Below are 576716 nucleotides of genomic sequence, written 5' to 3' on the forward strand. Positions count from 1 at the left end.
AACCACCTGAGGAATATATTCCTTTTGAGGATGTTGAAATTCCCCTCACATACCAGGAGCATCAGCTCTGGTTTAAAGGCGCCCTAAAACATTCAAATCACATTACCAGGTTCGGCCCACTAGGTGAACCAGGAGCAAAATGGCCGATTTTAGCCAGCTACACACCTCATCCTGACATCGAAGACATGTCAAATGAGGAATTACTCCACTCAAAGAGTTAATAAAAATGTACAGACAATTAGTAATGTAATGCAGACTTTCACAGTCCAACCACCATTAATCATTCCAAATCAAACTCCTCACCAGGTGAATACACAAAAAATTACTCCACAGACGTTACACGCAGTCTTGGGTAAAATGCCCACAAAACGTGAACAAATTCCATTCTGGATAGCTCAAAAAATTACTCAAATAAATCAAAGCAGTATTTCCTAATACTAGCCCTTATGAGAAACACAGAATTCTAACAATCTGTTTACCAATGGGAATAACACCACATCTGGAAGACTACACCACTTGGGGCACAGTCTTTGCTGCCATCTATACTAAAACACAATACCTGATGTCCTGAAACAAATTCAAAATGAATACGGGGCAGAGCCTGCTCTGAATTTAGGCGTGAAGTTACTGAAAAATTTCAACCAGATCTCAACAATAATATTATCTAATATTAAAGGCGAAGCAGCATCAGTGGCGATCCACCAGAAATTAAGGGAATTTGATGTAGCAGATCTACATGAACTACCCAGAATAATTGAAAAATCCTATGAAGAATTAGGCAGAGACAGTTTGGGTGGAAAACCAGTTAAACCACAACTGGCTGGAGGTCCTGAAAAGGACTCTATTAAACAGAATCCTACCTCTTCAAAAAAGAAGTGGGAAAGTAATAAACAAAATTCAAAAGAGAAACGTTCTCAATCCCAAGGTAGGTCGCCTCAAAAGGAGCCCTCTGAAAGGAGGTATAACCTCAGGAATAGGGAGAATTTGAGAAAACCTGATAGGTATCAAGATAGATACTGATACACGTTCCTCTCGTACCTTTCAGATATCATCACAGACATCCGAACGAAGAGGACGGTCAGATAAAAAAGGAACGCGTGAAGTCCAAAGACGATCAACACATTCAGATAAAACAAACCAAAACCTCAATTCTCCAAGAAGAAGGTAGCAGGTCTGAAGATCAGGCATACCGAGGATTCTGAGAACACAACTCAAGAACGGAGAATGGGCTCAGAAAATGCTGGACAGTGTAGCAGAAGTAACAATAGCTCGCCAGAACCTGAAGGAACTTCTGGAGACAGTGGACTTGAATGAGTACATACAAGTAGAGACTGTAGACACCAGGGATAGTTCTCCACAAAAGTTATATGAAATAACACTCCGGATGGAGGGAGACATACCAAGAAAATAAAAAGCACTCTTTTGGGAGAAACTTTCAAAGGGTTATAATATACTTCTAGCAGAACTGGCTGGCCACCAGAATTTGTCAGGGAGTGCCCACATGGTGAAGACATTATTATGCCAGCCTTCTCCAACCATGTTCCAGTATATTTAAAATATACATATGCCAGGAAATGGGCAGTTGCCCAGGCCCCAGCATTATATAAAAATCATGTAGGATGGGATGAGGACTCGCCTCAACACAAGATCCAGTTAAAAAATCAACCAACTGCACAAAGGCAGTATCCGATTAAGCAAGAAGCTAAAAAAACAAACCGGTCAGGGAGATCTTAGATTAACTTGAATACCAAGGGGTGATTGAAACATGCACCTCCTCAATGAGCAATCCTTTGTTTCCTGTTTCCAAACCAGACAACACATATCGTCTAGTTTTGGATTACAGACACCTAAACTCTTGTAAAACATTTGGGGTGCAAAATGTACACAGTACAGCATTAATGAATAACATTGTGCGTAAAAAATATAAAACCACATTAGATATTTCTAACGGTTTCTTTTGTCAAAACAATAATGGGAACCCAGCGTCACTTCTGTCGACTCCCATATGGGTTCAAGAACAGCCCAGGGTTATTCTCAGCAAGGGTAACAGAGTTACTACAAATTTATGATGACGAGGCATTGTCATATGTCGATGACATCTAGCTGGCAGACGATGACCTGGACAGGCACTTGAACAGGGTGAACACCATTATACTGGGCTTCACCTCTGAGGGTTATAAATTCAATTAAAAAAAAGTCAAGAATTGCCCATCTAAATGTCCTTTTTCTAGGATATGAACTATCAAGTGAAGGCAAATTCCTGGCAGCCAACTTTTTAGAATAGTGGCACTGTTCCAACCTCCAAAAACGCTGAAAAGCTTACAGTTGATTCTAGTTTCCTGACTTTTGGAAGAACATACATTCTAAACTACGCAGAAAGGGTTAAACCTCTCTACGAATTAATCAAACCTGATTTTAAAATCACACATTGGACACAGGAGCACAGAGATATCCTGCGTTCACTACAAGCTGACATGTTATCAACAAAACACTTACAAACACGCGTAAATGTACGCATCTTAGTGATCCGAATCATTCTGGGTCAATGCGGATTCACCTACCTAACTTTTAACAAAGGTGAAAAAGTACCATTTGCATACAAATCTCATTTGTATACACAAGCAGAAATGAAATTTACATCAACAGAAAAAAATCTGACAGCAGTTAAAACCTCTGTTGCAAAAGAAAGAGCCCTAGCGCAGGGGAAACGCATTATGGTCGTAACTCCTGTAACAGCCTTAGAGGCAGTTACAAAAGCTAGCATTCCAAATGCAAAAGCTTTACATCTGAGATGGATACAATGGGTTAATTCACTTGCTGCAACTGATGTTGAATATGTTTTTGATCCTTACTTGAAAACACAAGCATTCCTGCAATACGAACATGAATGCCCTCTGCCTACTGAGATTCTCCCTCTTGACCAGTACAAATTTATAATTTATACTGACGGATCTTCACAACCCGCTACTAGGGGTAAGCAAGCTTACAGTGCAGCGTGCGCGATCGTTAAAGGTCGTATGTGTGATGGCAAATTCAGACTAATGGTCCCAAAAACATAATCTCTAGGAGATTGTACAGCTCAGCGAGCTGAACTACAAGCATTCAAAATGGCACTTGAAAATACGGATCGCAAATTCCCCACACTCATAGTGTGCGATTCTTTTTACTGTGTTCAATCATATATTGAATATTTACAGAATTGGCTTCAAAATGGTTTCAAAGATGCAAAAGGTGGCACAATCAAGCACAAAATGCTTTGGGAACAAGTAGTTCAGTTGTGAAACGGACTACAAAACACTCACGTGATACACTCGCTGAGTCATCAACGTGATGGCGTTAATGTTGAAGGGAATTCATTGGCCGATGAAGCCGCAAAGAGGGCTGTGCAAACGGCTTCAGTAGTTGCAATCACTCGTTCAAAAACTAAAATAGAGAGTGAAATAATACTGGCTGTCAATGGTTCAAGCAAAGGCAGCGGTGCAGCAGTACCTAAAAAGTTTCAACTCAAATACTCATATACAATTAATGTGAACTGTGTTGCTCGAATCCCTGGAGTGGTGGATAGGGTAATACCAAACATGGAACATAGATAAGGTCTAATACTAGCAGCACATGAAGGGATCCCCACTGCTCATGCAGGTGTTTCTGCCACAGTATAGTTATTAAAACAGAGATACTGGTGGCCAGGAATTAGGAAACAGACCAGATATTATGTTTTGTTCTGTGAAATATTCAGAAGATGAAAGTCTCTACTGTGAAACGTCCTGTGCAGACACCCCTGTTAATCTCAGATAAACCATTAGCGTGTGCTTACCTGGACCACTGCGGTCCCTTACAAAGGGATGGTAACTATAAATATATCATGGTTCCTATGGATGTGGCCTCACCGCTCGCCTGACGCTCGAACTGTTATAAAAAGATTTGCGAGTCTTTATCGGCACATACGCAATTGGCACACTGCACTCTGACCAGGGCCCTGCGGTTAGCTCTCGAGCTTACAAAGAAGCCATGGTCAGTTTGGGCGTAGCATTGCAGTATTATTCTCCATTTCATCCTGAGGGAAATTCTGTTGTGGAAAGAAAATACCGGGACATAAAGCAGTCTATAACAACTAGGGTATTAGGTTTGGGTGATGGGTGGGTCAAACATCTTTATGGGGTCCAACACTCATTAAATAATTTGCCAAAAAGTTCTCTAGGGGGTGTCACTCCACATGAGGTCCTATTTGGGACTAGAATGTTGGTACCGGACCTTGACATGAAAGGCACAGTGGTGGAAAATAAAGAATTTGATATCAAAGATCGTTTGGCTGTTTTACAGGACTTAAATGAACTAAGATCGAAACAAAGCAACGTGTTCCTGAAGCCAGCCGTCCCAGCAAGGCCTGTCTGGATCCCAAAGCTTGGTGATCTATTCAGAGAAATGATCGCAGACAAGAAGGAATTTGGGCCTTCTTACAGACAACCATTACCTGTCCTAGCAATCCACGGATCCAGAACAGTACTTTTGCCACCCCTTGCTGGTAAAAGGGTGAAAAGATTTGTGTCCATCGACCTGATCAAACCACACTGTGTGGCCGATACTAAGCAGTAACCCAAGTGGACTCTGACAATGTAGCAGACACACTCCTCTAGCTACAATCCAAGAGGTTTAAACTGAGAGACTCATCACCTTTGAAGATTCTACATTGAGAAATGAAGGACTAAGCAGCAAAGCTATGGAACTTGATCCTCTTGAAACCCAAATAACAATTCGACCTGATACACCTGTCTACAATGAAGTAACAAGTGATCAACTGGTTCCAGCGATTTCAACAAATCCTGAAGCAATTCCAACCATTGACAGAACTGCCTCTGGCTATTTCATTAACTTTGATACGTTTTCTGAGGATTCCAGTGAACATGAAACAACGCCAGCACAAAGAACTTTCAAAGAACAAGTAACAGATTGTTTGATTGTTTTCATCTCCTGAAAAAGACTTATCTGGTTTCACCATGGATTGAACTATGGATTGTTTTGGGAATATTCTTCTTTCTACTTTGGTTAGCTCTGGTAATAACTCTGGGTATGCTGATAAAACGGAAGATATATTCAAATGGACACAGCAAGTAAAAGAGTGAACTTACTTCTCCAGCCACACAAATCCTCCCATCGTGAAGGAAGAGACTTGTCAGCAGTGAACATCACAGCCGTTCCTATACCAGATGGTATAGTTTGGGACAAAATTAATTATGACATTTTTGGCCCGTCGGAACTCTTGGAGATTCCACACTTATTTAAAATTTCATTAAGTGACTTTATTACCTCTAGTAACTTTTCAAGCAGTCCTCAGAATAATTCCCAACTTCTTGCACTCTGTGTTTGGTGGACTGCCACTACTTTTAGCACTTGTTGCAGGGATCCTGTTTTTTCTCCTACTGCCACGATTTGGTAAGCCAAATCACCAGCGTCACTCCAAGCACCATAGAGAGAGCTCCATTGAAGATGAAGTGTCGTGAGCGCATCATCCAAATTTTAGGCTTACCTCATCTACGAGAATTAAATACCACATGATTTCTGTCATTCAGACCAATCTGGCAAGATTGCATCTTACCTGTTCTACGCCGCCTGCTTTGCGGTGAATAATGCATGCTAGACATCTGTCTAACACTCCCATCAGTCATGCCTACGGATAACGATACTCTGCTGGACCCGGTAACGGCCCTTGCTGCATGTTGTCCCCAGCGGCTACCAATCCTGATGACGGCATTCATTGAGATCTCACAGACGCAAATTGCTACTGCTGAGGTACGAGAGGAAACAACAGGCACGCAGGTAACATCTGATACGAAAATTGCTGATGCGACCAATGCTGAAGGCGATGCTTCTCATCTATGTGCGCTTAGTCTTCTAAACGAGGTAATCCAACTTTCACCTACAACGGTAGACAACTTTTTGTCTACAGGATTAGAAGATTTCATGTTTTCTCCATCCCCATACACTGACTTTTGATTCAGCACACAGTGTACCGGGAAGACTCTGAATTTGGCCTTCATTTTTCAAAACAAAGACTAAACTTGGAACTTTTTCCCTTTGATTAAATTTTTTTCCAGATTTGTATTTTTTCTTTTTTTTTGGCAAAGTAATCTGCTTATAGTAGAACTATTCATAGAGAACATAATTCTTTGAAACACTTTCAGAGACAATATGTCACCTTGTCAATAACAATTGTTTTATTTAACTTGACATGAAATGGTTTCGGCTTTTTCTTCTGTATTTACGAGCCATTTCATCATGTGTATATATATGTATGTTCGTTCATTTAGCATGTAATGCCAACTTATGCTTAGAATGAAACATTGCTTTAATATGTACAGCACTATTGCATTTTTATGCATAACAACTTTTTTAATGCATATTTTACAATGTATTTTTTTGTGTAGCTATATTTTAGATATGTTTAGAATTTAGTAATGTCATTCATACGAAACTGGAGTGGGTGTTGTGTGTCGATTTAGATACCGTATATAGTTTCCCAATGTATGCCCTTATATAGGCACAATTCACATTGCCTGTATTTAGGCTTAGAAATCCAACCCTTATTTAGGCATTATCCATGCTAACCAAGTGCAGGCATGGCCACCTATATCCGTCCATCCACATCACAACGAGTTCTTGGAAAACCAGACTCTTAAGTCTTAAGTGCTTGGATTATTGATTTCTCCAAGAACTCATTTATTATGCATGAACATCTATTCCTTAGGGGTTCATTCATGATGTTCCTCTGCCCGACTTTTACGTCAATACTGGCATTCCTAAACACCTTCACTTGCCATGGCAAAACACGGCTCGGCTACACAGCTCAACACGGCTCGCCATGACAAGTTCGGAAATAATTTGAGTCTCCGCCTGACACACTGACCAGAAGCTGCCATCCTCCTCGCAGAGAATCCAGCTGCAATGTTTCTGACTTCCCTTGCTGGGTGTTAGAGATCGAGACCCGGTAAGAGATTCCAACCTCTCTCCCATCTAAGGTATGGAGCAGACTAGAACCTAGAGGGACTTTTGTCAAATCTTGGCAACACCAATCCTAATTATAGCTAAACTAGACTATAGAAAAACAGCACCCACTTCTTACCTCATACTACACTTAGGTTAGTAGATCTAGCTAGAAGCACCAGATTAGTATTCACATTTTAGCCTGTGTTATTTATGTATATATTTTTATGAATATAGGTCATAGCTACAAACCATGCTATTGCAGTATTATTTTATCTTACTGCTAACACTGTACATATTATACTTCACATTCTGTGTTACGATTGTAGCAGTTCATATCTCTTGCACAAGATATAAGACTGCTCAATAAACCATTTTTATTGAAACGCCCGTCTACCTATTTCTGTGTAAACTTTGTAACAACGAAGCATGCACGATTGACTGAGTAAAACTGTTATCTATTGTTGCCACGATTCTGAGACTGTTCCGATTCTAAGGGAAACAAAGTTGTCATGTTTATGCAGTTGTCAGAAACGAATCCCTTCTTGTTCATTCAAGAAGTTTCTAGTGACCTCTGAGTTAGCAGGCACACACAAGTAATTAAGTTTAATATACTCGATAGAGGCATACTGACCTCAGTCCTATGCCACAACTATAGTGTATATTATTCCAATGCGCAGAGCCTATCAGGGATATAGGAACTACACTGCAGTGCCATTGCACTCTACTGCACTATACTCTGTACCACTACGCCACTGCACTGAGTGCCACTCTACTCTACACCACTGCATTCTACGCCACTGGACTCTATGCCAGTCTACTCTGCACCACTGCTCTCTACGCCACTGCACTCTACTATGCAACACTCTAATCTACACCACTGCATTGTACAACACTGCTTTGTACGCCGCTGAATTCTATGCCGCTGCACTCTATGCCACTATACTCTGCAACACTACGTCAATGCAGCCTACGCGACTCCACTCTATGCCACTCCACTGTACACCACTCTATGTGACTCTACGCTGCTCCCCTCTACAACCCTCCACACAACTCATTTTTATGTCACTTTTTGTCAAGCTGAACAACAGCCAGGCTGGTTTACAATATGACTAAAACACATTGGGAAAGTCAATAGCTCTTGCATAGATGCGACCTATTGGCTTTGCCATTGCTTGTCTGCTCTTGGTTACTTACTGGATAACAGCTCCTGTTGTGCAGGTTAGAAGACAAGGATTGAGGGAAGAGTGCTCTGGGGAACAATTGTTCATCAGGTAACAGGTGTGAGGGATTAAGGCACACATTAGAAATACAGGGGCAAGCTTTACTGAGCAGAGAGTGGGCTGTGGGGGCATTGGCGTGGCAGGTCAGAGGGGCACCATTTCACATCATTGTGACAGTTGGCCATCAGCCGGTCCCTCTCAATATCCAGGGCATGAACACTGCTCAGAGCCTTGCCATCCTAAAGAGGCTTTGTGACAAAGCTTTTGGGGTCATCTTCCACAGGAGCCAATAGAAATCAGCATGGCCATTGTGCTGTGGAAGGACTTTCCCTTTACGCTAGAGGCAGTGACCGGAAACCAGCAGGGGAGGATGGTGGCAACTGGAGGCCAAACGCGAACAGGAGAAAAAACATTTCCGACTTGCTTTCCAAAATAGAATCTTTAGTCGGGGTTATCTAGTGGTGGGCGAAGTTTCTAAGCCAGTGCTCGATGAATTTGTTGATCGATGGGCTCTTAGGTCGGGCATAGAGGGAGGCCTGATACATTTCAGGCAAACTCTGTGCACAATTGAGACGGACTCTATTTTATTCTAGATTCCATTAAACTTATTCCTGGATTGATTTCTTCTTGGTAAAAGGACAAACGTTTGCCTCCGTATTGGAATTAGTGATGGGTCTGAGACGCTATCTGTCCTCTCGCCGGTTACCCTGACACTGGGCTCCTGATTCATAAATCACTAAACTGCGAAATGTGGAGCCTCAGTGACGCAGCAGATTCATAGACTTCGAACCTGTTGAAAGTGGAGCCTCAGTGACGCAGCAGATTCATAGACCTCGAAACTGCAGAATGTGGAGCCTCGGTGACGCAGCAGATTCATAAATCTCTAAACTGAGGAATGTGGAGCCTCAGTGAGGCAGCAGATTCATAGATCTCGAAACTGCAGAATGTGGAGCCTCGGTGACGCAGCAGATTAATAAACCTTGAAACTGCGGAATGTGGAGCCTCGGTGACACAGCAGATTCATAAACCTCGAAACTGCGGAATGTGGAGCCTCGGTGACGCAGCAGATTCATAGACCTCAAAACTGCAGAATGTGGAGCCTCAGTGACGCAGCAGATTCATAAACCTCTAAACTGAGGAATGTGGAGCCTCAGTGAGGCAGCAGATTCATAGATCTCGAAACTGCAGAATGTGGAGCCTCGGTGATGCAGCAGATTCATAAACCTCTAAACTGCGGAATGTGGAGCCTCGATGACAGCAGATTCATAGACCTCGAAACTGCGGAATGTGGAGCCTCGGTGATGCAGCAAATTCATAAACCTTTATACTGTGGAATGTGGAGCCTCGGTGACACAGCAGATTCATAAACCTCTAAACTGAGGAATGTGGAGCCTCGGTGACGCAACAGATACATAAACCTCTAAACTGCAGAATGTGGAGCCTCAGTGCTGCAGCAGATTCATAAACCTCTAAACTGCGGAATGTGGAGCCTCAGTGACACAGCGTTCAGGGATATTACGCTAAGAAGGCAAGACAGCCTTCACGTGATCTGGGGCTCTTCTAAAGAGCAGACTGAGGAAGATCAGGCCTTGCTGGCAAAGAGTCCTGTACCGGTGGAACGGGGCTGACAGTCTCTGTTGCCACAATTTGTGCAATTAGCTGCCCATGGCCATCATAGTGGAGCAAAACATACATCCAGGATTCACACACATAATACATAGTAAATGGAATGTTGATTCGCCGATCCTTTATGAGTATATGTATTTTTTTTTCTAGCCTTCACACTTCGTTTGTTTGATTTTGTAACTTTTTTTTTTCTCTCTTCTCTCTTTTTCTCTGTGCCACTTCCTTGACAGCTCATGTACATTTGAGGGATCAAGTCATCCTTCATTGAGTATGTGTTTTCTCCACAAAGATAGAGGGATCAACTGAAAACCAATAAAGATATTGTTTTCTGAGTTGAGCTGTTTCTCTGATTTTTTTGTCTGTCCTAAAATTGCCCTCTTACAAAATACTTGTGCTTTCTTCCTAATTTCTATCTGTTAACCATGAAGGAATTCTACCATGTCTATAGTGGTAGCTATGCTTTGGTCGATCTAAGATGATTTCACAAGTATGTTTGGGATGTACGCCATGTAATTAATGATTTGTTATCCTTCGCTGAAGTGAGTGGAATGAATAGCCTAATACCTATAGTATAGCCTAAGCACAGGTCTGCTAGAGACGTACGGCAGCCTAGAGAACTCATTTACTTATTGGCACTTGCTTCTAATATCTGATAACAAAAAGCCGTCAATGTTAATACAACAAATTATTGGTTCAACCAGGTTACTTCTGCAAAAACATTCTCATTAATGTGGATTTCTGAATTTCTACAAACGATGCACTATGCCATTTCCTTTTGGTGATGCTGTGCAGCATGGACCAAAAAAGGAAAAAAAGACACAATAATGTAGCTGTAGCGACTGTCATTTTGGTTTTTTATATATATATATATATATATATATATATATATATATATAATTTTCATTGGTTTTTCATAAAAAAACAACATACGGCAATCTAGAGCCACATGTAGAATTACATCTAGCGTGTGCCTCCCGCATGATTTTCGGCTCACTCCCCCCCCCCCCCCCCCTCCTAAACATCATTGTGATGAAAACAGTCCGTGTGGGCTAGGTCAGGCCGAGGTCCTCCCCGAACCCATCTGGGAGCTGCTGTTATGCATTATAGACTATGATCACTCTTTAGCCACATCCAACATTCTGGTATTTGTAGTTTATGGTGGTAATGCATCTCATCCCTGCGTGTTAGTTTCATGTGTCATATCTTTCAGCCAGTTGTCAACCTTCAGTCATCTGGGGGACAACCATCCAATCACAATTCTGCGTTTAGCCAAAAGTACTCCCAGAATAAGAAATTTCCTGCTCAGCTTTTTTTTTTTTTACGGAATTGGATTGCCCCAGGAGGCACTGTGTTATCTCCCTATGGACCTCCCATCCTGTGGCCAAGTGGAGCCTTTGAGTGATAGACCACCAGAAGCAATCAAGATCTGGGCTCCTCCAGATCATGGGTAGAAAGTCAGCATCCTGCTTCCCACATCTGGGGCTGCCCAGCCGATCTCTCTGGATTCATGGCCTGTAGCGCGTGGGCATCAGATGCACCTGGTGAATCACGTTGTACTGTAGTAAAAGCATCCTGCTCCCCACATCTGTGGCAGCCAGCCGACCTCTCTGGATTTAAGGTCCGTACCCGTTTGGGTGTCAGATACACCTGGTGAATCATGTTGTATTTTAGTAACTTGAACCGCACATTGGTAATAGTGGTTCTAATACCTTTGTGTATGAGCTACCAGGTGGGTGTATCCAGAGGTGCCACCAGTTGGGTCTCCAATTTGTCCTGCATCTTAAGCATGGTTGTGGGGGTATCCTCTCTCATGGCCCTGTAGAGGTGCAAGACCATGTCATTTTGTTGACACATTCATGAATCTTTAAGCTTGTGCAAACCTACTAAATGAAGTGGACACCAATGTTTTATTTTCTGATCCAAGAGAAATCAGTCATTGAAAAGGATAGAAGAAGTGTGAAAGGGTTTTCCTTGAGGCAGAAGGACCAGTAGTCATTTACTTCCAGGTCCTCCCCACCCAAAAAATGATGGAAAATAAAATATATTTTTTAAAAGACCATGGGATGCAATGGAGAAGCAGGCAAGGGAAACAAAATTGTAGTGGGCGGTGCGGAGGGGAAATAAGGCACATGAGGGAGGGAGCACAGGAACTATAAAGCAACTGGGACCATGGCAGGGTTTGGCGGGGATAAGCACATGAGAGAGAACTTGTAACACGAGGTATATAGCTACAGGGAGCATGAGGGGCAGTTATTTGGTGGGGGAGGAGCACATAGGGAGTGAGCAGGAAAAACAATGCACTCTCATGAGGTGCATAAGCAAAAAGAGAAAAGTAGTTCCCTAAAAGTGAGCAGTGGAAAGAAATAAGTCAACCAAGTCAAAGGATGGTAAAGAGGGTGTGCTCCATACTAGAGACAACCCCAAGAGGACACGGAAAGCTAAGAAGCAAGCAAATGAAAATGACAATAAAGCCAAGCAATGGTGAGCAATGGGCAGGCTGTAAGGCCACTGAAAGTTCTTGGTAATGCCACAATACGTCTTCTCCAACCAAATCACTTGTGCTCTCTGGTAGGCGAGACCTTTCAAAACTTGATTGACCAAATACAGGTCCACTCATGAGAACCTTGTGCCTACCCAGTAGCTGCTAATATATTGCAGCCTGAGCGCACCCATCAACCTCGAAGTATGGGAGCCTCTAGAATCAAAAGACTTGTCTCTGGTTTTTTTAAACACGAGATGAAACAGCCTGGACATGAAAAATGACCAGGGCTGGAGTTAGAATATTAGGTACCATGTTGAAGTTATCAGTGGTGGCTGTGATGGAGCAGATTTCATCTGCAGTCAGGCATTGTTTTATTATTGTGCTTCATACAGACTGCATTTAAATTGCCACGCACATTTTGGTGCAAGTTAAAAACATGGCACATGAAAAACATGAAAGTGAGGCCTATTCAGTCTGAAATGATTTTGCTGAATTAACATGTGTTTTTTTGTATTGTAGAGAAAAGTGGCCTTTTAGCTTTGAAGATTAATAGAATGTGTTTCTCTCTTCCCAGCTCATCCCTTGTAATATAAATTCACTATTTCTGTCTTAAAGGACTTTTTCTTGTTGCATATTTTGATAAACATTTTCAGTTAATAACACCTCTTTTTATAATGTGTGTGAATTAGCAAATGCACCAAACACTACACAGGGGACTAAATGCTTTTTTGCATGAAAAACTATCTAAAACATTAAAGCATGTTGTTGTGTGCGCCGTAGTAACTGTGTATGCTTTTAAAATTTACACTAAAGCATGAAGATGCTATTTTGCACATTGCACATTTTTGCATGTTGTACACAAATTAGAAAAAGCAGCTTTATACTAATAACTTGGCTAGGTAAACATTTATAAGGGGTATTAGTATGGAGTTGGGAAACATAATGGGCTGACTTACATGAAATTAATATTATCTTTGTGTTTGTTTTATTTTTGGGGCCTACACATAACATGGCTGCCTGTGAATCCATCAAGGCTATGGCTTGCAATTTAATGAGAAGGGAGCATGCGCAGACTGTGGCAGCTTTCCTCATGACAAGAAGTGAAGGACATCTTGAACTGTAGATTCTTGTGACTGTGCCAATGTACCAGTTAGTTAAAAGTATCCACCTGATTGCGCTGAGAAGGGAAGGAAGAGAATTAGAACGAAACATTTTTCTTAGTAAATGTTGCAAATGTTTATAAATGTAGTTTTTCATGTATGCTTCTTTTGTTAAAACTGGTAAAGTCAGGATTTTAGAATGAGTCAGGGTAGTGAGAACTCATGCCATCATGACTGACCAATCACGTACAGGTTTTCCTGAAAGATGCTACATCTTTGTGTAATCTGCCAATAATTAGAGTATAAAATAATGTCCTCTCTGGATGGGGGCTGGCTTTCTCAGCTCAGCTGGCTTCTATGGGTTAGGTATGCGAAACGTCCCGGGAGATTGCTGAAGGGGAGGTGCGTCCGAGGAGCGTCAGGGGGAGGTTTCTTGCTTCCACGTCATATTTTGGCACTGCAGGCCACATTCCTTTGAGGTCTGGTGAAGGGCGGGCTGTCTCCCTCCTTTTTGCTCTTTAGACACAGAGATGCACAGAGCAGCAACAGATAGAAAGGCTCTTTAGATTTAGATGCTAAACTTTAAGTTTATGCTTTGACTAATTAATTAGGTCTGAAAAGATTTATTTGACGTATGCATTTATTTCTCTTAATGGGAGATTTTTGCTAACTATTTAATTATTGATTAGCCTTGCAAGACTATTTTTCTTAGAAACTCTTTAAGAATTTTGACTGATATTTTGCGCCACATTTTCTTCCCTACATGTTATGCTTATATGCAGACTGTAATGTGTTCTTTATTAATGATATTTTTCCTGTTTTCCAAATTAAGTAACCTGATTGATATTTTACTAATGAATAAAGGGTCAGAGAAAAATTAACCTTTGACTAGAAAATAAAACCCTTTAAAATACTCAACAACTCTCTTTATTGGCTTGAATAATAAATTGCATTTTTGATTGTTCAGGTTTATTTAAGTCTCCTGAAGGTAATACATGGTGTGAAGGGCCCAACACCTTTTGAGCGGTAAATTAGAGGTAGCATGAGGGTTTTGCATTGAGAAACTACCAGAAGAAATTACCGCTCCATCAGTTTTTGGTAAGCAGAGGATGGTCATTATTGATTAGTTTGGTGATTAATGATTATTGATCTCACCATCAACTATTCAACTAATGGATCATTGACCTTAGGAGGGAAGTAAAATAATTGCCCAAGTTAGATAAAATGTCCAAGTCCTGATTCCTGACTCCAATGCTCAGAACCTGAAGACTGGCAAAGCAGTACTGGCAGGTGATGCAAGAAGTGGTGTGAGTAGTATCAATAGGGTTGTGAAATGTTGTTAATATGTTAGTGATGCAGCAAGGATTCGCACGTTACGCGACTTGCTTGAATTCATGAACCTCGAATAACCTTAACAAAGTAACTCAATATGTTTCGTCTTACTAATTTTCCTTTTATTATGACATTTGGGGGTATCCGAGAGAGGCTTGCTTATGTGTGTATTAACCTTAATAACGTTTGCCACTAAATATGGCCGCTGCTTGGCGGGGTTTTCTTCTGCGCATGCGTTAGTCACACTCACGTGACGTGACGTATTTGCAGTTCTGGTGGGAATTCTTGCGCTTGCGCAATTGCATTAAGATGGCCGCTTGATGTCCTCACATGATGAAGCTTGCGCTGATGTTTTCGTGTTGTAGTTTATTTGCACCAAACCTTAATGCCAATAGTTTATATAAAATAAGGGGTATAGAGTAGCAATTCATGGTATACAGTGTAATCATTTATTTCTGTGTTTTTAATTTGTTTTCGCTTACTTTTCATGCACCGTGTTCTTGAGGGTCTGAGAGACGCTCGTGTATCCATCTTGAACAAGCTTACTGCGCATGACAGTCTTCTGCCGGTGGCATTGAAACACTGCCAACCAAAGGTCCTAGCCAAGATGTGCCTGGGAAGATGCACCTTCACCCAGCAGAAGAAGCTAAAATGTTCTGCAAAAGTTACATTTGTATAGTTTTATTGTATTCCGTAGAGTATGTCATGGGAACCCCAAAATCAATAGGCGGTCCCAGAATATGTTAATATAGGCTTGTAGAATCGAAATGTGATTGGTGTGTTGACCTATCCTACTTGGGGACCAATCGAAATTGGGGATTCTTACACTTGCAACATTTGGGGGGTGGTACACTGACCCAAAAAACAGTATAACTAGCCTAGGTTTAGCTAGAGAAATTGTCCGACTTGTCCGAATAGCTGACCTGTCACTGACCCAACGCACTCAATAGGTGACTCGATACAGAGGGCTGCGGAGCACTCTGTCCGAAATTTCCATAGACTCGAGGGTTTGTAGAGAAACCCTAAGTGCTGGCGAAGCACTTTGCTGGGGAAGTCGATAACCCAATCGGGGTTCTGACTGATAGCTGCAGAGAGGGTGGAGCGCAGGCATTGCTTCCGAACTGCGGGTGCTGGTCGTGCCTTGGTGGTCCTGTCCTGATCCTAATCTGGGTTTCCTGTCCTGTCCTGGGGTGTCCATTCTGCACCTGCTGTCCTACTGATGACGGGTTTCCTTTGGGGTCCCTTCTGTTCTTATCTGACCTGTGGCCAGGGTTGGTCTTCTCTTCACACCATTCTAGGTAAATATAGTGCTGAAAACTCTATACTGCACCTTTCTATTTTTCTGTCTTTTGCTTTAATAAAGACCTACCTTTGCATATATTGATTTCCATGCTTTTCGCAAACTACTGAATGAAATGCTCATACGTTATTGTTGTTATCTAGCATGTTCCTATTTTTTCCCCTTTCCTTAAGTACATTTTTCTCGATACCATTCATGAAAAATAGATGTGTTTTGATCTTTACCTTTAAGCTGACTCAATGATGGTGCTGAAATTCTAGTATGTTCCACTTCTTCCCCTCCCATAGGTATATGTTATTTTAGAGCTCTAGTAATTCAGAATCCAAAGTTCTTTCCCAATTCTATTTATCCCAGGTATACGTCTTTCACATATGACATTATAGTATGTTCTAAATCTTTCCCGTATTTAGTATTTCCCGGATAGAGACTAATTCTGAGGTTTTCGATTAAGCAGTTCCCTGTTCTACATTTTCCTGATACTTATAAATGATTAGCTTGATCTATTTCCTTTATGGATATGTACTCTTTATTATCTTGGTTATTGATTGTTTACTTGTTATAAATTTCATGCTCTCCGAATTTGAAATCTAGATAAAATCTTTAAAACTTCCCCAGAGTTTGTGGTTTTTTATGAAATACAGAGGTATATAAAGTTGGTATTATGTTGTTTGCCCATTTCTTCACAGCTAGCTCCCTGATTCATCGTGGTCATTATGTACCCGTAACGGTGGATTGGTAAGTCGGGTACAAAAGAAATATTTAGGAAGGAACTGGGATACTGGTAGTAGAGCGTAAGGTTACATGATTAATGAATACAATCAATTGAAATATATGGGCCCGATACGTATATGGTGAATTTGGTTGGTTGGGTGACCTGCGCGCTCTATCAGTATTTTTCTGGTAGCCAGAGGATGGTTAGGGACTAGTTAAAGAAAATGGTTAGGGACTAGTTAAAGTTAGGTAGAACTAGTCAAGATAGGTAGGTAAGGTCGGATGCTGCTATAAAGATTTGCTGCTAAACTGTGAACATTTTATTACTGTTGAAATTGAAATCACGTGAAATGTTTTTGCTTTGAAAATTATGAAATGTTTTAAATTGGTTTTCTTGCTGCTATATTGATAAATGTACTAACCCACTCGTTAAGTAAATTGTTATATGTTGTCTGGAATCCCAAGGGAATTGAATAACGAGTGGTGAGGAGAATCCACTTCGCTTTGAGGTCATTGGCTTGAGGAAAATTGGTGCAGGTTAGGCAGAACTGGAAGCACTAATTAGGGTTTTCTGAATGTATGCTTGAATAAATGATAGCAAAGAGTTCGCTGGCAAAACTTCTATTGTGATATAACCTAGTAATGGTCACAAATGGGAGGAGTAGCAGGTTCATCTAAGCTTGACTGAGAGCAAAGGAGTTCGCTAGTGAAACTTTAGACTTAGTATATATCCCGGAAAAGAAGTGGATGAGTCAAAGAAGTAACAGGTTCTCTAATGCTTGAGTGAAGGGTAGGCAGAAGAGATCTACTCGTGGTATTTGAAAAGTAGACAGAAGAGGTCTACTTGCAGTGAAACAAATCTTTCTTTCTAGACACTCGAGTACAGTGGCGAATGTTTCTACGTTGTTAAATAAATAACGCACTTGCACTTTAAGAAAGAAATAAAAGTTTCTGTTACCTTGTGAAGGAGGGAGTCAGTTGCGGAGCTGCGCTGACGTCACTCTGTGCCGCGCTGGGATTGGTAGAGACAGCGGGTGTGTAGCGGAGCTGAAATTGTAAAGGAGGGGTGAGTGCCGAAGCGTGAGAACCTGTCTCGCGAAAAGGCCGCGCACCCATTGGTCGAAATTATTTGAAATCGTGCAGTTTATTGGTTGCACGAAAATAAAAGACGCATTTGGATTGGGAGTGATTTTGTAATCTCCCTATGGACCTCCCATCCTGTGGCCAAGTGGAGCCTTTGAGTGATAGACCACCAGAAGCAATCAAGATCTGGGCTCCTCCAGATCATGGGTAGAAAGTCAGCATCCTGCTTCCCACATCTGGGGCTGCCCAGCCGATCTCTCTGGATTCATGGCCTGTAGCGCGTGGGCATCAGATGCACCTGGTGAATCACGTTGTACTGTAGTAAAAGCATCCTGCTCCCCACATCTGTGGCAGCCAGCCGACCTCTCTGGATTTAAGGTCCGTACCCGTTTGGGTGTCAGATACACCTGGTGAATCATGTTGTATTTTAGTAACTTGAACCGCACATTGGTAATAGTGGTTCTAATACCTTCGTGTATGAGCTACCAGGTGGGTGTATCCAGAGGTGCCACCAGTTGGGTCTCCAATTTGTCCTGCATCTTAAGCATGGTTGTGGGGGTATCCTCTCTCATGGCCCTGTAGAGGTGCAAGACCATGTCATTTTGTTGACACATTCATGAATCTTTAAGCTTGTGCAAACCTACTAAATGAAGTGGACACCAATGTTTTATTTTCTGATCCAAGAGAAATCAGTCATTGAAAAGGATAGAAGAAGTGTGAAAGGGTTTTCCTTGAGGCAGAAGGACCAGTAGTCATTTACTTCCAGGTCCTCCCCACCCAAAAAATGATGGAAAATAAAATATATTTTTTAAAAGACCATGGGATGCAATGGAGAAGCAGGCAAGGGAAACAAAATTGTAGTGGGCGGTGCGGAGGGGAAATAAGGCACATGAGGGAGGGAGCACAGGAACTATAAAGCAACTGGGACCATGGCAGGGTTTGGCGGGGATAAGCACATGAGAGAGAACTTGTAACACGAGGTATATAGCTACAGGGAGCATGAGGGGCAGTTATTTGGTGGGGGAGGAGCACATAGGGAGTGAGCAGGAAAAACAATGCACTCTCATGAGGTGCATAAGCAAAAAGAGAAAAGTAGTTCCCTAAAAGTGAGCAGTGGAAAGAAATAAGTCAACCAAGTCAAAGGATGGTAAAGAGGGTGTGCTCCATACTAGAGACAACCCCAAGAGGACACGGAAAGCTAAGAAGCAAGCAAATGAAAATGACAATAAAGCCAAGCAATGGTGAGCAATGGGCAGGCTGTAAGGCCACTGAAAGTTCTTGGTAATGCCACAATACGTCTTCTCCAACCAAATCACTTGTGCTCTCTGGTAGGCGAGACCTTTCAAAACTTGATTGACCAAATACAGGTCCACTCATGAGAACCTTGTGCCTACCCAGTAGCTGCTAATATATTGCAGCCTGAGCGCACCCATCAACCTCGAAGTATGGGAGCCTCTAGAATCAAAAGACTTGTCTCTGGTTTTTTTAAACACGAGATGAAACAGCCTGGACATGAAAAATGACCAGGGCTGGAGTTAGAATATTAGGTACCATGTTGAAGTTATCAGTGGTGGCTGTGATGGAGCAGATTTCATCTGCAGTCAGGCATTGTTTTATTATTGTGCTTCAGACAGACTGCATTTAAATTGCCACGCACATTTTGGTGCAAGTTAAAAACATGGCACATGAAAAACTTGAAAGTGAGGCCTATTCCGTCTGAAATGATTTTGCTGAATTAACATGTGTTTTTTTGTATTGTAGAGAAAAGTGGCCTTTTAGCTTTGAAGATTAATAGAATGTGTTTCTCTCTTCCCAGCTCATCCCTTGTAATATAAATTCACTATTTCTGTCTTAAAGGACTTTGACTTGTTGCATATTTTGATAAACATTTTCAGTTAATAACACCTCTTTTTATAATGTGTGTGAATTAGCAAATGCACCAAACACTACACAGGGGACTAAATGCTTTTTTGCATGAAAAACTATCTAAAACATTAAAGCATGTTGTTGTGTGCACCGTAGTAACTGTGTATGCTTTTAAAATTTACACTAAAGCATGAAGATGCTATTTTGCACATTGCACATTTTTGCATGTTGTACACAAATTAGAAAAAGCAGCTTTATACTAATAACTTGGCTAGGTAAACATTTATAAGGGGTATTAGTATGGAGTTGGGAAACATAATGGGCTGACTTACATGAAATTAATATTATCTTTGTGTTTGTTTTATTTTTGGGGCCTACACATAACATGGCTGCCTGTGAATCCATCAAGGCTATGGCTTGCAATTTAATGAGAAGGGAGCATGCGCAGACTGTGGCAGCTTTCCTCATGACAAGAAGTGAAGGACATCTTGAACTGTAGATTCTTGTGACTGTGCCAATGTACCAGTTAGTTAAAAGTATCCACCTGATTGCGCTGAGAAGGGAAGGAAGAGAATTAGAATGAAACATTTTTCTTAGTAAATGTTGCAAATGTTTATAAATGTAGTTTTTCATGTATGCTTCTTTTGTTAAAACTGGTAAAGTCAGGATTTTAGAATGAGTCAGGGTAGTGAGAACTCATGCCATCATGACTGACCAATCACGTACAGGTTTTCCTGAAAGATGCTACATCTTTGTGTAATCTGCCAATAATTAGAGTATAAAATAATGTCCTCTCTGGATGGGGGCTGGCTTTCTCAGCTCAGCTGGCTTCTATGGGTTAGGTATGCGAAACGTCCCGGGAGATTGCTGAAGGGGAGGTGCGTCCGAGGAGCGTCAGGGGGAGGTTTCTTGCTTCCACGTCATATTTTGGCACTGCAGGCCACATTCCTTTGAGGTCTGGTGAAGGCCGGGCTGTCTCCCTCCTTTTTGCTCTTTAGACACAGAGATGCACAGAGCAGCAACAGATAGAAAGGCTCTTTAGATTTAGATGCTAAACTTTAAGTTTATGCTTTGACTAATTAATTAGGTCTGAAAAGATTTATTTGACTTATGCATTTATTTCTCTTAATGGGAGATTTTTGCTAACTATTTAATTATTGATTAGCCTTGCAAGACTATTTTTCTTAGAAACTCTTTAAGAATTTTGACTGATATTTTGCGCCACATTTTCTTCCCTACATGTTATGCTTATACGCAGACTGTAATGTGTTCTTTATTAATGATATTTTTCCTGTTTTCCAAATTAAGTAACCTGATTGATATTTTACTAATGAATAAAGGGTCAGAGAAAAATTAACCTTTGACTAGAAAATAAAACCCTTTAAAATACTCAACAACTCTCTTTATTGGCTTGAATAATAAATTGCATTTTTGATTGTTCAGGTTTATTTAAGTCTCCTGAAGGTAATACATGGTGTGAAGGGCCCAACACCTTTTGAGCGGTAAATTAGAGGTAGCATGAGGGTTTTGCATTGAGAAACTACCAGAAGAAATTACCGCTCCATCAGTTTTTGGTAAGCAGAGGATGGTCATTATTGATTAGTTTGGTGATTAATGATTATTGATCTCACCATCAACTATTCAACTAATGGATCATTGACCTTAGGAGGGAAGTAAAATAATTGCCCAAGTTAGATAAAATGTCCAAGTCCTGATTCCTGACTCCAATGCTCAGAACCTGAAGACTGGCAAAGCAGTACTGGCAGGTGATGCAAGAAGTGGTGTGAGTAGTATCAATAGGGTTGTGAAATGTTGTTAATATGTTAGTGATGCAGCAAGGATTCGCACGTTACGCGACTTGCTTGAATTCATGAACCTCGAATAACCTTAACAAAGTAACTCAATATGTTTCGTCTTACTAATTTTCCTTTTATTATGACATTTGGGGGTATCCGAGAGAGGCTTGCTTATGTGTGTATTAACCTTAATAACGTTTGCCACTAAATATGGCCGCTGCTTGGCGGGGTTTTCTTCTGCGCATGCGTTAGTCACACTCACGTGACGTGACGTATTTGCAGTTCTGGTGGGAATTCTTGCGCTTGCGCAATTGCATTAAGATGGCCGCTTGATGTCCTCACATGATGAAGCTTGCGCTGATGTTTTCGTGTTGTAGTTTATTTGCACCAAACCTTAATGCCAATAGTTTATATAAAATAAGGGGTATAGAGTAGCAATTCATGGTATACAGTGTAATCATTTATTTCTGTGTTTTTAATTTGTTTTCGCTTACTTTTCATGCACCGTGTTCTTGAGGGTCTGAGAGACGCTCGTGTATCCATCTTGAACAAGCTTACTGCGCATGACAGTCTTCTGCCGGTGGCATTGAAACACTGCCAACCAAAGGTCCTAGCCAAGATGTGCCTGGGAAGATGCACCTTCACCCAGCAGAAGAAGCTAAAATGTTCTGCAAAAGTTACATTTGTATAGTTTTATTGTATTCCGTAGAGTATGTCATGGGAACCCCAAAATCAATAGGCGGTCCCAGAATATGTTAATATAGGCTTGTAGAATCGAAATGTGATTGGTGTGTTGACCTATCCTACTTGGGGACCAATCGAAATTGGGGATTCTTACACTTGCAACATTTGGGGGGTGGTACACTGACCCAAAAAACAGTATAACTAGCCTAGGTTTAGCTAGAGAAATTGTCCGACTTGTCCGAATAGCTGACCTGTCACTGACCCAACGCACTCAATAGGTGACTCGATACAGAGGGCTGCGGAGCACTCTGTCCGAAATTTCCATAGACTCGAGGGTTTGTAGAGAAACCCTAAGGGCTGGCGAAGCACTTTGCTGGGGAAGTCGATAACCCAATCGGGGTTCTGACTGATAGCTGCAGAGAGGGTGGAGCGCAGGCATTGCTTCCGAACTGCGGGTGCTGGTCGTGCCTTGGTGGTCCTGTCCTGATCCTAATCTGGGTTTCCTGTCCTGTCCTGGGGTGTCCATTCTGCACCTGCTGTCCTACTGATGACGGGTTTCCTTTGGGGTCCCTTCTGTTCTTATCTGACCTGTGGCCAGGGTTGGTCTTCTCTTCACACCATTCTAGGTAAATATAGTGCTGAAAACTCTATACTGCACCTTTCTATTTTTCTGTCTTTTGCTTTAATAAAGACCTACCTTTGCATATATTGATTTCCATGCTTTTCGCAAACTACTGAATGAAATGCTCATACGTTATTGTTGTTATCTAGCATGTTCCTATTTTTTCCCCTTTCCTTAAGTACATTTTTCTCGATACCATTCATGAAAAATAGATGTGTTTTGATCTTTACCTTTAAGCTGACTCAATGATGGTGCTGAAATTCTAGTATGTTCCACTTCTTCCCCTCCCATAGGTATATGTTATTTTAGAGCTCTAGTAATTCAGAATCCAAAGTTCTTTCCCAATTCTATTTATCCCAGGTATACGTCTTTCACATATGACATTATAGTATGTTCTAAATCTTTCCCGTATTTAGTATTTCCCGGATAGAGACTAATTCTGAGGTTTTCGATTAAGCAGTTCCCTGTTCTACATTTTCCTGATACTTATAAATGATTAGCTTGATCTATTTCCTTTATGGATATGTACTCTTTATTATCTTGGTTATTGATTGTTTACTTGTTATAAATTTCATGCTCTCCGAATTTGAAATCTAGATAAAATCTTTAAAACTTCCCCAGAGTTTGTGGTTTTTTATGAAATACAGAGGTATATAAAGTTGGTATTATGTTGTTTGCCCATTTCTTCACAGCTAGCTCCCTGATTCATCGTGGTCATTATGTACCCGTAACGGTGGATTGGTAAGTCGGGTACAAAAGAAATATTTAGGAAGGAACTGGGATACTGGTAGTAGAGCGTAAGGTTACATGATTAATGAATACAATCAATTGAAATATATGGGCCCGATACGTATATGGTGAATTTGGTTGGTTGGGTGACCTGCGCGCTCTATCAGTATTTTTCTGGTAGCCAGAGGATGGTTAGGGACTAGTTAAAGAAAATGGTTAGGGACTAGTTAAAGTTAGGTAGGACTAGTCAAGATAGGTAGGTAAGGTCGGATGCTGCTATAAAGATTTGCTGCTAAACTGTGAACATTTTATTACTGTTGAAATTGAAATCACGTGAAATGTTTTTGCTTTGAAAATTATGAAATGTTTTAAATTGGTTTTCTTGCTGCTATATTGATAAATGTACTAACCCACTCGTTAAGTAAATTGTTATATGTTGTCTGGAATCCCAAGGGAATTGAATAACGAGTGGTGAGGAGAATCCACTTCGCTTTGAGGTCATTGGCTTGAGGAAAATTGGTGCAGGTTAGGCAGAACTGGAAGCACTAATTAGGGTTTTCTGAATGTATGCTTGAATAAATGATAGCAAAGAGTTCGCTGGCAAAACTTCTATTGTGATATAACCTAGTAATGGTCACAAATGGGAGGAGTAGCAGGTTCATCTAAGCTTGACTGAGAGCAAAGGAGTTCGCTAGTGAAACTTTAGACTTAGTATATATCCCGGAAAAGAAGTGGATGAGTCAAAGAAGTAACAGGTTCTCTAATGCTTGAGTGAAGGGTAGGCAGAAGAGATCTACTCGTGGTATTTGAAAAGTAGACAGAAGAGGTCTACTTGCAGTGAAACAAATCTTTCTTTCTAGACACTCGAGTACAGTGGCGAATGTTTCTACGTTGTTAAATAAATAACGCACTTGCACTTTAAGAAAGAAATAAAAGTTTCTGTTACCTTGTGAAGGAGGGAGTCAGTTGCGGAGCTGCGCTGACGTCACTCTGTGCCGCGCTGGGATTGGTAGAGACAGCGGGTGTGTAGCGGAGCTGAAATTGTAAAGGAGGGGTGAGTGCCGAAGCGTGAGAACCTGTCTCGCGAAAAGGCCGCGCACCCATTGGTCGAAATTATTTGAAATCGTGCAGTTTATTGGTTGCACGAAAATAAAAGACGCATTTGGATTGGGAGTGATTTTGTAAACAAAGTCGCTCGCAGGAAATCGTATGTGGCATACGTATAGGCCAGTGACTAGACCTGATCCAAGACATTTAGGGTTTTAAAACGATCAGTGGAAAGGCCATAACACCAGCATAATGTACGGAAATAAGAGAAAATTGTCCCTTGTAAATAAAGTGAAGAATTATTTCAAAAAGGACAAACCTATCAAAACTAGAGAAGGTGTTGTCATACCGCCACCTAATACTCCTGCATCTTTCATGATGTTTGATAAAGGGTATCATTCATGTGTATGGTTGGAAAACTGGGCGGAGTACACAAAAGATGACGGAATTTTGGCTTTCCCACTGGAAGGTACATTTAATGGCAGAATCCTTTTTAATTTGAGAACGCGAATGAATGATTTACATCCCAGACCTAGATTGACACAGTACGAAGCATTAGAGGAGTGGGAGATAGAGGCTTTTGAGAGAGACAAGCCCCGAATGGATAAAGGGTTAACCAAATGGTACCCGAAATTGAAGCAAGAGACCCGAGATAAAAAGATGAAACAGTGGAGACAGAATATGATAGTAGAAGGACTGTATCCAATGATGGCAATGGGTGGTCCTGTGGGAGATAAAAAGACAGAAAAGACCAAGCACTGGGTGTCCAGTGGGGATTCAGATGACGATTTATTGGATGACATGTTTATGAAAAATCCGCCTCCTTATAATGAAGGACCCAGATCTTCTAGTGTAGGGGTTGCTTCCCAACGACCCCCATGTCAGGAAGGGAATAGATCTGTAAACGCCAGAGACAGCTGTCAAATACCTTCCTATAACGAGGGCCTAGGACCCATGGGTGCCAGAGACACCTGTCTAAGACCACCATTTAGTGGAGAAACAAGATATTCAGGTGACAGAGACTTTTGTCCAAGACCTCCTTATGTGGAAGAACCGAGATCCTTAAACACAGGAAGCCTGTTCCCGAAACCTAATTATGGTGAAGGACCAAGTATGACGCATCCAACTGCCCCAACATTGACTCCGCAAATAGTACCCGAAACAAGCCTGGAGAAAATGCTGCAGGAAAGAGAGCGAGAGGCTGTAGCCAAACAAAGAACCGAAATAATTCAGAAAATCTCCCAGTTAAATACAAGCCCCGAAGCCTTGACAATACCCGTAACTATTGGACCAGTTGTTCCTTTGTATGGGGATAGACAAGGGAGTCCAAAGGCTCCGATCATTCCCCCAACTGTAGTCCAACCAAGAAAAGAGCCCTTAATTGTAGATGATCAGACAAGCGAATGTGAATCTGAAGTTTCTTTAATGGATTTGCCGATTAGGGACCCAGGAAGGAGTTTGCAGAAGAGACATAATCCTTTCAATACGAGAGAGATTCAAATGGAATCGACCTCAGGTACCAAGAGTGTCACATTGGTGACTCCTGAAGAAATTGAGAGATGGAGTCGAGAACTAGAGAGACAAACTCCTCAGACAAAACCATTAGATATTTACAAATTGAGAATAGAAATGGAAGAACTGAGGGCTGGAAATGTGGGGTTAGACAGATTACATACTTATTCTGAAGAAGAGCTGCTGTTTATCTGCAAGAGTCTTACCCGCAATACCAGAGTGCTCCATGAGAAATTAACAGACACTGCAGCTAGTATGGGAATAGATATTTCGAAATCAAAGCCATTACAAAAACCCTATAGAGCTGAATTCTCAGACAAAGATCTGGAAAATATGAATGTGTCAGGGAAAAAGGTGCAGATCAAAGAATTGTTGACCGTGTTGCAAAAATGGGGAGACTTAGAAAAGTGGAAAGCCAGGTGGGCAAAGAAAAAGGAAGAAGTTAGATCCAAACAGACGACTTCTGAATTTGTTTTAAAGGAAGCAGACAAGCCAGAACAGTTATACCCCATGCGAGAAGTGCCAGGTGGGAAGTATGTGCACGTTCCATGGTCCAGACAGGATATTGTGTCCTTTACTAATGACTTTCCGAAATTAAGAGAGAAACCCGTGGAATGGTACAGACAGGTAGAAAGGTTTGTAAAAGTGCAAAAATGCCTGTGGAAAGATCTGGATGGGTTTTCGATATAGTAGTTCCCGTAGATCTGTGGACAGAATGTAAAATTGCGGTTGATTGGCCTAGTAAGGAATACCCGAGGGACCCTATCACACGGGCTCCTTCTGATGATGTAATGAACAAATACAATCAGGTAATGTTACATCTGAAAGGGAAAGTGCCTGCAAAAGAAACTGATTGGACCAGAATAGATAGAACTACCCAGGAAAGAGATGAGACTGTGCATTCCTTTTATGAAAGACTGTTACAGGTGTTTAAAACATACAGCGGTATAGATAACATCGAGATGAAGGATATGACCCACTTCATTTACAGGTTTGTAAATGGTTTAAGACCTGAAATTTGCCAGTGGATCAAAGACAATAAAATCTGTTGGCATTCTAAAAAAATAGATGAAGTCTTGCGATACGCAAAGTATTGCGAAGACGAGATAGCTGATAAGAGAAAGGCTTTGAAGGAAAAGGTTATGTGGGCACAAGTCAAACTAGCTGAACAACAAGAAAAACAATTAAATAAAATGAATACTAATACCCAAAACCAAGGTTCTGGGGGTGGAGGGAAGCCCAAAGTGAAAATGAGTCGAGAGGAAGCTAAAAAGAAGTTCCCCTGTCACGGGTGCGGACAGATAAGGCACTGGAGAGACGAGTGTCCATACGCACACGATACTAACCCCCAAACCCCTGATTTAAATCCACAGACGCAGAATGAAAAACCAAGAAAGAACCAGCAACAGGTAAAAGCGAGTCAGTTGCCTCGTGCACCTAGACCGAATTTTATGGGAAATTGATTAATACCCCAGTTACTGAGCCCATGGAGATTACAATAGGGAATTTCAAAGAAATGCACAGATTTGTAGTCTGTGATACCAGTCCTGTAAACTTATTAGGACGTGATTTGTTGTGTAAAATGAACTGCACCATCTTTTGCACACCAAAGGGCGTCGAAATCCAAACCCCAGACGAAGATGGAATATACAAATTAATGTTAATAAGACCTGACTCAGAAATTAAACGACTGACTATACAAGACTTACCTGAAGAACTCCAACAGACGGTGAAACCAGAAGTATGGGATTTTACTGGAAAAGATGTAGGACTAATGGCAAATGTAGACCCAATTAAAATAGCCATAAAGGAAGATGCAGTTTACCCCAATACTAAGCCATACAAAATGAGTGCAGAAGTGAGAGCAGGAGTGACCATTGAAATAAAAAGATTGCTAGAAGCCAACATCATACAAGAAGTGATGAGTAGCCCATGTAACTCACCCATAATTGGAATCAAGAAACCTAGTGGCAAATACAGGGTGGTGCAGGACCTGAGAAAGGTAAACAAAATTGTTGTTCCTTTCTGTCCTATTGTCCCGAACCCTGCAGTGATCCTGTATCAAATTTCCTGGGATGCTGAGTGGTTCACCGTGATTGACCTATGTCACGCATTCTTTTCGATCCCATTGCATCCAGACAGCAAATTTCTTTTCTCATTTGCATTTGACAGTCACGTGTTCGTTTGGAATCGCGTCCCCCAGGGGTACACAAAAAGCCCCTCAATCTTTAATCAGATTCTGAAAAAGTGCCTTGAATCCCTAGTCTTACCTGGAAATTCAGTTTTGGTGCAATATATAGACGACCTCTTGGTGGCGTCTAAGAGTCAGAAAGACTGTGTTGTTGACACCATTGCCTTACTGAATCATCTAGGTGAAGGAGGACATAAAGTATCACCTGACAAACTACAGTTCTGTACCAATTCAGTAAAATATCTGGGGCACCAGATAGAGAAAGGTATTCGGAAAGTTACTTCAGAAAGAATCAGGATAATTCAAAACATGCAGTTACCTAATACTCAGAAAGAAATCAGAATGTTCCTTGGAGTTGTAGGATACTGCAGGCAATGGATTGTGGGATTTGCAGTCCTAGCAAAACCATTGATAAAAATGACAAAGAAAGGAGCAAAAGACCCAGTGGAATGGGACGAGGAAAGCCTGACAGCATTTACTAAATTACGAGAATGTCTGTGTACAGCCCCCGCGTTAGGAATGCCTGATTATTCAAAGGAGTTTGCACTGTTTTGTGACACACGAGATAATTGTGCATTGTCAGTCCTAACTCAAGAGCATGGTTTGACTAGACGTCCAGTAGCATATTTCTCTGCTACTTTGGATCCAGTGGCTGCTGGATTACCTGGATGTCTGAAAGCTGTAGCTGCAACTTGCATGAGTCTTGAGCAGAGTGAATCCATCGTTATGGGACATCATGTAACTGTGTATGTTCCACATGCAGTTGTAATCCTACTGACCAGAACTAAGACCCAGTATCTCACACCTAGTCGGCTGACTAAGTATGAGAGGATTCTAGTAGGTGCTGCAAATGTAGTCATTACTCGGTGTAACATATTGAATCCAGCAACATTGTTGCCTGAGTCACTGATTGCAGAAGCAAAGGGAGAACTTGAATCCAGCTTTGGATTTACACAATGGACAGCATTGAATTTAGCCTTGATTTATTTAAGGCAGAGACAATTGTACTCTATGTCCTCAGATTTGTTAAATGATGCAACAAAAAACATTCCTCAATGTCTGTGCTGACTACTGCCTTCGATCTACATTGTGAGGGCTCATGATTCAGGTGGAATGGCGATTGCACATGACGCATTCCAGTAGGCACATTGTACCAGTGCGGCCCGCCCGAACCACGAATCATCGCAGGGTGCGCATACACTGAGTTCTTCAGGTACCACTAACTCACTGCACCACAAGTCATCTCCCCGTGGCCTTATTAAGACAGAATTCACTAGGCAAAAAACATTGCTCCCAGTGCGGCTGGCCCACACCACGCATCATCGCTGGCTGCGTAGACGCTGAGAGCCACACCTACCACTAACTCCATGCAGCTCAAGTCAATGCCACATGGCTGTGGGCCCTTCCTGACGACTGCCTCCGGTCTATACTGTGAACAGTAGGGCTCACAATTCAAGATTAGTACCAATGCAAATTGTGTAAGAGACTATAATCGGTTAAGAAAACCAAATGCTCCCAATCTGCAACATCGCCACCAGACATACGTACCCATTTTGAGAAAGTTAGAATGCACTGCGTGACGTGCAATAGTTTAATTTGTTATGGGGAGCAATCAGTAGACCTAGTTTGAAGAACAATTGATAACCATCAATGGTAGGTTTTTTTCCCCCTCAAAGTACATGCAGTCCAGTATGCAACATTCAATGCTTTGAGTGCAGCTTGTTCAGACCACGCATCATCGCAGGGGGAGCACACGATAAACACCCGACGTACCACTAACTCAGTACACCATAAATAATCGCCACGTGGCTTTAGTAAGGCAAAATTCAGTAGTCAAAAACATTACCCCAGTGCGGCTTGTCCGGACCACGCATCGTCGCAGGTTACGTACACACTCAGTCCCAAAGGTACTACTAACTCAGTGCACCATAATTCATCGCCACATGGCCGTATTCAGGCAGAATTCAACTGACTCTTCATTCAGAGTACAGTACCAAACTAAGTAAAACGTCTGTCAAACCCTATACAATATCCCTTTAGTAGTCTTCCTTCAAAAACTTCTTTTATATCAGTTCTAGGTTTAGTTGAAAAACAAAATTCACGCTGCAAGTGCAAAGGCACACTCAATGGCAGTCTACACTGCGGACAGCACAGGTCACAACTTGAACTATAATGTCCCTGAAACATACACATTTCGACAATGTATTCCATACATGTTTCAACTTTTATTTCAATCGTGATTACAGATAATGCAGTCCAGCCTAAGATCTACACTGCGGACAGCAGGGTTTACAACTTGAATTCAGCTTTGGATCTACACTACAGACAGTAAGGAATTCAGCCTTGATTTATTTAAGGCAGAGACAAAAAATACTCCTGTGGCACTGCTAGTATACGCGAGCACCTTTAATCCCTGCATCCTATGAACTATGCTCACAAAGAATGTAGAACACTGCGCCAAAATGTACCCCCACCACCGGCAAAACCAAGTACCTCTGGAGCATCACCTTTAACATCGCAACCAGACATACGTCCCCATTTTGAGAAAGTTAGAATGCACTGCGTTATATGCAATTGTTTAATTTGTTATGGTGAGCAATCAGTAGACCTAGTTTGCAGAGCAATTGATAACCATTGATGGTATTTTTTTCCCTAAAAATTCATGTAGTCCAGTATGCAAAAGTCAATGCTTTGAGTGCAGACTGCTTGAACCACACATCATTGCAGGGTGAACACACACTGAGCACCAGACGTACCACTAACTCAGTGCACCATAAATAATCGCCACGTGGCCTTATTAAGGCAAAATTCAGTAGCCAAAAGACATTCTTACCAGTGCGCTCTGCTTGAACCGCGCATCATCGCAGGCTCCACACAAACCGACCCTACCTAAGTGAACCACAACTCATGAACCCTTTACGAAAGAATCTTCTAGGTATTATTTCACATATAGTGCTCCTACCTTTGAACAGCAGAAGTCATAACCCGATTATGATTGAATATCTGTGTTTATCATGATTACTATTCTACTTGTTACCAACAGCAACGTAATAAAATGGAGTGGAGCACACATGCCCGTACCCACTTCAACTATCTATCTGTGTACTTATTATGTTTGTAAAATGCTGTTCCTGCGCCCTACCACATTATATTGTGCTGTAAACAGCGTATGCAACCATCTTACCTCTGCCAGTAACAAAAACTTTGATTATCTAACTTTCTCTCGCTCATTCTACAAATACAAACGTACAAAGTGGATCATTACAATACTGCAAAGAAAGTGTATAGTAAATTTATAAGTGTGTGCTATTTCTCATTTTTTTTAGCATATTTATATAGCGCGAAGTCGACCCAAAACTATAAGCAATTTACATGAGCACCGTATTTACAGCACATTTTCAGGCAAGCGTAGATTACATCATTTCTCTACAATACCAGGATGTGGACACGCCTCGAACACTCATTTCCAGCACCAAGTTCGACAGTATACCTGAATGACCACATACGTAAATATATTAACTGCCCTTCATGTGCCAAAAACTGCAACCTAAAGCTTTCACAGCCCTGTATTACTACAACTACAACACTTCACTGAATGCACAACAAACATTCATATTTACAGAAATGCGTCTTGTTCACCATCTTTTAAGTGTGCAACTATGGATGAATATAGGATCAGTGATACTCCGTACCTTCCATGTTGCCATATTGTGGGACTTTACAGAAATAATCACACATTTGTGTTTAAGACCCGGGTGACGGTAGCACTACAATACGGACACCCGATGGAAATCTGAGACTTCATGTAGGCCTGAACTTCCGAACAGGGGGGCCCACTACCACGTGCGTGGCCTCTTTGGTCACTGAGTTAGTGGTACCGCAAAGACTGAGCAGGTGAGGAACCTGCGATGAAGATAGGTGCACGAGTATGTCCTTTGCCATAGTGATATCAAGACTCAGCACCAAATCTGAGACTTCATGGTGGCAGAGCGGGACTGCATGATGTAGAACGTACCTTGTCCGCAAAAAGGTGAGCAGTGATGCCTGGGTGCGCAGCGGACGGAGTAGATGGGGTGCAGCAGACTGGATACAAAAAGGCGTTGCTGCGATTTAGGCGTACGCAGTCCTATATACCGTATCTTATTGCATTTGTATTTTTTTTCCTATAGCAGGAAAGTTTTCATAGTTGGTCAAAAGTCAGTCGCTTGTGATGATTAAAACCACGTGTATCACTGCGCACCACTTGGTTTCACAACCGGATGAAAAACATTACTACTCTACTAATTCTTCATAAATCGAAGCCCATTAAGCAAGTTGAAACTGTACAAATAGTTGTATTTTTAATACGGGAGGGAAGGTGTGTGAAAGGGCGATGTTATTCTACTCCACATTAAGATAGTGACAATTATCAATCATAACATCTTTCTTTTACTATCTTTTAGATATAGAGCTTCAGGGTGCACTATGTCCCGACACGTGGTGGAAGACAAACCGGTGACAGAAAGGTGAGCTGTGAATATTCTTTTCAATCACTTTCTCACTTCCTCTCTCCTTTGATAAAGAAATGAGGCACAATCTAATCTCCCTTTTTATCTAACAGGTTGTGTTGCACAAATTGGCGCCACCCTCCCCAACACCTCCAAAGCTCAACGTTTGAGGATTCTGCGATGATGAGTGGCCAGCGTAACAACACCTGAGAAGGTTGCTTCGACACGTGGTGGGCCCTCTTTGAATCATGCCAATGGCACAAGGTGAGCAAAGAAGCTTGTTTCGGAAGCAATGAGAAGTCACCTGTGGGCGGAGAGAGTGGGTAGTGTGCAGCAGCTTGACTGCGTAGAAATGTATAATTACCTCCGGGCAGTAAGAATGGATAGGTTGGAACAGTCTGGGTGCGCAAGAAAAGGCACTCACCTCCGGACTCTGGGAGTCAATGGGGTGCAACAGGCTGGGTACGCAGTAATAAGAACTCACCGCTATGCAGTGGGAGTGCATGGGGTATAGTACTCTGAGAGAAAAAGAGCACACAGACACAACCTTGCAGTGGACGTTTATGTAATATGTTATCCCGAGTGTCCAAAGACATAAAGCAGAAATATACTTGTGCAGTTGTATGTACTCTGCTATGACTAACTCTATACTATCTTTCAAATCACTAAACTTGAGGGTGCACTATGAACCGGCACGTACTTGGACACACAACGTAGGCAAAATGGTGAGCTACAAAGATTTTCTCCAGTATTAACACTACCTCTCCTGCTCCATCTATTACTTTCTCTCTCTCACACTTTCAATGTTGTTTTTTCTCTGTTTCTCTCTCTCCCTCTCTCTCACATTGTTTCTCTTTCTCTTTTTTTTGTTATGGACGCTGCTGTCCACTCTGCAGATAAATAAATCATGGCTGAATGTAATACACTCTGCAATGTAGAAACAAAGCAGAACTCAAGTTGTGAGCGCTGTTGAACACAGTGTTTACAAAAGGTAAGCAGAGCAGCCTAGATACACAATGCCTCCAATTAAATACCTTGCAAATAAACTATATTGTCCTGCATAATGACGTGATCTCTCACCTAATTCTGTCTCATCTCTGAATCATTTTAAAGAGCTGCTGGACCATACTGTAGATCTGACGCAGTAGGCACTTCGCTACAGACACCTCTTCAACACGGGCCTATGAGAGGGGTGGGATGTATCAGGCACACTGCACACGTGCAAATAACCAATATTGCCAAGTGTTATGTTAGTTTTTGATATTTGACTTCACTCAGTCACATCAATCTAATTTTAAACACTTATTTTCATTTTTGTTTTGCAGGTTACCTACTCTCCTACCATTGGAGTCCATCTCACATTTTGTTTATTATATTGTTATGTTAAAGTTACTTTTCTAGTTATTTATTTATTATATTGTTATGTTAAAGTTAAGTTTCTAGTTATTTCTTTTTGTTGTAATAAAAGTTAATTTAAAAAAGTGTATACGTCTTCTTTTTCTGACATTTCACTATTATTTAGTGTGATAATCATATGATTAGAGAACATTAAACAATAAAAAGTACAAATGATGTTTAAAACTAGGAGTATAACACTTAGGCTAACTCTTTACCAGCTATTTACCAGAGTCTGTAACTGCGATTAACGATACCTATGGAAAATTTTAAAAACTCCAGCACAGTTACTGTTTGGATTAGCAACATTGTGTGGTGCACTTGTGATCTGTGTGCTCACTTAAGTGTTCCATGAACTGGCACTATGGTAACAGGCAGTAAGCAGTTTGGGGGTAGGGTTGAAAGCTACTGGCTGTACAGAAACCGTTATATTTACCCAGGGTCCTCTACATCACAGAGGGAAAAGCAAACTGAGACTGTGGAGCAGATTTACAAGCCCCTAGCACACTTTTGTGTCACTTTTCCCATGTTAAAAGTGATGCAATAGTGGCGCAAGGGACTTGTAAATCTGCCCCTAAGTACATTACGAGCAAAAGAAGTACACAACTGTTCGAATTCTTTATCGATCACAATTAGACAGTGTTGCTTCATGATTCACAGTGTGCACTTCACTAAATACTTCATGGCTATTTAAATAGGAGATGGGATTGTTGACATTACAAAACTTGGGGGCATATTTACAAGGACGGGGTTAAAATTATCGCCGCTTTAACGTCCGCAAACTACAGCTAAAACGGCTATAATGGACTTCAAAATCCTTTGTTGTCTTACCGAAAGATTTTTTCAACACTTCTATTTGCTATGGCTGGGTGAGAGCCGAGGCTCCTGCTCTGCCATAGCAAACTTGGTTTGCATTTTGAAATAAAGAACACAAAAACCTACTCTCTCTTTATGGGGGTCTCTTTCATGTTATATTGTCATAGGAACACCTACCTTGCCATTGGGAACGCCTATATTGCAAATCATTGGAGATACGAGGCGAGCCGTTAGCAAACCAGCTGCTAACATGCGTTAATGCATCTTAGCCTCGCCTAGTAAATAGGGCAATATCATTTTCAACGCATTTTTGGCTTTTTTTTAAAAATTGCGGCAAAATGGCACTTGTTAATATGCCCTCAAGTTTGCAATGACACAGCGGGAACCTTGACTCCTGCCATAGCAAACAGCAGTGTCCCGGGTAGACACCCCGAGACACAGCAGGAGCCGCTCCTGGGGATGGTGTTCCCCAAGGCTTTAGACTGGTCCAGAATGGAGACCACGCGGCCTCCCTCCCAAAATATAAAAAGCCCCAGAGGGTGGTAATCCCCGAGGCTTAGACGGACCTTTGAGCTCACTCACCCATTTACTTTGTAGCACCGAGGAATGGTGATCCCCAGGCTACAGGGCCCCTTGGAACCCCCATCAAATGTAATATTTTAGACCCCTGGATTTGGCCCTCCCAGGTAGCTAATTTTTAAACAAGCACAGGAGATCGCGCTTTGTTTTTAGTTTTATTATGGCGGATCCATGCACCCAGACAGATTTTCTCAATTTTTTCAACAAAAAAAACGGTCTAGAGGGCCAAAATATTTCTTACCTGCCCCCTTTCTACGTTTTGAACACTTGTTCCACTGATTTCTAGATCCTCGCTTCTACCGAGGCACAAAATGGCTGCCAACACTTCCTGGTTTCGAATGTTGACAACCACTTGACAGCCAATTAGCATTCAGCGCATGATCGGGATGGTGCGCTTATAGTGCATGCAAGATGCGCAGATCCACGAGGCCATAGATATATATGTACTTTTAATTGTAATTTTCTCAGGAACTACTGAACGGATTTACACCATGAAAGCAAAAGGTACGAGTCTTAACTAAGGACTACCACTTTGCCAAATTTGGTGTAATTCCGTTCAGCCGTTCGGGCTATAGCCGCGATGAACGGTTCCTATCGAAAGTTGCATGGGGAAAACATGTTTTGGGACCCCCCTTTTTTCTTAGCCCCCGCTTCATGAATCACCCCAAGACTTTCAGGATAGGAGCGGGCCGGAGCGCTCCACCAGTTTTGAAAATTTCGCGAAGATTCGTCAACCGGCGTCAAAGTTATTGCAAATAGAATGTTGTGGATTTCCTATGGAAAATAGGTTCTAACTATAACTACCTACTGGCGACCGCCAGTAGGTAATATATATATATATATATATTCCTCCATTTTTCTCTCGCAGAAAAACCCGCTGCTCTCCTGAACAAAGCGCACATCGTCTTACAGAACCACACGAGAGGTGGTCCGTTATAAATCACCAATCTCCTTTCCCAAAGTATGACGCCGCCGCATGTGGATGCCTATTTAGAACTTTAATTGTCTTCTAAGATGGCCAGTGTCTCCAAATCGTTTACTGTCAGGAGTTCCGTACCCATATCCTGGGTTCTAACTTGTCTTACTTGGCTTCCCGGTCTTTTCAGTTTAAAGAACTTATGCAGCCTAATTTTTCTAGAGAATTTGAAAAGATCAATTCTGGTTTGTATATAATAATTAAATTAACAAGGCTGTGTAACACAACTGGCACCACAGTTATTAGGTGCCATTTGCCCATACAGGGCGGAATACTGGGCTTCTTTTCTGTATACAACAGTGAGATTATATGAGTGTAATACGTAGCAATGCATGTTTTAAGATGGCCGAAACTAAAACAATGAAGACATTGGTCCGTTTTTGATGTTGATGAATTTTGCTGCACCAATGAATTCTGTATTTAAGGATGCAGTCTTGAGCCACCCGCTGTCATTGAGAAAGGCAGTTCCTGAAACGCGTCGGTGTCTACCTACACATTTATACCTTGTAGCTGGAAAATATATATATAGTAGTCTTCTAAAAATTCACAGTTCGAATTTATATTTCATTCATGATCCTTTGTAAATAAAACCAAAATAAATATAAAAAAGGCTGATTAAAGACAAATTGGCCTGCCATTGAGGTCAAATGGTAATCTGCTGATGTTCTTTTCTGCAATGCCAAAGAGTATTAAATAACATGTGGGGCCAGATTTACTAAGGGCTGGCATTGCCCTTGGTCACGCAAGGTGACGACACAAGGCAACACAAGCCCTTAAATGGGATTAACTAAACGATCCAAAACCACATTGAGTGGCTCTGTGTGGTTTAGTAAATCCAAAGTAACTCAAGAGAGCACATTTTGCAGCCTTGCGTTACCTTGAGCAGGGAGGCATTCCATGGGTGGAATGTGGGCGTTCCCATGCATCCACCCATGGATGTTGGTGCATTCCCAGATTTACAGGGATTTGCAAACCAGGGAAGGCGTTAAAATGGTATGCCTTCCAAACCCAGACGTAACGAATAGAAATATGATTATTTCTCCTTGCTATATCATTTTTCCGCACCACACATAGAAAAGGGAAAATGTCTTTAAGGTTTTTGTGTAGGAATGCTGGCCACAAAATACAACCCTGTCAGTAACTCAGGAACCATTGTGTATGGGCCCAAGAATTGGTGCTAGGCAGCACACAGCATACTAGCACCAGTGCAAGGAGGCAGCAGGTATGCACCATATCTTTGTAAATGTGGCACATTTCTGATGTCTCCCTTTCACGCAACGCAGCACAGCACGTTGCCTTGCTGCACTGCATGATGTCTCGTCCTCCCCAACTCTGAAGCACACAAATGACCACGCTACACACGGAGCTCTGTAACTCACTTCTTTTTTCTTCGGCATGCAACCATTAACTGAACACACGTCATAAATTGTATTGAACACATCCAGACAAACCTCATATACCTCCCAATTGATTATGTAACTTTGTAAGGAGTCCACCGAGGCCCACAAGGGTCCTTCTGCAAATGATCACACAACACTACATCTCCCCCTTTGTTAAATAAAAAATAGTACTGACAACATATATACATTAGAGTTCCTCAATGAGTCATCGAGATGCTCACACCCATCTTCCAGATCGAGTCGTAAAAGTTTAAGGAGTTGCACTGTCATCTGGTATCATAGATGTATACTCGGATGCATGACTTCGGCACACAGGTGGACTTGTCTCACTTGTGATGTCTGGAGCCGACACACATTGAGGCAGCTGCTTGAAAAGTGACCAGTCTATGGTAATTGACTTTCCGGGACATTGAGCAGTTACCATGCTTGAAAAGTGACCAGTCTCTGGTAATTGACTTTCCGGTACGTTGAGCAGTCACCATATGTCCCTTACGTGTCACGACTCTCAATGGGTCAGCATCAAATGGAGCATCAGTCTTGCACTCCCGTTTCTGTTTGACTAGGACCTGGTCTCCCTTTTTGAAAACTGTGTCCCAAGCACATCTGCGCTTATCTGCATAAGTCTTCAATTTGCTTCCGCAAGAAGAGTCTATGACACAAATCTCATCAGTGTCTATTACTTGACTTGTGGTCCATTGTGGTAGCTTTGTCCCAACGGCTCTCCCAAACAGCAAGGTGGCAGGGCTTCCACCTGTTGTAGAATGGGAAGTTGACTGATAGACACGAAGGCCTGAATATAAAGCTGACTTTAGAACGATTCCTTCTGGTGCAGCATGCTGAACCACTTCTTTAAGGGTGCCCATAAATCATTCAACAACGACATTTGTTTGTGGCCAGACAGGTGTTCTTTTTTGATGCTTGACATTGAAACGACTAAGAAAGTTCTTAAACTCTCTGCTATTGAAGGGTGGACCATTGTCAAATTTAAGAATATAAGGAACACCCCACACTGAGAAAATATCTTCCATGATGTCCGTTGTTTAGAGGTCCAAAGAAATCAACCCCAATTTTATCCCACGCTTGTTTAGGAAGGTCAGACATATTTAGCAAATGCTGTGTTGTCTTAGAAGATAAGCAGTTACACAGGCGACGTTTTCAGTTCCTTCTCGACTCGTTCATCAAGGCGGAGAAACCAAACTCAGCCTCTGAGGGTTCCCTTGGTGGCTACAATGGCTACAATTTGTGTGCCAGTTCAATTACTTGATGCCTCAATCTCTCAGTTATGGCAATTCTCAAACCTCTGAGTACAATACCTTCTTGAGTGACGGAAAGTTCTTCCTGCACATTTTTTTTATATTCAACCTCATCTGTAAGAGGTCGGATGACCACTGGAAGGGAATAATATTCTTCGTCAAATCTCCTAATGGGGCACTCGCCATGGCAAAGTCACAAATGTATCTGGAACAATACCTGGCCATGCCTAAGAAGGATCGCAGCATGGTTATATCGTGTGGGGGACAAGTGGATGACAGTGCTTGTACTTTTTCAGTCAGGAGTCATTCCTTCTTCAAAGAAAATATGGCAAAAGAATTTGAGTTTGGTTTTGTGAAATTCTCACTTTTCTACATTTAAAGTGAGACCTGCATCAGTGAAAAGATGACATACATGTGTGTAAGAGCTTTATCATCCTTCTTTCGATTGGCCCCAAACACTAATATATCATGACAGGTTAAATTACTCGGCAAATTACACCCTGAAAGATTTCTTCAGCTGACAACTCACCCAAGCTGAGTCTTTTGCATCTGAACATACCAATATGAGTTGAAAAGTAATGTACCTACAGTTCTCTTCCAGCTCGAGTTGATGGTATCTTTATTTCAAATAGACAGGAGAAAACTTTGGCGCAATTCAGCTGTGTAATCATGTCTGCTATGTGTGGACCTGGATGTCTTTTTCTCTCGATTGCTTTATTGACCTGGTGCACAGCAACACAAATGCGCACTGCACCTCCACTGTCTTTCTTTGGAACCACCACTATGGGTGAAACCCATTGTGTCGGACCAGTAGAGCGCTCAATGATGTCATGCTTTAATAATGGTTCTAGTTCAGTGTTTCCCAAACTGTGGTCCGCGGACCCCCAGGGGTCCGTGACACATTCCCAGGGGGTCCGTAGGCAACAGTTTTAAAAGCACATAAACATTTCTTGTATAATTAGCAGCTTTCCAGCAACAATAAAAGTGTCAAGAGAATGCCAGTGATTAATGTACCTGCTGGAGAGTGAGGAGTGTTTTGTTCAGTGGCAGCTTTAATTTAACTAATGTAGCACAGAGGGTTAATGTGCCTACTGCAAAGAACGTGTAACATGCATCTTAAAAAGCAGCATTTTATGTGCCTAGGTTCGTGGTTACTGCTTTTGACACATAGATTCTTTTGTTACTGTGCACTTCATAAGTGACAATCGTAATCTAGCAGAGGGACCTATAAACTGTCATCAAAGAGCTGCTTGCAAACGGCATGGTACCAGTTAGTAACTTATATTTTGTCCCAGTTATTCATTATCCTGATGCTGCTAAAAAGATATATTTGGGTGGAAATACATTTTTAATGTTAAAGTCAATGCTAGCCACTGTGTTATGCTCTGAATCCTGTTTGTGCTTTTCCAGAACAAGCACTCTTTAAACATTTTATATACACACTGATTTACATGTATGATTCAATGCCTCTATATGTTTGTGATGTAAATTGCTCTGACATCCTACTATGGTATGAGAGGTGCTTTAAAATAAAATTAAATACACGTGACAGAGGGGCTATTACTTCAATATAAAATACTAAGGGCCAGATGTACGATCTGTTTTTATATGCGCGAACGGGTTCGCAAACCCGTTTGCGCATGCAAAAACCTATTGGGCCATGTACATAGCCTATTTTGCCTGTCGCAATTTGTTTGCGACTCTCTAAATAGGTTTTGCAACTTGCTATTTGGGAGGGGCATTCCCTTCCAAATAGCGAGTCTCAAAACCATGTACAAATGTTTTGCGGTCGCAAAACAGTCACAATTACCACCTACTTCAAGTAGATGGTAATGCATTTGCATGCAAATTTATTTTTTTAGGTCAGGCAGTGGTCCCAGGGACCTCTGCCTGCCCTTAGAAAATGAAACGAAAACATTTCATTTTCTTTTTTTTTTTTAAATGCATGGTAAACAGGCTGCATTTTTTGTAACTGCTTTATTTAAAAGCAGTCCGAGACATGGTGGCCTGCAGAGCCCAGCAGGCCACTATCACTGGGAGGGCTGGCATTCCCAATGGGCTCGCAAATTGCGAGAGGCTCATTAATATTAATGAACCTCGCAATTTGCGATCCCATTGGGAATCCCAAACAGTGTTAAACACACTGTTGTACATTTCATTTAGCGACTCGCAATTTGCCACTCACAATGTGTCGCCAATTGCGAGGCGCTAAATGAAATGGTCGTACATCTGGCCCCAAAATCCTTAGTACTTTGAGTATTTGTTTTGTGTGCACACGTGTGTATTATTTTTCGAATTACTTCTTTAATGTTTGAAATTTAACTCATACAAATTACTTGGGGGTCCCCGGCTTCCAGTGGTGACTCAATGGGGGTCCTCAGGAGTCAAAAGTTTGGGAACCACTGTTCTAGTTCTTTCTCAACAGCCTCTGTAAATGAAAAGCAATCCGACGGTGTTGATGAGCAACAGGACAGATGTCTTAATTAATCTGAAGTTGCACCTTCATTGTCTTGAGTTTCCCTAGTTCATGATACAAAAACAGGAATTGACTTACTATTTCAGCATGTGCATTGATGTTGCAGGGGATGGATATCAGTCCCATGTCAGCAGCAGTGCTGAAACTGAGTAGACATGTACCCAATGAAGTACCATGGAGGACATGAACTGGCGCTTGTACTGTCGTTTTCTTTTGCCTCATGGTCGCTACGAATAACCCTTAATTTTGCAATGTCATAGAAGCAGTCAAAGTGTACAAATTTGTTTTCGAGGGTGTTAGTCATGGGATTGGACACAGGGCATATGTACAAGCCCCTATCGCCACCACAACGTCACTTTTACCGGTGTTGTGGTGGGGATAGGGGCTTAGCCTCGTTTACAAGGCAGCGTTAAGCCACTTAATGTGGCTTAACACTGCCTTGTAAATAAGGCCTCCTTTTGGTTAGCATGAAACGGGTGGGCAGTGGGTGTTGCGGTGGGCGTTCCACCACAACACCCATTGTTTTTTACTCTGCCCTTTATGTACAAGGGTGGCATACATAGGAGGCAGCACCAAAATTAAAACCAGGGAAAAAAGTTGCCGAAAGGAAGAGAAATGCATTATTTCTCTTCGTTTTTTCCATGTAAAAAGCAAAATACCACGGATTGTTTGTGTTCAGGAAGGTCCCTCTTCATGTACATAAACAAGCTTAAATAAAAATGCCATTTTGTCAGTTTCATGCGTGCTGTATTAAGCTGCACACGTGAAAGTGACAAAATGGCATTTCAGGATTGTGTGCAGGAAGGGACACCTTCCTACAAATAGACCATCCTTTCCTGCATGCAGACACCCTTGCACTAAGGTGCACAGGTGCTTGTGTGGGCGCTACACTGCTACGTGCAGCGCCATCGCAGGGGGAAACGCAATGCTGCACCACATTGTTGTAAATATGGTGCAGCCTTGTCTTTTAGAAGTGGCGGAGAGAGGCGTTAAGCCAGGAAGGCTAATGTCTCTCTCCTCCACTATCTTGTAAATATCCCCCAAAGTTTGTTGTGTTTTTTGCTGGCATGATATTGATCGATGCACCACTGATCTCTCTTTGACTTGTATTCTTCTTAGCAAGCAGCCAATCCTACATGTGCACGTCCTTCTGTGGTTGACATCACCACTGCACATTCATCTTCATTGCCGCTCGAGGATGACATTGAAGAACCGTTGGAAGATAAATTTGATGGCGATCAACTTCATTAAGTCTCCAGTTGCCTCAATTGATGTTGCCAATTGGCCTTGTGGGCATGGCTAGAAAGCTTCTGTAACTTTCTAGTATCCATTTTCTCCTCTTGTTGTGACGCACTTAGGGGAATATTTACAAGGAAATGGTGGAGCGCGACACTCAGACAAATTTCGCAGTGTTGCGCTTCTCCATTTCCAAAACGTAGGGATGCACTGTATATACAAGAATATGGCGCAGCCCTTTGTTTTCACTAGCGCTAAAATTAGCTTTCTAGCGCCAAAACAGACACCCTTGCGCCATAGTGCAATGGTGCCTGCGTTGCAGGGAATGATTGTTTATGTGCAGGAAGGTGTCCCTTCCTGCACAAAAACAATCAACAATAGCAATTTTTTACTTCTATGTGTGCTGCATTCTGCAGCACACATACAAGCAGCAAATCATCATTATTTGATGATTGTTTATGTGCAGCAAGGGACACCTTCATACACAAAAACAATCATTAATGGTGTTTTTTTCTGTGTGTGCTGCAGAATGCAGCACACATAGAAAGAGCGAAAACGAGGAGAAATAAAAGTATTTCTCCTCGTTGCACCATTGTAACACCTGCTATTGCATGACATTAGTTTATGGAGATGCCTCCGATTTACAGATCTTGTAAATTTGGGGCAACGTCAAAAAGCAATGGGTGTTGCAGTGGAATGCCCACAGCAACACCCATTGCATGCCCCTTTAATGCAGATGCCTGCGTGAAAGGGTACCATATTTACCAAACAGTGTTAAGCCACAAGAATTGGCTTAACGCCGCTTTGTGAATATGGTGCAGGGCATAGTACCACCGCAACGTCAGAAAAAGTGAAGTTCCAGTGGCACAATCACCCTTGTAAATATGCCCTTTAGTTTCTTTTTCACTTTGCAGACCACTATGCAATTGCTTTCTTTACCACAGCCTTTGCATATCTGTCCAATGGTGGGACATTTACCTTCATGTGGGAACAAGAATACACATTGGAAACATAATTTCTTCTTCCTTGGAGACATTGTCTTATGGGCCTCCACTTTGTGCTTCTGCTTACTTTTCACTATCAATGCTGATTCATTCTGGGCTGTTCCAGTTTCCATATCAGCAGCCTGACGATCTGCACATTTCTCAGCTCTTGCAGCATGAAAGAATCTTAAATCTGTCACACATTGTGTCAGGTAACTTTGACAATAACGGAGAGCCTAATAAACCAGTAATTTAATTATAGAACGCTCACCAATTTTTCCAACCCTTATTTCTTAGGATACCATCTACTTACCAGTAGCTTGCTCTCTCACTGAGCTTCTTCAATGCATGTTATACCGAAACAAAACAAGCATTGGTAAACCCAGTGGGTCCGGTTTTTATGAACTAATACTTGCAAATAATGGCATGAACAAATGCTGTTTGCCAGACCTATTGGCTTTGCCGATGGTTGTTCATTTTTCCACTCTGATTCTGGGACAGCAAGGTAACCACCAAAACTTTCACATTATCATTAGTAGGTACTTCATTGTTCAGATGTGTTTGTTTAATTGTGGTTGTGTCTGCAGTGTCTGCAGAAATAAAGACAAACTTACTTGTTCTCAAACCACTATCACGATTTCAATGTTGAAATTATATTTATTCACTAAACCACTTTATACATATTTCATCTTTCAGGTCTTGATATTAGAATAAGAAATTCTACTGAAAACAGGTATTTGGCTAAAACAAACTTTAGGTTGTCAAATTTAGATTATAAATGTATTTTTTTCAAGTTCGCAAAGCTTATTGTCAATCAAGAAATGGTTGATACATTCTCCATGGCACAATAACAACATAAAATAAAAATAAAACGTACATGCCCTCCGCTTCTTCCTAATTTCCAAAGTTCTTGAGACTTGTATTTTGTAAAAATCAGTTAAAAGTAAATAAAGTTTGGCCCTTTTAGAACTATGCAAAAAAAAAAAAAATACAGACTGTCTCTGTTCAGGAGTGTTTAAAAAAATGACGGAGGGACGGACGGGTGGGTGGGGGGGAATAGGAGGTGTATGCAGAATAATACACTTTATTATTGAACGTTCTGCCAAACAAATCACAACTGAGACTCCTTTGCTGAAACATGAGGTGCAAATTTCGTTTTTAAACATGGAATGGGTTCTCAAAAGAAGGCCCTAGATTTCCCACAGAAGCGCACTTTAACAAATAAAACACTGTCCTTTAAATATGAAAACATAACGAGAAATGTAACTATTTTCCAACGCCAATTCACAATGGTAACCAGATATTAGCATACAAGCGTTAACAAATGGCTAAAACTGGACAGCAGAAGGCATGGTGTGTTACAGTCAAACTGTCATTACTAGGTATAAAATGTAACATTTATAAATCATGTCTCAAGGTCCTGTGTCTTAGGATACGAGCATATGTGTCAGGTGCATACAATGTGCCCCCTAAGGCTTGGCGTAGGACAAATAGCAGCTACTTGTAAAGTTGTACAATTCTTTTCTCCCTGAAATACCTGTGTCCTGCTTTGAGGGCAGCCATTTTGTTTCTAGCTAATGTACACATTTAAATTGGCCAAAGCAACAGAAAATGTAAGCATGCAAAACACGAAACATGCATAAATTTTCAACTCACTGTTTGTGAATTGAGGTGCCAGTAGGCACCCCAATTCTACAATGAAGTCGAACTGATTTCATAAAAATGGTCACAATTACTTTAATCTTTTGTTGAGAATGTGGATCTTGAAAATCAAACCCAGGATGTCATGGTACACTAATATCATTAACATAATACTGGGAAACAATATATCGAATAGTAAGTATGTATAGATTTTCTATACCTAATTCCACATACATGTACCTTGAAGACAGATACTTATCTTCAAGGTGCTTCGATATGGAATAAAGAATATAATTCCCTATATGAACTTACCTTGCGACAGTTTGTCCGCAGATATTATTACATCGATTTTCCACAGTACAATTATATTAACTACATCTTAAGCATCAATGAGACCTGACCTGTTGGGTGTGTTGATGAACTAGTTATGAAAGGCTAAATACAGCACATATGCCCTGAAAGAAATATACATCAGATTGGAACCCTGTGATGTATGGAGGCCATATGCTGTTATGAAAGCTAAACAAGGCCTAGTGATCCTTATTGAGGTTTTGTAGGGAATGAATAAAAAGCTCTCAGCATGAAAACTTTGCCACAGAAAATCCCATACAGATTGCAAGAGCTCACACTGTCATTGCTAGGTATAAAAGGTAACCCATAACTCAAAATCTGGTCACAGGTTCCTAGCTTCAATGATGTTAAGTTGCATAAAAACTAACACCTGATTATGTGTGTTCGAATGAAAAACTCCACCCACGCTGTAAGTTTTGCACACTCATAGCTGACTTGCAGGCCACACCAACCTTTCAAAGTTTAAAATGAACCCTATATACTGCCTGAAATAAAACAGTTGACTATGGCACGGCCTTTCAAAAGTGACGGCTCCTGAAACCTCTATCCTTCTGCCTCGTCATACTTCATTTCGGGACACTCTAGCACATAATCCTCTGGCCGAGGGCCACTCAAACGGGGGAAGCCTGAAACCCTTCACTGTGATAGGCCAGGTAGCTTGGTCCTAACAGACTTAGAAAGCCAATGGCCACCACCAAATAAAACCCTTTGCTGAGAAATCCTTTGCACCTCAGAACAGTGCAGCAGGCCTGCAGGAGCCAGGAGCCAAACACCCCAAAACATGACATTGATAAGAATCAAAGGCACAATATTGGTGAAAATATGACTTTTTAAAGTTTTGCACTATAGAGAACTTTTTGAACATTTGCCATGTTGCACCTGTATTTTCTAACTCTGAATGGCGTTTGCTTTCTCTGACTGCTCCAAGCCGAAGCAGAGGGGGCGTTTGGAAATTAGTTTGCATTGTTAAACCCAACGGAGCACCTTTGAACAGCCTCCTGTAATGCCTTTAATTATGTTCGTCCGCCATGTATTATCAGGAATGTACTGGTAGTCTCTTTGAAACAACGCCGTGCTTCTTCTTCTAGTCATCTGTACTGCCTTTTTTCCTTTTGCTCAAAACAAGCCATGCTGCTTTTTCAATGTTTGCTGCTTCCATTTGGGCAAGGTGCAGAACTCGGCCTTAGACATCCCCATGATGATGGCAAAGTCTGCCTCAGAGAGATACATCTGGAGAAACAAAGCAGACAAATCAGGTCAAATTTCAACGTAAATTAAGGGCGAGGGCACAAAGTCACTTCATTATTTCAATAATAATTTGGTGTTTGGAACTATGATGTTCTACAATGAAACTACAGAAAGTAAGCTTTTGAGAATAGTACATACATTTTTTTGGGAAGTGCAACTACGTGGCAGTGGTTCACCCGGGGAAGCTATTTCAAGTCCTAAGATTTACTTTTACATTATGTGCTGGCATGTTTGTTTAACTTGTCTAACTCAAGCGTGTCTAATATTAGTCCAAGCCGACTTGATACATGCCAGATTTCCAGATATGCTAGTAAAATAAATTTACATTGTTGCAGGGATTCTGCACAAACACAGAACTATGCGTAGGAATATGGGACCTTAGTATATAGGGACTCAGTCATCCTAGTACCTATAAGCCCAGGACCAACTATCTATAGTGTCTCACTTGCCCTCCTACTCACTTGCAGAGGAACAAGTGATTAGACACCCCAGAACACAACCCTCCGGACTCTCTCAGGAATCACAGTTACAAGACACACCCTTTCGCTTGCACCATTGTACTTCTCCTCAATAAGATCTGACAGAGACACAAACAAGTTTAAAATGTTTTTTTTTATCTAATGTGCTGTATTATGCAGTATACGTGCCACAATAAGCAGAAAAAGGCATAACACAAATATGATCAGCATAGCAAGTAATCCGTAGATCATAAAAGGAACTGTCATAGTGAAGGACAGAGTAGCCTAACCTCCCTCCCCTTGCACAGACACAGGGGGGCATATCAGCAACATCCGGCGATAATTATCGTGAAGCACACTTAGCGCTAGGATAATTATCGCCGGCTATCGCTGGATTCTATCGCGGAGGTAGCATGCTATCAGCAACGCATATCTCCAAAGCAATAGAAATCCAAGCGTTAGCTACAAAACAGTGCACTTATTGCTGGAAAACTGGCGATAATCGCACTGCGACAGGCAATACCTTGCTGATAGGGCAGGATGGACTAAGCCATGTAATCCACCTCCCATTGGATTACCATGGCTAAGTCAGATGAAAAGCAGCATACAGAAACCTGTGTTAAGTGCGGTTAGCGCTTCTTTTATCATCGCTAAGCAGGTTAGCGATTTCCTTGTTAATTGGAGAAATGTCGTTTAGCGACATTCTCCACGTAAGTTTGGCAAGGTATGCCCACTTTGCAACTCATTAGAGACGCAAAGCTGAGCGTTATGAGTAAGGGCGCTAAGGCAAGGATTCACGCGATAGCGTGACCTTGCTGATAAGGCGATAACATTATTGCTGCTTTACGGCCGAAAACAGACGCAAAAGTGGCGATAATTTTATTGAGCCACCTTGATGATATGCCCCAGGATGATTATGTATTAGAAGATCTCTGGGTGTTAGGGTGTTATAGACGATAGTTTACATCATAGGTGCTGTCATGCTCTTCTCCCTGGAAAGGTCCCTCTCCAAGTGTGTGCTACCTATCCATGTATTCCAATAAGACCAAAGTACGTATTCCCAAACAATATCTGCATCTGTATGTTTTGTATAGGTGTTTAGGGCCTGACCAGAACAGAATAACAAGGGGCATTGTTGTTCAACCTTGTTCGCAATGTTCTGACTAAATCCCAGGAACCTGCTAAGCGTGAACACAACAATGTGTTCTCATGTGAAAATATCAAAATAAGGATTTGCAAAATAAGCACATATTGTAACGTGTGCAAAGCAGCAGACAATCTGCAGCGTGCTCATGCTAACTTTGGGAAGATGACAATGTCCCAACGGGCCTCATGACAACATACCATGATTTCAAATGCGTAATCAATTTTTAAACTAAAAATCCGGCACTGGCCTGGCCCTCAGGGGTGCAAATTGGATACCGCTGGTTCAACTGAACCACAACTCACAGAATACGGTATTTGGTAAGATGGCTCAGTGAGTTACATGGTTGCTGGTGACAACTGTTGGGGTCTTCAGGTCACAAGTCTGAATTCCAGCAACTCCAACTTCACCTTCAATTCTTGGGATGCCACCGAAGGGAGCACTGTTAACATCTGGTATTTTGGGTGCTTAGACATGGCTGCATTGCAGAAAAGGCACTACATAAGGTTAAAAATATTATTAGCTGAAATCATGCTATCCATGTGAGAGGGATTGGCATGGTCCCCTTAATCTTCTGGGAAATGTGCCTAAAGTTGTCACAAGTGGGGTCGTTCCACAGTAAATAGCTTGCTTTTAAGTGGATAAGTAGTTGGAAACTAGAAACTACAATATATCTGCACTTCTGTCACAAGCAGAAAGGCAGACTAAATAACACTCATCTGCCATCAGACAGGATGTGTATTTTTGTGTCTAGGATGTATGTCCATACCAACTACCGAAAGTGTATGTCTTCACAAACTGCCGAGAATGTGCCAAGTATGACGTATGGAATTAATAAATATTGTGGTTTTCAGCTATATATACCCCTGTTGTACTTCTTCTTACTGATTCTCTTGATGGAATTCAAAGCCCATGTGCACGTCTTCTTTCTCTTGAATAAAATGTCTTTCATCTTCATTCTGGCTTGGTGATGCAGTTATTTCTAAGTTTCTACACTACGATAGTTACAAATATATAACTTACCTTTGGTAAAGCTCTTTTTGATGGATACTATGTCTAACTGCATATTCCTCACCCCGTCGATCTCCCTGCGAACCAAACTAGGGGCCTTATTTAGGAGGTTTTGGTGCTGGGCAGTGCCGCCAGGAATCTTGCATCGTTGCCTGCCGTCTAAGGAAAATCGCAGGAATGCACAGTGTCTGTGAGATACGGCACGTTCCAGTCCTTTTCCCCTGCACTGGCACACAATGGGCTGCCATGTGCCAACGCAGGCACCTTTGTGCCATATTGCAAGGGTGTCTGCATTGTAGGGGTGGTTGTTTTTGAGCAAGAAGGGATCCCTTCCCGCTCAAAGCAATCCCAAGAGGTGTTTTCCTCTATATGTGTGCGTAATACAGCACACATAGTAGAAAAACGAGGAGAATAAGGATATTTCTCCTCGTTGTGCCTCGCCAATGCCAACCCCTGTGGTGACGTTAGAATCTGACGCATTCCCAGTTTTACACTTCCTCGTAAATCTGGCAATGCTTCAGATTCCGTGGGTGTTACGTGGCAACACCAACATCAACACCCATGGAACGCTTCTTTGACGCAGTGTTCTGCGTGAAAGTGGTGCATATTTACAAGGCAAAGAAAAGCCACGCATGGTGGCTTTGCGTGGCCATGTAATTATGCTGGGGCACACTGCGCCATCGCAGTGTCAAGGAAGTGATGCTCCGGTGGCACAAAGTGTCGCTAAGGGCCTAGTAAATGAGGCCCATGTATGTGCACCTACATGCTAAATGGTGGCACCATCGGACTGTTACACGCCTTCGTCCTGCCTCCAGACATAAAAAACATGGAGCTGCATATAGGCGTCACTCCTGAGCTGTGAAGTCCACGCCCACAAACATGCAGCAGGACTGACAAGATTTAGTTTGTATTAGTTGTGTGCAAAAACTACATTTGGGCCATATTACTTGTGAAAGTCCAGTACACAGAATGGGGATGCAGCCGGGCTGGTGCAGAATCTGCAGTTAGGCAGTGTATCTATCAGAACACAACTGAAGGTATGTAACTTATTATTCTGATGGACACTTCTAATTTCAGAGTCCTCATCGTGTGAAGTCGTTTCTGAAGCAGATGTTCACAGTCAAAGTTTTTGGGTACGTCCCAAAAGTAACACAGAATTCCAACAGAGGGTCATCCCCTTCCAGCATCTCTTGTTCTCCAAAGAAGGTACACATGCATCACCATGCCTCCTGATTTCGCAACTGTTCCTGTGAGGCTTTGATTCCAACTCTGCCACAAAGCACCCTAAGATCCCAGGACCGTCTGCGACATTGTAGCAGGTTGAAGCCTTTAGAGGGGCCTTCGTGCACATCTACAGCATGCTTTGGGCTCCCACTTGCATGCTTTAGGGACACTAGGATCTGCAGGAGCCCCCGGTTGTGATTCGTCCTCTGAGTTGTCCTTGCCCCTTGAACCCACTGTGAGTTCTTGTGTCAAAATCTGCATTGGTGCAGACTTAGGGTTCGGTGTCAAAAATGAGTGCTGGTAGCTTTAACATTCACACTAGTAAAAGCACCTCCAGCGCTGAAAGAGGATCCACAATCTATCCTGGTGCTGACTCTGAATTCGTCTTGACCGCCATTGAGGGTGCACGTGTATCATGATGTGGCATAGCCAATACTTAATCCCTCTTAGATTGACACCATAACTTTACCACGCAGTCCGGCACAGACACTACATCAGCTTTATGGTTCAGACTCCGACCAGAGTCAGCCTATGGACATGCCAGTGGGAGTGAGTTGGAAGAGTTTGACCCATCCTAATGTGAGTATAAATGGTGCATGGACCTATAAAATGCCAATGAGTTGGATACATCACCGGAGACTGGGTTGGTTTCCCCACCCCTTAGACCAGTATTGGAGAAAAGAACAATGTTTGCAAAAACCATTAAGAGAGCTACTGAAGTCCTTCACCTCCACACTTTGGAGGTAAAAACCAACATATTAATGAGGTCCTTCATCCGGGCTAGGCACTGACCAAACCTGTTCTACCTTTCAATGAGTCCCTCACTGATACGCTCATAGGCATGTGGACAACGCCATGACCTGTCCTTCTGGTCAAGTGACAGTCTCCAGGTGACCCAGATTTTTAACCAAGCATCCAACTCATGAGAATTTGGTAATGCAGGCATAAACCAGCAGAGTCAGCCCTAACGTCTTTCCCACTACTCCTCCTGACAGAGAGTCCAAACTTATGGAAACATTTGGCAAAAGAATGTTCTCATCCATGGCTTGCCTTGAGGTTGGTCAATGCCAGCTTGGACATTATACCACAAATTCTGGGACATAGTTGGTGTGCTCTTGCCCACAGTCACAAAAGGCCTGCAGGTATACTTGCCCTAAACTATTCAGGAAGGTAGGCTGTGGCTAAACTAGTCATCTGCTCAGGCCTAGATACCACTGATTGCCTAAGAAGGTTTACTGGGGCAAGCGTGGTGTTCAGGTTCCACACATGGATGAGAGCCATAGGCTTCTCCAGTGATATTCAGATGTCCCTTATATACTTACATGCCCGTTGACAGGTCATACCTATTTGACGAGAAAGCAGACTAGGAATGTCCAAGCTCCACCCATATAACGCCTACTCGACGCTTTGCACTCCACTGAATTACTTTGTATTTATTAAACCAGGCAAATCGAATTTGCGTGGCTAAGTAAATGCCAAAGTTGGGTTTTGAATTAGGGCTGTGCACAAAAGTGGTGCAACCCTGATGCAAAATCTTAGTAAATCTGGGCATTAGTGGTTTGCTAAGAAACACACAATTTTTATTCAAGTGCCTAGGGCTGGTCTCAATCCCAGGTCCCCAGGTTCAATGAAAATATACAACATCTCCTCCGACCAGATGCATGCGATCAATGGACTTGACATGGGCAGTCGTGAGTGGGGCCTTACTAGGACTAAAAAACACAACCAACAATGAGGCGTGCACAGATTGATTCATCATGCTGGTCCAGTCCACATTCTGAGAGTGGGAAGACAGGAGGAAGAGCAAATGTATGCCGTCTCTCTCCCTTGTACTGAGTTTTAATGTCTATGAGAGGATTGAGTGGCAGAAAAGAAAATAAACAATTTGAAAGGAGTTCTCCTACATCTGAGCGAAGGAATCCGATCACAAATCTCACCTCAATCCTGCACTGCAACCCCTAACCCATTACAGGTTATGTTCTTTCAACACATTCTGTGTCTCATTCCATTAACATCAACATGATTGCAATAGTGTGTAAATTATAAGGCACCTTTATTTGGCTAAATATTATTTTAAGCTGTAGGTATATATTTGACTTCATATTTGACTTGGTAATGTATAAAGAGTTTGATCAATTCTAGTAGTTGATCTCATTTAATTGGCAGCGATAGAGGTACCTTTGAGTGTACTTACCTCCATAGGTGGTCACTATATTTATCAACCTCCTCGTGAGTTGAAGTACCAGCTATCTCCTTCTTTGCTCCACTGTGATTTCAGTTAGGTGAAGACCAGAATTCTGGCTAGCTAACATCACCACCCAAGTTCTACCTGATTCTCAATCCCTACAAAAAATGTTGGTGAGATGCTCTTGCAATTCAGTACCTTCCTACAACCCCACTGGTGTGGGACTGTTACTGTTGGCGCACTGCTGATAAACCACTTACCGAATATTCAGCAAAGATCTTTTACAATGCACAGTTGCTGCTAAACATCCAGCATGTATCCAACTTAAAAGAAATATCACAACACAATGTGTTTTCTTCTTTACCTCCTTTCTAGTTGGATCCACTCCGTCTGGGAGGTCCTCTGATGTTTTGTTGATGAGTAGGTCTTTGGGAAAACATTCATTACCATTTGTCTCTGGTGGAGGTATTGCATTACGGTTGCCATTGGTATGGACTTCAACTCCATTGCTGTGAGCTCTGTATGCTGTTGACTGTGCTGGTTCAGGAGCTGCATTCACCTTTGCTGGTCCAACTGGGTTAATAGGCTTATTGGCACTTTTTTTGTTCAAGTCAGTATTTTGGAAGTCCTATCGAGGAATACACAAATTGAGTTTAGAATGCTGAATTGTTACGGGAAGGCACACAATGTGTTTCCTGATGTCATGCAATATGGTTTGATGCCATAGTATTTACTACATTATTCACTTGTTCTTATGTATACATATCACTACAAGATTTCTGCGAGTTTTCCACAACAGACATAGCCCACCATGTTTTCATTTGTTAGGTGAGCTTACTCACATGGCTCTGGGGTTCATCTAGGGACTCATGGTTCGACCTGCAGCAGATTCTCAATTTCCCAAGTGCACAAAACCACACTATGCCTAACAGCGACAGGACAGTTCATGATAAATGGATTGTTTGGGTTGGTATCGGGAGAATATATGGGACGAGGGACTGGTAAGATCCAAGGCATTCACTGTGGGAGTTCAAGGTGCTGACTAGAAGCTTTTAAAGTGTATTTACGTCATTAACTCTCATTTAATAGTCTTTCTGTACTTTCACATCAGCAGAAATACTCCAATATAATATATCATCAAAGCCATATAGTAGCAGTATTTGGCAGTAACACTTAGGGGCACATTACGATCGCGGACGGACGCAGTAGGAGGGAACGTCCGCATGTGCGCGGCGTTCCCTCCTGTGCAATTAGGATGTGACCGCCACCCTGGCGGTCACATCCTCTATTTTTAACATTGCGGCGGGTGCGGCTTCAAGCTGCACCCGCCGCAATGTTAAAAACGCATGCATTGCATTTACATGCACAAAGCGGCAGGCACCGCACGGTGCCTGCCGCTTTCTGCATGTAGATGCAGGGGGGTACCATAGGTACCCCCCATGTGCACCCCCCACCTCCCTTCACCCAGGGGACCCTTAACGGGCCCCCGAAGTAAAGATCTGTATGCTTTTCCACGGCGGAGAACCCGCCGCGGAAAAGCATCTCTTTTACACCATCCTAATATGTCTGGCGGTGTCTGAGAGACACCGCCACCATATTAGAGCTTTTCCGCCATGGTTGTAAGCCGACCGCGGTGGAAAAGCGGCGGACTGAAACCAAGACCCACCAGCCATCCTAATGTGGCGGTGGGTCTTTGGTGGGTCCGCAGCGGATTTTACGCATTCTCCGGGCTGGCGGTGGTTTCCGCCGGCCTGGAGGATGCGGAAAATCCGCGATCCTAATCGACCCCAATATTCCTATTCGCACTGGTGCAACATAACACATTCAACGTCAATCAACTGGGTTGTTATTCAATGAAAATTCCTGACATAAGTCAGTTGGGCAATCAGCCTTTATATGAAAGGAACTTGTGAAGCAGTAATGAAGCCCCTTAAATAACACTATCGCCCTTCAAATTTGCTCCCCAGTCTGGGGCTTAGCTTTAGGCTACCTGAACTTTTCATCAGAATAATGAGCTTAATGACCCTCAAAGAGATGTAAAATGGATCGTTGACCAAACATACATCTACCACATTGACGTAAAGAATTACAAAGACCTCCACATAAATGCACTGAGGTTTACCTCACTGACCATGGCTATCTGTGTTTGAAGTGGCGTTCTGAAGTTGAGAATGATCCTACAGGTCAAAACCTCAGTGTTGCTAATCTTAAAGAAGAGTGATGCACACTGCAGAACTCGAGATGGCAAGTGAAGTGTGGCACAACAAAAAGAGAAAGGCTGGACTAGAACTTAAATGGAAGGAACCAAATGAAAATTCAAAACAAAATATTTCCTCAGACCTTCCAAATAAACTCCATGGGCACCTTTCCTCATGTGTTTTAGGCACCGAGGGAAATCCCTATCTTCCTTATTGTAATGTGTGGGGTTTGCCATGTCTCAAACTGGTATCTCCTGTGTGGACGGCGGAGGGTGAGGGCCCCATTTTCCCTTTGATTTTTCAGTTGATGATGGATGTACGATGGCTCATAAAAGGCATTCTTGTATCCATGATGAACTGGGATGGGAATGTCATCCTCTGGCAGAAAGCCAACAAACTTTCTCAAGTCATGAGTTGAAAATCTTTTACAACATTAAGCATGATAAAGTCAAGGAGATTGAGGTGTCATTTAAATAGATGCAAAATCCATCTGCTCAATCCTATCAAAGGTAACTAGTGCCTCGGAATAAACCTAGAATGGACTAGCTGCACTAATTTTGTTGCTATTCTGAAGGGAATTTCACATATATTTTCATTAAGATTTTAATGATGCTGCATAATTAGGTGATTGGGTGATAAGAGCTGCAATGTTGAGGATCCTTGTCAGATTCAAGGAAAACCGTGAACATCCAGTTTCCCAAGTGAATCTTGGCATTCCCCTTTCATGAATATGTTATGGTATATCCTTCCTTCTTCAACAGCTTTGGACACTTTCCTTTAGGAAGGTTTTTGATAATCTTTTATTTCTTCCTCAGACAAGTCTACTATCCAACTGCGTCATGACTTCTTCGCAAAGTCTAACTGTATCATATTTTTGTCATAGATCTTCATATAACATGAGGCAGAATACTTAAAATATCTGTGTTACTTCATTTTTCTGCTGTATTACCAGATCTGTATTAAGATATCTACACCCAGATTTAGATAAACGTTTTGCGTCAGGTTTGATTTACTTTTTAACGCTGACCTGATGCAGAATCTTTTTGGGGATTTCCAAAACCAAGGAAAATTGGTATTTGCGTTGGTTTGTAAGAAAAATTAATGCAAACCAGCGGAAAGCACAGCTTTGTGATACTCTGTGTCAAGGGGGCATTCCATGAGTGGTACATGGGCGTTCCCGTGCTACCACCAATAGTTTTTGATGCAAAACCCTATCTACTATCAATAGCACCAAAAACTAATGCCACTTGAAACAGACGTTAAAAGGAGAAATGTTTTAATTTCTCCTTTCTTTTCCAACTTTGCATGTGTGCTGCACAGTACACCACACATACAAAGTAGGAAGAGTTTTAACTTCAATCTAAGCAAAGTATTTTGTACAGGAAGGGCACCCTTCCACTACAAAATCTATGCTATACTAAGACTGACACCTTTGCACTATGGCACAAACATGTGTGTGTGCGCTTGGCTGCCTGTCTGTTGGAGCTAGGGAGAGGGGAGTAGAGAGAGCCATGTCTCTGTAGATATGGTGCTTTCCTGCTCTCTCCTTGTCACGCATCAAACTGCAGCTACTTTGGTTGGTGTGACTTTTTTGTAAATCTGGGCACTAATCTTTCATATAGGAATCTCAAATCTCCCATCCCTTGTCTGCTGGCTAGGCTAAGAAATTACTCATTTTCTTGCCTTCTTCAAAAAAAACACTGCTGGAGCGTTTGGTTAATTAATGTTTTTTCTGAAGAGAAAAGATTCTTTAATTTCCTCAAGGATACACAATAGACAAGAGATTCCTGTTGCAGTGATGGCAAGCCATTGGCATACATGTTAAACAAAGTCTGGCTAAGGTTCCACTATTGCATGCCTCTCTTTTCATGTTTGAAGACCCAGATTACAATTTGTTTATCTTCAGATTACTGATGACCGAGGCATATAGAGATGGACTGTCCTATCCTAATTCACCCTCCCATAGTTCTATAGTCAGCTTGGTCTGCTAGATTAAAACAAATGCTTTTTGGATGTCGAAAAAGACAGTATGCATTTTATCACATTTTATGTTCTTCACGTACTTGCTGCTCATAATCTCTATGTAAATATATGGGGTCCATTCACAAACTACCTTTTGTAAAACCTGAAGTAGCACTGCAGTAAAACTACTCATGTAGTAAATAATGCTGTTCACTAACCTATGTGCAGATATGTCTGCCTCCACCTCTTCACCTCTCCTATCTTTTCTGTATTGAGATGTCAGCACCTGTAAGTCTATTCTTTAGTAGTAAATGTGGAAGGGACAAGTAGAGGGCCAGTAAAATGTGGATTACTTACTGCTAATTGGGAGGTTGTTAGGGAAAAGTAAGAAGGGATCTACTGGAAGGCCAGACTACTACAAGCACGTATCCACAAAAGAGTAAGTCCATTGCTATTGACAAGCTACACTTCTAAAGTTATTACAGCCCTAAAGGTACAGTAGTAAATGTACTCCAGTCAAGCTCTGAAGTAAGTCAATGTTGGACTTGGTCCATTTTCCCGACATTTTTCGCTTTTCACCTCCCTATTTGAGGATGTCTCCCCCCATGGTAGAGAAATGTATAGGCCATGTGTGGTGTGAGATGTCATGTTAAATGTGATGCAATGGTGTACGCACCTATAATTCCCCCATCATAAGAATGCACCCTGGTGAAATGTCGCTTTTAAAATGGATGCTATGGCTGAGTGTGGTGCCACCTGACTGTGGTGGGTTGGCAGTCTAGTTGTTCGGTTCACAGCCATCCCAGCTTTTGGAGGGAAAGCATGGCACCCAGGGTGCTCTACTCCTCCCCCCTGAGCCAGTTAGAACCAGTTTCCCCAGAGACTTCTAGAAGCTTCTGGCACTGTCTGGTAGGTGGGGGTGAGGGGCGTATAAGCAGGGGGGCTGTGCCACCATGTGCTCAGTCAGAGAGTGGACATGAGGGAGAGGGGACCTGCTGCCAGGGGGTGCCGCCACATGGGCCTGTGTGCTGGCCCCTGAGCCCATCTGCACCCCTCCACTGTCCACAGGGCCAGTGAGAGCCCGCTGCTGGAGTTCAGGCCGCTGTACAGGAGGGGTGCCACGTTACAGAGGGAGATGGTTTCTAGGACCTACTGCCCTGTCCTGATGAGTGCCCACTGACTGCTGACCTGGCCCAGTAGTGCTTGCTGCTCTCCTGCCTAGCGCCTCGTGAGCGCTACCCCAGTGCGCTGACTGATGAATAGCGCCTGAGGAAGGAGAGCGCTATATTGGACTGGCCTGTGCTCCCTGCCAGCACCCTGGCACCTCGTGGGACCCTACCTGCATGCCCTGCGTAAGGTGAGCGCTATATTTGGTGGGCGCTACGCTTGGATGGACTGTGCCCTGCCTGCTAGCTGGCGCTTGATGAGGGTGGCGCGATGTACTGATTGCCACGGAGAGGACGAGCACTGCCTTTGGCCCCTGAAGCTGGTGGGGCTGCCTAGCGCCTGTTAAGGGCTATACTTCATAGCCCAGTAGCGCTGTGGGGCAAGGAAGAACTGGTTTTATTTAACCGCTCTGCTGGAGCCAACCCTGTGTACTGGTGGCGCTTTACTGACTGCAGCGGGTGCTCACCCCGCATGCCAGTCTAATCAGAAACTCAGCGGGTGCCCACCCCGCGGGTTAAGATTGCCCGGAACCACCGCCGCAGCCCGGGAGAACATGCCGACTTCCGAATTACAGCGGGAGCCTACCCCGCTTGCGGCCAGAGAGAGGGCTGCTTATTTACAGAAGGCGGGAGGCCACCCCGCACTTCTGGTTCACCTGAGATCACCGCCGCGGCCGCGAGTCGGAGAGGGAGCCGTGCGGAGGCCAGGCGTTGTCCAGCGACCGAGCCTCCCTGGGCTGCGTCATCATTGGAAGCGGGGCCTGCCGGGAAGCAGGAAGAAGCCAGAAGGAGGTGTTGCGGGGGTCCCGTGGTGACGAGGGAGCCCCGGTCGCTGAACGAGACCAGAGCGGGAGCGCACCTCGCCGGTCAGTGCCCCCCGCGGGTCCGGAATAGGCCCGGACGAAGCCAGGAGACGTGCTGTCCTCCGCGGGGCTCTCATGCATAGAGGAGAGCCCCGCAGTGCCAACAGCTGCCGGGAAAATATGGAGGGGGGGCCTCGAGGCACATTGTCGGTGCCTGCCCCCTCCCATTGAAGTGCGGGAGACCCCGCAGGAGACCGGACAGAAAAGCAGGGCAGCCCGGAGTCAGAGGAAGAGCCCAGGTGCAGCCATTGAGTGGGGCTGCGTGTGGGACTGTCGTGGGCCGGCCGAGGCACACTGTCTGTGCTGGAGACCCCCGACGTACCGGAGGGCCTGCACTAACCCCCGGGCATAGCGGCGCCACAGTAGCTGGCCGCTGCAACAGGTCTTCAACGTCTGGGACATTTTTCATATCTAGAGACCTGGGACAGGCTCCAACGTGGGTCGTGCTCCCTGGCCTGATTGCTGGACACAGCTGTCCCGCTGGACATTGGGCAGCTGCCACTTGAGGGGGCAGTAGCATTGTGAAGAGTACTCGTGTTGGGGGCAAGCCTTCACTTCAGAGACTACTCTGAAATATAGGGGGGGCTCCTACATGGACAGTGGGTGCCTCACTAGGCCTGATGTTAACTAGGTTTAAACATGTTCACCAGTTTATGCCCTTGGTCCTGTGAAGATACCCCATGTTCACCTGTTTATGCCCCGGCTAATATGATTAGGCCCAAGGTGATGCCCGGTACACTACATGATGGGATTAATGCATGTGATAATGCCTGATGCCCCTAATGGTGTCTAATGTGATGTTGCCCACTTCATGCAGTAAGCATAATGTGTGTTTAGGCCTAATGTGATATCTAAAGTATTGTTAGCCTGCTCACGCATTTATGCCAAGAAGGGTTGGGGGCCTAATGTTAAGCTTTTATGCTACCGGTGAGGCCTTCATGTCTCGTGTTTAGGTCCAGGGTGACATCTGCTGATATACGGCATCCATGTGTGGGTTATGTCCTAATGATGCCTACTGCATAAGGTTATGCTCACAGACGAGGCCTACTGCTTTTATGCTACTGATGTCGTAGTTATGCTGGTAATGTTCTTTCCCCCTGAGGCTACAGCGTTGGACCACAGGATTTATGCCAATACATTTATGCCTAATGTGCTCGAGTTTTAATGCCTGCTGTTAAATGCCAAATGTTTTCCTTCCAGGCTGGCGCATAGTGTGTTTATGTACGGGCCTGCTGTGTTATCCTGGGGCCATTGTGTATGCTGCCTGCCACTGAGGATGCCTTATGTTGAGGCTCCGTGTTTATTGCAAAGTTATATTTAGTGAGAGACTGTACATCCGTCCTTCACCCTTCCCTTCACCCGAACTGTACCAGCGATGGTCCTGGTAGCAGCCCGATTGGCGCTGCCCTGTAAATAGTCCCCGTATAAATCATTATCTAGTGCCGACTGGCACAGGGTATTTGAACTGTGATTACTTTCCAAGGTGTTTATCTTACAATACACATATTGTTTTTCACCCAAACTGGTGTGGACTCTTTTTGTGGTGTTCCTTGTGTGTCGCCTGTGTGTGCTGCGTGGATGCTTTGCACATGTCCTCTGGAGTTTGGCCCGCCCGCTCTGCACCATGCTACTCCATTTCTAACAGTCAAGCACCACACAAAACCACTCACAGGTACTGCAACACATTCTCATAAAGAATAATGAAGGCAGGAACTTAAAATAACACCCCATTGGAAATAACGTAAAATAAATAGAATTATTATGACATTTAAAAAATATATACATGTTGTTTAATGTTGAAAAACATGTATAGTTAATGCATAATTATTGTTTAATATAATAATAAACTTATTTAAAAAACAAAATAAAATTCAATGTTGAACTTTGGCTAACAATTTAAATTAATTCTACACATACATTTTTAATTCTACAAATAATAAATACAAATAAAACTCTGGATGTACAGTAAAAAAAACATTTTTAAATAAGAAATGTTATCTACATGTTAAATAAATGTATTTTACCTTATTATTGTGTTAAATAATTAACACACATGTAATTTACTGATTTAATGTGCTCAAACGTTTATATTTAAATTACTTTACATTCATATCTTGTATTAAAATGTTTGTAATATTTATTTTATGATTGGTAAACTTTAATGCTTTTCTCTTCACTTACCCAAAAGGATATCTTTGCCACAGTTGTGAAAATGTCCACCTTTGTTTGAAAAGTTACTAGAAGTAACTTCTGTTACAGGAGGCTCTACCAGGGGGCGGAGGCATGTAAGTCTACACTTCAATCTAAATATACACTCTAAAAGGGTGAATGGCAAAACAGTGGTGCAGATTTAAATCTAGGTGCATTAGTAGTTTTACACATGAGTAAATCTACACATGCAAATGTAACTTTGTGAATCAGGCCTATGATTAATTGTTTAGTGTTACATTGGAAACATACCATTTTTTAAACAAATTCTGTTAAGAATGTTCTGCATAAGACAAGCTTTCAAAAATACAGGTCTTTGTAGGACTGCAATTGAGACTGGGATGATAGGTTTCATGCATGTTGATGTTGCAATTCCATTAGTAATGCATAGAAAAGGCAGTCAATTCCCAGTTTTAGTGGAAGATGCAGTGGTAGGTGCGGTAACTTTAACTACACTTAGGTTACTCCATAATCGCATTCCTAGGGACAGTCATAGATGGCTCCAGCCACCTTACGCTGAAGATATATAGTTAAGTCAGTTTTCTAGAGGGCGTTGCTCTGTGCTCGCCTGGCTCATTCGGCTAGTATTGCTACATATGCAGTCATTGGGTATACATGTTCTGGAGGTTACCAGTGCTCTCAGACTGCACACTTAGCTGGGGCCCATCTAAGGAAGTATCTCCGGTCAATGATTCTTGGGGCCAATGCAGATTAAGCATCAGACTGGCAAACAACCATTCCTGATGTGCGATTGTGGGTAGGTTAATGAGCTTCACAGACACATCTTAGGTCGCAGTAAGTTTGTTCTGCTGGGCAGAGCTGGGCAGGGAAGACATGACCTGTACCATGTGCATATAAAGGTTGAAGGATTGGGAATCCACACATTATGTGCTTAAAATCTGCTCCTCGGGTGGCATATGGGTCGGGCTAGTAGGTGTGAACCATAGATTCTTTGCAGTCATATCGTCAACAAATATGACTGTAGTAAATAACGGAATTGTATTAATTTGATTTTTTAGCTTCAATGCATACTGCACTAGTCTATCCCAGAGTTCATCAGTGGAGTCTATTCCTAAATCCCAGGACTCAATGTGCTTGCATCTTGTATTGTGATGCTCCACTTGGACAACATCTTCTTGTACAGCAAAGAACCTATGCTAATGGCAGCACCATGTGTAGCACCAAATGGTAGCCAGGGCTAATTTTCAGATGTCCCATGTCAAGTGGCTGCATGATTAGGAGCCCCTAATTTATAATTGCCCAGCTTTTAGATTCAAGGCCACGTTTCCATCTTAATGTGTCACATTACCTTTGCAAACTAGATAAGGCACCATACAGGAATCTCTAGTGTGTACACCAAAGTGAACTTTTTCTGCCAGCTCTAGCATGCACCTGTGACTAGTCGAAGGAGAGTGCAGCCTATGAGTGTCCCACTGAGGAAGGCCTTGGCTAAAGGGCCAGACCATAGGGACCAATGAAGAAATCTTGCCTCCTGTGAGTAACTGTTTGACATCCACCTTTCAATATGTGGGAGCTGTGTGGGCAAAAGTATTGCTCCACAATAAATTTCCACTCAATACAAGCTTGAACATTTAAGTTTGTAAGAGAAGGTTTGTTGTTATGTTCACTGTATAGCTTAATAGTATTAATGGTGATGCATGCTTGCTTTGTTACATTTAAGACCATTTTCTAAACAATGATTAAAGTTCTCCTGATGAAGAGATGGTTAAAGTCTTGAAATGAATGGAGTGAATTGAAACTGTATTGGTGGAGTTCAAAATGTATGTAGATATATTTAATCAAAGAATGCAATTAATGGAGAAGAACTTACGTATTAAAAGGAATGAACTACAAACTTAAATTTTCGTTGCTCATAAAAAAGTTACACTGCTATCATTCAAGAAGAGAAGGAACAAATATTCACTTACAGTTTTAATTTTGTTGAAATGAACTACAATATATATTATTATTCTGCACTGAATCAGTGTCAAATGACACGTGCCATCCTAGCTAGACACTGATTTCTGATCTACCAGATACAAAGTGTACACTTACCACTGTAATTTGAGAAATAGCAGACACATCTCCCATGCTCTTCTTCATGTCATCGTATGACTTGCCAGCCTAAAAATGTATAAGTCACAAAGTATATATAAAAATATGTACCCATGAATGGTGTTGTTACGACAGAACTGAGTTCCAATTAAATGTATATTCTTTTACCTCATGTAAATGAAAAAGAAAATGGTTTGCATGCACATTAATATCCATATTTTACAAAATAACTCTTTCCTGTTTCCGCATTTTCTTGGAGGAATGGTCCATCATAAATTCACCTGATTCACAGAGAAGACATGTAAGAGTTCTTCAAATCCAATATTATGTAAAATCTACTTCAATTTACATCAAGCTCTTGGCATTTAAGATGCCAACCTTGGAAATGGCAAGAAGGTACATGGCTGCCTATCACTGGGCTAATGATCAGCACCGAGCATCTGTAATTTACATATGAAACGTCATTCCTAAGTAAAAAGAGCTGTTGCTTGAGAATGTCATTGGAGACCGGATAGTCCAGGTCTGAGTTTAATCTTCTTTCCTCAAAACATTCTACAATATGAATATTTCAAGATGAAACTCTGTTAGAGTCTCAATAATTAGGCGAACGTTCTTTACAATTCTAAAGTGATGTTTAACTTAAAAAAATCTATCATTTGCAGATCCATTGTCATGTTGTAATCATGAAAAATTAATATTGTGCATTGATGAAACGACTCTTGTGTTTCAGGCACTTCAGATATTGTGAAAAAAACTTTGGCATAAGGAAAATGCTACTTACCAGTATGCATCTGTTCTTGGCATGTAGGCCTGCAGAACCACACACTATTGCATAGATCACCATCTGGTGGTGGGCCTGGATGACTACACTTTGTTTTTGTCTTGGAAGAGTCTTTGTCTGTTTGATGAGTCCTCTTGTAGATCATAGGGGCATATTACCAAGAGGGGCGATAGACAATTATCGCCGATTTAGCGTCCGTTTTCGGCCGCTAAGCGGCGATAATTCTATCGCCCCATTAGCAAGCTATCGCTAACTGATGTTAGCGACAGCTTTTAGGCGATAGCGAGTGGTTTGGGGCCCGCTTTGCATGTCAGCGATGTTTATCGCTAATGACATGCAAAGCGGGCGTACCCAACCCGTTAGCGACTGAAAGCAGTCGATAACGTCGCTATCGCCTATTAACAAGGCAGGTGTAGCATTGGAAATATTCGCGCTAGGCGCGAATATCTCCAAAAACTAACGCCTGCTCAGACCAGTTCTTAGCCATGTTATCCAATGGGTGGTGGATAACATGGCTAAGAGCATTTTGTCGCTAATGCATGAATATCGCTGTATTCTCAGCGATATTCACGTTATCGCCGGAAAATGTATCGCTTTGGAGATAAACCTTGCTAATAGCAAGTTATCTCAGCGATAATTTCCGGCGATGCTTAGCGATAAAAAATTTGTTGCTAAGCCTAGTTAGCGATAAATATCGCTAATCGTTGGTAATATGCCCCATAGTGTGCATGGACATCGACTTCATCTTCAGATTGTTTTCGCCACTGGGAAAATGATGGAGTATAGATAAGGATGTCCATGTATTGTGTATCTAATTAAGATATTACTGGAACAGATGTAGGTAGCCGGGAAGGCAGGTGGGCGTGTGTGGTTCTGCAGCCCTACATGCCAAGAACAGATGCATACTGGTAAGTAGCATTTTCCGTTCGAGGCATATGGGCTGCAGACCACACACTATTGCATCGATTGCACAGCTGTTCTCTCACTTAGCAGCGACCACCAGTATATGTTGCAGTAGTTTTAAATAATGTTTGGAGTACAGGCTGGCCCACTCTAGCTTGTTGTTTTGCCTGCATATCTACACAGTAGTATTTTGTAAATGTGTGAGGTGTAGGCCATGTAGCTGCTTTACAGATATCATCTAATGGTATATTTTCTAGGAATGCCATAGATGCCCCTAATTTTCTACGGGTAGAATGAGTCCTAGGGGGAATGGATAGAGTGTATTTTGCTTTTTGGTAACAGATTTGAATGCACTTAACAATCCACCTTGCAATGCCTGATTTTGAAATAGGATTGCCTTTGTGTGGAGGAGAAAAGGACACAAACAGTTGTTTTGTTTTACGAAACGGTTTTGTCCTATCAATGTAGTATAGGAGTGTTCTTTTTACCTTTAATGTGTGTAGAGCTCTTTCTGCAACTGTTTGTGCTTGGGAAAAGAATACTGGCAACTCAATAAATTAGTTGAGGTGGAATGGTGAAATGACTTTTGGCAGGAATTTCGGGTTTGTCTTGAGAACCACTTTGTTGTGATGGAGTTGTATAAATGGTTCTTGAATTGTCAATGCTTGAATATCACTTACTCTTCTGAGTGAGGTAATAGCAACTGAAAATGCAACTTTCTATGTAAGGAACTGTAACTCACACTTATGCAAGGGTTCAAATGGAGGACCCATAAGTCTAGTGAGAATAATATTTAAATTCCACACCGGAGAGGGTGGTATTCTGGGAGGAATTATTCTTTTTAATCCTTCCATAAACGCTTTGATGGCAGGTACTCTAAACAATGGCAAATGTTGTCTGTTTTGAAGATAGGCTGCTATAGCAGCAAGATGTTACCTGATCGAGGAGTACGCTAAATTACATCTTTGTAGATGGAGTAGGTAGCATATGATGTTTTGTATGGAAACATCTAGGGCCAGATGTAGGTAATTCATATTCACCGACTCTTAAATACCGAATTTTACCGATTCGGTATTTAAGAGTCGGTAAATATGAAGGGGGGAGATGTAGGTATTACAGAATCTGTAAATACCGAATCTTTAAGATTCGGTATTTACCGATTCTGTAGATACCGATTCGGTATTGCCCATTGATTCCTATGGGCCTTGAAGCCCATATGAATCAATGGGCAATACCGATTCTGTAATTACAGAATCGGTAAATACCGATTTTAGCAAGGGTGCAGGGGGTGTCACTTTGATACCCTCTAGCACCCCAAAGACGGGCATGTTTGCCATGTGGCAGACAGACATGCCCTAAGGGCACGTCTGTCTGTCACATGGCACAGGTGTGCATGCACACATGTGCATGCACACCTGGATTCGGTATTTTACCACCCAATTGGATTGGGTGGTAAAATACCGAATCTGTAAGGCCTTAGGGAGTCCCACCTACATGCCGAAGTTACCGAATTGGTAAAATTACCGATTCGGTATTTTACCGATTCGGTAAATTTACCGAATCGGTAAATGAAGCCCCCTACATACCGAAAACCCATTTACCGGTCGGTAACGGCCGAATTCGGCCGTTACCGGTCGGTAAATGGCTCCTACATCTGGCCCCTAATGGGTTAAGGTTGCTATTTGTCCAATACACAACAAACCTTTTCCACTTGGCTGTGTAGCATGCTCTAGTGGTGGGGTGTCTTGCTTCTTTTATGACATTCATGCAATCAGGCGGAAGATTGAGGTATCCAAATTTTAAGACCTCAGGAGCCAAATCGCTAGATTGAGCTGCATTGGGTGGATGCATGATCTCTCCATGGTTCTGTGTCAGTAGATGTGGAGAGAGTTTTACTTTTGATGTGGTACTACTGAGAGCTCTAGTAGTGTGGTGTACCACAGTTGTCTTGCCCACGTTGGTGCTATGAGAATCAATGTGAGGGAATGTTGCTGTAGCTTGCGTACCACTAATGGAAATAGTGGGAGAGGTGGAAAAGCGTACGCAAATTTGTTTGATCAACTCAGCCATACCACATTGCCTTTGGACAATGGGTGTGGGTATCTGGCGGCAAAGCTTGGGCATTTGGAGGTGCGGTGTGTGGCAAACAGATCTATCTCTGGCTGTCCCCACTTATTAAAGAATGGTTGAAGAACTTGTGGATAATGTTCCCACTTGTGTGTCTGTTGTCTTTGACGACTTGACAGATCTGCAACATGATTGTGAACTCCTGGTAGATGTTCTGCTAACAGAAAGATTTTTTGAGGAATGGCCCACCTCCATATGCTCTGCGCCAGCTGGGAGAGCACTACGGAGTGTGCTCCTCCTTGTTTTTGGATGTAATACATGGCCATCATATTGTTTGTATGGACTAGTACAGCTTTGCTTGATAGGTAATGTTGAAATGATTTTAGAGCTAGAAAAATCGCTAACAACTCCTGATGATTTATGTGGAATAACGTTTGCTGCGGTGTCCATGTACCTTGTACTGTGTGTTTCTCTAAATGTGATCCCAATCCTGTGAGAAATGCGTCTGTGGTTAGCACCACTTGTGAAACAGGCTCTATGAACGGCCGGCCCTTGGAAAGCTTTTTGGTGTTCCACCACTGCAGAGAGCGATATGTCCGGTCGTCTACCACCACCAGATCTGTTATTTGTTGCTGAGCCTGATTCCACTGACTTGCCATACACCCTTGTATAGGGGGCATTTGTAGTCTTGCGTATGGTACTATGAAAATGCAAGATGCCATCATTCCTATTAATTGCATGAACACTTGAGCTGGTAGTGAGTGTTGTGGTTGGAATTTTTGTATAAGAGCTTGCATACTTTGTATCCTTGTAGGATTGGGGTATGCAATTGCTTTGGAGGTATCTATTGTGGCACCTAGATCCTGTTGAGATACGGATGGTTGGAGGTGTGACTTCTTTTGATTTACTGTGAATCCTAGCTTGTGCAACAGGCAGATGGTCTGATGCGTGTGCTGTACACATTGGTGGTATGACTTGGATTTTATTAACCAGTCGCATAGGTATGGGAAGACATGAATGTTGTCCCTTCTCAAGTGTGCTGCTATTACTGCTAGACACTTTGTGAACACTCGAGGTGCTGTAGTTACTCCGAAAGGGAGTACTTTGAATTGGTAGTGTTGACCTTCTAGTACAAATTGAAGGTACTTTCTGTGAGATTGATGGATAGAAATGTGGAAGTAGGCGTCCTTGAGATCTAATGTGGCAAGGATGTCGCCTTGTTTTAACAACGGCAGAACTTGTTGTAGTGTGACCATATGGAAATGGTCAGATTGTATGTACAGGTTTAGGGGCCTTAGATCCAGTATAGGACTGAGGGACCCATCCTTTTTGGGTATGAGAAAGTATAGGGAGTAAACTCATGTGTTTTGATGGTGTTTTAGGACAAGTTCTATTGCATTCTTTTGTAGTAGAGATGCAACCTCTTGTCTTAGGAGTATGAGATGTTCCCGTGACATGGGACGTTGCCTGGGTGGTATTGTTGGAGGAGCGGAAGTGAGCTCCAGGCAATAACCTGACTGAATTATTTGTCTTACCCAACTGTCTGTAGTGATGGAGTTCCAGACAGGTAGGAACTGTTGTAATATCCACTGACAGGAGTGGAATGGTCTGGGGGGATGGAAGGGAAGTCACTGTTTGGGAGTAGAGGCATTGCGGTTGTTGTTGCCTCTGCCTCTGCCCTTATTGTTGTTACCTCTATACCCTCCTCTGTAATACCCTCTGCTGGGTGAGGTTTGGGTGGGTGCTTTATAAGAAGAGGAGGTGTTGTCAGTTTGAAACCCCTTAGAGGCGCCTCTATATGAGGAGCGACAAAAGGACGCTCTATGGGTTTGAGTTTGTAAAGCTCCCATGGATTTTGCCGTATCTGTATCTTTTTTCATTTTCTCTAGTGCACTATCAACTGTTGGACCAAAGAGATGTAGCTAGTCAAAGGGTTGATTTATAATACTGGCCTGTACTTCTGGTTTGAACCCAGAGATGCGTAGCCACATGTCTACGCAACAGTACTCAGGTATTTGTTGCTCTAGCGGCTGTGTCTGTAATGTTTAATGCTCAGCGATTGAAGTATTTGTAATAACCTTGCCTTCTTGTATTAAATCAGAAGCCCTGGTCTTATATTGCTCTGGTAAATGTTGCATGAGTGATTCTAACTCATCATAATGAGCTCGATCATATCTCTCTAACAAAGCTTGAGTGTTAGCAATTCTCTAGACCTTGGCTGCTTGTGAGATGGTGCGTTTCCCTGAAGCATCTAAAAGCTTGGATTCTTTATCGGGGGCAGAGGGGGGGGGGAGCATCCCCTGTTGTCTGCGAGTTAGCTCTTTTCCTCGCATTTGATACCACCAATGAGTCCAATGGCAGCTGACCTTTGATGTATGCTGGGTCAGTTGGAGCCACTTTATACTTTTTTCCAGTCTGTGTTTAATTACCCTGGCTCTGATGGGGTCTTTGAATACCTCTGGTGCATGTCTCACCACTTCACTAAGTATTTGTAATGTGGTTGTGCTTTTATGTAACAACAGTATTGTATCCATGAGGAAGTCCTCTTCCACTGGATCTGTGAGTAAATCTACTCCATGAAATGTGGCTGCTCTATGAATGAGCTGTGTAAACCCAATAGTGTCATCTTGGGGAGATGGTCTAGAAGGGTATGCGTCATCTTGTGGCAGATCTGGTGCATCTGGCGTATTATAATCCTCCCAGGGATCATCTGATGGCCCAGGAATATTGTCTGGGTCATCTGTGTCGTCTATGTGATGCTCACTTTCTACCCCCTGTGAATAATTGTCTTCATCCTCATCATCCTGTGGTATAATGCTATGTGTGCTGGATGGTGAGTGTACTGGAGAAATATCTGCTGGTATCTCTATCAATGGTGAAGGAATTCTTATGGGGTAAGTTTGAGCATGCTTTTTGAGAGGAACTGGAGGTGGTTTAGGATAGTCCATTTTCCTCTTTTCAGGCACTGTAATGACATGTTCAGTCTTTGGATTAATTTGAAGAGTCTTTTGCTTTGGGTCTGGTTGAAAAAGCTCTTCTGCTGAAACATCCTTTTTCGGTGCCGATTTATCCTGTTTGGGACCGAAATGCTTAGGTTTTACCGTGTCTATTGTCTTTGGAGCGGATTTTGGTTTCGGTTCCGAAGACTTGGTATCATGTTTCTTTCTCGGATCTGCGCTCTTTGGATCCAGAATCTTTGTTCCAGAAGTGCGTTTGGAATCATCAAACTTCGGAGCCGAAGTGTGTTTCGATGCCGAAGCAGGCTTTGGGTCGACTTTTTTTGGAACCGGAGTGGTCTTCGGATCGGTAGATTTGGTAACGTCTTTCGGTGCTGAGCTTGTTTTCGGCTCGACCGGTTTCGGCGCTGATGGCTGCTTCGGTGCCGGGGTTAACTCTGGTTTGAGGACCTTTTGCTTGTCGGGACCGACAGACTGACTAATCCCGAGTCGACTGCAGGCTTTTTTGTATTCTTCGTTGCCGAGCCAGAAGGCGGGGCGTCAGAAGGTTTTGGTCGGTGTGCACCTGGACCCGGAGGTGGAGGTGGAACCAAAGCCTGTCCCGGTATGGGGGGTGAACAGGGTCGACCCTTGTACTCACGACCTTTTGACCAGCTGGAAGAAGATCGACGTCTTCCGATTGATCTTCGGCTCCGGAAGCTGAATCCTCTGCTTCGGAAACAAAGTCGTCCTGCTGCTGTTCTTCGGACTCTACCTTTATCGGAGCCTCGTCTATGATGAGGTCTGGTGTCGATGAAGATGACTGCACCATGACTCTTCGAGCTCGATGGTCCCTGATGGTCTTCTTGGACCGGAACGAAGCGCAGGCTTCACAGTCTCGACTCTCGTGATCTGAAGATGGAGTCGATGCCCATGTGCACTATGATCTACAGGAGGAGTCATCCAACAAAGACTCTCCCAAGACAAAAACAAAGTGTAATCATCCGGGCCCACCACCAGATGGTGATCTATGCAATAGTGTGTGGTCTGCAGCCCATATGCCTCGAACACAAGTTTTCTTTTTAATTAATCTTTTTACCAGAATAGTTTTTCCCGAATTTGTAGATGGCATTGCCATCTTATATCCTGAGGCAGAGATGTGTGTTTACAACAGACCTGGGCGGCCAACCACAAAGAGTTAATGAGCTAATCTGTAAAGAGGGATAGAGTAATCACTCTGTTGTCAAAAAAGACTGGGTGCCCTTTTGGAAATTGTTGACTTTACTATCACTGGTCAATAGGACACACATCAAACAAAAGAGTTATGTTCATAATTAAATAACATATTTCTTATAACTTTAGTGCATTCAATTGACAGTTGAGGCTAACTGGAACAATCATTATCTGTGAAATGCTTATTAGTAGGCCTGGGAAGAGTTTGTAGCGTTCTACTCCGTGGAACTCCGCAAAGTGCCGGAAACACTGCGCCACGCTCCACGGAGATCTGTCAGGGGCAGAGTCTGTTAAGTCGTGCTGCTTGCACTGATTTTTAGCACCAGGAGTGTGCCCCGTGCTGTAAAACCAGTGTGAACAGCACTGCGTGTCTTGCCAGAGGGCGCTGCTGCTTTCCGTCACTCGAGTAGACATTCTACTCGAGCAGCAGCTTCTTCAACATAAGCAGCAGCTCCCTCAACGCGCGCGGCAGATTTCTCAATGAGAGCGGTTGTGACCTACTGCGACTGCCTGCGTTGATGAATCTCACTGAGAGGAAGCTTAGCATGTACTTTTTTTCTCGCGAGCGCTCGCCAACTTAACATTGACGAGCTGCGCGAGAAAAAACTCCTCTACGCATCACTTCACTGAGTTTTGCGGAACTCGGCGCAGTGCGCAAAACTCAGCGAACTCTGACGGTGGCGCGGAACTCTCCACCCACCTCTATGTATTAGTGACCCATTGCCTTGGTTGCTTGTTAAGGGCCGTCTTAAAATGGTCTTGAAGATATGCCATCTGCATTGGCTTAAAATTCTCCAGAGTCCTAGAGCTCTCCGTCAACACAAACACAAACTTGGTAGAATGTCTATTCAATATTGGAACCTCTTTTGTAAAGGATTAGGGCTGTATGAGCATCTTTATGGAACTTTATCACATGTTGCTTTACACACTAGGGGGCACATGTACAAAGAAGTGGCGGAGTGAGGCGTTAGCCGTAATGGATTAACGCCTCACTAGGTCACTTCAGAAACGCAAAGCTGCATCATATTTACAGCCTTGCGTTTCCCCATGCACTTGCGCTATGCTTAGCAGCCTAGCACCAACGCAGGAACCCTTGCACAATAGTGCAAGGGTGTCTGCGTGCACGAGAAGAATGTTTATGTTCAGGAAGGTGTCCCTTCCAGCACATAAACAATCTTTAAATGCCATTTTGTCACTTCTATGTGTGCTGCTTAGTGCAGCACACATGGAAGTTACAAAATTACATTTTTTTTTAAAGATTGTTTATGTGCAGGAAGGGTCACCTTCCTGAACATAAATAATCTAAGGTGTTTTGCTTTTTCCATGTGTTCTGCACAAGGCAGCACACATGCGTTAAGCCACATTAAGTGGCTTACCGCTGCCCTGTCAATAAGGCGAGGGCCTGTAGCCACAGGTATGTTGTAAAAAGTGACGTTCCCATGGCGATAGGGGCTTTTACATATGCCCCCTATGAGTGAAATGTGTCATCTGTACTGTTTTTGTGCTAATACTTATTATTCCATGGTATTTTATCATTTCTAAGGAGCTTCGATACCTAATGGTCTTATGTGGATTGCTGAATGTATTGAATACATTGTATACTTTCTATGGATGAAAAGCAGGTGTTAGAGTGCATACTTACACTCCACTTATGTGGATCCCAAGCACAGAACCAGCCTGTGAAGGTGGGTGGTTCGTAGCCTTGCTTCACTGATATTATAGGAGTTGACAGGTCCCGTCCAGCAGGGTGCGATCTGAGGTATTCCTGGGCTGAGGTAAGAGATTCTTTCTTCTCATATTCATTGGCAGACTTTCCAATCCACAGGAAGATCTATAGCACAATGAAAGGTAAAAGAAAAAGAGTTATCACACACCAAAATCTTGGGAGCAAACGGACAAAAAAACAACAAGAAATATAGGTGGAAAATGAGAAAAAGACATAACAACCACAGGAAATGCATAAAACTCCTTCCATCATTCAATTAGAATACAATTAAGGACTAACAGAATTGAGACAACTGCATGGAGTATGAAAGTAAGGAAGGAGGAAACAAAAACAAAAAAAAACACAAATGATTGCGGTAAAAGGTTTAGAGTGCACATAAATGCAGATTACCAAGGAATCCTAGCAGCCCTGGAGTGGCCGTTGTGGGTATCAGGCATTTTCCTCCGGAGGCTGGAAGGGTGGGGGTCAATTTTGAAGTGTTGGGAGCTGTTTTAGGTCTTGCCTGGGCTGCGCTTGCGCTGTCTCTTCGAGACATGCTGTATTCAAGGTATGGACATAAAGCTCTGCCCACTTTCCGCCCATCTTTTTAATTATCTCCTGTCCCTGTCCTTTGTAAATGGTAGCTTTTCATTGGTCAATAGGCTCAGTAGTCCCGCCTTGTCTCTTCTTGTAACCTCCCACGAGGACACCCCTGTTACATATGTTGTTCCTCCCTAGCTTTTAATTACAGCCTCAGAGCACTATTTTCTTAAAGAGCTGCAGGCAGGACACACACATGGTACTAGGCAAGGCTGGCAGTGGTTACTTTACTCACTAGCACAACTCACATTTATGAGACCTTCTATAAATTTCCGTTCATCAGTACAACTTAATCTGGAATTAATATAATAATTATTTGGTCACATTTCAAATCTACTAATTGTATATATGGGCATAGCTATTTGAATGTACTTGTGGTACTGTCTTGCATGCAATGCATTATGGGTAGGGTGGATTTACCATATCTTATGCAGGGTGCAGTACCATATGTGACCAAAAGAGGTCCTGTGGACCCTTATTTGGCCACATATGGTACTGCACCTGCAACATGACTTTTTAAAAAATGTTGCCATTTATAATGTCAATAACTTCAACTTTGCAGCGTGCAGTACTATATGTGGCCAAAAGAGGTCCCATGGGACCTCTTTTAGCCACATATGGTATTGAACCCTGCAACACGGCTGAGTAAAAAACATTGGGCCTCATTTATGGGTTTTTGCCGTAGGGCAGCGCCGCAAGCCTTCCTGCTGAGCTGCCCAATGGCAAAACAAAAGTGCAGGAATGAGCCGTATCTATATGATGCAGCGTATTTCTGTCCTTTTTCCCTGCGCCAGCGCACAATGGGCTGCAGTGCGCCAGCGCAGACACCTTTGCACCATGGTTCAAGGGTGCTTGCATTGCGGGGCTGATTAATATTGTGCAGGAATGGAAACCTTCCTGATCAAAATCAATCAATTCAGGCAATTTCCTTTTTCAATGTGTGCTGCAGATGCACAAAGCCTCAGACATGTGCTGAAATCATCTTAATTCTAATGGCATGATATGTGTAGAATAGAGATCCTCAGAGGACACATGCAAGACTTCCCTATGCACGGGAAATACCTCTATTATCCGTGATTGAGCTTCCTCATCATGGAAATTGGGCTGGATTGAGCGAATTGGAGGAGTTGGGTCTTATTATCGTGACTAATCTCTACACGGGGGAGACCTAGCTGAATTTTACAGTCTAAAACTTGTCTAACAGACTTATACCCAAAACGGGGTGAAGACCTGTGATCCTCTTTGAGTGACGGGCGACTGGGCAAATGTTTAAGTTGCTTCAATACTATTACTGGCATAAGGTTTCTATAAAACCAAGAGAATAAATGTTATGTTCTCTGGACCGATGTGGGCTGTCCTAGATGTTACGTTATTGGTGCAGATTTTGTTCACATGGTGCAGGGATTTCCTGCGCGGAACTTAGAGTGTGATACTGTGCTCCAATTTATAACGGAGGGCATGGATAGAGATATCACAGGCAATCCTGCGGCACGTCTTCAGAGTCTTTTCCTAAAGACTAAGGCCAACAAGGTGACCAATCGGTTTATAGATCTGGTGCTTATTCAAGCTAAGCAACAGATCTCTATGAGTTGGAAGGATGTGAATGATCCCAATTTTTCGACGTTGTATCGTGAGGTTAAAGAAGGGACTGAATGTGTGGAAAGTGAGCTTGAAAAGGAAGTCAGTAAGAGCTTTAGACAGCTCGATCTAGCCCAAGTCTGGGGTAATATTATTAAGGGAATGACAGTAATTGACAAAACTGGAAGGGTGATTCTGGCTGACTCTAGTGATTTTGAAGAAGGATCCCCATATGCTTGTTGCTGGGAGGGGAGCTAAGATATTAAACATATGTTTATGAGCCTGCCTGATTATTTTATCCTGCGTTGGTATTTGTATGGGTATGGTCACAAAAAAGTAAAAAAGGCGAGGTAATTAATTTCAGAATTGTCAATTATGCCCATTATCAACTATGGGAACTGATGCCAAAACCCCATAGAAGCCTTTATGGGCATTAAAATATCCACCCAAAACATTCAATAAAGAAATTTTTTCTGGTGCTACCATTCTTGGCATATAATGTCAAATGAAAGGCCTGACTATCCGATTCCTCCAATCAATGTTTTCTGTTGTTAACTGCCTTCTGTCTGAGTCTGTCTTAGTATACTGTTTCCCTCTTGTCCATGATCACAAAACCTCCACTTTAGCTCCATTAACTGTTTTCGCTGGCCCACTTGTCCATCTCATTGGTAGATTCTCTTTGGGCTCTTCTAGTCACTGGCAACACGCAGGTTCACTGTTCCCACTTCTATTCTCAGGCCAGTGGTGGATTCCCCTTCATCACATTCTCAGCTGCCAAGCTGCTTCACTTTCCTGCCCCCTCATCCCTTCAAGAGTCTCTTCCTGGTGTCCCTTGCCCACTTCTGCTGCTTTCTAATTGATGCTTATTCCAAAAGGGTACTAAGTTACCCTCCTTTCTACCTTTAATTTAAAAATATTTGGAGACAATGTATTGACTTGTTCAGATACTGATTAGAAACATTTGTTTTAGAAATGTCATCTTTTTAATTAATCCTCTTAAAGATTTCAGATTATACCCTATAAGTGATACCACACTCTGTGATTACAGACCTCTTCCCATGTGTCTAGGAGCATCACATCATCCTCGTCTAGGTCTTCTTGGGCAAACTCCACAACCTCTGTCATTATGAATCGTCCGGTCTGATTGGAGCACTCGAATAGCCGGGGCTGGTACTGTACAGTTTTTTCTTGGAACCTGAGTTAAGCACAAAACACAATCTTAAAAGGGCCATACCACCATGAATGACAAGAATCAATTACTGAAGAGCTTCGAGCTTTACTCCACACTCTTCTGTGATTTAGAAAGACAGCTTATGCACCCCAACTACACCGCAGACTAGACAATCAACATAGTGTCGATTCACACATTTTTTTAAGGTGGATATGACTACAGGTAGCCTGGCAGGTATGTTGTCAGCTCTGGCACAAAGGGTCCTGAGAAGTTAAACACAAGAACTGGCAAAGCCAACAGACCTAGCTTATAACTGAAAGTGCCAACTCAGTCACCAGTGAGTACAGGCATTCACTAAGTCATCATACATGCATCCTTGCACTCGTGTATCTATTCATCCACAGACTGACATTCATGTGTTCACCCATCTCCTCTTTTACAGTATACCACACACAAACTTTAAGAGCATAACACAGACAAACGAAAAGCGTAAAAGCTGAAAAAAGAAACATGCAGCTGCTAATATGGGGTGGACATATGGTAGCAATGGGAAAAAAGCGTTTTGACACAGTAGACAAGTATAGAAGCAATTGTTTTTTGTAAATATGGTTTTTATTGGCACTCTGAAATAGAAGGAACATCTAGTACCACATTACAGTAATACGCACCGGTTCCAAAATACAACATAATCAGTGATATTCATGCCTTTTATACTGTAATCTCTTTTTGCCCCCCCCCCCCCAACAACCCTCCCAACCCCTGTCAGTGCGCCCCGCTCAACTCATATAAATGTAAATGTAACAACCATGAGTACCCTCCTAGTAACGTGCTCTATTTTACCCAATAGCGTTAGGGGGACAACGTCTGTGCGCGCCCACCAGTCCTTTGTTAAAAGAAAGAAAAAAAAACAGTCCGCAGGAAAGTGGGCCACCCATCCAACCCCCGGCTCTACGACACAGCCTCCTCCTCGTCACTCAACCCATCCGCCGGTCTCTGCAGCTCTGTCACCAGTGCCTCCCATGCCCTAGCCACTTCCATTACCTTGTCATTATCTAAACGCTTGGCTTGTTGCAGTCGGAGAGAGCTCTCAGCACGCGCCCAGCGCAGAAAGGCCGCCTTCCACCGCGCATAACTAGGGCCACAGCGTGACTTCCAATGTAAGGTAAGTTCTCGTATGGCCATATTTAAACCCAAATCACAAAACTTACTAGTGACTTTCGTCCGGGGGGTGTGCGGAAACCAGAGCAGCAAGCAAATGCCCATATCCACTTCTATCCGCCGATCCGTGATCGCGTTCAAACAGGTCACCACCGCAGTCCAATAAGCCGCCAGCGTTGCGCACAACCAAAACATGTGGGCGAAGTCTACTCCGTCCGTGCCGCATCTTGGGCAGAGGGACGTGGCGCCCCCGAAATATTGCGAAATCTTGGCAGGCGTCAAATACGCTCTATGAAGCGTAAAAAATTGGACCAGTTGGAACCTGGCGTTCCGCGTGCCCTTCCAGGCGCGCAGAACCAGTTGAGGCCACGTCGTTTCAGGGATGGGCCTCTCAAGATCCAATTCCCATTTGCCTCGCAGCACATCCAGGGGCAACATGGCCTCCGTCGAAAGCCTCCGGTATAGACAAGCAACGGCCTTGAAAGTACCAGCTGCCATGACCACATATTGGCAACCCAGAGAAGTCGGTGGCTCGGCGAGGCCCCCACCCCAGTGTTTCTGGATACTGGCCACCAGGGCGGCATGTAACAAGAAATCCCCCCGCGGGAGGCCATAAGCGTCGTGCAGCTCCTGAAAGGTCAGCAGCGCCCCATCGCGGTATAGGTCTCCAAGCATGTGCAACCCAAGTTCCTCCCAGTTTGCCAGCGCCGACCAATCTCCACCATGTGGGAGGGCCGTGCACATCCCCAAGGGAATTTCCGGGGCATATGGGCGAGAGGTGCCAGCGCGCCTTTGACTCCGGAGCCAACAGAGGCGAATAGTGCGCTCCTCGAGGGTAAGGCGGCCTAATTCGAGCTTCTGGCCCAGCACTATGAAAGAGATGACGTGTCTCGGAAACAGCCTACCCTGTGGCCCCTCCGGACCCGAAATTCGCAAGCCACTGCTTGAGTAAGCCATTGGAGTTGCGCCGCCAGATAGTACCACTCAAAATCTGGGACTGCCAACCCCCCATCGGCCCTGGGACGCATCAAAGTTGTTAAAGCGACCCGGCGTCTGCCTGATCCCCAGATGAATCCCGTGGTTAAGGAGCGAAGTTTGCGAAATACCGACGTTGGCACCCACACCGGCAGGGTACGAAATAAATATAGTAGTTGAGGAAGAGCAATCATCTTCAGCAATGCCACCCGACCTGCTACCGAGAGAGGTAGGGTTCGCCAGAACCCTATGGAACCCTGTAGATTCCTGATCGCTCTGTTGATGTTGCCTTCCAGCAGATCCAATGGAGTGTGGTAAATCGGAGTGCCCAGATAGGGGAGGCAACGGTGTTCCCAGCAAAGGTTCCCCTACATCCGGGGTTCACCGTCCTTCGGTGTTACCGGGAAGAGGCATGGCTTCCCCCAATTGACCCGCAGCCCGGAGAGACCGCTGAAGCGAAGACAAAGGCACTTGGCCCCACGAAGGGAATCATCGGTATCTGCCAAAAACATCAACAAATCATCTGCGTATAAGGAGATGTAGTGAGGGTCGCCCCTCAGTGCCAGGCCCTCATAGGTCCGTCCCATCCAAGTATGAGCCGCCAGCGGCTCAATGGCCAGCGCGAAGAGCAATGGGGATAGCGAACAGCCCTGACGCGTCCCCCGGCCAACCGGATACGCCGCCGATATCGCAGCTCCCGTCTTCACTCTAGCCGTGGCCGCATTATACAGTAAAGCCATCCATTTCACGAATCGTTCTGGTAGCCCAAACACCTCCAAGACCCGGATCATGTATGGCCACTCCACACTGTCAAAGGCTTATTCGATATCAATCGAAAGCACAGCGGCCTCCGGGAGCCCTCCGAAATCACCACCCATGACCCGCAACAGGCGGCGCACACAGGTGGCCGTGGTGCGCTGGGGAATGAAGTCTGCCTGGTCCGGGTGGACCAATGTGCACATATGGGCAAGCAACCGCGTCGTGAGGACTCTGCTCAGTATTTTGTAATCAGTCGTGAGCATAGATAGGGGGCTGTAGGACAGGCAAGAGCTGGCCTTTTCCCCTTCGCTTCAAGAGGGGTATTATGATGCCCCTATAAACAGCGTGCAGCCGCGGGGCAAAGACGTCAATGTAAGCCGCATAGAACTCAATCAGTAGACCATCTGCGCCAGGGGTCTTGCGGCGAGCCATGTGTTTGATGGCCGCGCGTATTTCCCCCACAGATCTCGTCGCCTAGCTTGTCCCCATGCTCCGGCTCAAGGCGCGGCAACTGTGCGGCGGTCAGGAAGTCATCTAGTCCCTCTGGTGCATTGGGCATCGTGCTCTGATACAGTCGCGCATAGTACTAAAAAAACTGACCATTGATGTCGGTTTGGGTGTAGACTAAGCACCCCTCCGCCGTGGGTAAAGCCAAGATCAGGGTGCCACAGGCCGCAGGATTGGCCAGCCAAGCCAACAGGGAACTCACTTTATTGCGCTCAGCGTGCGCCCTAATAAGATACTCCTTATGATCAAAGCAGCGGAGTCGCTCCATCTGCACTGCGACCTCCTCGCGGGCCGCTGAGACAGCCTCGTGAGCCTCGGGATCGTCGTGGTCAGCTCGCTCCGCCGCGCGCAACCGATCTTCGCCATGTGCAAGGTCTTGCAGGAGGGTATTGCGGGCCCCCGCCGTGGCCGAAATACAGGCACCTCTAATCACCGCCTTGAAGGAGTCCAATTCAAGGGCCCTACTCGACGCGGTACCCTCATTCGCCGCAAAATAGCCCTCCACGCTGTCATGCACCGAGGCCTTAAAGGCCGAGTCCTCTAGCGCCAACGGGTTCAACGCCACGTGGGAATAGCCTGGCGCCGCCTGAACCACCGGACCATCACCAAGCAAGGGTTATGGTCAGAAATTGTTCTCGCCAAATACTCGCTGGGTCGGATCAAGCCCTGGACATCCGGTGAACAGAGGACACTATCAAGCCGGACATGGAGTTCGTGCGGGGAGGAATAGAAGGAATAATCCCGCTCGGCGGGGTGCTGCGTCCGCCAGGCATCGACCAATCCCCACATAGATTGCCACTCCCGTCTCCCTTTCGCCATCCTAAGAACCGCCGACTGCGCAAGCGGCGGGTGCAACCTGTCCAACTCCACATCTGTTACCGAATTGAAATCCCCTCCGAAGAGGACTGTGCCCGGTAAGACTGTCGCCAATTTCCCTGATAATCGCGCAAAGAAAGCCGCTTGCTCCACATTCGGGGCATACACACTGCACAGCGTCAAATCCCTCCCGTCAAGCCTACCCTGTACAGCCACATATCTCCCATCAGGATCCACTAACGTCTCCAGGGGCTGGAATGGGACCCCCGCCCTCACCCAGATTAAAACTCCCCGCGCAAAAGCAGAGTAAGTAGTATAAAACAGTTGGCCCCGCCACCTGCGCTGCAAGGCCCGCCCCTCGGTTTGGTCAACATGCGTCTCCTGCAGAAAAGCTACTTGGATCCCTCTGCGGACTAGGTAGGCATGCACCTTGTGTCGTTTCAGCATGGAATTCAGCCCCCGTACATCCCAAGTTACACATTTCACTTCAGGTAGGGTCCCCATTCAAAAGTGTATAGACATCACAAACCATTAGTAGAACCCCAGGCGCACTGACAATTCCCTAGAACCCCCAACTCAGCCCGATCTCACACATCCTAATGGGCACGTTGATAGACCCCCCCAGCTCAGAACAACCCCAACAAACCCTCAACCCCCCCTCCCCCAGAACAGGTGCCAAACCAATGTTACCCATCCAAACCCAAACCCCCGCTAACGGGGCACTCTGGTAGCTACCAGAGACTCACAAGGTACGTGAGGTAGAGGGGGTGACCCTGCACCGACTGATCTGGACAGCAAGTGGCTCGCCCCACAGTCCAATCTCGCACATACCAACTTCCTCACCCCAGCAGTGCCCCCCCCACCCGCACTCCCCTCCCCTAGGGTTCCCTCCCCCCCAGCCCACCCCACATCAGGAGAAAAGCAAACCCCCCATCAGGTTCAGCACATGTCTCCACAGCCACCCCAGGCGTCTCCATGCCACAGTTCCAGCGTGCCCCCTTACTGTTCAGTATGCAGCATCCCAGAGGGTCACTATCAGGTGATCAGCTGTCCGGGGGGTGACCTGCGGCAGTTCGCTGGGAGCCTACTCCGAGCCCCCGGATTCCCCCTCGTCCGATCCCTGCCGGGAACCAGAATCCACCAGGGAGGCCGGCGCAGCTGCTCCGGAGATGACAGACACCGCCTGGAGGGCCGCCGACCGCTCCAGATCCGTTTGCGATGCCGATGGGGATCGTTTGGGCAACATGCGTTTCCGGTTGCGCCGGCTCCTGCGGGGCTGCGGGCGTGTCTCAGGTGGCACATCCCATTTGCCAGCACCATCTGTGCCCGCTCGGTACCGCTCCAACCACTGCCAGGCGTCCTCCGGCGTGTAACAGAAAGTCGCCGCACCATCCACCATCACCTTCAGGCGTGCCGGGAACAATAGCGAATACTGCACCACTCATCCCGGAGGGCCTTCTTGACCGCCAGGAAGGAGAAGCGGTTTCGCTGCACCTCCTGAGAGTAATCAGGATAAAGAGAGACGGATGCATTGTCCACCTTATATGGGCCAGACGCCCGGGCCTGTCACAAGATGATATCTCGGTCTTTAAAATGCAGCAGGCGCGCTACCACAGGACGAGGGGGGCGGCCCAGCACCGGCAGGCGGGCCGGTACTCGATGTGCTCTTTCCAGGGTATAAAAGTGTGTCAGGCCCTCAGGGGCAACCACATCCCTCAGCCACGCTTCCAGATAGGCGACCATGTCAGTCCCCTCGATTTTTTCAGGCAGCCCGACCACCCGGATGTTGTTGCGCCTATTGCGCCCTTTCGCGTCCTCAGCCCTCTTCTCCAGGTGTTGCACTCGCCGCAGTAGGTCGCCTATCGTCGCATCCGTCGCCTTCTGAGCCGGCTCCAATCGTTCCAGCATCAGCTTTTGACACGATCCTTCGACTTGTCGTGGTCTGCCTTTAATAATCCCAGACTGATCGCCACCTGCGCGATATCTTGATGGAGCGCGGTTCGTGTATCCGATATGGCCTTAAGGATCTGGTCCATCTGCTGCTGTTGCAGTCCTGCTGTCTGGCTTCTGGGCAAGCCCTGCTCCAGGGGGTTCTGGGAGTCTACAACCTGGTCGACGGGCGCCGTTTCTGGCACTTTGCGCAGTTTCCCCACTTTGCAGCCCCGGGCCGGCTGCCCAGTGCAATTTCAAAGCCCCGGCCCTTCCAAACGCCCGTCTCAGGGACTGGAGGCGGTCACTCGTCACACTCTGCAAGGTCGTGGGATGGGCGAGCCGAGAAGCCACCCTGCCAGCCTCCTATGTAAGTCGTCCCGAGCTGTAGGAACTCCCCTGTTGCAACAGGTCCGCAAGTCCTGCAATCGTCCTCAGTGGGAGAGCACCACCCGCGAACTCCACCTGCGCCTGGAGAGGCCCCTATCAGGCATGTAAGAGCTAATCCGACTGGGCTTCGCGACAGTTCCCAACCAAGACCTGGTTCTCTCCTGCCAGTCGGCTACGACATAGAAACAGCCAACGTCGTCGTGGCGTAGGAAGGCCAATCCGCTCTCTTTGGGCTTCGCACCCCCCCGCCATGCGCCCGGGCGCCAAGTCCCCAGCTCCATGCCGCAACTGGAAGGCGCCACCTTCTACACTCTTTTGCTGCAAGTTCAAGTGTCCCCCTGTGCCTGGTGGCAAGAGCCGGAGCAAGCAGTACTGCGTCCTAGGCAGGGCCGCCGCGATGCACCGTCCACCCGGGCAGCCTCACAGCCGCATCGCCAGGCCCCTCCAGAGCACCATCAATAGCCACCACCAGATCAGGTCAGGACACCTGCCAGGCACCAATCACCGTCTGCAGCCAAGGGGGTAGCCTCTGCGCTCAGTGCGCCATACAGTGAGGTCCCCACCAACCTGGAAAGGTCCCAGGAGCGTTATGGGCCTAGGTGCGCTTCCCAGGCGCGCAATCCTCAGTGGGCAAGCTGTGGTATCAGCAGGAGCGGGACGAAGTAGATCCAAGGACAGCAGCAACAGATGGTGGCCAGAATGCAGCGAGCACGCTTAGCAAGCACTGCTCCGTCCTGCACGCCCTTCCATTCAAGCCCCCAGGACGGCAGCGCTCTCCACGTGGATCTGGGTGGTCATCAATAGGAGTCCAACCCCCGCGGGGGCCGCCGGCCGCTACAATCCGCTCACCGCGATCGGCCCGTCCGCCTAATGCGTTGGCGGCGCCCGGGCTCCAGCCAGCACAGCCACAGATCTGGGCCTCCGCCTCTGGGCGTCCGCCTCCCGGAAAGTTCACACCGCTGCCCTGGGGGGCGCAGTCCGCCGCCAGCCGCCGAATGGGAGGTCCAGTCCGCCGCGAGCCGCTCCTGATCGCCCCCCCACCGCCACCGCTGGTGCATTCAGGCCGCTCTCTCCGGGAAGAAGCCCCAGGCGCCTCCCGAGCACCGCTCCCGGCCGTCGGCCGCAAATACACCCGATGCAGGCCTGATCAAGATGGCCGGGGTCCCCTGGGAGGCTTTTGCTCTTGGCCCCTCCGATGTTCGTCACAACCCTCCACCGGCTCCAGGTATGCACTCGGGAGTTCACCGCTGCATAGAGCACACACGGGGCTACGAGCACCACCGGGGGAGTTTCTCAGGCAGGATAAATGGCGAGATCAGACCGGAGCTCACAGCTCAGGCGTCCATTCTCGTCGGCGGTCAAGCCACGCCCCCAAGTATAGAAGCAATTTGTTGGCCATGCTGGCTCAGTAACTTCACACTGGCTGGCCAATTTAGGATGGTATTGTGCATACTGCATCATTGTTGTACCAATCCAAGATTGTCAACATAATGATTATGAACACGGAGGCCATCTGGAAACTGTAGAACAATGATACCCTACAGAAAACACCACCCCTCTTGGCCAGCTCGATTTAGAAGCAGGGGCTGCGTGGGGTGCAGAGCTCTGCAGATGAAATGAGTAGTGCATTAATTGCCTGATAGAGCTGTCTGGGAAGCTGGCTGCAGGACATCATAAAAACAAACAAAAACAGAAAATAGAAATGGGAGGGGCTGCGTAAAAAGAGAAACAATTAACGTAACAAAACGCCAGTGCTGCACCTTTCTTTTACCATTTATCCAAGGACCAATGAGTCAAACAAACGCCACCGTAACCACTTTTTCAGTTTGATTTAATCAAAACATTGTTTTCACCAATTTACATCTATTTTTTCAAAACATCTTGAGTTATAAATATTTCATTTTCCTAACCGAATCAACATCCTCACCCCCTTTCCATATCCTTAGGAAGCCCAATTGGAACTGATCACCACATACATAAAACCACACTAACCTCTTTCATACAGATGCCTACCCTGGGGTGCCTCAACAGAATCTTTTGCAGAAATGACACTATTTTTGACAACCTACATAAACACAAAACGACTACAAGAACAAAAAGGCCATCAACAAAATCATGATCGACGAAGAAAGGCAAACTCTTTATTTCTGAACGAGGTAAACAGCAATGAAGCCAGACTCAGGCCCTGTGAATGCGAGGGGGTCGTCAGCCACTGCACCAACTAAACGTAGCTCTGATGGGACTGCACTGACCTTTAGCATTTACAGCTATTATGTCTATTGAACCCGAGAGACAACAGCTCCAGAAATACTACCTCAATGAAGAGTTACTGCCTGAACATGAACCCGGATACCCCGCCTTAACAGACAAAAATCGCCTGGAATGTTGAGCCAAGGAATGTTTATCTGCCTTATAAATATCAGGTCAAGACGAGTACATCTGTTGTTTGCAATGTCGTGTCAGAACAAGGGCAAATGTTACAACACATTTTGAAACTGTCCTGCCATTTGCCAAAACTCTTTTAAAGCCGAGGTCAGCATCTGCATTTAGGGAGTGTTCTAATTGCAGATTGGAACAACACCAGACTCCAGTCTGCTGTGGCAGAAAACGACCTGACTGTAAGTTAGTGTAGGAGCAACTTTAATGCCCTCACTCATGAAATTCCGTATCCAGACAGTCCGTGTATCAAATCAAAAAGCATTTCACATTTACATGGAGGGCTGGGAAAATGGAAGGCGCGCATTTGATGAGGTAAACTCACTGGTGTGTGATTGGAAGCATTTGATGCCTAGACATTAGTGCAGGAGTTTCAGACTGTAACGGGTGGGCAAGCAACCTACTCAGGCTGGGGAGAGTGCGCAGTTCAAACTCCATACTCATGTAAGCTCCCCCCCTCTTTAGAGAGACTCAACATGTGTACCGGTGTGCTAGCGAATGTGATGTGTGGGAGGAAAGAATGAGAAAGAATGCAGGGGAGTCACAGGAGGGGGTAAGTGGGGTGAAATATCCCAGCAGGGGAGTAGCTTCAGGGGTGTCTGGGTTGTTACACCCCCTAATAAATGTATTATTTTGGAAATAGTTGGGTACAGGAGCTTTTAGTCGGGTAAGGTGTCTGACGGACTTCACCTGGGACAAACACACACACGCCTCTGTTTTGAAGGTCTTAAAACATGGCTATTTTACAAATCCAGTTTTAAGCACCCCTCATCCGCACACCTCTCCATCGGCCTTAAGCCCCCGTCATTTGCTGCTTCTCAAATAATAAATGAACATGATGTGCCAGCGTGACTGTCGGATAATCTGAGGCTCACACCAGGCTAAGCCCCAGTACCACAGGCCCGCCCTTTCCATGGCCCAGCAGTCAGTCATTCAGCTGCATCTAAAGAGTTGTATTAATTGCAAGCAAGACGGACTTCTTCATTAATAATGAGGCAACTTCTGCGGCCAAATCGCTAGATGGCGCTAAGCACCAAGTTTTTGCTTTCACTAAAGTACATGTTTTAATACTCTAAAAACAGGTGCTGCTCAGTGCAAACTGCCTAAAAAAGAATCCTCCTGAGGACCCCTTTACGTTTTGAATCCAGGTATCCCACTAACTCCCCACAACTTCTGAAAAACCCCCAAAAATGTACAAAAGATTTAAAGTGCATCAGATGACGGAGAAAGCTGTGTGAGGGTACATTTGAAGGTCATCATCACCTGGGCCCTGATTTACTAAAACGTCTTGACAGGTTAGTGTCACAAGATGATGCACACCTGCGCAAGGGAGATACTTTTCAGTGCAAAATGTGTTCCCTAAAGCAATGCAAAGTTGCGCTATCTGCTACTTTGCACCAACGGGAAGCACTATGTGACGCACGGTGGCGTCACATGAAACGATCCATGTTTTTTTCAGCAAAGTTCTATCTGCTAAAAAAGGTAGACGGGTCGAGCACAAAAAATGTACACCTCCACAAGGCAGGTGTTTGTTTGGAGTGGAGTGCTGTGATGTAAAACACACATACAAACCTGGAAAAGTGTTAAAATATGTATAAACATGTTTTTTTTCTACTGGAAGGGTACTCTTCTAGTACGAAATGGCATACATGGTGGACCTTTTGCCACCCGCGCCCGTATGTATTAGCGGGTGCTGCTGATTCCTGTCCTTGCCCCCCCCCCCTTTTCTACACCACTGCTTTTCTGATAACACATGCTGTTTACGGTAAACAACGTTTACCACACAACTTTTTCCCCGCAAGGAATCACAACGCGGTCGTTACAACAACCGCGTTTTAATTCCGCATACTATTACTCCGCAAGTCGGAACAACGACTTGCGCGGGGGGGGGGGGGGCGGGGGGGGGGGGGGGGGGGAGGTGCTGGACTTAAAATCCAACACCTTCCCTACAGTCCACACAGACTGGAGTTGGGATAGTAAATTATACTATTCCAACATCCAGCGCCGCTCCTCCGCAAGTCGTTACGACTTGCGGGGTAATGGTATGCGGAATCACAACACGGTTATTGTAACAACCGCGTTGTGATTCCCTGCGGGGAAAAAGACTGCGGGATAACAACACACATTCGCTGTTTACAGATCAAGCCTAATTGTATGGCAAGCACAAGCTTCACTAATCCTTTAGACTGTGTTTGTGCAAGACTTAGGGCTTAGAAAACTGATGCAATGAATGGTGATGAGAGCTGAAAGAGAGCATGAGTGGCCACATCATTTTAGCTGCAGACTGACATTAGCTGTGCAAACAAAAATAGCAGAAACACAGCAGAGAGGAATCTTCCATTCTACTGTCTGGAAAACTACATGTGGTGAGTAACATTTGAAGTCCAAGCATCCCTTGCATAGATCAAGTCTAGAAAGAAGCAGAGTTCATACCTGCCAACTCACACAGTGCCACCCAGTGACAGACGATATCAGCTCCCATGACACGGTCTCCCGCTGAGGAGCCAATATCACACGGTGGCAGGGAAAATGAGGTTTAAAAAAACACTGTAAATAGTGGTTTTCCAGCTCATTTTCCAAATGCCTTGCACTGCAGATGCCCATTAAGGGTTATTAAAACACCCCAGGACATCAGCACCAGCATCAGCAAGCTTTTGTTTTTTTTTTGGGAGGAGGGGGCTTGGGGTGAGGTGATGTTCAAAAGTGCCTCGTAGGTACTTCTTGGCACAAGGCCTGTCCCCTTCATGGCCCGCCCCCTCCTTACACGAGATTGTTCTTCAAGTTGGCAGGTATGAGAGTTGGATACATGTGCTTGCTTTTCAAATGCATCTCTGGGTGAGGCATGGTTTGTTCTGTACAGTGCAGATGTGAAAGTCTGCACAGTGACTCCCCATCCTCCCTTCCCTGACAGCTTTCTAAGGTATGCACGTGTAAGTACATGGCTTGGCATAATCTAATTAGAGAGAATACTAATCAATGCAATAACCACAAGGCTAATAACATATAAAGACATTACTTATTTGTTATAAGTAGTAAGGAAGTGTGACATGAAATTCTTTGGGTTTTCCTAATGTTCCTCTTATTCTATATAATGGCTGCTGAGATTGCTGCACTAATTTCCACCATTCTGATACGTAAGGTATATGTGTTGATTGCATGTAATATTAACTAACCTTTGATCACAAAACACCCTCTCGTTGTGATAAGCAATATCCCCTTGGGGATAAGCGAATCTGTCAGGTAGTACCCCTTCCACGAAATTGGGATGATCAAGACAAAAAAATCTATGCTAGACATCATGCACACACCCTTGTACTATGGTGCAAGGATGTGTGTTGAGCAAAGCAGCTAATCGTGCTCCATCCCAGAGTGAGAGAACCACAGCATCATAACTAAGTAGATGCAACCCTGTTCTGCTCTCTCCCTTTCATGCACTGTAGCTCAGCCATGCTGGTTGTTGTGCTGCCATTATCAAAATGGGGTGACCCAAGAAAGTCAAAGACCTGGGTGTTTATGCTATTCAAATACAATGGTCTCTAACCATTACTTTCACCACAGATGAATAAATCAATACATGTTCAATATTGTACTAGATTAAGGGATATGTCTCACAGATCAACCCTATACACTTAATATATTTTCAGCTTTTCAAAAAAGGAACAAACATATAACAGCGAGAATTACAATTTCAGAGCAATTTTAATTCATTGCATTCGTAACTGTCTCTATATAAGAGAGTTATTTCAGTTGCCCAAGGTAGAGCGTGCAGAAGGTGAAAAAATAAAAATTGTCAGGTGCTTGATAGAAAAAAGGAGAAGAAAAGGGGAAAGTGTAGAAGTGTATTTACAATTTAATATTCACAATCCATCGGTTAACACAGTATACCGTTCTTTGATACCCTGGCATGTAATGTAAATTCTTATACACAATTTTCATGAATTGGAGACTTTGCTTCCAAAATTGTTGCACCAGAAAATGTGTTACACCATCCAGGAGATAAAAAGAAAAGAGCGTCAAAGTTTCGATTCGTCTTAAGGCCTATAGGTAAGTTGGACCGTGGCCATGCGAGTCTTCATCAGGACTAAAATGTTGGGCAACAAGAAGAGCAGTGTGGGCCCCAGTAGTATTGATGGACCAAGTGGCAATTTCTTCACTCTTTTTGTCCCACGGTTATTGAATAATGCCTTGTCCGCTGGACGTGGCTGCAGTATTAGGCTATGTTCATGTGGCAGGTTTTTAATCTTTGCACACCTAATTTCTGTTGAACCTCATCCCGTTAAGGGATGGAGACAATGTAATTGACTCAGCACGTCATTTTGCAAGCAGGAATGAATCCGCCGTTAGTGGATATAGTTCAAAGTTTAAAATACTCGGCCCATATGTTCACCAGCAGGAGTGAATCCCCAAAGTCTTTCTGGCTCTGTTCTGAAACATTCGGCGTTCCGTGGAGACCCGTGGACTTGCCACGGTCCAACTTACCTATAGGCCTTAAGACGAGTCGAAACGTCAACGCTCTTTTCTTTTTATCTCTTGGATGGTGTAACACATTTTCTGGTGCAACAATTTTGGAAGCAAAGTCTCCAATTCATGAAAATTGTGTATAAGAATTTACATTACATGCCAGGGTATCAAATAACGGTATACTGTGTTAACCGATGGATTGTGAATATTAAATTGTAAATACACTTCTACGCTTTCCCCTTTTCTTCTCCTTTTTTCTATCAAGCACCTGACAATTTTTATTTTTTCACCTTCTGCACGCTATACCTTGGGCAACTGAAATAACTCTCTTATATAGAGACAGTTACAAATCTAATGAATTAAAATTGCTCTGAAATTGTAATTCTCGCTGTTATATGTTTGTTCCTTTTTTGAAAAGTTGAAAATACATTAAGTGTATAGGGTTGATCTGTGAGACATATCCCTTAATCTAGTAGAATATTGAACATGTATTGATTTATTCGGTTGTTGTGCTGCATCACATGACAAATTTGTACAATTTGCCCCCAGAGTTTTCAACATGCAAGCAGACCTTTCAGGGCGTGTGGCAATAGGAATAGTAGAGATCAATGCCTAAAGGAAAATTGGTACATGTTGTGCAACATGTCCAACATGTCTTACATCTGGCATTCAGGATGCAAATGATAACAAAAATAAGTGAGACACATGGGAGGTGCACAGTCGGTATTTCTATATTTTGAAACTTCTTGACAGAAGGTTGACTCAGTAACCTTGGTCTGAGTGTGTTTTCCAAGTCAAATAACTGGCTGATTACTCTGTGTATATGCACTCTGACTGATGTATGTGGTATGTCGGTATGCATGTAGTAAATGCTTTCTTCAGGGAATATTCTAGGGTCAGTTGGATCAGGAATGTGTCTAAGAAGCCAACAAGGAATCTCTGCTGCTCTCCTTCCATTTTAGGATTGTATCAGTCCAGTGACTTGCTCCTGTGTGACATATATTTATAGTTGTGTGTGCATGTGTGTACACGAGTGTATGTGTGAAGTAAGAAACTATCCTATCAGGACACCTGTAGAGCCTACTTTCACGTGAAAACCAAAAGAAGTTCTAGTTTTAAAGTGTTACATGGGGCCATCTTATGTCAAAAGGAGAGGGTTCCCAGGCGTCTAGACTGATGGGGTGATTTGGTTGAGGTAAGAGGTGGATCATGTAGATATAGGCCTACAGATGAACCTTTGGGATCCTGTGTATGTGCCACTGGCAGAAAATTATCATGAAGATGATGAAGATGACAGGCGGTAGGATGAATGGATGAGGGTGCGAAAACTGATAATTGATTGCTTCTAAGAGCTTCAGGACAACAGAGTACCTCAGATAGCATTAGTCATTACCTTCCACAGACTCACAGAAAGACTGCACTGGAGAAAGGAGAATCCTCAAGTTGTCAGAAATATTTATAGTCCACAAAAAAATCCCACATTTCTTTTCAGGGATACTGAGGTATAATAGTTATCTACTACTGCTAGATTTAGTTAAAACCTTTGGAGCCCTAGTGACTCTTAAGGATAATACTTTGCGCTGGTAGTGTTGTCCAATTACCGTGAAGCGCAAGTTGCACCAATGAGCCAGATGGAGTGGGATGTGAAAATAGGCATCCTTCAGGTTTAGTGTGGCCATGCAGTCACATTGCTGCAGCAGGGGGGATAACATCCGATAGGGAGACCATATTAAAATGTTTTGACAGGATGTGTCTGTTGAGAGTCCCGAGATTGAGGATTGGCCTTAGGGAGCGGTCTTTTATAGGGAATGAGAAAGTAGATAAAGTAGATAACTTTACCCCAATGGAGAAAGGCAACAAGCTCTAGAGCTGTGGAGCTCAGCGGTGAACACATCTAGACAAGAGAAAAGTTGATATATGTTTGAACCCGATGATGGTGAAAACCAATCCAACAATGAAGTCAGTGCACATGGGCATTCACAATCAGAGGAGGAGTAACCAAGACCTTGTGACCCAAAAGACTTCTTTGAAGAAAGGTTGCAGCAGCCCAACACTAGCTGGCAGGAGTATGCAGAGAATGTGTATCTACAATCACAGATGCTACGAACATTGTATTTCTTCCTCCAAGTTCATTACATCTGGGCGACTATAGAAGTTCTCGTTGGCACCAATGTGTACATACTCCACCAAAGCTATTTCTTCATTTAAACATTTTTTTTTAGAAGTTTTCTATAGCACTGGCCAGACTCGGGGGTACCGGAGCGCTTTACAACAGGAGGGGAAGAAAACATAAACATATAAAGTTTGGGAGGAGGATAAATGTGTTCATAAGTGTTCACGAAAAAAAACCAATTGTGATGAGCGTCCGAGGTGCGTCATTGAGGTAGAGAGGTCTAGGGGTCCAAGGTGCGCCGTTGAGGTAGAGAGGGTTAGAGGTAGTCTCAACACATGGATTGTTTTGAGTGGAGGATAAGCGTGTTCATAAGTGTTCAAAAGATTACAATTGTGATGAGCCTCCGAGGTGCGTCCTTGAGGTCGGAAGGTCTGGGGGTCCAAGGTGCGCGGTTGAGAGGGTTAGAGGTAAGATCGATACATGGACAAAGAGTAGGGCTTCGAGATTTCCCTGAGCGGCGATGGAAGCTTGAGAGTCACACATTTCAGTTCGGGAAGGCCCGATTGAGGTGGAGGACTTTTAGGAGACTTTTGAATTTTGCAAAGGAGGGGGTACTTCTGATGGGCACAGGGATGGAGTTCCAGATTTTGGGTGCGTTTCCTGCAAAGGAGCGAGCTGCTGTTTTTTGTTTGCGCGTTTTTCAAGGGGATGAGTAGGAGGGAGTTGGAACTCCTGAGACTTCCAGACTGGCCGGCTTTCTTAAGTTTGGAGGCTAGGTATTCTGGTTTCCCTGTGTGCAGGGCTATGTGTGTGAGGCATGCAGTTCTGAAGCTGGCCCGCAATTCCACTAGGAGCCATTTTAGTTCTCTGAGAGCGGGAGCAAAGTGGTCGTAGTTTTTGACTCCGGTGACCATTCTGACAGCTGCATTGAGGGTTGGTTTGAGTGGCGCTAGGTTGGAGAGAGCTGTCCCGGAGAGGACTGTGTTCCCGTAGTCGAGTCTGGACAAGAAAAGTGACAAGGCTTGTTTGAGGTCCCAGGATGGTATGTGGGGTTTTATTTTGTTGAGAAGCTTCAGGTTGAGGAAGGTAAGGTTACCGTTGAGAGCTTCGATTGCTTTCATCCATTCAATGATTTGCAGATTTTCTTCCTTGTTGGAAATTAGGAGGAATTCGGTTTTCCCCTGATTGAGTTTAAGGTGATTGGCTAATAACCATTCTTGAACCTCTCTGAGAGTATTGTTCAGTCTTAGAATGTCATTGAAGAAGGAGGTTTCCAAGTAGATCTGAGTGGCATCTGCATATAGATGGAAGGGAATGTTGGCTTTTTTTAGAATGGAGGTGAGGGGTCTATATAGATGTTGAAGAATTGAGGGGAGAGGACGGATCCTTGGGGGACACCTCTTTTGACGGGTAGAAGGTCAGATAAAAAGGATTGGATTTTTACCCTTTGGGAGAGATTTTGAAAGAAGGAGGAGAACCATTGAAGGACCACCTCATCTGCACCTACGTGGTCCTTGAGAGCCTTGATGAGAAGACTGTGATCCACCGTGTCAAAGACTGCCGATAGATCCAGGAGGATGAGGAGGCAGCAATGATCCGAGTCAAGGGAGTTGAGGATGTCATCCACGATGTTAAGGATTGCAGTTTTGGTGCTGCAGCCTTTTCTAAAGCCTGATTGGTGTTGGTCTAGCAGATTAATCTTGTCGGTATGTTGGTTCAGTTGTCGGAGAACGCATTTTTCGAGGATTTTGGCTAGGGAGGGAAGATTGGAGACAGGTCTGAAGTTGTTCAAGTCATTAGTGTCTAGACCTGGTTTCTTCAGAAGAGGAGTGACTTGGCCAACTTTGAGGCAGTCGGGGATGATGCCTATTTTTAGGGAGCTGTTTATGATTTCACACCAGAGTGGTGCTAGGAAGAGTTTCGGATTTTTGGCCCTATGCGAGGGTAAGGGATCGAGGGCATAGAGGAGGAGATTAAATTAAGGATCTCGACTTCCGGTATAGGGTCGAAGTGACTCCAGGTACTTTTTGGTCGATCTATCACGATGGTTTCGCTTGCTGGGGACCAGTTTTGCTGGTAGGGTGGAGGTTGATGTCAATAGAGAGTTCAATCTTGGAGATTTTTTCGTTAAAGAAGTTGGCAAAGCTGTCACAGGAGTCTTTTGAGGCCTGGACGTGGGTGGCGGAATGCTTGGATGTTTGTTTTTTGATGATGTTAAAGAGCTCTCTTGGCCTGTTTTTGGCCTTGTCCAGTGCGTTGGAGAAAAAGTCATTTTTTCATTATTGATATGTCTTTTATACTGTCTTCTTGCCGTTTTGAGTTCTTCGCAAAGGTTGGAGGAGGGTTTTTTTCTCCACAGACGTTCCGTGGTTCTGAGTTGTCTCCTTTCGTCGTTGATGTCCTTGTTGAACCAGGATCCGGAGGGGATGTTCCTGGGTTTTTTCAGTTTCATTGGAGCTAGCTAGTCTAAGATAGAGGACATGGTTAAGTTGGAGTGGGATGTGAGTTCTGTAGTTGAGAGGCCATCCGGGGAGATGGGCAGGAGGGTGTTCATTTTTTCTTCTAAGTCAGCTGTGTTGATCTGCGTTAGGTTTCTGGACCAAGTTGGGGGATCATTGATGGGAGGTTGACACATGATCGGTTGTGAGATGTGGAATAGAATTAGGTGGTGATCTGACCAGTCCACCGGAACGATGTATTCTATGGTGATTGCATCTGGATGGGAGATGATGGCATCTAGGATTGCCCCTTTGTTATGGTTTCTTTTGAGCAGTGCTAGATAAGATTGTTAGAGTGCAATAGCTCATTCAGGGTTGTACTGGAGCACTGTTTTTATCATTCCAGTGGAGGTTGAAGTCTCCCGGAATTAGGTTGTTGTTGTCTCGGAGAGAGCAGTGGGCGATCAGGTCTGATAAGTGTACTGTGAACGCGGTGGTGTTGCCTGGAGGGTGGTACAGGAGGTGACAGTGTAATAGATTGTTGTTAGAGGATTTGATGTTGGCGGTTAGGTATTCGAAGGAGTTGTAGTTGAAGGTATCAACTTCGGACACTGACAGGGTGTTGTTGTGGATGATTGTCATGCCTCTGCCTTTTTGGTCTTTCCTATCTTTGTTGACAATAGAGAAACCCGGCGGAACAAGCATGTCCATGATAGGAGGAGAGGAGTCGTTGAGCCAGGTCTCGGTGATGAAGGCTATGTCTATGTCGTGGTTAAGGATGGATTCTGCTAGCTCCGTGGCATGTTTTGAGGCAGATCTGCAGTTTATCAGCATGCAGTTGGTGCAGGGGTTCTCTTTTTTAGATTCCGTTGTTGGTGACGCAGTCGGGATGTTGATGAGGGAGGCTGGGGGCCTAGGGGGTTTCGGGATTGAGTGCTCACTTCTGAATCCAGTGATCATCTGAATCGTGGATTGCAGGGTGTGAGTGGCGGGGGAGGAGTATGATGAGGCCAGCTTGATCGCTTCCTCAGAGGACATGGCTTCTGTAGTTCTGTTCGGTCTCGGGGCAGGGATCGGGAGAGGGCGGGAGGACTGGTTGGGGAGCGGATCTTTAGGAAGGCTGGGGTGTGTGGGAAGGGGGGCGATGGGAGTAGAGTGAGAGTTTAAGGGGGGACTGAGGAGTGTTGCGAGGTTGGTTAGGATGAGATTCAGGCCCTGAATTATGATGGCGACTTGAGTTTCAATACGGGAGAGACGGCAGCCCATCTCTTCTTGGGAGGAAGTGGGTTGCTTCTGAGAAGAGTCTCCTAGGCGTGGAGAGGAATTGGGAGTGTTGTGTTGTCTATTGCTGGGAGTAGTGTTGTCGGTTAGGGTTATAGGCCTTAAGACGAGTCGAAACGTCAACGCTCTTTTCTTTTTATCTCTTGGATGGTGTAACACATTTTCTGGTGCAACAATTTTGGAAGCAAAGTCTCCAATTCATGAAAATTGTGTATAAGAATTTACATTACATGCCAGGGTATCAAATAACGGTATACTGTGTTAACCGATGGATTGTGAATATTAAATTGTAAATACACTTCTACGCTTTCCCCTTTTCTTCTCCTTTTTTCTATCAAGCACCTGACAATTTTTATTTTTTCACCTTCTGCACGCTCTACCTTGGGCAACTGAAATAACTCTCTTATATAGAGACAGTTACAAATCCAATGAATTAAAATTGCTCTGAAATTGTAATTCTCGCTGTTATATGTTTGTTCCTTTTTTGAAAAGTTGAAAATACATTAAGTGTATAGGGTTGATCTGTGAGACATATCCCTTAATCTAGTAGAATATTGAACATGTATTGATTTATTCGGTTGTTGTGCTGCATCACATGACAAATTTGTACAATTTGCCCCCAGAGTTTTCAACATGCAAGCAGACCTTTCAGGGCGTGTGGCAATAGGAATAGTAGAGATCAATGCCTAAAGGAAAATTGGTACATGTTGTGCAACATGTCCAACATGTCTTACATCTGGCATTCAGGATGCAAATGATAACAAAAATAAGTGAGACACATGGGAGGTGCACAGTCGGTATTTCTATATTTTGAAACTTCTTGACAGAAGGTTGACTCAGTAACCTTGGTCTGAGTGTGTTTTCCAAGTCAAATAACTGGCTGATTACTCTGTGTATATGCACTCTGACTGATGTATGTGGTATGTCGGTATGCATGTAGTAAATGCTTTCTTCAGGGAATATTCTAGGGTCAGTTGGATCAGGAATGTGTCTAAGAAGCCAACAAGGAATCTCTGCTGCTCTCCTTCCATTTTAGGATTGTATCAGTCCAGTGACTTGCTCCTGTGTGACATATATTTATAGTTGTGTGTGCATGTGTGTACACGAGTGTATGTGTGAAGTAAGAAACTATCCTATCAGGACACCTGTAGAGCCTACTTTCACGTGAAAACCAAAAGAAGTTCTAGTTTTAAAGTGTTACATGGGGCCATCTTATGTCAAAAGGAGAGGGTTCCCAGGCGTCTAGACTGATGGGGTGATTTGGTTGAGGTAATGGGTGGATCATGTAGATATAGGCCTACAGATGAACCTTTGGGATCCTGTGTATGTGCCACTGGCAGAAAATTATCATGAAGATGATGAAGATGACAGGCGGTAGGATGAATGGATGAGGGTGCGAAAACTGTTGATTGATTGCTTCTAAGAGCTTCAGGACAACAGAGTACCTCAGATAGCATTAGTCATTACCTTGCACAGACTCTCAGAAAGACTGCACTGGAGAAAGGAGAATCCTCAAGTAGTCAGAAATATTTATAGTCCACAAAAAAGTCCCACATTTCTTTTCAGGGATACTGAGGTATAATAGTTATCTACTACTGCTAGATTTAGTTAAAACCTTTGGAGCCCTAGTGACTCTTAAGGATAATACTTTGCGCTGGTAGTGTTGTCCAATTACCGTGAAGCGCAAGTTGCACCAATGAGCCAGATGGAGTGGGATGTGAAAATAGGCATCCTTCAGGTTTAGTGTGGCCATGCAGTCACATTGCTGCAGCAGGGGGGATAACATCCGATAGGGAGACCATATTAAAATGTTTTGACAGGATGTGTCTGTTGAGAGTCCCGAGATTGAGGATTGGCCTTAGGGAGCGGTCTTTTATAGGGAATGAGAAAGTAGATAGAGTAGATAACTTTACCCCAATGGAGAAAGGCAACAAGCTCTAGAGCTGTGGAGCGCAGCGGTGAACACATCTAGACAAGAGAAAAGTTGATATATGTTTGAACCCGATGATGGTGAAAACCAATCCAACAATGAAGTCAGTGCACATGGGCATTCACAATCAGAGGAGGAGTAACCAAGACCTTGTGACCCAAAAGACTTCTTTGAAGAAAGGTTGCAGCAGCCCAACACTAGCTGGCAGGAGTATGCAGAGAATGTGTATCTACAATCACAGATGCTACGAACATTGTATTTCTTCCTCCAAGTTCATTACATCTGGGCGACTATAGAAGTTCTCGTTGGCACCAATGTGTACATACTCCACCAAAGCTATTTCTTCATTTAAACATTTTTTTTTTAGAAGTTTTCTATAGCACTGGCCAGACTCGGGGGTACCGGAGCGCTTTACAACAGGAGGGGAAGAAAACATAAACATATAAAGTTTGGGAGGAGGATAAATGTGTTCATAAGTGTTCACGAAAAAAAACCAATTGTGATGAGCGTCCGAGGTGCGTCATTGAGGTAGAGAGGTCTAGGGGTCCAAGGTGCGCCGTTGAGGTAGACAGGGTTAGAGGTAGTCTCAACACATGGATTGTTTTGAGTGGAGGATAAGCGTGTTCATAAGTGTTCAAAAGATTACAATTGTGATGAGCCTCCGAGGTGCGTCCTTGAGGTCGGAAGGTCTGGGGGTCCAAGGTGCGCGGTTGAGAGGGTTAGAGGTAAGATCGAAACATGGACAAAGAGTAGGGCTTCGAGATTTCCCTGAGCGGCGATGGAGGCTTGAGAGTCACACATTTCAGTTCGGGAAGGCCCGATTGAGGTGGAGGACTTTTAGGAGACTTTTGAATTTTGCAAAGGAGGGGGTACTTCTGATGGGCACAGGGATGGAGTTCCAGATTTTGGGTGCGTTTCCTGCAAAGGAGCGAGCTGCTGTTTTTTGTTTGCGCGTTTTTCAAGGGGATGAGTAGGAGGGAGTTGGAACTCCTGAGACTTCCAGACTGGCCGGCTTTCTTAAGTTTGGAGGCTAGGTATTCTGGTTTCCCTGTGTGCAGGGCTATGTGTGTGAGGCATGCAGTTCTGAAGCTGGCACGCAATTCCACTAGGAGCCATTTTAGTTCTCTGAGAGCGGGAGCAAAGTGGTCGTAGTTTTTGACTCCGGTGACCATTCTGACGGCTGCATTGAGGGTTGTTTTGAGTGGCGCTAGGTTGGAGAGAGCTGTCCCGGAGAGGACTGTGTTCCCGTAGTCGAGTCTGGACAAGAAAAGTGACAAGGCTTGTTTGAGGTCCCAGGATGGTATGTGGGGTTTTATTTTGTTGAGAAGCTTCAGGTTGAGGAAGGTAAGGTTACCGTTGAGAGCTTCGATTGCTTTCATCCATTCAATGATTTGCAGATTTTCTTCCTTGTTGGAAATTAGGAGGAATTCGGTTTTCCCCTGATTGAGTTTAAGGTGATTGGCTAATAACCATTCTTGAACCTCTCTGAGAGTATTGTTGAGTCTTAGAATGTCATTGAAGAAGGAGGTTTCCAAGTAGATCTGAGTGGCATCTGCATATAGATGGAAGGGAATGTTGGCTTTTTTTAGAATGGAGGTGAGGGGTCTATATAGATGTTGAAGAATTGAGGGGAGAGGACGGATCCTTGGGGGACACCTCTTTTGACGGGTAGAAGGTCAGATAAAAAGGATTTGATTTTTACCCTTTGGGAGAGATTTTGAAAGAAGGAGGAGAACCATTGAAGGACCACCTCATCTGCACCTACGTGGTCCTTGAGAGCCTTGATGAGAAGACTGTGATCCACCGTGTCAAAGACCGCCGATAGATCCAGGAGGATGAGGAGGCAGCAATGATCCGAGTCAAGGGAGTTGAGGATGTCATCCACGATGTTAAGGATTGCAGTTTTGGTGCTGCAGCCTTTTCTAAAGCCTGATTGGTGTTGGTCTAGCAGATTAATCTTGTCGGTATGTTGGTTCAGTTGTCGGAGAACGCATTTTTCGAGGATTTTGGCTAGGGAGGGAAGATTGGAGACAGGTCTGAAGTTGTTCAAGTCATTAGTGTCTAGACCTGGTTTCTTCAGAAGAGGAGTGACTTGGCCAACTTTGAGGCAGTCGGGGATGATGCCTATTTTTAGGGAGCTGTTTATGATTTCACACCAGAGTGGTGCTAGGAAGAGTTTCGGATTTTTGGCCCTATGCGAGGGTAAGGGATCGAGGGCATAGAGGAGGAGATTAAATTAAGGATCTCGACTTCCGGTATAGGGTCGAAGTGACTTCAGGTACTTTTTGGTCGATCTATCACGATGGTTTCGCTTGCTGGGGACCAGTTTTGCTGGTAGGGTGGAGGTTGATGTCAATAGAGAGTACAATCTTGGAGATTTTTTCGTTAAAGAAGTTGGCAAAGCTGTCACAGGAGTCTTTTGAGGCCTGGACGTGGGTGGCGGAATGCTTGGATGTTTGTTTTTGATGATGTTAAAGAGCTCTCTTGGCCTGTTTTTGGCCTTGTCCAGTGCGTTGGAGAAAAAGTCGTTTTTTCATTATTGATATGTCTTTTGTACTGTCTTCTTGCCGTTTTGAGTTCTTCGCAAAGGTTGGAGGAGGGTTTTTTTCTCCACAGACGTTCCGTGGTTCTGAGTTGTCTCCTTTCGTTGTTGATGTCCTTGTTGAACCAGGATCCGGAGGGGATGTTCCTGGGTTTTTTCAGTTTCATTGGAGCTAGCTAGTCTAAGATAGAGGACATGGTTAAGTTGGAGTGGGATGTGAGTTCTGTAGTTGAGAGGCCATCCGGGGAGATGGGCAGGAGGGTGTTCATTTTTTCTTCTAAGTCAGCTGTGTTGATCTGCGTTAGGTTTCTGGACCAAGTTGGGGGATCATTGATGGGAGGTTGACACATGATCGGTTGTGAGATGTGGAATAGAATTAGGTGGTGATCTGACCAGTCCACCGGAACGATGTGTTCTATGGTGATTGCATCTGGATGGGGGATGATGGCATCTAGGATTGCCCCTTTGTTATGGTTTCTTTTGAGCAGTGCTAGATAAGATTGTTAGAGTGCAATAGCTCATTCAGGGTTGTACTGGAGCACTGTTTTTATCATTCCAGTGGAGGTTGAAGTCTCCCGGAATTAGGTTGTTGTTGTCTCGGAGAGAGCAGTGGGCGATCAGGTCTGATAAGTGTACTGTGAACGCGGTGGTGTTGCCTGGAGGGTGGTACAGGAGGTGACAGTGTAATAGATTGTTGTTAGAGGATTTGATGTTGGCGGTTAGGTATTCGAAGGAGTTGTAGTTGAAGGTATCAACTTCGGACACTGACAGGGTGTTGTTGTGGATGATTGTCATGCCTCCGCCTTTTTGGTCTTTCCTATCTTTGTTGACAATAGAGAAACCCGGCGGAACAAGCATGTCCATGATAGGAGGAGAGGAGTCGTTGAGCCAGGTCTCGGTGATGAAGGCTATGTCTATGTCGTGGTTAAGGATGTATTCTGCTAGCTCCGTGGCATGTTTTGAGGCAGATCTGCAGTTTATCAGCATGCAGTTGGTGCAGGGGTTCTCTTTTTTAGATTCCGTTGTTGGTGACGCAGTCGGGATGTTGATGAGGGAGGCTGGGGGCCTAGGGGGTTTCGGGATTGAGTGCTCACTTCTGAATCCAGTGATCATCTGAATCGTGGATTGCAGGGTGTGAGTGGCGGGGGAGGAGTATGATGAGGCCAGCTTGATCGCTTCCTCAGAGGACATGGCTTCTGTAGTTCTGTTCGGTCTCGGGGCAGGGATCGGGAGAGGGCGGGAGGACTGGTTGGGGAGCAGATCTTTAGGAAGGCTGGGGTGTGTGGGAAGGGGGGCGATGGGAGTAGAGTGAGAGTTTAAGGGGGGACTGAGGAGTGTTGCGAGGTTGGTTAGGATGAGATTCAGGCCCTGAATTATGATGGCGACTTGAGTTTCAATACGGGAGAGACGGCAGCCCATCTCTTCTTGGGAGGAAGTGGGTTGCTTCTGAGAAGAGTCTCCTAGGCGTGGAGAGGAATTGGGAGTGTTGTGTTGTCTATTGCTGGGAGTAGTGTTGTCGGTTAGGGTTATAGGAAAAGGCGTGGTATGAGGGAGGACGTGGTGTGATCGTTTTTTAATGCAGGTGGGTGTAGGCTGGAGATTGGGAGATATGGGGTGAGTATTGAGGTCGCCCGGTGGTGTTTGGGGGTGGATCTGCACAGGTGATTGTTTCATAGGATGGACTAGTGCAGGAGTAGGTGCCGTGCACTTGGAGGTGGAGGGATTGGAGAGGGTTATAGTTGAAGCGTAGGCGCTTGTGATGGCAGGAGGTGGGATGGGGAGGATGTTCAGTTGGGGGGACTGGGCTCCTGGGTGGGGGGGGGAGCTTTCGAAGAGGGGGCTAAGCCCAACTATAATCGCTGTAGTCACAGATAGTCTGTTTTCACTTGACATGCTAAAACACCAGAGTAATCTTGGGGAAGGCACACATTACACATCCAATGCAGGTTGGATTGTGCCAGATTTGTATGACATTGAGAAAAAATTGAAATGGCCTATTTTCTATCCCTCGCCTTCCAAGGAATCATTATTATACGACGCGGAAGACAAGTTTGAAGAACTTAGGATTCAATGTTTACAGATGCATTAATTGGAGGACGTTTGTCCAAGTAGCCGAGTTCAATGCTCTTCAGCACCTGTGGATGTTCTTCGTTCAGTCCTCTTTTTATTGCTTTGCACAACACCGTTTTTTGAATGTCTCTAAACATTGACAACAAATCACCAAACTTTAGTCTGCCTGCTGATGCAATGTAAGTTTGGCTACATGGTAACAAATCATTTTCGAGACTGAAACGTAATTTCTTGTACTGAACAACTTAGAATATTCACAACACAAGGCTAGATGGCTGGATTGTACACAGCTGCAAACGTATTAATATTCCATCCAATGTTGTCAGTGACAGTCTTGCAGCTACATTATTTCATAGTTGATTCAATTGACCATCGCGGGGCTTTGACATTAAGGGGTTTGAGTTATCCTGGTGTGGGCTGCATGCATGTGCATGGACTCTGACACAGCTGGACAGCATTATGATTCTTGGGACTGTGGTTCCGAGAATGTTGATGTTCGAATGAGAAACTGGAGGAGGCTTAAGGAGCTGGATGAGGTGATTGAAGGAGCGTATTAATAAATCGCTATTTGAAACTACTAAGGCTGTGTCGTATCCTACTTTACTACAGGGTTTTCACCAGTACTTAATTTATGAAAAAATAAGTTCCAGGGCCCTTCACAGGAGGCACTGCAGCGCGCACTGCCCATTTCCCTCACCGGCCCTGCCAATGACAGTACCTACACAACAAGAAACCCTCACACTCCTACAAGTTTCAGAGTTCAGACTATTCAAGCCACCCAAAGCTATAATAATGGATTGGGTGGCCATTATTATTATTTTTTAATATATATTGACACATTAAACACTGTTGTTGTGCTCATCTGAATATTAGCCAGACATCACTACAATGTGGTCTACTGGCATTAGTACAGGTGCTGACAATTAAGTGCCAGTGCCGAGCACCGGAATCCGCCTCCACAAATTAAGCACTGTTTTTCATGAATCAGGCATTTATGGTACATGTAATCAATTCTCACTTCCTTCAACATTACCTCTTTTCACTGGCATATGGTGCCTTGCCACCCAATGCAACCCAGAAGTCTGCAGGCTCTGCACCCTCCATAATTGTCTGTTTGTCCCTCTTTGAGATTACATTTGCCACAGTCTTGGCCATTTCCCTCTCATCACCACTGCAGCCCTGAAACACAGATAAATGACAGCTAAGTTGGAAGACATTTCAGTCTAATTCATGCCAATTTATCCTATGCATGTTGTATCTCTAATGCAAAACCACTTCATCAATTCATCAGGATCAGATTGAAATACATCATTAAGTATAATGCGGTTGCCCTTTGCCCCTCAGAACCTAGGTATAGGCTGAATGTTCACCATTTTCCACAATTCTCGAACAATTGTGCTACCCGACAGAACTCTTCGTAGTTTATAGATTGACATACAGGTATATAAGCACATGGCTAGGCATCTAGACACAATGTTATGCAAATATATTGACAAACTATTCTGTAGTGTAACAGGTAGTAATATTTCCAGTTTTTTGCAAAACCACCCCAGTTTCCTGACAAATCCTGGTTTATATTGTGTAAATAATAGCATAGTGACAATGCACGTTGCCCTATAAGCAGGGAAGCTATCTGCTCGCCTTATAGTAGCATACCTTTCCGCACCATAAGTAGCATTCCTGTTCTGTCTTCAACACAAAGACGTCATTGGAGTTCAAGGATGAGGCTCGAGCTGGCACCTCCGTCGCCTTGGTATTGAATTCCTCTGTCCCTTTCACATGGAACAATCTGATGGGCGGCTCTGGTTCCTTCTTCTCAGTCCGGCTTGTTCCTCCCTAAAATGTAAAATATGGATTAACTGGGTGAAAAAGGACCAGGATATAGTAGCAGTGGTAGTCAATGTTATTGTGTTATTCAAGTGCAAATATATGACTAAATATTTGATTAACGTACTGTATAACCAGGCAGGTGCTCTCCATGATTTGCCTCCTTCCTGGCTACCATCTGCATCAACTTTAACTGGGTCCTCCCTTTCTGACTCTTATTTGGCCCCTGAGTCCCTTAGAGAGCTCCTTTGTCTCCATTTCTTTTCAGTATCTACGTGCACCCAGTCCTCAAGACCTTCATCAACTGCGCCAACTACTGTGACACAATGGGCCACGATCACAAAGGTACATTTACTTGTGTAGTTATATTTGTGTGTCGATCTACCCCTGCACCTAGGAGTAACTCTCAATTCTTTCATATTTAATCACTTCTGAGTGGAAATTTACACCTTTTTGTGGACTTACAAATACTCACCCCTCCAAAGAGGAGGAAAAGTATGCTACAACTGAACTTAGAAGTGTAAAGTCACTTTTAGTAACTTTTCCCTAGTTGCTGGAAACCACCAACGGGTTGGATATCTCCCCATAGGAAACCCCTGCAAAATTGAATGGAGTTATTTTTTTTTAACAAAAAATATTGAAACATATTGTAATGTAAAATATAAATGCAAAATAATGTAAAATAACTAATATTAATCTGGAAATAATAAAATAAAAAGTTGGAACACATTACCACCTCAAATTAAATATGTGTTATATTGCAAAATAATTAACATATTAATTTAATTTATAAATATTAATTTTTAATCAATAATTTAAAAAAAATACAGACTAACATTTTTTTTAATTCATTTGTAGTAAACTTGCTAAAAGTTATGCATTTAGTCAATTGAACTACTTTTTTTTTATTTTAAAAAGAAGTTAAATATTTTGCCTTTAATTAAAAAAGTATGTATGTTATTACATTTTAAAAAATCCACTTAAGAAAGAGTCCATAGTTATACTTAATTTATCATTAATTCCTATGAGGTGGTATGTTAGCTCCCTGTCTCCACTGTTTTTATGGGAGTGTGTTGCAAAACCTGCGGTTGCCCATTAGTGGAGCTTGGCTTGACTTACTCCATGACTGAGCTGGAGATCTTCATTGAAGGTATACCTTTTTGTAGTAAATGTGGGAGGGACCAGAGGGAGTGGTGGAAAAAACTGGGGAATAATTACCACAAAATGCATGAGGTTAAAGGATAATAAAGGAGGGGTTTAGCGAGGGACTTGATAATACAAAACACACACCCACAAAAGAAAAAGATCCTTGTAATTCACAAAATACGTCTAAAGTTACTACAGGTGTAAATGTACTCCAACCCAGCGTTGGAGTAAATCAAGTAGCGCACATGATCAGCCACTGCTACTGCAACAATCCTCTATAGAAAACAGTGAAGTCAGGGAATTAAAATAATACCCCATATAAATTAGTTAAAATTACTAAATGATATCAACATTTATTGAATTATCACAAATATCTATATGTAATAGATTACATTAATATATTCAAATTATTTTACTATCTAATACACATGTAAATAGTTGGATTATGTGCTGTAACATGTTTTATAAGTTCCAACTTAATAAATAAATATTTTACATGTTTACATATATATTAAACATGAAAATATTTTTCATTATTTAAAAAAATACCAATAAACTATTAAACATGAAAATATTTTTCATTATTTAAAAAAAAAAAAAATACGGATAAACTTTATTACATGTCTGTATACTTTCCCATAGCAATTTTTCTACCCTAGTGATTGAGATCTCCTCCCACAGGAGAAATTTACTATTAGCAGCTTTACAATTGTAGATTCTATGTAGGAGGCTTCACTCCTTCATTTGAGAGGGTGGAGACATGTAAGTCTACACCAAGATGTAAATCTCCACTCATAAATAGTGAAATAAAACAAATGAGGCGTTACACCTAGGTTTAGCAATGGATCTACACATGAGTAAATATACACTTATATATTTAAATTTATGTTGTGAATTGTGCCCTAAGACTCTGCAACTTCCTGTCACTTCAATGGAGGTGCTGTCAGTGCCTTCTACTTTTAGAAGGATGCGTAGCTCTTACCTGTTGCTACAGAAATATATAGGCCTTCCTTAGTTCTTCTTATTCCTTTGAAATCAATATTTGCAGCCTCTCAACCATCACCTTAAGTTTTAAGTTCCTACTATGCAAATTTTCCATCCTCCTGCACATTACAAAACATTAGTTGCTAAGTGTTTGTGGAGCTCCACCATCTAAAACGTTCTTCTACCAGGACAATGCAGGTATGATATAAGAATTGACCATGTTACCTCATAAATGATCATTTTTCCTTTGAAAATTGCTTGAAAATGTCTTGGTTCCTTCCCCATCGTTACACGGATTTGCACTGGTTCATCGTGATACTTTCGATCCAGCTCTACTGCATGGAATGCACAGGAGGTGATCTCATCAATTGTGGAGTGGCGACCCTGGAATAGAGTCACAGTAGTCAGATTTTGTCACATTTCCTCTTAATATCAACACAGTTTTCTGGTAACGAAGGTTTGCTGGCCGAAGTGCACCGAGGTATCCTTAGCCTGTATGATAGGACACAGATGGGAGCTTTCTTTACATGCAGTTCGTTCATAGCTACTTGGAACCTTAGGAACCTTCCTTTGTGTACCTCTCTGGCAACAAGTATACAGATCACAATTCCTTTGATAAAATAGCACAGCCCATCTCAGCAAACATTTTATAATACATGCAATAATATGAGTTGTGCACTAAATGAGCTATTTTTCAACACACTGCACTTTAAGCTTTAAGTAACCCAGTCAGACCTCTCAGTGATGCAAATGTTCTTGGCATTTGATACTTTTGTTGGTTTCTTTGGTAATCAACTAATCTTGAAGCAACTTGCCCAAAAATGTATGTCTTTCACAGGAGTCCAACATAATATGCAAGCAACATATTATCTAAAATCCAATTCTCTTGAATAATTAGGTCTTATATGGATACATATTGTTTCTCTACATGGAAAATTAAAGAAACAATAAATCCAAGGTTAATTTGCACCTCAACCCCTACAAGAAACCACTCCCTTGTTCCCTTATGTGGAGGAACACCCACCTTCTTGTATAATGCATTAAGGACTCATTTGAATTGGTACTCTAGTGCACAGGAGAGGGCTCGCATACCCGAGTCCTCAAACATGTCTCGAATAAAGAGGGGCCTCTAAAGGCCATCTCAATGACTAAAGGTAGTTTCAACATACACATAATGACATCCCATGGCACCGGGATAGCTAGGTAAGAAAAAAACATTTATCACTCACACAGGGCACAATCTCAGGTCTCCTCACAGCCTCACCATAGGCCTCTAGCTTGCAGGAAGTAGGTTCCATAATGTGGTATTGGATCAGTCTCTTAACTACTGTGCCACGGCCACTCTGACTGTATATCCTAGGGCATTTTTATCACATACCCTAGTGTGCAGATTAGTGATTCTTTAGTCAGTCAATGGCCAAATCTGCTGAACATTCTCCTTAAAAATTGTATAAGACTACCGGTATCCGGGTCATGCCCCGCTCCTCAAGGATTAGCTGTGAATTTGAAATAGCTGTGTACCAGAACCAAGGTGCCTTCAGCATCCAGCCATAGTATTCACCTACCATCTGTCGGTCATTTATGCCTCTATTACATGAGTGGTGGAGAGCTATCCCCAGGGGAAAATTGCTAGTGGTTCGGCATCTGGTAATGCCAGGTGCAGGAACACCAGGCTTGGTTTTACTAGATGCAGACCCACACCTGGTCAAACTGCAGATAGCATGGTGCACAGCCCCACCAGATCTCCTGAAACACCACAGGAGGTGCACACATTCTCCTTCCTTGTGCACAAGGATCTACCCATCCCAGAAATGTCATGCCATCTTAACGAATTTTAGGGCCTGGGCAAGAAATCTTTTGAGGGCACCTGCTCAGAACAACTTTGATTCATATTGCCCGTTTTCTGATGTCAAACTTTCAGAAATGGTATCACACAAAAGCATTTGAAATATGTATTTTCGGTGGCTCAAAAAACGCTTAGGGAGACTCTGGACAATAAGAATCAGAAGTAGGCAGAGAGAATGTGAGAGAGGATGAGATACAGAAATTGATAGAGACTAGACAGAGATACAGTTCACTTTCCAGGGGGGCCTTGGAAGGGGGGGGGGGTTTGCAATTGCCCAATTCCCCCATGCCTTAAAACTCCTCCACCCAGATACCCTCCTACTCTGACTATTCACGTCTACATGGCTATTCCCAATTTTTGGGACAAAAACACATAATGGCTGGATTTAGGAGCACAGATACAATTCAAGCCCGCAAATTATAATAAAGGGATACTGTAATGCAAGACGCCCAAGGAGTTCAGGCTCTCAATGTGCATATGAAAAACAAAAAAAAACATGCCACTAAATCATAGTACAAAAGCAAAAATTTGGTTTGGAACTTTGTTGGAACTTTAAAGTTATTCAGTGCATATAGATCTACATTTGTAGTGGTTTATGAGCATTAGAGAGGGTTGAGTTTGATTATACCAGTTTACATGTGTTCGAGGTGGCCAGGCGATGGAAGAAGAACAATAGTTACTTACCTGTAATCTGTGGTTCTCCAGTATTGGTGTCTTTCATAGATTCACATGCCTGAATCATTCCCCGTCGTCGGAGTGGGAGTTCCACGGTATATAAAAAAGCAATAATTTGTATATAAGAATACCAAAACCCTTGGTAATACCAACCAGGAAGTAAAGTAGCCCTAAACTACAATGGAAAAAACTTCCAGACTCATGACTATCCTAGTCATTTTGTATAGCCCAAACTACAGCCAATCAGGCGCCAGGACCCACTAGAATGCTCTCCCCAGAGACTCAGGCTCTCAGATTTTCTCGCACAGGAGTGAAAGTAATATTATCGCCTGAGGAGCGTCTGAGGGGAGGTGGGCGGGTGCATGTGAATCTATGAAAGACACCAATACTGGCGAACCACAGATTACAGGTAAGTAACTATTGCTCTTCTCCAGTATTGGGGTGTCTTTCATAGATTCACATGCCTGAATCAGAGTAAATAGCAGTACACACCATCCTGCTCATAGACGCTTTTTTGCATTCCTATGCATATGTACATTTTGCAAACAATATTACATGAAACATAAGCGACTAGAAGAGCATAGAGGAGGAGGGAGAACAGAGGCTCACCTTTTTTAAAAAGATTGCGAAGCACTGATCGTCCCACTGAAGTATATGCATCGCTGGCAGCATCCAAGCAATAGTGCTTGGTGAAGGTACGCGTGCTGGTCCAGGTTGCCGCTCTGCAGATATGATGAAGAGGCACTCCAGCGAAGAGGGTTGTTGAGGAGGAGACTACTCTTGTAGAATGCGCTCTTGGCAATGACTGCAATGGTCTTCCTGCTTGTTGGTGACAGAGACTAATTGCTGAGGACACCCAACGGGCTATCGTCTGATTAGATACAGCGTATCCTTGACGTATCCTTCCGTATGCTACAAAGAGCTGATCTGTTTTACGCAATGTAGCAGTCCGTTGGAGGTAACATTTAAGACATCTCCTGATGTCCAGGGAATGCAAGGCCTTCTCCACTCTCGTTTGTGGATTAAGAAAGAATGTCTTTAAAAGGACCGTCTCATTAAGGTGAAAGTCGGATGGAACCTTAGGCATGTAGCTTGGATTGGTACGTAGCACCACCGAATTTGAAGTGAACTGTAAAAACGGAGCTTTGATGGAGAATGCTTGAATGTCACTGACTCTACGTGCCGATGTTAGAGCTAGAAGGAGAGAAACCTTCCAGGAAAGGAATTTGAGATCCACTTTATGTATAGGCTCAAAGGAGTAACGCATGAGCTGAGAGAGTACCACATTCAAGTACCACGAAGGAGGTGGACGCCGAACAGGCGGGAACATTCGAAAAAGGCCTTTGAAGAATTGCTGAATTATTCTAGTGGAATACAAAGAATTAGAGCCATCTTGACGGAATCTGGAAATGGCCGCTAAAAACACTTTCAGTATGGAATGAGACAAGCCAGACTTAGCCAATTGAAGAAAGAACGGTAAGATTTGTTCTGGTTTCGCATGGAGTGGATGTAAGTTGGCCGCGAGACACCAGGCACAAAACCTTTTCCATTTAAGCTTGTAAGTCTTAATAGTAGCAGGCGCTCGAGCATTGGCTAAAACCTCTGGGATATTTAGATGGGCGAATTCAACGTGTTGAGGAGCCAAGCTTCTAATTTCAAGGAAGCTGGGTCCGGATGACTAATTTGACCCTCCTGCATTGTTAGAAGATTTGGTAGTGCTCGAAGTTGTATGGGATTGCACTCTGAGAGAAGTAGGAGCTCGGTGAACCAATACTGGCGAGGAAACCTGGACGCGATGAGGATGAGGCGGCCTGGCTGCTGTTTCATTTTCCGGATGACCCTGGGAACCAAAGGAATCGGCGGAATAGCTGATACCAATTCATCGAAAGTGCTTCTCCGCATTAATCCTTGTGGGGAATCCAACTTGCAAAGTATGGGCATTTGTGGTTCTGCTTCGTTGCAATAGGTCCAGGTCGGGATGACCCCACTTCTGAAAAACTCTGTCCAGAGTCAGCTGATGAAGTTTGCATTCGTGATTTGTCGCTGTCGCTCTGCTGAGAGTATTGGCGAGGACATTGGACATCCCCGGAACGTGTGTTTCTGACAGATTTATCCTGTGATATATCCAAATCTCCTGGGCCTCCTGAGAAAGAGGGGACGATCTTGTGCCCCCTTGTTTGTTCAAGTAATGCATACTTGTTGTATTGTCTGTCCTGATTAAAACTGTGGATCCATGTATTACTGTTCGAAAAGATTTGAGAGCCAGAAAAATTGCTCTCAACTCTAGAGGTTGATGTGCCACTTCTTTTGATGTGCATTCCATTTCCCATTGACGGTCATTCCCTGTAGGTGTGTCCCCCATCCTTCCAGGGAAGCGTCCGTGGTGATGGTGTAACTTGGTATCTCCGTTAGGAATGAACGCCCTTTTTGCAGATTCTCTTTTCGGGTCCACCATAGAAAAGCCTTTTTCATACTGTGGGTTATGACGATCCTGTCGTCGAATGACCCTGACACTTGAACCCATTGTAGACTGAGTTCTTCTTGGAAAGGTCTCATCCGGAGACGGCAGTTGGGTATGTGATGGATGCAGGATGAAAGCATCCCTAGGAATGACTTGTACATTCGTACTGAAACGTACTCTCTTTGACGTAAGTTGAGGGCCATCTTGCAAATCTTGAGTTGTCTTTCTTTTGAGACAAAGGCTTGGGTGAGGCGAGTGTCTAATGTTGCCCCCAAAAACAATATCCTTTGTGACGGAACAAGATGGGATTTCTCGAAATTGATTGAAAGTCCCAGAGACTGAAAGAGCGAGAGGCATCTTTGGACATGTACTTTTGCTGCTCCTAGAGAACTGGCCTTGATAAGGCAATCGTCTAAATACCGGAAGATGTGAATGCCTTCCAAGCGAAGATGTGCCGCCACTGGGGATAATACCTTTGTGAATACTCGGGGCGCTGAACGAAGCCCAAACGGGAGAACCTTGAATTAAAAGTCCCTGCCAGCCACTCTGAACCTCAGGAATTTCCTGTGCCTGGGGAGAATGGGCACATGAAAGTAGGCATCTTGAAGATCTAGGGTAGCAATGTGATCGCCTTGGGAAAGAAGCTGGAGGATTTCTTGAAGTGTTAACGTCCGGAAGGACATCTTCTTGAGGTATTTGTTGAGGGCGTGTAGGTCGAGAATGGGGCGCCACTCTCCTGTTTTCTTTCGTATGAGGAAGAACCTCGAATAGAAACCTCTTCCTCTTTGTAATTGAGGAACCTTCTCGATTGCACCTTTCCGAATCATTATATTTATTTGGGACAGAAGCTCCTTGAGGTGAGCTGGTGGTGGACATTTTGGAGGTGAATGTGGAGGGATTTTTACAAATTCTAAAGCGTGTCCTGTGGCTACTACATCCAAGACCCACTTGTCCGTAGTAATCTTGGACCAATTTGATAAGTAATGGGATATTCTTCCTCCAACTTTTGACTTTGGTACTGGCAGCGAGGCGGCAGGTGGCAGTTCTCATTGCATTTTAGCAGAATCTCATCCCGATAGGATTTTCTTTTTCCTTGCGAAAAGTTGTTGCCTCGCTGTCCGTATGTCTGTTGTTTATACGGTTGATATCGTTGATTACCTTGTGATGAATGGTACGAGCGCTGCTGAGAATATCCTCCTCTATTTGAATAGGACCCACGTCCTTTGGCGACACGAAAGGACGATTTGCGAAATTGCAGGTTTCCCAGCGACCTTGCGGTGTCTGTATCTTTCTTTATGGCCTGCAAGGCCTTGTCAATGTGCTGGCCAAATAGATACATCGTAAGGCATATCTATTATGATGGTGCTGTTGTTTTGAATATTTTTTGCATTGTAGATACCCCTTACGAAGGGAATTAAATTCCCGAAATTCATTGGGTGATGTCAATAAAGTCATGACATGCGGAAACATACACTCCTCCTGTGCTTGTGTCAGCATCTGCGTATGACATACGAGTGAGTAAAATAAATTGAAAAGAAAAGCATTAAACATGATAAAGAATATGGAACAAAATAAGGAGTAAAAAGAAGAGTAATTGATAAACTCGATTTATACAGTCCAGGAATTGGCTGTGCAGCCGGAATGGTACCCAATTGTGGTTCCTTTGTGTTGAATATCTATTATCTTTGCCTGGACTTCTTGCCGGAAGGAGGATGACTTCAGCCAACCTTGTCTCCTTAAGACTGCCGCGCCCGCCAACTGTCGGAAGCCTGTGTTTGCCACATCCACAGCTGCGTCAATCATCTCTGCAGATACGCACTCCCCTTCATGTAACACCTTCCTTCCTTCTGACCTCTCCGGTTCCGGAAGCTTTTCGAGATATGGAGATATGTCTGACCACATCTGTCTATCATATCTCCCTAGTATTGCTAGGGAATTTGCTGCTTGGATAGTAGTCGCAGCTATTGTTGATACCTTTATCCCAATGGAGTCGAGACGTCTTCCATCTCTGTCAGGTGGGGCGGTCACTTGTGAGGACGGGTTTCTGGCTTTATTCTGTGCCGCTTGAGTGACAACGGACTCTGTCTTAGCCTGTCCGATAAGGCATGCAGGTGATGTAATGGGCTCCTTGTACTTTTTGTCAATTCGAGGTAAAACTGCTGGTAAAGAATTTGGAGTGGACATGACCTTCAGGCCCTCCTTCCAAATGAAATCTATTATCGGGATTGTCCTCACTTGCTTGTGTGGCTGATCTTTAAAGTCATATAAAAACAATCCTGCCGTTTAGCTTCCATAGAAATCTGAAACCTTTTTGTAGCTCTTTCCATTACTAGATGGAATCCTCCAATATCAACAGGTGGAGAGTCTGCCGTTTGAGTAGCAGTAGGTGATGGGGTCTGCGTCTGATTATTATCCCACTCCGACATTACTGATTGGTCGTCCACCTCTCCTTCCTCTCTGTCGTCATCAGTGGTGTCACACGTATGGTGGAATTGTGCTGGAGATGGTGGATTAGAAGATTGTACTTCAGGTACTGGTGTCAAAGGAGACTGTCTTGAGTCATGGGTGTCTCCGGAAGCGAGTCTGCCGACTGAGACGGAGGGAACCGGCGGTAATAGTCATTTAACATGTATTGTACATTTGTAAAAAGGTCTAATGGCATCTGTGTTGTTGGTACTGCTGCAGGGGCTTGAGCAACTGGTGCAGGAAAAAAACTCTTCCTCGTCATGATCATCCTCCTGTGTCTTTATTAATAGTTCTGACGGACTTCTGGCCGCTCGGAAATTGTCGTCCTCATCAGATTGCTCCTGATTGTCATCTTCCTCTGAATCCAGAAGCTGTTCAGGCAACTTTAGGGGTGAAAGAGGCGGTAGAGTAGAGCCTCTTCTTTGTAATAATGAAGCCCCCGTCGACGGTGAAATAAAAGAGGCAGCAGGCGGAGCAGCGGACCAAACCTGCAGATCTGTACATGATGACAGAAGAGGCATCGACGGACCCACCGTCGACGGAGATGAAGGGGTTTTCAATGTTGACGATGTTGTCAACGACGAGGTTAGTTTCGTCGACGAAGCCTTCGACGACGATGTTGAACTTTCGTCGACGAGGAACTTGACGACGACGGTGGAATCTTCGACGACGATGGACTTCTCGTCGACGGTGTGGTCGTCGACGGCAAAGCTGCTTTCGTTGACGAGGGACCCGTCGACGGGATGACTTTCGTCGACGGGCTAATCTTCGTCGACATTGTACTCGTCGACGATATCGTCTTCAACTTCGACGACGAAGGAACGTCGACGCTTGAAGGTTGAATCTTCGTCGACGAGATGGGTCTCACTGAAACCAAGACCATCGTCGACGGTGAAGAAGCCAACATCACCATCTGAGGCTTTGGCGAAGAGAAAGTAACAGTCGACGTGGAGGTAATACGGTAGACGGGACCCGTCGACGGAGCAGTCGTCGACGAGGTCTTTTTCTGAGGTCATTTTTTCTCTGACAGTCTTTTAGATGGCAGAGACTTAGCAGACTTTCTCAGGGGCGTTTTAGGTCCAAATTTAGAAGGTGGAGAAGCCTTTTTTGAAGTAGAAGAGGAAGGCAAGCTAGAATCCTTAGCTTTTCTCAACACCTTAGCCCCAGGAGAAGATACCTCTTCCTCAATCTTTCTCTTTCTGGAAGTTATAGAAGACCCCGAAGCCAAACTTCCTACCTCAGATGGAGGATCATCCTGGTCCTTAATCTTCTGCAACCAGAGTAGAAGACGACCTTCTCGGTCTCTGAGGGTCTTCTGAAGAAAGGTCCAGCAGATCTTACAATCCTTTACCTCATGGTCTGGATATAGGCAATAAATGCCCTTTTTGTGGGGATCTTCTTTAAAAAGCCTATGCTTCCCACAAGACTCACATGGTCTGAAGAGAGATTTTGAAGAAGACATTCCAAAAATAGGAGAAAAACCAGTCAGACTGAGAAGTACTGAGCAGAGCTCAGGGAGACTCCCTTTCACACGACGTGCGGTAGAAAATCTGAGAGCCTGAGTCTCTGGGGAGAGCATTCTAGTGGGTGCTGGCGCCTGATTGGCTGTAGTTTGGTCTATACAAAATGACTAGGCTAGTCATGAGTGTGGAAGTTTTTTCCATTGTAGCTTAGGGCTACTTTACTTCCTGGTTGGTATTACCAAGGGTTTTGGTATTCTTATATACAAATTATTGCTTTTTTATGTACCGTGGGACTCCCACTCCGACGACGGGGAATGATTCAGGCATCTGAATCAATGAAAGACACCCCAATACTGGAGAAGAAGGTGGTTAGCGTCAAGAAACAGAAATGAGGAAAAGTGGTGCAGCAAAGGTGCTTATGGGGTGATTTCTCTTTTATTAGATACATTTGAACTGTCTCTTTTAATTTAAGAGTACCAACACTTGCCTTATTGACATTACGGGAATTTGTAACTTCTAAGAGTCATTTAAATTCGATGTAGTAATTTTGAGCAAAGTCTTCAAACAAAATAATATTTAAAAAAGATGCAGTCGATCTAAGTCATGATTTCTTCTCGTCTCTCTCAATATACTACCAAGAAGTTCCACATTGGCTCTGCCTCCCCATGCTCTTCCTTGTGCCGTACCACACAGTTTGGATATTTTGAGGACATTCCGGGATACAACCTGCATTATATATCTTTCCAAATAAGTACATCGATTTATTTTGTTGCCTTCTAGGATTCTAATGATAGCAACAAATATAATACAATTATAGGACACTGAACTGTTATATATAAGATAAGCTATGCTTTACTCACCAGCCACATGTACAGCAAGTAATTTGGCTTGCCCGATTTCATGTACGTGTACAAGACCAGGTAACAGTCTCCTCCATAGAAGCGCCCATAGGTGCTGGGATCCACTTCTGTTATTTCTGAACCTTCGATGCGCCACACCTGTAAAAAAAAGACCCAATGAGACAATGTAGAATACTCCTACTCAAATTCTTAAACTGTGCATATGCCCCAGGCTAGTGTTTACCACATAGACTTCGGTATGAAGAAAAACGAAATTAGGAGTGGCAGTTCTGTGCCATAGTTGTGAAGTCAAGTGGAATTCAAAAACACATTTTCAGACTCACACCATCCAATCGAAACGCCCTCCAGTGATAAATGTATGGTTGTTAATTTGCAGCTACACAGAACCTACACTGTTTAATATTCTATGAAGAAACAACAGCCTAGTTAAAGTAACCAAAAGATAACCCCCAAACAGTTCTCTCACTATCCCTTCAGAAGCACTTCACATCTCTTCCCCTTACTCTGCTTGTTCTCATCGAATAGGACTTAAAAATGACATAATTTGTTGACCTGTACACATGGTCAGAGTCCCTGGGAAATGTGTACAACCAGTTAACACAGCATGCTAGACCGAATAAGACTAGAGCATTACAATCGTAAAGAAACCCATAGACTGTAACCTTCAAACTTACTTAGGATGCCACTTAATCACATTCTGTAAGAAAAATGCGTGTATTAGCCCTAATCAGAAGATCAACATCTTATTGTAAAACTTAACTTCACACCAACCATAAATCTAACCTGAATCCTATCTTCTATCCTAACCCTAATCCTACCAATAAGAGAACAAGATCCAACGTACCCTTAACTCTAAATCTTTTTTACTACCCTAAACCTAAACCCAATCCTAATCATATTCATATCACTTACAAATTAGCCATACACTCCCTACCTACCCCCATAACAGCATCAATCCTGGACCTTACACTACTTCTTACTCTAACCGTAACACTGTACTTGCCATGTTTGAGGTAGGGGCAGCCTCGGCAGATGCTTCTGCATTTTTGGTAATTTTAATGTAGTATCTTCAATGAAGTGGCACCTCTTTGTAATAAATTCAAGCTAGTGGGGGTGCCCCTGATACCCATAACCCATAATGGGACCTAGCTTGATAGTAGCCTGCTGAGCAAGATCCATGGAGAGGGTGAAAAACAAATGCAGCTAACAGGGATAGGTACAACACAGACCGATGACAGCTTGAACAAAGCTAGTCAACCTAGCAGAGTAAGTCTAGATGAACACATTGACCTAGATCAATTATAGTGTAGAAAAAACATAACAGCCGTGATGAGGTCTCAAAAAACATGGTTTGCTAATTGTTACTTTGAAAAAGATAACTATCTTTGGGATTGACAGGTAACTGGGCTATCAATGTTTTAATATATCTTTAAGGAGTTGCCAAGCACATGAGTTCGTTTGGCCCTTTTCCATGTTGAGGAGCATGTAGCAACCTTAATTTCTAAGGATTCATAGAGTACCTGCTGCAAGAAATATGGCAATCCACCTGTGCTACTGCTATGGTATGTTATATGACATATCATGTAGGATAAAGCTATTGAAGGCCTTTTTTTTTATATCTGTACTAAAGTCAGAAACGTACAGTAACAAGGTCATAATCATGACATCATTTACAATTACAAAACAATTACAGAGGATCATGACAATATACTCATATACTCACATGGGTGGGTTGGCTACACAAGTGGAAGGCTCCCTAAACACACCAACAAAGAGTTATATAACTTACATGTGTTCCAGGCCCACATGTACAAGCAACCAAATGCAGTCTCAAAACAGGCAATTATTAAGAATCCTCATCATTAATAAATTCACCCAATATGTTCTGTAGTAGTCATGGAACAGCTCTCATATGTTCCTAGGTAGATTGTTGTCTGGTAATAAAGTGGTGCATACGTAAGAAAGGGGGTTTGCACCAGATGGCATCTCTTATCCAACTTTTTACTCTTGGACGTGGTCATTTTACCCACCCAGAGTCGCCCGTCTTTTCACCAGAACCACCAGCGGGGCAGTAAGTTATCTGATCGGTTTAGAGATGTCAGCCACATATACAAGCAATAAAACCAATGGTGTGACCAGCAATATATAGCAATATATATGTCAGCTCCCCACCAATAACCTGCCAGAAGTTAGATATTCTTGTGCAAGACCATGCCAAAATACATAAACCCTGCACTTGTGCATCCCACACGCATGATCTTTTTCAGTATCTATGTTATGCAATCTCTCAGGAGTTATGTATATCCTAAGGAGGAATCAGCCTAAGTCTATGGTTAGATGGCAAAAGTGTAGTCTGAGTGTTCAGAGTAGGCAGGAGGGATAGGTTATTCTCCAGTAAGCTCTCCAGTGAGTATAAAACTGTGAGTCCAATTTTCTTGTGCGGAAATTCCGAACCCTGATAGTGCACACTACTGTTGATAACACCTTTTTTGGGCAGATCATGTGACAGTGTAGAGACGTTGCTGGTGTTCCTTGTTTGAGCGCCTGCTTTTTAGCAACAATATGCAGCAGCAGAGGAGGAGGGAGAAGCCAATACAGAGCATAATAACCCTGTGCCACTAAGTGATAGAGTTCGAAATCTGGAACTGAAAAACACCCCTATTATAGGGATGATAAGCATAGACTATTGGATTCTTGGGTTCTTCCCTATATGTTACGAAGAACAACTTCAGTAAAAGAATAAGAATGTTGGAGAACAGATATAGAAAGCGTGGCAATGTGATCATTTTTATAAGGGAAATGTGATAAGCCATTGACAGAGGCAATTTGATACCCTTCCAAACCTATCTATTCCGCGTACCTATTATGGGTCCATAATTGTCATGGAATGTTACCACTTTAGATATATTTATCATGAAACTAATTACTTAACTGAATCAGTGTTCCAACACACAAATTACTCTAGGGAATATGGACTTGTAGCAAGTTTTAGAGGGAACATTTCAAATCTCCCCCATTTAATGTTTTCACTGATATAGCACCAAAGAGCAATACTTTTTGCATGACTGGAAGGAGATTAACCTCTGGTCTCTTAAAAAGAAGTACGTTATCTGGATATAGCAATATGATCAAGTCCCCAAGTTTATGTAAGCCCCATAAGCCTGTGATGTTCCCTGATCATGCAAGTCAGAGGTTCCATAGCTAGCACGATTATTAGGAGAAATAATGGACAACAATGCCACAAGCCTTTTCGGATGTCGAAGGGGCAGGATACATATCCATTGATCCTAACTATTGCAGTAAGATCCATATATAGTAGTTTGACTAGTTTAAAGTAAGGATTACCATGTCCAGCTATTTCTAGAACATGGGTTCAGGTTTATCAAAATGTCACACAATGAAGCGCAGCATGACACCTTGCAATGCTGCGCTGCGTGACAGTCAGATGGCAGGAAAGCGTCATTCTTAACATTATATGGCTCATTCCTGTCCTTTCCTTGTGCTGGCACATTATCTGCTACCTAGCATCAAAGCATGCACTGTTGCACCATGGTGCAGGAAGGTACACCTTCCTGCACAAAACAGTTCTCTGAACATTTTTCCTCTTTATGTGTGTGCTGCACTTAGAAGGAGGAAAAAACGAGAAGAAATAAACATATTTCTCCTTGTTACACCTCCCCAGGGAAGGTGAAGCATTTTGACGCATTCCCAGGTCTACCACTCATGGTAAATCTGGGAATGCTTCAGACTCCATGGGTGGATGAATGGAACACCCAAGCTCCACGCATGGAAAGCCTGGCTGGGTCAGAGTAATGCAAGGCAGCGACCTGCACTGGCCTGCGTTTCTCCAGATTTACCAAGCCACGGTGGGCCACACAAAGTGGCTTTGCGTGTCTTGGTAAAACTCATTCTAGGTTTTGCATTGCCCTGCATCCCTCTTTGATATATATGTCCCTAAGTACATGAAATCCCTCCCATGCCAGGGAATGAAGTGCCTTTTCGACATCCAAATAAACTGACACTGCCAGCAGATCAGGTTCCACTTGGTCTATAACAGCAAACAGAGTGTGCATATTATATGCAGATTTCCTACCAGGGATACAATCCGTTTGTTTCCGGTGGGCCAAATAAGTACCATAGGTGTTAATCTGTTTATCACAATACACCTCAAGGGGCATATTCACCAAAATGTTGTGTCACCCTTGCGCCACGCAAGGTATCAGAAGGGCGACACAGAACCTAGATGTGATTTACAAATCCACACAAGGCCACCTTGCTTGGTCCTGTGGTACTTGGTAAATCTGGAATAAGGCAAGGCAGCATCTTCTGGTGCGGTATGTCCGTGTGTCTTGTCCTTCCATCTCACTCTCAGCTTTCTCTGGAATATCATAGAGTACTGTATGTCATGACTTCACAGTTTTTTTTAATGTTCACATATGTCTTCCTTGTGTAAAGTCTGGATAAAAGGATAGGATATTCCCTCGATGCTGAATCTTACTTTTTTCTCGAGCCAGCTGTGGTCCCTAAAGTTTAGAAGCATCATGAGGACTAGTCAAAAGGGGCCCCGAGTAGGGGTCTGGACTCAGTGATCAACAGGCCCTTCCCATTATTAGCCTCGGGGAGAAGGGGATGTTCACAAAAATGTGAAGATGCAGTTTTGCATGTGGGTTTCCACGTCTGTGATAGCAGTCATTTATGCAAGATCTGCCACTCTAACACTTCAGCAATGTAACCTGGCTTCCAAAACCTTCATTCTTGTGTTGGACCATCAGCAAGGATTTTTCAAGGGTTTTTATTTTATCTTTCATGGATTTACAACCTTCCTCAATGTCATTATTCCACTGTCCAGTGCCATCCAGGTGGGACTCCTGCCTGTCTAGCCTATTTTGCATCTGGTCCAAGTGGGAGTACAATTACCTAGTTTGCCATCTATTGCACTCCGGCCGCATTTCATTTTGAGCAGCTGCGCCTTTAATGTCCATAATGTCTTCCCAAGCGGCCTCAGAGGTACATAGGGTGTATGTTGTTTCTGTTTCTCGAATACTTTTATTAATGCATAGGTTGTTTAGGCACACATTCTATTTTGCCACATCGGGCTTCCCTTATCCCCATTTTGATCACTAAAGACAAATTTACTAAGGCCCTTTATGTACACTCTCACGGGGCTCCCTCCACCTTCTGTGACAATTCAGCAGGAAGTAGACTCTTTGCATCAGTTTATATGCATCATCTCAAACCAGTGTTAATGAAGCATCAACAATTGTTCGCTAGACCATCAAGGATGTGAATATATCATATGCCTCCCAGGTGCAGTTGATGCTGAATCAGGTCGGTGAGTCTGTCCCAGCCAGAGACTGATCTCCTATTTGGATTTCCACATGGGTATCTAGCATTTTAAAGGTGCCCCAGGCTTGCATCAAGACCCTCACAGCTCTTCCCTTGTTATTGCATAGTATGAGCTCAGGAGTGGGTTAACCGTCAGCAGATTCTAGGATGGACAAGGGGCGTGCAGTAGGTCTCACCTCTTTGTGAGCATATCAGGGCTTCAGTGTCAAGTAGTGGTGACAAGGCTGACCTCATCAGATGCGGGCGACTCAGTGCCCCAGGTGTGCGCACGGCCCCAGGCTCACCAGTAGCCCATTTAACTGCCAGGCCTTCAGGAATGGGCACCACATGGGTGTCGTGAGTTGCCCGTATCAGCTGTAATCAGTCAGTGTGCCTCCGATGGTACACGCCTGCCGCAGGGGGCATGTATTTGGCACTGTGGGTCCCCCAATCATCCTCTGGTGTCAGCGAATGAGCTGATGACAGATCAGCTCACCGTTAAGTGGCTATATTTGATTGGTTCCAAGTGCTGCCCCTCCAAATGTTTCTTTTGACTGTCTTCTGTTCTTCATTGCATCTCTTGTCCTATTAACCCTCAAGGAGCCCTTTCTGATGCCCAAAAATTATTAATCTTAAAACCTCTTGATAGCATTCTGGGACTGCTTTTCTCCAGGAGTTTTAAATCTACAGGTGTTCATTCTCTTAAAGTATGTCCATAAGAAATATTCCAGATAAGAGAAAAACATCTATTCTGGAGTATCAAGGAACATAAGACACGACGTTAATAATGTGCCTTATCAGTAGGGTATGGCAGCCTTCAAGCATCTAGCTGGTTGAAGTCCTCCATGGCATCACATTGCATGGGCCAGTCAGAATTATTTTGCATGTCTGGAGCACCAGATTTCTCTATGAAAGATACAAGAGCCTGGTTCAAATCTCCACACCCAATTACAAAGTCCTTGGAAAATTCTGTAACAGTCTAGGAAGAGAGGCAAGAAAACCAGCTTTAGAGCAGTTCAGTGAATATTTCAAGCCTACAGCCAAGGTTGAACCCATTGCGCTAATCTTGGTGAAGATGTAGCTACCATTAACATCACTCCAGGATTTGAGGGTCTTCAAAAGAAGAGATATCCCTAAAGGAAGGGCCATGCTGCAAGTCTAAAAATGATGACGATGCCACTTAGGAACATGGACTGGCGGCAGAACAGCAGCAGCTCATAACGTTATCAACCCAGTCCCTCTTCAACGTCTTAGATCATGGCAAAGATAAGTGTGCTTGATATGGCATGGGCCTCGCCATCTCTTTTAGTGGCCAGGTAATTTAGTGCCTTTTACCTCTTGACATGTGGGCCAGTGATGTTGAGCGTTATTAGAGAGAGGGGTTCATGTTGTGTGTCTGCAGACATTTTGTGTTTGTTGTCAGGTAGCCTAATGGTGGAAGGTGAGAGAGTACCTGAGTAATGCAAAAAAATATCACCACTAGTACAAGTTGTGGCAGTGTAACAGAGAAGATGTTCACAGACTACTAAATATGTTTCTTCAATGGGCTCAGGAATGCTTATTACCCTATTTAAGGTAGTTGGAAGGAGGCAGGACAATGACACATATTAATTTTCTCTGCAACCAGTCTATTGAATATCCCTCATGAGCATTGTTTTGTGCCCCTTTGCCTCATGGTTTACCTTCCTCACAACGTATACAGCAGGCTCACCAGCATTATCACAAAGCTAAAGTATGAAGTGAGAAGGTGTTGCAGAGCATCAAAAGAAAGTGGTAACACTGTTCAAGGCTAAGCTTCACCTCCGAAAAGACAAGGTCTTAACTTAATCCAGCAGCAGGAAGGAACGACACACAAAGGTTCTGAGGTCTATGGCCTTTGGTTCTTTAATGCAAAAAATGTATGTGAGCTGATATTTATTCTTTACCATATATGCACCTAAATTCTCTCCACAGCCTCCCTACTGGAATATTAAGTTAATTAACTACGGACTGCAAAATGAGTTTTTCATAGAGGCTAACCTGTGTACCAAATGAGTTTACAAAGGAAAGGGCTTGGTCCTTTTGCCTTTAATCAATAACTTACTTACTGTTCAGAAGGATCACCTGCTGCTAGCTAGTTCTAGGAGCAGGCTCTGTTATTCATTATTGTGTTTAATGTCTATTGCTTCACCAGCATGTACTGTCATAACATAGAGACCCTGAGTTGTGATTGTGGAACCTAAAACCACACTCAGAAGTACTTTGTTATCTAATGAAAGCATATAATTACAATATGAAATTTGGACTCCCTGATATTTTTCCTGGCCACTTACGAGGTGCCCACGTCCACAAATAATGCATGAGGTGCCCACGTCCATAAATAATGCATAATGTTCTCACAAGGCAACAGTGGCCTGCTGAAGTGTGTCAATATGTTCTGCTTTAAAGTGACTGTGGAGCAATTTGCAGTACCGACACTGTACTTGAACCAGGAATACACAGTGAGCCACAAAATGGAGGTGATATAGTCTATTAATCTGTGCAAGAGTCCATTCTCTTAATGACGGCAACCCTTACCCACGATGTGGTAGCGTGATTTATCATAGGGTACCTGGTCATGCTGGTAACAGATGTCTCCATTTTGGGCAAAAACCTAGTGAAATGGGGGGCACTTATGGATGTTTTCTGGGGTACTAGGCCTATGGTGAAATCGTGTGGTGGGATGACCTGAATGTATATACCACCTCTGAAACAAAGAAATTAAGCAGATAAAAATACCTATCATAGGTGAAAAGTCTTTAGTCGCGTCTTGGTATGGTATGATTAAAAATTAAAAGGGGAATACTACAACCCGTTATTGGCCGGCATGTTTCTGTCCCTATCCTGCCCAGACTATTGGCTTGATTGTAGTGTCTATCAACAGTACCTGATAAAGCAACATCTCACATGCAGATTTTCTTTTTCTACAGTTTTACATCCTGGGATTGCATACTGCTTTAAAAACCACCAACATACTCCTAAAGACCTGCATGAACAAATGTATCTGGATGTTAAACTTCTCATTGTTACCGCTGCCGCTGCTTATTTCTTTCAAAAACCCTACTTCTAATTTTCCATCCCTTGCATGTCTTCCCCTGTTTACCACAGCCAACTATAAGTCACATGCATGTTTGCCCTAATCTCTATTACCATATTTCTGCAAATTGCCCGTTCCTCATTTCAAAGATCACAACCTCTCGTTCTTTGAAAGTCATATGCCTGCAATTTAACAATACCATATACCTTATTATCTCTTCTAACTCAGCCATTAACCCCACTAACTATATACATGAATTCACCCCCCCCCCCCCCAACTAATGATCACATTGAAGGTTTATTAATTTAATCTACCCCAAAGAAACTGAATAGCTGCATGGAATCGTTTTCTTGAGAACACAAGACTCAGCCTAGCAACCAACAACAGCAACCAATAACAATAACCACTGGATTAATTACTAATCTTGGGTTCCAGAGCAGTACGCTTACTTTAGGAGTAGCAAGCGCTACATATATGCAATTAAAATATGATTCATTCTAGAGGATTGATTGTCAATGCCACCACTGCCTATTTACAACGGTCCGCCACTTAGAAAGTTGGCGTCAAAACATTTAAACTATTCCATACTGAACCACTAGATGGCGGGAGTATACAAAGAATGTGAAGTTACAGTAAATGTATGTTCTTTGCAAGTCCTTGCTTTAAAAAAAAATATATATTTATTTCTGGTATTTATAAAAATGCAAACAATATAAAAGAGAATCGTTATATAGGTTGCCATCCTGTGAGGTTACAGGGAAAGTGGTACATGGTAAACATATCGGATGGCAACTCCTTAGTTTGTTATACAGTGGAGGTAGGATAAGGATACAAGAGGAGGAGAGGAAAGTGAGAATAAGTGTAGAAGAAGGATAGTATAGAAGCATCTCTGGTATTATCTAACAAACATTCCGAAGGTTGCATGTAGATCAATGGTTCACAGTTCATTGAGTCATTACAGTTTTATGGTGGGTCATCTGGGGTCATGTTCTTGTCCAAGGTTTGCCACAGGTTCCTGGAGGAGGCTTTCCAGGGCGAGTAGCTTAATGCCAGGGTGTCCGCCCCTCTTAGGTAAGTGATCCAACTGAGCCACCCTCTGTATGACGTTTTAGAGGTATCCTTCCAGTTCGTAAGTACTAGCTTGACTGCAGCAGTTATTAGTAGGTCCATTAGCTCTCTTTCTCCGTCTGAGGGGAGGTCAGTTTGGATGAATGTCGTGGTGAGTGAGGCAAAGTCTCTTATTATATTACAGTTGAGTGATTTGTCTATGAAGTCGAATACCTCCCCCCAAAACCTTTTGAGTATCGGGCACAGAAAGATGAGGTGCTCTAGGTCTCCCTTGCCTGTGTTTAAAAGTTATCAAATCAAAGCAGTTACCACAGCAATAAGACTCAAATAGGCACCCGGTTTTAACTCACTGGCACGGGGTCGTGGGTGGCATCAATGTAACTTTGTCAATCGGTACAAATTAAGAGTTAAAATCGACCACGTTAAAGAAACAATTTCAAATACAGCTCTGCCTATTATTATTATTAAATGTAATATTTTTAACAAGTTTTAAATGTGTTATCTCTTCTGAAAATCTTAAAAGTGGCGTCTACGTCACATGTAAGTCTTTCAATAATTAAGAACGGAATTGTATCCACTTTTTTCTTTTAATGTATACATACAGTGGTCGAAGTGCATTAAAAAGTATGGAAGCTGTGGGCCAGATGTATGACCACCCAATTTGTGTCGCAATTGCGAGTCGCAAATTGGGATGTACAACAGTGTCAGAGACACTGCTAGCAATTCCCAATGGGGTCACAAAATGCGAGGCTCATGAATATTAATGAGCCACTCGCAATTTGTGACCCCATTTGGCATGGCAGGGCCTCCCAGGGATGGTGGTCTGCTGGGCTCAGCAGACCACCATGTCTGGGACTGCTTTTAAATAAAGCATTTTTTTTTAATGCAGACCGTTTTCCTTAAAGGAAAACGGGATGCACTTAAAAAAAAAATGAAACGTTTTCGTTTAATTTTTTAAGGGCATTTTATGGTCCCTGGGCCCACTGCCTGCCCTCAAAAAATATTCTCAGAGCCAGTCACAACTCCATTACCACCCTCTTGAAGAGGGTGGTAATTTGTGAGTGTTTTGCAACTGCAATTGCAAAACATTGGTACATGACTTTGCGGTCGCTATTAGTAAGGGAACGCCCCTTCCTAATAGCGAGTCGCAAAACCTATTAAGCGAGTCGCAAATAAATTGCGACTCGCTAAATAGGCTTTGTACATGGCCCATGAGGTTTTTAGATGCGCAAACGGGTCGCAAATCCGTTTGCGTGTGCAAAAACGGGTCGTACATCTGGCCCTGTGATCCTGAGTCCAGTGGGGGAATTCTGTAACTTGTTTGATGATCTTTTATCTTTGAGTAACTGCATATAAAATAGAACACAACTTAAATGAAAAATAAATGCAACTTAAACTAATCAGTAAGAGATTCACAATTTTACATTGTGAAACCTAAATTGGTTTATGTGGTCAATGTAGCCACAGAATTGAATTCTGCTTGGTGCACTGAAGAATAGTGACTTGTGAATTTTTAGTGTTCCGGGGTTCCAGCCTATGACAGAAAGCACTGTGAATATGTACGGCATTACACACAGTATAAGACTGGCTGCTATCACAACAAGAAATACCTGGGGGTCAAATACGTAAGTCAAACAGAATGGATCACAACACCAATACTACACAAATAACACCTGTGAGGACATTGTGCATGTTAAAGAATGCAGGCCAATTCAAGGCTCAAGAGCATATGGAGAAAATAGTTCCCATCAGAAGCCACACTGTACCGCCCTCTTTCTCATCATTTGGGTTCTCCTTACCCAGGAGACAAAAACGGCTGGTCTAATGTTACCGTAACCGATAAATGTGACACGTGGGAGGTATATATAGTGCAAAAATTAAAGAGGCTCCTGAATAAAGCAGTGTATGGTGATGGTAGTGAAAAGTGAAAGATTGTCGTAAAATTAGGTGAATCGGGTAGAAAAACAAGATTTATTAGTATCTCCCAATCCCTAAGGTTAAAAAGCAAGTGCAAGTGCGGGTTTGAAATAATAACCGTACTTGATGATGGTCAACATGTTTCTGCATTAAATAGAACCAAGTTTCCAATGCATTCGTCAGGACCTTGATAGACAACACTACTGCTTTGAATAAATAATGAAAAAATATCACCTGAAAGTCCCAGGTGTGTACTCAACCGTGTACTGTTATCGCGTTGTATCACACGGTATTGGATCCAGACAGAAAGACAAACAGACAAAGACAAAAAACATGAATGAATCATATTCTCGTTGTGTTTTTACAATAAAAACCACAGTGTGATGAAGACACATTCACAGCTACTCGGACAAAACGTTCCAAAGTGCACTCACCCATAAATGATGGTTGAGAGGCTTCACCCCACCTGGCTACAGCTCAGGTTTGAGGAGCACCGCTCTAAAAATAATTATTAAATTACTTTTAGAATTGGATTAACATAGAGTTAAAAGAAAGGTTTACACGGAGGTTTAGAGATGGCCTTTTTGGATACTCCATCAACATTTACGCTGATTATATGCGGGTGCCCCGCCAGTACTATACCCCGGCGGTCGAACTAATAGCTAAAAAAGGAATTGTACCGCAGAAATATTCCGCTTGTATACATGTAGGCAAACTCAGATGGAGGAGTTCAAGTTTAATGGCAGCGCAGGATGCGTGTTTGCTGTTAAGGGCTGACGCTGCTTTTCATGCGCGTGTTGTTATCAGACTAGCTGGGTGTGCGCTGGCAAGCGAGTGCGAGGCGGCCGCTTACCTATCCGTCGGTGTCTCCGGGCAGTCGTCTGTACTGTCTGGGGGGGCACCGGCGATCACGCAGGAGAGATGTTTGTATCCTCGTATTTCGCCGAGCTGCATCACGTGATCAGAGAACAGTCACGTGATGCAAAGCATGCTGGGACATGTAGTTCCAACGGCGCTTTCGCAAGAATTTACTGTTGATATAGTCAATTAATTTACAGACAGTATTTATACAGGGACACAAAGTATATTTATTTTGTTAATGCCATATTTTGCCAAGGCATCTTTTAAAAAAAGCCATTTTGGGGTCATTAGCAACAATTACGAATGGGGTTTTATTGAGAGTGGGGGTAAGGAAGAAACTCAAGCCTCTCTGATGCTGTTGAGTCCCTTAAGGGGTTTACAGGGATTTATACTGTTAGTCATTTCCAACAAGGATGTAAGGTAACGATGAACTCACGCCTGTCTGATGCTGTTAAGTCCCTGATGAGGTTTACAGGGATTTATACTGTTAATCATTTTCAACAAGGATGTAAGGTAACGATAATTAGAGGGACATCCAAGGTATTGGCTCGTTCAGACCCTCCTTATCACTGTTCAATCGGTAGACCCATTTTTGTTCTATTTTGAACAAGAAGCGACTGATGTCGGTACACGACTCAGGAATATATGGTTGTTCCAGGACTGTCCAACACAAATCATCAGGGCCATGCCCTTTCTCCAGGAAGTGTGCAGTAAGGCGAGTAGCTTGCTTTCGGCAACGCACTGTACTTTTGTGCTCTTGTATCCGTGTCCTTATCTTCCTAGTCGTCATCCCAACGTATCGGAGTGAGCACGGACATGTTATCTGATAGATTAAGTTACTGCTATTGCAGTTTGTAAATCTGTTTTGTGTCCATGGCCGGTTGGTCCCTATGTCCACCACAGTGGATTTGCAAGTTTGGGGACAGACCGTACACGACCCACATGGGTGGTGTCCGACAACAGGAGGAAGGTCCCACAGGGTGCCAATTTGTCTGGGTTCCTTGTTCCGTGGGCGTGTATGAATTAGCTGATCCTTTAGATTTTGTCCTCTTTTAAAGGCAAAGATTGGTAAAGCTATGTCATCGCCGCCGGTTTTCAAGATAGACCAGCGTTTCTTTATGATCCTTTGTACTTGGTCAGATCGACTATTGAATGTATTGACAAAGGCGATGCGGTTAGTCTTCTCTTTGGGAGGATGTATCTCCAAGAGGGACTCCCTGTTGTTATTGGAAGCCCTCTTCTTAGACTGACGAATAATCTTCTTTGGATAGTTTTTCTCAATCAGTTGGCATTCCAGATTTTTTGAGTGGGTCTTGAAAGCCTCCTTGCTAGAGCAGTTCCTTTGGACCCTGAGGAACTGGCCAAAAGGCAAGTTGTCCCTCAGGGCCCGTGGGTGGCAACTATCATATCGCAGAAGTGCATTTTTGGCCATCGGCTTGCGATAGAGCTCTGATTCGATTCCAGTTGGAGTTGCATGTAACCTCAGATCAAGGAAGGCCAAAGATGTCCGGCTATACTCGATGGTGAATTTAAGGTAGGCGTTCTTGCTATTCAGCCATCCGTGGAAAGACACGAGATCTTCTTCCGTTCCCCGCCACACCACCAGGATATCGTCAATATAACGTTTCCATACGTGTAGTGATGGTAGGTAGGGGTTGGCGGGTGTAAGGACTACTTGCTGTTCAAAGTTATGGACGTAAAGATTCGCCAGGCTCGGCGCAAAAACGCTGCCCATGCTGGTCCCGGACACCTGCAGGTAAGTGATGTCCTCAAAGCGAAAGTAATTTTCTTTCATCGCAATTTCTGCTAAATGCATAATGAAACGTATTGGAGTGATAGACTGATGGTTACTCTGCTCCAGCAAAGCACCTACCACCTCCAGGGTTTCAGTTTGCGGAATTGACGTATAAAGGGACTCAACGTCGAATGATACAAGGATGTCCCTTTCGATATCGAATTGTACTGTTGGAAGGAGTCTCAGGACATCTTTCGTGTCCTGTAGGAACGTAGGCATAGCCTTGACCATGGGGTTCAAGAAATAATCGACAAAGGTCGACAGAGGTTCCAGGACTGAACCAATACCGGAAATAATGGGCCTCCCGGGTGGCGGCCTCTGAGGTTTGTGCACTTTGGGAAGACAATAGAAATACGGTACCGTAGGGTATTCAGTTGTTAGGTATTGTCCTTCCTGGGATGTAATCCAGCCCTCGGCGGTTGCTTCCTCGACCAAACCTTTTATTTTGGTTTGTATTCTCTCTGTAGGGTCTTCTTTTAATGGCAAATATGATTTCCGGTCACTCAGCTGCCGAAGGCATTCATTTCTGTAGATCTCAGTATCCAGGATCACTGTGGCACCGCCTTTGTCGGCTTGCTTAATGGTAATTCTGTCGTTAGATGATAGTGAACGGAGGGCCAGTTGTTCATCTCGTGCGAGGTTCATGAATGGCCTGGTTTCTGTTTCGTAAAGGCGTGTTATGTCGTTTTCCACGGCTGTTTCAAATGTCAAAACCTTGGGAGGTAGTACAGCACTAGGTGGATTAAATGTGGATGGCTTCTTCAATCCAGTGTTTTTTTCTTTTTCATCAATGACAGTACCAGTGTTTCCTGGTCTAGAAAAGAAATGGTGTAGTCTTATTTTCCTGAAGAGCTTTGCCAATTCGATTTGGGCTACAAAAGGATCCCCTTTCTGAGTTGCCACAAAACCTAGGCCTTTGTTCAAAAGTCGTTCTTCATTTGGAGAGAGTATATGTGAGCTGAGGTTCATCACGAGGCTGTCTGGTTGCTTGTCCCCGCGGTTTCTGGCGGGACTTTCTTCCCGCTGCGGAGATCCATTCCCGATTGTTGGGTGATGTTCGTATTCCAGTGGACCTGTGTTGGCGTTGTTCCTTGTCGCCTCCTGCCCCTGCCCCGTCTCGGGCCAAACCCTAAAAAAGGAAAAGATCCAGGGCCTTGTTGCATTTGAGGAGGACCAAAAGGACCCATTTGAGGCGGACCTTGGGGTCCATACATCCAGGGATTTGCCGGCCACCACGGTTGAAAATTGTTAAAGTTCTGTGGTTGATGTCCGCTCCTCCAGTTTCTTCTGTTACCTCGGCCCCTGGACATTTGGCCAGTAGACCCATTTTGTGAGGTGTCTGAATCGCTGGATGCTCCATCCGAGCTTGATGTACCATATGTCGAGCCACCCTTCTTTCCACCTCGATTGAATGTTGGTGCTGTATATGTGTCGCTCGTGTATGGGTATACTCTTTCCATAGAAAATTTCGCTAGGTCTTTCTTAAACTTTTCTAATTTTGTGAAAAGAATAGCTTCCTTAAAATCTTTATTATTCTTGTCACTGTCATCCTGTCCCTTTTTAAACAATCCACTTTTTAGTGTTGTTTTTATCTGGCCCTCAAGTACCTGAATCTCAATTAGTATTTTGTCCGCTACTCTTTTTGCGGTTTTAATGATCAGGACTAGCCAGTCTCTTGTGCACCTCCAGGCAATCATTGACCAGTCTTTCAGGAAGTCTTTATCATCAAGAAATAGACGTGGTGCATTATTAACAATGAGGCCCGAGGGTGCACAGTTGTCTCGAAGATATTGTGCCATGACTATTCCATGGACAGATGTCCTGGAGTAGGATTTTTTCAGGACTAAAACTTTTGCCCAACCCTCATCGTTGTTTATTACTTGGACGGGAATACTATCTAGAAGACTAGGGTTTTCATCCAGAATACTTTGTACCTCCGCACTCTCAAATGCTAATCCCCAGTTGGTAGCCATGTCAAAGAGCCGATTGTTAGAGAATGAGTAGAGGACAGGGCACCCACTGTAATGAAAAATATATATGGAGAGCACCTCGCAGTAAACACAGTTTTTCTGGAGGACCAAAGGGTCGACCAGTATTAAAAGGACCCACAGCCTTAGCTGTACTATTCACATACACAACAAAACACTTGGAGGAGGGTCCAAGGGCAGGTTTATCGACCAACCAGGTACATGCCCCAAAACATTGCTATCACAACAAGAAATACCTGGGGGTCAAATACGTAAGTCAAACAGAATGGATCACAACACCAATACTACACAAATAACACCTGTGAGGACATTGTGCATGTTAAAGAATGCAGGCCAATTCAAGGCTCAAGAGCATATGGAGAAAATAGTTCCCATCAGAAGCCACACTGTACCGCCCTCTTTCTCATCATTTGGGTTCTCCTTACCCAGGAGACAAAAACGGCTGGTCTAATGTTACCGTAACCGATAAATGTGACAAGTGGGAGGTATATATAGTGCAAAAATTAAAGAGGCTCCTGAATAAAGCAGTGTATGGTGATGGTAGTGAAAAGTGAAAGATTGTCGTAAAATTAGGTGAATCGGGTAGAAAAACAAGATTTATTAGTATCTCCCAATCCCTAAGGTTAAAAAGCAAGTGCAAGTGCGGGTTTGAAATAATAACCGTACTTGATGATGGTCAACATGTTTCTGCATTAAATAGAACCAAGTTTCCAATGCATTCGTCAGGACCTTGATAGACAACACTACTGCTTTGAATAAATAATGAAAAAATATCACCTGAAAGTCCCAGGTGTGTACTCAACCGTGTACTGTTATCGCGTTGTATCACACGGTATTGGATCCAGACAGAAAGACAAACAGACAAAGACAAAAAACATGAATGAATCATATTCTCGTTGTGTTTTTACAATAAAAACCACAGTGTGATGAAGACACATTCACAGCTACTCGGACAAAACGTTCCAAAGTGCACTCACCCATAAATGATGGTTGAGAGGCTTCACCCCACCTGGCTACAGCTCAGGTTTGAGGAGCACCGCTCTAAAAATAATTATTAAATTACTTTTAGAATTGGATTAACATAGAGTTAAAAGAAAGGTTTACACGGAGGTTTAGAGATGGCCTTTTTGGATACTCCATCAACATTTACGCTGATTATATGCGGGTGCCCCGCCAGTACTATACCCCGGCGGTCGAACTAATAGCTAAAAAAGGAATTGTACCGCAGAAATATTCCGCTTGTATACATGTAGGCAAACTCAGATGGAGGAGTTCAAGTTTAATGGCAGCGCAGGATGCGTGTTTGCTGTTAAGGGCTGACGCTGCTTTTCATGCGCGTGTTGTTATCAGACTAGCTGGGTGTGCGCTGGCAAGCGAGTGCGAGGCGGCCGCTTACCTATCCGTCGGTGTCTCCGGGCAGTCGTCTGTACTGTCTGGGGGGGCACCGGCGATCACGCAGGAGAGATGTTTGTATCCTCGTATTTCGCCGAGCTGCATCACGTGATCAGAGAACAGTCACGTGATGCAAAGCATGCTTGGACATGTAGTTCCAACGGCGCTTTCGCAACAATTTACTGTTGATATAGTCAATTAATTTACAGACAGTATTTATACAGGGACACAAAGTATATTTATTTTGTTAATGCCATATTTTGCCAAGGCATCTTTTAAAAAAAGCCATTTTGGGGTCATTAGCAACAATTACGAATGGGGTTTTATTGAGAGTGGGGGTAAGGAAGAAACTCAAGCCTCTCTGATGCTGTTGAGTCCCTTAAGGGGTTTACAGGGATTTATACTGTTAGTCATTTCCAACAAGGATGTAAGGTAACGATGAACTCACGCCTGTCTGATGCTGTTAAGTCGCCTGTCACAGCATCAGACAGGCGTGAGTTCATCGTTACCTTACATCCTTGTTGGAAATGACTAACAGTATAAATCCCTGTAAACCCCTTAAGGGACTCAACAGCATCAGAGAGGCTTGAGTTTCTTCCTTACCCCCACTCTCAATAAAACCCCATTCGTAATTGTTGCTAATGACCCCAAAATGGCTTTTTTTAAAAGATGCCTTGGCAAAATATGGCATTAACAAAATAAATATACTTTGTGTCCCTGTATAAATACTGTATGTAAATTAATTGACTATATCAACAGTAAATTGTTGCGAAAGCGCCGTTGGAACTACATGTCCCAGCATGCTTTGCATCACGTGACTGTTCTCTGATCACGTGATGCAGCTCGGCGAAATACGAGGATACAAACATCTCTCCTGCGTGATCGCCGGTGCCCCCCCAGACAGTACAGACGACTGCCCGGAGACACCGACGGATAGGTAAGCAAGCGGCCGCCTCGCACTCGCTTGCCAGCGCACACCCAGCTAGTCTGATAACAACACGCGCATGAAAAGCAGCGTCAGCCCTTAACAGCAAACACGCATCCTGCGCTGCCATTAAACTTGAACTCCTCCATCTGAGTTTGCCTACATGTATACAAGCGGAATATTTCTGCGGTACAATTCCTTTTTTAGCTATTAGTTCGACCGCCGGGGTATAGTACTGGCGGGGCACCCGCATATAATCAGCGTAAATGTTGATGGAGTATCCAAAAAGGCCATCTCTAAACCTCCGTGTAAACCTTTCTTTTAACTCTATGTTAATCCAATTCTAAAAGTAATTTAATAATTATTTTTAGAGCGGTGCTCCTCAAACCTGAGCTGTAGCCAGGTGGGGTGAAGCCTCTCAACCATCATTTATGGGTGAGTGCACTTTGGAACGTTTTGTCCGAGTAGCTGTGAATGTGTCTTCATCACACTGTGGTTTTTATTGTAAAAACACAACGAGAATATGATTCATTCATGTTTTTTGTCTTTGTCTGTTTGTCTTTCTGTCTGGATCCAATACCGTGTGATACAACGCGATAACAGTACACGGTTGAGTACACACCTGGGACTTTCAGGTGATATTTTTTCATTATTTATTCAAAGCAGTAGTGTTGTCTATCAAGGTCCTGACGAATGCATTGGAAACTTGGTTCTATTTAATGCAGAAACATGTTGACCATCATCAAGTACGGTTATTATTTCAAACCCGCACTTGCACTTGCTTTTTAACCTTAGGGATTGGGAGATACTAATAAATCTTGTTTTTCTACCCGATTCACCTAATTTTACGACAATCTTTCACTTTTCACTACCATCACCATACACAGCTTTATTCAGGAGCCTCTTTAATTTTTGCACTATATATACCTCCCACTTGTCACATTTATCGGTTACGGTAACATTAGACCAGCCGTTTTTGTCTCCTGGGTAAGGAGAACCCAAATGATGAGAAAGAGGGCGGTACAGTGTGGCTTCTGATGGGAACTATTTTCTCCATATGCTCTTGAGCCTTGAATTGGCCTGCATTCTTTAACATGCACAATGTCCTCACAGGTGTTATTTGTGTAGTATTGGTGTTGTGATCCATTCTGTTTGACTTACGTATTTGACCCCCAGGTATTTCTTGTTGTGATAGCAATGTTTTGGGGCATGTACCTGGTTGGTCGATAAACCTGCCCTTGGACCCTCCTCCAAGTGTTTTGTTGTGTATGTGAATAGTACAGCTAAGGCTGTGGGTCCTTTTAATACTGGTCGACCCTTTGGTCCTCCAGAAAAACTGTGTTTACTGCGAGGTGCTCTCCATATATATTTTTCATTACAGTGGGTGCCCTGTCCTCTACTCATTCTCTAACGATCGGCTCTTTGACATGGCTACCAACTGGGGATTAGCATTTGAGAGTGCGGAGGTACAAAGTATTCTGGATGAAAACCCTAGTCTTCTAGATAGTATTCCCGTCCAAGTAATAAACAACGATGAGGGTTGGGCAAAAGTTTTAGTCCTGAAAAAATCCTACTCCAGGACATCTGTCCATGGAATAGTCATGGCACAATATCTTCGAGACAACTGTGCACCCTCGGGCCTCATTGTTAATAATGCACCACGTCTATTTCTTGATGATAAAGACTTCCTGAAAGACTGGTCAATGATTGCCTGGAGGTGCACAAGAGACTGGCTAGTCCTGATCATTAAAACCGCAAAAAGAGTAGCGGACAAAATACTAATTGAGATTCAGGTACTTGAGGGCCAGATAAAAACAACACTAAAAAGTGGATTGTTTAAAAAGGGACAGGATGACAGTGACAAGAATAATAAAGATTTTAAGGAAGTTATTCTTTTCACAAAATTAGAAAAGTTTAAGAAAGACCTAGCGAAATTTTCTATGGAAAGAGTATACCCATACACGAGCGACACATATACAGCACCAACATTCAATCGAGGTGGAAAGAAGGGTGGCTCGACATATGGTACATCAAGCTCGGATGGAGCATCCAGCGATTCAGACACCTCACAAAATGGGTCTACTGGCCAAATGTCCAGGGGCCGAGGTAACAGAAGAAACTGGAGGAGCGGACATCAACCACAGAACTTTAACAATTTTCAACCGTGGTGGCCGGCAAATCCCTGGATGTATGGACCCCAAGGTCCGCCTCAAATGGGTCCTTTTGGTCCTCCTCAAATGCAACAAGGCCCTGGATCTTTTCCTTTTTTAGGGTTTGGCCCGAGACGGGGCAGGGGCAGGAGGCGACAAGGAACAACGCCAACACAGGTCCACTGGAATACGAACATCACCCAACAATCGGGAATGGATCTCCGCAGCGGGAAGAAAGTCCCGCCAGAAACCGCGGGGACAAGCAACCAGACAGCCTCGTGATGAACCTCAGCTCACATATACTCTCTCCAAATGAAGAACGACTTTTGAACAAAGGCCTAGGTTTTGTGGCAACTCAGAAAGGGGATCCTTTTGTAGCCCAAATCGAATTGGCAAAGCTCTTCAGGAAAATAAGACTACACTATTTCTTTTCTAGACCAGGAAACACTGGTACTGTCATTGATGAAAAAGAAAAAAACACTGGATTGAAGAAGCCATCCACATTTAATCCACCTAGTGCTGTACTACCTCCCAAGGTTTTGACATTTGAAACAGCCGTGGAAAACGACATAACACGCCTTTACAAAACAGAAACCAGGCCATTCATGAACCTCGCACGAGATGAACAACTGGCCCTCCGTTCACTATCATCTAACGACAGAATTACCATTAAGCAAGCCGACAAAGGCGGTGCCACAGTGATCCTGGATACTGAGATCTACAGAAATGAATGCCTTCGGCAGCTGAGTGACCGGAAATCATATTTGCCATTAAAAGAAGACCCTACAGAGAGAATACAAACCAAAATTAAAGGTTTGGTCAAGGAAGCAACCGCCGAGGGCTGGATTACATCCCAGGAAGGACAATACCTAACAACTGAATACCCTACGGTACCGTATTTCTATTGTCTTCCCAAAGTGCACAAACCTCAGAGGCCGCCACCCGGGAGGCCCATTATTTCCGGTATTGGTTCAGTCCTGGAACCTCTGTCGACCTTTGTCGATTATTTCTTGAACCCCATGGTCAAGGCTATGCCTACGTTCCTACAGGACACGAAAGATGTCCTGAGACTCCTTCCAACAGTACAATTCGATATCGAAAGGGACATCCTTGTATCATTCGACGTTGAGTCCCTTTATACGTCAATTCCGCAAACTGAAACCCTGGAGGTGGTAGGTGCTTTGCTGGAGCAGAGTAACCATCAGTCTATCACTCCAATACGTTTCATTATGCATTTAGCAGAAATTGCGATGAAAGAAAATTACTTTCGCTTTGAGGACATCACTTACCTGCAGGTGTCCGGGACCAGCATGGGCAGCGTTTTTGCGCCGAGCCTGGCGAATCTTTACGTCCATAACTTTGAACAGCAAGTAGTCCTTACACCCGCCAACCCCTACCTACCAACACTACACGTATGGAAACGTTATATTGACGATATCCTGGTGGTGTGGCGGGGAACGGAAGAAGATCTCGTGTCTTTCCACGGATGGCTGAATAGCAAGAACGCCTACCTTAAATTCACCATCGAGTATAGCCGGACATCTTTGGCCTTCCTTGATCTGAGGTTACATGCAACTCCAACTGGAATCGAATCAGAGCTCTATCGCAAGCCGATGGCCAAAAATGCACTTCTGCGATATGATAGTTGCCACCCACGGGCCCTGAGGGACAACTTGCCTTTTGGCCAGTTCCTCAGGGTCCAAAGGAACTGCTCTAGCAAGGAGGCTTTCAAGACCCACTCAAAAAATCTGGAATGCCAACTGATTGAGAAAAACTATCCAAAGAAGATTATTCGTCAGTCTAAGAAGAGGGCTTCCAATAACAACAGGGAGTCCCTCTTGGAGATACATCCTCCCAAAGAGAAGACTAACCGCATCGCCTTTGTCAATACATTCAATAGTCGATCTGACCAAGTACAAAGGATCATAAAGAAACACTGGTCTATCTTGAAAACCGGCGGCGATGACATAGCTTTACCAATCTTTGCCTTTAAAAGAGGACAAAATCTAAAGGATCAGCTAATTCATACACGCCCACGGAACAAGGAACCCAGACAAATTGGCACCCTGTGGGACCTTCCTCCTGTTGTCGGACACCACCCATGTGGGTCGTGTACGGTCTGTCCCCAAACTTGCAAATCCACTGTGGTGGACATAGGGACCAACCGGCCATGGACACAAAACAGATTTACAAACTGCAATAGCAGTAACTTAATCTATCAGATAACATGTCCGTGCTCACTCCGATACGTTGGGATGACGACTAGGAAGATAAGGACACGGATACAAGAGCACAAAAGTACAGTGCGTTGCCGAAAGCAAGCTACTCGCCTTACTGCACACTTCCTGGAGAAAGGGCATGGCCCTGATGATTTGTGTTGGACAGTCCTGGAACAACCATATATTCCTGAGTCGTGTACCGACATCAGTCGCTTCTTGTTCAAAATAGAACAAAAATGGGTCTACCGATTGAACAGTGATAAGGAGGGTCTGAACGAGCCAATACCTTGGATGTCCCTCTAATTATCGTTACCTTACATCCTTGTTGAAAATGATTAACAGTATAAATCCCTGTAAACCTCATCAGGGACTTAACAGCATCAGACAGGCGTGAGTTCATCGTTACCATACATCCTTGTTGGAAATGACTAACAGTATAAATCCCTGTAAACCCCTTAAGGGACTCAACAGCATCAGAGAGGCTTGAGTTTCTTCCTTACCCCAACTCTCAATAAAACCCCATTCGTAATTGTTGCTAATGACCCCAAAATGGCTTTTTTTAAAAGATGCCTTGGCAAAATATGGCATTAACAAAATAAATATACTTTGTGTCCCTGTATAAATACTGTCTGTAAATTAATTGACTATATCAACAGTAAATTGTTGCGAAAGCGCCGTTGGAACTACATGTCCCAGCATGCTTTGCATCACGTGACTGTTCTCTGATCACGTGATGCAGCTCGGCGAAATACGAGGATACAAACATCTCTCCTGCGTGATCGCCGGTGCCCCCCCAGACAGTACAGACGACTGCCCGGAGACACCGACGGATAGGTAAGCGGCCGCCTCGCACTCGCTTGCCAGCGCACACCCAGCTAGTCTGATAACAACACGCGCATGAAAAGCAGCGTCAGCCCTTAACAGCAAACACGCATCCTGCGCTGCCATTAAACTTGAACTCCTCCATCTGAGTTTGCCTACATGTATACAAGCGGAATATTTCTGCGGTACAATTCCTTTTTTAGCTATTAGTTCGACCGCCGGGGTATAGTACTGGCGGGGCACCCGCATATAATCAGCGTAAATGTTGATGGAGTATCCAAAAAGGCCATCTCTAAACCTCCGTGTAAACCTTTCTTTTAACTCTATGTTAATCCAATTCTAAAAGTAATTTAATAATTATTTTTAGAGCGGTGCTCCTCAAACCTGAGCTGTAGCCAGGTGGGGTGAAGCCTCTCAACCATCATTTATGGGTGAGTGCACTTTGGAACGTTTTGTCCGAGTAGCTGTGAATGTGTCTTCATCACACTGTGGTTTTTATTGTAAAAACACAACGAGAATATGATTCATTCATGTTTTTTGTCTTTGTCTGTTTGTCTTTCTGTCTGGATCCAATACCGTGTGATACAACGCGATAACAGTACACGGTTGAGTACACACCTGGGACTTTCAGGTGATATTTTTTCATTATTTATTCAAAGCAGTAGTGTTGTCTATCAAGGTCCTGACGAATGCATTGGAAACTTGGTTCTATTTAATGCAGAAACATGTTGACCATCATCAAGTACGGTTATTATTTCAAACCCGCACTTGCACTTGCTTTTTAACCTTAGGGATTGGGAGATACTAATAAATCTTGTTTTTCTACCCGATTCACCTAATTTTACGACAATCTTTCACTTTTCACTACCATCACCATACACTGCTTTATTCAGGAGCCTCTTTAATTTTTGCACTATATATACCTCCCACTTGTCACATTTATCGGTTACGGTAACATTAGACCAGCCGTTTTTGTATCCTGGGTAAGGAGAACCCAAATGATGACAAAGAGGGCGGTACAGTGTGGCTTCTGATGGGAACTATTTTCTCCATATGCTCTTGAGCCTTGAATTGGCCTGCATTCTTTAACATGCACAATGTCCTCACAGGTGTTATTTGTGTAGTATTGGTGTTGTGATCCATTCTGTTTGACTTACGTATTTGACCCCCAGGTATTTCTTGTTGTGATAGCAATGTTTTGGGGCATGTACCTGGTTGGTCGATAAACCTGCCCTTGGACCCTCCTCCAAGTGTTTTGTTGTGTATAAGACTGGCTGCTACCAAGGGCACAAAAAGATTTAGGTTTAAGATAGAAAAAGTGCTTCCAAAATATAGATCTGAGTAATGTGCAGACAGTCCCTAGTGCAAACATTGTTTCTAACTGTCCCTTAAAAACACACATACTCCACAGCTCATAAGGTGGTCATCTTACAATATCCCTCAAAAAGAATACTCTTCAAGTGACTCCATCAATTAAAGTCAATACTGGCGCCCAAGCAGCCTTCATATTATCAGATTAACCAAACGGTCACTAACATTTTTTTCAAGCAGTAGGCCCAATGGCAAGAAAGCTAATTTCTTTCAGCTGTCTGCCCCTCTCAGGGCTTCACAGCACTTCCCTTCCACTTCAGCTGAGGCATTTCAAATGTCGGAATTAACTGTCCCAGGACGGTTACTTCTTAATGTAATGTAGGGAAACAGTTTTTGTCAAATGATAAAAGTATGGGCACATCACGCTCCTCAGATTCTGCCCTCTGCATACAAATAATATGTCCCTAAATGAGTGCCTTACCAGGGTCATTAATTGAGTTATTGAAGCCCCCGTGAAAGAGAGAGCGATGAACTGTGGTCCAATCACAGTGCCCGTCAGGGGCCTGGGGGGGAGGGGATGAGAATAATGTACCCACAAGGTCACAAGGGGGAGGTGTGTGGTGGGTGGATGGTGTAAGTAACAATTCTATCAGGGAGACCCTGTGCAGTACAGTGCAAAGTAATAGAGTACAGTGCAGCACCCTTGAAGTATGTCAGGTCTCGCGGGTGATGGGCAGTGTGGGTTATGTCTGTTCACCCAGTGTCTCCCCAGATTGGGTCTTACGTTGCTATTGCCGGTGCTGTGTCATTTGTGCCGACCGTTGTTCCCAGGAAGACTGTCAGGTATTCCTCCCATAATCACTTTGTATTCTCGCGCTTGCCCGGCCCATTGTTATTCTCAGGGGCGGCTCCTCCATTAGGGTGGAGAAGCGCCGCCCCACTACTTTTTCGAGGTGCTAGAAGAACAAACAGAAAATGGTATTTTAAATACCATTTTATGTTTCTGCTTCTCGCTCTGTGAGAAAGCAGAAGACAGGGGTATGCCTGGTTGGGAAGGGCGGGAGGGTAGCCTGGTAGGGGGAGAGTGGGTGGGTGAGTTGGGGAGGAGTGGCTTGCACCACTCTGAGAACCCTGACGTTTGGTCGGCCATGGGGCTGACCAAAGCAGTCATTCACACTCTACATTTTCTCTACATAGGATGGATGCAGCCTACATAGAGAAAATGGCCTCCCGACAAAGGCCTGGCCTCCTGACAGGTGCCCGGCTGGGTGCTGTCCGCCACTCCGCACCAATCACAACGCTGCCATTGCAGCGTTGTGATTGGCTTACAGGAGGGTAGGGAGCATGCCTGTCCCTGTTTCTGTTGAAGAGCAGGAAAACAAGGGACCCAGCCCAGGAGCAAAGGCGTTGCGGGACCCGGCCAGGTGAGTTTTATTTTTATTTTACCCCCCGCGGTAACCCCCACATGATCCCCACCTCACCCGTGAGTATTGCGAGCTGTGACTGGTTATTCTTCATAAGAAGTGACTCTGACTCTCTGTCAGTCCAGTAGTTCACCAGCTCCATCAAGTGGCAAATGCAGAGGCGTGTTGGGGATTTCCAGCTTGTGGTTATGCATCTTTTTGCAAACTGATGAACCCATTATACATTTTGCCCTTTTTCATATGAGGGAACGGCCCAACAAGCAAATGTTGCGGTCAAAAAGATTAGAGGAGCCTGTAACCTTCTCCAGATTGAATACTACATTATGCCAAGTAATTGCCACCTTTGGCAGGACCATACCATATGGTGGAAGCATGCATCGTCCACACCGCATCTAAGGCATTGGGCGCTTTTATGGCAGTACATTAGACCCAGCCTCCTGGGAGTGAGGTAGGCAATATGTAGGTAGTGAAACTGCTGAAGTCAGAATCTGGCATTTATAGAAACTCAAGTAAGGTATTCTAGTTCCAATTGCCATTCTTTGTCAGTGATTTCATGCACAAGACTTGAACCCATTTGTCTGAAAGGGAGTGCAGGGCCCCATCTAAGTCCTTGTGGAGAGTACTGTAGATTAGGGTGACTGCTTCACTCCCGTTGCCCAAAGTCAACAGTGTGCAGCTCCACTGGCTAAGAGGTTGCTGTTGGGCCCCTCATGTTAGGGATAATCTCTACTAATCTTCTGTATGCCAGAAAGAGGCAAGGTGGGGCTCCAGGTTGAGCCCCATGTGCTTCCATGATGTCCCCATAAGTTTAAGTTGTCAATTTTCATAGAGGTCCCCTATAGTGGCCAACCCATATTGTTCTTATAGGATGACCCAGTGGTTGGCTTCCCCCCCGCCAAAGTAGCAAACTCAATGGGATGTTTGATGAGTGTCCCTGATGATCGCGACAGCCCCTGTATATCCATTCCCCAGCTCAGTGTCACGGCTGCTATTAAAACCGGCAAGTCTTCCTCCTTACTCTTCACCAGGGATAGTAGGAGACTCACTATGTCCTCTGGGCTTTATTGGGTCAGGCCCACTTCTCCGACCTTTCTCATTATAACTTAAGAACAGTGTCATGCAGATCAGCTAAAGATCGCAGGAACCTAAACCCACTAAGGCAGTGTTTCCCAACCTGTGGTCCAGGGACCTCTGGGGCCGCTAAGCCTCCTCAGGGGATCTATGACTACTTAGAAAATTAAATGATATTAACAGATTAATAAAGTGAATATAATTGAAGAAGCAAAATGTGAAACTGAAAGTTATAAAACGTCCTGTAAATGTGAATGAATTTTAAATTGGAGTCTAAAAATTAAATTAGTATCCCTAGATTGATTCGTGGGAGCAGTGCAGGTGCAGAAAACAGAATATAGTATGGATGATGAGTGGCCTCAATTGAATTTAGAAAAGCTCCAACCTCTCTATTTAAAATAAAAAAAATATTTTACATTTATATGTGTTTGAGAATTAAATACAATGTGTCATCATTTGTGTATTTGTTTAATGGATGCTTTATTCTTTTTTTTGTGTGTGTTGTTTTGTGGCTCAAATCATCGACAATGCTTAGCCCGGCTTCCAGTAAGGACTCAGTTGGAGTTCTCCGGATTCCAATGATGAATCAGTGTGGGTCCCCCGGTTCCAGTAATGATTAAGTGGGGGTCCCCAGAAGTCAGAAGGTTAAGAACCACTGCACTAAGTAAGGTATGGCCTTTTGCTATTGCACAGCCTGTCAGTATCTTTGCCCAAAAATTCAGAACAGGTTACCAGAAAGAATGCAGTTATTTACGGGTAATCTTCATTACCCTGATTCCTGGTCTTCCTTGTCATAATACTTAGTCCTCCCCACCTCACCTGCCTTGTATACCCATCAGGCCTCTTTTTGAGTTGCTTCGTATAACAAGAAGTATTACGGCTGCCTTTCACTTTTGGGCGTGAGTCACAGGGGTATGGCTTAAGTTAGGAACCATCTACAAAAGACTAACTTTTAGCTTCGTAAACAGATTTGCTAGGATAGGTAAAAACGACCTGTGATGCGAGACAAGGTTCATATTGTAAAGACTGGAATGAGGAAGACCGTGGAGGAGGTAGTACACTTCGGCCATTCTCTTTCCTGCTGTCTCTCCTTCGCTTGTCTTCCATACCTAGGTGGATGTGTGTGTGTATGCATATTGTCAACTGTGGTTTAGATTATGTTTACTGAGCTTAACTCCATTCAAATGCATTTTGGAACGACAAAATGTAAAATGTTGCTGTCTCCTGAAATTACAATAAATCGAAATCATAAGCTTAGCAATCATCTTCTCGGTCTCATCCCCTTTGGCAGAGAAGGTGCCTTACATTTAACCCAGAGCTCAAACAAGGGTATAACAGCAGCATTGTTGGATTATGCATCCCTGGGAGACGGGTCTTTACAGTGACACCTCTCTGTCCTAAACAAAAGCAGCATAACTAGGGTTTAATGTCCATGAGCCCATGTTTTTATTTTTTTCAATAGAGTGCTTAACAGACGGTGGAAGGGGGAGCTCTTGAGGTTGCATTGAGAGGAAAAGGACACAGTCATCCTGCACACTGCCCACATGCCTCGTCCAAAGAGCACACAGCCCCACCACCATTCACCCACACACTGAGACAAGCATATGCATGAAAAACGAACTTAGTGGCGATCCTGTGGTGCTGTTTGCAACCTTTAAGTTTACTTAATGCACATTACTCTCATGCTTTCTATGATTATCGATTCATGACCTGCTGTGTACGATGCTCTACTCTGATGCTTAAGTGTATTATGTATCTGCTAAATTTATAAATAAAGGTTTTTGAAAATGTAAAAAAAATAAAAATAAAAATAAAAAAAAGTTTACTTAATGTACATAGCAATAAGAGGCTGTTCTGACCAGGCCATCAGCCTCAGACCCATTGGCCCTACCTTAGTGACCCGCTGGGTTCACAACTTGAATAGAAGAGGGGAAAGACTAGAGAGGTAGGACCCCAAAAGGTCGAAGAGGATATGGGCCATGTCTACATTTGGTGACCACGTCCAATGGTAGATCACTGGCTTCTTACTAGGACTGGGTGAAATTTTTGTTATGTACGATAACTCTTCCAGAATTCTATTGTGTTGAGTTTAAGACATAACAAAAAAAAATCCTTTTTCCCTTGCTATGCTTTTTCACATACCTTTCACCAACAAGCCTGGTTTGAGCATAAAATATCTACAGCAAACTAAGAAATCGATGTATGCTGTGGAAAAGAGACATTTTCTGCTGAAACTAGTCTCCCACCAGTATCTCATGTGACTTTCTTAAGCACTGTATGCCTTGGTGTATAATTTTCATGCAGACAACCTACAAAATGCAATTCACATAATAAGTGAAATTTTCGTTAAACAAAATGTTAAAGAAAAAAATTTGTGATTTCACCCACTCACTAATTCTTCCATCCCATATGACATCTGAGGCGAGCGATGTAAACTACACCCTATGTGCTAAGTCACATTAGATGTGATGCAGGCATAAGAGGAAGGGAGGCAGCTGTGAACCCACAGTTTCAGAGTAAGATATATATATATATATATTTATATATATATCGTACTAGAAATTAATTTCAATATTTTATTAAACAAAAACACAACACACAATCATCATTTTTGATTAATGGATCTTTTAAGTAATTACAGTGCAATTGATGGAGAAATTATAATAATAAAAATCATAATAATAATAATCTTAATGAGACACCAAGAGGCCAAATTTTGCACTCAAGACAAATGAAATAACAGGTAAATATTCAATGTCCTCAGAGGGTTGTGCTCACCTTAACGTTGCCCGAAGCATCGTCCACCATCCTCTGCTGCGCAGCCAGCTCTGGCCGGGCATACAGCTCGGTAACATCAAACTTAACTTGATCCACCTTGGCTGCAAGGGAGGAGACAAAAGCAGATTTAGCCAGGCTTTAGGAAGCATGAATTGGACAAGTATAAACACTAGACAGTATGTCTGTTGGGTACACAGTGGCCACTTTCATATGACTACCCCCAGTGTGTGTTCTATCCTTGCGAGGTATTGCACTAAAAGAATGCACAATGACTCTGAGAGGCTGACTTAAATCTCTAAGAGACACACAGCACCAACATGTGCTCTGATTTTCTTCTACCACTGATTTGTATTAGTCATTTAGCCGCACTTTGCACAGTCTGTTAACTTTTCAGATTGGGCCTGGTGGTGGCCTCCAGGTAATAGCCAAAGTGCCGAGAAAATGCATACACTGTATTTGACCTCTTAAATATATTCTAATGAGACTAACACGCACTGTATTGTCATGGGTGATTTGGCTGGCCACCAAATACTGAAATGGAACCCCAAATTTCTGGGGTGATTGTAGGTTTTTATGTGCCTGCGCACAGCTCTTCACAACTAGAACAAGGAACAATTATTTCTGTTGCTGAGAACAGGTTACTACCTCCTGCCACAAACATAATTGCCAAAGATTAACTATAATTGGTGACGTTGCTGAGGAGAGGGATGACTATATTGCATGTGGTATATTGCATGACAAAAATACTGCAATCACTACATCGATCCAGCCAATAACAGAAGGTATGTTGTAAGTAAATGAGGAGATAAGGATGGTAAACGTATACTTACCTTGCTGATGTTGAGGCAGACGGTGTAGTGGATGCGATAATCTTTGTACATCAATATTATTGGCTTTGATTTAGTGTCATACAACTGACACAAGGAAAACACTGCCAACAGTTTCTTCCCCAAGACCTCTAACTATTCATTCTCGGTAGTCTTCTTAAACAGATTTTAGGTGATTCATTTTGTGCATTCTTTCTCTTTATATTTGTTTCAGAATCTTTTCGATGAACTTTAATTCTAGACAACAGACCCCAACCCCCCTTAAGCGCCTTAAATGTATTTAATTAATTCAATAAATTAAAGATATTGGGAAGGGATTGAGACGAGACATGCCTGATCTTTGTTGATGTGGTGTTTGAGGCTACAATCTTGCAAATTTCAGGGCTGCATCTAGGAGTTCTTGCTGTTAGTCAAATCAACAGTACTTATATTTTCAAGCTCAGATGTTAAGTATTAAAATTAATAATGTATTTAAAGACTGTAGAGTTAATTAAATATCTTCACAGGGCTTATGTCTCTCCTAAACATCTTGCTAAAATAAATCTCACTGTATCCAACGCATGTGGGAGATGTGGTGCTCCAGATGCTGACTTTCGCACCTAGCGTGGCATTGCACGTCGGTGAACACATACTGGGGGGAAATATTCCGACATTTGTCCATTATGGTAGAACAGCCTATACCTCCCAGCCTGTTCATAGACCTTTTGGGGTACGTTAAGCCATTGAAGAGAAGCGTTAGAAGATTTTTGGCAATGGCTCTATTGGTGGCTAAGCGACAGGTGTCCTTACATTGGGGAGGAACGCAGACACTGTTGGTGCGGGCATGGATTCAACATCTCACTTACTGTAATACCATAAGCGACACATATGCCACACTTCTGCCTGTTACTTCCCGTCCCGTGACTTTTGGCAACCACTCAAAAACGATCTACAAACCTACTCTATTGATGACGACTGAAACGGGTATTCCCACAGGTGGGTGTTATGCCAATCGCACCCGGGCCAGGTAATAGCCACAGCTCTGATGGACGTATAATATGCATAAATATCCAGAGTGCATAACAGTAAGAATATCATGATTGTAAATTGAGATGTATGTGAGCGGTACTTATTGTTAGAGTAATCTTCGTCTTAATCTCTGCTCCTTTGTAATTGTTTTTCTTTTTGTGTTATATTGAATGTAAGAGAATGTTATCCATTTGACATAACTCTGTGCCTGGCCCGCAATTCGCGGGCCACTGCCATGTTCAATCCTAACTTGGTTGTAATGTCTCTTGATAAAATGCAATAAAAAAAAAGACTGTAGAGTGAAAAATAACTTTGTTGCCCAGGTTTGAGTTTTATCAGTCTGGTCAACACAAACATGAAAACAAAAACTGACAGAGCTCAATATAACATTGCTCCATTTATCAAACAAGACGATATATCTTCCTCACCAATCTTGCCGACGTTGAAGGTTTTGCCGACCCCTTGAGTTTCTCCAACGTCAGTCCACTTCTGGAAGAGCTGCTTGAACATGGCTGACTCGGCTCCGTCGTTCACAACTTCCACATTGGTGGTGGCCGGATAGCCCTTCGCTTTAATAAAACCCTTTGGAAAAAACACAAAATCATGCCTTAGGCAGATCACGTTTATTTTGCTCCTGATCAATTTGAGGAGTAAAATTAAGTGCACCGGCTTCAACTCTGCAAATCTTTTTTGCTCAAATTCATGCCACCCTACAGACATGGGGCTACATAGGGAAATATCTGATTACATTGTTTTCAATGAACAACCATTTTCCAATGTTTACAATTTGGAGGTGCAACATATTTTTCAAAACTTCTCCACAGTACATTTTGCAATACACCCTGGAAAATCAGATCTCTCCCATTCCAGTTATATTTCTCCTTAACTGCGTTTTTGACTGAACTGCATCTGGAGCGTGAATGAGAACAAGGGGAAAGTAATGAAGGAATGAAAAGCTTAGCCTGCTGCAGATTGCCAAAGTGTCCTCTTCAAGAACAGCCGCAGCATTCCACCCTGTCCTGTTGCCAGGCCAACGTGCACTGTGGGCAGGGAAGCGCGACGACCTATAATAACCAACATCAGATTACAATGGAAGGATATTGAAACTCTAGGAAATCAGTCTACGCTAGCCAATATCTCCCTTCATCACAGCAGGGGATTATAGATCCCTTTATCTCAACCCCAAAATATCCAAGAGTGTGGTTCACTGGCAGCAGCCTGTAGGGCCATAAGGGCAGAGGGCTTGGGGTAAAGACTAGGTATGGCCATGCAAAGCAGAGATGGCAGGACAAACCATACAGTAGCAGGGTTTAGAAGGCAGAAAAAAGTGTAGGGAGGGCTCGGGTCCCTAGAGAAGCGGTCTCAGTGTGGGGAGAAAGATGGGATTAGCAAAAGCCATAGAAAAGTGGAGGTGGCAAATATTACTATCTGATTTTATAGGGCTCACTGTGACCCAAGAACAGGGTGCATAGATGCTGATATTAGATAGGGATTTTAAGTGATTTATTTTAAGGGGATATTTATCTTAAATGGTGAGGTTCAGTCCATACCAAGCTGAGGGAACTTACAAACCTCAGTAGCCCTTTGCCCCTGAAAAGTTCACAGTGGCCTTAGGGAATGGATGGAATTCTGGGGTTTGCAGCTTGAATTATGGTGACAAGAGGAAGTGCTGAAGCTCTGAGGCACGCATGTGTGACGGAATTCTGCATGCGTTTTTCACCCATGCCTTAGGAACTCCGTCATTTGAACGAATGCATCGTTAGCACACATTTGTTCTGCACTCATGTTATTTTAGCAACTTCCCTTCGGGGGTCGCTGGATATTGGAACAGTTTAATTTACTACAACAGTAGGGAAGATGTTGGACATTAATTCCAACACCACTCCACCATTGAAACACCCTAAAGCAAGTAGTTGTAACTACTTGCGTGCAGAACCCATGCATACTAAAGACGCATTTGTTCTATTGCCGGCGATGTGAAGGCACAGCATGATTCCGGCTTCGTTCTAAATGAGGTTTCACTAGCCTGCCACTGGGTGTGGAAACTGAAACAGAAAGGGCTAGACAACTGCATCACTTCCTGTCCCATGGAAGAGTGGCTCCTCCTCCAAGCTCGCTGAAGCATTGTTTTGTATAAACCAGGGTCGGCACACCATACTGATTCATAGGACCGTACTCTGCAAATGAAGCATACCAGATGAAGTGTCCTTTTGCATCAGCCTACACTTTATGGGATAAGTTAAGTTACCTCTTGCTCCAGGTTCACTTTTTAACTGCACTACCAATGCTTAGTTTGTTGTTTTAGTATCATTCTGCAGAAGTATTAAATTATACGATTTCAGGTTGAAATGGGTTCAGGCTTGGCTATATTAAATGTAAAACTAAGAGTGAGATGACACTCTTGTTTGGAAATACACATTGACAGCAGACACTCTACAGGTCACCATACCGCAGAAAATGAGGACGAACAGAGTACCAAAACAGTTCACCGGTTTCTCAATTAGATTGTAAGAATGTGAACAATACATTGAGGGGGTAGGTGCTGAAGGGAAGAGGGGTGTATGCTTTGTTAAGCCACAACAAATAGGGTGATCGACAAGAAGGTGTAGTTTGCACAACAATTCCCCACAAAATAACGCAAAGAAGACCCACAAGAATGATGCAAACAAATCGACTAATACTTCAGGGTTCAAAATGTTGATGTGTGCACAGTATCGTAGCTAGACCTATCGTTGCCCAGTGAGATCCTTGAGTTTGCCACCGGGCGCAGATAAGAGCAGGACAGGGGTGGGTGGCGGTCAACAGACAACTTGTTCTCAGGGAGGGGGGTGGTATTCAACAGACGACTTGCTCACATCCGTCACCCCCACGCACCTCCCCAAGCTACGCCACTACGCTAATTTAGTTAAAAAAGAAGGCTGAAAAACTAAAGAACAATGGAGCTACAATATGTTACTTTTGAGCATGGGACAGAATCACCTTAGACAAGTCATCGCACATGGATAGAAGAATAGATACCGATGGAATATGAGGAGCACAAGGCCAATTTAGGGTGGCGGTGGGAAATATCAAGCAGGGAATATTGAATTACTAGAATACCAAAGCCAAATTATCAAGGGCAGTAATATCGAGTGGCAAGTCTACTAGGTATGTTTGTTTACTATATTCAGCTCCAGTTAGATGTGACTTGACTATATTTAGGACATTAAGATCCGCTGTGTCTCTTTAGCTGCTACTGAACTGGCAGCCACTGTAAGCGCTGGATGTGCCTATCACTCCCCTGTCACTAGCCATTGCTTACCACTGCCCTGCTGAGTGCTCCCTTCTTTTCTTCTTTTGTGGAATTCTTCCCTCTCCAAACAAAGATCTTCACACCACCTTGGTCTAGAATGTGGCAATCCTGTAGAAAGACAAGAGAAACACCAACATGATACCCTCTTCGTAGCTCCTTATAGCACGATTGGTCACAGAAGACATCTACCAGAAAAACGAGGAGGCCTGGCAAAAACTATAAAACACAGGCTCTAACAGTGCACACAGGAGCTTTCTCAATCATGATCTGCACACAAACTTTACCATAAGAGACCACACAACTTAATTAAGAAGCCAATGTCTTCCAGGGTAGGCCTGTCATTGGGCAGGAAAACATGTTGGAATCTTTGTGAACTTAACAGTCTAATTTTGCACATGCTACATCGTTTATTATGATGATATAATATCCAGCTGCTATAAATGGTATGCATTGGGTATGAAAATTCGCCCATGGTCCCCAGACTTTGGAACTGATATACTAACAGTTGATGCAACGCAGCACAACAACCAAAGTTGCGGTGTCAAAGGGAGAGAGCACAGCAGCACCATATCTACTAAGAAATGGTTTTATATTTATTTCCCAATGCGCTGTCATAATTTAGGCTGCCTTGCACCATGTACACAGTCTTGCACCATAGTACAGTTGTGTGTGTGATATCTAACATAGGTTTTTTAAAGGCAGGGTATCCTTTCAGTACAAAATTCTATGTTTAGACATAGTTAAAAACGTTTCCAAGTTTGTATGTGAGCTGTACATTATACTACACATGTAAAGTTGAAAAGTTTGGAGAAACTGTTTCTCCAACATTACACCTGCCTCGATATGGTCCATATTTTTGGTACAAATTGCTACTTTGCGTTACTTTAGGGCTACTTTCCAGTGCAAAACAAGATTTGGTCTTGAAAGTAAATCCAGTACAGCATCATCATGCCTTGTGCAAGTGAAAGACTCAAAAGGCACCTCAGCATGTCATGTAAGGATCTATCGTACGAGTCCTGGAGAGGCAGGAGCAGGTTTTGGTGTGGCATTACAGAACACTTCTAGTGAAATAAGATCTGAATGAAAATAGAGTTGTAAAAACCCATGCTGTTCAGTAAGTTTAGAACATAGTTTTCTATGTTTTTAGCTTTCTGTTTTGACTGAGCTCTAAATTAAATGGGTGGAATGTTTACATCTTTAAAATAGAACATGTTCATTGACTCAAAGGGAAGGAAACAGCTTCAGTATTATGACCCGGATCCAAAATTATCCAGCATTTAACCATGAGGCAATAATTTGTTTGCAATAGTTTGCTGCACAAGAAGAAATGGGCAACTGTCATCAATTCTTGAGCTTGCCCACTTCACAACATTGGGTGGGTTAGAGGACACAGCACAGACCACTGACTCATTAATAGTGTGGAAAAGGCTGCTTTATTGAAACAGGTGTACATCACAAACCTTTGACATACGTAGTTCATTTGCCTTACCAAACTACTGTCCTCACAATACTTCACTCTCCCTATAGTATTTTCCCTACCCCACCCCTATATTTACCCCAAAATTACCCCAACCATCCTACCCACCTCTGTATCTACATTCTGAACTAACTTCACTACTTATAACTGCAAAACTGTGGTGGGGGGGGGAGTTCTCCGCGGGCGGCATGAGTTCTGGGGCAGTGCACCTCGCTCCTATATGCCGCCGCCGTGGGGTGGCAAAAGAAGGGACTGCCACAGGTGGCAAAGTGCCTTGCTATGCCACTGCTGCAAAGATTTACCTTTCTGCTTTCAGCAATTCTGAACATACTCCCCCCTCTACCCCTTCAGACTGCTTTACCCACCCGAACAGCAATAACCGATTCAAACATGCCCACCTCTCTGCAAACCACCAGTGTAACAGCCTCCAGCAACAACTTCTAAATGTATTCAAACTTTTTCTCACCTGTTTCCACAAAGTACATCCCAAGACCCCATACTTGACCCAAAGCTCCAACCTATTGGGTCGGAGGGAGGGCTCACAACCTTTTCCTCTCACCTATCCCACGGTACCAGCAACCGTGACAAACACTTTTAAAATGGTGGCTGGCAGTTCAACTACTTTCCCCTTATATGTAAGCCCCGCCCACTAAAACCACCCAAAGTTGTGCACAGTTGTCTGGACTGTAGCAACTTACCCAACAATCCCAAGTCTGCCACCCCCAAAAGCCCCTATTTACCCTACAATGCATCGACACAGAGTTTTTGACCCCTTACTTTGTTTAGAAGGCAGTGGAAGTTAGAGCTGGTGCTTAGACTCTAACTCCTTTCTTCAGCTTCTGATCCATCGACTCCTCTTTTCTAAGCTTTAGTTCTGCCTACAACTGTCTCTGCCAACCACATTTATTTGTATTTACACTCCCACCAATCAGGTTCCTTAGGTCATTAGCTCTGCCCCCTTGTTTTTTAGAAGAATAAAAATGAAAAGGAGAGAAGATGAACTAGCCTACAGAAAAAAGAAGACAAACTCACAAAGAGTCTGCCATCATTGGACGTGCACATTCAGACTAGCCCACATTGTCTCACTAAACCCTTATTTTACTAACGGTATATGTTAGAAAATAACCCATCTATTTCAATACAGTGTTGATAATGTAATCATGTAATGTATTAAACACTTGCTTCCCTTTTTATCTAAAGAACTCACTTCTGTGTTGTTATTTGCATTGGTACAGTGGAGAGCTGGACACTTTAAACCAAACCTGTAAATCAGCATGGGTCACATAGTTGTTATTGCGTGGGCTTTTTTTGCACGGCTTTCTATGTTTATCTCTATCCTTATGTGATTAACAAAGAGGAGGAATGCCAGTGGGAAGAGGACTTTTACTATCGGAGACTACAGTAAGATAATTGTGCTGTCCTCCAATTTCTGTTACCTCAAACCCCCCGAAGAGACGTATTATAATTAGTGTTTAATGATGAGGGTCCAAAAGCTCTGGGAAATTTCAAATTGTGGGGGCAGTTATATTGGCAAGAAGTCACGTAACTGTTTTCAATCGAAACAAAGTCTCAAACATTCACTAGCCAGAGGTAAATTATCCTCCTTTGTTTTCAATGCACACAAATGCATGGACTCTGCTATTACCTCATGCTGAAGCAGGTCCTGCGTCAGGGGTTTGGTGGCAATCTCCTGAACCACCAAGTCACCATCTTTTTCATAAACACTGGAGGGGAAAAAACATTCCAAAAATAAATACAGGCTGTTTTCAGAATTCAGGGCACATGCATCTTGATCAAGAATATTCAGGGCTCATTTTACAGTCGAAAAAATATATGGAAAATTACTTTGTAGCTAAAGGAGCACATCACCAAATCAGACTTCTCATAGGCATTAGGTCCCTCATCCCACAGTCAAAACTGTTGATGGGACTATGAAAACTTCCTTTTGGGTGGCATCCTGAATCTCCACATTATTCCTTAAAGGCAGCCCTCAAAGCCAAGGTTACTCTAACTTCAGTAACTAGCAGGCATGGCCTTATTACCTAACCCTAATCAGTTTACTTTTTCTGCCCATAGAGGCGAGTAGCCTTCAACTAGCCTACTTAGTGCAAACATCCTCACTCAAAGGCTCAACAATATATGTCCCTGAGAAATCTGTCATCTCAGATGAATCACAATCATTTCGAACCACCTCTCTACGACTGGAAATCCCAATATTAAAAAAAAGTAAACAACCCTAAAGTAATTGTTATCAGTATGAGGCTCCAGAAGTTAGGACCAGATGTATTAATCATTGGGCCGTATGCAACCGTTAAAATGCTTTTGGCATTTACTAAGCCCTATGTCCAATTCAGTAACCTATTACAGAATCAATCAAAAATAGGGTTTGCCAGCAGGGGCGACCGGCACGAGTCGTGGGTCGGGGGGGAGGGAGAAGGGGGATTGGGCGTGAGATGCTTTAAAAAAATTATAACTTACCTTGCCGCCGCCGGGTACCGCGTCAACTCTCCTGCTCGCCTGTGTCCGAGTCCAGGTCGGAACAAGAAGCAGGCAGCCAGGCTCCCACCCCTAAGCCAATCACAACACTGTAATAAAGCGTTGTGATTGGTCAGAGCGCCGTGACACGGCGCTCAGTCAGGGGCTACAGGGGTGAGCATGTTCTTCATGCAGGCTGTAATGCAGCCTGCATGGAGAAGAGGGAAGTGCGCATGACTGTTTTGGGCACAGGAGTGTTCTACCATCCCTCCCTGCAGCTCCACCCCACCCCCTTATGCACTGCAGCAGCAGGAGAAAAAAATAAAATGATAATAACATTCCATAATTATCATTTTATTTATTCCTTTCTTTGCTGCTCCTGGCAGTGGGGCGACGCTACTTCACCTTAGCGAGGAGTCGCCACTGTCGCTATTAGGAAAGCGGAGTGTTAGGGCGTCCCTTTCTAATAGCGAGTCCCACTTGTATGTAGGAATGTTTTGCGACCGGGAATGTGGTCACAAAGCATTCACAGTTACCACCAACTTCAAGTTGGTGGTAACCCATTCACAAATGGGAAGGGTTCCCCAAGGGACCCCTTCTCCTTTGTGAATGCGGGTGTCAACATTTTTTAAGAGCAGTCAGTGGTCTCGTGGACCACTGCCTACTCTGAAAAAATGAAAAGGTAGTTTTTCATTTTTATTTTTGAAATGCATCTTGTTTTCCTTTAAGGAAAACGGGCTGCATAACAAAAAAAAAAATGCTTTATTTAAAAAGCGCTCACAGACATGAAGGTCAGCTGACCCCAGCAGGCTACCATCCCTCTGAGTGCATGCCATTCCCAATGGGTAGCAAAGCGAGACCTTCCTCATGTATATTAATGAGGTAGGTGTATTTGCGACCCACTGGGATTGCAAAATATGTCTAAGACGCATTTGTGTTTGGGTGTTTCCGATTTCCTAATTGCAAATCGCAGAAATCCGCAATTAGAAAATCTCAAACTGACTTTAAGTGTACATCTGACACTTGTTCTCAACTCTAACAGGGCCATACCTTCTTACAAATCTTGTAAGAGTTAAATCAAAATCTACCTCTTTGAACACTATTTCCAAGAGATATCAACTATGTCAGTGGAAGCTGGCATGCAAGAAGGGTAAAAAAGTTACTAACAAATAAATAAATAAAATAAATATTAAATACTTACCTTCTATCCTGGCGCGACATCCTCATTGCTCGGGTCCAGGAAAGCAAGCAGGCTCCAACGCGGCAGAACCAGAAAGTTGCAGTACGCAATCCTGGTGCTGCTTTCATGCAGTATTAAACCAGCACCAGGATTGGAGGGAGCAGCCTCTCTCGCCGCTCCTGCAGACATTGAAGCCCTATGCGGTCTCTAACCCAGCTATCTTAGGTCAGCTGGGTTAGAGCAGTTTAAACGATGCATGTCTTGCTGGCGGTTGCAAGACGGACAGCCAAAAAGACATGCGTAGTTTAAACCTAAGTCCTCGACCATCACTGCTTTCTGTTGCTGACTGACTGGCAGAAGCAGGAACCAGAGAGCCCCGCCCCCCGTCCTGATGCTTGGATCAGGACGGGGTTTGTAAAAATAAATTGGTAATAAATGAACTTTATTACCATTTTATTTTTCCATATCTGGGGGCAATTTGGTTAGTGGGGCGAAGCTCCTCCGCCTTAATGGACGAACTGCCCCTGAACTATGTGAAGATTTCCAAAACTGGGGTCTCCCATCGTACCTTCCTGTCCAAAGATCTAGACATATTTTATCAGAACTATACTTGAAACCTTTTGACTCCCATCAATTGAGGCCTACATATGCCTACACCATACCGACTAGATATCTGTAAACATATCTATTTTGCACTTTCATATATACAGAGTGATGCTTTTTATACCTTTGTAGATCCAACCCACCACATAAAGCACTCTCTTACACAAAAGGGTCTAGTTCGGGCTAGAAAAGAAAGCAAATGCTGAACTGAGTTTTTGCCCAATTGTAGCCTTCATTATTCACTGTGGGCTTTTTCTCTACATTACACGAATTGTGATCTTGTCCATGGTTGTGTGAGTGGAGTGTGGTTGGTCACAGATGACCGCTCCCTATATACTAACGTGACCCCGGTATTGAATCTGTTTCCTGGCAATTAAGGTTGATATAACTCAATATACTGCCACATGAATATCATTATTATCAACAATTTGTGTGGTTTACTAATTCATCAATTCACAATATTAGCTTTTATTAGCTGTTAGTGAATACATTTTGCCAGAATCGTAAATTCAACCTTCCGCAAGGCCACAGTGGTGAGCCGCCCCCAGCAATGCATGAGCTATGCATGTTATCGGTTTATCAATATGCAACCCATGTTTCAATTTGTTCTAGCCAACATTAAATTGCATTAACATTAATTTTAGTACTGCTGCATCTTCAAACACAATGGGTAAATGGCATGTGCAATTTTTTTAATTAAACAAGGAGTCAGATTATCTTACTTTTTAAAATGACCGTGAAGCACAAAAGCCAATGCTTTTAGCTCTCAGTGAGTCACAGGTATCACTTAATGCACTGGGCACACTGATTTGTTTATGCATTTTATGGTAGTCTGCGCATAAATCCAAATGTTGATTTGAAGGTCATATCACCTACTGGTGACATAAAGAAGCACTGATTAACGTACCCGAGTGGGTTACTGCACCTCCTGCCAAGTTTTGTAAACTGTAGGTCACAAGTTTGAAGCAAAGACAATGCCGTTGGTTTGGCTTTGCAAATGGGTAATACGTTTCTTTAGCAAAGGCACATTTTTTTCGTGCAGCATAATTTCAATCCCTTGCTTCTTTAATATTTTTAAAAAAGCTCTATAATGTGCAGTTTTTGTTATTTTTTTTGTTAGAGGCAAACGCCTTCTCAGTCAGTCCACAAGAGGGTAAACAATCCGCTGTTGTCTAATACTCTTACATTTTTTCCAGACCAGTTAATGAGCCTAAAGATTCTGTTTAAAGGCATCCGTATTATCCCATGATAACAAAGAAATGAGCACGTGGTCATAGTTACCATAACTAGAGGATGTTGCCCCAGGATTAATCTGCTGCCAGTGTATTAACTCCTGCATTGCCTAATGCTTTTCAGAACCACTGGACACTCATTTGTGACTCTCGCGGGCAAGATGGACAATGGGAAGTTATTGAATTAACAAAAAAAGTTGATGACTATTTTCATGATTGAAGGTAAAGGTGAGCATGTGCAACACTTTTTTGTTGTTGTTAAATGTGTTAGGACCCACAGTTTTTCTTACGCACTCGCCACTGATGCTGCTGATTACCGGCAGTACACTTTGACATATGCAGAATTCAGTGTCTCCAATGGAATATTGGTTCCAGTGAGAGACCGCTGCCCTCAAAGACAACAACAGGTCACAAACCATTTAGCTGTTTCCCATAATGGTCATCAGAACTCTGGTCATACTTTGCAGCTCTCTACCCACAGGACACCTTAACAAAGCACAGTCCATTCTAGGGTGCATGGCAAAGGACAGACTGCATTATTTTGGGTCTCAGCTCTCCATCCATGTACCGTGACTGATACCCTTCTGTTCCCATGAAAGCCAAGCACTAAGACACTTACGGGTAATTAGTTTGTGCTTTACAAATACGAGGTTATTTATTATTATGCCACCTACTTTTCTGGAAACTGATGAAAATGTAACTGTTCAACCAAACTTTGCAAAAGGAGACTTCAAGATCTACGAAACAGTAATTCTGAAACTCCTACTGTAGAATACTGATAAAAACTATATCCAGTGTTTAAGTGTCACCCCCTCCCCACTAACGGTCACTCGGTGATCAGTAGGTAGGGTGACCAGGCGTCCCGGATTTGCCCGGACAGTCCCGGTTTTTCGGCAGCTGTTTTTTTAGAGGGTCGCCTGAAAAGGGTGGGAGGTCTTTTTTTATGTTTTGCAAAGCAGGGATAGTTATCAGTTGTTGTAGGAAAGCAATTTCATTAACAGGCATGCAACTGGCTTTAAAAATGGCATTTAATGTATTTTCCTACTGCCTTTTCTGTAATTTTCGGTGCACTGTGTTGAAGTAAAATTGTAATCCTTCTTCAATTTTTGGGAAATGTCCCGGTTTTTTGCATTAAAATTCTGGTCACCCTATCAGTAGGTCAATCCCTGCTGAACTTACTGCTGATCACTAAAGACAACCCAGTGCTTAATTTGAGGCAGTAGTTTCTGGTGCTCAGCACCAGCACTTAATTGTCAACAGCAGCGCTTGTGACCGTCTGCCACAAGGTGGCGCTGTCTGGCTAATTTGGAGATTACCACAGCAACAGTTAATTATTCATTCAATATACATTCAAAATGACAATTACCTGCAGCCGTAGCCATTTTTATATCTTTGGGCGCCTGAAATAGTCAGAAATGTCACACTTGTAGGAGTGTGATGGTTAGTAGTTGCATTGTTACAATCATTGGCAGCATAGCAGGGCCAATTTGTGGTGCAAGCTGCAGTGGACTCTTGGTGAGAGGCCTGACACTTATTTATTTTACAAATCAAGCACTGGGAGAACCAAAGCAGAGCCCCCTCCATGCTAATCATCTCTGGTAGCATATAGCTATCAACTAATTCCCTCCACCACCGTGACTGGTTTTATTACATGGTGCCCAAAATGGCCAAAAGACAGCATGTTGAAGTGATAAAAAATACACTAAAGACAAGCATTTGCAATGCAATAGGTCTTGCAATTCCAAGATTTTGAGTTATTGGCATTGTATATGACAATGCCTTTTATTTACGTGTTTAAAAAACAACACATAAATAAAAGGCATTGTCCTTTACAATACCAATAGGTCAAAGTTTCTAAAATTTGAGACCTATTGCATTACAAATGCTTGTTGTTTACAAGCGCCCCATGCTGCGCTTTCATCTTAATAGAGGCCACACCCCTTTCTCTAGATCAGCCGTACCTAAAGAAAGTTACGCGGCAGCTATGAAATTGAAAGTGTGGTATGGGGTGCTTTTACCAAAAAAGCATTTGTTTGTCAAGCTGACAAACAAATGCTTTTTTTGATAATAGCGCCTGTGAAAGCGTGCATGGCATGCTGAATGCTCTGAATATTGCAAGAAAGCATGTAGTGCCCGCAGTAGGAGAAACGCATTAAAGAAAATACTGCTTACAGATAGGACTTTAAGTGGGCCGGATCTCACTGAGCACCGGCGTTTTTTAAAAGTGGGCCTCGAAACGGGTCTCTATCGGGCTCTGTTTTGTGCTCTGGCACAGGCAGTCTGTCTTTTTTCCGGACTGCAGTGACAGCAGGGACATCGATGTGCGTGTGCTCACACTGCTCACTTCTCACTAATGGAGAAGTTACGACATGACATCATGCCAGGTGAGCGTTGTAGGGGAAGGGAAATCCTTTAAAGAGTAATTTTCACTCTGGATTTCCCTTCTCTTTTTGAAACGCAGGAGCAGCAACATCGTTGTGGTGTCACAAGGGTTTAAGTGGTAGCTTTTTCAAAATTATATACAACAAGCCCTAGTTCCTGCTTATTTATCGTATGCAACTAACAGCCACTGACAAAGCCAATAGTCCTGACTTGTTGTAGGTATGATGTTACTTGTTGTATTATATATCTGGATGCAAAGACAACAAACAGCAAAATACAAGCTGGCAGCACACAATGCTAAGCACAGATTTTTAGCTAACCTGTTTTTAAGCCACGCCCTTAATTTCATTGGCCACGCCCCTTTGAGAGAACCCCCAGTTTTTTCATCACACTTAAATCCCTGCCTACAGACTAAATAAGATGTACCATGTTACAACCGAATAAAAAGGGCCAGTCCTCATGGGAGGTTACAAATGAAGACAAGGCGGTACTAAGGAGGGACTAACAAGCCTATTAACAAATCAGAAACCAGCATTTACAAAGGACAATGACATAAGCCAATGACAAATATGGGTGGGGAGTGGGTGAGGTTTCAATATGATCATCCTCTAATACAGCATGCATCGCAGAGCAGCGCATGTGCTGCCTAAGTTCAACCTACAAAAATACAGAACTAAGTACGCGAATGTGCCATGCATTTGTTGCCTGTGCTACATGACATGTTAGGTTATGGTATAAGTATGTAAACACCCAGCAGCTGTAACTATACTTTCATTTACAAATCAACACTGACATTAAGAACCCTGGACACGATAGTTGTGCGAATCTATATCGAACCTGCCTATGTCATTTCAGGGGTTTAGAAACTGAATGACTCATCTCCTAGGCTGGAGTAACACAGAAGAGTAGTGGTTACACTCAGTGTCCCAGGTGTTTAGAATGTTTGACAAAACCATAATCCACTGGGGCTGCTGGCACACTCCCTCTCAGTACAAAGATGTCCGTCCTGCATCTGGCTCAGCTATGCTGCTCTCTGTGCCGTCTGCCCCTGTGCTTCTCCATGAGCTACAGTGTCAGAGCTCTGAAAAGCCCTTTGTCAAGGATGGAAATCTGGGTCAGACGAGGGAGACAGAGGAGGATTGTATCTGCCTCAGCAACCCATGGGCCAAACCAGGACAAGCTATTCTCCTCCATCATGGCATTCATTATCCGGCTATAATTAAGGCTTAGAGGTTTTTCATTTTATTGAGTTTTACTTAGAACAACGTGTTTCGTCCTCCAGCTGCATTTATATAAAAAAAGAAGAATGCAAAAATCAGGCCTTTGAGTGTCTCTATGCTGTTAATCATGATGGCCAGTCCAAAAGCTAAACATATCGAAAGAATAAAGATTTAAAAAAGGATGACAGTACTCAATAAAGTGCCAAGAGGCGTAGAAGTACACGTACTAGAACTATAGTAATAATGTTTTCAGAGGATGGTGCTGTTTGGTTGTATGTGTTTACCATGGCATTCTAAAATCCCACAGACGAGTGTCTATTTAGCAATTAAATTGATGTGGAAATATTGTAACTGCAATAAATATCTATATAACAAAGTGGCAGTCAGAACATTATCTATATAACAAAGTGGCAGTCAGAACAGTGGTTATAGATCAGCCACACTATACTCGTTCAAGGCATTTTTTGATTTGCCTATCAGTTTGACAACCGTGGAAATTTGGGAATTAACCAGCATATTCAACAAAGGTACTGCTTCGCGCGCAAGCTTCCAGCAAAAAAACGCTGGACTGATTTACATCAAACTTGTCATGGAAGCAGACCTTTACTTCGAAAACATGTTTTTGTTGGTTTGGTGTAAATCCGTTCAGTAGTTTTTGTTATATGAGCTTAAAAAGGCTTAAAAGGGTCAACACTTTTGCATATCTTTGCTATTTGATTTCACGAGTCAGCAGTTCGTGACTCCTGTCAATCACATTTTAATTTTTTTGACAAATGTGATTAGCTAGTGAAGGGCTTTGCAGATTTTTTTTTAACCATCTTGAAAACTACTTCTAAATTTCAAAGCACAACTTTCTTGCTGTGGAAAACGAGTTTCATAGCAATGGGGGTGTGAATGCGGGGCAACACTTGTGGAGACTGCTGTAGGGTCTCAGAGGCAAGTAACAGACCAGGAAATAATTGGAGATAGCATGCTATTCGGGAGTGAAAACACACAGTCATGTGAGGGAACATTTTGAGCAGTGGATTTTTCCATCATTTTGAGACAAAATTGCAAATTGGCTAATTTTGTGACTTTCTCAAAGTATTACAAAAAGTGAAAAAGACAGACTGGCTTTTGAGGCAGTGAGAAATAGAAAAAACATAAAAGAGAGGTGGAGAGCCGATTGCCTTGTGTACCAGTGGTGGAACACCCAAGGCATGTTGGGTGTAGGGCTTGGCCACAGGCCAGGCCTTGCAATCTATCCCCGCTGTGTTTGGCCAAAGACCATGTGTAGCAGGTGCTGACTGCTTGCAGTGGGTAGGGCACATGGTCTTGCTGTAGGCCGGCCCGGCGACCAATGTCCCCATGCACTGCGGGAGGCCCTTCTGCAGCTTAGGTTGACCACCCGCGGTAGGCTGGGCACAGCAGACCAGGCCCGACGTGCACAGTGTGGGTTGGGAATAAAGTGTTTTTATCAAAAAATAGAAATTCAATTAAAAGAAACACAGTTAAAGACTGAGTTATGGTTCTGGCTCAAATGTGCAAAAGCACTGAAATTTGCCATTTATGGTATGCAACACCACAGTGCACACCATAACTAAAGTCCCCCACAATGCCCAAAATACCCATTCTCCAAGCAACTGGAATAAGGTTAATAAAACAAACATTAAACATGCTTGGCCCATAGTTTATTTTTTTGTAAATTGCAGAGTGTATAACAATGCTGTGACCAAGGTTAATGGGAAACAAAACATGTTAATTAGTTGTCTGCTCAAAAGTGCCATCCAATCACTTGCAGTGCTGACTGTCCCCAGTGAGCCATTTAGTGACTTTTTCAAAGGATTTATAGCAATTCCTTGTGACTGCCTCCAGATCACCAGCCCCACGAGGGGATGCAGCATCTTTACACAAGTAGTGGTTTGCTGATTGATTTTCTGATGTTGAAGCCAGCTACACATAGGCACAGTCGTGTAACATCATGCTTTATGAAAAAACACATTCACAAGCGCCGGATGGTTGAACATAGGATATTGGTCGAGTCGTATGAGCCTAATTATAGACTAACTCCCGCTATTAACATTTTAGAACTATAAACTTTTGAGGCCTTTTTAACTGCTGGTTCTTTAAGCGCCAGGACACCTTTCCTTGGGTAACAGCATGCTTTATAAATTGCAGAAACAATTACATTATGTAGCAGGCGCTCCTGTCTCAACAATTTATGGAGATTTTCTGAATGGACTTTGTATATTTGCATGAGGTGGTACTTTGGGGAGGATGTCACTTGATGCTAAAAGACAAATGACAGCAGGCGTACTTTTTGTTGAGGTTACCGGATTAATATTACAGAGTGGAGATGGACAACCAAATGGATGATCAATGCTAATTTGCTGTGACAAATAATATGCCTCAAATCATGATTGGTACTAGTAAATTGTTCAATCCAAGGGTGTGGAATTCCTGTAGCCCAACGCCCAGGAAATATTGTTTAGGGCTTACTGGACTACAGATTTTTATGTTAATTTTGTCCTTGTGACAAGTAGTCCCAACCCCATGTAGCACAAACCCTTTGACTGTCCGTTTAACGTAACACATTATGAATCAAGGAAGGGCATTGTCTGGTATTAAGGTAATTTTTGTGCCCCTATGTTAATGTTGTTCAAACTTTCATTTATTGTTTATTAATGCAAAGCCTTTATTAATAGGGTGAGTGCTCTAAGGGAATGGTGTAAGCTCTGACTGCACTACTGAGTGGCTGCAGTATAAAAATATGTACACGTTTGCAAAGTATAACAATATGAGGCTACGTATAATGCTCCCAGAATGCTCTCTGATTAGGTGCAAATATTTGGAGAAGTTTGAAAGCAAGATTGATGATTTTTTGCTTTCAAAATAAAATGTTCACCAACAAGTGCAACTAGGGAAAAAAAGTGTTGCTATATTTCCTTGACATTTTAGGTGCCATTTCTTTGAAGCATCATTTAGTAAAATCTGTTGAAACAAGCTAGTATTCCCCAAAAATATTCATAACGGAAAATCAGTGTAACCAGTTTCAAAAAGATTATGGGAAACATGAAAATAAACAAGCACTGGCAGGATCAAAAGGTCTGACATTGGTGGTCAGCCTTTTGGTTTTTGTCAACAAGAGTGTTGTTTTGACATTGTTTTGTATAACTTTATTGTTATGGGAGCTACCAGGCCCTCACCACATTTGTGTGCTGATATGCTCCTTGTGAAAGAGCAGAATGCTGTCACAGTGAAGGTAGCTGACAGAGAAAGAGATACACTTTTAATAAAAACAAAAGATCTTGGTTAACACCAGACCTAATTAGATGCCCAATTCTTAAAGAAAGTAACAAAGGTGCATCAATGGCGTCTGCCCTTGCATTAGTGCAAATTTATGGCTTTCATAAATTCACAAGAATTTACAGAAATAGGCTAGGAAATCATACTCCTAAAAATAATTGTGAACTTCATTTTAGCACGAGCAAGTATGCATGTGTAGAGTTGCTCATGCGAAAATCTGTTGAGGGTTTACAAGTTCACTTTCCCTACAACCACCTTTTTCCAACCCTGGAGGATTTTTTACTTCTGCCCTTGTCAAGGAGTACATTTCCAACCTTTCTCAGTATGGGAAAAGTTTAGAGTAGACCTGGTGGAAACCCCTAAAACATGCAAGTTAGCAGGTTTGCACAGACTCAAAAGGGCATTTCAGCCGTAGATCTATCGCTTCCTGCTACCTCCAGTCCCAGTATGCATATGGAAAGGTGTAAAAATAAGGGAATTGCTAGTATGCAAACCTTGGCCCTGGCATAATCAGAGGCTATTATCAGAGCTCAAATATAATGAGATTAATGCCATAATTTGTCACCGCACTACATGGAACCAAAGGGACCAGTGAATTTTGCTACAGGACACGTAGATTTAAGAAGCAACCTGTCAAATGGGCAAGTAAATATTTTATCAAATTCCACATCCCTGCTTTCCATTCTCACTTCAGAGCAATAGTTCCTTGTCACTTCTATATACACTTGCAGTTTCATTTTTGTATAAAAATATATGATAGACTATAACAGCATTGTGAACACAATTAATGAGAACCATTAGTCCTCTCAAATACCTCAATCATCCCTTGAAGTGCTAGAAGTCACTGTTAATCATTTCTTGGCTTTTTGAAAGTATAAACTATATAGATATATACATATATAAAATAATATATCAATTAAAGTCAGTAACTAGTGTCCATGAATTGTGGGCAAATGCTTCACACAAAATTATGTTCCAAATAAGACATAATATTATTTTACAGTTATGTTGGTAAAAGTCCATATATCATCTTAAGTGAACACTTCTTACTATACTGAACCACCTAGGAACCTGAATCAGCGTTAGTCAACATTAGAGAGACGCCTCATCCTTCCTAGTACATAGAGAAGTAATCAGTTCTCATGCTCCTTGACATCAGGGCGACCGATCACAATGTCAACTATCCACACAATATTCATGTAAAGGCTAGAAAAAGGGCTGGGTGTCTCCGATTGTGCTCTATCATGGATCCGATCTTTTATCATCAACCGCAATAAAAAATTCTGATTAGGTTAGAGAAGTCTTCCAAATATCTTGTCCCTTGTGGTGTTACCTTTCTTGTATACTGTTCAACATCAATCTATGTAGAATGTGATATCATGGTTCTAATCAGTCTGCAAAATACTTGTTTGTGTCCTTTTCTTTCTATGTGTCTCTATAAAACTTAATAAAATGTGTTATATAAAAATAATCCACTTTTGTATACTGACACAGCTATTCAAGCAGTACCAAGTCAATTCCAAATACATGAAAATGACAAGCACATCCACTTCCTCTTAGATAAAAACGATCTCAACAAAAATTACTGTATTCCTGTGCCAAACAGATGAAATAGAACTACATCTCCATGAAGAAATCCAAGACAAGAGTGAGTAACAGTTCTGTGTTACCTCTGTATTGTTGGTTTTCCATTAGGGGGTTTGTATTGAAGGTTTCACTATTTGCATGTATTTTTCTTCTATTCTCAAAGTGCTTAACATTTTAATTTATGCATCACTGACATTAATCATCGTAAAAACAGAAGTAGTCACTCATTGAGTGTACTTCACAAACTGAAATGCCGCTTGAATAATAGTTGCCCAGCACAATGGTGCTAAGTTAATCAACTGCAGAAGGATGACATTCCAAATTGGCCGCTTCAGGGTCCAAACATGTCATCTGTAGACTGCACACAGATGTTTGCAACAGATGGGTAACCCACCAAGCTACCTTACTGCTTTGTGGGTTAAGCATCCTAATAAATGCTTGTCAGAAGTGACCACAAATCAACATGGCTGGCATAATAGAAAACTATGGTACTAGATATCTTGATTTCTGAAGGTCATGAATTAGATTTTAAGCTTGATATCACATTAGATCGGCAGAGACCACACCACTTTACTCCTTCAATACTTTCATACTCCCATGTAAGGACACATTTCCTGAATGCTCACAAAGACCATGGTTGACTCACTGGTAAAGGCGGACGTTTGCTTTTTGGAGTTGGTCAGCCTTCTCATCAGGAATCGCGGGCTTCAGCTCGCCACTCCGTGGCCCCAGAACAGCCGTCATGGTCTGCATCAGATCCGGGGAGTCTGCCTCGTTGTCGATGATGCCAATCTGAGCTCGGCCTCCTCGCTCATCGTCCCGGATGCTCTGAGCCAGTCCACAGGCCTATGGTGTCGCAGAAAGAGGGAGCAGATGCACAAAAAAGGAGAAAATCTGTTAAAATGTTTATGGTAAATTATGCTGATTTTGTAAATGTATATATACTTAATTCTTTGTGATTTTGTATAGGGCGGGTCATGCCATGATGGACCTCCAAGTCAAGCATATGAGTGCACAGAAGTACCAAACTAAAAAAGAGGTGAAAGTACGTACTGTCAAACATTGGGTATTTCATGGGGCACGAAAGGTCACAAATTAAAAGAGTCAAAGCAAGGGCTTAAGAAGTCCAAGAGCCATAATGATACAAGCTGTGGCAAAGTGGCAAATTCAATGTCTGTGTCCTTGAAAACTGGTGGAAGACATACTGTAGTAATCAGAGGGATAAAAAGGAGATGATGGCTGGAGCGCTGAAACTTTTCAGACACACCCCAGTCACAGATCTGGGTTGAATCCATCATCGCTCTGTAGCTCACTTTGCCACCCCAGTTCAGAGGGGAAACATCCTTTACGATGCAACTTTTACCACACAGTGCCTTTACAACGCAGGTTTTTCAACGCAAGTCATTACAACGAATTGTGCTGGGGGGCGCTCTAGGATAGGTAATAGTTTAATTTACTATCCAGCACCTTCCCTACTATCCACGGGGACTGGAGTTGGAATATTAAATTAAACTATTCACTATCCAGCACCCCCCAACGCAAGTCGTTGTAACGAGTTGCGTTGAAAAACCTGCGTTGTAAAGGCATGCGTAGTAAAAGCATGCGTTGTAACAACGTACATCCGTTCAGAGGGATTCACAGGCAACAGAATACCTACAAATCAGAGAATTTTAACAACTAGGGTCCTCATTACGAGTGGAGAACATATACATATATCATAAGTAATACAAAAAATATTAAAGAAAATGAAATAATGAATATAGCTATGTATATTTTATTGCCCTCATACTTCATAATTTGGGATACAAAATTAATCTATAAATACAAACAAAGTCCCTGTTCACCAGACAACAGTCCAGACACAGGAGAAATGAATGTGCATGAATTTATCCATCCGTTGTTGGCTAAACAGTGGACAATTTAAGAGATGTTGGCTCACATCTCGGTGGATATTCCCAAATTTAAATAACCTTCCTCAGGACTACATTGTCATTAAAATTCCTTTGAACAAACATTTTCCAAACTGATGGATGGGTTTTAATACAGAGCGATCTCCATCAGGCAACAATGCTACAGTAGGAAGGTTGAAACAACCCTCTCACCAATGCTTTGTGCTCCCCTACAAATACCAGCAGTTTGCACACCACCAGAAACAGCCATTATGGAACCAAAGCTCAAGCTGTTTGTAGTGATTCAGACCTTTAAGGCACAGTTGGATTGCAGAGAAACCTTCTAGTTTGCTACATTAGGGCAGCCTCACTACAAACATCCACATTGTTCCTGTTCACATCTTTTAATCTAAGTGAGTTTCAAATTGTGGAGATGTGCTGCAGCCCTTTCCACCCAGCTATCCATGTAAACAAATGCTCATAGGGCCACAAGTATGGAGCTTTTTTTCAACTCGCAAGTGGCCACATTCATTTACAACCTGAAAAAAGCATTTTAGAAGTAAAAAACCCAATTTGCAATTCGGTAAGCAATTACCAATCTGCAAATAAGGTTGCAAATAAGGTTTGCGAGTCGCTATTAGAAAAGGGCGTGCCAAGTCGCATGTATAAATGTTTTGCGACCGGAATGCGGTCGTAAAACATTCATCCTTTACCGACTCTGTGACGGAGGTCGTAACCTATCCGCAAACGGGAAGGGGCCCCCAAGGTACCCCTTCCCCTTTGTGAATGTGAACGTTTACATTTTTTAAGTGCATGCAGTGGTCCCACGGACCACGGCCTACTCTTAAACAAGTAGTTACAATGCAATAGGTCTCGCATTTGGAAGAGTTTAAGCTTTTGGCATTGTAAATGATAATGCCATTTATTTATTTGTTTTGATAATTAGCACATAAATAAAAGGCATTGTCAGCGCTCTACTCAAGAAACCATCAGCCGACCCCACCGACCTCAAGAACTACCGCCCCATCTCGCTGCTCCCGTTTCCGGCTAAAGTCATCGAGAAGACCGTCAACAAGCAGCTGGCCGCATTCCTCGAGACGAACGGATCCCTCGACCTCTCGCAGTCTGGCTTCCGGGCCAACCACAGCACCGAGACCGCCCTGATCGCAGCTACCGATGACATCCGAGCCCTGCTCGACAACGGAGAAACAGCGGCTCTCATCCTCCTGGACCTCTCCGCGGCATTCGACACTGTCTGCCACCGTACCCTAGTACAGCGCCTCAGCAACGTCGGAATCCATGAGAAGGCACTGGAGTGGATCACCTCCTTCCTCGCCGGAAGGACACAGAGAGTCCGCCTCCCCCCGTTCAGATCGGAGGCCACCAAAGTCATCTGCGGCGTTCCTCAAGGCTCCTCGCTCAGCCCAACACTCTTCAACGTCTACATGAGCCCCCTCGCAGCCATCGCACGCCAGCACAACCTCAGCATCATCTCCTACGCCGACGACACCCAGCTGATCCTCTCCCTCACCAACGACCCCGACACCGCCAGAGCCAACCTCCACGAAGGGATGTCAGACGTAGCCAAATGGATGTCGAACAGCCGACTGAAACTTAACTCGGACAAGACGGAAGTCCTCATCCTGGGATCAACACCCTCCGCCTGGGACAACTCCTGGTGGCCCCCCGCCCTAGGCAGCGCACCCAAACCAACAGACCACGCACGCAACCTGGGATTCATCCTGGACTCCTCCCTCTCCATGACCAGACAAGTCAACGCCGTCTCCTCGTCATGCTTCAACATCCTGCGCATGCTACGTAAGATCTTCCGGTGGATCCCCACCGAGACCAGGAAGACGGTCACCCAGGCCCTCGTCACCAGCCGTCTGGACTACGGCAACTCCCTTTATGCCGGAACCACCGCCAAGCTCCAGAAGAAACTCCAGCGGATCCAGAACACCTCAGCACGACTCATCCTGAACATCCCACGCCGCAGCCACATCTCCGGGCACCTGAGAGACCTGCACTGGCTCCCGGTCAACAAGAGAATCACCTTCCGGCTCCTCACCCACGCACACAAAGCCCTACACAACCAAGGCCCAGGTTACCTCAACAGCCGCCTCAACTTCTACGCTCCCAAACGCCAGCTTCGATCGACCAGCCACGCCCTCGCCGCCGTCCCCCGCATCCGAAGAGTCACCACAGGAGGAAGGTCCTTCTCCTACCTGGCCGCCAAGACCTGGAACTCCCTTCCGACCCACCTCCGCCTGACCCAAGACCACCTCGCCTTCAGGAAGCAGCTCAAGACCTGGCTGTTCGAGCAGTAGCGGACCCCCTCCCCCCAGCGCCTTGAGACCCTCCGGGTGAGTAGTGCGCTATATAAATGCTTTGATTGATTGATTGATTGATTTACAATGCCAATAGCTCAAACTCTTGTAAATGCGAGACCTATTTCACATCAAAGAAGATGCCGCCGTTGTCCCGGGCTGCTAGGAAACTGAAAGTGCGCATGGGGCGCTGAATGTTACAGGAAAGCTTGTCGTTCCTGCAGAAAGATGAAACTCATTAAAGAAAATAGTGCTTACATACAAAATAAAACATACCATATAACAACAGAAGTAAAAGGGCCAGTCTTCATGGGAGGTTACAAATAAAGCAAACACAAGGAGATGATGGACGGAGCGATGAAACCTTTCAGACACTCACCCCCAGTCACAGATCTGGGTTGAATCCATCATCAGCGCTACGTCCATCACCTCCCTGTGTTTGCTAGGTTTCAAAGAAGACAGGGCAGCACTAAGGAGGGACTAACAAGCCTATTAACGAATCAGAAGTCAGCATTTACAAAGGACAATGACACAAGCCAATTAAAAATATCGGCAGAGAATGGCCAGAGCTGCAAGTCCATACTCCAATACAGTATGCCTAGCAGAGCAGAGCATTTGTTGCCCAGGTTCGACCTAGAAATGAAAAGGAACCTTTTCATTTTTCTTTTTTAAATGCATCCCATTTTCCTTTAACCCCTTCGGGGCTAATGACGAGCTGGGCTCGTCATCGCGCTTACCTGTCCTGCGCGGATGACAAGGCCAGCTCGTCATCAGCCCCACCCTCGGGGGAAGCGCTGGCGCTCCCTCCGAGGCTCTCTGATCTTCGTGTTTGCAATGGGGGCGGCAGCGGAAGAGCTTCCGCTGCCGCCCCCGCCCCCCCCATGGTAATCCCTGATGACGTCAGCGCGCACAGCGCGCGCTGACATCATCAGGGATTCCCAGCGCTCGGGAATCCATTTGCTTCCTGAGCGCCGGAGAAGAAGGTAGGTGTTCTGGACTTCGGCGGGGGTTTGGGGCAGCGAAGAGGCATCAGGGGAGAGGAAAGAGATTTTCCTTTCCCCTGATGTCTCTTTGCAGGGCATTTCTGCCTCACGATCGCGCACAGCGTCGCGATTGTGCGGCGGAAATGCCCCCACTAGACACCAGGGATATCATTTTAGTTTTTAGGAAGTGACCCCTTGGGCAAGGGTCGCTGTAGTGTAGCTCCTATTTTCCCAATAGGCTCTGCGCATTGGAATAGTACCTACAGCAGTAAAGGCCTAGGCCAGACGTTAACTAGGTCTACTACTGTCGATACTAGACTTAATTTTTGGGTTTGCCAGCTAAGCTCAGAGTTCGCTAGAAACTTTCTCGAATGTTCAAGGAAGGATTAACTTCCCTGATTAGACAAGAAGGGATTTAGTTTCTGACAACCATAGAACATGACAACTTTGCTCTCCCCTAATCAAGAGTCAATCTCGAGAGTCGTGTGAGCACAAGGCAATTATTTTACTCAGTCAGTACGTGCATTCTTAGTCTCATCAGATTGTAGAGAAAAGGAAGAGACGGGCGTGTTCAATAAAAAGGTGTTATTTATTGATCAGTCTCTTTTCTCGTACAAGAGAAATGGATCGATATTATTGCAATACTTATAGTTAAGTAAAGTGCATACATTAAAAGCAATAGTATAAAATAATACTGTAAAAACATTGATATGGTTTCTGAGCCATATGATGTTTGAAATGATTAAAATATATTTACATACACATATACATTTGACTAAACGTACTCAACTGGTGTTTCTAAATACGCCTACCCCGTGTACCTGACCTAAGTCTAATGCGTGGGCTGGAATAGAAAGTTACAGTTTAAGTTAAGTTTGTTTTTGCCAAGTGAATAACTAAAGAATTCTCTGTGAGGGGTTATTCAGTTCTGTACCTGGAAGTTAGGATGAATGAGGAATGGTATCTCTTTCTCTGCTCTCGATATTCCAGGCTGCCTGCGAGGGCTGCCCGAAAGCGCCGGTGCTGGGTCTCTCGGCTTGAGATAGCAGCGCGTCTCTCAGCGCGTCAGGAAGGCGGGGCTGCTGCCAGCGGGGTCTGCTTCTGCTCTTGGCTTCGGCAAGGGTGGCTGCTCCGTCTTGTCACCACGCGTGTGTTTGCATAGGGCAAGGTCGGCAATATTTATACCTTAAAGGTGCCGAGATTGACGTAAGGATGGACATAGATACGTCAATAAAGATGTCATACGACTTGCTCGTTAGCACATTCTTTACTAAAGTTCTCTGTGAAATCAAAACAATGGCCGCACGGATTTTCCAGGTTGTCATAGGTTTGATTTGTTATGAGAACGTCGTATGCCTTATCAGGGGCTGGAGGAATGTCGCTTGTCTAATTAGATCTCAAGCGTTATGACCTAATCAGATAACACGTTCCTGTGCCGGAGTGTGACTGCGTCAGATAACGGTATCTGCATCATGGGGGTTTTCTTGCCTCATGGGCTGACTGTTAGTTAACTTGATAGTTAGTTTAACCAGAATAGGGTCAGGAATAGGGGGACTGATTCAGAACCTATAGAAATACACGACACCCACTCCACGCTAACTATGGTCATATCTACTAATCTATGCATAGTATAACATAGTACAACATACTATAGAGTATAGTGTATACCTTACCACCCCAAAATACATAAATGCATTTCGAAATTTTCAAATATACTGAAAAATTGCAGTCATATATATTGTATGCACTTAAGCTATGAATTAAATGCAAAAGTAAACACGCATTTTTATGCATTATTGCTTATTGGTATATGAGAAATACACATGAAATGGCTCTTAATATGGCTATACAGAAAGGAAGTCCGAGACCATTTCATCACATAATAAAATATTTGTGAACCTACCAGCGGGCAGCTAAAGTCTATAAAGTATCTAAAAATAGAAATTTTAGTTCTCTAGGAATAGTTTCTTACTTTAAGCAGAAGATCAGTGTCCCGGGAAAAAATATGTAGAAAAATATTTTAAGGGGCATGCTGAAAAAATTGCTGTCCGTGAACTGGAGTGAAATTGTTCATGTGACTTTATTTTTAAAGTTGAAGGCCGAATTCAGGGAACGCCGTGTGCGAGTTTACTCAAAAGTCTCTATTTCTGTTCTGGAGAGAACATCATATCATTCAGGCTTTCGAAAAAACTGTCAACAGCTTCATGGGAAAGTTCCACTAAGTCGGAAATAGGGGTAACCATGCATTCATGCGCATGATTGTCTCCATTGACATTCTGATTCGCATTGCTGACAGAAGGTCGTACCTGTTCGATGCTGCTTTCATCTTGAACTTCACTACTCTTCAATCGCAGTGGTGAAGATTCCAGGAATGCCGTCATCAGGATTGGCAGCCTTTGAGGGCAGCACAAAGCGTGAACCTTGGTAGGAACCAACAGTGTATCTGCATCCACCGGCGCATCCGATTGTAGCGTCAGACAGGTGTCTAACACGCATTCTTCTCCGCATAGCAGACACCTTAGTACAGGTAAAACACACCTTTGCCACATTGGTCGAAATGATAGAAACCAAGTCATGTTCAGGTCTCTAAGCCGGGAGAGTCCCAGGATTTTTGATATCCGGTCCCGGTATCCAATGGCTAGGATCGTATCTTCCATTGTCGCGAGAGTTTGATCTGTGACATGGGTTGCCATAACGAAAAATAAGGACTAGGAATAGGATTCCTGCAATTAGTCCCAGGATCAGGGGAAGTCCGCCAAAAATCGAATGGACGAAATCTGGAAAAATACCCAGTATGGCTTTGAATGGTGTTAATGCCATCGAAAATACTGTCTTAAATACCTTTGAGACCCCAGTGGTATCAGAAATATTTAAGATTTCGCTTAGGATTTCCGCGAAATGTACGGGGGAATTAGTTGATAATAATGTATGTATCTCTGCAGTCGTCCTTGCGACTTGTAGATCATACGTTTCTTTTGATGACGTGAGCCTTGTAGGCGTCTGAAGAAGCACTGTTTTCATTCTGCTTAAAGTGTCTATTCGAATAGAAGTAATTTTCAAACTGGGCCATGCCCTTGCCTCCCTGTCTGGAAAGGAGCTGGGGAACAAAGAACGTCCACAGCACTTGACCTTCGCCGTTGTAGTGACTAGATAAGGAGTCCCGGGCATAAGACTGCAACATCTGCGGTCTACAATAAGAATGTAACTCCCATTATAGAGTCTTTGAAAGAATGGTTCTATTTCAGTTGCAGGTGCGCCTTGCTGGTGACATGAAAGGTTGTATGAATTCCCTTCACAGGCTCCATGCAAACTAATTCCGTTACACAGAAGCGTGCCGCTCAGTGACATAGCACAATTGTTGCCACTAAGAAACACTTTCTGTCCTTTATTACTGACACATGCATGTGAATAGGGCAGGTTCCAAGTTGTTTTAAGGTACCCCTTTCCCAATTTCTCGTACATGCCAGCCTGTATATATTTTTGGCAGTATTGAAACCTGAAGGTTGAGATTGGAATATTTATGATTCCGTGTATTATCCATTCACTGACAGGTCGTTCTGACATTGTCATTGGTAATCTTTCTAGTTTTTCAATGCTCAAGATTGTATAATCAACACCCTTTTGCGCCATACCGATTTGTCTATCAGTAAGGTTAAAGATTTGGAATAGTGACGTTGTGTTGATTAAACGCCAAGGCACATAGCCTGAACGCAGATTTTGTAACGTCCAGCTAAGCTGTACAATGGAACGCAATTGTGACTGACCATGTTGTAATAACAGTAAGTCTTGCGATAATATATCGATTGCTGAAGACACAATGCTGTCCAATGAAAAAATTCTGGAGGACAGAGTCATTAACCCATTGTCCACTACAGAAAGTGATTTTTCCAAATTGATACGGTCAATTTCCCGTATTCTTTCTGCTGTCTCAATTTGAGTAACCTTCCAGGCCTCATTGTATGCTGCATATACAGAGGCTGCTATGAAACGCTTTTGACGCTGTTTGCGTGGTCCCATTATGAAATCACGCAAGTCAGCACCATCAGTAAGTAAAGTTAGGTGTTGCTTAATTTCAGGCAGTGTGGAAGTCTGTAGCCATTGAAGGCATAATTTGCCCACACTGTAGGTTGTTATTATCCCTGGGTGATGTCTTTGGGGATATCTAGGGTCTGGCCTGGTCATTTTAAAACCCTGTGTTTTATTCAGGAATCTATCTTGACAGTGATTTGTATCTGTGGGCCAGATCAACCATTGTTTCCAATCAGGATGTGTTCTGTTTTTGTTTAATATATGGTTTACGTCTATCTCTTCATCTGTATCAGAGTTATTGCTAAACATTGTTGGCTTTGGAATAGACGGATTATTTAAATCTTTGATTTTGGCTAAGCCAAGACAGGTGGTTTGTTGAACAGTGTCATTTAAAAATATCATTTGTTCTGGGATCATGCAGGCTCTAAACAAAGCTTCTAAACCCTGTACTTGCCATTCTTTTGTACCCCAAACACTTTTTAAATCAACATTTTTGTCCCAATAATCAAATCCAAAAGTATTCATTTTTTCAAAGAATGAATCTGAATATATCAATTTTGTGTTGGTTATCATGGTTTTCATCCCTGTCTTGTTTGACAATTTAAAATAAAATGTTTCAGCATTACTTGTGTTAAAACCTGAAAAATATGAATATTTGTCATACACGGTTCTAGAGCTCCCTTTTGGAGGTGTAGCGCAATGTTCCCATTGATTATAATTTAAAACATTTCTAGGTTGTGCAGATTTATGCAAAAAATGGTTACCATAATGGTTATAGCAATACATACTATCATAATTTGTAGAACCTTGCAAATAATCATGTTTTGTAAATTTAGCAGACATTACTAAGTCAGACATCATGTTGTTAATACTCTCGAAGTCCCAATCATCAGCAAATGAGTTTGGTTTTGCGAAATCACTCAAAGAGATCTTGATTTGGTGTGGATATTTCAGGATCTCGACCGGACCATAAATTTCATAGTCAGTGTTGTCCCAGGCTACCCCACCAGGTATAGGATTGGCTGTGAAGTTGGCTGAAGAAAGTTCTGAAGAAAGTTCTCTTTTCTCGACGTGTGAAGATGTGTGTGGTTTGAGGACCAAGTTGATGTTCTGACTTGCTGTGTCCATTTTAGCATATTTTCCCTCAATGAAGCGTCCCAAAGTAAATACCATGATGAGCCAAAGTATGAGGATAAATGCACCAAAACCCACCCAAAATTCAATCCATGGAGAAACCAGATATGTTTCTTTCAGATGTTTCAAAAGTTCCTTAGCTTTGTCTTTAAAGGATTTTGATGATGGCTGTGTCTTTGATTCACTGAAGCCGTCAGAGGAATCATCGAAGTTGATGAAGTACCCGGATGCAGTTCTGTCAATTGTTCCAATTGCTTCAGGATTTTTGTTTCTTGCATTGTCACTTGGTACTTCATTGTAGATTGGTGTGTCTCTGCTAAATGTTTTTATTTGGGTTTTCAGAGGTCTTAGTTCTATTGCAGTGTTGCATAGTCCTTGTTGTTCTTCTGTAGGCGTTTCGAAAGTGATGAGCCTCTTTGTTAGGACCTCTGTACTGGTAGCAAACCTTGGTGTTCTGCTACTTATTGGGAGTCCACTTGGCCTACTGTTTGTTATCGGCCACATGTTGTGGTTTTACCAGGTCGATGGATACAACTCGGTTCTCCTTTTTTCCAGCAAGTGGCGGTAGTACAACTGATCTTGTCCCGTTGACAGACAAGACAGGAACTGCTTTTCTGTAAGAAGGCCCAAATTCCTTCTTTACCGCGATCTTCTCCCTGACTAGATCCCCGACTTTTGGAATCCAGACAGGTCTTGCTGGGACAGGTGGTGATTCTTCAGTGGTTGTTGGCTGTTGTTTCAACTGTATGTTGCTCAGGTCTTTTCTTGTTTTGTTTAAGTCCTGCAAAATAGCCAAACGGTCTTTGACATCAAAGGTTTTTTCTATTACCACTGAAGTCTGACTATCAAGGTCAGAGATCAACATCCTAGTTCCGAATAATAATTCGTACGGACTGAATCCCTTCAGAGAATTTCTTGGCAAGTTATTTAGACTACGTTGGACACTTATTAGATGTTTGACCCCCCCCAGCTCCCGAACCTAATATCCTTTCCATTATAGATTGCTTTCTGCCTTGGTTTTTTCTTTACACCATCCCGTACCCTCAGGAAGGAAGTGAGAAGATTCCCGCTGGGCTGTGCTCATTTGGCCATGTTTCCCCCCCAGGCTGGATTGCCTGAGTGAAAACAATGGTCGAACGTAGCATGCTCTTAGCGTATATGCCATTTAGACTCGCAAATCTTGTATAATAGTCCGGACGTCAGCCGAGTGCTGGTGATCTACATTATAAGTGGAAACTAGCCTGTATATGTTAATCGCAAGCCATTCTTTTTGCTGGTAATATTATCTGCCTTGATACGACGAGGTATTAAACTGCTTCTCTCCCCACTGCGATCTCTGTTGCAGTTTGGGCAGTTTTTTACAAACATGGTGTAGTGCAGGCTCATGCCTGGCCACCAGTACCGTGATTGTAATTCTTCCAGAGAATCTTTTAATTTAAGGTGTCTGTGACCCTCGCCCATGTGTGCGTCTGCGATTAACAAGTTTCTCCTGTCCATGTTTGGAATCACTCTATCCCCCACTCCAGGGATTTGAGCAAAAGGGACGGAGTTTGCATCGATTATGTATGTATAATTGAGTGGATAGTTGATCGGTAACGCTGAGCAGTCGCCTTTTGATGACGTTTTCACCGCCAGCATTGTTTCACCGTCAATGTATTTTAATGTACGCTTTTTTCGATCTACGGGAGCCGATTTAGTGGCTGCCGCTGCGGCTGTTTCAGCCAATGAATTCCCTACAACGTGAACGCCATCACGTTGATGACTCAGTGAGTGAGTCACGTGAGTCTTTGGTAGTTCTTTTTTCAAAAGAGCTACTTGTTCCCAGAGCAGTCTCTGCTTTATTGGTGCATCTGTGTCATCTTTGTAACCGTTCTGAATCCATGTCTGCAAATCCTTGTTATATGCTTTGACGCAGTAATATGAATCTGACACTATAAGCGTCGGGAATTCGCGATCCGCATTATCCAGCGCCATTTTTAATGCTATTATTTCAGTTTGTAGTTCTGAATTAGTTTCTACTGAGTGTGATTTTGTTAATAGAGGTCTTAGTTTACCTCCGCGCCACACTTCTTTTGTAATCTCACATGTGGGGTTGTATGCATGTTCTCCCCAAACGGAGGGTTGAGCATGTCCGTCTGTATAGATTACACAGGCGTAATGTCGTAGAGGAAGAATGTCGATTGGCAGAGGATACGTCTTTTCATATTTTAGATTTTTTAATTCTTCTAGTTCTGGAAAATTGTCAACCATGCTATACTTGATAATTCATATCCTACGTACAGGACTGTCAGATGGGCAATTCTGGACTTTTTGAAGTTAAATTTGTAACCCTCTGCAGCGAACCCAAGTATTATGGTGTTCACTCTTTTCAAGTGAGTATCCAAGTCATCATCTGTTAAGTAAATGTCATCGACATAAGATAATGCTTCATCATCATATAGTTGTAGTAATTCTGTTACTCTCGCTGAGAATACCCCCGGGCTGTTCTTGTACCCCTGGGCTAACCGACAGAATTGTTTTTGAGTGCCATTTACTGAGAATGCAGTTAAATATCTGCTCTCTGGTGCTATGTTTTGACAAAAGAATCCATTGGAGATGTCCAAGGTTGTTTTGTATTTTTTGCGCACTATGTTATTCATTAGTGCAGCACTGTGTGAGTTTTGCACTGCAAAGGTTTTGCAACATGTGTTAAGGTGTCGGTAATCCAAAACTAGACGATATGAATTGTCTGGTTTGGAGACCGGAAACAAAGGATTGTTCATTTGTGAGGTGCAAGTTTCAATCACCCCCTGGTATTCTAGCTGATCTAGTATTTCATTTACTTGTTTTTTAGCTTCTTGCTTAATTGGGTACTGCCTTTGTGCAGTTGGTTGTGATTTTAACTGGATTTTGTGAGGAGGAGAATCCTCATCCCATCCTACATGATTTTTATATAAAGCAGGTGCTAAGGCCACTGCCCACTTTCTAGCAAGTGTGTATTTTTTATGAATCGGTATTTGATTCGAGAAGGCAGGCATAATTACTTCTTCGCCATGAGGGCACTCCCTGACAAACTCTGGTGGCCAGTCTTTTTCAGATCGAAGGATGTCATAGCCTTTGGAGAGGTTATCCCAAAATAGTCCCCTTATTTTCCTAGTCTTATCTCCCTCTATACGTAATGTTATCTCGTATATCTTGTGGGGCTTGCTAACTCTGGTGTCTGCAGTTTCCACTTGAAGGTATTCATTCGTGTCCACTGTCTCCAGATGATTCATAAGGACTTTGCGAGCTATGCTCACCTCTGCTGCGCTGTCTAGCATTGTCTGAGCCCATTCTCCGTTTTTCAGTTGTGTCCTCAGTATTCTCGGCATTGTTAACTACCTTGATACTGGCTACCTTCTTTTTTGGAAATTGTAATTTCTTTTTTAGCTGAGCAGGTTCCTTGTCTTTGGACTTGGCGTGCTCTTCTGATCGTCCTCTTCTTTCCGATTTCTGCGAGGAATTCTGAAAAGATTGAGAGGGACGTGTATCAATGTCTTGATATCTATCAGGTTTTTTAATATTATCCCTATTTCTAAGGTTATATCTATTCCCAGAGGGGTCACTCTGCGGTGACCTCTGTCTTTGGTTTGGAGATTTCTCTCTTCGCCTCGGAGACCTTCCTCTGGATTGGAATTTCTTTTCTTTAGAATTGGATTGTTTATTTCCATCCCAGTTCTTTTTTGGTGAATTATTATTATTAAAAAATATTTTTTCTGGACTTGTAGTCAGTTGCGGTTTTACTGGTATTCCACCTAGACTATCTCTGCCTAGTTCTTCATAGGATTTTTCTATGATTCTGGCAATTTCAGCTGGTTGGTCTGCTATATCTGTCTCTTTTAACCTCTGGCTGGTCGCCACGTTTGCTGCTTCACCTTTTATGTTGGCTAATAATATAGCCGAGACCTGCTTGAAGTCTTTTAGTAATTTCATACCAAGAGTTAAAGCAGGTTCTGGACCGTATTCATCTTGAATTTGTTTTAGCACATCTGGTATTACCGAAATGGATGGAACACCGTGCGTTTTTGTGTAGATGGAAGCAAAGACTGTACCCCAAGTGTCACAGTCCTCAATGTGTGGTGCGATTCCCATTGGGAGACATATAGTCAGAATCCTGTGTTTTTCCAGCGGGGTGGTGTCAGGAAACACCGCCTCGATTTGGATGATTTTCTGTGCCAACCAGAATGGTATTTGTTCCCGTTTAGCTGGAACTTTACCTAGGCAGGATTGGATGTTCTGTGGTGTAATTTTATTTGTGTTCCCCTGGTGAGGGGTCAGCTGTGGAAGTTTAATCGCTGGCTGAATTGTTGAAGTCCGCATTACATACTGAACTAATTGTCTATGAATTTTTAGTAGTTGTTTTAGCTGTATTAACAGCTCTGCTGCAGGCATTCTTTCGATGTCTGGATGTGGTGTGTATCCGGCTAAGACCGGCCACGTTGCTCCTGGTCTTCCTAAAGGACCGAGCCTTGTAATGTGATTGTTATGTTTTAGGGCGCCATCAAATAAGAGCAAATGCTCTTGGAATTTGAGTGGTACTTCCACCTCCTCGAAAGGAGTGTACGTTTCAGGAGGTTCCTCTACTTTGTAATAGTGGAAGTACTTTGTTACAGCATTTGCTGCCGGAAAATGTATCCATGAATAGTATACCTCTGTCTGCCGATATTCGTGTGCCTCAATTACGAATATGACTGTGCCACCTCTAGGTGTCAGTCCATTTTCTATAAGTTTTAAGGTTATAGATCTCCTTTTGGTGACCGGAATGAGTATTATATCCGCGTCTGCTGCTTGCATGGTAGCATCAGCATCTGCGAGTTCAGTTGCTAATCTAACTGCCTCTCTTTCTTCATCACTGTCTCCCATTTTACAGACAGGATGGTATTATGTCTATTTGCAGATCAGGTTTCTTTATGGAACAAAGATTAGATGCACAATATTTTGGAACTGTTTTTATCCTTCAACGTTGACTATACCAAGAACCATACATAGGAGTTCCCTCCTGCGAGGTTTTGGAGGATATTACCTTTCACCCACTCCAGACGTCTTTGGAGTATAATGGGAAAAGGGGTCTGAGTGAGAAAGCACGACTGAGTTACTCTAAATGTCTTACGTTAGTTTTATCGCCCTTTCCAAACACGTTGGGCGCCATGTAGTGTAGCTCCTATTTTCCCAATAGGCTCTGCGCATTGGAATAGTACCTACAGCAGTAAAGGCCTAGGCCAGACGTTAACTAGGTCTACTACTGTTGATACTAGACTTAATTTTTGGGTTTGCCAGCTAAGCTCAGAGTTCGCTAGAAACTTTCTCGAATGTTCAAGGAAGGATTAACTTCCCTGATTAGACAAGAAGGGATTTAGTTTCTGACAACCATAGAACATGACAACTTTGCTCTCCCCTAATCAAGAGTCAATCTCGAGAGTCGTGTGAGCACAAGGCAATTATTTTACTCAGTCAGTACGTGCATTCTTAGTCTCATCAGATTGTAGAGAAAAGGAAGAGACGGGCGTGTTCAATAAAAAGGTGTTATTTATTGATCAGTCTCTTTTCTCGTACAAGAGAAATGGATCGATATTATTGCAATACTTATAGTTAAGTAAAGTGCATACATTAAAAGCAATAGTATAAAATAATACTGTAAAAACATTGATATGGTTTCTGAGCCATATGATGTTTGAAATGATTAAAATATATTTACATACACATATACATTTGACTAAACGTACTCAACTGGTGTTTCTAAATACGCCTACCCCGTGTAGCTGACCTAAGTCTAATGCGTGGGCGGGAATAGAAAGTTACAGTTTAAGTTAAGTTTGTTTTTGCCAAGTGAATAACTAAAGAATTCTCTGTGAGGGGTTATTCAGTTCTGTACCTGGAAGTTAGGATGAATGAGGAATGGTATCTCTTTCTCTGCTCTCGATATTCCAGGCTGCCTGCGAGGGCTGCCCGAAAGCGCCGGTGCTGGGTCTCTCGGCTTGAGATAGCAGCGCGTCTCTCAGCGCGTCAGGAAGGCGGGGCTGCTGCCAGCGGGGTCTGCTTCTGCTCTTGGCTTCGGCAAGGGTGGCTGCTCCGTCTTGTCACCACGCGTGTGTTTGCATAGGGCAAGGTCGGCAATATTTATACCTTAAAGGTGCCGAGATTGACGTAAGGATGGACATAGATACGTCAATAAATATGTCATACGACTTGCTCGTTAGCACATTCTTTACTAAAGTTCTCTGTGAAATCAAAACAATGGCCGCACGGATTTTCCAGGTTGTCATAGGTTTGATTTGTTATGAGAACGTCGTATGCCTTATCAGGGGCTGGAGGAATGTCGCTTGTCTAATTAGATCTCAAGCGTTATGACCTAATCAGATAACACGTTCCTGTGCCGGAGTGTGACTGCGTCAGATAACGGTATCTGCATCATGGGGGTTTTCTTGCCTCATGGGCTGACTGTTAGTTAACTTGATAGTTAGTTTAACCAGAATAGGGTCAGGAATAGGGGGACTGATTCAGAACCTGGGGGGAAATCGGCCCGTTTTTTCGGCCGTTTTGCCCCCAGGGGGGGCAGAAATTCCCCACTAGCACCAGGGATATTGATTATAGCCAAGATGGCGGCCATTGATTTTGTTTACGTTTTTCTGTCCCCCCTGGGGGCAAATCGGCCCGTTTTTTTTGCCGTTTTGCCCCCAGGGGGGACAGAAAATGCCCACTAGACACCAGGGATGTAATTTTAGTTTTTAGGAAGCGACCCCTTGGGCAAGGGTCGCTTCCAGGCGGGGTCTGAGTATGTTTTCGTTTTTCTGCCCCCCCTGGGGGGAAATCGGCCCGTTTTTCGGCCGTTTTGCCCCCAGGGGGGGCAGAAATTACCCACTAGAACCAGGGATTTTTGTTGGGGCAATGTGTTTGTTTTGGGAAGCGACCCCTTGGGTAAGGGTCGCTTCCAGGTGGACATGATTGTGTTTTTGTTTTTCTGTCCACCCTGGGGGCAAATTGGCCTGTTTTTTTGCCGTTTTGCCCCCAGGGGGGGCGGAAAATGGCCACTAACACAAAGTTTTTAGGAAGCGACCCCTTGGGCATGTTTGCTGGTGGTGTGTGTGGGGAGTGGTACTTGGCTGGATGGTGTGCGTGGAGCGGTGCTTGGCTGGCGGTGTGTGTGGAGTGGTACTTGGCTGTCGGTGTGCGCTGAGTGGTGTTTGGCTGGCGGTGTGCGTGGAGGGGTACTTGGCTATCTATGCACGGAGTGGTGCTTGGCTGGCGGTGTGTGTGGAGTGGCGCTTGGCTGGTGGTGTGTGTAGAGTGGTACTTGGCTGTCTGTGCACGGAGTGGTGCTTGGCTGGCGGTGTGTGTGGAGTGGCGCTTGGCTGGTGGTGTGCGTGGAGTGCTACTTTGCTGTCTGTGCACAGAGTGCTGCTTGGCTGGTGGTGTGTGTGGAGTGGCGCTTGGCTGGTGGTGTGCGTGGAGTGCTACTTTGCTGTCTGTGCACGGAGTGCTGCTTGGCTGGCGGTGTGTGTGGAGTGGCGCTTGGCTGGTGGTGTGCGTGGAGTGCTACTTTGCTGTGTGCACGGAGAGCTGCTTGGCTGGCGGTGTGTGTGGAGTGGCGCTTGGCTGGTGGTCTGCGTGGAGTGCTACTTTGCTGTCTGTGCACGGAGTGCTGCTTGGCTGGCGGTGTGTGTGGAGTGGCGCTTGGCTGGCGGTGTGTGTGGAGTGGCGCTTGGCTGGATGGTGCTTGGCTGGCGGTGAGTGGTGCTTGGCTGGTGGTGCTTGTGGAGTGGCGCTTGGCAGGTGGTGTGCGTGGAGTGCTACTTTGCTGTCTGTGCACGGAGTGGTGCTTGGCTGGCGGTGTGTGTGGAGTGGCGCTTGGCTGTTAGTGTGCGTGGAGTGCTACTTTGCTGTCTGTGCACGGAGTGCTGCTTGGCTGGCGGTGTGTGTGGAGTGGCGCTTGGCTGGTGGTGTGCGTGGAGTGCTACTTTGCTGTCTGTGCACGGAGTGCTGCTTGGCTGGCGGTGTGTGTGGAGTGGCGCTTGGCTGGTGGTGTGCGTGGAGTGCTACTTTGCTGTCTGTGCACGGAGTGCTGCTTGGCTGGCGGTGTGTGTGGAGTGGCGCTTGGCTGGTGGTGTGCGTGGAGTGCTACTTTGCTGTCTGTGCACGGAGTGCTGCTTGGCTGGCGGTGTGTGTGGAGTGGCGCTTGGCTGGTGGTGTGCGTGGAGTGCTACTTTGCTGTCTGTGCACGGAGTGCTGCTTGGCTGGAGGTGTGTGTTGAGTGGCGCTTGGCTGGTGGTGTGCGTGGAGTGCTACTTTGCTGTCTGTGCACGGAGTGCTGCTTGGCTGGCGGTGTGTGTGGAGTGGCGCTTGGCTGGTGGTGTGCGTGGAGTGCTACTTTGCTGTCTGTGCACGGAGTGCTGCTTGGCTGGTGGTGTGTGTGGAGTGGCGCTTGGCTGGTGGTGTGCGTGGAGTGCTACTTTGCTGTCTGTGCACGGAGTGCTGCTTGGCTGGAGGTGTGTGTTGAGTGGCGCTTGGCTGGTGGTGTGCGTGGAGTGCTATTTTGCTGTCTGTGCACGGAGTGCTGCTTGGCTGGCGGTGTGTGTGGAGTGGTGTTTGGCTGGCGGTGTGTGGGGAGTGGTGTTTGGCTGGCGGTGTGTGGGGAGTGGTACTTGGCTGGATGGTGTGCGTGGAGTGGTACTTGGCTGTCGGTGTGCGCTGAGTGGGGTTTGGCTGGCGGTGTGCATGGTCTGGTGCTTGGATGGTGGTGTGGGTGGACTGGAACTCTGCTGGCGGTGTGTGAGTAGTTACTTTCTGTTGGTCACTACACACACTGCTAGTTGAGTGACACTCTACGCAGTCCATCATTTTCTGTAGTTGCTATGTCAGATATGTGGGCGTGTGAAAGTGATGGGCGGCTGGCGGTGTGAATGTTTTGTATGTGTCACACGTACAAAAGGTGTATGAATGTCCTTACTGCCCCTGTGTGATATGGGTACTGGTAGTAGCAAAAGACTGGCTGGCACCAAAGTGGTCAGGCACTTTAAAAAAATTAAAAAAATTATCCAGTGTCTTGATGTTAAACCTCATCTAATCTCATTTGGTCTAAGCCCTAATTGATGGCCCATCTGGCCGAATTTTAATTTGGGGGGCAAATTTGTGTGTTGTTTTTTTAATTGTTATATTGTTTGTGAAATGTGGTAGTAATTTTTTTTTCTTCTCTATTTTTGTCTTGTTCCAGGCTTTTGCTGTTTGGATTGTTGTAGGTTGCGTTTGCAGCTTGTGTAGTTGCTTGTGCTTGGTAAGTGAATGTATTTTGTACTACTTCCCCTTGATGTTTGTCTTTTTGAAAAAGGTTGTACTTCTAGCAGTTTGTGTGGCTCTGTGTTTTTTTTTCAGCATTAGTGTTTGATGTGCACTTTGTTTTCTAATGTCATTTCTTTTTTTCTTTCTAGTGGGATTTCATTTCTTTTCGCTGTGTCTCAACAGAGTAGGTGCTGGTGAGTGTAGCTATATTTTGTAAGAGTGAAATTGTTTTGGATTGTATTTATCTTTTAGTGAAAGCCTTACCTTGTTTACTTCTTACTTTGCACAGTGTAGGTTGTTGTTCACTTGTGTGTGCAGTCTTCTTGCTTTGTAAGGATAATGGCTAGTCGCAGGATTACTGCTCAGCAGGTTCTTGGTTTGCTTTTTGAGTCTTCCTCGGACCATGGTTCAGAGTCTGAGTCCGATTCGGACTCCCAGGAAGCGGCAGAAGATTCAGGCAGTGAGTTTTCTCTTCGCATGGAATCATCATCATCGGATGATGACTCTTCTTCTAGTGCTGATGAAGGGCCTATGGTACAGGAGGACATTGTGTTGCCGGTAGTGGGCCAAGAGGCACCTGTGTTGCTGCCTAGGGCTGCAAGGTTTCCTTTCTTTTTACGTCGGCAAGAGGCAAGTGGGCTGGAGCCTGCACCCAAAAGGCTTCACATTGCTGTGGTGCGCAAAGGGGCATCTGGTGCTTTTCGTCTTCCTGCTGGTGTAGTGCAGCAAGAGGCATCTGGGGCTGTTAGGCTTCCCATTGGTGTAGAGCGGCAAGAGGCATCTGGGCCTGCTGGGTTTCCCGGTGGTGTAGTGCAGCAAGAAGCATCTCAGGCTGCTGGGCTTCCCGTTGGTGTAGTGCAGGAAGAGCCCTCTGGGGATGCTACGTCTTCTGTTGGTGTTGTGCAGCCAGAAGTATCTGTGGCTGTTAGGCTTCCCGTTGGAGAACAGCAGCAAGATGTTTCGGTGCTGCAGGCTGGGGTGGCTGCTCCCCCCGTTGATAGGGATGGCCTCTGGGTTCCCCCTGGCTTGGTACAGCCGGCATTGCCAGAGTTCACTGGTGTTCCTGGGTGTAGAGTGAATACAGAGAATTTTCTACCAATTAATTTTTTTCAGTTGTTTTTTGACGATGTGTTTTTGCAAGAGATTGTTGAGCAAACCAATTTGTATGCAGAACAATATTTGAGAGCCAACAGTGCCAGCCTTAAGCCCTATTGTAGAGCAATCCGGTGGACTCCCACCAATGTTGAAGAGATGAAGAAGTTTCTGGGATTAACTTTTTTGATGGGCTTGATAAGGAAGTCATCAATTACTTCATATTGGTCCACTAGTCCCTTGATGGTAACAGCTATATTTCCAGCAGTCATAAGTCGTGATCGGTATACGCTTCTTCTTCGGATGATGCATTTTGCTGATAATAGTTTAGCGTTGTCACGCGATCACCCTGATTGTGACCGTTTGTTTAAAATTCGGCCTGTCCTTGATCACTTTGTTGATCGTTTTTCTGAGATTTTTGTCCCTGGTAAAGAAATTGCAGTGGATGAGTCTTTGGTGTTGTTCAAGGGCCGCTTGGTTTTTAGGCAATACATTCCTAGTAAGAGGTCACGCTATGGAATCAAACTGTATATGCTGTGTGACAGTGAGACTGGATATGTCTACAATTTCAGGGTGTACACTGGTAAGGAGTCCCGCATTAACCCTCCTGGTTGTCCTTCTACTTTTGGAGTAACTGAGAAAATTGTGTGGGAACTAGGTAGAGGATTATTTAACAAAGGCCATCATTTATATGTAGATAACTTCTACACTGGTGTGCAGTTGTTCAAGGAGTTGGCCAAAGTGGGCACTGTTGCTTGTGGCACAATGCGCAGTAACCGTAAAGGTTTCCCAAAGGAACTTGTTTGCAAAAGGCTTGTGCGGGGACAGTCTACGGCATTGCGATGTGGGGAGCTTTTAGCTGTGAAGTATTCAGACAAGAGAGATGTGTACATGCTGACCACTATCCACGATGAAAGTACTGTACCTGTGCCTGTTTGGGGTCAGGGTGCTGAAGTGCGCAAACCTGTGTGCATTCTAGCTTACAATAAGTTCATGGTTGGTGTTGACAGAGTAGATCAGAGGTTGGAACCTTATGCTGCTCTTCGAAAGGCTTATGTTTGGTACAAGAAGTTGGCTATCCATCTGTTCCACTTGGCATCATTTAATGCTTTCGTTGTGTACCAGAAGTCTTGTCCTGAGACGAAGATGACTTTTCTTAAGTTTCAGGAGTCTATAATAGGCAGCCTTGTACTTGTGCAGCAGGCAAGTGTTCCTAGATTTGGAGTGGTGGAGGAAGTGGCTAGATTGCAAGATCGCCACTTTCCTGAATCTATTCCACCCACTACTGCTAGAGACTTTCCGACTAGAAGATGCAGAGTCTGTTGGCGAAGAGGCGTGCGGAAGGAGTCTCGTATATACTGTCCTGACTGTCCTTCTAAGCCTGCATTGTGTATGTCAGCTTGTTTTAAATCGTACCACACGCAAAAGAACTATTAGGAGTTTGAATGAGCTGTAAAGTGAATTGCCTGGTCTGCATTCTGTAAAACATTTTTAGTTTGTTTCAAGGATTGGCATTAGTGCAAAGTTTTTATTTTAAGAATTTGTGTTACCTGATTTGTAGGTATTTCCATTTGTTTAGTGTTATTTTCAAAAAAAGAATTCTAAATGTGTTTGTGGTGTGTGCCGGCTGGTGCTTGGCTGGCGGTGTGTGTGGAGTTGCGCTTGGCTGGCGGTGTGTGTGGAGTGGTGCTTGGCTGGCGGTGTGTGTGGAGTGGTGCTTGGCTGGCGGTGTGTGTGGAGTGGTGCTTGGCTGTCTGTGCACGGAGTGGTGCTTTGCTGGCGGTGTGTGTGGAGTGGCGCTTGGCTGGTGGTGTTCGTGGAGTGGTACTTGGCTGTCTGTGCATGGAGTGGTGTTTGGCTGATGGTGTGCGTGGAGTGCTACTTTGCTGTCTGTGCACGGAGTGCTGCTTGGCTGGCGGTGTGTGTGGAGTGGTGCTTGGCTGGCGGTGTGTGTGGAGTGGTGCTTGGCTGGCGGTGTGTGTGGAGTGGTGCTTGGCTGGCAGTGTGTGTGGAGTGCTGCTTGGCTGGCGGTGTGTGTGGAGTGGTGCTTGGCTGGCAGTGTGTGTTGAATGGTGCTTGGCTGGCAGTGTGTGTGGAGTGGCGCTTGGCTGGTGGTGTTTGTGGAGTGGTACTTGGCTGGAGGGTGTGCGTGGAGCGGTGTTTAGCTGTCTGTGCACGGAGTGGTGCTTGGCTGGCGGTGTGCGTGGAGAGGCGCTTGGCTGGTGGTGTGCGCTGAGTGTTTGGCTGGCGGTGTGCATGGTCTGGTGCTTGGCTGGTGGTGTGGGTGGACTGGCGCTCGGCTGGCGGTGTGTGAGTAGTTACTTTCTGTTGGTCACTGCACACACTGCTTGTTGAGTGACACTCCACGCAGTCCTTCAATTTGTGTAGTTCCAGTGTCAGAAATGTGGGCGTGTGAAAGTGATGGGCCCTTGAATGGCGCTGTTTGCTGGTGTGAGTGTTGAAATGTGATGGGTCCGCGGCTGGCGGTGTGAATGTTTTGAATGTGTCACACGTACGAAAGGTGTATGAATGGCCTGTAAAGAGGTTGGTGCCTTGACGTGGCTTTACAGCTCACGAGCTGTGAGTCAGTGGTTCAGTTTATCATACTTGCAATTATACACAGTGTATTTCATTTTTGTGAAATTACTTGCGTATACAATTGTATGTACTGAATCATCACTCACCCTCGTGCCAAATCCAACCAGTATGTGTGTGTGCTTGCGGATTAGATGGGTGTGCAGTAATAATTGTTTTTTTTTCTCTTTCTGCATTAGGGTGTACCTTGTCCCTTATTGTGATTGTTGTAATGTGTTGCTTTTATTCCAGATGGTGTCAGTGGTCTTGTTTGTATCAGGTATGAAAGGTGCGTGAATGGCCTGTAAAACGGTTGGTGCCTTGTTTTGGCTTTACAGCTCACGAGTTGCGAGTCACTGGTTCGGTTTTTATGCATTTATTTATTGACAGAGCATTTCATTTTTTTGAAATATCTTGTTAATAAAATTTTATTTACTGAACCATCACTCGCCCTCGTGCCAAATCCAACCTGTATGTGTGTGTCTTTGAGGAATAGATAGCCGTGCTTGAATGTTTGACTTTTGAGTAACTCTGTTAAGGTGAGGTACCCTTTTACTCGGGAGAACAAGGGGAACGCTGGGTGGTAGGACATTTTTGCCGGCACGGCGATCCCACGGCAAAATTTATGGAAAAGTGTTATTTTTACCTAATTATGGTTTGCAAGGAGTTCTGGGTAGGAAAACATTGGGGGACCCACGCATGCCATACCTCCCTGGACTCCCCCGGGTGTCTACTTTTCAGAAATGTGTGGGTTTGGTAGGTTTCCCTAGATGGCTGTCTCGCACGGGGCCAGAAACCCAGGTAACCCCTCTTGCAAAAGCTGGAGAATTCATGTCCACCAGCTTTTGCAAGAGGGGTTACCCGGGTTTTTGGCCCCGTGCGAGACAGCCATCTAGGGAAACCTACCAAACCCACACATTTCTGAAAAGTAGACACCCGGGGGCTTCCAAGGAGGTATGGCTTGCGTGGATCCTCCAACGTTCCTTTACCCAGAATCCCTTGCAAACCTCATTTTTTGCTTGGAAAAAATCATTTTCTTTCACACGTTTTAGTGTGGGAAAGCGTGGCATCACTGGGCTCACACAAATTACCTCCCACCCAGCGTTCCCCAAGGTCTCCCGATAAAAATGGTACCTCACTTGCGTGGGTAGGCATAGCGGCTGCTTTAGGAAAAGGCCCAATTCATACTGTGGAGACGAAAACATTACCTTTAGCCAAATAATCTTATTTTTTGAGGGGGTCACCTGAGCTTTTGGCCCGGGGCTTGGCAGGCATCTTTGGAAACTACCAAACCCAAACAGTTCTGAGAACTAGACACCCGGGGGAGTCCAGGGTGGTATGGCATGCGTGGGTCCCCCAATGTTTTCCTACCCAGAAACCCCTGCAAACCTGAAATTTTGGTCCAAAAACCAACTTTTCCATACTTTTTTGGGCGTTTCCCTTGTTCTCCCGAGTAAAATGATACCTCACTTGTGTGGGTGGGCCAAAGGCAAGTGACTTAGGCTGGGGTGCTTAATTTGTAAAACGTAAATATGAGTAAAAACTACCTTTTTCAAAATTCATTTTTGGGGTGTTCTGCTTTGGGGCACCCACACAAGTGAGGTATCCTTTTACTCGGGAGAACAAGGGGAACGCAGGGTGGTACGACTTTTTTGCCGGCACGGCGATCCCACGCCAAAAAGTTTGGAAAAGTGCAATTTTTACCTAATTTTAAGGTTTGCAGAGAGTTCTGGGTAGGAAAACATTGGGGGACCCATGCATGCCATACCTCCCTGGACTCCCCCGGGTGTCTAGTTTTCAGAACTGTTTGGGTTTGCTACTTTGCAAAGAATACCACCGAGCCCCGGGCCACAAATTCAGACCCCCCCCCCCCAAAATCAAGGTAGTTTTGCAATAAGGTAATGTAAATTCACCACCGTACGATTTGAACCGTTTCCTGTTGCAGCCACTATGTCTACCCACGCAAGTGAGGTACCGTTTTTTTCGGGAGACCTGGGGGCACGCTGGGTGAGTGGAAATTCGTTGATCCACGCAGATTCCAGAACTTTCCACCACAGAAATGTGAGGAAAATGTGTTTATTTGGTCAAATTTTTATGTTTGTAAGGGATTCTGGGTAACAAAACCTGGGGGTAGGCAGACGAGTCACCCCATCCTGAATTGCCCTGGGTGTCTAGTTTTCAGAAATGTATAGGTTTGCTAGGTTTCCCTAGGTGCTGGCAGAGCTACGGCGTAAAAACAAAAGGTAGTCTTTTTGTCCGAATCGTGCTAAATTTGACTGGGAAATTGAGGTGCGACCATGCTGCGTTTTGCGCTGTTTCATGTCGCAGCCACTATGCCTACCCACGCAAGTGAGGTACCATTTATTTCGGGAGACCTGGGGGCACGCTGGGTGGATGGAAATTTGTTGATCCACGCAGATTCCAGAACTTTCCACCACAGAAATGTGAGGAAAATGTGTTTTTTTGGTCAAATTTTTTTGTTTGAAAGGGATTATGGGTAACAAAACTTGGGGGTAGGCAGACGAGTCACCCCATCCTGAATTGCCCTGGGTGTCTAGTTTCAGAAATGTATAGGTTTGCTAGGTTTCCCTAGGTGCTGGCAGAGCTACGGCGCAAAAACAAAAGGTAGTCTTTTTGTCCAAATCGTGCAAAATTTCACTGGGAAATTGAGATGCGACCATGCTGCGTTTTGCGCTGTTTCATGTCGCAGCCACTATGCCTACCCACGCAAGTGGGGTACCATTTTTTTCGGGAGACCTGGGGGCACACTGGGTGGATGGAAATTTGTTGATCCACGCAGATTCCAGAACTTTCCACCACAGAAATGTGAGGAAAAAGTGTTTTTTTGGTCAAATTGTTTTGTTTGAAAGGGATTCTGGGTAACAAAACCTGGGGGTAGGCAGACGAGTCACCCCATCCTAAATTGCCCTGGGTGTCTAGTTTTCAGAAATGTATAGGTTTGCTAGGTTTCCCTAGGTGCTGGCAGAGCTACGGCGCAAAAACAAAAGGTAGTCTTTTTGTCCGAATCGTGCAAAATTTCACTGGGAAATTGAGGTGCGACCATGCTGCGTTTTGCGCTGTTTCATGTCGCAGCCACTATGCCTACCCACGCAAGTGAGGTACAATTTTTTTCGGGAGACCTGGGGGCACGCTGGGTGGGTGGAAATTTGTTGATCCACGCAGATTCCAGAACTTTCCACCACAGAAATGTGAGGAAAATGTGTTTTTTTGGTCAAATGTTTTTGTTTGAAAGGGATTCTGGGTAACAAAACCTGGGGGTAGGCAGACGAGTCACCCCATCCTGAATTGCCCTGGTTGACTAGTTTTCAAAAATGTATAGGGTTGCTAGGTTTCCCTTGGTGCTGGCAGAGCTACGGCGCAAAAACAAAAGGTAGTCTTTTTGTCCGAATCGTGCTAAATTTCACTGGGAAATTGAGGTGCGACCATGCTGCGTTTTGCGCGGTTTCATGTCGCAGGCACTATGCCTACCCACGCAAGTGAGGTACCATTTTTTTCGGGAGACCTGGGGGCACGCTGGGTGGGTGGAAATTTGTTGATCCACGCAGATTCCAGAACTTTCCACCACAGAAATGTGAGGAAAATGTGTTTTTTTGGTCAAATTTTTATGTTTGAAAGGGATTCTGGGTAACAAAACCTGGGGGTAGGCAGACGAGTCACCCCATCCTGAATTGCCCTGGGTGTCTAGTTTTCTAAAATGTATAGGGTTGCTAGGTTTCCCTAGGTGCTGGCAGAGCTACGGCGCAAAAAGAAAAGGTAGTCTTTTTGTCCGAATCGTGCTAAATTTCACTGGGAAATTGAGGTGCGACCATGCTGCGTTTTGCGCTGTTTCATGTCGCAGCCACTATGCCTACCCACGCAAGTGAGGTACCATTTTTTTCGGGAGACCTGGGGGCACGCTGGGTGGGTGGAAATTTGTTGATCCACGCAGATTCCAGAACTTTCCACCACAGAAATGTGAGGAAAATGTGTTTTTTTGGTCAAATATTTATGTTTGAAAGGGATTCTGGGTAACAAAACCTGGGGGTAGGCAGACGAGTCACCCCATCCTGAATTGCCCTGGGTGTCTAGTTTTCAGAAATGTATAGGGTTGCTAGGTTTCCCTAGGTGCTGGCAGAGCTACGGCGCAAAAAGAAAAGGTAGTCTTTTTGTCCGAATCGTGCTAAATTTCACTGGGAAATTGAGGTGCGACCATGCTGCGTTTTGCGCTGTTTCATGTCGCAGCCACTATGCCTACCCACGCAAGTGAGGTACCATTTTTTTCGGGAGACCTGGGGGCACGCTGGGTGGATGGAAATTTGTTGATCCACGCAGATTCCAGAACTTTCCACCACAGAAATGTGAGGAAAATGTGTTTTTTTGGTCAAATTTTTTTGTTTGAAAGGGATTCTGGGTAACAAAACCTGGGGGTAGGCAGACGAGTCACCCCATCCTGAATTGCCCTGGGTGTCTAGTTTTCAGAAATGTATAGGTTTGCTAGGTTTCCCTAGGTGCTGGCAGAGCTACGGCGCAAAAACAAAAGGTAGTCTTTTTGTCCAAATCGTGCACAATTTCACTGGGAAATTGAGGTGCGACCATGCTGCGTTTTGCGCTGTTTCATGTCGCAGCCACTATGCCTACCCACGCAAGTGAGGTACCATTTATTTCGGGAGACCTGGGGGCACGCTGGGTGGATGGAAATTTGTTGATCCACGCAGATTCCAGAACTTTCCAACACAGAAATGTGAGGAAAATGTGTTTTTTTGGTCAAATATTTTTGTTTGAAAGGGATTCTGGGTAACAAAACCTGGGGGTAGGCAGACGAGTCACCCCATCCTGAATTGCCCTGGGTGTCTAGTTTTCAGAAATGTATAGGTTTGCTAGGTTTCCCTAGGTGCTGGCAGAGCTACGGCGCAAAAACAAAAGGTAGTCTTTTTGTCTGAATCGTGCTAAATTTCACTGGGAAATTGAGGTGCGACCATGCTGCGTTTTGCGCTGTTTCATGTCGCAGCCACTATGCCTACCCACGCAAGTGAGGTACCATTTTTTTCGGGAGACCTGGGGGCACACTGGATGGATGGAAATTTGTTGATCCACGCAGATTCCAGAACTTTCCACCACAGAAATGTGAGGAAAATGTGTTTTATTGGTCACATTTTTTTGTTTGAAAGGGATTCTGGGTAACAAAACCTGGGGGTAGGCAGACGAGTCACCCCATCCTGAATTGCCCTGGGTGTCTAGTTTTCAGAAATGTATAGGTTTGCTAGGTTTCCCTAGGTGCTGGCAGAGCTACGGCGCAAAAACAAAAGGTAGTCTTTTTGTCCAAATCGTGCAAAATTTCACTGGGAAATTGAGATGCGACCATGCTGCGTTTTGCGCTGTTTCATGTCGCAGCCACTATGCCTACCCACGCAAGTGGGGTACCATTTTTTTCGGGAGACCTGGGGGCACACTGGGTGGATGGAAATTTGTTGATCCACGCAGATTCCAGAACTTTCCACCACAGAAATGTGAGGAAAAAGTGTTTTTTTGGTCAAATTGTTTTGTTTGAAAGGGATTCTGGGTAACAAACCCTGGGGGTAGGCAGACGAGTCACCCCATCCTGAATTGCCCTGGGTGTCTAGTTTTCAGAAATGTATAGGTTTGCTAGGTTTCCCTAGGTGCTGGCAGAGCTACGGCGCAAAAACAAAAGGTAGTCTTTTTGTCCGAATCGTGCAAAATTTCACTGGGAAATTGAGGTGCGACCATGCTGCGTTTTGCGCTGTTTCATGTCGCAGCCACTATGCCTACCCACGCAAGTGAGGTACAATTTTTTTCGGGAGACCTGGGGGCACGCTGGGTGGATGGAAATTTGTTGATCCACGCAGATTCCAGAACTTTCCACCACAGAAATGTGAGGAAAATGTGTTTTTTTGGTCAAATGTTTTTGTTTGAAAGGGATTCTGGGTAACAAAACCTGGGGGTAGGCAGACGAGTCACCCCATCCTGAATTGCCCTGGTTGACTAGTTTTCAAAAATGTATAGGGTTGCTAGGTTTCCCTTGGTGCTGGCAGAGCTACGGCGCAAAAACAAAAGGTAGTCTTTTTGTCCGAATCGTGCTAAATTTCACTGGGAAATTGAGGTGCGACCATGCTGCGTTTTGCGCGGTTTCATGTCGCAGGCACTATGCCTACCCACGCAAGTGAGGTACCATTTTTTTCGGGAGACCTGGGGGCACGCTGGGTGGGTGGAAATTTGTTGATCCACGCAGATTCCAGAACTTTCCACCACAGAAATGTGAGGAAAATGTGTTTTTTTGGTCAAATGTTTATGTTTGAAAGGGATTCTGGGTAACAAAACCTGGGGGTAGGCAGACGAGTCACCCCATCCTGAATTGCCCTGGGTGTCTAGTTTTCTAAAATGTATAGGGTTGCTAGGTTTCCCTAGGTGCTGGCAGAGCTACGGCGCAAAAAGAAAAGGTAGTCTTTTTGTCCGAATCGTGCTAAATTTCACTGGGAAATTGAGGTGCGACCATGCTGCGTTTTGCGCTGTTTCATGTCGCAGCCACTATGCCTACCCACGCAAGTGAGGTACCATTTATTTCGGGAGACCTGGGGGCACGCTGGGTGGATGGAAATTTGTTGATCCACGCAGATTCCAGAACTTTCCACCACAGAAATGTGAGGAAAATGTGTTTTTTTGGTCAAATTTTTTTGTTTGAAAGGGATTATGGGTAACAAAACTTGGGGGTAGGCAGACGAGTCACCCCATCCTGAATTGCCCTGGGTGTCTAGTTTCAGAAATGTATAGGTTTGCTAGGTTTCCCTAGGTGCTGGCAGAGCTACGGCGCAAAAACAAAAGGTAGTCTTTTTGTCCAAATCGTGCAAAATTTCACTGGGAAATTGAGATGCGACCATGCTGCGTTTTGCGCTGTTTCATGTCGCAGCCACTATGCCTACCCACGCAAGTGGGGTACCATTTTTTTCGGGAGACCTGGGGGCACACTGGGTGGATGGAAATTTGTTGATCCACGCAGATTCCAGAACTTTCCACCACAGAAATGTGAGGAAAAAGTGTTTTTTTGGTCAAATTGTTTTGTTTGAAAGGGATTCTGGGTAACAAAACCTGGGGGTAGGCAGACGAGTCACCCCATCCTAAATTGCCCTGGGTGTCTAGTTTTCAGAAATGTATAGGTTTGCTAGGTTTCCCTAGGTGCTGGCAGAGCTACGGCGCAAAAACAAAAGGTAGTCTTTTTGTCCGAATCGTGCAAAATTTCACTGGGAAATTGAGGTGCGACCATGCTGCGTTTTGCGCTGTTTCATGTCGCAGCCACTATGCCTACCCACGCAAGTGAGGTACAATTTTTTTCGGGAGACCTGGGGGCACGCTGGGTGGGTGGAAATTTGTTGATCCACGCAGATTCCAGAACTTTCCACCACAGAAATGTGAGGAAAATGTGTTTTTTTGGTCAAATGTTTTTGTTTGAAAGGGATTCTGGGTAACAAAACCTGGGGGTAGGCAGACGAGTCACCCCATCCTGAATTGCCCTGGTTGACTAGTTTTCAAAAATGTATAGGGTTGCTAGGTTTCCCTTGGTGCTGGCAGAGCTACGGCGCAAAAACAAAAGGTAGTCTTTTTGTCCGAATCGTGCTAAATTTCACTGGGAAATTGAGGTGCGACCATGCTGCGTTTTGCGCGGTTTCATGTCGCAGGCACTATGCCTACCCACGCAAGTGAGGTACCATTTTTTTCGGGAGACCTGGGGGCACGCTGGGTGGGTGGAAATTTGTTGATCCACGCAGATTCCAGAACTTTCCACCACAGAAATGTGAGGAAAATGTGTTTTTTTGGTCAAATTTTTATGTTTGAAAGGGATTCTGGGTAACAAAACCTGGGGGTAGGCAGACGAGTCACCCCATCCTGAATTGCCCTGGGTGTCTAGTTTTCTAAAATGTATAGGGTTGCTAGGTTTCCCTAGGTGCTGGCAGAGCTACGGCGCAAAAAGAAAAGGTAGTCTTTTTGTCCGAATCGTGCTAAATTTCACTGGGAAATTGAGGTGCGACCATGCTGCGTTTTGCGCTGTTTCATGTCGCAGCCACTATGCCTACCCACGCAAGTGAGGTACCATTTTTTTCGGGAGACCTGGGGGCACGCTGGGTGGGTGGAAATTCGTTGATCCACGCAGATTCCAGAACTTTCCACCACAGAAATGTGAGGAAAATGTGTTTTTTTGGTCAAATATTTATTTTTGAAAGGGATTCTGGGTAACAAAACCTGGGGGTAGGCAGACGAGTCACCCCATCCTGAATTGCCCTGGGTGTCTAGTTTTCAGAAATGTATAGGGTTGCTAGGTTTCCCTAGGTGCTGGCAGAGCTACGGCGCAAAAAGAAAAGGTAGTCTTTTTGTCCGAATCGTGCTAAATTTCACTGGGAAATTGAGGTGCGACCATGCTGCGTTTTGCGCTGTTTCATGTCGCAGCCACTATGCCTACCCACGCAAGTGAGGTACCATTTTTTTCGGGAGACCTGGGGGCACGCTGGGTGGATGGAAATTTGTTGATCCACGCAGATTCCAGAACTTTCCACCACAGAAATGTGAGGAAAATGTGTTTTTTTGGTCAAATTTTTTTGTTTGAAAGGGATTCTGGGTAACAAAACCTGGGGGTAGGCAGACGAGTCACCCCATCCTGAATTGCCCTGGGTGTCTAGTTTTCAGAAATGTATAGGTTTGCTAGGTTTCCCTAGGTGCTGGCAGAGCTACGGCGCAAAAACAAAAGGTAGTCTTTTTGTCCAAATCGTGCACAATTTCACTGGGAAATTGAGGTGCGACCATGCTGCGTTTTGCGCTGTTTCATGTCGCAGCCACTATGCCTACCCACGCAAGTGAGGTACCATTTATTTCGGGAGACCTGGGGGCACGCTGGGTGGATGGAAATTTGTTGATCCACGCAGATTCCAGAACTTTCCAACACAGAAATGTGAGGAAAATGTGTTTTTTTGGTCAAATTTTTTTGTTTGAAAGGGATTCTGGGTAACAAAACCTGGGGGTAGGCAGACGAGTCACCCCATCCTGAATTGCCCTGGGTGTCTAGTTTTCAGAAATGTATAGGTTTGCTAGGTTTCCCTAGGTGCTGGCAGAGCTACGGCGCAAAAACAAAAGGTAGTCTTTTTGTCTGAATCGTGCTAAATTTCACTGGGAAATTGAGGTGCGACCATGCTGCGTTTTGCGCTGTTTCATGTCGCAGCCACTATGCCTACCCACGCAAGTGAGGTACCATTTTTTTCGGGAGACCTGGGGGCACACTGGATGGATGGAAATTTGTTGATCCACGCAGATTCCAGAACTTTCCACCACAGAAATGTGAGGAAAATGTGTTTTATTGGTCAAATTTCTTTGTTTGAAAGGGATTCTGGGTAACAAAACCTGGGGGTAGGCAGACGAGTCACCCCATCCTGAATTGCCCTGGGTGTCTAGTTTTCAGAAATGTATAGGTTTGCTAGGTTTCCCTAGGTGCTGGCAGAGCTACGGCGCAAAAACAAAAGGTAGTCTTTTTGTCCAAATCGTGCAAAATTTCACTGGGAAATTGAGATGCGACCATGCTGCGTTTTGCGCTGTTTCATGTCGCAGCCACTATGCCTACCCACGCAAGTGGGGTACCATTTTTTTCGGGAGACCTGGGGGCACACTGGGTGGATGGAAATTTGTTGATCCACGCAGATTCCAGAACTTTCCACCACAGAAATGTGAGGAAAAAGTGTTTTTTTGGTCAAATTGTTTTGTTTGAAAGGGATTCTGGGTAACAAAACCTGGGGGTAGGCAGACGAGTCACCCCATCCTGAATTGCCCTGGGTGTCTAGTTTTCAGAAATGTATAGGTTTGCTAGGTTTCCCTAGGTGCTGGCAGAGCTACGGCGCAAAAACAAAAGGTAGTCTTTTTGTCCGAATCGTGCAAAATTTCACTGGGAAATTGAGGTGCGACCATGCTGCGTTTTGCGCTGTTTCATGTCGCAGCCACTATGCCTACCCACGCAAGTGAGGTACAATTTTTTTCGGGAGACCTGGGGGCACGCTGGGTGGATGGAAATTTGTTGATCCACGCAGATTCCAGAACTTTCCACCACAGAAATGTGAGGAAAATGTGTTTTTTTGGTCAAATGTTTTTGTTTGAAAGGGATTCTGGGTAACAAAACCTGGGGGTAGGCAGACGAGTCACCCCATCCTGAATTGCCCTGGTTGACTAGTTTTCAAAAATGTATAGGGTTGCTAGGTTTCCCTTGGTGCTGGCAGAGCTACGGCGCAAAAACAAAAGGTAGTCTTTTTGTCCGAATCGTGCTAAATTTCACTGGGAAATTGAGGTGCGACCATGCTGCGTTTTGCGCGGTTTCATGTCGCAGGCACTATGCCTACCCACGCAAGTGAGGTACCATTTTTTTCGGGAGACCTGGGGGCACGCTGGGTGGGTGGAAATTTGTTGATCCACGCAGATTCCAGAACTTTCCACCACAGAAATGTGAGGAAAATGTGTTTTTTTGGTCAAATGTTTATGTTTGAAAGGGATTCTGGGTAACAAAACCTGGGGGTAGGCAGACGAGTCACCCCATCCTGAATTGCCCTGGGTGTCTAGTTTTCTAAAATGTATAGGGTTGCTAGGTTTCCCTAGGTGCTGGCAGAGCTACGGCGCAAAAAGAAAAGGTAGTCTTTTTGTCCGAATCGTGCTAAATTTCACTGGGAAATTGAGGTGCGACCATGCTGCGTTTTGCGCTGTTTCATGTCGCAGCCACTATGCCTACCCACGCAAGTGAGGTACCATTTTTTTTCGGGAGACCTGGGGGCACGCTGGGTGGGTGGAAATTTGTTGATCCACGCAGATTCCAGAACTTTCCACCACAGAAATGTGAGGAAAATGTGTTTTTTTGGTCAAATATTTATGTTTGAAAGGGATTCTGGGTAACAAAACCTGGGGGTAGGCAGACGAGTCACCCCATCCTGAATTGCCCTGGGTGTCTAGTTTTCAGAAATGTATAGGGTTGCTAGGTTTCCCTAGGTGCTGGCAGAGCTACGGCGCAAAAAGAAAAGGTAGTCTTTTTGTCCGAATCGTGCTAAATTTCACTGGGAAATTGAGGTGCGACCATGCTGCGTTTTGCGCTGTTTCATGTCGCAGGCACTATGCCTACCCACGCAAGTGAGGTACCATTTTTTTCGGGAGACCTGGGGGCACGCTGGGTGGGTGGAAATTTGTTGATCCACGCAGATTCCAGAACTTTCCACCACAGAAATGTGAGGAAAATGTGTTTTTTTGGTCAAATTTTTATGTTTGAAAGGGATTCTGGGTAACAAAACCTGGGGGTAGGCAGACGAGTCACCCCATCCTGAATTGCCCTGGGTGTCTAGTTTTCTAAAATGTATAGGGTTGCTAGGTTTCCCTAGGTGCTGGCAGAGCTACGGCGCAAAAACAAAAGGTAGTCTTTTTGTCCGAATCGAGCTAAATTTCACTGGGAAATTGAGGTGCGACCATGCTGCGTTTTGCGCTGTTTCATGTCGCAGCCACTATGCCTACCCACGCAAGTGAGGTACCATTTTTTTCGGGAGACCTGGGGGCACGCTGGGTGGGTGGAAATTTGTTGGTCCACGCAGATTCCAGAACTTTCCACCACAGAAATGTGAGGAAAATGTGTTTTTTTGGTCAAATATTTATGTTTGCAAGGGATTCTGGGTAACAAAACCTGGGGGTAGGCAGACGAGTCACCCCATCCTGAATTGCCCTGGGTGTCTAGTTTTCAAAAATGTATAGGTTTGCTAGGTTTTCCTAGGTGCTGGTTGAGCTACGGCTCAAAAACAAAAGGTAGTCTCTTTGTCCAAAGAGCTTAAGATTTCACTGGGAAATTGAGGAGCGACCACGTTGCATTTTGTGCCGTTTCCCGTCGTAGGCACAAGGCCGACCCACACAAGTGAGGTACCATTTTTTTCGGGAGACCTGGGGGCACGCTGGGTGGGTGGAAATTTGTTGATCCACGCAGATTCCAGAACTTTCCACCACAGAAATGTGAGGAAAATGTGTTTTTTTTGTCAAAATCTGAGCTTTGCAAGGGATTCTGGGTAACAAAACCTGGTGGTAGGCAGTCGAGTCATCCCATCCTGAATTCCCCTGGGTGTCTACTTTTCAAAAATGTATAGGTTTGCTAGGTTTCCCTAGGTGCCGGAAGAACTAGGGTGCAAAAACTACAGGTAGGCACTTTGCCAAAAAAGGGTCAATTTGTAACTGCAAAATTTAGGTGTGACCACGTTGCATTCTGCGCCGTTTCCTGTCGCAGGCACAAGGCCGACCCACACAAGTGAGGTACCGTTTTTATCGGGACACTTGGGGTAATTCAGATTTGTAAATCAACTGTTATTACCAATTGAGATTTCTTGCAATTCTCCCTTTGAATGAAAGATATTGTGTAGAAAAAAAAACTTTATGAAAAATGACCAATAATTCTCATGCTAGTATGAGTATTCCCAACTTTGAAAATGTGCAATTATATACTGTTTCTGAACTCTATAATTTGTACCCAATTCATACATACATAGGTGTCTTTCATACAGATTATTCCATGTGTACATTTTCCAAGACAAAGTGCACTATACCCAGTAAATGAAAAAATACCATTGCAAGTTGCTGCTCAGTTTTTGGATCTGGGTTCGTCGGGTTCTTGGTGAAACTACAAGTCCCATATATCCCCACAACCAGGAAGGTCTAACGGATGTAACGGTATATTGCTTTCCAAGAGCTGTCAAAATTAGAGAAAGTTATAGGTGAAAACGTTGAGACAAAAGGCTGTTGTTTTCAACAAATTTTCAAATATTCCAATATCTAACTGTTAGTTTCTATAACGAAACCTTCATGGATTTAGACAAATGACCCCTTTCTGAATTCAGAATTTTGTCTATTTTTCGAAAATGTAAAGCTTTCCAGGATCCATTATTGCTTTCAAACTCATTTCTACCATTAACTGGAAGGAGGTGGAAAGCTCTAAAAATAGCAAAAATAGGCTATGTCCCAGAAAAATGCCAAAACTGAGTGAAAAATGTTGGTTCTCTGACAAAACACTGTCATTCCCTAAAAGCTGAGAAAATGGAGAATTCAGCCCCACAAACCCTTTTTTGATACCATTTTCAGGGGAAAAGCCAGAGGCTTTCATTTGCAGCCCGTTTTTCCCATTTTTCTGAAAAAAACAAAAAAAACACTATATTTTGGTTAATTTCTGGGACCCCTCCAAGGGAATCCACAAACCCTGGGCGCCTTTAGAATCCCCATGATGTTGGAAGAAAAGGACGCAAATTTGGCGCGGATCCCTTATGTGGTCAAAAAGTTACAAGGACCTAAGCGTGCACTACCCCAAAACACCAAAAAAAGCCTTAGCACAGGAGGGGGAAAAGGCCTAGCAGCGAAGGGGTTAAGGAAAACGGGTTGCATTTCAAAATAAAAAACTGCTTTATTTAAAACGCAGTCACAGACATTGTGGTCTGCTGACCCTAGCAGTCCATCATCTCTGTGAGTGCTAGCCATTCCCAATGGGTTGCAAATTGCGACCTGCCTCCGGAATATTAATGAGACAGGTCCCTTGAGACCCTTTGGGAATCGTAAACAGTGTAAAACACACTGTTGTACATAGCTGTCTGCAATTTCCTACTAGAGAAAAAATTGCTATTAGGAAATCGCACATGGAAGTCTATGTACATCGGGCCCATGTGCATTTCTACACAACTCATGTTCATTGTGTGAAGGGCAACAATGTCTTGCCTAAGTCGCTCAAGGCAACCCACTCTGCTTTTGATTCTCCATGATGAATTGATAGTTATTTTGGCTCCAGGTTATCATCAGCAATTCCACATTTTGGTAAAATATGTTTTCTGCAGTATGAAAATGTGTACTGTCTAATTACCAGTAGTGACACTTGGGAGCCCCAACGCGTAACACACTGAATACATTCAAGAAGTGTACAAAATGAATGGATTGGCAAGCATTATAAGTTAAAAGTAGGATATAAGAATTTAGTTTTAGGAGCCATGAAAATAGAATGTAGATTATAATTCTAATTATATATAGAAGGAGTTTCTGATACTAATTTCAATTTCCTCCCCATTTCCTGACACCACCTAGTCCCTTATTTAAAAAAAGCTCAACAAATTATCTGAACACCTTATATCTATCCTCTACAGTTCACACAATTCATTTCAGAGACATATGCACCAGAAACTAAAATTGACAATGATCTGACCATTATGACACTCTGAGGGTTCAATGATATCTGCTTCATACGTCTGTGTATGTAGGTACATGTATGGGCTGGGATCTATATAACAAGAATACTGCTGGAATGGAAGAGAGTAATGTACAGGATAGAGGGGACATGGTGTTACAGGATTGAGTTCAAGGTTAGGAGGTTCTCCCCTGGTCGGGTCCAGGGGCCAGGATAGGGTTGAGATTTTTTTTCGATTGACGATGTGATACTGCTGCTCGTAGGGATGCATTTTCAAGATGCGCGCATGCCTCTTCTCCAGAGGCATGGGTGCAAATTCTCACAATGTTTCTAAACACTACTTCAAAAGATTGCATCAAAGGTGGAATGAGAGGAAAGTTAAACATTCAGGGAATAAGAAAAGTGTAACTGTCCTAGGCTAAAGCACTTACAAGTGTCCACATGTGGTCAAATAGTGGACACACACTTAGGCCCAGATTTAAAAAGAGTTTGCATCAGATTTGCGTTACTCCTTTAATGCAACTCAGTCTTGTGCTGGGATTTACAAACCAACACAAATTAGGATTTGTATTGGTTTGTAACCCAAAGTAATGCAAAGCAGGCCAATGCGCTGCCTTGTGTTACTTTGGGTCAAGGGGGAGCTCCATGGGTGGTGCAGGGGCGTTCCCATGCAACCACCCATGGATTTGTGATGCAAATCCCTATCTACAAAGAATTGTAATTATGGATTTGCACCAAAATCCTGCTGCTCCCTGAGGCAGTCTTAGCAAGGTGAAATATTTGTATTTCTTCTAATTGCTTCCTCTGTGCTTGTGTGCCTCAATCTACAGCACACATATATGGAGGAAAATGCCTTAAAGCATAGTTTTTGTGCAGGAAGTAACTCCTCCCGTCACAAAAACTATGCGGACTACAAAGCAGACACCATGCCATGGCACAAGGGTGCTTGCTTTGGCGCATGGCAGCCACATGGACGCTAGTGCAGGGAAAGAGCAGAACTGCCCCACTTCAAAGTAGGTATGGCGCAGTTCTGCGCTCTCCTGTTCACGCAACACGGCACAGTAAACGCTACTTGATGTGCTGCGTTGTATGAACTCTTCGTAAATATGCACACTGGTGAGGACAGCTCTCCAATTAGCCCTTTGGTTACAATCTTTGAATACAAGGATATGAACAAACCTCATTTAATTGCTTTAGTGGGGGGACCAGTGATAAGGGCATTAAAGCGCAAGAATATCAAGAGCCTTCTCTTGATATTCTTGGAAGAAATTCAGATATCATTTTTTGGTCAGGTGCTGATAAACTACACGGTGTCCCTCTTTCAGCTCACAGCCACAGTAAAGCTTGCTGAGTAACTTTCAAGACTGTACTCATAAACATGACAGATGACATAAGAAATTAACTCAAACTCTGAGGGACAACCAATTGGCCGGAAGCTCCACCATGGCAAGGCTTGGAATCCAAACATTTCACAAAGAACTCACCAGTAAACATGTCATCCATTCATATCCTCCCAGGCTACAGAATTACAGAATAACTTCCCTCAGCACCTACACCTTGCTGTCTCCTTATGATGTTTTAAGAAAGATCTAATGACTCACCTCTTCATCGTTTCCCTCTCATATATGAACGGCTCTTCAATTTATCTCCCCACCCATCGCATTGTGTCCCTTTCTTCAATATAATGCAGTAGCCTTTGCTTTGTAGACGTCCCAATATGCTTTGCTTACCCTGTGTGTGTGGCATATATTCATGTAGCTATGTACAGGCCTGTACTGCCCACTAGGCACTAGATATCTGCCTTGTAAATATAACAAATTAGAATATAAAACATGTACAGAAGAGTGGTTTCCAGTGATTCGGGGGAATTTAAGACCAACGCTGTTTAAAGGTGCACACCCTAAGACTGTATAAGTATAATGTTATTTTCAGGGTTTTTTTACATTCTGAATCAAAGAAAATAAATGGTATCCCCGGTACTTACACCGATTCTTTCAGACTTGTTGCTTTCTGGCCCATTCCACTGAATGATCACTTTCCCAAGATCTAACAGGAAGACATCGCCGCTGTTGAAGCTGTTCCAAGACAGTTCGACCTACAACGGAATGGCACAGAAACTGCATAACTGGTACTCAAAGCCATCAGTTGCTGTATGTTAATGGTACAGAACACATACATAGGGTATACTGATCAAAGAACGGTTCAGTAACCATGCATTTCTCCAAGAATGGAGCAGCACCAGTAGGAATCATTGATGTCTGCAAGAATGCATCTGGAACAGGAGGAATCATTCATTTCTCTAACGTTGGAAAAGCAATAACAGGAACCATGCATGTTTCTAACAATGGAGCAAAAATAGTTGGAGTCATGGATTTCACCAACAATGGGAGTGATTGTAGAAATTACACAATGATCCGACTGTGGAGCAGCAGTAGAAGAAATTACGAATTTCATCAACATTGGAGCAGCAGTACTAGGCAGTATGATTGCTTCCACCATTAGAGCCTCAACATTACTAATCATGTATTTCTCCAACAATGCAACAGCTATAGTCAAAATTATACATTCCTCTAACTAACATTAAACCAGCATTCGTAGGAATCGTGCATTTCTACAACAGAGGAGCACAAATAGTAGAAACAACATATTCCTCTAATAACGGAACAGCAATAGTAAGCATGCATTTATCAGTCACTGGAAGGATTCTGCACCTCTACAACATCAGAACAGCTTTCCCAGGAATCATTCATTTTTCCAATACAGGAGTGGCAATTGTAGGAGTCAGGTACTTTTCCGGCACTAGAGTAACAATCATAGGAATAATGTCTTTTTCAAACAAAGGAGCAGCAAATGTCTGAATAAAGCAGCTCTCCAACACTGAGCAGCATCAGTAGTCATCCTGCTCTTCGTCAGCTAAGAGGCAGCAATGGTAAGAATTATGCATTGCTCTAATACTGGAGCGGCAATTCTAGAAATCATGCATTTCTCCGACATTGGAGGAACAATGCTTGAAATCCTGCATATCTTTAACAATGGAGCAGCAAAAGATGGAATGATGCATTTCTCTAACATCTGAGCAAGAATAGCAGGAACTATGTATTTCTCCACAATGGAGCAGCAACCGTCGGATCATGCATTTCTGCTAAACTGGAAGAACAATCATTGAAATCATGCATTTCTAACTATAGAGCTGCAATAGCAGGAATCATGCACTTCTCCGATATTGGAGGAACAATGCTTGAAATCATGCATATCTAAACAATGGAGCCGCAAAACCAGGAATCATTAATTTCTCCGATATTGAATCATGCATTACTCTAGCATCAGAGCAAGAATAAAAGGAATTGTGTATTTCTTCAGAATGGCGCATCAACAGTAGGATCATGCAATTCTCCGAAACAGAAAGAACGATATTGGAGGAACAGTGCTTGAAATCATGCATATCTAAACAATGGAGCCGCAATAACAGGAATCGTTAATTTCTTCAATATTGGAGGAACAATGCGTGAAATCATGCATATCTGAAACAATGGAGCCACAATAGCAGGAATCATGAATATCTCAGATATTGGAGGAACAAGGCTTGAAATCATGCATATCGCAAACAAAGGAGCCGCAATAGAAGGAATCAGGCATTTCTCCGATACTGGGTGATCAATGCTTGAAATCATGCATATCTAACATGGAGCAGCAACAGTAGGATCATGCATTTCTCAGATACTGGAGGAACAATTCTTGAAATCATGCATATCTGAAACAAGGGAGGCGCAATAGCAGGAATCATTATTTTCTCCGATTTTGGAGGAACATTGCGTGAAATCATGCATATCTCAAACAATGGAGCCGCAATAGCAGGAATCAGGCATTTCTCCGATATTGAGAGATCAATGCTTGAATAAATCACGCATATCTCAAGCAATGGAACCGCAACAGCAGAAATCAGGTATTTCTCCAATGTTGGAGGAACAATGCTTGAAATCAAGCATATCTCGAACAATGGAGCAGCAATCATGCATTTCTCTAACACCTGAGCAAGAACAGCAGGCACTAGGCAATTCTCCACAATAGGGGAGTAACAGTATGAATTATGCACTACTGCTACGCTAGAGCAGAAATGATAGTAATTGTGCATCATTTAAACAGCAGAGCAGCAATAGTAAGAATAATGCATTTCTTTAGCACTTAAGCAGCCATGTAGTATTCATGCATTTAGCCAACAAAGGAGCAGCAATAGTAAAAATCACATCTTTTTCTAACAATGCAGCAGTAATATTAGGAAACAGGCATTTGACAATGGCAATAATGTTTATTGTGTGATTACTTAAAATAATTACAAAAGTCCTTAAAACCCATAGAGCTATCGTACCAAAAAAGAACCTTTTCAAAACATTCTTTGAAAGTTGTGTTGATATGTAAATACATGTTCATAATGACACAATTGCTTGAAAATTATTACCAAGTACAACTATCGGAGGCATCCTTGGCGAAAATGAGAGAGAAAAGCATGCATTAAAGTGCTGAGTGCAGTGCTTAGAGGATGTTTGAGGTACTCAGGTAGTTCAAGTAAAGGGTAGGATCGTGTCGGGGATGATAACACAGATTGTGGCCACACACAAGCATGAAGTTAAAGTGCGGAATACAGTGGCAAAGTATGTGCAACATTTTAAAGTGCAAATAGCAGTGGGAATACAGTGAGGAGTAGTGATGTACCCCTAGACAGACAATATAATTGGACCACACAAAAGTCTTAGTCAGAGTTAGTTGCTGTGACGCGGACAGCACTATCCCAGCCCCTGGCTGTGTTGGATGGTGGACAGCTTGACTGTTGGTCATTCCTGCTCCTTAGCTGATTACGGGCTTGTGAGATGCATTTCCTGAATTTGGCCATTTCAAACACTGATTCCAAGTTATATAGAAGAGAATGGGCCTCTGTGACTGAGCAAGTTCCATGTTGTAGGAATATAGGCCTTAGAAAGGTTCGATGGGTATGTAGCAATGCGTGACAACAGAGTAATAAAGGTGCTAGAGATTCCTTTCTGTAGTTACACAAACAACAGCAGGTGATGTTTTGAAGCATTCTCTAGTTTGGGTACAGTTCTCTGATTGGGAGAGGAACTAGTCTTGCTGATAAAACTTGTTTTAGTGCGCGTTTATCCACTGCCTGTTGGAGATGGAGTTTGGCTGGGATATTCAGTTGAGGTGTTATTAGAGACTTATGCGGGTCTTTGGCTAGAAGGGCATCCATATTCAACTTTCGTGAGTGCTGATGCAGTTGTTTCCTTATTGTAGTTTTAATACTTGCATAGAAGATCCTACTTGTATCCCAGTTCTCCACCATAAGTTGCAGACGTTCCATTGCTGGAGCTAGGTTATTGGACCATGGGTTATTGGAACTAGTGAAAATTAATTTTATTGAGGTGGTCTTGGGGGCTGCTATTGCCTTGAAGTAATATTTTGCCGGGGCTGCCAAGTTTTCAAGGTTTCGTTGCACTAGCCCGAATTCCAGCCTAATCAAGGTGTTTCTTGTATGTTTTGGGAGATAGAATAACTTCTTGTAGGCTGTGCACTGGATCTTTTCTAGGGTGGTTGCCTGCATGCCTGGAAATGCTTGTTGGATGTAATTAAGCACGGTAGCCATTTGGCAGACACCACTCTCTGTATTGCAGTGGCCATTCAGCTGTCAAGAGTGGCATTTATTTTTCACAAAGTGTACATGACCATTCTTGCCTTGTTTTTCATGTTTCATGTCTTAATTGCAGGGTTGATTTCCCAGTTTCGCTTAGCCAAGCTCCCAGATAATTATAGTGTTGCACACAGTCCAACCTCAGTGACCCCAGCCGCCATCTAGTGAGCCTCTTCTTTGGATCACAACTTTTGTTTTACTCCCATTGGTAACAAGCTCATTCCTGAGATTGTACATGTTCAGAGCGGTAAGAGTTTTTTGCAGACCATTTTTCATGTGGTCTGGCAACACTAAGTCATCCGCTTACTGCATGAGAGGAATTCTCCTGTCGCAAATTTTTGGAATGACTAATGCTGCTCCAGAGAAGGACGGGCCCAAGTCCGCTGTGTAAAGGTTGAATCGCAGAGCGGCCAGCACACAACCCTGTTTTAATCCTCGGACTGTATGGATCTTTGCTTTGGATGCCTCCCCTCACTCAAACCCAGGCCCTCCTGTATAAGGACATAATTGCTCGGAGCAGTTTGGGCAGATGTTCCACTTCTCCAATTAATCCCATAAGATGTTAAATGGGGGTGCAGAGGCTCTTAAATATGCACATTTCCAACAATATTGCAGCTAACTATATTTGTATCCAGTAATAATGCTGCTGGAGCAAGCGATGATTTTCTCCAGCCGTGGAGCCCCATTGCTCAGTTGGCAAGTATTTCTACAACAATAGAGCTGCAAAGATTCAGATACTACGCTTTTGCCCATAAGTGGGGCAGTATTATTCAGGGAATAAATGATTCCATAAATCATGTATCATCAATAGCGTGGGGCAAATAAAGTCATACAGCTACAGCATTGTAATAGTCCTGGAGCTTTGCCTTTCTTTAACAGTGTAGAAACACTGGTTCAAGAATCAATCCATGCATTTCTCAAACAGTGGAGCTGGAATGGTTCAGGGCTCCTGTAGTACTCCAAAAATAGAGCAGCAATTGTTTAAGAAGCATCAAATACTTCCAACAGTGAAATATGGACAGTTCAGAAACAATGAAGTTCTACAATAATGGTGCAACAATATTTTATAAACCTCAAAGCTCTACAAATACCAAGTAGACTTGCCATTAGATCAAGAAATTACACACCATGTAAAACTGAAGTCACTGAAGTTGGGATTTTCCAAGAAACATTGAGAAATAAATCAGAATTCTGCATTAGTCCTAAGTGGGAACAGATATATTTTTGGATTTATATATCATCTAATAGTGCACCACAATCTACGAAATGTGTGCATTATTCTATGACCCTAGGATATGACTCCTTTGATGCAGGAAGGTCCCCACTAATTTCGGAGCTCCTGCTCAGCCCAAGCCATTTAAATATCTGTACATGTACCAGTCTCAGTACACGTTTGGAGATGGGGCATGGGACCTCCTCGCTATCCATTACAATGCTGCATTACTCTACTTAATCTTTGTTAGAGGAGGCATAAATAACATCTGCAGATACCCACCTCAGAGGCTGCTACATGCTTCCGCCCTTTGACATGCAGGAGGCGTCGGATGTTGTACGTATTTGTTTCCACATGCTTAAATCCTGAAGCCACACCCCCTTTCTTGTATCTGTGGGAAGGAATGGTAAGGAAAGAGTTATTCTAATAGCATCCCTCAACATCAGTGAGAAACTGTCTCAGAATTTTAAATGTTATGAATGGTATGAAAATGGTGAAAGAGGGAGTAAACTGACTAGGTGATTCTCCCAGTTTTTTCCTCAAAAACATATAAGGGAGAGAGAAAATGCAGACAGTACCGTTTATTAATAGACACCTTGTTTGAACTGATAAAGTCAGTGTTTTCTTGCAACTCCACTTATTGTGTGTGACAACAGACAGCGCTGCATTGTTCCAAAGGAGCACTCATTGTCTGTCTTTGACATGACCAGTTGTTTGAAGAAGCCACCCACACAGCATGTCAAAAGAAGGTCGGAGAGCTTGAAACTATTCACAGGAGACTTTATTTCAGACCCATCTGAGTAAAAGGGGCTCTTAATGGAATGAACATTACCTTAGGATATTTCAGATGGGCCACTAAAGGAATAGGCCAGAAAGAAGAAGTGGTCGCTTCTCCTAGTGTTAAGAAATTGCTAGCCCAGTCCCTGAGGTAGGCGATTATAATTATGCTGTTAAAGCCAGATAAGGCCTCTCACAAATGCGACTCCTAGCGACCGCTTTCGCTGATAAATTGGGACCCAAAATACTAGCTATACTTATTGCAACCCACCTAACATTATTATTGCCACATTTGGTAAGACCTGATCAAGTCGGATTCATTCCTGGTAGCTCCACCTCACATACCCTGTGCACATTGAAGTTATACTTTTTCGATGTTCACCCTCGCGTTGGTCTAGTGCTTTATTTCTAGATATTTTTTATTGATTGTTCAGTTCAATACACTTTACAACCATCATTATCACAACACATCTTACAAGAAGTAACCGCATGAGTCATTAATAACTGTGTGTAAACAGTTCCCAACTCCTCCACCCTCGTACAGCTCAAGTAAAGTTGTAGATAGAGATTTTTACTGCGATTAGTTACGAAGATGTGGCAGTGGCAGAATCCTTCTTCGTATCATGCATATTTCTTATCATATCAATATTGCTCTTGTTCATTGTTACAGTAACCCCCTGCGACCAAGTGTCCCAGTATGTATATCATGTACAGCAACCTCTCTTCTATGCATACTCAATATGTTCACCAGATTCAGTCTCGTCTCCATGCAGGTCAAGAGCATCTGTCTCCACGCTACCAGATCATCCTCCAGTCATTCCTCCCATCTTACGTGTTTCATCCTGACCTCCTCAGCCACTGCCCATTCAGACATATCTCGCAGCCATTCCTTATATCCGGATGGTTGGGCATTCAACCATTTAATGGCTATCCGCCTCTTTGCCAGGACCAACCCTAGCATTAAAAACTTGCGGCTACGTTTCTTTTTTGCAGGGGTTGGGAGCAGGCTCAGTAACACTTCACGTGGGGTGCCCTCAATCTCCCATCCAGTGGCCAGCTTTAGATTCTGCAGCACATCGCTCAAGAAGGGCGCTATAACTGTAAAATTCCACACCACATGTAGAAAATCCGTCTCTGATGCGCCACATCATGGGCATCTGTCTGGTCGGGAAGGGTAGATAACGTGTAGGGTTTTTGAGGTGCATATAATAAGGGGATCAAAGTTATACTGTATGAGTTCAAAGCATGCGTTTCGTTGGTCTAGTTCTTGGTGGCCTACAGAACTGGGTGGAGCAGGCAAGGATCCTGGGTGTCAGATTTGATAGTGACCTTTCTTTTGCACCATAGGTGAACACTGTTACTTGTTTTTCGAATTAAAAAAAAGCCTAAAAACATTCTTGAGCCTGGTCCTTGAATCAGCAAGGAAAATGATTGTATGCGCTCTGATTACTTCACGCCTTGGTTATGTAAACATTCTTTATCTTGGCCTTCCAGAGTACCTTCTCCAGTCCCTTCAGCAGGTTCAGAATGCTGCTGCCCGGCTCCTTCTTACCATTCCCAGACATGACTCGATCTCAGGTTTTTAAGGTCTCTACATTGGTTTTGTGCCTTTCTCCACAAAGGTCCTGAATACCTTATGAATAGAATTCAGCCTTATGTTCCTCGCAGATCTTTAAAATTCTACAATCAACTGTTGCATGTGGTTCCACCATTGTGGCAAGTCCATCTGGGAGGCTGTTCCTTTTCTTATCTAGTCCCCAAACTTATGGAATCCTTTGCCATTATCTATTCAGGCTTCTCCTGACGAACCCTAATTTAAGAAAAGGCTTAAACCCTGGCTATACCAGTCGTGCTGAATCTTAGACAGCCACTCTCCTTCTTATCCTGTTAGGAGCCCCGGGACATCTTCTGACGACAGCTGATCACTTTATTAATGGCATATTCATCAATGTATTCACTCACCTTGTTTGTTCTTCTGCAAGACCACAATATAGCCCTGAATGCCACAGTCTTCCTCCAGTAAGGAATTCAATTCTTTAGAGTGGGATTACTTATTCCCCATTCTACATAGGATGAGAATGGCCCAATCCTTTGTCAAATTAATACACCTCTAATACACCCATCCTGTGGCCATGGTATCTACACATTGGATGTGCTTGGAGCTCTTTGCCTTGTCTCATGGCACTCAGCACGGTTTGCTGCTGTTGGTGCTCTTGTTTCTGCTGGCAGTGAAGCCACTGGCTACCACACTCAGACGGCAGTACTCAAACAAAGCCCTTCGATAAAGCGACCGGGCCCATGGTTTTGATATATGCGTGAACAGAGGAAAAGCATGAACCTAATAATGCAAATATTTGTGAAACTTGGAGTACTCTCTGGGATACAAATCAACTGGGGAAAGTTTCAGACCCCCAATTGTCCCAACAGACTTTCCCCTGCAATGGTGAGCTGACTAGCTTATATATCTGGGCATTTGGTTCCACAGCGATAGGGAGGCAGTGCTGAGGGATAATTACAATGCTACTCAAGACTATTGGGGATCAGGTTACTTGCTGGATTTAGCACCCACTCTCCCTGGGAGGAAAAATAGGATTAATTAAGATGGTTCTTCTCCCGAAGTTGCTATATATATTCTTCAACATCCCCTTCCCGCTCGCTACGACCTTTTTTTCATCACTCAAGCCCCAACTGGTCTGGTTGATATGGGTTGGGAAACAAGCCCAGCTGAAATGAGAGGCACTCAAACTACCGTTCCACCAAGGGAAGTTTGAAGCCTCAAATATGGAGATGTCTTATGTCTATGCCCAAGCACACTACATGTATTATTGGCATCACCCTGTCCCCTTCCTCCCTCACCTCACCTGAGACGAGAAGCTGGGCTGTGACATCACTGAGATGCAGTGGAAATTCTGTTTGGCGGACAGGATTAATCTCTGCAAGCAGTAGGCTGAGAATAATACAATATAAATTGCTGCCTTGCTTTTATTATACCCTGAAGAGGCTGCATAGGTTTGGCCTGCCCAATGACGACTGCTGCACCAGATGTGGCTCACCTGGGACAGGTTTCCTCCACCTGTTGCGGAGCTGCCCCTCCATATTTGCCTACTCAGGGGAGATTACTGTAGCGCTGTACAGCATGGTGAATGAGGAAATATGATTGGACCCCTTGGTGACCTTACCGGACTATGTCAAAGATATAGAGGCACCACACAGGAAGTTTGTGGCCCTGGTCCTATTGTTGGCAAAGCAGCTGGTAGAGCACAGGTGGGGGAGGGCCCCAAAGTTTAAACAGTATCTTGCTGAGCCGGTATGCTGAAATCAATCAATCAATCGGTATTTGTATAGCGCAGCTTATCGCTCCGGGAGTTACCCAGACATTGAGGAATGGACAGCCTTAGTCAAAGAACCAGGCCTTGAGTCTCTTCCTGAAGTGAGGGGGAGGTTCAGAGATGGAGAGGGAGGTTGTTCCAGGACTTGGAGGCGAGGTAGGAGAAGGAACAACCTCTTCTGCAGCTCCGCCGGATATGAGGGACGTGTGCAAAGGTGAGGGAGGTGGATTGGAGTTGTCTGCTTGACTGGTGGAAAATCAGGTGGTGGTTGATGTAGGAGGGTCTGGCATGGTGATGGCCTTGTAGGCGTGAGTCATCAGCTTGAACTGGCATCTCCTCTGGACAGGGAGCCAGTGGAGGTTTCTGAGGTGGGAGGTGATGTTGGTCTATTTGGGGAGGTCAAGGATTAACCTAGCTGAGGCATTCTGTATAATCTGTAGTCATTTTAGGAGATGGGAGGTTGTTCCAGCGTAGAAAGCGTTTCTGTAGTCCAGTCGGCTGGTGACGAGGGCTTGAGTTACTATATTCCTGGTGCTGTCTGGGATTCATCTGAAAATCTTATGTAGCGTGAGGAGGGTGTGGAAGCATGAGGAGGCTACTGTGTTCACCTGGAGCTTCATGGAGAGATCGTTGTCCAGGATAACGCCGAGGCTGCGGGCATAGCTGGTGGAGGAATGTGAGGTCCAAAGGTGGGCCACCATGTGTCATACCATGGGGAGGTGTTCTCCTCGAAGATGAGCACTTCTATTTTGTCCGTGTTTATCTTCAGGCAGTTGGAGCTCATCCAGTCGGCGACGTTGGACATTGTATTCTGAAAGTTGACTCTGGCCGTGGCAGTGTCTTCTGTGAGAGAGAACATGAATTGGGTGTCTTCAGCGAATGAGATGATGTTGAGTCTGTGAGTGGGGGAAATTTCAACCAGTGAAGTCATGTAGGCGTCGAAGAGGGTGGGGCTGAGGGAGAATCCTTGGGGGACACCGCAGATGATTCTCTTGGGTTCGGAGGAGAAAGGCGGTAGGCAGATTTTCTGTGTCTGTCCTGTTAGGAAGGCAGTGATCCACTTGAGGGCAATTCCTCTGATGCCAATGTGGTGGAGTCTGGTAATGAGGGTGTGGTGGGATATTATGTTGAAGGCCGCTGAGAGGTCGAGGAGGATCAGGGCTGCAGACTCGCCATGGTTGAGGAAATTAGCAACTAGATATGCACACAGAACTGTTACCCCCAGCCTCAAGGCACAGAGACACATGACAGCCATTGAAATTATATTTACGTACCCAGGTGGAGGACTTGAACCGTGGCTCTGGAGAGGGGACACCTGAATACGCTGAACATGAGTCAGGGCTGCCAGGGCTCTGAATTAGGTGTCTGACAAGCAGTTCGGTATACACCACTGACCACTTGTGCTGTATCCAGCCACCTTACACATGTATCCACCAAGGGACAGCAGTGTGGGTCCTTTAGGAAAAGGGACTTCTGTACTCAACTCTCTACTAATTACATTATGAGATATGTATTGTCTGTTACTAGAGTTATATTGTAATAATGTATAACTGGAAAAATAAAGTTAAAAAAAGAAAATAATAAACTGGTAGTCCTGGTTCACTATATCTTAGATTTAGAAACTGGTTCACCTCTACTATTAACAATTAAATGTCGGCATGATATTCCACAAGAATACCATTTTAAGTTATAAAATCTTACATGCATACTTGAACCATTCAATTATTATGCAGTATAACATGCGGAAGCCATCAAGGCAATCCACTGGCAGTGTAAACGCCAAACGTGGAAAAATCATCAAGCAGAGCACTTGGTGACAAGTATAACACTGTAGGATGATTGTTAAGATGTGAGAACTACTGTTTACCATATTATAGTATATGATATAATATGCAGCTATTGTAGGGTGTCCTTGCCAGAGATTGGAGTGTGGAGCACGTGTTTAAGTGCCCCTCTCAAAACTCTTTACACTTGGCGCCCGTTTTTGACTGGTCCACTTCCACACTTGTTAGCAGTCTATTCATTTTCACACAAAGCCCTATTTAGAGTGGTTGTGGCGTGGATGTCGCAGGCTAAGGTAGGATGTGCTGTGGCCCCGCTACACATTATGCTGTGCATCTTTCAATTTCACAGCACTTTGGTTGTGCACTTGAACAAATTCTGTTGGGGGAACCTGCAGCCTTGTATTACTTGTTTGTTGTTGCAAGTGATTGGAGAGTGGAGCACGTGTTTAAGTGCCTCGTTCAAAATTAATTTATACTTAACAGCCATTTTTGACTGGTCCGCTTCAATGCTTGTTAGAGGTCAAGTCATTTTCATGCACATCCCTAATTAGCGCGCCCGTGGTGCGGATGCGCACAGCTGGCATGCCACTGGCGCACCAAGCCAAGCCCTCCTGCACCCGTCCGCACCTGGACGGCGCCAGGGGCCAGAAATGCTGCCCATTTGGACATAACTCCCCTGAGAGTAAGTGTATTCAATACAGGCAGAATAATTTCAATGGTGCCTTCAAGGTAAGAGGGAGGATTGTGCACCCTTAACCTAGCTAAAACTAAAACTCAACTCACTGTTAAAACTCACTGCTGCACACATTGCAATTGGAATGCTGATGAACCATTGATTAGACAGTGTCCACATCCATTATTAAGGAAGGGATAGAGGTCAGATAAAGGGGAACACACTCTGAGGAGGAGATCTCCTGTGCTTTGGCTAATGCGCGCTCTGTGGTTAAACAGTGTAGAATGTAGAAGTGTGTGAATTGATTTAGGCCGTGGATCTAGAGTGTCTGTTTGTTACAGAAACCTGGGTCAAGGAGGACTTGGGGCCAGATCTGGTGGCAGCTGCCCACATGTATATTATTGCCAGGCTTGATTGGTTCCCAGGCAGGGGTAGGGGGCTTACCATTATAGGCAGAAATGTGATCAACTGTACTTTAGAACCAATCATCTTGGGCTTTGAAGACACTTGCGAGGTGGCGCGGTTTAGATTGAAGGATAGTATCGGTCTACTTCCCCCGGCTCTCAAACTCAGTTTTTCAAGGCCTGGTGTCAGGTTTTGCAACGTTTACAGTACAACTCCCAACTTCACAATACTGTCTGATTTTACCTTCCATTTCAAAGACAAGAGGTACACTGGTTTGGTTGGTTTAGTAAGCTTTATTCGATTTTTCAAATAAAATCATAAAAGCACAACAAATACATCAATTGTAAATTCATATACATGATTGGTACAAATAGTCGCTTACAAAAACATTTAAAAGACATTCATTTAGGAAACAGAATAAAACACCATTAATGTAAGATTAAGATTCAATATCATCGAACAACGACAGGCATCAAAGTACCGGGAGGAGAAATGTTTTGCCACATAGATTTTCTGTACCTTATTACCGATTTTAAGAAGCATGAGACGGCAAAAATAACGTGGTCGTCTTCTAGCTGTAACAGTTTTTGAAAGGCTGGTCTGCAATTTCTTAAACCCCAACGTTTTAATAAAGGTTTCAAAAAATGTTGTCTAGGGTATGTATATAATTTGCAGAAAAACATAATGTGTATGTTAGATTGCACTGCGATGTTATCACATGGGCAGATCAACTTACTGGATGACCAGTTGTTCATATTAGGTAAGGTGACCATGCGATAAAAAGTCCCCAGGCGCAGGCGGGACAGAAGCATTCGGTGGTACGAACTGGGTACCACGGCCAGGTAGGTTTGCAAACCTTCATTAGGGGTAATTTCCTGAAAACTTAAAGCTGTATGTCTTAGTTTTTCAAGGTTCCATCTCACAGTTTCTAAGTGAGTGGTCATCAATTTTTTAAGAACTGATCTTGGAATACCCTCCAAGGTTCTAGGATTTTCGAAATACTCTGGATGACCCAGATCGGTAAATGTTGATCTTACATATGATAACCATCTAAAGTTGGCAACCCCATCTAAGGCCACACAGTCTTCAATAAGATCCCTGTTGAAACTAGCTTCGTGTGTGACCCACACCTTATGCCACAGCAGGATTGGGGACATCTTAATGGTGTCACCAAGTTATTTAAATCCTGCCTCGATATGCGCCATGAACGTAGAGGTACTTTTAGGCACTCCCAATAGGTAACAAATGAATTGATTTTCGCAACCCTGCAGGGAGTGGTCCTTCTCAATGCCCCATAAACCCGCACCATAGGTAGCTATTGAGACGCATTTAGCCCGATAGATCTGGATCAGCTCTTTAATTGGCTTACCACCAAGTCTATCAGAAAAAGCGCGCAAGGCACCCATGGTGCGGATGAACGCCAGCTTTCTGGCTGCAATCGCAGGCTTCCAGCGGCACCGTCTGTCAAACAGAACACCTAGATAACAGAACTCATCAGTAAGAGCTATTTTTTGTTTATCCAGGAATATGTTGCAAGGGGCTCTGTTAAGCTTCCTGGTGCATGGCATGGTAAATGTTTTAGAGATATTAACTCTGAGGCCTCTGTCCTTCATGTAGCATGCAAAGTTGGTTACCGCCCTTTGTAAACCGACTTGGGTTTGGGACATTATAGCCGCATCGTCGGCATACAATAAAATTGGTACGGGTACGCCTTTCACGGTGGGGTAATCATTCGGTAGAAGAGAGAGGTGTTGCCCGATTGAATTTATATAATAGGTAAAAAGCCGTGGGGCCAAAATGCAACCTTGTCTCACCCCTCTTGAGATTGGAAATTTCTCAGTGCATTCCCCCTGTTTACCGAACCTCACTCTTGCCCCTGAATTATTGTAAAGCTCTTTAATAAAAATAATAATACTGTTGTCTATTCCCAATTCGCCCAGTGTGGTCCATAGTAGTGAATGATCCACACAATCAAAAGCGGAGCTTAAATCGATAAAAGTTATGAAGAGAGCTCCACTCTTGACCTGGGTGTACTTAGAGATTAGGAGGGACAGATTTAAACACTGTTCAGTGGTCCCTATGCCTTTTTTGAACCCGTACTGTAAATGGACACCACATTATGATCTTCCTCCCATAATTGTAGTCTTTTTAAAATAATTCTACCTGCCACTTTCATTAGGCCATCTAATAAGGATATTGGCCTGTAGCAGGTAGGGTCATCCCTACTGCCCTTTTTAAATATAGGGACCACGATGGCATCTGACCAGGTTTCAATGAACCCGCTATGGTTTCCCTTGTTTAAAACGTTTGTGAGCAGGGGGGCCCAAAAATCCGGTTCTGCTTTGTAAACGTCTACCGGGGTACAGTCAGGTCCTGCTGCTTTACCTGAAGCGCTTTCCCTGATGGCATCGTGGACTTCTTCTATGGTAAAGGTTAAGTCTATTGGAAATGGGTGGGATGAGAGGTGTTCACAGCCATTGTTGGCTGCACTTTTTTCTGTAATTAGACTCGCCCTTAAGGGTACTATAGTGTCACCAGCCCTCGTCTGATTATACAGTTGACTAAAGTGGGCTAGCCATCTTTCACCAGTTATGGCTAAATCCACTATGTTACCACTTTCCCTCGGTTGGTATAAGGTTTTAACCACCCTCCAAAAATGAGAGCTATTTTTCTGTCTAGAGGCCTCCATCAGTGATTCCCACGCTCTCTTTTTTAGTGCCAACCTTCTTTCTTTAATAGCTAATTTATATAGTTTCCTGGCCTCGCGTATTAAAGGAGGGTTTCTTGGTTTCAGGGACAGGGCTCCTTTTAGATCTTTCAGCGCTTTCGTGCATTTCCCGTTGAACCACCCTTCAGGGATTATTGGGTTACCTTTAGGGACTCGGACCAGCATATTTTTAATCTGGTGTTGAATATTTGAAAAAGCGGACATAACATTACTAGAAGTCCCATGTTCCTCCAAACATACATTAACATCAACAGCACAATGGGTAATCAACTTCTGTAGGAACGCACTGGGCACAATTTTTTCCCATTTAACAACATATCCGTTGGTTTTGGATAAGTTGATCTTATATGGATAAATGCGGGGCTTTCCCTTATTGTCAAAAAGCCCATTTACATTTACACCAATTATCAAAGGGTAGTGGTCACTCGATATATCTTTTCCGACTTCCCAGGAAGTTATAAACCCTGGATTAGCATTGGTTATTAAGGCGAAATCGATTATCGAGTTACATCCCCTACCAAAGAAGGTTGGCTCAAAAGGGGCAGAGGGTGAACAAATATGATTGACAAATGAAAAATCAAAATTAAAAACAATACCATTTAGAAGGGACCCCATCTTTGTATGAGAAAAGTGTATTGGGCCCTCCACCCCATAATCTGATAAACCACACAAGTCTGTTTCAATCGGCGAGCAAATGGTGCAATTAAAGTCCCCCACCCAGATGATCTTTTTTGCTCCCTCAGAATCGTCAAATCGGACCATGTGACACAACATATTTATCATAGTGGGCTCCATTTCACTATTAGGCATGTTATTGTAGAAATTCACTAATAAAATTTTCTCATTGTGACCCCATTTAAAAGATAATAATTGGAAATATTGACTAGAGAAAAATTTATGAATCTTAACATCCACAGTTGTTGAAACATAAATACAGAGGCCACCCTTATTGTGTCCCTGTGCTGACGGCATGGCCGGGGAGTGAAAAGTCTGGTAACCTAACAAATGTACTTCTTCAAGAAGCCATGTTTCTTGGAAGCAAAGGATAGCATGTTTGTGTATGACATCTAACCAGGCTTTATTGGCAACTTTGCTTCCTAGGCCCGCCACATTCCATGATAGCAGGGAATAGAAATGAGGTACCCTACTAATGGCCGCCTGTGGGCTACCAATATTCACTACGGAATTCCGCAAAAGCGGAGGAGATATATTTGGGATGGCCATTGTAGTTGTGGGAGTAGCAGAAATGCAATCATGGGAGGATAGATGGGAATGATATAGTGCGGGAATGAGGTCCGGAGCATATCTTGGTGAAATTTCCCCCCCTATCATGTTATCCTGTTGCTCCTTTAACGAACTAGATGAAACATTTGAAACATTTTGGGCAGTGGGACATTCACGCATCCAGTACCCATCAAGCAGCTTCAGCCTTGTATCAATCCCATTGAGTCATTCATTCTCTTCTAGACCGGAGAGAGGATAGAATAAATTAGACAACGGTATATTCCAGGAGTCCTTGGGATTATAGGAATGAAAATTGTCCCAATGATTATAGGTAATAGGATGTTTGTAATTTGGCAGGGGTTGATTTGGCGGCCAAGATGGAAAACAAAAATCACTAGTACTATTTAAGAAGTCATGGGCCCACGGATTCATCGATGGATCTGGTCTGTAGGGAACGTGTGATCTATGGCTCTTGAATTGAAGAGGAGTGGGCATTGTTTGGATGAAGGGAGAGTTATTTCCATTATAATGTCTTTGAGCTGGATACAAGGCTATGGTAGGTCCATGAGGGCCTTCAGGTTTCCATTTGTTCATGAAGTGATGGTTTCTCTTACTCATTGGTGATTTGTTTGGGGGTGGGGGCTTCATGAGAGCTTCTGGGTAAAAGTAACTTAGATTATGTGTGGCAATCCCCCCCTCACCCTTCCCAGGGAACCAATCGCTGATGTATGTGACCAGTCTATGGTCTTTAAAATTGACTATAATCACATCACCCTCGATGTCCTTAGGTCTGGAGCCCACCCACTTGCATCGTCTGACCGAGACGATGTCACCGTTCAGGTGTGTTGGAAGTGGTCTGTTTTTCCGCAGCCAGTAGATAACCTTATTTTTGAGGTTAGAATGATGTTCTAGTTTACCCTCTGGCGTAGGCGGAACACCTGTGAGTACGATGACATAGTTTAGGCATTCTGGGGGTAAATCAACAACGTTTCTTGATCTTGTTCTTATTTTGGGAGCAAGGGTAGAATTACCTGGGGGGTTTGTAATGTTAAAACATCTTTTTTGGGTCCCTGTATTGAAATGGGGCGTATCTTTGGTGATAGTGTTATTGGCTAAAGAAGATTTTTTAAGGGATTTACTGTCAAACACTGGTTTGGGGATCCCTTCTGTAGGTTTTGTAGTTATTTTAGAAGTACCAGTCGTTAGCTTAGGTTGTTCAAAGTGTGGTTGTTTAATAGGCTGAGTTGCGTTTCTAGGTTCCTCAGATTTATGACATGGTATACCCTTGTGCCCTTGAAGGATTTGATCAATTTTTTCCCCTAACATTATAACCCTTTCAGTGAGGGGAAGAATCAGAGCCTTTATAAGACAATTGATATCGTTTAATAACCCTTCATAGCTAGGAGCGGATATCGATTTAGGAATCAAGTGCCCTATAGTGTCCGCTTTCCCTCCGTTTTGGGGGGTCGTGAGCGGGGTGTTCTTAGGATTGGTGGAAGATCTACTTCCCCTTTTAAATGCACACTTCCTTCTTCTCTTCTTCGGCGGGGAGCCAGAGAAACTATTGGGGCACTTTTTGGTTTCCTTAATGGATGGTTTTTTAGGCTTTCCATCTGGTATGCTAAGGGGGTGTTGGTCGGACCCCACTGGAGTAAATATAGGGGAAGGTACATTTATGTCGTGAAGAGGGGCTAAATCATTAGAAGGAGTGCTTAAGTCAATTATCTGATTATCGGTTATCTCAGAGGGAGTAGGGTCAGGAATAATTATAGTATCATTTTGATCAGGGTTCTTGATCTGAAAAATAAGGGGAATATCCTCTGTAGTAAAAGAATCACTATCATGTTCTTTGGATTTAGTTAAGTCCACTAAGATGCCTGTAGCTGCATCCGGGGACGGGAGGGGTCTTTGTTTTAGTAGCTCAATGGAGAGGCGTCGCCCAGCTCGTTTCTCAGCGAGTGTGAGCTCCCTATCAACTTCATTCTTAATTTTGGCAAAGAATTTATCCAAAGGGCCTAAAATAGGAGACCAGACCGTTCCTGCCACAGAATTTGCTACGAAAGATGACATCTCGTCCCGCAAACAGGACAAGCAACAAGGAGAACAAGAACCTTTTAGAAAGTATACAGACGATAACAAACGCTACTGTGGCTGGAATGATACGAATAGGCGTTAAAAGTCTGTAGCAAAGTCAGAAAAGGCGCGGTATTGTCAGTGCCATAACCCAACAATCACGATGAAAGGGAGTGGGCCCAGCCCAGCCTCCTTTGGCCCCGGACGGCCACAGACGGTCCCGCCCTTGTCCCGGACTGCTCCCGCGCAGCGGGATCAGTGCCACCTTTAAATACCTAAAAGAGCGACTAGCGGGTGGGCGGGGCCGGCAGGGAGAGCAGCCCAGCTGATCCAAAGGGCGCGCAGGGACTCCTGGTCCTCGGAGTCCCTGCTATAGCTCGCAGCCCTGCCGGTCGTCACGTTACTGCCCCCGGTAGTCTGTAGCTCCTGTTGCTGGTATCAAGGGGCGATGCGGGACCCGCGTAGCGGGTCCGGCGAGGTCCTGATATTCGGGAAAAGAAAGGAACTGAAGGTGAGCTGTGTCAGCAAGCGGCGTGTCGTTGTGGGGAATGCACTCGCTCCCAGGTGCGGCAGACTTTTAATTCCAGGAGCGGGCGGGCGGGGCCGGCAGGGAGAGCAGCCCAGCTGATCCAAAGGGCGCGCAGGGACTCCTGGTCCTCGGAGTCCCTGCTATAGCTCGCAGCCCTGCCGGTCGTCACGTTACTGCCCCCGGTAGTCTGTAGCTCCTGTTGCTGGTATCAAGGGGCGATGCGGGACCCGCGTAGCGGGTCCGGCGAGGTCCTGATATTCGGGAAAAGAAAGGAACTGAAGGTGAGCTGTGTCAGCAAGCGGCGTGTCGTTGTGGGGAATGCACTCGCTCCCAGGTGCGGCAGACTTTTAATTCCAGGAGCGGGCGGGCGGGGCCGGCAGGGAGAGCAGCCCAGCTGATCCAAAGGGCGCGCAGGGACTCCTGGTCCTCGGAGTCCCTGCTATAGCTCGCAGCCCTGCCGGTCGTCACGTTACTGCCCCCGGTAGTCTGTAGCTCCTGTTGCTGGTATCAAGGGGCGATGCGGGACCCGCATAGCGGGTCCGGCGAGGTCCTGATATTCGGGAAAAGAAAGGAACTGAAGGTGAGCTGTGTCAGCAAGCGGCGTGTCGTTGTGGGGAATGCACTCGCTCCCAGCTGCGGCAGACTTTTAATAAGAGGTACACTGATTAAAACACTTTTCTCAAACTCATGACTAATTTTGACTTTACCCATCTGGTTAGATTCCCCCAACAATAGTGCAGGCCATACGTTGGATAGTATTTTTACTCACCATTCGAGCCTGGTAGTGGAGGATATTCTTCTCCCCTTAGGCTGGGCAGGCCACTGAGCGGTGACCTTTAAAATTGCATTACAGACGGGGTAGAGAAGGCGCAGTGCAAATCAATGTCATAAAGAAATTGGAGCAACATTTCTACTAATGATTTGGATTATGCGCTCCGAGAGTCCTTAACTGCAGAAAATGTTAATGACTGGCTGTAGGCTGCTATCATCATTCAGATTGCTACAGTTAAAACGAAGGTCAGCACCAATGCTAAAACGTCCGCACCCTGGAAATTGATAGACCTCAGACAGCAGTGTCGGAGGCAAGAACGGAAAGGGAGGGTGAACCTCACTTCAGAGGATAAAGAAAAACATAAAGAGCAGATTCTCATGTATAAACGTGCTATTGGTGTAGCCAAATCCGATTTCTATGTGAATAAAATCTGGTCTGCTGGAAACTCCCCATATGAACTCTTTAAGTTGGTAAAAGAGCTCTCTTCTCCCCCTACCCAACACTGCATGTAGAACTGGCAAATGTTCTGTGACAAAGTTGCAGTCCACTTTAGAGACAAGATCCTAAAGATCTAATCAAACTTGAACGTCAATGAGGTAGGGCTCTCCCCTTGTTTGATGTGGGAGACCCTGCTGATCTGCACTCCCCCGCAGCTCTGTCAGCATTTCTTCCTATTTCCTCCTTGCAAGTTAAAAATCTTCTCATGAATATGATATCAGGGTCAGATGATGACCCCTGCCCACTAAAAGTCTTGCAAATTGCTCCAGATCAGATTGTGTCGTTTTTGGTCAAAGTCTTCATTCATATATTAACATTGGGAATATATCCCTCTCTTTGGAAGGAAGCTGTAGTCATTCCCATTAAAAAAATTAAATGGGGACCCAGAGGACCTCAGAAAACCTTTGCCACATCTCCTTACTGCAAGCGCCAACAAAATTGCTTGAAAAATATGTTAACCATAAATTAGCACCGTTTATTACCTCCCAGGACCTCTTAGACCCCTCACAGAACGGGCCCAGAAGTGGTCACAGCACAGAGTCAACACTGATTGCTGCTGCAGATTCTATCAATGCCAAGTAGACCGGGGGCACTGTCCTGGTAATGTTGGATCTGACAGTAGCATTTGACATGATATCACCGTCCCACCTGGTCCAATGATCATATCAGGTAAGGGTGAGGGCCGATACTCTGGACCTGCTTTGGTCCTTTCCAAAAGATTGGATCTAAACAGTCAGTGTTGGTAAATTAGAGCAGAGGCTTTCAAGCTCCCCTGTGGGATTCTGCAGAAGTCCTCCCTCCGGCCTACCCTATCCAATCTTTATATCTCCACACTAGTGGAGCTGGTCCGCTCGTTCGGCTTTCAGGTATTATCCTTTGCAGACAACACTCAAGTTGCTGTCTCCATATCAGACGTTATGCCGTGGGTAGCAGACAAGTTAAAACAATGTATGAATGACATCAGTACCTGGATGAAGGACAAGTGTTTAAAATTAAATGTTGATAAAAAGAAGATCCTTGTTTTTGAGGCGCAGCATTCGGTGTGGTCTGAACTTTGGTGGCCAGAAATTTGTGGTCCTCTACCATCGCTGGTTGAATCTGCCAAAAACTAGGGGGTTATTATTTGTAACACACTTACTTTTGATGCCCAGGTTAGCAGGACTGTGAGTGCCTGCTTTTTTATTATCATAACTTTGAAAAAGATATTTGCTGTCATTCCATCTGAACTCTGAGTGGCAGTGGTTATCACTTTAATCACATCTAGTTTAGAGTATTGTAACACTTTACAGGGCCGGCCTAAGGCATGTGCAAGCTGTGCACCTGCACAGGGCCGCCAAACCCCAGGGGCCGCCACGGCAATATATATCCTTAGATACATATTTGCGTGGCGGCCCCTGGCAGGGATTTGGCGGCCTCAGGCCCCCTACCTACACTCCCTGCTCAGGGCCTCCGTGAGCCTAGAGCCGGCCCTGCACTTTATATTTGACATCAGTAAGTCCTCGCTGAACAGGTCATTCAGAATGTGGCAGCCCGCCAGGTCCTGAATGTGTCTAAACATCTATCGGTGATGGAAGGCATTTGCTCCCTTCACTGGCTGCCAGTCAGAAAGTGGGTGATATATAAAGCTTGTTACATGGTCTTTCTGGCTCTTCACCATCAAGGTTCTGTGCCGTTCAGAACAGCATTCCACAGGTACACCGCAAAAAGGCTGCTTAGATTGTCCTTTGTCAGGAAGGTGACAATCCGTAGATTACACAAAGCCGGGTGAGGCAGCAGCTCCTTCTCTGTAGTGGTGGCTAAATTATGGAATACTTTGCCTGTACATACTGCAAACTTGGTCTCTTTCTTGGTGATCCGTAAAATCTGGCTTTTCTCCTTTCCGTGAATGCAGCTCCTTGGTCTCCGCGGATGCTCCCTAATGGCCTAAGCGCATTGATGACTTCAAGTTTAGTGCACTTTACCAATCCAATCCAATCCAATCGAAAAAGCTTTATTCGACAAATATGTCATAAAGGCACAATACATAAAATAAATATTTCAGAGATCACAGTATGAATACACAAATAAAACCATATTTGGAGTGGTTAAAATCTATCCTCTGGATAATAAAATACAATAATACTGTTTAAAACGACTGGAAATACTAAAACTTGGAATCCATTTACAAGTCATGGGGTTGAATAATACAGGGACACAAAATTTGAATCACCGATAGTAAACACATATACAATGATACCATAACAGAGCTACAGTGCCTAAATATTAGGGCGTCTACTCCCTATGTCCATGTGCAAAAAGGCCGGGGCGGAGACAAGCCTTCAGTTAACCGGGAGTGACTGAGACCTAATAGCCCAAGTCCATACCAAGAACTTTTCTAGTGCAACAACAATGGGGGTTGATGTGTCCGTTTGCAATAGTCTTTGCGCAATACTGTTGCTTCTAGTGCCCAATGATCTACAAATAGGCGTCAGCCATGCTAGACTGGGGGCAGCGAATGCAGGACAAACAAACAACATGTGGGCCAATGACTCCAGATGGACCTGATAAGCGGGACAAGATTTGTCACCCGGGTTAACCCATCTTGCTGCGTAAGATCTTATTGGTAGTGAGCCCACCCTAAATTGGAAGTATAGCTTCCGGTCGTGTGGCTTAGTTATTATGCCCCAATACTGCTCCAGACTTGGTGTTGGTTTAACTTCTAGGAAGCAATCTGTAAGTGAGGATGAACCTCCCGCAACCAATTTATTTTGTTAAAGCGATCTGTTCTAATTAGGTCCTTAAGGCCTGCAGCATATGTTGCCAATTCTGGTGCACACCAGATTCTACGCCAAGAGAAGGCGTAATCTCGCTATATCAGCCAGTGCTTTCCTCCCTAAGTCGTAAAGCAGTGGACGCACCTGGGTGCTTTGCAGGAGGCTGGTGATCTTACGTAGGAACCTGTTTTCCGCTACAGTTAGTTTGGACATATTCTCATACCCCCAAAGTTCTGCACTGTATAGGGCAGAACTGACCACTTTCATATGGTATATTTGAAGCACCGGGCTTACTGGTTTTTAAAGAGAGGTGCTGAACTCTGTTTGTAGGACTCCAGATAGTTGTTGCTGCTTCAGCGTGGCCATTTCAAGCTGTTGATTCTACCTCAAGTCCTTCTGCATAATGACCCCTAAATATGTAAAGGCATTAACTTGTTGTAAGGGACTGTTATTTAACAATATGCCTCCTTTGAATGCTCTATGGGGATTATAAGACATAAATGTAGCAAAACAGAACTCCTCAAAAAGTAGCAGAGCTCGCTGGAGACCTCTCGGCGTTTTTGAGATAATCACCGTATCATCAGCGAACATTAAGATAGGAATTTATTTGCCTGCTAGGACTGCGGCGTCAGTGGGTGTAAGCTCTAAAAATGTTGCAATCCCGTTAATAAATAGGGAAAATAGAGTGGGTGCCATCATGCACCCTTGGCGTACACCTTACTCAATAGGAAAGGGATTTGAAACATTACCCTGTGAACCCCAAAAAAATGTTTTATTAGCTGATCAATAAGACATATTAAAAATGTGTTGGAAAACTAGACCAGTCTAGTTTTCCAAAATTTTTTGATACAACTAAGGCATTTTTAAACTCACCATTCACACGTTCCCTAATCACTGACACTATCACTTAGCTCGCACATCTTCACATTACCCGCTCCGCAGTAAATCTGGCGTTGAAGCACACTGGGTGGCACTCGGCCACTCCCAGTGGGGCCCAATGATGAAGCATGTCACCGACCAGGTCGGTGAGTGAGGGCTTTCTAGACACACCAAATAGGTGTCGTTTTTCTTTGTGCTTAAATACTCCTTTTTTCTATAGTTAATAACACTCTTTCATTGTTGGACATGATTTTGTGACCATATTGGCTGGCCACCTCTACCCCATTTTACTATGTTCCAAAACTCTTTGGAACTCTTGCTGGTACATACCCGTCTGAGGTCCTGCCATCTGTTTCTGTCCCATGCTTTCTTGGCCTTTTCCTGTGCACTCATGTATATTTGCCTGGCTGGCCTAACTATACCAGGGTCTTCCGCTTTGATAGCTGCCCATAGAGTCCTGCACGCCACTCTACATTCCTCTTTAAACCAGTGGCACGCTTTCTTTTGTTGAATTGTTTTGTCCTTATAATGCCTAACGAAGTGAGTATGAAGATGGGCAAAGAATTTATTATGGATGGTAGTTATATGCTCTGGAACCAGAGAAATGGGTGTACAAGCCTCTAGCTCAACTATGGCACATTCAGTATCCATAGTGATAGTGTCTAAGAGGTCAGGCTTGTCTAATATCTTTACCCAATTTAATCGTTTCGTGTTGTTTGTGGGGATCACGTAAAGAGTGAACAGTTTGCTAACTGGGTGTGTAAATACCCTCTGTGGCAATAGATCAAACGTGGTACATAGGGGATTATGATTACTCTCTAGCCAGTCCCTCACGATCATATCCCCAAAGGCATGCCATAGCTGCAAATTAATTAATAAATAATCAATGCTGCTAGCACTATGACCGTTATTAAATGTGTTTGCCCCATGTCTGTGTGATAGACTTCTTCCATTTACCGACCGTAAACCTTTCTCTAGGCGAATGGAATTGATTTGAATTGCTACATCCGACCATTTTTTTATGGGTGCTAATTCTAGTTTGGGAATAACCCACTGGGCGTCTTCCTCACCTGTAAGATCATACTCCTCATTTCCCAGGGGCTCAAAGGACGCATTAAAGTCTCCCGCAACTAGGACTTGAGAATCCCGGGAATGCAGATCTAATAAATCGTCGAAAGCCGCTAAGATTTCTGACTTCTTCCCCTTTGTTCCTCTCACATAGATATTATAAATATCAACAATACTTTGTGAACCCAACTTCAGCCTGACTGCAAGGATGTGCTTACACTGAGTCTGGAGAGCCCTGATACTAAAGCCAATCACTTGGAGAACCCAGGTTATCAAACCCCCTGATGGCTGTCCTTTTCCCCCACTAATTGTTGGGATACGGTAATTTAAATATCCCAAACAATGAAGGGGGTCCACCAACCAGGTTTCCTGAAAAAGACAAATGTCATATTGCTCAATGAAGGTATGCCAGTCCGGAGATGTGACCTTTGACCTCAGCCCTGCGGTGTTCCAAGATACCACAGCCAGCCTTGATAAAGTATGGGAAGATGTCATTTGCCCATTGGACGAGTTTGGTGATATACCTCTAGTGTCCCACAATCCCTCAAGTGAGCAAGGTGTTGTCGGTGTATTCCTAGGCACCCTGTCAGAAGTAATACATGGGGTCTGAGTACTAGAGGAGGAAAGCCTAGGGGAAGTGGTATGAGATACTAAATACAATTGGAGCTCGCTTTATCATTAGTCTCCAATAGGGAACATCCTACTAGATGTATAGGTATTTGCCTGGTGGATTGCCTACCCTGGCTAGATTGGGGAGGGGCATCCTATTTTAGGAATAAAACTCCCTGAACTGAAGGAATCATTTTGCAGTAAAATATTAACCATGGAAGTAAGGCTCTCAATCATTGTTCTCATAGTCCCTATTTCTAATCTAAGGATATTGATAAGTCGGTGCATTTCTTGGGATTTATATTAGGACTAGGGCCTATCTCAACGTCAGGGATCAAATAGGGCTGGGGTGAAGGGGGCCTTGCTTCCCGTTCCCCCTCGGACGGGTCCACCAGATGAGAAAACCTGTTTGTACAAATGACAGTGGGACCGGGCTGCTCGAAACTGGTGCCAGAAGGCTTGATGCGAAGTTTACAGGTCCTAACTGTATCTAATTTTCTCCCCATAATTGATGCACTTTACAAATGTTATTACATTCCATTCCCATTTCAGCTTTTCTTTTTAGAGTGAACCTGGCCTAAGGGAATTAGAGCACTTTACAACACAACCCTATTGAATTACTCATTTTATTGTTTTTTGCTTTTATGCACAGAGAGATTAAGGGCCAACTGTACTAATTAATTAACACAAAAATCCGGTCACAATTTGTGACCAGTAATTTTGTGATTGGTAATGAATTTTACAAAGTGTGTATTTGCAAGTTAGTTAGTAAAAATCTAATTCAGTTATGGGTCATAATCTGACCTACCTCATTAATATTAACGAGGTAGGCAGCAAATTGCGACTCACTCCGACTGGAGCCCATCTCAACCCCATGTCTGTAATTGCATTTAAATAAAGTATTACTTTTTACTGCAGCCATTTTTCCTTATTGGCAATGGAGCTATGTTATATTTTTTAAAACATTTTTAAAAGGTTTGTTTCAGAGTTAGAGGTAGAACCATGGACCACTGCCTACTCTACTACAAACTTTTTTTAACAGTCAAAAAGGGGAATGAGTCACCTGAGGACCCCATCCCTTTTGTGAATGAGTTACCACAACAACTTTGAAGTTGGTCATTTTTCACAGTTTTGAGACCGGATTTCTGGTGTATAACATTGTACATAACATACTGATCTGGTATTTGGTAGGGACACACTACACACACCCCTTCCAAATATTTCATTGTGATATATTCATAAAAGTTTAAGTTTACCGACTCCTCAAATGGAATTAGCATATTAGTACATGTACACCCAACCCAAAGTGATTTGCCCAAAATCACAGGATATTGATACGAGTCATAGTTAGCTCAGAGTGCCCAAAAGAGGAGCCTTTTATGTTGCTAATAACTTTGCTGCCCTTTGATTAACCTGTACAAAACTTTATTTTTAAATTCATCTACCTTGACTCCTTCATGGAAAGCTCTGTGCTGATTCGTCAGGCAGGCCACTAAAAAAACGTGGTCAAAAAACACTGATCTTTCATGTTAATTTCCATAGGAATTACACCAAATTTTGCAGAAAGGTAGAACTTTACTCAGAAAGCATACTTTTTTGTAACTTGGTGTAAATGCTTACACTCATTTTGGAGGAATTAGTATGGAAACAGGTTTCTCAGGTTGGGCATATTACTTCATGTCTAGAAAGCCTATAGGACACTGTCACACTGTCACAATGATTGATGTCATAATTGATGTAATTGAACATGTAATTACTGATGTAATATTTGACGTCACATCAGTGCATTGCTAAGGTGCAAGTTATAGTTAGCTCTGTATAATATAACTTGTACATTTCAGTGTTTTTGTTGTTTTTGAAATGTTAATTTTTATCTCATGTCATCACGCTCACTTATTCATAGAGCCTGATCATACAACCAGACACTCACCCATACAGCTTCTCAACAGAACCACTCACACACACACTCACACACCCAAAAAACCACTTACATACCACGTCACACATCCATACAACCACTCACACAGCCACTCACTCACCTATACAACCAATCCCGCAGACACTCACTCTTCCATACAGTCACTCACACACCAACTCACTTGACCAAACACTCACTCAAACAGCCACTCACTTACCCATACAGCCACATATACACCCAGTCACTTACTCATACAGACATTTAGATACCCACTCACTCACACATGCAGTCACTGACATACCCATACAGTCTCTCACACAGCCACTAACTCACCCACCAATACAGCCACTGACACACCCATTCACTCACTAATACAGCCACTCACAGCCACTAAGACACCCACACAGCTACTCAGGCACCCATGGACACACCCATACAGCCACTCACACACATGTACATTCACTCAGACAGCCAGTCACACATGGATAGACACAGTCACACAGAGACTCACATAAATGTGTTAAAATAAAAAAGAAATCTCTCATTAGTAGTACACAAAGTATACTCATTTAACTTTTGACGTACCATAGTATATACATTTAACACAAAAACATTTAGAAACACAATCACTGATTAATGTAATCAGCGATATCATTTGAGATGTCATGAGTGATGTCACTGACCATGCCATGAGTGATGTAATATGTGAGGTCATAAGCAGTGTATTGTTGGGGCATAAGTTGTAATTAACTCAAGTAACTGTAACTGCTGAATTTCTCTAGTTTTGTGTGAGTGAAATCTGATCCTAACTATAACGTCCATGTAACCTTTGTTTTGTATTAGTGTTTTAGAGCAGTTCAACTCCGACGAGAAAAATAACAATGTCGGACGAACTGGATTTTTTATGGTTGGACCGTCGTGCAACCCTCAGAACTCAAAATCCAAAGTCTCAAAAGCCAACAGGAGGAGGTGCCGATGGCGACAGCAACGACAAAGAGATAGGAAGACAAAACAGAAACACCAAGAAAGTATGAAACACAAGTAACCAATAGTGAATCTGAAATTGGGAAATCGATTATAAATCTTACTGATCTAACAATGTCCAAAGCAGAAAGACACATCTTATTGTTGGGACTTTCATTATGTCTAAAGAATACACTCAATTATCCTCAGGCAAGAATCAACACCTTCAAGAATATAAGGAAACTCAAACTTTTAAAGGTGCAGACACTGACTAAATAAGTGAATGAAAGTGCCAGGGGAACGAGCCAACCAAGAACAACAATGGGTGGCACAACTATTGCGGATCTCTCTGTACTAAGAACTCTGAGACAATTAGAAATAGAAACTGAAGCTCCAGATGCTGAATTGACAATTCAGGACATCATCCGAGAACAGAATATAGAAATTGGAGAAGCAGCATCCACACCATTCAGGCCACAAACAAGAGTGACATCAACCACTGCAAAAGATAACATCAATACGTTTCATGAATTAATCACTGAGGGTCTGAAAAGGTTCAATAGGGGGGTCAATGAAGGAAGTAGAAGGCGTACAGCCAGTGAATGGAAATATCATGATTTGGTGGCGAAATTAAGGAAAAAGAAGCATGTGGTAACATACAACTCTGATAAAGGAGGCAATGTTGTCCTGTGGCCGATAAGTATGTACTTACAGGAAGCTCGCACACAACTAAATCAGAGGGACTGTTATAAAAAGTGCAAACAAGAAACAATGATCAAAGCTCAAGCGGAATACATCCTAGAACTAGATCCATGGATGAAGGAGGGCTTACTCTCGCACAATGAATTTAGGTATCTTAAGAATGACTCTCCTAGGACCCCGGTGCTCTACTTGATTCCAAAGGTACACAAGAATACCAGTTGGCCCCCAGGATGACCAATTATATCAGCAAATGGAAGCATGATGGAAAACACATCAAAGTACTTTGACTTCTTCTTAAAATTGTATGTAGCAAATTTACTATTGTATGTAAGGAACAGCAGTGACTTTTTGAAAATGATTTACGACATACCCATAGAACAAGACTACGTGTTAATAGCATTGGACATAACGACCCTCTACACTAGCATTGCCCACAATGACGGTTTGAGAGCCATGCAATATTTCCTGGGCGATAGACCAGTAAGCCTACGGAAACCCACCCAAATGTGGATGTCCATAGCAAAGAGGTGCCTGGAGATAACTTCTTTCTGTTTGAGGGTGACCTATAGCAGCAAAAGCGAGGGACTGCGATGGCCACCTGTTTCGCCCCCAGTTAATCATACTTGCCTGCAGGCTGGTGGGAGGAACAGGTGCTCTGCAGAGAGCACGCACAAGCTTGGGAAAAATACATAGTAATGTGGACAAGATTTATAGATGATTTATTTGTGATATGAAGGGGTACTACCAACTCCACAAAACAGTTTGTTCATCGTCTAAACAATAATGGTTTGAATTTGAAATATACACATATGATCAGTAAAAACAGTGTAACATTTCTAGATGTAGAGGTGTATGTTGAGTCAGGAAATCTAGAGAGGAAACTTCACAGGAAGGAGACAGCAGGGAATACAACCCTACATGCATCTCGCTTTCACCCGGCCCATACGAAACACAGCATTCAATATGGTGAAATGCTGCGAGCAAACAGAAATTGCAGCACACCAACTGAACTAGTCAAGTGTCAGAATGAGATGACCCTGAGATTTTTTCAGAGGGGTTACAGCGGAACAGTGGTTGAGGAAGAACATCAGGCAGCAAATAGGAGAAAATGTGAGGTGATCCTATTCTCCAAGAAGGATTCTAGGGAGGAAAAGATTGAACCCCAGATGCGATTTCTTACCTCATACAATACCCAAAATAAAGAATTCTGGGTCAATAATAACTGGCAGATAATTAAAACAGATCCGGTGATTGGGAAAAAACTTCCTGGACACCCCCTCTAATGTACCGTAGAGCCCCATCATTAAGAGATGCAATAGTTAAAACAAGCCAGGAAATGGAACGAGGTCTGAGGTGGTTAAGACCTTCACCTGGCTTTAAGAAATGTAGCCGGTGCAGAGCATGCAGTATAGGTCAGAATACCACTTTTTACTCTACTCCCTTCGGCGGTAGGGAGGTATAGCTGAGAGGGGCCTATAACTGCAAGACTGAATTTACGGTCTATGTGCTAACCTGCATGTGTGGTTTACAATATGTGGGGAGCACAACACAGCAGGTTCATAAAAGAATGCTGACGCACATGAGGGCAATCACCAATGGTGGCCGGTCATACCCCGTAGCTCGACACTGTGAGATCATGCATCAAAAAGATCCTACACAAGTTAAATATTAAATATTTTGTAATGGATGCAGTTCCGATGAGTAGGAGGGGTGGTGATCACGTAAGAATATTACCAGAGCTCGAAACGAGATATATTCTCACACTTGATAGCAAAACACCCAATGGGCTGAATTTTGATGAAGAATTTCATTCATGTCTATGACATCCATTTTGAGACAACTGTGGTTATTTAAGAGTATTTCTGAGTGTTGAGCAGTAGTCTCACTGACTCCTTGCAAAGGTGGCCTGCTTCTGTTAGTTTAGAACAGTAAAATGGTATTAAAAGGCACTAGCCAGATTCAGTAATGTTCGTAGGGAGGCATGATTCTTGACAAAATGTAAGGAAAATAGCAGACAAGTGCAAAGATAATGGAGCAAATTAATTTTTTTCCTGTGATAAGTGCATTAATCGGGCACTTTCCTGTGATTATGACGATATTGGTATGGATCTGACAGAATATGCACTTTAATTTGAATAAGACACTTGTCTTTTACTTTACAGGCGATTACATTTTGATTTGCTCAAGCGCATATTTCATGTACTTAAGAGTCTGTTATAGGCACCTCTTCCCTGATGTTTGACAAATTTCATGAATTATATCCTCTTTATTTGAAAATATTTGATGCCATACTGGAGTTAAAAATGCCAAGCGATTGAAACTTGATAACAAGTATTATATTGTGTATTTAAAGTAAGGAATCTTTCTTTTGTATTAGTGTGACTCCCGGAAAGATAAGGCCATCTGTTGACAGGTACACTTTGTGTGATCAAGGCCGGCGTGACGGCCGAAACGCATTATGGCTGACGTGAAATAAAAGTAACCTGAATAATCCGCAGATGCAATTGGCTCCATTTGTTGCTAAAAATTGCCAAGCTTGAAGTTGATATATATATCGCACAGACAGTTTCAAAAATGCTGCGCACTCAGGCTGTTGTAATAATACATTATTTATTTTGAGCAACTCAAAGCAAGTATACTGACAAATGCGTTTCAGCTTTATGGCCTTCGTCAATGTCTATATATACATATGAATCACTGACAGATTATGGGAAACTTAAATATTGTGTGGATATAGTATTGTCTCAAAAATATCAAGGACCAAAATATCGAGAAGGAAAGTGCAAATCGGTAAGTATAGATTTACTATTCTTAACTCCGAATCTACATACCTTGAAAATATATATATATATATATATATATATATATATATATATATATATATATATATATATATATATAGTGAAGGTATATATATGTGGAATTATATATAGTAAAGTTTTGCTTACCTACAGAAACTTCCCTTCACAATATTTTTGTCCTTGATATTCCTGACATAATATTTTGTCCATCATATTTTGTTTAAACACCAATTATATCAACATATCTATATATATTCAAATATGCTTTTCTGGTTTCTGCGCAAGCAGAGCAATGGAGTGAGCTCAGGTATGGGCTATCAGGCAGCCCACCAACTGAGCGCCGGCATGCGAGGGACACTGCTCAAGCGCAGACCGTGACTTCACGGGAGTGTTGGTGCAATCTCGCCGACCCATGACCCAGCTACACGGCGCTCTGCGGGTTGGAACGGTATGCAGGGACTCGAGGGGCCAGGACATTAAACAAGCGGCCTCATCAAGTTTGCCCAGCTCCATAACGCCAACAAACTATAAGAATTAACTTTGGTTTCCCACATCACGCCATCCCAGACAAACAGCATTCTGGGTGTTGGAGTTCTTCATTATCTGCAACATGGCGGATGATCACATGGTTGGGGTGACGTTTGGCAGCATACCACTTTAAAAATTACGGACATCTAATTTGGGCAATAAGGACATGAGGCGCGGCAGCAAGAGGTGTCTGAAGAAGGAGCAAAATCCGAAATGCATTATACCTACGCTGTCCAGTTGCCATTAAACAGCCTCACCTGAAATTCCCTGTTTGTAGCTCCTTCCTTTCACTTCGCTGGAGGGCGGATGCGGATATATTTAAATATATATATATATATATATTTATATATATATATATATATATATATATATATATATATATATATATAGCAGACATGAAGGGTTTACAATAAATTAAGCTACTTCGCACCGACTTTGGGTCTGCTTTGGTCTTTGGAACTGAGGGATTACAGTGGCGAAGGCTCCCACACACACACACACACACATATATATATATATATATATATATATATATATAAAATTCAATGAAAAAACCATAGGTTTGAGACCATATATAGTTAGGTGAATATCTTAATCATACAAAACCAATGAAATTCCCATATATAGTTAGTTGCACTAACTATATATTTCGCGCACCCGCAATCCACTGCTGATGATGTCACATATTACATCATTCTTGACATGGTCAGTGACATCACTGATGACATCACTGATGACATCTCAAATGACATCACTGATGACATCACTGATGACATCTCAAATGACATCACTGATGACATCACTGATGACATCTCAAATGACATCACTGATGACATCACTGATCACATCTCATTTGACATCATTGATCACATCACTGATGACATCATTCATGTGCTAATATGATGAACCTCTTCAGACTCTAATATAACCTTAGATACACTCAGTGTATACAGACACTCACACACTGTCACTCATCCATGGAGTTACTCACACACCTAGTCAGTCATGCAAAGAATCAATCTCACCTCCATTTCCTCAACTATACAGTTATACACACCTTACTTATTCAAACATATACTAACACATATTTACTCTCTTATACAATCCCTGATACAAGTTCACAATGATCCATACAGCCACTCACACATTCACTGGCTCTCATGCACAGTTATTTATATATGCCAACTCTCACATGTACTGTGTTTTACATATGTACTTACTATGACATCTAGCATTGAGATATCCATTCACTCATCAATACACTCATGCACACAGTCAACCGCCCATGTAGCTGTTTCCACATGCACTCGAACTCATACACCTAGTGAATCAACTGCTCACACATCTATGCACAGAGTCACACACCTCCCAGCCACTCCCACACACACTCAATCTCCCATACAAATACTTGGGCAACCAATCAATAACACATATAGCCTCTCGTATAGCTAATGATCAACACATGCAGCAGTTTACACCACAACAGACATACTGATGCACACATTCAGACAGTTTAGTCACTAACCCATGCATTTAGTACGACACATTTATTCACTCACTCATACAGTCAGTCACGCACCTACTAAATCCTTCATCCAGACACTTATACATCCACTCATTCTTCAATATGTAAAACATATTTAAACTTTACAGAAACACACAGTCACTGGATGATGTCATCAGGGATGTCATCAGTGATGTCATTTGAGATGTCATCAGCGATGTCATCAGTGATGTCACTGACCATGTCATGAATGATGTAATATGTGACATCATCAGCAGTGGATTGCGGGTGCGCGAAATATATAGTTAGTGCAACTAACTATATATGGGAATTTCATTGGTTTTGTATGATTAAAATATTCACCTAACTATATATGGTTTCAAACCTATGGTTTTTTCATTGAATTTTCAAGGTTTTGTAAATGCAAATACCTAACTATATATGGTCTCAAACCTATGTTTTTTTCTGTGAATATATATATATATATATAAAAAATTTCTATGGCAAAATGAAACCCCTCATTTTGTTCCTTTTCAAAATAAATGTATTAAGTGTTAACACTTTATTCCAATCAAGATGACTTCAGGTGTGCCATACTTTTGTCATAAGTAAGACTGTTAGCGCTCTAGTTGTTCTTTAGAACACTCTGGGACATTCTGTCATTGGGCTATAGTTGGGCTACATCTGGCTGATATTTGGGCTACATTTGGTTTTCTTTGTCTCTGGTGGCCATCTTTGGGCTACATTGGGCTACATTTGGGCTACATTTGGGCTCTTTTGTCTCTGGTGGCCATCTTGGGAGACTGCATATCAGAATTTTTTTAATGAAATATAAGAGGATTTGAGAAGTCACTGAAAATGTGCCCTAATTTTTCTTTCTTCAGCACTAATCATAATTTCTATTGCAAAATGAACCCCTTCCTTTGCAAATTAAATGTTTTAAGTGTTAACACTTTATTCCAATCAAGATGACTTCAGGTGTGCCATACTTTTGTCATAAGTAAGACTGTTAGCGCTCTAGTTGTTCTTTAGAACACTCTGGGACATTCTGTCATTGGGCTATAGTTGGGCTACATCTGGCTGATATTTGGGCTACATTTGTTTTTTTTTGTCTCCGGTGGCCATCTTTAGGCTACATTGGGCTACATTTGGGCTCTAACATATATATAGCCCAATGTAGCACAATATATATTTTTTCAAAGTTAATTTTCGTAAAAACCACTGTAGCACATATCTTGAGACATAGCAAAGGCACATCGGGCTACCAGTCCCTACAATTTTGCCAAGTTTGGTGAAAATCCATTCAGCCGTTCGGGCTAAAAGTGAGGCCAACCGCCCTATGGAAATTAACATGGGGAAAACACGTTTTGGGACCCCCTTTTTTTCTCGGCCCCCGCTTGACGAATCCCCCCCAAACTTTCAGGGAAGGACCGGAGAGTAAATGTGCCATTTTCAGGAAAATTTCAGCCAATTCCGCCCATCAACGCCAAAGTTATTCAACATAGAATTTTGAAAAATCCCATAGGAAAAAATCCTAACTATATATACCTAGGTAATATATATATATATATATAAACACTACCTCTAAACCTACCCCTACCTGAAATTCTAACCCTAAGAACAAGTCTAATATACAACCCTTAGCCTAACATACTTCTAACCTTAGCACTGAACAGAATTTTAATGCTACCTCCAAACATAACCCAAACAGAAGCCTTTATGTTACACCTAAACCTTATCCTACTCCTGACCCTACTGTTAATCCTACAACTTCAAATGTTTACACTGAATGTACCGTTCAGCATTTCTTGGGAAAGTCTGTATTGTATGTGGTATGTGAGCATGGAGCGCATGGTGTTGATAACATGTTCAACCACAACATTGACTTTGCTTCACCAGCTCCTGCCCTCGTTTTAATAGCAACCTTCACTTAAATCAGTTTTTTCCTAAACACCTTCCACTTACATGACACCTTTTTTGAAATAGCTTTTGAAGGCTTCAGATTCATGCCCCTGCACCTCTCGATGCTGGATAGGGCTCCCACCCAGGTCATCATCTAGCTGGGTGGAAAAGACAGCAGCAGCCCCCTGCTCATCCGGAGTGGAATCTTTTCCAATCCAGTAATGGATGTCGATGATGGTTGCAGTGGCTGTCTTCTTGATCTGCAAACAGCACAAAAGGAGAATCATTTCAACAACAATGCCCATAGTAAAGATGCAGAAAACTCATGTCACTGAAAGTTACTTTGCCTAGTACCTAACAGTATGACAGGATGCAACCCCGGTCTGAAGGCATTGACTCGGCTGCTATTGTGTTGATATTATCCCATTGTATTCTACAATCTATAGTCCTTTAACTGGAGAGAGCAAAACAACTCACCCAGGTGCTATGGGAGAAATAAATCATAGATGGATAAACTTTCTATTCTGCATAAAGCTAGTGTAGGTGACTGTAATGTGAGTGGGTCCATGTTGCAATGTAGACTGATACGCAAAAAGAGGTTTATTTATGGAGAGACCATAAAAAAGGTAGCAGCAGCATAGGCACGATAACAGTAGTAAACATTTACAAAAACACTATAAGTGAAAATAGAGCAAAACCCATGAGGTTCTATATACACCATAAACCAACTAAGCAAACTGTGGTCTATATACTGTGGACCTAAGAAGATACCAACACAAACGTATAATCACAGCACGTAAACAAATCTAGATTGTATGGGTAATGACAGCGCTAAATATCAACTCTGCATCTGCTTTACGTTAACATGTTCTGGCATGTATTGCTTAGCGATAATATAATATAATATATTATATTATAATATAATATAATGTAAGAAAGGTAATGTAGGTGCCTATTTATTTTTTAAGGTTTTATATAGCGCGGACAAGACCCTTGCGGGTATCAAAGCGCTGTAGAACAAATAAAGGAGATAGAGGAAATCAAAATATACATACAAAAAGTTCTTGGTTATAATAGTCAAACAATGGTAGCTGTTCCAACAAAAGACAAATATTTTCAAGCCTGCATCTACAAATCAAGTGAATTTAGCCAGGAGAATAGATTTCACTTCATTTTTAAAGGATGCCACGTGAGGGTTCTGTCTTGTTTTTGGGGGTAGGCATTCCATCTCCTAGGGGTCATCCCTGAGAAGGAGCGGTTATAGGCTTTCTTCTTGGTGAATCGTTGTGGTTTCAGTAAAAGGTTATAAGAACTCCTGTTGGTTCTGTTCCCACCAGATGGTATTAATTTCTCTACAAGGTAGCAAGGTGTTTTTTGATGCAACGCCTTGTGTGTCACACAGGCGATTTTCAAATGGATTCTATCTTCAAAGTGTAGCCAGTTAAGGGCATGTAGGTCGGGGGAGATGTAACAGTTTCTTTTGGAGCCAGTGATTAGTCTGACGGCTGTGTTTATTGATGCTCTTAGTGGGGCTATAGTTGATTTGGGAAGGCCGCACAGAGCGACACTCCCACATTCAACTCTAGGGATTACTAGAGTTTGGACTGCCTGTTTAAAGTCATTTGCTGGTATAAAGGGCTTCAGTCTTCTTAAAGTGTTCATTTGAAAGTGTGCTCCTTTTGTTGCTGCACTGATGTGCTTCTGCATATTTAGCTTATTATCCAGAGTTATGCCTAGCGACTTGGCAGATTTAATCAAGAGCGGTTGGCCATCAAGTACTGTTAAGTGCTTCATCCATTCCATTATGGTGGTTGTTTGGCTGGGGGGCGCTATTAGGAGGAATTCTGTCTTTACAGTGTTTAGTTTCAAGTGGTTATTTGCCAGCCAGGTCTGTGTTTTTTGGAGCGTTGAGTTGAGGGACTTGGTGTCCTCAAGTGAGTGTACCTTAACCCCTTCGCTGACAGGCCTTTTTTCCCTCCTGTGCTACGCCTTTTTTTGGCTATTTGACGTAGTGCACGCTGAGGCCCCTGTAACCTTTTGACCACATAAGGTATCCACGCCAAATTTGCGTCCTTTTCTTCCAACATCATGGGGATTCTAAAGGTACTCAGGGTTTGTGGATTCCCCTAGAGGGGTCACAGAAATTAGCCAAAATACAGCAACATTTAGTTTTTTGGGTGAAATATGGGAAACGCAGGCTGCAAATGAAAGCATCTGGGTTTTTCCCTCCAAATGTTATCAAAAAATGGTTTGTGGGGCTGATATCACCATTTTGCCAGCTCTTAGGGGATACAGACTTTTGTCAGAAACCCAACATTTTTTACACAGTTTTGGCATTTTTCTGGGACATAGCCTATTTTTGCTATTTTTTGTGATTTCGTCCTCCTTTCAGTTAATGGTAGAAATGAGTACAAAAGCAATAATAGATCCTGGAAGGCTATACATTTTAGAGAAGTAGACAAAATTCTGAATTCAGCAAGGGGTCATTTGTGTAGATCCATCAGAGTTTCTTCATAGAAACTAACAGTTAAATATAGGATAAATTGAAAATTAGTTGAAAAAAACAGCCTTTTGTGTCAACGTATTCACCTGTAATTTCTTCTAATTATGACAGCTGTTTGAAAGCAATATACCGTTACATCCGCTGGACATTACTGGTTGTGAGGATATAGAGGACTTGTAGGTTCATCAAGAACCCGACGAACTCAGAGCCAAAAACTGAGCAGCAACTTGCAAAGTTTTATTATTATGTACTGCGTATATAGTAATTATTCTGGAAAAATGTGTACATGGAAAAATCGGTATGAAAGACAACTATGTATTACTGAAATGGGAACAAAATATAGAGTTTAGAAACAGTAGATATTTACACATTTCCGAAATTGGGAATACTCATACTAGTATGAGAATTATCAGTCATTTTTAAAATGACTTCTTTTTTACACAATGTGTTTCATTTGGAAGGCAGAAATACATCGAAAGTCAATAGGTAATAACAGTTCCTTTACAAATCTATATTACCCTAAGTCTCCCGATAAAAAGGGTACTTTGGGTAGGCATAGTGCCCACGACAGGAAATGGCTCAAAACCCAACGTGAACACACCACAAATTACCCTTTTTTAGCAAAGTGCCTAGCTGTAGTTTTTTAACACTAGCTCTGCCGGCACCTAGGGAAACCTAGCAAACCTATACATTTTTGAAACCTAGACACCCAGGGGTATCCAGGATGGGGCGACTTGACTGCCTCTCACCAGGTTCTATTACCCAGAATCCCTTGCAAACCTAAACGTTTGTAAAACAAAAATACATTTTCCTCACATTTCTGTGGTGTAAAGTTCTGGAATTTGTGTGGATACACACATTTCTACCCACTCCGCGTTCCCCAAAGTCTTCCAAGAAATATGGTACCTCACTTGTGTGGGTCGGCATAGTGCCCGCGACAAGAAACGGTTCAAAACGCAACGTGGACACACCTCAATTTCGTTGTGAAAAATGACCCTCTTTTGGCAAAGTACTTAGCTGTAGTTTTTGACCCATAGCTCTGCCGGCACCAAGGGAAACCTAGCAAACCTATACATTTTTAAAAACTAGACACCCAGGGGAATCCAGGATGGGGTGACTTGACTGTCTTCCACCAAGTTCTGTTACCTAGAATCCCTCGCAAACCTAAACAATTGCCAAAAAAAACACATTTTCCCCACATTTCTGAGGTGGAAAGTTCTGGGATCTGCTTGGAATCACAAATTTCCACCCACCCTGTGTTCTCCATAGTCTTCCGAGAAAAATGGTACCTCACTTGTGTGGGTCGGCCTAGTGCTTGCGACATGAAATGACGCAAAACGCAAAGTGGACACACCTCAATTTCGCAGTAAAAAATTACCCTTTTTCAGCAAAGTGCCTAGCTGTAGTTTTTGATCCATAGCTCTGCCGGCACCGAGGGAAACCTAGCAAACCTATATATTTTGAAAAACTAGACACCCAGGGGAATCCATGATGGGGTGACTTGACTGCCTCCCATCAAGTTCTGTTACCCAGAATCCCTTGCAAACCTAAAGAATGGAGAAAAAAAAAATTCTCCACATTTCTGTGGTAGAAAGTTTGGGAATTTGGTTGGATCCACAAATTTCCACCCACCCCGCGTTTCCCAAAGTCATCCGAGAAAAATGGTACCTCACTTGTTTGGGTCGGCTTAGTGCCCGCGACAGGCAAGGGCCCAAAACCTATTGAGGAGACATCAAAATTACCTATCACAAAACAACCTGGTTTTGCAAGGGGTGTCCCATGAGTTTTTGGCCCCGGGTTTAGAGGCCATCTAGGGAAACCTACCACACCCACACATTTCTGAAAACTAGACACTCAGGGGAGTCCAGGGAGGTATGGCTTGCGTGGATCCCCCAATGTGTCCTTACCCAAAATGCCCTGCAAACCTCAAATTTAGCTGAAAATATCACCTTTTTCACACATTTGTGTGTGGGAAAGTTGTGGCATCCCCGGGCTGACACAAATTTCCTACCACCCAGCGTACCCCCAGGTATCCTGATAAAAACAGTGCCTCACTCATGTGGGAGGCCCAAGTACCCGCAACAGGCAAGGGCCCAAAACGTATTGAGGCAACATCAAAATTGCCTACCTCAAAATGACCTGGTTTTGCAAGGGGGGTCACCTGGGTTTTTGGCCCGGTGCTCGTCGGCCACCTAGGGAAACCTACCAAACCCACACATTTCTGAAAACTAGACACCCAGGGGACTCCAGGGAGGTATGGCTTGCATGGATCCCCCAACGTTTCCTTACCCAGAAATCCCTGCAAACCTCAAATTTAGCTGAACAAGATCACTTTTCTCACACATTTTTGTGTGGGAAAGTTGTGGCATCACTGGGTTGACACAAATTTCCTACCACCCAGCGTTCCCCCGGGTCTCCTGATAAAAACAGTGCCTCACTCGTGTGGATGCCTGTTGGACTTGGCCCTTCTGGCAGGTTCACCCCTAAAAGTTTTGCTTTTGGTATGTGACCTGGTGTTAGTTATTTTTGGCTTCTGCGCACTTTCACTGTGTCCCAGTGTAAAGTGCGTGCGCTCCCTGAGTGTATGTTGTGAGATTGGCCTGCCCTCCCATAGGAATGCATGGGGAATGTATGTGACCATGTTAGTTCCTGATGTGTGGGGAGTGCAGGCTCGAGTTTGGTATGTGCGGACTCGTGTGATTGAATGCTGCGCGATGATGTGTGCAGCATAAATGTGTCTAGTGTGGAAGTGCCACTTCTAGAAGTTGGCATGTCTGTGTAATTTATGTGAATTGGCTGTCTGGCTTGTGATTGGCTGGAGCTGGCTGGTGAGCTTGGCTCCAGGAGTCAGGATGGGTCTGCCCCGGTGGTGAGTGGAGAGATCTGCATGATTGATGTGAGGGAGGAGTGCACCTGGGACCTGAATAGGGCTGGGCTTTCCCCACACAATGCTGGCTCCGCCCCCTGTGGTGCGACTGATGACCCTAGCCTGACTAGTGAATGGGAAGAGTGGTTGAGCACAACAGAGTGCTTCAAAACCAGCTGCGACTGGTTTTTCCCTTCACCCTGCAGCCTAAACAAAGGGATTTGGTGTATAAAAGAGGGGCTGTGACCCCATGTAAAGGTTCTCTTGCTGATCCTAATTTGGAGGGGGCCTGCGGCTGCTGGGCGCCAGGGGGACCGCCACTGGGGACTGCCTCCCTGCCTGGAGGGCCCTGTGAGCTGGCCCCTGGGCCCAGACTTTGCCCCCCCACAAGAAGTTTCCTGGACTTTTGGATTCCTGCCTGCCAGCCCCTGGGAAGCGCTAGCCTCCCCCTGCTGAAAATAGCGCATTTGCACCGCTGGAGCTGTGATCCCTGCCCTAAGGGATCCCCCAGCGTGTGGTGGGATTCCCCCTCTTGTGCTGATTTACGGCGCGGGTGCACACCCCCCTCATCTGCCGTTTTTGTCCCCCAAGCGAGAGCCCACCTCGCATCTGTGCCACTCGTTGGCATATTAATAGAAGACGGGTGCCTACCCCATGTTGCCCTGCCGTGGCCCGAGCCGCATTATTTGCCATCACGGGTGCCTACTCCGTATTTTTACCAGAGAAGTCACCGCCGCGGCCGGGGATTACCGGAAGCCAGGCAACCCACGCCGAGACGTAGGCGGGGCCTGGCCGAAGGGAAAGGAAGTTCCGGTCGGCAAGCAAAGCAGGAAGCGGATGGGAGCCTACCCCGCGCTCCTGCACCACCGAGGAAAGGCAGCGTCTCACCCCGGGGCTCCCGTGTGCGAGGGAGAGCCCCGCAGGCGCCAACAAAAAGAAGTGCGGCTGAGAGCGGTGCTGCTTCGGGGGGAAGACGGGAGCCTACCCCGCCTCCCCGAGGACTCGTGACCCGCCAAGGAGCTGGACGGCCGCAAGCCCAGAGTCCGGCCGGAAGGAGAGAAACCGGTGAGTGGTGCCCTGGGTTCAGTGTTGTAGAGGGGGGCGTCGGGGCACATTGCCGGTGCCCGCCCCTCCCCTCCTGCCGGTGCGGTGTCTAGAGCCTGAGAGGCTCCACCGGTGCGGGGGTATTTGTTTTGTGCCTGAGAGAGGCACACTTTCCTCCATAGAGCCCACGAGGCTTTCTCCAACGTATGGGGGCATTTTGAGGATTTGGAGCCCAGAGGCTCCTGGGGGCATTATTGCATACCGAGCCCCGTGGCTCCCACATTGTCCCGGGCACAGTTGGATTCCGAGGCCCCAGAGAGGGACTCCAACGATTAAGGGGCATTTCGGGAGGTAGAGCGGCCCCGGCTGGCAGCGGGCCGCTCCCCCCAGTGTGGGCAGCATCTCTTCTCGAGCCCAAGAGGCTCCAAGGGGCATCTGGTTTCTCGCGTGGTTGGGGCACAGCTGTGCCAGAGCCCAGGAGGCGCCCACGTTGTTCTTGGGCCCTACTGTTCCAGAGAAGCCCAGAGGAGATCCCCAGCTGCCCAGCACTTAGTGGGCAGCTGCTTCGTTTAGGCTTTGCACATTCTTTCTCGGCTGCCTGCGCAGCCTGCCCTGACTTTGCTGGACACAGGGTGTTTCAGCCCCTGAGAGGGCAGTTGGCCTGGGGACAATTTATGTGTTTATGCCCTATGTGATCTTTGCACAATTGGTGATAATCTGCCTAATGTCATTTCTGCATCATGTATAATGTCTTTGTGCCTATACCTCTGAATGTAATGTTATGCTTAGGAGGTTGTTTTTCCTAGTATAGTTATGCTAGTGAGCTCATGGGGTTCCCTGCGTGATATTTGCCGAAGGTGTTTAGGATTGCGTAGGTGGTACTTACCTTTTCACCAGTGGTTACTGGTTGTGTTCTACCCTTGTTATTTGGTGCTACAGTTATTATATGTGCTATGTGCTAAGTGTGATTCCTACAAAGTGCTAATTCTACCAAGTGCTAGTTCTAAAAGTGCTTATTACTGGCAGTGGTCCACGTGGCCCTGTCCCGTGTATATAATCCCCTGTAAATTCTGCCCGTGCCCGTGGCACATTGAAAAGTGTGTGTTTATTATCTAATGTGTTTGGTATAATACAAAGGCTATTTTTATATATAACCTTGTGTGGAGTTTCCTTTGTGGTGGGCCTTGGGATGTTGTCGCTGGTGGGTGCGTGCGCAAATACTTAACCTACATTGCTTCCGGGATAAGCCTTACTGCTCGTATCACTTTACCTAGAGGGTGAGCAGGGGTTATCTTTGGCATGTAACTCCCTTGCCCTGACTAGAGTGGTGGTTTCTGCCTGGCTTTGCCGCAAGCCTCAGCCAACCGAAAATCGCCATTTCTAACAAGGCCCAAGTACCCGCGACAGGCAAGGGCCCAAAACGTATTGAGGTAACATCAAAACTGCCTACCTCAAAACGACCTGGTTTTGCAAGGGGGATCACCTGGTTTTTCAAGGGGGTCATCACCTGTTTTTTTGGCCCGGTGCTCGGTGGCCACCTCGGGAAACCTACCAAACCCACACATTTCTGAAAACTAGACACCAGGGTGATTCTAGGGAGGTATGGCTTGCATGGATCCCTCAACGTTTCCTTACCCAGAGTGCCCTGCAAACCTCGAATTTAGCTGAAAACATCACTTTTCTCACACATTTTTGTGTGGGAAAGTTGTAGCATCACTGGGCTGACACAAATTTCCTACCACCCAGCGTTCCCCCGGGTCTCCGGGTAAAAACGGTGCCTCACTCTTGTGGGAGGCCCAAGTACCCGTGACAGGCAAGGGCCCAAAATGTAGAGAGGCGCACTGCGTTTAGGACCCTGAGAGGGCTGTTGAGGCACACTACGTTTTGGACCCTTGCCTGTCGCGGGTACTTGGGCTTCCACACGAGTGAGGCACCGTTTTTATCGGGAGACCCGGGGGAATGCTGGGTGGTAGGAAATTTGTGTCAGCCCAGTGATGCCACAACTTTCCCACACAAAAACGTGTGAGAAAAGTGATTTTTTTCAGATAAATTTGAGGTTTGCAGGGCATTCTGGGTAAGGAAACATTGGGAGATCCATGCAAGCCATACCTCCCTGGACTCCTGTGAGTGTCTAGTTTTCAGAAATGTATGGGTTTAGTAGGTTTCCCTAGATGGCCACCAATCCCGGGGCCAAAAACTCATGGGACCCCCCTTGCAAAACCAGGTTGTTTTGTGATAGGCAATTTTAATGTCTCCTCAATAGGTTTTGGGCCCTTGCCTGTCACGGGCACTAGGCCTACCCAAGCAAGTGAGGTACCATTTGTCTCGGAAGACTTTGGGAAACGCGGGGTGGGTGGAATTTTGTGGACCTACGCAGATTCCAGAACTTTCCACCACAGAAATGTGAGGAAAATGTGTTATTTTGGACACATGTTTAGGTTTGCAAGGGATTCTGGGTAACAGAACCTGGTGAGAGCCAGTCAAGTCACCCCATCCTAAATTCCGCTCTGTGTCTAGTTTTAAACAAGCATTTACAATGCAATGGTCTCGGCATTATTAAAGGTAGAGCTATTGGCATTGCTCATGACTTTTTTTTTTTTAAATCATAAATAAATGGCATTTTCATTTACATTGCCAATAGCTTAATCGCTCGCAAATGCGAGACCTATTGCATTTGCACCCACACACAGAGTAAGTAGTAGAGCAGTAGAGTGAGTAGTTGATAGTGAGTAGGAGAGAGTGATTAGTAAAGAGAGTATTAGAGAGCGGTTGGAGTAAAAAGTAAAAGAGTGAGTATTAAAGAGTGAGAGAGTGATTAGTAAAGAGTCCTAGAGCCACACACATTTACATGCACAGCCACACCCTTACATATACAAAGTGTTTTTTAAGTTTCAGTAGTAAAGAGTGAGTAGTATAGAGTGACTAATTATGAGTGAGTAATCTTGAGTAGTAGAGAGTGTAGCAGAGTGTGTAGTACAGTATTACAGTAAGTACTATACACTAGATGCTATTTAGTACAGTGAGTAGTAGTGAGTAGTTGATATTGAGTACTACAGTTAGTAGACAGTGGTAAGGAGTTGTAGAGTAAGTAGTCGAGCGAGTACTGATAATATTTGAGAGTGAGTAGTAAAGAGCGAGTATTTGTGAGGTGTAGAGAGTGTAGTAAATGGCGTGTAGTAGAGTGTGTAATGGATTTGTGTACTAAAGTGAGTAGGGAGTATTAGAGAGTTGTAGAGTAAGTAGTAGAGTAGTAGAGTGAGTAGTAGCGAGTAGTTGATATTGAGTAATACAGTGAGTATAGAGTATTAGATATGTGTCGAGTAAGTAGTAGAGTGAATAGTGAGAATATTAGAGCAACGAGGGGGCAGGAGAGCAAGCACAAGCAACGTGGGGGCAGGAGAGCAAGCACAAGCAACGAGGGGGCAGGACGGCAAGCACAAGCATCGAGGGGGCAGGAGAGCAAGCACAAGCAACGAGGGGGCAGGACAGCACACACAGAGCCAGACACACACACAGAGCCAGACACACAGAGAGCCAGACACACACACAGAGCCACACACACACACAGAGCCACACATACACAGAGCCAGACACACACACAGAGCCAGACACACACACACAGAGCCAGACACACACACACACAGAGCCACACACACACACACACACACAGAGAGCCCCCCCACACACAGAGAGTCCCACACACACCCTCAGAGCCCCACACACTCGACGCATTCACTACAGGAGATGTCAGATAGACAGCATCGTGTGCAGTAACCACCTCTCCCTTCATCAGAGTCCCCAGAGACCCCGCACCTTGTTATTGTACTCCTCGACGAAGCTACCCAGGGCCAGCCGGAAGCGCTTGTCGGGACGGACGCTCAATTCATGGCGTAGACAGTCCATGTGCCTCATACTTGTAGATTTCCTTCCGGTACCCGTGCAGGGACATTGTGAGCTCTTAAGCCGCCAAGACCCGTCTCTCCCACTGTAGCGCAGGCAGGTTGTGTTGCCACCTTATATTTCATAGCGCTAAGACGAACTTGTCAGTCGCACAATGCAATTTCCAAACAGTATTAAGTAAAAGTGGGTGAAATGTAAATCCCCCTACAGGTTTCTTCAAATTTTGACCACCTCACACTTTGAATGTTGTGAAGTTTTGAAAACGTGTCAAAATGTGGCTCACGGTAGAAAACTCACGCAAAAAAGATTTGCAAAATTAACCTGAAAAATTGTTTTATCACGAAAAGCCATTTTTAATTGGTATGTGCTTCATCAAAACCACCTTTTCAGGATTTGTTTAGTCATTTTTTGCAAATTTTGAGCCATTTGCAAAGGTTCGGAAAAAAACATAATTTTTGTGGAAGAAAAACTTTACAGGTTTGAACAGCTCTTGAAGGAAGGAGGTCCATTGAGAGGGCAGTAGTTAAGAGAACACAGTGACAACGCTGGAGACCATGTTGTGGTCTGTATGTGAAGGCTAGGCAGAAAAGAGGTAGACTTGGTGAACCTTTTGATCCCTGGCTAAGGTAACCATAGGACCCCATGTCACAAGCCCTACATTTTCCAGTCCTGGAGTTTTCTTTTAGAAATGATTGTTATGGAGTGTTTTAATTACAGTAGATCATTTGATGTTAAACGAGGACTACAACTCCCAGAATGCGTCTTATTGTAACATGGGAGGCCCGACTGGAGCACAGAGCCACTCATGAGATTGCATCGTTGTGTAACTTTGTGCCTCCAAACTCAGTGTTTGCAGTTGCTATGACCGGTGACGTCACGTGGGAACCCTGCCTTTGATTGACTTCTATAAGAGTGCACAAACCTGCTTGGGCGCCGGGACTCAGGGCGGAAGGAGAGGCAGAGACGGCAGCTTCACTTCCCTCTCGGTGTAAGGCAGCTCACTGTACCTTCTGTCTGACACTCCTCAGAGGCTGTACAACTAAATAAACCTGGCATCGGGACACCACGCCTGCGGAGCCGGGGCTGTAGAGGGACTGATCTCCGACTCTCATCAGCAGCTCAACTGCCGTAAGTACATCTCGCAATGCGAAGGTTTAGGAATCTTTACAGTTTGTTAGGGGGGAGGGGTGGGCTCTGTCTCTGATCACAGTGAGGCAAAGTGGAAAACCTAGATTGGCGCTTGCTTCCACTACTGTTTGTGGACATGAAATGTACTTTCACCATTTCGGGAAGCAGTATGAAAAGAGGCTTTTTTTAATCCTTGCTATTCCCCCAAAAATAAAAAAAATATTCAATTTGTAAAAATCTGGGCTCTGGGATGGGAGTCCGGGAAAGACAGATGCCACATGACTAGATCGGTTTATCTGTCACTTTGCACCCAGTCCTGGCGCTGCGTTGACACCGAGGGGACACGGAAGCTGTTGAGCGGGAGGTTTATCCAGGAGTTGGGTACAGAATCGTACACAACCGCGAATCTCACGATAAAGAGGGGGAGGGGGCGGTCGCGACTTGAACACAAAACCGGGTAAAGAAGCACGGACCGCGTAGAGAAGCGAGAACCTCGTACAGAATTGGGGTGAAACTGCCGCAGATAACCATTATATGCAGGTTTTAACACAAAAGCTCGTAAACGGTGGACTGGGATCACGGACCTCCTACTGAATCACAGAGCGAGACCCTGGCACAGAACTCTTGAACAAGCCGTCAGGAGGGCAGCCGAACAACACCATGTTTCTCCGAGGCGAGGCAGAAATGCCTCGGAGAAAGCACGGTCATTTTCTGAATCGGGGGCGTGGTTTTCTTTCTCTCCTCTTTCCATTGGCTGGAAGATAAAATTCCAGCCAATGGGAAGAGGAGAGAAAGAAAACAAGAAAGAAGCGAAAAAAGACGCCCCCGAATCGGAAAAAGACGGGGCTTGAACGGAGTGACGCCCCTCTCCTCCAATGGCTGGCCTCCGTTTAGGAAGCCAGCCAATGGAGAAGAGGGACGGGTTCAAGCCCCCATACTAAGAAACGTTAAATCTCGGAGCGAGACTGCGCAAGCGCAGCCTACGGTCCTCGACCTAAAAATGTACATGTTTGCTAGGTTTCCCTACGTGACAGCTGCGCTAGGGCCCAAAATCCACAGGTAGGCACATTGCTAAAAAAAAGTCGGAGCCCAGTGGGCTTTCTTGCGCCCGGGGGGGTGGGGGGCGATCGGGGGAGGGGGTTTCATTCCGATATGCCCATAAAGGGGCAAAAAAGACTGTGGCTACTTTTTTGTGGAAATGGGGGCATTGGTATGACCATTTTGGACAGCCCCCACCCCATGCATAAAAAAAGCCTGCGTACTCGCTGGCGCCCAGTGGGCTTTCTGACCCCCAGGGGGCAGATCAGTGGCCACTGCCACCATCTGCCCTCCTGGGGGGGGGGGGGGGGTGGCAGAAAGACTGTCATTTTTGTGGGGGGGGATGGGGGCATTGGCGTGCCCGTTTCGGGCAGCCCGAAACCCTAAAAACAATTGCGCATAAAAAAATCCCTGGTGGATAGTGGGCTTTCTGCACCACCGCGGTGGGGCAGATTGGGGGCTACTGCCCCATCTGCCCCCCAGGGGGGGCAGAAAGTCTGTAATAATTGGGGGGGTAGGGGCATGGGCCTGCCTGTTTTGGGCAGCCCCCACCCCTACACTAATAAAACAAAAAAGTCCATGGTCTCTAGTGGGATTTCTGCGCCCCCGGGGGGGGCCAGATTGGGGGCCACAGCTCCCATCTGCCTCCGGGGGGGCAGAAAGACTGTCATTTTGGGGGGGGGGAGGTGGGGGCATTGGCGTGCCCGTTTCGGGCAGCCCACACCCTAAAAACAATTGCGCAAAATCCCTGGTGGATAGTGGGCTTTCTGCACCTCTGGGGAGGGCAGATTGGGGGCTACTGCCCCCATATGCCCCCGGGGGGGGCAGAAAGGCTGTAATGGTGGTGGGGTGGGGGCATTGGGGTGCCCATTTTTAGCAGCCCTCACCTTAAAAACAAATGTGGAAAAAAATCCCTGGCGCCAAGTGGGCTTTCTTCCCTCCCCGGGAGCAGGTTGGGGGCAGAAAGGCTGTAATGGTGGCAGGGGGTGGGGGCATTGGCATGCCCGTTTCGGGCAGCCACCACCCTAAATAAAATTTAGGGTGGTGCCATGCACGCCGATCGTCATTTCAGGGAAACCAGGGGGGGTCTCGGGAGCTGGGGAAGCTGTTTCCCAGCTCCCGAGGCTATTTCGGTAAAAAGGTACACCAGAGGGATTTCCCAGGGGATGTTCCATGACGAGCTGGACTCGTCATGGCTACAGGAGCACTGTGTCCCATGACGAGTCCAGCTCATCATGGGCATACAAGGGGTTAATGTAGAGTTGTGTGTCGTCACGACATTGTCTTGAGGGGGCCACACTCCAATGCTGATGTCCTGATGGATATCCTGCAGGACAGCTTCCAGACACAGCGTTATCCCGGGGCCACTATCCGCCTTCGGTGATGTGGGTGCGCTTAGACGAGTAGTGGGTCGACACCAGTGAGGTCTTGATTCTGATGTTGAGGATTCGTTCCGATCGAGTCCAGTAAGTATTTGAAGCTACCTGTCAGTATCGCTTATTTCATATGTTCCGGTGATTTGATCAGCAGGTCTGGCGAGGCTAACAGGGATGTTTTTGACAATTTCGATCCCCAGCCTACAGAGCTCAATTCTTGGGCTCCTCTCCGGTAACCATCAATCCATCCATTCCATCTTGAATCACAATCAAAAAACACTCTCTGGCTCCACCATTCCATCTTGAATCACAATCAAAAAACACTCTCTGGCTCCATCCAAACTGGCACAAAGGAAAAACACTCTGAAGGGTCAAAGGACTGCCTGTTCCCAAGGAGGGTGTCGAGGAGCAGGATTTTTTTCTTCATGGGAGTGTTCCTTAAATGTTATACTTCCTACAACTACAACAAATAGGGCCCATTTAAAATTATTTTCAGGTAATATTTAGTATTTATGAAAGAGAATCGCAGTAAGAAGCACATGATTGATCTTGCAGTAGAAAAGGATGAGATTGCATAAATATATGCAGAGAAACTCTTAACGTGGCCCCGCGTGATGGATTATGGGTAACAGACTAGTGAGCAATGATTTACTGTATATAATCGGTTTAATTATCTACCAAAGTAAACACAAATAAAATGAATAACTAGTCGTTAGCTGCCAGGTTTCTATTAGAAAGAAGGGAGAGTGGCATCAGTTAGCTAGCAAACTCCAATATCAGTTATCATTTAAAACAGCAAAGTACAACAAAACACAATCGTGAGAGTGGAATACTGCTGCATTTGATTGACAGATTGTTGCCAGGTTGCATAGTGCAACACTGATGCGTTGCAGTTTTGCATCAACGACAAGTGCACAGACTACCGAAACAACGCATGGCTACCTTGTGTGGCCCTGCGTGGCTTAGTAAATGTGGAGTAACGCATGGTAGCGCAAGTGGCTGCCCTTGCCTTACTGTGGCCCAAGGAGGCTTTCCATGGGTGGAGCATGTGTGTTCCCACGCATCCACCCATGTATTTTGGCGCATTCCCAGATTTACCATTAGTGACAGACCTGGGAATGCATTCTGCATCACACATAGAAAGAGGAAAATGCCTCTGAAGATTGTTCTTGTGCAGGAATGTGTCCCTTCCTGCCTTCCTTCCTGCACAAAACCAATTCTACCTACAAAGCAGGCACCTTTGCACCATGGTGCAATGGTGTCTGAGTTGGCATTAGGCTGCACATCGTGTGCTAGCGCAGGCAGAGAGCAGGAATGTACTGTAAAATGTTAGATAGGGTGCATTCCGGACTGTGGCCATTCAGGCGACCAAGATGGCCGCCCGTGCTTGAAGCTCCGCCGGCCGGGCACCGTTACTGCTTGTTTTCCCCGATGTTGGAGATGAAGACAGCAGCGGACACTTTTCCATCAGGTCCGGGAGGCACAGCGGAGAGGTTTGAGGCCCTGATTTGCCCGCTGCGAGGAGCGACACAGCTTTCCCCCGAGCCCGAGCTGCTGGGCCCTGAGCGTAGAACCGACAGCCTCTCTAACTGCAGGTGCTCCTGGAAGGTGCGGCGCTGGACATCTGCGGTGAGCTGCGGCCTTGGTGGGCGCCCGGTGCTGGATTTGCCAACTCCCCCCGCCCCGCTTGCTTGGTTTCCCTCCCCGTCGCCCCTGCTGAGGCTGAGTGTGCGTTCCCGTAGTGTGCGTGGCGGTCGCGGGGCTCTTTGGGCCTCGTGGGCGCCGCTGCGCCGGGCCTTGGTGTGCTTGCTTTTGGCGGGTGGGTGGCGGGCTAGAGAGGGGGGCTCTAAGTTTTGTCTGGGGGCATCGCATCTGTGTTGGACCCAGTTCGGCTTGCTGGCTGCCCTCCCTCGCCCATATGCGGACTTTGCTGTGGTGGAGGCCGTTTAAGATGGCGCTACATTGCTGCTTCCCCGGACCCGCCAGCACCTTTGGGCTGGGCCGGTATCTGCTTGCTGGATCTCGCCCCACTTCCTGGCGGCCATGTGAGCTGCGATAATTGTAGGAGGCACGACGCTGCTCCTGCCGCACCGTAAAGGGGCTCACGTTTTGTGCGCTGTCTCTGCTGCACACTGGGGACTCTGCACCTACGTCGTATTTGCTACAAGTACTCCTGGTGGAGGGAGCAACATACACTCTCACTTACCCTCGCCTTTTGGTGGATGGACTAGCTGGAGCTGCTTGCCTTTCGAACCTAGGGGCATTGTTCACAATCTTTTGCCTGGCCAGTGTTGCAGCGTGCGCTGTGTTGGTGTAGCGCATGCTGTGGAGCCGCTCTACATTGCTCTGCTTTTGAGGTGGGGCCGGGCAAAGACATTGCACTCCTCTAACCCACCTACTTTTCGAGCTCTGCCTTGCTCCATTTGTGTCTTCAGAAGCAGTTGTTTTTCCTTGCAGTATGGGGAGGAAAGACCCCAAGCAGCAAACGCTGCAATTTGGAAAGGCTCCTGACCCCACCTCGGACGACGCTTCAGACATGGCAGATGGGGCGCATGGCTCTGATGATGCGGATGACCCTACCTCCCTTACAGCCGTCATGCTTAAAGAGATGAGAGCTGGGTTTAGAACGCTGGACGGCAGATTTGATGCGCTAGACAAGAAATTGGCAGACATAGGCTTGAAGTTCCAGGCGCATGACCGGCGGTTGGATGTGGTGGAGGCAAGGGTCTCGGACATCGAAGACGGAGTGGCGACATCGCAAAAACGTCTTGAGAGGGTGGAAAGGATCTTGAAAGACGTGGCGATAAAGAATGAGGATTTGGAGGCCCGCAGTCATCGAAACAACATCTGCATTATTGGTGTGCCGGAGACCACTACCACCGGTCGAGTGGATACCTTCATTGAGCAATTATTAACAGACTTGTTCAGTAGGGAGGCCTTCACGCAGGGGTTTGTGGTGGAGCGTGCCCACAGATCTTTGCGCCCCCGCCCCAAGCCGGGTCAGCCTCCGAGATCCATTATCGTCAGACTCATGAACTTCAGGGACAGGGACACAGCTCTCCGCTCTGCTCATGAACGAGGAGAGGTCCAGTGGCAGGGGAGTAAATTGTCATTTTTCCTGATTTCACCATCATGGTCCAGGATGCTAGACGCAAATTCAATGGAGTTAAGGCCACCCTGAAAAAACCTGGGGCTTGGATATGGCATGCTTTATCCGGCTAGGCTGAAAGTGGATGTGGACGGGCGATTCCGCATCTTTGAGTCCCCGACGGAGGCACAGGAGTTCTGCCAAGATTATAAAAAGAAACACAGCGAAATGGCATCCACTACTCGTGCTGCTTCCCCTCCTCAAAGACTGGTTGATCCGTTATTGTATTTATTCTCTCTGTTCTGCTGTGTTAGTGTTATATATGGAATTCTATCCTGATTGATACTGCAACATTTAATAATGCCCGGCTGGCGTGGCATTGCTGTTCCTCCTGGTGAACACCAAGGTTTCTTTACTGTATATGCCAAGTTTCTGGTGTGTAAATTTACTTTCAGCATTGGTATGGTTCTTTACATTGCACCGTCCTTTGGTTAGATGGGTTGGGTTCTGCCACGGGAGGGTTGGAACGAGGCTGGGCGGTGGGTGGGGGGGGGACATTTGCTGGTTTTTCATGGATCTTTAGCGAATATTACAGAGTTTATTGGTACATGGCACCGGTTTGATTTGACTCGCTATATATTTGTTGTGATTGCTTCTAAATGGTACAGTTAGGTTGGCAGCCCGGCCCCTCCGGGCTCTCTTTGATTTCCTGGAATGTTAGGGGGTTGAACAATACCCGAAAACGGAGACAGGTCCTTAATTTCATTACACAGCATAATATTGACATTGTCTTCATGCAAGAGACCCACCTGTCCAGATCCACTGAGTCACCTGTGGTGGCGGGCTGGGGTTCCCCTAGATGTTTTTCCAACTACAGTAGCTATGCCAGGGGGGTTGCTATATTTATACAGAGAAGAGTTCCTTTCTCTCTACACAAGATGGTGGAGGACGGGGATGGCCGCACGCTGATTGTGACTGGCTCGTTGATGGGACATAATGTTGCACTGGTCTGTGTTTATGGTCCCAATGTGGACTTGCCTGACTTCTATCATGAGTTACATGTGCGCTTACTGGCTCTGGACCCTTGCTTGGTGATAATGGGTGGGGATTTTCACTTCTTACTAGATCCCACTAGAGACAGCACGTCCTCCTCACCTGACACAAAACCCCGCTCACGCTGTGCGCTCCAGGACATCTGTGGGTATTTCTCCTTGATAGACGTTGAGAACAAACAACACCCGCACCTCCCAGCGTACCCGCATTATTCTGGGTTTCACAATACCTGGACTAGGATAGACTATTGGTTGATTTCACCTGAAGTTGCTGGGTGGTTGGGTGGGTTGGTTCCTTTGCCACGCACGTTTTCTGATCACTCTCTGATTGGGCTTAAGCTTAACATTCCCAGGCCTGGAGGGTACGAGAGACAGTGGCGCTTCCCAGGGAGCGCTCTGCTGGATCAGGTTTTCCTTGATGAAGTTCGGGAGGCCATTGAGGATTACTTCAAACTCAACACCGGGTCGGTGGATACTTGGGCTGTGCTCTGGGAAGGATTCAAGGCCTATATCAGGGGTGTCTGCATTGCCAAAAATGCAGGGGTACTGGGAGATCTCCATTCCACTTTGAGCCGCATAGAGACAGAAATCGCTGCTTTAGATCGGGATTTGGTGGGGTCTGGATCAGAGTCTGGGGAGGCCCGGCGTTTGGCTTTGATGCTTGAGTTTAGAGAAGCCGCTGAACGAGAGTTGTTATTCCTCAACAAACAACATGTCGCTAGACGATATGGTGAGGGGGAGCGACCAGGTAAGATTCTGGCACATACGCTCCGCCCCCGCCTGATAAAATCCACGTTACTGAGCTTTTAGGCCCGGATGACATAGTCTCCTATTTTAAAACATTATACACTTCCAAAGTCACAGGGAATCTTTGCGAACAAGGGGAATACCTCACAGAAATTGCACTGGTATACTTAGAACGACATATGCAGGATTTCCTGCCCATTCCCATATCCCAGGAGAGCATAATTGAGGCAATAGAGGCGTTGCGGGGCTCCTCGGTGCCCGGTCTCGACGGGTTCTCCGCAGATTTTTATAAAGCATATAAGGATATATTGGTCCCGGGATTGGTAGAGGTTTATGCTGAGGTGCTTGAGGTAGGTATCCTCCCTCCTACGTTCAGGAAAGCGGTCATCATCCTCCTCCCCAAGCCGGCAAGGACCCCCAAATCTGTGGCTCCTATAGGCTGTTAGCCCTGCTAAATCTTGACTATAAAATACTGACGAAGGTGATAGCTATCCAGTTGTCTCTATTGATGGAATACATTATTTCTCCGGCCCAGTCTGGTTTCGTCCCTCACAGATCCACCTCACTCAACTTGCAAACTCTGTTTACGGTGTTGCATAGAATTGATCCTAACGTTCCTGCCGCGGCAGTGCTCCTTGATGCCGAGAAGGCATTCGACTCCCTGGAGTGGCCGTTTTTTTCTGTCTGTCATGCGTCGTATGGGAATGCCCGAGTGTTTTGTCTTTACCGTTGCTTTATTGTACACCTCACCCACGGCTCGGTTGGGTCTGAATGGTACCATTTCTGAACATTTCCGCTTATCTTGTGGCACGAGGCAGGGTTGCCCCTTGTCCCCATTACTTTTCATTTCGGCTATGGACCTATTAGTTCGAAATTTCCAGGAAAAACATTTACATCGTGGCTTACAGTTTCGCACATGCCTACTTTTGGTGTCACTGTACGCTGATGACACAATCTTATACGTCAGGCTACCACATCTTAACCTCCACCCTCTTATCCAGAAAATTATTCGCTTTGGCAGATTTTCTGGTCTCAGTGCCAATTGGCAAAAATCTGTTATTTTCCTATTGACTACTAGCACGACTCCCTGGCAATTCGGATTCCCACTTGAATGGAGCCAGGATGCAATCAAGTATCTCGGAGTTTACATACACCTGGACACCGCTACTATTGTCAGGCTAAATTATGGCTGTGCGATTGGTCTTTTGGAATCGCAGGTTGAGAAATGGTTACGGCTGCCCTTGTCGATGGCAGTTAGAGGGGCCATTATCAAAATGATAGTCCTCCCTCGGTTTTTGTATCTTTTCAATAACATCCCCATTCCTCTCACTCAGCCCTTCTTCCTACAACTGCGATCACTTCTTTTACGTCTTGTTTGGGGAGATGAGAGACCGCTTCTGAATTGGCAAATCCTAACCCTGCCATATGAAAGAGGGGGCCTTGGGGTACCGGACATGTATCTATATTATCTGACTGCACAATGTTGCTATTCCTATGCCTGGTATCACCCGGACGCCCGGGTTCCCTATTTGAAGCCGGAGGCTGACCTAGTACTGCCGCAGAAATTGCCTGCCATATTACCCACGGGCATCCCGAGAGACCCTCGGGACATTCAGACGGTGTCCACCACTTGCTGGGCATATTACAAGTTGCGTAGGATGTTGGGCTTAGTTCAATTATACTCCCCGGCATTGCTCCTACCTAACCCTTCATTGTTGCCCATAACAGGCGAGGTTTTGGTTCAGCGCACACTGGAGAAGGTTCAGATTTGCACAATTGGTGACCTGTTTCCGGACGACCATGTCTTCTCGGTGTCGGAGGAAGCCCGGTTTTGTGAACGCTCCTTTATGGATACTTTTGTATTGAAACACATGTATTCCATGTTAAGTGCCACTTTCCCTTCTTTTCCGGCTGCTCCTGAGCCGGCCCCACCATTGACCCTAATTTTAGAGTGTCCATCAGGCGTACATTTGATCTCCAAACTGTACAAACAATGCGTGCTGCCCCGGCCGTTCTCTGATACTAAAGCCAGCACAGCATGGGAGGTTGATTTGGGCAGGCCTATTGCGGATGACCAATGGGAACAGTGCTGCAGGGCTACGAGGAAAGTGTCCCTAAATACCCAACACAAGTTGCTTCACTTTAAGTTTCTACGCAGGATGTACCACACCCCCGCATGGTCCCACAAGATAGACCCCGCAAGATCCCACAACTGCCAGAAATGTTCGGCTCTATTTGCCGATTTTGCCCATCTCTCCTGGACCTGTCCCAAAATACAGCAATACTGGGTTCAGGTGCACACCACACTTGGGGACATCCTCTCCATGACATTGATTCCCACTCCTGAGATTGCACTGATGGGATATGTGGTAAATTTTCCCAAGAAGGTCAGGAAATTTGCTGCGCATGGTTTGCTCTTGGCCAAACGCAAGGTGGCATTGCTGTGGGGTAGCACAAGGGTCCCTTCACTAAAGTCGTGACTTCGCAGTTTGGCGTTTTGTAATGTAAATTGCGAGGAATATGGTGCACTCATGCCTAGCTCTTCAAGACCTGTGGACATTTGGGGACTGTACAAAGCGTACATCACTAGTAAGCACGCTGGAGCTGACACTTTGATTGCTAATGGTATTGTTTCTGAGGGTGTTGGCTAGAAGCTTGTAGCGGCTCTAGGCCCCCTTGTTTTGAATGTATTTTCTTTTCTGCTTTCTTTATTTATGTACACTAATGCTTTATCACTGTTTATGTGGAAGGGTGATGAGGTAATTGTCCAATCCTGACAATGCGGTACAAAAGGGGATGGTGATGGACGGAGCATCTGAACCAATCAAACACTCACACCCAGTCAACAGATCTGGGTTTAATCCATCACCGTTCTTTAGCCCACTCTGCCATCCCAGTTCAGACATGGCCATATGCAAATCAGTCTGACCCTGTGCCTCATGGGAATAGTCCAGCCCGAACTGCCAAGCCATGCCTTCCCTGGACCGGAAACAAGCTTCCTAGGACCGGTATGCTCAGACGTGAGTCCCTTGCTCACTTTGCCGCTGGATTCAAGCAAGCCTGGCTGAAGACAGCTGAAATGCCAGAAACCGGTCCTAGGAAGCTTGTTTCCGGTCCAGGGAAGGCATGGCTTGGCAGTTCGGGCTGGACTGTTCCCAGGAGGCACAGGGTCAGACTGATTTGCATATGGCCATGTCTGAACTGGGGTGGCAGAGTGGGCTAAAGAACGGTGATGGATTAAACGCAGATCTGTTGACTGGGTGTGAGTGTTTGATTGGTTCAGATGCTCCGTCCATCACCACCCCCTTTTGTACCGCTTTGTTCGCCATAAGTTGGCAGGGTATGCTCAGACGTGAGTCCCTTGCTCACTTTGCCTCTGGATTCAAGCAAGCCTGGCTGAAGACGGCTGAAATGCCAGAAACCGGTCCTAGGAAGCTTGTTTCCGGTCCAGGGAAGGCATGGCTTGGCAGTTCGGGCTGGACTGTTCCCAGGAGGCACAGGGTCAGACTGATTTGCATATGGCCATGTCTGTACTGGGGTGGCAGAGTAGGCTAAAGAACGGTGATGGATTAAACGCAGATCTGTTGACTGGGTGTGAGTGTTTGATTGGTTCAGATGCTCCATCCATCACCACCCCCTTTTGTACCGCAATCCTGACAATGCGACAGCCTTGTGAGCTATTTGATATTGTGCCTGCACGTATCCCTACATTCCATTGTATACTGATGCCATTAACTGCTACCTGTATTTTATATCATATTGCATTTACTTATGCCTGTACCGGTACTGTGCATCACTCTATGCTCACTATTTTGTTTATGACTGTATAAATACTGAAAATAAAGTTTAAAAAAATAATAAAATAGGGTGCATTCCTGCCCTCCTACTTTCACGCTAGAAAAAAGATAACAGGGGAAGCCCTAATGACCCTATTTCTCAAGGGCTAATCAAATCCTGAAAAAATGGAACTGAGAAGCAGGAAAAGATACAATCAATACTAATTCTAATGACTACATAACTTAATCTTTGATACAACTAGACAATTCTGAGATTCTTCTTTTATTGAGTACATCCATATATTCACATGTTATCCATACTGGAAGCATACTACTGTATGGTGTGGTGCATCAAACATTCAAATCCTCCTATGTACAAAAACAATACAAAGCAGTACAACACATTACAAATAGTGTCATACAATAAATCACCATAAGAACACTCCTATCTTCCAAACATATAATTATTGAGGGATGTGCGTAAAATTCCTGCACAATCACTCTGACTGTTTGGTAATCTTGACTCACCTATATGGTTTGTTGGTGGTGTTGCTTGACAATTGGGGGGCTTAAATGAGTTTATATGTGCCTCAGTGTGATTCGCTCTGTAAATTATGTATATATTTGTGTATATATCTTTGAATAGGTGCTCCGTCTTTCATTTTGTCCTGAAGAAGTCTAAAAGTCAAAGGCCAAAACACATTGACACCTCCTTCATGAAGTCTCTTGAAGTCTTTGATTATAAAATGTATTAAATACACTGTATGTTGCCCTAATACCAACAATTCTTATTTTGTATATACATACGGACCCAAGAGACTATTAGTCAGAGTGATTGTGCAGGAATTTTATGCAAATCCCTCAATAATTATATGCGAAAAATTTATAAATATGCCCCCTAGTTTATGCACTTGCCAGCTGGTGAAAATGTTGTTTTTGCGCAGGCTGGCCGGTTTTGATCCATGTTGGCAACACAAAACTCAGAAGTTACTCTATCAGAAATTGTACTTTAAAAAGTATTACACAAGTCACACATACACATGCTTAATTTTAGGAAATATGAAGAAGAGCCCACTAAGAAGGTTTTTAAATATGCTGAATTTGCTAATTCATTCAGATCCATTAGTCAAAATAATTAAAATTCATTGTTTAAACGCTCATGTACATTGGACTGTTTGACTTACATAGATTTTAGGAATATCATTTCTACCCGGGAAAGAAGGAAAATGCTACTTACCAGTATGCATCTGTTCTTGGCAGGTAGGGCTGCAGTACCACACACTATTGCATAGATCACCATCTGGTGGTGGGCCCAGATGATTACACTTTGTTTTTGTCTTGGAAGAGTCTTTGTCTGTTGGATGACTCCTCCTATAGATCGTAGTGCGCATGGGCATCGACTCCATCTTCAGATTGTTTTTGCCATTGGGCAAATGATGGAGTTGTATGAGTATAGATAAGGATGTCCATGTATTGTGTATCTAATTAAGATATTACTGGATCAGATATAGGTTGCTGGGGAGGCGGGCGGGCTTGTGTAGTTTTGCAGCCCTACATGCCAAGAACAGATGCATACTGGTAAGTAGCATTTTCCGTTCTAGGCATATGGTCTGCAGACCACACACTATTGCATCGATTGCACAGCAGTTTTCCCCCTTAGCGGCGACAATTTGTATCTGTTGCAGTAGTTTGAAATAATGTTTTGAGTACAGCCTGGCCCACAGTAGCTTGTTGTTTTGCCTGCATATCTACACAGTAGTGTTTTGTAAATGTGTGCAGTGTAGACCATGGAGCTGCTTTACAGATATCATCTAATGGTATATTTCCTAGGAATTCCATAGATGCCCCTAATTTACGGGTAGAATGAGCCCTAGGGGGAATGGATAGAGTGCGTTTTGCTTTCTGGTAACAGATTTGAATGCATTTAACAATCCTCCTTGCAATGCCATGATTTTGAAATAGGATTGCCTTTGTGTGGAGGAGAAAAGGACTCAAACAGTTGTTTTGTTTTACAAAACAGTTTTGTCTTATCAATGTAGTAGAGGAATGTTCTTTTTACATCTAATGTCTGTAGAGCTCTTTCTGCAACTGTCTGTGCTTGGGAAAAGAATACTGGCAACTCAATAGATTGGTTGAGGTGGAATGGTGAAATGACTTTTGGCAGGAATTTCGGGTTTGTCTTAAGAACCACTTTGTTGTGATGGAGTTGTATAAATGGTTCTTGAATTGTTAATGCCCGAATCTCACTTACTCTTCTAAGTGAGGTAATAGCAACTAAAAATGCAACTTTCCTGGTAAGGAACTGTAACTAACACTTATGTAATGGTTCAAATGGGGGACCCATAAGTCTAGTGAGAACAATATTTAAATTCCATACCAGACAGGGTGGTATTCTGGGAGGAATTATTCTTTTTAATCCTTCCATAAACGCCTTGATGGCAGGTACTCTAAACAATGACAAATGTTGTCTGTTTTGAAGATAAGCTACTATAGCAGCAAGATGTAACCTGATTGAGGAGTACGCTAAATTACATCTTTGTAGATGAAGTAGGTAGCATATGATGTTTTGTATGGAAACATCTAATGGGTTAATGTTGTTATTTGTGCAATACACAACAAACCTTTTCCACTTGGCTGCGTAGCATGCTCTAGTGGTGGGGCGTCTCGCTTCTTTTATGACATTCATGCAATCAGGCAGAAGATTGAGGTATCCAAATTCCAAAGTCCAAAGACCTCTGGAGCCAAATCGCGAGATTGAGCTGCATTGGGTCTGGATGCATGATCTCTCCATGGTTCTGTGTCGATAGACGTGGAGAGAGTTTTAATTTTTGATGTGGTACTATTGATAGCTCTAGTAGTGTGGTGTACCACGGTTGTCTTGCCCACGTTGGTACTATGAGAATCAATGTGAGGGAATGTTGCTGTAGCTTGCGTACCACTAACGGAATTAGTGGGAGAGGTGGAAAAGCATATGAAAATTTGTTTGACCAACTCATCCATACCGCATTGCCTTTGGACAATGGGTGTGGGCATCTGGCAGTGCAGCTTGGGTATTTGGAGTTGCGGTGTGTGGCGAACAGATCTATCTCTGGCTGTCCCCACCTGTTAATGAATGGTTGAAGAACTTGTGGATGAAGTTCCCACTCGTGTATCTGTTGTCTTTGATGACTTAACAGACCTGCAACTTGATTGTGAACTCCTGGTAGATGTTCTGCTAACAGAAAGATTTTTTGAGGAATGGCCCACCTCCATATGCTCTGGGCCAGGCGGGAGAGCTGTACGGAGTTTGTTCCTCCTTGTTTTTGGATGTAATACATGGCCGTCATATTGTCCATATGGACCAGTACAGCCTTTCTTGACAGGTAATGTTGAAACGATTTTAGAGCTAGGAAAATCGCTAACAACTCCAGATGACTTATGTGGAGTAATTTTTGTTGCGGTGTCCATGTACCTTGTACTCTGTGTTTCTCTAAATGCGCTCCCCATCCTGTGAGAGATGCGTCTGTGGTTAGCACCACCTGTGGAACAGGCTCTATGAACGGCCGGTCCTTGGAAAGGTTTTTGGTGTTCCACCACTGCCGAGAGCGATATGTCCAGTCGTCTACCACCACCAGATCTGTTATTTGTTGTTGAGCCTGATTCCACTGACTTGTCAAACATTCTTGCATGGGGCGCATTTGTAGTCTTGCGTTTGCTACTATGAAAATGCAAGATGCCATCATTCCTATTAATTGCATGAACACTCGAGCTGGTAGTGAGTGTTGTGGCTGGAATTTTTGTATAAGAGCTTGCATATTTATTTTATTTATTTATTATGCATCTTGTATTGCGCAAAACTAAACCCGAAGGTGTCAAGGCGCCTAACAGAAAAGATCAAAAATGCAGGGCACAGCTACTCATAAGCTTGAACAAAGAGACGAGTTTTAAGGGCAGATCTGAAACTCTGTAAGGAGGGAAGGGACCTTAGTTCTATCGGGAGATCATTCCACCATTTGGGGGCCAGATGGGAAAAAGCCCTACCACCCCATCTGGTTTTCCGGATACGCGGAACACGAAGAAAAAGATGATGGAGGAGCGGAGGTGTCTGCCCGGATGATAGTAAGACAGGGCAGATCCAATACCTATGAGGCAATTTCTCGCCAAAGCCTTATAGACCATGCACATGGACTTAAAAACTATCCGCTCCTTGATCGGAAGCCAGTGAAGCTGCTTCCTAGCTAGCGTGGCCGAAGACCGGTTGGGAAGATCTAGGACAAATCTGGCTGCCGCATTCTGGACTACCTGCAAGCGCTGCAGCTGGCTCTTATTAAGTCCAGCATACAGCGCATTGCAGTAGTCCAGGCGGGAACCCAAAAGGGCAACGGCAAGTTGCCTTCTTGCCTGCGGGGAAAGGTAGTGCCTAATTTTCCTTATTATGTGGATTATACCCCAACAGGTGGAGACAGTCCTGTTAACCTGTTGGCACATATCAAGGTTGGGATCTATAATGACCCCTAGATTTTTGGCCGAAGATGTAGGATTAGGGCAGGCACCCAGCGAGTCGGGCCACCACTCCATGGACCAGATCTCCTCCTTTCCACCAAACACCATAACCTCGGTCTTCTCCCCATTCAATTTCAGTGAATTGTAAATCATCCACTTACTGACAGCCTCCATACAGGATCTAAAATTGGAGGCTGTCAGCTCGGTAGACTGAGAGAGAGACACGAGGATCTGGGTGTCATCCGCGTAGGAAACTACCTCCATCCCAAAAGATCTAATAAGTCTGGCAAGGGGGGTCACATAGATGTTAAAAAGGGTGGGGCTGAGCGCCGACCCTTGTGGGACCCCACATTGCACAGACTTTGTATCCTTGTAAGATTGGGGTATGCAATTGCTTTGGAGGTGTCTATTGTGGCACCTAGATAATGTTGAGATTGGGATGGTTGGAGGTGTGACTTCTTTTGATTTACTGTGAATCCCAGCTTGTGTAACAGACAGATGGTCTCATGCGTGTGCTGTACACATTGGTGGTATGACTTGGATTTTATTAACCAGTCGTCTAGGTATGGGAAGACATGAATGTTGTCCCTTCTCAAGTGTGCTGCTAGTACTGCTAAACACTTTGTAAATACTCTAGGTGCTCTATTTACTCTGAAAGGGAGTACTTTGAATTGGTAGTGTTGACCTTCTAGTACAAATCGAAAGTACTTTCTGTGAGATTGATGGACAGGAATATGAAAGTAAGCGTCCTTGAGAGCTAATGTGGCAAGGAAGTCGCCTTGTTTTAACAACGGTAGAACATGTTGAAGTGTGACCATATGGAAATTGTCGAATTGTATGTACAGGTTCAGGGGCCTTAGATCTAGTATAGGTCTGAGGGACCCGCCCTTTTTTGGGTACGAGAAAGTATAGGGAGTAAACTCCTGTGTTTTGATGGTGTTTTGGGACAGGTTCTATTGCATTCTTTTGTAATAGAGATGCAACCTCTTGTCTTAGAAGTATGAGATGTTCCTGTGACATGGGACGTTGTCTGGGTGATATGGTTGGAGGAGTGGAAGTGAGCTCCAGGCAATAACCAGACTGAATTATTTGTCTTACCCACCTGTCTGTGGTGATGGAGTTCCAGACAGGTAGGAACTGTTGTAATCTCCCCCCGACAGGAGTGGAATGGTCTGGGGGGATGGAAGGGAAGCCACTGTTTGGGAGTAGAGGCATTGCAGTCGTTGCCTTTGCCTCTGCCCTTATTGTTGTTACCTCTATATCCTCCTCTGTAATACCCTCTGCTGGGTGAGGTTTGGGTGGGCGCTTTATAAGAAGAGGAGGTGGTGTCAGTTTGAAACTCTTTAGATGCGCCTCTATATGAGGAGCGACGAAAAGACGCTCTATGGGTCTGCGTTTGTAAAGCTCCCATGGATTTTGCCGTATCTGTATCTTTTTTCATCTTCTCTAGTGCACTATCAACTGTTGGACCAAAGAGATGTTGCTGGTCAAAGGGTTGATTTAAAATACTGGCCTGTACTTCTGGTTTGAATCCAGAGATGCGTAGCCATGCATGTCTACGCAACAGTACTCCCGTATTTATTGCTCTAGAGGCTGTGTCTGAAGTGTCTAATGCACAGCGGATTGAGGTATTTGTAATAACCTTGCCTTCTCGTATTGGATCAGAAGCCCTGGTCTTATATTGCTCTGGTAAATGTTGCATGAGTGATTCTAACTCATCATAATGAGCTCAATCATATCTCACTAACAAAGCTTGAGTGGTAGCAATTCTCCAGACATTTGCTGCTTGTGAGATGGTGCGTTTCCCTGAAGCATCTAAAAGCTTAGACTCTTTATCAGGGGGTGGAGCATCCCCTGTTGTCTGCGAGTTAGATCTTTTTCTCGCATTTGATACTACCAATGAGTCTAATAGCAGCTGACCTTTGATGTATGCTGGGTCAGTTGAAGACGCTTTATACTTTTTTCCCAGTCTGGGGTTAATTACCCTGGCTCTGACCGGGTCTTTGAATATCTCTGGTGCATGTCTCACCACTCCACTAAGTATTGGTAATGTGGTTGTGGTTTTATGTAGTGTATCCATGAGGAAATCCTCTTCCACTGGATCTGTGTGTAAGTCTACTCCATGAAATGTGGCTGCTCTATGAATGAGCTGTGTAAACTCAATAGTGTCCTCTGGGGGAGATAGTCCAGAAGGAGATGCGTCATCTTGTGGCAGATCTGGTGCATCTGGCGCATTATAATTCTCCCAGAGATCATCTGATGGCCCAGGAATATTGTCTGGGTCATCTGTGTCGTCTATATGATGCTCACTTTCTACCCCCTGTGAATAATTGTCTTCTTCATCATCCTGTGGTATAATGCTATGTGTGCTGGATGGTGAGTGTACTGGAGAAATATCTGCTGGTATCTCTATTAATGGTGAAGGAATTCTTATGGGGTAAGTTTGAGCCTGCTTTTTGAGAGGAACTGGAGGTGTTTAGGATAGTCCATTTTCCTCTTCTCAGGCACTGTAATAACATGTCCAGTCTTTGGATTAATATGAAGAGTCTTTTGCTTTGGGTCTGGTTGGAAAAGCTCTTCTGCTGGAAAATCCTTTTTTGGTGCTGATTTATCTGGTTTGGGACCAAAATGCTTAGGCTTTACAGTGTCTATTGTCTTTGGAGCGGATTTTGGTTTCGGTTCCGAAGACTTTCTCGGATCTGCGCTCTTTGGATCCGGAATCTTTGCTTCTGAAGTGCGTTTGGAATCGTCGACCTTCAGAGCCGAAGTGTGTTTTGATGCCGAACCAGGCTTCGGGTCGACTTTTTTCGGAACCGGAGAGGTCTTCGGTTCGGCAGACTTGGGATCGTCTTTCGGTGCTGAGTTTGTTTTCGGCTCGACCGGTTTCGGCACCGATGGCTGCTTCGGTGCCAGGGTTAATTTTGGTTTGAGGACCTTTTGCTTGTCGGGACCGGCAGACTGACTCGAGCCCGAGTCGACTCGAGGCTTTCTTGTATTCTTCCTTGCCGAGCCAGAAGGCGGGGCGTCGGAAGGTTTTGGTCGGTGTGCACCCGAACCCGGAGGTGGAGGTGAAACCGAAGCCTGTCCAGATATGGGGAGGTGAACAGGGTCGACGCTTGTACTCATGACCTGTTGACCAGCTGGAATAAGTTTGTCGACCTCCGATTGATCCTTGGCTCCGGAACTGGATCCTCTGCTTCGGAAACGATGTCGTCCTGCTGCTGTTCTTCGGACTCTACTTAGATCGAAGCCTCGTCTATGATGAGGTCTGGTGTCGATGAAGATGACTGCACCATGACTCTTCAAGCTCGACTGTCCCTGATGGTCTACTTGGACCGGAACGATGCGCAGGCCTCACAGTCTCGACTTTCGTGCTCTGGAGACAAGCACAGATTGCAAACCTCATGAAGATCAGTGTGAGGGAATTTGTGTCACACTGAGGGCACTTCTTGAAAGGTGTTCTTTCCATGAGCCAAAGGCCCAATGGCGCAGTTGGGCCCGACGGCCGGACGAACGCTGGAATCGAGAAGCGCAAGCCTTTCTTCGACTTCGGGTAACCGGTATTACTGGCGAAGACGATACCGATGGTATGATGAAGGTCTGGATGTCAAAAGGAGATCGGTAACGGGACCGAACGATAAACACATCGGAGCCCGATGGCGGGAAAAAAACTATCTGAAGATGGAGTTGATGCCCATGCGCACTACGATCTACAGGAGGAGTCATCCAACAGACAAAGACTCTTCCAAGACAAAAACAAAGTGTAATCATCTGGGCCCACCACCAGATGGTGATCTATGCAATAATGTATGGTCTGCAGCCCATATGCCTCGAACAGCTGCTTTATTGGTTTATAGTGGAGCACTTGTTCACATATCTCCACCCCATTCCTGCTCCACATTAGTCCCTCCCTTGCATTTCTTCTGAATATTGCTTTGAAATCCGCCCACCTTGCTCCATCCATTTTTACCTTTGAACCTCTGATTCAAATCTAACACCACTGCTGTCTGGCCCTGTGAGGATGACGCCTAATTATGACTGTTATTGCCCGCTGCTACACACAACCAAATAGAAACATTCAAATATTTTTTTGCGTTTGCTTTTCTTTACTTCTATTGCTTTAAATGGAAAATGAATATTTTTTTTTTTTTACGGAGTTTTATATAGCGCGAACTTGACCCGAAGGTATCGGAGCGCTTTACACAAGCACCAGTTGCGTTACATGAGGACACATCACATTCATTTTTGTTAGGCACGGGGAGGTTAAGTGATTTGCCCAGAATCAAAAGGATGTTGCATGTCTTTGCCGAGCCCTAGCCATTAGGCCACCTGCTCTCACCAATACATAGTTTATTATGTAACATAACCTTTGCTATAGGACTAAGCCCTGCAAGATGTGTTCTGTAGGATTCAAGAGCAAGATTTTGACAAGGCAGTGTTTTTTTTAACCATTTTGCCATTATGTCTGTTTCTGTTGCAGAAAGGTTATTTATTAAACTAGTTACTATGAAATAAAAAAAACTGCTTTGGAACGTTGGGCCTGATTCAAAAGGTAAACTTAGACTGTTGTGTAAGTTTAAGTTTGTTTTGGAATTCCAAAAACTGAATTAGTAAGTTTATGATTATGGAGACTCCGCAGTCGGGGTGGAGAACACGCACATAAAAAGATATGACATGCCTGTGGCAAACGCAGAGGAAGGCGGGACCGCTGAGTGGGAGGGCATCTTCATGCGCGGACTGCTGCTGCTTTCACAAGGAAGCAGTGTTAGTGCTTTCTTCTGTGGGTGAGGTCGCTGAAAGGGCAGAAAGAAAGCGCTGAAATCTCACCCTGAAACCAAACAGTGGTCAGAGGAGCTGTTATGTCACTACTTGCTTATGACAAATTACTGCAAGTAACTAGTGACGTACTTTTGTTGTAACAGGCGCATAATGACATCATAGCACGCCTGTAATCTATACTAATATAATAAAGAGAGAGCCCAAACCTTTGAGGCGGGTAATCTCAGGAACCACAGCACCAATCACAACACCCAATACAGCGTTGGAAAGGGCAGTTGCAGCAGAAGGACATAGGCTATGCAGACGCTCACCATATACATTTAAAAGGTAAAAGAACCGTGCCAGCAAAGTAGTCCCTTGTGGGCGTGTCTGCGTTGTGCTGTGGGCGTGTGCTGGGGGCGTGACAAACGCTGGGGGCGTGTGGTACGTTCCGCCCTTCATGCCATATCTCATATCGTGTGCTAATCCCACCCTGCTCCCTTTAAATACCCCTGCACCCCATAATCACAACCCACCCTTACTCCTTAAAATACCCCAACACCCTTAAACACTAACCCATCTTAACCCTATAAATATACCCTGTACCTCAAAACTCAAACCTATCCCTAAACCCTAAAAATACCCCTGTACCCCAAACCCCAAACCTAGCCGTGAACCCTATAAATACCCCTGTACCTCTAAACCCAAACCTACCCCTGAACCCTAAAAATACCCCTGTACCCCAAAACCCAAACCTAGCTCTGAACCCTAAAAATACCACTGTACCCCAAAACCCAAACCTACCCCTGAACCCTAAAATACCCCTGTACCCCAAAACCCAAACCTAGCCCTGAACCCTTAAAATACACTTGTACCCCAAAACCCAAACCTACCCCATAGCCCTAAAAATATCCCTGTACCCCAAAACCCACACCTAGCCCTGAACCCTAAAAATAACCCTGTACCCCAAAACCCAAACCTACCCCTGAACCATAAAATACCCCTGTACCCCAAAACCCAAACCTAGCCCTGAACCTTAAAAATACCCCTGTACCCCAAAACCCAAACCTAGCCCTGAACCCTTAAAATTCCCCTGTACCCCAAAACCCAAACCTACCCCTGAACCCTACAAATACTCCTATACCCCAAAACCCAAACCTAGCCCTGAACCCTAAAAATACCCATGTACCCCAAAACCCATACCTATCCCCAAACCCTAAAACTACCCCTGTACCCCATAACCCTAAACTATATCTGAACCCTTAAAATACCCAAACACCCCAAAACATATACCTCAGTACCCCAAAACATATACCCCTATACCCATACTTACCTTATCCAAACATAAAAAAAGCATGCTTTTACCATTCATGCATTTACAACGAATTTCGTTGTAAATGTATGCGTGGTAAACGCATATAAAATGTAATGCCATGCGTTATAATGGCATTGCTGAGTCATGGTACTTTCGTAATGAAAGTATGCGGAGTGATGGTAGGCGGAAAGAAAGTTGCGGAATAATGGGTGTTTATCTTCCCCTGGTAAGTACATTGGTGGCACGGCGGCCCACATCTCCATCAACATACTCATATTTTTTCACCACCCATTTGAAAAATGCACAGGTCTCTCTCATTGATGGCCAGCACCGACATACACTTTTAGACACACCTCCCGCCACAAGTTCTAGAATTGCGAACTTTAGAGCTGGGGAGCTACGTTCGAATCTCGGCATCAGCTCAACATACTGTGATTCCAGGCAAATCGCTTTGTCTCCCCGTGCCTACCACAAATGAATGTGTTCTTCTGTAATGTAAATTGTGCTCATGCCATGTTGTCGAGTTTGCTCTATATAATATTGCAAGGATAAATAAAGTAGGGAAACTCGAGTTCACACGCTACTGAACGCGCACTCTTAAGTGCATCAGCAGTGCACTGTGAATCGGAGCATTTCACAGGCCTGTCACAGATAAGAAATGTTATCAAAACGAAATCCTACAAAACAATATACTACTGGCCGGCAGCAATTCATACCCGGACAACGTCGGGACGGGCTGCTAGTAAGAAAATAAAGTAGGAGCTTTAATAAGGAGATAATCCACTCCCACGTATTATTGCCTGTAACAGGTGAATTTTGAAGATACATTGCCTCCTTCTAAAGGATAAAAGAGTAGCCCTGAAAATAGAAATTACTTTATTAAAAGAGATATTTCCCCATACTTATGTGATTTCTTTAGTCTGATGCTTCTCAGACTCCATATGTTACATTGCTGATATGAAAATATGTAATAAGCACTGCATTTGTTTTTGTGCTTCTGTATGAAGTGCAAGGGTTGTATCATAAACAGTGTGGGCCATATTTATCAAAAATTCATACAACACAACGGTGCAAGTCACCTTGTGGCGCTGCGTGAAAGGGAAGGAATGCGCCGTATTTACCCTTATACAGCGCATTCTTGTCCTTTCCTAGTGTTGGCTCACTTTTGGCTGCCTAGCACCAATGCAGGCACCCCTGCGTCATGTTGCAAAGGTGCCCACTTTGCAGGCAGGATCGTTTTTGTGCAGGAAGGGAAATCTTCCTGCACAAAAACATTCCTCAGAACACTTTAAACGAGGAAACAATGAGGAGAAATAGATATTTCTCCTCGTTGCCCCTCTGATGGGGAGGCTTACAATTCTGACACATTCCCAGGTCTACCAATGTTGGTAAAATTGGGAATGTCGCAGAATCCATAGATGGATATGTAGGAACACCAACGCTCCACCATGGGACGCAGCCATGGGGCATCGATCTGCGCTGCTTTGCATTCCCTAGATTTACCAAGCGTCTCAGTGCCACGCAAAGTGGCCTTGCATGGCTTGATAAATCTCATTTAGGTTTTGCGTCGCCCTTGCGTAGCACAAGGGCAACGCAAACCTTGATATATATGCCCATGTGTCTGTACAATTATAGGTGTGTGCCCTCATCTTTTAGCTAAGAATATGCCATGGTGTCAGTTACACGCAACATCATAAACTTGTGAAAAATGTAAAGTGTGTATTTACGCTATCCCAATAGAGGGCGTGCGTCCACACTGATGATTAGGCTTATGAATGAAGAAACACAAATGAATGTGTGCAAAATGAGAAGCACACACAATTGTGGCACTATTGCGAGTTCATAATGCGGCTCAAGATTTTATGCACGACAACAGGAATCTGCATCATAATTTAGAGCAGCCAACTGGCTTTAAAACCAATCTACATTTAACTGGTTCAAAATGTTGAGGCCACCAACAGTTTTTAATAAGAACTGGATGATACCACATTTATTCAATGTGTATTTGCTAATCAGTGCTTAATTTGTAAAAAAGTAAGTCCCAGGTCTCTCGTCAAAAGGCCACTGCAGCTTGCTCTACCCACTGGACGTGGCAAATCACAGTACCTGCAATACTTCGAACCATCACACTGCTCCAAGTGTGACAATTCAGACTATTTAAGGCCCGCGAAGCAATAAGACTGCCTTGGGTGGCAGGAGTTAGTTGGATCTATTGTACATTTAATTAATAAACAGGTTGTTCTGCTTTCTCTAAATTACACAAACAGCACCACCATGTGGCATCTGTCATAAGTGCTGGGGTGTTGTGTAAGTACCGGTACACAGCCCCGGAAACCACAGCTCAAATTAAGCATTGGCTCGCTTAAGGTTACCAAATGTAGGAGAACCGCCATTCATTATAAAGAATACCAAATATAGAAAATGAAATTGATAATGCTTCATTCTGCTATTTGGAAAAGGAACTGAGGACCTAATTTAGAGTTCGGTGGAGCAGTTACTTCAGCCTTATTACAAGCACAAGGCGAACAGGAGGTCCATCCCGTTTTAACAGAGTAGCCCATTCACCAAACTCTAAATCAGGTTCTAACGCTTCAGCAATATGTTCGTCTCTGTGTGACGTAAGCTAGTAGATACTTTGTGGCATATGCAGGTCAATATAGTGTTTATTATGGACAACCTGGATGTTCAAATTCCAATAATGATGTTGAAATCCTCTGAATGCCCTAAAAAACCGAAGGTTAAAGAAGCCATTTTTTTTCAATATTTTTGGTTGATTGATGGATTGCTCTTAGAGCTGCATGCATACTGATTCAGGTAACAGCAATGTTCAAACCTGTTTTGCTCTGGCTAAAACCGGTTGTACCAGCACGGTCACAGAGCAGTTGCCCTTGAAATCGAGGAGTCACAGCGACACAAGGTGTTCCGCACATAACTAAGGCTGTTCAATAGAAGTATATACTTACAAAGGAGGCCCATCATACTCACATGCAGGAGGATGTAGCAGTCACCTTCAAAAAAACTCCCATAGGCCTTTTCCGGAAGTGGGACCATCTCCATTTTCTGCAACAAGATAAGAGAGGTGACTTTTTAAACATGCATACCAAGTAGTTCTGCAGCCATTTCTGCAAGTACAGTCACATGCATGAGGTCCTAATAAAGGATTACAAGCATTGTACAAATGTAAGATAAAATAGTATATTAGAATCCCCCCAAAAAAGAAAAACATGTCTTCTGACAGGGGTCTGTCTGCGGTTTGTTCATACTACATTGACTCCATGCGTATATGCAAGATTACCTTCAAGACATTCAGGAGTTTATTTAATTTATTTTATTTTTATTTAATGCGATTTTTTATAGCGCAAACTTTACCCGAAGGTGTCAGAGCGCTTTACATAAGAACCAGTTGCAAAACATAAGGATTTAGGATTACATGTGTTACATAAAAGATACACACAGAAAAAAATTGCAAATGTACATGATGTAAAGTCACACAAAGAAGAGACTGGTGATTATAGTTATCTCTATATACATAGGGAAGGGATACGAAGGGATATACTCTCTGGAAGTTTCCAAGAGGCTGTAGGCTGGAAGGGTTGTTGTTACTTGTGGATGAACTGTTATGATGCAGCCCTGACACTGCTTAGCCCTTATCTATGAATAATTGTGCAGAGATGTCCAACAACTTAGACTCATTTCTCCAAACATATTTTGGGGGGGCAAGGGTGTAACCCCTAAATTTTGCGACAAAACTCCGGTCTATTACCTACGGACACTTGCATGGACCACTGTAAGCCTGGTTTTCAAATGTTTGCCACTAAGCAGGGGAGAGTGTGAGGCTCACAGAAAAACAGGGGAGATTAAATGTATATCCGTTTAACCTCTTCTATTTGCTTGCCTAGATTTAACAAAAACAAGCATTGCAAAAGCCAACATTATTATTATTATTATTATGCGTTCTTATATAGCGCTCGATTACCCATAGGCATCTCGGCGCTTGCCTTGGGAACCCGTCCTGGCTTCCCCAAGGTGAAAGCCAGGCATCCCGCCGCGGGGGGGCCGTAGTGGAGATTAAGCAGGCTAATGCCCAGAGCTGCAGAGTGTGAACCCGTGATTCGAGTAGGCACCGAAGCGAGAATTATCGAGTCCGTGGATATTTGGGCTCAAGGCCCTGCCGCGTCGGGAATTGAACCCTGGTCCCGGGTCTGACCTCTGCTTCAGGGTCTGCCTCCTCTAACCAGTGAGCCACACTTCTCCACTTCTCCAACATGGCTTGGTATGGTAAATATTACATATGTTTATTTGTTTGCAAGCATATGCAATAGACATTGCAAGCGTAAAAGTAATTACAAATTTAAATGCCACCGGATAAAGGTGGCATGTATAGTTTTGCAAAAAGAAAGTAAGTAAAAAATTATTAATCACTAAATAAATAAAATTAAAAACATGAAAGTAAAGCAGAAATGAAAGCAGAGATTAAACTACCTTCTAGGCGTATGTGCACACGCCTAAGAGAAGAATGTCTTCTTCACTCATGATGAGAGACAATGGCCGAAGTGGACTGACACATTGCCGCAAGCTCGAGGGTGTGGTGGGCAGAAGCAAGATGTAAAGGACACCTGAACAGACCAATGTATGAAGACCGCTGACAGAAAGACCCTCTAGGGATATCCTGGAGAGCTCAAATTTGTCAAAGATGTATGGGAAGAAATTGTCCTAGGCAATACCACAGTCACCAGAATACCAATGGAGTGTTGGCAGAGAACACTAAGAGTGATGGTTTGGCAAGGGAAAATAACTAAGGAACCAACCCCCCACTAAGGAGAGGGACGTGTCTGCCAGCAGTTAAATGACTAACAGGGTTCCATGGAATCTTTAGAGTTGGTGAAATCTGGGAAACCAGTCATATCAAAGCATTTGGGCAGTTAGTAGACAAATGTTAACTGCACAATTCACAATTCTTTAGATGCCTACAAATCAGGAATGAACTAGAAGGATGCAAAATGAAATTCACATAAGTCCCAGAGCTGAACACACTACAGTCTAAGCTAGTTCTTAAAGAACTGGAGGAAAATAAACTGTCAAGACTGTGGAGACAGAGTGTAATCAGAAATTGCTATACTAATCGCACATGGACTGGAAGTGAGCGGCACCATAATGTTTATGTTTGTAATTTGTTTGGCTGTTGTTGAAATGGTTAAATCCAATAAAGAAAGCTATTAAAAAAGAAAACTCCTACGTGTATTCAGATATTTGTATGTATTTTTATGAAATTTAGTTTGGAAGCATAGAGCTGGCAATTTAAATTAAGATGTCTCCTTACATGGATGAAAGAATAGATTAATACCACTCATATGAATGCATGTACACCGGAAACAGATGTCATGCCAACGTATGAGTAACCACTCTATTACCCAATCCCACTAAACACCAGATTCATTAAAACATTTGAAATGCTACTCATCATGGATTTACACCTTCATATTGTGTAGGTTAACACGTTTTGGTGGCTATACAGAATGCTGTCAAGACTGCACCTCAACGTATATTCATTTGGTGGATTTCAAAAATGTACCTATGAACCACTAGGTGTACTTAAACTACTATTTTCCCCCCACGACAAAATATTTTCCCAGCGGAGAAGCTCATTACACGTAAATCAATGAAATATGCACATATATTGACTGCTTTCATACTTGAAACTGGAGTGGCTTTCCAATTTGTAAATGAGCTGCAAAACATCTCTGGAACACCACCTACACAGTTCATAGTTGGAGATTTTCTCTACAAGACAATCTTCAAAAATGACATATTTTTTTCCATAAGTAAATGTGATCTGTGGATTGATGACAATATCACCATAAGGGAAGCCGACACTGGATTTTATTTGATTTAAGTTTATAAAGCGCAAACAATTACCCTAAGTTGTCTCGGCGCTTTAAGAACCAGGTTAGGATTTATAAAAGAGCCACGTTTTTAGTAACTTATGGAAGCTCCAAAGAGAGGGAGCAGATTTTATCTCTGCGTTAAGGCAATTTCAGATTTTTTTTTTCAAAGATGTTTTTATTAGAAATTTCGGTGCATACATTACACAGGCAAAAACTTGTACCATCAAGAGATCCACACAGTGGAACATCAGCTGCAAAGGAAGTTGGTAAATAGGCTGAGGGCCTCAATCAGAATAAGTCAGCTCCGTTTCCTATTAAGGAACGTAAATAAAAGTTACAGCTGCTAAACAGTCGGAGCGTTTCTTTTTTCCTGAACAATGTAAAATTATGACCAACATACAATATTGCTAAGCAATCAGGCAGTTCAGTGTCAAACTTATCGTAGGACCATGACAATACCTTCTCCAGAGCATACATCTGGGGTGCTATAGGAGAACGAAATCCAGCTCAACACCTCGTGTTCCAACGTGGGACGGGCCTGTATAGGACAACAACAGAAAACAACCCAACCCCCCCCCCCCCATGCCCTCCCCCCACCCTACCCGTGGTGGCGGCAACAAACAAACAATCCGGAGACTGGACGGCTTTTCATACATTAATCAAAATTGAAAAAGATGGAGAACTCTGATGGAATGGGGGAAAACTGCAGAAGGGAGGACCCGAGAGAGGAAGGAAACCAGGGGACCCCATTTGAATTCAAAGTTCTTGTAGTCGTCTCTAAAGATATCGTCCATACGTTCCAGACTTAGAAATCTCCAGAGACGAGAATGCCAGAGAGAAATCGCCGGAGCCTCCCTCCTCTTCCAAGCGGCCACCAGGGTGACCTTAGCCGCGCCAATGCAGAGCCACATAATCATTTTGTCAGCTCGGGTCTGATGTTCAAGAGCGGGATCTCGGAGCCCCAGGAGGGTCCCCGCCATGGTGGTAGGGACCGGATATCCCAGCATATCCTTCATTTGAGCTCAAAAAAATTCCCAGAATGGGCGGATAGTTGGGCAGTCCCACCATATGTGCCTAAAGTCACCCAGAAGCCCACATCCTCTCCAGCATCTGTCCGAAGACGTGGGGAAGATTTGTTGGAAGGGTGTAAATACCAATCCATCATGGTCTTGAGACGGGCTTCCCTGAGGTCCGTGGAGTGATTAAAGCGGGAAATATCGGACCAGAGGTGAGTCCACAAGTCGGAAATTGGGCGCTGGACCAGACCCTCCCACATGGGCATGTATCTAGGGCGCGGGGAGAGCGCAGTCTTAAGCAAGAAACTATAGATGAAGGAAATCACCCCTTTCATAGAAGCGGTTTTGGAAAGGAAGGCTTCAAATTTTGTAAAGGGACAAGTAGCAGCTTCCTGAATTTGAGGAGTAAGAGCCCAGTGCATCAATTGCGTGTAGTGGTACCTTTCTGTGTTTTCTAAGTCAAATTCCCTCTTACAGTCGTCGAAGGTGAGAGGATCACAGTTGTGGAACAAGTGAATGAGAGCAAGACAACCACCCTTCTTCCATGCCTCAAAGGGCCCCTCATGGTTGGGCTGGGGGAAACGCTGGATTGTGGTGGATTGGGGTAAAAGGCGACGGGAAAGAGGTCCATCTATCGTCGCCCGATATTGTGTCCCAAACTTTAAGAGTGGTCCGCCTAGGTGTACTAATGTATGTGTTCGGAGGTCTGTCCTTGCGAGGGCACCAAACCAAATCCCAAATAGTCTGGCCCGTCACGCTACGGTCCATATGGAACCAGTGTTTCTCAGAGTCTCGTTGGGACCATTCGACTAAAACTCTCAGTTGGGCCGCCTTATAGTATAGATGAATGTCTGGTAAATCCAACACCCCCTCAGTGTGGGAGCGGCGAAGCAACAAGTAAGAGAAGCGCGCTCGACCACCCTGCCAAATAAAACGCACAATCATGGCCTTCATTCGCCGAAAAAAATCACGCTCCAGCTCAATAGGTAATGCTTGAAATAGATAAAGTAGCTTGGGCAGGAGAGTCACCTTCACAGCGTGAATGCGGCCTAGCCATGATAGGAAGAGCGGCTTCCACTTTGTGAGCTCCACTTGGATGCGCGTGAGGAGCGAAGGGAAGTTAGCTGCATATATCCCGCGAATACTTGATGTCAGTTGGACCCCCAGGTATTGAATGGTTGTAGAGGCCCAAGCCAGTGAGGTGAGAGATCTGAGTCTAAGGACCGCCTCCGGTGATAGGGTAAGATTCAGTATAAATGATTTACTAGAATTAATTTTAAACCCAGAAACGAGCTCGTAGCGTTCAAGTTCCGACTGCAGACCCGTGAGAGAGGTTTCAAACTCCGACAAGGAAAAAAGGACATCGTCCGCAAATAGGGATATTTTCTGGGGTTCCCCTGTGAACTGGATGTCCCGGATAACCGGGCTATTCCTGATTGCAAGGGCCAGAGGTTCGATGCTTAGGGCAAAAAGTAAGGGAGAGAGGGGACAACCCTGTCGGGTCCCTCTCGAATTTGGAAAAGTAGGCGAAGGCACCCCATTGACGACCACCTTGGAGTGGGGAAGACGATAATTAGCCCTGATCATGTTAAGAAATTTGGGAGCGAAGCCAAATGCCGTGAGTGTGCGGAAGAGGAAAGCCCAATCAACCCTATCAAAGGCCTTCACGGCATCCAGGCCTACTAAGGCCGCTGGGAATTGACGCCAGTTAGCCTTCTCTATAAGATGTATAATTCTGCAGGTGTTATCGTGCGTCTGGCGGCCTTTAATGAAACCGGACTGGTCAGGGTGGATAAGAAAGGGCATGAGATCATTTAGGCGTTTGGCAATGATGGAGGAGTATAGGTTAGCATCTAAGTTTAACAGGGATATAGGCCTATAAGAGGCGCAACATTGGGGGTCTTTGCCTGGCTTGGGGATGACTGAGATCGCTGCTTCCAACATCGTACCCGAGGTCGCACCGTCTTCTGCCATTTTTGTTAAAAAGGGTGTCGAGATAGGGAGACAGGTCAGGGGTAAAAGTCTTATAGAAAAGAGCCGTGTAGCCTTCAGGCCCCGGAGCTTTATTAGGTTTCAAGGCTTTGATGGCTGAGGTGACATCCTCCAAGGTGATAGGGGCAGTGAGAAGGTCATTCCATGCATCCGAAACTTGTGGCAGAGGCAATGACTGGAGGTATTCTTGCTGCGCCATCTCATCTAAAGAATCTCCGGGGTATAGGTCCCAATAGAAAGACCCAAAAATGGCCGCCTTATCCTCATCTTTATGCACTACCGTCCCCGACGGGTCCAAGATGCCACCAATGTACTCTTTCTCCCGCTTGTCCCTCAGTTGACGGGCTAAGTGTCTACCAACTTTGTTACCTTGGGTGTAGGAAAGGTGGCGCAGTTTAGGATGAGTGAATTTCGCCCTATTAGTATAAATGGTCCTCAATTTACCTCTAAGAGCTGTGAGTTGGCGTTGTGTTTGCCTCGTGGGGTTAGTTTTATGAAGACCTTCAAGAGTGGATAATTAGGTTTCCAGGGATTCCCGCTCACGAGCGCGCTGTCTGTTCAGGGCGGTATTAAGAGTTATGCATTCACCTCGGAGAACAGCCTTTAAGGTGTCCCAGGTTATGAACTCTGATGTGTCCTCTGGTCGATTGACCTTAAAAAATTCAGTGATGACGGTCCGTAGTTTAGTACACGATTCCTTATCACGAACAAGAGAGGGAGGAAAGTACCATTTGGGAGTCGTCAGCGCAGTACCCCGCCATTGAAGACAGAATGAATACAAACTATGGTCGGGGATGGTAGAGGAGCGATCTTAGCGTCTTGCAAGTCACCCTATAACGACTGACTAATGAATATATAGCCCCAATGGGAATAGGTACGGTGAACGTGGGAAAAAAACGTATATTCACGTGTCTGTGGGTAAAGCGTGCGCCATGTGTCCAAAAGGCCTAGTTCTCGCATTTGCTGTTGTGTTTTCCCTGAAAAGGAGCCTGCATCTACACGCTGTAAATGGGTACTATCAAGCTCTTTCTGCCAGATTAAATTAAAATCACCCATCAGAATCAGTTGGCCTTCTGCAAAATCTGTGAATTTCCCCAAAACTGTGTGTAAGAAAGTCGTCTGGCCTGCATGGGGAGCATATAGAGCCGCAAAGGTGCAAAATCGTCCCCTAAGGCGGCGCTTGACCATGATCCAGCGGCCGTCCTGTTCGCTGTGGACTCCCAGGGGTTGGAATTGGATAGCAGAGCGAAACATTATGGCTACCTCCCAGTGTTTCGTGTGTTCAGAGGATCTGTAAATGAGGGGGAAGAGTTTGTGCTTAAGGCGGGAGTTTTCCGATCTGGTTAAGTGGGTCTCTTGCAGCGCCACCACATCTAAATGATGGTCTACTATGTATTTCCAGACTTTGAGCCGCTTCTGTGGAGAATTAAGGCCCTTGACATTCCAGGTGGCAATGGCGATTGGCGTCATAGCAGCAGTAAGGCAACGACAATCCCCTCACGCCCATTGTAACCCCTCAGAGCCCCCCCAGGGATGCCCCCACAAAATTACAGAAAGCTACAGACAGCCGATGGCATCCTCTTCTAACAGCCCAGCCTCCAGAAAAACAGTAGTTAAAAAGCTGCCACCGCCACCCCACCCAACCCCACCCAAAACCCCCTAAAAAAGAAAGAACAAATGAACACAAGCTGGAGAAACAAGCAAAAGTTCTGATCTCGTCATGAGGTCAAAAGGACCCCTTTGAGATCATTGAGGACTTCAGGTCCGAGGACCCGGTCCACGCCCGCTCCATAGGGCAATCAAGACAGTAAGCAGTATGGCAGTGTTTAAGGTCACATTTGGCAACTCAGATAAGTGGGATCACTATTTGTAAACCTGAAAAGACAAAATTCAGCGATACAGAGAAAGTCCTGTGGAGGCCAAGGGTTCTTCAGTGGATGAGAAGGTTCCATCGGTGTAGAGGCAGGGGCCGCAGCGGGGCTCAAGAGTGCGAACCTCTCGGCTCACCCGGTAGATGCAGGCCCCTACCGCAGGTCCTCAGGAGGAGTTACTAACAGTGGGAGGCATCGTGAAACATTGACGAAGCGGAAGAGCCCCCCAAATAGACAGTCAGGAAGAATCAGCGCCGCGAACGCCGCAACCAAGCGGAGGTGGATGGGCCTCCAGCGGTAGATCCTCCCTGGTTGTCCGTCACTGGTGTCTCCGCAGACGCGAAAACGCCTAGCAGATCCATTCCTTCCTGAAGATCAGTAATATGGCGTCTCTTGTTCTGGAATTCGAAGCTGAGCCCAAAGGGATATGTCCATCTATACCTAATTTTATCATTGCGTAGTTTAGTAGTAACAGGTCGGAGCGATTGCCTCCAGACTAGCGTTGCAGGAGCGACGCCTTGATAGATGCTACAGGAGAAGTTCTGGAAGGAGATGGAGTCTTTAGCCCTCGCCGCCTGTAAAACCGTCTCCTTAGTTTTGTAGGAATAGAATTTCGCCATGATATCTCGTGGCCGCTTCTTCCCTCCTTGCTGCGGTGACCCCACACGGTGGGTTCCATCCAGCTTTATCTTGAGAGACTGGGGGAAGACAATCTCTGAGAAGAGACCTATCACAAAAGCCTCCAGGTCAGGCCCCTCTGCGCCCTCTTCCAGATCTCTAATACGCAGATTCTCCCTACAATGTCTATTCTCGAGATCCTCCCCTTTCAGGTGCGCCTGTAGTAGCTGGTCCTTGAGTGTTCGGACATCGTCTCTGAGCTCGACCGAAGGTTGCTCCTGTTCCTGTTGGTGCGCTTCAAAGTCAAGGACTCTCGTACCCACGGAGTCAACATCTTGTTGCAAGGAGGCAGGATAGGCCATGCTACACCAAAGGTTTTGGAGCAAGTACTCTGCTGTCTGATGGTTGGCCCCTTTTTAACAGGGGTGTTGCTGTACTCGGTGATTGCATTCCTCCTTTTTAGCAGCTCTGAAGATAAAACAAAAAAGCTATGTTGAGCATTAAACCTTCTGTAATCCAGTCCCTCCCTCCCCCATAAACCATGTAAGCAAGCATCCCGTCATTGCAGACACTTCTGCACAGCTCCTGTAGAAATCATGCCATGTTGCATGGGACATCTTGCCTTGCCTGTTCCCAATGTGTTACTGTCTGCTCTGGCCAGGTCCTGACACTTGTTGATACCGAAGTAGTCGGAGATGACTGTGCTTATAGAAAAGTCACAATGTTTACTGACAGGCTGTTGCCCTTGATCTACAACATGGACAAAGTCAGTTATGCAGCAGGCAATGCCTAACATGAAAGGTTTGCATGGCACGTGCCTATCTTGGACCATACTGGAGCAAATATAATGGCCTGCAAAGAAATCCACATATTTCCAAAAAGGCAAGAAAAAGCCACTCCTTTTCCATTCTATGGAGGGACATTCTACAAATTTAAGAGAAATACAAATGTATGATGCAGAAAGAGAAAGGTTCCAAAGACGTGTTGGCCTATGTGGAACAGATGTCCACTGTACGCCTATGAGGGCAGGTTAGAATCCATGCCAGGCTTTTAGGATTACCATTGACAATATAAATGAGTACCAATGAGATTGAATGAATGTATTTTTTATTTTATGTGATAATCCTGAAAATCTAGTATCGGATTGGCCTTTCTGGGCCCATGATGGACACACCTAATCCCATGACTGTTTAAGGCTCTATGTTCTTTTACTTGTGATGTTCTAAAGTTTGCTTCCCAGCTAAACTTCTCATGCCCACCAAGCATATAATAGATGGAATTAACCAACATAATGTAAGCGTCTGAGCTTGCTTGCTTTGCATTTTGAAAATACTGTATTTTCAACTCTCATAACTTATTTCCTTTAATTTGGAAAATATTCAGCTAATGCCATTCTCTTGACATTAAGGAGAGCCTGGCTCAGGCAGCCAAAGCCTAAATCCCCTCTGTGCCACTTTCCGTATTGTTGTGAGGAGATGGTACAATGATGAGGCCTCCGAGGTACTGCACAGCCTTGACAGCCATGGAACATATACAGATCCTAGTGTAGGACCAAACAGAGAACTTGAAACTGCTTCGGTACTATATATTGTGGAACACAGAGCAGACTAAATGGGCATGACTCACCTATCTGACATGACTGATAATTCTAAGCACAACTGGTGTCACTGTAAGCAGGTGCCTGCTTTTGTCATAACAGCACCAGTTCTGCATCAATACAGATTGGCCAAATACAGAATTGGAGGCCAAAGCAATTACAACTGACAGCATCTGTGGACTTATACACATTCCCTCCTAGAACGTAGCATCTGGTTGAGGTTGCCAAAGATAGGAGCATTCACATTCTCAAGTACTTTGAGATACTGGGTGGGGTGTCAACATCGCTCCCCATAGGGTTGACCTGGTTGGAGCACGTTTGGTCACTGAGCTGCAAAGATGTCAGGGTGTCTTCCAGAGCCATACTTCTCCACAGCTTCTTTTTCACAGTAAGAGTGACAAATGCAGTGATGCCCTGAAATCCAGCCTAAAACAACTTGAACCGTTTCAGGACCATGACAGAGGAGCAGAACTCACAGTTTTAAAGTGATAGGTCAAAAGGCTCTTACAGTGTAGTCCAACTATGTTGTACTGCCTGAGCAAATCGAATCTTTATTTTTCTCTGCCATATTAGGCCATAGCAATTTATCAACGCAGTGTAAAACGCGACCATTATATTTAAAATTCACAATTAACAATTGGCTCAAGGATCACAAATACTAAAAATACATATAATCTTTTAAATTCAATGGTTTAAGTTATAGATGATTATGTGACTGAGGAATATTGTTCTACATTATCATGTTAAATGTCTTCTGCGAAACAGTAATCCAGACCATTATAATACACCGTGGCGCAAATAATGCCTAACTAGATGGTAAAAAGATATTTGCATGCTGTTAGTTTAGTGAGCATAAAGTGCATGTGCGCAGTGCCTTGCCTCAATATTTACCCCTCAGACAATCAAGGTAATATTGCACTAAGTCCAACTCTATTGTCCTGGGTGATCAGCATTATCAGCTCTCTAGAGGACACAAAATGTGTTCCATAGGTGCACATTATCAGCTGTCTAAAGGAGACAACATGTGTTCCATAGGTGCACATTATCAGCTGTCTAAAGGACACAAAATGTGTTTCCAAAAGAGATATTTGTTGCACGGAAGAGATATTTGTTGCACAGTTATACCCAAAACAAACGTGGGCACTCTGGCAACAGGGGTCCTAAGCCCCGTTTTCACAATGTTATTATAGGAATATTTACTACAGGATATAGGATCTCTTTACTCATGCTAGTGTAATAAAGGCACAAATGATTGATTGTTAGGAGGGGAAGTGTTTGAAGTGCATTGCCCATTTTACTACAACATAGGGACAGCCGGATTCACAGAGTGAATTAGATTTGACAGTTTAAATCCCTTCTGATTTGGACCACTTATTCTAGTGATTAGAGTTGTAGTCTCTGATAAGTTGAGCTAGAATTGAGCACTATTAAATAGCGACTTATATGGAATGGAATAAAATTAGGTAATAAGTAGGTAAAGAAAATGTAGGTAATAAATGTAAATAATATGCATTCTGAGGATTGGTGTAACAATGTACCATTTGGCCTTTGAGAGAGTTATACTTCCTGAAAAGTTTTAGTAATTGTTTACTATTCAGTCTGATAGTAGTGGCTATTTTCCAATTTTAAGCTCACAACAATTATGGTAAGATTTAGGACTATTGATTTTATTCTATTTGCAAGGATTGGTGTTCGGATTGAGGTATTACTTGCGCCAATATAAGACGCCGGTTCTACTCAACAGATCAGGTTGATCTTTGCTGGACATCTTATGCATATGAGGCATACTGATACATTTACTCTGATGAACTGATACATAATTGGGATGTGGATTTCCCTAACAAGTAATATTATGTAGCCCCAAGGTTCTAATGTTCCACTTTGATCTGCACACTCCAATATGGAGGCTGAGTTTCGATGTTGATACGTTCACTCTGTTCCTGCCCTTTTAAAATGGTGCGGGTGTAGTAGGCAGTGGACACTCGAGAATAAGTAGACACACCTATTGGCAGTAATACACTTATAGTAAGTCATTTTTTAAAGTCCTTTAGAGTCCAACTTTGTATACTCAGCTTGGAGTGCAGGTGTGTTCTTATTAATGAGCACTTTATAATATTTTTCATTTATAGCGCTCAAGTCAATACTTGAATGACTGGTAGAGAAGCTACACACATTTGCTGTTTATTATTGTTGCAGTCGGGAAGAACCGAGCGTAGACTTTGAAAGACAGTGAGTTTTTGTCTCCTTGAGGTGTATTTGGTCTACAACTTTGGTGCTGATACTAGATATTTCACATATTATTGGAAAAAAATTCAATAACGAGTCTTACCACAGAAAGGCCATAACGCTGTTTTGTTCAGAATAGTCCATAAAACTCAGTTTGAATTTCACTCCTTATTGGCATTTTCTTTTATACGGTGGAGGTTGTACGTAAAATTTGGTTTTAATTTTCTCGTATCCTATTTGTTCCTCATCACCAAGAGGCTGAGGTGACTCGCATGTATCTAGGTTTGGGATACACGATTGATAGATAAAGCAATATAAAATTCTTATTAGGGATACCTGGTGATATCTTGAAACAATGTAGGATAGTGTGCAATTTTCTCCTCAAGGTTTTAATTTTCTCTACAGATTGGAAATCTTCATTCAGCACATTTGACCTGATATTAGCCCGGTTTAAGATTTACAATATAAACAGAAATTAAAATGTGGAAATCTTCAGTTACTTGTTAGAAATGCTTCACCTGGGTGACTCACGTCTTATGTCTTGCTTCACTGAGTTGCATATGGAGATGTGTTCACTACTTATGAACACGAGCAGATTTCTGAGTACGGTATTTGAGACACATTATAGGATAGGATAGGATGCTATTTATAAAGCTCACTAAAACCAAAAGGTGTCAAGGTGCTGAGCGGGACGGAAGAGAGACTAGCACTAGCATTATAAAAGTGGAAACTGAAAAGGGACCCTGCATGTAATTTTACAGGCTTTTTATTGAAACGTATCAGTAGCACACTATGTTTTGATGTACGGTGAATACAGCACGTTTGCCTATGTAACCACATCCCTTGGATTCTTTTCCTTCTGATTGCATTTTTTATATTTCGGTTTCGGATGGTGTTACACTAGTTGGTGTTCTTTCTGCTTGATGATGGAACATCACCTTATGTATACTCATGTTTAGTAAATAGGGCACTATTATGTGTTTTCTAGCCCTGAAGACGTCCTGCTGAAGACAGCGGACAAAACAAGCACTGGCTAGGAGTGCTTGGAAGAGAACTATAAGAAAAATGGAAAAAAGAAGAATTCAGTTAACGAATAATCATATATTCTCAGTGAGCATTCAGAGATTTTGGACTATTATTTCTGGGTTTAGCTCTGTTTTTGGAGGGTATTGGTGTGAATGCTCTCCCCTTGTATTTGCACTTTAATAACTTTTTCTGTGTCTGTTTGGTGGAGTTTGCACTGATGTTACTCTTGCCACCCACATAACCCAATTTTACAATCTCAACCTAAAAGTTGACACCGTCAACTGCCTGCTACCTAGTTTTTCAGCGTTTTACCTCTGACTTATAGTTGAAGGATCAGGCACAACCAAATGACCGCATTCCTTGGTTTCTGCCGGAATCCCAACCCATGTGTCAGCAATTCCATAAGGATGATATTTAAATTCTTCCCCAATAAACCTGAAAAAAATTGATTGAGGCCTAAGTGGAGGATTTCCCTTAAAAAAGATTCTTTTTTCATAAAAGGCACATATCCCATTTGTTAAAACGCCAAGCAGTTTTTTAAAATTATAATCCTACCTTCTTTAGACCTTTTTACCCCTGTTTCTGATCCAGCGACTGAATTTAAAAGCAGACAAACGCAAACATGACCGTGCTATAAAAAATACTTTGGTTTACTGACTGGCCAAAGTAACTAAAGACATAGTACACAAAGTACATTTAATCACCATAGTAGCGAATACGCCTTCCCTCCCCAGTGGTATTGCACGACCCATTCACTAATATCCTGCAAGTACAATTGAGTATTTATAAGAGCTGTCTATCTGTCAATGAGAGTGAACTCGAAAGGAATATGGAACATGGCTATTGCCCAAGGGTTAACAGCTATTTATGAGCCATTCAAAGTCAACAGCTTACCTTTCCCAAGAACCGTACCCAGGTGTGCTTTATTTGAGTTTTGTCCACTTTTGGCTAATGAATGACAAGCAGTGTGAGTCACTGTTTGCTCTGAGCCAAGTGTCCCTCTACACGATGACACTCTGAAGCCTCTGAGTCACAGCACCTGGTTAGTTGGCCAAGTTATCATTCTAATTCTTTCAGTTGAATGCCATTTATTCAGAACACGTTTATGGTACAATTTAAAATATCCAATTGGGTGCCTCAAACTTATGTATATTTTGACATTTAGATATTTCAATACTGATGGTAGAAAAGGTTCCTCCTGCTCTGCAAGAATTTCTTCAACACCGAAGACTTGAAGCCCAGAATAAGGACCTTAGTTAAAGTCTGGAGGATATACTGTAAGTACATCAGGCTCTAATGCACTTGTAACAAGGACAGGAAATTTCCATGTTTGTGATAGAGTATTGTGTCAGCCAAACTCTAAATAAGGTCATTGGCTGCCTTTGCTTTTACTCTCCTCACTCCCATCACTCTGCCTCAAGCCATTTAATGACTTGGCCTCACTATTCCAGATGTGTGGTGGTTTCATGCATTTACCTCCCTTGTGTGAAGGTGAGGCAAGCAGCAGCTCCTGAGCCTTCCCATTGGCATGTGTTATCTCATAATCCATTGCTTTAGAGTCATGCCTCCTCTGGAGTACATCCCTAGGGATGCCTGCATGACTTTACAGATACTACTCCCTCTTATTTAGACTACACACATTTAGGTCCTAGCATTTCTCTAGAAAGCTAGTGATGATGAAAAGCTTGCATTGACTGGCTCTCTTTGATGGCCATGCTAGTGGAGATTTTGACACCTGGACTGGACACATAATGGTTATTGAAGCAACATCTGCAATTTATTCATACAGCGGTAACACAACTTCATTCTTCTTTTGCCTATGCCTACTGCTGTGTACTGTAACATTCCACTTACACTCCCATATTGCCTACTCATACTGTTTCGACACTTTGAACAATTAAACCTAAAGACCTGATTTGTCTGTGAGGGCATCCAAGCCGGTGTCTTCCTTCAGGGTCTGCCCAATGCAGTAAAGACACTCGGATAGCATGATCTGGCCTTTCCGCAATCCTAAATATTTCAACTTTCATATCCCATATCTCAGAAAAATCACCTTCAAAACATTTTACCCCACCAGCTAAATTCAGCAACAATACTTTAATGCTGTGAACCATATTTTGGCTGTTCCCAAGATTTATTTGAACTGGTTAATATTGTTCGTATCATTATAGACACTAGCATGGTCTTAGTGCTGTATCGCATAAAACTGTGTAAATACAGACATGATACAGGATTGGAATGCAGATATATTTAGCAGGGTAATATTACTGTTTTCACCCCTAGATCAGATAAATAATGGAATGGGAAGTGGATACCTGAAAGTGAATGAAAACATCCTTTCTTACAAACTGGGAAGAGTATGCCCAGATGTGGGTCCTGTGCTCCATATGCCACCAAGTTCAAGCTAGCCTGGCTGATGAGGGGTGACACCCTGAATCCAGTCCCAGGAAGCTTGTTTCTGGTCCAGGGATGACCTGGCCTGGCAGTTTGGGCTGGTCTGTTCCCATGGGGAGCAGGGTCAAGACTGATTTGCATATGGCTGATCCTAAACAGGAATGGCGTGGTTGAACATACAAAGTTGAGGCTATCCAAAGCACACCTTATAAGTTACTTTTTAGTCCTAGATGGGTAATTGCTTATTAAAGGATCAGTATACCCTCTATTAGACAATGAGACAAAGTAGAACAAACATCAGTTCCAAAAACAGGGATCCAGGCAGTTCAGAGTCAATTCAATGTCAATCTTCTTGTATTTTCATCAGTTCTTTATTAGTATTAAAAAAAATCGTATAAGATCTCCCAGCACGCAGTTTGCCAACACGTGTTTTGTCTTGCACTAAGACTTTCTCAAGGCATAAGTACTGGTGGTGAATGTCCAAATGTCAGCTCGAAGAGAGAAGAATCACAAATCTATCCAAGCTCGACGAACCAAATTCAGAAGTCGCCGTGGAATCCAAATATCATTTCTAAGTACAAGCCATCATAGATGTAAGTATTATCCCCACATAGTTCTGATGTCGGGCAATCAAAAGAGTCAAACTGTTATGCACGATACCAGCCCCAGGGAGTTATAACAGCTGGGCAAAGGTTAATTATAATAGCTTCTGTTGGATGGGGAATCGTAGCGTAGTCCAAGGTATGTGGCAATAGTAAGTATCTCTAACCCGAGAAATAATGTAAGATTCCCAAGTGCCGACAATGATATACAGAGTAAGAGGCACGGTCGCTGAGTGTTCAGCATGTAGTAGTAGCGTCTAGGGTGTCACAACCATAATACGTTGTACTCCGGACAGTCGAGGATCATAATAGCAAAGCGCTCCGTCACCTCCATATGCGAGGAATGGCGTGGTTAGAAAAAAAACGATGGACTTAACCCAGATCTGTGACTAGGGGTAAATGTTTGAGTTGTTCAGCATTCCGTCTATTATGAGTTCTTTTTACCAAAATCATGCAACCATAGCTCATTCTTAATGCCACTGCCACTGACCAGAGACGCAACAGAAATCAATGGTCATAATATATCATCAGAGGAAGGCTTTGACTATGTTCAGTGATGGAAAACCCAGAATCTCATGCTAATGCATCCAAAGGTATCCATAACTGCTACAGGGCCATAAAATAGCAGACTGTGAACTATACACACATAGCATTATCAGTTGTCTAGGGCAGTAAGCACAATATTAAAATTATTAGAACTTTTGAGTTGTATTTTAGCATTCTTGGCAAGTTCTGTCTTTCATGCAAACGACATTCATATTCTATGTTAAAACATTTATTCATTTAAGGTTTACAAGTAGTACCTACTGACTCCGAGGAGTCGGGGTACTCTACAGTAGCTTAGAAGGACTTTGCAAAAAGAAAACAATTGCTAACAAGGATCAGAAATAATGCAATGCAAGAAAAGGCAATGAAGCAACATTGTGTTCACAAACATTTGTTTTCACCAATGCCATAAGAAAAGTGGATGGGGACACTGTTGGCACAATATGTAGGAAGACTCCATGGGGGGAGGTTTTAAAAATATATTTCGGAAGTGTGACCAAGATGGCAGAGGGCTAAGACATGATTCTCCCCACTCTCTACCTAGGTCTGGAACTAATAATAGTCAATTCTTGCAAAGGTGCGGCTGCAACAAGAACCAGAATCATCTCCCTTAAGGAGTTCAACTCGGGGAAGCAAAAGGATGTAATGCTGGCTCTTAAGCGACAGATCTGAAGCCCAAAACAGGGAGCTGTGACAAAATGTTGCGCCTGAGCAGGGGCAAACACTCAGGGTGACAATGCAGCATAATGGGGATAATATGCCTTTACTATGCTAGCAGGTGTTCATAGGTGCCCATGGGCAAGCAAATCTGAAAGCGTCCAGTAGAGTGGGCTGACTGGCCAGGTAATCAGAGAGCAACACACACTGTCAGTGGAAGGTGAAAGACACACTAGGGTGGCAACAATGAGTAGCAGAAGTGTCTGGTAGGCTTGTCTAGAGCCCTAGGTAAACAATTCTGGCAGAAGGAGAGGTCACAATGTACAGCAATGCAGGAAAAGAGCTACTGCTGCCTGGGGGAATGGGTCTGAGATCTGACTGTCCAAATGAAGGAAGACCAAAGTGCAGGTGGGATCAGACATGCTGTGGGGGGAGGTGTGGTGGCAGAAACAAAGGGGCTAAAACCCCATCTGTTAAACTGGCAAGCAAATGAGATGAGCAGAAGGCAGCCAGAAAGGCCCATAGTGCCACCTCCCTTCCTTTTATCACACAAAAGTTACATGAGCAGCATCTTCTACTAAAAAGAGCACTTTACCCATAAGTTTGGCGCCCAGTATGGACAAGTATGGAAAAGGTGACTGTAGCATGAAGCTTAAGATTCTTACAGGTCACTTCAAAATACTTAGTAAATTTCACGACCAAGGAAGTTATTGTAACACTCATCGCCTCAGAAAGAAAGACAACCTTACAGCAAAAAAAGCGGATAATGGTCAGGAAACACTAACTGAGGAAACACGCACAGAACTGCAATGAAAGTCTGCTAGTGAACCAATTTGCTGGCACTGAAAAAGATCTGGCCTATCTCTTTTGACATAAGTGACTCTGACTAAGACTAAAAAGGGAGCAAAGTAATTCTTAATCACCTGGAAGTATGACTTGCCATGGCTGCCAAAGGGGGAAATAGGATCAATCAGTCAAATAAATGCTGACCAGACCCACAAAGCAGTAATTGAGAACACAGTGGATAACAAACAGGATGATTGTCCAGGGGTCCATCACTCTTCTACAGGCAAATAGGCTATCAACACTTTGATTACAAAGTCATTTCTCAGTTCCTAAGAGATTATTTTCTCTCTGCAGGGTGAACCGCTCCATGTACCTCAGGAGGTAAAGAAAAACACAACACTCTGGGTAGAAAAGTGTTCTCCCAGAAAAAGTCATGAGCTGGCAAAGCAGATGAACAATAATTTTTATATCACAAGGTCATTCATCTCCTAGAACAAAATCTAGTCTGAAAGGTGAAAGAACTGGAAAATCACTACTGATGAAACAATATTTGGTTACTGGGGTGCCCTGAGGAAGAGTATCAAAAACTATGTGAAACAAAGCTCTATTTTCTCTATGTCGGCTTCCGACCAAACAGTCAGAGCACTCAGAGTGGGCAAGCCACTCCTCCCTTGGACTCCTCCAGGACCGCCACCAACCAGGCATACCCTTCTGCTTTCTCGCAGTGCGAGAAGCGGAAACATAAAATGGTATTTCTGCTTCTCGCACTGGAAAAAGCAGTGGGGCCATGCTCCACCCCCACCCCCCCCCACATGGTTGAGCCACCCCTGCTAAAGGATCTAGTCTTCTGACACACGATTCTTTCCAAAATGAAGAAATAACGCTAGTAGAACAACACAATAGTTTAGCATTCCCTTAAAGCGATGGAGAGAGGAGCCTGTGTTGCAAAAGCAGCTAGGTTAAACAAAGGTCAAGAAGAGCATCACTTCATCCTCCAAAAAGAACTCAAAGATCGAGAATTACACCATAAGACACGTTATTATACAGATGACACAAAATACTGCAGGTCAGCAGTCAAATGAGACTTATATTAAAGTGTGGTATCTGTCACCGGAAACCTGGTACACACAGCCTCCCAATTCAGCCACTGTATGGAAAATATTAGAACCTTAATGGCTGAAAATCGCTGAAATTAAACTCAGGTAAGACTGAATTGTACTCTTCGGCGACAACAGCAATTTGTGATCCCCGGATTGGTGGACATTGGATATGGGCCCAGTCCCGTCCCCAGTAGAAAATGTTAGAAATCTGGGTGTTCTCCCAGAAAAAGTCATGAGCTGGCAAAGTAGAGTAACAATAATTTTTATATCACAAGGTCATTCATCTCCTAGAACAAAATCTGGTCTGAAAGGTGAAAGATCTGGAAAATCACTAATGATTAAACAATATTTGGCTACTGGGGTGCCCTGAGGAAGAGTATCAAAAACTATGTGAAACAAAGCATCAGCTCCCTGCTTTGACTAGTGACTGAGAAGCCATAGTGCTTCACAGAATACATAGTACAGTACACTCAGCCCAACAAACTAAAAAGTTTTTAGATTTTCTGACTAGAATGCACTTTTCCAGTAGAAAGAAAAATGAAGGCAAGTGGCACAGTGAAGCTTTTGAAATATTTGAAATATACCTTATTTTCTCCTTCCAAGACTTTTCAGCTGTAACTTTTCAGAAGAGAAACGCAAGATGATTTTGCATACTAATGGGGGCACCCCTGTAGACTAATGCTGACATGACAAAAACAGCAGTTTTAGACAATGCCTCCAGAAGAGAGGATAGATATCCTGCAGGACAGCCAGGAAATAGAGGAGAGAACCAAAGAGGCTCTAAAATCAAAATGATACACATCTTAAGATTGAAAAAGGGGAGGGCATCAAGGAAGTGTGGTGTGAAACCGAATGCAGACATCACAGACAAAGAAAGGAAGACCGTTATCAACCAGCTTAGGCAAGTGGAAGGAAACAGGGGAAAGAACTAGAACTGGGCTACTGAAATTTCAGTTGACGACAGTGACTGACAGCTAAACTTCTACGCTTACATAGACGAGACACCCAGGAATTGATATAGCATGTTTTGAAGCCTTTGCATCTGCTGAGTGGAAGGAGGAGAGGGAGCACCCCATGCTATTCTGAAAGGGGAATATTACCCATTTCACCTTACGTTGGATTGGGATAAATTTGCTGTTGGGGGAAAGAAGAGGAGAGAAATGTTTGCATTGATTGGCTTTGGGATGGGGGCAGGAATATGGCTGGTTTATCACCCAAGAAAACAAGATCTGTTTTCCAATGGATATACCATTGGCCCAATACAATGGAGGCTAAAAGGCATGCATGTAAATGGAGGCTCAAATGTATACACGCTTTTAAAGGCACATCCTTCAATGTGCAGGGTGAAAATGCTCTAAATAAAGGGGTAGTAATCCTAAAGGCACTCAATAGATCTAAGTATTGCACAAAGAACCAAGGCAGAACTGCCAAATTGCGAATGCACATCCACCCACTTTGACCGTCGGAAAGAAATTTACAGTTACTTAGTATATTTTGGTGGTCTCCAAGCATTAAGCCTCCCTCCGCCTTTAGGAGACCAAACTGAATCTACAAGGAGAAAAAAATCCCCTTTGAGGTCCCCAATGTGTTACACAAATGCCGATGCATATCCAAAGTCAGTCCAAGTCTGTAAAGTAGGCAATAGCCATCATCATGAAAAAGAGGAAGTCCAGAAGATGATCTTTATTTTCTTCTATGAGTCCTTTATTTCTTGCCAGAATCCATTACATAAGAAACAGGCAGCCGACACGTGTTTCGTCTGAAAGGACTTTCTCAAGGCTAGTAAAAATTGTAAGGCACGTCATAGCTCCAAGGTAGATGAGTTTCAAGAAACAATTGTAAAAATTTGACTGGTTCGGAACCTGTAGCAATGGGAATTGGTAAGTGGCCGCTCCCGCTACTGCAGTTCTACAATGGCAAGCCTGCAATTCTTCGCGTCCTACTGAGATGCACCTTATCTGAGCAGGACACAAACCGAGTCACCAGGATCTACTTTTGGATGGCCATAGAGCTAAAACAAGACATGAGAGCAGGTACATAATGTCCTTCTCTCACGAAGGAAAGAGGTGGCTAACAGAAGTCGGACTAGTTGATGCCTGGCATTGCCGCTATCAAAGAGCGGTAGAGTATTCTCACTTTTCAGTAGTCCACAAGACCTACACCAAGATAGATATGTACCTGCTGGATCACAACTTGCTTTGGTCCCTGTAAGGGTTAGATCATTGGGTCAATACACTAAAGGATCAAACACTTGTAACCTGCACTTTGCAGCAGGGGAAACCAGGAAAAGACAGGGATCTAGATTGCTATCCTAAACAAAAGCTTTCTAAAAGACAGTCGTGTCCGACATGACTCCCGGGTGGGGGGCACGGGGAGGGGGATGGTGGTGGGGTTAATTGATTTTTTTAAAATTAATTATCCTTACCATCTCCACAGTTCCCGTGTCTCGTCTCCTCTCTCCTCTATCAGGCATCCTCCCTCCCCTCCCTTAAGCCAATCACAACGCTGCAATGGCAGCGTTGCAATTGGCTAGGACGCCGAACCCACAGCCAGCTGTGAGAGGCCATTTTCTCTATGTCGGCTTCTGACCAAACAGTCAGAGCACTCAGAGTGGGCAAGCCACTCCTCCCCTGGACTCCTCCAGGACCGCCCCCAACCAGGCATACCCTTCTGCTTTCTCGCAGTGCGAGAAGCAGAAACATAAAATGGTATTTAAAAAGATTTTTTAGGTTTCTGCTTCTCGCACTGGAGAAAGCAGTGGGGCCATGCTCCTCCCCCCTCACATAGTGGAGCCGCCCCTGCTAAAGGATCTAGGGCCAGATGTAGGTAATTCTATTTTACCGACTCATAAATACCGAATTTTACCGATTCGGTATTCATGAATCGGTAAAATAGAAGTACCGAGATTTAGGTAAATCCAGATGTTGATTTACCGAATCGGTAAAAATCGGTATGGTAATGCCCATTCATTCCTATGGGCTTTGAAGCCCATAGGAATGAATGGGCATTACCGATTCGGTATTTACCGAATCGGTAAATACCGATTTTGACAAGGGTGCAGGGGGTGTCACTTTGACACCCTCTAGCACCCCCAAAACAGGTTCGGGTGCCATGTGGCAGGCAGACCTGCCCTAAGGGCAGGTCTGCCTGTCATATGGCACAGGTGTGCATGCACACATGTGCATGCACACCGGAATCGGTATTTTAACATCAAATAGAATTTGATGGTAAAATACCGATTCTGTAATGCTTGTGGGACTCAGAAGAGTCCCACCTACATATCAATTTTACCGATTCTGTAAAAATACCGATCGGTAAATTTACCGACCGGTATATTTACAGATTCGATAAAATTACCGAAAGAGCCTGTTTCTGTCCCCCTACATCTCAAAAGCCAAATACCGGTTTGAAACGGCCGAAATCGGCCGTTACCGACCGGTATTTGGCTACCTACATCTGGCCCCTAGTCTTCTGACACACGATTCTATCCAAAATGAAGGTATAACGCTAGTAGAACAACACAATAGTTTAGCATTCCCTTAAAGCGATGGAGAGAGGAGCCTGTGTTGCAAAAGCAGCTAGGAAAAACAAAGATCAAGAAGAGAATCACTTCATCCTCCAAAAAGAACTCTAAGATCGAGAATTACACCATAAGACACGTTATTATACAGATGACACAAAATACTGCAGGTCAGCGGTCAAATGAGACTTATATTAAAGTGTGGTATCTGTCACCGGAAACCCGGTACACACAGCCTCCCAATTCAGCCACTGTATGGAAAATATTAGCAGCCCGTCCCGACCTTGCCCGGGTGCAACAGGCTTCCCCGACCCCCGCCCGCCCCGACATTGTGCAGCAGCCCGGGCCCCCTCCCGGCCTGTCCCCCGCCTGCCCCGACCCCCACCTGCCTCGACATGGGTCCCCTTACCTGAGCCGCCGCTCCTCCCGCCTGTCCGCTGCTCGCACCACCGCTGGCCTGTCCGCTGCTCCTCACGTCAACGCTCCTCCCCCGCGCCATGTCCGCCACTCCCTTATCTCAGCCGCCGCTCCTCCAGCCTGTCCGCTGCTCGCCCCGCCGCTGGCCTGTCCGCTGCTCCTCACGTCACCGCTCCTCCCCTGCGCCATGCCCGCCGCTCCTCTCCGCGCTCCTGACGTGAGCACGCACGCCGCGGCCGGCGCTACTTCGGAGGGACTACTTTTTTTTTTTACTGTACATTTTTTAAATCACGTTTTTTTTCAATTTATATAGCCTATAACCATCTACACACCCTGACGATTCCAACGGTGTATCGGGTGTGTGGATTGGCGCTGTGGTTCCCGAGTTTACCCGCCTCAAAGGCTGAAAGTTCTTCCTTTATTATAGTAGTATAGATTAGAACCTTAATGGCTGAAAATCACAGAGATTAAACTCAAGTAAGACTGAATTGTACTCTTCGGCGACAACAGCAATTTGTGTTCCCCGGATTGGTGGACATTGGATATGGGCCCAGTCCCGTCCCCAGAGGAAAATGTTAGAAATCTGGGTGTCATTTTTGACAAGAAACTCTCCTTCAAAACCCAGATTAATCAAATAGCCTCCTCAGTCTTCTTTCTTTTGAAGAGCCTGAGAAATATTTTACACTACATCCCCACTGATCTTCAAAAATTTATTATGCCATTGTCGGCATTCATTCTTTCCAAACTTGACTATTGCAATGGCTTATATCGGATTGCAACAAAAATTGTTATCCATACTTCAAACCCCAAAATGCTGCAGCGTGTCTCATTTTTGGCCTTCCCAAATTTCACTCTGCATCCACGGCATTGAACCATTGGTTGCCTATGAAAAAAAGGATTGCATTCAAGATCTTATGCATTCCCTTTAAGGCATCACACAATATTGGACTGGTGTCCTTAAGTCAGCGTTTCCACTGGTACACACCTCTAAGACCCCAACGCTCCTCGGTCATGAAAAATATCGAGGTGCCCAAATAAAGACTAGTTCCTTGGAGCTGTAAAAGTTTTGTGACCTGTACTGATAATCTGTGGAATTCCCTTCCCTTTGAATTGAAAAATTCCCTGAATCTCTCACATTTCAGGAAAGCATTGAAAAACGTGACTCTCCTAATACTTAAAGGGGGTTGTATCGCACCTACCCCCCAATCAGATCACCATTATTCAAGGCGGCGCCAAGACACCTTTGGGTACATAAGCACTATACAAAACTCAATACCATAACTTATAGTACCTAACAAGGCAGCAAAGGCAGATGTCAGTATAGTTCAAAAATGTTATAAAGGAGGCAAGAAAATGAGATGACTGTTAGCATCCAAGTTTAGGGGTGAACCAAACCCAGACATTTAACCACCTAAAACTTAACATCTTTTCCTATTAAACATTTACTTTATGCTTGCCTTTGACCTTGCATAGTGCAAAGATGCCTTTTGACTAGGTTTGCGCTATAAAATACCATATGCACACATACATCACAACCATGAGAGAATCAAATGGCACTAGATTAACACAAAAAAAAAGATAAACTACACCATTTTCAAAGATATTGCCTACAACTAAAAGCCAAGGTTGGGGTAGCAGCTGAGGAGGTGACATGTTATATCAGGGGCCAGGACAGATGGTGTCTGGGGCACAACAGGAAATTCTAGCTATCCCAATCAGACTATAGAAACTAATTGAAGCTATAAAAGCTTTAAAGACATGAAAAGCCCAGGGACAGTTGGCTTCCCATCCTGCCTTTATAGAATATAAGGGCCAGGACAGTGGGAACAATGACTAATGAGTTTAACTACTTGCTAAAATAGAAAATCTGCTCCCTAAAGACAGTAAAAATCTTGTTGTTCACCTAATCTGAGGGGGCACATTTTGTATAATTGCCAATAGTTATTGTCGGTTTTAAGCCTTACGTTTTAGCGTGACTTTCAGTGCCATGATGCCATTCAGCAAAGGGTGCTACATGTAAATAAATAACAAAGGTAGAAATGGCATTTTACTTGCTTAAAGTTTCCCAGCCCTTTAAGTGTTTATAAAGTTCAGATTTGGAGGAGCTTAGCCCACCCCGATCAAAGAAAAATATGTGACACAATGCTGTGTATGAGATTGTATCGAGAGTGATTTTCCCCCGAAAATGACTGGGGAAAAATGTCCATAAATAGTCGGCGAAGAAGATCAGCTGACACATGTTTCACGCAGAACTGTTGGTTCACACATTTTCTCAAGGGAACTGCTGTAGGTCAAATATAGGCATCTTTTTTGTACGCGTTAACACATGGGCTCAGTTACAGTTGAGTGCCTGAGTACATAGACCTAGCAGCTCAGTTTCACAGCAGTATCGGTCACCGTGTGTGCTTAACTAGCTGTCATATGTACATTGGTACGAATGTTTGGATGATTAAGGGTTTTACCAGTTCTTTGTCTTGTCATTATTGTGTTGAGTCACTACTGAGTCACTATTGCTGCTTTAAAGCTACATGTGCACCGAGCTATGGAATTTTGAAGTAAAAGCTACCATGCATTTGTGTTTCCACCCTCTGTGCAGCTGGGAGATTATAATGCTCTTACTTTTCCAGTTACCGCGTGAGATATTGAAACCAGGTTAAATATTAAACTTAACTAAGGAGTGAATGCATTTGTTGGCACATGGAGCTTAAAGTCTGCCAATACAAAGCTTGAGACAATCAGGTTTCCTTCAGCTTCTTATTGTGCACTGTTCCCAATATGCAAGCCCTTTGTGCTTTTGCATGCTTCACAGCTTCCGGAATGTTGTACTTGGGCCAATTTAGCTCCTGGTAGGTTGGTTCCTTTTGTGTATAAAAGCTCTCCACAGATGTGCCAACGCCTATCTCTGGTTGCTCAGATTCACTGCTTGTGCTTGCTATTCTCTGTTTACATTAGATCATGTAGGGTTGTGCAGACGGATGTATTATAACAAGTCCATACAGGTGCGTCGGGTTAGAGAGAATGCCACTTCTTAAACAGAAACATTTTCGCGGCAGTGAGGCAATGATGGTGTCCAATCTCGATGTGGGGCAATGCCAACATGCCATTAGTGCAGTGCTGGCATCCTACCCCAACTGCACTTACTTGGAACATACTTGAGTGTGTATGCAGGTCAGTCGTATAAGTGGGTAAAAAAACAGTAGGGGAACTGTGGGCGGAGACTCCGAGGGCGGGGATCACCCAAACATTGGATCAGTGAGCGGACTCAGAGGTGTGGCCGGAATGTGCAAAACATGTGCAAAACATCCCAATTTTTAGTATTTGTTCGGCATTTAACTGACCAGTGACAGCTTATTGTGTTATTTAATTCAACCAATGGATACACTTGATTATTTAAGGTTTAATATGAGTTATTGGCATTTAAATACATTCACCAAGTGGGATATATTTCCAATCACACAATGTCCCAAATACGCTTAAAAGTGGAATCACAAGCCGTTTGTCTCTGAGCCATGCAGTTTCTATCATCAGCACTTCTCCTCCCTTCTTCCACAAGAGTAGTTCAAACATGAATGGCAAAATATGGCAAAATATCCTAGTTTGCAAATGTTTTCTATATAATTATGGCTCTGCCATATTTGCCACATAATATATCATCCACTGCATCGTCTTACAGTTTTAACTAATCATTTTTGTAACAGTTACTAAAAAACATGACTTGTGTTGCTGCAAAGTGGACGGCCCTTTGCAAAGGTTGACTGATCATCTTTCTCACTGCTGCATTTGTATGTTACACCTGTACTAATGAGGCAAAATCTTTGCAGAGACTTAACATGTGTAAAAATGTCAAAACAATTAAGTATAAGAAAATATATTGCATTGTGCTGCAGCCTTTTTTTGCTGCATAATTTAGTCAACACTGCTGTATAATTCCAGTGGTCCCAGTGCAGGTAGCACATGTTAAAAGTGCTTGTGCATGAAGCAGAGAGACTGTGAAGCTTGCAAACTTAGGTTGGTGTGCGTGCAATTCCTGCATTGCCGATCCATGGTGAATTGCAGCTACTACTGTGGAAACAAGGCCAAGCGAGGGACCAGTGGGTGAGGCGCTCTGGCCTTGAGGGCAGAGCCAGCTTTAGTGCTGGTGACGCACTGTGCAACAATGTTTGTTGGGGTACCCAATGACCACTTACGCCTCTGACTTTCTCAGTACCATTCTTTAAGACTTCCCCTCAAGTCTCCATAACCACACTTTCTCAGATGCATTTAATTTGATTTACAGCGCCACTCATACCAGTGTACGGTATCAGAGCACTTTACATCACACACACTACACAGAGACAATCATTTATACGTGTGTAAATCGCTGTATAGGAAATGGTACATAAGACAAAGGACTACAAGGTGTAGAAGTTACATGACAACCATACTAGTAGGCAGTATAGTTTAATAGCTCACTGTTCTATGTTAAGATTTTAACTTATAAACTGCAGGTAACAAAAGGATCTCTCTGACAAAAGTAGTAACCCACTCACCTAGTTAACATTATGAGCACTTTGTGATCTGCATGGTACATGTTCTTTACAGCAGGCACATTAACCCTCTGTGCTACCTTTACAGAAGTCAAACCTTCCACTAGACAAAACTCCAATCTCTTTCTAGGAAGAACATTAATCACCGGAGTTATCATGACATTTTTATTGTTGCTGAAAATTGCTGGAGGCCAGGAAGGAGGCAGCAAGTTTTTTAAAATCATAATATACGTGCAAACACTGCGCCCCCAACCGAAATAGGTGCCCGGTGCAGTCACACCGTTCGCACAGCCCTAGCCTGCTCAAGGTTCCTGTGACCTAAGTCACAGAGTAACAGTGAGTGGATCACTGTTGCTCTAGGGTGTGCTGCTTCGTAGGCCTACCTGCAAGACAGGAGATGAACTTCAGTATTGATTGTGGTGGACAAGCCATCAAGGTTAACCCACACTTACCACCACTAATGTCCACTTGCTGGTGCTAAGAAACCAGGGCTTCTATGGTCTAGCGGGCCTTCTAAGGCCTAGCATGGGAATATGCTCCTTCAGGAAAGTGGTCTGGTGGACTGGTCATGAAGGCTGGACCTGATTCCCCAGTTACAAATTCAGCAGCTCTGGCCATAGTGCCACATCCTCTCCCCCACTGAACACCATGGTGCCCCACCGAGAGAAACTCGCACTGCCTTCAACTACAACCTAATTGTGCCCCGCTATAAACACCTGGATGTGCCTCAATTCAAACTATGAACTAGACAAGAGTAATATGCTGCCTAAAAAAGAAAAAACAACATCCGAGAAAAAGCAATCACTCATAGGGAATGCAAGATTAAGTAAAGCATGTGAAATGTAAGCAGGAACAACAAGGTTACCTTAACGATTTCTCACTCACTATTTAGAAATCAGTGAGTGCTTTTACCTGAAAAGATAAGGACATGACTACAGGACCAGGAAGGGACCCGTTTCAATGTCCATTGCTTATATCCTACAAAACGTAAGCAGTCTGGTTTTAAAAGTCCACTTCTATAAAAACAGAACCGTGGTACACATTTTGTTTTCCAATCCACCCATCAAGCAGGTATTTCAGTACCTCCAGGAATAGTGCACTTCCACACCGGGGTAAAACAATGTTTTTCAAAGAAAGACGCAAGCACAAAAGTAGCACTTCACTAGCAAACTCTTACCAGTGAGGCTGATGTGTTTGGGCATGAATAAAATCAACCTGGCCACTTTGCAACCACTCTGTCTTGCTTTCTTTAGTTATGTATTCATTTTTCATATTTCCATCAAAAGTGTTTTTTTCTTTTTGGGATCCATTTCAAAGGGAGGCAAATAAATGAAAGAAGGAAAGAGAGGTTATGAACTGTTTCTTCAAGTCACGGTTTTCAGTAAATGAGGACGGGATGCTAGACAGAAAGAGAGGGGATAAGAGAAAGATAGAGGGTGGAGGAGGGCAGCTGCCAGTGCAGAGCAGAAGTGGATATTGTCAGTGTCTTCTCTGGGCAGGAAGCACACAGAGTCCTTTTCCTTGTCTGCCAGCCCCGCCCGTCCCCCAACGGCCACGAAAGCAGAGCCCTATCTGAGGGCCTTGTCTATTTCTGCCGTCCTGGGACACAGTTTTGAAAAGGAAAAGTAGGGGAACGGAATCTTTCCAATAAAAGAAGTAGGGGCACGCCGTGCCGTGCCGATCCTGCCCACTTCGACCACTGATGCAGGCAGAAAGTTATCAACTGGACCGTGGTTGGGAAACTGGCTGATAGGGTCGATGTTCTTGGACTCTCGCAGACTTATAAATTATTGGGATTTGTCATTGATTATAATAATAATAATAATAATTCCACATTTGTAAAGGGCAAACTTATCACCGATGAGGATATCCAGGTGCTGACGGCCGTCTGGAAGATTACGTGACCTATTGCCCAGAGTCACATGACGCTAAGCTGCCGCCGGCGATCAAACCGGAAGCCCTCCGGAGTCCGCCGCCCTGCCCGCTGCATCACACCTCTGGATTGTCCATACCTCCATGGGCTGATATTTTCCTTCACCTGTTGTGCCATTCCAAAAAGATCCCCGCTACCACAGCAACCAATCAGGATAAAAAACTATAAAATAACTCTTTCTTACTCCTGTACATACTAGTAGGTAACTAGGGTGCCCCCTTGACAGCCCAACCCCTCGTTTAGCGGATGTATACTCCCCCTTTACCCAATACGTATCTTCATCACACTAGAATGCAAGCTATTTAAGAATGTTATCACACAGACAGATCCCCACTTCCTGAAGACTCACCACCCCATTGTGCAGCTGCCCTTTAAAGTCGAGACTACAGCAGCAGGACCTAAAGAGGTCTCAGTATCAGAACACTGCGAGCTCCAAAGAGGCCAAAACGATGCCATGCCGATAACCCTCTTCCTATAGGAGATGAACCACTTAATGCTTGATCTGATGTCATATCATTGGCTACCCGTGAAACAATGGGACACATTCAAGGCCAAGCACAGGTTTGCACTGGGGCATCTCTCCAATCTACTGCTCCCATAGCTCCAAAGCAATAGGATCGGCTTCACAGAGCTGCCTTGCGCTGCTCCGAATGAGATGCAAACGGTTTTGGAAATCCCTCTTTTGCCCCATGGTGGGTTTTTGGAAATACTGCACAATGCCTGATGGCCTACCTCTTACTTCAAGCGTTCTCCGACAACATGTGCTTCATAAACGAATCATGGGTTTCCATGATGAAGCACTTTTGGTCACCCCTAAATTCAAGAGAGGTACGTTGGAAGAGGGCCCTGTTCAGTCCTGGCCCAACCTCTTATGAGATATGATGGTGTCAACACCGTCTGTCCTTTAGGGAGAATTTTAAGGCAACCATCTCTGTCCTTATTCCTACCAATCCCCACACAAACACCCTTCATAACCGGCAATCAGAAAGTGCCTGTAGAATATCTGATTTATATAGTGAAAGCAGCAAGTGGTTCAAGGGCTCAGAGTGAGGTCACTATACAAATCAACGACACACTGGAGATCACTTACACGCCAGGTATTTTTCTCTTTTTCAATTCTCGCTTTAGAAATTAAATGATTCATAACTTGATGGAGGAAGAGCGGGTAAGGGAAGGCATAGTGCCAAGGACAGGGTGCCCAGCTCTGAGACCCAGGGTCCAGCAAGGATCTGCCGGGAGCCCATCCCTAACTGTTGTAAATGAGGATTCATGTTCCGCATACCAGGTTGGGCTTGGCTTGGTTTTATTGTCACAAGGGCGCGGGTTTTGCTGTCAACTCCATACAAAATCCCTGGTATGTAGCGCTTTAAGAGACAAAAACACTCATTTAACGTATGACTGTTTCTACCGAGGCTTTGGCAGATTTTGAATTAATGTTTCTGTCACGCCCCAAAGTCTGTAGAAAGTTTAAGACTACTTTCCTCCAAGCGATATGTCGGTTAATGCTCTTGGAGATCAAAAGATACGTAAATTGACTCACAACACTTAAAAAGTGTCATGTATACTGACAGGCCTTGCAGGTTTTTTTCTTTTGTTGGTTAGGTTTGAATAACACCTCCCTCGGGGTAAACCAACTCCTCAACCTCAAAGTTCACATTTCTGAAATAGTTGGGCAGGTCTCATCACATACGCCAAGCCCTTCTGTAGGTAGAATTGTTGTCGCAAAACATTCGCGAAAAAAACTCAGTACCATGAGTTACAGAGCTCCATTAGTTGGAAGCTCTACTCCAGATATACAAAATATTGAATTGACTACATCCTCCATAATGCTCTCAAATAAAACTCAACGACACTCACTCCAGAGTTTGTACTACAGCTTTGACTCACCTCTATGGCCCATATCTGCAGCCCTGGCTTTCGGCTGATATTCGGGAAGAATTTTTCACTCATCTTTTTAACTGATCTGAAAGTCAAAGGAAGAAAGATTTTGCATTAAAATAATGTTTACATATTTCTTAGTTTATGAATCACGCATCACATCCGTAAATGCCGAAATATGAATGAACTACACGAAATCTTTTTCAGAATTAAATCCATTTCATTTCTTTCTTTGCTGCATTGGTGTAGTGTTAAGTTGTTGCCTTGGTTTGTTATTCAGAGCGCTATCACTGACAGTTAAACCGCTTTTCTTCATAGGGTACCAAGTTAATAGTAACAGTTAAAATTACACCATTATACTAAAATATCATACTTATTTATTTATTTTTTTAAATAAAACTGAGTCAAGATATTTTGCTACTGTGTAATACAGATGCATTCCTGATTTTGTTTTTACAGTCTTTTTAGGTGTACCTGTCAGAAATCCAACATCCATAAACTGCCCTTAATCGGAATAGAAGGGAATATTGATGTAATGGTTTAATAATTAACGATGAAATTAGCCATTACTTCCTGTGTACACAGTGCTACCGAACTCTGCGTGCCACAGACAGAAGAAATATACTCAAAATAATATCCACAGGTCTGGGGCTGGGTCTTCACCATGCCCTACAATCCTACAATGCCCTACAATCCTGTAATCAATAAAGGTGTCCCCAAGCTCAACTCACTTAACTGCAAAATCATGTGGAGAAGTGTGGCTCAGGGGTTAGAGGCGGCAGGCCCGGAAGCTGAGATCGGTCCTGGACCAGGGTTCAATTCCCCGCCTCGGTGGGTCTTGGGCTCAAAAATTCCACGGACTCGATAATTCTCGTTCCGGTGCCTACTCGACTCACGGGTTCACACTCTGCGACTCTGGGCGATAGCTTGCTTAATCTCCACTACGGCCCCTCGCGGCGGGATGCCTGGCTTTCACCTTGTGTATACCCTGCTAGGGTTATCTCACAGGGAAAAACCAGGACGGGTTCCCAATACAAAGCGCTTTGAGACCTGGCGGTGATATTGCGCTATATAAAAACCCATCCATCCATGTGTTAATTGCCCGCCATGTTGGTATTGCCATAAATTTAGAATGTTGTAGAAAACTAAAAAAAATCCACAGCTTTGACACTTTGCGCGAATGGGTAACAAATATTTCTGACAGAATTAAGTTTGCAAACCACTTTAAAAAGAAAATTGCTCCAATTTTGTCATAAATAGATTAATTTCTCCCATGCTTCAATTCATTTTTGCAAAACACGGGCTACCTCTTTCGAGGGCTGTTTAGCCTCAAGATTGAATCTGGTTATGTCACGAGTCGGCCGGTTTCATCAACTTCTCAGAGCAATTTTTTGTAGTGAATTATCTTTATATGTATGCTTCATGTAAATGAAAATACGATAAAAATATAGAAAAAAAAAGAGAGGAACCACAATTTACTGTGAACCATGCTTGGTGCCAGTATTGGCCTTTCTTGCTGTTGGCAAAACTAATTTTTCTCCAGCCTACTGCGTGGCGCGTCAACTGGCGCAGCCTTTTCGTTATCTAGTGATGGTCAAATGATCATGAGTACCTGACGTCAGCAGATGTAGGGGCCCTCGAGAGATAATTCAATCCAACCATAATATCCACGTAGGATGGACACAGAAGCATGGTGTTCGCCTTTTCTCCACATTTCATCTTTTCCTCGTGTCTTCAAACTCAATTAATTTTTATCCTAGATCCTAAATAATTAACCGCCTTGGTTTGCGATGGTTGAAAGGCTTGATGGGGGAGGAAGGAGGGCTGTTTTTAGGTCTTCTTTTGACAGCACAATTGTCTAACAGAACTATTGGTAGCAATGTACAGAGCGGGCTTTAGGTACACCTTCTTTCCACCACTGACTTGAGACTTTGCCAAGCACGTCTTGGCTCAGCTCAGTGGAGGTATTACTCCCTTATGTAATGGTACTGCAATTTGGGTGTATCCTTCTGCCTCTACACAAGTGCTTGCACTGAACTGGATGAGGAAATACTTATCAACTATAGCCCTCTCTGTCCACTTCTGTGGTTCCCTTCTGCGTGGTTCTATGACCCATTGGTTTTGCATGTGCTTGTTTTTAAATAACTATGCCTGTTGATCTGAATTTTTGGGCATTTCTCAAAAACTACCACCATAACATTTAAGTTCATACAGTGCACTGAAAAGGAAAATGAAGCCTACTTTGTAGGGCTATGTAAAGTATTAGAAAAAAAATTAGCTAAGGCTTTTAGAATTTCTGTTTTTTTTTGTTGCAGATTTATATAGCGTGAACTTGACCCGAAGGTATTGGAGCGCTTTACATAAGCACCAGTGAGTTACACAAGGAGACATTCATTTTTTTGGTAGGCACTGGGAGATAAAGTGATTTGCCCAGAATCACAGGATGTGGAGTCGACCCCGAGGCTCAAACCTTGGTTTCCCAGCTCCAGGATCAGCAGACCAGCCATCAGACCACATCCTCTTCCCATAATTAACTGGTTACTAAAAGTATACTTTGCAAAGCCTAACCTGCAGCAGTATCAGCTCTTGAGTAACTGAATGGGTCTTTACGTTTGGAATGTGTATGTCAAAGTACAAGTCAGTTAACAGAGTATGGAATTTAACTGATTCCGTCAAGTCAAGCACTGACAAAGTCAATAGGTCGTGGGGTTGTGTTTCAAATGGAAAGGATCCATTAGATGACAATATACAAACCCCCCAAGTAACAGCCCTGATGTGTTGTCACACTAGGAGCTGAGTGACCAATGGGCAAGCTGGGATTACTGGGCGCTTGGGAATCTACATGATAGCTCGCCTGTTCAAAGTATCTGTGGCACTCCAAAGTCAACACAAGTGAGCTGTTAGTGTAAGCCAGGAAACTCCGCGGGTGAACTCCGCTTTCTAAAATCTTACTGCAAGACATGTGCTCAAGAAAATCCATGTTGTCATATACATTTTTCAGATGATATAGTCCAAGGGATAACTCTGCTGTCCAAGGCCTTCCTGAGGACTGTGCTGACTGAGGGATAACTCTCTTGACTCAGGCTTTACTGGGAACTGTGTAGCCTTAACGGTAGCGCTGCTCCCTCACAATGTTTTCAGAGCTGTATAATCTGATGGAGAGCTCTGCTCCCAGAATCCTTACTAACAGAGGTCTATTTTAGCAGAAACCAAGAGCTGTGTTACCAGAGGGATAGCACAGGGTTGGTAAGAATGACTAAGATCTTTCTGTCTAGTCCTTAAGGTAACATTGCTCTGTCGCATATGACTACGCCCATCTGAGGAATTTTAATTCCGAACACCTTGTGTTAAGCAAAACAAACAGAAGAAACCTGGTCAAAGTCACTGTGAGTGTGCCATGTTGAGTCTGAAACCATGAGTCCATTAATGACACTATAGTGATAACACTGGGCTAGAAAAGATTCCCATCAGCCCACCCATCTGGTGGAGTATCGTCACGTGGGAGATGTATCATAAATCCAATTCTTAAGGCACCTAGAATTGATGCAAAGATGGATTTTGTAGATTTATAGACCACAGTGGTTCACTAGTGATGCCAATGGAGTGCAGTGCGCGTGAAAAATGAGAGTGAAGGATAAAATTGACTCAAAGAACCAAATATCAGTTTATTTAGTATGGTGCTATGGTCAAAACTAAAAACAATGCCTCAATAGTTTTAAATAATAACTATGCCAAGGCATGGTGTGTTTTGGTCGACATGTTTCAGCTAGATGGACAACTGGTCCTAGCTTTCTTCAGGACCCGGTGAATACTGCGACTGCAAATTAACGTAAATGATAATATAATTATAGTACTGAATTTGTTCACCAATAATGGATAAATCCTACCAGTTGCTCTGAGCCCAGATGTGTACTGGTGATAATCCAATCATACCGTCTATCCTAGAACAAGATAGAAAAGTGTACAACTCAATAGCGTGAAAAATGGTCTCAAGGATGCAACAAACAAACAACAAACACACTCACACTACGGTAGAGAAAGTCTCACCGTCACTCAGTAGTTTGTAGGATACTACTGGATTAGTGTATAGGAATCACAGTTTAATCAACAAATAACTGGACTTACCCAGCGTTATGTGGGAAGATGCCTCACCTCACCCGGTCACCCACTCGGGAATAGGGAGGCCCCGCTCTGTCAGAAAGAAAAAGTCAAAGGACCACAGAGAAACATCAGGGATACTTCAGTGCATTGGTCACTAGTTTGCAGTATTCTACTGACAAAAACCTAATTGTAAAAAAAGGAAATTCAACCTCAAATAAAGCCTTGGCAAAACCCATGCAAGATAGGCAATGATGAACTGTTTATAAAACATTTTATGTAAGGGAAAAGATGATTTAAGAAATCTTGTAATGTAAGTCACAAGAGCACCCTAATCAATAAGCATAAATGTCTTAAAAAGGCAAGGGCAAAGTAGCTGGCCAGAGCCAACATAAAGTGTCCTACCTGTCCGTCGGTACCCCTATACCAGCATCCGAGAGGGAGTGGAGGTAAATGACGGATAGGCGCGCATGGGTCAGATTAAGGCCACGTGTAGTACTTTATTCAAGAAACATCTTGACGAAACGAATAAAGCCAACAAAGACTACAAAGACAACATCATAACTAGTAAAATGGATAAATTTAAGAAAGATCTGGATCGATTTTCCCTAGTGAAGATTTATCCATACACCAGTGATGACTATGTAGCTCCTAGTTTTAACACTAAGGGAAGACAGTATGGCTCTAACTACTCATCGTCTGGCTCTGACTCTAGTGATTCAGGGTCATCTAGCCATACCGGTATCGGCCCCAGGGGTGGTCAACAACAAGGACCATTCAAAAGAGGGGGCCGCCAGAGAGGTGGCATGTACAATCAACATCCGGGCAACTATCAAAATCCGGGTCCTTGGTGGCCACCAGGCCCATGGGGTTTTCAACCGCCACCACCATTTGCACAACAGTTGAATTCTTATCAATATCCCCAGTTTTTCCCCGACCAGTCTTTTTTAGGGCGTGGCCGGGGCCAAAACCGAGGCAGGAGAAGAGGACCACAGACTGTACAGTGGGAGGCCGACCAGACATTCCCCAACACCCGGAGCAGGAAAGCAGCTCAACAGAGCACCAGCGGAGAGACGAGCGGGACTTGATAGTCAACTTGAGCTCACGAGCTTTGACAACTATTGAGCAGACAGTCCTGAGAAAGGGTTTAGGCTTTGTGCCTACCAATCTAGGAGATCCATTCCTCATGAGAACTGAACTTGAGAAGTTCTTCCGTAAAGTACGCCTTTTCTTCTTTTTTAAAGATAGAACTGATAATTCTCAATCGGGCGACGCTATGCCAATCAATACAGGATTACGTCCGAAATCTACTTTCACTCCCTTGAGTCATCAGGTCCCTTCTCATGTTATCACCTTTGAACAGGCAGTCAGACATGACGTCGCACAACTGCAGGATACTGATCTACGAGTTTTTCATAACTTCTCCAAATTGGAACAACAGGCCCTAAAAAGTCTCTCTCAGGATCCGTCTATCGTTATAAAACCTGCGGATAAAGGGGGAGCCACTGTGATCATGGATCTGACCCAATATCAGCATGAATGTCTGAGACAATTAGACAATGACAAATTCTATCAACGTCTGACTGAAGATCCTACTCCACGTCTACTTGCTGAAATTAGAACTTTAGTAGATGAAGGGAATACTGAAGGTTGGATCACACCACAGGAAGCTAGATTTTTGGTAACAGAGAAACCCATCACCCCGGGCTTTTACTGTTTACCCAAAATTCCCAAAGCCATTAGACCACCACCAGGACGTCCCATAATCTCAGGGATTGGTTCCCTCCTGGAACCTCTCTCCACGTTTGTGGATTTTTTTCTTAGACCGTTGGGCAAGAAAATGCCGACATATCTTGAGGATACAGCGGATGTCCTTAGACTCCTACCAACTGTAGAATACAATGTAGAGACTGATCTGCTTGTCAGTTTTGATGTAGAATCGCTCTACACCTGTATACCTCAGCAAGACACACTAGACACCATCAGAAGTCTGTTGTCGACAGAAGACCTTGACAGCATCACTCCTGTCAATTTCATTTTAGCATGTGCAGAATTGGCTATGATGAAAAACTTTTTCAAATTTGAGGACCAATTGTTTCTTCAAATCTCTGGGACCTCAATGGGCAGTGTCTTTGCCCCGAGCCTCGCCAACCTCTATATGCACCAATTTGAGCAACATCACATCCTCAACCATAGCAACCCATTTTTTGACCATCTGGTGCTATGGAAGAGGTATATTGATGATGTTTTGGTGGTCTGGCGGGGCTCTGTCATAGAGATCCAGGCTTTCCATCTATGGCTCAATGAACGGAATGAACATCTGAATTTTACGCTAGAGTACAGTCATGAGAGACTCTCCTTCTTAGATCTATCCATCTTTCCAGAAGCTGGTGGACTTCAGAGTGAGCTCTTCACGAAACCAATGGCGAGGAACTCACTATTGCTCTTCAATAGTCACCATCCACGTTCCCTATGGACACTCTCCCGGTAGGGCAATTTCTCCGAGTTAGGAGGAATTGTTCATCTAGGGATTTGTTCAACAAACATGCCAATGTATTAGCCACCCAATTACAGGATCGACAATATCCTCAAAATCTTGTAAAGAGAGCATGGAAACGTGCATCGAACAACAATCGTGAGGCATTAATTGAGAGACGGCCATCCAAACCATCAATGGAACGACTCACGTTTGTTAGTACATTTAATGCACTGTCTAACACCATCCAACAAACAGTTCGCAGACATTGGGGTATTCTGAATACTACTAATGCCAACATCCCCAAACCTCTTTTTTCATTTAAAAGAGCACCCAGCCTGAGAGACACCCTTGTCCATACCAGGCTTCGGACTTCCAGTTGTGATAATACAGTAAACTTGTGGGATCTTCCACCGGTTTCTGGGCACTATCCGTGTGGATCATGCAGTGTCTGTCCTCAGACGGCCAAAACCAAAACAGTCGATATTGGCACGGGCAAAACATGGATCCTCAAAAGACACACGAATTGTAATACCGACAATGTCATCTACATGATCACCTGCCCATGCTCCTTAAAATACATTGGCTACACCACTCGTAAAATTAAGTTGAGAATTGGGGAACACAAGAGCACCATCAGATGTCGAAAACAGGCTACCAAACTCACGAATCATTTCCTAGATGCAAGACACTCAGCTGAGGAAATGAAATGGCTAATCCTTGAGCAGCCATATATTCCTCCTCACATCAATGATACATCTAAGTTCCTATTTAAGAAAGAACAAAAATGGATTTTTCTTCTTAGAAGTCATATCCAGGGACTTAACGATGATATACCGTGGACATCACTGTAACGAGTCTTGTCCGGTTATCTGTTTCTGTATCTTTGAGATCAGTATATCATTTAATGTGAGTGATAACTAGCTCCTAGTACCCTTAAGAGCTCATAGTTTCTTAAACTGAATATCACAAGTGATCTACTTTGTATGATAATTCTGTTTGCATATTGTAGTTGTTTATTTCATATTTTAGTCAGAGTGACAACATTTACAGTGACATTATACAAATACTGTTGCATAACACATATGAATATCAATAATTGCATTATAACAGACAGGTGCGTTTCGTCATTGTAGCGCCCTCTTGGTGTTAGTTGATATCATCTAGACCTTTAAAAACAACTTTCACGAAGAGACACTAACTCCTTACATAGCGCAGACACACGCGCGACTATCGTTCGCGCTTATTTTGATAAAACGGGGGATTTGATGGCGCATGCGTTCACTTCCTTCAAGACAGCGCAGACGCTCATTGTGATCACTGACCGTCCTTTGACTGACGTGAGATCGCTAGTCACAGCACGCGCCGCTTTTCAACACGCATGCGCACACAACTTAATTTCAATTGCGCGTGTGCATACCACGGAACGCCACTGTTGGCGCGAGTGCGCCTTGACTATCAGACTTTCATTGTATCACGCATGCGCGGAGTGTATAGTGTTCCTGCATGGCCCCAGCGCGCGTAAGCCTCTCATCGCGATTTCTAGCGAATCACGCCATACTTTCATACGAAGTTGCTTACAGCTGAAACTAATTAACCAATCAACTAGGGTATAAAAAGACATGCGCGCCTATCCGTCATTTACCTCCACTCCCTCTCGGATGCTGGTATAGGGGTACCGACGGACAGGTAGGACACTTTATGTTGGCTCTGGCCAGCTACTTTGCCCTTGCCTTTTTAAGACATTTATGCTTATTGATTAGGGTGCTCTTGTGACTTACATTACAAGATTTCTTAAATCATCTTTTCCCTTACATAAAATGTTTTATAAACAGTTCATCATTGCCTATCTTGCATGGGTTTTGCCATGGCTTTATTTGAGGTTGAATTTCCTTTTTTTACAATTAGGTTTTTGTCAGTAGAATACTGCAAACTAGTGACCAATGCACTGAAGTACCCCTGATATTTCTCTGTGGTCCTTTGACTTTTTCTTTCTGACAGAGCGGGGCCTCCCTATTCCCGAGTGGGTGACCGGGTGAAGTGAGGCATCTTCCCACATAACGCTGGGTAAGTCCAGTTATTTGTTGATTAAACTGTGATTCCTATACACTAATCCAGTAGTATCCTACAAACTACTGAGTGACGGTGAGACTTTCTCTACCGTAGTGTGAGTGTGTTTGTTGTTTGTTTGTTGCATCCTTGAGACCATTTTTCACGCTATTGAGTTGTACACTTTTCTATCTTGTTCTAGGATAGACGGTATGATTGGATTATCACCAGTACACATCTGGGCTCAGAGCAACTGGTAGGATTTATCCATTATTGGTGTACAAATTCAGTACTATAATTATATTATCATTTACGTTAATTTGCAGTCGCAGTATTCACCGGGTCCTGAAGAAAGCTAGGACCAGTTGTCCATCTAGCTGAAACATGTCGACCAAAACACACCATGCCTTGGCATAGTTATTATTTAAAACTATTGAGGCATTGTTTTTAGTTTTGACCATAGCACCATACTAAATAAACAGATTTTTGGTTCTTTGAGTCAATTTTATCCTTCACTCTCATTTTTAACGCGCACTGCACTCCATTGGCATCACTAGTGAACCACTGTGGTCTATAAATCTACAAAATCCATCTTTGCATCAATTCTAGGTGCCTTAAGAATTGGATTTATGATACATCTCCCACGTGACGATACTCCACCAGATGGGTGGGCTGATGGGAATCTTTTCTAGCCCAGTGTTCTCACTATAGTGTCATTAATGGACTCATGGTTTCAGACTCAACATGGCACACTCACATTGACTTTGACCAGGTTTCTTCTGTTTGTTTTGCTATTATAGGGGCCTAAGTAGCCTTGGTCGTAAAAAATTGCCCTTTTGACCCTCCCCCACTTCAATTTTTTTCACCTTGTGTTAAGGCCAAACTTATCAGTAAAAATACCAAAAAGTTAGCTAGTAGTTCACATTTCCTCCCAGGTAAATTATTCCTCAACTCACTAATGCTCCTCTGTCTTGGAGGATTGAAAGGCCGCATTATACCTGCTAAGTTTACTCCTTTGGTCCACAGCTTGAACATACAACTCCACAACAGCTTTCCTGTAATTTTAACAGAATTTATAAATATATATTTTTTTCGCATTTAATTATTATGAATTATTTCCCACAAATAAGTTTTAGCCTAAATGGCCTCTTTTTTTTAAAGACGCCTATTAAAAACATTTTAATTTTAGCAATAATCATAGTAATACATTCCCTATGCGATGGGGAGCCCTTTCCTTCCGGGCCTAGCTAAAAAAACAGGTGCTTGCCAATATCACCACAAGGGCTTCCGGCAAAATCAGGGTCCTAATAACCACCTTCACTGACTTCGTAAAACCGCGTGAACAAATACCAGTACTGGAGGGTGTGTTTTTCCCTAGTGTGGCGTTATCCCAACTCAGAGTTCAGCAGGCCAAAATGAGCAGCAAAAAGTAAACACTGCATGTGTTCCCCCGTTCCAAGCTGCACAACTCAGAATGCTGCAGTTTTTTTCCCATACAAATATCGCCGCTCTGCAAGTCAAGTGGTGAAATTTGTGCGGGGGAAATGTGCTGGATCTGTGAAGTAGTTATGCACTAATTGCAATCCTGATTCCAGGTGAAGATCCCTCTGGGATTAACAGCCCAAGAAGACCAAGGGCCGTGATGTCACCAAGAGGGCTGAAGAAAAGAAAATCAACAAGCACCCCACAGGAGCTAGAATATTTGCAACTAATTTTTTTTGCCCGGTACCCGCCTCACCATAGCCACTCAATAGCCAGACAGAACTTTGTTTAAAGTTACTGAACCAGTAGGGGGAACATGGCAACAAGAGAATTATCAAGCACCTGGCATGGCCAGTCACTGCCAAACAGACCTGCACAGCACTTACCACTGAAGGTCCCATCATGTAACCCTTAGTAGAGGAGAGGAAGATCGAATCCTGTCCATATCCCTCCTGACAGAGATAGACAGTTTATTCCAAATGAAAAACCATCCTGACGTTGGCCACGATACCGCGTCTCCATTCCTATCAGCCCTGGTTCAGAAAGTGCCTCTTGATATAATTTTGCATGGGAACAGAGGCACACTTTTAGACAAAATAAACAAGATTTGGCCCAACAACTGGTCACCAATAAACTTTACTCCAGTTTTAGCACTAATTGTTATAAAGAATGTATCACTTTGCCCGAAAATTGGAGACTTTTCCATTACGAACCAACTTCAAGCCATACCCTGAATATCTGTGTGTGGAACCTGTCACTAAAGCAAGCAGAAAACTAAAAGTCCCTAGTCAAATTTCAACAAAGCGTAGATATCAAAGCATTCTTAGTGTGATTTAAGTGGAAGGTTGGCCAGGAATCAGGAATGGTTGCTATAAAAGTCTTGAAAAACATGAAATTACTTGTTGTACTAGTTTATTGACCGCAATCAAAACATCTTTATCCTTAGTCACAGTTTATTCTTCTGCTTCCAAATATACTTTATTCAGTTAAAACGTGTAAACCATAACAGATAATAAAACCAAATCAGCATCAATAAAACGCAATTTCATTAAAAATACTTGTAAGTTACAGAATATACCACATTAAGGGCCCCCAAACTTCACACATTGTACAATAATGTGTATAGACAATGCTTAAATCCAGTACATCAATTCTAAAATCATCGAGTTCCTCATTCTGACTGCACTTTTTAAGAAACAAACAAACATGATAGGTTCTAACCTCAGGCAGCATCTGTAAATGCATAACCAAGGCTTAGACAATCTTTTTTTTTTGGGAAACAATTTTTATTGTTGTGGAAAGTAAACATCGGGCATTTACAAGAGTTACATTGTATATAGCATTAGAGCATGATCAGTCAGGCGAAACATAGTGGACACAGCATATTATCTCAAGGATACAACATTAATGCAATCATGACATCTATGCAATATAAACACCCTGGTCCATGATTATCTCGTCCCTTCTCTTTGTCACTCTGAATCAGCATCACTATCCAACTGAGGTGGTTCACAAATATGCCCTCTATATTCATTCCAAGCTCCCCAAATTTTGGCCCACTTTCGCGGACACTTCCGATTTAGATATACCGCCTTTTCGGCAACCATCGCTGAGTCCAGATCTGTACTCCAGGCACTAAGCGCCGGTAACACGGGAGACCCCCAGGCCTTAGCCACATTTCGTTTAGCGTACATAATACCAATCGTTGCCCAATCTTGTAGGGGGTTACTAAGCTCGTTAGGCTCCCAAATGTTCAACAAACAACGGCGTGGTTCAGGGAGTAACGAAATGTGAACCACCTGTGATATAGTCCGCATAACCCTAGACCAAAAACAAACAAGCAATGGGCAGTCCCAGATAGTATGGTAGAATGTCCCCACCTCAACGCAGCCTCTCAAACAGTACTGATGTGTGATTCTACCTATCCTGTGTAGTGTGGCCCTTGTGTAATATACTCGATGTAAGACTTTCAATTGTATCAGCCTGAGCCACGACGGCACAGCGACCTCCCGAGGAGAAGAGAGTGCGGCCTGCCAGTCCGACTCGTCAAATTCACCTATCTCCGCAGACCAGGCCGTTTTAAGTCTTTCCATGGGCTCAGGCATATTGTTGACCAACTTACGGTAGACCAAGGCTTAGACAATCTTTAATGATTAATGAATCTGTTAAACTCCAGTTCGTTCTTGAGCCAAACAGATTACCATAAAGTCAAGGGACGTAACTGGATTAAATCAGAGACAAAGTCGATCTCTAGTTCTTTGTGGGCAGTATAAGTAGCCACACTGCAGGGCAGTGAAAGCAAACAATTTAGGAATCTGTTCTCTGATATTTGTGGTTGTGACAGACTGGAATACCCCAAATCTCACCGCCGTAGGAGGCTATAGCAATACATGCAGCCTGATCAATCTTAAACATTGAAACAACGCATCTGTGCCCTAATCTTGAGGAAAAATCGCAAACCGGACTGATGAATCTAACAAAAGCATGACTTCCAGCATTAACCAGAGGAGACCAACTAACAGAAGAATCAAAAAGAATCAGAAGAAAGGGAAACATCTTCACTTTACTTAGCCTATTACCTTGATACTACCCTGAATATAGTGGGATCTGCTCTTAGTATTTTTGGGTCCTATTACCATGATGTTAGATTTAGTAAACTATGTATTGAGGGCAAGGCTGTCCAATAAGCCTACAAAGCTGTGCAGAAGTAGTTGGAGGGCTAAAGCCCCTCTGGAGATCAAGACAACACCATCAGCGCAAAGTAATACAGGTGTAGCCCGAACACCCACCAAGGGTAGGCTTCCCCCCTCTGCTGTTAGTACCTTATTCAGGTTGCTGACATACAGCGTAAATAAAAAGGGATCCTATAAGCAGTCCTGTCTGACACCCCTTTTCAAAGAGACTTTTATCATACACTCACCCTTAGGCCCGAAATGAACAAAAGATGAGAGGTCTGAATGTAAATCGTGTAAAAAAGAAATAATAGGTTTATCAATTATCTTCCCAATATATTATTCCAAAGCTTGACACTTTTAACCCTGTCAAAGGCTGAACTCAAATTCATGAACCCCAAATAAAGTGAGCCGGCCTTTGCCCTGATTTATCTGGCTATGAGCTAATAGAGATTCAGATATTCGTCAACCATCCCCTTACCGGGTTGAAAACCATATTGTACATCAGTCAGGACATGATGATCATTGACCCATGTAGTCAGTCTACTCAATAACATTCGCCCTACGACCTTGACAGTACAATCAATCAAGGAGTTAGTACGATACAGCGTGGATCGCCTTTGTGGCCTTTTTTAAAGACCGGTACAATTAGGAAGTTGGACCATGAAAGTGAAATTCTATATCTGATTGTTGTATTAATACAAAGGGGCATATTTATAAGCACCTATCGCCACCACAACGTCACTTTCAGTCATGTAGTGATGGCGTTAGGGGCTTTGCCTTATTTTTACAAGGCAGCGTTAAGCCACTTAGGTCAACATTAGACTAAAATAAGTCAAGTGGGGCTACATCTGGACCGGCTTTATTCTTGAGCAAAACTGTGATGAGTTCTCCTTTAGAGCTTCCAAAGTTTTTTTTTCCAATGAGAAATGGAACAGAGTGATCAAACCATCCATGTAAAAATGAGGCACCATACCTGATGGTACAAAGAATGACCCTCACTTTGTTGCAGATGGCAATGTAAGATTTTAAAATCTGCTTGTCCAGGGCTCCATCACCCACGCAAGTTGCACACTCCCTGAACACATATACTGAGCAACTCATAATAGAATTGACCGGGAATTATCTTATCCCAGCAAATTCTGCTGCCCAGATCTATAGTAGATTCCCACTAGCACAAAACGTAGATATTGGGCGCAGAATTGGGTGTTTAGCAATTCACCCTGGGAAGAATGTCTAAAATGTGTCTCAACTTGTGTTATAGGTGACCAGTTACAGACCTCTTAAACAGGGCAGGTGTTACATAAATGTGTACTGAAACCACCCACTAGTATTATTGAAACATTTCCCTTTATGGGGCAGGCCTATCTGTCTAGCAAACCTCTTATTGGGAAGCAGTAGCATCCTGAGACTGACTCGGGTTAGCATTATGAAAATGAATGAGTAAAACACCGCAAAAGTTTGGAAGTGAAAGACAGTTTCTTGTAAGCAAATCACATTATATTTTTTCAGAAACGAAATTCACCCAATGTCATCCTTATTTCTTGTTACTCCCACCACGTTCCAACACAGGATGTTGAGGGTATCCCAGACAATCAAATTACAGGAACCTCAGATAGCAATATCGTTGTCATCGGAACGAGAACCTTGAGGCAGTCATTTGTTGTTGTTTAGGCAACTCGGGGGTCCAAATCTGTTATGAGTAGTGATACCAGGATACCAGGGATACCAGGGGTAATAAGCTTATCTGCTGCCCCTAAATGATTACATGCTAGTCTGGCTGATGAGGGGTGATACCCCGAAACTGGTCCAAGGATGCTTGTTTCCGGTCCAGGGAGGACCTGTCTTGGCAGTTCGGGACGGACTGTTTCCATGAGGCACAGGATCAAGACTGATTTGCATATGGCTGGGTCTGAACTGGGGTGGCGGAGTGAGCTAAAGAACCATGATGGATTCAACCCAGATCTGTTACTGGGGGTGAGTGTCTGAAAAATGTCAACGCTCCGTTCATGTGTTTGCTATATTTACCAGGCAGCACTAAGCCACTTTGCGTGGCTTAATGCACCCTTGTACATATAGTTCCCTTTAATGCCGTTTTCTGCGTTAAAGGGGCAGGCAATTGGTGTTGCTGTGGGCGTTCCCAGTAACACCAATGACTTTTTGACACTGCCCGAAATTTACGAGGAATCGTAACTTGGAGGCAGTGCCAAAAACGTACACCTCCTCAGGGGTGTCGTAAGGGAGGTGCAACGAGGAGAAATATCTTTATTTTTCCTAATCTTTCTTTTTTCCATGTGTAAAGAAAGGGGAAAAAGCTTCTTGTGATTCTTTTTGTGCAGAAAAGTTTCCTCTTCCTGCACATAAACAATCATCCCTGCAACGCAGTTACCCTTGCACCATTATGCAAAGGTGCCTGCGTTGGCGCATGGCAGCCCATTGTGCGCCAGCACTGGGAAAAAGGACAGGAGTGCGCCGTACCTGATAGATATGGTGCATTCCTGCCCTTTTCTTTTGCCATAGAGCAGCTCAGCAGGAAGGCCTGCGGCATTGCCCTACGGCTAAATCTTATAAATAACGCCCTTGATATTTATTTACACGTTAACAAATACTATTTAAGAACAGCGATGAGGCTTCACATTATCTTGCATTGAGCTATGCAGGTGATTTCTATTGTGCTTTGCAACGTCAACTGTTCACCTCCAAGTGCTGGGTGGGTGTAGAACAATTGAAAAAGTGAGACCAGAGAGAGGAAAGGAGGAGAAATGATACGGTAATTAAGAACAAAGGGCCAGATGTATGACCATTCAGTTTAGCGAGTCGTAAATTATGCAGAATTGTGACGCGCTATACTGAATGTACTACAGTGTCTCAGTCACTGTTTGCGATTCACAATAGGGTCGCAAATTACATGCCTCATCAATATTCATTAGGCAAAGGTAATTTGCGACCCCATTGGGAATGGCTAGCACTCACAGGGTTGGTGGCCTGCTGGGGTCAGTAGACCACCATGTCTGTGACTGCTTTTTCAATAAAGCTGTTTTTTTATTTTAAATGCAGCTCGTTTTCCTCAAAGGAAAACCGGATGCATTAAAAAAAATAAAAATGAAACTTTTCAGTTTCATTTTGTAAGGGCAGGCAGTGGTCACTGGGACTACTGCCTGCTCGTAAACAATATTTTTGCACCCATTCACAAAGGGGAAGGGGTCCTCCCGTTTGCGAGTGGTTTACCACCTACTTGAAGTAGGTGGCAAACTGCGATTGTTTTGTGACCGCAAATGCGGTCGCAAAACATTCATCCATTGGTGTTAGACACACTATTAGGAAGGGACGCCCTTGGCACACCCCGTCCTAATATTGAGTTGCAACCCATATTTTGCGAGTCGCTAATAGGATAGAGAGTCACAAAATATGGTATGTGCATGGGGCAAACCAATGTTGCTGCCGCAAACTGGACGAATTCCCATTTGAGACATCAAAAAACAGTCACACATCTGCCCCTGTGTCTGGTGAATGGAGTTGCCTTCCGCAATACAGTAGCATTGCGTCAGACAGACCGCAGTGCTTGATGGGAAGCCAGATTTGCATAACCCATCGTCAGGAAAGGAGAAAATTGCCACGAAGAGAGACAGGGAAGCAGAAAAAGGCAAGAGGGAACAACACCATAAGGCACCATTTATGAAAAGACATTCTTTGTCGGTTAGTAACATTAGGCCGCATGAAACTGTTGCAGAGTTTTGTTTTTTTAACATACTGCGCTCAATGACATCATTCACTCTTTGATCAGCCTTGTACTCACTGCTCCACTGTTGTCAGATCACTTACAGCAGTGAAGAGTAAAGACGAATTCATGATCTTTTCTCAGTGCAAAGTGGGCAAATATGATTTGCAGTAATCTTTTGTACCATATCTGTATGTACCTTCTCTCTCTTGTTGTTTGTGTCAACAGAGGATAGGTTTACCATTGAGAGACACAAGCTTTCTGTGGTATTCGTGTACGTATTGTATGTGTGGCGCGTGCATGGAGTGTGAGTGTGGAGTGCGTGGTAGAGCATTTGTAGAATGCAGGTGGGAGGCAGTTGCTGGAGGGAGAGGCGGAGGAGGTCCGGTGTTCATGTTGCTGTATTACCTGATACTATCTAATAAAGAAGAAGACTGACAAGCAACCCTGTCTGCGTGTATCTACATACAATATATGGCGACGAGCGGGATTCAGCGACAGCAACATTGAGCACAAAATTTTTTTACTATTTTAACTTTATTGTTCATTCAACTGTTGCTCAACTACCTTCAAAACGATACGATTCAACTAAACCAAGCAGCGATCTCCTCGACGAATTGGTATGCTTTTCTTTTAAAAAAAAAAAAAAAAGGGAATTGTTTTTACCTTCAAATACACTATTTCTTATAGTGCATCTTTCAAGTTGTTCTCTGAACCGGCAGCAGCTCGCGCGGGTTGTTTCCAGGCAAGTAATGCTACAACGTCAGTACTACGTCGAGTGTCACCACGTAGTATCGTCAACACGCTCACGCTGATTGCTACGTACAGCGGCCATCTCTGTTGCTTTCGTTGCATAGCAACGCGTTTACGGAGCAACACACCAAGTACGAGATGCGCTAAGGAAATAACGCGCTTTGGGAAAGAAGCAAATTAACAGTATTGTGAGCGTAAATTTTAACGCCGGTTGTTTTTTTTTCTCTGCAAATTACCAGTTTTAACACCGTGTAACCGGCGAACTGTTAAGCAACACAACCAGAGGTTAAGTACCATTCTAATTTTGAACTTTGGCGAACTATTTGCGCAAGCATTAGCAGTTGAGTGAGCAACATAATTAGAAGAAGTCAAATATTATTATTCCATTCTGAACTTTGGTGAACTTTTTGCGCAAGTACTTACAAAAGAAGTTTTTTTTGTATGGTTATAACGTATACTTCATTGAAATGTCTTCAATTCATCCACCACCATTTTTTCTAGCAGAATCTGGTGAACCTCCCATTGCATGGGACTTATGGTTAGACATGTTTGAAGCTTATGTAGAAGTTTTAGCTGAAGAGGAGTCTTCACAAGAAAGGAAAGTGTCATTACTTAAACATAGATTAGGTGCTGTAGGATTAAGAGAATTTAAAAATCTTCCTAAAATTGAGAACGCTGGTGATATGGGGGTTTACCAATGTGCTGTCAAACAAATGCAAGAGAGATTTGGGAGGAAAATTAACGTAGTGATGGAAAGGTTCAAGTTTTATTCAAGGGCTCAGAAAAGTGATGAATCCATTGACCAATATGTATCAGCTCTAAGAGGGTTGGCTGTCACATGTGAATTTGAGAGCATGACATATGACCAAGTGTTACGTGATCAGATTCTCATGAAGACAAAATCAAAGAAAATCCAAGAGAAACTATGGTCATCTGGAAGCACTTCTTTAAAGAATGCTATTGAGGTCGCTAGGGGTGTAGAAATTTCTGATCAGTGCATTCGTGAGGTCAGGAATGAAAAGAATGACTCTGAGTCTAATTCCATTAATGCTGTAAATAAGGGTGACATGTCTAAATTCAAGAGTGATAATAAAGTAACAAATGTTTCTTCCTATCCCAGTAAGAAAGGAAATGAAAAAAGTTTTGAAAGAAATAATGACCCGAAAAAATTTGCATGCTTTAGGTGTGGGTCTTCTACTCATTTAGCCAATTACAAATGGTGTCCTGCTCTTGACAAAAATTGTACCAACTGTAAAAAGAAAGGACATTTTACCAGAGTATGTCGGAATTTCAAGGCTAAAGTTAACTACTTACAAGATATTGAACAGGATAACATTAATTGCGTCCAAGATGAGAATCAAGATGATGTTTTCCATGTTGTGGGTGACATATGCAGCATTCACGATGAAATTGTTAAAGGGGCATGCAGAGTTAAAAAGTTACCATCTTGTTTTGTTAATATTGATGGGCTAGAAGTAAAGGTCATGGTGGATTCTTGTGCCTGGTATACTATTATGGGTATGGATTCATTTAAATCCTTATGGCCCAGCAGGCCATTATTAGGCCCTGATATACACCCTGGAGGTTACACTGGACACAGAATACCGTTAGAAGGGTTTATAGTAGCCAAAATAAGTTTTGGAGGTAATTCTTGTCAGGGAAAAATTTACGTGGCCAATAAGGGTGCAACAATTTTGGGATGGCCACACATTTACGATTTAGGTATGAAAATTGACCCTAGACGAGAATTCCCAGTTTATTCTATTCAAGATGAGTATATTGAAAAAGATGATTACTCAAGCCTTCCGGAAAAATTTTCTGATGTATTCTCAAGTGGAATTGGTAAAATGGTAGGATATAAGCACAGAATAATTCTAAGGGATGGCGCATGTCCTGTTCGGCAAAAACTTAGAAACGTTCCGATCAGTTACAGAGAAAAATTGGGCGAGATACTTAAAAAACTGTGTAGTGATGGTATTATTGAACCGGTTGAAAGCTCTGATTGGGTTTCACCAGTAGTTATTTCGCTTAAATCCAATGGCGAATTGCGCCTGTGTGTAGACCTAAGATGTTTAAACGAGGCTATTTGGGTTGACACATTTCCTCTTCCAAACTTGCAAGAATTGACATCATCTGTGGGTGGTTCTTCTTGGTTTTCCAAGATAGACCTAACTAGTGCGTACCATCAAATCGTGTTAGAGGATGATTCCAAACATTGCACTGCCTTTATTACCACAGAAGGGATGTTTAGGTATAAGCGCATGCCTTTTGGGCTCGCTAGTGCATCTGCAGTATTCCAAAGGGAAATGTGTAGAGTTTTACAGGGGATCGATAATGCAAAAGTGTTTCAGGATGATATCTTAATATTTGGGAAAAACAAAGAATGTCATGACAAAGGCTTGTTTGCAGTTTTGGAAGCATTAAGAAGGAGTGGACTGACTATCAAGAATGAGAAATGTGTGTTTGGGAAACCTGAGGTGGAATACTTAGGTCATGTCATATCTAAGGATGGCATTCGACCCAAGATTAGCCATGTTGATGCCATTTTAGCCGTCCCAGAACCTACAAGCAAAGAACAATTAATGTCATTCCTGGGACTGACAGAATTTTATTCACGATTTATTGAGAACTATGCTTCAAAAGTTGAATCGCTAAGATCCTTACTAAAGAGAGGTGTTACATTTTCATGGGGTGATCAACAGAGAATGTGTTTTGAGGGAGTGAAGAAGGAAATAGTTTCCACACCTTGTTTGAAACCTTTTTTACCAATGGCAGAATGTGTTCTATCTGTGGATGCGTCTGGGTATGGCATTGGTGCTGTGTTTTCCCAACGGTATAAGTCTGAAAAATGGGTAGTAGCGTATGCTTCACGTACCCTAACCAAAGCAGAACGGAACTACTCCGTTATAGAAAAGGAATTGTTAGCTGCTTCATGGGCAGCTGAAAGGTTTCGAATGTATATATGGGGAAGGAAGTTCAAAATCTGTACTGACCACAAACCATTAGTGAACATTTTGAGGCCTGAGGGCGGGAAGAATTTAACACCAAGATTGGCTCGGTTGGCTTCAAGGCTGCAAATGTTTAGTTTCGACATTGAATATATTCCTGGCAAGGACAATGTTGTGGCTGATGGTTTGTCTAGACTACCCAATGCAGGTATGTCGGATTTGAAGACCAACACTGATTGCGAAGTGGCGTTTACCGCTAAGGACGTATTCCTTATTGACGCAGAGAATACTGTTAGTGGTGTTTCTGAAGCATCTTGGGTGAGTGAGATGGAGAAGGATGTGGTCCTGAAAGAAGTTAAACAGTTCATAGTTAAAGGATGGCCTAGAGAGTCACAATTAAGCGGTGAATCTATTGCCTTTTCCAAGATTAAGGATGAGTTGTGTATCGTTAATGATCTCATCTTAAGGGGTGACAGGATTGTGCCTCCAGTTGGGTTAAGGAAGGACATTGCTGAGAGAAGCCATTTGGGACATGGGGGCATGTCTAGTTCAAAGAGAAGGGTTAAGGAGTGGTTTTGGTGGCCAGGTGTGGACTCTATGGTGGACAAACTAGTTAGGGATTGCAAAATTTGTAATAACAGTGATAAAGTAGCTAAACCTCTGAGTGTACCATTGACCATGGTGGAGCTTCCTGAGTATCCATGGCAGAAGGTAGCGATCGACTTTATGGGACCATTTTCAGCCTTGTCCTCTGCAGACTGTTACGCCATCGTATTGGTGGATTACTATTCGAAATGGCCCGAGGTAAGAATGGTGAGCGGGATGACAACGGATGTTGTCATTGAGTTTTTAGAGGATGTATTTTCGAGAGAGGGTGTACCTGAAATGTTGGTCTCCGACAATGGGCCCCAATTTGTTTCACAGAAAATGGATGAGTTCTTATTGGCAATGGGCATTAAGCATATTAGGTCATCCCTGTACCACCCAGAGGGTAATGGCCAAGTTGAGCGCTTCAACAGGGTGGTCAAGGAAGTGATTGAATTGGCATTGAGTGCAGGGTTACCCTGGAGGAAAGCCTTGCAAGAGAGGTTGACTGCCTATCGTGTAACTCCTCACTCAGCTACAGGGAAGACCCCTTTTGAAATTCTAAGAGGCAGAAAGCCATTTGCGGGATTAGTTCCCTGGTGGTTGAGAAAGAGGAATAATAAGATGCAATGTGACTCTAAGAATGTTGATGAAGAAGTCAGATCTGAAGTTGAAAAGTATCAAAACCGCAATCAGCTGTATCATGGGAACAGATGTAACTGGCCTCTAGTTAAGGTAGGTCAGATGGTTAGGGTAAAGAACCCTAGGAAGGTATTGAAGGGTGAAAGTGTCTGGTCCAAACCTTTAAAGGTAGTTAAGGTTTTTAGTGGTGCTGTTGAGTTGGAGGATGGCAAAAGGTGGAACTTTCGTCAATTGAGTTTTTGTAATGAGAGGAGGGATGTGGTTGGTATACGTTCCGATGATGGGTCTTGTAGTGGTTATTTGTTAGGTGATGATTTTGGTTTGGCTAAGGACTTGAGGCTGACCGGTAATGCAGGTTTGTGTGAACCTAGGGATGTTGTTGACGCTCGTGATGTTGGTCCTTCTAGTGCTAGGAATGTTATAGATGCTGAGGGTGTTGTACCATTTCGCTCTGATGTCGACATTACTGGTGAATGTCTCCGCCGGGGCGATAGAGTAAGGAAGATGCCAGCTAGGTTTTTGGATTTCAAGTTAGGGTGAACTTAAAGGCGGTTCCTTAGCTTTTCAAGGAGGAGGGTGTGTGGTATTCGTGTACGTATTGTATGTGTGGCGCGTGCATGGAGTGTGAGTGTGGAGTGCGTGGTAGAGCATTTGTAGAATGCAGGTGGGAGGCAGTTGCTGGAGGGAGAGGCGGAGGAGGTCCGGTGTTCATGTTGCTGTATTACCTGATACTATCTAATAAAGAAGAAGACTGACAAGCAACCCTGTCTGCGTGTATCTACATACAATACTTTCCTTTTTGCTGTCGATACACACACAACACCCACATACTCACATTCTCTCTTTCTCTCGCTCTTTCCTCCATCTCTAGCTTTATTCTGCATGATTTAATAATGGAGGACAAATGCCCAAAAAATCTAACGAAACACCATGGTGCGCCTCTGACCCTATTGCACTAGAATGATTCCTAGGGCTTCAACATGTTACAAACTTTCCAAAAGTCTTTTTGATAGTCTACAACACTAATATAAGCCCTATAACTCTCTTCAGCTAGCACTAAAATGTCTATTTTCCCACAGTCCCATGAGGGTTTTATATGTGTAATATCCGTTATTGTTTAACACTTATTCACTCCCTAACTGCACCTCACACCAGCTGAATCTCAAAAAGCGACCTATGTTTCCTGAGAATTCGATACAAATGCCATCATTCCAGAGGCAAGGGGTGAACTCTTTCCAGCAGACCAGGAAGCTGTTTTGTGTGAATTCCTGTTCCTCCCTTCCCTTCTCACCATTAGCAAGAAACAAAATCTTCTTGTGAAGTGAAGTCTGTCAAAAACAGGGACCAGCAGTTTTCTGGACACCGAAATCATAATTAACATGCCATTTTGTATTTACTCGTTTTAAAAGCTGCAATGTAAAACGTGCCTAGATTTCTCATCTAAAGTGCAGAGATTAAAAAATCAAATGTGCTCGACAACCAGCTGCACACACCCCAAGCAGCCCCTACGCTCATTTTACACAAACATTTTCCAAATTGAAATTCAGAAAAATGTCCTAATCCAAAAAACGGTGGAGCAAATTTAGCAAGGTTTTGCGTCGTCCTTGTTCCAAGCAAGTGGACGCAAGAGCGATGTAAAACCTAAGTGAGATTTATCAAGCCACGCAAGGAAACCTTGGGTGGCCCTGCATGGCTCTATAAATCTAGAGTATAGCAACACAGTGCAAATTGCTGCCTTGTGTTACTCTGCCCCAGGGAGGTGTGCCATGAGTGGAGCGTGGGTGTTCCTACGCATCCACCCATGCATTTTCGTGCATTCTCAGATTTACCATTACTAGTAAATCTGGGAATGCGTCAAAATGCTACGCCTTCCCGGGGGAGGAGCAACAAAAGCGTGCTGCATTTTGAACACAAAGAAAGAGGGAAATGCATCCGAGGATTGCGTTTTTTGTAAGAAGGTGCCAATTCCTGCATAAAAAGAATTCTGCCTGCAATGCAGCAATGGTGCAAGGGCTCCTGTGTTGGTGCAAGACAGCGCATTGTGCGCCAGCACAAGGAAAGGACAGAAATGCACCATATAATGTTGAATAAGGCACATCTCTGGCCTATCAAGCAGCTCAGCTAGATGTCTCTCTTGGCTGCTTGAAATAATGATTAATACGCCCCTGGCATGAACATGCAAAGTTTTGTTTTGTTAATGCCTCTGGTCAATAACACAAACATTCTTCAACGAATTAGCTTTGTTCTAGGGAATGAGCACTTTGGGATTTTTTTTGGGGGGGGCTAATGTAAACAAAAGATTGCATGGGCGATGATGCAGGAGGTTTTTGGAGAAGGAGGCAGAACCTATGAGAATATATGATGTTACCACGATTTCAAATACAACGCATGGCTTTACCACGCGTATTTTACATCACTAGTGTCTTTACCACGCAGAATAATAGAACGCAGCATTTTAACACGCATAAAAACGTTAGTAAGCATCCAACGTCCATTATGCCCAAAAATACACTAAAATAAACAAAATGAAACGGATAGGCAAAAAAAAATGTCTTCAGAAGTGACATTGTTTGTCTTTTGTCACTTTCACTGACCCTCTGAAATCGTGTCCGCAAGCAAGATGGCTGAATATTTCGTCAAAGAAGGTCATTTGGTAATTTGTAATACACATTTTATATTACACATTCAGTTAGCTTTTTTAATCGTTTTTAATGTAAATTCCAAAATGTTTTTCAAAAAAACTTGTGTTGTTTTTTTTGGGGGGGGGAGACCCCCCCAGCCCCCCTTTTTTATTTTTTTCCATTTCCACCCATGCCTTTACTACTTATCACGTACTTAATGTATGCGTGAAAACACTTCTATCAAAATAAAAAAAGGACTTCTTTTTTTACGTACACGCAGAACGTAGGATGGTTGACCAGAATGTTTCTTGCATGGTAAAGACGATCGTGGAAGGCATACGCGTAGAAAAGACGTTTACGTGGTAAGTGCCCCGTTGTAAACGTTACGCGAAGTAATGCCTTCATTGTAAATGATGTTTCTCAACCTATGACAGTGGTGTAAAAACACACAATGATGCTTAATCTCGACCCCGCAAAAACTGTTAAGTGGCCCAACAGTGACACTTATTCTGACTTGGCCTTGGTATAAAACAGACCTCTGATGAGCAGAATAACCCTGAGAGGTTGGGGTCACATGCACCAGGAAATATATTCAGTATTAATAAATGTTTGGGAGACTGTGTGAAACAGCAAGAAAGATAAGGTGGAACAATCAGAGAATATAGGACGAGTAGGAGAACCAGAGCCTGCCCTCAGAACTTTTACTGCAGATTTTCTTCCAAGCCAGTTTGATAGCATGATGTTATGCAGATGGGGATGTCTGCCTGTTTTAATTTGATAACCTATGAGTTTCTGGTGTATACTTTGCAGGTAGTCATTGTTAAGTCTGTATTTTGGTAAGCTACCCTTCACAAGTAAAAATACTTTTACACAGTAACACCATATATTTGCCCACTTTGCCCATTTGGGAATCTGGGAATATTGTAGGCTTTCCACATAAAAAGTCCACTTTGTGTGGCTAAATCTGTCCCCAGAAAAAGGTGCAAAATTTGTAGACAAATGTTAAACTCCTGTTTTCACCTGGAATCAGGATTGCTGGGACATTGGAATGGAGTCATAAACTGTCCCATGCTACAAGTTTAGGAAGCTAATGAATTCCATTTAAAAAAATGCAATGGCAAAGCCAGTAGGTTTGGCGTTAGCTGGCATCCTTTTGCCTTTTCAATGCTTGTTAACTTTTTCATAGATTTTTCAAAAATATATTGTTGCGGAAGATGTCGAGCCCTCATCAAATTAAAAAAAACATTTGCCTAGAGTAAAACTATTTTCTGGTCTCATATACTACATATTGCCATAGTTGTCTCTGGCACTGAAGTGAACCACCAGTGTGGGATTTGCTCTTTGTCAAAGGGCAGAATGTCGTCACTCAGAGTGAAGTCAACCAACGGCTGAAGGACGGACACAATAATAGACTAGTAGATGAATAGGGCTTGTTAAAAAGGCCCTATAAGCAGGTATATTATAGATATAATTTCTATAAAATTAAAAAGTCTTGACTAACGCTAGACCTAAATAGAGGGCCTAAATTGAGGGGAACAAGTGGATTCCGGGAGCTAGATTTAGACACAAAAGGTGAGGATGGAGGGAATCACAGAGATGGTCAAAACGACAAACATCCATGTCAGCAAATTACACAATATTCCTTAGGGTCTCCAGTTAAATGGGTTGATGTAAACACATTGACATCTGCTGTAGTTTTTGGTTTTCTGCATCCTATTTTTTTAGCTTGTTGCCTTTTTCTTGGACAACAATTCCCATAAAGGACTTAACTTGAAGAAATGGGCAGGATTAACACATGTATGTAAATAAATAAATAAATCGTAAATCATATGTTCTTATATAGCGCCTTTCACCGTAAGGTCTCAAGGCGCTTGCTTTGGGAACCCGTCCTGGCTTTTCCCTGCGAGATAACCCCTAACTGGGCATTTCCAAGGTGAAAGCCAGGCATCCCATCGCTGTGGGGCCGTTGTGGAGATTAAGCAAGCTATTGCCCAGAGTTGCAGAGTGTGAACCCATGATTCGAGTAGGCGCCGAGGCGAGAATTATCGAGTCCGTGGACATTTTAAGCTCAAGACCCTGCCGCGTCGGGAATTGAACCCTGTCCCGGGTCTGACCTCGGCATCCGGGTCTGCCTCCTCTAACCGGTGAGCCACACTTCTCCAATGTAAAGTCGTATTTCCTGTCATTATTTTAGCACAGCTGCAGCCAAAGGAAAAACACATGCACTTAACCATTCAAAAATGTATTGTAACACCCAGTTACTTATCAGTAGTCTACATTAGCAGCCATGTTGGGAAGATTTTTTTAAAATCAGCTAAAGAAAAGGCTCTGCTGGACGGAGATGATATCTTGCAGGTAAGGACTATATCGGGGAAGATGGATGAGGAGGTAATGTACCTTTACTTATTTTATTTTAAAGTTGTATTGAATGGGACACGTGACAGCTAATGGGCATCTGAGAGCTGCAGGTGCATCAAAGAAAAAATATTATAACATACAATTATGCTAGCATAAAACCAATTTCCAGAAAGGAACTATAACAAAATATATAACAAGTAAGGGGGTTTCTTTTTTAATGGAAAATCTTAGAACATTCTAGTTTCAGGTTTTTATCTCAAAATTAAAGCACTCTGTGTTAGATCAGAAAACATTCTTGATTGACACTTTCATATGCCTAGTGGTAAATTATGGCAGTGCATGCTCTGAACACCTTTTAATACGTTATTATAAAAATAGGATTTTGGAGGTAATGATATGCAACAAGATGTTTTGTGAATATTTGTTGTTTGGCATGTTGTTGTGGTGGTGATGCGTTCTGTTGTTTTTTGAGCTACTGTATTTTTGTGCTGCTTTACTGCAACGTGATTTTGATTTAAAGGTATTATCATATTGCTTTGTGTATATTACTAAGTTATGTCCAACTGCTTACTTTACATTTGCCAATCAATGCTGCAATATTTCCAGTCAAAAGTACTACGTCATGAACGTCCCAGAGACAAGCAACCATTTACTGCGACTATCTTTGGTGGTAAATTAGCCCTGCTCCAGCTCTTTAACTACTTAAGACACGAGTCATCCCAAAACCTGTGGATAATTCTGTCTCTTAACTTAGCGTCCCCAGTGCTTACTTTAAATGATGCAGCCCATAGACTGTTGCTTTACAGTAAGACTACTTTTATTTACAGCTATAAAATGATGTTTCCCATAAGGGGGCACGAATTCATAGAATACAAGCTACAACTGAATTTGTACAGAGTATAAAAAGACTTTCTAAAAAATCCACAGGCCCTCAATATGAGATGCACAGTATTGACGGGGCGCACAGTTTGCATCCGAAATTAACATTGCCGCATAGTAACGACCTGCAAGTACTGAGTAATTCTGAGTTAAATCCCCTGGAATGGAAATAACTGTGGTGACACAGTTTTATTGGGAGGAATTTCACATTGTTGTCCCTGTTTCGGTGGAGATTATGCTCAGTTTCTAATACCATGAATGGCAAGTGTGGGAACATCGGGCCAGTCATGACCATGTGGAGCGGTATCCCACACTGGGGTACCTCTTTGCCTGACTTAGAATGAGAGCCTCAGTCTAATGGATCATTCCACCTAGGACTCAAGTTCGTCTTGGAAGGGTTGTGCCATAAGTGAACTCAAGAGATGGGAAGATAAAAATCCAGTCATTTGTGGAAGAAGTGCTACATCAAAAGGAGGAGCCATGTTGGTGCAATTTACTCCATAATATTTATTTATTTATAGGTTTTTATATAGTTAGTGCAGTAAAAGTAACTCCGAGAATAATTTCGTACTCAACACTTCTTCCACAAATTGGTGGACTTTCCATTACCAAACAACTCTATGAGCTTGCAGGTGCTTCAAAAACAGTTTCCAACCTCACAGGTTATTTACTGCTAACGTTCAAGAAACTAATAGAAAGGTCACAAAGTCTAACTTTCCATTGTAAAACTGACCTGCCTCTAGTACAGTAACACTGGTCCCTGAAACTTCTCAGAAGTAAGTTCTAAATGGTCGATCATCAAATTTTCCATTATGCTAGGGCGTGCACCAACATCTGAAAGCAGGCTTCATATGCGCCAGTCTCCCATATTAACCAAGGGCTTGCTGATGGCTGGCTGGGTTCAAGGATTTTTGGTGCTTGATGCAAAGTCAGATGTTAACCCCTTCAGTGCTGCGAACGTCCAACGGTCGTCACGAGCACTACCTCCCCAGTGCTGCGTGCGACCGCTGGACGTCCAGTTCAGCACTGGATAATGGACAGCGCAGCACTGGGGAGGTTTGTTTACGAAGCTCCTAAGGTGTTAATACCTCCACTGTGGCAACTTACACATGCGTAAATGGGCAATATGACATCCGTTGCTTTAACGACCCACGCTGTTGCCTCTCGTTCACTGCTGAATTTGTAGCTGTGGTTTCAGGTGGTGAGCACCGACATGCGGTTTTGAACACCAGGGCCTACTTTTCATGAGCAGAATTTGTTCCAGAGCAAAAGAGAGAAAGGCAGCAAAGAGAGAAAGACAAAAGAAGAGAAAAATAGAGAAGCATTGACAACGAAAGAAAGCAGAGTGATCTACAGACAGGAAAAGCAGTTTGGTACCAGAAAGTCTGATGAAGTGGAATAAATATTAGACAACCTTGGTCTTCGGCACTTCCACCATTCTATCGCGCCCGAGATGGATTCCTAGTGAAAATTTTGGATCCCTACTTTTTTTTTCTTTTTACAAATTATGGACTAACATGCCTTGTTTTCTGATCGGTCTTGGTTGAATGCCGCTGACCGCGCGACCCGCAGGGGAGCATGGGCGGGCAGCGCCTTAGTCCCACACGACGGGCGAGCAAAGCCCATATCGTGCCCCTCCCTGAGCCCACCTCCTTATCACTAGCCAATGGGGTGGGCTCACCGGGGAGGAGGGGCGGCCCCTCCGGTATTTAGCACTGCAGCGCCAGTGCTCGGCCTCTCTCTCCCGCCAGGATTCTCCCTCGGCTCTGCGCTGTTACCTCGCGCCGTGTTTCATCATCGGTTTCTAAGGTATGTGGCTTCCTACTAGCCTCCCCCCGGTCCCTGGATATGACCAGGTTGATGGGGCCCTGTGGTATCGACCACGGGGGGGGGGCTGGTGGTTGCTGGTCGCGGACTAGGCGGAGCGGGGTGTGGGTGTGGGTTTGTTAGCTGTGGGTAGATCGGGTTAGGAATAGGCCACCGTTTGGAGAGAGTATCCAGCTTAGGGACATAGAGCGTGTAACTGATCGGCTTCGGATCGCCTCGGTGCTGCGGAACGACACGCTGTGGCTTTACCTTAATTCCACCACGGACGTTTATGATCGTAGGTGAGAAATGTACCATGCGTGGCTTTAGTTAGGAGGGGGAGCTCCGTTACTAGCGGAGCTCCGTGGAATGGCGCAGACAGGATGTGAGATCAATAGAAAGACCTGATATTAAGCGCACAAAGCAAGCTGCAGTTGGGGCGTACTGTAGCAAATTACCTCGCTTTCCCTCGTGTACTCCCGCACCAGTGGCGGTGGACTAAAACTGCTAAACATGCTGTGCGAGTCTATATGACGCAGAATATATCCCGAGTAAGCGGTTGCTGGCGGTACATTCCAGAGAGAGTCTGCCCAGCGACTGACTTTACGTAGAGTCGAAAAGGGCGACAGCACTCCGGAGGCTAATATAAAACATCCCCAGTCAATCATCAACCACCGTGTTAAAAGATGAGGCGGGGCCTACATTTTTGCCGAGCGCTCGACAGCAAAGTCCGCGAGGCTGCTCTGGGTTGATGCTAGATCCGGCCGCCATTGCCGGCCACGCGTTTTTTGCCAGATCCGGCCGCCATTGCCGGCCATGCGGCATTGCTGTGTCTTGGTTACTCTGACCGGGCTGGGAGAGTCTCAGCAGTTGTACCGATAGTGCTGCCCCCAGAGTCAAGGCAATTCGGCGTGTCCATAGAGCAATATTGGTGGTGCCGAGGCATCCCCCTTGGGGCTACGCCCCTGCCCCCAGGGTCGGGGCGGTTCGGCGTGTTCATAGAGCAATAATGTCGTGAATGCGCTGGCGTAGATGGCCACGTCTCTGCTCAATTGCTACCGGAAGTAATCTACTGTACTCTGCAGCGCTGTCAATGGGGGTTAACTAATGCTCCCTCCTCTTTCCTCTGTTAATAAATCTCAAGTCTGGGCATCTCGGATACCTTAATGAGGAATTGTGGAAATGACGGGTAGGGTTGGAAGAATGAGAATTCGGCGTGTTCATAGTGCAATACTGTCGTGGATGCGCTAGCTTAGATGAAGGGAACAATTGACCATTTTGCAGTACAAGGATGGTGGAGAGATTTGCATCCAAACACGGGGAAAGAGTCAAATTCTTGTAGTCCCCTCCGGGGGGGGGGGTATAGCGATGCCATTTAGAATGACAACTTCTGTTGCGGGGCACTGTGAAATTTGCAGGCAGTGAGGTGCACTCAGCCACAGCAGCACACAGTCAGCGCTACAAGTGCTTTGGAAGGCGGCTCTTCCGTCTAGCGATCGTGTACGTCTAGTGTTGTAAGGTATGCGACCTGAGCGAGCGTGGGTCAAGTCGCTGCAGTATCATGAAGCACCAATTGGCGGGCGGCATAGGCAGAATGCGAGCAATGCACAGCTCGCAGCCACAGGATCGCGCTGGGAGCAGTTAGTGTTTCTTTTATACAGCGAGCAGGATGTGGGGGCGTTGCGGGCTCATTCAAGTGGCTTGACTTCATGCTCGGAGTCGTAAGAAAGTGCAAAGTCATAAGCGGGAGATGTTCCACATGCGTGGCATCCTGCAACAGTGTGACGTGGGGGACAACGGTGGGCAGGGAAAATAGTTTCCACTGTCAATCCCCGCCGTCGGGATGATACGGGCCCAGTCGTTTTAGGACACTCTGTGTCTGTGCGTCTGTCCCTCTCTGTGTGCGGTGGGTGTGTCCGTGCGTCTGCCCCTCTCTGTGTACAGTGGGGTGTCTGTGCGTCTGCCCCTCTCTGGCTGCGCCGGGACTTCCGTGATCGAGTTACACTCAAAACATTGAGACACCCCCGCCTTCACAAGCATGGTTAGCCCCGCTTAGGACGGGTGATAGTAATGTGCAGCAGCCGAATGTATGGCGCTGCGCGTGACATCTGCGGGATGTAAACATTCAGCTCTTTCCAATCAGGGTCGACGTATTCCTGTGTTCAGTGTCCAGTTTCTCTGCACATAAATCACACATGGGAAAAGAAAAGGTTTTAAACTGCCATCCTTTCTGTCCCCCAGAAATGAGTGTGAGTAGCGGCCCCTTTAGCAGCAGAGCCCCAAGCAGACATGACAGGCTGAAGTCTGCGAGGGGAGGTCGAGTTTTGATGATGGTGATTCACTCTCAGTCGAAGACCCTTCGAAGCAAGCTTCGGATCAAGGATGACTGATCGGGGGGATTTCACAATGCAACGGTCTCGCCTGTGCAAAATTAGAGCTATTGGCATTGTAAATGACACAATTTGTATTTATGTGTTGGTTTTGGAAACAGATGAATAAGGGCATTATCTTTTATTCGTTGTACTGCAAATACGTAGGTGAACTTATAAGGAAATCGAATTTTAGGAATGAAACAGCATTGGCAGTTTGAAGTGAACGTGCGAGGCAGTTGGAACACAAACTAAAGTGTACACAACGAGTAAATTTTATGTTGTTCTTTCAGATCACGCTTGGAACACGTCGCAAGGATTAGCAGCCACATAGGATTAAGGAGTGGAGCAGCAGGTAATTCAGGGTGCGAATAATATTAGGCAACACAAACCGACCCGGGTACCAGTGGACCCAGTAGGAGTGGGATCATCAGGGGCTTGCGACAGCAGTTTGATCGTGAGATGCAGTTTAGCGGCGATTTATTCGTTTACTTACCCTTGCCTCGCCAGGCTATTCACGTGGTGGCCCGCCCGCAGCGCATAGTTACAGAGGGTGTATATTTCCATTGGGCCTTGGTATCTCGACGCCCAATTGAGTGTCTTGTTCAATTTAAATTGTGGCAGTGCATACTTCAGGGCGATGGATAAACCTTACGTGCGCAAACTTGTTGATTATGACCGTATTTATCAACGACGCGTGGCATTACATATTTGAGCACGAGGGTTCAGCCCATTACGCGCGTAAATTTGTGGTGTGTGACCGTATGACAATTGGAGTAGAGTCCCATTGGGCCATAGTACCTCGAGGCCCACTCGTGTGACCTATGCTAAAATTTTACGCGTTGCATGGCATTTGGAGCGCGATGGGTAGGCATAGCCCGTGCACAGTTTCGTTGATGGCGTTCGTAATTATTAAGAGGGTATAGTATCATTGGGCCACCCGTGGCATTGGATAGTTGAGCGCGAGGGTTCAGCCGATTACGTGCGTAAAGTTGTGGTTTGTGACCGTATGTACAATTGGAGCGTAATATCAGTGGGCCATGGTACCTCGAGGCCTAACAGTGTGACTTATTCTAAAGTTACGCGTTGCATCGCGTTGGGTAAGCCTATCCCGTGCGCGTTTTAGTTATGGCGTTCGTATTTACTACAGGGGTATAGTATCTTTGGGCCATAGTACCTTGAGGCCCAATTGCGTGACTGATGCAAGTTCGCACGTGGCAGTAGATATTTGTGCGCGAGGGTCCTACCGATTTCGCGCGATTTAGTTATGGCATGCGTATGTACAGAGGGGGTATAGTATCATGGGGCCGTAGTATCTTTAGGCCCAATCGAGTGACTTGTGCATTTTACGTGTGACATTGCTTACTTCGGCGAGTTCGGTAGGTCCATTGCGTGCGCAAGTTGTTACTTGAGTCCGTATTTATAAATGATAAGGTTTCATGGGGCCATATTGCCTCGAGGCACAATAGAGTGACTCATTCATCTTTGCACCTGGTATTGCTTTTGCAGTGCGAGAGGTTAGATTTATCCGTGGGCAATGGCGTCAATGGTGTCCGTAGTCACATAAGTGTATAGTATCTTTGGACAATAGTATCTCGAGGCTCAATAGAGTTACTGATCTCGCATATTTCAGCGAGAGGGGTGAGCCATTACGGGCGCAAATTTGCTTATTTGCTTTGTGTTTGTATCTTCAATTGGTGTATAGCATCGTGGGGCCATGGTATCCCTGGGCCCAATCGAGTGATTCAATCAATTTATACAGGGCTTTCATATTCAGCGCGTAGGGTAAGCCGATCACGCGCGCAAGTTGCTTTCTAGCGTCCTTATGTAAATATGGGGTGGAGTATCGTTTGGCCATAGTATCTCGAGGCAGGTGGCGTGGTATTGGTTGGGAAGCTACGCTTGCACGTCAGGTCCGCGGGCCGATCCTTTGACAATATGTTAGACTCATCAGATGAGTACGTCTCAATCAGTGAACTGGAGTTTGACTGACCACGTCATTGATTGCCCGGTTTCCACTGATCTCGCATGCACGTTCAAAGGTCGCAGGCTCTTCGCGGGTTAACACAGTGACATGCAGTCTCTGGGTTAAACAGAGTTCTAGCCTATCCACTAGCTGCCCCCACTCCCCACTTCTAAAGCTTTATCCTCGTCGCTCTACCGGGGAGAGGATGTAGCCTTACGGTTAGAGCGGTTGACCTTGGAGCTGGGGAACAGGGTTCGGATCTCGGCAACAACGCTCAAAATCCTGGGAGTCTGGACAAATCACAGCGTGCCCTTCACCTTCATGGGACATTCCTAGCATGAGTGTGTCGTTCTGAGTGTAAAGGTCGCGGCAGTGGAAGTCTCTGAGTCATGTCACAGCTACTAGGGAGAAGCTGCTAAGGTTTATCTAATTTATTAGCACAGTAACTCATCATGTAGTGACTCTGGAGGGTATGTTGGAAAGGCGTACACACAGCATTTTCCCAGTACAAGCCAGAACAGTTTTATCGGCACGCAAAAATTTCACATTAAACGCAATAATTCTTCATGAAATGATAAAGATAATAGTTTTAATTGAAAGTACGTTTTTTGTGTGTGGAAGACATGTACTTCCGTTTATTGGTTCAGACAGCTGAAGCCTGAACACACCTTTAAGCACACAGACCTTGTCCCCAGTGGGGAATTCCTCTGTGAAATACTACTGAAGGATAGGAGTGACAACCGGGAGGAATAGTAGATCATGAAAAAGGGTCACAATTTGTGAAAACCTTGCTTTATTGTGAATCGGGCCAAACATAAACCCGAACACTAGGTAACAAGTGCAACAAATGGCATGTCAGCAGGACAGCCCTAAATCACTGTACAGCCGAAGCCAATACACAATATTGAACATTACACATAAAATGGGATTGCTTTAGCACACATTCTCTAACGAAAACAGGTATAACCCCATAGCTTCAGGTTAACAGTTTAAAGCTTCATGTTCGCTGAGAAGAGAATTAGGAGTGCGTGACGCGTGCTGCAGGGGCACAAGCGAAGGCTGTGAGTATGAACTTTACACCAATATTCGGGGAATGAGTCCAAACTCACCACACATCAGAATGTGGACTTTCAAGCGCCTTGCTCCGGCAGATGAAAAGTGGAAGCGACTACTAGGTGACTGAGTTCGTTCCGGACACTTGCTTCCTGGGTGCGATACAGATTAGGGGTCACATGCAGTAGGAGCATGCGTGGAGTAGCTACTATGCTGCGGTACGGATTACGGAGACATGGTCAGGAAGAACAATTTGACTGTTAAAACATATCTGCTGGGTTGTGCTTCAACTATTCCAGTATTGATCTGGCAGGGATTTGCCAGGACATTCACTGTAATAATTATTCCAGCTACGGTGACAATTTTCATAATCCCACCATTTTACTTTCTTGGACAAATGTCCATGCATCAGATAAAATAATGCTAATAGTCACTTGCCGGTCCCTTGCATACTGTTGCCGAATGAAAACAGCTAACGTAGTGCATATTAAGCATAGGAAAGGAAAGGTGAACAAATAGGATACTTTGGAAAACCGCGTTTGTCAGAGTGAGGAGAAGTAAGTAATTAGTCCTCAGGCAAACTAAGTAATAGCTTCGGGAAAAGAACCAAAAGCTATTTTCTGGGATTAAATGCACAAATGAAGTCAAGGGGTGAAGCTAGGAGTGGCCCAGGGTGGTTGGCTTGGGCACCCTACCTCGGTGGCCAAACCTTTCAGCTGACTGTTGCGAGTGGGTTATGGGCCATTCCTATGTTCTTGGGTTGGTACAATGGGCTACGTCCGGGAAATGGAACTTGGCTTTCGCGAGGACACAAATCCTGGGTTGGGTGTTCCTGAAATGCAATGTGGTCACTGAAGTACAAGCTTGAGCAATGCAGGGTGGGGAGGGGTGGTCCTCCAAATATCCCCCTAGAGCGCCCTGAGTCAGTGAATTATGGGTATTCAGGTCCTAAGGTGGCAAGACCAATGTTGTTGGTAACTAGTCCTGTGAGAGTGAGACCTGCCTTGGAGCATAATCAAGTGCATGCAGGTTCAGATGGGGCATTACCATGCGATAACCGTGGTATCCATTATGTAATAAAGCACGTTGAGGCTCAAACTAGAACAGCACCCTGCGTACGGGGGGCCCCCACACAATACCCCCACCTTTCATCTGGGAACGGGTTGGGAGCGGGCGAGCTCCTGTGGTCGGAGGTTCTTCGCAGGGCCAGATCACCGGTAGCGGTAGAACATTCCCGCAAGTGGGTCTGCAGATCCATGCAGAAGTTCATGGGAAGAGAGGCCTGTGTTTCATTGGGCAGGTACCAATACGAAGAGAAAACGGAAGGGTACTATGATAAAGGTGCACTAAAAAGCGGCCGAAAGTAGCTAGGTGGGTGGGGGGCTCTGTCATCGACGGGGGCCTCCTCCAGAGCTGTGGCGGAGTACAGGGCGATCTGGAAGCAGATGGACAGTAAGGGTACCTCTGCGGCAGAAGGGTACAGTAAGGGTACCTCTGCCTGGCACAGTAAGGGTGCCAGAGCCAAGGACCTGGAGCCGAAGGAGGTTCCGGGAAAACGCGACGGCGCCCCGTTAGTCCTTCGGGCGGTCGGGTGGCCTGAACCGACCGGGGGTGTGCCTTACCGCTCCGCCCTGACAGGGGCGGGAGTATAACAAAAGTGGAATAAAAGCACCGTCAGAGCATCGTCTCGCCGTGCAAGATGGATCCTTAGGCAAGCGGGACAGCGAGGGGCTGCCTGCTTTGGATCGCCTGTAAGATGACCCACCATAACGAACGTCATACCATACCTGTGTTGTATGAAATAAACCTGAAGCGGTTCTTTCCCATAAACATGTCTCCTGAGTTTCTTTGGGAAGTGTAAGTGTGCAATTGGCAAGCGGGGCAAGCGCATGGCGGTGTGGGCACTATGCCGCTGACCGCGCGACCCGCAGGGGAGCATGGGCGGGCAGCGCCTTAGTCCCACACGACGGGCGAGCAAAGCCCATATCTTGCCCCTCCCTGAGCCCACCTCCTTATCACTAGCCAATGGGGTGGGCTCACCGGGGAGGAGGGGCGGCCCCTCCGGTATTTAGCACTGCAGCGCCAGTGCTCGGCCTCTCTCTCCCGCCAGGATTCTCCCTCGGCTCTGCGCTGTTCCCACCCTGATCCCTGACCCAGCAGCAGAGCGAAGTTATGAATTTTTAATGGTCTTGTTTTGTGTTGCAGGCGGAGTCACAGGGCGATCTTGAAGCAGATGGACAGTAAGGGTACCTCTGCGGCAGAAGGGTACAGTAAGGGTACCTCTGCCTGGCACAGTAAGGGTGCCTGAGCCAAGGACCTGGAGCCGAAGGAGGTTCCTGGAAAACGCGACGGCGCCCCGTTAGTCCTTTGGGCGGTCGGGGGGCCTGAACCGACCGGGGGTGTGCCTTACCGCTCCGCCCTGACAGGGGGGGCGGGGCGGGAGTATAACAAAAGTGGAATAAAAGCACCGTCAGAGCATCGTCTCGCCGTGCAAGATGGCTCCTTAGGCAAGCGGGACAGCGAGGGGCTGCCTGCTTTGGATCGCCTGTAAGATGACCCACCATAACGAACGTCATACCATACCTGTGTTGTATGAAATAAACCTGCAGCGGTTCTTTCCCATAAACATGTCTCCTGAGTTTCTTTGGGAAGTGTAAGTGTGCAATTGGCAAGCGGGGCGAGCGCATGGCGGTGTGGGCACTAACGGTAAATGCTGTCTTGTCTTACTGCTGGCCTTCATCTTTTCTGTTGCTGTTGGTCAATTATTTTCCACAGACACCAAGCAATAAGTGACTGTTTCTGCCCTTTAAGTAGTTTCATCACTCATCGCATTCTTCCCGCTCAACGATGTGAGAAGCTTGGCAACGCCATGGCGGCTCACGGCTTTGTGTCGTTAAGTAACCCTGTCAGTACCGCGGACGGGCCAGGGCGCCCCACAGAGCCCCATTGTAAGCTGCCATTCTTCTCGTGAGGTGGGAGACTCGTGCATTATTGAGGCGCCGTGTAAAGAGCTCTCACTGTCTGTTTCTACAAAATGCATTACAATGGCGTTGAACGCTGTGTATTATCTTTCACCTACACCGGTTCAAGAACAGCTTTAAAGCACCTGTTTTATGACTAATCCACTTAACAACGCGCCCTTGTACTGTTTGAAATGCCGCACAATAGATGGTGGCATAGCCTGCCAATTACAGGGTCAGCTTTCGTAGTGTCAGCAGCTATATGCTACACACGAGACGCAGTTTTACAAGACCTCAGAGAATCGCCCTCTGCGGGATTCCGGAATCACCTTAAAAGGAGATTGCAATGTTTGGACGCATTCACAACCATCAAGTTTAAAAGAAACCACGAGCAGGGAGGGACAACACGGGGATGACATTTTTTTATATTGAGGCTTTATTTTAGCAAACGCAATAAGAACTGGATCTGAAGAAGACAGATGGCCAAAGACCAAAGGGTGAGTGACTCGAGGAAGGCACAGACACACATAAACACACACATTCTCTCTTGCATGCTGAATCAGATTTAAGACATGAAAAGTCTAAGTATAAACAACGCCACAAGAATTATGGCATTTTGTGACCGCAGCTTTTTGCTCATATTTATGGATTTGCCGCATTTTTCACATAATCCATTATCTGTTGCTTAATCTGCAGATTTTACCCAAAAAAAGTTTCTTGCTCATAGGGATCAAAAGTGTCTAAAAACAGGTCGATATGTGTTTGCAGTGGAAGGCCCTTTGCAAATGTCAACTGGTCATCTCCCAATCGGTCATTTCTGTATTTGGCTGGCAAACTGGTACTAATGAGGTGAAATATTTGCCCAGACACTTTTACCATGTGTAAAAATGACAAAATATTGACGTAATACTATCGGAAATTGTACCACATTATGCCACATATTTTGCCTTTTCTTGCTGCATAATTGATCAACCCTGCTGCATACTTTGCTGCTCCCCTGATGCATAATTCCAGGGTCCCTACGTGTAAGGCAATTCATGGTTTAAAATATAAAATGAATGGGCACTCAACAAAGTACCATGATGTAGTGGACAGCAACTGCAGGTTCTCTTTTAGGTCTCGATGAAAGACATCTGTACCTGTTTTCGATTGACAAACCAACCTATTGTATCTAATAATTTGACTTATAGTTAGATTTGGCTTTGGGCCAGCCACTTCAAACCATTTGCTTTGTCTGTGGTTTCTCTTTCAGCCATTAGCTTGAGACATTTACATTTACATCCTAGATCAGCTCACAGGCAACTGGCTTTTTCACCTCATTCTATCAGCTGTTTCTGTGTCCTTCCACCTCCCATGTGTCCTCGCATTCCGGCACAAGAGTGACTATTTTCTCTCTTTCCATTACCTCTCTCTGGTGCCTAATGCTCTTTCTGCCACCTCTGAACTGTCTCTCTATCCTTGCTTCACCCTGTCTCCCTGCCACCCCTTCACTATCTCTTCCCGTTTTACTACCCCTTGCTCATGTGGTGCCATTCATTCATTCTCCCCAAATGATACCGCTCCACGCCTGCCTAAATCCGCTTTCCCAATGCTTGTTTACTTACATAGGTAAAGCCAATATCAGCAGGTGGCCATCTTAGATTTGGATTTTTTTCATGAAAACCATTCATAGATGGCCGTGGTTGCGTGCACGTGGTTGGCCCAATCTGTAAGCGTTATGCTAAGTCCTTTCAATACTTTCCTCATATTAAGTGTGTACTGGTTTTGTTTAGGATTTGTGACCTGTGTACCCACTGGCGTAATGAAACTTGAGGGTAGGCCTGGGCGAAGCACTACGCTCCGCTCGCGGAGTTTGCGAAGTTTTTGCAACTTCGCACTACGCGAGCGGCACGTAGCACAGTGCGAACATGCGTAGTGCAGCGTAGCGTAGTGCAGCGCTCATTTTTTGCTTGTTCGCGGTCCTGAACGTCATGTTCGCGACCGCGAGCAAGCAAAATGACATCCCGGCGAGATTCTCAACGCGAGGAGGTCAGGTTTCTCATTGTGAGTGGTTGCGCATGCTCGCGACCGCTCTCAATGAGAAACTACCTGTTCGCATTGAGAAAGCTGCCGCTCGAGTAATAATCTCCTCGAGCAGCAGAAAACTACAGCTCGCACTGTGCAAGATGCCGTTTTCAATGCTTGCACAGTGCCGGATGCTTGTCCGCACTGTGCAATCATTGAAAACGCATCTTGCACAGTGCGAACATGCTACTACGCAGCTCGCGTAGTGCTACGTGAAGTTCGTGTAGTGCGAAGTGCACTTCGCGTAGCTTCGCGTAGCGCTACTTCGCGAACTACGCCCACCCTTACTTGAGGGGCCCCCCCCGTGCTAGGTATGTGGAGGGCCCCCCTCCAGACTCAATCAGAAGCTCTCCGGCCAGAGTACTCTGCTAATGGGGACCCCTGGAGCTTCACCCTCCCACACCACGGGGGCTGCAGGGGCATGTGTTACACCACTGTGTGTACCCTGGAATCCAACATTGTTGGTTGGTCATTTGATCCCTAGAATTGGAAGGCTATGGCCTTCTATGCCTTTTAGTTTGCCAAGGGAAATAATTTGGGTTTGACCCAATTAATGATTAAGTCTGAGACTTCCCCAAACTTTTAAGTTTCTTCAGAAGAGGCACTGAATGCTCTTGGTCTTTTAGGTCGACCAGCATGTCATCTGAGTATAGTGACACAATATGTGTGCTAAGTCCTTATATTATGGGCCATAGTTGTCTGCCTTCTGTTTGTGCTGCAGGAAAGTAACTGTCATATCTGTATTATGTTTAGGGCTCCCGGTTTTATGGTAGTTATTTTTGGGACATTTTCGTCTGTATTTATCCATATTTATTTTTTGTGAACTTTGTTTATGTTTATCCATATTTATTATGGGTTTTGTGAAGAAAATAAAACTGAAACTGGTATATTTCAACATTTATTTAAGCAATAAATATGCAGTCATGCTTGGATGCCTTCCAGGTGTCAGTGATATGAACACCCGCAGAAGATAAATCAATGCGCTTATATGAAAATATGCGCATTTCCCTATCAGCCTTGTGCATATCTATTGCTGTGTAAGCCTCTTTACAAAAAATCCTTTATTTTCTAACCTATGCCTCCTTTTTCTTCATTGTTGTCTTAGAGAACCACGAAATACCCAAGTTCCGTATCAGGATGAAGGCTGTACAAAAACCTCACTTGCAGGGCTTTAAGTGGGCGGGGTCCAGCTGGTCTGAGTACCAGCAGTAATTAAAAAGAGGGATTGAAACAGGTCTCCTTTGGGCTCTATATTAATCCTCTTAATTACTGAGCTGATAAAAAGATAGAGCCCATTCTGGGTCATCCATTGGGTGGGAAATATAATAAAGAATTTGTGAAAAAAGAATTCCGCCGTGGTCATTAGATCAGAAAATTTGGAGAAAAGGGGCACTGGAGTAATTTAAGTGGAGTGTAGTTTTTTTTTTGCATGATTTCTTCTCCTTCGTGTTACAGCAGGACTGGTATCAAGTGGGAAGAGCAAATGTAAATCTGCATTTTAGCTCACAAGGAGAAAGGCTGCTTGAAATCAATGGGAGTCTGACAGAACGGTGTTCGGACACATTGTAACCGGTCGGTCGGTCTCCCCGCATCCGATTCAGTCGGAAACCCGTCCGAAACCGAGTCGGTCGGAATGCTTTCCGACTGACTTCGTAATGAGGCCTCTAGTTATAACTACTTCATGCAACAGAGTAATAGGTCTGGTGAAAGCTCCTTGCAATAAATATATAATGCCTTTCATTAGCTGACAGAAACTTAAATGCACCTTGTAAAGTGTTTTACTGCTTACAGTAAATAAATATGCTGCTACTGATTACAGTTACAGATGGTTGAGTAGGACTTGAAATTGTGAAGAATGGGACTCTACACTCACTTCATTTAGGCCACACCCTTATTTATATAGGCCCGCCCTTTCTAAATCTCTTTTTCCGATGCCTATGTGTCCACGTCTCTATTAATAGAGACGCCGCCCCACTTTTGTCATCCCACGTAAAGCCTTGGTCTCTTGTATTGTATTTGTTAGAGCATAATGTTTCTCCCTATATGAGATGAATCCAGCCCACAAACAAGGTGCACATGTCAACTGCCTTGCTTCTTAGATCACTAATGATATTGTTGTCAGGGCGGGGGCATGACATTATTGTTTTGAAGTTCATGTTGAAAAACTATCACTTTTAATAAATGCCTCTCCGTGTAGTGATATCCTCTGATGTACTAAGGTGAAAACCTACAGCAAGTTAAAGAAATACACTTTGGATTGGAACATGGAAATTGCTTTCAAAATCAATCCATTTCGCTCATTACTGTTGATGCTTTATATCTTATTTATTACACCCCCTTGACTTAAGGCACAGTGTTTAGAAGGTACATTGTCTGCATATTTTTGCAAAAATACAAGTGTTAGCTCCAAAAATATTTTGAAGGCAGCTAGTATAAAGGAAACAAATAGGAAAGGACACACCCATAACCCACAGTTAAACTTGCATCCACATAAATGTTCATTTTAAACCTATTGTTAATATGCAATACAATAATAATAATAATAATAATAATAATAATAATAATAATAATATACAGCTCATTACTGCAAAATCTAGCTTAAAGCAGAACTGCTAAAATCAGGGGTGCTATTGTTATTTCAGCGTGGCACGTAACAGGACTTACCGGGGGCCACTAAATGTACAAGATAACTGGAATGCAGCAGACCTGCTGTATTGCACCAGGAGACTTTTGCTACCGAAAGCGGCTGAAATCTGCTGAAATACTGGTTATGAAAAGAGAAATAATCAGGGGCATCTGGATTGGAATCACCAATTTCCCATATAATTCCTAATTTCTTTGGGAACCCTCAGGTTACCAAATGTAATAGACCGTAACTCCTCCCTCTAGTCTAGCCTGACTGGTTCTTTGGTATAGGTAATTCTATTGTGTCACTTGTCATGAGGTCCTATGTGTTATGCTTGAAGATAGCGGGAACCCTGGCTAGAATTAGATCAAAAAAAGTCTAATTTAACCAGTTGGCTAGAACTTTAAATTGGCAACCCAGGCATTTATGACCAAACATGTTTCAGACACTTATGGAAAACTAAAGTGCTACATTATTGAGGACCACACCCTTCAAATTATTGCATTCTTTTGGTGTTTTGGGAGTGTTACACATCATCTTCTAGCTACTCGAGAGCACACAGTTTCTACTAGATTTTTCCAGGTTAAACTTCATGAGGTATCTACAGTGGTGGAACAGAATGAGTAGGGGCACTAAAATATGTCAGCTGCATGCCAGAGAAAGCCATCATCTGACCTCCACCCTGACCATCAAACTATCGTCCCGCCCATACCCCACAGGGATTATTCCTGCCTTGTGAGCTGGACTAACATATGGTGGGGTGTCTATTGATCGATGCTCCGAGATGTTGGCAGCACACAGCACCAACACTCTCTAAGCTATTTTGCTTATTCATTTAAATGTAGTCTGTGGTACATAAGAAAATCTCAGTAATTCGATAAATATTGCCTGCCAGACCTAGAGCAGACATTATTCCTGGCAGATTTTTCAATACGAAATGCAAGAGTAGTGTTGGGGAAACAGCAAATACCACGACCGCCAAACAACGCGTTGCCTTTGCAACCCGGGCAGAACAACAAATGCATCTAAACCAGGCATTCCATTTACAGCACGTCCTTACAAAGACATGGGTTAGGTAAAGCAGCATTGTCTTTCAAGTCTAACGCTTTCCCTACTGTTGCAGGGACTGGAGTTGGAATAGTTAATTATACTATTCCAAAGTCCAGTGCCCCCCTAAGGCAAGTCGTTGTAACCACTTGCGTTGTAAATGGAATGCGTGGGATCGGATGCATTTTCTGCTTCACCCCGGTTAAGGAACACGCGGGAAAGGAAAGCACGGTTGTGTCATACAACCGTATTGTAGGCATAGAAGTATAATTTCAGACAGGCGTCACAGTCAAATGTACTAGACAAGATGTGGATCATGAAGGTCTTTAATTTCTGAAGCCACCACTTTACTTTCAGTCCGTCCAGTGTTCCCCGGAGTTCATTGGATCCAAAGTACAGTGCTATTGATTTCTGAGGACATATGTGGTATAAACTCACAGACAGGCAAGAAGAGAACACGAGGATTCAGAGTATGAATTGCATTTTCAACTCACATTTTCACCCAGCACAGGGACTTAGCCAAGCAAGAGGTGAAGAAAAGAATTCACTTTATCTTGTCTTTTTAATCAATAAATGCTTGATAGGTGTAGTACTAGTAACCAGAAGAAGCCCAGGGCACACAATGGTGCCAGGTGCCATTCTATGTAACACGAGCGAGGCAAGGTCTGCGCCACAGTCTTTAGGTGTTTTCTATAAGTAATTGTGCAGCTCACTATGGTAATAGAGACGGACCTTGGCCTGCCTACCACACCAACAGGGCATGCAAATTAGTCACCAGAATCAATGAGAGATGGGCGCACTTGTTGCTCCCAAAAGGCAAGATTGCACCACCCCCTTAGGAGGGCCTGCAGCCCCACATGAGGGTGTAGCTGGTAACACAGGAGTTTCCAAACACACCTGGGGACTGTTTCTTGGAGGAGGCATGTTCTTCCCTAGGCCGGATTGCAGTTCAAGACTCCAGCCTCCAAGTAGCCATGTCCAGCACAAGGGGGCGCAGCTGGGACTAATTCTCCCAGTCACAGTGGTAGGCAGTGCTCTGCACTGTAGATGAAAACAAGCTACAGGAAGATTAATGACTTACAGAAAAAAAATGAAGAAAACAAGCTTACCCTAGAATTCTCAATGACACCTCAGTGGCAGAGGTGTTTGGCTGAAGGTAAATGGAGGGGTGTATGCAGGAGAATATCTCTGCATGATGTACACTCAGTCCTGCATGTTACAGTGCAGAGTGCAATTTCTTATTTAATTTAAATAAGCATTGACAAAGGCACTGGTTTTAGCTGCTGTATAACAACACTTCCCCATAAGCGCACTCCGTAGCACACAGGCAAACAGTGGTCAGTGAATGAGAGGAGACTGGGGGCAGGGTGGCTTTAAAATGGGGGCATTTTCAATATAGTACACATACCTTGTTTATTTGTAATACATAAACTAAAGTTGCTATTGGGCAAGCATCGGAATTCCAGCGCTTTATGCTGTTAATTAAACAACTGCTCTAGATATCTTTGTAGAACCTGCAAGTCACTTATTACAATGCTGGCGGATCTACTCAGCCTCTCGTACCTCATAACCATACTTCAAAATTAAATGACATGAGATCACTGTGTTGGGATAATATTACTAGTTTCTATTTACAGTGCTTAGGAGCTGCATACATGTAACCAAAAACCATGTTGATACAAAAGAGATGCAATGACACTCTAATGCCATAGTAAGCAAGGGACACAATCACCAGATTTGAGGTATGTGAGACAGAACCACCAGATCTGAGGAAGTTTTTCAGCAGTAAGTTGGATATAATCAAACCATAAGAAGGAAGAGCGAAGAGCCCCCTCCTGTCCCAAATATCATGATCAGAACATTATCAAAAAGACAGTGGTTGGCTATGCAGCACCTCCCTGAAAGCACCACACGAAGGTCGAAAGGATTGCATCTCCAATGAACATATTCCTTAGATTGTTCCAAACTCCATGACAGCACTGCCTCACAACCAGCTGCGAACCCCTTCCGTAACACCATACTGCAGCGGGAATGCCGGCTGTGCCTTTTAACACATGTTCAATAGCATCTGTTCTGGGAGAGTGAGGGCAGGGTTCTATGTACCAGAATCAAGCTTTTCTTCAAATACCCGATGGGAAAAGGAGTCAATTTCCTGGAGTGCGTATTATAGGCCCAAGTCATTCTCGCCATGCCACTGCAGAAGGAAAAGTCTGTTGCGCCCCTACGCAGTTTAAGTCATTGACCCTCCCACAACTCCCCCAAGGGGTCGGTGAGGGATAGCATTAGGAGACAGCAGAGAGCCGCTCCCATACACAGTAATCAGACAGGTTTGCATGCGTTCTTGTTCCGGTTCACATTCTGTGGAGAGACAAAACCCAACCTTGAAAAAATGTTAGACTATCATTGAGAGCTAAATCGCTCTGAGCAAATATTTAACATAAATTTGTCGACATATATCTCATAAATGACTTCAAGAATAAGAAAAGGGAAAGATTTAGTCAGGCCCTTACCCTTTCAATGTATTATTTACACGTCTATTTATTTACGAGAGACAATGTTTCTGTGGTAGATGTTAAACAACACCAGGTTGCACAGGCCCAGCATCTCAAAATCTGGCAACAGGAAGTGAGCTTGCTCACTTTGCTGTCTGCTTATACTGTATTGTATTTGCATTTGTATAGCACTTATGGTCATTGAAGTGCTTCATGACAGATAGAACACTACTCCATAACTCAAAATTGGTGGTTAATCCTATGGTCATTCATATTTGTCGCACATTTGCTGGTTATTGGGTTTGTCTTGTGTTCTGAGGAAACTGAAACATTTCCCAAAACTTCTAGTGGAGGATTAAGTTAATAGGAGTTAGGTATGGTATACGTAAATAGGGTGGAGTTGGTTAGTAATTGAGAGATTTCATGGCGATGTTACACAGAAGGGGAAACTGTGATTTATGAGAGTGGGATTTCAAGATAGGTTAGGAAAAATTGGGCAATGCAGGAATGGCTAATCAGAAGAAGAGTTTATGATTTGTAAGGAGGAGATAAGGTTAGGTTACTGAAGTATAGTAGCGAGCAAGACGGCAGGCATGTGGTAGATTAGAGTACACACAGAAGTATGAAGGCAGACAGAGGATGGAGTGTGAAAGAAGATCCTCTTTCGATTGAAAGCCAGTATAGAGCTGTCAGGACCAGATAAATAAGGTTCATATATTTACATTGAGCAATAGTTTTGCTGCTGAATCTTGGGTTCTGTGTAGCCTTCTGATAGTTGAGTATGGAAAGTTATAGTATAGTCATTTAAAACATTTTTTTTTTGAGTTTTATATAGCGTGAACTAGACCCGAAGATATCGGGTATCAGAGCGCTTTACATAGTACCAGTTTCTTTACATGAGAAAACATTACTTTTTTTTGTTAGGCAAGGGGAGATTAAGTTGATTTAGCTAGAATCACATGATGTTGACCGTCGATGCCGAGACTCGAACCCGGTTTCCCAGATTCGACGTCGATCGCTCTAGCCGCAAGCCTACATCCTTTATTATCATAGTCAATTTTGGAGAGGATGAGTGAGATTATTACTTGTACCTTTTGAGGAACTCCAAGATGTGAAAAGATATGTTTAAGTGTTTTCATTTTGTAGAAAGTTACAAAGGACAGCTTGTCCACTGGAGTATTCATGGAAAGTGTGGAGTAATGGGATTTTTCCTGATTTTTCACGCTTTGAGCTATTTTTGGCAGGCTTCCCAGTTTATCTGCCCAAAAAGATACAGGGCCATAACTTTTCATTTCACCACAGGTCAGTATTTCAGTTTTTAAAGAAATCAGCTTGAGGTGTTTCCATGCAATACCTTGATCTATGGGTGTGAGGTAGGTGTTGGTTTTTGATCTTTTTATGTCCTTAGGGTTTCCCAGTCTGAAAAGGATCTGTATATCATCTGCTTAGTTGTAGCAGGTGAGCTGGAAACTGTTGATAAGATTTAGTAGTGACTTCATGTAAATATATGTTAAAAATTAGAGGTTAGGTGATAGATCCTTGTGGAACTTTTATGTGTGTGCAGTAAGGATTTAAATTGAAAGGCAGTTTGTGAATATGGTATGATCTGATGTTTATGTAAGAGAAACTTTAGTTAAGAATGATGCCATCTATACAAACTTCTTTCAGCCTAAGAAGCAATAGGGCCTGGTGTACTGTATCTAAAGCTGCTCAAACGTCCAAGAGTAGTGATGCAGCTATGCCTACTATGTTTTTAGGTCATCCCAAATTGGGATTAGGACAGATCTAGTCACTCTTACTAGGGACATTCCTGTTGACTAGTCTGAGTAGTTTGTTTTGCTCTATGAATTCTGAGATCTAGGTAAAGGATGTTAAGTTTGCTAAGGAAATGTAAATTGGAAAGTGTTCTGTAGCTGGTGGAGTCTTAAGGGTTCAGGTTGGTCTTGAGTAGTGTAAGTAAGCATGTTTTCTTCAATACCTCCAGGAAAGTTCCTGCTTTTATGAGTTATTTGGTAATCTTTCAGACAGGGATAGATGCTAATGTTGACAGAAGGGTTTTATGGAGAATGTGCGCAAGGCATGGGTCCAGTGGGAAGCCGGCTGGACTGTTAGCTTTTTGAAAGTGATAACATTCTGAGGTTGTTAGTTCTTGGAAGGTTGATATAGACGGAGACTGATTATCTACTGTGATTGTGTTTGGCTGTATCATCCAAACACAAGGAGGAGGAGGGTGTGATTCCAACTCCTACATGTTTAGTTTGTTCTACAGTCTGTATTTTGTAATGAGGGGTTGGGATTTAGTTGATATTTTATTTGCGGTCTTAAATGTGATGGTGATGATGGACCCATGTAACAGGTGTGATTTGTTGAATGGTGGTTACCTCTGGATTGGAGAAAATTACAGTCAATATATTCAATGTAGTCAATGTATGACCTGCTATATGGGTTGATCTAAAGATGATCTCTTGCAGTGTATATATACTTGATATGATAGCATTTGATTGAGGTATATTTGGATTCTCAAACCAGGCATTTATGTCACCATGTATAAAAAATATTGGACAGATTTGTTGATAGATCTGAAACTGTCCTTGAAAGCATCAGTAAAAGCTCCATTGTGGGTTGGGGGCAAAGGAGTAGCCAAAAATAAACTATCCCCCACTTTTGTTTGTTTATAAATTTGTATATAGCGCAAACTTGACCCAAGAGAGTATCAGAGCGCTTTACATTTAGGATTGTTACGTTAAAAGTTACATCAGTTACAAGAGCATAGGAAGGTACAATACACAAAAAATAAAGTTGCAAGGATTCGTAGGAGGGAGGGAAGGAAGGAGTCAGTAGCAGGCAGACGAGGAGGAGCTGTGCCCAATGTCTGGCTGGGTAGGTGGCGGTCAGGGGGAAACCAGGACTCGCCTCCTTAATAGCTTTTCTAGTAGCTCCACCAGATATTAGCCATGTTGCTCAGGTCTCAGCAATCAGGGGAACCAGTTTTGAGTTTATTTGATTTGATAAGTTTATATAGCGCAGGCTAGACCCAGAGGTAACAGAGTGCTTAACCACAGGATTGTTGCATTACAAGGTACATCTAAGAAGAGTTTATATAGGGCTGGCTAGATCTGGAGGTATCAGAGTGCTTTATCAGAGGATCTTTGCGTTACAAGCTATATCAGTTATCATAGCGTAGTAACGTAGTAAGGTACAGTAAACAAACTACGAGGTTGAAAGAATTCGTAGGGCGAGGCATGCTGCAGTAGGGTATGCTGTGGAAGCCTCTTCCACTCAATTACCATATTTGTAATTGGCTGGTGTCATTGTCCTTGGTAAATGCTGGCTTCAGATTCATTGTGAGGCTTCTAAGTCCTGACTTGGTACAACCCTGTCTCCATTTGTTGCCGTCCATAAGGACTTTACCTTTTACTTTGCTGGTTACATGGCATGCTTTATCTAGTGGGTGAGCACTATTTACTTCATTTGACAATGGCGGCTGCTTTTTTGATTGTATGTGCATGCTGAGTGCTGCGCCCGTTTTAGGGACACTGCTCATTTCATAAAAATATTTTTTTTAACTTTCAGACTGAGCGCAGCTCACGCCTTAGGGACACCGCGCTCTGTTTGTTTTTTTAACTTTACAACTGAGTGCGGCCCGGCTTCAAGGACACCGCGATCAGTGATAAAGTTAAAAAAAAAAAGAAACCGAGTGCGGTGTCCTTGATGCAGCGCCGCATTCAGTTTTAAACTTAAAGAAACATTCGCAATGCAATAGGTCTCGGGTTTAAATTGTAGGCATTGTCATTTACAATGCCTATAGCTTCAACTCGCGTAAATGCGAGATCTGTTGCATTGCAAATGCTTGTCCTTCTCAGTTATGTGTAATGGCTCGATATACAGTGAGGATAGCTCTATGGAGTACTGGAGCCATGTCTTTACCAGACAGTCTCAGTGATGAACAGAATGTCTAGTTCTATATCTGTTAGTAGAGCACAGATTAATTGATTGTTGTTCATTGAACGGGTATCCATAAACAAATAATTTAGATGTAGTAGTATTCTTTTATGGAAGGAATATGCTTTTTAGGTCGAGCCAGGGCTGTGCATGCGTTGCTATGCGAGCCATGCTGTATTGGAGTATGTACTTGAAGCCCTGCCCACTCTCCGCCCATATTTGTCATTGGCTTGCATCATTGTCCTTCGTAAATGCGGGCTTCTGATTCGTTATTAGGCTTCTTAGTCCCACCTTAGTACCACCTTGTCTTCATTTGTAACCTTCCATGAGGACTGGTCCTTTTACTTCGGTTTTTACATGGTATGTCTTCTTTAGTCGGTAAACACTATTTTTTAATGAGTTTCTCTAACGGCAGGAAGGCAGGAGGGGTTTCTCATGCGCAGTTGTGACCACTGGCGTGTTTATTTAACTCGTAGCAAATGGGGAGCTCTTTAGGGGCCACGGGAGACAGAAGGGGGCAACTCAGCGATGCTTTTAGGGAGGTTAAAGGCGTGTGATGTAAATTCTGCTACACCTGGCATGTTTATTTTCTGAACAAACATCTATGTTAAACATGAATCTGCTTTTGGTTTGCTCCTCCAATCATTTGCTAAAAACCATGACTTCAACAAAGGGCTCTTACCTTCTTTTCTCAATTTGTTCCTCTGTGAAATGGATCCAAAAAAGAAAGAAACTATTGGCTGCACATGTCTCTTTGGACACACTCTCCCGCAAGCGCAAACCCGACGGGGAGGTATTGGAGCGTTTTACTGAGCAGTTCTCCAGTTCCAAAGTGGCAGCTGACTACGCTTTGCTTCTTGGCTCAGATTACCTATAAAGGGTGTGCTTTCACCCCCAGCTCAACGTTGCTCTTGCTCATTTTCGTTTCTCCTCCTGCCGCCACATTGCTCTGTCTATCGTTTGCTTCTCTATGCCGTCCATGTCCCTTCCCCACCACGCCATCATTTTTGCTTCCCAGTCTGTGTTCCTTCTGCTACCTTGTTTGCAACTCCCTCCACACACACACACACACACACACAGACTTTTAAACAAGCATTTGGAATGCAATAGGTCTCGCGTTTGCGGGAGTTTAAGCTATTGGTATTGTAAATGACAATGCCTTTTATTTGTTTTAAAAACCAAAACATAAATAAAAGGCAGTCATTTACAATGCCAATAGCTCAAACTCGCGTAAATGCGAAACCTATTGCATTGCAGATGCTTGTTTTATTTACTGGGATGTTGGTCTTATCCATTGAGCTCTAAGTGGATATGTGGTTATTATTGGTTAAGATTTTTATTTTTTTGGAGTATGGGAACGTGAGGAGATAGTAAGCGCTGCTGAAGTGAAGGTGTGGGGATTGCGGCATTCCTCGCTGTCCTGTTCAAGAAAGTTTTATTAGAAATTTAAAAGGGTTGTTATGGGAGGGAGAGTTTTGGTCCGATTATGTCTGTAAAATTGGTGTTGGTGTAGGGGTATGTTTTGGTGGTGTGGAAAAACGGAGTTGAGCTCTGGTGTGAAGTATTATGAGTGATGCAGAGTTTGTGTGATAGTGGTGTTTGTCTTTCTTTTTGGTTGTATGCTTCTCTGCAAATTAAACATTGGTTTGCTGAACTCTGATCCATCCAACGTAAAATCAGGGGGTTCAGAAACAAAGGCCACAGCCATATAACAAATAGTAGCAAAGAACAAGCAAACAAAATAAGGCATAACTGGCACGGTTCCAGCTTCAGATCCTGGAGCCAGTGAATTACTCAGCCAGAGAAATGCATGATTTGGGAAGGGCACAGTTTGCCTGCCCTGAGGCAGTAAAACTCCTTGAATCATGTTATGTCTTTACATTTTTTCTCAAACATAATTACAAAGTACACTTGCCAGGCATGGCACATGAGCTTCTAGTGGGCTAAATGTACCCTTTTTCCACTTACAGAAAATACGTCTCCAGTTGAATCGCAATTACCCTTGAGTTGAGAGCTAGAGCCATTGCGCTATTTGGGAGTTTTGGCTGAGTTGGGACGTAGCGGAGCTCAGGCAGGTTAACTATTGGAGAGCAATAGCCTGGTTAGAGGAAAAAATCCGACTTGTAACCGACTCCCTCTGACCCTGACAGAACGATTAGCAATAGCTAAATTGATTGTTTTACCCAAATGTCTTTATCAATTGATCAATATTCTCATGCTGCTCACTTCTCACTTTCTCCAGCGCGTACACTCCAACTTGATATTGCTAGAATGCACCGGCAAGCAACCTCGAAATGTCTGGGAAATAATTACATTCCCTTTTCGACAAGGGGGTGTCAATGCATCAGACATGTTCTTGTACGACTATGTGCGCAAGCTCAATATCTTCGCTACTGGCTGTATCCTACAAGATTTCAGCCACACATAGCAGTGGAGATGGACGCTGCCTCTCCCTGAGCGCTAACCACTGCGCTCTATCAAACTTACATGCCTCCACGAAAAGAAATAGACACAGTTGAATGTCTCAGAGGGGCATGGGATGGGGTGCGCTGTTGAGTCAAACTAAAAGAGCCAAAATAAAAAATATATATGCCCTGTCAATACCATTATCATGTATCCCAATGCTGCCCACCTTACAAGAAGGTAGACGCTAGAGTGTGAGCACGCAAGAGGAAATGTATTACCTACTCAGACTTATACCGACAGACATTTCATTCCCTCCTTTGCTCCTGACAACGCTCTGTGACCCACTTTGTTCGACACCATGCTCTATCAGCAGCTTTGCACCACATGCAGGGCTTTATGAGCCACTGCTCCATGCACTTGAACATATGCTGACTACAGTCTCCCCCGCAAACTAATCACTAGATTATTCGACATAATGCAGGACAAAGAACCATTCTGAATTCCAATGGCCAGCGACATGTGGGAGTGAGATATAGACCCTCCTCTTACAGATGAGAAGTGGAAATATTGCTGTGAACAAACCGCTGCTCTCTCACCCAATTGTAGACTGCAACTTATACATTTCAAATGTCTTCATCAGTTGTACCGTACACCGATACAATTGCCACGCATGGGGTTGGCAACAGAGTCACGCTGCATAAAATGCCTGGATCCTCAATCCACTTTTCTACATCTCGCCTGGGACTGCCCACTGGTGATGAAATACTGGCAGACTGCGCTACACACTCTGGAGCAGCCTGTTGGATGCCCGGTTCTACAGACCCCACTGGTGTATCTTATAGGGTATGTGAAAAACCTCCTGCCTGACACTTGCCGCCTAACGGCTATGCTTCTACTGCTTGCAAAACGTTGAGTTGCAATACATTGGGTACAAAAACTGGTGCCCAACAAAGCTAGGGCCTGGTTACAGGATGCAGCTTATTGTCGGGAGCAACTGGCTAACTACTGGAAGCCAATGGCACCGACATCCTGCCCCAAAGATATCTGGGAACCGTTACTATTGTACTTACGCCTGCAGGGCCTTCCACCCAGACCTCTTGCAGAGATGAGTCCCCCTTCAGATGCCGGGGCCCCGGAGCCAGGGCCAAAGGCTTCCTTGTAGACATACATGCATAAAGATGACCCATTCGCCCCTTCTTTTAAATAAGCCTGTACCTGTCGATTACACCCTATTTTAACAACTGAAACGTCTGATGGACAATGATGCCTGCCTCTTTTTCCAGATGTAGAAATCTTAACTTGTTTATTTAATCAGCTATGACAATAAGGGAAGTTACATTGCTTCTATGGTCTTGATCTGCCTTGTTCCACCCCTTACCTGCCCTCTCGCCCCCTTTTCCACCATTACTTTTGTTTTTATTCCCATTTTTTGTTGTATGATTTGGTAGCCAATAATGCCTGATATGTTTCAGGCCGCTGCCTTCTGATGTTCATTACCTCAAATGCCAATAAAGGCAATTAAATATTTTATTTTTAAATGCGCTTCTAGAGCCACGCAGAAGAAATTCTGTGCACATAACATTCTCCCACACTGAACCCAGTTCTGCTGAGGTATACTCGCCGCATAGCAGCAGTAGGTGAGCTGAAATGGATCATTCCTGCCTAAAGGAGATCTTGGTATACAGTATTATTGTGAAGTAATCCATGAGCTATAATCCCCTCTATGTTTACTTTCTATGGGAGATGAACTTTAACCTGAAAACTATATAAGGGGAGGACCCGGGAGTGAATAATTTCCTGGAAATGGAAGCTTAGTTCTCTAGAGGTTGTTGGAAATCAACAGTCACCTGGCATGCATGTTTAATGAGGTAAAGAAGTGAACTGTCAACCGGAAATAAAAGAATAGATGGAGGTTACCAGAAGTAATCGGCTACCAGGTGGTATGAATGAGTATGGTTTACAGATTGTGCCAGAACCCATTGTGGTTCAGTGATGAAAAAAGGCCTTAGGACATGAATGACCATACAGATTTTGATCTGGGTTGAATATATAAGTAATTGTCGTGAGGAGCACAAACGAATGAGAAGGAAGTGTAAAAAAATCGTCCACCTGGGCAAATAAGGAATAGATCAAAGGTTTGAGAAAGTGAATGGCCACCAAAGTAAGAAGAATAAAAGAAGTAGCCTGAATACACCACTGGGTAAGGATGTAACTGGATACCATTGTGAAAACTGAACACAAGGTGTATGTAAGGTAAGTCTGCTTGCAAATTGAACTTTGTAATAAGCCTCTAGCCTTTACTCTTCCAAGTAAAAGTGCTGTCTCAATTACTGGAGTTCAGGTGATCCCTGCCTGGGAGTGCCAATGCTAAGCATTTTTGCGCAGAGAGATCGATCATTTGGGAAAGTTAGGAATAGGTTCACCATGGAGGAAGGGCATTGGTTTGTGAGTGTGGGTAGAGAGAGACAGTAGCAGAATTACTATCAGGTCACTGCCTGGTAGCTGACCTAGGGAGCTGCTCATCTGGCGTTGGTCCCTTCGAAGGATGCTCCACTGTGCCACCTAAAGGAGCTCTTGGTACTTTCAAAGATAGGATGAATGACTGTAAGGCCCAAGGGGACACAGCTGGTTCAGTATTGCCTCATAACCCCCAGTAAGGAATGAGAAGAGAAAATGGAGGGCCCAGTATGGATGCTGGAGGAAAGACGAGGTCACAAGCACATTCTTAGAAGGAAAGGTAGGGAGCACAACGAATCGAGTAAAGAAGGCATAGTGGGCAACAAAGGATCCTGGGTGTAAGTTTGAGGACAGCAGGAAAGGTTTTGGACAGAAAATAAAGAAGATAGAAATAATCCAGGAGAAATGATGCAATGGTTGGACGGATCCTCGTGAGAAGATGAAGGGGACTACAAAGGATCCTGATGAAAAGATATATAAAGCTCAGAAGGATCCTAGAGAGAAGATGAAGAACCCAGGATGGATTCTGCAGAGAAGATGCAGGTTGTTAATAGGCATGCGACTGAATGAATAAACAATTTCTAAAACCATTCATGAATCTAACAAAATCTTGTAGATATCAAATCTGCTTAACTATTCTATTCTATTCTAAGCCCTACGCTGTTCAATGTGTACATGAGGCCACTGGCTGAGGTCGTCCGACAACACGGTATTAAGATCATCTCGTATGCGGACGACACTCAGCTGGTGGTCTCTCTGGCACAGAAGAACAGCAGGCTCCCCCAAATCAACCTAGCAGCATGCATGGAGGACGTCAGGAGATGGATGACAGCATCCTCATTAAAACTCAATGGCGATAAGACCGAGATAATGCTCCTTGGACCCCCTATTCTCACTCCCATGGACCAGCTATGGCCTCCCAATTTGGGTCCTCCTCCATCCCCGAAGGAGAACATTAAAAGTCTGGGAGTCTGGCTGGACAAAACCCTCACTTTCAATACGCAGGCAACCAAAACAGCAGCAACTTGCTTCGGGATTATACGAATGCTGCAAAAAATCCTGCCTATTCTGCCCCTAGAAGCTAAACAGGTTGTTATTCAGGGCCTCATTCAATCTCGGCTCGACTTCAACAATGCCCTTTACCTGGGAGCCCCTGACTACGTGCTGCAGAAACTTCAGCACACACAGAACTGTGCAGCTCGCACGCTACTCCAAATCCCACGCAGAGAATCAGCTAAGCCAGGGATCAGGTCACTGCACTGGCTCCCGGTCAGGGATAGAATAAAATTTAAGACGCTGTGCATATCGCACCAAGCCTTCCACAGAGCCAGACCTGAGATTAACCACACACTTCTCACTCCCTACTGTCCTGGTAAGTCACTTCGCTCAGAGAACGCATTCCTCGCTGCAGTTCCCAGAGTCAAAAAGTCCAGAGCAGGAGGCAGGTCCTTCACGCTCAACGCTGCTAAATTATGGAACTCCCTTCCCCTCTCACTTAGGTCCAACCCCATCCTTTCATCCTTCCGTAAAGAGCTAAAAACACATCTTTTCAGAAAATAGCTCCCCACCTGGAGCTCTCCCCTCCTTCCTCAGAGCTCTGTTACCTTTACTTAGCGCTTGGAGGCCCTTGGGCAGCAGCCGCGCTTTACAAAACTCCTTCACTTCACTTCACAATTCTATTGGCATACTATTCTGCAGAGCAGGTGCCAATAACAAGAAGTCACTACCTCTTTTTCTGTCTGGCCAGCTGAGACACAACACACATTGTTTCCTAGATTGAAAAGTGTGCTTCAGGGAATATTGTGGACCAATTCACCATATGAAATTTGCTGAACAACATAGAGGACTTCTTATATCAAGCTCCGCGACATTGACAGCCAGTGGGGCGCATACATGGTTGAATTTTCTCACACCTTTTAAGAGGACCAATAACTGTGCCCGAATTAAATGCCGGTGATAGAGTATTTTAATTTCAGGGCATTATTAAAATCTAGATGCAAGCCATGTTTGTTACAGCATGATGTGGACCCTTTAGAGTGGGTTGACGTTGTTTGCAATGAGCATGACATAAGGAAAGTAGGATGAGGTGATGTTATCAACCGAGACGGAGAAAGCAATCTTCATTCAGCTTAAATCCTTGGGTTTCATCTTTCACTTAGATGGGCAATTACTTATGTGTTGTGGCCATGAGAATTACGTTGAGGATATGAAGGGAAAGTCAAGCACTGCACCTCTTAGACCCACATAGAGTGCAATGGTTGAAGTAACAAGGTGGGGGGTAGGACTGAGCGGATGTCACTGGCAATCACCAGCATACAGGGTAGGAAGTCCACCATTACTTGAGGGTGTCCGCGGCTCCAATGTTATACAGGGCGGTGGCTGGAGGAATGATAATATTTAATTAATAAGCTATATCCATTGTTTCCACACTGGGATGTCTTTGTCTTGCAGATGTGTGGGTTCCAGACAACCCTGTCAGATCTGGAATTAGAATCTCAGAGGACCATATCCTCACAGAAATCGGCTAACTTTGGGACTGATGCCTTTAAGTGAATCACCCATACTATTACCACTATACACATTAAGCAACTGCCAACTGTCTACCGAATGTGCAGTGCAAGGGTGGAGTGCTGAGGGGGGTGGGGGCTATATTGCCTGTGAAATATTTAATTACAACACTATTTCGTCCATTATATCGACTACCACTATATTATCAAGGTAAGTATACATGAAGTTAAGAATATTGACTCTATACATCCATATATAGCCTTATCTGGACACAGAAATGGTAGATGGTATAGAGGATGCAATACTGTGTGTGTGGTATCATAACAATTATGTACGTCAGGTAAGTGTTGCCCATGAAACATGGAAAGAGACTCTGGTGTGGTGAAAAGTGTAGGATTTTGACTCCTAATTTGGGAGATGTTGCAACCCAACTCCCTTGATGGAGGAAAACAAGGGAAAAGTATTATGTGTATGGTGTAGAGAATCAGGACAGGAGAGAATTGAGGATGTTAAGTGTGCCCGTAGGGCACGGCTGGCCAGATCCCGAGTCCTTGTGGTTCTCTGGGGGTCTCTCAGAAGAATGAGCATAAGGACAATGGGAATACGCCTAAGGACAAATAATGCTCTTGTTTTCCCTAGATCAGCATGTAGTGTAAATCCTAAGTAGAATTGGAGAGTAATAACTGATGTTTTAATGGAACACATTAATGTATAAATAAGCTGTGTGAGGGTACACTGTGCGCGTGTATATAAACAATGGATCTGCAAAGGGTTTCTTCTTGATTACAGGCATCAGACTCTCCTTGCCTAATGAATATACATTCAACCACAAGTCTTTTTGGCAGCGTAGAGGCATACTGAGAAACAAGAGCGAAAGATGACTCACAACTACAGTGCCTAAGGAGACGTGTTTTTCAAACCCATTAAAAGGGAGGTGTCAGCCATGTTTAGGTGTGACGAAACATCACATGTAAATTAGACAAATAATCCAAGGAACTGAGCAATGCTAAGTGTACACTGTAAATTTCAGAGAAGCCTATTGTGAATTCAGTGTAAGCCTAAGACCTGTATGGATTCTGGATACATCCAGTGGGATCCTATTTTTGCCATCTATGACATGACGATGACACACTAGGATTCGAAGATGGCCGTAGGGTAGTCACCAGGCAACACTGGGACAGGAATGTTCTGAGAATACATAGTCAAGCTGTTATTTTGAGGAGCATAATTGAATACAGAGGAATGAAAACACAACTGCAGCTGATGCCCTCTGGAATAGTAATTATTTTCTGCACTCCAGTGTTTACCAAACCTGCCGAATGCTTTTGCCAGCAAACTGTGTGCATACCTTTAGTGATGCCTTAATTATAGATCTGCTGTTTCACAATATTTTTTACATAATTGTAAATGGAACATGTTAATTAGGTTAAAGGTATAACAGCAGGAACATCACTGGGTACAGGGCAGTAACATACTGCCAAGGGATAAACCCAATTACCACTACGTCACGCAAAGGAGATCATGCTGAAGTAGGCGGTGCCATGCAAAGTATTCCACAGGTAGTAAATCTCCCTGAGTGCAGCCCTATTCCTGTTGTCTGTACATATTTGAGGCGATATGTTGGGTGGGGTTGTGACCCTATTAACAGATCTGCCCACTTCACTACAGTAAGTGATACTTTTATTACACAGGAGGAGTTTGTAGATCAAATTGCATACAGAATAACATAATCCTTTTGCGTGTTTTATTGTGGGTGACGGTATATGGTTGAAGTGATGGTCTCCACAAAGCCATCTGTGGAGATATTTAGGGACAATGACTACCTTTAAGGAAATGTTGTGAGAGGAGTCATCTCCAAGGTGACAGACACCAAGCTGCCCAACTCTTCTCAGAAGTGACATTTCCAACCGGGGTTCTTGATCCCCCCATATGGTCGTATTTTCAATTTTTACTGCCCTGTAGATGGATATCAACATTAATTATGGTCAATAGCATAAATACCATATTAAAAATCCAGTGATTCACTGCTCTTATATGATACCACTCAAAAAACAAAGTTGCTTTTTCACTGCGGTGACGTCACCTGGAAGCCCTCACTTTTCCAGTCTTTCACCTGCTTCACCTAGATTGTCGGGGCCAGGGCAAGGAAGGGGAATGATGGATGACAGTTTGTTTGCTCTCTCACCCACCTTCTTTGGTTTTCTTGGGTCTCTACAGAACTGAAGGGGGCGGGTGCAGGAAGCAAAATGTAACAGGTGAGCGCCATCTTTCCCGTCAGCAATGGGCCTGCACAGGCTTGTGACTTCCAGGAATTTCAGTCGCTGCTGATCACTGGCTCTGCCAACCCTCCTAACAATATGGCTTAGGATGGAAAGAGGGAGCAAACAGTAGCGGGTTGGGTGCCGGGACACCATGGAGAATTTTTACTAAGATTTTGCACCATGTTTGCATCACAAAAGTGACCCAAATTGCTAAAACATTCTTTTTTCAATTTACTTTTCAGCACAAAACTTGCTTTGCGCTCTAAATTCAATTTAAAGTAGCTCAAAGCAGTGCCTAGTACTGCTTTGGAGTACTTAGTGACATTGGAGTGTTCCACGGATGATACATCGGTGTTGCCATCCAACCCTATCTTCTAACGGCAGGAACAATGGCGAACGGGTAGCGTGCACAAGGACAAACTAGACAAGTCATGCTTTAAATGTCAGATGAGTAACCAGCGGCTCTGTTAATCTGTATTTTTAAAATCTAATCTGGAGAAGAGCGAAAAATAAATAGAAGCAGGGGAAATGATACTATGGGGAGTGTTGGGCTGAATCAGGTTTCAACAAACAGTCCACTGATGCTTTAACATTCAATCCAACAAGAACAAGCATTTGCAATGCAATGGGTCTCGCATTAGGAAAGTTTGAGCTATTGGTATTGTAAATGGCAAAGTTTTTATTTATGGTTTTTTTTTTAAATAGCTAAATTAATAGCTTTGTCATTTACAATGCCAATAGTTATAAATTTCGCAAATGTGATACCTATAGCATTTGTAATGCAATATGTTTTGTATTTACATAACTTAAATGGCATCCCAGAAGCGCAACCGCGCTACGCCGCCGGCCTGCGACCAGGAAGTCAGGCAGGCCGGGCGGGACAACCGGAAACAGGAAGTAGGAGGGCGGGAGCCTACCCCGCCTCCCACGGAAGAGCCGGAAGAGCCGCGATTGTTTGCAGCACCGGAGCAGGCAGGAGCCTACCCTGCGCCCCGGTGCCGAAGAAGGGAGGAAGAGTCCTGCTGCCGGTGAGTGGGGCTTCGCTTTGTGGCTGGCCTGCGAGGGCGGGGGGGCATGTGTGTGTGCGCACGCGCGCGCGGCGGCGGGCTGTGTATGTGTGAGCGTGCGTGCGTCTTGGAGTCTGTGTGTATGCGTGTGTGACTGTGGGGGAGGAGGAGGGGGTTGCCTGTCTGGGTGCCTGCGTGTCTGTGTAAGTGCGTGTGCGCGCGCGTGTGTGTGTGTGTCTGTCTGTGTGCATGCATGCATGTGCGTTAGGCTGGGAGTATGGGAGGGCGGCGCAGGACGGAACGTGCGCGTTCGCCCACACGAATCCAGCCTGAAAAAGCTCGTGCACCCTCTTGTCCTCCTTCCCCCCAGACTGATCGCTATACGTCTCCAGCTGGACACATGCATCCTTGCGGATGCATTTTGCCAGCGAGACCCAAAAACGTCATAAAGGGCTGGGGAAGGAGAGACTGGGATTTCATTTAATCATGATTTATTTTCGACCGAGTATCGAGTTTTAATTAAGAACTTGATTTTGTGTTTGCTTCATTCTGTCCCTATCTACATCAAAACCCTATCTACATTAAAAAAAACTGTCACTCTCAAGGCGAAATGCTTTTATTACAGCACACATACCAAGTAGGACAAGTTTTAAAGTTACTGTAAGCATAGTATTTTGCGCTAGAAAAGTACGCTTCCAGTACAAAACCTATACTTGACATTCGCAGACACCTTTGAACTATGGTGCAAAGGTGTCTGCATGGTACTCGACAGCCTGATTGTCCGTCGGTGCTAGGGAGGGAGAGTGAGTGCCATATATTTGTCCTTCCATGCAACACAGCACACCATTTTTGCCTGATGAGCTGCATGCATGTGCATTTAGTAAATAGACCCCCATGTATTTAACTGTTTTCCAGTTGGATGTGGATGGGTGGCTAATGTTGAAGGCAGTGGAGGTGGTAGCAAGATACGAGGTAAATTTTTCATATCTGGTGGGGGAAAAGGGGCTAATGCCTTGGTTAGTGGGTGGGGGGGGGGTTATCTCAGTCTTGCAGTCATTCTTTTTTATCCCTACTTTATCGTTCAGTCAATGTTTTGTAATCATTCCCTTCCTCTTCCTACTCCCTTTCCTACCTTCCCCTCTTGCTATGGGTCAATGTCTAATGATTTTTTTTTTTAAATGCCTGTGCTCACCACCCACATCTAGCAGCACAAATTAAGCACAACCTATACAGAACATTTGATAGGCAGGAAAAGAGTAAAAGAGTTATCACAGCAGCCCAAGTGGGACCCTGATATTGAGTCACGGATCCTAGTGTGAACCCCTTATAAGTCTCTTACATACCTAGGAAGAACAGCATGTCAGCTATTAGCTAACTTCTGAGAGAAAATTACGCTTTTTAACAAAATACACGGGCAGACTTGAAATGTTAGAACTTTTCGCTGCATTGATTGGAGAGGACTTCTGAGCGGGGATTGAAAATCGCAAACCTAGTGAATAAAAAACTCAGCATAGGAGAGAACGAACCACCTAGATTCTAGAAGCAAATAAACTGAATAAGTCCACCAGCTCCCAAAATAGGGCAATAAGTATCAGTAATTGATTAAAATCTCTGATAGAAAGCATGTAAAGTCACCTGTCAGAGCTTTTTGATTGGGACAATTAGGATGAAAAGTGTATTTAAAATGTGACAGTTTACATGGAAACAACCTCTTTTTGTGACTATTTTTTGGTTAACGAAGATTTGGTGGGGGTGGTAATTCCCCACCCCTCCAGACGGGTATTGCGCCACTTGGCTGGGGGTGGACATCAGTGTGTGTAGATCTTCGAGAACGAATTATATTTTCAACTGAGAGTTTGTCATGGTCATACATTTCTTGATGTTACTTAGCCTTGTATGTTGAGCCCCTAAACAATGGTAACAAAATGGAAGCCCCACACTTTCCTTTCATGGCAATGCTTGGGAGTACAAACAGTCTTGATTAAAATGAAGTGTTGGCCTTAAAGTCTGATGAAAGAAACTGCATTTCTGTCTCAGGCAGGAACAATGGCGAACGCGTAGCGTGCACAAGGACAAACTAGACCAGTCATGCTTTAAATGTCAGATGAGTAACCAGCGGCTCTGTTAATCTGTATTTTTAAAATCTAATCTGGAGAAGAGCGAAAAATAAATAGAAGCAGGGGAAATGATACTATGGGGAGTGTTGGGCTGAATCAGGTTTCAACAAACAGTCCACTGATGCTTAACATTCAATCCAACAAGAAAAACGTCATAAAGGGCTGGGGAAGGAGAGACTGGGATTTCATTTAATCATGATTTATTTTCGACCGAGTATCGAGTCTTAATTAAGAACTTGATTTTGTGTTTGCTTCATTCTTGTATCATGACATTTTACAGTTTAAAAATCAGGGAGATTTATTTAAGACTTGTTACTTGGTTTTCACGGCTGAAACATGAAATCTTACGAAACCGTGTTTTCTGATAAGGTCATTAAGAATTTAAACAAAAAATACCCTTGTTGTGGTCACCAAACCTACTAGGTGCAGTTACCGCCAAGATCTTACAACGTATGAAAAATGATTAGTTAGCCTGGAATTGGTTGTGATGAGGAAATATTACCTGCAAAGAGGGGGTAGTGATACCCCGACAATGACTGAAAATCGATGCGGAAATAAGGACCTGTGTGTGGAAGCAGAAAAGGGGTGATTTACAGAAGAGGAAGCCCCCAAAAATATGAGAAAGAATGGATCTGTGGGTAGAATACCATGGCATGAATAATTACTGGTGTAGGAATGGAAAATTAATGAGGGAATCTTTAAGTGATTTTTGTATGTGGCAGCAAGGGCATGGGGGCTTATCTTCAGATGTTAATGCACTCACGAGTGAATATCACACAAAGAAAATCCTCTAAAATATTGCAGTGATTAATACATTACAGTGTGAATGTACCACATCAAACTTCTCTGTTCACTATTGTAAGTTGCTGGCACTTGGAGTACAACAAAATCTATTTTACAAAAGTCATACCAAGCATTAAATAGTTTTATATTTGAAGGGTAGGAATGCCACAAGGTTGGTCTTTTACCAGCCTGGCCTATATTTTTAAGTCCAGGAGGTAAAAGAATTGGGAAAAGCATGGAATTCCTGTATTTTTCTCCTTCTGAAACATAAACCAATGACAGCAAACACTTAAAGAAACAAGTTAAAAGAATCGAGAGCTTTCTAAATCGATTCAGAATGATTATTAGAACAAACAGGGGGATAATTGCCATTTACAAAAGAATCTTGACAATTTTGCAGAAATAATTTTTCACCTACCAGCTCTGGTTGTTCCAGAATAGCAATACCGAAATTAACGGCCAATATATTTTTGTTTGACAGTTGGAAACCCTAGTGAGTGGACACACAATTTTCTTAAAGTGTCTTGGACAATCTTATGACTTCTGATTCCACAATACTCTTCACTGAGGCGGGCCAAGGAGGAATTGTCAATGGTCAAGTGGTGCTACCTGAATTTTTGTACCTGATAATGTGCCGTTGATGCTGCTGGCTTAGGTATAGGGCCGATTCGAAAGGGAAGTCTCCATACTCGGGGCGGAATCTTCGCAATGAGAATTCTAATTGTGAAGATTGCACCCCAAGTGCAGAAACTGTCCCACGATTTCAGGGCCTCCGCCTCGAGTGCGTAGGCCCTTTATGAATCAGGCCCTGTGTCTTTAATGATGCTGCATGCATCATTTGCATTGTCATGTACCCTTCTGTACATAATTACAATATTTAAAAAAAAAGGAAAGCAGAACGTTGCCATTCACTTTACCCAGTAATCAGTTCAGTTTCTTCTCAATGGGTGCCAAGTTGGTGGATACCCAATATAATTTCTAATTGAAATGAAACTCTCAAACAGGTAGCTTGAAGCCCTGAAAATGAGTTTTTATTCGGAACAAGCCTCAGTTACCACATCTAGTACAATTACACTTATTGAAAACAATACTGTTGCACCTGCCCAGAGTTTCACGGCTTCTCACTGTGTAAGGGGAAAACAATTGCAGCACAAACTAGTGACAATTTCAGAAAAATGATCACATTTCTTCTCTCAGTAGGAGTCCTATCTGTTTTGTTCTTCTATGGACCAAGTTCCACATTGATGACTGCGGTTCAATTCCTCAAATACAATAATGAAATAAATGAGATAGGGGTAGAGAGAACAGCCAGCACCTCGTTCTGATTACCCCATTCATACAAGTACCATGTATACACAGTGTCACCTTTAGAAAAACACAACTTATTTAAGGGCGGGCAGAAACCTCTACGTTACTTTGGGTTTTGCCCTGTATTCGGCTCCCATGCCCCGTGCGACAGACACCACTGGTCCTGGCTGCTTAGCACACAGTACTATATACTGTGGCCAGAACCGGAGTGCATTGCTGATACACGCCACCATGGAGCACCCCGCAACTGAGCGAGACTCTCAAGGGAGAGCTTGAGTAGTTCACTCGATTTTTTTAAGCCAAAATATTCACAGAATCACATAATTTCCCAGATACGTCTGATAAGAATTCCTAGGCTTTACATTCAATTCCGAAGTAGGAGTCAAGGACTCTGCCCATACTCCTTTTGGCACAGTTGCAATGAATACCAGGGCTGCGCTTACAGGGCTGCTGAAAGAACTGAAATGGCAAAGGATGCCTCTGCACAATCTGTCCTGAAAGCAACCTATTGTCCTCCAGCTCCCAGGGTTTTTTCTATTCCCTTATGATCAGCCCTGCCTAGACTTGGATAAGTAGTGTGACTTGCACATGAGAAGAAGTTCAAGCTTTGAAATCGCTGTTGGCTCACAAGCCAGTACAAGTGTAATAGCTATCAATGGCATCAGGCCTCTAAGCAGCGGTGAACATTAAGCAAGGACCTGACCTGTATAGTTCCAGGCTGGGGTGGTGGACTCTCACTGAGACTATCTTTTTTGGCACTTTGGCGGAAATACTTACGATATGAAAAGCGCCAGTCCCGTAAATACTCTAACTTACCTTACTGATGGCAGGTCTTCCTCAAAAAGGTATCAGAGCAAGAACATAACGTGTGAGGGCATCTAAAGTAGAGGCGAGGCTTCTCTGTTCTCTTTCAACTAATTATCATATTTGATGTCTTGCTTGAAAGAACTAAGAAACCAGTAGTTGTGGCAGGGGCTCTTGAAAAGTAAATCCAGGAATCTTCAATTCATCAATATGCAAAGGATCTCCTCACAAAGCCACAAAAACATTGGACGCTGCTTTGGATTCAGGAACCCAGGATCTGGAACAACCTCAACCCATCTTCAAAGGTACATCAAACGAAAAGCTCTTTATGAAACTCCTTTTCACCAAAGTATCAGGATACCTCACCTACATACATTCATAACCCTGTACACAGTTGTAACAGGAGCAAAACACACTGAAGTGACTGCAGGACATGTTTGACTCTCTGTGATACTGGCCAACAGAGAAATGGATCACACAAAGGAAAGGGAAGGTATGTGAAGTTTTAGGATGATTGTATATACAGCCAAAAATACGAGTTTGACTACCATTCATGTTAAATGGAGAAAATCAATGTCTAGTGTTTTTTTCAAAAACACAAAGACCCTACATGCACAAATACACCAGAGATACTTATGTATTATTTCAAGTCAACTTCAGCTTTAAAATCAATGATAAAAATGCGTGGGGCAGGAGTCCCACCTCCCACCACATAACCTAAGTCAGGAATTAGCTCATATAATGAAATCAACTGTGATGGCGCGTGGCAGGGAAGATTCCTGGCAAGGAATTGCGCTTCACCCAAGAAGAAGTAGAATGGTAGGTGGAGTAGACACGTAACCGGATTTTCCAGGTTATTTTTAAACATCACTAGTGCTTAAAAGTTTAATGGAAAAAGCATCTGCATTGCCACGCAAAGTAGTGACTTTAAATATTTATAACAAGTATAAAGGTCGGGTGTTCCCCCGTCAACTGCCACTCCATACTTCCTTTATCCCAACAAGGTCTCATCCTATTAAAATCTATGCCTCTTTTACCATCATCTTTGGGTGTTTTTCCGCTCTGTTAGTCTGTATTGCTCCAAATGGAATCAAAGAGTGTAGAAAGTGAGTAGAAACAGGGACAGAGCTGTCAACTGGTCCCAATTCATGAGGGTGACCCCCTGCTAGCCCAGAATGTTCAGCTACCAGCATTAAGACGACTGAAAAGTTGAGTTTCACTATCCCTATCATAATAACAGATCTACGAGCCCCAGAATGGTTAGTTGTACTGCTTTGAAAATTAGGACTGGCTCAAAGTCGCCATCATGGCATTGAGCGTATTCACAGCTATCTACTGGAGGGGGTGTGGTGAGACTTTGGATAGTTCTTAATGTTTTGCTTATTGCTTCCTTATAAATCTAAAAACAGGAGAACGCTCTACTGCACCAGATTCAGAAAAACTTTCAAGAAATCATGGTGTGGTTGAAAGGGCCATGTAATTGGTATAATACTAAACAGCACAAGTGTGCAGGTGCTATTAACTATTTCATACATATTTGTGATTTGAGGCACTTAAGAGATAAATTCTTTGGATAGGACTTTGTTAGTACCTACTGAATTACCATTCCCAGCAACCATTTCACCAGAGGTAGGTCCCAGGCCAGTAGTTTTGTCATCATGTTTCTTCTGATAACCAGTACTGCCAGAAGCAGTTCTGAGTGGTGAAAGGGTGATACTCCATGGCATGCGGCAATACTTCCTGGTAATTTCTGGATTTGTTGATAATGGTGATAATGGTGAAAAACAGGAAAAAAGGCTGGTAAACAGATGACCAGTAATTTTCACCAACATGGCCCATTTCTGGCCTGTTCATAACGATCTCCAAATTGATTTTTAGACAGTGTCACGGGAAGTGGCATAGCCAAAATTATAACAAGGTTCTCTTGGTTCCAAATTCAACAACGCATCTAAAGAACCTTCCTTAGGTGGTAATCAGTGAAAAAAACACATATGGGTGCAGTTTACGGGGTGGCCCATCAAACCACTATATATCTTTCTTCTGCATCAGGAATTCCCCCACAACCTCTCAAGGGATGCTGGAAACAGGGAGTGCAAAATGAACATTTACAAACTCCTGTTCTCTTGGTAAGATGGAATATCTGTGTGTTTTTAATAGGCCATTTTTAACAAGCCGTAAGTTACAAGGTGGTGGTCCAGGTTTACTGATAATTTGAGCTCACATGGGATAAAACCTGTAAACTCTTGACATAGAAAGAGGCTTATTTTGTTGGACGCTGCACCCCCTTACCTTCCAAGGTGTTCTGGATGATGTGGAACATTTACTGCCAGTCTTCATCTTTTCTAGAAACTACACTTTGCCCCCTGGGCTTACAAGCCATTTACAAAGGAAAAAGCAACACTGCAAAATTCAGAAAAATTCAAAGTGCTACTGGCTACAGGCCAGGAATGTCAGAAAATGTCACACATGACAGGGGGCCGTCTCTTTTGTCTAAAAGGGGGGGGGACACTGGTGTGCTCTATACAACATCAAGTCTTAAACCTGGCGGCCTCTTTGCTGCGCAGTGAGACAAAGTGCAAGACCACACCACTAATTTCAAGATCTTCACAACGGTTACCATGAGGTCTTACTTCATGCCATGAACTACACGTCAGAGGCAGCGTCTACATTGTTTGCACAGAAAATTATTCCACCTGAACTACCAGATGGTGCAGTGTGGGATAACGAAAGGTTTCCGGACTCGCAAGGTGGTCAGGTGGGGTGGAGTCTTCATGTTTTCACTGATCTACGCATTTGAACAGAAGGGCGTGTAAGTGAAAAGTCATACTGAATGAATAAAGGAGTCCATGAATTACAGCATAATTCATAATCTATCACGAGGTAGATGATGCTCAGATCAGAAAGGCACTCTGCAGAATTAGAATATTCTGACTTTTGCCCCTAAAGATATCACTACACTTACAGAAAGGGTTAAAAAAAAACATGTTTATTCACATTACGGAAAAATGTGGAGCATTGCAACAAAGGGTATTTAAACTGAACAGTTTACATCAGGACCCAGCAAGAACTTTTTTCTTGGTGTTATCTGAAAAAGTGCATTTTGGTAGTAATTCCAACTTCGACAACCGGACTGAAAGTTAAAAGCAGTCCTAGAAAATATTTTAATGGCATCTCCATATTTCACAGAACTAGACTGCAAGTCAAACCAACTGCATAGGGGACACGGGCACTGAAGGGGGGGGTGTCTTCTCTTCCAACTATAAATACATTTTTTTGAGTTAGGACCAAACCATCCACTTTCCATCACAATTTTCCGATTATTCTCTAAAGAGCTATAGACTTTACAGCAGGTCTGGGATTTGAAAAGAATGAAATGTCATTCGTCACAAGTTCTTTTGGGGCGTGGCTGAATGGGCTCCTCCTCCGGTCTGAATGGACCTAATGCTCTACAGCCACTGGGGTTTTACCTGCGCTCAGTAAGGCCAGCCCGGGCCTGCCCACAGCAAACTCGTTCTACTGGAAGCAGGATCAGGAAAGGGCACTTATGTACTCGAGGTGCATTCCTGCCTTCCAAACAAAGACGCTTTTGTCGTGCTCATTTTTCACTTGACTTCAGCTAACTGCGCATCTACACCATGCGCGCTAATTGACAACGTTATACCATTTACCAGAGATTTTTTCTATTGCATGTTTCAAGCCAGAATGCAAAATACATATTAAAATTGCCCTCTTGGCTAGCTGTTGCATCTTTTTGATACCGACAAATGTGGATCTCCCTTCACTGTCGAAGATCATGTTCTGAAGTGGTTTAAATGTGGCCTGTTGTTTGTCAGTGTGCGTGTAAGGCAGTTGTGAGCGGCTCACAGACTGCCACGCGAGTGTCCCTCTGGAACAACTCCCAGGGCGCCCCAGGGGCTCCGCGCCTGCTCCTGTACACACATACCTTTCTAGTCTGCAGAGCACCTGACTCGCTCACGAGCTGGTTCGCTGCTGCGTGACCCCGAGCAACGGTGTGTTTCAGTGGGGAGTGTGAAATGCAAACAAAATGGCAGAAGGGGGTCGATATAATGGCGCATAAAAGGGTGTCCCCAGCGGTGTGCTGGCCACAATACCAGCATTTAAATATTGGCTTGCAGTTATATACCAAAGTATCGTGGAGGTCAAAGTTTAAAATAGTAAATCGATACTTCCCCATTATGCATTCCCACCTTGACAATAGGATTGTGGTTGGCACTGTGCAGCTGAAAGATGTGTGGATCATAGCTATTCTTGTACTGTAAGACACAGTCAAGCCAAGGATAATGTGGCTGCCATTTCTAAACTCATTCCAATGTCATAAGCCAAATGGGGGTGGCTATCAAAAATTGTTGAGGGCTCCTAAAAGTTCACTTGGGCTAGCTGTCGTGCAAATATGAAAAAGTCTTTGGTGGAAAGGAGCCTCCTGAGTGTAACAGTTTACTACACAGCAGAAGGTACATTATACATTGTTATGCCCCTGGCGTTTAGCACAGATGCCACTTTGCCCAGCCAGTGTGGCACACAAAAAATGTCTTTACTGCCAGTGTTTCTATGTACTGCTGAAGAATGAGAGGAGCAAGTGTCCTACACAACATGAGCTTGTTGGTGGATGCAGGTGTGGGGGGGCACTGGTGCTCCGTTTTGGAGACCGGTACTTACTTTTCATCACCAAGAACATGGAGAAAAGGTGGCAAAAGAAAGAGAGAAGGAGCAGGAATGAGAAAGAACCCCGAAGAGTAAGAAAAAGAAACAGGAAGTGTAGATTGGTGGAAGAACGGATGAAGAGGTTGAATTAAGACTAGACAGCCTTGGGTTTCAGCAGTCCTGGCAATCAGGATCATCACTGGCAGACTCCTAAGAAAAACTTTGGCCACCAGCGCTTATGTTTATCTATTTATTTATTTATTACAAGCTAAGCATTATGCACATGTTGTCAGCTAGGTAGGAGATCAAAGAGGCGAGTTGATCACATGCTGCCCTAAGTCAGCACCCACGTAGAGTTTGACGCAGACCAGCCCGATGATGTTAATGACTAGTCCATTACATTCTACATAAAAACTCCAAATCAATAAATTGAAAAAAAACATTAATTGACTTACATTTTATTTTTCAAAAAAGCCCAGGGAAGCAAGGGGGGCTTATTTATGAGAGTCCAGCATCACTTTTGCACCTCATAAAGTGGTAAATGCGTGACACAGGCCTCTCATAAAGATTTAAGAAGCCCCGCAAAGCCACCTTGCATGGCTCTAAATGACCTCATAAATCATGAGATGGAGACGCAGTGCAAATCGGTGTGTCGCCTTGCTCTGTGCCGGGAGGCGTTCCGTGGGCGTTGTGGTGGGTTTTCCCACGCAAAACCTATGGAATTTGACACTGCCCCATATTTAAAGTGATCCAAACCTGGGGAACTGCCAAATCCGTATGCCTTACGACGTGAGTAATAACGAGGAGAAATATGTTTATTTAACCTAATTGTTGCCGCCTTCCCTGTGTGCTGCATTCTAGAGCAAACCTAGAAAGAGGAAAACACCTCTCCACATTGTTTTTGTGCAGGAAGGGGCTCCTCCCTGCACAAATGATCCTGCCTGCAATGGAGGCACCCTTGCACCATGGTGTTATTTATGTTGGCGCTAGTCTGCTGAAACGGCACCACAACTGGCAGAAAGGACAGTTTTGGACCCTACTGCTTAAAAAGGGTGTATTCCTGCCCTTTCACTTTGACGTAGGCCTGCACAATAAGCTGCCTTGCTGCACTGCTCTACGCCAAAATGCCATAAATGAGGCCCGGGGTGTTTTACATGTACTATACTCAAGGCTTTAAATGGGATAAAAAACGTGGTTGAGTCTCTCAATGGGGTGTGGCTTAAAAACACTTCAACACTTCAGCTAAAAAATTGTGCTTACCATAGTGTGCCACCCAACTGGTATGTTGCAGCTTCTGTCATTGCTTCAAGATATATAATACAAAAACAAGTAACATTACACCTACAACAAGCCAGGACTATTGGCTTTGTCAATATTCTTCGTTGTACATAATAAAGAACATGCTGCAGCTCTTGTTTGTGGTGTAATGACTAGAGCTCCCGTTTCTGTAGTTAGAGAAGCAGGTTGGAGTCTTGGCGTCGGTTCAACAACCTGTGCTTCTGGGCAAATAAGTTCATCTCTTTGTGCGTTAAAAAAAAAAAACACTGAATATATCCTTGTGTAACGTAACTGGTGCTCATATGTTCCAATACCTTCGGGTCCAGTTCGCACTTAACAAAATTGCAAAACAAAAAAAGTTACATCAAAAGCAGTAAACGGCTGCAGAGATTAGTTTTTTTTTCACTCCGAGGGTGGGGGCAAAAATGGAGAGCCAGATAGGGACCCGTCTCAGCACCTGCTTTTTAGAGCGGACAGTGCTGAACACCGGCAGGACCCGGCCCACTTAAAGCCCTGACTATACTTACGGTCATTTTTAACACGCTTAACCATGAAGGTATTTGCTTGAAAACGATAACAAAATAAAAAAAAATCCTAGCTTTCAACCACAGCCACATAAGACTCCCTCTTCACTAGGCAAAAACAAAGACGCTTCAGAAAGTCTTTCTACAGACCCGCAACCCCTTTAGGTACCCAACACTCCAGTGTTTGCCAGTGATATATATGTAACATGCCCCTCTCTGGCACAATATATCTATCCCCTCTAGGTAGGTGCCCACGAACTGCCGCAGCAGGAGCCTCGCCCAAGCCTCGCTGTCCGTAGTCAGGCATAAAAAACCCTCTAAACATGGATGTTTAGCGTTCTGTAGGATATATGACGCACCAGCACAGCACTGACGTGTACCCGCGTAGCTGTGTGACCACAGGAAAGTGGGCAGAACAACACAAGCATCAAAATAAAATGCAGGAATATTAAATAGAGACTTTAAACTATCCTGAGCATTTGCATCCGACGGTGTGGACAAAAAAAGGATTCTCCTCTTGCGCGTCCAGTGTAAAAATCCAAATAATTCATGTTTTGGTTGCTTTAATCGGACTCCGAAAAAAATCTGCACAGATGCTGCGCAGCTTTCAAAGCCAAGTTACCACACAAGGGTGACGACACTATGTAAATAGTCGAGGAGAGGTTTTTGATAAGTAGAAACAAAGTAAAACACTGGAACTTACCGCGAATTGCCGAGCGGCGCTGGAGGAGGCTTCGGTTATCTTTCGGGAGCAGCCCAGTGATTCCCAGCGGAAGCCGAGCGTCTGCCTGCCAGACACCCACTTTGTTCTGCCTGCCAGACACCCACTCTGTTCCTGCTCGACTTGCGGCCACTGCCTGCCTCGGAGACCTGCGAGCGCGCGCCGCCCCGCGCGCCCCTCCTCCCGCCGTACCTGCAGGGAGGGCGGACACACCCTTCCCTCTGTGGCGACCGCGAGCGGAACTGCGCGCGGCAGAGCCCAGGCCCGGCTGCCAGGCAGCGTCAGGGAGCAGCTAGGCCTGGGAGCAGCTAGGTCTGCTCCTGGAAAGGACGGCCTTCACTCACTTACTGCGCGAACATGACTATTCTGAATGTCGTGCAGGGACATCTTAAGGACTTTGGGGGCCCTGGGCCAAAGGTATTTTGGGGGCCCCGGTTCGGAACAACTTTGAATTCATGATCCAATTACAGGTGTTTCATGCCCTCTTTGGCTAGGTAACTAACAGTGCAAAAGCACACTCGTCCAAATTCTAAATGTGTTAATTTCTAATATTCGGGGACAGTGAGTTGTGTGTTCAATACTGTAACACAGCAGCAGCTCAATAATATTACTGCAAATAATCTCTGTGATTCCCTCCCATTTCGCAAATGTGAGGTTGTGTTTTGATCTAAAAGACACTTTAATTATGGATTTTGCGTGAAACAAACACATTTCACTATCATGGACTCACACATCACACTCGTTAAAAATAAATTCAAGGAAAACGGTATTTAAAACAATCTGTTTAAAAATTATTCAGGGTCAACAGGGCAAGACTCTGCATAACAGAGCTACCTACAACAGGGGCCCCATAAAATGCTGGGTCCGTGAGCCAGAGCCCACTTTGCCCATGCCTTAAAACGTCTCTGATGTCCTGCTGTTGTGCTGCTGATGCCAGGGTGCTGAAGGAGCATGGGCAACAGATTTGTGAGGACTCTCAAGTGGAGAATTGGGGCCCACCAGTGGGGGGGCACTGACCACAGACACCGGAATTGTGTGTTAAAGGCCGCTTTATTGGAATCAGGTGCACCCTGCCTATTCCCCAATCCTTGGCCTGTGCCGAATAAAACTAGACCTAGCTAAATATGTGAATGCCTAACGACCCCCACCCCCACCCCTAACCGGATCCCCAACATTGCCACATCATATAACATCTTAAAACATCCCATACGCAACAGATACCCCCATGCCTACCAACTGTAAATGACCTCAGTGTCCCCCACCCCCTACAGAAACAGCCCAGGCCTCCTCAACTACCCCCAACTACCCCCCTTTCTGAGCTAGGGAAGCGCCAAAAAAGAAAGCAGCACCAGCACCTGATCCAGCGAAAATACTGCTCCTCAAGACCCACCTATCGATCGTGCACTTCACCATGTATCACCTATTAAACCCGAACTTCAGGCTATAGCAGTGTTGTTGGATGCGGCTCAAGCATTCGACTCCATCGAATGGAGTTACATGTTCCGAATCTTGCAAAGGTTGGGGGTACCAGAATTCTTCTGTGGATGGGTGCAATTGCTATATGCCGACCCAAGGGCGCGGGTCTGGATAGATGGTCTGACATCTGATACTATACGAATCTGCAGAGGGACTAGGAAAGGGTGCCCACTCTCGCCGCTCCTATTCTCATTGTTGTTGGAGCCACTAGCCTGCATTATTAGGCAGTGTCACAGGGAGTCGGCATTGCGGTTTGCGCTTTGGCCTGTTGGCATTTCCTTGTATGCCAAAAATATTGTACTGCACGTCAGGGAACCACAAAGATACCTAGCCTCAATCTTACGGATCACATCAGGTTTGGGAGGATCTCAGGGCTTAGCATAAATTGGAACAAATCAATCATAGTGCCCTGACGGAGAGCACTACTCCGCACGCTCTGGAATTTCCCATTGAGTGGTCTATTGACCCGGTGAAATACTTAGGAATATGGATTCACCGAGACCCAGAAATAGTGGTGAAGGGGAATTACGGTACTCTTTACACCACCCTGGAACACCAGGTCGTTAGATGGTCGGGATTACCATTGTCGCTTGCAGACCGAATAGCTCTTATCAAGATGATTGTCTTGTCGCCTTTTTTGTATTTATTTAGTAACATCCCCATCAAACTGTCCAGACAGTCCTTTCAAAATGTACGATCCCAGCTGGTAAAATTGGTGTGGAGTGGAAAGCAGCCACGAGTGGGTTGGGACACACTCATATTGGATTATAATAAGGGGGTGTTTCAATGTACCAGATCTGTACTTATATTACCTATGCGCCCAAGCACAATATGCGCACTACTGGTACAATCCCCGTGCATTTATTCCACACATAGCGGTGGAAGGCAGTGATGCTCACCTGATTCCCCAGCACATTATTCTATCGCATGCTAAACGGGGAACACCCAAAAATGAAATTAACACCATAGACTGGACAATCACAGCCTGGCAGGCTACAGGCTACAGGAGAAGCTCCAACCAAAGCTCACACAGAAAGAATGGGAGCTCAGCTGTCAAATCACAGAGGCGCTGACATCAACTGGTAACTTATGCATCATTCATTTCAAATATCTTCACCAAGTGTACTATACACCAGCCATGCTGCATAAATATGGTATTAGGGAATGTGATGCATGCAAAAGGTGCGGGCTGCAAGGAGCAGACTTCCTCCATTTAGCGTGGGAGTATCATTGAGTACATGAGTTCTGGAAGGAGGTTTTTAACCTGCTTCCGATCCTGATTACCGCAGATATGCAATGCAGTCCACATGTATATCTTCTTGGCCTCATGCCTCATCATAAAGTCGCAACTGGCAAGTTTACAAAAATTGCATTGCTCTTGGCAAATAGGAGGGTGGCGATGAACTGGGAAAGCAAGGCAGGCCCTCTGCCCGAGCAATGGATAAAGGACTTGGTGTATTGTAAGGAGAACCTATATTTCTATGCCGAGGAACTGCAGATGATGTCAAGGCCCAGGGAGATATGGGAGCCACTTTTGAGCTACATGAGGTCGAGGGATCAATATATATCAGATGGGGGGATGTTTGATAACTATCTGCCATAATCACCGTCATTCTGTACGTTTGCAACAGGCTAGTTGCTGGCTGTAGAGGTACAACTGAGATGTGTAATCAGCATGCCATTTGTTGTTTGTTGCTGTTATTTCTGAAAAAGCAAAAAATAAATAAAAAACAAAAAAAAACAATGTCAACATACATTTGATTTCCAATGGTGTCTGTTTAAATGCATGTAACATTATTTTCTAAAAATATAAAGAAAAACTCATTAAACAAACTTAAACAAAAAAACAATAGGTGTCAGCGGCGAAGGAAATGTAGTTAGAGCTCTTCTCCCAACAACATTGACCCATGCCACAGGAGCAGCCCCTCATGACAGGTATAGACTTTTGGGTCCTGACAATTTGTGAAGGAAGGGGATCTTCCATAGAGAATGTCCCACTGCTGCCCTGTCCATATAAAGCCAATGCTGGTCTGGGTCAATTAGACCACGGAGGAGAGAGGTCAGTAGCGAGGCTAATATCCCAGTAAACAGCTTCAGGTCTATATCTAAGAGAGAAATTGGCCAGTAAGAGGCACAAATGCGCTTATCCTTGCCAGTCTTGGGCATGACGACAATTGAGGCTCCCAGCATAGTCAGTGGGAGTGTGGAGGAGACCCCAATGGCGTTGTAGACTGCTGAGAATGGGGCAGAATGTCTTATAAAAAAGAGAAGTGAACCCGTCAGGACCCGGGGATTTAAGCAATTTCTGCTTGGAGATGGCGGATACCACTATTCGGATCGGGGAATCTAGAGACTCGGCCTGGTTGTGCGTTAATCTGGTGATGACGACTTCCCGGAGGTAACGGGAAGGGGCATCTGGGGAAATATCCTGCACCTCTCAGAGTCCCGCTTAATATTGGCAAATTGTTTCAGCAATGTGCTGGTCTTCGGTCTGTTCCACCCCCGTCGAATCAACCACCAATGAAACCCCAGAGGCCCGTCATTGGGCCTGCAACCTATTGGCCAGCAGCCTAACACATCTTTTTTCCCAGGTACAGAAGGTGTGTTGTGAACTAAACACAGTGACTTCTACCCTGTCCAAATCTATGCCGGGCAGTTGGCGCACACGCCATCTCAAGCTGTCGTCAGATTCGGGGAGCCCCAGTCCGTTGGCGTATGCGCTCCAGCTCTTGCACCTGTCACGTGAGTCGATTCTACTTGTCTCTGCAAATCTTATTAACCGACAAGGAAATCGTAGGCTTTTGTTTTCAAGAGTGAGTGTGGGAGGATTGGTAGTCCAGAGAGGAAGATGTCAGTCATTTAAGAACAGAAAGTGTCCCGAGTTGATGGACAGTATCGTCCTATTTGTGTGTCAATATTGAGAGACAGCATACCATACTATCGGTGGGAAAGGCAAAATTATATGTTCTACTTATCAAAAACAGTAACATCCAGGGACAGTTGCAAATTATTAACACATCACAAGTAATTATAGAGGCGAGAGAAATTAATAAAACTTATCAAAACACGTATTGGTAAAAAAGTTTGAGTTGAATTTATTACATAATCCAGTTACAATTCATATAAAAAAGTACAGTTTAAAAACATTACAATTCGTAAAAATTTTTTTTACTCAAAGCACATAGTAAAACAAGAAGAATCAACAAGGTCGACGCGGCGTTTCGGCTTTCTTTTAGTATGCCTTCATGAGGACTGATTCTAGACAAGTGAAACATTGGAAACACAAAGTTACCAGCCATTTTTAGATTTGAACAAGTTTAATCTCTCTTTTTCTTAAAAAAAAAACTGATACTTTTCCCCACGGTTGCACTATATTTACAAAACATTGTAGAACTATTTTTTAGGATTTTATATTCTTCTAAATATACACATTCAAACGTTCAAATTGTATTTACTTTTAACTCAAATAAATATCACACTATATATAATAGGAAATGATGTTATTTGCCTCTCCCTTGGACCTAGATCCAATGCTATACCCTTACAATATTGACACTGTCGTAGTGCATTCTTGTTGAGCACTAACATACCTTATTCCAGGTCGTACCTAGCTGGAAACCGCTAGGTGGATCAGAAAGTCTTATGGACTCTTGGACTATTGTCAGGTCACAGGATGCTTTTCTCAATTCGCAATGCCTGTTGTTTCTGAATAAGAAATTAAGGCATTGTCAATACCATCTTAATTTATTGCTGTTATAGCTATAAGTTTTTTATGGGGCGTTCTCTTTGCATACCTCTTTAGAGATGAGTGCCTACCAAGTTTCTTTAATGTCATCTATGTCTGTAGGTACGGGTTTTCTTATTTCTGCAAATATAAGAGGGGGATTTACCACACTTGCTTGGTTTATTGAGGAACCGCCCCACCAGGTATTGAGCAATGTAATATGACCAACCTATTACCTGTTTGTAGTATATAATCCTGTGTATATGTGTCTGCCAGGAGGAGCCACCGTTTTTACATGGGTTATATGGACTCTTCTTCCTACATGGTTGAAATTATTATTATTATTATTAAAAAAACTTATATAGCGCACAGCTACCCTGGGGCATCCCGGCGCTATGAACAGTGCATCAACCAAGAACCATGAGGTGGTTGGACCAGCTTACACAGGAAACAAATGTGTTTTCAGGCCCCTACGAAAGCGCAGGATGCAGGTCTCAGCACGAAGTTTTAGTGGCAGAGAGTTCCAAAGGGTTGCTGTGTGCACAGAAAAACGTCTCCCGCCCGTTCGCGATCTTTTTACTCTCGGGACATGGAGCAAGCATTTCTGATCGGACCTTAGCGCTCTGTTCGCTTTATACGGCACTACCAGGTTCCTCAGGATAGATGGTCCGTTACCCTGAAGAATTTTGTGTGCGGTACAGAGTGCCTTAAACTTCACTCTCTCCGCACCGGTAACCAGTGCAGAGCCTTAAGGGCAGGTCTAGCAGATTCTGTTCTGGGGATGCCCATAAGTAGTCTGGCCGCCGCATTTTGCACCTGCTGAAGTTTGTTAAAAGTGGATTCAGGGGCGCCTAGAAAAAGACCATTGCTATAGTCAAGGCGAGATGTTATCAGCCCCTGAATCAACAACTTCCTTGATGAAAGGGGGAGGAGCGGGAAGATTTTCCTAGCAGCCCGCAGCAGGGCAAAACATACTCCCGCAGTTCTTTTGGCATGCGTTCTGAAGGAGAGATCTTGCTCCAGCCAGACTCCCAGGCTCTTGATCTCATCTTTCATGGTTGGTAAGTCACCCATACAGCTTGGCCAGCATGTTAATGGCAGTGGAGGAGCTTTGTTTCCAAGTAACATAATCTCTGTTTTAGAGCCGTTCAACTTCAAAGATGAACTGCTCATCCAGGCATAAACATCCACCAGGCATGAGTGCAGCAAGTCAGGATTCTCCACCAGTTGAGGAAGGGCGACCACCAGCTGAGTATCATCAGCATAGCTGATGATCTTGATGTTAAAAGGGGCCACCACATCCTCCAGGGGGGCCATGTAGACATTAAATAATGTCGGGCTCAAAGCCGAGCCCTGCGGCACCCCCCACTGGAGAGAGATGGATAAAGACTTGCTGCTGCCTTCCCAGACCTGGTAAGACCGGCCTTCAAGAAATGAACCAAGCCACTTCAAAGCGGCCCCTGCCACACCCACCTCTGACAGTCGCTGAGTCAACACCCGGTGGTTCACGGTGTCAAACGCGGCACTCAGATCCAGGAGGATCACTGCCACTGATCCTCCCGAATCTAAGATGCGTCTGGATTCCTCAACGACTGCCAGGAGGGCCGTGTCAGTACCTTGACCGGGACGAAAGCCGGTCTGCGAGTCTCGGAGCAGACCGTTCGACTCTAAAAAACTTGGAGAGTCGAAGGTTTGCAAGCTTCTCAGCAATTTTGCTGAGGCCTGGCAGCAGAGAGATGGGCCTATAATTGGCCAGCTCCGCCGTGTCAAGGTTAGATTTTTTTAACAATGCTTTGACCACAGCTTTTTTCCAGCTGGGTGGTACCAACCCTTGAGTGAAAGAGGCATTTATTAGGTCCGTAATGGGCCCTACCACAGCAGTTGCTGCTTGCTTTAAGATTCTGAAAGGGACTGGGTCCATAGGGGAGCCACTTTTTATGGAGACTATGGCTTTTAGTGTTTCAGCTTCTGAAACTGGGCCAAACATGTCCAGAGAAGTGCGTTGCTCTTTCCCCTGAGCTGGGGGGAGCTCTTTTTGGGTCCCTTGCGGTGTCGTAACCTGGGGGAGGGAGTTGAGTATTTTCACAATTTTAATGTGAAAAAACTCGGCCAACTCCTTGCACTTCTGAGGATCATGGGTGACTGCTGGTTCAGGGACTTTAAGGAGTTCTTGTACCACCTTAAATGTTTCCCTGGAGGAGTTTGAGGCAAGTTGTATACGTTCCTCAAAAAAGTGTGAAATTGATGTTCAAATCACAAGTACTCACATTTTACCCTCAAGTTATAATAGTAGGATTACATTCACATCTTTCACTCACCATGGGAGCTGTATGATCAATCGTTGCAGTATGGAGCCTCTTTTCACTTGGGACAGCCTTGCACCGAAGATCAATAGCGAATTCGGGGTTGACCTCACAAATTTTTTCTGTGGAGGTATTCAATAAAAGTAATTTGTTTTATTTATTATTCTACCGAATACCTCATGAGCTCAATTGTTATTTTTGGTATTGATACTTAATTCCCTGTCTTTCTATTCTTATCCAGCACTAAGTTACCCTGTTATGTCCCTAGGGTCTCTATCTCCCCGATATTATTATTCTGGAACAGTCTTAATCTTAACCTCTAAGGGCCTGGCCGTTCTCTGTAGCCACAATTCTATGATTTCGCCCATTATTAATGCTGCCTTCAGTATGTCATCTTACTTTCCAAACCTATCTATTAGGTGGCGTGCATATTTCCCAACTATTGCGTGATAAAGTTACATTCCTAATGTCTCACCATAATAATAAGGTGACATAGGTAGTCTTAGCGCATATTGCATTAGTCGGATGCTCCCTGTCAGTCTCTATTCTCAGCCCGCTTATCCGTCTATATTGCTGTTTGTAAAGACCCATACCGTTTTATCTCGGGCTTTTCTTTTGTGGCTTACCTTGAATGCTCGATCCGGCCTCCCTGCTCCTATCTCCTGGCAGAACTTCCGCGTGTAGTTTACTCAATCTTCCACGTAAGGGAATAGTCACACTCGGTTCGTTTCGGGTTTATATGCAACCATTCCACTGATTGGCCGCCTTTTTCCTATGGGCTGATTGAACCCACGGCGTCCAATCGGAATGACGTCGTTAAGGTTACCGAACGCCTGTATTTGCATTTTTATTGGGTCATTCTCTTGAGAGGGGATATTCTCATTGGTTGATGTTTATAATGCGTTACCAAGGGAATATCAATACACATCGGTTTGTTCCGGGTTTATGTCCCACCAATCCTCCGATTGGGCGTCTTTCTCCTATGGGCTGATTGGTCCAACGATGTTCAGTCGGGATGAGGTTACCGAACGTCTGTATTCGTACTTCCCCATTAGGTCATTCTCTTGAGAGAGAATACTCTCTTTGGCTGCTGTTTATAATGCGTTGCCAAGGGAATATCAACCCGCATCGTGGGCGATTGTTTTTCAATCATACGAAGAGATTCCTTGCATTTTTTCGCTCGTAGTGTACTATCGTTTACGTATAGGTAAAGATACATAGAGACTTTGCCATTAATTCCTGAATATTGGATATTATCTTTTTAACTCATTAATTAATATTGGGCTTAGCTCTGTCTCTTTTGTTTTTTCTATTCAATGTGCTTACAGGGATACTCTCCTTGGCTGCTGTTTGTAGAGCGTTATCGAGGGGCGGTTCACTTACAAATTCATCAAGACAATCACTTCCATCTATTTCGCTCGAGTTGTCCCCTCGAGGGGGAAATACATAGAGCCATTGCCATTACTTAATACATTTTACGTATTGTCTTTTTGACACATAACTCAAATGACGGGCTTCGCTCAGTATCTTTTACTTTCTATTTCAGAGTCATTCTGCTGACGTCTTTATCAATATCTATTCTTGAGTGGTTTCCACTACTTAATAATTTTTTCCCAGTCCTCTCTTGAGTTTAAACCAACTCTTACACTGTTAAAAGTGGACATGTAGAATTGCTCCCTTCTTTTCCTCTTATTATCTAAATTGCCACCTCTCTTGCTGCCTGTAATCTTCTCAAGTCCGCACCATTTCAAATCCTCAATTCGATGGCCAGCAGTCCGCCAATGGTCAGTTAGTGGAGCTCCTACTTTGTTCGTTCTTATTGCTGATCGGTGCTCATTGAGCCGTAACCTAATCTCCCTAGATGTCTCACCCACATATGATTTGTGACAGGGACATTGGATCAAGTAGATTAAGTTCTTAGTCCTACAATTTATAAAGCTTTTGATATTTGTTGATCTATCATTCACTTTAATTTTATTTCCCTTGATAATGCTGGCACAATTCACACATCCCAAATAAGGGTGTGTGCCCGTTGGTAATGGGGTTTCATATAATGTCAGTTGGGAATTTTTGTTTTTTTCTCTATACGTATGAACAAGAGAGTTCCTGATGGTTTTATTTCTCCTGTATGAAAAAATAGGTTTAGGAATTGGAGTGTCTGTTTTGTCCACCACCAGGTGCCAGTTCCTATTTATGATATTCTTAACCTTATGGCTTACTTGTGAAAAGTTAGTCACAAACATAATTGGTTGTTGATTTTTATGGGTTTCATTTTTTGTGACAAACAGGTTGTCCCTATTGAAATATTTCGCCCGTTTATAGGCATGTCTGATCATCCTTTTGGGGGAACCCCTGTCTATTAACTTGTTTTTCAATGTCGCTGCATGTATTTCAAAATCTTGCATGGAGGTGCAGTTTCTTTTCAGCCGCAGGAATTGTCCAAATGGAATATTATTCTTCTGCGATGCTGGGTGGTTGCTATCAAAATGCAGCATGCTGTTCCTATCTGTGGGCTTTGTATATAGTTCAACAGTGAGGTATCCCTCTGTGTGCTTGATGATAATGTCCAGGAATTCCACATAGTGTTTACTGGTATGAGATGTAAATTTAAGATTATCATCGCCCAAGTTGAGCCAAAGTAAGAAGTCTCTGAGACAGTCCATGTCTCCTGTCCATATGAAAAATATATCATCTATATAACGACCCCATTCTGAGATGTTCTCATAGAATGGGGCCGAAGAATTATAGATGTGTTTGTCTTCAAATTTAGAGACATATAGGCAGGCCAGGCTTGGGGCACATGTAGCCCCCATGCTGGTCCCCTTTACTTGTCTAAAGAAGTCTTCATTAAACAGAAAAATGTTTTTGAGGATCAATGTGATGCAATCTATAATAAATGTCTGATGATCTGTGAGATCCTGTTGGTTCCCACTTAGGATCTCTTCCATGATCTCGATAGTACTGTCCTGGGGGATATTAGTGTACATTGCTTCGATGTCAAGAGTCACTAACACTTGTGTGTCTTGCTTGAACCTGAGCCCTTCTATCTTTTTAATCATAGAGGTGGTGTCCTTGATATATGCTTTTTGTTGTTGTACCAAGGGTTGCAGAAAAACTTCCACATATTTGCTGAGAGGCTCAGTGAGTGATCCTATGCATGATACTATGGGTCTCATGGGGGGATCTATAAGGTCTTTGTGTACCTTGGGTAGGCCGTACAGTGCCGGAATCAAAGGATCTGTATTCATCATAAATGCTAGTTCTTCTTCACATATTATATCTTCATCTTTGGCGAGTCTTAACATTCTTCCTATTTCTTCCTTCAGGGTATTCCACTCCTCCCTGCTAGACTCTCTGTAATGTTCCCTCTTTTTCAAAAGCCTAAGCATCCTATTATTATAATCATTACTGTTCATTAGCACAATACTGCCCCCTTTGTCCGCTGGTTTGACTGTCAATGTTTCATCTTGTTCAAGGAGTTCAAGGGCTCTTTTTTCTTCCTTACTCAAATTAAAGGGTGTCCAAATCTTTTGTTTCAGGAGATTGTCTACACTCTTGTCTACAGATCTCTCAAAGGCTTCTACGTCTTTGTGTACTACATTGAGTGACGGAGTCCAAGTGGATTTGTTTTTAAGCCCTGATTTGTTGTGTACAGGTGGTTTTTCTTTGCCATTGAAGAAGATTTGAAGTCTGATTTTTCTAAAGAGATTCTGTAAGTCCCTTTCTAGGGCGTATCTGTCTACATGAGAACAAACCGCATACCCGAGGCCTTTTTCGAGTAGTTTGGTCTCAATGGGGGTTAGCTGATGATCTGATAAGTTAATCACCGCTGCTTTTTGGGTATTAACTAATCCCATTGTTTCTGACTCCTGGTTCTTGGACGTTGAGGGTGTTGGGCTTGTTGGTTGTAGTTGTTGCGGCCTCTCCCTCTCCCTCGCTGTTGGCCAAAGGTTTGGTTGCGTTTCTCTAAAAAAGACAAACCTTCTTTCGTAACTGATTGATGTTTGTTCAATTCGCCACTTTTGTTTTTATCATTCATTTGTTCTCCCTCCGAGTCTGTACTAGAATAGGAGGAATCGAAGAACCTCACTCTTTTCCTAGGGGCATTCCTCGGTTGATTCTGCCACTGCCTACGGGGTTGGAATTGTTTCCTAGGGCGTTCGTAAAAATCCTTCTGTAGGTAGGGGTAGACAAATTCGGGGTTATAGTTTTCGATGTCTTTTTTAAGTTTATTGCTCTTTTTCTTAATTAAGTATTCACTATACCCAGCTACATCGTTTTGGATTTCCTCTAGTTTTGCTCTAGCGTCTTCTAACGCTGTACTCTCCTGTAGTTGGCTCTCTAGTTCCTCTATCTCTTTCCGTTCGATGACCAGAAATTCATTTGCTGTCTCTATTATTAATAGAATCCAATCCCTACTGCAACGATTGGCCACCAGTGTCCATCTTTCAATAAATTTCCTATCTGTTATAAAAATCCCTGGCTCGTTCGTGACCTGAAGGCCCTTGGGTATAATCCCATTCTTGCAGTATTCTACCAAGAACTCCGCGTGGAGTTCCGCCCTTACTACTTTCTTTTTTAAGTTCCATAGCTTTTCCCATTGTTCCTCATCAGATTTATCTAACCTCACTGTGGTGGTGTTTCTTGTTTTACCATTAATGAGTTTGTTGAATTGGTCTTCGGAAAAGCTATATGTCTTAATCCCTTCCATTTAGATTCTCAGGTGTTTTTTCTAATATAATTTATATATAGCTATTACAAGGTATTTTTGAATTTACCTTGTTGTTTACTTTTACTTGTAGTGGTATTTTATAAATTTTACCTAACTGCTAATTTGCAGTAAGAAATGAAACCTCCTCAGCTGACAAGCCGAGTGAAATAGAACGAAAAGGAAGGAGGACCCCTCACAGAATTTTTTAGGGACTGGGGGGAAAACAAGTAGTTTAAGAACAGAAAGTGTCCCGAGTTGATGGACAGTATCGTCCTATTTGTGTGTCAATATTGAGAGACAGCATACCATACTATCGGTGGGAAAGGCAAAATTATATGTTCTACTTATCAAAAACAGTAACATCCAGGGACAGTTGCAAATTATTAACACATCACAAGTAATTATAGAGGCGAGAGAAATTAATAAAACTTATCAAAACACGTATTGGTAAAAAAGTTTGAGTTGAATTTATTACATAATCCAGTTACAATTCATATAAAAAAGTACAGTTTAAAAACATTACAATTCGTTAAATTTTTTTTTACTCAAAGCACATAGTAAAACAAGAAGAATCAACAAGGTCGACGCGGCGTTTCGGCTTTCTTTTAGTATGCCTTCATCAGGACTGATTCTAGACAAGTGAAACATTGGAAACACAAAGTTACCAGCCATTTTTAGATTTGAACAAGTTTAATCTCTCTTTTTCTTAAAAAAAAAACTGATACTTTTCCCCACGGTTGCACTATTTTTACAAAACATTGTAGAACTATTTTTTAGGATTTTATATTCTTCTAAATATACACATTCAAACGTTCAAATTCTATTTACTTTTAACTCAAATAAATATCACACTATATATAATAGAAAATGATGTTATTTGCCTCTCCCTTGGACCTAGATCCAATGCTATACCCTTACAATATTGACACTGTCGTAGTGCATTCTTGTTGAGCACTAACATACCTTATTCCAGGTCGTACCTAGCTGGAAACCGCTAGGTGGATCAGAAAGTCTTATGGACTCTTGGACTATTGTCAGGTCACAGGATGCTTTTCTCAATTCGCAATGCCTGTTGTTTCTGAATAAGAAATTAAGGCATTGTCAATACCATCTTAATTTATTGCTGTTATAGCTATAAGTTTTTTATGGGGCGTTCTCTTTGCATACCTCTTTAGAGATGAGTGCCTACCAAGTTTCTTTAATGTCATCTATGTCTGTAGGTACGGGTTTTCTTATTTCTGCAAATATAAGAGGGGGATTTACCACACTTGCTTGGTTTATTGAGGAACCGCCCCACCAGGTATTGAGCAATGTAATATGACCAACCTATTACCTGTTTGTAGTATATAATCCTGTGTATATGTGTCTGCCAGGAGGAGCCACCGTTTTTACATGGGTTATATGGACTCTTCTTCCTACAAGGTTGAAATTGATGTTCAAATCACAAGTACTCACATTTTACCCTCAAGTTATAATAGTAGGATTACATTCACATCTTTCACTCACCATGGGAGCTGTATGATCAATCGTTGCAGTATGGAGCCTCTTTTCACTTGGGACAGCCTTGCACCGAAGATCAATAGCGAATTCGGGGTTGACCTCACGAATTTTTTCTGTGGAGGTATTCAATAAAAGTAATTTGTTTTATTTATTATTCTACCGAATACCTCATGAGCTCAATTGTTATTTTTGGTATTGATACTTAATTCCCTGTCTTTCTATTCTTATCCAGCACTAAGTTACCCTGTTATGTCCCTAGGGTCTCTATCTCCCCGATATTATTATTCTGGAACAGTCTTAATCTTAACCTCTAAGGGCCTGGCCGTTCTCTGTAGCCACAATTCTATGATTTCGCCCATTATTAATGCTGCCTTCAGTATGTCATCTTACTTTCCAAACCTATCTATTAGGTGGCGTGCATATTTCCCAACTATTGCGTGATAAAGTTACATTCCTAATGTCTCACCATAATAATAAGGTGACATAGGTAGTCTTAGCGCATATTGCATTAGTCGGATGCTCCCTGTCAGTCTCTATTCTCAGCCCGCTTATCCGTCTATATTGCTGTTTGTAAAGACCCATACCGTTTTATCTCGGGCTTTTCTTTTGTGGCTTACCTTGAATGCTCGATCCGGCCTCCCTGCTCCTATCTCCTGGCAGAACTTCTGCGTGTAGTTTACTCAATCTTCCACGTAAGGGAATAGTCACACTCGGTTCGTTTCGGGTTTATATGCAACCATTCCACTGATTGGCCGCCTTTTTCCTATGGGCTGATTGGACCCACGGCGTCCAATCGGAATGACGTCGTTAAGTTTACCGAACGCCTGTATTTGCATTTTTATTGGGTAATTCTCTTGAGAGGGGATATTCTCATTGGTTGATGTTTATAATGCTTTACCAAGGGAATATCAATACACATCGGTTTGTTCCGGGTTTATGTCCCACCAATCCTCCGATTGGGCGTCTTTCTCCTATGGGCTGATTGGTCCAACGATGTTCAGTCGGGATGAGGTTACAGAACGTCTGTATTCGTACTTCCCCATTTGATCATTCTCTTGAGAGAGAATACTCTCTTTGGCTGCTGTTTATAATGCGTTGCCAAGGGAATATCAACCCGCATCGTGGGCGATTGTTTTTCAATCATACGAAGAGATTCCTTGCATTTTTTCGCTCGTAGTGTACTATCGTTTACGTATAGGTAAAGATACATAGAGACTTTGCCATTAATTCCTGAATATTGGATATTATCTTTTTAACTCATTAATTAATATCGGGCTTAGCTCTGTCTCTTTTGTTTTTTCTATTCAATGTGCTTACAGGGATACTCTCCTTGGCTGCTGTTTGTAGAGCGTTATCGAGGGGCGGTTCACTTACAAATTCATCAAGACAATCACTTCCATCTATTTCGCTCGAGTTGTCCCCTCGAGGGGGAAATACATAGAGCCATTGCCATTACTTAATAAATTTTACGTATTGTCTTTTTGACACATAACTCAAATGACGGGCTTCGCTCAGTATCTTTTACTTTCTATATCAGAGTCATTCTGCTGACGTCTTTATCAATATCTATTCTTGAGTGGTTTCCACTACTTAATAATTTTTTCCCAGTCCTCTCTTGAGTTTAAACCAACTCTTACACTGTTAAAAGTGGACATGTAGAATTGCTCCCTTCTTTTCCTCTTATTATCTAAATTGCCACCTCTCTTGCTGCCTGTAATCTTCTCAAGTCCGCACCATTTCAAATCCTCAATTCGATGGCCAGCAGTCCGCCAATGGTCAGTTAGTGGAGCTCCTACTTTGTTCGTTCTTATTGCTGATCGGTGCTCATTGAGCCGTAACCTAATCTCCCTAGATGTCTCACCCACATATGATTTGTGACAGGGACATTGGATCAAGTAGATTAAGTTCTTAGTCCTACAATTTATAAAGCTTTTGATATTTGTTGATCTATCATTCACTTTAATTTTATTTCCCTTGATAATGCTGGCACAATTCACACATCCCAAACAAGGGTGTGTGCCCGTTGGTAATGGGGTTTCATATAATGTCAGTTGGGAATTTTTGGTTTTTTCTCTATACGTATGAACAAGAGAGTTCCTGATGGTTTTATTTCTCCTGTATGAAAAAATAGGTTTTGGAATTGGAGTGTCTGTTTTGTCCACCACCAGGTGCCAGTTCCTATTTATGATATTCTTAACCTTATGGCTTACTTGTGAAAAGTTAGTCACAAACATAATTGGTTGTTGATTTTTATGGGTTTCATTTTTTGTGACAAACAGGTTGTCCCTATTGAAATATTTCGCCCGTTTATAGGCATGTCTGATCATCCTTTTGGGGTAACCCCTGTCTATAAACTTGGTTTTCAATGTCGCTGCATGTATTTCAAAATCTTGCATGGAGGTGCAGTTTCTTTTCAGCCGCAGGAATTGTCCAAATGGAATATTATTCTTCTGCGATGCTGGGTGGTTGCTATCAAAATGCAGCATGCTGTTCCTATCTGTGGGCTTTGTATATAGTTCAACAGTGAGGTATCCCTCTGTGTGCTTGATGATAATGTCCAGGAATTCCACATAGTGTTTACTGGTATGAGATGTAAATTTAAGATTATCATCGCCCAAGTTGAGCCAAAGTAAGAAGTCTTTGAGACAGTCCATGTCTCCTGTCCATATGAAAAATATATCATCTATATAACGACCCCATTCTGAGATGTTCTCATAGAATGGGGCCGAAGAATTATAGATGTGTTTGTCTTCAAATTTAGAGACATATAGGCAGGCCAGGCTTGGGGCACATGTAGCCCCCATGCTGGTCCCCTTTACTTGTCTAAAGAAGTCTTCATTAAACAGAAAAATGTTGTTTTTGAGGATCAATGTGATGCAATCTATAATAAATGTCTGATGATCTGTGAGATCCTGTTGGTTCCCACTTAGGATCTCTTCCATGATCTCGATAGTACTGTCCTGGGGGATATTAGTGTACAGTGCTTCGATGTCAAGAGTCACTAACACTTGTGTGTCTTGATTGAACCTGAGCCCTTCTATCTTTTTAATCATAGAGGTGGTGTCCTTGATATATGCTTTTTGTTGTTGTACCAAGGGTTGCAGAAAAACTTCCACATATTTGCTGAGAGGCTCAGTGAGTGATCGCCTCTATAATTACTTGTGATGTGTTAATAATTTGCAACTGTCCCTGGATGTTACTGTTTTTGATAAGTAGAACATATAATTTTGCCTTTCCCACCGATAGTATGGTATGCTGTCTCTCAATATTGACACACAAATAGGACGATACTGTCCATCAACTCGGGACACTTTCTGTTCTTAAACTACTTGTTTCCCCCCCAGTCCCTAAAAAATTCTGTGAGGGGTCCTCCTTCCTTTTCATTCCAGAAGATGTCAGTCAGCCACTATCTATCCCAGATTGTCCTTTGCCACCATCTCCCAGCAAGTCGTAGTTGCATGTGGTTCCAGGAGACTAATACTATCCCCTGGGACACCATTCATTTGTGTGTGATGGTGTGTAGGATATATGGGGCATATCATGACATTGACTGACATTTATTTGGGCATATGTTGCCATAAGCAGGCATACGAGGGACACATTCATATAAAAATAAATAAAATAAGCTATGCAAGAGAACTGATTGGAATATGAGGGGTATGTGCATACATTATGGCATTAATAAGCACATCTGGGTGTACCTGCTTTAAATAATAACATTGGCTGTAATATAAGTAATATATATATTGTCCCCATCATGACATTTACTGCCTTAAGGGTGATCCCTGCCCTATATCATAGTGTTGACTGGCATTTGAGTGTGCACACACTCACACATACACCCACATGCACACACACACACACATACACACACCAAACACCATTGACTGCCTAATGAGAGATATGGGTCACACATCACGGCGCTGACTTCCATCTGAGGGATATTTGCAGCACATCATGGCATTTGCTGTCATAATATGGATATCTTGGGCACAACATGGCATTGGCTAATATATGGGGTGCCTGTAAGATTTGTTTGTATATGTATATGTTTAGGGATATGTTTGTATCTTTTGTATGTGTGGTCTAACTGACAGCTGTTCCCTTGTGTATGTTAGAATTAAATGTCAAGGTATGAGCTAGCATATTGAGAATACTTTGCCCAAATGCACCTTGTTATTGGCCGGTACATCACCGATACCTCTTCACCGCATGCCATTGAAAAGCCTATGTGGTAAAACTTCAGGCATACATAGCACTAATGACATATCAGGATACCTTGCTCATCATGGGATTAACAGACACATGAGGAGATAATTTGTGTACCTATTGGCGCTGAATGATATATTGGGGTTATACTCCAACCTATCTTGGACTTCCATACGGGAAACACCTGGAGCACATAATTACATTGACGTGAATATGAAGGATACCTGGAGTACATCATTCCATTGATATGCATGTAGAGGATACTGTAGAATATTTGTACATTGACCAGCATGCAATGGACACCCGGGCACTTGTTGCTTTCAAATGACATATGGGCATTATCTTTAACAAACGATAACATTGAGTTACCCCTTGTTCTGGGGAACATTTTGGCATTGAGTAGCATTCAAAGGTTTTCTGTTGCACACTGTGACCTTGACTGGCATATGGATGATAACATGGGCACATTGTGCCACTGTGTGACATTGAGCGGCATCTATGGGTACCAAGGCAGATTCTGGTACTGAGGAAGCATGAACGTAGGTATGGTACGTAGGAAGCATCATGTTATTGCATGGCATATTTAAGTACAGAGGGCACACCATGCATAGACTGGTATATGAATTACACCATTGTGACACCACAGCATTGACCTATATATGGATGAGAGCGAGGGCACATCATGACATTGACTGACATATGGGTATATTAGGTAAACTCTGTGGTAGTAACTGGCATAAGGTAATTGCCTGTGTTACCCTGTGAAATTAACTGACATATGCAGAATTCTTAAATCACTTTGTTACACGGATTCTGCTGCTAAAGCAAAACTGTGTGTTAGGAAGACAGGATGTTGGAATGTAGGGACTCAGTCTCTCTACAACGTCAGTACCTGTTGGCCCAAATCCTGGCTAGCTCACAGTGCATCACATGAATTCCTAACCATCCCAGAGTAGCAGGTGATTTTGGCATCCTCAAACATGACCCTATAGTTAGTGGAAACAGATCCTACCTTTTAGTTACTCGTTCACTCATGCATGCCATAGTAAATACCAGAAAGACGCGAAGGAAGTTTACAATACATTTATTGAATCTTATCTTAGCCTATTATGTGGCAAATGTGCTACGATCATTAGGCAGATGCAACTAAACAAAGTAATTAGCATTACTAGCAGAGTGTATAGGACAAACTTCCCAACCATGGCAAATTATCAATCTGGCTAAATCTACCCTTACCGTGTGAACACAAGGTTATATTTGCGATCTCTGGGATTGGAATAAAATTTCATACTTGGTGTATGTAGTTAGGCAGTCTGCATCATAGGTGTAAACCTAGTTTACGCAGGGCCAGAGTGTCAGGCACTGCAGTTGTTCCAGAGCAGTCCTCTCTGCCAGAATCCTCCTCTCTAGCCCCCCAAGAGGATGGGGCACAGTTTATATGATAAAACAACAGTGTTGGAAGATGCATCCTTGCGGCCGTGTTGTGTCTAACTTTAGGAGCTGTTGCGATTGAGAAAAGAAAAACAGTACACTATATTGTTATGTATTCGGAGCAACCTTGTACAAGATGTGCAGACTAAATTCCAGGAAGGATCCCTGAATAACAACATGTACAGCATTTTCCCAGAACAATTTTGAGAAACAAGTGCATTATATGTGGCTATGCAGAGCAGGGACAAGAAACGCCAAACTAAGGGAGAACCAAAGTGGGCCCGAAAGGGAACAAACTACAACTTTAATGAAGTGACTGGCAAATGTGCAATCGATCAATCAAGCTGGATTTTTAAAGCATGACTAGACACCCATGAGGGTATCCAGGCACTGAAGGTCTAGCTATATTTATGTATATGGGGGGTACCTGGCACACATCATGACATTGACTAATATATAATAAGTCCCTGGACATATAGTTACATTGGATGGCATATGATGGAAGACAATTGGGAACATGGTAGTATCCTCTGGCATACGTGACAACCTGAATACTTTATAACAATTACTAGTATATGATGAGATATGGAAGCGCACGCTGGCATTGACTGTCATATGACGTAGGATACCTGTGCAAAGGTTAATATTTGTAACATAATGGGATACCTGGGACTACATTAACAATATTTGGCATATGTCTGTTTACTAAAAATTAAATCACTATATTGGTAAACAAAACCTGATGATTGTCTGATCGTTTTGATTTTGTTGAATCCAAACAAAATTCCTGTAAATGTACCTATATATTGATCCTACTGCTTCTTAACAATGTTTGCCTAAATTAATATTGTGCACTTCTATTGTAATACTATCTTTCGAAACTTTAATGACTGGGACATTTGTAAAGCACTCTAATGCCCTTTGTGTAGTATATAGAGCTGCAAGAAAATAATTAAAATACTCTTCTTTAGACTTGTATGTGGTAATGTCTTCATAAGAAGTCGGTAATCAATGGACAGAATCGTAAAGTGATGATTGTAGGTGCCTGGAACATCACAAGAAGAGGTTTCTGTTTTAATAATGCCCCTCTGGATGGTTACAGCATTTTGGTTACCTGGAGATTAGGTATGTCACTAATGGGTCATGGCGTCCCCAGGTAGGTAAATGTGCAAGTTCAGTAGCTCGGTTTTGTAGGAGGGAGTGTTGGCATACATGGGAATGCCAAGACTGTAAGTGGCATGGAGCCCTAATGTGGGCACATGCACGCTGCCATCAGAATAGTGTGACTGAGAAGTGCTTCTTGTAAAAGCTGCCTCATCAAGCTCCACCCAAGCATACATGGTATATTTTTTAATTTGGACTTGGAACCTGTTGCAGTGCATGTAAATCATGTGAAGTGCATGTAACCCATAAAATCAGTACTATTTTAGATCAGTCTCTGGGTGAACTTGCATGCTATTATCTATCTACAGCACATCGGAAACTGTGTAATATAGAGCATGCAAGGTCCCAGCTCTGGCATATCGAACGGTTGGTTGAAAATCTGGGGCTTGGGTACATATGACATTCACCTTAGAACATGGTAACCTGAGGGTGAACAACCTTTACAACGAAACTTTTACAACGCTCTACCATTACAACGCGGTCATTACAACGCAAACCATTACAACGCATTGCGCTGGGGGGGCGCTCTAGGATAGGGAATATATTTAATTTACTATCCAACACCTTCCCTACTATCCAAGGGGACTGGAGTTGGAATAGTAAATTAAATAAATCACTATCCAGCGCCTAAAAGCACTATGCGTTGTAAATGTTTGCGATGTAAAAACCGCGTTGTAAAGGCAGGCGTTGTAATAGCCTGCGTTGTAACGTCATACATCCAACCTGAGATGAGGCCCACGCCAAAAAGGCATACTGCAGTATGTGAGGCAAACTCTGCGCTTAAAGGCAGGACAGTTTAATTTGCTGAGGGCATTTCTCCAATTTAAGATAACTGAGGTACTGGTTTAGACCTTGGCGGACGGGTTACTTCATCACAACGGTGATGGATATCCCATCTACCGGAATTTATATCCCATAGGATATAATGGGATTTATGTGTGTTTGCGGACAGGATATCTGCCACCTTTGTGATAGAGTAACCTGGCTTCCAAGATCTAAATCAGGCCCTAAGTCTTTGGAATTGGTGCCCAGAGTAGTGGAGCTGCTTTATATCTGGTGCAGGCGCTGTGTCCTTCCTCTAGCGGCTTGGACATCCTCCTCTGCTCATGATTTGAAGGCTTTCTTTTCTGTCCAGGTATCCTGCTCCTAATTGGATGGCTTTCAAGGGGCAGTTCAATCTCACTATGTTTTCATTGAATACATTATATCCTTCCACTGCTGATATCCGGACCTTCCATTGAAGTGCATAAGGGACTATTTTCTCTTGCTCTCCCTGTCTCTCCCGTCTTTTCCCTCTTCGAATGATTCTTCTTTTGCGTTTAAACATTCCACATGTACAGCGGACATCTGGGGATAAAGAAGCACTGGCATAGTTGATAGGTCTGCGGCCTGCTGTCATAGACGAGATCTAAATGCTTTGTCCAGGCAAAGGAGGTGCCAGCTCCCCTGCTTCATAGTAAGCTGATATGTATCATAAAGGCACGTCTGCTTCTTCAGTGGACAGATAAACATATTAATCTGCACCCTGTGTCTCAGTTTCTGTTGAGTGCAAGGAAGTTAAGACAGGGTCAATATCTAATGTGTAGGGAGATAAGCACAACCGGAATTAGCTATTGTTTTCATATTATTGTATTATTTGTACGTCTTACTAAGAACAATTATATGTATTTTATGCAATTTAATTGTGATTTTTGCACTGTTTTTTATATATATATTATTTGATGGAAATAATATATGTAGACTGTGATGGCTATAATCAAAATACATTTTAATTTTTTATATTGAAAGAATCACTGTCACAAAAAAAATGAGGTGTACCTAATCTTTGGGAAAATTGTGGGCATAAATTAAACAAGTTTACATTATTTTTGTCAGTTGTGGGGTGAATGTTTTGTGTTATGTGAACGGCTAATTCATTCTTCACCAATTTCTAACTGTGTATTTGAAGTGTTGAATCTTAGTGACATCGATCACAAATAGAATCCCAAAATTTGGCCTAATTCACAACCATTTTGTGTGTTTAAGTGTCACTTAAACACATAAGGTGATAGTTTCACACTAACACATAATGTGATCTTGAAGTCACAAAACAATTTTACACACATAATATTGCCCATCCCTTTATGATATTATACAAGTGTAAATTCCACACGAGATGAGCCGGGCTTTCTAAGCCGTTGTTTGCCATTAAAGCGTTAACCTCAACAAACAAATGAATTTGTGAATATTCATCAATTTCTCTACTACCAGTTCTCACCATGAAAATATTCAGATATTCCTATCAAAGAGAGGAGTGAATCCCTTTCTCTTGAGGCACGGGGGCACAGAACACCCTCAAAATATATAGTGGTGTAGGGAAAGAACTACTTACACTGGAAAGATATTTCGCCTGTTGAGAGAACATTTTATGGCCTTGGACAAGGGTGTTAGCATTTCATAACGAGCCAATGCACAGATTTTGCTGTAACTTGCTTTTTGGGCACTCCCGGATTAATCCAGTAGCAAGTGAGGAGTACTACAAGAGTAACTCACGCCTACTCACAGCAACAAGTTTGTGAACCTGACCCACAGTGTGTTTCTACAATGTGAACATTACATTTTTTTAAATGCCTGCACCAAAGCTAGAAAATACTTTTTTTCTAGGTTTGCGCCAGAAAAGGTACGACTGGGCGGCACAACACTTCAGATGTATCCTAAGTAAGTTTTGTGAATTCCTAAAATGTGTAAAACAGCGCCCATGTGAGAGCAAACCGCATTGGTTATTGTTTTTTGTGTTTTTTCGAAGAATCATAACCACTGTATAGACAAACGTGTGAGTTGTGTATTGGTGGCTTGAAGTTATATAGCCACATATCGGGCATTCTTTTATTGGGCAGTGCAAGTGCCTGGCCTCCAGCATGCCTCACTAGCAGAACCTGTCCACCCTGGAAGATCCCTACCCTCCAGGAACAGCTGGTTGAGTCACTACCCAGCCCTTGAGCCTCCTCCCGTCAACACAGGTTTAGCAAGAGCGAGCAAGTGCGCCAGAGCCACTTACAGAGCCTTCTGCTAGCCCAGGGGCTAATTCCTTCATTCTTGCAGAGCCTCGCCCAGTGTGGGAGCAACCTTACATTAACAGTAAAAGTTTGTAAGTGCGAGTCGAAATCTTTTTTAAAAAATGTTTCTTGGGGTTTTCAAAGCTGTACAATATTCTATATAATTCCAGAGTAATGGAAAGCAGCAGGGCTTGTAATAAAGAAAACAAAAATAGTGAGGGGAACGGGGGAAAACAATGGAATCACATGTGCAAGCTTTAATCCAACATCACATCTTGACAAAAATATGAGGACAGTCAGTAATATTATGAACAGAGGCACAATGTCACATGGATCTCATATTACGAAAGTGTATACAAGTATGGGTTTCAGGTCATGAGCATTTATTAGCAACAGGTAGGATTAATTATTAATGGTTGTATGAGAATGGTAAGCCACGTTAACATTGTCATTTACTCAGGTGTTGGTTGAAGGTGCGGAGCATTTGCCGCAATGTATGGCCACTCTGCACTTTGCCATCAACTGCACAGCAAGGAGGCGGAGATCTGCAGGGGAAGCTTCTTTTACATAGCCCAGTATGCCCACCAGAGGCACGTGCCTCAATACCCTCCCAGTCATATCTAGAATAGTGTCATACACCGTACCCCAATATATCACTATTGGTGGGCATTGCTACGCTAAATGAAGGAATGTGGCTTGTGGTGTATGGCATCTCCAGCAATTAGCATCTGCTCTGAGACTCATACAGGGGTGTGGAATTTAATAAAATATCTACTTGTCCATGGGGCCGGTTGCTTCATAAGTCTACTTGTCCTTGCACAAAATTCACTTGTCCCTTTTGTGCCATGTAATGCGGCGCCAAATTATAGCAGCAGTCTCATTATGTATGAGCTGTGATATAGCCTCCCTGATTATGCTAGGGCTCATACCATAGTAGGGTTTGAATACTAGTAATTCCCTTATTTTGCTACGTTTCGGAAGATCTACATTCTGAGACAGAAGGTATATTTCCAGGGTTGGAATGCCATTATGAGTATGTGCAAACCTATTGACTTGCATGTTTTAAGGGTTTTCACCAACTCTTCTCTAATCTTTTCCCATACTGAGAAACGTTGGAAATTTACTCCTGAGAATGGCAGACGTAAAACCTCTTCCAGGGCTGGGACAAATGTGGTTGGAGGGAAAGTGAACTTGTAAACACTCAACTCATTTTTGCATGAGCAAATCTACATATGCTTTTTTGCATGCTAAAATGCGGTTCACAAATATTTCTAGGAGTACTATTTCTTGGCCTACTTTTATAAATTCTCCTGAATTTACGAAAGCCCTACATTTGCACTTAATGCTAGGACACATACAGTGGGTGCACTTTTGAGACTTTCTTTTCTAATTGGTCCCCTAATTAGGTCTGGCATTAACCATGACCTTTTGTGTTTATTAAAATTCTGTCTCTCTCGCTCTCTCTCTCTCTTCCTCTATTGGCTAGCTTCACTGTGAGTGACAGTATTCTGCTCTTTCACAAGGAGCATATCGGCACACAAAGTAGTTTTGTTCACTGCCAGGAACTACTGTGACAATGTGTGCTTTTTAAGACGAAAAACAATATTTGCTTTTGCCAATGTTTGTTGTAATTGAGGGCCCAACTGTTTCCAGACCAATAAGGTTTTACAAAAACCATGCCAAAACAAGACACGCTTTGACAAAACCAAAATGCTGACCACCAACTTCAGACATACTGGCTTTGCCACTGCTTGTTTATTTTTATGTTTCCCATAATCTTATTAAAAATAGTTACACTGATTCTCCATTATGAGTATTTATGGGAAATAATAGCATACATAAACACATTTTACTCAATGATGCTGCAAAGAAATAGTACCTAAAAGTTTACAGCAGTTTAGCGAAATGTTTTTTTTCCTACTTAAATTTTTTTTTAACATGTTATTTTGAAATCAAGGAATCATCAATCTTTCTTTCAAGCTTCTGCAAATATTTGCATCTAATTAGAGAGCATTCTGGCAGCCTCATACAGAGCCTCATACGGCTAAACTTTGAAAACGTGTGTACAAACCTTTACACTGGAACCACTGTAGGTAGTGCTTACAACATTTACTTCGATCGTTCGTCCTTGTAATAAAGGTTTTACACCAATGAACCATAAATACAAGTTTGAACAGCATTAACACATTGCCACAACTATTACCTTAACTGCAGACAATGTCCTTCCCTGATCCATAAGGTGGGACTGTAAACTGGCAGCCAAAAGGTTTGTGAATGAGACTTAGCCTGTAATTAGGGGAAAGGTGTTCCAACTGCCCGCAGCAGTAGAGCCACTTCTCATCCGTGACAGGTGGTTCCAAAATCGATTTCCAACTCTCCAGTGCTCTTGGTTTAATTACCAGCAATGTTCGCTGTGTGATATTGTAAAGGTACATAAGTAGCTTACGTGGAGATGGGCCGGTTAGTATGTGTTCTAATGAGGTAAGAGTAGGAGGTGGAGTCGGAAATGTATTATGTAACTTGCGGCATATAGCATGCAGTTGATAATATAAAACAGTGTCTGAAAGGTTTGGAAGTATGTCTCCCCTGGGTTAGGATGGAGCAATAAATTCTTCTCCAGAATATAGGTCTGCAAATATGGTAATGTTGATCCTGCATGCCTGACTATTTGCTCCACCATCCTGCATTGGGGGAGATGGGGATTGTGTGCAAGTGGAATGGATGGGGCATACACAGTATGGAAGACCTGCTCTTTTCCTCAATCCGTCCCATGCCCATCTCAGAGTTTCAACGATGTTTATCTCCCTTCCTGGATGTCTGTAAGCTTGGTAGGTTGTGGGATGTAGTGGGGAAGCCTCTATCCAGCCCCACAACAACATCGGGATGATATGGGGATGGACATATCCAGTAGTGTAAAAATTAGGCTTGAGCGCAATAGGCATATAAGTGAAAGACGGGTGCTCCCCCGCCCCCCCTGGCGTAGTGGTAGTGTAAGATCCCAGGATATTCTAGATTGTTTTTCCACCCAGATCAGGGAAACCATATTGGATCGTACTTGCTAAAAGAATACCAAGGTTAGCGGTATGGGTAGATTAACAAACAAGTATAGTAATTTGGGTAAAACAATCATCTTTGCTATTGCTATCCGGCCAGCCATTGAAATGGCCAATTTTGTCCAAACTGTCACTTTCTCCTCCAGCCACGTGATCATTGGGCTATAGTTTACTCTTCAAAGATCCTGTGTGTCTCTGCTAAGCCAAATACCGAGTTATCTAACTGGGACTTCAGCCCATTGTAGCGGGTATTCTAATGTAAATGGCTGCGTCATGTCCGTAAGGGGAAATAGTATAGGTTTGGACCAATTGATTGTATTCCTGTAATCTATCTAAACCGGATCAATTCGTGTATCATGGGATGTAAATTGTCTTTTGGGTTGTGTTAGAATTGGGGGTCTCTAGTTGGCACAGGTAGGTACTTGTGACAAATAGGGACCCTCTCCTCTAGTCAGAGTAAGGTGGATTACACTCCTAATATAATCCCTGCTCACCCCCTTGGTAGCTTGGCACGAGCAGCAAGGCTTTATTTTAGAGGCGTTGTAAGTTAAGCATTTGTGACCACATACAGTAACCCAGTGACAACACTACAAATGGACACCACACAAGGCTTTATATTAAAAATAAGTATATTTTATATAGAGTTACCACAGGACCAATAAAGGACAAAAAGAATCCACAGTACTATTAGCTTTCAAGAGTTCTTGTTAGAAAGGCTTAAATCAAGGTTCTGTGCGAGTCGGTAGCCCGGACGGACTATCGCGTTGTTGAAAATAACAGAGTCTAGCAAATCCAGCGGACCACGTCGGTACGGGCCCACTCAAATGTCGACAGACTCAGTCACAGTACCTTTTAGGCTCAATGGTTAGAGCGGCAGACCCTGATGCAGAGGTCTAGCCCGGGACCAGGGTTCAATTCCCCGCCTCGGCGGGTCTTGGGTTAAAAAATTCCACGGACCTGATAATTCTCGCCTCGGTGCCTATTCCAATCATGGAGTCCCACTCTGCAACTCTGGGCAATAGCTTGCTTAATCTCCACAACGGCCCCCACAACGCTAAGGATGCCTGGCCTCCACCTTGGGGGTGCCCAGGAGTGGACACCTCACAGGGAAAGCCAGGATGGGTTCCACAGCGGTTTTCGTACAAGCGCCTTGAGACCCTTGCGGGTGAGTAGTGCGCTATACAAGTATCAATTTACATTTTTACTTGAGGCGGCCAGCACGGATGTGTGAGCCGGTTCCGGTGATCGTCGCAGTGCAGAAAGGAAGCATTGCAAGACGCGTTGTCCCTCGATGCGGTGCAGGCAGCGGCCCGTTCACAGACTCTGTGGATCCAAGGCTGCGTTGCAGGGCGAGACGGTGCTTTGATGCGGTGCTTGCAGCTTGCGGTGCGGCGAACGAGCCGGAGTTCGGGAGCTGGCGTCGATCAGTCCGGACAGCGGTGCGAGTCGGGCAGTGCGTCGTGAAGCGAGCGAGGCAGTGCCCAACTCCGGTGCGGTCACAGGACTCGAAGTCAGCAGCAGTGACTGCGTCGGTCTGATAGGTTTTGCATTTCCCGCCCCTCAATTCACTCAACATGATGACGTATAAATTAGCATAGTGTGTCTAACCGAATGATGTGTTGCATATGTATCTAGGATTAATTGGTTATTTTCGTGTTCCAGATAGCAATTTCTTAGCTTAGCTCTTGTGCCGCCATCTTGGGAACATGTCTCCGCCGCGACCAGACTGCAATGCCCCCTCCCTTATGAGCAGAAAATCCCTGGTCTCAGCGTTTCTCGCCTTGAGTTAGTATTTGCAGAAAACTAACAGCGAAATGTGTTTCTTTGCTATCAGTAATGTTCCCATGCCTGGGAGGAGCGGAGTCTCGGCTCCGTGGCCTTGGGGTGATAACAGAGCCATCCTCCCGAAGGTTCAGCGGCTTTATGTGTGCGCTCATTGTTCACCATTTCTCCAGTCCTGTACTTTTCCATTAGGGGCGTGACTAATGTTGCTGTAACGTGTTATAATGTATTGTCGTTTTGAGAACCGGCAGTCCTCTCGGCGCACTTCTTGGAGTGAAGTCCTGACGGGGCCTCTCTATAGAGAAACTAATGGTCTAATAAATGTTTTCTAATTCTTCTCCACTGTCTGGCTGGCTTATTTTATGGGAATGATATTTGAGTGAGGTAAGTTTGCTTAGTTGGCTTTGAGCCACTCTTATCAGATGGCGCCCGAACAGGAACCCCGCGATAAGGATCTTTCTCGCCCGTAGATGGGTTGTAGAAGGCCGGGGACCATCTGGTCGGCACGGTGGGTCTGGGTACCCATTTGATGCCGGGCTTGGTTCTCGCAGCGCTGTCCCACCCTGCTGATCGGGAGAGGTTCTGGCTTATGATCCTGCGCCGGGGTCCAGAAGGCGGACCTTTGGGGAGCTGACCGTGTTGGTCTCAGCAGCCGGCGATGGAAAACAGTGGATGTCGGGTTCTGCGAACAGGAGGTGAGTGGTCCGACTGATGATTGAAGGAGCTAGGGTGCTCCGAGGGGCTAGGGTGCCCCGGGGAACTCAGAGTGCATGAAACGTTCTGACAGACTGTTTGTGGTTTGGTGGAGGTTCGGGGGGACGCCTGATGTTCCTATGTTGTGGAGCATCTGGCCAGACGGTACTCGGACGGAGTCGCGGTTGATCTTGGTGGAACACTGGGAAAGGACCCAAGCCTAACCCGGAAGGGGGGTTTGCTGGAAGGGTCCCAGGTAGCGAGGCGTTGCACGTCGCGGTGTCTACCAGTCGCAGTGCAGGCTACGGCTCGGTGACGGCGTCAGGACGTAGTCGGTGAGCGCAGAGCTTGCGTTGTTCGAGGCGGACATTGCTTGATGCGGTGCCTACAGGACACCGGGCCGGCCTCCCTGCCTCTGTAGCCACTTGTTTCCAGCAGCAATTCACAAAGGCTGGTGAAGTCCACTGGTCCTGGGACTTCCGTCAGGGGGCAAGCTCTCTTCCAAGCCCTTGGAGATCTTTGCACAAGTTGAAAGAGAAGTCCACAAAGTTCTTTCTCCTCTCTTTGGCAGTCAGGCAACCACTGCAGGCCAATCCCCCAAGCAGCACTTCAGCTTGGGAATAGTCTCTCCCCAGTTTCTTCAGGTTACTTCTCCTCAGCAGAGGTTTCGTCTTGTAAGTCCAGGAGTGATCTAATTTCTTGGGATCAGGGTCCCAATACTTATACCCCAAAATCCTTTGTCCTCTGAAGGGAGAGGGGCCTGTGCCCGGTTCAAGCCAGTTCTGAAGCACTCTGTTTACCAGACTACTCCTGAAATGAAATGAAATGAAATTGGGTTTTGTAAAGCGCGTTGCTACCCGGAGGCCTCGTAGCACTGTGGAACGGTAGTTTTTTTTTTAGGAGATTGCTATCTGGCTTTAATGGAAAAGAAATGTTTTCAAGCTTTTCCTATATTTTTGTAGATCGGGCTCGCTGCGCAGTGTGGGAGGCAGGGAGTTCCAGACTGAGGCTGCATTCTGTGAAAAGGAGCGTCTACCCCATCTGGCTCGTTTGGTTTTCTTGGTTGTGGCCAGAAAGGCTGTGCTTGAGCGAAGTGATCTTGGCGGGTGGTAGGGGGTGGCTAGGGAACAGATCATTGCAGGGGCTTTCTTCCACATGGCCTTGTGCATTATGCACATCGCCTTGAATTTTACTCTGCCTTGGATGGGCAGCCAGTGTAATTTCCTCAGTGCGGTGGCTCCTGAGTGTCTTCGGGGGAGTCCAAGAAGAAGGCGGGCTGCTGCGTTCTGAGTTACTTGAAGTCTTTTTATTGTACTGGAAGGTTCGCCCAAGTAGAGAGCATTCCCATAATCAAGACGGGACAGGACAATGGCCTGGATAATTATTCTCCGGGCTTGAAAAGGGAGGAGGGGCAGGACTTTCCTCAGCATCCTCAGTAGGCCAAAACATGTGGCAGACAGTATTGTGGCCTGTTGATTGAAGCTTAGGGTCTCATCTAACCATACGCCTAAGCTTTTAATCCGGTCCTTTGGTTCTGTTGGGGTACCCATACAGATCGGCCAGTCGATGATAGGTCTTGGTACTGTTGTGTTCCCCAGAAACATTAACTCTGTTTTGTCCCCATTTAACTTCAAGTGGGACAAGGCCATCCATTTTGTTATGGCTTCTAGACAGCCACTCAGGTTGTGAAGAGTGCTGTCTGGGTGATTCAGGGACACTACTAGTTGTGTATCGTCGGCGTAGGTTATAATTTCAAACCCAAATGGGTGTACAATTCCTGCCAGGGGTTCCATATACACATTAAATAATGTGGGACTCAGGGAGGAGCCCTGGGGCACTCCCTGATTAAGGGGCCAGATTCTAGAGTGGGTAGCCCCCTCCACTACCTGAAATGTGCGGTCTTTCAGAAAGGATTTTAGCCACGTGATAGCATTTCCTGTCACTCCCCGATTAATTAGGCGGGAGATTAGGATGTTGTTGTTCACGGTGTCAAAGGCGGCACTCAGGTCCAGCAACAGCACTCAGGTCCTTTCCTTTCACAGCGCAGGGCAGGCACATCAGACGCCCCACAGGAGGTGGAGCCAGCATTGTGCAAGGCAAGTACAGTCCTGGAGCACTTTGTTAAGAGTCTTCCTTCTCTTCTTTCAGTGTGCAGGGCAGAGACATCAGACACACCACAGGGGGCGGAGCCAGAATTGTAGAGGGAAGGCCCAGCCCTGTTCTGGTCCCAGGTGCAACTCCTCCCTCCCATCTAGATGCAGATCTTCCTATTCACCACCGGGCTGCCACAGCCTGTCTCTTGGAATCCCCCAGCCCTGTCACTCACAAAACCAGGCAAAGGAATACACAACCTCGCAGAGGCAGGCTGTTAGAAAGGCGACCCCGGGGGAGGCAGAAGATGTCTGACTGACCTCCCCTAGGTCCACCTCTCCGTCAAGAAGTAGCCGAGCGTTACCGAGAGGCCTCCTGGGTGAGGGCCCTCTCCTAGGATCGTACAGCAGAGTAACCACAACACTACAAATGGACACCACACCAGAGGTCGAGTTCGTAAGCTTTATCAGGAAATAAAGGTTGCTGGTTCTCAGCGATATGTACAAGTGGATCGAGGGGTCTGTAAAGTCTCGTAAAAGGGTCAGGGTAGCGGGACAGTCTCGGTTGGGGTGCAGGAAGGGATACCCTGCGCACAGCTCTCAATCCTCGAGCCGGGGGCTCCGAGAGGTCGAGCCGCGGCAGCGCCAGCAGGCTCTCAAGATGGTTCGGCAAGGGTGGGCCGCGGCAGCACCAGCAGGCTCTCAAGAGGGTTCGGCACAGGTGGGCCGCGGCAGCGCCAGCAGGCTCTCAAGATGGTTCGGCAAAGGGGGGGCCGCGGCAGCGCCAGCAGGCTCTCACGATGGTTTCGGCAAAGGTGGGCCGCGGCAGCGCCAGCAGGCTCTCAAGATGGTTCGGCAAAGGTGGGCCGCGGCAGCGCCAGCAGGCTCTCAAGATGGTTCGGCAAAGGTGGGCCGCGGCAGCGCCAGCAGGCTCTCAAGATGGTTCGGCAAAGGTGGGCCGCGGCAGCGCCAGCAGGCTCGCAGGGTATCCTCAGGTTACAGGGAAAATTAGTTCTTCTGGTGTCGGCCGTGACAGCGTCAGTAGGGCTTTCCAGTCCAGGATACAACTGACGTCCTACTCCGGGGCTGGCCCAGATATAGGACTGGAGTCCTTTGATGTCCGGACCCTCGCGCCTGGGGGCCAGAGGGGCCGGGAAGATGGTGTCCAGACACCCAGCAGGGGGGTGGAGCCAGCACCCAGGGATGCCGGGGGCGATCGATACCAGGCGTCCGGGGACGGCTGGAGGCCCATCGAAACTCCCCTTCCTCCGGGATCTGTCGAGTGGCCACTCGACCACCTGGGTAGATCTTGGCGCCTCGATGTCGGGGCTCCGCTGGGGCCTGGGCCGGGGCCGAGGCCACGTGTTCGTGACGTGGTGGGCCCAAGATGGAGTCGGGCGAGGCCTCGTGCTCAGGGCGTGATGGGCCCACGATGGAGTCAGGCCGGTGTGGTGGCCCGTGATGGTAACCGGACCGGTAGTGTTGGTGCGTGCAGGATCGGGCGGAAGGGGCCGCCCGAGACTCTGTGGAGGGCCGATGTTGTCCGGGGAGGGGTAGGACCACGCCATGAGGCCGGGTCCAACACGCGTACCCCCAGCTGAAGGCAGGGGAGAGTCACCCATCTTCTTGGGGGTTCTCCTCGCCGAGGCGGAAGAACCGGGACAGGCCGTCAGCATTGGCGTGGTCGTTGCCGGGGCGATGCTCCACAGTGAAGTCCATCCCTTGGAGGGAGATGGACCATCGCAACAGTTTCGGGTTTTCTCCCGCATCTGCATCAACCACCGCAGAGGCCGGTGGTCGGTCTGGACCCGGAAGTGGGTGTCGAAGAGGTAGGGCCGGAGCTTCTTTAGGGCCCACACGACGGCGAAGGCTTCCCTCTCGATGGTGCTCCATCGCTGTTCTCTGGCCAGCAGCCACCGGCTGATGAAGGCAACGGGAAGGTCGGCCCCTTCAGGGTTTACTTGGGAGAGGACCACCCCAATGCCGTGCTCCGAGGCGTCGGTTTGGACCACAAACTCTCAGCTGTAGTCGGGGGCTTGGAGCACAGGGGCGGTGCACATAGCGGTCCTTAGGGTGTCGAAGGCTACCTGGCACTCGGGGGTCCAGTGCACCCTTTGTGGTAGTCTCTTTGAGGTCAGTTCTGTGAGGGGCCCCACAATGCTCCCATAGTTTTTGATGAAGCGCCGATAGTATCCAGTGAGCCCCAGGAAGGCTCGGACGGCGGTCTGGGTGACCGGGGGAACCCAGGCCTGGATAGCGTCAATCTTGGGCTGGAGGGGAGCCACCTGGCCGCTCCCTACTTGGTGTCCCAGATAGGTCACGGACCCTTGGCCTATCTGGCACTTGCTGGCCTTTATTATCAGTCCGGCCCGACGGAGGGCCGTCAGGACCTCCCGGAGGTGGGTCAGGTGCGCCTCCCAGTGGAGGCGGTACACCGCAATGTCGTCTAGGTAGGCGGTGCTGAACTCTTCTAGCCCGGCCGGCACCCTATTCACGAGTCTCTGGAAGGTGGCCGGGGCGTTTTTCATGCCGAAGGGCATCACCTTGATATGGTAGTGGCCATCAGGGGTCGAGAAGGCTGATCGCTCTTGCGCTCCAGGTGTGAGGCCGATCTGCCAATACCCGGCCGTGAGATCGAAGGTGCTGAGATACTTTGCAGCCCCCAGGCGATCGATCAGTTCATCCGCCCGGGGGATGGGATGAGCGTCGGTCCTGGTGACTGCATTCAGCCCCCGGTAGTCAACACAGAACCGGAGCTCCGGGGGCGTGCCGGGGGTGGCGGCTTTAGGGACCAGGACAACTGGGCTGGCCCACGGACTGTCGGAGGGTTCGACTACCCCCAGCGCTAGCATCTTGGCCACCTCGGACTGGATGCAGGCCCGCACTTGGTCGGGCACTCGGAAAGCTCGGTGTCTTACAGGCGGCTGTCTCCGGTGTCCACATCGTGGACACACCACCGGGTGACTCCCGGAGTGAGGGAAAACAGATCTGCAAACTGCCCCAGCAGCTGCCGGCAGTCATGGTGCTGTTCTGGGGTCAGGGTGGAGGAGAGCATGACCCCTTTGATGGAGCCGTCCTTCTCAGTGGTGCTCATGAGATCTGGCAGAGGTTCAGAGTCGTCCTCAGCTCCGTCATCGGTCGCTAACAGCAGACTTAGTTCAGTACGGGCAAAGTGCGGCTTGAGCCGGTTAGCGTGTAGAACCCGGAGGGGGTTCCTGGGGGACTCCATGTCCACCAAGTAAGTGACGGGGCTCTTGCGCTCCACCTCCTTGAAGGGCCCCGTCCATTGGTCCTGGAGGGCGCAAGGTTCAACCGGGGACATGACCCAGACCTGCTGGCCCGGCTCGAATTCGATGGACGAGGCCTTCCAGTCATACCAGCGTTTCATCTCCTCCTGACTAGCCTCCAGGTTGGCTTCGGCCAGTTCCCGGAACTTCCGAGTTTGGTTGCGGAGGGTCAGGAGGTACTGGTAGACATCTGGTGGAGCACCTCGGACAGCCGTCTCCCAGCCTTCTTTGACCAGGCTGAGGGGGCCTCGGACCGGGTGCCCATACAATAGTTCGAAGGGGCTGAACCCCAGGGACTTCTGGGGTACTTCGCGATACGCAAACAGGAGGCAAGGCAGCAGAACATCCCATTTGCGTCGTAGTGGCTCCTCTAGGCCCTTGACCATTCCCTTCAGTGTTCGGTTAAACCGCTCCACAAGTCCATTCCCTTGGGGGTGATACGGGGTGGTGAACTTATATGTGACCCCGCACTGTTGCCACAGGGATCGCATATACTTGGAGATAAAGTTTGTGCCCCGATCACTCACGACTTCTCGGGGAAGCCGACTCTGGAGAAGATCCCCATTAGGGCTCGGCCTACTACTGGGGCCGTGATGCTTCGGAGGGGGATGGCTTCCGGATAGCGGGTGGCATGGTCCACCAGAACGAGCATGAAGCGGTGCCCTTGAGAGGTGCGGGGGTCCAGGGGCCCCACGATGTCTATCCCCACTTGCTCGAAGGGGGTGGTGACCACGGGAAAAGGCTGGAGCGGGGCTTTGACTTTCCCCCCCCTCTTCCCGCTGGCTTGACAGGTCGGGCAGGCCCTGCAGTGATTATGCACATCGTTGCGCATTTTCGGCCAGTAGAAATGGGTCACCAGGCGGCTGTAAGTTTTGTCCTGCCCCAGGTGCCCGGCGAGGGGCACATCATGTGCTAAGTTCAAGAGGAAGTCTCTAAATCGGAGGGGAAGGACCAGCACCCGGCTGGCCCCTAGTTCGGCAATCTTCTGCTCACTGTAGAGAAGGTCGTTGTCCCAATAGACCCAGTGGGACCCCGCAGGGTCTCCAGCGGCTTGAGTGGCGGCTTGTCGTCGGATTCCCTCGAGGGAGGGACAGGTGCTCTGTTCTTGTCGGAATTGTTCGCGGGTGGGGCCACCTTCTTGGCGCCATTGAGCTAGTTCTGGAAGGTGGCCGAGCTCGGTGATTTCTTCACGGCTGGGCCCCTGGGGGCCGGGTTCAGGGTCGGCGTCCTCGGGGACGGCGGGCGGTGGAGGTGCGGGCCACTCCGGCTCCTCGATCGGGGCTTCCTCCGTTGGGGTGGAGGCTCGGGCGGACATGGAGCGAGTGGTCGCACAGACCCACTTGGGAAGGCCTAGCATCCCCAGATGCTCTCTCCGCTCTACTCCGGCCCAGAGAGACTTTCCAGTTCGTCCCCGAGGAGGCAGTCCACGGGGGCATCGTCTCGGACAGTCACTTTCAGCATGCCCGACACCCCTCCCCACTCGAAGGGGATGCGGGCCATCTGGCACAAACTCTCAGAGTTGTCCGCCGACCGTACTGGGCACAAGACTTTGGGAAGAATTTGTTCGGGGGTCACCAAGTGGCAGTGGACCGCCGTCACGCTGGCTCCAGTGTCCCGGAGGGCTTCGGCCCGGCGTCCATTGATGGTGACCTATTGGCGGTATTTCTGGGTGTTACCTGGGATCGGATCTCGGGGGATCATGTCTCGATCACCCAGGCATGCTAAGATCATAGCGGCGGGCTCCCACTCGGCCTGCTCGGTGTCGTCGCCTTCTTCTTCGCCTCCCTCTGCACTCAGGGCGGCGGCCGCGATCTGGCGGCTCGGGGACCGGTGGGGCCGGGTCGCTGGTTCATCGGGCAGAGAGGGTCGTTCGCATAATGGCCCTGTCGCTGGCATCTGTGGCACGTAACATTCGGGTGGGGCCCGGGTCTTGCTGGGGGGCTCCCCCTTCGACCCAGGGATGGGGACGTGGAGGTAGGGGAGGACCCCGTGGGGGTGTCGCGGCCCCTGCTCTGGCCTCCTCCGCCGCCTCGTGGTCGGTGGTTCCCCGGGGATCCCCGGCCGTAGTCTCCCATCGGACTCCGGGGAACTCGGGTGCTCACCCATCTATCCGCCTCGACAGCGAGTTTTCGTGGCTCTGTCAATTTGCTGTCGAGGAGGTGCTGCCGGAGTTCGATGAAGCAGTTATTGGAAAGATGTTTCCATAGAATGAGGTCGACCAACTGCTGGTAGGTGGTGACCTGGCAGCCTCTGATCCACCCTTCGAAGGCTCTGCTGTAAAAGTTCACGTACTCCACCCAAGTGGTACCGGGGATTTTTTTACAGTCTCGGAATCGCGGCCGGTACATTTCGAGGGTGAGTCCGTAGCGAGTGAGGAGGGCGGTCTTCATGTGTTCGTACGAGGTCATCTCGGCGTCGGGGAGCTCTAGCAGGGCGTCTCTCCCCTCGTTGATGAACTTTCCCCATAGGCCGGCGCCCCAGTCTTTGAGGGGTACTCGATGGGCGGTCATGGCGACCTCGTAGGCTTTGAACCACTGTTGGATGTCGTCGTTCTTATAGTATTCTTTGATGACCTCCTTGGGTATGTGCACCTTCGTGTCCACGGGCGGGGGTGAGGTCTTGCCCCCGGAGGTGCCGGTTTCGTTTGTCTTGGCCTTGATTTCTAGTTCTTTGAGGCCGCGCTCATGCTCGAGCATGAGTTTCTTTTCTTCGAGGTCTCTTTGTCTTCGCCTTTCCTCTAGGTCTCCTTCCAGCCGTAGTTGCTCGAGGGCTAATTTCCTTTCTGCCAGCTGTATCTCTCCTTCTTGTCGGAGTCGGGCGAGCTCCAACTCGTGGAGCCGGTTCCTCTCTCGTTCTCGGGCGTCTTCGTGGGAGAGGCCCGTGTCTAGGTTTGCGGGTCTTTCCCCCGCTGGGTTCGCGTCGGTCTCCGGGCGTCCGTTCGGGCCCGGGTTGTCTTCATTCTGGGGTGGCGCGTTATCGGTGTCCGCCCAGGCTTGCAGGGCCGATTTAAAGTCCTCTTTGGTGTTGAGGCCCGTGGTAGCGATGCCTAGGTCCTTGCAGAATTGTTTTAATTCCTTGTGGCTGTAATCTTCCATCTTTTCTTTCTGGAATTCCGCAGTCGGTCTGGTTTCCTGAGTAGTCATGGTCGCGGTGTGTTTTTCTCGGTAGTGAGTGAATTACTCTCTGTATGATCTGCGTCGGCTCGGATCCTGTCGCCTGCCACCAATGTTAGAAAGGCGACCCCGGGGGAGGCAGAAGATGTCTGACTGACCTCCCCTAGGTCCACCTCTCCGTCAAGAAGTAGCCGAGCGTTACCGAGAGGCCTCCTGGGTGAGGGCCCTCTCCTAGGATCGTACAGCAGAGTAACCACAACACTACAAATGGACACCACACCAGAGGTCGAGTTCGTAAGCTTTATCAGGAAATAAAGGTTGCTGGTTCTCAGCGATATGTACAAGTGGATCGAGGGGTCTGTAAAGTCTCGTAAAAGGGTCAGGGTAGCGGGACAGTCTCGGTTGGGGTGCAGGAAGGGATACCCTGCGCACAGCTCTCAATCCTCGAGCCGGGGGTTCCGAGAGGTCGAGCCGCGGCAGCGCCAGCAGGCTCTCAAGATGGTTCGGCAAGGGTGGGCCGCGGCAGCGCCAGCAGGCTCTCAAGAGGGTTCGGCACAGGTGGGCCGCGGCAGCGCCAGCAGGCTCTCAAGATGGTTCGGCAAAGGGGGGGCCGCGGCAGCGCCAGCAGGCTCTCAATATGGTTTCGGCAAAGGTGGGCCGCGGCAGCGCCAGCAGGCTCTCAAGATGGTTCAGCAAAGGTGGGCCGCGGCAGCGCCAGCAGGCTCTCAAGATGGTTCGGCAAAGGTGGGCCGCGGCAGCGCCAGCAGGCTCTCAAGATGGTTCGGCAAAGGTGGGCCGTGGCAGCGCCAGCAGGCTCGCAGGGTATCCTCAGGTTACAGGGAAAATGAGTTCTTCTGGTGTCGGCCGTGACAGCGTCAGTAGGGCTTTCCAGTCCAGGATACAACTGACGTCCTACTCCGGGGCTGGCCCAGATATAGGACTGGAGTCCTTTGATGTCCGGACCCTCGCGCCTGGGGGCCAGAGGGGCCGGGAAGATGGTGTCCAGACACCCAGCAGGGGGGTGGAGCCAGCACCCAGGGATGCCGGGGGCGATTGATACCAGGCGTCCGGGGACGGCTGGAGGCCCATCGAAACTCCCCTTCCTCCGGGATCTGTCGAGTGGCCACTCGACCACCTGGGTAGATCTTGGCGCCTCGATGTCGGGGCTCCGCTGGGGCCTGGGCCGGGGCCGAGGCCACGTGTTCGTGACGTGGTGGGCCCAAGATGGAGTCGGGCGAGGCCTCGTGCTCAGGACGTGATGGGCCCACGATGGAGTCAGGCCAGTGTGGTGGCCCGTGATGGTAACCGGACCGGTAGTGTTGGTGCGTGCAGGATCGGGCGGAAGGGGCCGCCCGAGACTCTGTGGAGGGCCGATGTCGTCCGGGGCCCGCCATGCGGGAGGGGTAGGACCACGCCATGAGGCCGGGTCCAACACAGGCGCAAATGGTTAGGCAAGCAAATACCTACTTCCTAAAAGTGGTATTTTCAAACACTGAATATTAAAATAAACTTCACTAAACGATGTATTTTATTATTCCAGGCATACTAAACTCGAATTTCTACCATGTTCTCTGAGTCTGCTAGGATTATAAACAAGTAACAATGCAGCAGCCCATTCTGGCCTATGGAGAACAGGTAGCCTTGCAATAGTGAAAAACGAAAATGGCTGTAATTCACTATTAGGACATGCCACACACAGCAGGGCTTGTCCTACCTTATACTTACAATGCACCCTGCCCTTGGGCCTACCATAGGGGTGACTAATAAGAAAAAAAGGGAAGGTTCAGGGACTGGCAAGTGGGTGCACTTGCCCAGTCAGCATGACAGTACCATACTGCACGCAGGCTCTGCAATGGCAGTCCTTAGACATATTTTACCAGGCCGCTTCTGTGGGTGGCACAACCAGTGCAGCAAGCCCACTAGCAGCATTTGGATTTACACGCCCTGGGCACACTCAGTGCACTGTACTAGGTTCTGACAAGTAAACCAAATATCCAATCAGGGAACCACTAATCAATACATCAATTTACAGTAGGGAGCACTCGCACTGTGCCACTGGACAGCAGTGGCCCAGTGCCCAAAGCATCTAACACCAGCAAAAACACATGAGGCAACAGCAAAAATGGAGGGGAGACCCACGCCAATGGTGCCAGATCTAACACGTGTCCCCTCCAGCTGAAATGTGGGGAGAACTACCCTACCTCCTGAGAGTTCTCATCACTAAGGCGGAAAAATCTGGACAGACCATCAGCGTTGGCGTGATCTGTACCAGGGCGGTGTTCCACCGTAAAGTCCATACCCTGTATGGAAATGGACCACCTCAACAGCTTTGGATTCTCACCCCTCATCTGCATCAACCATCTGAGGGGCCTGTGGTCTGTCTGAACCCGGAAGTGAGTCCCAAACAGGTATGGTCTCAGCTTCTTCAGTGCCTAGAACACAGCAAATGCCTCACGCTCTATAGCACTCCACCTCTGTTACCGTGGAAGTAACCTCCTACTGATAAAAGCTACAGGTTGATCTAGGCACTCTTAATTTATCTGTGACAAAACAGCCCCCACACCATGCTCTGAAGCATCTGTTTGAATGATGAACTCTTTTGAGAAGTTGGGTGCCAGGAGCCCGGGCGCTGTGCACATGTCAGCTTTCAGGGCCTCAAAAGCTTTCTGACAGGTGTCAGTCCAAATCACTTTCTTGGGCTGCTTCCTGGAAGTCAGCTCTGTCAAGGGTGCAACAATGTTGCCATACCCCTTGACAAACCTCTGGTAGTACCCTGTGAGTCCTAAAAAGGCCCTCACCTCTGTCTCGGTTTTGGGGGGTTCCCAAGCCAGGATGGTTTCAATCTTGGGTTATAGGGGTGCCACCTGGCCGCTCCCAACTTGGTGTCCCAAGTACACCACAGAACCCTGCCCGATCTGGCACTTACTCGCCCTGATCGTGAGGCCTGCCTTCCGCAGTGCCAACAACACTTCCCAGAGGTGGCACAAATGTTCTGCCCAAGTGACACTGAACACTGCGATGTCATCCAGGTAGGCGGTACTGAACTCATCCAGTCCAACCAACACCTGGTTGACCAACCTCTGGAAAGTGGCAGGGGCATTCTTCATCCCAAAGGGCATAACACGGAACTGGAAATGCCCATCTGGTGTGGAGAATGCTGACCTCTCTTTTGCCCCATCAGTCAAGGCGATCAGCCAATACCCAGACATCAATTCAAACGTGCTGAGGTACCGTGCAGCCCCTAGCCGATCAATGAGCTCATCAGCTCTGGGGATGGGGTGCGCGTCGGTCTTCGTGACCGAATTGAGCCCTCGGTAGTCCACACAGAACCGTAATTCAGGTGTGGCACCCGGCGCCGCAGCCTTCGGGACCAAGACCACTGGGCTGGCCCAAGGACTGCTGGAGGACTCAATCACCCCTAGTGCAAGCATCTTTGAGACCTCCTCTTTGATGCAAGCCCTTACACTGTCACTTACCCCGTAAGGCTTGTGATTTACAGGTAAGCTGTCTCCTGTATCCACATCATGGACGCACCAATCTGTGATACTAGGAACCAGGGAGAACAGGTCAGAAAACTGTCCCAGCAACTTGCGGCAGTCATTCTGGCGCAGGGGTCAGGGTGGAAGAGAGGTTAACACCATCCACTGACCCATCTTGCTCTGTGGCCGCCAGGAGGTCAGGAAGAGGCTCAGTCTCCTCTTCCATTCCAGCATCTGTCGCCAAGAGCATGCCCACTTCAGACCTCTCTAAGTGGGGCTTAAGGCGGTTGACATGCAGGACCCTCAAGGGGTTCCTGAGAGACCGCAAGTCCACCAAGTAGGTAACTGGACTCTTGCGCTCCACAATCTCGAATGGTCCGATCCACTTATCTTGGAGCGCGCAGGGCTCCACTGGGGCCATGACCCACGCTTTCTGGCCAGGTTGAAGCTCTACCAGAGTGGCATTCTGGTCGTACCACTGCTTCATCTCCTCCTGGCTGGCTTCCAGATTCGCCTCAGCGAGTTGCCTGAAACGCCTAGTCTGGTTCCTGAAGGCCAGCATGTAGCTATATACATCCTGTGGAGGTTTCCTGGGAGATTGCTCCCAGCCTTCCTTGATCAGACTCAGAGATCCACTGACCAGGTGCCCAAAGAGAAGCTCAAAGGGACTGAACCCTAGAGGTTTCTGTGGCACCTCCCGGTATGCAAAAAACAGGCATGGTAAGAGGACGTCCCACTTACGCCTCATGGGTAACTCCAAACCCATAATCATGCCCTTCAGGGTTCGGTTGAAACTTTCAACCAACCCATTTCCTTGGGGGGTGGTAAGGAGTGGTGAACTTGAAGTTACCCCACACTCCAGCCAAGGGACTTCATGTACTGGGAGGGAATCCTACTCATGAGAAAATTCCCATCAGGGCTCGTCCCACCACGGGGGCCGTCACTGTCCTCAGAGGTATGGCTTCCGGGTACCGGGTGGCATGGTCCACCAAGACCAGGATGAACTTGTTTCCCATGGCTGTCTTGGGGTCCAGTGGCCCCACAATGTCAATCCCCACCAGCTCAAAGGGGGTACTGGCCACAGGAAATGGCTGGAAAGGAGCCTTCTGCTTCCTTCTGCTCTTTCCACTTGCCTGGCAAGTCTGACAGGTCCTGCAATGAGTGTCTGAACTCTTGAGCATTTGAGGCCAATGAAAGTGGGTGACAAGCCTCTCGAAGGTCTTTTCCTGCCCCAAATGTCCTGCCAATGGCACATCATGAGCCAGCCTCAGTAGGAAGGCTCTGAAGCTCTGGGGTACCACCAGCACACGGGCTGACCCAAGCTCAGCAACTTTAGGCTCACTATTCAGGGGACCATTCTCCTATTAGATCCAGTGTGACCCAGACTGATCACCTGCTGCCTGGCTTGCAGCCTGCTGTCGCAAGCCCTCAAGAGCTCCCTGCAGAATTCTTCCCTTGAGGGGCCTCCTTCTTGCTGCCAATGGGTCAGCTCAGGCAGGTCCCCCAGTTCAGCTACCTGTTCCCCGGTAGGCTCCAGGGCATCCCCCTCAGGGTCTACCTCCTCCTGGGCCGTGGGAACTTCGCGAGCAGGTTTCCCGCACCCCCTGCCTCTTCCCTCTAAGGCGGGTTCCTGGGCCTCCCTCTCAGGCTCCAGGTCCTCTTGAGCACCCCTACTGGCAGCCATTGACCGGGTGGTCACGCACGCCCAGTCAGGCAGACTCACCATCCTCAGGTGAGTACTCTTTTCCACCTTCTCCCAAGGTGAGCTCTCCAAATCGTTCCCCAACAAATAGTCAACAGGCATGGCGGGCCTCACAGTTACCTGAAGAGTACCAGAGACCCCCCCACTCAAAGGGAACCTGAGCCATTGGACAATGGCTCTCTGTGTTGTCGGCGTAACAACTCGGCAGAATGCATGTGGGACAACCTGCTCTTGAGACACCAGGTGACACCTTACAGCTGTCACACTGGCTCCTGTGTCTTTAAGAGCCTCCACCTTTTGGCCATTGATGGTCACCCACTGCCCATATTTCGTAGTGTTCTTGGGCAGTTGGTTCTCTGGGACCACCTCACAGCCTCCTAAACAGACAAGGGACATCTCTGCGGGACCCTACCCACCTTGGACTTCCACCTCCTCCCCAAAGGCTACACTAGCCATCTGCCTCGGCGGAGCACCAGTGGGTGCTGGTTTACCAAACAGGCGGCACCTGGTATCATTCGCCCTATGACCCAGGTGCCCACATCTGTAACATCTCAGGTGTCCCTGTGGAACAGGATTACCTGTCGGGACCACTGTTTTTTTCTCAGAGGGAGGCTGGGAACCTTTTCCTTGGTTCTCTTGGGAATTACTTTGGGGCCCTCTGTGGAACTCCCTCTGTTTACCCTTGTCTCCCCCACTCTTCTGCTGGGGACCCTGCCCACCTTTGGCTAAGTCTCCCATGTGACCCTTGTGGACCCTGGAACTGACCCAGCGGTCCGCCTCCTAAGCAAGCTTCCTATGGTTAGTCAGCTTGCTATCAATCAGGTGCTGGCACAGCTCTGGAAAACAATTATCAGACAAGTGCTCCCATGCAATCAAATCCAAGAGACCTTGAAAATCATTAACTTTGCTTCTCTTCACCCAACCATCCAATGCTCTGCAAAAGAAAGTGACATACTCTACCCAGGTACTATTTTCTATCTTCTTGCACTTCCTGAACCTCTGCCTATAGAGTTCAGGGGTCAAACCATACCTAGTCATAAGTGCCTCTTTCATGTGACTATAGGAGTTATGGACTTCAGAAGGCAAGTCCAACAGTGTGTCCCGCCCCTCACTAAGGAACCTTCCCCACAACCCTGCTCCCCAATCTCTCTCAGGGACCGGGTGGGAAGACATGGCTACCTCATAGGCTCTGAACCACTGCCCAATATCATTATTCTTAAAAAACTCCTTTACCACATCTTTGGGAATGTATACTCTACTTCCCCCAGGTGCTGACGGTGTGCTGCTTCCAGAGGGAGTAATCTCTAGGCTCCTGGCTTTCAGATCCAACTCCCTCAAAACGTTGCCATGCTCCAACTGTAATCTCTTTTCCTCTAGAGCCATCTTCTTGCTTTCTAGCTCCAGTTGCCCATTCAATTTGAGCTTGGCCATCTCCATTTCATGCATCCTGTTTTCTTTTCTGTCTGCCAACTCTTCTGGGGACAGACCTCGGGCAGAAACACTGCTACCCACTGGGGAGGGCGCACCCCTCCTCTCAGGACCCAGTGGCCCACCAAGCTGCTGCTCTGCATTCTCATAATCTACTAAATCACCAGGGGCATTCCTTGCTGCCATCCAGGCCCTCAGCACCTTGTAGTACTGCTCCTTCTTGGTGATTCCGGTCAGGGGAATTTTAAACTTTTTGCAGAAGCTTTTGAGCTGCTTGTTGGTGTAACTCTCTAGTTTCTCTTCCTCCCAATCATAGTCAACAGTTGCAACGGAGGCTGTCTCCTCTATGATGACTGACTCAGGCATGATTTTTAAAAAATGGAGATATCTGACAAAAACAAGTATCAAAAGTACGTGGTTGCGTTATAGTCTGCACTCACTAAGTAGTGTTCACCAATCACTGTACATGAGTCACAAATGTAAATTTGGAATCCCTTCCGCTGAATACCAATGTTAGAATTGGGGGTCTCTAGTTGGTACAGGTAGGTACTTGTGACAAATAGGGACCCTCTCCTCTAGTCAGAGTAAGGGGGATTACACTCCTAAAATAACCCCTGCTCACCCCCTTGGTAGCTTGGCATGAGCAGCAAGGCTTTATTTCAGAGGCGTTGTAAGTTAAGCATTTGTAACCACATACATTAACCCAGTGACAACACTACAAATGGACACCACTCAAGGCTTTATATTAAAAATAAGTATATTTTATATAGAGTTACCACAAGACCAATAAACGACAAAAAGAATCCACAGTACTATTAGCTTTCAAGAGTTCTTGTTAGAAAGGCTTAAATCAAGGTTCTGTGCGAGTCGGTAGCCCGGGCGGACTACCGCGTTGTTGAAAATAACAGAGTCTAGCAAATCCAGTGGACCGCGTCGGTACGGGCCCACTCAAATGTCGACAGACTCAGTCACAGTACCTTTTACTTGGGGTGGCCGGCACTGATGTGCGAGCCGGTTCCGGTGAACGTCGCGGTGCAGAAAGGAAGCGTTGCAGGACGCGTTGTCCCTCGATGCGGTGCGGCTTAAAGTTCTTCATTCTTCACCTTTATGACGTCTAATAATTTTTCCATCCACAGCAGATGTTCTTTAGATTCCACCTGGTAATCATGAGCATCAGATGCCCTGTTCTCAAGTTGGTCTAGCCGAGACTCTTGAGTGTCCACTCTTTTCTTAACTAGATCCAAATGAGCGGTCAGCATATCAAGCTTTCCATCAATAGATTTTAGGTAAGTTTTCACCTCAAGGAGGATGGTGTGGGTGTCTACATCTTTGTTGCTCAGTTTCCTCCCTATTAGTTACTTCAGAATAAGGTTCTGCCCCAATATCTGTGTGACGAGACAGACTTTTACTGTCAAACATTAGCTTTGATTGTTTTGCATCATGTTACCCCATCTTGGGCGATTTGCAGTGCTCCCAACCTGTTAACAGTGGTTGTCTGTTACATTCAGAACTCCCTATTGGTCATTGCGTGTGATGATCTAGGATCTGGAATGTTCTAGTAAGTTGCCAGCATTGGAAATGCACGAGTCCTGCCACACCTTGCTCACACACCTGGACAGGGGGCACGTGTAGGCCTGGATATTAAATAGGAAATCTTGATAAGTATTCTGGGTGGTAATTGTGCAGTTCAGTGATGTGGTGAGCACATTTACCCCTGGGTCTGGGACATCCCTCTGATCTTCCTGTGTAAAATGTGGTAATTAACGATTGGCTGGTGGGAGGTCAAGGAGAAGGAGGGGTTGTATCGTAGTTCTCTAGGTAAAGAGTTCCATATGCTGGGTGCATGTCCTGTATGACTGAATATTATACCTAAATGTTTCATCATAGTAATTTAAAATATGTTGCTTCTATTCACATTTTATTAACCAAATATCTGCTAAAAGAAGGGTTATGCATGCATCTTCAGGCACAGCATGGGAATCTATCTGGTTCAATACAAAAGTAACTTACCACGGAGCGACAATGCACAACGACATATGGATCGAGAAAGGAATCAGTCTCCCCAAACAGATGGAAACCAAGCAGGAACCGTTGACATTCCAGAACCTACAGCAGCTACACGACCAAGAGCTCTACAACTTCCTCAAGATCAAGACAGCTATAACGAAAGCGAACCTACACAGAGAGGAACCAAGCATCATCAAATACATGCAGACACTCAACTCAGCGGGCCAGCAAACTGCAAAGATCTACAAGCTCCTGAGCCCCTCTACACTGTCGCAAAACAAGAAAATAACCAACACATGGGAAACACTCCTAGGCAGGCAACTAAATGAAAAAGAACGGGCAAAAATGTGGAGCTCAGCGACATCAAACAAAGTCACCCCACAACTAGCGCAAACCAAATTTTGGCTCCTCCACAGGGCCTACTGGACACCGTCCAAGCTCCACAAAGTCGGCATCGCAGAGTCAGGCAACTGCTGGAACTGCCAGAAAGAAGAAGGCACCCTCGAGCACCTCATCTTCAAATGCGTGAAAGTCAAGAGGTTCTGGACACAGATCAACACCTTCATAAACGACATGTTCAAAGCAGACCTAACAATCAGCTTCGCTAGCCTAGCAACAGAACACCTGACCGCGAACCTAAACAGCAGAGAAGAGAGAGATCTACTGGACCTGCTCCTCACAGCGGCCCTAAAAATAATCCTGACAAACTGGAAGAACACTGCCAAAGCAAACTTTAAAACGTGGATTAATTGGGTCACCTTCCTGAGAGGAGCAGACAACATCACAGGCAACTTCTCTAAGGAGCACAACGCTAAAGTACACATGTGGGGCCCACTCGACGAGCACCTGAGGAAGTCCCAGTAACGACAAGGGACACTCCCGACGAGCATCGGAGGAAGCCAACCCCCCCCCCCTTCTTTTTCTCTCCTTCTTTCCACCTTCACCTCCCCCCCTCCTCTTAACTGGGGGAAAACAAACGAAAAGAGCGCGCATTCACAAATGGACTGTAGATATAAAAAACCGCCAATGTATATTCCACTTATATATTGTATGTTCTCTTTTTTATAATAATAAAACTTTTAAAATAAAAAAAAAATAAAGACGTTATACTTTATCTGTCAACTTATTAAACTCTTATACAAAATGTAAAATGTATTCAAAACTTGTTTAGTGATAAAGCAAACATTATTTATTGTGAGCACTTCAAGAAAGATAGTTCCTTCCACATTTAAATGGTCACCAGGAACAAGAGTAATCTGAAGCACATGAATAATTTATTTTTAGATGGTTCAGTGTCCGATAGGCTTCCCTAAATATTCAAGGGGGGATTTACAAACCTCTTGCGACACTTTTGTGCCGCTGTTGCCTTACGTTTTATGACGCAGCGGCAGAGTAAAATATGCGCCACCTTGCTTCATATTTATGAAGTGATGCATCTAGGCAGATGCGTCACTTTGTAAACCTCTGCACTACATTATACCTGAGTGAGGTATAAGGTATGCAGTGTGGGCGTTCCCCCACTAGAAAGGGTCGTAGGAGTGGTGCAGTGAAATCTATGAGCCACTTCTAGGACTCCAATGCGTCAAAACCTTACGCCTGCCTCATGGCAGGCATAAGGGCGATGCAGGCCCTTTCACAAGGGGTAAGCCCCATGTGAAAGGACACATTGCTAGAGTTGCGTCTGTTTTCAGACACACCCCATCAATGTGCCACTTTTACGCGTACGGATGCATCAGTAATACTGACATATCTGATCTGTAACTCCTTGCAACATGATGCGTCATACTTTAAGTATGGTGCATTCTAGGTGTCGCAAGGAGGGCGCAGTGAGAAGTTTCCCATTGCTGTTTTCACGCAGCGATACACCGCTTCTCATAAATGAGGCCCTCAAAAAGTATCTATATTCACATGACATTAATGGGGTCGATTCATAAATTTTTTTTTCCTTTAAGCACTTCAGACTTTGGAGTGATTTATAGAAAAAAGCTGCATGTACTGCTTTAGAACGTTCAATGTGACAAATAAGTAAGACCACAAATGCATACTATTTATCTAGGTAAAAAAAAATCTCAAAGAGGCCCACTTTCGGAAGCAGAACACCGGAATTTAGCCAGAAAAAAACACCCAGAGGCTTCGAGCACCTGACAAGATGCCTCAAGGGTCGGGCATGATGCAACCCACTCCACCATATACGTGATTCATGGAGGACGGTCTGTGAAGATGTCAATGTTGTTTAGAAACTCTGTGCATAGGAGTCAGGAGCTGCTACATATAAGGTGTCCTGCACAATACATCTTAACACTGAGAGTATCAGATATTTTTTATTGCAGTTTCATGCAGTGGCATTTGGCCTAAGGGCATTAGAGCGCTCTATTATGAGCACCAGATTATATTACCCTTTTTTTGGCACATGGAGATTAAGTGATTTACCCAGAATCAAAGGATGTCGAGCTGAGCTCAGGACTCAAACCAGTTTCCCCAAGTCTTGCCCCAAGCACATAAATGGAGCCAGCTGATCCGGCATTAGCCAGATTGACTTAATTGGCAATACTCTGCTGGCTGGGCCAGTTATATAAATTCTCTATTCTGTACCCTAGCCCCCTTCAGAAGTCAGAATTGCTTGCCAGCCCAGAAATTCTCTTTTTTTTTTACTCCTCATCTCACCGTGTCAAGTCTTTGTGGAACTTTTACAGCCATATTCTCTTCCTATGGGCCACTTGGCTGAGCACACTTCACTTGGGTCACCTGACCTCTTCCCCTTTAGTACCGGGGACATGGTGTAATCATTGGAGCGACTGGATCATTCTTAGATTTCTACCCCACCTCATTAGAGGGTGCCAGATGTTAGATGGCTTATCGTCTACCCTCTCGTATTCCAGCCGAGCCATACTAAAAGATGCTTTCAACCAGTCCTCGCTTCTCGGAGGAAGGCGGTCTTTCCATCTCCTGCATATTTCCCTCCTTGCCAGTAGGATCATATACAATAGCAGCCCTTTTTCCTGCCATGTGGCAGTCTGATAGAATAGACCGTCATCCCCGAATATAATCAAAGAGGTGTTAACTTCGACCCTGGTCTTAAAAACACCCAACAATACGTACCCCACATCTTTTCAGAAAAGTTCCAGCTCTTTACATTCGGAAAACATGTGGATGTCATCTGCCAACAGTACCTGACATCTCGAGCATTTTGGTGTCGGTGAGGGGGCACATTTCGTGATTTTATAAGGGGTATAGTAGAGCCTATTGACCACGAAGAAATGATTCTTTTTCAGACAAGCAGGCTTTATATGTTTGTATAATGTCTTCAAAGATGGTTCGAGCATGCCCTCAGCCTGCGATGCCATGGAGGAATTATTCCAAACCCCCTCTGCCGGGGCTATCCCATTATCTTCAGCCTTTAGTAGAAGTTGATACCATATCGAGATTTCTTTTTTAATTGGTGTGGTGGATTGACTTAGCCTTTCCATTTCCTCATTACTTTTTATCTCCTCACGTTCTGCTGTATGCCATGAGACCAATTGAAGATATTTGAATCTTGATAGATCTGTCCCTACCTTTACCCTCAAGTACTCCCATGGGTGTACCCCTTTCTCATCCATTAACTCTTTCCAGATCGTAATCCCTGCCCTTTTTATTAGTATTGCCAAGGCATCTTTCAAACAGTCCGGGGTACCGGGTGAATCCCAAACTGGAGCTGAATCTGAGTAATACCCAATCCCACTGCTTACCCTTACCCTATACCATGTCTCTAGGGCTGTTTTTAATACCTTCAACCGAACCCGCTTGAAGAATCTCGGAGATCCAAATTTATACATAAAGGCCTCATTTCCCCCTTCTACTCTCACCAATTCTCCCAACAATCTGCCCCAGGATGAATCATCCGGCTTGGTAAGTAGCATGCGTAAGCTCTTAAACTGGAATGCCACTACATAAAGACTGATATCGGGAAGAGCTAACCCACCTTTTAACAACCTTCTTCTGAGTTTCTTCCAGGTTAGGCGCACCCCTTTGTCCTCCCACACGAAACTTCCTATTTTACTCTGTATCTTATTCATGTCTTTCTTTAGAAATGCTAGTGGTATTGTAGAAAACAGATAGGAGAGCTTGGGGAGGATGACCATTTTCACTAGATTCACCTTCCCATAGATGGTCAAAGGGAGATTTTTCCATCTGCTAAACAAACTGTCCATTTCCCTAGTTATTCTATCCAGATTTAACTTAGGGATTCGATCCAATTCCCTCACTATATATATTCCCAGATATCTAAACTCCAGACTCTCAGTGCCATACCATTGATCTATGTTCCAACACATGACCTCTGTCTTGGATTTATTCACCTCATAGCCTGATAAGGCCCCCAATTCTGCTGACAGTTCCTCTATCCGTTGGATAGCTGTACCTGGGTCTCTTGTGTATATAATCAGGTCGTCTGCATACAGGGCCAGCTTAGAGCTATACAGACCTGACTGAAATGGAATTATGGTGGCATCAAGCCTGATTGCCTGGGCAAAAGGTTCAATGTATATATTGAACAGTAATGGAGAGATAGGGCACCCCTGTCTGGTTCCCTGCTGTATGTTAAAGGTCGATGTTAATGTACCGTTTAGGGGAATCCGTGCAGAGGCACCCTTATAGCAGTTTTTTAAAGTATGAATAAATACTGGGCCAAACCCCATTATTTCTAGCACTTCCCACAAGTATTTCCAGCAGAATTTATCGACTGCCTTGGCCGCGTCCAGAGCTACCACTACCAAGGGTTCCGATTTTTCTACCGATAAGTCTATGTTCCCTAGTAGGAGGTGTATTTGATCTTCGATATGTCTCCCAGCCATGAACCCCTTCTGATCTGCATGTATCAATTTAGGTGTCAGTTTAGCCAATCTCCCCGCCAAAATGCCCATAAAGATTTTGTAATCGGCATTTAGCAGGGAGATTGGCCGATATGAGTCAGCCTTTAAACGGTCTTTTCCGGGCTTCCAGATCAGAACAATAATAGCTTCCTTCCATGAGTTGGGGACTCTACCAGTAGGTGAATATACAGAGTTAAAAATGGTTCCCAATACAGGGCACAGTTCATCTATCAGATGTTTATACACTTCACTTGGGAGTGCATCTGTGCCAGCTGCTTTTTGATTTTTAATTTCCTTATCTGTACAGCTATCTCTTCTGTGATAGGTGCGTCCAGGCTGTTCCTACCCTCCTCAGACAGTATTGGCAGATTTTTACTGTCCAACCATGTGCGTGTAGCTTCAGAGGACGGATTAACATCCTCTCTATACAGATCTGAAAATAACGAGAGGAGGCATCTTTGCATATCCTCTATTTTGCTCGATGTTTCCCCACTGCTATTTATTATTAGTTTTTTTATGTCATTCCTAGCCCGGTCAGTTCTAGATTTCCAAGCCAGTAAGGCTCCTGCCTTCTCTCCATATTCAAAGTTATCCATCCTGCTTGAATCCCATTGGGCTTTACACTTCGCATCTAATTTCCCTCTGTATGTTTGTCTTGCCAGATCTAATTCCTGTTCAATCTGGAGGAGTCTTTCCTGCTCTGCATTATGTGTATTGATCCTCTCAAGTTCCAGCTGTCCAATTCTATTCTCAATTTCCTTCAGTATCCCTGCCTCCATTCTGTTCTTAGCACATATGATACAGTGGAGCCTTCCTCTTAACCCAGCCTTGTAGGCATCCCAGATATAGTCTAAGGTTGTAGACCCCATGTTAAATAAAAATAATTTTAAAGTGAAGGCCTGAATAGAGCCAATTATTTCCGGATTAGAAAGCATGGCCCTCTTTAACGTCCATCTGGACTGCATCTGCAATTTACTTTTCTGATACACAAACTGTAAAACAACATGATCCGACAGGAGGCTAGGCTTGACCACTATCTTCTTGATATCTATGATGGAGTGTCTATCTGTAAAGACATAGTCAATCCTAGAAGCGTGTTTGGACTTCTTACTGTAGAATGTGAACCCCTGGTGGAAATTCTCTGAAATATTTTATGAGTTTTCTTTCCTGAGTGCCTATAAGAACTGAAATTTTAGTCCATTTATCACTGAAATAGCGCTGAAAATTGCGCCAAAATACAGCAATTTTAAAAGCTTTTCTCTCGGGGAGAACCCCCCTTATTGCTGTCGGGCTCGCTTGTTTCACTTGCTAGCTAACATTCATTGATTCCTTATCCTTACACTTACCAGTTTAAAATTCCACCAGCCGCCACTGCAGTATTCTCAAGAAGGTATAACCTCTAAGAGGAAGCACTTTTAGGCAGTGTACAAATCTGTCACCCGGCCTTTATTTTACTTTGAGCATCAGTCTATTGACGGTGATAAAGGAGGTGAGATTTCAAAACATGGAGGCAGCAGTCAGTGACTGAAGCAACTCTGAGGTAAATGATGTGCGCCAACAAACCGCGCCCTAAGCTGCGCGCTTTTGAAATATGTGACATGGCAGAGGTGAACGCCTGAGGGGGGAAAAGAAGGCAAGGCAACCGCACAACACGGAATGCACTCTCGCATTCTTGAAATGTTCGATCAGGCGAGAGATGGTTCGAGAAGGTGAAAGAATGTTGAAATACATATATAATGTGTAACTGTACTACCATCAACACAGCCAGTTTGGGCTGCCACCCTGTAACAACAAAGCGTTGATGATTATATGTTGTAAAAAAACAATAAACATATATTGAAATCAAATAATTAATTCTCAACATTACTAACTAAAATCCAGGGAAGAAATTGTGACAAAGATAAGGTAATGCTCTGGAAAATGTTAGTGAGGAACTCCCGCCCATGCCTCGAGGCAAAAATGGGCAGTAAATCTCACTCTGATGCTCCCTCCACCCTGCCCTCCAGGTCACAAACGATTTTGGATGAACTGGTTACATTTTCTGGAAATTATTATGGCACAGTCAACCTTTCAAAACTGACCTGAGAATAAGGCCTTGATGAAAAAGTGGGCCGGCCCTAATTTTCCAGTGCAATAAATATGGAAATCAAAACTAGTTTAGAAGGGTCAGAGGAGATAACTTGCACATTGTTATAGAAAAATGGGAGAGAAATTATGCTGGTGCACACTCCACCGTCCACTCACTGAATGCTATGCAATGATTGGACGATGGAGGTAATCGACTTTCGATCACGTGCTGCAATAAGGCTTGTATTTCTCGGAGAGGCCAAAAATCGGGAAGACACAAAAACCCGAACACTTTTCTGAATTACCTATTTTATGCATCCAATTATTCAAAACATCTACCGAAACAGAGCTGATCAGCACATCACAGAGGAAGAGGACCTAAGAGGAGCTGTAGGAAACAGTGATCAAGAATCACAGACACAGAAAATATATTTAATCAGAAAATCGAGTAAGAAATAAGACTTATAAGGAAGATAATGGAGGATGAAAAAGCAAACTAGCAACATTTGTATTCGCTTTCAAATGGTAAAACCCTACTGCATTCCACAAAAGAAGAAAGACATCGCCACCTTTGTCTTTCTACCAATAGATAGCAGTAACATTCACTGTGCACCCTGCTGTCTTTTAGAAAATTGACAAAAACCTGGCTTTTTAATTTACAATAATCCATGCTATTCCATTAGTACTGCTCACGTGTTCTCTGTTTAGCGCTAAAACGCCCATGGGCATATGCGCGCTTTATAAAACCACAAATCAATCAAATCAAATTAGATTGCTCATCCTATTGTGGCATATCTCCGAATACCTTTGTCGCATTGTCAACTGGCTTGGGACCCGAGTACAAAAGTGCACTGTAAATTTTACAATTTCAATTGAAATACGAAACAACTTACCTTCCATCATTATACCAAAGCTGGCCACCTGAACTACAAACAGTTAATAACAAAACAAAACAAAACCACCAGTAGAGCTGTGTAACAGACCCTAACGTCCTGTAGGACATTGAAAAAAGCTTTTCAATATGTAGAAAAGGCAAACATTGACAATGTTAGTTACACTACGGATGTATGTCGTTACAACGCATGCTTTTTCCACGCATGCCTTTACAACGCAGGTTTTACAACGCAAGTCGTTACGACTTGCGTTGGGGGGCACTGGATAGTGAATAGTTTAATTTACTATTCCAACTCCAGTCCCCGTGGATAGTAGGGAAGGTTTCGGATAGTAAATTAAACTATTCCCTATCCTACAGCGCCCTCCAGCGCAAGTCGTTGTAACGACTTGCGTTGTAATTCCTGCGTCGTAAAGGTACTGCATGGAAAAAGTTTCGTTGTAAAGGATGTTTCCCTTACACTACATGGGAACCATAAAACAGAGCAAAGAATAATGAACATGCCACACCAGAGAATAGCAAGATACACCATAGCATAGCATGACACCTTTCCCACACCTTATCTCCCTGAAGCCCTACCTTCCTTGTCAGCTGCTGCTCTGCTAGTGCCTTGGGGTGCCAGTTTAAAGGCCAGACTCTGGCATCTTGGCTGCAGGCTTCCTTCTGGCTTCAGGTGCCATGTTGGTGATTTACAAACCCCTGCTCTTGGGGGTGAGAGTTTTTCCACATTGTCTCCATGCTGGTCTTTGCAGCAAGGCAGAGTCTTGGAGAGGATAGAAAAGGGGTCGAACAGGGAGGGTAGACACTACCGTGTCCCCTCCAGCTCTGGAGGAGTCATTGTCACACAACATGAAGGTGATTGTTACATTACCATACTTTCCTCAGACCATAAGGGTGATACTACTTCAGACAGTAAAGGGAGGGTTGGCACGCCACTACTATATCTTGTAGGTAATATGTCTTCACTGAGCACAAAAATGCTTTGGGGCCTTCATCTCATTTTACTATTATTTGCACTGCATGTTGCTAGTTTCTTCTTTGATGGGGAATTCTGCTTGCTGTGTTATTTTATTTGGATTTTCTTTCTGTTTTTCCTTAGTTGAGTCTGATCATGTTTGATAATTTTGAATTCCTGTTGTTTATTGTCCTATCGTACTTGTTATTAATAAACCCTTTCTAAGTGTGAACTTCCTCACAAGCGCGTGCACTGATCACCTGTGCTTATTCCCTGGGCTTCACAAGATCTACAATGTAGCGTCCAAGGAAGGCACCCCCTTATGCTCGTTTATCTCTGATAGGATGAGACAATGGTATACCATACCATTCCATGCCATGCCATACCATACCATACCATACCATAATTATCTCACCATATCATACCATACTACACCATACATACCATACCATGCTTACCTCACCATACCACAACACGCCACATCATACCATACTATATCATACTATGCCATACAGTACATACCACGCCATACCATACCATACAGTACATACCATACAGTACATGCCATACCATACCATACCACACAATACCATACTTACCATACCATCCCATACTGTACTTACCTCTCCATTCCATACCATACAGTACATACCATACCATACTTACCTCACCATACCATATTGTACTTACTTCACCATACCAAACTATACCATACCCTACCACACCATACATACAGTATTGACCTCACCATAACATACTGAACCATAGCATACCAAGCTACACCTTACCATATCATAATATACCATGACATACATAACATGCAGCAAGATGGGATGAGAAAAGGTAACTTACCTCACCATGCAATCTCATGCTATATACAGGGCAGGACTGGCCATAGCGGGCACCGGGCAATCCCCCGGTGTGCTGCACGGGTGGGGGCCGGTTTTTGATCCTTGGGGGCCGTTTTTGTTACAGGGCCGTTTTCGCAGCATAACCGCAAAACCGGCCCTGTACCAAAATCGGCCGAAAACTGGCCCTGGCAAAAAGCTGGGCGGCACGCCCAACCCCCCCCCCCCCTCCCCCCAGTGGGGAGGGGGGCCGGCCGAGCACTTTGCCAAGGCCGGTTGTGGTTCCCAGTCCGGCCCTGGCTATATAGCGCTCTACACATTACTTATAACCAGGACCGGCTCTAGGGAGATGTGACTGGTGCAGCTGCACCTGGCACTGACCTCGGGGGGAGGGAGGGCACAGTGTTTAGAAATAACACAGGCTTAAAAAGCACCTGTTGCAGAGTTCCTTCTGTGTCCATCAGTTTTCGCAAAAACAGAAATAACGTCAAGATAACTCAGGTGATTATTGTCCCTGCTGGAGAGAGTTCATATTTTTGTCTAGTGACAGTTTCCACTCATGGTAAAGTAGCACAGAGAGATAATATGCTCACCTCAAAGAACGTATACCAGGCAAATCACCAAACTGTATTTCATGTGGATAGCTCAGTGAGTTACTGCTTTTGTCACAAAGATCCTTTTGTTATTTGCAGTTCATAAGTTACAACCCTAACAGAGCACAGTGACCTGTGAACTGTCATCAAAGAGCTGAATACAAACTGCAAAGTACAGGTTAGAATGATATGTTTTTCCCCAGTCTTTGATTATCCTAATGTTGCTAAAAGAGTTCATTTAGGTAAAGACAATCTTATTAGTAATACCAACCACTATGGTACGTTTTAAATCCTGAATTTGTGCTTCTCCAGATCAAACACTTTTAAAACATACTGCCTACTAGTATCGGTGAAATGTAATTTGTACACCTTGTAATCCTCATTGTTTTATGTAACATTTCCTGTAGCCTGATTTACAAATGTATGATTCATTGACTCTGTATAATGTGTGTGTGATGTAAAGTGGTCTGACACCCCAAACTCAGAGCCTTAGCCAGAACTATATTTTTATGGGGCCATGACCCTCCCTATGACCAAACATGACAGCGGTGCTCTAAAGGTATATTCTTTCCTAAATACTGGTTGTACTACTAAATAACGACCCCCAGCATCCTGTGGTACAAGAACATCGAGGACAGAATGTTGGTAAGTGTATATAGAGAAGTATAGATTTACTATTCATAACTCCACATTTGCATACCTTGAAGATATATATTGCACCAGTACGTATATGTGGATAAGATATAGAAAACAAAACTTACTTACCCGTCGATATTTTGGATTCAATAGTCTTTCACCAATATTCTGTGCCATCAATATTCTGGTTTTGATATTAAGGTGCACACTGTGTGATTGCATGTGAAGGAATATCTGGATTTGTTTTAAAGTACATATTAAAGCACACTCAATCAACTTTTCACGATCCAACTTTAATTCCTAGCAATTAGATGGGATTTAAAGTAGAAAGGTGTAAAGTTGCAAAGTAGGCTGACTCACAACTTTGTCTATTTTCTAAACTGTTCAAGCTTTGTGCAATGCAAAGCTTATCAAGTTCTTAAAATAAAAATAAGCTTGCTTCAGCTCTTACCTTAGGTGATGGATGTCCGGCTTCCAAACTCAAAATTTATTTTGCTGGAGGATGTCCTACCATGCACATTCTGCATCTGGAAACCATCACACTTGGAAGGCCCAAAAGGATAAACCTTACCTTCAAATTTAGGAAACTTCATCTGCTTCATGAACTTTCAAAGTTTTCAAATTCCGAGCAACTTTGTAGGTGATGTTTTAATTAAACTTGCCACTAATTTGAAATAACTTTACAGAGAGCTTAAAGCATATCCACCACGAACATTTTGGGAAGTTAGTGGTAAACACTTTGGTCGCATATTATCAAGGAACGGTGTTAAAATTATCACTGCTTTAGCGGCAGGAAACTGCTTTTAAAACGGCGATAATGGGCTTGATAATATGCCGTAGAGAATTCCAATAGAAGCCCATGTTAACACCAGAACATGGGCTTCTATTGGAATTCTCAAGGGCATATTAACAAGCCCATTTTAGCCACTTTAGCGTCAGTTTCCTGCAGCTAAAGCGGCGATAATTGTAACACTGTGGAGTAGTGTGGCTCACTGGTTTGAGGCGGCAGACCCGGGGGCAGAAGTCGGCCCGGGACCAGGGTTCAATTCCCGACGCGGCAGGGTCGTGGACTTGGGTCAGCGGACTCGATAATTCTCGCTTCGGTGCTTACTCTAATCAGGGGTTCCACTCGGCAACTCTGGGCATTAGCTTGCCTAATCTCCACAACGGCCCCAACAATTCTGGGGATGCCTGGCTCCACCTTGGGGACTCCCAGCAGGGACCATCCCACAGGGAAAGCCAGGACGGGTTCCACAGAGTTATACAGCGCCAGGAAACCTACGGACGGGTAGCAGTGCGCTTTACAAGCTCAAATACATTTACATTTACATTTACCGTTCCTTGATAATATGCCCCTGTGTTGTAAAAAATGGTGAAAACTAAATAGAATTAAAATGCCATTTTACAGGGGAAATTATTCCCACAACGAATTTCACTATAAGGTTGTGACAGATGATGGATAGTTCTATTGCATTTTATCAAAATCACCATTCAAAACTGTATGGATTTCAAGCAGGTTCCGATATTGGCATACACTCCTCAGAGTTAAAGGCAGGATGTGCGAAAGGTGTCGCACAAAAGGAGACCTTTGTTAGACATCAACCAGCAAGACTAAAGTACCATAAAAATAACATAAAGAGCTATACCTACCAATAGCCCCAATCCCATTACCAAATTATCAGTCAGTTGGCAGTGAAGAAAGTTCAATCATTTATTAAGCAAAAATACTCTATAGAGGAGCCTCTCCAACTCTCAGCCATCAGGTGCGCAGAGAAGACTGTTGGCTCGCATTCAAACATGAGGTTATATACTTTTCAGTTCAACACATATAATCACTGTAAAAGGAAAAACACCAGTTGGCCCTCGAGCTCCAGGAAAGGACCATATATGGCACACATGAATAGTTCAAACCGTAACTATTTATTACTGGGAAGGTTGGTGCCCGGGAGTGTAGGCACAGCGCCTCCAGGAATGCGCTTATCGCACCCAAAGCCAGATGCGACCTTGAGTCTCAGGACAGTCGAGTAAACAGCCTACGTTCAGCTGCTCCCAGTAATTCAGATGAACTGGGGCTTGACAACTGCCGGAGACTAACACGTGTTCAAAGCCCGTGTTCGAGCATAGGTTCGGAAAATGGCGTCTGTATGGTTCTCGGCCTACTCTGTTAGCAGTGTTAAGGCAAGGAGTGAATAAATGCTGTCCTCCCTGCAAAAGCAAGATATATATATATATTTCAAGCAAAGAGGGTACATATAGATGCATCATGCTAACATAATATGGTCCGATACTCCTTATGTATGGGAAATCTATTTTTTATCCCTCAGAACGGCCCTTTTAGCATGATGTAGCTAACTAAAACAGCTCAATCTTCAAATATTCCTTCATCAATCTGCATTAAATCTTTGAGCTCCTGCTGAACTAACTGAGCCTTTACTGCTGCTGGGGATGGACCGGCCAAGGAGGAGGTCAGTTTAGTTGCGCAATAAGAGCAAAATGCAGGTCCATATTGTACACAACGGCAACACGTGAATATGATACCAGCTATACCTGCCAGCACTATCTAAATTTTCCATCCCCAAGTAGACAACAGACCCCAGAACCAACCAGAGAGGGACCACGTAGCAGTCTCTACATGTATTTCGGAAGCCAAACGATGTAGCTTCTGGATAGCCAAATGAAAGCAGGGGGCGGAGTCAGAGATATAAACACAGCAAGAACTGCCGATCACACGGCATGCTCCTCCTCGATCTGCCAAGATAACGTCTAAAACCATACGATTTTGAAGTGAAACGAGTCTGGTCGCTTGTAGCTCTACGGTCAGATTAGTCAATATTCCTGCAGTGGTGTTAATTACCCCTTCAACTACTCTGGACAAACGGCGTACTTCTTTGCTGGTAATTATAGGCCCCAAGATGGGAAACACTCCTTTTACAATGTCGGTAAAATGCTGTTCAGGGTTTTCTGTCTGATATATATCGGTAGTATCTATCATTCTTTAATTTCTCTTACCAGGCATACTTCGTTTATCTAAGCGGTGATCCTTGTGATAATTAGAAGTAGCAATATAGACTGGTGGCTACAGGAAGGACAGGTAGCAACTTCCAGCCCAACCTCGTGGAAGCCAAGTATAGGCATTTTCACCACAAACAAAATATACATTAGGAGGGGTTAACAATGGGGGGCGGCTAAAGGTATGCAACTGATAAGTATAATTACATTGGCTTTCTCCTACTGATATGTACCCTACTCCCTGAACACAGAACGCAGAGGTACTATTTAGTATAGGCACTGGAATAGCCCTATCTTCAGAAACATTATGGTCTTGAAAATGTCGAAAATACTGAGTGAAATTAAACTCAACAAAATCCAAAATCTCATTTTTCAACCAAGTGGTATTTTCATGTGTTGTATACATATTCATACATGCATTCGGATCTAAGGTTCCCTCTCCATTATTCCCCTCGGGGTCGAATCCTTGATGAACCTTAATGTATGCTAAAATCATTTCATAATCCTTTTCCGAAAATCTTTGAGTGTCCACAGTAAAATGCATATACACCATTGAAAGTAATTTAAACCAAGCCTCGCAACTCCCCAGATGAGACAAGGGTAGGGATATGAATAAGTCGTGCTTGTGCATAACAGATGGTAAAAGACAATACACCCAACAATTTGTAGTATTGGTGGTGCTGTGTGTTTGATGAAGCATTTCAACAAATACATTTTTCACATAAGTCTGACAATGCCTTTCCTTATGTGGGGCTAAAGTATGAAACACATGTTCCGGAGGTTAGGCAGTTGTTCCTAAAATCATATGCATAGGGTGGCAAAATTCTAAATAGATGAATACTCCCATCAATGTGATTAATAATATTGCTATAATAACTATAAATGCAACTTTAACTCGTTGGGTCCAACTAGAAAAGACAGGCATATATGCAGGGAATTAACGCGGTACAAAAGGACGTTCCTCTTCAGGAACGAAACGAGCAAAGGGATACATACTAACTAAAAGTCCAAAAATAAACTCTGGCGATGCAGTCTAATCTGCCAGAGGGTGCTTCTTTCCTGTGTCCGTTTAGACCCTCACAGACAGGCTCCTATCGTTCATCACAAATAATACCAAAGCAAGCCTCTCACATTGGAGTTATGTTCTCACACAACCCTTGAAGAAAACACAACCTGGGCCTCTTTAAACAAGAAATTCAGTCTTTCTTTGGGAACAGAGAAAGCAAATGTTCAAGGCTCCCAGCACGTTCAGTCCAGTGTCGCGCTCAGTACATCTGCGCATCTTTAGTAGTTAAATACAGGGGAGGTTTAGTGAGAAGGGAAAAATTAGGGATCCATTGGCGACAGTAAGAAGTTATGCAGAGAAATGCACGGACATCACACTGAGTACGAGGTACAGACATATTAAAAATGGTAGTCACACGCTCAGGGGTTAGTCTCCTCCCCTCTTTTGACAGTAGATGACCTAGATAGGTCACCTCCTGTCGACAATATTGGAATTTAGAAAGAGATACTTTATTGCCATTAGCCGCCAAATGAGACAATAATTGTACAGTGGCTCCCTTACAACCTTTCTCAGTATCAGAGGCCACAAACAGATCATCGACATATTGCAGAAGCACATTACCAGGGGGTATTACCAAATCATCCAACAATGTCTTCAAAGCTTGACTATAAATACCAGGACTCTCCGTGTATCTCTAGGGAGCGCGACAAAACCGGAAGCTGCGACCAGATAATGAGAAGCCGAAAATATGACGGCTATCAGGATGTATCGAAATGCTAAAGAAAGCATTCTTTAAATCGATCACAGAGAAATATTTTGCAGTGGGAGGAATCATAGTAAGAATAGTAGTGATGTCAGAAACCACAGGGTATTGGGGCACCACTATTTTATTAATTTCACGCAAATCAATCACAAAATGATAAGTATCAACATAGTCAGGATCACTTCCAACAGGGGCCTTTTTAAAGATCGGTAAAATGGGGCTGTTGCTTACATTAGCAGCCGTCTCCTCCACAACACCCCTTTTGATCAGATCTTGTATGATGGAGAGCAAAGCTTTCTCGGACGCTGGAGAAATTTTGTACTGAGGTATACATGGAAGCCGAGCATTTTGTTTCAGAGTAATAGAAGCGGGTGGAATCCTTAATAATCCTACATCTGTATCTCCGGTGGCCCACAGCGTCTCTGGGATAGCAGCAAACTCAGGAGAGAGGGGTTCATTTTTGGTGAAACACTGCAAAGTTTGCCTGCCCAGAGGATTGATAGTCAAATAAACACCATCAGGTGAACAATGAATTTTTGCATGTAATTTCTTCAACAAATCCAAGCCCAATACATTTTCACCACAATGAGAAGTCAAGAGAAAAGGGGAGTCTACCGTAACTGGACCAATTGTGAACGTAATAGGTTTGGAAATGGGGCTTACCACCGGAATTCCCGAGAATCCCACCGAAACATTATTGTGCCCGGACAGAGCAGCCCCTGGGATCAGAGAACGAGAAATAGAACTATTCATCGCACCAGTGTCAACTAAAAACATTTCAGATGTCCCTATCAAATGCGCTTTTACATAAGGACCTTGCTGATCAACGGGTTCTGACACCTGGCCCCCACTCTGTCCTTGGCTGTCCTATGTCTAGGCATACCCTTCGGTTGGCATCCATCGCACAGTCCTCATTATAGTACTGCCTACCTCTCGGATTATCGAAATAATTATTTTCTGATCCGACGTGCGTCGCCTCCTCTCGTCGCATATCACTGCGATCCACACCACCTCGACCTCTTCCCCTCATAGCCCCATTCTGAGCCAGCAACATTGGACACTGAAATCGCCAATGCCCTTCCTCCTTACAGTAAGCGCAATGGTTTTGTCCCAAAACAACAGCCGGCTCTCCGCCTCGTCCGGTTCCCGCCCCCCCCCTCAAGACGAACCCTCTACCGCCTCTCTCTCTGCCTCGTCCTCGAATGACTTGTTGCAACCCGCGTCACCCGCGTCTTAAGATCTTTCGGTTTTATTTCCGTCTTATCCTTACTCTCATTTTCTCTATGTTCGTAATATTGGGCAATACTCAATATTACCGAGGGCGTAGATGTAGTCCAGGGACTTTCAGAGGCTTGTAGCCGCGCAGAAACTTCCGGTAACAAATTGGTCACAAAACGATTAACAAATAATCGTATACCGCCTTCCAATGATAAATCCTGTCCACTAAAGTCAATGAATACACCTTCAAATCTAGTGAAGAAATCAGAAACGCTTTCATCTTTCTTCTGCTTACATGCTGTCAATTTATCCCAATCCACATTACAAGGCGGAATTAAGGAATGCATGTAAGTAATAATACGGCCAGGTAACGCCAATAGTTCGGGTTTTGGTTTATCACCAGGCTTACGTTCCTTATTCCAATCTTTTATCTTTTCCCATGTTCCGCCCAACTCCTGAACATGGTCTTGATCATGCACCTGACGCCATACATCAACAGGGACTAGCAATGCATAAAATAGCTCTATGTCAGCTAGGGTCATAATGGCTGAGGAAGCTGCTTCTGTGAGTTCTTTATAATAAGCTGTGGGATTCTTACAGGGGTCAGGTAGTTGTGATTTTGGCGAGAGGACTTCACTCCTCTTCCAGGGGGTGTCAACCCATTGTTCCTGCACTCGTGCCTCTACACGAGGTCTAGTCACTACATCCTGATCATTTTTTAATTCCGGTATTTCAGGGTGAAAGATAGGATGGACTTCTCGCATAGGGTGCTGAGAGTCCCATGAGGAACATTTTTGGTGCATCCGCCCTGGATAACTTAATAAAACCTCAACATTTTTGTACACTTCCTCTGGTCTAAGTTCAGACTTATGAGCCCTGTCCCGAATATCATACATCACTTGGGGGCCATCCCTCCTGCAAAACACTGTTCCCATAAAGTAGTAAGACATGTGGCCATGTGTTTCAGGGCATGTTGCTGCATAACAGGTTCAAAGTCTCAGAGCGTGCTCCATATATCAGTAAGAGTATAAATAGGATGTCGCATCCACTGGGATGACTGATTTTCAACCATCTGTTTCTCATTTAGTCCTACCGTCGAACGAATAAACAACTTTCGTGTGTCTAAATCCCCCGGAGCACGAACTGGAGTTGAAACAGCTAGGGATGGGGTAGTGCTCGCGGACTGGGAAGCCCACGCAAGGGAAGGGGAAGACGAAACAGCTGTGGACATAACAGAAGATGGCAATGTAACAGACCATAAGGAAGCCGTCTCAGACACAGAAGGAGATAAAACAGAGGACGTTTCCGGAGAGACAGGGGAAGAGGAAACAACAGGGGCAGAGGCTGAAGGGACCTGTACTGGAGTTGGGGGAACAAGGGGATATATACGTTGTGGAGTATAAGGTGGAGGTGGACGAGTATCCAATAAATCCTCCATCTCATCCTCCGCTTCAGTCCTAGCCACGTAGATCTTATCCACTTGCAATCTAAATTGCCTATCTGCACAATCAATTCCCTGTTCGGTTTGAGCTTTATCGTAAGCAATGGCTTTCTGCGTAATCGTCTGACCTCCCTTCATTCTGCATAATTTCTCTTCCTGTATACGTCTACGCTTTGCTTCCTTCTGCCATCGGTTTAGGGAATCAAACATTGACTGTCGACTACGTTTAGAAACCAATCGATCCTGCAGGAAATGTATCTTTTTCTCATCAAAAGACCCGGTTAAAGGCCATTGCAACTCTACATTATCCTTAGTATATTTATGCCATAGTGTGTTAACCAAGATAGGTGAAATACAGTGCTTTACATACACATCATAACTCGGGCTGCCCTCAGGCGGGGCAGGTTGATTTTCAGCCAATCGCGTATCATTAGGGCGGCAACAACATCCAAAACAAATCAAATTGCTAACATGCGGCATAATGATTGTTGTCATGTATTCCTCATTCAATCATAAAAACGTACTTTCAAACATGGCCATGTTCAAACATTCACAACATATTCAACCTCATTCTTATTCGAACACACACAGAACAATAATATATGTACATACAAAGATATTCAAAGCGACATGTCTCTTTTCTGCCTTTCCAAACAAAGAATAGAGCCCGTCGACTCCTGTTCATGGAGAATCAATCAATTCAGATTCCAAACCAACAGATACCAAAATCAAGCAGTCCAAAGACTACCAAGAGACCGCCGGACAAGTATAACCACAGACCGTCCTACAGACCATCCTGCAGTCTTCCTGGTTCACCGTTGGGACTATTCTGCAAAGCCCGCTTCCTTAGCACCCCTCCAGATATGTCCCCAAGGCTACCCAGGTTCAACCACAGGCTTTTATCGAGACCAGTCCGGCCGGGTGTGCACCACACGAGTCACACCAGGGCGTCCGATCGGCGTCTCTATTGTTCACAAAACAAGTCCGTGGAGCATCTACCCGTGCAGCCACAATGCTGCCCCGTCAGACCAACAAGATTCTCCGTGGTACACCAACCACTAATTCCTACACAGTTAAGTGCTTCAAAAGCAATGCTCAACAGCGTGTTCCAAAAGACACCAAAAACAATCCACTCACCTTGTGCACGCAGGTACATTTGCGTATTCTCCACAGCCAACTCCTGAAGACCAACACGGTAAGCTCCTGGGTTACGCCCGTAGAACTCCGGCGAAGGGTCACTGGTAGCTGGGGCACTCTGATAGCGAGAGCGGAGTAAGTCAAAAATCTTCAGTCCATCCACCCGCTCGACCAGATCTCCCCTTTCTTTGTCCTTTCTACCCGGTTATGGGGAGGACGACCCTATCACGGAGTCCCACCAGAGTCGCCAACTGAAGTACCATAAAAATAACATAAAGAGCTATACCTACCAATAGCCCCAATTCCATTACCAAATAATAAGTCAGTTGGCAGTGAAGAAAGTTCAATCATTTATTAAGCAAAAATACTCTATAGAGGAGCCTCTCCAACCCTCACCCATCAGGTGCGCGGAGAAGACTGTTGGCTCGCATTCAAACATGAGGTTATATACTTTTCAGTTCAACACATCATTGTAAAAGGAAAAACACCAGCCCTCGAGCTACCGGAAAGGACCATATATGGCACACATGAATAGTTCAAAGCTTAACTATTTATTACTGGGAATGTCAGGAGGGGTGACTCCCTTTCATCTTGGTGTCCGGGAGTGTAGGCACAGCGCCTCCAGGAATGCGCTTATCGCACCCAAAGCCAGATGCGACCTTGAGTCTCAGGACAGTCGAGTAAACAGCCTACGTTCAGCTGCACCCAGTAATTCAGATGAACTGGGGCTTGACAACTGCTGGAGACTAACACGAGATCACAGCCCGTATTCGAGCATAGGTTCGTAAAATGGCGTCTGTATGGTTCTCGGCCTACTCTGTTAGCAGTGTTAACGCAAGGAGTGAATAAATGCTGTCCTCCCTGCAAAAGCAAGATATATATATATATATATTCACTGAAAAAACCATAGGTTATAGACCATATATAGTTAGGAATTAGCATTTACAAAACCTTGAAAATTCACTGAAAAAACCATAGGTTATACACCATATATAGTTAGGAATTAGCATTTAAAAAACCTTATTTTACTCACACAAAACCATTGAAATTCCATATATAGTTAGTTGCACTAACTATATATCGCGCACCCGCAATCCACTGCTGATCATGTCACATATTACATCATTCATGACATGGTCAGTGACATCACTGATGACATCACTGATGACATCTCAAATGACATCACTGATGACATCTCAAATGACATCACTGATGACATCACTGATGACATCTCAAATGACATCACTGATGAGATCACTGATGACATCATCCAGTGACTGTGTGTTTCTGTAAAGTTTAAATATGTTTTACATATTGAAGAATGAGTAGATGTATAAGTGTCTGGGCGAAGGATTTAGTAGGTGCATGACTGAATGTATGAGTGAGTGATTAAATGTGTCTCACTGAGTGCATGGGTTAGTGAGTAAACTGTCTTAATTTGTGCATCATTATGTCTGTTGTTCTGTAAACTGCTGCATGTGTTGATCAGTAGCTATATGATTAACTATATGGGTTATTGATTGATTGTCCAAGTATTTGTATAGGAGACTGAGTGTGTGTGTGGCTGGCTGGGAGGTGTGTGACTCTGTGCAGATCAATGTGTACTTGTATCAATGATTGTATAAGAAAGTAAGTATGTGTTAGTATATGTTTGAAAATGTAAGGTGCTCTATGTTTAACTGTATAGACAAGAAAATGGAAGTGTGATTGATTCTTTACAGGACTGACTAGGTGTGTGAGTAACTCCATGGATGAGTGGCAGAGTGTAAGTGTCTGTATAGGTGTATGAGTGCATATGATAGTGTTGTAAAGATGAGTGATTGTATGTATGAATGATTGTATGGGTGAATGAGTGAATGTGTGTGTAGACGTAGGAATCAGTGAGTACGTATGTAGTAACTAGTATTGGTGTGTCAATGGTTTCAAAAATTATACTCTGTATTTAACACTGGGTGAAACAGAGGTTATATTAAAACGTGAGGAGATGCATTGTATTGTCACATGAATGATATCATCAGTGATGTGGTCATTGATGTCAAATGAGATGTCATCAGTGATCTCATCAGTGATGTCATTTGAGATGTCATCAGTGATGTCATCAGTGATGTCACTGACCATGTCATGAATGATGTAATATGTGACATGATCAGCAGTGGATTGCGGGTGCGCGATATATAGTTAGTGCAACTAACTATATATGGAATTTCAATGGTTTTGTGTGAGTAAAATAAGGTTTTTTAAATGCTAATTCCTAACTATATATGGTGTATAACCTATGGTTTTTTCAGTGAATTTTGAAGGTTTTGTAAATGCTAATTCCTAACTATATATGGTCTATAACCTATGGTTTTTTCAGTGAATTTCAATGGTTTTTTAATAGCAAATATCATAAGCTGTCGAATGTCAAGTACGTGGTAAGTGAAAACATTTTCGTGTTTATGCACACTGATCTGCTTTGAATGGTGCCCCCCCCCCTCATTTCTATTAGGAGTACTCTCTCTTTGCAGATAGTGAAAGGTAGTTAACGCAGGCCTTTGCCCCCGTTGTAATCCGTCGTGCCTGCTTCTCTCTCCATTTGATTGATTGTTATCCAAGTATTTACTGTTTTAGAATTAGTTCTCTTTGGTTCATTCTCTATTTACAAACAAACACAGAGTCGCAATACTCTGTTTAGTCTTTGCAGATAACGAAAAATCGTGTAAAAAAAAAGAAAAGGAATCGAGCAAAATCAGTAGGCCACTAATGGGATCTCTTTTTGACCTCGCTAAAATAGAAACATTAGGAACAACCCCTCATGACAAATACAAAACTAGTGAGATGAACTGAACTCCACACAATGATGGCTGCAAAACAGCTCGGCTCCGCCACCCACCCCGCCCAAAATAACGATAAAGAGCGGCTGCCATGATTGGTTGCGGAATGGCCACAACGGAGCTACGAAATGGTGCTGCTCTCATGCTAACCCCAGCTTCGGTCTGAAACATCCAGAAACACTGTAGACTACCAATTCGATCAGTTCCGGTAGCGCCCCAATGTAACCCGGTAGAGAAGAACTAGCCCTCCCCTCTTTGACTGATGGTTCTTGTTGCCTGTCCTTTCTGTTGTCATTTAACAGAACTATTTAGCCTGCTGAAAGGGGTTGTGTTTCGACCGCTGGTTGGTGGAGACATTTTGACTATATTCTGGACCTGCGTTGTCGCGTAATGCGTCATATGACGCGCCGCGTTAGCGCATCCGGAAGTCATCCGGGGCGCGCAGCGCGTAACGTAAGCATAACAAGTCATGTGACTTGTTAATAAAACTTTTCATTGGTTCATTTTACTTTTCTTATTCTAATGATGAAAGCCTTGGTCATATCACCTAAAAATTACGCTTTTAATTACTTCCGAACATTATTTTCTCTTAAATATATGTTATAATGTTCCAGGCTAATGTACTTTCCCGGAAATTTTACAACTGTCCTGCAAGTAAAATATATTCTTTTTTCGAGAAAAAGAGCGTTTCTTCGTCCCATGACGGAGCCGTTGAGCAAAAGAGGGTCGACCTGCTGTCTTAGTCGCCGATACGCCTGAATATGAGATTCTTATCGATCACTTTATGTTGCAGGAATAGAAAACACAACAGCCCTTGACCATTTATCTTTACTGCGTTCCTTCGTATTATACCTTTTACCCTTCATGTAATTGGTCTGCTTTATTTCACTTGCCTTTTAATGATTCTAAAACAGTGACTATTATTAAAAACTTTACCAATGTATACACTACTACCATGTTTTCTTTTAAAAACCTTTATTGTGAAAATTTCATTATACAAGTACGAGCCTATAACCACGTGGGCCTGCCACGGAGCAAACTGTAATCGTATATGATGAATAGACATTTACACTGTAGAGGAACGTAACGGGCGGGCCATTAGGTTGCAAAAACTAAGGTGTCTAACAGTTACGGAATCGGTGGACGTACATTTTATAATTAAAATACGACAGGGCCAGTTACAATAAAATTATCTAGATATACATTTGCGGGCAAGTACCATGGGTGACGTTAATTCGAATTTTCAACAGTACAGTAATCAATAACACATCAGAACTTAATATCAATAGGGATGTCGAAATATTCAATCAATTCTCGTCCCCGCCCGCCATGTGCTTCAAAACTGCATACGTATCTCGTGATTTCAAGGTTCTGCAACCAGTACACAACAAGGAGTTACGAGTCCCATTTATTCCGGCGCCATTTTGGGCGAGGACGGGCAGGTCCAGGATATAGTCAAAATGTCTCTACCAACCATCGACTATGATGATGTTCATATGCTGTATTTATTAGAGTAACACTCATCTGCCCACATGAAATTAATTTACCACAATCTAAACATGTCATTTTAATCTTTCCAAAGTTCTTCTAAATATTTGGGACCGTTTCCCTTGCCTCTGAAGCTCTCAGTGCCACTTCTTTGATGAATGTACTAGCAGGTCAGGGGTTCTCCTCCAAATCTCTCTTTTATGCAGCACTATAATTAATTGGTGCCACCTCTCCATATGACGATGCATGGTATAGTTACCACAACTATATATTTTTTCGGTTCCTCTGGAGAGTTCATCGTGGCAGATGAAGCGTGTAACATACCGGGCATTTACCTTTTTTTGCATGTACAGGAAAGGAAAAAAAAATCGAGCGTTCGAGTTCTTAGGTGTCCCAGGGCCATTTTAGTGGACCAGGCCCAAATCCAAAGAACAGCTATCTCACAGGCTAATGGGGCGACCCACGCCGAGTTTCAGCATTGTAGGATGACCACACAAGTACAGCAACTTGCTAGACATCACCTCGGTGCCATCCGGATCTCGGCGCCCCACTGCACTCTCAACTATGAAACCACCACGGTGACATCCGGATCTTGGCGCGTTGTGCTGCCTTCGGCCTATTCGCACATCGGTCCGCTACTGACGCCATCTCACAGGCTAATGGGGTGACCCACGCCGAGTTTCAGCATTGTAGGATGACCACACCAACTTGCTAGACATCACCTCGGTGCCATCCGAATCTTGGCATCTCAACGCCTAGTGGTATCTTCCATACAGAAAATATTGTTACGCTGCCTTTGGCCCCATTCGCACATCAGTCCGCAACTTAGACATCACCTCGATGCCATCCGGATCTTGGCATCTCAGCGCCTTGTGGTGTCAGTCAGAAAATATTGTTGCGCTGCCTTTGGCCCCATTCGCACATCAGTCCGCTACTGACACCATCTCACAGGCCAATAGGGCGCCCCACGCCGACTTTTACCATTGTACGATGGCCACACCAGTGGCACAACTTCCTAGACATCACCTCGGTGCCATCCGAATCTTGGCATCTCAACGCCTAGTGGTATCTTCCATACAGAAAATCTTGTTACGCTACCTTTGGCCCCATTCGCACATCGGTCCGCAACTTAGACATCACCTCGGTGCCATCCGGATCTTGGCATCTCAGCGCCTTGTGGTGTATTCTCTTCAGAAAATATTGTTGAGCTGCCTTTGGCCCCATTCGCACATCCGTCCGCAACTTACACATCACCTCGGTGCCATCCGGATCTTGGCATCTCAGCGCCTTGTGGTGTCTTCTACTCCGAAAATATAGTAGAAAATATTGTTGCGCTGCCTTTGGCCCCATTCACACATCAGTCCGCTACTGACACCATCTCACAGGCCAACAGGGCGCCCCACGCCGACTTTTACCATTGTACGATGGCCACACCAGTGCCACAACTTGCTAGACACCACCTCGGTGCCATCCGGATCTTGGCATCTCAGCGCCTTGTGGTGTCTTCAAATCAGAAAATATTGTTGCGCTGCCTTTGGCCCCATTCGCACATCGGTCCGCTACTGACGCCATCTCACAGGCCAACGGGGCGCCCCACGCCGACTTTCAACATTGTAGGATGGCCACAGAAGTGCGACAACTTACTAGACACCACCTCGGTGCCATCCGGATCTTGGCGCGTTGTGCTGCCTTCGACCTATTCGCACATCGGTCCGCTACTGACGCAAACTCACAGGCCAACGGGGCGCCCCACGCCGACTTTCAGCATTGTAGGATGGCCACACCAGTGCGGCATCTTACTAGACACCACCTCGGTGCCATCCGGATCTTGGCGCGTTGTGCTGCCTTCGGCCTATTCGCACATCGGTCAGCTACTGACGCAAACTCACAGGCCAACGGGGCGCCCCACGCCGACTTTCAGCATTGTTGGATGGCCACACCAGTGCGACAACTTACTAGACACCACCTCGGTGCCATCCGGATCTTGGCGCGTTGTGCTGCCTTCGGCCTATTCGCACATCGGTCCGCTACTGACGCAAACTCACAGGCCAACGGGGCGCCCCACGCCGACTTTCAGCATTGTAGGATGGCCACACCAGTGCTGCAACTTGCTGGACACCACCTCGGTGCCATCCAGATCTTGGCGCGTTGTGTTGCCTTCGGCCTATTCGCACATCGGTCCGCTACTGACGCCGCCTCACGTGCCAACGTATTTTCTCCTAATTTTACACCCTATGCCGCATAACAGGTCATGTGACTTGTTTATAAAACTTTTCATTGGTTCATTTTACTTTTGGTTTCCTAATGATGGAAGGCTTGATCATGTGACCTAAAAACAACACTTTTCATAGGATGAAAACTTTTTTTTTTCCCCAAACGATGAAAGCCCCACCTTGTTTCTGGATGTTTCAGACTGAAGCTGGCGTCAGCATGAAAGCACCACCATCTCGTAGCTCAGTCGTGGTCATTCCGCGAGCAATCATGGCAGCCGCTCCCCACCAGAAGCCTGCAGGAGTCGGAGCCCCCAAAACTTTTGATGAATTCTCAAGGCGGAGGGGACGCTTTCGAGAATGAGGTCCAAGACCTAGCAGACAAGCGTCCGATTTCCAAGGTGTCCCAGGGCCATTTCAGTGGACCAGGCCCAAAAAGGAAAGAGCCTGCCGCCATTTTGAGAGTCCTGTGACAGCCGCCTATCGCTGCACCGCAAGAGTGGGCGCAACTCAGCTGAATTGCGGCTTTTGACACAGTGGACCAAAAACGGACGGAATGGCAACTGAAACGGTAAAGGGGCGCCCCACTACAACAGATGACACTCCACCTGGAGAGGCCCGTTCACGCCGCCTCCCCCGGGGCGCTCCACGCCGTTATTCGGAGCAGCATTGTAGGATACCAAAACCAGTGCGGCAACTTACTGGACATCACCTTGGTGCCATCGTTCTGCTGCCTTGGAACTATTCGCGCAACAGTTTGCTACTGATGACCCACCCCCCGCGACGCCCCATGCCGTTATTTGCTGGGTGGCAACTTACTAGACATCACTTTCGTGTCATCTAGATTTCAACGCGTTCTGCTGCCTTGGAACTATTCGCACAACAGTTTGCTACTGATGACCCACCCCCCGCGACGCCCCACGCCGGAAATCTGGACGTTGTGCTGCGTTGGGACTATTCGCACAGCCGACCGCTACTTCGTTGTTTTTCCCTAAAAATGTTTATATGTTATTACTATTTTTGTTTTCTTGTATATATTTATAAATTATTAAAGTTTTATAATCTTACTACTTTGTCGGAGTGCTATATATTTTTAATGTGACACATAATTGTAAAAACTTTGATGTACAAACAGTCATCCCTGGAATCTTCCGCTTCAGGCTCGGTCCCCTCCCCAATCACAATACAGGATGGTTTTCAGATAATAGCAACGCTTCTGCTGTGACGAATCTCATCGAGTGTGGGCCTTGATCTACTATAACTCCTTTGAAGAGGGGTGATTCTTTACAGCTGTGGCCATAAACTACATCTGCAGGGCTAGCTGATACCCTAGGACCAGCCTGGACAATCGGACACAGAGGAAAAGGAGTGTCAGAGGGTGCGGTAGTGAATAGGGCGAAAGGGAGGTGTCGGGCGGGCACAGGGTGTGATTCTCAGGGAACAGCAGCGCAGATGGGGGAGGTTTATTACCCATGCATAAGACAGAGAGCGGGGGTGACCACTGTCTGGGGGAGATGTTTGCGAGGGTGGGGAGCCATGCTAAGGATCGACAGCGTGCACAGAGTGGGTCTGGTCAAGGCATCTAAAATGGCTGCCGTGCACGACAAAAGTGTGGCATTTGAAAAAAGACAAGATGGCGCAGACAATGTTTTTCAACACTTCCTGATTTCCTTCGAATCGAACGTTAACAGACGTTGGGGCATATTACCAAAGTTAAGCGATATTTATCCCTAACGATGCTTAGCAACGATTTTTTTACCGTCAGAAATTATCGCAGATAAACCTTGCTATTATCAAGGTTTATCGGAAATACGATAAAAAACGACCGCAATGCATTAATATCGCTGAAAACTCAGCGATATTCATGCATTACCGAGCTAATGCTCTTAGCCATGTTATCCACCTCCCATTGGATAACATGGCTAAGAACTGCTCAGGGCAGGTGGTAGCTTTTAGAGATATTCGCCCTTATCTCGAATATTTCCAAAAGTTGATAATAGGAGATAGCGATGTTAGCGACTGTTTCCAGTCGCTAACATCTTGGCATGCCCACTTTGCATGTCATTAGTGATAAATATCACTCACATGCAAAGTGGGGCCCAAGATGGTCGCTATCTTCTACTAGCCGTCGCTAACTGGTGTTAGCAACAGCTAGGTAATACACATATAATTTTATCTCCGCGAAGCGGAGCGCTGTTACAGATATATATCTTGTTTCTGAACGTTAATTTCTCAAAATGCACTGAAGCACATATATTGAGACCTAGCAAAGGCACATCGGGCTACCAGTCCCTACAATTTTGCCAAGTTTCGTGCAAATCCATTCAGCTGTTCGATCCTACCGAGAGACAAGATGGCGGCCGCTACGGACTGTTTGGAATGTTTACAGACACCGGAGAGCCAATCAGCTTCGCTTCGCAAAGCTCCGTAATGCGAAAAGTACGCGAAGCGGTGCGCTGTTACAGATATATACCTTTTTTTTAACGTTAATTTCTCAAAATCCACTGGAGCACATATATTGAGATCTAGCAAAGGCACATCGGGCTACCAGTCCCTACAATTTTGCCAAGTTTCGTGCAAATCCATTCAGCTGTTCGATTATTATTATTTTTATTTTTTTTTGCCCCGCGGGGCCCTTTTAAAACCTCCACATCAAACCTAGGGGGTGAGCGACAATGTACTATGCCCCCTTATGGTCATTTGCCCCTTCGCTTCGGCCTCCTCTTGTCTCTCGATCCTACCGAGAGACAAGATGGCGGCCGCTACGGACTGTTTGGAATGTTGACAGACGCCGGAGAACCAATCAGCTTCGCTTCACAAAGCTCCGTTGCGCGAAAAGTCCGCGAACCAGAGCGCTGCCCGGTCCGCTGTTACAGATATATATCTTTTTTTAAACGTTAATTTCTCAAAATCCACTGGAGCACATATATTGAGACCTACAAAAGGCACATCGGGCTACCAGTCCCTACAATTTTGCCAAGTTTCGTGCAAATCCATTCAGCCGTTCGGGCTAAAAGTGAGGCCAACCGCCCTATGGAAAACTCAATGTTAAAAACACGTTTTGGGACCCCCCTTTTTTCTCAGCCCCCACTGGACGAACCCCCCCCAAATTTTCAAGGGCTGCTCAGAAACAAAATGTGCCATTTTCCTGAAAATTTCAGCCAATTCCGTCCACAAACGCCAAAGTTATTAGACATAGAATTTTCAAAAAACCCATAGAGAAAAAATCCTAACTATATATACCTACTGGCGACCGCCAGTAGGTAATATATATATATATATATATATATATATATTTTTTTTTTTCTAGTTCAGGCAGTTCATTGGGTTCCGATTCAGGTCGGAATGAAGAAAATGAGCCTAATGCAATCCTGGACCTGGGCGAGGAAATTGATTTTTTAGGCGAGGAGCGCCTCCGAACAATTCGGCCCAGAACGCGCAACAATGCAGCCGCAAGAGGCGCAATGCAAGACGCAAAGCAAGGAGGAAATGCGCCAAATCCACCGCAAACAAGAAAGAAGCCATGGTACAACAAAAAGAACAAAAAGCAGTAACCATGGCCAGCACGATTACCAATTTATCCAATGTGACGCTAACAACTGCCGAGCAACAACTTTTATCCTTGGGCCTAAATTATTGCCCAGAGAGCTCTTTCAATTATGTCAACACAAGAGCGGATGTCTTTCTATTTATAAGAAAGTTAAAACTAAAAAAATTCTTTGCCATCAAATCTAACACCACCAGGGAAGACTTCGCCAGCAGGGCTGTGGATGACACAGCCAACGTTCTTCCATTGGTTGCAGCAAGTGATGCCAAAACTTTGTTAACTATGTATGATCTTGACACTGGATCCAATACGTCCAACGAAAACGAAATGAATGACTTACCAGATACCCAAAACCAGCTTCGTGCTATCAATGTTGTACAAAAAGGAGCAGGGGAAAGTCCCTTCAAAACGAAAAGTAAGTTTGTCCCCGTCATGCCAAAAGACGCGGTAGACATCTTCCATGAGTGCGTGGTAGAGGACTTAAAAACACTCAACAAGAGAGTTAAAGGTCAGAAAAATGTCAACATTTTTCAATCCAAACAATATGGCAGATTGATGGAAAAGCTAAGCAAGAACGAGGAAATAGTGATTAATTCATCTGACAAAGGTGGAAACATTGTTCTTTGGCAGAAACAGGAATATATGGCAGAAGCAATGAGGCAGCTTGGTGACAGTAACTGCTATGCCAAGAGTAGGGGTTTGGAATACAAACGAGCAAGAGACACTTTAAAGAAAATGCTAATGTCATACAAACGGGAGAATCTGATCTCCTCTGAGGAACGTGCATTCATGCATGTAGAAAATCCGGTTATGCCGCACCTATATTTGATACCTAAGGTGCACAAAATGAGACACCCAACCCCAGGCAGGCCAATTATTTCTGCGATCAAGAGCATGGGTGAGAACGTTTCTCGCTATATTGATTATTTCTTGCAGGAACATGTCCAAAATCTTGCTAGCTATATAAAAGACACTGGTGATTTTTTTGTCCAAGCTTGGTTCAATACAGTGGCAGACTAATTGGTGTATGATAACATTAGACATCGAGTCATTGTATACCTGCATTGAACATTGTAAAGGAGTCGAGGCCATCAGACATTATTTGGGACAAAAATAATGTGAATACTATGGTCATAATCGAATGCTTTGTGAATTGGTGTCTAAATAACAACTTTTTCATGTATGATAAAGCAGTTTGGAAACAGATCCGAGGGGTTGCGATGGGATCCTGCTTCTCCCCCAGCTACGCGTGTTTACACGTGGGCTGGTGAGAGGAGCGCGATCTCATCGCGGTCCCAGGTTTTAGCCATGTCATGCACTGGATGCGTTTTATAGACGACATATTCTGTATATGGGAGGGTGACATCTCCAGCGCACACCAGTTTGTGAAAGCTCTCAATCTTAACAGCAGCAATCTATTTTTCACATCTAACATAAGCAGACAATCAGCAGAATTTCTAGATGTCCTAATTACAATCGATGGGGCAAAGATTACAACATCAATGTATCGCAAGCCTGTGGAAAAGTAAATGTTGCCATGTTCTGTGTCCCTACGCCTCATCCATCATATGTTATGTGTGCATGACCAATATGCATATGTTATTCCCCATGTCCGATTAAAGACGCAATTACAGTTGTGTCCACCTCTGATATGTCAGTTTCCAGTCCTCGTGAATACTACGAATATCAGGCCTATATCAGGCCTATGTAAAGTTATGTTGCCACGTTTCTCAGTGTGCACGTTATTCCATTGTAAAGTCCCCGTTTCCAGGCCTCAAAAGGGCCCGGACATCAGATTCAGCTCCTGTCTCCTGAAAGCCTCGCTGAGGAGCGATACAGCCCCCACCTGTATCCTCGACCCTTCACTTACTTCCTGCCTCGCAGTGCCCGGTGCAGCTTGGCTCTGCCTCTGAGTCTGCCAAAAGTATGTTATGATTCCAGCTATCAGTTCAGTCCTTCTTCTCTGCATTCCTAAGCTACTGAACTGCATCAATAGTTTCCGTCATTGTCTAGCCTTCTCGGCTCCACGTTAGAGAAAATACTGTATTAATGGTCATTTAATATTCTTCATCACGCACTACATGTAGAATAATGCATGGTCCAGTCTTAGAATCAAGTTAGCTTTTCCCCTCATGACTTCTAGTTTATATCAACATGTTCCCTAAACATCAGATACCAGATAGGGTTTAGGTACATGTCGCTCCGACCCTCCAGACTCAAGTCTCTGCTCCTAGCACAGAGTTCGTAGCCCCCAGCTTCTCCTAGTAATACGTCATTGCCAGTTTTCGCGCACCATTAGGTTAGAGGTCCCGGCTCCTTAGGTAGCCCCCTCCTATGTTTCCGCCCATTCATGACATATTCTGTTACGTTTGCATCACATGTCCATGTATACTCCCAGTTACACCTACTTTTACCGTTATCTCTCGCGACTGCTACGCGTCACGCCTTCTGCTCCACCCACTGTTACGCCTACTGCAATGTAATGCTATGTGTTTGCGCTATGTATATAAGTCGATGTATTGTTATTAAAAGTTAGCGCGCTCATCCCAGATCAAGCCCGGGCAGCTGCTGGGCCCCAGTTGTCCTGCTGGGCCCTGTCACCTCTGTTCCATGCAGGTTGTCCTGATCCTGTCCTTATGCTGTAATAAACCTGCAGAAACTCCTACTACCTCGAATCTTGACTCTTATTTTATTGAGCTATCTGTTATTCATTCATTCATTCAAAAATAGATCCGGTATTATTTATTTATATACCACATAATGGCGCCCGAATAGGGACTTGCCCTTTCCCCACGCGTCGGTGAAGCCACGCCGACCCCCTGACCCTCTGCAGTCGTGACGGAACCATACCGTGCACTGGCAGATATTTCTGCTCCAAGTATCCCTCAGGCCCACGGAGGAGACGGAGGAGGCGGTCCAGCATCCGAACGAGACGGTGGAGGAACGCGGCGAGTCCCGACCAGAGCCCAAGCCGAGAGTCCAAGGTCCGAGGTATCCGGAGGCCCACCTGTAACTGAAGTCCGAAGTTCGTCGTCCGTCGTCCAGTCCCGTCCGAGGCCTTCCGTTCCGTGCTGCCCGGTGAGTACCATTGCTGGGGTAGTATCTAGACAGGACCAATCTAAATTGACTCCTGGTCCGTGGGTTGGTGGTGCCCAGACTCACAAACGAAGTGTTCACCTAGGTGGATACGGGTCTTGATGCGTCCCTTTATGGGACCGGTATGTTCCGTACTGTTACAGCAGTGCATCCAGTAACTCTAGTCTGTTCCGTTCTCGAGAAATTCTGTTCTGTTTCTGTTCTCAGTATTTCAGGTAATATTCTGTTCGAACTGTTATTTATAATGTTCTTCATGTATTTTTAATGTTGTGGTATGAGTGTGATGTGATTTCGTGTTTTTATTGTGTATTGTATTGTGTCCAGATTACAGTTCAGTCATGCCTATATTTTCCAAGTTACGTCAGTTAAAAACTAGAAAGGGTTTATTAGAAGAAGCGGTTCCTGTCCCACCTAGGGACAGTCCAGGTCACTTTATGTATCAGAAACATGGCATAAGCGCCATAATGTATCTAGATTTATGGGTAGAGTATACCAAACAGTTAGAAGAAAAGTATAGATGGCCCGTATCGGGTACATGGGATGCCGAATGTATCATGCGAGTAGAAGAAGCATTATGGAAAAAGAAAGCCAGACAGTCACAGAAAGATGCCATCGAGTTATGGCGTAAGGAAGCTCATAGAAGAACTGAAAAGGAAGTCAGAAAGTCAGAGTTAAGTAGAGAATCCCAGGAACGAGCCCAAGAGAGAGAATTAATTGAGATAGGTGAACAAGTCAAAGCCGAACAGTCAGACAGACAGAGGCATGCCCTCATTAAGGGTATGTATCCTCTCCTTGCCGAAGGTTTGCCAAAAGCGACCCCAGAGGCATCCAGTAATTTCCCGCCACCATTAGTTCCGACCAAGCTACGTCATAAACCGACCGCAGCTGATATTTTTATTTCGTCCTATCTGGACGACATAGTCCCTGAATATGCAAATCCTGTTCGCGCTCCGCCAGTCCCTGTAAATCAGGCACTTCCTGCTCCTTCAGACACCGGGGTGCCCTTAACAGCTCCCCCGGTCCAGTCCGCCATACAAGTCCAGCCCACGTTACAATTACCGACCCTGTCAGGACGAAGAATGTCAGTCGACGATTCTAGTCTAGGGGCCGCAGGAGGAGGTCTACCTCAAACTCCGCCGCCACACAAGCGTTTAACATTACTCGAATTACATGCTCAAGCGTTACAGCGTACGCCCAAACATCAGTCTGTTACAGAAATCAGACAAGCCCTTAACGAATGTGTCTATGATCCAGTTCCAGGCGAATATAATATGGTTTTATATTCCTTACGTGTAAGGAGAGTGACCGAGTATCTAGTCACCTTGCCGAATATGAAAGAAGATCTAGACAGAATATATCGTTTCATCCGTACAGGGGATGATCCAGAAAGTATTGGTGAGATTATGTCTCAAAGGAAAGCCGAGATCCAGCTCATGATATTAAAGTTCCTGATCAATTGTCTAATAAGAGAACAAGATTACCCGTCTAAAGATTCCGCCGAAATGAGAATCCTGACAAGGTGGAGTGATAATATAGCCGAGGGTAAGCACAAGACCGTCGGTGCCATGGAGAGTATGTACAAGAAAATTCGTAAAGAAATAATAAGGTTACACGACCAGCGTAAAGCAGCACAAGTAAGCGAGAAAGAAAGTATCTCTGATCCTGAAGAGGAAGAGAACGAGAATCCCGCCAGAATAGCGTATGTAGGAAAATCTAGATTTCCAGATCGCCATTTACGTCTAGAACACAAGTCTATTTTTCATCATCCAGCACCAGAACAAGGTTCTCTAGAACAAGTATTTCAAGCTACCGATCACATTCTGAAATCACGAATCGGTTATAGCGAATTAAGTACCATGCATGAACAAGAACTAGCCCGATCAGCAGTCCGATGGATTACTGATTCTACCACTTTTCCAGACGAAATAGTGGCGCAAATGTTTCTGAAACTGCCCCCAGCCGAGCAACGACTGGTGGGTACGTATATGATCCAGCACCTCATTACTCTGTATGAGGGTCAACACTCTGATCCAGGCCCGTTACATGATATCCTGAACGAGTTACTCCAGTATAAATGGAGAGGTCTAGGTACCGATTTAGTTAGTGTCATTCTAGAACAGCGTCACAAGTATAGAACGTTTCTGAACCCGCATTTTGTTCATGTCTCACCCCCAGAAAGTAAACCATTCTACATAGACAGACAGAATCCGTTACGAGAAGTCCACCCAGTCCAAGGGGCGGGTGGCGTAATGCAACGAGTGTTTGTATACACTCCGATTTCAAAGATGGAACTTCTTGAAATGAAGAAATTAATTCCCTGTCATGACAAAGATCCAGCGGGGTTCCATAGAGAATTAAAAGACATGCTCCGTATGGGAGAATACACTTACCCAGATATCATTAAAATGTTAAAGGTCCTGTTACCCGCAGGGGTGTATGAAAAGTTAAAAGAAAAAGAATGGGAGGTGGGAGAGAAAAAGATCGATTGGGCAGCTCTAGAAGCTGAAGACAAGGCACGAGTACCAGGTACCGGTCTTGGAGATAAATGTAAAGAATTACCAGAATTACTGATTCAAGTTTTACCCAGATTATTGACAACTAGAAAAGAGGACTGGGATGCAATCTCAGCCTGTAAACAGAAACAAGATGAAGATATTAGTGATTTTTATTCTAGATTTGAGAAATGTTTCAGTATCAACAGTGGTCTCAAGACAAGTAGTGAGTCATACCCTCACCTTTTTGTTACTAAATTAGTCGAGAATTCAAGTCCACAAATTAAAAATCGAGTTTTGAAAGTCGAAAGCACCTGGCAAGCAAATACTCCGTCCCAGATGCTCCAGATGCTCCAGTATCACCAGAATAGAATCAGAGAAGAGCAAGAACACGAAAGAAAACGTATGAAAGACACGAAAATGAAAGTACTAGTTGCACAATCCGTTCCTCAAGACAGTCAGAAGAGGGGTCCGAATCAAGCCAGTCATCCTGCAGCTCCCGTTAAAGGGAACTGCAATTATTGTAAACAGCCAGGTCATTTTATAAACGAGTGTGCAGTCCTGAAACATAACATAGCTACTGGTAAGACTAAAGAAAGACCACGTCCGCCTAGACAAGAACAAGTTTCACAGACTTCGCAGTCACAGAATGCACAACAGACAGTTTCCGCACCGCAGCCTATTGCTGCAACACAGCACGTTACATCGCAGATGTACCAGTATGCACAGTCCGAGTATCCAGAGTACCAGCCATATTCATGAAACAGCCTAGAGAGGGAGGTAGGCTTGCCTCTCATCGAGATACCTGTAGATCAAGAAGGTCCCTATGTTCACAGTCAAGTATTAGGGAAAGACAGAAAGTTTCTGATCGATACAGGGGCAAGTAGGACCACAATTAGTCATGCCGAAGTTCCAGGGGCTCCGCTCTCAGGCTCAAGAAATGTTTCCCTTGGATTTTCAGGAAAGCCAATAGTTAATGAGATATCTAAGCCAGTTACTCTAGAAGTAGGTCCATTGTCCCGCACTACTGATCTGTTACTTACTAAGTCATGTCCAGAAAATCTGTTAGGCATTAAGACACTGAAAGAGTTAGGTGCAGTCATTTGCTGTTCCCCAGAGGGAATACGTCTGTTCCTACGTGACTTTAAGGGTCACTATGTATTACGAGATTTTGATTCGAGATTGTCTAATGTCCCGCAGCATTTATGGGCGCAAGGTCCAACTGATGTAGGTTACATGCAAATCACACCCCATCGTGTGACTCTCAAGCCAGGTGTAGTGTTACCCCGAATCAGACAGTACAGATTGCCACCTGAGGCTGTAGCAGCCTTATCCAAAATTATTGACGAGCTCATGGCTCAAGGAGTAGTTGTAGAAACTGACTCCAATGTATGCAATTCTCAGATCATTCCAGTCATGAAACGTACTGATCCAAATGCACCCCCAGTATATCGATTAGTGATTGATTTACGAGAGCTTAATAAATGTATTATTCCTCAGTACCCAGTTGTTCCAGACATCTCTTCCCTGTTAACAGCCATTGATTCCGAAGCCACGTTCTTCACTGTTATTGACCTCAAGAATGCATTTTTTAGTGTTCCAATTCATCCAGACAGCCAGTTTCTTTTCGGATTTTGTTTAAATGGAAGGAGCTATATGTTCACACGCGCTCCTCAAGGTTTCACAGAAAGTCCTAGTATTTACAGTCAGGCACTCAAGAGACAACTAGACAACATTCACATGCCAACTGACACTGCCCTGCTCCAGTATGTCGATGATCTACTGATCACAGCCCGTTCTGAACGTGGCTGCGAGCGAGCATCCCTTACAGTCTTGTATTTTCTAGCCGAGACGGGGCACAAGGTGTCACCTTCGAAGCTTCAATTCTGTGTTCAGCAAGTGGTATACTTAGGACACTTGCTGTCCAAGAGGGGTAGGCAGTTGACACCCGACCGTATCCAGTTAATAGCGAGTCTTCCCCAGCCCAGAACCCAGAAGGAGGTACGTGCCTTTATCGGCCTTACTTCTTATTGTAGACAATGGATTCCTCAGTATGCATTTCTAGCCAAGCCACTGATACAGTTAACGACACAGGAGGCAGCCGTATCGACTGTCCTCCCTTGGACATCTGACCATACACTTAGTTTCAATGAGTTAAAGAAAGCCCTATGTCAAGCTCCAGTTCTAGCCACACCGAACTACAGTAAGCCTTTTACACTTTTCGTTACTGAACGCGAAGGTACAGCATTATCTGTTCTCACACAAGATCAAGCAGGACAATACAAGCCCTGTGCTTATTTTTCGAGCACATTAGATCCAGTCGCCCAGGCGTTGCCTGCGTGCCTCAAGTCAGTTGCAGCCACAGCACTAGCTATCAGACAAAGTGATTCCATAGTTTTAGGACACTCCCTGACAGTACAAGTCCCACATTCCGTGGAAGTTCTTTTAAACCGAACACAAACACAGCACTTGACAATTGCACGTTTAACAGGTTATGAATTGACACTGTTCCAGCCACACATAGAAATTAGACGCTGCAACGTTCTGAATCCTGCTACACTGTTACCATCAGTTAGTTCAAATCCTGACCCACATGATTGTGTGGAAGTAGTTAATATTACGACAAAGCCAAGACAAGACCTGACAGACATTCCGTTACCAGATCCTGACCTGACACTTTATGTGGATGGTTCATGTATGAGAACTAGTACAGGAGAACTAGTCGCCGCGTATGCAGTGACTACTGACACCGAAGTTATTGAAACACACCGTATTGATACCCTGTCCGCTCAAGCAGCAGAGCTAGTCGCTCTGGCACAAGCCTGTATACATGCCAAGAACCTGAAAGTTAATGTTTACACAGATTCACGTTACGCATTCGGAGTTGTACACGACTTCGGAGTGCTCTGGCAGGAGAGAGGTTTCATGACTTCTCATGGAACCAAGATTCAGCATGGTCTCCTTATTCAAGCCCTGTTAGATGCCATACATTTACCGACATCTATTGCTATCATGAAGTGCAAAGCACATACGAAAGTTACTGACATTATTTCTCAAGGTAACGATCTAGCAGACCGCACAGCCAAGCTTACAGCACAGACTCCAGACCTTCCAGTTAACCTGACACATATTCCAGATCCGATTACATGCATGACAGTTAAGGACCCTACACAAGACGTCATAGATATACAGTTACACGCTACTCCCGATGAAATCAAGAAATGGTCTGAACAAGGAGGGGTCCAGACAGATCAAGGATGGTTAACGAAGGGTAGAGCCACATGGTTTCTCCCCGACTCTATGGTTCAAGTCATTATCAATACCGCACATAGTCCAGCACATTTAGGAGAAAAAGCTATGTTAGACAGTATCCAGAACATTTGGTTCAACAAGCATTTACGAGCTGCAGCCAAGCAGAAAGTCCGTACCTGTATGATATGTTGTCAGTTTAATCCAGGTAAAAGTGTCCCGGTGGAACAAGGTGGTTTCCAGCCCCCTGACCACCCTTTTGAGGTCCTCCAGATGGATTATATTCAGATGGAGCGATGTCGAGGTTTCAAGTATGTCCTTGTAGTTGTATGCGCTTTGTCCAGGTGGACAGAAGCATATCCAGTCCCATATTACACAGCCGCGACCACTGCCAAACAGTTGGTTCGTGAATTTTTCCCTAGGTATGGACTCCCTAGAGTCGTATATTCTGATAACGGTCAGCCATTCTCCTCAGAGTTAATGAAGCATGTTTCCCTTTTGTTAGGGTACCAGTGGAAGTTTCATTGTGTACGCCATCCTGAAGCAGCCGGTCTCGTCGAGAGACATAATCAGACCCTGAAAATCCGTATTGCCAAAGTTTGTAAAGAAAAAGGTGTGGACTGGCTAGTAGCTCTGCCAGTCGCCCTGTTTTATATGCGCATGGTCGCACATTCCAGATCAGGTCTATCCCCGTATGAGGTCGTATTCGGCCGCCCCCCTAACATGTGGGGTACTCCTAGACCCCGAAGTATTACCGATGTTTCATGTAATATGCTGACAGATTACCTAGCTTCCTTGATGTCTGCCCTCAACTCATGTCGTTCACAGGTTGCTGCCGCCTTTCCAGACAATACCGAGGTGGCACCACATGAAATCGTTCCAGGCTCCCTAGTGATGGTCCGGAATTTCGACAGATCAAGTCCGCTGGAACCACGTTGGAAGGAGCCACGTCAGGTCCTCTTGACCACCCGTACTGCCGTCAAGTTGGAAGGCAGAAAAGGATGGATCCACCTTTCTCATATTAAACTTTTTAAAGGATTGAAATCCGTTTCTAAAAACATTTCCCAGGATTCGAAAGATTGCCAGAACATTGTTTTAAAGGACTGTCCCGCAAAAGACATTATTACAACCCCTCCCTTGTTAGAGAAAACTCCGCAGCAGGAGTATAAGTTAAAGCTCAGGTCTAGTAAAATAAGTCAGTCAGTTTGATTGTATAAGTCCTCCCCTAGGTGAAACGGTTAGACTGTTTCTGACATGTATAAAGTAGACCCCCATAGTGAGAGAGTCAGTAATAACTCAATTCAATGTATCGTTTTTCTGAGTTTCGTATTATTCATCAGCATAATGATTTCCTGCACCAGCTATGCGTTCTATCTGTATTTTCCAGTTCCTCATGTAAATATGTCTGCTAATGCTACAGTAGAGCACACGTTTAGTGATCTGCCTCCTCACGAATATTCTTACCGCCTCGCTATGCGCAACAATTCTTTCATCCGTATGTTACATTACTCACACCAGACCAGCAATGCCACTAATTGTTGGGTGTGTGGTCGACTCCCCCCTTTCCAGACACCGAAGGGAGTTCTGCCACTCTTTCCTTATCCATTTTCACACAATGGTTCGTGTGGAGCATGGTCCACGTTAACGTCATCCTCAACAGATATGTCTTTTCTTAACAGTACATGTTTTCCAGACAAGCAAGGTTTCCCCCACAGAACAGGTTTAGATCTAGAAAATGAAGTATATAATTTAGGTAATTATTCGTCGAATTTCATGGTCCTGAATGTTCAGTCTGATACTACTCCAGACTTACCTGCTATTTCAGTACTACCTGTCAAAGGTGAATTATGTGTCCGTAGTTATGGTTCCATACATGTAGGTCATAGTGAATGTATTACTGTTATCCAGTATAGTGACAGTGGGAAATCTGTTTTTAAAGCTTCACGTCATTCTTATTTTATTTGTGGTCAGACCGCATATGTCCGTCTGCCCCTCGATTGGGAGGGAACCTGTTATATTGCCTTCCTACTGCCACCTGTTTTCCTAGCCCCATCTGATTATCACAGAAACACACATCTAGTACACATTAGACATAGAAGGGAGTCCCCAATTGTCGATTATACTGAAACTACTCTAGAACAGTATACAGATTTCAATAAAGGCTTCTTCTTCTTCGTAGGACCTGTCCAGAATAGTAAACTGATCCGTAGGTTAACAAGAACCCTTGAAGCTGTAGTAAATGAGACTGCCTCTGCTCTAGGTAACTTAACCGAAGAACAATCTGCTATGAGATTTGTCGTTTTGCAAAATCGTCTCGTCCTTGACGTCATACTGGCCGATAGGGGCGGGGCCTGTAGAGTCATCGGATCTAGTTGCTGCATTTTCATTCCAAATAACGCGCCGTCTGTTTATTCAGCTATAACCAGACTCCATAAAATTGCCCATCTGTTACATCAAGATCCAGGCACCTGGACATGGTCAGGTTGGTTCTGGAATATAATTTCCGCTTGGGGATGGAAAATCCTGTCCTTTTTAGGTATTGCAGTAGCGATCATATTTAGCTGCTGCCTCTGTATACAATGTGGCCCTGCGATTTGCAGCATGTGTGCTACCTCTTGTATTCCTAGTCCCAAGCCCCGTTCTAAATCCCGTTCCAAGACAATTCGAGACGAGCAAATGATACTGTATGAAATGATAGACGGTATCATGAAAATTGATGTTTCCTGATGGAAACGTAGTGACAAGGAGGGAATGTGGAAAAGTAAATTTTGCCATGTTCTGTGTCCCTACGCCTCATCCATCATATGTTATGTGTGCATGACCAATATGCATATGTTATTCCCCATGTCCGATTAAAGACGCAATTACAGTTGTGTCCACCTCTGATATGTCAGTTTCCAGTCCTCGTGAATACTACGAATATCAGGCCTATATCAGGCCTATGTAAAGTTATGTTGCCACGTTTCTCAGTGTGCACGTTATTCCATTGTAAAGTCCCCGTTTCCAGGCCTCAAAAGGGCCCGGACATCAGATTCAGCTCCTGTCTCCTGAAAGCCTCGCTGAGGAGCGATACAGCCCCCACCTGTATCCTCGACCCTTCACTTACTTCCTGCCTCGCAGTGCCCGGTGCAGCTTGGCTCTGCCTCTGAGTCTGCCAAAAGTATGTTATGATTCCAGCTATCAGTTCAGTCCTTCTTCTCTGCATTCCTAAGCTACTGAACTGCATCAATAGTTTCCGTCATTGTCTAGCCTTCTCGGCTCCACGTTAGAGAAAATACTGTATTAATGGTCATTTAATATTCTTCATCACGCACTACATGTAGAATAATGCATGGTCCAGTCTTAGAATCAAGTTAGCTTTTCCCCTCATGACTTCTAGTTTATATCAACATGTTCCCTAAACATCAGATACCAGATAGGGTTTAGGTACATGTCGCTCCGACCCTCCAGACTCAAGTCTCTGCTCCTAGCACAGAGTTCGTAGCCCCCAGCTTCTCCTAGTAATACGTCATTGCCAGTTTTCGCGCACCATTAGGTTAGAGGTCCCGGCTCCTTAGGTAGCCCCCTCCTATGTTTCCGCCCATTCATGACATATTCTGTTACGTTTGCATCACATGTCCATGTATACTCCCAGTTACACCTACTTTTACCGTTATCTCTCGCGACTGCTACGCGTCACGCCTTCTGCTCCACCCACTGTTACGCCTACTGCAATGTAATGCTATGTGTTTGCGCTATGTATATAAGTCGATGTATTGTTATTAAAAGTTAGCGCGCTCATCCCAGATCAAGCCCCGGCAGCTGCTGGGCCCCAGTTGTCCTGCTGGGCCCTGTCACCTCTGTTCCATGCAGGTTGTCCTGATCCTGTCCTTATGCTGTAATAAACCTGCAGAAACTCCTACTACCTCGAATCTTGACTCTTATTTTATTGAGCTATCTGTTATTCATTCATTCATTCAAAAATAGATCCGGTATTATTTATTTATATACCACAAGCCCACGGCTGGCAATAGTATATTGCACGCCAGCAGTGGACACCCTAAGCATGTCATTGACAGTATAGCCTTGGGGAAACTTCTGCGATTAAAAAGAATCTGCAGCAGTAGTGAAAATTTTGATGAAGGAGCCATTCAGATGTTGGAGCGCTTGAGGGCTAGCGGTTACAGCGAATCTACCCTTTCTAGAGCAATAACTAAAACTAAAGAAAGAACACGGGAATCTCTTTTAATGCCCAAATCCACTGAAGCAGTAAGCAGCGAAGAATCCCCTAGGCTGATAACAACTTTTATTCAGCAACAGCGCAAAATTAAATCCATCATCAATAGACACTGGTCTATTTTAAAAACAGATGGTGTATTATGCTCGAGAGTCCCTGACAGACCCATTGTCATCTTTAGAAGAACCTACAGCATACACAGTAAATTGGTCAAGACCAGTCCAGAGCAAGGCAGTGGCAGTGCCTGGCTCAACAGGAGAGGTTTTTTCAAATGTACCACCTGTCGGGCGTGTAAGTTTGGGCAAAATACCACGCACTACAATACTCCATTCTCTAGCACTAAAATTGCAATCAGGGGTAATTTCAACTGCCGGACGGAGTTTGCTGGATATGTCCTGACGTGCACCTGTGGTCTGTGCTATGTTGGAAGCACGAGATCGCAGGTGCATGTCAGGATATTGCAGCATCTCCGGGCAGTTGTAAACAATGATTCAGCTTACCCTGTGGCATGGCATTTTCACTTGAAGCATAACAGGGACCTGTCTTGCTTGAGTTATTATATCATTGATGCAGTGCCACCACTGAGAAGGGGTGGTGATAGAGATAAAATGCTGAGGAAGCTAGAAACAAAATAACTCATTGAGCTTGACAGCAAACAGCCCCATGGTCTTAACGCAACTGAAGATCTTCATAACTTTTTATAAAATGCCCCCAAACTGTCATCATTGATTCAGAGCTGGTTCATGAGGATATCTAATTGTCCTGGAAACTCTATGAGCACTTTTTAGTCAGGTTGTCAACCTGTGTCAATGATAGAAACCCATAGAGCCATACACATGCACATATCGAGGGCATATTATGAAATTAATGCACCCGATTATTATATGAAGTACTAAAATGGTTATGAGAATTCCTATCCTTTTTAAGCATTGTGTATAGTTCAATACTAAATATTTTAGATCAGTTTTCTTTTTTCTTAGTGTTTTCATTCGTTTGTTACTCACCCATTTGCACATGTATAGATTAGCACTTATACTTTGGTTTTAAGTATAAAAAAATGTAAATAGGTCTTAAAATTTATGATGTACAAAATTTAATAATTTTAAATTTTGAATAAATACATAGGACTAAGAGCTCGTGGGTTAACAGGGTGTTGCTTCACCACAAATATTCAGATTTTCACATGTCTCATAAGATTCATGATGAGCATAATATTTTTTCAATCGCCAGTTCGCAACAAATAATTCTAGTCATCGTATATACCTATTGGTATCTGCATTCATGCAGCTATGATAATTGTGGAGAGGGTTGATAAGCAATATATTGATTGTATTGTCATTTCGCACAATATAGCACTAGTCACTTTATATACTTACTAGCAGCCCGTCCCGACGTTGTCCGGGAGCAATCAGGCTTCCCCGACCCCTGCCTGCCCCGACATTGTCCAGCATTTTGGGCCCCCGCCCGCCATGTCCCCCGCCTGCCCCGACCCCCGCCTGCCCCGACATTGTCCCCCGGAGCCTTACCTTGTGAAATGCTGAAAAGTACACAATTATGGCAGTATAAAACAGAGGACACTGTGTGTAAACGTTGCATTTAATTCCTTTTAGTGACTCACTGTTAGTGTTTTCTATGATGCTGATCACTTTTGGTTAAGTCATTCTGTGCCCACTGATCGATGATAAATTGCAGTCTTACTTCCTTGTTTATGCAATGTTCCGGTGTTTGATTTTCGAAATCCGGTGAACCTATCAACGCAGCCCAGCTTGAGTGACAGACTTACCACTATGCAAAGGCCTCTACCACGGTCTGTCAACAGAATGTGCGTAAGTCCCCGTCCCCCGCCTGCCCCGACCCCCGCCTTCCCCGACATTGTCTGTGTTGAGGCGCTCTGTCTCCCCCGCCTGCCCCGACATTGTCCCCCGGAGCCTTACCTCAGCCGCCACTCCTCAGTTCACCGCTCCGCCGCTCACCTCTGTTCTTCGCCGCTCCTCAGTTCACCGCTCCGCCGCTCACCTCTCTTCCCGCCGGTCCGCTGCTCCTCACCGGCCGCTCGTCACCGCTCCTCCCCCACGCCATGTCCGCCCGGTCCGCTGCTCCTCACCGGCCGCTCGTCACCGCTCCTCCCCTGCGCCATGTCCGCCGCTCCTCCTTGCGCTCCTGACGTGAGCATGCAGGTCGCAGGGACTACTTTTTTTATGTAATTATTTTTAAATATAACGTTTTTTTTTAACTTTATATAGCCTATGTCCATCTGCACACCCTGAGGATTACAAAGATGTATCGGGTGTGTGGATTGGCGCTGTGGTTCCAGAGTTTACCCGCCTCAAAGCCTCAAAGTTCTTCCTTTATAATAGTAGTATAGATTGGTATCTGTATTCATACAGTTATAATATTTGTGAAAAACGGACGTTATTGAAATTTGTGAAATTTTTCAAATAAGGAAAAACAATTTTTTTATGTGATTTTATAACATTATAAATTTATGGGACAGTCATTTTAAGTGAATACAATGTAATTTGTTCCATTTAGAGAAATGCATTTTTACAGGCAATTTTGTAAACTTGAACACAACGCATGAGGTTGTTCAGCAAATTCCATCTACATTGAGCACTATTTCTATGTTCATGAATCTGATCATGTGATGCACTTTAGGAGGTGTGGCCCATAGGAAGGGTCAGGGAAACACAGCATTAAAAAAGCAAGCTGACCGTTAAATCAGGTTTGTGATCAAGAGTACTTGCTACTCGAAACGCGTCGCTTGAAGGGTTCAAAATCAAAAAAACATCTTGCCTGAAGCCGTGGGGTCCATCTCCTTCTTTCGCCACGGTGTGTGGAGGTTTGAGGAATTCTTTGGATATATATATATATATATATTTATATATAACATACTATGGCCTGATACTCCTTATGTATGGGAAATCTATTTTTTATCCCTCAAAGACATGTAGGCATGGTAAAGTATAGGAGATTGTGTGGTCCCAGGATGGGTCCATATGAGGCCTGTGGCTTGGTTGAAGACAATAGTTCTATCTCCAGTTAGATGAGCTGTAGATGGGCAGGCAGCAGCACTGCCTGTAAGGCTCTGAGTGGTGGTTTCACCGATTGCATCTATCGCTGTTTGATGCTGCTTGCATGGTACCTCCCAACTGGATATTGCAGAGTCCTCCACTTCCAGAATTATGGATATTCTCTACTTCTTCACACGCAGTAAACTCCTTGCATAGGACCCTCAAGGTGGCACCCTCCATGTGGCTAACATTGCCTGGACAAGCATGCACTCTTCTGAGTGGTGAATGTTGAAAGCATAGAAGCCTGAAATGTGTGCTAAAAATGGAAAATATTTACTTTCAGAGGGATTGTGCAGCATTACTACAGCTAAAATTCAAGCTTCATGTTATGAAACAGTTAAGAGACTGCCATAATTAATTGTACACTAGAAAGCCAAATCACTTCTTCTTTTTTTAAAGTTCATTTTTATTGGCATTTAAACTGCATAGAAACAATGTTACAGTCATATATTGCAACAACAGCACAGTCCCCTGTTCCCCAGCATACCGCGTGGTATAAAGTCAAACCAAACAGATTCACATTGCACTATCTTATCTATACACAATGTAAACATATCAAGCCAAGCTTTGGTTGTCTGTACTTTACCCCTCCCCCCCTTTCCCTTCTTAACAATAGTCCTGGTTGTCATGGGTTTTGGTATGGTGACAGTCACTAATTCTGTATTTCAGGTGTACCTTGCACTGTACCCTCCTCCTGACGTCCCCGTGTGGTGTGGCTCCTGTTTCATTTGTGGGTTCTTGAGTCACCGTTTCCTGTTCCCCCTTAAAGTCCTGTAGCATCTCATACCATGCCTGGAGTTCGTCTTCAAGTTTTTCGTCTATCCGAACCATCAGCATTCGCACCCTTTCCGCTGTTGCCCATTTACACACATCCCTCATCGATTCCTCTACTCGTGGAGGTCTCGGACGTAGCCATACTATTACGATTCGCCTCCTGGCTAACACTAATCCCAGAGAAAGAAAGCACCTTCTTAATCGTTTTTTCTTAGGAGTAGGTATCAAGCCTAGGAGAATATCTCATATCTCTTTAGGGAGTACCCATCCCATAGCTCTCTGGAGGTATGCCAACACCGCACACCAGTAGGGATCCAGTGTAGGACATGCCAAAATCATGTGGAGGAGGTCTCCCACCTGTGATTTACATCTGGGGCATTCATCCCCCCGGGCTGGGTACATCCTGTGCAGTGTGCTCATGATGAGGTACACTTGGTGAGTTATATTATATTGCAGGAGTTTGAACCTTGCGTTGGATCTGACTCTTCTCACTCCCTCGTTCACTCTCTACCATTCTCTGTCTGAGAGCGGTTACTCTAACACTTCGTCCCATTTCTGTTTTACTGGTAGGGTTCCCTGGGATAAGTCTTCCCTCAAGGCTCGGTATAGGTGTGAAATTAATTGTCTCCACTCTGTCATATACAGCATTACCGTTAGCATGTTAGTGCTGGGAGGTTCCCTCTGGAAGTCTGACCAAATTTCTCGAGTAACTAGGGATATTTTCCCGTATTGTAAAAATTGTCCCGCCCCCTAGTCGAAAAGCTCTGTAGCCTCCTCACATGTTATGAATCTCTCTTCTGTGTATAGATCTCCTATTGTTTGGCACCCCCCTTCCTTCCATCTGCGTATGGCCATCCACTCCGCTATGCAGGCAAACGGTCACATCGACCAGAGGTGCAGGTCCAGGATATAGGAGGCGTGTTGAACCACTCTTCGTACCGCCCCTTCCCCTATCCCAGCTACATGCCGTATTATGTATGGAACTTGGGCATCAATAGTTCCGGCAGTGTATATCCAGTATGTGTGCCCGCTAATAGCTCATCCTCCCATGTATTGTCTGGGTCCAGCTAGTGCACTGCGTGCTGAAGTTTGGGAAGACACGTAATACATCTCCAGGCATGGAACCTCCAGACCCCCCTGTACCCACGGCCTCTGCAGTGTTTGTAAACGGACCCGTCTTCGCCCTTTACCCGACAAAAGACCAACAAGGAGTTGGTCCAATAACCGGAAGTAACTCCGAGGTACAATATAGAATTAATGTTTCATTGCGTACAGACACTTGGGCACGATAATCATTTTTATATTTGCAATTCAGCCCATGAGGGACAACAGTAATTCTCGCCAGAACCTTATGGATGACCTTAGCCCCTCTATTGCCCTGCCAAAATTAAGGTCTAAGAACCAGGCGGGGGTCTGTGCCAACCTCACTCCCAGATATTTAGTTCCCTCCTCACCCCAGGGCATCACCTCCCCGCTGCAGTTGGACCACAGTCTTTCTGCCAATCTCCTGATGGGGATGAGTTTGGATTTCCCGGTATTAATGCGGAGTCCTGAGTGCTCCCCAAATCTTCTCAGCTCTGCCATCAGCAGTGGTACCGACTACGACGGCCGACGCAAGTAGACCAATGTATCATTGGCGTACAGGGATACCACATGGGTGGTCTCTCCCACCTTGACCCCCATTCATCCAGCCCACTCCACAATGCCGATGCCAGTGGCTCCATCCAGAGCATGAACAGCAGCGGGGAGAGCGGGCATCCATGCCCTGTGCCCCGGTGCAGTTCGAATTATTTAGATACCTGCTTTTCTAGTCAGATAAGTGCCACAGGAGAGGTGTACAACAACTTAATCCATTTAAGGAAGTGCTCGCCAGCCCCCACCTTCCGCAAAACCGACCATAAATATTGTCACTCCACCGAATTGAATACCTATTCTATGGCTAGCAGTGCCATGGCATAATCGTCAAATGCAAAAAGAACAATTGATGGACAGAATTCAGAACAATGTCATACATTCACCCCAGTACAGAGATCTGGTCCGAAATCCATCGTTTTTTTTGCTCACCATGCCATTCCAGTTTGGACCCATTCATATGCAAATCAGTCTTGACCCTGTGCCCAATGGGAACAGTCCAGCCAAACTGCCAGGCCAGGTCCTCCCTGGACTGGAAACAAGCATCCTAGGATCGGTTTCGTCTGACATCAGGCATGATCACATTTGCCGCCCTCCTAAGGTTATAAGCGGTACTGTGTTTAGGGATAAACCCCTTCTTGTTCCGGGTGGATGACCCGGGAAATCCCAGGGAGGAGCCACGCTGCCATAATGCCACTAAGGATTTTTTGTCTATATTTAATAGAGAACTTGGTCTATAGGAACAGGCGAGTAGCGGGTCCCTGTCCATTTTGAGAATCATTGCAATTAGTGCTTCTCTCATGGTGGATGTTCCCCCTCTCTAGTGCCTCATTATACACCTCCACTAGGTGATCCACTAATTGAGGGGCATATTTTTGATAAAATTCTGCTGGCCGGCCATGGGCCCCTGGACTTTTAGCAGTGTTCAGTAGTTGAATGGCCGACAGAACCTCCTCCTGTCTTATGGGGGTGTTTATGTCCTCTGACATCTCCTCCTCAATTCGAGGGATTTCAATTGAGTTCAGAAATGCTCGAATTGTCCCCAACAATGCAGAGGTTGGCCTTTCATAGATTCGCTCAAGGTGCTCAGCTAAGGTGTGTGCGATCGCCGTTTGAAAATAAACCATGGTACCATCGCATCTCCGGAGTTGCACTGTCGGTCCAGTCTAGGTCTCTTGTTTAATTAATCGAACCAGTAGGGCACCTGTTCTGTCTCCTTCCCTGTGCAGTCTTTGTCTGAATGTGGTATGTACATGTCTTTCTAATCTCTGCACTGTGGTCAGCAGCTCCTCAAGAGCCGATCTCCACTCTTCCAACCTATTGCGGACTCTCGGGAGGGCCCTCTCAATTTCCCCAATTGCAGTTTCCTGCTTGGCTATGTCCAATACTAGCTGATGGCGCACCCCATATGATGTTTTGATACACTCCCCTCTTATAACCACTTTCATGGCCTCTCACTCCAAAGCACGAGTCAAGGCTGTCCCCCAGTTTGTCTCAAAATAGTTTTTAGGACTGTGAGCACAGCCGACGCAAACGAGGGTCTGTCAGCACCTCCGTCATGAGCCTCCACAGTGGTACCGCGGGGCGAGTCCTCGTCCCGCTCAGATTTAATAGCACTGGTGAATGATCAGATATATATCTTGGTAGGTACGTCACTCCGTGTACCCTGGGTTCTAAATCTACGGAGGGAAGCCAAATCACTTCCTTAATAGAACTTTGACTTCTCAGCAGGCAGGTCGTACTTTTCAAGGACTATACTAGCAAAGGTAGACATGATTTATATGTATTAAAAGAGAAGATATCAGCACTTCTCACCAAAACCATATAGTAACAAGTAACAGAGGGTTGCCATTGTTAAGCAATTTGTAAAAAGCAATGTGGATCATGTTACATTGGTCAGACCTTATTAGGATTAGAGAACTATGCAAGGTGATTATTGGATCTAACACTAAGGGGCATATTTACAAAGCCCTATCACCACGATAACGTCACTTTTTCTGACGTTGTGGTGGCAACCTTTCACGCTAGACTTAGCGTGAAAGGGGCGGGCACTTGGTGTTGTGGTGGGTGTTCCACCGCAACACCAATTGATTTTGACGCGGCCCCATATTTACAAGGGTGGAGTATGGGGCAGTGCCAAAATTAAGACCAGGAAAAACCTGGTATTACCCTGGCGCAATGAGGAGACATTTTTTATTTCTCCTCGTTTTTGCTGTTTCCATGTGTGTTGTGCTGTGCAGCACACATAGAAACAGCAAAACGCCACTGACTGTTTATGTGCGGGAAGGTGTCCGTTCGTGCACACAAACAACCATTTAAAAAAAATGATGTTTTGCATCTTCTATGTGTGCTGCATTAAGCAGCACACATAGTAGTTATAAAACCCCATTTAAAGATTAACGTGCAGGAAGGGACACTTTCCTGCACATAAACAATCTTCCCCTGCAACGCAGGCGCCCTTGAACTATGGTGCAAGGGTGTCTGCGTTGGCGCTAAGTGGCTAAATTAGCGCCAGCACATGGGAAAACGCAGGGCTGCACCATATCCTTGTAAATATGGTGCAACCCTGCATTTCAGAAGTGGCAGAGGCTGCGTTAAGCCAAGGAGGCTAACCTCGCGCTCCACCACTTCTTTGTAAATATGCCCCTAAGAAAATAAAGTGCAAAATTGTGCTTGGAAATCACATTGGGCCAGGTATATTGGCCAAAACATGATAAGCTACAAATTCCACTTAAAATTACCATTTCTTTATGTGTACCTAGCTCTCATTTTGCTCCTCTACGGCCAGATGTAGGAAGCCTAATTCCGGTCGGTAACGGCCGAAATTACCGAATTTCGGCCGTTACCGACCGGAATTAGGCTACTGAGATGTAGGTGCCCAAATTGCTAATTCAGTAATTTACCGATTCGGTATTTTAAGGAATTGGTAAATTACCGATTCCTTAAAATACCGAATCGGTAAATTACCGAATTAGCAATGTACGGAGCACTCAAAGGAGTGCTTTCCCCTTTTTGGGATTCGTTATTTAGCTATATAAACAACAAGTGACTCCTCCTTCAGGACACAACTTTCATTGTAAACGTGACATCTTGGAAAAGTCAATTCACTTTCATTCCCTATTTATATGAATTTCATTTATTCATATATGTCACAGTGTCAAATTCACGAATAAGAGACCACACGTCAACTGCCACCAACAAACCCCACTTTCCATACAATGAAAAAACGTGAGGAGAGAGAGAGCACCTCACGGAAGAACCGCCACAAGGGGTTACTGGCTAGTAATAACCAGTTTATCCACTTATCATCATTGGTAACTCTCTCTAACTCGTGAAAGGAAGAGAAAAAGAAAGGAAAGTGAAATCAACAGATAATTTCACTGCTCAGGAGACACAAATAATAACTCCCACTCATACACAAATTAACACAAACACCCCTAGTGAAAAATCAAAAGTGTAATTTTCACTGCTAAAATTGAGAAGCTTGCTGGCCACTCTGACTTTTATTCTGGGCTGCAAACCTTTCAAACTAAAATTGGTGTATTGTACCAAACCTAGTATTACTTTGCCAACATGTTTTGTTGCTGTCTTGTGTCGCAACTTCATCAGGGCTTAGGGGTTCATCCTTTCACTCATTCCATGGTGTTTTTCAGTTCAACACCTGCAGTGGTAGACAATGACGTGAGGATAGCATTAACAATCGCTGTACAAACCAAACACTGTACTGATAAATACCAGTAGTGACACTTGGATCATTTAAAACACATTTACCTCGAGGTGGCGTAGTTGCAACATACCCACACACCTCATGTCAGGGTATTCGTGTCAGCTGATCACGTTTCCCTGCGAAACCCACCATACTGCTGGGATTCTATTTGGGTATGTAAAAGAAAAGAAAAGGAATTGCTCATGTCAATAGAGAAAAAGTAGAAAATATATATCCTATAGCTATATAGAACGCTTTACTAATGTATATGTGCATTCATATAGAATAGTTTGCCCTGCTATTCTGTCCGATTCGGTAATTGACATTCATTCCTATGGGCCACCAGGCCAATAGGAATGAATGGCAATTACCGAATCGGTAATTACCAATTCGGTAAATACCGAATCTTAATGATTCGATATTTTTTACAGAATGATTATCTACATAGCATTTACCGATTCTTAAATACTGAATCGGTATGATTCGGTATTTTAGAATCGCTAAGTCCTTTTACCTACATCTAGCCCTTAGGCTTTCTCTTACATTCTCTATTCTCCCAATCTCCCAATCTCTGCCCCCCTCTGCCTCTCTCAACCTTTTCCTCACTAATCCGTTCTGTTTGCTGCCCCATCTGGCTTCCCATTTACTTTCCTTTTTTTCTCCCAATATTCTCTTTTTATCTAAAACCGCTTCTCTCTATCTTCTTTTCTGTCTTCTTTGTACTTCTCAATATTTGTGTTCTCTCTCTAGCTCTCTTCTCCATAGACCTTGAATGGAAACTGAAACTTTCTCATGGCTGGCCACTGTGCTTTTCACTGTTCCTACTCCCAGAGGCCTACCATCTAGAGAGGCCCCTTCAATCATGGAGCCAGTGCAATGTGGCCAGCATATCCCTGCAGCTTGTTATCAATTTTTGTTGGACACAACATCAGGCTACATGGATTTGGTGGGTTTTAACTACTTTAGGGCAGACAACAACCTGCTGACGTCCACCACACTCCTTTCACAGTGTGGTGGACTTTAACGGGCCATCCATAGTATTGGAAAATAAAACATTTCTGGAAAAACAATAGAAACCTTTTCTTTTTCAAAATGATTCCCACTGGCCCCAAGTTTGATTTGTTGCTTGGTAGTATTGCGCAGCATACTGTGTGCACTGATGTTACACAGTAAAACAAAAGTGAAGGCAGACCACGCTAATGGAATCAGCGGGGATTCAAGGGTGTCCTACCGCACAGCTTTCCTACACTTCTGTCAATAACAATTGTACCCCACTTGTGTGACTGAGTTATCAGCCATAAATGAGATAAAGGCTCTCTAATGCCCCCAAGACACAATGAAAGATCAAAGATTTCGCCTTACAAATTGACAAATTCTGATGATTTGGGTAACAGTAGTATTTAGGCCTGGGCTCGGTCGGCATGAATGAAAACCTGCGAGGGCCAAACATTTCTGAAAACAAGATCTCTAGGGTAGTTGGGGTTTGTGTTGCTTGCAAAGATTCCAATACATTTTCTTACCCAGATGTCCATCAAACACCAAAGTTTGGTTAATCACAGATTCCCCTCATGTTCCTCCGAAGAATAAATCCAGAATCTGTGAGGATCATAGAACTTCTACCACCCAGCGTTCCCACATGTCTACCAATAAAGACGCTACCCCAAATGTTAACCAAATACTATGCATTTAGTACAATAATTATATAGGACCTCATGCCAGCAATTAATTTTCTATGACCATGAATTAGATAAAGATAAAGGATAATTCCAAAGGAGTCAAAACATTTCAAAAAGCAAATTTATACTAGTCACGTCCTAAATTACAATACAAAAAAATATGAAAATGTTAGTCAATGTTATGCAGTGATGCCTAGAGAGGTCAAATATAAGAGAGGTCAAGCTATCTGGCTCCTGCAACAAAAAAACGATCTGTAGAGCAGATAGATTAGCTCACTAAGCTATATTTCACAAAAGCCAGTGTGGGCTGGAGCAATGTCAGTCAATGTAAGCTGTACCTGACTTGTGATATCTCTGACCCAGCACAATAGGCTAATCAAAGCCCCATTGCATATTGGATTCTGGAGTTTCTTGATTGAACAGTGCAGCTAAATGACTGGTAGATGTGTGCTGTGAAAAGCACGTATGTACCAATAATAGGAAATGTCATGAAAGTTGCTGACTTAAAACAACATGGCCCAATGTCCTGTACAGTTGTGCAATAGCTACACACAGCAAATTTGAGTTTGCCATATCATATGTGAAAGGTGGGAAGGGAGTTCAGTTTATGTCTGTTTAATTATTGGTCTCTCAGCTGTGACAGTGAACTCGTGTTGATCCCACATTTCATATCTGCTTCTTAAGCACCATACTGAGATTGTGATGCCCGCAGGAGTCCATGATATCGCCTCTATTATTCAACATCTAACTAATCTCCTTGCCTGATTAAATCCTCCAACCTCCCATTTTACTGCTATGTAGATGATACCCACATCATTTCTAAATATGAATGATCTGGAAGATCTCTACAATTGAAAACTTGAGGGGTTCCAAAAACACATGGATTGTGAATATCCATCTAAAGTTCAATACTACAACAACATAGATTATGACCTGCAGACAATGGCAAAGATACGAGCCTGCTGCCCTGTGGCAGTAGGAACATGTGGCCCTTCCAACAATATATATGAGAAGTCAGAAACCTAGGGGTATCAATGTATTCAGACCTAAATTTTATATCACACGTTAACAACATAAAACAGACTGCCTTCTGCACAATGAAAACACTACACTTCATTCTCCCATACCTTGGATACCACCAGAAACTGCAAGCCATCCTCACACTTGTAATCTTCAAGCTTGACAATGCCAAAAGTCTATACCTTTGCATATCCGCATTCATTATATGCAAAATAGAACTCATCAAAAATGCTGCTGTAAGACTTCTTCTCTGCCTTCACTCAAAATATCACAGGACTCCAGTCTTGCAATCACTCTACTGGCTACCTAAAGCAGGAAGGGCGATGTTCAAGGCACTTTGCATTGTTTACAATGCCTCCAAGGAAAATAGCCTCTATAGCTACAAGCTAGGTAACTGAAGAGATCTGTCACACACCTCAGGTCAATCGGAGGACCCTGACTGCAGGTCCCAAATATCTATGAACTATGATCACTTCTTTATACCTCACAATGACTTTCAGCTATGACATGATAGTAACAATACACATTCCAGCAGATCTCACCACTTCTCCCACCCTCTAACACTGCCAGCCAATGCCAGAAGTATACATTAGGGGGCAGATGCACTAAGATTTTGCATTAGGGTTGCACCACTTTTGTGGCACAGTCGAAATGCTAAATCATTTTTGGAATTTGCTTAGCCATGCAAAGCAATTTTGTGTGGCTTTGCAAAGTTTAGTAAATACAAAGTAACACAAGGCAGCGCATATCGCTGCCTTGCATTACCTTGCGTTGGGAAGGCGTTCCAAGAGTGGGGAATGGGTGTTGACATGCATACACTCATACATTTTGGCACAGGAAGCTATTAAACCTGGTAATCAGTCAAAATCCTAAGCCTTCTCCAGTGAGGCATAACAAGTAAAATATCTTTATTTTTCCTTGTTAATTCCTTATTGTAGGTGTGCTGCATTCTGCAGTGCACCTTGAAAGAGGATTAAGCCTCTAAGCATTGTTTTTGTGCATGAAGGTGTTCCTTCCCAAACAAAACCAATCTTGCCTGTAACGCATACACCCATGCAACATGGCGGAAGGGTGCCTGCATGGGTATGAGTCAGTTCACATTGCGCCAGTGCAGAAGACAACAGAAATTCATCATATCTTTGTCAATATGGAGAATTTCTGCTGTCTGCCTTTCATGGAACGCAGCACAGCAAGTTGCCTTCATGAATTGCGTTGCATGAAAGATAAGTAAAACTGCTCTTAAAACATCTGATTAGACAGCACAGTGCAGTATCTAGCTAGTCAGACTACAATTATAAGAAATACCATAAAGGAAGCTGCAAAACTGTTCTAAGCAGTCAGCGTACTGAAAAACCATAAACTGAGCATGTGTGTCTCAGATCTCATCATCCACCACACTGCTACGTGCTGCATCACAAAACATTATAACCGCACCTTGGTGGTCATCACGCACAACACGGAACCACTTCCCACAAAGGTTCACAACACAAAGACAACACCCTTCCAACCGCACACCACCCTATATGGCGTACCTTGTTGCTCCTGTAGGTAAGCGTTTCAGTCTCACAGCTAGTAGTATTAAGCTCTTTGCAAACATGCAATACAATACAACACAATATTTATCATTTGTGCATTACCAAGATTTGTTTTGATCATATCAAAATCTTTGATTCCGTCACAGTTCAAAATTATAAAATAAAATGTCCATTATTTGTGCTTTCATATTTATGTTGAAATATCTGGACAGTTAATTTACAGGTATTCAATTTTTTGTGTGAATTTGAAACAAATTCACATCCTACAGTACTTCTTTTCACACTTCCGGTAAGCAAAGCCACTGTCATTACGTGGTTCTGCAGCAGCAGCGGTTTAGGCATAATTATGTCTTTGCTGCATTTGCCATATAATCCATCTAAGCATGGGCGTAAAATCCGCTCCGCTCGCGGATTTTTCGGATTTTCGGCAAATTCGCAATCCGCGAACTCTCACGAATTTGTCGAAAATCCGTGAATCCGCTCGCGGCGGATTTTTTGCTTGGTTGCGGCGCGCGGCGTGGTGCACGGCGTTCACTTTCCGTCATTAAGCGTTTGCCGAGTTGTTTTTCTCGATCATATTTTGCGAGTGCTGCGCCATTTTGGATCTTGCTGCGTGATCCCGCGGGAGTTTGGCGCCCACGAATACGTAATCGCGGCTTGCCACCTTGCACAGCACACCTCGCGAGAGTTCGCAATTGCGAACACGTAGTTGCGGCGGAAAGGAACAATCTCGCACTCGCGAAATAGAGATTTTGCAATTCTGCACAAGAAATCCACCAGCAAACAGGATAAACCTTCAGAAAATGATGATTTTTTATCAGAATCACTCCTCAGGTTGACATTTGCATGGCCTATTTTTTTGCAAGGAGTCCATTTTTTTGGGGGGGGAGGGAAGGAAGTGCCCCACAGTCTCCAACTTCCTGTTCCTGTCCAGCAGGCTCCTCCCAGTGCTTTGTCCATCTCCTGGTCACTTTCATTTGGATCTGGAGCTGGAAGGATTACTTTTTGTGGGTGCTGCTGGATATTTGGATTTGAGGCCTTTTTGACTTTCTTTGGATCACTTTTGGATTAGAAATCAACTTTCACAAGTAAGTTTGTTTGGGGCATTACAGTTGCTGCAACTACAATTTTTGAACTTTTTCAGAACATTAAATAAATTATATTGTGGGTAGCCACAGTATCCAGTAGGACCAGGGTTGGTTATGGGTGCATGATACAACTGTTTTGTTGAATTTAAACACCATTGAGGCCATGGATGGGCTGGGATTGTGCTGATTTTTGTTGTTTTTGTCTTTTTTTGGGGCTGCTGGTGGGGCCCTTTGCCCAGGGGTGGTGAGTGTTGCATGGGCCTAGTCTTTCTGTGGGGTGTCTTCTTGAATTTAAACATCATTGAGGCCATGGATGGGCTGGGATTGTGCTTATTTTATTGTTTTTTGTCGTTTTTTGGGGGCTGCTGGTGTGGCCTTTTGCCCAGGGGTGGTGGTGCATGGACTGAGTGTGCCTGTGGTGTGGTCTCACTCTCTTTAATGTAAACATCATGGATGGCATTGGATTGTGGTGATTTCTGGCTGTTTTTCTGTTTTTTGGGGGTGTACTGTTGATGTGGACTGGCCATGTGGGTGGTGGTGGTGGCCATCTTGAGTGCTGGCTGGTACAGGCAACATGTGCTTGGGGTGCAAGGGGCCATTTTGAAGAGAGGCAGTGTCTGAGGCCTGCACTTATTTTGCCTACTTTTCATCCATTATGCCCAGGGGTAGTGAGTGTTGCATGGGCCTAGTGTTTCTGAGGGGTGTCTTCTTGAATTTAATCACCATTGAGGCCATGGATGGGCTGGGATTGTGCTGATTTTATTGTTTTTTGTCGTTTTTTTGGGGCTGCTGGTGGGGCCCTTTGCCCAGGGGTGGTGAGTGTTGCATGGGCCTAGTCTTTCTGTGGGGTGTCCTCTTGAATTTAAACACCATTGAGGCCATGGATGGGCTGGGATTGTGCTGTTTTTTTGTTGTTTTTGTCTTTTTTTGGGGGCTGCTGGTGTGGCCTTTTGCCTAGGGGTAGTGGTGCATGGACTGAGTGTGCCTGTAGTGTGGTCTCACTCTCTTTAATGTAAACATCCTGGATGGCATTGGATTGTGGTGATTTTTGGATGTTTTTCTGTTTTTTTGGGGTGTACTGTTGATGTGGACTGGCTTGGGGTGTAAGGGGCCATTTTGAAGAGAGGCAGTGTCTGAGGCCTGCACTTATTTTGCCTACTTTTCATCCATTATGCCCAGGGGTAGTGAGTGTTGCATGGGCCTAGTCTTTCTGTGGGGTGTCTTCTTGAATTTAAACACCATTGAGGCCATGGATGGGCTGGGATTGTGCTGAATTTTGTCGTTTTTGGGGCTGCTGGTGGGGCCCTTTGACCAGGGGTGGTGAGTGTTGCATGGGCCTAGTCTTTCTGTGGGGTGTCCTCTTGAAGTTAAACACCATTGAGGCCATGGATGGGCTGGGATTGTGCTGTTTTTTGTGTTTTTTGTCGTTTTTTTGGGGCTGCTGGTGTGGCCTTTTGCCAAGGGGTAGTGATGCATGGACTGAGTGTGCCTGTGGGGTCTCACTCTCTGTAATGCAAACATCCTGGATGGCATTGGATTGTGGTGATTTTTGGCTGTTTTTCTGTTTTTTTGGGGTGTACTGTTGATGTGGACTGGCTTGGGGTGTAAGGGGCCATTTTGAAGAGAGGCAGTGTCTGAGGCCTGCACTTATTTTGCCTACTTTTCATCCATTATGCCCAGGGGTAGTGAGTGTTGCATGGGCCTAGTCTTTCTGTGGGGTGTCTTCTTGAATTTAAACACCATTGAGGCCATGGATGGGCTGGGATTGTGCTGAATTTTGTCGTTTTTGTCGTTTTTGTCGTTTTTTGGGGCTGCTGGTGGGGCCCTTTGACCAGGGGTGGTGAGTGTTGCATGGGCCTAGTCTTTCTGTGGGGTGTCCTCTTGAAGTTAAACACCATTGAGGCCATGGATGGGCTGGGATTGTGCTGTTTTTTGTGTTTTATGTCGTTTTTTTGGGACTGCTGGTGTGGCCTTTTGCCAAGGGGTAGTGATGCATGGACTGAGTGTGCCTGTGGGGTCTCACTCTCTTTAATGTAAACATCCTGGATGGCATTGGATTGTGGTGATTTTTGGCTGTTTTTCTGTTTTTTTGGGGTGTACTGTTGATGTGGACTGGCTTGGGGTGTAAGGGGCCATTTTGAAGAGAGGCAGTGTCTGAGGCCTGCACTTATTTTGCCTACTTTTCATCCATTATGCCCAGGGGTAGTGAGTGTTGCATACTTGCATGGCCCTAGTCTTTCTGTGGGGTGTCTTCAATGTAAACATCATGGATGGCATGGGATTGTGCTGATTTTTCTGTGTTTTGTCGATTTTTTGGGGTGTATAACTGAACTGATGTTCCTCTGTCTTCCATTGCTTTTAGGTGCACAAGACTCAAGAGAACCACCAGTGCCAGGAAGAAGTCCTGCAGCGGTGTGTGTGTGCAGCATAACGTCATGCGACGTCACGTCTGGACACAGACAACTCTGCAACTCGTGCAACTGCTGCCTGCTGTTCTGACCTGCTCTGAAGAAGATGGCCCCAAAAAAAGTTACCCGTAGCTCCTCTAGCAAGAAAGGTGCCAGTAAGGAGCAGAAGAAGCAAGTTACCAAGGAGACTGGTGTGCCGGCCGCCCCTTTTTTTGGGAGTAAAAAAAAAAGTATGCCTGCAGCAGCAGCGGGATCTGCTGGGGACCAAGCTGGAAGCAGCACCCCCGCTCCATTGGGCTCAGTGCCACCACCACCACCACGCCAACTTAAGTCCAAGCCCTTGAGTGCTGCAGAGGCAGCCAGTATAGTTGTTCAATCACCATCGACCAGTGATGTTGGCTCATCGCAAGAAAGCAGCAGCAATGTCCCTCAATCAACACAGGTTGTTGTAGCTCATCTGACGAGTGTTGAACAACCACAGCCGCAACAACTATCACATGTGCAAGTACAAGCCCAAGTACATGTGGAAGGAGAGGCAGCGCAAGGAGATGCGCAAGCAGAGGTGCATGGAGGGTCACAAGTGCCCACAAGAGTTGTTCCTCCCGAAGTAGGGGCACATCAGGAAATCGACAATCAAGGCGAGGTATCATTTGAGGAAGACACTCCTCCTGATGATCATTCATTGTCTTCCACACCCCTAGCAAGGAAGAGATCAAGGGTGGTGTCTACATCTTCTTCAAGCACACCTCCTTCTGATGATACGGATCAAAATTGGGAACCAGCACCACTGCCGTCTGAGAGTGAGGCACACCATGATCTGACAAAGGTAGTTAAGCGTAAAAGGAAGCTCGTCTAAAGTCTCAGAGTTATGGAGTGTGATGATGAGGCTCAGCAAGAAGTGGCGGATACTGCTGCTGATGAAGACTCTGACAACGACGACCCAGTCATCATAAAGGTAACTGCAGCCCCAGCGGGCATGCAGCAAACAGACATTTTGACCCTAGCGCGAAAAGCTGCTGAGCGTGATGATGATGATGTTGTCGACGAGGAGGCAGTGGAAACACCACCACAATCATTGGAGTTAAGTAGTACACCAACTCGTTCCGCTTCCATATTTCTTTCTGGCAAGAAGGGACCTCCATCCACCTCGACCTTAATTAGTGGCGGTGAAAGTGCACAACGTACAAAAGTTGGGCAATCCAGATCCTCCACTTCATCTGGCATTAGCAGCATGACCACCACCACCAGTATCGCCGCCTCCTCCAGGCCCCACAGACACTTCAAGTCACCAGTTTGGGACTTCTTTACTGTTTGCCCAAAAAGGGAAAAGTTCGCCATTTGTACCCTTTGTAAGGTTGCAGTTAGTCGTGGTAAGTCAGGTACCAACTATGGTACCGGAGGCCAGAGAGGTCATCTTAAGAGACACCACACTGTCCAATGGTTTGCGCACCTAAAGGCGATCAAGGAAGCCCGAATTGGAAGTCAAGAAAACGTTGATGTTTCATCTGATGATGACGAGGAGGAAGAAGACGTGTCAAACACTTCACTTACACCCAGTACCCCTGTCAGCAGCACACCCCATGAGAGGCACACTAAGAGTGTTGGAGCGAGTGAGACACCAACGCGCAAAAGTTCACCAGCGAGCATAATTGCGTCAACGAAGTCATTATCATCCCGTAAATGCTTGGTCCAGGGCAACATTAGAACCATGTTTTCTTCAGACGCGCCATATGAACGCAACCACCCACTGACGCGTCTGTATAACACTAAGCTGGCTAAAATGCTAGCTGTGGACCTTCTCCCTTTTTCTTTTGTAGAAGCGGTAGGTTTTCTAGAATTAGTGGCAACGCTCTGCCCTAAATGGAAGGTTCCTAGCCGGTTCTATTTTGCCAGAGTTGCGGTTCCAGCACTACATGAAGATGTGCTGGAGGTGATTGGGGCAGCTTTGCAGAAGAGTGCTGTTCACACTATACATCTGACAACAGACATGTGGACCAGTGGCGCAGGCGCTGATTACATGTGCATCACTGCACACTGGGTCTCTTTTTCAGGTGTTAAAGCAAAGCTAAATGCAGGTGTTGACCCGGACCAAGTTTTTAAAGCTGCTCGGAAACATGCAACACTAGCCATGTTTGGCTTGGAGAAAAGTCACACAGCAGAAAACATTTTAGACGAGTTTAACAAAAAGGTCTTTCACTGGCTGTCCCCAAAAAAACGCCAGATTGGTTATGTTTCCACGGATAATGGCGCCAATGTAGTTAAGGCCATGGCGATGGGTGCATATTTCAGAGTGCCGTGTTTGGCGCACTGTATCAACCTGGTAGTTCAAAAATTCTTGAGTGATAGAGACAGTACAGCGTTCGAGGTAATGGCCACCTGCCGCAAAATGTGCAACCATTTCAGCCATTCTTTTAAGGCCCGGAAGCATCTGAGGAGGCTGCTACTTGAACGTCGAATGCCAGTGAAAGCACTCATCCAGGAGGTGGCAACACGTTGGAACTCAACCTTCTACATGCTTGAGCGTCTGTATGAGCAGTATACGGTACTCGATCACTATTTCTTAACAGAGGGTACAGCTCAGAAGGACCTGCGGATGGGTGCGGCGCAATGGGACATAGTTAAAAGCCTGACAGACATGCTTCGTCCTTTTGAGTTCTTCACGCGTGCAGTCAGCCAGGAGGACTGTAATTTGGGACAAGCTATCCCATTGTTGTGCATGCTGGAGCACCAACTGAAGGCGGTGTCTTCTGAGTTAGAAAAAGATGGAAAAAAAAAGACCCTTTTATTTTGTCGGAGAAATTATTAGACCGCCTACGTGGTGATGAACGTCTTAAAAAGATCAACTCAGAACAGCATTACATTTGTGCTACTATTCTGGATCCACGCTACAAAAAGGCGCTGGCAGGCCAAGCATTCTTTCCTTTTGCTGATGAAGATGTTAAAAAGTACAAACGTTGGCTAGCCTGGTCAGCCAAGAGGTTTGAAAAAGACGGCAGGATATTGAAGGAGAAGGCAGTACATCAGCATCAGCATCAGCAGGCCATCCCCAGTCAAAAGAATCCACTTCTGCACCTGTGGCTGTGGCACAAGTGACCTCTCAGCCGTTAAAGACACCGGCAACCGGATCATCTGCACCACACACAACAGTAACAGTGGCTGCTGTAGAGGATAGGCTAACTTTGCTTGGGTATGGTTCTCGAAAAAATGTCACAGGCACAGCAAAAAGTAAGCAAAGTGGAGGAACCGTTGAGGACCTTGAGTCGATGGTGCAGGACTATCTGAATGACTCAACAGAGGTCTTTCTTAATGATGAGCCATTGCAGTATTGGCATGGGAAAAAACAATTGTGGCCACAGCTCTCCAACCTGGCTATAAACTATTTGTCTTGCCCACTCGCAAGTGTGTCTTCTGAACGTGTTTTCAGTGCTGCTGGTGGCATTGTAACTCCCAAACGGAGCCGCCTCTCGCCCAAAAATGTGGAGCGGCTGACAATGATCAAGATGAATCAGCACCTCATACCACCAGATTACAAAGTACGAGAAAGCACGCCGCATGAAGACGAGGAGGACGGCAACGTAGATGAGGGGATTTGTTCTCTGTTCGGTGACACTGACCTCATCTGCCTGAATTCGCAGAGTATGATGACGAAATCTTCTTCTTATTCCCTGACACCGAGCCCTGAAAATGAGACAATGAATCAATAACTTTCTTTTTCGTCCTTATTCACTTTTATTCCTGTGTGTCTGTCTTTCTTTGTTTTCCACAGTTAATTTAATTCAAACTTTAATCACCTAATCCCAAAAACAAGCCCATCAGCAGAACTGTCTTCACTTGTTTGCTTATTGATTTGAAGGTGCCGCAGTCTACATTCCTCAGGTTCACAAGTTCAGAAGAACATGCTCCTCTATCCTCCTCCTCCTATTTCCCTCAAAGCAGAGGGCTGGATTACGCCCAATGAAGAAAGACTCAGCACTTGTGGGGGTGTTCTACTTCTTTGCGGGTGAGTTGACGGCTCTGGGCCCATTGCTGTGAAGCTCTAATAACGGATAAAAGTGTTTAGGACCAAATATGAGGCTGAAATTTCTTGCCGTTTTTGCTGACTTGCTTGCCTTTGAGGTGCTCTTTGGCGGGGTTCCGGGTGTTTGTGGGTGAGTTTTGGGGTCTGGGAGCACTGCTGCGACAGTCTAATCTTGATTGCATTTCCTTTTCAGGAAATCCGTGGTGGAAAACAGGAGTTATGATGATGATGACCTAGCTGCACAGCGCGTTTGGACCGAAGACCGAGAGATATTGTAAGTATGAGATTTTGCTTTTTGGCTGTTTGGGGGTGTTGTCGCGTGCTTTTTTGCGGGTGGGTTGGCGGGTCTCTTGGGGCATTCCTGTGAAGGTCTAATACCGGATAGAAGTGGTTTGGACAAAATCCATAAGGAAAAGCCTTTTTTTTGCTATTTCTTCTGACATCTTGCTCAATGTAGCGTTTTGGGGGGCTTCCTGGTGTTTGTGGGTGGGTTGCGGGGTCTCTGTCGAAGCACTGCTGCGACAGTCTAATCTTGATTGCATTTGCTTTTCAGGAAATCCGTGGTGGAAAACAGGAGTTATGATGATGATGACCTAGCTGCACAGCGCGTTTGGACCGAAGGCCGAGAGATAGTGTAAGTATGAGATTTTGCTTTTTGGCGGTTTGGGGGTGTTGTCGCGTGCTTTTTTGCAGGTGGGTTGGCGGGTCTTGGGGCATTCCTGGGAAGGTCTAATACCGGATAGAAGTGTTTTGGACAAAATCCATAAGGCAAAACCTTTTGGCACTTTTTGTAACTTAGGGTTCGTTAGGGTTAGCCCTAGCAGCAGGATTGCATGTGTTTCGGGGTGTTCTATTGCAACTCAGTTCTGGGGTTTTAGAGCACTCTTGGAGCGATGCTGGCTATGGATACTTTTGCTTGCTTGCAAGTGGTTTGAATACAATCCACGGTGGGTAAGGGTGTATTTGGGCCTACTTTTACTTTTAAAGTACGTTTTGTCACCATTTTTCTGCTAGGCCTCGTTTTTTGAGATCTGATTGGGGGTCTTCTACATTTGCGACTGGCTTTAGTAAGGGTCTTGGTGGGAGCATTGCTGGGAAGGTCAAATTTTGTTCTAAAACACAGTTTACAGTACACCTACCTTGAGGGGAAAGATCCGCTATAATATTTTGGCCATACTTATTTATCCTTAAAAAGGTGACTCTGACAGAGTACGCAATTTCAAAAATATTGTACTGTCTATTAGGGAAATCAAAGTGTGACTTTTTGCACCACACAGCGTACATACCTTATATTTATTTATCAGTGGTATTGTAATAGCACTTCCTGTTATCCGTTCAATAATTACAGGCCGGGTTTCAGTCAACATCCGCCAGGCAGGCAGTGGACAGGGTGTCTTCTGTCAGTGGTCACCAACATTGATGGACGAAGCGTCAGCTGGAATGGAGGAGTGCCGCTAATAAGAGGAATTGTTTGCTGCATGCAACTTACTTACCAAATTCAACAGGACAACTCCAACAACATACAGAATACAGATACAGTATCCATTGTTTTCTTCTATGAGTGTGACTGCATGTGGTTAGCTTTAGTTTGTACCCAAAGATTTCTTTATCTTCAATTATTGTTTGTCCATGCTGTGCTTTTTTTTTCTTCTCTCAACAACACCTACCCAAAAAGAAACCCCCATTCCCATCCATTTTCCAAACCCTAACCCTCTTCCCCCGGGCTGAGTGGTTTTGCTTGATGTCTGACTAAATGACATCAATAATTCCACACACTTGCTGGGGAGGATAAGGTCATAGCAACAGGCTGGTGAAGGAATACGAGGATATATTCTAGACTTACTCAGCTTCAGTACTATTTCTTGTAGTAGTAGGAGCCAATGTCAAATAAATTCAACGCAAGTACTAGTTATGCTTGCAATACTTTACCATTTGTTAGGCTACAATGTGGCACTGTTCTAGTGTACTGTCACCTGCTATATTCTCGAGCGTACCGTAACCGTTGTAATGCTACAGTAAGGACAAACCAGGTTTCGTTTTCTTTTTTTCCATAGGCATGCAACTGCCACTGTGTCACACCACTAGTACCACCGCAATGAGGAAATTTCATCCGCCCAGGATTGCCAACCTTAATCCCCATTTCACGTGGAGCCAGCCCTGGGCCTAGCCCTAATTTCTAACACAAATTACAGGTAAGATAAGCGTTTGGTGGGAGGTAGTATAATGGAGTATTAGGACTAGACGAGAGATTGACGGTAGTACTACTAAAGTCCTAGGACTCTTCAGGAAAACAAACTTACTGTTACACCCCCACCCACCAGACTGAAAAGCAGTAAAAAACAGGTATGGTCAGATAAAGTTTAAAAAAGTATATTTATGTAGCCCTAACAAAATAATCTCCCTCAAGACCCTCCCTAACCCCAATGATTGTCTTTGAAAAGTCCCAAAAAGCACCCAACTCCCAAATCCCACCCCCCAAAAGTCTCTAAAAAATGGGCAAGGGACACTCCACTACTGGAGGGTGCTGGTGAATTTTGCGGCCAGGGCATCATACTCCTTGCGGAGGGTGGCATGCTCGAAGCGGAGGCCCTCCACCAAGTTCTTGTACCTATGGACCTCCTGCTCCAGGTAGGACATTCTCACTCCTAGGCGGCGCTGGCGTGCCTTGCAGCTCCTGTGGGGGGCAGCTGGTCTTTTTGCTGCTTGGCGGTGGCGGTTGGCTGGAGCACTGCGCTGGCTGGCAGCCCGTGGGGTCACGGAGGAGGATGCAGCTGTCCCAGTCGAGGATGTTGTGGTTGCACCGGTCGACTGCGTGTCCTCCGACTCCTCCAGGGCCACCAGCCGCCGATATTCCGCGACAGTGGCATCCAGCCTCCGTTGCCGGGCCATTCGAGCCTGCTCCCTCCGTGATGTCGATTTGGAAGGAGCAACTATATGAAGAAAGAAAGACATAGTCTGTAACCAATGCTCCTTAACATTAATAACACAAAGTGATTGAGCCGAAAGTTGTGTCACAGTACAAGTAGCAAATTGAAAGCACAGTACATAACTATTGAGGACAGTATCTATCTAACCTCCCACTTCTGCATCCTTGCTCTAACATTAGTGGTAGTTTAATGAACAAATTCTACGACCACTATGGACTTCCATTACAGTCGACTATGACAGTACACCAGTCTTATTCTTCTTCTTCTCTCTTGTTTCGGAAAATTGGTACGTTATCTTATGCAAGCCGGCAGAATGCCAGCGCAGTGAACTTGCACCCGAGAAAAACAGACGCACACCATGATGAGTGAGACAGACTTGCGTTACTGTACCGGTCCAGTACATGCAGGTGGTGAAGCTATTACTTTTCTATTACGGGTGGCACTGAGAATACTCTGTTACAAGGGCTACTGCTTAATTAATTTACCTTTCACCCTACAGTGCAAATAAGTACTAGAAAAGGAAAATGAAGAAGCTAAATAATTAGATTATCTATCACTTCACATGGGATGTATTTGATGACATATGGGATGACTTTAGGTGCTTTGCTTATTATTGAGTGAACAGTGATACACCCACACATGAATGACGTACTACTACTAAACTAAAGTTATTAAGAGAGGTACGGAGTGTCCACCGTAATAACCGGATATATGCTGTGCTTGCAGTTGCAATACAAACTATTGCTACTATTCATGGTAGTATTGGACAAATTTACAATTTCTTTTCCTTGCCTTCCCTACACTGGAACGGACGTGCGGGTGCGGTGTTACATGCTCTTCAAGGTAACACTTAGTTCATCCAGTGACCATCTACTCTCTCTAGATACACATGTGCTATCTAAGAGTCAGATAATACCATGCTCCAGGCATCCATCCATTCAAAGTATATGCACACATACAGTTTATGTTTCACCCACCCAGGCTGTTGTCCTTCCACCCATCCTTGCTTCATCATTGACCCAGCCATGCACCATACCATATTCTTTCCTTCCCAGCCACCCCGGACGCCAAGCAAACACATATCATTCTTCTTTGCCAGCCATCATAAAATTTCTCGTCCTTCCACACTTACTTACACCCTTCTTTCGCTTTTCGAATATATAGCTTACCTGTGCCCGCCACCACCGTGTCAACCCTCACAGGCACATTGGTGTCGTCCGCCACTCGCACCGCCTCCTCCCCAGAAGAGTTGTCCTCCTCATCCATCACCTCCGCACTGGCCCCGCCACCAGATGTTCCACCGACAAAGTAAATTTTTAGAATGTTAGAATACACCACTCACTACTGTATAATATTTGGTCTAGGAGGAATAAAGAAAGTTAAAAAAAACGAAATACAATGTGATAATTTGTAACTGTATACTCTACAGTAAAAATGTCCCTTTTTTCAGGGAAGGCTGTTGTCTTGCTGCACTTTTTGGCACAACTGATGAATGCTTGCTTTTTATTTTTAACACACAACACTTTTTCTCCTAACAGAAGCTTGACTTCTAAGAACACGATCAGGGTCAAGCTCAAGTTCAAACCAGGTGAGAGCTCAGCTCGACCACAAGAAATGTGTCCAATTAATCGTTAGCACTAAGCACTTTTCCATTTTCAGTTAAACGTTTACTTTTATGACAAAGTTGATTTTAATAAATGTGTTTAGTTTTAATAAAGCTTTTAAACTTAAATAGACTCTGTGGTTTTTGGTCCTCCAGACTAGAGTGGATGAGCTAAAGGTTTTGGAATTTTTGCAAGCATGAGTGCCTCTGACACTTCTTGACTGTGACTCCGTACTCTTGCCCTGCGTAGGATAATCTAATGATCATTGGGGATCAATCATCGGTGACTTAGGGAGCTAAATGACTCTGCCACACTATCTAGTCAGTAAGGAGATTGGGGGTTCTTCAAAGTCTGATATCACTGAGGTATGTGGAAAGAAAGTCTACCTGCGCCTATTATAATTGATAAACAATGCACTATTTAGTGTTCATAGTTCGGTTTGTGCAGATTTGTCCCTGCAACAGTAGTAGAATGGATTGTCCCCCTATCCAAAACAAAAGTAAAGTAGTATCTTATTCTTTCTTGGTGGTCATTCACCTTTTTATTGTTGGCAATTGTCAAAGCATAAACATTTAGAAGACTTGAAAAGACATTATGGACAATCCCAGAGGACTGCACTCAGTGCATAGAGCTATTGCTGACTAGAATGGGAGTCCAATGGAATTGCCAAATGTGCAATCTTAGTTAGCTACACAAACAGACTAATAAGAATAATCTAGTAATACCACAGGGAGTCATAGTCGAGGCAGGATAAGAATTTAGATCCAGTCTACAAGAAGATCAAAGACGATTTAGAAAAAATCGAATGAGGAACGCTAGGAAAAAATAGGTACTCTTTATTAAAATTAAAACTTACTGGGGCCAGCAAAGGAGCCCTCGCCTGCCCGATCCTGGCCTGCATCCTCCTGAACAGCACCCTCCTCCTGTGTCCTCTTGCCCTTGGGGGGAGCTGATGTACAACATGAAAGAAAGAAAGACCAGAAAACATGGATGAGATTTGTCAACCAAATCAAACATTTCAAAAGAACTATAACAAAATATTTTGGAGAAATAGCAAATAGATAGACAACTATTCCACGGGATATATTGACCTATCTCATATGGTATACTACGTTATTCGTATTGCCTGATTTGCGGACCGTTGACTTTCAAAGTTCCTATGTAACTCAATAAACAGACTACTAAAAAGGTTTGCCTAGGCCTGGCAGGCAGAAGTCCGCAGCACGCAAAGTGACAGACAAAGTCCACCCTGCTTGCAGACCAGTGAATACTCAAACTATCAATCCACCGACCACCACCACTATTTCTTCTTATAGCCATGTGTCTAAAGGAAGGACTGGACTTCAGTCTGTTGGGGCTGATTTAGAAGTCCCTTGCGGCTCATTTTCCTCCATTGTTGTGTGACTTTTGTGACGCAGCGGCAGAACAAAAGAGTCGCCATGGTGCGACGTATATATTTAAAAAAAACGCATATGGGAGATGCATCACGTTGTAAAGCCCTGCACCATCAGGGGGCGTTCCGGCGCAAGGGAGGGCGTTCCTGCGCAGGAACGAATCCTAAAAGTAGCTGAGGGAAATCTACAAGATGTCAATCAGTCACTTTTAGGACAATGATGCGTGACTCAAACCCTGCGCCTGCTTGAAGCCGACGTACGGCTTGATGCAGCATTGGGGAGATAGGGCACCCCAGAGCATTGCTGGAGCTGCGCCATCATTGGCACGCAACTCCAGCAATGCGCCGCCTTTACGCCACAGATGTGTAAGGCTTCTGTGACGTTTTGGGCCAATTTGTGGTGGTGGCATGGCGCACAATTACTGCCGCATCCCTGCTACTTTGCAGGGATGCGCCGGTAATTGAAAATATGACCCTTAGTGTCTAGCATTACGCAGTTCTTTACACTACACTCATACATAATTTCTCAGGCCAATGAAATGAACACAAAATACAAAACAAATAGGCATAGTAGCAAGCAAGGCTACTGAGAAGGAGAGCAGTGCACCTGAAATGCATAGAAGATTTTGAAATATAATTTACCTAATGTAATCGGCAGCATTATTGCTCTTGGTAAAGAACAAAGATTTGCAAATAACAGAGCCGGATAAAACAGATTAGTGATGAAATAGCTAGAAATGGCTACTACTACTCACCAAGCCCGGGGACCTCTACGCCGAGCGCGTCCAGCAAGTCCCGTTCCCGGTCCATGACATCCGTCCAGCGGTGGGTGGCCTGGTTATAGGTGCGCCGGACCCCAGAGAGCTTAAACATGGCCCGGCACACCTTCTCCCACCGCTTCCGGCGCTCCCGGATGCCATAGCCGGTTGCGATCTTGCCGCCTCCCAGGATCGTCTTGGGGAGGCGGCGCTGGACGTGGAAGATGAGTGCGGCCACCTCCTCCGCGCTAAAGATCTCCCGTGGCATCACTTGCTCCCCCCTCAAAGGCCCGCACGGGAGCCGGGCACGGGGTGCGGGACCCTTCCCCTTCTCAGGGTGCTTCCCGGCTCCCTTTACCATGGTCTGGGCAGAAATGAGTTAAATAATAAAGAAGAAATAGAATAGGGAAGAAGAAAATAAAAGAGTTTAAAAAAGTAGTTTAAAATTAACAAAAAGTAGCAGAAAACACAAAAATATAGAGCTAGAAAAATAGAGGGATAGATAATAAGTAAAATAGATCAAATAAACTTCAAAAAAAGCAAAGGATGGCAGAGATTCAGAGAGGATACAGAAAGCATGCCCAGAACCATAGCAATGAATGAGAAACAAGATGGCCGCGCCCATTCACGACCACGTGGGTAAGTTCGCGCGAGATTTTCCTCGCGAGCACGTGCGAAATTGTACTAGCGAGCAGCACACTTTGCGAGATTACACATAGCGGCCGGAAACGGAATTACGTCACGCAAACAAGATGGCTGCGCCCGTGTACGACCGCTAGGGTAACTTCGCAAACGTATAGCTACAAGCGCCTTGCGAACACGAAAAAAATCACGCGAACATACACGCCGCAAAAAAAAAGTGTATTCGCTCGCATTCGCGGCTTCCGAAATCGATCTCGCACGGATTTGCGCCCCGCAAATGACGCGAAATTGCAGAAAAACGATTTTTGCTAAACTGAAAGCAATCAGCAGGTGCAAAAGTTCAAACTTAACATTAGTAACCATTCACTCTAGTGCTTCCTGAGGGGCCCCTCCAGAGTTCAGTTGCCTATTTGCAACTATTCCATGACCCTGCTATGACCCAAACAGCAGGCTCATAGAATAGCTACAAGTAGACCATAAAGGTCCTGTGAAAAAAAATTGCACTGCAACAGAAAGCAAATTACAGATAAGGAAGGAAGCAGGTGCCAGCCAGACTGGAAGTTTCAAAATTACTGACACATTAATCCCCCCCTAATTAATTCATGGCAGTTGAAGAAGGGCAGGTGTGCTTGCTTTCACTGCAACAGAAAGCAAATTACAGATAAGGAAGGAAGCAGGTGCCAGCCAGACTGGAAGTTTAAAAATAAGTGACACATTAATCAACCCCAAATTAATTCATGGCAGTTGGAGCAGGGCGGTGTGCTTGCTTTTTTTCACCCCCATAATCTACAGTGATAAACAAACCTAATGGGTGGCAGTCAGGATGTACCAGAGGGTGGCATGGGTGTACCAGAGGGTGGCAGTGGTGAAACAGAGGGTGCTGTGAACCTGTGATGATAAACCAGACGTAGAAACAACATAGTCGCGGCCGTTGCGAGCCGAAAAGTAAGTTCGCAATTGCGAAATGGTCCACAAATCCTCGCGAACGCTCGCCAACAAAAAAAACGGAAAAATCCGCTAATCCGCGAGAGTTCGCGGATTTTGCGGATTGCGAATCCGTAAATCCGCAAATTCGCGTACGCGAGATCCGCTAGATCCGCCCATGCTTAAATCCATCATCTGCTGCATAATCTGCAGATTTTAACAAAAAGCTAATTTCATTGCTAGATCAAACATATCAAAAGTTACTAAAAATGCTGCAGTGTAGTGAAGATCCTTTGTAAAAGTTGACTGGTCACCTTTCAATTAATTACAACTGTATTTGGATGTGGAACTGGTACTAATGAAGTGAAACCTTTGCCCAGTCAGTGCTACATGTAAAAATGACAAAAAGTGATACTGTCAAAAAATGTGCTGCATTAAGCTGCAGTTTTCTTGTCACATAATTTAGTCAACCTTGCTGCATAATTAAGGCCGCTCCGCCTCATAATTCTAGTGGTGCCGCCTGTACCCCAGAGAGATGGTCACATAGTTCACTTTAGAAAATCCTCGCACTTTGCAGTTCAGAACGGAAAAGAAACAACATCTCCACTTAAAAAACATAAGCAGTAATTTGTTAGAAGACATAGCCTGACATTTGGCTGTCTTGGAACACAAACGAACTGTACCAAGATAGAAACAAAATTGAAATGCACTTTTATTGTTCATTCACCTGAACCCCTGCACCTCTATACTATGCCAGCTCACTAAGGGGCAGATGTATCAAGATACCCTTTTGCGATTCTTAAGGAATCGCTATTTGAGAATTGCAAAATGGTATGTATGTAGAAATTCGCTATTTGTTAGCGATTTCTTAAAATTCCATAATTGCGATTAGATACATGCCATTTCCCGTTTTTTTTTGTCGCAAACGCTGCTATTTTGCGATTCGCAGCGTTTGCGACAAAAAAATGATTGGTACATCTGCCCCTAAGTCATTCAGGGGGCCAAAGATTATTACGGGATGGCCTGGCTCTTAAATACCCCCACCATGTAGCTACGGCCATGGGGTCATAGAGAGACGAGGGGCACTGATGGAGTGTGGGAGTGAGGCAATCCATGGAGAAGGAGGTTTTTGTGGGGGCCCCAACAAATATTGTCACACTGGGCTCCACCAGAAATAAACCAGCCCTGCTTATAACATCTTTAAAATATTGCGAGTTTGTGTTGCTTTATAAATTCATTGACAAATAGTAGAAATTAATTAATTCCACAAATGGAGTAAGGCTGGATAATATGCTGGGTGTTCCATCCTGTGCCCCCAAATTTAGAGTAATAAAAACCAGAGTGATAAATACTGGTGCAAAATTTCCAGTTTGAAATGATATACTTCGGGAGTCACATGAGCGTGAGTCAAGATGGCCGCTCCCCCCTAGCTCCCATTGGACCCAAATTTAACAACAGTGTTTTTTATGAAGAGAGGTAGCCGTTGAATTTACACTCACTTCTTTGTGCTTTTTAATTCCTGCACAAACTTCTTGGCTTTTTTTCTAAGGAGTTTCTTCCGCACTTGACACCTGTATTTGGCACCTGCTCGACTAACTGCAACAACACTGGCTCCTTCACCTCAAGGCTGCTGAGGTTCCTGTAAGGAGAGGTGGAGCTGCAATCAGGAAGTGGCAAGGCTTGGGCCTAGAACCCTCCTACTGGTCGTTTTAGCTGCTGCACCTGCATATTTAAGTGGTTGGTGTTTTCATACAGCGATTTATCATTTATATTCTATTTTTGAAGGTTATTTACTGATTCTCTATGGTTATGGAATGGAAAAATGCTGCAGTTAATTGGCAGTTTCTCCACCACCCCATAAATCAGAAATTAATGACTCTGTTGAACTATCCTTAACCACTATGTTAGAGGAATTGCAAGCTGTCAAAGCAAATACTGATAATATTGCCTCAGAAGTTAAAAATATCTGGAAAGATATGGCTGGATTATCTATGAGAGTTTGAGATAACGCAATTAAAACTTCAAGATAACAAGTCTAAAATGGACCAATTACTACCTGCAGTTGCCACAATTCGAACTATGAATAAACTTTTACTGGACTTGGAAAATTGAAATAGACAATATAATTTACAGATTTGTAATTTATCTGAATATAGCAAAGGTAAAGACTGCAGGATATATTTTAGAGAATGTATTACCTAACCGTTTGCATCTTAAGTTCACAGAAAATTTTGAAATTGATTAAGACACGTAAGATTGCATCACACCGCAAACCTCATCCAACTATACCTCGTCAAATGATATTTAAAGTGATGCAACATAATCCCTTGATCATGATTTGGCAGGCAGCAAGAGAGACTCCTTCTCTTCTTAATGACAATAACATCTGTATTCATAACAATTTTGCCAAGGAAATAGTTAGCATACAAAAGGAATTCACTGCACTAAGACCTACACTAGGCAGTTCTGGTTTCAAGGATGGCCTTTTTGACCCTTCTAGGAGGCGCATATGGAAAGATGACATATCAAATTTCTTTCATAGCCCCGAAGATCTCCAAAGTTATCTGGACAATCATTTCACATTATCCATAAATACTGATGAGATTTTAACTTGAAGCTTCTAATGTAACCCCATTGTGCTAACTATGGCATACCTCTCTTACTATATTTAATTTATGTGCTTCACTCTTTTTTCCTCACTTTTATTTGTGTTTTTCTGTTATCTTTTTTATGTTATTCTGTGTCTTTATTTTTCTTCTTTTTCTGTTTTTCTATCAACGCCACTTTATTCTATTACTTTGTACTCACGGTTTCATTCTCATCTAGTTATGGTTTTTTCTGTCTATTGTTCCTTTTATTGTTCACAGTTATGGTGAAATCTACTAACATTAAAATTGTTTCTCTTAATGTTAAAGGTTTAAGACATCAAGTAAAATGTATATACATTTCAGACTATCTTGCTAGACAGAAGGCAGATAAATGTTTACTTCAAGAAACACATATAGAAGATAGAATTTTATCATATATGAATAAAACGTGGGTCGGTCATATTCTTTCCTCCTCAGCTGAAGGGAAAAACAATGTGGTGGCAATCCAATTTTCTAAAAAACCTAATCCTCACATACTTGACAAACTTTCAGATACAGATAGCAGTTTTGAATGGCTAAAATTCAATTAGATAATACAGTTTTCCATTTGTTCAATACTTATGGGCCTACAGCTGCTTACCAAACCTTTTGGAACTCTATAATATCTGAAGTTATCAATTTCGGTAAAGTTTCACTTATTGATGGAGGTGATTTTAACTTAATATGTGACCCTTTCTTCAACTAAGTTCCAAGAGTGGGGAATGGGTGTTGCCATGCATCCACTCATAGATGTAGGCACAGGAAGCTATTAAACCTGGTAATTGGTCAAAATGCTATGCCTTCTCCAGTGAGGCATAACAGGTAAAATATCTTTATTTCTCCTTGTTAATTCCTTATTTTAGGTGTGCTGCATTCTGCAGTGCACATTGAAAGAGGATTATGCCTCTAAGGATTGTTTTTGTGCATGAAGGTGTTCCTCCCTAAACAAAAACAATCTTACCTGTAACGCATGCTCCCATGCAACATGGCGGAAGGGTGCCTGAATTGGTATGAGTCAGAACATATTGCCCCAGTACAGAAGACAACAGAAATTCATAATATCTTTGTCAATATGGAGAATTTCTGTTGCCTGCCTTTAATGGAACGCAGCACAGCAAGTTGCCTTCATGAATTGCGTTGTATGAAAGATAACTAAAACTGCCCTCAAAACGTCTGATTAGACAGCACATTGCAGTAACCAGCTAGTCAGACTACAATTATAAGAAATACAATAAAGGAAGCTGCAGAACTGTTCTAAGCAGTCAGCTACTGAAAAACCATACACTGAGCAACTGTGTATCTCAAATCTCATCAGTTGCCAATTATCTGCATATTTGAAACTTCAGATTCATGCAATTCATAATGCTAATGGGAAAATAGCACTTTCTATGAATGACATTCTTAACACATTTTTGGCATTTTATTCTATATTATGTAGTAAACCTCCATCACTGGATAACCATTGTATTGATGACTTTTTAAAGTCTTGTCAACTTCCAAATATATCTGAGGCTGACAGATCTAAATGAGATTTACCCATTTCCAAAGAAGAAATTCAGATAGCAATTAAGACATAACTATGAGGTACATTTCCTGGACCAGATGATATTCCAGAAGAAGTATGTAAATAGTTTTCTCCTCACCTTGTCTCTATCACCCAATTTATATGATTAACCAAGACTGCAAACTTTATGCAAAAATTCTTGCCACCAGATTAACTCACATGTTGGCACATATCATCCATGTACATCATTCTGGCTTTATGAAAAATAGATAGTCTGTCAATAATACAGGACTTTTATTTTATGTAATTGAAGCCTGTCGAAATGTTTCAGTTCCTGCAGGCCTTCTCTTACTTGATGCTGAGAAAGCCTTTCATAAAGTTCATTGGCAGTATTTATTTTGTGCATTATCTACCTTTACGTTTGGTGGTTCATGTATGCAAATTATCTCTGCCCTTTATACATTTAATTCTAAAAGGTTATTCATTAATGGCTACTTTTCTAATTTGTTTCCTCTTTAAAAAGGGGTACTAGACAAGGTTTCCCTTTCTCACCTTACTTTTTTTTAATTAGCCATATAACCCTTACTTTCAAATATGAGAAACTCGATTGACATTTAAGTTATCACAATAAAGAATATTACAATTAAAACATCTGCTTATGTGGATGTTGTTTTTATTATCTATTGGCAACCCTGAAATATCAATTCCTAATGCTCGTAATATTATATATAAGTACTTTCATGTCTCAGGGTATACATAAAATACCTATAAGACTGATTTTTTTCCGTTAAACGTCTTTTGTAGCTCCAATATGATTTCTAACACTGATATTATATGGCAAAGCGAGAAACTCAAATAATTAGGTATTCAGTTTTCCCGTTCTATTAAACATTCTACCACAATGAATCGTGATTTTCTACTTTCAAAAATTAAAGATAAATTGCACGGTTGGGACCATAACATCTCTCATGGTGGGGAAAAATGCAATCTGTTAAAACGGTCATTGCTCCCCTAATTCTATATAGCCTATCCATGCTTTCAATGCAGTTACCTTTCACATTTTATAAACAGCTAGATAAAATAATCTCTCAATTTATGTGGAAACACAAGCCTCCTTGTTTAAGATACGCTAAACTTAAAAAAAATTTGAGGGCTGATTTGGCTTACCCGATTTTCATAAATATAACAAAGCCTTTATTTTAAAACAAGGAGCTTTACAGTTTAGACAGATGGAACCCATAAATTCTCCCAAATTGCTTTTTATAGCACAAGGAACGATGTTCCCTTTCCCTTTTACCTGCTCTACTATCCATGCCTCCTTCAAGGTTTTTGTTAAAAACTTTTGCTGTTCTTAAACCCACTAAATACATTTTACAAGGTGTTGACTCTCTATTTCAACTACCTATTACATATTCCACAAACATATATCTGTGGCACAACTCAATGATAAACTGTCACCATAATCTCAATTTCTGGCATGCATAGAGGCAACTGCTATTTTTTATCTTATTGATAGTTATAACAATGATTCATTTTTAACTTTTACAGAACTACAGCTTAAATTCTCCTAACCTGCAACAGATTTTTATAATTATGAAATTCTATGCAAATCACTTTGAAATTCTTTTTGGGTAAAATTACCTACTCTTTGTACTTCAGATTTCGGATTTATATTCATGCCTTCACTACAACCCTGCATTCAGTATCCAAGTTTTACAAAAAATGTTAATCAACAAATTATAGTCATTTACTTTCTCTTTGTAAATTTTGGAACACAGAACTATCAACAACTGTCTCTCTAGATAATTGGAAAGAAATATGGTTAGCTAAAGTTTCTGTTTGATACCTGTTGTTTTGTACCAAACAGATTCATTTATTCTGTTTAACAGTTTATGGAATCGCTCATAAATTATTTAAAGCTAAACTTTTAGATTCTCCATTCTGCTAGCATTGTAATCTATTACCCGGATCTCTAAAACATGTTTCGTTTGACTGTCCTATTATTGCACAATTTCGAAAAAATGTATGAAGTATAATTTTATAAATCCTTCCTAAATCTGTTAACGTCTCTTATGACAAGCTTATTTACAAATCTTTTCTTTATTTACTTTATTAACTGATACGCAGAACAATTATTTTGATTTCTTACTTTCTTCAGCTCTCAAATCAATCACCTCTAACTGGAAAGATGCCTCCTTATTATGAGTTCACACTTTGTGGCCTTGGATTACTTTCACCTGACGAGAAATCCATTTATCTCTTAAGGGTTTTGTTTCCAATCTGTCGTCTTTTAAATTATTTTGGAAAGAAGATCATATAACATTGTATTCATTATGTTTAGTACTAGTATATATTGAATATTGTACTATTTTACGTTATACTCTTTTATTATACATTGAGTAGCTCTGGTTTTGTTTATAATTTGTAATGTTATTTTATTTTAATTGATTATATATTGATACATTTATTTTTTAATAATTTCTAAGGTACTATATCAATTAAATGTATATACCTTGTACCACACTTATATTTACCAATTCTGTATTATTTTTTGTTGTGTCCCTTTCACTCTGAATACTTAGTAAAATATTTCAAACACAAATGATATGCTTCTCTCGAAATACATTTTTATTGCTGCTGGTTTACCAGTCAGGCCAGCTCTGTAGCGAATAACACGCACTATTTTTTTCTTGTTATTGGCCCATTGTACACACTTTTCCCCCGTTTTTAAATTCAAGGAAACAATGTCTTACAACGATGCAGCCCAGAACTTGCCAAACCTTAGGGTCCATTAGGATGGCGAATGGTCCTGTCGGTGGCAGGTACCGTCCGCCACAAGGGCGGAGGAACCGTGCCCCCAATTAGGATGCACCCACCACAGTGGCGGGTGTATCCCGCATTTTTAACATTGCCGCGGACGGTGCTTAAAGCACCGCCCGCCGCAATGTGAAAAATGCTTGTTGTGCGTTTCACAGCACAACATGACAGGCCCCGCGCGGTGCCTGCCATGTTGTGCTGTGAACTGCAGGGGGATACCATAGGTACCCCCCATGTGCACCCCCCACCCTTCACCCTGGGGGCCCGCAACGGGCCCCCAAAGCAGGAACCGTATGCCTTTTCGTGGCGGCATTGCAGCCACGGAAAGGCATTCCTCCCAGGCCATCCTAAAATGGCTGGCGGTATCTGATAGACACCGCCACCATATCAGGCCTTTTCCGCCGCGGTCGCAAGGCGACCACGGCGGAAAAGCGGTGGACGGTCTTCCCCTCCGACACGGTCCCCCCCGCCATTGTAATATGGCGGGGGAAGAAAGGTGTCGGACGGGCAAGGATGGCGGACGGATCGCCACCGCCAGCATGGCGGTGGCGATCCGTCCGCCATCCTAATGGACCCCCTTGTTAGGGCAACAATGTTGTCACCCTCTCATCTTTAATTTCTATTGCCAGCTCAATCCATGTTGTACTTCAACAAACTCTGTCCTCCATTGTAGAAAAGTAGAGACTGTTTCTTTCATTTTTTTTTCAAGGAGTATTAAAACTTGTGCAAGCGGCAAATAAAAAGTGCCTAGAAGTGACGTTTTGCCAGAACCCTCTAGCATCAAATGGCAGTAGTCGATAGTAAAAGTAAGCATCAAAATTTGAGTGAGCAAAACTTACACTCTGCTCTAAACAGGCAATAGCGTAAAAGTGTGACCAAATCCATTTTTCCACTACAGTGAAGGTATGTAAATGGCCCCATAATTTTACAGTTGGCATTATCTGCCATCCTCCAATCATCAACCGCTGCCCCAGCAAAGCAACACAAAACACAGAAACATTGAACAACTGTCCTTTAAAAAAAAAAATATTAATTTAAAAATATCGAATAATAAAGATATTGACTGCACAATATTGACTATCTCTGTATTAGCAAGGTTAAGTATAAGTTTAATTTCAGCACTCTTTACTCCACATCCGAGCATCTTGATTCTCTATATAGTGTCAAGTGACTTAAATGTAGAGTTAAGAATAGTAAATCTATTCTTGCCTAAACATAGAATTCAATAGGGATATAGAGGCAGTCGGTATTCTGCAGTTGATATTTTTGGAGGTCAATATTAAAAGCTCAACAGTCTGGTGGTGGTCAGGGGTGTAGTTTCAGGGGTTGTTAGGGGTGTTACACCTCCCTAATAAATGTATTATTTAATAAATAATTGGGTACAAGAGCTTACAGTTGGGTATGATACGGTGTCTTGTCAGATTTCATCTGGGATTTTTAAATACTCACCCAGACAAACATACACACATACACTCTTGTCTCTGTTTTGAAGGTCTTAAAACATGGTTGTTTAACAAAATACTGGGGCATATTTACAGAGAAGTGACGGAGCGTGGCCTTAGCCTTCTAACGCCGTGCTCCGCCACTTCTGAAACGCAGGGCTGCACCCCTTTTACAGCAATACGGTGCAGCCCTGTGTTTCCTCCTGCACTGGCGCTAATTTCAGCTGCCTAGTAACAATGCAGGCAACCTTGCACCATAGTGCAATGGCGCCTGCGTTGGGGGGAATGATATTTTATGGGCAGGACGGTTTCCCTTATTTACAAGGCAGCGTTAAGCCACGTTAAGTAGCTTAAACGCCGCATTGTAATTAAGGCGATGCCTGTATCACCACAGGGACGTCTTTAAAAGTGACGTTCCTGTGGCGATTGGGGCTTGTAAATATGCCCCACTGTGTTTTAAATACCTCTAACAATCCATACTCCTTTCCCTTTCCAGTGGACTTAAGCCCCTATTGCACTGCTTCTCTGATGATTAACATGATATGCCTGTGTGATTGTTGCAAAATCTGCAGCTCAAACCCTCCCCCATTTTACTCACCAAGCTATGCCCCTGGGGCCTTATTTATGAGGCTGTGCGTCACTTTTACGCCACCGGTGCGTCACTTTTTGTGACGCACCTGTGGCGTAAAAAATGCGCCTTGTTGTGCCATATTTACAAAGTGACGCATCTAGGTAGATGCGTCACTTTGTAAACCCCTGCGCCACATTATACCTGCGCCAGGTATAATGTATGCAAGGGGGGGCGTATTGACGCAAGGAAGGGTCGTAGAAGTGACGCAGTGAAATCTATGAGATTTCACTGCGTCACTTTTAAAATCTTGCTCCTGCCTCACAGCAGGCGTAAGACTGACGCAGGCCCTTTCACATGGGGCTTGCCCCATGTGAAAGGGCGCATTGCTGGAGTTGCGTCACTTTTGTGACACACTCCAGCAATGCGTCACTTTTGCGCTTACAGATACGTCAGAAATACTGACGTATCTGTAACTCCTGGCGACATGATGCGTCATACATTAAATATGACGCATCAGGAATGTCGCAAGGAGTGCGCACTGAGAAGTGACGCATCGCTGCTTTCACGCAGCGATGCGTCATTTCTCATAAATGAGGCCCCTGGTGTTGGTACACCTCAATGACTTTTGAAATGTCATAGCCAAGTCCCTTCACTTGTGCGCCGAGAGGTTTGCAAACCTTTACACAATGCAACCAACTGAAATTCTGAATAAGGTAAAAAATAACACTTTAGATGACTGAGTTGAGCAGTGTCTTTTGGTTAGACCAGCATGCACTGGTGTGCAGTGAGACTGGCTCATCCAGTTTGATTGGTAAATACGGAAGCCGCCAAGTGATATTCGACGGGGAGAGCTGGGACCTGCTTGCTGATCCTGTTGAAAGCCAAACTCAGACTGACGATTTCACTCAGCTGGCAATCGCCTTAAATAAAGATCTAAAAATAGCTTGAAAAATGTCAGCGACACCCACTTCATTCATAGCTTAAGCTGTGGTAAATAATTAAAAGAAATGCAAAGAAACCTAATAATTACTCACCTTCAATGACACCACAAGCAGGGTGTTATTTCCCCGGAAGAACAGCCCCCTGCTATTCAGGATTCAGCAGCCTCAAGCAGGATATCAGTAAACTTACAGGCCATTCAAAATATTGATGAAAAAGTTGTGCAACATGTGGTTTTACAGCCAGTTTGATACCACCGTTAAACAAAAGTATATTTCTTAGCGGTGAAAGGAGCAAACAAAAAGTAAATATTGGATTTCACATTGTTTGAGCTAAGACCATCTTCTGGCACAGAATTCTAATTGTTTGCATATCCAAATCAGTATTCGGATTTTTTTAAGCACTTAAAATACAGGCGCTTAGTTTATAAGCAAATGTAAAAACAGTAACTGGCAGTAAATATATATCTGTATATTTTGATCTGTATGTATGCGTTACTTTTTGGTCATATTGAAAATGCATTGATTACTTACAAATAATCAGGGACATTGGAATTATGTGGCAGGGGAGGGTCAAATAATGCGGCAGAGTTGAATAAATTATACGGCAAGAAAAGGCAAATTATGCAGCATAATGCGCCACATTTTGTGATACTATTACTTCATTATTTATTCATTTTTAAAATTGTTAACACTGTCTGATCATTGGTTGCACCTCATTAGTACCAGTTCAATACCAAATATAATAAGCAACAGAAAGGTGATCAGTCAACTTTTGCAAATGGCCTTCCGCTGCGCGGCAACATGCGTTACTGCATTTTTAGTAACTTTTGAAGCCTTTGAGCTAGGAAAAACCCGTTTGTGTAAATCTGCAGATTATGCGGAAGATGATGGATTATGCGGCAAATCTATAACTATGCAAAAATTGCCACGTACGCACGATCGCATAATTTCAGTGGCCCTGTAAATAATCTTCATTACTTAGTCCTACTCTTCATTGTCAATATCATTAACTTCTTCAATGTTTGCCCATGGTAGAGACAGTCAACCCAGTGCCACAGACTACATATTTTAGAGAATAGATCCTGCCTACAGCACGGTTTTATATAAAGAGTTCTACGCACACATTAGCACCTCTTATTTTCATGCAGAATCAAAGAGATTGCAAGCATTGGCAAAGGCAATAGGTCTCGCCTATGCATGAGCTATTGGCTTTGTCAAAGTATTTTACTCATGTTGTACAGCAGCGTGGCTGTTGTGCAGCATGACTAAATGTTAGTGGCATAGAGAAGAGCGGCTTGGAGTGTCTTAGAATGGAATGGCAAAGAGTGGAGTAGAGTGTCTTAGACTGGAGTGGCATAGAGTGTTGTTTACTGGAGTGGCATAGAGTGGGGTCGCGTAGAGTGGAGTGGCATAAAACAGAGTGGACTTGTGTAAAGTGCATTGGCATAAAGTGTTGCAGAATACAATGGCGTAGAGTGTAGTGGCATAGAATTCAGCAGTGGGCAATGCAGCATCATAGAATGCAGTGGCATAGATTAGAGTGTTGCATAGTAAAGTGCAGTGGTGCAGAGTAACCTGGTGCAGAGTAAAGTAGTGCAGAGTAGAGTAGAGTGACATAAAGTACAGTGGTGTAGAGTGCAGTGGTACAATGTAAAGTGACAAAGTGCAGTGGCGTAGAGTGGTGCAGAGTTGAATATAGTGGCGTAAAGTGCAGTGGCATAGAGTGCAGTGGTGTAGAATCTAATGATGCAGAGTAGAGTGGCGTAGAGCACATTGGCATAGAATGCATTAGTGCAGAGTAGAGTGGCATAAAGTTCAGAGGAGTAATGTACAGTGTTGCAAAGTCTAGTGTTGTAGAGTGCAGTGGCGTAGAGTGTCGAGAGTGCATTCGCATAGAGTGCAGTGGCGTAGACTAGAGTGGCTTAGACTAGAGTAGAGTACAGTGTCATAGAGTGGCTTATAGTGGTATAGAGAACAATAGAGTGGGCTGGGGTAGAGTGCAGTGGTGTAGAGTGCAGTGGGCTAGAGTAGAGTAGTGCAGAGTAGAATGCAATGGTATAGAGGGGTTGGAGTGATGAATAGTGGACAGGTGTAGAGTGCATTGATGTAGAGTGTTGCAGAGTATAGTGATGTAGAGTGCAGTGGCATACAGTGCAGTGGTATAGAATTCAGTGGTGTACATTGCAGCATCCTAGAATGCTGTGACATATATTAGAGTGGTGAAGAGTAGAGCGCAGTGGCGTAGAGAAAAGAGGCGTAGACTGCAGTGGTGCAGAGTAGAGTACAGTGGTGCAGAGTAGAGTGGAGTGGTAGAGAGTGGTGCAGAGTGGAGTGTGTAGAGTACAGTGGCATTGGGTGGACAGATGCAGAGTACAGTGGCATAGAGTGCAGTGATGCTGAGTAGAGTGGCATAGAGTGCATTGGCAAAGAGTGCATTAGTGAGAGCAGAGTAGCATAGAGTTCAGTGGCGCAGAGTGCAGTGTTGCAGAATAGAACGTCATAGAGTGCAGTGGTGTAGAGGGACGCAGATTGCATTGGCATAGAGGGTAGAGACATAGAGTAGAGTGGTGTAGAGAGCAATTGCGTAGAGAGCAGTGGTGTAGTGTATAGTGCTGTGGTGTAGAGGTTAGTAATTACAGTGCATTAACATAGAGTGCAGTGGTTTAGAGTAAAGTGGCATAGAGCGGAGAAGTGCAGAGTGGATTAGAGTAGTGTACAGTGCAGTGGTGTAGAGTAGATTGTTTCAGAGTAGAGTGAAGTGGCGTAGAGTGGAGTGGTGCAAGGTAGAGTGGAGTGGCATCGAGTAGAGTTGCGTAGAAAATAATGGCATAATATAAAGTGGTGTAAAGTGCAGTGACATAGAGTGCACTGTTGCAGAGTGACGTAGAATGGAGTGGCGTAGAGTGGAGTTGTGAAGACTAGAGTTAGAGTGGTGGAGAGGTGTACAGTGCAGTGGCAAAGAGTGCAGTGGTGTAGAGTATAGTGGCATAGAGTGCATTGGCATAGAGTAGAGTGGTGCAGAGTAGAGAGGCATAGAGTGAAGTGGCGTAGAGTGCAGTGATGCAAAGTGGAGTAGAGTGCAGTGGTGTGGAGTGGTGTAAAGTGGAGTGGTGCAGATTAGAGTGGAGTATGCATGTGTGATAGCACACTGCCATTACAGGCAACACATTTTCAATTGTAATGAAGATTACATTTGCACAGACATACAATCTTACTAATAAAACTATACAGTGCAAACATTATAATGTGTGGAAATGGTATCAACTAGTGTATTGATTTGTTTTGATAATATTAAAAATTTGTTTCCAGCACCCTTCAAAATTAACAGAAAATGTTTCTCATATGTGTTTCCTAATTCTGATATATTCTGAAATACTTGCACAGTTCATTTAAATGTTGTTGTGTGCTAGAAAAAAAACATTTCCTACCACCAGTATCCAGGAAGATTGTCACATAAATCCTCTCACTTTGAAGTCAGAGAAAAAAAAGTAAACACCAAGCTCCCTCGGAAGACTGAGCCTCGCAATTGGTCTATGTCTTTGAATGCACAGTAAGTGTGATAAGAACAAGATTGGCCAGTTTACAGAAAGGAGCATTCATGGAAGAATGGAAGAATACAAGGAGAAGTAGAGCGAAAAGGCTTTGCTCCTTGGGAGGGATGAACTAAAGCTGGATAGAAAGCCAGAAGATGTGAGCTACAAATCATAAAGCCAATGGAAAGCAAACACGTGGAATGCATTCCCAGGGAAGCTTTCTGAAAGCCCCCAAGATGTCTTGAACAAGCCAGACAGCTGTGCTGTCTGGTAAGCTTCGACCTAAAAAAAGAAAGGGGCTGCGAGAGACAGAGATTGAATGAAAGAGAGAGAAATTGCGAAAAAAGTTTGAATGAGAGAGAGCAAGAGAGAGAAAGAGGAAATGAGGGACAATGGATGGTGAGAGAGAAAGTGAGCACATATCATAGCCTGGCAAATCATAGTAAATGAGCCATTTGAGCTCCAGTTAGTACTTGCCCATTATAAGGGCTTCTTATGTCAAAAACACCCACATTCAACTGATGAGCCCATCATTGAACTGTTATAGGATGAAACTGATGCGATAGGGATGCTTAAAAAAATTACCAGCATCTCACCATCCTTTAAGTATTTTTATGTTATCAGGGTCCAAGTTACCTGGTAACCCTCTTAAAAGACCTACAGAGGGACCCTAGCATGGTAACCTGGGGATTACCCTTGTGAGGAGTTGCCCTTTAAAGAAGCATGCCACCTTGGTGGGCAAGGGCCTCCGCCCTTTTAAAGGAAACCTCAAAATAAATCAATTTACAATTTTTTTTAAATCAGTTTCCTTGAGAAGCCATGTTGATACAATTATGTTTCCCTTTGTCCCATCTTTGGGTGTCAGGTACTCTTTGAGAGTACTGCTAAAATTAGGAAGGGCATAGCTTGACATTCTAGCATTTTTTCCCTCTCCCCTTTATGGGTGTTTATGTGCATCCAAGGAATGCCATGACTGATTTTCAGGAGAACAGTCCTGGTCTATCCTAGGTGCACCCATTGAGGTTGTCCCATGGAGGAGACGAGTGCGATGCATTCATTTACCAAATAAAGCACCTGGGTGCATAATGCACACTCAGTGGAACAATGTGTTTGCTGACTTTGTAACCACTAGACATACAGACTCCCAAGGGAAGATGCCACAGAATTGGAACATGAGGATGCAGGAAGCAAAGTGAGAATTAATCTAGGGGAAACAATCGGTGGGTCAGTTGTATTAGAAGAAAACATCGTATGGCAGAGTCACATTTGAGTGACAAAAAAAAAATCCTTATTTTGTTTGGACATCTTTGCGAGAATCCTGAACAGCAAAGGTACTCTTAGAATATTTGTCTCCTACAGAGACAGAGAAAAACATGATTCCTGCAGGAAGGAGTTTTTGGGCATAAAAGTATGGGGAGTGAGGTAAAACAGAGAAATATAAATACAACTTTTTTTAAAGCTTATTGTTATAGCTTATGCTTCAAGGAGGGAAGGGAAATAATATTCTGCAAGTTGATGACTTACCCTTATAAGGTTAAGGACTGTGACTAGGAAGTGATTATGAACGAGAGTTTGAGTGAATGATATAGTCAGCTTTGATGAGACCAATGAACTCAGAAAAAAGACCTGCCAAGAGAATAGAAGCTATGTCAGCCAGGCTTCTTTCATGGCAGTATGGCAGTACTACTTTGGGTACTTCCATCATGGATGAAAGGGTCTTATGCACACAGCTTACAGCTGTGGGGATGCTATATTTGATCAAACAGGCTAAGAAGTTGATGCTCAAACTATAGGTTTTGGATGAGCAATTGGTGGCTCTGTGCTCCATTGACTTGCTGGACCAACTACAGGTAATGACAATTTTAGAACAAGAATATGACTATAATATTCACTGAAGCTTTAACCGAAGTATCTGCTCATATTCCGTATTACAATACAATAAGATTTTTTTTCTGTTTTACTAACAAATCAATGAAGTGTAGGTAACTCAAATTGTTTTTAACTCCATAGCCTCTTAGGTAGATCCAATAAAAATAAACTAAAATTAGTGAGTACCAGATCTCTGCTCCTGGTACATGCCCCAGTACATCATATGTGTTTACAATACACCCTCTATACATTTATGTAAATATATTATAAGGATAATAGGGTGTTACCTTGATGTGATGTCATCAATGATGTCATTTCAGATGTCATGAGTGATGTAATAAATTATGTCAAAGAACATGTCATGAGTGATGTCATATGTGAGGTCATAAGCAGTGTATGGCAGGGTGCAGTTATAGATAGTGCTGCCAACTATAACTGCTGAATTTCTGTGTTTTTTTAGTTCAAACCATTAATGCTTTTACTCAGATATTAACATCACTATAACGTTATTTTAAGCTTTGTTTATTTCAGTGAATTTCTAAAGTTTTTTAAATGAAAAAAAACTTTTTATCACACATACCTATAATGTCACTTTAATATTTGTTTTTCAGTGAATTTGTAGGGTTTATTCTAAAGTAAGTTTCTGTCTCTCAGAAGACAGGTGTAGGTAGTAGCGTGTGTGGATGGACTGGCCTCTCCTTCAAGACATCTCTCTCGGATGACGGGTGTGCATAGTAGGGTGTACGAGAAGTGACTGGCTGCTCCTTTGAGACGTCTCTCTCAGATGATGGGTGTGCACAGTAGGGAGCCTGGGGAGTGACCAGCCTCTCCTTTGAGAGCCTCTAGGTCCCCTCATGGGCCCTAGAGGGTCATGGTATCCCTGTACTGTCCCCTTATATATTTATTTTTGCTTGTTAAGGACAAGTGACTAAGTTCCAAGTCCTATAATGGCTGCCAGCAAAATATTTCTCATGTTGCTGCCAGCCAATGAGAGCACTCACTTCAGCGTGAGTCTGACTCCCGCAGTAGCGAGATGGCCCAAGGGAAATAAATTGGACCCAACCGTCCAGCTAAACATTTATTTTCTATCCTTAATTTCTCACAAACGACTGAATGGATTTACACCAAATCACAAAAAGCCTAATCTGTGGACCAAGATCAAGCTTCCTGCCACATTTGGACAATAATTTAGTTCAGCAGTTTTTGTTGGTGCTCCAGGGCACTCATCAAGTGGTGGCCAGGCCCTGGGGGATGGGTCCTCTGGGCCAATACTGGCCTGGGGAGGGGTCCAGCGGGCCCCCCTCCCCTTTAGTGTCTGGCCAGGCTCTGGAGTATGAGGTCCCCTGGGGCAATATTGGCCTGGAGAGGGGGTCTGTATGACCCCCATCCCCCTTTAGCTACTGGCCAGGCCCGAGGGATGGTGTCCATGGGGCCAATATTGGTTTCCTCTCCCCCTTTAGTGTCTGGCAAAGGCCAGGGGGATGAGGCCCCCAGGCCCAATATTGGCATGGGGAGGGGAGCTGTGTGCCCTCCTCCCCTTTAGTGTTTGGCCATGTTCCTGGGAATGGGTTCCCGGAGACCAATATTGGCCCGGGGAGGGGGGCTGTATGCCCCCTCCCCTTAAGAATGAGGCCGGGCCTGGAAGGTGGTTGCTCGGGCCACAATCAGCCCTAAAGGGGGGGACTGTGCCCCCTCTTCCTTTTAAATATGAAGTGGGTGCCCTGGGTGGCCTCCAGGACACCCACTATTTAGTAGGCAGGCCCTGGTGGATGCGGTCTCCACGGCATATATTAGCCAAGGGAGGGGGCTGCATGCCCCCTTTATAATAAGACCAGGCCTTTGGAAAAGGTGTCCCCGGGGTTGTAATCAGTCTCGGGGAGGGTGGCTATGTGCAGGTTGAGTGCGTTTGGGGGGTTGCACATGGTCAAAGACCATTTGTAGCCTGGGGTTGGCTGCTTGTGTGGGGTTGCTTTCAGGACATGGCCACAGGCAGTGAGCAGCAGAGGTTGTATTTATGTATAGTATTTCAATATTAATTTATGTAAAAAAAAATAGAAATTCACTGAAAAAAAGGTTACAGGGACGTTACAGTTAGGAAATAAAATGTATAAAAACCTTACAAATTCACCAAAAAAAACAAAGGTTACAGGGACGTTATAGTTATGTTCACATTTGACTCACACAAAACCATAGAAATTCAGCACTTATAATTGGTTATCTCAATAACTATAACTCGTGCACAAAGGTAACTATAACTTGCTTCCTCGCCATGCACTTTTAATTACCCCACATATTACATCACTCATGTCATCTTCTATAACATCATTGATAATATCACTACAACATGTGCTATAAAATTATTGATGAGAAAACTGTACATGGCCGGGGTGCGAGTTATAGCCAAAACTATAATTGCAGAATTTCTATGGTTTTGTGTGTCTAAAATGTGAATCTAACTATAATGTCCCTGCAACTTTTGGGTTTTTAGTGGGCATATATTTATACATCCCATAGCGGCGGTCCCCACTAGGTAGTTATAGTTGGGTCTGCTTTTCCATAGACGGAACGATTTTTGTGTTGCTAATAACTTGGGCCACATTTGACAAATCTTCACAAAACTTTCAAAAATGAAAATGTAATCCACGTCAGCTCCTTCCTGGAAAGTTTTCTGACGATCTGTTCAGCAGGGACAGAGAAAAAATGGGGGTCCCTAAATATAAAATCCCCATACATTTTCAATAGACTTCTTTATACAGAGCTACAGCAAAACTACTCAATGAAATTACATCAAATTCACCAGGAAGCTAGAACTTGGTCCACAGATTGTGCCTTTTCAGATTTGATGTACATCTGTTCAGTAGTTATTGAGAAATTAAGGGTGAAGAATAATTGTATTTTTTTTCAGTTGGGCTCTGTTTTGCCTTTCCTGCTCTTTTTCTTGCCCTCTGTTTTGTCTTTCCTTCTTTTCTTCCTGCCCTCCATTTTGCCTTATTGGGTTGTTTTCCTCCCCTTTTTGCAATGGGGGAAGCGGGCTGCAAGGCTACCCTCCCCGGGCCGATTTCAGCCCCAGAGGACCCCATCCCCCTCCCTCTTTTTTAAAAAAGTAATTGGCCCCAGGGAGGTGTGGTACGTGGGGCCTAGGGGATCCATGCAGCCCCTCCTTTATTTCTTTTATTAATAGCTCTTGGAAGGTTGTGGTCCCTGGGGGTCCACATGCCACCCCACTAAACTTTAACAATAGTCCCAGACAGGTGATGGTCCCTGGGGCGTTCGTAGATCTATGCGGGCCCGCCAAATTTTAAAAATAGCGCTGTGAAGATGGTGGACCCTGGGGCCTGGGGGGCTCAGCATGGCCCCTGCTAAAAAATAACAAAAGCCCCAGGGATTTGGTAGTTCCCAGGGCAAAAGTAATCCCTTGGATGGGGGCATTTGCACCTCCTCCTTATTTTAATAAAATAGGCATGCCCCTGGGACCTGGCCCACCCGGGGGCTTTATTAAAACAAGCATGGGAGATCGCACTTGTTTTTTAAAAAATGTTGCTGCACACTCACGACTGCATCATGATTTTGCTGCAATTTCATTTTTAAAAAGTGCTTTTGTGCCCCGGCAGGCTACCAGCGGTACCCCCCAGACCAGAGCTAGGCTGAAGCCAAGTTGGCTGCCAACACTTCCTGGTTGAAATGTTGCCAGCCAATAAGATATGCGCAACAGATCGGGAGGGTTATGGAGCCTTCGCATACCTAGATATCCGAATTAAGATTTTTTTAATATCTCAAAAACTACTGAATGGATTTACAACAATTTACAAAAAGGTTGCTATCTGGATCAACAGCTATCTTTCTGCCAAACTTGGTGTAATTATCTTCAGCGGCTCGGGCTATAGTTGTGTCAAAATTCCAACAGGAATTAACATGGAAAACGTAAATTTTTGACCCCCCTTTTTCCCAGGTCCCTCTTGCTGGATTGATCTCCCTGAAACTTTTCATGCCCAACTAGAATCACTGGTGCACTTTTTTGGAAATGTTCGTGAAGATTTGTCAAACCACGCCAAAGATATAGGCAAGCAATAAAACGCTTTTCCTATGGAAACAAGGGCTCAACTAGAACAACCTGTTGACAATCACCAGTAGGTAATATATACATGCATATACACTTACAGGGGCTATCGATCAGCTCTCTTAATGCATTGTTCTTTTCAAGTGTAATTCTCATTTTGTTTCCAACCACCACAGTGTAAATCATGGGGTAATGGGCCTTCCCACTTTATCCATAGGATGTCTTGCCCTATGAGAAACCGCTTTTTCCTAATCACATGTGCATGGCCACCAGAAAAATAGTTCACTTGGGTGCCTCTCCTGGTGGGCCTAGCGTACAGGACCACCCCTTTATCAATCAATCACTGGCTTTAAAGTGCAGCTACTCACCCGTGAGGGTCTCAAGCCACTGGGGGTAGGGAGGGGGCTGCTGGTTGGATTGGTTGGAGGATCATTCGAAGAGCCAGGTCTTGGGGTCATTTCTGAAGTGGGTCAGTGACACTGACTGCGTGAGGTGCCAGGGCAGGGAGTTCCATGTCATGACGCCGAGGTAGGAGAACGATCTTCTTCCTCTTCTGGTCTTGTTGATCCTGGAGATGGTGGTGAAGGTGACTTGGGGAGATTGGAGTTGTCTGGTGGGTACGTGGAATGTGAGGCAGTGGTTCAAGTTCGCTGGTCCTTCGTGTGTAGGGCTTCGTAGGCGTGAGTGAGGGGCTTGAAAGTGACTCTCTTGCTGACTAGGAGCCAGTGGAGTTGTCGGAGGTTTTGCGCAATGTGGTGGGGGATTGTTGAGGACCAGTTTTGAATGTACTGTAGTTTATTGAGCTGTTTCTGGGTGATGCTGGCGTAGAGTGTGTTGCCATAGTCGAGTCTGCTGGTGATAATTGCATGGGTGACGGTCCTTCTGGATTCTGTGGGGATCCATCTGAAACTCTTTTTAGAGCAGGCAGAGTGTGTGGAAGAAGGCTGAGGAAATTGCATTTGTTTGGCGTCTATCTTGAGTGAAGAATCCAGTATGATGCCAAGGTTGCCTGTGTGGTCCGTCGGGGTGGGAGAGCAACCAGAGCAGCTGGCCACTAGTAGTCGTCCCAGACTGACGCGGTGGGTCCTAGGATTAGAACTTCGTTCTTGTCCGCGTTCAGTTTTAGGCAGCTGTCTTTCATCAATGTTGTGATGGCCTACATTCCCCTTTGGAAGCCGATTCTGGCTGTTGAGGGTTCATTGGTGAGGGAGACGATCAGCTTGGTGTCGTCGGCATAGGAGACGATGTTGAGTCTGTGGCTACTGATGATGGTTTTGAGGGGGCCCATGAAGATTTTGAAAAGGGTGGGACTCTACGATGATCTTTGTGGGTTTTGAGAGGAACGGTGGTAGTCTGACTCGCTGGGTCTAGCTGGTGAAGAAGAAGTGGATCTAGTCCAGAGCCCTGTCACGGATGCCGGCGGCATGGAGTCTGGTGATTAGGGTACAGTGGGAGAAAGTGTTGAAGGTGTTCGAGCGGTCTAGTAGTATGAGGGCTGCTGGCTCAGCCTCGTCGAGGAGAGAGCGGATGTCGTCTGTGGCAGTGAGAAGTGCAGTCTCTGTGCTATGGTTGCTTAGGAAGCCGGATTGGGAGGTGTCCAGGACATGGTTCACTTATAAATCTTTTATTTTTGCCCATTGCTTTGCTGTTTTTTGCATATTGCACATGCTTGCAAATATTAAATAAAAAGAAAACATTGCACCTATGCCAAAGCGAAAACAATTGGGGGCTATTCATGAAAGTAACTTTACATGTGAGTAAATCTACTCTTCCACTTTTGAGTAATTATACTACTTTTGGCTATTTATCATTTGCAGGTGTAAAGTTACTCAAAAGTGTAGACTTGTATATCCCCAACTCCTAAAATGAGGGAGGAAGTCAGTAAAAATGTCAAATTCAAATGTAAAGTTACTAATAGTAGTGACTTTACAAACATGCTTGACATTTCATACACTTGGCAGACACCTCCACAATCAGGCCGGAGAACTCCCTATAGTGAAGTACTGGGAAATTAATAAACTTTTATTAAAGTTTAAAAAAAAAAATTATGTTTGTACGTTAAATGTTAATATAACCGCATGCGTGCGGCGCGAATTCCCCGCCCATGCTGACTCCGCCTTGCGTGGGCGGAGTCATGACGGAACGGTTCCGTCATGAGCACAGCTCAACCGACGCTCATGACGGAACCGTTCCGTCATAAGCATCGAAGGGGTTAAATACTTTTATATATTTATTTTAAATGTAACATTAAATTAATTCTATATATTTTGTTAAACTTTTTCTAATTGGTGAATTTATTTTAACATTATTTGCCATAGGGTATTATTTTAAGTCCTTACCTCAATTATTTTCTCTGGACAGTGTTGTAGTAAGACTGATGGTTGGTGCTGGACTTATTTCTGCTCTTAGATGAAGTATATTTAAAGGTTTTGGGTAGTTTTTTGCTGTAGTAACTTTAGAACTGCAGTTTGGAAGGAGTATGTCACGTCTTAAACCCTTCCTTATACCTACCATAACCCCTCCCCGACATCACCGCTTCTTTGGTTTCCCCAGGTGGGGAATCACACCTGAGGGAACACTGTCAACTGTCACACGTAATCCATAATTTGTGGTTCTGGAATGTGAGTAGAAATATTGGACAACTCGTAGTATGGCAGAGCATTATTCAAGCTTTTCCATATTCATAATCAGGCCTTATGTGTAGCCAGTATATTGTATGCTACTATGATGTGTGATGTTCTCTTCCTGTTTCTTTGTGTGCTCTTTTGCATCAAACAACAAAAAGGTGAGGAATGCTTTCAATTTGTTTAAGCACTGGCAGACTCTCCTGGTAAAATTCCAACCCATGCTTCTTTTGCCCACCATGCCACTTGAGTTTGGAGCCAGCCATATGCAAATCAGTTTTGAAACTGCTCCAATAGGAACAGTCTCGCCTGAACTGAACTCCCTTATCAAGAAGACATGGAAGTGAAGGCCAGTTTCGCCCTGATTGTGGGTCGTCACTCTCATAAGTCTTCGTAGCAAGTACTGTAATTTATCACTAATGCCACAGGGCTCTAAGCAATATTAGGCAAGTTGATCGTCCAAGTTCTATCTTAGTGTTCTGACTCTAAGAATGTAGCTTGGTCTACTAGCCAAACCATACTCAAGGTGATGGTACAGGTTTGGAACTCACTGTATGCCATCATAGTTGGCACGCAGGGGTGTTGATTAAACGTGAGGTTCCAAGGCTCTGTAAATCACTGGACACAGTTAAGTTTATCAGGTGTTAGATGAACCCAGGGGCACCTACTAAATAAAGTGACCCCCGCCAATGATGGAAGAAGCCTAGTTTAGGGTTAGGGTGGCACCAAAACCTTATACTGTACCAACTTAGGAACAGTAGGTCATGGAGCAATGGAGTGGTGTGGAATACTGATCAGCCAATCAAAATGCTTAAAAGGCTGTAATTGAATACTGTTTTTTGCATACCTTCTAGGACCGATGAGAGTGTGAAGCAGGGGCATATTTTAATTTTTTTTATTTTATTTAAATTTATATTGCGCACAGCTACCCTCAATGGGTTTCCCGGCGCCAGGGATAGATAAAAGAAAGAAAAAGAAGCAAAAGGCCCAAAACAGAACAAACAGTGCAGAGGGATTAATTAAACAGAAGGGTCTTCGATTTTTTACGAAAAGGGAGGAGATCAGTCTCGGCTTTCAAGGCCGGCGGAAGAGCATTCCACATCTTTGGGCCAAGATAAGAAAACGAGCGGCCACCCATTTTGGCCAGTTTAATTCTGGGAACAGAAAAATCGCCACTAGTGGAAGATCTTAAAGTGCGACCAGGCTTATAGACTTGAACCAGGTTCTGTAGGTATTTAGGGGCAGAACCCTGCCTGATTTTAAAGAGAAGGCATAAGGTTTTAAATTTTACACGGTTCGGGACCTTAAGCCAATGAAGGTCACGCAAAGCCTGAGCTGCGGAAGATCTCCGGGGTACATTGCACAATAAACGAGCTGACGAGTTTTGCACCACTTGAAGCTTATTTATAGTGGCCTTATCGGCCCCAAGATAAAGCACATTCCCATAGTCGATGCGGGAGATCACAAGAGCCTGGAAGACAGTTCTCTGAGTAGAGCGAGGCAGCATCCATAGGATCTTCTGCAACCATCTTAAGGTGGAAAAACAGATTGCAGCGACCCTTGTTACCTGCTGTCTCATAGAGAGCCTGTCGTCAATGAGAAAGCCGAGGTTGCGGGCTACGGGGGCTGGATTCGGCAAAGGACCCATATCACAGGGCCAATGCCGAGGGCCCCACAGATCTTTATTCTTGCCCAAAAACCAACCTCGGTCTTGTCACCGTTGAGCTTGAGCAAATGGTCATGCATCCAAGCAGCAACGCGTGACAGGCCAGATTTCAAGGCAGAGACCTCATGGCCCTCACTGCTGGAGAGAGAGAACACAATCTGCGTGTCGTCGGCATACGAATAGATTGTCAAACCGGCGTCCTCCACGATGGTAGCAAGGGGTCTGACATAGATGTTAAACAGCAGAGGGCTGAGAATCGACCCCTGGGGGACGCCATATGCCGAGGAATAGACAGCAGATTCAGCTTCTGTCGAAAACACCTGAAAGGTGCGCTCACTTAGAAAGGAGGCAATCCAGGCCAGCGCAGATCCAGCAACACCAAGGGAGCGGAGAGAGTCAAGAAGAATGGAATGAGACACGGTATCGAACGCTGCACTCAAATCCAAAAGGATGAGTGCAAAGGTCTCCCCGCGATCGATACCGTGCCGAAGCCTCTCCGTCACCCCGAGGAGTGCGGATTCAGTGGAATAATGTGCGCGAAACCCAGATTGGGACGGATGTAGATATCCCACTTTCTCGACAAACGAATTAAGCTGAGTGTTCACATGTCGTTCCAAGATTTTAGAACATGCAGGCAGCAGGGATATGGGCCTGAAATTGGCTAAATTAGTGATGTCCGCGCCGGTCTTTTTCAACAAGGGAACGACCATGGCATGCTTCCACTCTTGTGCCACCATAGACTCTATAAGAGATGTATTCAGAAGTCTCATTAGGACTCTCCGTGGTTCGAGGTCCAACAGTTTTAGGATTTTCATAGGAACAGGGTCCCAAGGGGAGCCTGACCTGATACTGTTCAAGCACGATGAGAAAGTGATGTCATCAAACAATAGCCAGTCGTAGATGTGCATTGAGGGAGGGGGAAGAGGACTGCTAAAAGTACCCACCAGTAGGGAATCAGCAGATGGCAGAGGAGTAATCAAGGATTCATGAATACGCTCCACCTTAGAGATGAAAAAATCTGCAATGGCATCACACTGTGGTTTATCCAAAGCCGGAGGAGAAGGTACCGTGTCTGCTCCCGTTAGCTTCTTCACCACTGCAAAAAGAGTCCGCGGACAGTTCTGTGCTTGAGTAATTGTGGATGCCGTAAGGGTGGCCTTGGCCAATTTACAGTTGGCATGATAGCTCTTTAGTGCTTCTTTATAAGCCACCTTACTAGGGGTTGAATAGGAAAGCCTCCATTTTCTTCCAAAACCTTGCACTTGGCTCGTTGTAATTTTAAATCTTCAGAGAACCAAGGTGCAGGAGGATGAAGGGATCTGTGGTTATTAAGTATAGGAGGAAGTAATGCAGTTACAGCATCCGTTAACCACTGGGAAACTACAGCATTAGATTCTGATCCAGAGCTTTCCAGAATCGGAGTAGATTCAGTAAGATGTTGATTGAATGCCATCATATTAAGCTTGTCCCACCGATAGAAAGGCTTACTCTTACCGGCACAGGGCTTAGAATTGGGTAAAGAGAGAGGTAACATGAAATGTACCGCAAAATGGTCTGACCATTCTAGTGGGTGGGCTCTTTGGGAGCAGTCATAGGGTAGATTAGAGATAATTGGGTCTAGCAAGTGACCGGCCGAGTGAGTAGCCCCCAAGTTGCGAAGTAAAATATTAAAAACTTCGAGGTCAGATAATAACGACTGACTGAGAGTACCTTCAACATCTTCAAGATGGATGTTAAGGTCACCAAGAATGGTGAAATTGGCCGTTTTAAGTAGTACGGGAGATATACTATCAGCCAATGAAGATATCCAAGGGCCAGCATTGCCCGGGGGGCGATATATCAAAAGACCGGAAAGCGTAAGTTGAGCGCCAATCATTAATTTAAATAGTGCGGCCTCGCATCCAGGGAGGGGAAACGACTCCAACTTACATTGGTAGATGGTTTTAAAAATAATAGCAATCCCCCCACCCTTCCCGGAAGCCCTGTCCTGATGTACCATCACGTAGTTGTTGGGAACGGCTATGGCAATGTCAGGTCCAGAGCTTTCGTGGAGCCAGGTCTCAGTCAAAAACAATGCATCTGGCGACTCATCATTTATAAAATCAAATAGATTGAATTTATGTTTGGGGAGCGATCTACAATTAATACTCCAAAATTGGAGAGGAAGGGAAGTCAGGAGTTTCTTAGTGGGCTTCTAGCGACAACTAGACCGCTGGGAGCATGAAGTGCCGCGGGGCGTGTGCCCCACTCAAGATGGCCGCCAAACGAGACAGGGCGAGGGACCCGCAAAGTGCGGTGTTCTTCACGATAAAAATGCAAGTAAGCGGGTCAGAGATGCGAGTGTGCAAAGGCCAATTTTAAAAAACCGGGAAACAGGCAAATAAAATTCAACTTATCAGACAAAACGGGGATTTTAAAATATGCACGCAGGAGCTGCACGATGATGCAGCGATAATCCAATAATGCGCCGGAGCATAAAACAGACAATGACATTTGATGTATTTAGCTGTCTGGGATGAGATGGGGAATGGTAATAACCTTATTAACATAGATAGCCTGTTGGGTTTTAAGATTGTTATTTGTTATTTCTCCCATGTTGCACCCTCTCTATTGATTATCTTGAGTCCATAACTGCGGGGTGGGAAATTAACATGAGTCAACACCTTCTGCAGAAGGCATTAACTGTTGTTTTCTCCTTGAGCAGAATGCAATAATACATCAATAATTACATGCCAGTGGCAAATTTGTTAAGGGCTTGGGTGCTATAAACTTGGTTATGTTTGTAGCATCCATGCCCAAATGTGTATTTCATAATGACATTGTTTTGGAATACTACATGCCAATGTAGCTTCTCCTGTTTGGCAAATAAATGAAAGAAGCATTTGATAAAATGGAACTGATAACTAAATGTCTACATAATGAACACACTTTGTAATATACATTCCTGCCTTCCACAGCCTTCAGAGGTGCCACTGCTGGAATTTAAGAATACAGAAGAACTTGGCACACAAAGCGGTAGCAGAAGCTGTTTTTAGCACAATGTGGGTAGTGGGTACAACATTTCCTTGGGCCTCCACCTCTTGTAATGCAATTGCAAACCCAGAGAGATCATGTGTCCTTCCCTTTAAATATAGATTAGGGAGGGGCATAGAAAGGATTCGGGGACATCTTAAAGGGGTGAGGTCAATTCCCTTCCCTAGTGGCACCAGTGACCTGATGTTTAATGGATGCAATGGTTCACTTTCTTGGGACTGAGCTTGGCTAATGAATGGATTCTTGTTAATAATTAGCACAGCACATTAAGGCAATGCTTGAATTTCTGGCCCAAGGACACCGCTGAGATTCGGTCTGTTAAACAGTACATTTTTTGATACTGGCTGAAGTCCATGTTGCCTTTTCTGGGCTGTCCGTGGGCCTAAAGAGACAGCCTTTGGGAGTTATTTAATAAGGGAAGTAGGGGTGCTCAGTTGGCGCTGTGAAATTTTGCACTGCTTTTGCAGGCTTTTATAATAAGTAAATCAAGGCAGTGTTTTGATTTGTGTCATGTGAGCACCCATCCAAAACCATGATTCATTAAGGCCTGAATCTTAATTGATCCTGAGAGGCAACACAGAGCCCCCTAAGATGTTACCCCATCTATCTATATTTTAGGGTTATTGAAACCCAAACAAACATGGCTGATTACAGCACTCTCTACATCAACCATACATTTAACTCTATAGTAAAATGAATTAAAATAGCAGATTTATCTCAATAGAAGCTTGTATGTCCGGTTGCAGCAAATATGTTCAGCTTTCTGTCAAAAAAACTGTAAATAGGTGACATCATATTAATTAAAATGTTTTGCCATATTTTGTAGTGCTCCACATCTCAATCAATGTTGTGAAGCTGTCCTTAAATATTTGTTTTGTAGCACTACTTTACACCCTTAGTTTAGCAGTTGGGAGACGCATTGGATGGGTGTTACCTGTAAGTTAGATTGTCTGAGCGATGGACAGCATGCTTTCTGGGAAATTAAATAACTTGTGTCCCAAATGAGAATGGGTGGACTGATGACTAATGTGTGTGGTTTTTTTTCAATTTTTTACAGCGCAAACTTGGCTCAAGTGCGTTCGTGCTGGAGCAGCATAACATTGGCTCTACCCTCATTATTATTGATTTGGCCACAGATGTATATTATGGCCTCATGTATTCAGGAGATATAAGGTGACATGCAAGAGAGAAGTGCACTCAAAGCCATATACGAAGTGCACGTGCTATGTAATCACAACATTTATAAATGTTTGTTTACAAATGTTTTGTTTGCAGTAATAACGAGATATAGTCTATATGCGTTTATAAGAAATATGTTGGTTTTGTTATTTAATTGAATATGTATACATGAGAAACGCATTTACTTTTATAACATGACTGTTTGTTTATTAGGATTTATTCAGTTATAACATGTATTGAAGCTCTCCATTAGTTAACTTGACCAAAGTCCTTAAGCAATGTTTAATCTTCAATGTGAAGGTTTTTCATTGATGGAATGTTTTTCCCCTCTCTCCAGATGCATGACAGGATGACCTAATGAACGGAAAGAAGGTTCCTATGTGTGGACTTGATTAGGCAGCAAGAAGGGCGTAAAGGGTGAAAGAAAATACAACCAAAGGGGAGGCTTACTGTCTGTGTGGAATGAAGGCATAAAGAGAGAGATATGTGGATCAAAAGAGAAGAGTAATTGACGTGTTTTCGAAACATACATCTAAGAAGAAGGATTTATGACTGTGCCTTGCTAAATAAAGTATTGTTTGAAGGTGGTCCTTAATTGGTCCATGACAATAATTTAGTAGGGTCTTCAAGAATATAACTAGGCAATGCTATGTCTTACCTTCACGTGTCTTTTGGGCTGGGCACGTTACCATTGAGCACGCTTGGTTTAGTAAAGTAATATGACTATTGGAGTATAAAAAAGGTGTGCAACCTAACCTTACCTGAATTTACTATATACTGGCCCTACTAGGTTAGCACCCACTAGAAAATGGAATACGAGCTTTTTACGTAGAAGGAGCTACGACCCACGAGCAAGGCGGAACATCTCATTTCAAGCAGCAAGTTTATTTCTGGAAGTGTCGGCAGTACGCTGGAGATGATTCATTTAATATGGGACTATGTTCACGTTGTTATTTTATAATGTACTGAAAATGTTTTCAAAAAGCAGTCTGGACTTTTAGAACGGGCGTGACCTGCCTGTGTAATAGAGCACCCTGGGAGTTGAAGTAGTAATCGCATAATGTCAGGTATGAGTTCTGTTGTGTTAATGGGCGGCACAGACTGGGAACCAGGGGCGGGCCGAGGGTTTAAATACCAGGTGTTTGAAGTATCACGAAAGATTTTCTCTGTTGGAAGCGAGGGGAGCGCGTCGGCGTCAGTGGAGCAGGTATGCAAAGGTGTCAGCGGCCGGTTCAGCATAGCAGATGGGGCAGCGACAGGGGGTTTCAAGTGTTCCGTGGTTACTGCCATGGGCAGAACGTTTGAGAGAGCTTAGGAAAGCGGTTGCGGAGTTTATTTAATACGAAGCATTGTCTCAAGTGAATCTTGTGTATGACAGTATAAACATGGCGCATCATTGGGAAATCTGTTTCTGTAATCGTGCATTTTAGCTGGGCATTATGAATGAGTGATTTAACCAGAGGGACGTAGTGAGAAGCATACGGGTTGGAGAGGAGGGGTGAGGACGTGTGATGGGTTCACTGTCGGGATGACAGGAAAACGTTGTTTGCGCATAGGCAAATTTATGAGACCCGAGTGATTAACACTACCGTATTAATATGCGGTGACTATTTTGGGGCCTTTTGAGAAAAGTTTGCAGGATAGTACTGCTGGTCGAACGGAAAAGATGCAAAACAATATGTTTTACTTTTACATAACGTGATGTACTGTATATTAATTCTGTTTAATTGATCTTTCCAGTTACCCCTGACGAAGGGCCCATGGAGGCCCAAAATGCATTGGGTTTTAAATAAACTGCTTCAGATGAAATTGGCGTTTTTACGTATTCTTGAATGAAGAGGCACGGATGGCCCATCGGGAGTATGAGAAGCACAGAAATTTGGCATTTCCTTGCAAGTGGATGAAGAATGATGAAAAAATGAATATATGATAAAATGAGGAATAATAGTGAAAAACATGACAAACAAGGATTCAAAATTGAGAAGTGGAATATTGACTTCTGCTTCCACTATAGCTACAGTGCCATGGCCAGGGGTACTATCCAGTGCCCCTACGTTGCTATGTGTGGAATGAAGGCATAAAGAGAGAGATATGTGGATCAAAAGAGAAGAGTTATTGACGTGTTTTCGAAACATACATCTAAGAAGAAGGATTTATGACTGTGCCTTGCTAAATAAAGTATTGTTTGAAGGTGGTCCTTAATTGGTCCATGACAATAATTTAGTAGGGTCTTCAAGAATATAACTAGGCAATGCTTGTGGCTTTGAACACACACTACACTGAGACTTCTTTAGGAGAGGAGAGGTTTAGGCCACTGTGCCTTATGCTTCTATACTTATTCTCTTTGTATTGCTTCATACTTTATTTTGGAAACTTCTACTGAAATTTCACGTTGACACCTTTCTCTTTATCATTTGGATCTAATCAAAGCCTAGTTTAGCATTTTATGGTGTAGTTTAATTACGGATTGAGAAAGTTTCATGCATCATAGACAGGAAGATCAGACTTTTCAATCTTCTCACTCTGCTGTGTTTTTGTTGTTTTGTACCTTTGCTACTGAGGTTCTCATTGATTACTTACTATTGAGAAATAACTTTGTTTCTAGAGCTAGAAGTCCATTGATAATTTTGTATTGCAATGAAATGTTTTTGAGATTGATTAAAATCACATTGACTTTAAATTTGTAATAAATACATGTCTAACCTGATTTCCCAAATTGGAGCTTTACTTTATAGCCAAATTTGTTGCACTGTATTTTGAATTTGAATTGAAATCTAACTCCTTCATTTCACAAGCTCCCTAAAAAGATCAGTACCGGATGGAGCAAAAATGGCCAAATCCCCTTCGATGAAACATATGGTAGCAGAAGTATGATGCTTAGGGTCTTGAAATAGGGAGTTAGTTAATGCCCCAGGTGAGGTCGGTTCCAGCTCTGAAGTTCCTGATTCAATTTGGTGAATCAGCACAGTTCCAGTATCCAATGATGGCGTAATAGCAGCGGAAGGAGAGAGTATCAAAAGGGTTGTGTGTGTATGGCTAACACCTAGCTTGTGGTGTCATAATGGTTGTGTGATGTCCGGTGGAGGTGTTGTGTATGTTGTGTGAATGTGGTGTTTAACGTGGTAAAGCTGTTATTGGGTCTGATGTGGCCTAAGAACCTGGGATAGTATTAAAAGGTGTAGAAGACACCGAATTGCATTGTCTGCTAAAAATGTGTGGGAGTTGTCGTGAGATGGCTCCGCAGCCCAATTAGGTTAGGGACTTTTCTTTTGTGTGATTGGGAAGTACGATTAGTACAGTGGACCCTTTGTGCAGGGCAATGCTGTACTGATCAAGGTGATTTTCGCGGGTCGAGGTTTCACTTGAATGTATGCTTGACGAGATATCTTGTGGTCTTGGGAAATATGAGGATGATAGGTTAAAAAATGCTAATGAAGGAACTAATCCAAAGCATTCAAATTTATGGAACATTGAAGAAGTGGGAAGTTAGATGGTCAAAGAAGAATAACCCAAGAAGACTGTTAGGAGAGCCGCCTCCTTCAGGAGATGGAGGAACACTTGTTAAGAGTTTACCTTGACGAGAAGTGCCTAGGGGAGGTTATGTTCATGTGCCATGGAGTTGAAGTTATCTTGCATCATTTACAAATGATTTTCTCAAGCTGAGAGAGAAACCTGTAGATTGGTATAAATAAGTTGAGCGGTTTGAGAAGATTTAGAAGGTTTGTTGGACCAATTTTTAAATACACTGTTTGATATTGTGGTTCCAGATGATTTATGGTTGGAATGCAAAATAGCTAATGACTGGCCTGAAAGACAGCTAGAGAGAGATCCAGCGACTAATGGTCCATTAGAAATGTTGATGAGGAAGTATAATCAAGTAATGATATGGTCGAAGTCTAAGATGTCATCCAAGGATATGGATTGGGTTAAGATTGATCGAACAACACAAGAAACCAAAGAGACGATTTGGGCTTATTATGAGAGATTGTTGCAGGCGTTTAAGCAGTATAGTGGGATGACACAATGGAACCGAAGGATATGGGACATTTTGTGTCCAGGTTTGTGACTGAATTGAGACCGGATATTAGCACGATGATACAGCTGCATTTGATATGCTGGCTAAATAAATCTGTCACTTAAATTTTGCAATATGCAAAATCCAGCAGTAACGAGATTGAAATGAAGCAGAAAAAGTTGAAGGAAAAGTTCATGGTGCCACATATGAAAACAGTACAGAGAGGAAACCAAGATCCTCCATCCAGACAGTTTGGAGGAGTATGGGTAGCGGAGAATGTTAGAACCACATAAGTGCATTATTACTCAGTCCTGAAGGCAATTAATGATGCGAAGGTATAACAGAGTCAGCGCCTCTTGATGCCTGATTTCTTTGTAAGGGCCAAAATGGCTACACTTTAGAGCCAAGAGTAGTGCTTGGGGGCGCATAGACAACAATTAAAAAATGTAAATTCCATAATCTGATTTGAGTGATAGGAGTAATTTTACGTTTGAAAGGTGTACCCATAAATGCAGGAGTTTGTATACTGCAATTGCCACATTTGCAGGTTTGGAGATAGGTGTGGGATTTTGGGAGTTCTGGCAAAGGGTGGCGCTTCCATGCAAAATGGAGTTAATATCCACAATCACACACGTTTATGGGCATTCCCATTCACTTTAAAGGTAGAGGGCCCTCTTCCTAATTGCAGGGGGCAAAGCATTTCGAGGGTTGGAAGTGAAGGTGTGGGCATAGAGGCTGATCCTACCCTCTGCTTCATTTATGTACGTAAACTCTTACACCTGGTGGAATCCCCATTGGTTACAGCTTGCACATTAGAGTGCTCCTGAAAAAGCTATTTTGCCAGGGGACTCCTGGAATTCGTTTTAAAAATATGTTCCAAACAAAGGAGTACACCTACCTGATTGTATTTCCGACTTTTCATCCTTGGGTTGTGTGAACTGGGCCCTGCATCATTTGACTGGTATATTATGACTTTTCTGTATCTTAGCAGCTGTTGGTTTTCACTTTTAAGATCTATGGATAAGCATCAGAGCCTGGAGCTTCCTCTGTTCTCACCTGTGTGTCCAGCCAAACAGATGCCTAAAGCTGGCCATCCATAGAGCGCCACCGATTGGGTGGGGCAGCCATTTTAAAGTCGATGATTATATATACAGGGCCCCTCCCTCCTTCCCCCTCTCCCATTCCTTCTTTGTCCTACCATTCCACTTCTCCTACCCCTAAACCCATCATTTTGACGCAGCCTTTAGGCTACATAAAGCCGTTTATAAGTAACATAACATTATGTATCATTGCATAGAATAACATAATATAGCATATCATAATGTAGTATAACATAACCTCACAAAATAACATAACACAGCCATACAAAGAATACCTTAAATGGAATAACATAATTCCTTACAAAGTGTATGGAGAGGCAATCGGATCTGTAACCCATCAAACCACAACATGATTTCGAATATCGTGCAGAAACTATGGCCCTCTTGGGCTTTGCAGGACTTAGAAATATTGCAAGACTTTATTTTAGATATAAGATAATTCTGAGGTACTACTTATGCCAGGACGAACCACCTCCACTGCTTTTTGGCTAGGTTCACGCTATAGAGATACCATTTACATACATACATACCCCCACTCCCCAGTGTGGTCCAGTCATTTCAATCAGTGCAAGTCATTGCAAAATTCCTGAGCAGAAACTCTCCACAGAGCACTCTCTTCACAGAAGCTGGTGGAGAACCCACTGCAGTGGACACATGGTGTATGTATGTATGTATTTTATTGCTTGTTAAGCGCGGCTGTCACCCAAAGGGCATCCTGGCGCTGAGACCGATCCAGACCATCTATTGCATGAGCTACACTACCCTTGGGAACAAATGGGTCTTTAAGTCCCTTTTGAAAGTAAGCAGATCGAGGCTACTCCTCAATGTCAGAGGAAGAGCGTTCCACAGCTTGGCGGCCGTGAAACTAAAGGCACGTCCGCCCATCCTCACTCTATGTATCCTGGGGACCCTAACCAGGAACGCCGAGGAGGATCTCAGAGGTCTGGTGGCCTGATACCAAGAGAAGAGACTCTGAAGGGGTAATGGTCCCAGTCCATGCAGGGCCCTGAAGACAAGGCACAGAGCCTTGAATGTAATTCTCTGCTGGACCGGAAGCCAGTGAAGGTCGGCCAGAGCTGCCGATGAGGAAGAGGAACGCGGGCGAGACAAGGCTAATTTAGCGGCCATGTTCTGAATCCTTTGGAGTTTAAGGACCAGAATCTTCGGAGCTACCAGAAGTAGTGCGTTACAGTAGTCTAGCCTACTGAGAATGGAACTACGCACTACCTCTGCTCTGGAGCCCCTAGGAAGAAGTGGCAGGATTTTTCGAAGTGCACGAAGCAGGCCCATGCATGTCGCTGCCGTCCTATTTACGGAAGCATCCAGCTGCAAATTGGGTTCAAACAGAACTCCCAAATTGCGGGCCGATTCTGCAGCCTCCACCGAACCCGGGATAAAAGATGGCCAAAAATCAACCGGTAGTGTAAAGTACCTCCGTTTTCGACCCATTGAACTGCAATGAGTTAGCTCGCAGCCATACTGCTGTTGCCAACATGCAGCGGTGAGAAGAGTCCCTTGAAATTGTCTCCGATCCCTCAAAGGAAAAAAGCAACTGAGTGTCATCGGCATAATTGATGACTGATATGCCGAATGACTTTATCAGTGCTACCAAGGGACGGAGATATATATTACATAGGATTGGGCTAATCGCCGATCCTTGGGGGACTCCTTGATTCACCTGCCAGGTGGCTGATCAAAAAGGTGGTAGTGCCACAGCTTGTTGCCTATTGTCCAAATAGGAAGTTAGCCAATCCAGAGCCAGACCACTCACTCCCGCCCTCCGAAGACGGCCTAGTAGTACTTTATGGTCTACCGTGTCGAACGCGGCCGACATGTCAAGTAGCACTAAAAATGCAGACTTGCCTCTGTCGACCCGTCCACATGGTGGACTTGGGACCCGCATAATGAGACCTTTCGACTTTCTGTATTCTGCAGACCTGAGCAGGGAGATAATAACTTTACACTAAGCCAGAAGCCTAAGGGACTAGAAATTTGGAGTAAAGTAAAAATCAATTGTGACAAAGCAAAATATTTGAAGACGTAAAGAAAGAGAAGATACTAGGCTAAGAAAGAGCTCTTCTGAGCCAGCCAATATATATTGATACTAATAAGGGGAAAGAACTTCTGAAGAAGTAAAGAGACTTTCATGGCCAACATCAGGATCCAGCACTCTTTGTAAGGAGAGAGACAATTGCAAAAGCATCTGTTAAGTTCCCTAAGTCGCTGCTATCTTGCCCCTTTCCTCAGTATCTACACAAAACACCTGCATGATCTACTGCTTGGATGTGAGGTACATTTTTACTTCTCCGTCAATGCCAACGTATTTCGCATCCCTTTAGATGTGGACATTTAAAACGCGGATGTTGCCACATTCAAGAATGGATATAGCCGAAACTGGCTTGTCTGAGCAGCTAAAAAAAAAGATATAACTGGCAACAACAGCTAACAACATTGTGGAACAATTCCATGGATATTTTGCACTCTACAGCTCGTTGTCCAAATCCAACTATTTAGGGTCCATCCACGTTTGACCTCCAGATGATAATCAAATATTAGGGGACTAGGGGAGGGGGTTGTGGATGGATGCAACACATATGACATACATTTGATCAGGCACATCCAACCTTCCTTACAACGTATTTATGGCGAAGCTGGAATGCTAGAACACACTGTCTATACCATCATTTACATGGAGTTGAGATCCCATCTACGTATGTTGCAGCATATCACTGTAACAACGTAACAAAGAGTCCTGAAGTGCAGGTGTATGATGCCAAATTGGAGACACCTTGGTTTGCTTGTTTAGACTGCATGCAATACAAGCTCCTTGCTATGGCATAAAGAAGCCTTTTAAATGATGCCCCACACTACTTCTAAAAAATGCTGTTTTGTTGTCAATCACTGAGAAGCCATGGCTCCGCAAGTTGTCTCATGAACCATTTTAAATAGGGTTTGTAGCTAAGATGGCGACCAGGTGAGTCTCACAGTGCAGAGCTCCATGCACACAGTCCGCTGCAACTCATCTTGCGGGGCTCCTGTTGCCCCCCAACGAGACCTGCTTTCCTCATGCCCCACTGGATGAAACTGCGGGTGGTGGGGGTAAATGCCTGTGGGCTTCCAGCGACTTCCCAGAGCAGCCTGAACTAGGTATGGCCTACCGCTATCAGCTAGGCTGCGAGCTGAAGAGAGGGCAGCCCTGCTTTGAATCTCCCCTCGTGTCAGGGGTGTGCTGAACTCCTGTCCAGGCTGCGACAGGTGACCCTTCCCTCTGTCTGCATTGTGGTATCGCCAGTGCCCCAGAGTGCTGTGGTGCATTTCGGGCTTGACAGTGCTACCCGACTGCAGTGGCCTCGCTGCCCTCCCACTGGGACCTGACTGCTACGACTGGACATCTGGGCCGTAGGTGCTCCTGGTAGAGGCACCTAGAAGTAGGCTCTGTGCCCTCCACCTCACAGCCCCACCAACCCGTGAATATTATTGCTGGCTTCTGTGCGACCTGGTGAAATTGGTTAATGGACAATCGTGTAGTGCCCACCTGGACATCCACCACCAGGACCTTGCCTGCACTATAGGAGTGGGCCCCCCTGGAGCGACAGTAATGCATGACGGCAGGGGTCTCGGAGATTGCAGCTCTTCCCTGGACTGGCAATTGCAGCCTCCCGGTTCCACCAAGTTGGTGATGTCCCCAACCTAGGTATGGATCCCTGCCTTTCTCTCCTATTAAGACGGGTCTGTGTTCTGCCCTGCTGCCTGCCAGGGGTCGCGTCCCACCCTCTACTTCTCATGTTGTCCACTATTTACTTTGCTGCCTTCCCTCAGCTCCACTGTTTTGCTGACTTTGACAAATGAGAACAGCGTAAACGGATGTACACCAGAGGCCCCAGGGCATGATGAGGAGCTGGGCGCTCAGTGGTTCTCCTGCTTGCGGGTGTGCCTGCCCTCCAGGCTGCTCCTATGGTTTGCCGAAAACAGAACAAGGCCTTGGTGAGCGTAGCAAGAGACTGCGTAACAGAGGGGGTGACCTGTGCTCTACCGACGTGACACTGGGGATTACGCTGTTAAACCATTCTCATAAATTTGACGATATCCTGAAAGTAGTCCTCTCTAGAGCCCACAATCGATGCACTAGGGATTGACATGGACCACATGTGGAAAGACCATAAGAAACTGAAAGAAAGGGTGGAGGTCTCGGAGTATACGCTGGTCGCACTCAGACCTGTGGTCGAGGAGGCAGACTTTTGCATCAAAACCCTTCAGGAAGAGGTTAGCTACCTCAAGAAACATGTGGAGGATCAAGAAGGGCGATCCCGCTGCAATAATATGAGGATTGTGGGGTTTCTGGAGTACACCGAAGGCACTAGCATGGAGCGCTACTTCAATGAAGGGCACACACAGATGGTGCTAGGGGGTAAGCTTAAGATCTACATTTCTCTGGAGTGGGCCCGCAGGGTACTGGGCAGATCACCCCTCAAGGGACTCCTCCGAGACCGGTGGTTGCACACCTTTTGATCTATAGGAATAGAGACCATATACTACAGGTGGCATGTGTCAAGGGGCCCTGGACGATTGGTAACTCACAGGAAAACATATTCCCTGACTACACAGTGGAGGTACAGAGGTGGCAGACCTCTTTCCTGGAAGTGAACGACGACTCCGTGCTCACGATGTTAGGTGTGCTGTGCAGTTTTCTGTTGATGGAGCAGATTCCATCTGCATTCAGGCATTGTTTTATTTTTGTGCTTTAGACAGACTGCATTTAAATTGCCACGCACATTTTGGCGCAAGTTAAAAAAATGGCACATGAAAAACATGAAAGTGAGGCCTATTCAGTCTGAAATGCTTTTGCTGAATTAACATGTGTTTTTGCAGTGTAGAGAAAAGTGGCCTTTTTAGCTTTGAAGATTAATAGAATGTGCTTCTCTCTTCCCAGCTCATTCCTTGCAATCTAAATTCGCTATTCCTGTCTTAAGAGACTTTGACTTGTTGCATATTTTGAGAAATATTTTCAGTTAATAACACCTCTTTTTATGATGTGTGTAAATTAATAATGCACCAAACACTACACAGGGGGCTAAATGCTTTTTGCATGAAAAGCTATCTAAAACACTAAAGCATGTTGCTGTGTGCGCTGTATTAACTGTATGTGCTTTTAAAATTTACACTAAAGCATGAAAATGCTATGTTGCACATTGCACATTTATTTTGCATGTTGTCATAAATAATAGAAAAGCTGCTTGACACTAACAGCTTGGCTAGGTAAACATTTATAAGGGGTATTAGTATGGAGTTGGGAAACATAATGGGCTGATTTACATGAAATTAATATTCTCTTTGGGTCTGTTTTATTTTTGGGCCTACGATTAAATGGCTGCCTGTGAATCCAGCAAGGCTATGACTTGTAAAGAGAAGGGTGCATGCGCAGATTGAGCCAGCTTTCCTCATGACAAGAAGAAGTCAAGGACATTTTGAACTGTACATTCTTGTGATTGTGCCAATGTACCAGTTAGTTAAAATATCCGTCCTACTGCGCTGTGAAAGGAAGGAAGAGAATTAGAATGAAACATTTTTCCTAGTAAATGTTGCAAACGTTTATAAATGTATTTATTCGTGTATGCTTCTTTTGTTAAAACTGGTATAGTCAGGATTTTAGAATGAGTCAGGGTAGTGAGAACTCATGCCATTGTGGCTGACCAATCACGTACAGGTTTTCCTGAAGATGCAACATTTTTGTGTAGACTGCCAAGAATTAGAGTATAAATAATGACCTCTCTGTAGGGGGGTTGGCTTTCTTAGCTCAGCTGGCTTCTTGCTCATTTTTGGCTTAGGCTTGTCTTCATTCTATGGGTTAGGAACGAGAAACGTCCCGGGAGATTGCTGAAGAGCGGAGTTTGCGTCCGAGGAGAGTCAGGGGGAGGTTTCTTGCTTCCACGTCATATTTTGGCACTGCAGGCCACATTCCTTTGAGGTCTGGTGAAGGGCGGGCTGTCTCACTCCTTGCTTGCTCTTTAGACACAGACAGGAGCAGAGAATGAAGTGGATTAAGATAGAATTAGATGCTAAACTTTAAGTTTATGCTTTGACTAATTAATTAGGTCTGGAAAGATTTCTTTGTCTTATGCATTTATTTCTCTTAATGGGAGATTTTTTGCAAACTATTTAATTATTGATTAGCTTTGCAGGACTATTTTTCTTAGAAACTCTTTAAGAATTTTGACTGATATTTTGCGCCACATTTTCTTTCCTACGTGTAATGCTTATATGCAGACTGTAATGTGTTCTGTATTAATGCTATTTTTCCTGTTTTCCAAATTCTGTAACCTGATTGATATTTTACTAATGAATAAAGGGTCAGAGAAAAATTAACTTTGACTAGAAAATAAAAACCCTTTAAAAGACTCAACAACTCTCTTTATTGGCTTGAAATAATAATTGCATTTTTGACTGTTCAGGTTTATTTAAATCTCCTGAAGTTAATACATGGTGTGAAGGGCCCAACACCTTTTGAGCGGTAAATTAGAGGTAGCATGAAGGTTTTACATTGAGAAACTACCAGAAGAAATTACTGCTCCATCACTGTCACTCTCAAGACAATGCACAATGACCACACCTTTTTATGTGGGACCCCTGGGGAGGCCCGGGCTTGGCTGCAACATAGGTTCATCACACCGCTTCCTATGAGGAAGGGAGAACTGCCCAACTGGAACGTGCAACGATGTCAGAGGCCCCATATCAGAAGCAAAAAGGTGAACCCCCTCGAAAGAGAAGACAGCCTGAGACAGAACCCAAGCAGTTGCCGTGGTAGAGCGGCACAATGCATCTCCCCCCCCCCCCACTGAGGGAGAAAGACTCAAGAATGACACATCTGAGATGGACGTGGCTCTGGCAGACTCCCTGCTGCGGGGTTCCGGTCATGTCCACAGATGACCTACTGTAGGTTGCTCAACCTGGCCCTGAGGCACGTGCATCACCTAGAGTTTGGACTCTGACCCTGGACGGGCTGGGTTGGTTCGCTGGAGGCTCTCTAAGTACTCCTACTAGAGAGTCAGCGGGGGGTCTCTAACTCTAGCAGTGGAGAGGACACGAGATACTACTTATTGAATTGACATATTGCAGCAGCACTAACCTTAGCCCTCATTTAGATAGTGGCTATAATCCATGACTGGAAATGACTATATTTCTTCGCATCATAGTGCAGTTCGCTGGGTGCCTGTTGGCACACTGGTCTGGGAAGGGATGTTGGGTAGTTTGATTTGCCTTTCTTCGTTTATTGTGCTCTTCTGTTTTAGTTAAGGTATGCATTGCTATGAGATTGGGGGTGTTGGAGGGGTTGGTAGACGGGCTTCCCTGTATCCCTAATCTCTTTGTATGTCCCTAACTCCAACGACTCACTTTTTATGAACTCCTTAACCTCAGCAATACTGCGTGACTCACTAGATTCTTGTTACAGGGGCTATAATTGTGTTCCAGATGTGGGGTTATACCGATCCCATATGGCAGTGCCTGGTTCACAGTCTGTCGTTTTATAGAAATATTTGCGACAATGGGTATCACACACCCAGGTGTTAGACATCTGGTGCTGTTTACATCCCACAGCTAGGGAATACTCCTACCATTCTAGTTTACATAACCTCAACACTAGAATTGACCTGTTCTATGCTATGCCTCTGCACTCTCCAAGGTGTCATGGGCCGAATACCTGGGATGATCCTACGTTGATCACAGCTCACTCCAATTCTTATTGGCGTGGGACTGAGGCCGACCATGCATACCAACTTGATGCCTTTCGGTGGATGCCCTATAGTCCTGCTCTAGTCTCTCTGATCACATTACCACATACTTTGGGGAGATGCCCGGATAGAATGTGATGCGTTTAATGTGGTCATCAGCGGTTTGGTCATAAAAACGGTCTACGGCACCAAGTTGGTTCTTCAGAAAGAGCTTCAGCACTTGGAAACAAAAATTAGAACTCACGAGTTAGAGTTAGAGTTACGCGAAGACCGGGATGCTCCTATCCCGTTGACGCAGGCTAAGCTTCCGCATACAGCCGCTTTGGAGAAATTGGGTGCCCTGGACTACAGGGAATACTCGGCCAGGAAACACACAGAGGGTGACAAAGTGGGCAGGCGCTTGGCCTTGCTAATGCACTCTGACTTCCCCAGGAACCCTATCACCGCTATTCGAGACGGGACGGGCAACACTGTAAATTCCCAAGACGCGATCAACCTCACCTTCAATGCCTACTGCACCATGTTGTAAGAAGCTCAAGTGACAGTGGATCTCATTGCAATGAAGACATTCCTGGATACGCTGCACCTCCTCAAAGGGCAGGCATCTCATTGCGTGGACCTGGCAGTCCCAAGAATAGGGGATGAGATATCTCAAGTGCTTAAACAAATGGTGCACAGCAGGACTCGCGACACAGATGGTTGGCCTGTGGCATTCTTCTCTGCCTTCACAAAACAGCTTACCCCGGTCCTCCTTCAGGTCTTTAAGTTTGCATACTCAGTGGGCATACCCCCTTTTACGGGAAGCGGTGTTGGTGGTCCTTGCCAAACCGGACATCTATATCCTGCTCTTGGGTTCGTATAACCGCTTCTCCCTTTTAAATACTGATAATAGGATCCTTGGGAAGATACTGACCAACCGACTGATACCTACAACACATCATAGACCCCGCGCAAAACGCTTGTATACCTGGCAAAAAAACATCTTGAATTTGCGCCATCTTTTTATGCTAATGGACTGGGCAAAGACATCTGGCACCAACCCCTGGGTTCCCTCTCTAGATAGAGAGAAGGTGTTTGTTACTCTGGGGTGGGAAAATCTTATGGAAGTCCTTCATAGGCATGGAGTTGGGCAGAGGTTTCTGAAATGGTTTGCCCTGGTATACAATACGCCGCTTGCACGCGTGAAGACAGGTGATACTATATCTGGCCCATTCCATATCGAGTGTGGCACGTGACAGGGCTATCCCCTGTCTCCGATCATCTTCGTTTTGGCCAAGGAGCCACTTGTGTGTGCTCTCCATGCTATGGGCACTGGACTGGGGCATTTGAGTCAAAGACAGATGCCGTTTAATGTCATTATATGCTAATGACACGCTTGTGTACCTCGTCAAAGAAGCAAACACCATCCCTCGACTTATGGACCTATTGAACCTCTTAAGGAGAAGCCTCTGGCCTGAAAGTGAACTGAAACATGTCCCATCTTTTCCCCCTAAAAGTGACTACAAACAAACAAAGGCAGATGCTCCCAAGCGCACCCCCTCCCCTGGAGCTACAATAATTTTAATTATTTGGAAATCAGAGTGTACCATAGGATAGAGACCTGTTGGGCGGTAACATAGGAAGGGAGTTGACTGGGGTGCGCCGTTCCCTGCCATTCTGGACAGCCCTACCGCTCTCTCCATGGGATGCATAGCCCTCTATAAACTGTTGCTACTTCCACGACTGATATATGTCTTCTCTGCCGGGTAAAGGGAGAAGATGGGTAACAACATCTAAATTATATGCCCCACTGACAGAGGGCAGCTTTTGAGTACCAAACTATGCGTATTACTAGGCAGCAGCCCAGTTGCAGTGGCTGACGCGCTGGCTAGCCAGATATAAAATGTCTGAATTAGGACATTGGTTGGGTGGAATGGTGCCGCCTGAGATGTTGTGGTGGCTCCCAGGCTCTGACAAGATGATCGCAAAGGGGGTGCAAATATCCTTATGCGAATGGCTAAGGTCTGCTGTGGAACCCACATGGTTAAACACCGTACACTTACCTCATATGTGCCGGGCCTGCCCCTCTGGCCAATGCCGGGGTGCTCCACACTTTGACTGAGACAAGAAGTGACCTAGTGGATGGAGATGGGCCTCACCACTGTTCAGTGATACAGACTTATACACCTTTGAAGGCCTAGTTGAGGACTATGGCATTTCACCAGGCTCTTTCCTTATCTACGTGACTCTCACACACCACCTGCATCAGGTTTGGCACAGGACACACGCTGAGCCAGAGGTCTCACAGTTTCTACAATCACTACTCACACAGGAAGTGCTCGACGAGCCATTACGTGCCTGTATAGCTTATTGCTTGTGGATAGGGGTGCACCGTTCCAAACCTTATGGGCATACTAGGCAACTACACCAACTACCACCCTCACAGACAGGCAATAGACACAGAGCACGGGTATGGCCACATTTGTCCCTATCAGCGTCAGGCCAATATATACCCATTTCAATTCTTTTCACCACACATATCTCACCCCACGTGGATAGCACACATGTACCCCGGTGACTGAGATACCTGCCCCCGTTGTTTCACTGATGAGGTAAATTTCCTACTTGTGGTTTGGACCTGTCCCTCCATCGGGTCTTATTGGGATGAGATCTGCTCTGAATCCCTCTCCCTAGCAGCCACCCGAGGCATCAGCCGGACGAACAGTGGAGGCCGCTCCTTCTCCCACCTAGTGACGAAGGCCTGGAACAACCCCCCCTGCACCTCAGAGCCTCACCAATGCTCCAGCAGTTCAGGAAGGACTTCAAGACCTGGATGTTCAACCAATAGGAGAACAGGCAGCATGCTCTCCAAGCACCTCGAGGCCCTCAAAGGTGATACAGCCACACTCTACAAATCCTGATTGAATGATTGAGAGACTCAGCTACACGTCAGAAGCCCTGGGCTTCCCCCTGCCAAGAGGCACACTTCATTGTCTGCTGGGCTTCACCACATGCATGGTAGAACGAAAACCACCAAATAAATTAATCGACCTGGCCCTGATTCTCGCTAAATGATGGATAGCCATCAGCTAGCTGGAAGTCAACTCCTGTCCCCCTATACAGATATGGCTATATGACCTACACTCTGGGATACTGGCTGAGCGAGACTGGCTTCACGGGGTTGACTCAAGTCAGACCAGCCCGACCACGTCCCCAGACTGGGAAAGGTACTTAACTGCCGTGGAGGCCAAGTTGTATGAGAGACCACACTGAAAACCCGAGACCTTATATCTGCCACTAGTGGTTGTTATCCCATGGGGAATCCTCCCTGCCCCTAAACGTACCAGCCATGGATCATGCTTCGGAGGGGGAAACCTGCCCTCACACTGGCTCTTGTTATGGTGATTGCCCCTGTGACCTCTCCTTTTCTGTGTTCCCTCCAACCCTCTCACCACCCCCCACTTGAGGCGGGGCTTCCCCCTAGTGCTGGGGTCCCTCTCCTACGGACACCTAGGTGACCTCTCCCCCATTGGACGTAAACTTGCAGCCCCATGCCTTTGTTTGGTCAACGTAGTTGCACTTGATTCCATTTGCTGCTGTGTAGCTTGCTTGTTGATGAAAGTACACGGAAACAGCTATAGATCCTTACAAATGTTGCGGAAAGTGGGGATGCTTAAAATACGTTTGTGATAATATGTGAATTTGGTTATCCCTCCACTTTAAGATGCCCACGGATACCTGTTTTCTCCTGTATTGTTGTGCTTGCTATATGTACGTGATTTCAAAATTAATAATACTAATAAAGAAACCTCATCATAATCAACTTTATTCGATCTATAAAAATAGACCATAAAGTACAATTAAAAAATAAGACATACGATACAATAAATAAACAGCATATTATCCAATACATTCTAAAAAGTATTCATAAAAATCAGTATCATATTGATTCATAAAATTCAGTATAATATTTTATCAATGAACCCCAGTACGTGACATCCTAATGGTAAATTTGCATTTTGAGCCAAAATCAAAACGAAGGGGAGGAGGGGCAAAAAACCAACTCTTACATTTATCAAAATACATTTAAGAACTTTACACAGTACTTACAGCATAAAGCCATAATGGTCAAGACGGGTATAAGACACATTAAAACCATGCTGTATACAATACATAAAAAACACATAGCGATGAGGATCATCGAACCCGGCCCCCTAAATTACAGAAGTATTGGGACGGGCTATCACCATGGAAATAAAGGCAGGAGTATATTAAGTTCTAGCCGCTTGATAGGCATCACAATGAGACGTTCATCAGGACAGTATGTTGGACACGTCGACACGACCCCTTGGGTTACATCGAAAGCGAGGCGAACTTTAACATAACTGATCATGTATAAGTGTCACATCAGTCCTAGGAGGCCACGGGTAACCCAAATAGATTAATCACACCTGGATCTGAGCCTGACCGCAGACCTTAAAAAACTAAGAACATTTAGTACTGAATCTCTGGAGAGCATTTGTATAAAAAAATAAACTAAAAAAAACGACCTATAATCTTGAACAAAAGCCCACTGGAACTACATTCCCAAAACAAGTGGTGAAAGTTCAGGAGAAAGTAAACTATAGACTTTTTATAAAAACATTTGTTTATGTTACCATTGGGGTGTCACCATTGTGCTTAAACGAATCACTTTGAAGGTGGGACGGGCTCATACACTTCTCCAGCTGATGCAAGTCTTTTCTGGTAGTGCGACAAGAACATGGACCCTTTCATGGTAATGCACCAGAATTTGTTTGGATACATTCAAGATGACAATTCTTTTTCAAAAAACACTTCTTACCAGGTTTTATTTAACCACGTTACTGTGTCTGTATTTTTCTCCTGCCTCTCTTGATTATACATTTAGCGCCGGGACACCCCATTGGGGTAGCTGCGCGCTTTATAAAAGACACAATAATAATAATTAGTCCTTGTATCTACTCCCCACTCAAGCCCTCATCTTAACCTTCTGCGCCCTCGCTTTCTATTCCCTCCCACCTCGCCTGAAGTTTAGTCGCCTCTCTTGAAACTTACTTTTGTTTCTACTCCTTTGATTTTAGCAGGCCCTTTACTGTCTCACGTGTCGCTGGTGTTAGATATTTCAGGTTCCTACCTACTATTCTCCATTGCACACTGATTGTAAATTGATTCTTACTCATTGCACTTTGTATTTACCTCCCACTCTTTTTTTCATTTTTATGTACTTATAATTTGACATTGTTACTTTATTGTCACACTACTTCCTACACAACTTCAGGTAATGCCCTTGGGATATGTACTCCTATATAAAATCACAAAAATAAACAAAAACCACATAAATAAATAGATGAATAAATAAATACATAAAAGCCATGCGGGCATATACATTTATAAATATGGAGATCATATGATTCCACTTCCCAGAAATGCAGTAGCGTGCCACACAATTGCACTTTCCTGCAATATTTTGGGAGCCCGTAAAATATTTAAGAGCAGATTTACAATCACAGGCACATCCCTGCATATCAGCAGGGATGCGCCAGTTATTTTACGTGACATTAGGAACCCCTTGCGCCACCAAGGATGCGCCGCATTTATAGTGAGGCGCATCGTGGCGCAAAGAGAGACAGATGCGTGGCGCATCTGTCAGCGTATAGGTGAAGCAGTGCTGGAGTTGTGTCACAAGTGCAACGCAACTCCAGCACTGCTCAGGGGCATCCTTAACTAGCAATGTTGCGTCAATCCTCAGCAGCATGGACGTAAAAGTGACTCAGTGAAATCTTGTAGATTTCACTGCATCACTTTTACGGGACTGTCTTGCGACGGAACGCCCACCCTCCATACATTATACCCGATGCAGGTATAATGTAGCGCACGGCTTTACAAGGTGACACATCTCGCTAGATCATGTTGTAAATCTGTTGCATAGAGGCGCATAGTTTACGACGACGCTCTGTCACAGAAGTGTAGCAATGGTGTCGTAAAGATGATGTATGGGGCTTGTAAATCTGCCCCTGCATACATTATACCTGACGCAGGTATAATGTAGCGCAGGGCTTTACAACCTGACGCATCTCGCTAGATGCGCCACATTGTAAATCTATCACATAGAGGCGCATGATTTACGATGACGCTGTGTCACAGAAGTGACGCAACGGTGTCGTAAAGATGACGCAAGGGGCTTGTAAATCTGGCCCTTAAAGTGGGTTAGTTATCTGGCATATATAAAACGGACCAGTGCTAAGTGGGGGACTTTGAGGGCTGGGGCCCACCTGAGTCCCAGAGCTCGTCATGCCCCTCCGCCTACCCACTTCTCCCAGTACAATCACAGGGTGAAAATGATGCCAAGGGTGGCGGTGAACAACCTTTACAACAAAACTTTTACAACGCACTACCATTACAACGCGGTCATTACAACGCAAACTATTACAACGCATTGCTCTGGGGGGCGCTCTAGGATAGGGAATAGGTTAATTTACTATCCAATAACCTTCCCTAGTGTCCACGGGGACTGGAGTTGGAATAGTAAATTAAACTATTCACTATCCAGCACCCCAAAGCGCTATGCGTTGTAATGGACTGCGATGTAAAAACCGCGTTGCAAAGGCAGGCGTTGTAATAGCCTGCGTTTTAACGTCATACATCCAAGGGTGGCATGTCTGTTTTTTTTGCTCTTATGCAGGGTGCAAATGGCGGCGAAATCAGTGTAATCTGAAAACGAAAGGTTAACATTGGAAACAGATGTTCAGTCTAGGTAATACAGCCAAAGCTGCCCGAAGAGCACCGTATTATTACTCTACAAAGAGAATACGTTTGCCATGGTTTCACTGTTTATTTACTCTAGGAGTGGTTCAATGCGAGTTTCACGTTCGTTTTTTTTTTTTTTTAGTTTACCGTTGCACCTGGCAGGAACTAAGATGGATCAAACAGGAAAATCAAGTTACAGAGAAATATGTGACCTGTGTTCTCGCCATTCGTCAAGCATGACACCCATGTCCATATTTGGGCATGATGGCTTACTGTCTGACTGGCGGGGTCTATTCAGCAGGAGGGATTTCAGGTGTGGGGAACGGCTGATGTAAGGACATACCATTCTTGAGGCAGAGGAGGTGGGGCCTAAGAGAACTGGGTCCTATTTCCGCATCCACAAAATGATTAAAACGTGCCGCCAGCTGAAGTGCTGCTGCAAACAAGTGGTGTGTAAAGGAGCAGTATTGTCAGCTGGGTCTTGCACTGTTTCCTGTGAGGGGCTGGCAGCGTGCCCTCTGCGAGAGGCTTAATAGTCAGCAGTTCTCAGAAGATAACTGTATTTAACCTGTGAGAAGCCGGAAGTATTGCGTGGTTGGCCGTGATCTAGGATAGGCGTCACTGAGAAAGATTATGGGAAATGTGAAGGTGCAACTGTCCCTGGATGGTTCTTGTCTAATATCATCAAGATTCTCAGTTGGGTGGACGCTCCCTGAGATGGGCTCAGATATTATTGGACAGAAAAAGCCCAGCTCATCCAGGGATTGGCTGTCACTAATTTGATCAGGGGAGGGGGGGGAGGGGTGCTCCTATGCTGCCTCTGTAGGCCTGGAGACCTACCTCATGTCACATGCTGAGAAGTTTGAAGATTGTCTAAGAAGGGAAAACCCTCCCTGGGAATGCACTGGGTGACTGCCACTGCTCCCACAGTTTGGAAGTCTAGAGACATGGCCTCTCCATTCAATAAGTGTGACATGCATTATGGTGTAGATCATCCAGATATTGTAACACGTTTTAGATTTCCTTTTGCTTCACACAGAGGGTGTAAATGAAACCCCTCACCCCTCAGCCAGATCGCAAGGCCTGCTGAAGAGTTGTTACTACCAAGAGAAATATTAAGTGTGGTTAGGCCATCAGCAGTCAGCCAGATCTCAAAGACTGCTGAAGTGCTGCTATTACCAAGGGCTACATTAAGTGTGGCTAGGAAATTGGCTGTCAGACAGATCCAAAGACTGCTGAATCAGTGAAGTTAACAAGAACGCTATTATGATTGGATAGGCCATCAGCTGTCAGCTCGATCTCAAAGGCTGCTGAAGTGCTGCTATTACCAAGAGCAATATTAGGAGTGGAGAAGCCATCAACCGTCGGCCAGATCTCAAAGACTGCTGAAGGAGAGGGAAATGGAGTCATAAGTGAAAAATCTGGTTTGGTGTCCAGCAATGGCAGCAACATCTGTAGGGGTGGTCTGGCACCCCAGTGGCTACCTGTGAGAAGATTTGGCTTCGACAGGTGGGCTTTAAACTTCTTGCAAATTTTGAAAAAAGGTGGAGCCTGGCATATCTGGACTAGGAATGGCACTCCAGATATTAAAAGCATCACAAAACACATAGGATTCTTTCTCCTTGCTGTATTTACTGGTTTCTGGACTAGTGATTCTACTGGTGCCTGCCATCTGTGCTCCATCAGAGGTTGGAATCTTGTTCATCAGTCATGGTCTTCCAGACAGTGCAACAGGCCAATAATGTAACGCAGGTGGACATTGGGAGTCAGTCGATGTCTCTGAAGGGTGTAATCCTATTATGTCTGAAAATACTTGAGGATTATGAGATCTGGCCATTGTCTTTGCTAGCTCTCACTAATGTGCATGTGCTTGCTAAGCACACAGAACTTCTCTACATTTTGGATAACTGTATCCTTCTGCTTTGGAACCTTTTGGCCAGTAGTTTGGAAATTCTATACTTGATTTTGAGGTGCTGACAGATTATCTCTGGGAAGCCATGTTATGCCCTCACCACTACTGGATCAATGGTGGTACATCCAGTTAACCTTTGTTGTTTTCAGGAAGACCTGTACAGTTTTGCTTTTTGGGGCAGACATGTCAATGCCTACTTCAGTTAAGGATTGTTAGAATACTAATTGATTATACATATTGTCTTACACTTATTTTTTTTATTTTCCCACCCACCGCTCCCTCGCTTGGATCACTGTGCTGCTACACTGTGACCCACATTACGAGTTTGTTGGAATAGGGCAGAGTATTTACTGCATGAGCTACATATCATTGCCCTAGGGTGAGTTATTTACTACATGTGGTAAATACCTCCTATACCTAGGTTTGAGCAGGAAAATGAGGCATAACATGTGCAATCAAAGTTTAACACATCAAATTTTGCATTTCTTGCCTTTTTTTCCAGGTCTTTCCCCCCAATAAGTTTCTGCAGATTTGACCCGCGGAATTTATCAGGTGTGAATTGCAAGGGTGTGATGAATATCTCACAAGTCGTAATTCCGATCCCTACGTAAACACGTTTGTAGAGGTATCAGAATTCAGCCATGAAGTCATAATGAGGGCCAAAGTAGTACACCCTGCTCCGAAATTCACTTTCCTCCGGCCTTTACTGACATTTTGTAAATTTTTTTGCACCATTCAAGATCCTTCATTATTTTCTGTGTACCCCTCATGCTTGCTCACTGTTGTTATCTATCTAAAACTAATGTTATTTGTTAACCAGACCACAGGGCAATATTTAATTTTTCTTGATGTGATACAGTTGCTTCTTCCTTTGAATGTCGGATCATCTTACATAGTAGCAAGTGACCTTGGTAAGTGCAAGGTATGGCAAATGAAATGACTGTGTATTTGTTTTAGTCTATGTTTTCTGATAGGTGGGAAGGTTGTGTTAATGAAAGTTCATACAAGGCTTAACGTTGAAGAGAGCATCTATTCATTGTGTATAGGTACTGATTATTTTAACTAAACATTGAATCCTTCCTTAGGTTAGTGAACAGACAATGACTTAAAAAGTGTTTGTATATATTTCATTATTGCCAGCTTTATGTGGAATCAAATAAACAAAGTTAATGGCATTTACATGAATGCTTCTGTCTCAAAAGGTGAGGAGAAATTCTAGGTATGGCTGGATAGGGCATGCCAGATGGAAGTGAAGTGGGTCTTTTCCCTGGCGGTGAAGAAGTAGCAGGACATTAAGTCAGAGAGTATGCTCTGCAAACTCCATGGTCACTCTGAGAACATCAGTATCAGATATCGGGGCATCACAGTTTCTCGCAGGTCTTTTTTGGGAGCTCCAGTCCAAGAAGACGGTCCTGATCAGCTACACTACTAGGAGCAGTGGAGAGAAGGCGAGAAGCCCATCAGTTTGTGCTCTGCTTTGAAGAGCTATTGCAAGTAGCTGATAGAAAAAATAGAATTGGCATACCTGAGTTGAACAATTCTTTCATGGAGTGTGTGTTCAGTGGAGACAGCGAAAAATCTTCTGCTCCTGCTTGAGGGAACCAATAGCAATTTTCCCAGCTTGACTGAGCTTGTGTTTGAGGTCATGGTGAAAAAAAGCAATGAGAGATCCCCTGATCCCCCAAAGACCTGAGGCAGCAAGGACCCAAGGAATGACCTGCTGACTACCCGAGGATGAGGTGCGTCATAGAGACCTGGAAGAAATGTGTAAGCTAGTGGAGGCTCTCATAATTTCCCACAATACATCAGAGGGTTTGGCCTGACAGTATAAAAGAGGCCTAAAAGAGGACACGGGCAGAGCAGGTTCCACAGAGCAGATGCCAGGGTCTGCAAAGTTGATTCTATTGAACATCAAAGGTGGCCACAGGGTCAAATATGACTTTGACTTGACACTCTTATTAGAGTTAGTCTTGTACCCTCAGATATTGAGCATATGAAAACATGTGTTGATTATATAAAACCAGAAGAGACTTTCCAGAAGCCTGGCATTATCCACACTTCACTGACTTTGGTGGCCAGGAAGGAAAATAATGTATTGGGATAGGGGATTGACCATTGGACCCTAACAGAACTATTCCAGACAGTCCACAATGATTTGAGTTAGTAATGCTCTTGATGGGGGCACAATGGAGGTCGCTGATTTTCCTACTGAATCAGAGGAGTGAACACTACACAATTCTGATTGGGTAAGAAGGCAGAGTGAGGAGTTTTACAATTTCAAACGGACATCCAGGGGTATATTCACAAGAACACGTGATAACTAATGCAAGAGTAGCGTAACGCAACTTTCAACATCGCAGCCCATTGTGGGAAAATCATCCAGTGTCAACATGGAATTCACAACAAGGCGGAAGCATGTGATAGCCACCAGATAACGTGTCAAATGTCAGCGTGAAAACAACACCATGCCGCAAAAATGCAAAACGCGAATGCAAAGAAACATGTGATGAGGCCAATCGCGGTACAAAAATCAGAGAAAACCAGCCACAGGCCTGCAAACCCCACGCATCTGGAGGGAAAATGCACTATAAAAGAAAAAAAAATTCAAACTGCGCTGCAACATGGATGCACCCGTACCGAGTGCAGAGGACAAGCTGAACTCCACAAGCCCCACGGAGGTACTGCCAGGGACCCCGTGTTCGGGAAAGGGCAAGTACAAGAGGAAGATGGGGTTCAGTCTGCAGAAAGACCGAATCATCGTCACGGAGGTGATAGAACACCATCAACAACTGTTCGGCACCTCCACTGTGGCACTGGCAACCCAAACAGAAATATGGCAGGCCATTGTCACCAACGTCAATGCAGTCGGAGTGTCGAGGAGGTCACTGAGGAGTTCAAGAGGTGCTGGCATGAAGTGAACAGCCAAACCAAGGAGAAGCTCTTCGCCAACAGGAAGGCAGCAAGGGCTACTGGAGGTGGGAGTCCTGCGACACAAGAGGAGATTGATGAGCTGGAGAAAATGGTGGCCACAGTCAGGACGGTGGCAGGATTATGTGTAGCACACAGCACACCCACAATGATTGTGGAACATTTATTTATTTATTTATTTATTTGAACTTTTTACCGCGCACAGCTACCCACAGTGGGTTTCCCGGCGCTAGGGATAGACTGAAGAAGAAGATGTCAGATAAGCCATCATACAGGAACCAGCTACTTATGTGAACAACAGCGTTTTCAGTGTTCTGCGAAAACGAAGAAGACTGGTCTCTAATTTAAGGGCTGTAGGAAGGGCATTCCAATATGTAGGACCAAGATAGGAAAAGGAGCGTCCCCCCATCCATACCAGCTTAAATCTTGGTACAATGAAATTTCCAATTTCCGAGGATCGCAAAGTACGTTTGGGCCTGTAAGGTTGCACCAGCTTTTGTAGGTATGTAGGTGCAGTGCCTTCCTTTATTCTGAACATGTAGCACAGTGTCTTGAACTTTATACGACTAGCGACCTTAAGCCAATGGAGATCATGCAAGGCAGGTGCTGCCGAAGTTCTTTTAGGAACATTCTTCAAAAGTCGCGCAGCAGCATTTTGTACCACCTGTAATGTTTTAACAGTGGCTACATCAGCCCCCAAATATAGTATGTTCCCATAGTCCAGGCGAGATGTTATCAATGCCTGGACAACCGTTCTACGGGAGGGAATGGGAAGCATCCATAGGATCTTTTGTAGCCATCTGAGGGTAGAAAAACAGGTTGCCGCGACCTTAGTAGCCTGCTGCTTCATTGTTAGCTTGTCGTCAATTTGGACACCCAAATTACATACAGCATGTGTGGGCACAGGAAGTGAGCCCATCTCATTTGGCCAATGTTGAGGGCCCCAGAGGTTCTTGTTTTTCCCCAGAATGACCACCTCTGTCTTCTCCCCATTCAGTTTGAGACAGTTTCTCTGCATCCAGTCCGCCACAAGAATGAGGCCAGATTTTAGTGCAGAGGGATTATTCTCGTCTCTCCCTGATAGGGAGAAGACAATCTGGGTGTCATCTGCGTAAGAAAACAGAGTCAGCCCCGCCTGCTCAATGATGTTAGCCAAGGGTTTTACATATATATTGAACAATAGGGGGCTGAGTATTGACCCCTGGGGGACACCCCGCGCTGATGGACAGACCGCAGATGCCGCCTTAGCGGAAAATACTTGAAAGGTTCGCTCCCCAAGAAAGGAGGCCACCCAGGCTAAGGCCATACCAGTCACACCAAGAGACCGCAGAGAGTCAAGAAGGATGGAATGTGACACGGTGTCGAAAGCTGCGCTCAAATCCAACAGGATGAGCGCCATAGTTTCGCCCTGATCGACACCGTGTCGAAGACTCTCTGTCACCCCAAGGAGGGCTGTCTCGGTCGAGTAGCGAGTCCGAAAACCTGACTGGGATGGATGTAGAAAACCAGAACTTTCCACCAATTCAGTAAGTTGGGTGTTAATGTGTCTCTCTAACACTTTAGAAAAAGTGGGCAGCAGAGATATAGGGCGAAAATTTGCGGGGTTTAAGATATCAGCACCAGTCTTTTTTAACAAGGGCACTACCATCGCGTGTTTCCATGGCTGGGGGATATGTGCCTCAGCAAGAGAGGCATTTAGCAATTTGACAAAGATCTGATGGGTAGAGGAATCTAGTTGTTTCAGTATTTTAACTGGAAGTGCATCACACGGAGAGCCAGAGCGCACACTGTTTAGACAAGAAGAAAAAGAAGCATTGTCAAGTGGTTGCCATACAGAGAGTTTGGTGACAGCATCAACATTAGCAGATAACTGATTAAGGCCAGATGCAGAAGTAGTCGCCACCGATGGCGAGGTAAAGAGGTCGTAAATCATGTCAATTTTCTTGATAAAAAAAACAGCTAAAGATTGACATTGGACCGCGTCAAGCGCGGGAGGCATAGGCGTAGAGTCTGCACCAGTTAGTTTTTTTACAACTGAGAAAAGCATCTTGGGGCAATTTTGTGCGTCTGAAACTACTTTTTTAGTAAAGTCCGCTCTAGCTGTTTTACAGCTTTTGTGATAGCCCTTCAGAGCTTCTCTATAAGCTGCTTTACGAGTAGGAGAATAGTTGAGCCTCCACTTTCTTTCTAGAGTCTTACATTGAGTGCGGAGGCACTTAAGCTTATCGGAAAACCATGGTGCAGGGGGGTGATGAGGCATGGATTTCTTAGATATCAGAGGAAGCGTGAAATTAACAGCATTATTTAACCACTGATCAACTGCACAATTTAGTGCAGTGATGGGTAGGTCAGTATTTGGGAGTGTCCTCAATAATTGTTTATTGAGTTCTAGCATGTTAATTTTCCCCCAACTGCGTGTCTGTTTATCTTTTCCTTTTGCGGTCTTAGCTGCTGTCCGAGTAATATCTAGTGAGAAAGGAACAGCGTAATGATCGGACCATTCTATTGGGCGTGCTTTCTGGGAGCAATCTAACTGTAGATTTGACAAGATGGGATCTAATAAATGACCAGCATGGTGTGTAGGGGCAGAATTCAGTAGCTGAATATTGAAAACTTCAAGAATAGAAATGAGCTGTTTACTAGATGTACAGTCAAGATCTTCAAGATGGATATTTAAATCCCCAATAATCGTAAAATTGGCTGCTCTAAGTAGTAAAGGGGCCAGGAAATCCGGCAAGGAAGAAACCCAGGGATTGGCATTCCCAGGAGGGCGATAGATTAGTAAGCCTGTCAATGTAAACTGAGGACTAATAATTAACTTAAACAAGGCTGCCTCACATCCTTTAAGAGAGATATCTTCAAATTTACAGGTGTACTTAGATTTAAAAATCATAGCTATCCCCCCCCCCTTGCCAGAGACCCTATCCTTTCTTACGATAACGTAATTAGGGGGAATTGCAGCGGCAATATCTGGGCCAGAACTATCATGTAACCAGGTTTCTGTGAGAAATACTGCATCCGGTTGTTCATCAATAATGAAATCGTAAATGTTGTACTTGTGTTGTGGGAGAGATCTGCAATTAATACTCCAGAACTGTAAAGAGGAGTGCAAAGAGACAGTTTTTGATACAGCGGGCCTATTGCGTCTGCAATGGCGCCTCAGTGATCTGCAACTCGCCGGCATTCCCAGAGGAAATCCGCAGTGATGACATTTAAATTTAGGGAAGGGCAGTGTACACACCGAGCAGTTCAATCTGGGAGTATGACGCCATGAATATAGTTCCTCTGCAGAATAAGAGAGAAACATAGTGTGAAGAATATAACAAGAACACAGGGTGACGCAAGAAATAAATGAGGGACTTGCCAGAGCCCGGAGCTCGTCAAGCGCGGACGGGCGCAGACGGGCTGACTCAGGCGAGACTCCGGCGCTAGGGACGGCGCATCCACAAACGCGACCGCTAGCGCGATAGGATGACCGTATCCTTTTATGGGTTTACTAGAGTGCTCACACCACTCTGTGCCACACCAAAGATGGCCGCCGTGGAAAGATTTTCCCAAACCCAGTTCAAGGCAAGAAACAGCCACTAAAGCCCTAAAATGTAGGCATACATGTGTGCAGGTGGGTTAGGGGTATGCTGTCTGCAACACAAATTGAAAAATACAATTTAAAAAATTCGAGTAAAAACGAGTAAAATACTCGAACAGCTAGCAAATGCAGGTTTTATGTTGGCTCTTCACTTGTAGCGTCTCCTAAATGATAGCAGGCAAAGAATCTCGCGAGTATTGTCACGAGGCTCCTTTTATGGGTTCACTAGAGTGCTCACACCACTCTGTGCCACACCAAAGATGGCCGCCGTGGAAAGATTTTCCCAAACCCAGTTCAAGGCAAGAAACAGCCACTAAAGCCCTAAAATGTAGGCATACATGCGTGCAGGTGGGTTAGGGGTATGCTGTCTGCAACACAAATTGAAAAATACAATTTTAAAAATTCGAGTAAAAACGAGTAAAATACTCGAACAGCTAGCAAATGCAGGTTTTATGTTGGCTCTTCACTTGTAGCGTCTCCTAAATGATAGCAGGCAAAGAATCACATGTCACTGATAGCCTTGGAACACTGCAGCACACTTACACCCACATGCATCATTGTAGGAATTTGCGATTCCTAAATTGCGAAAATAAAGGAATCGCAATTTAGGAATTGCAAAATCCTATGCATCAAGAAATCGCAAAAGTTTTAACGATTCCTTAATTTTCTTTATTTGCAATAGGAATCGCATTACATTGATTCCTATGGGCCTAGAGGCCCATAGGAATCAATGGGAAGGCATTCTCATTTTGCGAATTCGCAATTAAGGAATCGCAAAATGAGAATGCAATTTCAAGGGTGCAGGGGGGGTCCAAATGTCACGTAAGTACATTTCACTCACACACATGTCCCAAGGGCATGTGTGTGTGTAAAATATACGTTTCAAAAATGAACTTTTGTGCATTTTTTTAACTTTTTTCAAATTACCATGAAGGTTTACTTCATGGTAATTTTCCCCTTCCTAATTGCGAATTCGCAATTTAAAAAAAATCATGCATAGCATTTAAGAAATCGCAAAATTTGCGATTTCTTAAATGCTAGCAATTTAAGAAATCGCAAAAAATTGCGATTTCTGAAATTGCGAAAAATGAAAAAAAAAATGATGCATCCCAAAAAAGGTTTTTGCATTCGCAAACGGCCGATTTTTGCGATTCGCACCTTTGCGAATGCAAAAACGCTTGATGCATGTGGGCATTAGAAATGCCAAGTAGGCCCCAATGTGCACAAAGGGGCCCCCCTCCATATCACCAATATCACAACCGACCCATGCACATCTGCTGAATCCAGCAAAGCAGCGGCTCTGTGACCCACACTGACTATGCAAGTAACACTGCATGCCCAATAGCATGGCAGCAGCCGAAAAACATGAGATGGCCCAAGAAGCAACACGGAGGGAGCCCAGTGCGGATTACATCCGCAAAGGAGGAGTTCACACCGTTACAGGTCCACGTGCACACACAACCCATGCTGTACAATACACGCAGCAGACAAACAATGCCCCAGGCCACAAAATCTGTCCGAGAGCACATATGACCCAAGTCAAAAACAAATCATGCCCCGAAAAACACACAATTCAAAGACACTCTGCCTTAAGGGAGAAGGCTACACGAAATCAGAGCTGCAGGGGCAACTCCCCCACAATGCAGCACACACACATAGCAATCACAGAACATCAGCAATGATGGCAATGAGGTACAAAGTGCAACACCAACACCATAGGACACGGCTCACAACAGGTCCTGCACATGCGTAGTAACTGTCCACTTACATCTGGCATTGCCTGACACTGTGTGATGATAATGTACGGGTACTACCACACATCCGTCATGTAGTCAAAAAACACGCTGACTGCCATCAAATAGCCAGCTCCACCAAAACAGTGACAATGTACATTGGCATGCAGTCTGAATGGAAACATCTGCAAATCCCCAACATACATGTGTAACTCTGTTAACCTGCATCTCCCCTTTCACATTGCAGAGGGACAAAGAACACCACCTGCAGGGCACACTACACTTTTCATCATTGATGATGAAGAAGACAACCTGCACATATATCAAGACACCCTCCAATGGAAAATGGACAGCCTCCACACTCTGTACAGGAGCAGGTCAGGCCAGTTGCCCCGAAGTGAGCCCACCACCTACACAGACCACACAGCAAGAAACACACACCACCATGGCTGTCTCCAAGCACCCCTGACCAATACATGGAGTTCCAACAACGTGTGTGGGGTTGCCAGGTGGAGTTGGCTAAACAGCTGTGGGTGGGTTTCAAACTCATGGCAGCCAAACTCGATGACATACGTGGGTGTCTGAGTCCCATCAAGGACCATGTATAGTCCCTATCGTACACCCCCTGTATGCACCATGCTCTGCCACAGATCTTGGCTGACCTCGTGGGGGCCATGAATCGAATACAAGAACTGTCTGGTCAGACAGGCACCAGCGATTACAGCACAGAGTTGGCACAGATGTGGAGGTCAATGGAGACCATGAAGAAGATGCAGGCTGGAAGTATGTCTGCAGCGGCTGGACACCAGCGAGTAGTATCTGGGAACTTCAATGCCCTGCAGTACTTAATCTTGCCATTGCTGCCACTGAGCCGTTCCCAGATGACTGCAGCGGGAACATTGACACACACAGCCCAGACCCCTTATGTATCCGTGGCACACAGTGATGCTGCCCCATCACCTTCGCAGTCTGTTGTGTCAGTGGCACACATGTAGCCATCACCCCACCACACACACCGGACACACCGGACACAGAACTATGTTCAGTCACGTATGGTAGTATGGCTGGATGTAGGGACAATGATTGCACATGAAGGTACACCATGGTAACTGACATCTATGCGCATGTGTATCCCTGAGACACATGGCAAATTGGATGACTGTGAAGGTAAGTACTAGCTGTGTCCCCATTGCACATCAACAACAATCTCACGACCCCCCCAAAACGTAGGCCCACGTCCATGTGTTGAATAAGCCTGTGTGTAGGAGTGACCAAATCGGTAGCAGGCCAGGAGTGGTGTCCTACTTCACATGTGACAACAGAACTTCAGAATGCATACCTACTTACATGATATATGACATTGCTCCACATGGTCAGAGGTTGGACACCATACTCACATTGATGAAGTAAGTGCACATGTCGGCCAGCACCTATCCCATAACAATGTCTGGCTCACAGAGGTTGAGCTTGCAAAAGGGACACATCCCCATTGCACATGCATCAGTCATTGTGGCACGCGAGTGGACCAGCTAATGAACACACCTCACAGTTAGACACCAGTGGGGTGACATAGACTTTATTGGCATGTGCGTGTCAGTACGGACGAGGCAACGGACACAACAGGCAGGTGCATGCTTAAGACACACGAAGCATGGGTACATGTCGAGGGTCAGAAAATGTTGGTGCGAAAATGGTAAACAATCATCACGGATGGCAACGCCACACCCCACCTTGCCTTGCTGGATGAGTCATGTGTTCTTTGGTGTTTGCCCATTGCCCCATGTGAGGGGGCACGACTCACTGCCTATGGTATCTGCATAGTGCTCTGCCACCGGAGTGAGCCGATTGTCTGCTCTGATGACAGTGATCAGGTGAAAGGGTCCGACAGGTTCACAAGTAGTGCTAGGTTGCCATGTGTGTGCTCTCCCCCAGCAGTGTGTCTAAATTGGCAACATTGCAAAATGACGCTGTGTTGCTCCGACCATGGACCTGCATCACCTTGCACATGTGTGTGTGTACACACTCGTTGTTCCACGCATATGCATCCAGAGTCCGGACGATGGCAGATGTGTCCACTGTTGTGGTGGGATATGTGAGCAATCCCCACGATGCAACAAGTTGTTGTGACCTGTGCTTTGGGTAACAATCGGATGTGGCTGCAGGAACGTAGTTACTCGTCCATGAATGCCCACGCAGCTGCATGTGCAATGTGTTCCAATAGTATGTCCTTGTCGTGTTCAAGGAACACCAGGGGGAGCCAATCCCTTAACTGGTCCAGGCAGGTGTGCTCAGCCCACGCCGTTTCACCAATCCACAACACAGCCCAATAGGGGAGCGCCTCGATGTGGTCACTGCACACGAGGAATTGTGCAATCTCCCATGCACAACTGCCAATACATACACAGTATGTCAAGGCATCCCATGCACTGCTGTCACGGTTACACTCCTGTTCATGATCCAACAAGGGGCGTAATACAAGTCATAGTCCAATTCATCTACCGTTGTGTTGGATAGGCTGACTTCCATGCGACTCTTGAATGTGCATGTTCGGCAGTGGAACCAGGGCTGGACGCAGGTGACGTAGGCATTGCTGAAACTGAGCCGGTAACTGATCCGGAGCACTGCCAGTGGCACTTCGCCCAGTAAATGCAGCATATATGCTCAGTAGTGTTCCATGTGCTGGGGGTTGTGCATGTGCCCGGTATGGCCTGCCATTGCCTTGGTGCGTCTCATGGAACCGGCACTCTTCTGCACTGCGGCAGTTGTGTGGAGGATATGCCACAGCTCTGGGCAATGATTTGAATGTGTGTGCAACTTTGGACTGAATGGGTTGCTGTTTCCGTGAGTGTCAAGGGCATCCCATACGAGGATCCCTCAGGCAGGGGCTTCTGTGTGTGGGGTGTGGATAAGTCGGAAAGTTCATTTGCGCAATGCATGGTGTGGGAGTCGTCCACATCTGCCATGGCATCTCTCAGAGGGTGTTCCAGGCACTTTCTGGACCAATGTTAGAGGTGCAGGTGTCCTCCCCCTTCTGCATTGGAACAATGGAGCTTTCATCCCTTTTGTTTGTCTGACTACTACTTGCGTTTTCGGAATGTGATGTGGCTTTGGTGCTGGGGTACGGATGGCGATACACACACACATGTTGGCATGTGGAGCCAGGTGCCCTGCAGGGCCTTGCGCTGCTTGTGCAATCTCACTCCGTCTCTCTCCCTCACTCTCTTCCTCTCTTTCCTTTATTGGGCACATGGCACACCTTCTTCTCTTGGATTTAGTCTTCCAGGCTGTGTCCTACAGATTGTCCGCTAGGACTCATCCGAATGGTTGTTTTGGCTTTTGTTTGTATGGTGTTATGTGTTGGTGATTGCATTGCTGTATGACTGATTCTCCATTTTCTGGCCACGCATGTATGTTGATATTCCTGCTTGTGCAACATCAGGCAAAATATTTGTTTTGGGATTCGTGGTGGTGTTGTGCAGTTTCTTGGTCCGGCGTTGGGGGTTGGCCCGGGGGGAGTGTTGCGGGCCTGGGTGTGGTGTTGGTGGGTGTTGTGGCCCTCTTGGTTGTCCTTGCTGCTTGTTCAGTTGCTCTGGGGCATCTGTTGTTCTCATATGTGGCTCTGGACTGTGCTCCCTTTTGTGGTGCAGACTGTGGTCCGACTTTACACCAGGTCAGAGCAGGTGTTAATTTCCTGCTGCTAACACACCTTATCGCCTGTTTTGTGTTCTTATCACGGTTCTGTCTGGTCGTTGTGAATGTTGTGGTGTGGTGTCCACAGAGGACTGGGGTCCTCTGTGGCGATGTTTTTTTGCGGCTGCTATCGCGGGTTAAATGGTGCTGTGGGCTGTTAACACCAGCTTGTGAATGGGGAGGTAAATTTATCACGACTTTGGCTGCGATAAAGTGCCGTTAATTCGGCGATTACTCCTTGTGAATATGCCCCTCAGTGTCTCCCAGTAATCCCAGTAAACTTACACATACTGTTGGCAAAGACAAATATGAACCTGAATCTTCTTGAAGTCCTTGTATATCTCATACCATAGGCTTTCAAACAAACCTGAAAGAACTGAAGCAACAACTGCTGAAAGCCCTTGGCCGACTGCAAGATCAAGGCCTTTGGAAGTCTCTTGACAATTTGTAGTTCTACCACTGAGGTATCAAATACTTTGGTCATTGTGCTTTGTAGAGAGGGCTAAAAGTGAGCCAAAGTGGAGGCGCGGAGCACCTGACCACAAATCAACACTTTAAAAGGGCTGCAATGTTTCCAGGAGTTCAACAACTAGTATTGCTGTTTCACCTGTAGCTTTGCTAACATCAGTCTTCCAGAGATGAAAGTGAGATAGCGATAACCAATCAAAACAACCAGACTGACTTTCCAGACACTACAGACATATTTACCAAGCCTTTGCACCACTGCAAAACCTTGAGTGTGTAATAATTTTCCAACACAAAACTTTTTGGGAGCACTACCAACCTACTAAATTTGTATAAAAAATAACGCCACCTCAAGGTAAGCTAGAGGAATATATTTGTGTCTCCGAACATTTCCCCTAGTGTATGTGTGCTGCACTGTATAGCATACATCCAACGTGTGAAATGGTTTAAAAGTTGTCTAGGCATAGGTTTTTGTATTGGAAGGGTATGCTTCCAGAACCAAATCTTTGCGAAGCAGCATGTTTAAAGTGTCTAACTCTATGTCTTATTGGTTTGATAAGCTCTTCAAAAGTTCTAATGTTTGCAGGTATTGTATCTTCATATTTTCGGTCACACCATTTTTATGGTAATAACGAATAAAGGTACTTGGTGACTGCTTGGCATGTGTCTTTGCAATTTCTTTTTCCCATGGTAACTGAGGAAGGGTGGATGAAAGGGAAAAATCTGAAAAATGTTCCAAATATATTAAACAGATCAATCAAGCAAACATCAACCAAGACAAATCACTAAAGACAGAAAACTCAAAAGGTCCCTCTCTCAAAATGCACTTTACCGCATATTGTAAGGTTATAAAACTATTTATCAAAAAATACATTTATTAGGGGGGGCTGTAACATCCCCCAAAGCTACGAATCTGGCCAAAGTCAGTACGGAAGGAGCCCGGGGATGCAAGTAGGAGTACAAGGGTAGCAGATGAGGCCCACAGAAACCCGTTGTTGATATTAGTTGTCATTACTCTCCTGCTTGTACTAATCTTTGCACCCTCCTAAGGTTAGTAAAAGTGTTTATTTACATTATTGCTAGTGTTTATGTAGCACAGGGCTCGTCTGAAGGGTGTTGTATTTTGTTTGAATAATTTTCACTTCTACTGCGGGTGCTTTTCCTGTTCCTCATTGTCCTGCAAGTGGGTTGAGACCTCGAGCAAGATAATATCAGTTCACATATACAGCATGGGCGGCTCCTCCATTATGGCGGAGGAGCGTTGCCCCACTGAAAAAGAAAATTATAATAAAACCAGTTTATTATCATTTTATTTTTCTTGATACACCAATTACCAGCCTTAGGGTGGGGGCTGGGCCATCCTGACAGAGCGTCACTGAGGGTGGAGGAGAGTTGTGCACTGTAAGTGCACATGTCAGTTTGGCCGGCTGTCTTAGGACGGCCAAACCGACATGCACACTTACATTACTCCACCCAGCCGTGTTGCACGGGCGGGTGGAGAAGAAGCACAGGCTCCCAGGGCCTGAGCGAGTGCTAGTTCAGCCCGCTCAGGCTAACCACGGCGCTGCTCTCCTGCTGGTACTGTGATTGTCCCCTGGGAGCCTGTCCAGTGTGCTTTGCATCAGGAGAAGAGCATTGAGGCGGAGACCACAGAGGCAGGTAAGTGTTTTTAATTTATTATTTACCCTGTGTCCCCCACTTCTCCCCTGCATTTGCGTTGCCGCACTACTTTGAGGTTAGAGTAGCCACCACTGATATACAGGCAGTCCTAGGGTGTGGAACCCAGTAGAAGCTCCTCTGGAGTCACTTATGATCACCACAACTCCTACATATCCAGGATGACTTAAGCCACCCATACATCACTTGAGCAGAATCTCATGCTATTCATTGGTGGCTCTACCACTAGGAAGTGGTGGCACAGCCACATCAGATGTCCTTGGTGTCAGTAACAGACGCTTAATCACATTTTGCACACTACAGGAGATGGCATTTCATTGGCCTAGTCTCTTTGAATGACAGTCATCAGTCACAGTGAAGAGCACACAAGCTGTGGCAAGCTGCCCACCACAAATGGGGTGTTTAGGGTTGACAGCATATATAAATCACAAGAGCAACCTGTAGACCCACATGGATAGGGGAATACATTGTTTTTAACAAAGTCCATACAGGTATCAGTACTGAGATAATTTATAAATTATACAATCCCAATTGATGTTTTGTTGTATACAATTAATGTAAAAAGGAAATGACCCCAGAAATAACGCTGAAAATATTGTTATATTAGTCACTGATATTTCTTAAATAACAATAATCACACAACTGGAAACTTACAAAGGAGTGCTCAGTGTGATGAGTGAACACAAAGGAGGAGATTTACTAAGATGTTGTGCTGTATTTGCGTCACAAAAGTGACGCAAAATGGCACAAAATATTTTTTTCCTAATTTACTTTCCAGAGCATGGCGCTAAACCCAATTTACCAAACACAGTAGATTGGGTTTAGCGTGAGAAAACTGCGCCCTTTAAAACTAGGCGCAAGGAAGGAGAAATGCTTTCATTTCTCCTTCCTTTTTCCACTTTGCATGCACGCTGCACTGTGCAGAACACATTTAAAGTGGGAAAAGCTTTCCCTTGAGCCTGGGCATAGTATTTTGTACGAGAAGGGTATCCTTCTTGTACAAAACTTGTACTGGACTCACACACAATCCCTAGCGCTATGGAGCTAAGGTGTGTGGGTGGCCCATGGCAGCTATAATCAGAGCTGGCACAAGGGAAAGGGAAGGATAGAGCCATATCTTTGAAAATATGGCGTTCTCCTGCTCCTTCCCTGCAACGCAACGCAGCAGAGCCTGGTGGGAGGCTGTGCTGCGTTGCGTGGAGATTTGGTAAATTTCCCCCACAGTGCTCGAGAAAGTGAAAAGAAATGGTACAAAGTTAACACAGAAAAAAGTAAAATACGGCAAAAAAAAACAAATTATAATTGTTTTGTGGATTATGGAGAGATAAAATCCGGCAAACAAATTATTCAATGCTGGAGAATGTTTTGATGTTTGAGAAATAACAGTGAATAATATAACAATATTTTCAATATTATTTGTGGGGTCATTTCCGTTTTGCATTCATTGTATACAATAATACACCAATGGGTATTGTACACTTTATACATTATCTCAGTACTGATACTGTATGGACTAGGCTTGACAGGAACTCAGGTTGCCTGCTTTACTAATCAATTCCCTCTTTGCTTTTGCCAGAGCCTTTAACTTTTTTCATTGTCTGCAGCCAGGTGCAGCCCCTGGGCTTATTTTTTCTAGCTGCTCATAGTTTGTTACTGCTATTATTTCCATTTGCTTATTCCTTTTGTTTCTGTCATAACTCTTTTATTTATTCACTGTATCCAAGATTCATTTTACCCCAGTTTATGTGGCTATCTCTTCTTGTCTGTAGTATCTAGTTCCACTGCAATTCCAGTCTCCTGCTAGCTACAATTGCGAGTAACCTTATTATACGTGTTCTTGTCCTGCCTTGTTCCTCCATTTTGCCTTTATTCCTTGCTCTACTATCACTCTTTTGTCATGTAGTACTTTGCTTCCAATTTACTCTGCCTATCTGCTAGTTTTCGTACAGTAGTTTTCTCACTGCTGCTCGCCTTGTACTCCTCTTGGGCCCTCAGTGTTTGGTAAGAGCACTATTTTGTCCTCATCTGTGTATTAATGTATTCCTTTGTATGTGGTTGGCTCCTTGTGATACTTCTAGTCTTAAGTGCCTTAATTGCGACACTATGATATTGCTATTTTCATTTAAATCTCCACTGTGCCTCCACTGTGCCTCCAGATGAACCTTTAGGGGCTTGTCCCATGCATGTGCGTACAACACTTGTTTGTGCCCAGGGTCCAGATACAGAATCACACCTGCTGACCCTCTCTATGGGGTTTTCAGTGTGACTAGCTGAAAGTGTAATCTGCACTGATACATTAACTTTCCCTTTTGCTTTGGACAGTTTTGAACCATACCTGTGTACAACCCTTGTGGCAAGCTAGTGTGTTTGTCCATTATTGGCTCCTTTCCCTGTTTGCTCACATTTGGATTGCCTTACCTTCGCACTGAACCTGTCTTTTACCCTGTTTGTATCTGATCTTACCTGGTGTATGTGTTCGCCTACTCCTCAGCATCAATAAACTACCCCCATAATTCCTTGACCTTAAGGGGTGTCCCCTCCCCCCATAAACACAGGAACAATTGGAATGATGTGAAAGTGTTGAGGACAAGGCCAAAGGCTTCAGCTCTCTGACAAACCGATCTTCAACCTTAATGCCAGAGGCGGCTGCTCCATTTGGGCAAAGGAGCATCACCCCCACCCTGCTATGGGCACAGCAAAAGTGAAAAATAAAATGGTAATAAAGCGACTTTATTACAGTTTTATTTATTACTCTGCCTTCTGCCGTAGCTGAGTCATGTGAGGGCATGCGGGGCAGGGCCACTGCTGCAGTGCAGATAGGAAGGAGGGATCTCTAGCTAGTTAAAACTGCACATGTCACTTTGGCCTGCTGTCTTGCAACCACCAGTCTTACATGAGCAGTTTAAACTTTTCCAACCCGAGCTATGTTAAACGGGTGGATAGACAGTACAGGCCCTTAGTCCCAGTATGAGTGCTGTCATCATGTTCAAACCAATCCTGGTGCTGCTTTCATGCCGGTTAACAGAATGATATCAGCTCCAGGAATAGTTGGTTGTTCTTCAACTCACTGGTGCCAGATCATTCGCAGCAAGTTCGAAAACGAGGAGTTCTTCAGGAAAGGAAACTGAGTCGAGTGGGAGGTGAGACCTTGGAGTCTGATCATTGGATTTGTGAGTGCTGGAACACTAACATTACAATCACTGCAGAAATTCGAACAACAGAGCACAGCACAACAAATAATTTCAACTGACTATCGTTTGTCAGTAACAGATTTAATTCTAGAAATGAGCAGTGGATGGAACAAGCAGTATAACATAGTCTTGATCATAGGTGGATAAGTTTTCAAAATTGAGACAAGTAGATGAAGCATACAAATAGCCGACACGTGTTTCATCGTTATAAGACTTTCTCAAGACTCCCAATAGCATGTGACCTAGAGAACTCGTTATTATAGACGAGTAGAGGGTAGTGTACCATACCTCTAGGAAGACGGAGGTCTTCCATAGTAGTCCATAAATGTGTGGCTCCCTGCTCACATTCAAACAAGTTGATGTGTATGGAGGAAGCCTTCTCCACGTACTGAGTAACACTGTAGGTGGCACAGTGCATTGAGCACGCCAGAAGACATAGTGAGATTTACGTTTGCAAACCTAACAGAGGTGCTGGCTGTTTCCTCTGAATCCACTGCCATCATCTTGTACATAACATTACAATCACTGTTCCTTCACAGCACTTCATAATGTGTGCGCTTCACGGGTGAAGAGTTTAAATGTGTGCATATCTTTTGGTTTGAGATTTATTACATTGAAATTGACCTGTTTTAACATATTCATTAGAGGACTAAGATTTGTGTCTGTGCTGTAGGTTGCTTGCGTGTGAAGCTCCAAGAATAGTTGGTTGTTCTTCAACTCACTTGTGCCAGATCATTTGAAACAAGTTCGAAAACGAGGAGTTCTTCAGGAAAGGAAACTGAGTCGAGTGGGAGGTGACACCTTGGAGTCTGATCATTGGATTTGTGAGTGCCAGAACACTAACATTACAATCACTATAGAAATTCGAACAGAGCACAGCACAACAAATAATTTCAATTGACCATCATTAGTCAGTAACAGATTTAATTCCAGAAATGAGCAGTGGATGGAACAAGCAGTATAACACAGTCTTGATCATAGGTGGATCAGTTTTCAAAATGTTGACACGTAGATGAAGCATACAAACAGCCGACACGTGTTTCGTCGTTATAAGACTTTCTCAAGGCTCCCAATAGCATGTGAGCTAGAAAACTCGTTATTATAGACGAGTAGCTTCTGTAGTAGTCCATAAATGCGTGGCTCCCTGTTCCCATTTAAACAAGTTGATGTGTATGGAGGAAGCCTTCTCTATGTACTGAGTAACACTGTACGTGGCACAGTGTTTGCATTGAGTTGGTGATGAGCAATATTGTGTTCAAACTTGCAAAGTTAAACTTCCATAACCAATGTAATTGAACTAACAAGCATGGGATGAAATTACTAATCAACTTAGTTTTAAAATGCATTTTTAAAGAAAACAGGCGGGATTAACGTAGGTGCTCTATGTTGCAAATGCAAAGAAAATAATACACTAACTTTGTCTATTGTCTTTGTCAGTATTAAATGCGGCTGTTTAATTAATGACATGTGCTTATTTGTGTGCTTATGTTATGTCTTTTCTGTGACAAAAGCTCGTGGAGAATCCTTATGGTCTAAAAGAAGATGGTAGATATAAATGCTGCTTTGTGTGCTTCAGCTAGGTAACATAAATTAACGGGTTTTTATTTAGCAAAGGGGGTGGGTAACAGAATGGGTCTCAGTTCTTTAATTAATTGATGTCTTGTGTTTGTTTAAATAATAGTTTCCAAGAGAGGCCTAAGATTTACGGAGACAATGGCTGTGGTCGTGAAAGCTTGTCCAGAGTGGAGCCTTACATTTGTGCAGAAGTGGAAACCTTTACCACGTTAACATTATAAACAGAGAATGCAGTTTATTAACTGTGCTGAACGTGCTTTTGGAGAGACAAGCTCAAGGACAGGAAGTCAAGCGACATTGCCAAGATTGGGAAGTGATGTTCTGAACTCGAAGAAAAGTAACAATCTCGAGGAAGCTAGAAGGATGGAGAAATTTATGAACAATAGGGCTTATGATGAAGCCTGGACTTGGTCAGAATCGGATGACCTAATAGTGGACTGACATGGCTCAGCTGATGGCGAAACAGGATTTTTGAGAAAGCATGCAAAATGTAGTCAATTTAGCTAGTTAGAAAGGTATAAAACCTGACCTCATGGGCAGGAGGGCGCTCTTGCCTTCCGATTCCAGATTGACGTGTCATGCTGTTGGACTTTGGCGCACGTAAGGATAGCAGACTTTAAATGATTTTTCCTTTCTAGGTGAAGAGTGAATTAGACAGGGAAATAGGGTTTAGGGAATGAAAACTGTTATTTGCTAATAACTCATGATGCTGAACTTGCTTTTTAATGTCAGTTCATTGATTTAACTCCATAATAAAAATGCTGCTTTCAAGTTGCTTATGAAATAAAGACTTTAAACCTTTTTGCTATTCTACCTTATGAATAAAGTTAATAAAAATAAATTTGAAATGACAAGCTGGTCTTGTATATTCATGATCTAGTTACCATCAGTTGATTCAATCGCCATTAGTGGCTTGATTATAAATGATAAATGTTTTAAATGTTTTAAAAAACCATGGTGAAAATAGTTAAACTGCAGTTGTATATAATAGTGTAAATAGTGTGAGAGTAGTTTTTATTAACCAGGCCACATGATTCAGACGCTCAAAAATTATCTCATTCTTGTTATGGGCCTTATCTGTGTTTCATGATTAATGGTGAGTATTGTGGTGATAGGTAGCGTTATTGAGACAGTTTTTCAATATGAGCGCTGGATCAATTTCTTGGTAGCAGAGTTACGGTTACTATGGTAACTGACATGCCACATGGTAGTTACATAAGATTCATGTCTAACACATGTTAAGTTTGTTAAAGTTGTTACATGTAGTCAAAAGGTTTTTTCCAGCAGTGTGAAAATTCCTGGCTTGCCGGAAAAATAAAAAGTGTAGTGTAACAGGTGAAGTTGCACAGTGCATTTGTTCTGTTTCAAAATAGTGGTATTGTCATATATCACTAGTGTTGTGGACGTACAGCACAAGTTTAGGGACCATAGGTGGGTAAGGTAAAATGTATAGTGAGGATTGTCTATGAAATGGTAGCTTTTGGGTATAGGGACACTTGTCCTGCTTTAAAACTCACTGTGAAAAGAGTATCATGTATGATTGGTTAGGGATTTTTCCGTTTGAATGTGCGTAAATGATTTTTGTAATATATGATCGAGTTAAACTTTGTATTTTCACTATATGTGCATTCCGAGAGAAACAAGTTCGTTATTACCTGATAGAAGGGTAGAGTAGCCTTACTTTATCAACGAAACTAAATATTCTGTGAGAATAGCGTCGTCTATTTCACGCAAAGGAATACTTGAATGACTGGGAAAGCTATCACTTTATTTTAGCGAAACAGACAAATGGTTTGTTTTTATGGAGTTACTAACTGAATTTAATTGAAAAGATTTGTAAAAATGGCGCTGTGAAAATATTTTTGTAAAGGAGGGGTGAGTTTTCGGAGCGGAGCTTCTCTGTCCGAAGCTGCAGCGGCAGTATACGTCACAGGGTCCGCGCTGTCATTGGCTAACATACGTCACAGTAGACGCACTGATTGGTTCACGTGACTAAGATGAGCTGACAGCTGATTGGTTCATTCTGAAAACAGTAATTCTATTGGTTGAGCAAGGTGGTGACGTAGCTTAACCTGATTGGCTTGTTGGTGAGTTTCGCGCACGATTGGATGGTGCGGCGGAATACCAACTTCCTAGTTACGATCTTTGCCGAAGTAATAGAAATAGTTTTAAAACATGGATTATTATTATATGAAAGAGAAAAAGAAGCTTTCATGGTTTCAAAAATTGAAAAACAAACTTAAACCTGACAAGAAAATTAAAACGGGAGGTGGAAGGTTACTTCATAAGTACAAAACACCTGCAGCTTATATGTTAGGTGAATATGGTTATCATACTTGTCTTTGGATTGAGAATTGGATGGAATATACAAAAAATTATGGTGTATTAGCATGGCCGGAAGATGAGTCATTCAATATTAAAGTTTTAAAAAACTTAAGAGAAAAAATGATAACTCTTGTACCAAAGCCTAGACCTACTCAATTTGAGGCTTTAGCTGAATGGGAGGATGAGATGTTTGAATTAGAACGAGAAAGCAGAGGTGTAATAAGAGGCACCAGATTAGATATTAATAGGGAAACACATGAGGATAGAATGCGTCGATGGAGACGAGCAGACATGTGCGATGGTTTGTACCCATCAAGATTACTTGGTGAGGCAACTGGTCAAAGGAGTACTCAAAAGTTAAATAATATTGGTGAAGAAAGTGATCAAGAAGATGCAGTTTTAGAAGAGATTTTTATTACAAAACCAAAACCGCCACCTTACCAACCAGTTTGTTCATGGTCTTCCCCAAGAGTTCCACCAAGAATTACCCCAAGTGCTCCTCCAAGGGAGATTATTGATGAGACATCTCCCATATTAAATCAGAATAATAGAAAAACACCTGAAACAGTAGAAACAAGATCTAATTCTAGTATATCAGGAGAAAATAGAAATTTTATTGAAACCCCCAGAAATAATTTTGTAACCCCAGTTCAGAGAAATGAAATTCCAAGAAATGTAATGAGAACAGAAAGATGTGAGGAAATACCAAATACGTCAGAATATTTTCGTTCAAAGGAAGAATTAATACAGCAGTTAACTAAAAGCATGGAAGCAGTAACAGTACCAGTAACGATTGGACCTGTTGTTCCAGTATTTGATCAAAGAGAAATTAGACATTCAGCTTTGACTATTCCATTAAATGCAGAAATTCAGAAAGTGGCTGAAACTTTTTATTCAGATTTATCTGAGATTCACCGAGAGAAAACAATGATGCCTGATTTAACTTTTAATCAAGGTTCTCCATGTAAAACTCCATTTGGTGCAGAATCTGATACTGAATCGCCAGAAAAGAGCATAAATAAAATAGATTTAACACACACTCCACGAGCTCCAGAAATTAAATTGCTTGATGTTGCAAAGTTGAAAGCAGATTTGGAGGAATTAATTATTGGTACGATTGGAACTGACAGTTTGAAGGCATATCAGGATGATGAATTATTATTTATTTGTAAAAGTATAACATGGAAAACGAAAACCAAATATGATCAATTGGAGGAAATGGCTACTGAATTAGAAGTAGATTTAAGTGGACAGAAAAATTTGCAGAAACATTATAGAGTGGATTTCTCTGAAAAGGACATTGAAAATATGAATACCACAGGAAGAATCATTCATATAAAAGAATTAATTGTGTTTATCAAAAAACTGGGTGAATTAAGTAAATGGAGAGTAAAATGGACAAAGAAAAGAGAGGAAGACAAAAGAAAAAGAGGAGAAGTAGCAAATGAATTTCCAATGAGTGAAATACCAGGAGGAGGGTATGTGCATGTCCCATGGTCAAGACAAGACATTTTACTGTTCACAAATGATTTTCCTCGGCTGAGAGAAAAACCTGTAGAATGGTATCGTCAGGTAGACAGATTTGTGAAAGTCTCTAAAGTTCTGTGGATTGATCTTGATGGATACTTTGACATTGTTGTCCCATCAGATCTATGGACAGAATGTAAAATTTCTATAGATTGGCCTAAAGAAGAACCTGCTCAAGATAAAGTAACAGGTGCTCCTTCGTCAGATGTTATGAATCTGTACGAAAAAGGTAATTGTGTGGTTGAAAAACAAGATTCCACCAAAAGAAGTAGATTGGGTTAAAATAGATAGAACAAACCAAGAGCCAAAAGAATCAGTACATTCATTCTATGAAAGGTTACTGCTGGTATGTAGACAATACAGTGGTTATGAAAAATTGAGTGAGAATGATATGAATCACTTCATATACAGGTTTGTTTATGGCTTAAGACCTGAAATTGGTGAAATGATAAGAAAAGGAATAGTTGGATGGCAATCACTTACAGTAGATGATATTTTGAGGAAAGCAAAATACTGTAGTGATGAATTAGATGCTAAACAAAAGAAGCTAAAAGAAAAAGCTATGTGGGCACAAGTGAAAGTGGCTGAACAGCAAATAGCAACATTAGGAAACAAAGATGTTAATCAGAATCAAGGCAAATTTAAAGGTAATTATAATAAGCCAGGATTGATGGGAAATATTGAAGAGTTAAAGCAGAAACTTGTAACAAAAAGGGGGGTTACGAGGGTGGGATCAAATGTTGACCCTTAGGCTCAATTTACCATTCCGAGAAAGTAGAATGGAAGGTCCAACCTGAGTCAGAGCCCAGAATAGCAATGCCTAGCAAAAAGGGGGACTCAGTTGTTCCTAAGAAAAGAGTGCTACGGTCAAGGAAGGAAAAGGTAGATAAGAGGGTAGTGCTCAGTGGAGGACAACCCTGGGCATCCCATTAGTTGGAATGAATGGCCTCACACACTCTTGCAAGTGTCATGCTTCATCATCGGCCGTTGCTCCTCGTTGGACAGGCGGTGCAATGTCCAACGGGCTCACCTCTAGGAGGGGCTCTTTACCGGAGATCTTTTTTCCAACAGCCTGTGGGTGAAGTGCAAGTGAGGGGCCAGATAAGACGTGAATAGTGCAGGTGGGTGTGTTAAAATATAGCAAGGGATACCGGAGAGCAATTTATTCTGGTGGTTCTCATGCTATAAGTAAAACCAGTGGGTAGCCTATGATCGCCAGAAGTTAGGTTCTGTATCACGATCTAGAACTACAGGGCGTTCTGTGAGGTCAACATGTTTCTCGCTTCTGCAATTCTGCTGCGATTCTTCAGAACCTAATTGAATTAATAATACATCTATCACATGGAAAGTCCTCTAAGAGTGTCAATCTCTAAACATCATTGTTAGTTAATGTTGTACTACCTGGTTGATACTGCTCTTGCCTAGAGGAGACAAAAGGAAGAGTTACCAAAATACAAGGACAACAGTTTCCCATTCTTGACCGTGAGCACACAGTGGTTGTGTGAAGAGAAGTGACTCAGTGGCTGTGATATTCAGTGAGTAGTGACCGCTAAGTATCAACTCCATTCACATGTACCACATCTCACCTCTCACTTATTTACAACTAATAAATCAAAATTAAAATGAAATAAAATCAAAATTAAAAATAAAAAATAAAAAGGTAAAACATGATTGCAGCAGTTTTTCCAAGGTGTCTGTTTTAGTAAAACCCACTGGGGTTTTATCAATACTCACCTACAGGTCAAGGAGTACAGGTGTCAACAGTACCCGGTAGGTGTGACTTCAAGGGAGAGAGCCAATAGGGGTTTAATGGCTAGGGGAAGATAGAAGCATGGATTTTCAAAACCTGTCATGGGCCCCTACATATTAAAGTGTTAGATCATTCAGAAATGGAAAGCTAAATATAACAGTGTGAAATATTTAGCTTTCCATTTCTGAAGGTGAGTATTGATAAAACCCCCGTGGGTTTTACTAAAACAGACACCTTGGAAAAACTGCTGCAATCATGTTTTACCTTTTTATTTTTTATTTTTTATTTTGATTTTATTTCATTTTAATTTTGATTTATTAGTTGTAAATAAGTGAGAGGTGAGATGTGGTACATGTGAATGGAGTTGATACTTAGCGGTCACTACTCACTGAATATCACAGCCACTGAGTCACTTCTCTTCACACAACCACTGTGTGCTCACGGTCAAGAATGGGAAACTGTTGTCCTTGTATTTTGGTAACTCTTCCTTTTGTCTCCTCTAGGCAAGAGCAGTATCAACCAGGTAGTACAACATTAACTAACAATGATGTTTAGAGATTGACACTCTTAGAGGTCTTTCCATGTGATAGATGTATTATTAATTCAATTAGGTCCTGAAGAATCGCAGCAGAATTGCAGAAGCGAGAAACATGTTGACCTCACAGAACGCCCTGTAGTTCTAGATCGTGATACAGAACCTAACTTCTGGCGATCATAGGCTACCCACTGGTTTTACTTATAGCATGAGAACCACCAGAATAAATTGCTCTCCGGTATCCCTTGCTATATTTTAACACACCCACCTGCACTATTCACGTCTTATCTGGCCCCTCACTTGCACTTCACCCACAGGCTGTTGGAAAAAAGATCTCCGGTAAAGAGCCCCTCCTAGAGGTGAGCCCGTTGGACATTGCACCGCCTGTCCAACGAGGAGCAACGGCCGATGATGAAGCATGACACTTGCAAGAGTGTGTGAGGCCATTCATTCCAACTAATGGGATGCCCAGGGTTGTCCTCCACTGAGCACTACCCTCTTATCTACCTTTTCCTTCCTTGACCGTAGCACTCTTTTCTTAGGAACAACTGAGTCCCCCTTTTTGCTAGGCGTTAAAGCAGAAACTCTCATGTTTTAATTGTGGTGAAATTGGCCACTGGAAGCGCGAATGTAAAAATCTGCCCAGAAATTTTAAAAATGCACCATTAAATCCACAGATGCAGAATGAGATAAATCAGCAACAGCTACAGCGAACGGTAGCGAATCAGCAAAGTCAGATTCCACAACCGCCACTTCCAAATTGTGTAAATGTGCAGAGATACAGTACAGAAACAGGATTCAGCGGAGGTGAACAGGTAAACAGATCGCCAAGAGTGAATGTGTCGAATGTTTCTCAACAGTTTTGGTTGAAAGAAGATGGAGGGAGTGAATCTGAGGATTACTTCTGACGGTGCCTGAGAGAGGAGGAAGAGTGTGTGCTTGGAGCCGCTTTTGAGGTAGCTCAGTCTGGTCTATTTGTAAATGGTAAAGTGAATGATGTAGAAATCACTTTTCTAGTGGACGCAGGTGCTACCCGTTCTACTGTTAGATCAGTAGATATAGAAAACCTGCCTCTCTCTGGTGACACAATCCAAGTAGTTGATGTAGCTAATCAACAAATAAAAACAGATTTAGCAGAACCAGTTGAAGTTGAAATTGGCAAATTTAAGGACATGCATAGATTTGTAGTTTGTGACAGCAGTCCTGTAAACTTGTTAGGAAGAGACATCCTTTGCAAGATGAACTGTAAAATATATTGCTCACCGGATGGTATTGAGCTCCAAACTCAAGAAGAAGATGGGCTTTACAAGTTAACAATGTTAATGGTTGAAGCAGAAGAGAGTAAATTATTTCCTGCATTTGATAAAAATAATCTACCTGAAGAATTAAAAGAGACAGTCAATGCTAAAATTTGGGATCTCACTGGTGATGAAATGGGTTTGATGAAAAATGTAGATCCAGTAAAAATAACAGTAAAACAAGGAGCAGATTATCCAAACATTCCTCAGTATAAAATGAAAGCAGAAGTAATTGAAGGTGTGATACCTGTAATTGACAAATTTATAAAACAAGGTGTTCTAAAAGAAATTGAAAGTAGTCCATGTAATTCACCGATTATGGGAATCAAAAAGCCAAACAGAACTTTTAGGATTGTTCAAGACCTGAGAAAGGTTAATCAAATAGTTGTTCCATGTTGCCCGGTTGTTCCAAACCCAGCGGTAATTCTATATCAGATTCCGCGTGATGCAGAATGGTATACAGTTATAGATCTTTGTAACGCATTCTTTATTGTTTCATTGCATCCAGAAAGCCAACACATTTTTGCGTTCAGGTTCCAAGAGCGTATCCTAGCATGGTGTAGTATCCCTCAAGGGTATACAGAAAGTCCATCTATTTTTAATCAGTTGCTAAAGAAATCCTTGGAAAATCTAGATTTACCTGGAAAATCAACATTAGTGCAGTATATTGATGATCTCCTTGTGGCTGCAAAAACACGAGATAACTGTGTGACAGATACCATTACACTTTTGAATCATTTGGCAGATGAGGGACATAAAGTATCTCCTGCAAAATTACAGTTTTGCAAACAAGAAGTAAAATATCTTGGTCACAGAATTGCAAAGGGAGTCAGAAGTGTGACAACTGAGAGAATAAAAATGATTGAGGCAATGCAACCTCCAAAAACACAGAGACAGGTCAGAATGTTTTTAGGAATGGTAGGTTATTGTCGTCAATGGATCAGTGGATTTTCAGTAATTGCAAAGCCACTGCAGAGACTGATTAAAGCAGACATAAAAGACCCGATTACATTAACAGAAACTGAATTAGAGGCTTTTGAACAATTAAAAAAAGGTTTATGTGAAGCACCAGCATTTGGAATGCCAGATTATGAAAACGAGTTTGAGTTATATTGCAGTGAAAGGGAAGGATGTGCATTATCAGTTTTGATTCAGAGACATGGAAGATTGAGAAAGCCAATAGCATATTTCTCAGCAGTTCTTGACCCTGTTGCAAAAGCATTACCAGGCTGCTTAAAAGCAGTAGCTGCAACCAGTGTGAGTCTAGAACAAAGTGAAGGAATAATAATAGGATTTCCTGTAAAAGTATATGTACCACATTCAGTTGATATTCTCCTCACAAGAAACAGAACACAACATTTGACAAACAGTAGGCTAACAAAATATGAAAAGGTTATCCTTGGTTCAGACAACGTCTCAATTGCGAGATGTGTGAATTTAAATCCTTCTACAT

The 576716-nt window shown here is 44.2% G+C and overlaps 1 protein-coding gene across 1 annotated transcript; it reads right to left on the minus strand.

Moving 5' to 3' along the window:
* Positions 1-44520: 44520 nt before the first annotated feature.
* Positions 44521-381974, minus strand: VILL (villin like). The gene is made up of 20 exons (XM_078665275.1): positions 381713-381974; positions 309298-309373; positions 277684-277758; positions 241689-241885; positions 211489-211597; positions 206295-206405; positions 167420-167619; positions 154455-154533; positions 151342-151440; positions 148469-148622; positions 146206-146306; positions 116105-116242; positions 106559-106717; positions 104033-104212; positions 103410-103555; positions 76451-76595; positions 73160-73348; positions 63598-63666; positions 53510-53773; positions 44521-47105 (listed from the first exon to the last, which is right to left on the minus strand). The coding sequence occupies exons 2-20, from the start codon at positions 309358-309360 to the stop codon at positions 46992-46994; spliced, it is 2592 nt and encodes an 863-aa protein (XP_078521401.1). The 5' UTR covers positions 309361-309373; positions 381713-381974; the 3' UTR covers positions 44521-46991.
* Between the last annotated feature and the right edge of the window lie 194742 nt (positions 381975-576716).

This window comes from Lissotriton helveticus, chromosome 10, assembly GCF_964261635.1.
Source record: "Lissotriton helveticus chromosome 10, aLisHel1.1, whole genome shotgun sequence".
Lineage (NCBI taxonomy): Eukaryota > Metazoa > Chordata > Amphibia > Caudata > Salamandridae > Lissotriton > Lissotriton helveticus.

Bases quoted from the DNA above. Each gene is read 5' to 3' on its own strand.
- VILL (XM_078665275.1), bottom strand. From the start codon at position 309,360: ATGAGTGAAAAATTCTTCCCGAATATCAGCCGAAAGCCAGGGCTGCAG. The intron at 206,406-211,488 runs GTGGGTATCTGC...ATTCCGTTGTAG, and splicing joins AGCATGTAGCAGCCTCTGAG to GTCGAACTGTCTTGGAACAG. The intron at 151,441-154,454 runs GTAATAGCAGAG...GTCTTTCTACAG, and splicing joins AGGACCTGCTTCAGCATGAG to GATTGCCACATTCTAGACCA.